This window comes from Balaenoptera ricei, chromosome 12 (genome assembly GCF_028023285.1).
Source record: "Balaenoptera ricei isolate mBalRic1 chromosome 12, mBalRic1.hap2, whole genome shotgun sequence".
Classification (NCBI taxonomy): Eukaryota; Metazoa; Chordata; class Mammalia; order Artiodactyla; family Balaenopteridae; genus Balaenoptera; species Balaenoptera ricei.
This window is the reverse complement of record NC_082650.1, coordinates 19,293,351-19,870,066: the sequence shown is the minus strand read 5'-3', so window position 1 is coordinate 19,870,066 and position 576,716 is coordinate 19,293,351. Positions and strand designations below refer to the sequence as shown.

Below are 576,716 nucleotides of genomic sequence, written 5' to 3'. Positions count from 1 at the left end.
TATTAAGAATTTTATTAGGGTATAGTTGATTTACAACGTGTTGTGTTAGTTTCAGGTGTACAGCAAAGTGAATCAGTTATACATATACATATATCCACTCTTTTTTTATATTCTTTTCCCATATAGTCCATTATAGAGTATTGAGTAGAGTTCCCTGTGCTATACAGTAGTTCCTTATTAGTTATCTATTTTATATATAGTAGTGTGTATATATCAGTCCCAATCTCCCAGTTTAACCCTCCTCCGTTTTTACCCCTGGTAACTATAAGTTTGTTTTCTACATCTGTGACTCTACTTCTGTTTTGTAAATAAGTTCATTTGTACCGTTTTTTTAGATTCCACATATAAGTGATATCATATGATATTTGTCTTTATCTGTCTGACTTACTTCACTCAGTATGACAATCTCTAGGTCTATCCATGTTGCTGCAAATGGCATTATTTCGTTCTTTTTTATGGCTGAGTAATATTCCATTGTATGTACCACATCTTCTTTATCCATTCCTCTGTTGAGAGACATTTAAATTGCTTCCATGTCCTGGCTATTGTAAACAGTGCTGCAATGAACATTGGGGTGTGTGTATCTTTTCGAATTATGGCTTTCTCCAGGTATATGCCTAGGAGTGGGATTGCTGGGTCATATAGATCAATGGAACAGGATAGAAAGTCCATAGATAAAACCACGTATGTATTGTCACCTAATGTATGGCAAAGGAGGCAAGAATATACAATGGAGAAAAGACAGTCTCTTCAATAAGTGGTGCTGGAAAAACTGGACAGCTACATGTCAAAGAATGAAATTAGAACATTCCTTAACACCATACACAAAAATAAACTCAAAATGGATTAAAGACCTAAATGTAAGGCCAGACACTATAAAACTCTTAGAGGAAAACAGAACACTCTATGACATAAATCTCAGCAAGATCTTTTTTGATCCACCTCCTAGAGTAATGAAAATAAAAACAAAAATAAAAAATGGGATCTAATTAAACTTAAAAGCTTTTGCACAGCAAAGGAAACTATAAAGAAAACAAAAAGGCAACCCTCAGAATCAGAGAAAATATTTGCAAACGAAGCAACTGACAAGGGATTAATCTCCAAAATATACAAACAGCTCATGCAGCTCAGTATCAAAAAAACAAACAACCCAATCAAAAAATGGGCAGAAGATCTAAATGGACATTTCTCCAAAGAAGATGTACAAATTGCCAAAAGCACATGAAAAGATGCTCAACATCGCTAATTATTAGAGAAATGCAAATCAAAACTACAGTGAGGTATCACCTCACAGCAATCAGAATGGCCATCATCAAAAAATCTACAAACAGTAAATGCTGGAAAGGGTGTGGAGAAAAGGGAAGTCTCCTACACTGTTGGTGGGTATGTAAATTAGTACAGCCACTATGGAGAACAGTATGGAGGTTCCTTAAAAAACTAAAAATAGAACTACCATATGACCCTGCATTATTTTATTTTTAACTTATGCATGTCTTTGAATCTAAAAGTGTCTCGTGTATCATTGGATTGCGTTGCTTTTTACAATTTCTTCCTTCTGATTGAAGTGTTTAGACTAAGTCTACCATTTTACTATTTGTTTTCTAAACATCTTTTTATGTTCCTCTATGCCTCCATTGCTGCCTTCGTTTATGTTAAATATTTTCCAGTGTACCACTTTTCCCCATTTTTGTCTCTTTTATTGTATTTTTAGTTATTTCTTTAACTAAAAGATTACTCTGGGGATTACAATTAACTTTGGGTTGAATGTCTACCCAGACATTTATGTCTACTAAGAACCTCAGAATGTGACCAAATTTGGAAATAAAGTCTTTGAGATGTAATTAGTTAAGATAATGTCAGACTGGATTAGGAGGGGTCCTAAATTCAATGACTGGTGTCACTGAAAGGACCCACAGAGATAGACACAAGGAAGAAGACCATGTGATTGCCGAGGCAGAGACTGAAGTGATGCAGCTACAAGCCAAGGAATTCCAAGGATTGTCAGAAGGCACCAAAAGCTATGAAGAAGCAAGGAAGCCTTCTTCCCCAGAGTCTTCAGAGGGACCGTGACGTTCCTGACACCTTGATTTCAAACTTCCAGACTGCAGAACTGTGAGAGAATACATTCTTATTGTTTTAAGCCCTTCAGCTTATGGTAATTTGATATGAAAGCCCTAGGAAACTAATACAGCATCTTAATTTATAACAATCTAGTTCAGAGTAATATCAACAATATCAAGCATATACAAAAACTGTGTTCCTATATATCTCCTTTCCTTCCCCTTCCATTGTGCTGTTATTATTATATAAATTACATCTTTATACATTGTATGCCTTTGAACACAGATTTATAATTATAGCTTGATACAGTTGTCTTTCAGGAGGAAAAAAGTTTACAAGCAAGAGTTACATTTTTAATCTCAGTTTCCTACTTGTAAATGGGAATAACAGTTCTACTTCCTCAGCACAAAGGACTTGAAGTCATCCCTGATCCCTCATTTTCTCATGTACTTCACTGTTTCCACTGCTAACACCCTGGCCCACATCATCCTGTTCTTCTGCCTGGATGACAGCAATAGGTTGCAAACAGGTTTCCTTGCTTTTAGCCCTCATTTCACTACAACCTACTCTCAAATCAGTAGCCAGACAATCCCTTTAACATGAAAGAACATGGAGTAAGCCATACTTAAAGGCTTGTCATGGCTCCCATTTCACTAAAAGTCAAAAGAGTCTCACAAAAACCCCCCAGGCTCTACCTGATCTGGTCTCCCATTACCTCTCTCATTGACTCTCCTACTGTTTTCCACATCACTCACTCCCCTCCAGTCACTCTGGCTTTCTTGTTACTCCTTGAAAATACTTGGACACTCTGGTTTCAGGCACTTATACTTGCCACTATCCCTTGCCCGAAGCACTCTTCCCCTAGATAGCCATATTGCTAATGTTTTCAAGATAAAAACTCCATTTGGCAAGAAGACACAATAATACTTCTACATAAACAAAGAATGAATCATAGGAGAAATCAGAAGATATTTTGAATTATATGATAATGAAATACAACATGTCAACATTGTGGGATGCAACTGAAGCAGTGATTAGAGGGAAATTAGTATCTGTACAAGCCTATAGTATAAAAGAAAAAAGGTTTAAAATCAGTGATCTAAGTTTCCACAATAAGAAGGTGGTAAACAAAGAGCAAATTAAACACAAGGTAGAAACAAAGGAAATAATAAAGAAAAGAGGCAAAAATAAATGACAGTCACAGACAAACAAGGGAGAAAATTAAGAAAGCCAAAGTTGGCTCTTTGAAAAAATTAATAAATTCATATACCCCTATCAAAAGTAGTAAAAAAAAAAAAAATCTTACAAGTTACTAATACTAGCAATGAAAGGTGGTGGTGACTACAGATGCTGTAAACATTAAAAGTTTAAGAAGTCACTTTTCTACCACAATGGTCCCCACCTGCTGCTGTTCTCTGTCCTGTGCAGCCCCTCCCTGCTGTCCTTACAAAACTTGATGTTCTCCTCCATTTTTGAATTGGTCCTTCATTTTTGAATAGTTTTTAATATTTAGGGGATTTTGCTAGAAAACTCTAAAGAGGAAAGGTGGGACTATCAAATTAGAAATTTCCTGGGCATTTATGGTAAATTTAAATGGACAGATTCTCCCCATTCCTATATACACACTCATTTGCAACATGATTTTACTGCTTCTCCCACAGAGAGGTGGAGTCTATTTCTCCATCCCTTGCATCTGGGCTTAGCCGTGTACCTGCTTTGGGAAATGGGACATTCACAAATGTGACAAGCAGTGGTTTGCACATTGGGGCTTACTCTCTTGCTGTTCTTGCTACTGCCACGTAAATAAGCCTGGGCTAGCCTAATGGATGATGACAGACATGTGGCCTAATCATCCCCATCACCCCAGCCAACAGCCTGCCAACTGCCAGACATGCCCGTAAAGCTGTCTTAGATCATCTAACTTCCAGCTGACCCATCAGCTGACTATGGATGCATGAGCCAACCAGACAGAGATCAGCCAAGTCAGACCCAACCAAACTAACCTAGCCAACTAATCATGAGCTAATTAAACTTGTTTCAAGCCATGAAGTTTTGGGGTGGCATGTTATGCAGCAAAAGCTAACTGAAACAGCATTTTAAAATATTGTCATTTTTCATGATTAGTTCAACAGACATCTACTGAATGCCTTCTGTGTGTAAGGCCTTTTGCTAGGCACAGAGATCCAAAGCCAAGTGAGACATGGTTTCTGCCTAAAAGGGTCCACAATATATAGCAGTGTACAGATATCAGCAAATAGATAATGGCAGTGCAGTGTGATGAATACTGAAAAAAGGTACAATTTTTTAAAAAGGGGTGGGGTCATAGAAGAGGGCGACTCACTGTCTTGGGAAGGTCTAGGAAAAAAACAGGTGACATCAGAATTGGATCCTCACCAAGTATCTGAAGTTTACCAAAGAATTTGGGGGAGGCCATTCTAGGCCAAATAAAAAGCATATGTAAAGGCTCAGAGACATGAAAGGATGTAAAGTGTTTGGGAAATAGTGCAGAAATGTAGCCTGCAAGAGGACAGAATAAGAGGTGATGACTAAGGAAATCTGGGTCAAATAACCTATTTGATAAAAGTCCTAACTCTTGTAGAAATATCACAACATTGCTAAGAAATCACTAAAGTAAAAAACCACAACAAATATAGAGTAGAATTATCACAGTTATTCCCCTTCCTCCCACTCCTTGACTTTGGACCTTGTTGCAGTGTCTAAGTAGACCTATTGTGGTGTAAGTCTCCTCTTGTCTACTCTGTTTATCGTGATAGTTTAGATCATACTATCAGCCTCAATGTGTTCAGCTCATTTAATTATACTTATTGTTGTTCAAGGAGCACACACACACCTTAGCTGGCATATACACCCCCAATCATATGAGAGGCACAGTTATTTGCAAAGCAATTTAACTTTTTAAATATTGATTTTAACCAACAATTTTCTAGTCAGCTCCTTAGAACACAGTGGAAAGTAATTGGCTTAATGTAATCTAAAAATACCTCCTTCCTAAAGTCATGAAAGCAAACTTAATTGTTAATAAATGCATTCCTCAAGTAATAGACTATTTATAATCATGTGTATTTTACTGTACTAAAGAATATGTCTTTAGTGTTTGAGGAAGATACATATGAAGAACCATTTAAAGGGCCTAAAGCCTTTACTTCTTTGGAACTTGTCCATTTGTCCACGTTACCAGATACATAGTAGTCATAGGAGGAGGGGGAAGTAGTAGTAGTTCATGAGGCACGTCACAACCTTCCAGAATCAAGCCTACACAGTGCCTGGCATCAGTGCTCAAGAAATTCTTGTTGAATGAACAAACACTGACAAACTCAGCTTTGATTTCTCCAAATATAGAATGAGAAACTAAATGATCATTAAAGTACCTACCAATGCCAAGATTCAAGTATTTTCCCACAAGACAATTCAAAAGAATACAAAATGTATACATCAGTTCAATTTATTTAGTCTTATCTAATACATCAGTGTACTTGCTCTTTAAAAGGAACATGAAGTATAAAACCATAAAAAATGATCATGAAAATTATACAAATTTTTTTTCAAAGCATGATTTTAAATACGGATCTTTAAAAAATGTGATTGAGATGTGCCACAAGGAATCATAAGAAAATGTAAAAGGTGAAAAATGAACATTAACATGGAAGCCAATTACTCACTGTTACAGTTGTATTAAATATAAGAAAATTGTGATGAATTACAACTTTATTTCCGCTGCTGTCAGCAGTACTTCTGTGATGGAATTCATGAATTTCATTAGGACTTTAAACTGAATAAATGTGTTACATTACTAATGCTGTAATTTAATTCTAAACCATAGCTTAAGCATTTCACACTTGAGAACACTGTACTTTTTACCTTTAGTAATGACTGCAAATACTCCCCCCTTTTTAAAAAATTGTGGTTAAATACATATAACGTAAAATTTACCATTTTAACCATTTTAAAGTGAACAATTCAGTGGCATTTAGTACATTCACAATGTTGTGCAATCAACACTATTTTTGTCCTAGAATATTTTCACCACCAAAAGGAAACCAGTATCCATCAGGCAGTCACTTCCTACTATTCCCTCCCCACAACGCTTAATCTGATTTCTCTCAATGGATTTGCCTATTCTGGATTATTTCATATAAATGGAATTCTACAGTATGGGGCCTTCTGTGTCTAGCTTCTTTCACTTAGCATGTTTTTCAATAAATACCATATTCTTTTGCAATTAAGATAAAAAATGACTTCATGTTAATCATGAGAAAAAGAAGATACTTTGGAAACTAAATGACATCTGAGGTAAGTTAATGAGTCAGTGCAATTACCTCTCAGAATCCAATTCAAGTTTTCAGGACTGATTGGTGCTTAAACACTGATCAAATGAACAATACAGCTTTAACATTTTAAATGCAGCATAAAAATCTTTAGAATTCATATCCACCGAATTATTAACCATTTAAAGCAATTTATTTCATATGTCAGAGTTTTTAATCATAAAACTACTGGAATGTTGTAGGGAATCAATACTATTCTCTATTTTTATTGCAGATCTCTAATACAGGTAACAATTTTAATTAATTTTTATTGGAGTACAGTTGCTTTACAATGTTGTTCCTTTCTACTGTACAGCAAAGTGAATCAGCTGTTATGTATACATATATTTATTAGGAATCAAATATTCTAGACAACAATATATTCCAAAATAATTTCCCTTCTCTTTCTGCGTTTGTAAAGAAAAGTCAGAACACATTGCTCTCAAATACTCCAATACACTCATCAATACCTAAACTTTGACTTATCTATGTATAAAATAGATAACTAATGAGAACCTACTATATAGGTCAGGGAACTCTACTCAATGCTCTGTGGTGACCTAAATGGGAAGGTAATACAGGTAACAATTTTTTAAAGTTATCAGTTGATAAAAAAGACATCCAGTTGACATAATTAAATATTCACTGGGTAATTTTACACTTGAACAGATGTAGTACCCTATTGTTTCTATTACTATGGTTTGATTTCTTTTAATCAAATAACGTGATTAAACCTGAATGCTGATATTTCAATTTTTCAACACTACAAACTTATTTGTGAGCTGAGACTTTAAAAGAAGCTAAGTTACTTAATCAAATCTAAACTTTATTGATCAAAACTACTAAACATAGGCTGATCAGCAAAACAAGTTTTTAAAAACTCTGTGTACTTAATCTAGGTTTTTTGATCACCTGATCAGAAAATTGAAGTCATAGGATAAACAAGCAATAATGACAATTAATGTGGAAAGGAGGACTTCAATGAAGAAAAAATTCTAGGAGGACAGTCGAAGGCAGGATCTCCTTTTTTCAACTTCAACCTTTTGAGCAATCACAAATTATTGCTACTGTTCTTGTATCATTAGACCACTGAATAATAATCTAACAATGTTACTCTCTGACTGGAAGGGGTATAGAAAGCCATCTAACTCTAGTCAGTTCCTCTGCCCAAGGATGAACCAACACATGTATCAACCTGTTTACCTGTTTGAAGATCTTGTCTGAGAAAAAAATTCTAACAATTTACATTAGAAAAAGGTAAAAATTAAACCTGAGGAATTTGCTTTTACTGGGAAAGGACAATTTGACCTGATTAGTTGGTCAGTCTTAAGAGTTCAACACAAATGCATTTATATTACTTTCAAACACACACACTATTACCACCACTAGAACTACCCATGTAGTTCCTTTCCTATCATATTTGCATGCAAATCGGTTAATAATATGATCTGGAGGATGCTTAAAATTTTACTGGTGTTAGTGAAAAGGAAACAGATTTCCCTTGTTTCTGTTGTCAGTTTGCTTCAGAAATGCTCTTCATAGTAAATAACAGATGCTTCAGTACAGCACGTCAAAGATAAAAAATTATAAAATAGGAGATTCATATCAATGAGTTTTTACTGTATTTCTATAGTTTATGAATCATCCTTGTAACTCATTTCTTTGTAGTTTATTAAATTAATGAAAAGTTACTCCCCACATAATACATTGGAATGTCAAACATTCTGAATACAAGATGTCAGTTTTGAAATGTTCTAAGGTAAAATAGCACTTCGAGATGTATCTCCATTAGTATATCTCAAGATGTATTAAAATCTACTTGGCCAATTTATGGAGATAATACATGCAAATAAATATATGTATAAACAATACATTTATAGATTTTACCAATCACAGATGTAATAAAATACTTGTAAAAATTCAGCAAAAGGCCCTATTTTTACAAAGGATTTTCAGAGCAGCATACGGTACTTAATTTCTACTTTGTTTCCTTTTGGTATTACTCAATAACTCTTTCCAAAACACTTATTAGTAATCAAATATTCTAGGCAACAATATTTTCCAAAATAATTTCCCTACATCTAAACTTCCCTTCTCTTTCTGCATTTGTAAAGAAAAGTGACCTGCGTCCAAAACGCTCATCGGTACTTAAACTTTGAGTACCTACGTTTTTTCATCCATACAATGGAAACTTAAACTTACTTTGATCTTTTAAATCAAGGAAAATTGTGAAAAGAGGTGACTTTAAAAGAAACCATTCTTCCTCTCCCCTTATTTTATTTAAAATGGAGTTTACTAGCGTTAGCCTTTACTTGTACATCTTGAACTTTTTTGTTTGGAAATCAGTTTCAGATCAAATCCTAAAAAAAAACATCACTGAATTATTTTAAACACAATGGATGAGTCACTGATTAACTGATTTTCTTTAACGGCATCACTAATACACTCTTGCTTTCTAGGCCTCACAATCATGTTAAGACTACTAAGAGCTATATTTAGATAACCAGCCAAACACACATCAGAGAAATTATTTCCATCAGAAGGATTTATCCAGCCTTTTGAGAGAACGAAGGCCAATCACTTTCTTTCCACTGTAATTCTAAACACCCACCTCTGCAGGTTCCAATTATATCACTTTCCAATGTGGTGTGTCATGCATGAAACAAACATATTTTTAAATGTTTGTATAAATATTCCTTAGAAAATTTTTAAAATAAATAAGCTCCATGTCTTTTTAGGTTGGGATGCAAAACATGAAATCTGTTTTGCTTCTGAACACCAAAACCTACCTTCAAATTGCCAGAGATTAAAAACCTGTTATAAATATGGTAGTATAAACTACCATATCTTCAAGGATTCCAATGTTAAGGGATAGTTAATAATAGCAACAACATTGTTGGGACATGTAGCACAGGGTCAAAGACCGAAAAAGATTCTATACTACTGATATACCAGAAACCCAATCTTTAATACCTCTTATTGATAGTGTTGAAAGAACTCCTACAGAATTCTTGTAGAACTTAATCCAGTATCATTTTACCTCTACTCTGTCCATCCTAGAAATCTAATATGTTCACATGATTCTGCAACCACTCAACAAGAGAATGAATGATGACTAGGCTAAATGTTAGCGCTAATGAACAATCTGCAATTAACCTTGACCAGAAGAAACACTAGTGAAATACTAAGAGTAAATTTAAGTTACTAGTAAATACTAAGTTTTTAAAAAAATGTCCAACAAACATGGTACCTAATGTATTTTGTCATATGGCTGTAAGATTGTGACAACATATATCATTAAATTTGATCATTTAGGTAATACTAATAAATTACTATTACTCTTAATTTCGGATCATACATGCAGCTACATGCACACATATATCTGTTCCAATAACACATCATTCAGGAGAAGAGCTGGCATAGTCCCAGGCTTTCCTCTGAATTCTCATACTTTACCATGCATCAGAATCACTTGGGGAGGCCTTTGTTAATAGATTGCTGGTTCCCACCCCATAGTTTCTGATTCTCTAAGTCTGTGAAGGGGCCCAAGAATTTGCATTTCTAACAAATTCCCAGATGACGCTGATGGTCCAGGGACCACACTTTGGGAACCACTACTCTAAGTGAACTGTGATTCTCAGAAGCTACAGAAAGAGAGAAGGACAGAGAGAGAGACAGACAGACAGACAGAGTGGGGGGGGGGGGCATTGAGATTAAGCTAACAGGCAGTTCTGGGGAAAAAGGCAGAGGAGAAAAGTGAATTCAGATATTTCCCTCCTTCCTAATACCTGCCCTTTATCTTGCTGGTTAGCAAAGACTAAGGTATCAACAAAGGCTTCTCAAATGACAACTTACTTGGCCAAAACACAAACCTTTTCATGCTTAAAAGGCTAGACAGATTGTTCCTATTACAAGTTTTAGAAAAACAATATTGCCAGAAACTCTTCAGCCTTTCAATATCCCTAGGTGGGACTACTTTCAAGAAGACACTGAAGGGGCAGAGAACGCTAACTGATGAGTTTTCTATATTAAAAAAAAAAATTAATGTTCACCAGTAAAACATGGGCGAGCAATGATAATCAACAAGCAACTCCTACAACATGCAGAAACAATACTACAGAAACAATATGACTGTGTTTGGAATTTGTCAATCAAGGATTAAAATTTTATTTAAATGTAAGTTTTTTCTTTTTAAGTTACTGAGCCATATAAAGGAAAATATTAATTTTATTAGAATTTGAACAAATGCACAAAGAAAACATTTTAACAAAATAGTATGGTGGCATAAACAAAAAAGAAAACAGCCAAAGACGTGTAAAAGAAATAAAAGGTAGAAAATGTTAAATATCTCATGATCCAGTGTGGAAACATGAAGTCTAAACTTAAAAAACAAGGATTTTAAAAAAGCACAACCATAAAACAAAAAGTTAATGTTTGTGCTATCCTAACCAGACACATTCTTCAGCAAAACTTTAAAAGGCAGAGTTATATTTTACAGTATTTGATATCTTATTTCTGACTGTTTATGCAATTCAAATCTCACAGTTGAAAAAGTTGGTTTAAGCACTAAGAAATAAGTATTCTTCTAATTAAAATGACAGGTGGGGCAAAACAATTGATTAGTCTTTAACGCTGTATTTTTCAACTGTAATAAGGCCTTGATCCAACCAAGTCTTAAAGCAATTCAGAATTCTTTTGTAATGCCCAAGGAACGCCTCTGCCCTGCCCGACTGCCATACATGGGAATCAAGAACCTAGTTAATAGAGCATTCTCAGGGACAAATGTAGGAAGAGAAGACAAAATAGTTTTCAAGTTTTTTTTAGCAAAGTAACTTGTAACCATTTCAGACGACCAAATGCCACAAGTTACCTAAATTATTTAAGTACAAGTCTCCATCTTTGCAATTTATTTCTTAATACTGATATATTCATTTTTCTAAACTGACCATATCAGGTTAATAACAGTATAAATCAATTTGAAAACTATAATAAAATACCTCAAGAATAGTTCTTTGAATATCTTTGTTATATTTTGGTTTTACACAAAGATGCAATTCTTAACTTTTTTGGTAGAGAAGTCTATGGAATATTAACCTGGAAATGTTTTAAAGAGACTGTCAACCAGGACAGGTTTCTGCATTTCATGATTGTCATCTTACAAAGACAGCAAATGTCACATTTTTAAATGTCTTAAAACAACATAATTGTGATTTTTATAAACATCAAAAGGCAAAAATTTTAAACACTTGTGATAAAAAGTTAAGCCCTTTGCATTCTGAATATCTGAAATTTATTCACGGAACATGCCCAATTCAAACTTAAAATGAGGTATACAGTCGTCTCTCAGTATCTGCAGAAGATTGGTTCCAGGACCCCGCTACGGTCCCAAAAGTTACAGATGTTCAAGTCTCTTATATAAAATGGCATAGTATTTGCACATAACCTACGCATACTTCCCATATACTGTAAATCATCCCTAGATTATTTATAGTACCTAATGCAATGTAAATGCTATGTAAATAATAGTAAAATAATGTAAGTGCCATATAAATAGTTGAAGATGAGTGGCAAATTCAAGTTTTGCTTTTTGAAATTTCATGGAATTTTTTTTTCAAATATTTTCCATCCTTTGGTTGAATCCATGGATATGGAACCTGCAGATATGAAGGGCCAACTGTATTTTCTTCTCTCCAAGTACCAAATACCTAGCAAATATATAATACCATATACAGTTTCAAATTAAAGTAAATTCACAGGTTTTTTTTTTGTTGATTTTGCTTTAACCTGTCACATAACACACTGCCATGAGTCTCTGGATGTGGCATCTAACCAAAAAAAGCTGCATATGGTCAACTCTCTGTACGAGAGTTGTAAATATGTAAGGCGAAAACATTTTTGTGGACTATTTTTAAAACATGATAAATGGCATTATCAACATTACTCATGATTTTAAATATTATGTATATATTAGAGATCATCGACATATCAACAATTATATAAGGGGAGCACTAGAAAATAAAAACTTTATGATGGTCTTATGCAGTGTTTAAGCAATTGAATGTTTTCTGAATCTGAAAAGCCTATGATGTAAAAATTAGAATCAAAGTTTTGATTTTTGAATGCATAGGTTATAACCCATAGAAAATGAGGAATAAATTGTTTGGTCAGGATCTTGTTAGCTTAAGAAGCAAAAAATTTAAGAACCAAAATATGCACACCACTAAAAATACTAATTCTGAAAATTATGTAGCTAAAAATTAAATCACCCTGTCCAGCAAGTTCCAAAAAATTCACACATTTCAAACATTAAGGCAACTTTTTTTCCAACTAAACAGTACTTTATAAAAATATAGGTCACTTCAAAACATTATATACATAGTGACAATGAATTTAGCTAGTTGTAATCTTTAATACATTAATAAAGTGTCACATATTACCAAGAAATTATACTAGGTGCTTGCATGTATGTGCAAGTGGAATTACAGTTTTTAAAGTACAGGTTTTAAAACTGAGCGAAGTGAACGTCCTTCTTTAGTGAGTTCTCGTGTCACACACATACACGGCAATGGGATTGCTTCCTCCCGTTTCTCTACAATATTGTAACTGCATTTCTTCAAGTGGTCAGCCATGCTTAGGATGTCAGCAAATTTCCATTCATTGACAGAACAAAATGCAGTACTGAATCGCCATACCTAGAAGAAAATTCTACTTCAGATTTAAACAAGTCAATTTACAAGAATCAAAACATACTTCTTGCTCTAACTGCATACATTTCTAACTGTTAAGAGAAATATCTAATATAAAGTTTCAAGTAGTTAGCTACAAAACTGGAAGTAGTAATCCATTTGGATACAAATCTGTTTATCAAATATTTGTAAGATACATCATTTCTATGACATTATAACTTCAATAAATATAACCAAAAAGAAAATAAAAGACAAAACTCAACATTGAAAATCACATCCAACCTGGCTTACTTATTAAGCAATTTTTATAAAATATTCAGAGCTACTTCCTAAAATAATGCATATTGTACACCAGTCTTTCATCCTATCCAAATGTCTATATATATATATAGACCTACCCATAGTCTGGAGATATTGACAGTACAAGTGTTATTTTTTTCTCCAAGTTTTTCTCCCATTCCTATTACACCATATGAAGTATACTAAAAAATACTCTAGAATATTGTGCCAAGGTACTTTTTCTTTTCATTATTTATAAGTAGTAAACGCACTTAGTAATAACGAGGAACACAAGTGCTTCAATTTGTTCAACATGTTTCTGGAAATTTTTATAGAGCTTTTTGTAAAATGAATCATTTTTTAATTCCATATCATTGTAAAATACATTTCTGGGAAAAATATTTACATGCCATCCCTGTTCTGGTAAAAATAAGAACTACTTTCCCTTTTGCCCACTCAGCAGCTCCAAGCCCTGAAGCACCGTCACCTTATAGGTCCAGCAATGACTGTGGTGGCCCCCTCTCATCTTTACAATTTGAAAATATAAAGTTACCTGAACATAGGTAACAAGCATGAATACAGCAAGACAGGCCTAGGCACCCTAGCTAAGCTAATCAACAAGCAAATGTCTAGAGAACCCTGAACCCATGGCAAACAGCAGATACTCTAGAAAGCAGCTGTGAATTTGAGAGAAGCCCTCAGCACTCATTACAGCTTCTCAGAAAAGAATGCTACGAATTCTGGGGTGGCCAGATGCCTTCAAATTCTGAACACAATTATTTTTCAGCCAGCAATAGAATAGTTCAGCACATAAGGTACTTAATCGCTATACTTCTTAAGGTTATATCAATTACCCTGCATGGAGTCATTTCCCAGATGTCAGTGAAGGCCTGGAGAGTAGCTAACAATAGACATTATAGATTACAATTCCCCATAACCACAAAACTATACTAAGAATTGAGTTTTTGTTAAGCTTCACAGAATGAATTTGCTGAAAGATTCAACGGTGGCAGACAGCCTCCCTACTTCCACACAGTCAAAAGAGTCTGGTGAAACAAACTCAGGAAAAAATGGACGGCTCCCATCTCCTGATGACAAGCTTTCTTAGTAATGGGCCAATTTTGCATCCAAGTATACATCAAGTATTTACTTAGTGCCTGCTATATGGGAGGTGCTATGCTAAGCAATTAATATTTTGGTTCCCAGAGAGTCTCACTTCTCAATGAACTTAGTCTAATGAAAGAAACTGACAATTCGTCAGTGAATTTCCAAACAGCATGGTCAGTGCTTCAGTAGGGGTACATAGGGTAGGAGGTACATAATGGAACACCACAAGAACACAGAGCAGTGCACCTCCCTAAGGGCTTCAACGGGGTCGGAGTAGGCTTTCTTGACAATGTAAGATCTGAAGAGTAAGCAGGATATAGCGATGAGATGATGATCACAACCCCCAGAAATAGGTTCCCAGGGTCTGAATCCACCAACTGGACAAGTTACTTAACCTCTCTATACTTCAGTTTCTTCATCCATGAAATAGGGACAGTAGATTAAATACATTAACGAAAGTAAAGTACACACTGCCTAGAACATCTCAAGTGTTCAGATGTAGGTATCAGGGACAGTGTACTCAAACACCTTAAGGCAAGAAGAAAACATCAGACGACTGTAAATAAATTCCATGGTTGGAATATAAAGTGACAAAAGGAAACTGAAGAGGTAAGTGAGGACAAGATTATGAAAAGTCTTAAATGTTTCATTAAGGAGTCTGCCTCTACCCCAGGGCAATGGACGGACATTTAAAAAGTTTTCAAGCACTACAGCATAAGAACTGTATTTAAGAAATTATTTATCACTCTACCTCTTCTATAGAGAATATGCTGGAGAGGGACTCAGTTGGAAACAGAAACCCAGTAAGGAAGAGGCTACTGTAGTAACCCAGGAGAGAACTACAGGCCGGACTAATTAGGGAAACCGCAGTAGAAACGGTAAGCAAACCTGAGAGGTATGAAGGGAGACAACAGGACTTTGTGATTACCTGGATATGGAAATAAAGGGGGGGAAAAAAAGGGGTCAACCTTAACTCCCAAATTCCTAGTTTAGGCAGCTTCAGAGATGAAAATGCCATTTTCTGAGATTAAGAGGGGTAGAAAAGTGGAGTAGGTTGGACCTGTTGAGTTTGCTGAAGCTGTGACATAATCAAGTGCAGATGTCCAGTAGATGCTTGTATATAATGGACTGGAGTTCAGAGGAGAAAATGGCCAGGATATACACATGTAATTTGAATAAATGATGGCAATTTAAACTCCAAGAGTAGATGAGGTTTTCTGCAGCAATAAAATCCCCAGAAAATATTTTACCTCATAGGTCAATACTAGTGGGCAAGGACAAAAACGGGCCATGCTCTGAGTGTCTCATCCCAAATGGCAGAGAGACACCAAATCATGTAGAAAATGAAAATACACACATACCCACATATATGCAGCAAGTATGAAATTTTCTACATAAAATAATTAGTGTGCTCATTTACTGGTCAAAGCTTCAGGAGAACACAAAAGCAGATGCAGAATTCTGAAAAACTGGAGCAATAAGTGAAAAAAAGAGAAAACCTAAGGGTGGAAAAAACAAAGTAGCCAGAAATGTGAACCCTGTTCAACCAATGTGAAGTTTACCAAATTTTTTTCTACTTTATAAAATCAAAGTTTCATATTATAAATGTTCTAAAATGAAAAAACACCTTCAATCAAAGGTATCTGTAATGCCTTCTAGTTTCTATTGGATAGTACCTCAGACAGAAGCTGGCCAAAAGTAAGATATCACAGGAGGAAAATGGTGGAGCCAGGATTTGTTCCCAACCTCCAGCTCAAGCTTCCAATCTGCAACACTCCCTTGTACTGTACTAAACGCAGAGTCAACAATATCAAATTCTACTGCCCTTATCTCACCTCAGCCTAATACATTTCCACATCCATCCATTTACATTCTCTATACCCCAAATACTCCATTGGTCACTTACTAGTAGTAGATTTTTTTTCATGTCTCCTTATTTAAGTTCTACCTGTAATAACCAAGTTCTAAGAAAGAAATTGCTAAGAATGGACCAAAACTGCCAATTGCAAGCAGTAGAAAACCTTCTCCTTGCTTCCTCCTTTGTTCTATGGTGAAAATGTTTCAGACGGAGCCCAAATTGGAAGGTGGCTAACATGGACTCAAGCAAAGGGAGTTGTTACAGAAGAAGTAAACAGGTACAGAACCCCTCAACTGAAGAACTGGAAATGGCCTCTGTCATATGACATTAGAATCTAGTTCTAGGATGTCTGCAGTAAATATGTGATTATGACTAACAATTCTAACTATTCTTGCTTTTATTATCATCATAAAAAAGTCTGTCATCATACTGAATTATTAAGTTTTAAGGACGGTCAATTTTGCAACAAGGTTAATTTTATTAATTCAGCAACAACATTATTAAGTGCCTATTATATGTCAAATAAGGGACTGATACAATTAAATTAAACCAACCTTTTCTTTTATCTGCCATGATGAATTTCCTTCTGGATACTTCCTTTTCCCCCACTGCAGTATGACCATTCCACGAGACTGAAGAAGACTGCCACACACATCCCTCATTAACTTGGATACACATGAGAGCTGGCATAAACTGAAGCCATCAAGAAAGCCTGCAATATGTTGCAGGACTTCAAAAGGAAGACTACTTAGATGGTCACTATGTAATCCCAACACACAGTTTCTAGCAGGCTCTACTAACACTGTAGATACAGATGGCTGAACTCCAAATGACCTCAAATGGCGGTCATGTATAATCTTTGCTCCTTGTGTTGATGGACAAAACCTACGCTGAGAATAGGTACAACCATAATATGCTAAAGGACACCTCTGTTCCATCCAGCCATTGAGTCCAGCATGAATGTCACCATGCACGTTCTTAAAATGGGATGAAAATTCTTTTCTTCTGAATAACTGTCCACAAACAAATGTAAACATTGGACGCTGCTTGGGTTGGTACCTAGCGACACATTCCAATACTAAATCCAGCCCAAGTGTCTGAAAAGGACTTGGATTTGAAAGCTGAGGGTTGGCATGATCACAAGCTGAAGCTGAAGCTATTTCCCCAACCATTGTATTTGTAGCTAATATGGCAGACGGAAGTGAAAAGGTCTGCGTCCCAAAGTCGATGTGATAAACATCAACCATGCGACTATCAGATATACCCCTCCCACCTGGAGAATCTCCTAGACAAAACAGTAATGCTGCTGTGATTAGATCTATTCCTTGGAGACCCATTGGATCTTCTGCAACTTCCAAATCTGATGTATCTACTGCTTTATCTTCCTTTGGTTTAGACCAACACGAATTAGAAAGAAATTTGAATGAAGGAGGATGACTGAAAGATAAGACATCCACATTCCTTAGGTCCCCTAAGTCTACTTTTTTCCAACACAAGTCTTCATCATCATCTGGCATGAGGATATGCTGAACTGTGCCATTAGGCAAAGCATTAGGTGGTATTACTTCCCTAACTTGTGCTGCTACTGAAAGTGAACTAGAAGGTTCCGAAGGGCCATCTGATGCTACACATTCTCTATTTGTTAAGTTACTTTGTTTTGAGTCACTATGTAAATTCTGATTCTGCTCAATGACCTGTGTACATATATTTTCCAAAGGAAAGCCATTACAAAGAGCAGAAGTGCCATAAGAACTGGCATCCAAGTCACATAATAAATCACTTGAACCATTTTGTTCAGACCGGGCATTCTGACTTGTGTCATTATGGTCAATCCCACCTACTGCTCCTATCTCATCCTCATAAAGATGGTCCTGGTCTTTCAAGTTTCTGTTCTGTAAGCTTTCTCTGGCATTTTCTTCTTCTTTCATTTCATTTGCAGAAGCACACAGACTCGTACTTAACATGCCAACGTCTCTTGTGGCGGTATTCAGGATATCTAAAGCAACAGCCAAACTTCTGGTTGTTTCAACAGTAGCTTGATAAAGTGCACCATAAGAGTCTTCATCAACAGACACCAAACCATTAGTATGTGGTATTTCTGGGACACTTGATTTAACTGAGATCTGTTCTCTAGGTTCTGATACTTTATCAGTTGCTTTTGACATCATGGTGGCTACTTTGAGAGACTCTAAGAGCATCCTTTGGTCTTGAAGGGCCAAGGCCATATCTAATTGTGCCACTTCATCAACATCTCTGCTTAGATTTTCATATGATTTCCGGTCTGCATAACTAACTGGCCATCGGTTCCACTCCATAGTACAGCACACCACACTTGCAGGACACATTTCTAGATGTTCGGCAACTTTATTTCGAGCCATTGTAAATGGACATCCAAAGTCACTATTTAAGCAAGGCACTCGTTCCAATGGACATAAAAGTCGATGCTCATCAGCTTTACAAGAATGGAAAACTGCTCCACAAACCAATGGACAACCTATCAAGTCACAGGAGATCCCAGGCTCTGGTCTGGTCATACACCGTCTACTGACACAATTCACGCAGTGCGAGTGCTGCAGCTCCTCCTCCATAATGGCCAGTCCAGCTCTAGTTATTGAGATGGAAAAGAAATAAGAAGTTAGGCAAAAAGTGGTCGCTTTTTAAAAATTGTTTTAAGAAAGAAAATCAAATCATGAAGGTATATTGGCTTATATGAGGATGAAATATATAAAATAAACATTTAACAAGTTTATTTGACATATAATCAATCCATCTTGAAACAGCTTAAGCACTTCAATTCAAGAAGCAAGTCAAAAGTTCATTTTTATATACCATATAACAATCTGCCCAACAGGCCAAACATTTCAAAATATAATACTTAAATTCTAGTATATTGTGTAGTAGATAAATTAATGCCAAAAACCAGTTAATGAATATTTACCTTTTAGATTTCAGAGAATGCTTTAGCTTTTACCTTTTTAATTTTAACTAAACTGATTATGATGTACCCCACAGTGCAGAGACCTCATCATATTCCTAAAAGAGAATAATCTGAATTTCATGAATATACTTAACTAAAACCTGATTAGATGTTTTCTTTAATATTCCCTCCAAATACATAAATTCATGTAAGATTTCATCTATTGACCTCTCTTTCTACCTATGCCTTAATAAATTCTACAACAAATAGAGAGTAAGCCTTAATTAAAACAAAGAGGGCATTTATCCAAAAAATATAAGTTCTAGCTCCACTTCTGTGGCAGTGGGCAAATCACTTACTTCTGAGGGCCACAGTTTCCATTCATTCATCCAACACCTATTTATTGTTTAACTGCCATGTACCAGACCCTGTGCTTGGTACGGCAACGTGAAGATTAGAAGACATGGTGCCTCCTCTCAAGGAGTCTCAGCAGGAGGTCAGAGATGAAAGTAAAATCATGTCACATTTTTATATGATCAATATGACAGAGAAAATCAGTATGGGTGGGGGGTAGAGAAGAATTCACAGTAGTCTTGAAAGATGAGAAGTCTTAAGTACAGGAGGGTAGGGTTAGAAAGGAAGAGAGGCATTCAATGCTGAAGTAACAGCACATGCAAATACAGAAAAGCAAGAATTCGCAAAACATGTTGAGGGAACCTCAAGTTTCCCAGTATTGCTGGATCACAAGGTGAAATGCAAAGCAGCTGTGAGAGATGAGGTGAGACAGGAATAAGAAAAGTTATGGAAAGTGTGTTATATGCTACTCTAAGGAGTTCAGACTTTAAGTAGTTAGAAACCACTGAGGATTTTAAGCAGAGAAATAGTATCCATAAAACAACATGAGAGGATTACAGATAACTAATGTTCTTTCCTGCTTTTAGCAAGAAAAATTTTATACAAAAAAGAGAAAGTGTTGGCACAATGCACTGATTTACTTATAATTACTTAGCCTATTCAATGTCTTATTTCTATAATCTTCAACTTCTTTATTGGCTTGCTCCTATTAGCAGCAAAAACTTAAAAGACTATTTCATCTTTAAAAACATATATAATAAAGCAATATCCCCCTTTTGCTGTTTTTTTTCCTATACGGTCAAGCTTTCAAAAGAAAAACAACAAACAAACCCTGTTAACTTCCCATATACTCTTCAGCCTTCTAATGTGGCTTTACTTTTACCACCACTCATTAAAACCGCTCTATCAAGATCCTCAATGCTAAATCCAAAGGGCATTTTTTCCAGACATCTTCCTTAGCCATTATATCATTTTGTTGACTAATTCCTCCTTTCTGAACTACTATCTTTCTTTAGTTTTTATGGTCTCACGTTTCCCTGGTTTTCCCCCTACCTCTTTGGTTATTCCTTAATCTTTTCTTCTAAAATATTACTCTTCTTCAGGGATCCATGTCATTTCTGGTTCATTCTATACATTCTCCCAGGGTGCTCTCAATTTCTCAAAAGCTTCAATTACCACTTATATGCTAAAAACTCATCTACACCTCCTGCCCAGATCCCTCTTCCAAACTTCAGGTCTCTACAGCTACTTATTTATTATATATCTCTACGTGTATATGGCACAGGCAACTCACCTCAAAATTTTCCAAATTAAATTAATAATAATTTTCTGGATAAGAAGCCGATTCTTAGCCTATTTTCTTCACTTTAGTGCATAAAAGCTTGCTAGTTCTCTCACATATTCTCTTCCATAAATTCTATCTTACTTGTAGGTGGCTAATGTAAACTAATTATTCCCCAAATTGCTATTTCTTTTTCCCCAGTCCAGGCTTGATTTTCCTCAAACTCAAACAGCAGAAGTCTATTATTGACAGAGCTTTGTTGATTAAGTAGAAAAGTTCTGAGTTGATATTATGGTGCAAACTGAAGCCAGGGACAGAAAAAAACAAGGTACACATTTAACAACAAAACTACATTTTAAAACTGTGTTTAAAAATTACAAATGAGTTAAATACTTCTTAATGTTTATCCCTATAAATTTTAAAGCTAAAGACAGAACCTATAAATTGAAGATAGACATGCTGAAAAGGGTCAAAATAGAAGAAATGACAGACTAATGATGACATTTGTAAGTTAAGCAAAGAGAAACTTTAATAAGAATTAAGACAAATTTTACTGGGTGATCAGATTGTGAAAACGGCTGTAGCTTTCTTATTTTACAACAACTAGACTGAGTTCATCTCACGTGCTGAAGGTTATAAACGTGATTGTTACTAAGAGAGAAACCTAAAAACACAAGCAGTTCCAACAGAAGTGACCAAGGCTCTCAGAACTAGTAGGAACACCTTATGTTACATGCATATCACATGATCATACCAGGCAGAACACATCTCAAAACATCGCTTAATTCAAAAGTGTTTAAAATAGCAACTGTTACAAACAACTGAGTTAAATGCAAAACAGCAACAATTTTGAAAGGTAAATAGAAGTAGAGGGCTCTCAAGATTCAAAATAAATACCCTCTTCCACACTATTCCCCCTCTGAATAAAAGAAATGACTAAAAAATAATAATAATAAAAATAAAAGCATCCACAGCAATGAGTCCACAACATTTATTATTTACTGAAGTAGACTTTAAGGAAAAGGGAACACTATGTACCTACTTTATCCTTCTTTGTAGAATCATGTCAATGTCACTTAGTCCTCATAACAACCCAGAGAAAACTGAGGTACAGAGAGGGTAAGTGACTTACCCAAGGTCATCTACCTAGTAAGTGGCAGAGCTAGGACTGAAATCTATATCTCATCAATACATATGGACGATAACAGATATGCTTACTTATAAAGTTTAAGAAAATAAGACAGCACTTCAGTAACTTGGTGATCCAGTTTTAAGATGGTATTTGAGGAATGGAGGTTACACAACTTTGCTTGTAGTTTATTCCAACACTTAATCACCCTTGTGGTCAAGAAAGTCTTTTTGGTCCTTTCTAATTATAATAGCACATTACTTTGCTTTGAACATAAGTGTTTTAAATTATTTTTAAAATAACTTACATTTATAATGCTCAGTATAAACATATGAAATAGTACAAATTTAACCATTCTCAAAACCGCTATACAAAGAAGGAATCAAGTTTTAAGTCCATTTTACAATTAAATATATTAAGAAATAAGTCTTTTTTAAATGCAGTAGACAATACCCAAAAAGTATTCTGGGGTACTGTTTCAGAATTTAAAAGTTCCAGATCCACCCTCTTTCAAGATCGCTATTATCAAATTAAATATGCCTCCAAAAAGTATTGCACAATTGCTCACAAATCCTATGAAACGGGTTTAAAATGTCAATCCCTGATTTATCAGCTGAACAGTGACACAGCACGTCCAGTAGAAAACTTGTTGCTAAAGCTGAGGCTTCAAGTTCAAGATGAGCTTAATTTAAAACTCCTCAGTACTAATTTTTTTTAAAAAAAACTCTCTTGAAAAAGAATCTTAACGTTCCAAATAACATATCTATTTACACTTAAAGTTGAATGACTGGAAAAAGTTTCATTAGACTAGAAAATACTGTAAAAGATTAAATGCTTTACAATAGTTTCAATTTTCTCTAACAGAAATTCTAGGCCAACTCATATAATCTGTGGCTGACAAGCAATCCATAAAAACAATTTAAGGCATGGCATTTTCACATACAATGAAATGAGACTTTGTCATTTAAGGCTATTTCTAGACAGAAAGATATTGCCCTCAAAAAAGAATTCCTTTATTTTTCCAAATTCATTACAATACATAAGGCGATAAATAAATAAAGCACTGCAAATCAGCACGATTTTAAATATGCTAAATCAAGTCACCCAAATATTCAACACAGCTTGCTCAGGCTGTTCTTAATGTCTGCCTCTGCCTCCAAGAGACAGACAGACACACACACACATACACACTCCTTTCCTTCCCCAACTGTTACCTCAAATCTTTATCAGCTTAAATGTCACTTTTCCACATACCCAAAGGCAAGGTATGGTATGGATTCCGTATTATACTTATGTGCTCATTACACACTGCATTTTTCCTTGGTAATACGAGTCATAACTTGAAGTAAATCATTACCCTGTTTAATGTCTATCTCCACGGGAAAACTATAAGCTCCACAAAGGAGGCACCATCTCCGTCTCATTCATTCCTTTGTTCCCTGTATTCAAAACTGTGCCTCAATTAGAGCCTCACTTATCGAAAAAACATGAATAAATGAAATTATTATAATACAAGAAATAACCAGATGGATTCCAAAACAATTCTTGACTTCATGGAAAACTACGTACTTCACAAAAAGATACCTTATAAATCTAGAATTAGTCAACCAGATTGAGTCAAAATTACCTCATTGTACCAGCTATAAAAAGTCAAAAGTACTCAAACATTTACTGAGTATCTAGGTGATATGTTCCAGGCATTTTATATGAAATAAGCTAAACTGTCCATCAAAAAAAACAAATCAAAGGGAAAAGTAAATCAAGTAAAATTAATTTCAATATTCCATTGTTTTAAAATCTTAAAAAATAATAGTAATAAAAGGCACAAAAGGAAACATCTACCTGTATATTGTTGCACTATTTAAATTCCTTAATCAACCCTTCAGTCTCGTTACAGGTTACTGACTATAGAGGCATTAGATTCAAAAAGAAAAGCAGAGGTGGAGGTGTCTGCACGTGTGCAGCTGCCTGAGTACATAGAGGGTGAGGAAAGGAAGCTCAGAAAAGGAAGTGGCGTCAGCCTACTTCCTTAATATTACAATTAATATGATATTAGATAAAAAAGAGTTCCACTGAGACAATAAAATGTTGCTTCAATGTAAGGCTGAAATGGAACTATAGACAGACTTGTTCAATTAGTTAACCATAATCACAAGTAGGTCTATGACTGAAACTTCATACTTAGCAATCACTTTTAATTCCTCCAGAGCAAGTCTCATCCTTCTTGTATAGTTGGAGGTGCTACTGCATAGTAAATACAAACATTTGCTGGCTGATTAACGGATCAGGTGCACTCAGTTTTAAAAACCATAATAAGTCTACCACCTCAGTTGGACGTTTTATTTCATTGGTTTAAAAAAGGGGGGTGAGGTGCCTAGACAAGATTGAAAACCCAAGATCATTAAACTCCCAACTCAAAGCAGTGCCCTACTGCTGAGTCCAAAATGGCTAAATTGGTTACACTGTATACATTCTTTTATTAAATTTTGGTTCTGACTTTTTATTTACAGAATGATGACCTAATTATATGGAATTTTGTTTTCAACTTTTCACCCTTCCATTTATGATATAATCACAACATACCTCCTCCATTTCTAAATATGGACATGGGTAGCTTATTCCAAAGTGGAAGTCCTAACTATGTGCAATTGTTCTCCACTAAATAAGCAAACAAAATTACTGCAGACTTACATCAGAAATTACAATAACATATATTAATAAATATTTAATATTCATACCAGAAGCTATTTGAGCTGAGACTCAGATAAAAATAATCCACCCAAATGATGGAACTCAGCTTATTAAAAGGGGCAGCATGGCACAGGGGAATATGGGCTTCCAAGGAATCTCAGCTTTGTGACCTTGAGGCAATTACTGTGCTGTGAAAACAACCTCGTACTCCACAAAAGTCGGCTATAGTATGCGTGTGTCCAGTAAGATACAAACACGCATTCCTCAGCAAACGGACGCACCCCGCTTTACACAACCGCCCCATCCGCACGCACAAACCGTTACGTACAATCATTTTTACATCAGGTCATTTATACTTCGGAAGCTGATTAAAAGCAATCATATGAGGAACTACCTGATGCTAACATTACCCACTCTTAAGAAAAAGACATAATACCCTTTTTGTAAAAGATTTTCACAGACTGGGTTGTAATTAAGAGATGCTCATCTGTATTTAACTATCTAGCTATCTACAGTGTAAAAACCACCAGTCCAAGGTCAATCCCACCTATTTCATCAAAATAAATTTGAAATTAAATAATATTTTATACAGCCTTTTGACTGAAGACTTTAATATTGATGAATTCTACAAATACAATGTCATTCCACAGCATGGTAGTCATGGTAACCTAGTTAAAAGATTTATCAAAAACCATATAGAATAGCATAAGGCTGATGCCATTAAAAGTCACATTTCAGTAATATATCAAACAGTAAACACATTAAAAAAGGCCTATTTTGGTGACCTTAAAGCACCTCTCTAACTATACACATTATCTCAAAATACGTATTATTTTTCTTCAACAGCATATTTTATTAGGACACTTTGTATATATTTTTTAAAGTCTCCAATGCTAACCATAGAGAAATACTGGATTGAAATTAAATACCCAGTACACTTGCAATGCATAAAACTTTGCTATATCGGAAACTTCAGTTCTCTGGTAACACTCACAAAACTCCACCCACTAACATTTCCAGAATCACACACCAAAAAAAAGCTATGTCACCGCATTAAACTACCAGATAAAAACAAACTGACAATTTAAAAAGTTAGCAAAACACCATATTATCCCCAATTAAACTTCTGTAGTAAGAAACAGTGACTAAGCATAAAGAACAGTGATTCAGCGAAAACTGCATACTGAAAAACTGAACCCTTAGAAAAACCCTCATCTTACATTTTATGCTACTCTTTTCCCTTTTGCCCGTCAACAACTTTGGAAAAGCTTAATAAATATGAGCAAATGCAAAATTCTGTTAATATAATTTACTAGGTCTCTAAACGACACAAAACTGTATTGAAATGTAGCAAATAGAAATGAAAAGCTAAGAAAGCTTGGGGTTTTTGTATTTAAAGTTTTAAGTCAATCTACACTGATACCAGCATGCCCATAAATAACTTCATCTTGGATCCCAGTCAAGAAAGTAATTTTGGAATAAAAGGTCAATTCCTTCCCAAGCATCTTTTATCCGAGACTTACGACATGGCTCAGAAAGAAAAACAAGACACAGGGAGAGGGGAATGGAGTACCAGAACCATGGTAAACAACACGCTGTTCTGTCTCTATTCTCTAAATACAGGTGTAAAAAACGTACTCAAAGGAGATTAAATTCAACGTGCACTCTATGGCCCCCTTCCAAGCAGTGCACTTCCACGACACAGGACACAAATAACTTGGAAACGGTCACACGCCTCAGATCTATAAAATCAGGACGTTTCTCTTTAATAGGGGCTGAGGCTAAGACTAAGATCCTCTCACTTCCATGAATGGAAAAGTTACCAACTTCACTCATCCCGGGGAGACAGTTGATGATGCCTCCCAGTCTTACTTTAACCCGTCTGTCCCCAAACAAAGCAAGTTTCTAAAGGGCAAAAGGAAAGAGAAGCCAGGTTTTCGAGGTTCCTGTGGCTCCCTAAGTTTAACTCCGGCTTCACCCCTCCCCAACACACAGACACGCGAGCCCGGGTGGCACGGGGGTCGGCCCTCGGGGCCTGGGTCGCCATTTGCTGGAGGCCTCCACGGCGGGCCGGGCAGCGGGCTGGGCGCGGACGCCCACGCCGCCGACTTCCTCTCGGCGCCCGGACGGGGCCGCGTTTACTCCGCCCCAGGCCCGGCCCGCCGGCCCCACGGCCGCCTGCGCCCCGGCCGCGGGCCTCGCACTGCCCGGCCACCGCCCCCGGCCGCGGCGCCGGCCTCCCGGGCAGGCCTCCCCGACACTCACCGGCCGGCCCGGCCGAACCGCGGCCCAGACCCTGGCTGCCCTGGCCGCCGTGCCCGGCTGCTCCCCGCTGTCCCGGCGCCGCTCCGCGCCCCACACCCCCGTGCAACCCGCCTCCTCCTCGCCTCTCTGCCCAGCCGGGCCGCCGCCTTTTCCCTCCCCCGTCTTCCTCCTCCTCCTCCTGCAGCTCCTCGGCCTGCTCTCCCGGTGGTGGTCCTCCCCACCCGCCCCACCCCGCCCAGCTCTGCCCCGCCCACCCGGCCGGGCCCCGGGGCCCGTGGCAAGCCGGGCGGAGACGCGCACGCCGAGCCCGAAGGAGACGCTCACGCCGAGCTCGGCGGGGACGCGCACGCCGCCCACCGACACTCCCCCGCCTCCCCGGAAGGGCCGTGACCGAGAGTCGGGTCCAGAGAAGTGTGGCCTCCGCGCCTCCCCGTCGGGGGTTCCCACCGGACCCCACGTGGCTCCTGCCCAGCAGGTCTACCAAATCCTGTTCGATTTTAGGATGCTGTATTCCTGAAAAGAATCCTAGACAACGTAGTTTTGGAAATGAGGAGAACAGGCCCAAGAAGAGTGACTTGTTTAACTCCCTAAATGGTAGGAGAAGTAGCCCAAATCCCTTAACTCTGGGTGCATCGGTCTTCCCATTAGGTCACATTTAGGAAAAAACGGGGCAGCTCTCCTTGAATCTTTGATGATCAGGCCTTCCTGCCGGCTTACCAAAAGTTCCCTAGTCCTGTGACTTAGTGCCCGGATTCTTGTAGGTTCTACCTGCCCTGGGACCGAGCTCAGCCCAACAGGATTCAGGCGTCGCGAATCTCTTCTGGAGCCCTGGCAGGACAGCCCACCAAGGTCTGCTTCTGTGAGGGACCGTAATCCTCCACACAGACCACAGCAGGGAGGTTGTCTACGTGGGAAAGACAACGCGATCTAGCGGAAAGGTGGCTTGAAGCTGATTTTGCAGGATATTTTACGAAAGGATTGAAGAAATGTCACAGGACCATATCAAAGAATTAGGGTCCACTTCCCCGCTACTACTACCACGCCTTGGTCCAAGGCCAAGGGACAGAAGGGACAGTGATTCCAAGTGCTGGGAACAGGTGTCCCTCACCCCCTCACCTCTACCCCCGTGTCCATCCCGTGGACTCCTGCCCAGTTCTAAGGCAAGAAAAGGATAAAGGGAAGATGGCTGTAATCCTGCCCTTGGCGACGGGGGCAGAGGCAGGAAAACACTGTTCTGTAATCCTTTGTGTGACTAGGTTTTTACCCACAACTGGTGTATCTTGGAAAAGAGATCACACATGATTTGTCATGCTGAGAAATGGCTCTCAGACATTTAGATTTTAAAGAACTTTTTTTTTTTTTTGAGTTGGAAGAAGAACTTAGATTACTAGTTTTGAATTGTGCTAAAAAAAGACAGTAAAGATTGTACCAGTGGTATTAGTGCCTCATTTCCTAAATGAAAGGAGATTGTAACACCAATTATTAAGCAAGGACATAATCACCCAGTAAAGGTTAGTTCTTTAAATGAATAAATTGAGCTTTTTGAAAAATTCAGTCTATTTTTCTTATTTTGCCTAATTTGGCTGCAGATGGGCCATGGTCCTTAGTCCCGAGTTTGAGCGCCACTGTCCAGAGAACTAGAAAGAACAGATAGTGAAGCAGGCAGTTGACCCTGCAGGAGAAGATGGGGGTTCCAGCTGCTACACTTGTCCTCCTTTGTTCACTGGCCTAGATTGAGTCACACGTCTGCCCTGTGCCTTAGCCGTCCTCCTATCAAATGAAGGGGCTAGCATAGATGACCTCTGAAGCCCTTTCCAGCTTTAAAATCTCTTGATTCCATGTTTATACTTATTGAAATCTGGGGCTTTCCCCTTTACTAAGTCACCTAGCTGACACGGGATCACCCCCCCACTCCCTCAAGCTGAGTCATTTAGGCTGTAAACCTCACGGTCTTCTTGGCCCCCTCCATCTCAATAATTTCCTGTGTCCAGGCAATTAAAAAAAAAATCTTTCTTCCTGTCCTGTCCATTTATTCCTGTTACCATCCTAGGCAAGTTTGGACTTCTGCTGGTGCCGAAGCAGTCCCTCCTCCAGTGCGTCCCACTTCAAACCCACCACCAACATCATTCTTCCTAAGACATCCATTTCATCTTGTCATTTCTGTATTCAGATATCTATGATGGCTATCTAATGCTCATGGGGTAAAGTCTCAACTCCTGTCTTCAATTGCTCGAAGTAAATCTCTCATTCTAGCTTGATTAGTTTCCATGTTTTCTCCATCAAACACTGTACACTGTCCAATTCCAAGTCATCTGTGCTCGTGTAATAATGATGCCTGAACTTCCTCCCTCTTAACTATGCAGCTCTAACCCCATGTCCTCTGTGAAGGGCTTCTGTAGCACATACTACCTATTTTCAGCACTTTGACCTGTGCTTCATGCCACTGTTACCTGCTTCACAAATGTATGTCAGCTTACAGATATCTCCAGACCCACGGAAGCATGTTTTGCATGATTTTTGTATCTCCCCTCAGTATCTAGCATACCTCCTGTATAATGTAGATGCTTAATGATTATTTGTCACTTCCAAAACAAATAAATGTATGCTTCTCTCATTTCATCCTATCCCCATTTTCGCTTTCTGTCCTATGTTCTAACTCCTCAGAGACTCTTCTCTTGGTAACTTTTAAGAAAATGTGTCTTAAAGTTTAGTGACAAGCAGAAAGAATGCCAGCAATCACAAATTTCCTCAAATATGCTCTGTTCTCTACTATGCATGTATTTGACAGGGACTTCCAGAACAAAGCTATCATCTGTGTGGCTTAACCACGGAGAGAAGTGACAGCAACCCTGGCAATTTAAAGTAAAAAAAGAAGAAAGAGCAGTATTAGGTTTGACCTACCAACTGCCCTAAAAAAGGAGGGCCTTGCATCTCCTCAAATCACACTCTGCAGACCATCTCTCACAGGCTTAGCTCCTAGTGGCTTTTTTTAGAGGCCATTTTCAAGCTGGAGAAGGTGTAAAAACCATAAGAATAAAAATAACACCAGAAATATAAGTACAAAGCCTAGACACCGGACTAGACTGTAAGAGAGAGAAGTTGTCAGAGAATGCAAATTCAGTTGATAAAGCAAATTCAACAAGCAGACAAATTGCTCTTTCCTTTTTTCAATGTCAGGCAAATAACATCACCGTTAAAGTAGGTTTTCTTTCCCAATTAGACTGGCCTGCACTCAGGTAACCCAGGGACCAAAGCAACAGACAAGTTAGGACTAAAGTTTGTCATGTGCTAATTAAAGAAAGCATCCTTGGCCTGAGACAAGTGTGAGAGGATGGAGCCTGATTTGCAGCTGTGAAATCATGGGACAATCGGAGTTACCAGCTGGGGCTGTGGTGGGGAATACCATTCCTTTTCTATGACGTGCTCCTAAGGAATTATAAAAGAGAAAGAGCCAATCTGAATCACCTAATTGCCAGAATTTAGAATCTAATAGCTATAATTATATTTCCTATATAGTTTATTTGAAGTATGGAGAATATGACAAATAACATACAATTATATGGTAATTTAGAAACAGCTTGCCAAGGATAATGTTCATAACCCCAAATCAACCTTGCAGTTTTATATAAATAATCAAGGGAATTTGAACCAAGGCAGCTTGGAATTTTGGAACAAGTAGAAGACCCAGGTATTGTTCCTGTACACCAGAGACTTGCTATGGGACGTTGTTGGTATTATCAATCATGTAAATTTCAATGTTTTGCAATTTGAGCTATTATAACTGACCTATTAATATAGCTCCTAGCATACAGATTATATGTCCACTGACCAAATAAAGGAACAAATGAACAATTCTATTTCCCAAAAGGCTGTTGAGTACCTCTAAGGTGTTGCATTTATATTTCAGGTGGAACTAGTTTGTGCATGAGCAGATAAGCAGGTAGCCCTCTCTCAGGTGATGTTGTCATATCAATTGTCTACAAATATATATGTGACTTTGTTAAGCTGACAACACATCTTGGGGGTGATATTTAATTTCTATGTATAAATCTCACATTATTCAAAGAAATTTGATATAGATTAGATATATGGGAGAAACCACTTTTAATTTATCCCATAAATGGGCTAACTATTCAGTGGTCAGGCCTACTGTGCTCTCTATTCAATTGCAATGGTAGTAAAGTCAAATGCCTACAGCCAAATGGCATGCTAGTAACAGGAAGTGGGCTCAAAGGGAGTTGTTGGAATCAGACAAGCACACTGTTACTAAGCTGTTACTTAGCTCTAGTCAATAGTTGCTGCAACCTGAAAATGAAGGAAATAGGGTTACCACATCTTCTGATTATTTTTTTAAAGCTCCTGGAAATCTAGATAATTGGGTTAAAGTCACGTAGTGTTTTAAAGTCACATAGTGTTTTCATGTTTTTTGAAAACTTGTATGGGAAAAAAAAAAATCAACAACCACGAAAAAAGCCTCCATCTTCAGCAACTCTTATTTTAGTGACTCATCCAAAAGGTGATGAAAGAACTACACACTTGTTTCTATGTGTAGCATAATTTCCAAACCATTTGAGTCTCACTTTCCTTTGGCTCTAGGTTTCCTGTACTCAAAAGCTGACTTATTGTCTCTTAGTTGTTAATTCTTGGGTAAGTGCTATAGATTGAATGTTTATGTCCCCCACCCAAATTCACGTACTGAAACCTAATCCCCAAGGTGATAGTATTAGGCGTTAGGGCCTTTAAAATGTGATTATCATGAAGGCAGAACTCTCATAAATGAAGTTAGTGTTCTTCTAAAAGAATCTCTACAGCAGTCTCCTCGCCCCTTCCACCAAGTGAGGGTACAGTGAAGTGGGCTCTCACCAGACACTGAATCTGCCGGTGCCATGATTTTGCCACTTTCCAGCCTCCAGAACCGTGAGAAATAAACGTCTCACTTAGTCTGTGGTATTTTGTTATAGCAACCCCAAAGGGCTAAGAGAGTAAGTTACTTAACCTCTCTGTATGTGGCATACAGACTCTAAGATGACCCCCAATGACTCATGTCTCCTAGTATGGACACTTTTGTGTAATCTTCCCATGAGTGTGGGTAGGAGCTGCAACTTGCTTCTAACCAATGGAATATGTCAAAGGGGTTGGGCTATCACATCCACAATTAGGTTACAAAAGATTGTGACTTTTGTCTTGTTGGCAGACTGTCTCCCTCTCTGGCTTTGATGAAACAATTCATCCTGTTGGGGAGGCTCACGTGGCATGGAATTGAGCATATCCACTGGACAACAGTCAGCTAGGAACTGAGGCCCTCAATTCAATGTCCCAAAGGAACTGAATCTTACCAGTGACTATGTACAGGAGATCAGAAGCAGATCCTTTCCCAGTCAGGCCTTCAGATGAGACCTAAGCCTTAGCCAACACCTTGATTGCAGCCATATGAGAGACCCTGAAGCAGAGGCACCACTAAGCCATGCACTGACCCATAGGAAACATGACATAGTATTTATTGCTTTAAGCCACTAAGTTTGTGGTCAATTGTTGTGTAGCAGTAGATGACTAATATACTACACCTTACTTTTCCCATCTTTAAAATGGGAAAGATAATAGCACTGCCCAGCCCTACCCGCAACATAGTCTATTGTGAGGCTTAAATGGGTTCACCGTGTAAAGTGCTTAGAACAATGCCTGGCACATATGAGCACTCGGTAATGGCAGGCATCTTTTCCTTAGGCAGATTCTAGAGGTGAAGTCAGGCATCTTAGCCAGGAAGGTATAGTAGCAGAAGCTGAAAGAGCTGTTTCTGTACTGCTTCAAGCCCAAGTGACAAATTGTGACATCGTGGTGGGCAGAGGAAAATTCATTCCCACCTGTGTACAACCATGGGGAAACTACCGAAGAGCCTGACAGAGCGACAGGGCTACCTATGGAAACCGGGGGGCAGGGGGGCCATGTCCTTACGGAGGGCACTGGGCATTGAAGAAGAACCAGTGTAGAAGATCATCAGTGGATTTATTCTTGAGCACATGTGACAAACTCCCTGGGAAAACCCAGAAGCAACTGAGCCAGCCTGTGAGATAAGCCTGTGAAGGGTGGCGAGTCCTACCATCAAGATTTATAGCTGAATCCTTCTAGTAAGCCTTGGAGTACCAATCCAAATGGTCTAGAGGCACGGTCTGTTGTCTATATTGCTTATTCTCCCAGAACCTAGGGGATTATGATGCAGATGATGTTAAATAAATGTGTGCTAAATGACATTTGTGTTACCCCAATAGTAGTATATTGTTATTATTCAGTACTTTGAGATGGCAGAACAGTTTTCACAGCCTGACCTTAAACACTGACAATAAAGGAAAGAGGATGCATAATGACATTAGGCTAGACCCTCACCTGCACACAGCTACCTGGGCATATTTCTGGGAGCAGAGGCAAGCTGGTCCTCAGGATCAATGGATTATTTTCCACTCCAGTGAAATATCTGAAATGACCACGCCAGTTACTTTCTCTTGCTAAGACAGAACATTTCCGAATAAATAAATTAACCAGCATTACTTCCATTTCTCTTTAGGTAGACAAACAATTCAGAATGTGTTCAGAATATAGAAGATGAGGCTGGAGGGAAGATGTGTGTAAGCAAATCAATAAGTGTGAGTTGATACTAGTGATCACTCAAGTAGGTCAGCAGGAAAGTAGGAAAGACTTGCAATAGGAAAAGTTCTATCACATAAGTATTGAAAGATAAAATGTAGACTTAGGGGAGTTTTCCCAGTAAAAGAAGAGTTAGATGTCTTTCAGAGTGTAGATGAGAGAACAGTAAGACCTAGAAAGCAAGAGTGGGCCTTTCTAATTCTCTCTTCAAGAACTCAAAGGATTAAAGGGTAAGAGTCTTCTCCATTCCCATCAGCTTACAAAGCTGAAGCTAGTGTCTGGCAAATGGCCTCCTGGTTCCTCTCTGGACTGACTCTCCTTTGAAGAAAACAAGATTCTAGCAGAGAATGTGTCTTCTTGTCTTCTTCAAGGTTGGGAAGTCTGAGGTCTACACAGCTGTGTGAAAGACAAGTCCTCTGGGTGGGACACCAGATTATCAATGTGTTTCTTTCTTGACTATGAGGTCTTCTAGAATCACCTATTAAAAGATAAATAACCCTGGACTAGGCAGTACTTTATTTAAAAGGATTATTGACAGTTGAAGGTCTGAAAAAGAAGGTCTGAAACATGGAACTAGGAGAGTCTCAGGGTCTCAGGATGGTGAAAGGATTAAAAGGAGAGGTGGAAGCCTCCAAATTTAGCTCTGAAAGTTTATAACATAACTGTTTCACCTATGGACTCTGGTGAGAGGTTAAATCTTTCACCCAACAATCCCAAGCCTAGGTCTGCATCTGTTTCTTTTTTTCATATGAATTGCACATTAAGTTATGGTATAATCAGAACCGCATAGGGTACAATTCTGACATCCTCCTCTTAAATTCTCCTTGACGTTGCTGGGCAAGTCTTGTTCCATGTAGAAGTTTTATTGAGTTTCTGGACACAAAGGAAGAACTCAAGTGAATTACCCTTGATATCCTTCTCATGGAAATCCTGGAACTAGCTTCACTGGCATTTTATGTTCCCCAAGGCATTATGGATTTTCATATCACCCATATTTTGTAAGTAGAAAGGACAGTAAAATCAATTTGTGAGCCAGGACCCGAGTCTAGGACCTGACTACCACACACTGTGATTTAATTAACAAGATGTTGAAAACAAACACACATAAAAAATTAAATTAACCCTAAATTGACTTGCAGTTCATTTATCAGAAGCTTAATTTCATTTCCAACCTGAAATGGAAAGATCTAGAGCAAGCCCACATAGGTCATTCATTAAAGCCTATATCACCACAACTCAGATGCCTCATCATCTTTTTCAGGTGCCTCATCTGTGTCCAGAGTTAAACTAGCCACGCCCCGATTCTGCTTGCCCGCTGCTCCGCATATCTTATGCAGAGAAACATGACAAACAGTGTACGCTTCTATCTCTTCCCTTCCTAGTGAGGTCACACAATAATGTTCCTTGGAGAAACAGAACTTACTGATGCCTCAGCACTAGAATAACTTTCAGTTGCTTCCCACACTTGATTAAATGCTTTCAATGTTTGTTAAAGAACATAAACGTGAAATAGAGGAAAGCAGGCTTTGGAAAGAGACAGAAGGAAAATACAGTTAACCATGGAACAACATGGGTTGGAATTGTGTGGGTCCACTTGTACACAGATTTCTTTCAATAAATACAGTACTACAGGATCTGGGGTTGTTTTAATCCAACGCAGATGTGAAACCGTGGATGCAGCAGGCCGACGCTGCGATTTGAGCATCCTCGCATTTTGGTATCCACAGAGGGTCCTGGAAGCATTCCCGCATGGATACCAAGGGACAACTGTAGTACTTTTCAGGGCTGGCCATAATGCAAAGTGCATCAAAGTAAATGCACCTGATCTAATTGTTGTACAAGCTTATAGTTAAGAGGGCCCTGGCTTGGCATAATATAAACAGCAACATTAAAGCATCCTTGAGTTTGACCTAGATGTCTAAGAAGATATGGACCTCAGGATCAGGGATGGGAGTGGGTGGATGGTAAAAGAATTGGCTGAAGAGGGAACTGGTCAAGAAAGTCTTCTTTATTCCCTATGGGTCTCTGAGGCACAGGCAAACCTGGAAATATCCACAGTAACTTCCAGCCTCAGCCAGACTTTGGTTCATTCAGAGCAGGTGCCCTGAGCCAGAAGGGATGGGACTGGCCCACACACTGGGTCAGGAAAAATATCCTTACCTTCACCCTCTGCTCTTGCTTCCTCCCTTGAAGTCCTGACTTAGACACCATTGTTTTGCTCTGCTTTATTCACCAGCAGAGACAAGTCTTTCCCCCAGAAAAAGTCAGGTGAATCTACCTTGATAAGTACAATTAAACGAAGCTAATTTTAAGTGAAGAGCACCTTACATTTGTATAATACATTTTAAATTATTTCAAACTGTTTTTATGACCAATTATTGTAACTTCACTCTCAATCTCATGAGTAACTCAAGTTGTCCCTACTTAGCATTTGGGGAAATAGGGACAAACAGCGTTAAATCGAGCTCGATCTCCAGGTCTCACAGCACAGAACCACAGAACAGAAAGTAGAGCTGGGGTCTGCTGATTCTGTATTTGCCCTCTTCCAGGAACAAGACAAGCAAATAAGTTGGACCTTAGAGATAATTAACCCATCATTTTATAAATGAAGACACTAAATGCAGACACTGAATTCTTGTCCAAGGTCATGGTGTTAATCAGTGCAGAATCAGAACAGCTGGAACTCAGCAAACCAACTGTCTGACACCCGTACCACTTTGAGGCAGCACTTCACGTGAAAAAGAGCAACACACCGTGTGGAACTGATGCCTCCTTTTTCAGAGTGTTTAGAAGGTTTTCTTTCTGGAGTTGTGCAGCTCACAACCAGCAATTCCAAATGAGGTGGCCGGTATGCCCTATCTCAGTATAGCCGCTACACATTATATACTATACAGGCTAATGAAAGATCGAGTTTCTTTACTGATAAGTGATATTAGATCTTCTCAGCGTGGCAATGAAATCAGCGTTTCAAACTTTGTACATGGAGAGAAGAGGCAAAGGAATTACCTACTTGGGAGGTTTTGGTGATGGGAAGATTAAGAACTAGGTCCTAAATCCATTCTATAGGCATCAAGGATTTGTGGGTTAAGGACAAGGGTGTTCAGTGGAACGAGAAAGATACCTATGGTGATTGTGGGGATAAGTAGATCCTGGAAGGGGAAACAAAGCAAACACTTTCTTCATATTTTTTACAGTGGTGCCTAGATTGAAGTTGATTAGAAAGGTAGTTTAGTTTCTAATTTTAGATTGAAAGACACCTCAAAAAGTCATCAGATTATAATAATGTTTTACTGTATTTGTGATTTAGAGAACAATGGCTTTAAGTGTCCCATTTCATTCATAAATCCATTTAAATAATAAAGCATTTCATAAAAGGCTTCTACGATAAACCACACAGGAAAGAAACTACTTACTATGTTTTAATACAGGAAAAAGATCATGTTTGGAAATGAGGCATTTAAGCTTAAAAAAAAAATCCCACATCTCTCACAGAAGTCAGTCAGTCCAAATTGCTTACTGATAGTTTCTGCAATTTGCCCTGATTAATATTAGTTAAATATTTGATTAATATTAACAGCAACTTTAGACTCAGAATGAGCTGCTGAAGGTGCGGAAATCAAGGAATTTACTGTCGTTCAGAAGTGTTGGAGGCGAGGAGAGAAAAGCAAGGCAGTTAGAGGCAGTGCCTGAAATACAACCACTTTACAGATGCCTGCTCACAGGAGAAGGCAGGGCCAGGGCCAAGCTTCTGTCCCGTGAGCTCTGAGAGGCCTTGCTCTGCTCTGACCTCCCCCAGCCTGTTTGCCTCTGGCTGCATGACCCACGCTCCCACGCCAGCTCTTTCTGGAATGGCTGTTGCTTGCTGCCTCCTGCTCTGGCCCGAGCCAGGCTGGCCCTGGTCCACTGGTTTTGTGGTGATCCTCTGCCTGTGGCTCTGACCCTCTTGCCCAGACCCTCGTCCTCCCTGACTTCCTTAGGAATGAAGAACGGAGGCATACTAAAAACCCGAAGACTATATACAATGGGAGGATTTTTTAAAATAAAAGTGACTCCATTATAAGAGGACTATGTAGCATAAAACTATTAAGTACTCTGTAATAAGATCCTATATATGTGCCTACTATCTTCCCCTATGAATACATTTGTATTTACAAGAGTTTGAGGCAAGATTACATGAAATAATATTTGTGCAATAGGTATAGTCATTCTAAATAGAAGAGAAAGAGCTCTAAAACCAGAAGGCAAAGAACATTTCTAAGAACAGATAGCAACAATGACAGAAATTTACAGAGGTCTACAGTTTGTACGGAACACCTTAAATATTTTAGGTTAATGTAAGAGTATGAGGTAAATCCGTGATAATAATGGCTCAGAAGCTCAGGACTTCATAAGTTAAGATCAAACTAGAACTAGCTTAGAGGTGGAGCATTAACATTTAAATCAGTAGACTTTGGGTAAAGCAGATTACTCTCTTTAATGTGGGTGGGCCACGTCCAGTCAGTTGAAGGTCTTAATAGAAAAAGACTGACCTCTTAGGGACGAAGGGATGTCAGTCAGCAGATAGCCTTTGGTCTTGAACTGCAACTCCTCCCTGGGTCTCCATCTTGCTGGCCTACTTTGCAGATTTTGGCCTTGCCAACCTCCAAAACTGCATGAGGCAATTCCTTAAAATAAATCTCTCTCTGTTATATGTATCAGAAGAGATACAGATCAGAAGAGATTATATATATAATTTCTTATCTATATTTCATATGGATACAATTTGTATGGTAAATTATATATATACAATGTTACATATTAGATAAAAATTTAATATATTTTTATAAAAAAAAATTTTTTAATATACATATGTCTCCTGTCGGTTTTGTCTCTCTGGAGAATCCTGACTAGTACAACTGACTTTTTATCCTATTTGATCAGTGTAATCTGAATAGCCTCAAGGAGTAATGCCAAGTAGACTTCACTGTTGTTGATCTGCTTTCCTAATGTGTTATTATGTATTAAACACCACAGGAAATAGTTTGTTTAAAGCCAGAAATAAATTTTATTTATTTATTTAAAAAATTAGGCATTTCTGCTTTGGAGCAAGTAATTGCATGAATACTGACCAATGTTCTTTTCTTTGGGTTAACAAGTGTTTATTAATTGCATACTTTTCTTTCCTCCCTGCAATTCAAGTGATGGTTATGGTTTTAAACATTCTGATGGTTTTAGTTGCGACTATGAGTGTCCCAACTGTAGTTTAGACAACAGAACAGACCCACTGACGATGCCCTCGTTCTATCAGGAACTTGTTTCCCAGGCGATGCTCACCTTTATGCTTGCACTGCAGCTGCCCTTCTACTCTTGGAAGTAAACAAATGGAGGGAGCAGGAGGGGGGACACGAGGAAGAGTTTGCCCTGGACGATTGGTGTGATGTTGGGCAGAGTGTATTCTAAGCTTGACCGAGGCAATACAAGTGCTTTTAAATTCCCCACCCCTTGCCACAGGCACAGGCTGTGACAAAACAGGCAGGAGCAGAACCAGGCAAAGGCAGCTTTTGATTTCCTATTACCTCTTCCCTCCCCTCTGCACTCATCACTTTGTAATGACCTCTGGGTTCAAAAACATGTGCGTTCCTTCCCAGAGCTGATATTCTCCCAGCTCCTCTGGTTGGTGCAAACCTTCCCCCTGGTTCCCAAACAGCCCTGTCTTCCCTGAGCACCTATGTGCACACTGTCTCTTGTCCGGGGCCCAGGGGGATAGGCAGGCAGGTTAAGTGGAAAATGTGGACAAGATAATAGATCCCTGATTATCTACAGGCACACGTCAGAGATATTGCAGGTTGGGTTCCAGACCATCAATAAAACAAGTATTGCAATAAAACGAGTCACAAGAATGTTCTGGTTTCCCAGGGCATAGAATCGTGATGTTTACACTAGACTGTAGCCTGTTAAGTGTGCAACAGTATTATGTCTAAAAATACAATATGCATACCTTAACTTAAAAATACTTTATTGCTTAAAAATGCTAGCCATCAGGCTTCCCTGGTGGCGCAGTGGTTGAGAATCTGCCTGCCAATGCAGGGGACACGGGTTCGAGCCCTGGTCTGGGAAGATCCCACATGCCGCGGAGCAACTAGGCCCGTGAGCCACAACTACTGAGCCTGCGCGTCTGGAGCCTGTGCTCCGCAACGAGAGAGGCCGCGATAGTGAGAGGCCCGCGCATCGTGATGAAGAGTGGCCCCCGCTTGCCGCAACTAGAGAAAGCCCTCGCACAGAAACGAAGACCCAACAGAGCCAAAAATAAATAAATAAATAAGTAAATTTATAAAAATGCTAGCCATCATCTGTGCCTTCAGCGAGTCTTTGTGCTGGTGGAGGGTCTTGCCTCCATGCGGACGGCTGCTGACTGATCCGGGTGGTTGGCGGCTGCTGAAGCCTGGGGTGACTGCGGCAACTTCTTAAAATAAACAAAAAATGAAGTTTGCTGCATCGATTGACTCTTCCTTTCAGGGACAATTTCTCTGTAGCCTGCAATGCTCTTTGATATCATTTTTCCCACAGTTGGACTTCTTTCAAAATTGGAATCAATCCTCTCCAACCCCACGGTCCTTTATCAACTGATTTTGTGTAATGTTTTAAAGCCTTTGTTGTCATTTCGACAATCTTCCCAGCGTCTTCACCAGGAGCAGTTTCCACCTCCAGAAACCACTTTCTTTGCATGCAGAGCAGCACACTCATTATTTCTTGTGGAATGTATCGCCATAAACCTTCAGTTTGTAAAAAATGCAATATCTGCAAAGCGCAATAAAGTGAAGTATGCCTGTGATATGTTTTCAGACTTTTGATTCATCGCAATTGCACTAATCCCTTATTATCCAGGAGCTTTTGTGTATGTCACAGTATTTAACCATGTCCACAGAATGCAAGAGTATCTTTTAAAATATTAGTAGGGTTGTTTGTAGAGTGACCTTATATTTTATCATTCACACCAGAACTCTTCTGAGAGTAAAAGGAGGCACTGTTAGTAATTATTCAAGACAAAACAGCATGTGTAGACCTCTGGTTACCAGGCACTAACTTTTCTTGCTTTCTCCACTGTTGGCCAAATTTCTCTTAATAATACCATAAGCTGCTCTGTGAGAAGGAGGTATTGTGGTTCTTTTATATCTAAGCACCCAACTGTCTTTTGCTAAGAACTGTTCAAATAAAAGACAAATTGTAATTATCAAAGCCTATATGTGAAAAACATCTTCCAGTGGACTTAGTGGTATACACAGACCAGGGTTCTGACCCAGAAACCAGTCTTTACCTAGAAAAGCTCAGGCAGGGTGAAATTACACTTAAATACATTTAGGAACCCAGCAGAGAAGTTGGGAGTAAATGGGAAAGCCCACCATGCATGGGTCAGCTCCTTTCCAGGCAGCTCACATCTTTTAAATCTATGGACCTCACTTTCTGTTTGGGGAAGAGTCCACGGTGTAGCCCAATCGAATCTAAAGATGGAATAAAATTACCTTTAATTTCATGAGAAATAGTATATCACACTTCTAGAAGGAATGAGGGATTGGAGAGCATGTCAGGGAATCAAACTCATGATGATATTGAGATTCAGCCTCAAAGATACTGGGAATTTCTGTCTTAAACAATACAGAAAGAAGAGAAACTGCTTCCTTTTTTAGTCTCTGGTCTCTTTCACAACCTTGACGGTTAGGGGATTGTTTAACTTGTGAAATGCCTTTTGTACAATCTGCTCTGGAGGCATTTTGTTTATGGTCTGATACTGTGCCAGCTTTTTCACAAATCAATCTTTTTTTAACAATTTTCTCCCTTCCTTCCTTCCTTCCTCCCTTCCTTCCTTCCTTCCTCCCTTCCTTCCTTCCTTCCTTCCTTCCTTCCTTCCTTCCTTCCTTCCTCTCTCTCTCTCTCTTTCTTTTCATCTGTCTAACATGAAATTACTGGCTGTTTTCTGTCTGCAGCCTTTTCTCCCTCCCCACCCCTGCTCCTGCTTCTCCCCTGTCTCCACTCTCCAAGTTGACTACAAGACCAATAGATTAAGAGTAAACATGTATTTATTTAACAGTAATTGAATAAAGGTTTCTTCCACTAAGTTATACATAAAGATATGCTTGTCAATATTTTATTAAAAGCATCTTACGTAAAGAAAATTCTGATCATAAGAATTTTCAGCAATAAGCAGTGGGTTTGGTTATATAGCAAAATGTATAAGTTTCAGAAACAGACACTAGCCTTTTAATTTAGTCAGTTCCCAAAATGTCATTCTGATTCTTACTGGATTTTTCTTTGCCTTCTATGTCAGCCAATTAACTTCCATTAAGATATATTCTGAGCGAAGTATTTTTGTTTTTGTTTTCACTGCAAATAGTATGTCAATTGATAACCATTTGAATTTAAATAAACTAAGTCTATTTTAAGATATGTTTTAATACTAACAGTGCACTGGGAAATTCTTTGCGATTTTAAACAATCTGGCGGTAAAAGAGAGAGACAAATAACAGCATTATAACGTATTCTTCAAATGTATGGACAGAACTGTGGAAAATTATTTTCTAAAGATGCTTATATATTTTAGCTATTGATAAAGAAAGTTTTTCTTTATTTGACTTGCCTGTTTAGAAGACATCTGCAACTTATTTACGTATTTGGTTTTTTGCTCACTCTGTACTTTTTCTTTCTGGAGAACCACCACATTTACCCACTCCTCATTCATCCAAGTTCAACGTAGCATGTACCTAGGCCAGGTCAGTTGGGAGATCCCGACTTCACTCCCCTGCACACAGCAGAGAGTTCAAGGATGGGAAAGTAACTCTAATTGCCAAGAGGAGAGGTGCTCCCTTTCACTGGGACCTGCAGCCATAAGGATAATGGAGCCTGGAGTGGCCAGGTGTCATCTTTGCCAGCACTTGGAAAGAGGCAGACTAAGAATGAGGACAGCACAGCCAGAGATGGAGTAACGAGCCTGACGACAGCGCATATTCTTCTGAATCTGTTCACAGCCACCCTGTAATAGCCTGTCTGGTTACTTAAGACAATAAATTCTTTCCTTTTTTTAACCACTCAAAGTGGTTTAAGATCGATTTCCAACCTAATTTTGAGAAAGTTCCAATGTACCATTAATTTTTAATTGAAATGCAAAGTCACACAGTCATGTTTGTTAAGACAGAATATAATTTTTATTTCTTTTTGCACCCCCAACTCCAGTGGGAAGCGTACCACTTTGCTAAGAGCAGAACTGTGGTATATTTGAACTGTGATATGGAGTACAGATCACTATAAGAAATCTCAACAAACCTGAATATCTGCGTTTGTTTTCTAGATTTTTTACTGATTATTTTCAATAGTTGTTTTATTCTTCCCAACTTGAAGGCAGCTAGAAAGAACTGAGAAGACATAATGCCATAGATTATACTTGATCAAAGATCAGGAATCCTGCTGTTGCCACATATTAATTTAAAATGTCTTAGGCGTTGTTTTATAAGGCTGAAATGAGGACCCTTGAAAAATGAGCAATAAATGCAGAGACCCAGACAGAGTCCATGTTAATTTTATATTACTTAAAAGCCTCTTTTGTCTGGATTTAGCTTAGCATATGTTACATCTGGTGACCAGTCACTCTTATGGAGAGGACAGTCAGGTCACCACATTAATCAACCATTGTATGAGCTTTGTTCTTAACCTTGCCAGCTTGTTGTGACTATGCAATTTATACTCCAGGGAAATTTTGGTTTGTCATTCTTACTCAGTTAACTTACCCATGAAGTTTGTCATTATAACTTGAATTCTCTGGATCTAATACCTTTAAAAATAGAAGCAAGAATCTCAGGGTCCTAATTCTGTCGAATGAGTCACTTTTTGTTTCTGCCAACGACCCCCCCTGGGAATCGGTCTAAGGTCTAAATCCTATAAGAGTCATGGATGAATTTCCTAATGGCTTATGCAGGTGTGGAAATCTGTGGCTTGGGAACAACTTGTGAGTTGCAGAATGAAAGGAAACATTCCTTCCTCAACCACCCAACATTTTAGCATCAAAAGGACAGTCTCATGCACAGAATATAGAGCACCTTTATGAAGTAAATGTTAGCAAATCACTTTACTCTGAGCCTTAATCTCTCTTTTATAAAAATGACAATACACTTTGTAAGCATGTTTGTCGTGGAGAATAAATGAAGAGTCAGTATACATGAGGAAATTTAGAAATTAAGGCTTGACAAATGTGTCCTTCCTTTGGGATCTGGTCCCATTTGCCTCTCCAGTCTTACCTTTCACCATCACCTGCCCTCATCCCTCCAAACTCTATACTTACTTAACCCTAAACGCTATCCGGTATCTCTTGCTTCAGGAAGCTTTGCAAATGCAATTCACTCTGACCCAGCGTTTTCCCCTTTCCCCAAACCCTGCTGAAATCTGGCTAATCACCCCTCATTGTTTAGGTTCCAGTTCTTATCCTACTTTTTTACTCTCCCCAAACTGGATTTGGGTATTTCTTCTGTTACAGAACTTCATATATGATGTGGTACTTGTCTGTTTTTTTATTTGTTCTCTTCACTAGCAGGGCTTTGCATATCAAACCTGGCATTATGTGAAGGATACCTCGGCAGTTTTCAAATTGGATAATTATAGACCTAAAATCTGACTAAGAGAAGTAAATGAATATGACATGGAAAGTTTAATGTTGAATTCTTCATAAATAATATTCCATATTCTCAACTTTTTCTTGTATGATGATCTGAACCCAGATGAAGAATTGAACTTGAAAATAAGGAACATAACTTAGTAACATCTACCATATTAGTAATGTTTCTTCCTGATTAGAAAGGGATGCTATTGTATATGGTCTTTAAAACTGAAATATTTCCACCTTATCTATTTGAAACAATGTTTCAGAAGATAACAGTTGTGTCTAGTCAAGTGGGCTAAACTTATTTGATCAGCATGTGCATAAAAGTGTGCTGGGGTAGGGTGGACACCAAGAAGATTTCTTCTGTAATCCATACGGTCTTTAATGACCCCTGTGGGGGAGGCCATGCACCTGGCATATTAAAGAACAGATCAAAAATTGAAAATAGCCCAAAGAATCCTATATTTTTTGCTTCCAGGGGCTCCGACAGTTAACCACATTTTCAGGTCTTATGCTTTTCTGGTTGCAACTTGACTGTTAATTTTCTCTAAATCAACCTTCTGTGTGAATATGGAAAAAACTGATTAGGTTTGTTTTTTAGGTGTACTACATAGTGATTTGAAATTTGCATCTGTTATGAAATGATCACCACTGTAAGTCTAGTAACCCTCTATCCTCATACAAAGTTATTTGAATATTATTGACCATATTCCTTATGCTACATATCACATCCTGGTGGCTTATTTATTTTCTAACTGAAGATTTGTGCCTCTTAATCCCTTTCATTTATTTTGCCTTCCCCAACCCTCCCCTCCCCTCTGGCCATCACCTGTTTTTTCTCATCTATGAGTCTATTTTCATTTTGTTTTGGGCCAACCCAGAAGGGAGCTCTGGTGGAAAGATTGGCTGAAGAGGAGTTCCACGTTGGAGAGAGATGGCGATTGCCGTGCCCAAGCAGTGCCTGAGAGCCGTCCAGGCTCCTGAAGGTACCAGAGCTGGAGCATGTCAGCTCACCGCACTTCTCCACCTGAACGGCAGGTTCTTTGTATCTGTGTGGCACATCTCGGCTGTCCTATTAGTAATGAGATATATCTTAAATTTTATGTTTAACTCCTTCAAAAGTGCCTTTAAAGATTTCTTTAGTAGTCTGCACTATCCTTACCAACTATAGGGACACTGTGAACATATTGAATAGTACAAGAGTAAAGGCTGTTGGGCTCCTGAACTCAATCCACTTGAGAGTCATATCTGAGTGTCCTGGGGGCCATAGTTTTCTACTGGAAAGCTTTGCATGAGATGATGAGGTACATTTATGACACAAACTCGTATTTCTCAACTGGAGGAAATAAAGCAACACTGTTCAAAATGGTAATATGTACTAAACCATCTCACGGATAACTGTGGCAAAGCTGAGGTTATTACAAAAAGATGTTTGATGTAGTACCAGGGACATTTCATGCCCCTCTGCAGTTCTGTGACATCGGTTTGGATTCTGATATTCTTGCTTCCTCTTTCCCTGCTTCCCTATCCATCCATTCTCTGCGCACGACTTGATAGATAGATACTCCATTTTATATCATCTCTACCTAGGAACATGGAACAATCGGTTCTGTCCAGGGAAACCAGGGGAGCAAGAAAGAGAAGATGACATTTTGAGAAGGAAGGAGACATTTGCAAGACAAGGGGGGAAGGACATGTCAAACAGGTAAAACAACAGCAGTAAAGTCTGGGCCACAGGGAAGTCCAAGATATACTCAGGAAATAGCTATTCATCTAGTGTGACAGCGAGCGAGAGAGAGAGAGAGAGAGAGAGAGAGAGAAAGAGAGAGAGAGAGAGAGAGAGAGAGAGGGTGTGTGTGTGTGTGTATTGCCTGGAGGGGAAAGGGGAAAAGGAAAAATGGCTGGAATGAAATCATAGAGAGTGGCTGGAAGACTTTATTTGGTTCTCATAGATTTGAATTAATATCTTAAAAAAGCTTTTTTGGGATTCCCTGGTGGAGTAGTGGTTGAGAATCTGCCTGCCAATGCAGGGGACACGGGTTCGAGCCCTGGTCTGGGAAGATCCCACATGCCGTGGAGCAACTAGGCCCGTGAGCCACAGCTACTGAGCCTGCGCGTCTGGAGCCTGTGCTCCTCAACAAGAGAGGCCGCGATAGTGAGAGGCCCGCGCACCGCGATGAAGAGTGGCCCCCGCTTGCCGCAACTAGAGAAAGCCCTCGCACAGAAACGAAGACCCAACACACCCAAAAATAAACTAATTAATTAATTTTAAAAAAAAAAAAGCTTTTTTATGCTACCCTGTGGATGACAAGTAGAAACTTCTCCACGATAGATCTGCACTGCCCAATACAGCAGCCTCTAGCCACATGTGGCTGTTTATTTTAAATTTAAATTAACCAAAACCAAAATAAATTTAAAATGTTGTTCCCAAGTCATGTTAGCTACATTTCAAGCACTCAGTAGCCACATGTGGCTGGTGGCTACTATATTGGCTGGTGCAGATAGAAAACATTTAGGTCATCACAGAACATTCTGTTGGGCAGCGCTGAGTGTACAGCTCACAGCTCAGCTTTCTGCAGTATCATTTCTGCCCTGAAGAAGACAAAGAACCTCGGCAAAGAAACTCAATGAGGAAATAATCGGGCTATGCCCAATAACTGGACATGAGCACTGCTGCAACGTAGTGAGAGATTTGCTTCTCATCTTCTGAAAAAATCAGACTCTTGCCATGCAGAGAGCTGTGATAACCCCTGGCTTTCATTTTGAAAACAAATGTAAAGGCTAATTGGGAGAAAGTATTATAAGAGGAAGACTCCAGAGTCAGACTGCTGGGCTCAAATCTGGCCTTGCTTCTTACTAGGTTGGATCCCTTGAAAAAATAACTCAACCTCCTGATGCCTTCATTACTTCATCTGTGAAATAAATTTTGTTAAAGAAAAGATTTTCATGACACTTGTTAAAGCAGTAAGGTAGACTTTATTAAGGATTAGAGTGATAGGTATAGGGACTGTTGAGATGGGGCTTTGCTGTAGGGGAGAGATTGGGCTCAACTCTGAACACAACTAGGAAATGTGAGGATTTATAGCCAAGGAGCAGGGTGGGCGGGGTGGGTAGATGAAAAATTACTAAGTGGAAACACCAGGTGTAAGGGGGGATGCTGGCTAAACCAACCTAACAGGGTTCTTGCTAAAGGCAGGCTGGGATGACCAGGCATCATCCGGGGGGGGGTGGGGATGGTGGAGGATGAGGAACCCAGTTAGATATCAAAGGCAGTCAGGTATGGAGGGTAGGGGATTCTAGGTAAACCAACATAGCAGGGTTCTTGCTAAAACTGGGCCATGCAGAGAAGGATACAGAAGTTCACAATTTGAGATCTAGTGGGGAAGAGGATTTAGAGGAGCCTGAGTAAAGTTCAGTCAAGGAGAGACTCTTTTCCAATATGGCAACAGTACCTTCCCAGGGCTGTTATAAAGGTGACATAAGTAAATATATGTAAAGAACTACAATAATGCCTTGTGGATACTACAAGCTTTTAGTGCTCATTACTATTATTAACCAGCTCACCTTTTTGTCACATTGGCACTACACAGCCCTGGCTTTGGAAGGAGAGCCTAGACAGAGCTGGTTTTATATGTGTGAACATGTCCTATTACACAATAAGCACTCAATACCCATTTATTACTGTCGTTATCTTTCAAATGGCTGTATTACCAGAGGCAATTAGCAGTATTCGCAAAGGGTTGGAAAGTCAGTTTATGGAATATAAGTTTTTATACAGAAACTGGTAATGCTAGAAATTTATAATCCCACAAATTGCTTTGTTCCTCAATATACACAGTACCAAACTGTTTAATGTCCTTTGATTTTTCCCCCCTCTTTTCAAAACTTTTAGCACACAGATTCTACAAGGAAAGTCAACTATGCACCAGTATCCCTCTTAAGGACAAGTTTGGCTAAGCAGAGGTCATGGGCTGTCACTTTCTGGCGTCCCCTGAGAGTGGATTAATGCTGCTTGATGCCGTCCACTTTTCTGATCACACTAGAACACATGTTAAGTACAAGAATAATATGTTAGGTAGAAATGTTTTAAAAACTTAGGAAGGGATAAATAAGCCTCAAAAACAAACCTTTTTTCCTGCAAAACTCTATGACAGAGACTTCTGCTTTTTGGCAAGATGGAAGAACAAGGGCAGGATTTATTCTCCTGTATAAAACAAATAAACAATAAAATCAAATATATAAAACAGTGGTTTTCTAGACAGCAGACATCAGGCAATGCCAGAAAGTAATCCTTCCGAGACAAGTAAGGTGAGTCCTATGATTGCCTCAGTCATTGATACGTGTAACAATATGGATGAATCTTCAAATAATTATGCTTAGTGGAAGAAGCCAGACAAAAAGAGTGTGTACACTCTGGACTTACGATCTATTAGCTGTGAGATACCTTATCCCATGCCTTTCCTCTAACTGTCCCTTCACCTTCCAGCCCTAATAGAAATCTGGATCTTCCCGTACAAATAATCTACTTTAGAGAGAACAGCATGGGAGCCATTGCTTTTACCCCAAGAACCTCAGAGCATGAAGATGTAAGCCACTTCTTTAGTCCTCCTTCAAAAACCACTGCTTCTGTGAAATGCACACCATCCGATCTTGCCACACATCATGTTGCGTTCACCTTGCTCCTTCATTCATTGATAACTTCTTAGTGTCTGCCTCATTGTCTTCTCTTCCATAAAAAAAAAAAAAAGTGCGCACACTGTTTGATTCCATTCATACAGAACTCTAGAAAATGTGATGAATCTCTAGTGACAGAAAGCAGATCTGTTAGGAAGATTTAGTAGGAGATAGATGACAAAGATGCATGAAGAAACTTTTCGTGGTAATGGTAATGCAGATGCTCACTGTCTTGACAATAGTGATGGTTTCATGGGGGTATTTCAATGTTAAAACTTATAAAACTGAAAATTTAAGTGTGTGCTGTTTATTATATGTAAATTATACCTCAGTAAAACTGTTAAAGAACAAAGCAACCCTCTGCTGTTCTTTCCTCCCCCTACAATACTCAACAAATGCATCACAGAACTACAGAAAATCTAAAGGCTCAAAACACTGATGCTGGAGGACAGTGTGACCTGGCACACTGTCTACTATTGGCAACAGAGACCTGCAGGGCTGTGTGGTTTGGGTCTCACAGTTCTTCACGACGGGGCTGACAGAAATGAACTTACTTGTGGTTGACCCTGACTTTGCTCTTCTCATTTGCCTGTATGTCTATATAGTTCATAGCATAATCGCAAGCAAATCTGATATTAATCATTGTGCTTGTGATTGCTATGAATCTCATACTCTTGGTGGTATAAAAATTACAACGTGGGAGTCTTCAGAAGCATGAAAAGCAACACAAAACTTTTGCCCAGGCAGCTTTTGTCTGTACATGTACTTATAGAAGATAAGACGTAAACAAAACGTAGGTCCAATCACTTTTGAATCCCGACTTGGAATTCAGCAAAAGACTAACAATTTAATCTCATCTAATTAACCTGTCATATTAAATACAATTTTCTCTTGCTGGTTAGCTTTTGCATTTTTCTAGTTGATCTATACGTACTTTAGAAAAATGATATACTACTTGTTTTTATTTAATATGATATTTGGCATCATTTATAGAGCTTTGGTATGGGGCCTCTGGTTGGGAACTCTATTATAACATTGTTTCTATGGGAGACTCAAAATAAATTTTCAACATTTCAACTTAATGTGCTCTTTTCAGGCATGTTCTTTGCTATGAACACAGGATCTACTTGTACTATAAAGTATACTTCATTATTATTCAGAATAACTTACCCATGTAGCCAAATCAATGACTGGAGATAATAACACCAATTTGGAAACAAAATTGCCTCTGTTCCAAAAGGCAATGTGGGAGTGCCTTCATTTTCAAGTTACAAATGAAAGACACTTGTAATACAAATACAAAAACAAAAGCAAAGAAATGAAAAGTCAACCATAGTAAAGCTCACCGACTATGCAGTACAAGATGTCAGTTAGAATGAGGACATGATAATAGACATTACAGAATTTGTCTCTAATTGATGTTTCTGATTCCAAACAAATATAAGAAAATTTGGAAGTTTTGGTGACAATGACCAGTCAGCTTTGCAGGCTGTGAATACCATAATTAGAAGAAGAGGAAAAAAATAAATTGAAAAGAAGAAGAGCAGCATAGCAGCGTGTGTTGGAATGGCAGGAAGAGAAGAAACTGCTGTTGAATCTTAAGTTGAATTCTATCTCTGTTCTTTCTGAATGATAAAAATATATTTTGCAGTCTCATTAATGGTGTCGAAAATAGATTTTTGTTTATCCACTGTTAATCTTTAAACAACATTTAACCTTTTATAACCTAAATATAAATTGCATGTTAACATTAACCCCCTACACTGCTAAAATTATTTCTGAAACAGGCATTTATCATTGATGAATTAACGTGTACTTAGGGACAAGTATTGTGTGTGATGTTTGTACTCACAGCATCTAGCACAGTTTACCAGTTACACAGAGAGTGTTGAACAATTACTTTTGTGTTTCAAGTATCAAAGTCTATGTTCAGAATGTATGAGGTGCTGCATTTCTCTCTGAAATAGAGTTTTTAATGTCTGGGTAAGACTACTAAAGAAGTACAGAACATTTTGTCTTTATTTTTCATCAAACTATTTCCATGAGTGTCTTAGAAAACCCTCTCTCACGTGCAACCAAGGCACGCGATTATTACATTTTCCTGGATTACAGTGCTAGGCAGGTACCATATTTTATTCGTCTCGGCATTTTCAGCATCTGGCACAAATAGGTACCTGGCACATGGTAAGTGCTCAGTTAATTTTGGTTGAATGAATGAATGAGTGAATAAGACCAAACTCTGTGTAGTGTTAAATGTCATTAGACTGGAGTTTGGATCTAAGGATGTCAGGTGTTGAACAATAGGTATGTATCTGACCCTGAATTTGTGAAGAGGATATAAAGGTGCATATGGCAGACCCACCAGCCTGAAGGAGACAGCTGTGCACACAGATCAAATACCACAGTGTAAGTGCTATCACTAAAGTGTAAAGAAGATCCACGGAAGCACAGGTAAAGGAGTGAAGGTTTTTTAGAGGAAGAACTACTTCTGTTGGGGCTTGAAAATAATAAAAATGAATGCAGAAGTTTTGATTAAAGGTTAACCAAAGAAGAAATCTTCAGAATAACATGTTTAAAGTAAGTTCACCGAGACCAGCCATAAAAAAGTAGACATATATAAGACCAGGTTTCCAAAGAAATGCATGGATAGATGCTAATGTGTTGTAATATATTCCCCGAGTTTAAGTGGTATCGCCCCTTCAATAAGCAACAAACATTTTAAGCCGTCTGGATGAAAATGACAGTGGTGAGCAGTCAGTTTGCAATAGCCCCTGTTATTACAAAGACAGAGAAGGGGTAGGAGAGCATTCTAGGTAAAGAGAACAGCATATTGACAAGGCACTCAGGTGTTAAGAGGATAGCAAGTTTAGTGTAACTGGAGTTTTGTTAAGAGAAAGTGGCTGTCTTAGTCTGCATGGGCTGCTATGGCAAAATACCATAGACTGGTGGCTTAAACAGCAGAAATTTATTTCTCACAGTTCTGGAAGCTGGGAAGTCCAAGATCAAGGAGCCAGCTGATTCAGTTTCTGGTAAGGGCTCTCTTCCTGGGGTTTGCAGACGGCAGCCTTCTCACTATGTCCTCACGTGGGCTTTCCTTGGTGCATGCTTTGGCAGAGGAAGGGTGGGGGCCAAGCTCTCTGGGTACCTCTTCTTATAAGGACACTAATCCCATCATGAGGGCCCCAACATCATGACCTCATCTAACCCTAACTACCTCCCAAAGGCCCCATCTCCAAGTACCATCACAATGAGGGCTACATTAGGGCTTTAACATACGAATCTGGGGGGAGAGCACAATACAGGTCATAGCAGTGGCTGAGATGGGACCAGATATGTAGAGCTGGGCCAGCTAATAAAGGACAGTAGTGTCCTGTTCAGGAGTTTGGGACATTTCCACTGTCAACAGGAGCTAGCAAAGGTTTTTTAAGTAGGGAGATGACGTGATCAAAGTATTTTTAGAAAGGTAACTTTGACAAGCAGCATCTTCTGGCTGCCGCTTCCTGCTGCTTTTAGTGACTCGTTAAGTGACTAGTTGTCAGGAAGCAGGGCCTACAGTCAGTAGGATACAGGGTATTGAAGAATTACTCATGGTGTATTATTGGGATATTGTTGCTAAACAGATTGTGTTAAAAATCTTGTGTGATAATCTTTTTTACTTATTATTTATCCACATAAGTAATTTGAATCATAAGAGTGTCTGCCAATGGTTCCATGAAGCTACAAAGCATTTCTTTGTATGACTGGTTAATTCTTACATCTTGTTGACAGATTAATTTACCTCTTCTTCTCTTGCTGTTATGTGACTATAATTTAAGACAAATCCCTCAGGGCTGTCGCCTGAAACCCTATCTTCTTGTTTCATTACTCTTCATTTTTTACCTTTCCTTGCTTTGGACCTTAATTTGGGTGTCTTCACATTTATTCCATAAGGACATTTATTACTGAATAACCCTCACTATTTTTACTTATGCCAAACACTTTTAAGCTGAAAAAGATCCTTGAAAAAGAAATGGAAGATTTTTTTAAAGTAAAAATAACAACAATTACCAACAAAACAAAACAAAAACCAGAACAAACAATAAAGTCTCTGGCAATAAGGCAGAACTTTGTTACCTGGTGCAGAGATAAAGTCATTTAGCTTATGAATAAGTTTTTAAAAGGCTTGGAGCATAAAGACAACTTTTCTAAAAAAGGCACAGCATTCTTTCCAAATGAAAAGCCCAAAGAGACCGAAGCTTGATGATGTCCTAGATTTCTGAGACAGTTTACACTGAAATGATTATTTGTTTCTTTTTGAGTTGCCACATTTTTAGGTCTTTAGTGGTAGGCAAAGTTGTTAATGGCACTATCTTTTTTTTGTTAATGTCCTTTTCTTCAGCCCAGTATATCAAATAAATAAAATTTGAAGCATAAACATAATCTGAGACTTTAATGCTTTTCTACTTATTTCTAGTATGGAATGTTCAGAACCATAAACTGCCACATCTTTTGTAAACTGCTATAGTTTTATTATTCTGGGCTGACTATTTTCTTTCCCATAGTTATGATCATCCCATGTCCCTGACTTAAGCCCCTTTCTGAGTTCACATTTTGGTACCTTTGACCCCTCTTATGCTCTTCCCATCTGAATTTGGAAGGAAACAAATGGTTACTTTCCAATCTAATTCAAGCTGTCATTCTGACCGCAGTGAGAAGCAGTGGATGTCTGAACAAATTCCAAAGCTGGTTTCCCTCCGGGGAGTTGTGTCCTGGTATGAGGAGAGTCCGGGCAGTCTCCCCAAGAGTTGGGTTCAGCTGCATCTTGCTACATTGTTTGCTTCAATGAGCATTTCAAGACAAAGCAGGCCTGATTGTATAGAACAGGAGTTCTCTAAACTGGTGCCAGGGAGTCTAAGATTCACACGCAGGCTCTATTTGGGAAACCCTGTGTACGTCTATATATCCTTGAGTTATTTGATTTTGATTCCATGGGAGCGATTTTACAACTCTGTATACTGTAAGTGGCAGGCACACAAATTCTGTCCTGTCTGGTATGAGTTCTATTGACTTCCTTCAGTCTCCCTCTGCCACCAACGTGGGGGTGGGGGTGAAGGGGGGGTGAGGTGGGAACAGTTTTGCTTTCATCTATAATTCACTTCAACCTTCCTTCCTTTGTTCCCCACAAATATGTACTTCTAGACTTTTTTTTTTGGCCATGCAGCTTGTAGGATTTTTAGTTCCCCAACTAGGGATTGAACCCAGGCCCTTGGGCAGTGAGAGTGCAGAGTCTTAACCACTGGACCGCCAGGGGATTCCATTGACTTCTTTTTTGAACCAGCTATAACATCTGCCTGGTTCCCACTGAATGATTTAAACAAAATCTTTAATGCATGTCCATTCTTATGTCTGTATAAAAGTCACAATTTTACCTTTTTTTTTTTTTTTAAATAAGCTTTTAACCCTAAGCTCCCTCATTTGGAGAATGCGCATAGCAATACCTCTCTCACCCTCCTCCCTGAGTTTTTGGGCTTGAATGAGTTATAATTAACTGGGTTGAAATGATGCCTAAGGGCTGAAAATGCGTCTTCTCTGCTTTTGTATTTCCAGCATCTGGAAGGCAGAACCTGCCCCAAAGTGCTCTTTGGTATAAAATACTAAACTAAATAGGAGGCATTATTATTATTATCAGACATTTTTGGCAGCCCAGGAGCCAGCAACCACTGACCTCACCTTGAAAGTGGTAGAGGGTTCATCTTAAGTAGCATTCGAGGAGTCAAAGGAGTAAAGCTCATGTGCTGGGCAAATGGGGACATGGACACACCTGGTGGTTTCCGATTCCCGGGAAGAGGCCACAGGTGACAGAAAAGGGTTAAAGGAGTCTCAGAGTTGCCTCTTCCTTTCTGGGCCCTTTGCCACCAGAGATTCAGAGGTCAAAAGTGCTGTTCCCACACAACCATGAGCTGCTCTAACACACAGTCACCTGTCTCCTGTGCCTCTGAGGTGGGAGGATAGGCAGAGGGAAAGGGCAGGATTTCTGGTATGCAAAGTCCTATACCGAATAGCAAGACTGGCTACAACAGTAAAAGACTGCTGACACTTATCGACTGGATCTGTATCCTACTTTTACATTCAAATTACTTATTTCCATTCCAAAATATAAACTCTAACACTTTAAAATAGGAGGCTAAAGCTCAAAACTGAAGTCACTATAGAAATATTCTGCAACAGGTTTTAAGTCTCAGTGTTCTCTTTTCCACTCTTCATCTCTCCCTGATCTCAGCATGAGCAGGTACACTGAACATCTTGTTCATTAAGCATTACTAATGCAAGGGTCACAGGAAGGCAACTTGTGTTCGTTCAGTGAGTATCTGAATGCATCCCCCTATTAGGCTGAATAATGGCTCCCAACGATGGCAGGTTCTAATCCCTGGAATCTGTAACTTGTACCTTATATGGGAAAAGGGTCTTTATAAATGTAACTAAGTGAAGGGTTATGACAAGGGGAGATTATCTGGATTAACCTGGTGGGCCCTGAATGCAATTACAAGTATCAGTATAAAAGAGAAGCAAAGGGAAGACACAGACAGAAGAGGTAAAGGCACAGGATCACAAAGGCACAGCTTGGGGTGATGCAGCCATAATCCAAGGAATGCCGGAAGCCCCAGAAGCTGGAAGAGACAAGGAAGGGATTTTCCCCCAGGGCTTCCCGGGAGAGTACAGCCCTGCCAACATCTTGATTCCACAACAGTGAAGTTGATTTCGAACTTCTGGCTCCCGGACCTGGAAAGAATCCATTTCTATTGTTTTAAGCCACCGAGTTTGTGGTCAGACTGGGTAACTTAAACAACACAATTTTATTTTCTCACCGTTTTGGAGACTAGATTTTCAAGATAAAGGTGTCAGCATGGTTGACTTCTTCTGAGGCCTCTCTCCTTAGCTGATGGATGCACCTGCCCTGTGTCTTCACCTGGTCTTCCTTCTGTGCGTGCTTCTTGTGTCCGTGTCCCAGTCTCCTTTTCTTTTAAGGACGTCAGGCATATTGAATTACGACCAACACATATGACCTTACTATACCTTAATTACCTCTCTAAGGACCCTATCTCCAAATACAGTTACATTCTGAGGTACTGGGAGTTAGGACTTCAACATATGAATTTTGAGGGGGATGCAATTCTGTCCATAAAATCAAGTAACATCATTATTTTTATTTCTACCCATGAGGAAAGACTGAAGTCCAAAACTTTGTTTAATATCACACAGCTGAAAAATCTAGGAGCATGGATTTGAAATCAAGTTGCTCTGATTTCATTACTGAGTTCTTAAAAAAAAAACAAAACAACAACAACAAAAAGTAAAGACTCAAAGAGAGAGAACGTGGATGTCTTAGAAGAGTCTTGTTTTTTACACCTCACCTCTCTAGTTTCTTGTCTGGTAAATTCAACCTGAAGGTGAAGAAGGACGTACAGCCTAGGCAGTCAGGATCATTACTATATATATATATATATATTTATGTTTTTTAAGTCTGCTATAAAATAATCACCCTTACAGCTGATTTCTTGAAATATCATTTTGGAAACAAAAACATCTACAATGAATTATCAGAGTTATTTTTAGGAGAAAGTTAGAAATCTTGCATCATAATAGTTTGTTTTTATTCTTCTTCAGTAATAATGCCTCTCCTGTCTATTTCATGAGACATCATCCTTTTTCTTAACAAAAAATTTGATCAAGTTCTAAAATGTTGTTTGTTAATGGGGAAGAATTTCCGAACATAACATCATTTGTTGAACAAATATTTATTGAAGATGATCTGCCAAATATTGTTCTAAATATTGGGAATAAAGCACAAAAAACACCCCACAGAAAAATCCTGAATGAAGCCTACATTTTAGTGGGATAAAGCAGATAGCAAACAATTACATGTCAAAGATTAAGTACACAGTACATACCAGTCACGCCTTAAAGTGACTGTGTCTGCAGTCCACAGAACACAACCTCATGAGAGTGGTTACCAGACTCCTGACCCACAGAAATCATGAGAGATTAAATAAATTATTATCATTTTTTAAAGTCATTAAATCTTGAAGTGATTTGTTATTCACCATTAGACAAATAATAAGTTGTTTGTAACAATAATTCAAGTATCTTCTTAGTACCTACTTTGTAATAGCTTTGTGTTTTCAATTGGTTGCATGATTATTTTATGGTAAATGTCATGATGTCACTAGAAAATATGCATTTTTCTCCAGGCAGTGCTTGGAAAGCAGTTGTTAATATATAGTATCATTCTTAGAAGAGCCTGATATTTCTGAGGAGCTACAGATATCACTAAATGATCAGGCTCTTTCAAAGGAATGTGAATTCCTATCCAGAGAACCTAATTTTCTGTGCTGCTTAGCCTCAATTACTCCTTAACATTCTTTACCAAGAAAGAATGCTTCTAGGTAATTACAATACCTGAACGGTGCTTGTCACAATAGATATTCAAAAAGAGGATAAATCTCTTCCCCTCACTTTCTTTATTTTTCATAGGTTAATTCTAACTTTCAACAAATAAGACTAATGTTGACTTTAATAGATTTATATCTAGACAATAAAAGTATCTGTTACCTGTTTTCCAAGCCATTAACTGACTTGAAGGCAATTTAAAAATGCATAGTATGGGGCTTCCCTGGTGGCGCCGCGGTTGAGAATCCGCCTACCAATGCAAGGGACACGGGTTCGAGCCCTGGTCTGGGAAGATTCCACATGCCGCGGAGCAACTGGGCCCGTGAGCCACAACGACTGAGCCTGCGCGTCTGGAGCCTGTGATCCGCAACAAGAGAGGCCGCGATAGTGAGAGGCCCGCGCACCGCGATGAAGAGTGGCCCCCACTTGCCGCAACTGGAGAAAGCCCTCGCACAGAAACGAAGACCCAACACAGCCAAAAAAAAAAAAAAAAAAGGCAAACAATTAATTTCTTTTAAAAGGCAAAAGATTCAATGCAATCCTGTATGGTTCCATGTAGAATAATTGCAAAGGGTGGGTGGGGATGTTAGTTTTAGTGTCTCAGTGGTGCTTATTAAAGGAGGGAGGGAAGGAGGGAGGGAGGGAGGAAGAAAGGAAGGAAGACAGAAGGAAGGAAGGAGGTAAGGAAGAGGGGAGGGAGGATGGAAGAAAGTTAGGAACCATTTAACCCTAGCTTCTTAAAGGCAGAGGCATCAGGTCCACTTATGGTCCTCTTGAGGCAGGTGAAGACGTTTTAGTGGGAAAACTAATGTCACAGAGTGATATTATATTAATGTTATGACATATTCAAATGTGTGGACAGACGCTGTCCACACCATAGTTTCAGAATGCAGTAAATACACATTTAAAACCCTTGAAGTATGATGTATCAAAACTTACAAGATTACATCCTTTTTTCTTAGATGATTTAATTGATAGGCTTGAAGGACAACGAAGGTGAGTTCTGTCATGATTAGCTGGTGTCCATAATGATAAAGACATCGAGTGTATTTGCAAATTCTCTGTCAGTGGATAGCAAATCTTTTGCTACATGGCAAAGTTGATTATACAATTACATTTCAATTGCTTTGAAATGTTTCCATTTATGTGTCCAAGGGCAGTCTTTTACTATAATACAAATATAATTCTTTCTGTGGCTCCACGCTGGCACTTCAATATCAGATTCAAATTTAAGAGCAAAATATGACAATCTTCCAAATATACTTGGCAAATAATACGGTCACCTAAATTTGTAATATCAGTGACACCACTTATTACACAATATTCTTTTTTTAAAAAATGTATTATTGTTGTTGTTATTTATAGGGGTTTACACAAGTTTTCTGTTTTTTTTTTTTAATTTTTATTTATTTATTTATTTTTGGCTGTGTTGGGTCTTCATTTCTCTGCGAGGGCTTTCTCTAGTTGCGGCAAGTGGGGGCCACTCTTCATCGCGGTGCGCGGGCCTCTCACTATCGCGGCCTTTTTCTTGTTGCGGATCACAGGCTCCAGACGCGCAGGCTCAGTAGTTGTGGCTCACGGGCCTAGTTGCTTCGCGGCATGTGGGATCCTCCCAGACCAGGGCTCGAACCCGTGTCCCCTGCATTGGCAGGCAGATTCTCAACCACTGCGCCACCAGGGAAGCCCCCTACACAATATTCTTAATATTACAAACCAACAGAGCTTATACTAGTGAAGTAAAAGTCAAATATATGGAATTTTCCTTTTGATACATGGTCTGTGTTATTACCATGGAAAATGATTAAGTATTTCTTGACTTATTGTTCTCAATTTTGTACCCCCCAGAGATATTTGGTTATGCCTGGGAGCATTTTTGGTTGTCATAATTTTGGGGGTGGGGTATGCTAATAGCATCTAGTGAGTAGAGGCCAGAGACACAGCTAAACATCTTATGGAGCACAGGACATTCCCCACAAGAGTTATCTAGCCCAAAATATCAGTCAGTAATGCTGAGGTTGAGAATCCCTGACTGATGCCGTTGCTCACAGCTCATTCCACAGCTCACACCACAAATGCTTTCCTTTAGCTGAGCCTTACAGTTCAATTGTTCAACTCAATATTTGAGTGTCAAAGGAAGATTGGCACTATATTGCGTTTCTAGGATGGGAAGAACCCACTAGGTTGAAGTTATAAGACTTACAGTCATTAGCTGAGTTGGAAGACCATATGATTTTTTATTGGAAACTGGCAAGTGTGCCAGATTAAGGCTTTACTAAGAATATCATGAGGGTTAACAAGTCTTTGAAAGATAATAGTCACCTTTGTTTCATGTCTAAGAACTTTATCTATGCATTCTTTATTCATTCCCGTCCCATGGCTATCTATTCAGTTGAGTGTCAGTTACAGCTAGCTATTCGAGATGCTCCACACACACACACATTCTAACTGTGGCTGCCAGATATCAATGAGATTCACAGGCCCCCAGTACAATATTCTCGACAAAATATGCCTGATATTTTGAAGACCATCTGTCTCATTTTAATCTAGAATAGGCTCTGCTAAAGCTTTTGCATGCCAAATGACTTTTAAAAAACCAAAAAACCCTTGTGCTGTGTTAAAAAATGTTTTAAAATGTTTTTATTGAGATATAATTCATATACCATAAAACCCAGCCATCTGAAGTGTACAATTCAATTTTTTAAGTATACTCACAGAATTGTGCAACTATCACTACAATCTAAGTTTAAAATATTTTCATCATGTCAAAGAAACCTCATGCCCCTTAGCAGTCACTCCACACACCCCAGCACCCCCGGATCTAGGCAACCACTAATGTACTTTTTTGATTCTATAGATTTGACTATTCTAGACATTTCATATAAATAGGAGCATATAGTATTTTTACTACTGGTTTCTTTCACTTAGCATGTTTTCAAGATCCATCCTTTTGTAGCATGTCTCAGTACTTTTTTTCTTTACTGTGTCCAAATAATATTCCATTGTAAATATATACATTTTGTTTATCCATGTATCATCTGACCGACATTTGTGTTGTTTCCACTTTTGTATATTGTAAATAATGCTGATACGAACAAGTTTTAGGGTGGGGCCCTAATTCAATATGACTTGTGTCCTTATAAGAAGAGAGACACTAGGGGTGGATGCACACGGAGGAGAGACCATGTGAGGACACCTTCATCTTCAACCTCTAGCCTCCAGAACTCTGAGGAATAAATTCCTGTTGTTTAAGCCATCCAGTCTGTGGTATTTTGTTATGGCAGCCCTAGATGACTAATATTCCTAGGAATGGAATTGCTGGGTCATATGGTAACTCTATGATTAACAATTTGCAGAACTGCCAAATTATTCACATTCAAGTCATTGTATGGATGTATGTTTTCTATTCTTTTCAGTAAACACTTACGAGTGGCATAGCTGGTAAGTGTATGTTTAACTTTTTTAAGAAATGGACAAACTGTTTTCCAAAGTGGCTATACCATTTTACATTCCCACCAGCACTACATGAGGGTTCCGATTTTCCATTTCCTTGCCCAAACTTGTCATTGTTTTGATTATAGTTATCCTAGTGGGTGTGAAATGGTATTTCGCTGTGTGTCTTCTTTTTTAATAGAGTTTATTTTTTTAAGCCATTTTAGGTTCACAGCAAAATTGAGCAGCAAGTAGAGTGTTCTCAGAAACCTCCCACCCATCTCCACCTACCCCCAACTCTCCCACTATCAATATCACACATCAAAGTGGTAAATTTGTAACTTGTTACAATTGATGAACCTATTTTGTCACATCATTATCACTCAAGGTCCATAGTTTACATTAGGGTTCACTCTTGGTGGTGTAGACTCTACACAGGTTTTGACAATGTATAGTAGCACGTATCCCCCATTGTAGTCATCATACAGAATTGTTTCACTGCCCTAAAAATCCTCTGGGCTCTGCTTATTCATTCCTCTCTGCCCCTCCACCAACCTCTTCATTAGGGTTTTGATGGTTTTGATTTACATTTCCCTAGTGACTAATGCTGTTGATCATCTTTTCATGTGCTTATTGGTCACTTATCTATCTTTCTCAGAGGGGAGATATATGTCAAAGTGTACAAATTTTCAGTTATGAGTATGTACAGTATGATGACCATAGTTAATAATATAGTATTGTATACTGAAACTTGCTGAGAATGTATCTTAAGTCTTCTTACCACACAATGTGAGGTGATAGATGTGTTAATTATCTTATTTGGTATTTCACAATGTATATGTATATCAAATCATCACATTGTATACCTTAAATATATACAATTATATTTGTCAATTATTCCTCACTAAAGCTGGAAAAAAAAAAACCCTTAAGGTTAAAATGGCTACTGTTTGTACTGACTACTTGATAATCGTATTTGAGGGCAAACATGTTTAGTGATATTATATTGTGGCAATACAAAATATACATGATGTTTTTTGAAGTAATTTTATAGAACTCTTAGACTTCTTAAGATTTTGATGTTTTTGTTTTGAAATAAAAATATTTCTATTAAAAAAATCCTTTGCCCATTTAAAAATTGGATTATTTGTCTTTTTATTGTTGGATATCAGTGCTTTTTAAGGTCCAGTTTGCCTCCAACTGAAACGGAAAACGACCCACGATTTTGTCTAGTATAAGAGACACACTATAGTGTCTTATCCTGAATGGTAGTCTCCTCAGCAGGTTTCACGGTTTCTTTATCTCTGGGATCCGCTGTTGCCTTGTGATTTCAGGGCAGAGGCACCGCTTTTCTTGGCAGCTGGATTCATAGGAGTCCAAAAGAAACAAATAGCTTTAGGCAATTCTCAATCAACCTTAGATAATAGTGTAACCATTCGTTCCTGATATCACAATCAAAGAACAGATTCAAACAGCACTTCTTACAATTAAATATGAAACACACAGGAATAGTGCAGTTATAAGAGAAGTATTAAATTATTTCTCAGTGTTTATTAGCTAGTGCTCTTTAACGGACAGGACGCTTGCAGATGTTTTAGTAACCCACACAACTCTGCTCTGGTGTGGACCGTGTTTACCAGTTATTCCAACCAATTAAATTCAGCAACTATTTACTGCACACCCAAAGAGAGGCAATGCCTTTTCTACTGAATTCACTGAATTCTTTGATAAATTTTTAAAAAGAAATAGTTGTATGTTTACTAACTTTTTAGAAGAGCAAATAGCACCCTCCCTTTTTTGTTATTTACTATTCACTTGGCTAAAGAGATTCTGGAACTTAACACCACGTATTCTGGGAGAAAGAAAAATCTAAAATGGAAAATACCACAGTGCTTCATCTACAAGATTTAAAAGAGCCTTAAAGTTCACTTGTACTTAAAATCTTTCAGAAACGATTTCACTGTCTCCTTTGAGAACTCATTTTGTGTTTAAAATTTCCTTTCTCATGGATAATCAAAATCATGCTGGATGCTTCAGGCCTGTCCTCCTCTGCATTCAGTAGACTAGCTCCTCCCCGCTGACATCTTAGAAGGATGAAATTCTTCACACCTTCTTTGCCTGATAGTTTAGTAGCTCCCATATTCACTTACACAGATGACATGTGACTGCCATATAAATGGATGGGGATAAAGGTGTTGGTGTTGATCTGCATATTAAATAAGAGGAAGCTTAATTTCTCCTTTATAAATAACCCTCCACTCTGTGTAAGTTCCAATATCTTCTTTCCACATCTTAATGGATTTCCTTGCCTATCCCTAGAATGTGTACATGCCACACCAGAGGCCACTAATGAGCCAATGATACTCATAAACTGTCCTTTTTTTTTTGGGTGCAACCTTTATTCTTTGATGTTTAAGTCACGGCTAAACACTTTGGGGTATATGTTTTCTTAGAAACATTACGATGCTATTTAAAAGTGGTAGCATAAACCATATCACCCATTTGTTTCCCCAAGGGTAGTGTATGAGTCAGAGTTCAACCAGAGAAACAAAACCAGGGTTTATGGCAAGGTATTGGCTTATGTGACCGTGGAGGCCAGTTAGGCAAGTCTGAAGTCCATAGAGTAGGCTATCAGGAAGGGCAGGCTGGAACTCTCAGGCATGAGCTGAAACTGCTGTCCACAGATGGAATTTCTTCTTCTGGGAAGTTTCACTTTTGCTTCGAAGGCCGTTCAACTGATTAAACCAAGCCTGCTCAGGTCATCCAGAATAATCTCCCTTAAAGTCAGCTGATTACGGACTTTAATCATACCTGTAAAACACTTTCACGGCAACACACAGTGTTTGATTGGATAACTGGAATTACAGCCTAGACAAAATGCCTCATAAAACTGGGCATCACAGGAGACAAGTATCTCTGCGGTCATAGAGCAGTCACAGAATATCAGTTTACTTTGTATTCATACGGAGATGGCTTTTGGTTTAAGGTCAGCTGTTATAAGCAACCTCAACCGTTTAATTTTTTTTAAAACAAAGTGTAAGATGCAAAATTAAATGGAACTCCTTGTTCTACAGTCTACCAGACTTGCTGTCGCTGTGTGGGTAGACTTCTTTCTACAGTAGGTCTTTGCCTATGATCAATAAAATTGTGTATATAGCAACTTTCCACAAACTGGGCTAGAAAAATTTAGCCCATTCCCTGCCTTGTTCTTGATGAGGAGACATTGAAGATAATTTAAAAATAGGCTATTGTAGTTGTTCTCAAAATTTTTGGTCTCGGGACCTTTATGTGCATCAAAATTATTGCGGACTCTAAAGACCTTTTGTCTTTATGGGTTACGTCTTTGCCAGTTTGGGCTGCTACAGAACTCTCTCCAGGGAGCTGCAGACTGTGTACAGTTTGGGGGGCTTACCCTCTGAAGCTCATCTGGGAAACCTCTTCCTCCCAAGGGCCCACTGACTCCAGGTTAGGACACTGGGTGGGGGTCTGATAAGCACCCTTTTACGTGATGGTGAATAAACTGCTCTTCCAGTACCTAGACATACAGTTTTAAAACCAAGGAGGAAAAGAACAAAGAGGAAGGAAGGGAGAGAGAATTAAAAAGTGGTTTACTCAGTAAAGATCTTTATGGTGATGCTTGAAAGACCAAAGCCATTTAAGTAGGAAACGTGCTAAGCTTTTGCTATATGTATATGGAGAGATCATGAGTAAAAGTAATCCCCCCTTAAAAACAACTCACTGCATAAATTGGATGTCTACTTAATTGAGTCGTCGTTAACAACTTGATAGGAAGGTGAAGTGCTATGTGACATCTTTACTTGTACTGTATCATGCTGGTAGACAATTCTCTGGGAAGCTGAATGAGTTCAGGGTAGAAACGGTCACCTGCAGCATATAAGCAGTAATCTGATTATCAATTAAAAAGTGAAAAGCACTGAGGAAGTTTTACTTAAACAATATTCCACACTGATGCTTTTAACAGTTTAACAGCTAATCGTTTATAAACATTCTAATACAATAAAGAGAGATCAGGCATTAAAATACATTCCCTTTTAAAACACAGGTTTGCACTGAGCAAAGAAGACAATATTCTGTGACAGCCAAAGGAAAATATACTCAGTATGGTCAACAAACAGTAGTGTTTTCATTTTAGTTAATGGACATTTTTACAAACAGTCTGGAAAAAAATAACTGCGTGTAGCAGTCGTTTGGGAAGCAGGGAAACAAAGGGGCATAAGGTGCCTTTATAATTCTGAGCTCAGAATTAGGGATGTGGCAAATATACACTAAATGGTCTTGAAAGAAAATAAGCGCAGGCCATCTCAGTAGATATACCCAAAATATATTATTAATAAAGTGAGGAGGAAGTAGTTTCTAAGGAAATCTGGGCGCAAATGTTTGCTCTGCAAGACACGGAGAGTTCAGGGATCAGAACCGTGAGGCATACAAATCACGGATCTGAAAAGATCCCATGTGTTGAAAATAGGTCCTCGCTCAAAACCGTTCCTTGAATAGGCTCTATCAAGGATGTGGCACATAAGAGCAGGCTTATTAGGAGACAGATACCAAAGGGGTTTGGAGAGGAAGCTCTTTAAGTAAAGGCTGAAGGTATGGAATATCTGAAAGGCAGAAAGCAAAAGTTACCTAATAATCTAATAATAATAAGTCACCCATACAAAGAATCATTGCACAGATAATGGAGGTTAAATTTTATTTCTATTTTGCAAGGAAAAAGCATATGCTGTAGTACAAAGGATTTGGTTTCAATATAGCAAAGTCAGTTTTAATGGACAAAATCAGTCTTGAGAGTCACTGATATTAAATAACGGAATAGGGTTAAGGGATGGTACGGGAACTTCAAAGACAAGGTATGCACGTCTCTGAAACGCTGACTGAAGGCATGGGGAAGCTGGAGATGCCCACTTTGGTCCCAGCCAAGTTCTCCTGCTATTTTCTGTATGTGATACTGTCTGTTATTCAACTCAGAGGCAACACCATATACCCACTGTGAGAACTGAATTCCCTTTGGGGTTATCAATTACTCACACAGCCTTCCTCTAAAGGAAGGCTTGCAAGTGGTTCAAATTCAAGCCTTATGTGGGATAGTGTTTATATCACATTCACAATGTAACAGAGGTACATGGAAATTCTTGTAAGTTACATAAAATACAGAGTTGATTGGTCCCACTTTGAAGAAGCATCATTGAAGATTAGATTTCCTTTATCACAGTAGACAGGTTTAAAACACATTGCTTGTACTGTACCGTTTTAATAACATTTCATTTTTATATTGATATGCCAGTTAGAAATTAAGAAACGGCGTATAATTGTGGGAGTTCGTTTAAATTCTAGAAAAACTGAAAGATACTTTTTATTCAGCTTAACTAAGCCTGAGGTCTTCTAGCACAGGTGATTTTTGCATTTCTCGAAGATTATCCTGTAGTTTAATAAACATAAAGAACTCAAGCACACTAAATCTTGGGAGGACTAGTAAACGAGAGCAGAAGATTTAAAAGACATCATTTCTTCCTTGGTCCACTTAACAAGGTAACTTGAGTTGATGATTAATCTTGCATTGTTAAATTCAAATCCTAAATATTTTGACAAGTATCGTTAAGTTTGATAACTGTTTACAAAGAATTTGTGGTTATATGTTGAATTATCAATGTAGAGAGTTTTCAGTTTGTTGTTATTCGTATGATATGAAAGGGACCAATCCCTAATATTGTATCCCTAAAACATGGGCCATTCTACTGAGATCACATGCAGAGAGAAAAGTTGAAGCTGCAATAGACATAGTAAAGCTACCTGGGTTTGAAGCAAAAGACTAAGGAATTAGGTGTATGTATTTCTCACTGTATATAAATAAGTCTTTTCAGTCCTAGTCAGCTCACCTGGATTCCTTTAACAGAGACGTGGCCCCAAATCCAAATGCATTTCAGGTCTCTAAGGGCTCGAATTACCTCATTTTTTTTTCTCACTGGTTCATTAATAAAGCATCCATTTAAGAACAACTATTTATAAGTATAGTGACATTTCAGAGAATATAAAATGATGGAAGGAGGAATCAAAGAAGTCCTTTGTTTGCAGCCAAGATGTGGGGACTAGATCTGAATTTGTTCTGAACAATCATTTGGGAGAAGTGTCACAACAGTTTTGAAGAAATAATAAATGTCTATAAAATATAGGCTTCTGTGGTATAAACAATTTTGACACCTTTTGTTGAGAGACCAAAACAAACAAAAAACAAAAACCACGCAGTATGTTCTATGGACCAGAAATTAAATAAATTCCCAAATTTCAATTTCCACTAAAATATTTATTCAGTTGATAATATTTTACAGAAATAAATAAGAGCAGGTTTTCTCTAATACAGATAGGTATATTTATATTTTTATATTTCTTTTTTTTACAAAATTAAAGCATATCAAATTGTTTTCCCTAAAACTGTAGCGCAAAAAGGAATACTAGGAAACAAACAGAAAGAAATACTGAAATATGTTCATCATTAAATTATAACCATGGGCCTTCTGAATCTCAACAAGGTATATGATTTAGAGAAAGAACATGAGATTTGCAGTCAGGGGACCTTGGCTCCACTGTTTACTTGCTGTGTGTCATAGGCACATTTCTCAATATTTCTGAATCTCAGTTCTCTACCTTTAAAACAGCAATGATATTAATTATATCAACTTCACAGGACTGTTGGGCAAATTAAACACGTGAATCTATAGGAAAGCTCTTTATAACATGTAAAGAGCTACAAAAATAATAGTTCTGTTTAATATTTCATATAAAAGAATCAATGCATATCTTCCTTCAACTGAAGAAAATAAGCACCAAAAATGTGTGTGTGTTTTCTTCAGTTGAATTATGTCACCCTATAAACCAGAATAAGAAAATGCACCTTAACTAAGCACCAAAGCCTCTCGGACAAATGTGATCCAGGGTATATTTCTATTACAGTTTTCTGGGCAACTAAGTAGGAGCTAATGAGTCCTGAGGGTCATCTAAAACTCTGAAGGCTCAAAGAAAACAAATCAAGAACATCTGTATTACATCAAATGGCTAGGATACAACAAGCTACTCCTTATTTAGCAATTTCAAAGTCCATTAATTCTTCACAGAAGAAGAAACACTAGGTTATTATCACTTGCAATTATTTGCTTATGTGAATATGACATTCTCTTGTTCCAAAGATCAAATACTAGTCCTTGAGGAAAGTACTAGTGGAATGAAATAACAAATCCTATCATAAATTTAGATATTAGTGGTTAAAAGTCTAGTTACACAAGAACATGGGAAAGGAAAAGAACCCAGGACATTAGTATAATAGCGATAAAAAAACCCCTGCCATATTGCCATGTTATAATGATAAGAACTGAAATTATAAACATTGCAATATTTACAGATACATCAATCTTAAAACAGGTAAAAACTCAGTAAGACAAATTAAAAGTAGAGAAAGCAGTTTAGATAATTTTAAGGAAAGTAATAAACATCAATACACTTAGAAAGGCTAAAGTTAACTGCTTACACTGATAATACTTAACATAGAATAGAAATACTTAAAGTGTGCAGTGTTTTGATTTTTAGTGGCAAGATACAGAGAAAAGAAATAATTGCCTAATATTAACTTATTGTTAGGAGTTGCATTACTCTAAAGTTACTATTTATGGAGTTACAGTCTATATCTACTCAAAGAACTAGGAGCTAACATAATTCACCATCTTTTAGAAATATCACTAATAAGATATTGGTGAATCATGTGCTAAAGATACTGAAGGCTCTTTCAAAAATGAGATCTAGTTGGTAGAGTATACCAAGTCATGTACAACTCGACTAGTTGACTTACTCTGTTATTCTAATTCTTTTTAAGACTGATCTTACCAAAAGAAAAGTACACATTACCTCTCTTAATTCCCTCAGATAGAGGTACTCTTGGGAACAAAAATAAATATTTTATTGGGAGTGTAAAATTAAAAATCTTTATAGGCTATTGTGGAAACAGTATATTGGAAAGGACTCAATAACTACTAGGACACTGTACAACTGAAAAAGAAATAAATTCATTCAACTAAGAACACTGTTTACTGACATCTATTGGACTGTTTAACTTATAACTTTATTCTATAAACTATGAAAAATTTAAAACACATTAAAGTCTGTGGATTGAATCAAGTGTACTTCATTCGAGGTCTTCAGTTTCTTTGGTAAATAGGTCTGCCAGATCAGCCACGGTCAAAACAGAGGCCTCGGAATGTTTCGCTGATGGGTTTGTGTGACTGCAGGATTTTGCAAGTGAGCAGAATCAGAAAGAAACCCCAAGGAATAAATTATTATATTTGTCTTTATATACTGTCTGGTCTTATAATAATAATATAAGACATAATAGTACAATAATATTATATTCTTATATAAGAACATACTTGTTCTAAGTTTTTGTAATTGAGTCATAAGAAACTCCTGGAAGAAAGTAGGCAATGGGATCATTATTACAACTTGTTAAAATTAGTGAAGATTTCTATATACCATTTTCAAACTTGGTCATAAAATGTCTTTCTCTGCACAATTAATAAAACAAAGAGACAAAACCCCTGCCAGCTAGTACTAAAGCTCTCACCTTACAACTTACCTTCTTAGGATCCAAAGTTCATTTGTTTCAAGAACAATTCAACAGCTCTTTTAATTGCTGTTTTATTGAGGCAGCTTAAATATAAGCACTGAATTCTGTGACACATGGAAACACCACTAACAAAAAGCCTTCATGTTTGAGGCAAAAAGCTCTTGTGGTAGCCTTTCTTTCCCACAGACCACCAATGAAAGAAAATTTCTGGTTTCCAATGGCTTCTTTGCTCTGCAAAGTACCTCTGTGGAAACAATCCCTTCTAAGGCAATCATCTCTTCTGAGTGTATCTTCCAATCATACCTATCTCACAAGGATTCAGTTAGGTATTAGTTTATGTTTCAAAATGACTTTAAAGAAAATAAATTAGGAAATAAATGTTAGGAAGTTTTATGATTCCAAACTTAAGTTTTCAAAATTAAGGCTGTTCTGGTCTCTCTGCTTCTGTTCTGCCTTTGAAATTAATGCCACAATTACCAGCCTAGTTTTAAGTCCAGACCTTTCTACCTGCATGTGACTAACCAGTGTGATGTATCAAGCAGCGCTCTAAATTTCATGTTACAGCTATCAGACTAAAGCTTTTAGGTTGGGCATAAAGATAGATTCCATTTAAAAAGTAATCCAGTGTGGCAAAGAAATGTAGGATAGTTCCTCCCTCCACCCCCCCCCCCCCCGCCCCAATACACATGGGTGGTTCAAAGTATACTAGCTCTGAAATGAAGTTTCTTTAATAGTAGGACAGTTTAAATATTTTTATATATTACAATCCCTATTAATAAATTAAGTCAAATATAGAATGCCCAAAGTACTAACGGGGAAATTCTGGAGAGGTAAAATTTCATACCTTGTTTTTAAAAAGCATTTGCACTTATATCTTTTGGTTGACTAAGTGGTCATCTAGGTGAAGAAGTTCTACACACGTATACAACCTTTTATGAACAGGAAAACTTCTCCTGTCCACTTGAAGTAAACTGTTACCTACCTCCTCTCGGCAGTTTTCAGCATTGCTTGCATTCTTTCTTCTATTGTTGCTTTAATTAAGAATCTGTGTACAATAGTGGGTCTAGAAGGTACATAACAATTATAAGTTTAAAAACACCTTAAAACAAATTAGAACAAACAAACTTCATATGTTATATGTTATATTCGTCAGTCAGTTGGTATCTACCGTGGCAGGGACTAATCCAGGTGCTGGCGGGGGCAATGGTCAACAGTGAATACAACAAATGATTTAATCTGAATGAACAAATACCTATTGAGGGGAGACACACAATAAACACACACAAAATAAGGTATTTTCAGGTGCAGACAAGGACATGAGGAGGCTGACACAGGACCTGAAGCACGACTGGTGGGGATGAGACGGCTAATAAGCAAAGGAGGCGTGGGAGGAGCATCCAGATAGAAGCAGCAGTGAATAAACGCAAAGTCCTGGGAAGAGAACGTGCTTGGCCCAAGCTGAAAATGTCTGAGGGGCAGAGAGAAGGCTAGCATGGCCAAAGCATATTGTAAACAAAGGGCAGGGAGGTCAAATCACACAGGGTCTCGTAGGACATGGCAAAAATTTGGATTCTTGCCATCAGTGGGTTTAATGCATGATTCGAATTATTCTTGGCTATACTTTAGAAGTCCTTTTGGCTGCTGTGTGGAGGACGGACTATTAGGCAGAAAGTGGAGGCAGAGATGGCAGGTATCTGCATGACCTTCTCTCTTTTTTATCTCATTTCACATTTCTTTGTTCAGCTGTTACCTTCTTCATAAGAACTTCCATGCCTTCCTGCCCAGCCACCTGCACTCTTAATCCTCCTTACCCTGCTCCTAGCATAGTATATATTTTACTTATTATGTTTATTGTTTACCATCTATCTCTCTACCAACCCCCTACAACTAGAATTTAAGTTCTGTGAGGGCATCTCAAGTACTTAGAACAGTGCTTGGCACACAGGAGGAGCTCAATGAAAACTTACTGAATGAACTATGTGGGTATTGATGCAGGTAGACTGTTCAAGCTGGTGATGGAAAGGTGAGGTACTTCTAATCTGACTGTATCTGTTTTCTCTGAATGAGGCAAGATCGTCCTCAAAGGGGAGGAGGAAGATACAGGAGACTTAAGAGAGCCTCCTCAGAAAGTAGAAAAATCTATTTACTAGGGAAGCATAGTAGGATTGTTAAACAGTGTTGAGTGGCCTTTTTAGACTTGTGGCCTTACATCTGGGATGAGTCCACTGTGTGCTTTAGAAAATAATGATAAGAACTCAATGTTTAAAGATATAGGACAAAACCAAAAAGCAAAAAACCCAACTCCCTGCTCTCCCCACCCCACCGCCAAAAACCCAAACCAAACAGAAAGCAATAACCCAGTAAGACATAACTACGTTTTAAATGCTACTTGGTAGTACTTTAGAACAAGCTTGCATTTATTACAATTATATTACTTTGCCATATTTTGCCTGATGAACATGTCTCTTTCTTGCTTAAAGTTAAAAGTCATCATTTGCTCTCCCAGCCACTGCTTACAAAGCAGGCCATGTTCCTGAGTATGGCATACAAGACCTCGTCTCCTGCCACTCCTCTCCACATACTTTATACTCCAGCAATTTCACTTCTTAGGGTCCCTAGAAATATCATGTTATTTATTTCCTCTGTGTTTCTGCACAGGCAACTCTGGCTGTATGAGCACCCTTTTCTAGCCCAACTTTGGAATAATTATTCCTTTAAGAGTCAATCTAATGAAGCCTTTCCTGACTCTCTAGGGCACAAGAGATCACTCCCTTCTTTTGTTACCACAGTACTTCTATTATATTTTCTCACACTCTACTATAATATGTTAAATCATGTTTCCTGTACCACATAGTGATCTCCTTGGGGAAACAAATTATGTCTTATTCAATTTGAATCTTCAGTATTTAGCATAATGCCTGACATATAGTAAGTATTCAATCAATATTTATTAAATGAGAGCTTAGTATGGATGCATTTAAAAAAAAAAAATTCAAAGCATCTAACATCCAGGAGGTAATACATCTGAGAGGCCTTATAAAGGATAATTGTCCATTCTGATATTTGAATAAAAGTAGTACATACTACATAATATCTACTATTAGGATTACTTTGTGCCTTAAACTAAACTAATTGTCTCTTAGAGTGGACCTGGAAGGCTGTATTTTCCTAAGGGGAAGAATTTATAAAAAAGCTATTTAGGGCTTCCCTGGTGGCGCAGTGGTTGAGAGTCTGCCTGCTGGTGCGGGGGACACGGGTTCGACCCCTGGTCTGGGAGGATCCCACATGCCGCGGAGCAACTGGTCCCGTGAACCACAACTACTGAGCCTGCGCGTCTGGAGCCTGTGCTCCACAACAGGAGAGGCTGCGATAGTGAGAGGCCCGCGCACCGTGATGAGGAGTGGCCCCCGCTTGCCGCAACTAGAGAGGGCCCTCGCACAGAGACGAAGACCCAACACAGCCAAAAATAAATAAATTAATTTAAAAAAAAACAAAAAAAAAATTTAAAAAAGCTATTTGTTTTCAGTCATGTACGAAATATACCTTCTTTTAAATGGAGGCTACTTTAGCCAATCAAAAGTCAATTCTTCTCAAAGTTATGATAGATGCCTTCAACTTAGTAGTTGTCTTAAGTATTTTAAGAAGCTGTTTTGATGAAATGATCAGGGTAGTTTCTGAAGGAGGAGACAAAAATCTGGGAGAATTTGGGGGTTTGCTGCTTGGAGGAGGGAGGGTTGGAAATCTCAAAATGTCTTCTGGTCATCTAATAACACTTGAAAATTTAATACATAAGGAAGTAACTAAAAATGAATAGGTTATGATGAACATAAATGAAGAGTTTAAATGCTGATCTGTATCTTAGAAACTGGAGCAAATATTACTGATGTTAACTTTAGCCCTTACTTTGTTTGTCCAATCCGATGCACCCTTCCTATGGCCTGAAGCTCATGGGCAGGGTTCAATATGGGCTCCACCAAGAGAACATGAGTTGCTTCGATGATAGTTAATCCATTAGAACCTGTGTGCAGGGGCAGCAGCAAAATATTGATTTGGGGATCATGTTTAAATGCTGAAAGGTTCTCCTAAAAAAGAAAGGTACATTTAAATTTTAGCTGGATAGTTAAAAATAAGAGCAGTATATTATATGCAGCTCATGTTAAAATGCCTAACGGTATCCAGGTCATTGTGAAATGTAGTGACTAAGAAAATTAAATGTAAAATTACCCATTTTAGAAAACATAAACTTATTGCTTGATTTTATGAAAAAAAGTGTCACATAACCTCTCTTGTTCTTTATGATATATAATGGAATCACAAGATACATGTATGTGATGTATGCAAATTAAACTATATGAGCTTAGAGGAAAAAGAGAGTGAGAGAAAGAATGTGCAAGAGTGAGTGTGAGGTAAGAGACATGAATCTACTAAATTTTCTCTTGGTGTTATTTTTGGTGTTTGTCACTTAGGTGTGCACCTGTCATTCTGCTGAGTGTGATGTAAGCATAGTTTAACCATACGCAGTTTGCCTAATGCAGTGATTTTAGAACTTAATCCCAGGGGCATGAGGCCTCTGTCCATTCAAGAGGTGCACCACAGCCATCTCTTCCTATATTAAAGAAACAGACCTCAAATCAGAAGATCTTTAAATATGGTTTGCTATGGGTATAACTGAATAGATGGAAAATAAATGCAATTTCTTTACTTTGCCTTTAAATGTTCATTTTATAGTTAATCAAGAACTCAAACCATGTTTTTGTGGTTTATACGACACAAGACAATAAATGCAAGTAAGCTAGTTAAGAGCAGTTTCAATTTGCAACTGAATCCACTCCAAAAAGACATAAGTAAAGTCTTTTGACATACCTGAAATGTCTTAACATGACTGATCTGTGCAAATTCCATGCTGTTATCAGTGAGAGCTTTTGAAATAATGTCTAATACATCTTGCCACTAAGAACACATAAAACAATAGGAAAATAAATATTTACAAACAGCTTTCATATAAAAAAAATTTGAAAAGTGACTAAACCAAAATATCCTTTATACCTCAGAATTAAGTAAACAAAAACAAAATCTTCAAGTATAATACCATTAATATATTTTGTTCTATCCTGAAAGATTTTTTTGTATCAAATGCTGGTTAAAGATAGGGTAAAAAAAATGAGCATCTTCAGTAAATGAATTATGATAAACATAAACAACAGAAAACAAATTACAGAGTACTTAATGGACGTGGTTAATTATCTTCCAAAGATGAAAACTAGAAGTTTTACTCAATACCTTTTATTCAATAGGTTATTTTAATTTTCTTTTCCTTAACCAAGTTCATCTGTGAAATGACTTTAAAGGTTAGAGATTCCAATTTAAAAATATTAATATAAGAAAATCCCTAAGTAAAATTAATATAAAAACATGAAATGTAGCTATAGGAATTGCCTTGTGAAGCATCATCAAATTTCTCTAAAAATAATTCTATCCAATGGACATAGAAAAAAAATCTAACATAGAGAAATCTATCAGTAATTCTAAATCTCAATTATATTTTGGCAAACATTAACAATTATTTCTCAGATATAAACTGATTTGAAACAGAAAGCCACTCCGAGTTAACAATGAGGATGAAAATGTTGATTGTACCGTTGAGAAAACAAGTGCTTTAGCCCCTGGATCTCTCAGCTGGATTCTCATCAGAGTTCTGACCACAGCTTCCACTTTTGTAGAATGGCTGCCCTTTGAACATAAAGAAGAAAACACATTATTACCAAATAAAATCTGGTTAACAGTGGAATGGAAAACTAACATAAAACACTTATTATCAAAACTATATGATAGGTACATATGTGTTCATCCTTTTTCATTTTGTATCTGCTGGAAATTTTCTTTAGCCTCAAACTGTACAAGTTACGGATTTACACCCTGAGAGAATCAAATATAAAAATGCACACCAGAAAGTCATACAGTGATATGACCCTAAGATAAGATTTTTTAGTTAAGTGGCTGCGTTTTGTAGTTACAAAATTTTGTTACTTTAGATAAGCAGAATTTATATTAAAAACACTCTTCATTTCATATATTATGGCATTGAAAATGTTCAGAATATAATGAATCAAAACTCCAAAGTAAGCAAATAGTAAAGAATCTAATCCACAAAGAATTCTTTCTTACTAGGGCACTACAATGACAGAGGTACAAATGATGTCCACTTGGACGGAAGCAGATTTATACAAAGCTAGATAAACACTGAAAGAGTGCTTTTTGTACTTTCCATGACCATTTCCAGGATAAGAGTATGAAAATGAGAAAAAGTGAAGAAATAAGAAAATGAAGAAATAAAGCAAGTGTTTTTGTAGCCTTCACTGAGAAAGTCTTCCTCCTGGAATGCTCTGGGAGATGGTATGACACGGAGATTAAGGGCATGAGATTTTGAGTGAGATAAATCGAAATTCAACTGCCAGTACAGCAACTTAGTTATATAGATTCTAACTTTTCTAAGCCTTAGTTTTCTTATCTGTCAAGCAGGGATGATAATTACATCTATTTCCAAAGGTTGCTGTGATGGTTAAATGAGAAAACGAATACAAAGCGTTTGGCCCAATAGTTGGCAAATAGTAGACACCCAATAACTTATTATCTTTCAGAGACATTAAATATGAGCACAACAATGACAGAGATTATCCTACAAGGGGGGCAGATCTAACCAAAAAGAAGTAAAAATATTCCCATACTGCTCTTCTCCTCAAATCACACCCCCTTACTACTTTTACACAAGGAGACACTCAAAGGTAAAAATATAAACAAAACAAGGAAGAAAGCTTTACTAATTTTAAAGTTACCAACAAAGAATTATGGGAGAAATTTAAAAATTCTCGTATTAAAATCCTGGATCTACATCTATTTCTCTGGATATGCAGACTTTCAATTATACTTGAAAGGTTAAAAAGTATAAGGGACCTACTTCAATCTAAAAATTATCTTAAATAAGAGCAAAATTATCTCAAATAAGAGAAAACAGGAAATTAGCATAATGTGATCATTTAGTAGTTTAGACAGAAACTTCCATGTTCCTTGCAAGGTCTCATTTTCAAAGATATTTTCAAGTGAAATACCAGGATAACTATGAATGCTTCTATCAATTAAGCTGCTTCTTACAAAAATTTCAAAAGAAAACAGAATAGTCTTTTATAAGCAACATTCCAAACCGGAGTGTTAACTCTATGAAGGAAAAGACTAGAATATTCCCTTTTATCAAAATTTGGCCACTTCAGTGGTAGCTCTCAGTGATCCCTTCCAAATGCTACAATTCTGAACCATTTGGTCCCAGTCCAGTTACTTCCTACTATGAAAGAAGAACAATAAGGAAGTCTGGAAATCCAAAGCTCTGCTTGGCAGAAAGCTACATGGGGAGTGAGATGGCCTTAATACGCTTTTCTTCCAGATGGACAGAAAGTGGCTATTGAGAATGAGAAAATTGAAGAAAGAAGAGGGTGGCTCATATATATCTGTGGTCCTTGGTTTGAGCAGGCATGCCTTACACAATTTTTGAAAACAAAGCCAAAATGCATAATCCTTATGTTAGACCAATGTGTTAAAGCAGATTCTCCCAAAGATTTCACATTTTAGACTACTTGAAGACATTTAAATTATCATAAATTATCATTACAAATGTTGCTTCAAGTTACAAGATGCTGTGTTGAAAATACACTGCCTTTGTGAGTCTATTTTATTTTATTTTATTTTTTTTAAAGATTTATTGATTGATTGATTGCTATGTTGGGTCTTCGTTTCTGTGCTAGGGCTTTCTCCAGTTGCGGCAAGCGGGGGCCACTCTTCATCGCGGTGCGCGGGCCTCTCACCGTCGCAGCCTCTCTTGTTGCGGAGCACAGGCTCCAGACGCGCAGGCTCAGCAGTTGTGGCTCACGGGCCTAGTTGCTCCGCGGCATGTGGGATCTTCCCAGACCAGGGCACGAACCCGTGTCCCCTGCATTAGCAGGCAGATTCTCGACCACTGCGCCACCAGGGAAGCCCGTGAGTCTATTTTAATAAAAATTCATAATGTGTTGCTAAATGAAAAGTTAATGCCCTAGACAGTGAAGGATTACCAATCTAAAAAGCATTACTGATCTTTCTAAAAAGAAAGGCAGTAAAATGTAGGAGAAAAACTGAATAGAAGTTAAATAAGGATCTGGTTTCTGTCCTATTTGCTACATACAGCACAAACACTTTTTGGATAACTTTTTTTTTTGGCCTCACACACGGCATGTGGGATCTTAGTTCCCCGACCAGGGATCCAACCCGTCCAACCCGTGCCCCCTGCAGTGGAAGCACGGAGTCTTAACCACTGGACTGACAGGGAAGTCCTTGGATAACTTATAAAAAATTACAAAAAAGCAATGTATGTTCATTGGACAACTAAGTTAATAGAAGTTTAGGATTAAAAAATTTAAGTCTATTATTTTATGCCTTACTCTTTCTAAACACCACTAAGAATTTGGCATTTATTCTGTTAGACCTTCTTGGGCATTTTAGAAGCCTCTATAAAAACGCACACACACCCCACAAATAGTTTTAAATGTGTTTTATAACATTGGCCTTTATATTTAACATTGTATCTTGGCAATCTTAACCATGTAGGACCTCTATATATACCTCACCTCAATGGCTGCACAATATTTAGGATACAACAATTTATTAAATATTTGTTTATTAATATATATTTAGGTTGATTTCATTCTTTTTTGTTCTTACAAACAATACTTCAGTGACTATGCTTATACTTATAGCTTTGGGTACCTGTGCACATATTTTTGTTGGAAAGGCATATTAATGTGGAACTGTTGGTCAAAAGTTAAAGAAAAACTGGTTTGTAAGACCTCTCATATACTGTACATGTTAAATTTATGTTGTAAATATTTTCCTAACTTTCTATATGTAGTTCACATTTAATTGTATTAAATGCAGTAATGTAAGCAAAAGTGCTATATTATATTAGCTTTAGTAACTCACAAATGCTTGATGAATGATATGTGGATTTAAAAACTAAGTATTCTTTGACTTTATTACTTTATTAGACTTTTCTGTGTTTGTTTGACATTTAAATTTGTCTTTCATAAGGGAAAGATGAGAGATTTTATTTGGAGAAGAATAGCTTTTTCCTCAATTAATTGCCCTGCCATGATTCTACCTAGTATGATTTCATATATTATATCATATCTCAGAGTACAGTATATTCCTGTCATTTATCAGTTGATATTTGTTTGAAAACAAGGACCAAATGGCATTTACTTTTATATCACCTAGAGCCTAGCATGGTCCTTTGTAAATAGTATATACTCAACCAGTTTACTTAATGTAAAAAATTTTAATATGTATGTTTAGGCTTCTCAATCCCAAACACACCTGAGTAAAACAATGAATAAACAAAATAAAAATAAAAGCAGGTTAGAATACAATTAAAAACTCTCATATTTTTTTGGTCATTCAGAATGATTAACAACAGGCAAATCAAATCTTGCAATTAATCTCTTTTATAATTGAGATTATAAAATTATAAAAGCTAGAGAGACTCAGACAAGAGCAGTCTTGAGAGACGAGCAGATTTAACCTAACACAAAGCAGACCTGAGGTGGATTTTGGGTTAGTACTGTGTAATGAAATTCACTGGAACTGGTCTAAAAAGAACCTACCAATTGGAGGGTGGTGCCATCTCATTCTGGTCTATCAACACTCATTTTTCTCCCTACCTATCAACAGTGATAGGAGAGGTTAATAAAGTCAGCAAACCCTGTGGACTTTTATTTCCAATCTTTAGAATCAGAGATAACTACCACAATAGGCCCTTATTCTTAGCTTTTTTTCTCTCTTCTGCTTGTGTTTTTACACTTCCAAGTAAAAAGCAAAAGTCCCCAAATAATACTGAAAAGACCATGGTTGGTCTAAGAGCAGAGTAATAAAAGGGATCAAAGAGGTCACTCAAACCTTCTAGCATTTCAGGTAAGTTCACGTTTGATTATTCAAATCATTCAACAAAAACTTTCTGTGCACATAAATGACAAGAACTACACTAGGCACTGAATATACAATGATGAAAAGATACTCCCTTATTCCCAAATACATACAGTCTAATGCATGTTACAGAATATGGAGAAAAGCAAAGGATGGTTTTATACTGCTGGGCTGGCCTGCAAGTGATTTAAGTGAATGCTTTATTATACCATCTTAATAAGCATTATGCACATTCTACTGTTCTTTTTAATGTTTCTTTCTATCTCAAATACATAAATGAACTTTGGCTCAGATCTGCCAGTTTCTGAGATGACTACTCAATGTGGTCACTGCTACAGAAAAGAAATATTCACTTTGTTAAAAAGATTAAAACAGGAAGGAGATGGGTTATATCTATATAAGAGAGGATCACAGAAAAAGCAAAAAAGATATGGATGAGGAAACAGATATCAGTCCATCCCTGTGCAAGGTGTTAACTGAGTATGAATATTCTCAAGACAGGTACACTGGTAGCCTCAATCCAACCCAGTTTATGTTTTAGCTGTATCAGCAAACACACAGAGGCAAAGTTAGGCTGGAATTATGGAGGGGGGTGCATGGGAAGAGAAATCCCCCAAAACTGCTAGATCATTTCATAATATATTAGGTTGATAGAGTTGGATTTAATTATAAGCAGCTCTGCCCTCTTCCGAAGTTCCTGTCCCTTTCCTCATTTCTATCCTTTCTTGGTAGTCCCTTCAGTTTTTCCACATGTATATCTACCAACCCTACTCTATGATTAATGCTTGGTTTTTCTTCATATTTCTGAAACATCGAAGACCAAGGCCCAACTTTGGAATGAAGACCTATCATCTGTCTTCTGCCCGCCCTTGACTGTATCTTTGTGGCTGTTCTCTCTGAGGCACTAGTTCTCTCTAAGGCCAACTAGGGAACTATGAAAGGAGACATATAAAGTGCTACCACTCAGATCCAGTTAGTGCCTCTCCTGCTCTTCCTCTCATGAGGTAAGTAGCCAAGAGCATTATAACAGTTAACACTGAAGGAAAAGGATGAGATTTTCCTTCTTTACAACAAAAGAATCTTACAAAATGTTCTTTATGAAGATCTTTGCTCCCTTGCTTGTAATTTAATGAACAAAACCAAACTAGATCTCAAAGCTACACATATAGGTCTTTCCCTTTCTGGAAAATTAAGTACAAAGTTAAAAGCTCCAGACCATTCAGGCAGTCAAGGCAATGAAAAATCAGTAGAGATCCATTAGCAATAAAGGCCAACGAAGAATTTCTCATGAAATCTGGCCTAGAGTTTGTCTAATAGCATAACTAGAAATCAGAAATGTCTCATAACCTCTTATCTGCGCTAAATAGGTGCAACTAACTTATTTTTATCATAGATTTAAACTTGATTGGAATAAGCAGCTACACATTTCCAGGCTCTTGTTAAAATCTGAGAACCTAAACTTTGAGTTAAAAGCTGTTAAATGTGTTAAAAGGATGGAAAATTCAGTTTTGTTTCTATTGTATATTCAGGAGAAGAAGAATTCTAATAAAGCAATCAAGTAGTATTTGATTTAGACTTTGATCAACCCCTTTCCTCCAAAATAAGTCTAAATATTTTACCAATGCACCTTAGAGTGAGGTACTGCTTTTTTCTCTGAAGTCTTGTTATTGGGGAAAGAGGAGGGAACGATAGGAAAAATCCATGAGTATAGCATAGAAAACATACTGTAGCTAGCTTCACCCTATTCCCTTCACATCTATTTTCTATCTGTTGAGACTCCTTATTTAGGGAAGGAAGGAAAGGAAGGAGAACAGTTATGACACCTCCCAAGTGTAGCAGCAAAGCACTACTTCTACTATAAAATAGTGCTCTCTATGACTGGAAAGTTATTGTTGAAAACTGGGAACTCTGAAGCAGGGCTTGGCAATCCATGACTCTGAACCAACGGTTTGTTACCCATTATATCGCTTCTTCACCAGTCTAGTCCTTCTTCCTTTGGTCCCTTTTATTTTCTCTGTTTGCCTAATCTGTCCACATTGCTCTCCCACTCCTTTTTCTTTGTAATATATATGGATTCTCATGGTCATGCTCAGCTCCACTGGCAGAATTAAGGGCTAAAGTGGCCACTGTGTTCTGAAGAACATCAGAAAAAAGTCAACACAACGGAGACGATGAATGTACTGAGTCTTATTTTTCATCAAACATCAGACAGAATATTCATGTTTATAGGCTACTTTATGTCAACAGGCAGACTAAATCTTTAGGAATTTTATAGATACTATATATTTATATATTATCTTTAATGTATCTTTATAATATATTAATATATGATATATTAGTATATATGTTTATATATTATATATATTCCATACATATGAAATACATACACACTAATATATATAAAACATGTCAAATAATGTCTTACAGTATGGGGGTTGCCAGTCACTTATGACTCTAAAGTGAAGGCAGAATGAAGTCATTTTCAGAAGTGCAGAAACTCTGATTTTCCGTTCACATGCTTATCATGTTAAAATTTCTTGATACAGTAGATCACAGTGAAAAAAGAATTGTAGAATGAGGATTACATGAATAATGGTGCCAGATAAGGTTGACACAGAAATAAAGGAAGCTAGCAAAAAAAATGAGAACTTCTACTACACTGGGGTACTCAGAAGATTCTTCCTTGAAAAGCAAAGTTTAAATGAGAGAGGATTAGGATTACATTCCTTTCTGCATGACTTCAATCACTCTGCTTGGTTCTATAATGAAAAATATTTATAGTATAATATTGTACACACCATTTACTGATTTTTTTTCCAGATATGAAAGTCACATCTACAATTAGATAACAAAACATGAAAATATAAACATTATAATATAAAAATGATACTATAACAAAAATTAGAATGTGGAAGGGAAAAGAAAGAATGAAGGAAGAATAGATGCACTAATTTCCTCCTATTTTGAAGTGAGGACTCTCAGCAGATACTGTCTACAGCTAGTACTTCAAGAAACAAAATTTATGTATATTACTGAAAGTCATAGAGGTGATCTCTATAACTAAAAATAGAAATTGGCAATAGAAATAGGCAAAGAAGGAAGAATGAAGGATAACATTACTTTTCACTGTGTGCCGTTTGTTTTATTCTGAATTTATTTTTATTCTTTTGTGCAAATTACTTCTACTAAAAAATATTACACTTTTTGTTTACCCTGATTTCTTACAGATGAATAAGGGTTTTAGGGGAATGGGTGGGAGGCTTGTAATTCTGGGGCCTTTTAAACTTACTACATTAGTGATACAATTGGGATTGTGTTTATCACAAGTGAACTGGTCTTCTGAATTATGCCATTACCCTAGTGCTGCATGCTATTATACCTGCAGTACCTCTCACTGCTCTAGGGTCAAATGGATGCCTAACCTGTGCTAGCTGCCCCGGATAAGAAGTTTCAGCCTTGTCAGAAATGGGACAATCACATCTGAAACAGAGCAGGGATAACATTTAAATCTTCCAGTTATTACTTGTATTGGTTTTTTGCAATCTTTTATACGTACTACAAGAATCAAAGATCCTGAGATTAGAGATTTTTTTTAAGATTCATTTAACTGAAGAACATCACTTTAAAAAAGACAAATTTACACAATTTAGCTCTGCCTCGCCCCCCCACAAAAGAACTATGATCTCTAATCAGTTGTATGATAGATCATAGATTTTTCTTTAGGTTTCCTTGCTGATTTGTAACTTGATCTGTTTCCTATTGTTTAGTATAGAGGAAGTCATTTCCTGTCTTAGTACTTTCTGACTTTCATTACTTTTATTCTGGACTTTTCCTTTTGAAGCAGAGCTAACTCTTTCAATTTGCCTGTGCTGTCCATAGTAGTTCCTGCTGAGTAAGATCAGTTAGCATTGTTTTATTTCTGTCTGCACCGGTTCACCATGTTAAAAATCCATGTTGATAGTGACAGATACAATTTAGTGCAGTTACACAGCTTGTATGATTGATCTCACAAAGTAGGAATACTTTTCAAGCATATGCCTGGGTTGGGTTCTTCACATGTTACTTGAATAAAGTTCAATGGAAACTCCATCCAGGCAGCCTATGTGGGAAATTTTACAAGTGCACTTAGCCACAAAAATATTATCCTGTTCTTTAAAATACTTTGAATGATTATTTCAAAGAGATAAAGTTAGTAATTGCAAAAAAGTTAAAAATTTTATTTGGAGCCAAAGGTTTTTGGGGATATTCTATGTAAATACGAATCAGTTGTTTACTTGTCCATCCATCCATCCATCCATCCATCCATCCACTGAGTACCTGTTACATGCCAGGCATTGTTCTAGATAATAGGGATACAGTAGCAAATGAAACAAAGTCTTCACCTCATGAATAATGTCTTTTCCACATGTTAATGGAGTTTGTACTCCACACAGTAAAGGTGTTCATAAAAATAATTTATAGTTTATATCTTAGAAGTCTTTACTGTATGTTCAATTTATTGCAATCTATTGCTAACTTCAACATGAGACTCACTAACAGTTCAAGAGCTAACTTGGCTGGTGAATAGAAATGGTTTTTTGCAATTATATTTATTCATGACATTTTCTAACAAAAACACTTAACTGTGTTCTAAATTTACCAGTTAATATTCATGTATTAATGTTACACTATACATTAATATTATATTATACATAATATTAATTTACCAGTTAATATTATAAGATATCACATATCTTATATGAAAATATTTAGATAAGCATATTTAAATATAACCACTGTGGATTATATTTACCAAATTATTTTATGTCAACTTTAAACTCAGTCAGAATTTTACAGTTTTATTCCACACAGATATTTTAATTGTATTTAGAAAGTAGAAGACAGACTTCACAAGTCACCTTTGAATCAACTGAACAGAAAGTCAAAAAAAAAAAGAAAGAAAAAGAAAAGAGAAAAACAGAAAGGAAACAACAGGATTCTACACATAGTAGAATATGACACATGGTATTACTAGGCTTCTCTGAGAATTTTAATGTAGAAATACAGTATTTTTTTTCTCTACAAAAAGGCTGTATAAAACATCTCTACTAGCAATAGATTTGCTTGTTAAAAATGTAGATTCCTGGACCAGATCCGAGATCTAATGAGTTAAAATTTATGGGAACGGAGCCTGAAAAAATTCTTTATTTTAAAAAGCAGACCACTTGATTATTAGACACTCAGAAGTTTGAGAAGATGAAGCATTGTGGTGTGTGTGGGACAGGTGGGAAGGCTTTGCTATGGCTATATCCATGTATTTTCTCCTGGATAGAAACTTATGACATAAGAATTGTGTCCATTATGGGGTCATGGTTTCCACTGACAAAAATGCTTTGTATGAAACCTAGCCAAACTGAGGACACGGGGAACAGGCCACGTGGGGCATATGTTCTGCCAGGAGGCCTACTTCACCCTCTAAAATGCCTGGCAGCTGTCAGAACTTGCAGGGGGAATTTTGTTTACTTTGTGAAATGCCCAGTAGGTTCCAAGGGTCATTCAGGAATACTGTCACACTGCTGTTAGGGCAGATACAGTCTTTAACTTATTTGCATCCACTAATCCACTAATGAACATTTTACTCATTTTATTTATATGGTCAGTCAATAGGATTCCTTACATTGTGAAATACCAGTAGAAAAAAATGTCTTATATTATTTAATTCTATATTTATGTTCTCCAAATATCTTTTGTCAGAGATCAGCTATATGATTAAGCACCATGTATGATATTACACTGTTTGCTATGTCCGAGAGCCTTGACATGAATGCTTAGAGTAAAATAAACATTTCAGATAAAAACTTTAATGAAATAAAAAATTAATCCTCAGAAGTGTTTAATAAAAATCAGGGATTGGATAACCAACAATAAAAAAGAACCCCTAAGTTTAGGAATAGTATGAACTAATATTTATAAAATTTCAAAATAATGCCTTCATTATTCATATAGAGTCATCTTTATATCCCTCAACTCCAAGACAGATGATGTGACCATTTAGTGGGATAGTTTCAGATGGTCAGAGTACAGTGAGAGTCTGTGAGAAAACAATAAGCACGTGCTTTAAGGAGAAGGTGGCAGAAATGTGACAGGCAGGAGAAGGCAGAAGTGGCAGACAGAAATGGTGACAGAAAACAAAAGTTAATGTAGCAAGAAGCAATGTGAGAATGTGGAAAAGTGATAAAACTTGCTTGCATAGTAAGTACAATATTCAGTCATGTATTTAATGGAAAGGAAATGTAAGTATTTATGCATCAGAAAGAGAAATTAACTTTAGTGAATTCTGTATTCTTTTAATTTTTTTACAAGATACTTCAATTAATTCATGTGTTTATCAATACCCATGAAAGACAGGAAGAAGTCAGAACATAATAAACAGAATTTGTACAGATATCCCTGTCCCAACAGGACAGCAAACGCAACTGTCCTGATCTCTCTCCTGGGTGTCTAGGAAAGCTGCCATAAAATGAACAGGTGTTTGGCTTTGATGGGCTCAATGACTCAGTTTCATAGAGGCTGTGCTGTTTACTGGTAGCCAGAGCAATCACTTCCTAAACCTTACTGCATGAAGCCTGACACAGCAGTTCTTCCTTATGCTCGTTCCCCATACTGTGATGAATGCTTTCACCTAAGGGTCAGCAGCCCTGCTTAGCTGTGAATGCTATCTGTGGCCCTTGGGATGCCTGAGGCCAGAGGAGAAGATAAAAGGGAAGAAGAAAAGGCTATAAAAGACTTTTTATGGGAAGGAAAAGGAGAAAGAAACTATAAGAGTAGGAGGAAAAGGGGAGGGGGGACTGAAAAGGAAAGCAGTTCTTTGTGTGGTGAATAGGTTAAAGTATACTAACTCCGGACATTATATACCGTCCACTTGGACCACTTATTCAACATTCAGATCTCATTGGTTCAGCTTCTACCACCTTTTCTCCTCCACCTCGCTTAAGTCACCCACTTCTACAGTCACATCTGGAGTACCGAAAACCTGTCCCTCTGGAAAGGACTAATACAAATATTATATGATATCGCTTATATGTGGAATCTAAAAAATGGTACAAATGAACTTACTTACAAAACAGAAACAGAGTCACGAATGTAGCAAACAAACTTATGGTTACCGGGGGTGGGAAGGGAGAGGAGGGATAAACTGGGAGATTGGGACTGACATATACACACTACTATGTATAAAATAGATAACTAATAAGGACCTACTCTATAGCACAGGGAACTCTACTCAGTTCTCTGTAATGACCTATATGGGAAAAGAATCTAAAAAAAAAAAAGAAAGTGGATATATGTATAACTGATTAACTGTGTTGTACTCCTGAAACCAACAAAACATCGTAAATCAACTATATTTCAATAATAATAATAATAAAAAGATCTCCTATTCTCTGATAAGGACCCCTATCCTTATAGCTTGGTGGTGCAACAGCCCAACCTGCACCTGTTAGTTATTCGATTTCAATGAGATCTCTACTTTCTCTCTACATATCAACACTCTCCCTGTCTTTTCAAGAATCTTGGATTACGCATTATCCTTTTTCTCTCCTATATCTTCAATCTATTCTTCTTTATTGAAGATTAAACATGCTCAAGAATCTTTTATATTAAACAGAATAAAACAAAAAAACACAAAGCCTTTCTGCACTTCATATCCACTTCTGGTTACAACACTCACTTTTCTACTTCACAGCTAAATTTATTTTTCTCTCTTGACCTATTCATTTCCTGTTCACTTCTCATTCCCTCCCAATCTGCTTTTTGCTAATACATTTCCACTGAAAGGGCTCCTTTTCAATGACCTTCAGTAGCCAAATTAGTCCATCTTGTTGTTGAGCCACCTTCAGCATCAAGGGATACAGCTGATAACTGCCTCCTCCTTGAAGCCGAGTTTCCGTGGCCTCTGTTGGCAGCATGTTCTCCAGGACTGCCTATGCCTCTAGTTGCTCTTTCTTGGTCTCCTTTTTCAGCTCCTCTCCCTTTATTCCACTTTTTTAAAAGCTATGGAGTGCAGCAGGACCTGATCTGAAGCTAAATTTTATGTTTCTTTCCTTAGGCCAGCTCATACACTTTCATGGCTTCAAAGATCACTTATGCCAATGACTCTGAATTTTCTCTCTCCAGCTCCACATATTAACACTTTGCTGGAAAGTTCTACGTGGATGTCTTAGGCACTTCAAATATAGTATATCTAAATGTACCCTTCTTCCAAGTACCTTATATAGTAACTGTACTTTTAGCCACCTGATTTTTCACATCAGAAACCAGGGGTCACCTACGAAATCTCCTTCTTCATCAACCCCTCCGATACTGTATCTCACTCATCAACTCTACTCCAAACATCTCCTGAATATATCCACTTCTTTCCATCTCCACTGCCACCAACCTAATCAAAGCCACCATCACTACTGCTGTAGCCTCCTAAACTGGTTTCTCCAAACTTTTTTTCTACTCTAGTCTTTTTTATTCCTGCTAATAAAAATCCAAGTCTGATCATGATACTCCTCTGCTTATAACATATAACATGTTAATAGCTTTCTTTACATGAAAAGAAAATTCTCAGATACTCAGATGGCTCTTCAATATCTGGCCCCTCTTTGGATTCCAGACTCATTTCATTCCATTCTCCTTTGTATTTTCTATACCGCAGCTACTCAGTTCCATTTGAGTTTCTTCTTGTCTCAGACCTATTCACATACTGGGATTTTTGGTTGTTTGATTTTTTTCGGTCTAGCAGCCTCCTCCCGACAAGATCACTTTTACCCTCTCTCCAGGTTGGCTGATCCATTCATCCTTTAGACATCTACTTAACTGCCATTCCCTCAGAGAAGCCAGGTTTGATTTTCTTTTGTAGTGCTTATCACATTAATTATTTGCTTAATGTCTGTGCTTTCTGCCTCAACTCAAACTCCTTCCCCTGGCTGCCCATGAGGGCAGCAATCATACCTGTCTTATTCATGAGTGTGTGTTGCATCTGTGAGGCCCAGCACATTGCCTGGCATACAGTATGTGTCCAGTAAACATGTACAGGAAGAATGAATGAATGAAAGTTCATCCCAACTTCGGGATTCTGTTTACCTCACTCAACACACTTGAGAGCACTGTGACTGATATTTTCAGGTTTTACTCAAATGACAGTGGGAATAAATAGCAATTAGGTATTCTTTAATGGAACTCCAGTGTTCTCAGGAGGGGGCATCCTAACAACTGCCTAACTCCTGGCAGTTTCAACTTGTGGTTAATTCTACTCACAAAATACAACCCTGAAAAATAAGTGAGCAGAGAGCATCAGGGACCCAGAAGGAGAAGAAATGAATGAAAAATATTCTACTACCTCTTGCTTATGAGCCAGCTGCCCCATTCTCCCAACCACTCCTTCTGGCCTATATTCCCTACTATACTCATACACTGAGTTGTCCTTTGTCTAAGTTTGGTTAGAGAGAAAAAAAAAAGCATGCTTAAGTAAAACAAAGAACAAAAAAGTCTAGTGAAGGCTGCTCATTAAATAAATACCCCTTAGGCAGAAAGTCCTGTTACAGATCCTATTTGGATTTTAAATTATAGTCTTATTTCTTAAAGTTCTGAATGAAGCACGGGAAAAATATTAGGAAAATAAAGCGAAGTTTTGGCTAGACTCTGAAATACCAATCCAGGCCATCTAAAAGTGCACTCCCTCCTTCTTGTGATAGTCTTCACTAACTTCAATAATCAATTTATTTTATCCTTCAATTTGGTGGGGCACATCTTTTTTTCCTGATACCCAGGGCTGAATGGAAGAATGCAGAAAAAGAAACCTTGAATTTAACCAGAGCTCTATCAATTTGTAATGGACAGAAACATTGCAAAAGTAGTAAGGGACTGGAATTCTAAGATGTTACTTTTTTTGCCACGATGGGCATAACTATTACTAACTAACTATGTTTGAAAAAGCGTTCTTGTGTTCCTCCCACGAGGAACGAGTAGATGGTAAAGCTGAGGCTTTCAGGCAGTGTATCTACAGACAGACAACAGTGGTTGCTCCATAGTCACTGGGCCAGCCTTGTTCTGATTTTGATGCTCTCACTGCCAGATACTGATTCCTATTATTTTGGTCTGACTATGCATCTACATGTTCTTAACCGACTTTACCTTCACAGGGATGTCCTCTTCCTGGCTGGCTTTCTGTGAGGTGAAGACATACGAGATTTCTTTATGAGATGTGGTCTGGCGGCAGATGGCACACTTAATGGAGCTTCTGTGAGACCCCACGCTGTACTGTTCGATAATAATTGAAACGCATTCATTACAGAAACAGTGCCCACAGGTCAGTACTGCCCACTAAAAAAGAAAACACATAGAATATGCCTCAGTGAGATGCTATCAAAGATGCCTTCCAATCTATAAACATATTAAAAGGAGAAGAGTCATAATTTCATTTCCTAACTATTTCATGATATAAATATCCTTTAAGTCATAAAAACTAAGTTATACTTTTAAACTAACTATTTTTTAGTCCAACCAGACTAAGCTTTCATAGTCTTTAGTTCTGTTCACCCTAATAGGAGGATAATAGTCAGTCATCATTATTTTTTAAGATGCTGGTGTTCTCATTTTAGCATTTAGGAAAAATGCAAATTACTCTTTAGCACTCTCACAGTAGAGTAACAGAATAGACTGACTACAACATTAATTTGGACATAATGTCATATTCAATATATTCTACACAACTTATTAATAAGCAGATTTACATTTTCACGTTAAAGCATTTATTATATAGAAAATGAGATGGAAATGTTAAAGATAATAAAATTTCTGAGACAATCTAGTTGCATGAATCTCATCAAAACTAAAAGCAAAGAAGAAACTACTTACACCATGATCCTTTCCATTTTTTATAGTAATTTTTATCAAAATGTTTTTATCACTGATTTTTAACAGAAATTGCCTGTATCTGTACATTACTATTCTTCTGCTCAATCTGTCCTTTTATTATCAATAAAAGATTTATTATCAATAAAATATCCTTTAAAATCTTATCTTCTCCATGAATCATGGAAACTAAAAGGTATGTTCTTTCTGATTATTGCTGGTCAGAATATGGAACTCATATATTTAGGCTTCTACTCTCAGCTCCATAGAAAAAAGTGCCAAGGACACTTTTACTCATTTAATAGTAATAGACTTACCTTTCAAAATTTGAAAAGCAGTGAATATACTGATATTACATATATTTATTTATCATACAAAGTAGGAACTTATAGTATCATAAATCACATTTCATAAAGTAAAAATAAGAATCTCTTTGAGGAAAACTAATACAGTTCCATTAAGTTTATAGACATTTGTATACTAATATTCACAAAGAAATATACTTAATTGATATAATAGTCTTCTAAAAATCACATATGAATTCCCTCAGGATTGCTGTTATTTGCACTTTAAATCCTGGTACTATTAGACAGTAATAATGTTAAGTAAGAACTACGTTACTATACCTTTGTCATAACTTAAGTAAATCTGTGTATTCTGTATTATATTTCTGTACAATTACCAAATAACCATGGTAAACTGACAGACTCAAGCGACTGGAAACAATACTTAAAATTATTCACCTTTAATGAAAAAGATGGGGCTATTCTAGAAATATGTTTTCACCTATCACTTAAGGGAAAACATTGCTCAAACATATTTGGCACTAAGCCTGTCAGTTAACCTTTGGCCCTACCTTTCAGACAGAGGTAGTATTTGCCTTGCATGCAAAGTGTGAGGGTGGGGCGAGTTGTATGTAAAAGCCTTTGAAGACTGTAAAGTATTTTACAAATGTATGTAATATTTATTATAATTTCACCTGTTTTCCCAGTTGCCGAGCACAGATTGGACAAGGTTCTGGATTAATACCTCCTGATGTTTTGTCCTGAGACTATCCAAAAAAGAATTAAAACATATATTAGTTATACTTTAAAAGCCACTACATGTTTTACAGCTCATTTATAAAAGTAAATGTTGGCAATTAAAATAATCTAGTCATTGAGATGACCTAATAATTCATATATTAATACTATCATTCCTGGGATTTAAAAATAACATTTATTCAAGGAGTGAAGAAAAAAATGGACACAATATTTAACACAGTTTGCTAAAGTTATCATATTACTGTATTTGTGATTATGATAGAAGGCAAAATAAAAAGCAAAATATGATATAATTTACCTAAATTCTCAAATTTTACTTTCATGTTAGATATATTTTTTTAAAAGAGAAATAGATATTCTGCATGTCCACTTGGCATGGGATCAAAGATACTGGGAAGAGGCAGCATTTATTCACATAACTCCTTATTAATACTGATTTCTTCTCCGTATCCTTTTTCTAATCTCACTAAGGCAAAGCAAATAATTAGAAACCAGAAATATTACTGATTTGACACCTATCTATACCTGGAAATTATGTTGAAGTATAATAGTTTTTTAAAGTCTCTTTAAAAACTGAAAGATTTCCAAAAAAGTCATCAAATGAACAGGTTTTAAAACTGATGAAAACATAAAGGAAAGTAAATTAGACTCATAGATTACTAAATTGTTCTTGATTATCCTTTGACTCTTATAAACAGAAAAAAAAAAGCTAAATTATGCATGGATTCAGAAGTTCTAATGGTTAAAACAATTCCATTAACTACAATGTAAGTATGCAGCATTTAAAAAAAGTTGGACTGAATTATTCTTTTCCTCTGTTAATTATTGATTTGTTTCAGGTAACATACAGCAAACCACCTAAAACCTTAGTGGCTAAAAAAACATGAATTTCTCCTGATGCTACAGGTCACCTGGGTTATTTTGGGATGCACTGATTTGGCTTGGGCTGGACGGTCCAGGACGGCCCACACTCATCTAGCAGTTGGTGGGCTAGCTGGTCTGGGGAGAGGGCTAAGCTGAGGTTTTTACCCCTCAAGAAAGGTAAGCCGGGCTTCTTCACATCGTCTCAGAGTTCCAAAAAATGACACGATTGGGAGAATTCCAAAGTGCATGGACTTTTCAAATCTCTGTTTGTGACACAAGGCCAAAAACAAGTCATCTGACTAAGCCTAGAGTCAGTGTAGGAGGGGATTAACCAAGAGCAAACACACAAGAGAAGGTATTACTATAGCATTTTGTAAACAATCTACCAGAATTTACAATACCTCTTCTAATTTATTTAATGTAAGAATTAGCATTTTTTCCATAAAGGGCATGATTGTAAATATTTTAGGCTTTGTGGGCCATGTGATCTCTGTTGCAACTCCTCAACTCTGCTATTATAGCACAAAAGCAGCTGTAGACAATACTTAACGAATGAGTATAGCTGTATTCCAATAAAACTTTATTCACAAAAACAGGTGATGGGCTGGATATGTCCTATGCTTAGTAGTTTGCAGATTGCTTATTTTCCTTCATTTATAGAGTAAATATTTTTTTCTTATATTTTTTGCCAAATGGGTTTTCCTACATAGATTATATCCTTGGAATTTTAATTTTTTAAAAAATAATTCAACATATAGAGGATATCAACTTATGTTCCATAACTAAAAGAATCATCAACTATCTCTTAATTTTGACTCTCACATTTAAAGTACAGAAATCTTATATTTTAAAAACTCATGTCCAGAAATATCAAGACTTTTTTTTCCTGAATGTTATTTTTCTATAGCAAGCATTTTGCGAGACTGACTTAATAAAGTTCTTCTCTTTTTTTCCCTGCCAAAATAGTAGTCATCATTATAATAATAGTAATAATATAATAATATTAATAGTGAATACCTAGAAGGTGCTTAATAAACCAGTAAACACTCTAGCACTTACATATATTAATTCATTTGATCCTCAAGAGAGCCCTACAAGATAGTGTTACTTTTCTCATTTTACAGATGGGACAAAGAGAAGTAAATAACTTGAATAAAGTCCTATATCTAGAAAACAGTGGCATCATGATTCAGATTTGCACTATCTAGGTCCAAAAGTCTACCTTCTTAACTACTATGCTATTTTACCTATAAAGAATGTCCAACTTTTTCATTTTGTCATTGCTGAGATTTAATGATTCACTTAAATGTATTTGGTACTAGTTTTCAGGACCAATTGTAGTCTACTGCTTTTCTTCATTTGCCCTATCCAAAAATCTACTATTATATGTTGTTCTGATAAGTTACTCTGCCACTCCCATTTATTCTTGCCAGAAAATGGAATTATATTCATCAATGTCTAATACAGTACTTTGCTTACAACTAAGAAAATATGTTGTGAATTACATTAAATAATTCATTACCATGTCCTCTTATTTAGCAGCTTTCCAAACACACTTCACAGTTTCAAATAACAAATTAAAAAAATCTGTGTATGCGTTATTGGATGCATGCGTTTATCTTTGCTGAGTGGTATGTTGTAATACTTTCACTATTCAGGGCTTCCAACTACAGTCTGTTTACATTGTGCTATACTATATACTGCATACCCTTTACATTATCCGTACAACATATTTTCTATAGATATCATCTTCTTTTGTGATCTGTGTAGCTACTGCAGACATAGCTAGTGTTCTGACTCATATAACTAACACAAACAAATAAAAGAATGATTAAAAAAAAACACCTATACCATTAATTAGGGGACTAATAGATTAAATGAAAGGAGTCAATAAAGTGGTTTATTGATAATACAGTATGGGAAAAAGTAGCATCTTTTAAAAACAGTACCTTCTCCAAGTTAGTTAGGTAAAGAAGCTGCCCAAGTTTTTTCTGAAGCTGTGATGTAGCAACAGCTTTATCATTTAGTAGTTTTATACGATTTTGTTCTACCTAAAAACAAAACAAAACAACTTCTTTATTCTAAGATGGTAACATTATATTAAACATGCACAATTCTTCTATTTTAATTCTTTCTTAAAAAGTGTCCTATTTTATGAAAACATATTTACATGTGAAAACTCAAATTTGCAAAATGGATACTAGATAATATTAACATATTTCAAAAAATATATATATTTTGTTGTATAGAAGACAAAATTCAATGTAGAATTACAAACAACTTCACATGGCTCAAACTAAGAGCAGATATGAAACACTTATTGAAGACATCACTGCCCTGACTCTATACCTTCTATGGATCTTGGATTTTTGTGACATCTATTTGCTGTGTTCTTTTCTGTGATTCATTTGCAAATTACCTCATGTGGTTCAATGATATGAGGAACTGGTGGATTGGGCTTTGGCTCCCTAGGATCACGTACTCTTAGTCGTTCTGTAGCCATTGCAAGTTCATCAATAGCAGACACACGATTCCTCAGAGCCATCCAATATTCATGAAGCAACTGAAGGAACAGAAAAGACAGACAGTGGTAAAGCACATGATTAAAACTGGTTAAAACCACCAAGATGTCCCTTGGTCAAGAGTCTTCAGTGAGGTCTTAAAACATACACAGTGTTTTCATTACGGGTCTAAGGTACAAGCAATTCTTGGGCCATTTTTAGGATGAGGAAGTGGGACTGAATAATCTCCACAGGACACTATAGTGTATTGCCTCTTCAGAATCTCAGGAACAGCACACGCCAAGATCTCTTGGTAGGACCAAAGATCTTTACAGATCAATACTAGACTGGTGGAATCTCTGCTTTATTTTTTAAAGAAATACTTTTTATTATAAAATATTTCACATTCTCAAAATAATATGTATATATGATAATGAGAATACTAAAGTATACAACTGAGTCCACATCATGTGAATTAGGAAAGAGAATAATGCCAGTTCCTTAGAAAGCCTGTGTTCCTTCTCAACTGCATCACTCTCTTGCCTCACACATTCTTCCTTCAACCCCCGACAATGGGGTAACCACTATTCTGAATTGGACTTACTATTCTGTACTTTTTGCTGGAGTTATACTAATCTATACAGCCTTAACAGCCTTAATAATCTGGTTTTATATGTTTCTGAAATTTATAAAAATGCTATCAATCAGTATAAAATTTTTTGATATGCCCTCTTCACTAACTAACATTATGCTTTGAGTTAGATCCTGATTGATGTGCGTAGCAGTAGCTCATTCATTTACACTGTTGTTAAAGGGTTTAGTCTGCAATGTTATGGAGAACAAATGAACAAAGATCTGGGTGAACTGCATGATAAGCACTCCTCTGACTCAGAGCATGTGGCTAAACTGAGCTCAAAGGAAGAACGTAGGGGCAAATGAACACTGTATATAGTATTGTCTCTTCCATGACTTGCTGTAATTAACTGTGTTAATGTGCTTTTGCTTTTAGAGTAGTAATGTGAAAAGAAAAATATTATTATGAACCAATGATTTTGATGCTATAGAAGTATCATTCTTCAATCTATCAAATGTATGAATTGATATTACAGACAGCACAGCTTCTCTTTCTTGAGAGAAATTTTTATCCTGCTTTAAAAGGCAAGAACTTTAGATTAAAAAAATAAAAGATATCAAATGGAATATAACATTATAAATAAAAAACCCACTTCTTTTATTTCCTCACCCATCTCACTTGCAAAGTAGGACAAGGGATTAAAAAATCCACATATAAAGAATAATTCAAAATTAATGAATTCTGGAATCTCAAGCATAGAGTTATAATATGATGAAATTATTAAAGTATAAATATGAAGAGTCCCTTTGTGCATTATTAATTGCAATGGTTTCTAGTCTTGTATGTTGAGAAATGTTTACTATGTTCTCCAATCTTTAAGGTTGTTGATGTTTGGTTGTTATTCACAGAGCAAAAGAAAAAAACAAAAAAGGAAACAAAGCCACACTCTGATTTCAGAGAACAGCAGTGTAAGACCAAGCTAAGACTAGAATAACACACTTTCAAGGAAAAACAAAAGGTTTCATATAAATTTCATTTTAGTAATGATTTTTAGTAATTTAATAAACAGAAACTTCTCATTTGTTCAGTATTATTGTATTTATTATTCATCATTACAATCATTACATTTTAGGGAAAGATAAATTACGATCCCTCAACTCTCTAAAGCAGATTTTGAAAAACTGAAGAGAGAAAAAGGAAAGTAGCAACTAAAATTAATGTAAAGGAGGATAATTTTTAATATGGGAAGGAAGTTTTAAATTACTGTTACCTTATATTCTTTCTTCCAAGCTTCAAAGAGATCCATTGAAGCACTTCCCTCATCAATGAATTCAACATCAAATCTATGTGATTTTCCAAACGATAGCAGAGCTTTCATGGATCGCTCTGTCTCACTTACTGCCCACAGACCCCGGTTGGTGGTAGGTATTCGATCATCCACCAGTCCTTCTTCATCTTCTATCATCTCCTCAAATATTGCAGTCTGGCCTTTGACTCTGAAGACATTCGAGAACAAAACCACAGTAACTACTGTCAGTGGGTAACAAGTACTATAAAAATGATATTGCCAGAGCTAATAGGAAAGCAAGGTCAAAAACAAAAATTTCAAAATTTCATCAACATCTTTCAATGTCATATCTACAAGATCGTGCTTGCAAGTTTTTGGAAAAACCATACCAACTCTGAAAATGCTTGAGATATCATACATTTGACAAGTGCTTTATTGAGAGCAATCTGGCCTAATAAAAAATGGCAATAAATTCCAGGCTAAAATCTTGCTCTGAGAATTAAAATACAAAACACAAATTACCACCACTATCAACCATGCAAAAATAAAACAGAAAAACCACAAGATGACCTAAAAGTACACTGTTGATTTTTTATTTTTTTGAGGCAATCAGACTTAAGTCTTTTCTCAATTTCCATGTTTGTAAAATAGGAATAATTTTGCTAGATGTACTCACTAAGTAGCTTAATCCCTGACACAAGGATGAAGACTTCAAACCTGTGTTGGAGAAAGTGTATTACTAAAAAGAGCTAACATTTTCATAGAACATGTACCATGTATCAAACACTATGCTAGAGAAGAGACCTTCAAGATGGCGGAGAAGGAAGACGTGGGATCACCTTCCTCCCTACAATTACATCAGAAATACACCTACATGTGGAACAACTCCTACAGAACACCTACTGAACGCTGGCAGAAGACCTCAGACTTCCCAAAAGGCAAGAAACTTCCCATGTACCTGGGTAGGGCGAAGGAAAGAAGAAAAAACAGAGACAAAAGAATAGGGATGGGACCGGCACCTCTGTGAGGGAGCTGTGAAGGAGGAAAAGCTTCCACACACTAGGAAACCCCTTCACTGGTGGACACGGGGGGTGGGTGGTGGGGAAGCTTCGGAGCCACGGAGGAGAGAACAGCAACAGGGGTGCGGAGGGCAAAGCGGAGAGACTCCCGCACAGAGGATCAGTGCTGACCAGCACTCACCAGCCTGAGAGGCTTGTCTGCTCACCCGCCAGGGCGGGCGGGGGCTGGGAGCTGAGGCTCAGGCTTCAGAGGTCAGATCCCAGGGAGAGGACTGGGGTTGGCTGGTGAACACAGCCTGAAGGGGGCTAGTGCACCACAGCTAGCCGGGAGGGAGTCCAGGAAAAAGACTGGAGCTGCCAAACAGGCAAGAGACTATTGTTTCGGGGTGCGCGAGGAGAGGAGATTCGGAGCATCACCTAAACGAGCTCCAGAGATGGGCGCGAGCCGCAGCTATCAGCGCGGACCCCAGAGACGGGCATGAGACGCTAAGGCTGCTGCTGCCGCCACCAAGAAGCCTGTGTGCGAGCACAGGTCACTCTCCACACCGCCCCTCCCAGGAGTCTGTGCAGCCCGCCACTGCCAGGCTCCCGTGATCCGGGGACAACTTCCCCGGGAGAACACACGGAACGCCTCAGGCTGGTGCAGCGTCATGCTGGCCTCTGCCGCCGCAGGCTCGCCCCGCATCTGTACCTCTCCCTCCCCCTGGCCTAAGTGAGCCAAAGCCCCCGAATCAGCTGCTCCTTTAACCCCGTCCTCTCTGGGCAAAGAACAGACGCCCTTAGGTGACCTACATGCAGAGGCGGGGCCACATACAAAGCTGAACCCCAGGAGCTGTGCGAACAAAGGAGAGAACGGGAAATCTCTCCCAGCAGCCCCAGGAGCAGTGGATTAAATCTCCACAATCAACTTGATGTACCCTGCATCTGTGGAATACCTCAATAGACAACGAATCATCCCAAAATTGAGGTGGTGGACTTTGGGAGCAACTGTAGACTTGGGGTTTGCTTTCTGCATCTAATTTGTATCTGTTTTATGTTTATCTTAGTTTAGTATTTAGAGTTTATTATCACTGGTAGATTTGTTTATCGATTTGGTTGCTCTCTTCCTTTTTTTTTTAAAAATATAGATATATATATTTTTTCCTTTTTCTCTTTTTGTGAGTGTGTATGTGTATGCTTCTTTGTGTGATTTTGTCTGTAGAGCTTTGCTTTTATCATTTGTCCTAGGATTCTGTCTGTCCTTTGTTTGTTTGTTTTTTAGTATAGTTTTAGTGCTTGTTATCATTAGTGGATTTGGTTTTTGGTTTGGTCGCTCTCTTCATTCTTTCTTTCTTTTTCTTTTTTTTAATGACTTTAAAATATTTTTTTATTTTTAATAGTTTTAAAATTTTTTATTGTAATAACTTTTAAATTTTATTTAATCTTTTTCTTTCTTTCTTTCTTCCTTCTTCCTTCCTTCCTCCCTCCCTCCCTTTATTTCTTTCTTTCTTTTTTTCTCCCTTTTCTTCTTAGATGTGTGGCTGACAGGGTCTTGGTGCTCCGGCCGGGGGTCAGGCCTGTGCCTGTGAGGTGGGAGAGCCGAATTCAGGACATTGGTCCACCAGAGACTTCACAGATCCACATAATATCAAACGGTGAAAGCGCTCCCAGACATCTCCATCTCAATGCTAAGACCCAGCTCCACTCAACGACCAGCAAGCAACAGTGCTGGACACCCTAGGCCAAACAACTAGCAAGACAGGAACACAACCCCACCCATTAGCAGAGAGGCCGCCTAAAATCATAATAAGGTCACAGACACCCTGAAACACACCACCAGACGTGGTCCTGCCCACCAAAAAGACAAGATCCAGCCTCATCCACCAGAACACAGGCACCAGTCCCCTCCACCAGGAAGCCTACACAACCCACTGAACCAACCTTAGCCACTGGGGGCAGACACCAAAAACAACGGGAACTGCGAACCTGAAGCCTGTGAAAAGGAGATCCCAAACACAGTAAGTGAAGCAAAATGAGAAGACGGAGAAACACACAGCAGATGAAGGAGCAAGGTAAAAACCCACCAGACCAAACAAATGAAGAGGAAATAGGCAGTCTACCTGAAAAAGAATTCAGAGTAATGATAGTAAAGATGATCCAAAATCTTGGAAATAGAACGGAGGAAATACAAGAAACGTTTAACAAGGACCTAGAAGAACTAAAGAGCAAAAAATGATGAACAACACAATAAATAAAATTAAAAATTCTCTAGAAGGAATCAATAGCAGAATAACTGAGGCAGAAGAACGGATAAGTGACCTGGAAGATAAAATAGTGGAAATAACTACTGTAGAGCAGAATAAAGGAAAAAGAATGAAAAGAATTGAGGACAGTCTTAGAGACCTCTGGGACAACATTAAACGCAGCAATATTGGAATTATAGGGGTCCCAGAAGAAGAAGAGAAAAAAGAAAGGGTCTGAGAAAATATTTGAAGAGATTATAGTTGAAAACTTCCCTAATATGGGAAAGGAAATAATCAAGTCCAGGAAGCGTAGAGAGTCCCATACAGGATAAATCCAAGGAGAAACACACCAAGACACATAGTAATCAAACTATCAAAAATTAAAAACAAAGAAAAAATATTAAAAGCAGCAAGGGAAAAACAACAAATAACATACAAGGGAATCCCCATAGGTTTAACAGCTGATCTTTCAGCAGAAACTCTGCAAGCCAGAAGGGAGTGGCAGGACATATTTAAAGTGATGAAAGGGAGAAACCTACAACCAAGATTACTCTACCCAGAAAGGATCTCATTCAGATTTGACAGAGAAATTAAAACCTTTACAGACAAGCAAAAGCTAAGAGAATTCAGCATCACCAAACTAGTTTTACAACAAATGCTAAAGGAACTTCCCTAGTCAGGAAACACAAAAGAAGGAAAAGACCTACAATAACAAACCCAAAACAATTAAGAAAGTGGTAATAGGAACATACATATCAATAACTACCTTAAATGTAAATGGATTAAATGCTCCAACCAAAAGACACAGATTGGCTGAATGGATATAAAAACAAGACCCATATATATGCTGTCTACTAGAGAGCCACTTCAGACCTAGGGACACATACAGACTGAAAGTGAGGGGATGGAAAATGATATTCCATGCAATTGGAAATCAAAAGAAAGCTGGAGTGGCAATTCTCATATCAGACAAAATAGACTTTAAAATAAAGACTATTACAAGAGACAAAGAAGGACACTACATAATGATCAAGAGATCAATCCAAGAAGAAGATATAACAATTGTAAATATTTAGCACCCAACATAGGAGCACCTTAATACATAAGGCAAATACTAACAGCCATAAAAGGGGAAATCAACAGTATCACAATCATAGTAGGAGACTTTAACACCCCACTTTCACCAATGGACAGATCATCCAAAATGAAAATAAATAAGGAAACACAAACTTTAAATGATACATTAAACAAGATGGACTTAATTGATATTTACAGGACATTCCATACAAAAACAACAGAATACACTTTCTTCTCAAGTGCTCATGGAACATTCTCCAGGATAGATCATATCTTGGGTCACAAATCAAGCCTTGGTAAACTTAAGAAAATTGAAATCGTATCAAGTATCCTTTCTGACCACAACTCTATGAGGCTAGATGTCAATTACAGGAAAAAATCTGTAAAAAATACAAACACATGGAGGCTAAACAATATACTACTAAATAACCAAGAAATCACTGAAGAAATCAAAGAGAAAATAAAAAAATACCTAGAAACAAATGACAATGAAAACACGATGACCCAAAACCTATGGGATGCAGCAAAAGTAGTTCTAAGAGGGAAGCTTATAGCGATACAATCCTACCTCAAGAAACAAGAAACATCTCAAATAAACAACCTAACCTTACACCTAAAGCAATTAGAGAAAGAAGAACCAAAAAACCCCAGGGTTAGAAGGAAAGAAATCATAAAGATCAGATCAGAAATAAATGAAAAAGAAATGAAGGAAACAATACCAAAGATCAATAAAACAAAAAGCTGGTTCTTTGAGAAGATAAACAAAATTGATAAACCATTAGCCAGACTCATCAACAGAAAAAGGGAGAAGACTCAAATCAATAGAATTAGAAATGAAACAGGAGAAGTAACAACTGACACTGCAGAAATACAAAGGATCATGAGAGATTACTACAAGCAACTCTATGCCAATAAAATGGACAACCTGGAAGAAATGGACAAACTCTTAAAAAAGCACAATCTTCTGAGACTGAACCAGGAAGAATTAGAAAATATAAACAGACCAATCACAAGCACTGAAATTGAAACTGTGATGAAAAATCTTCCAAAAACTAAAAGCGCAGGACCAGACGGCTTCACAGGCGAATTCTATCAAACATTTAGAGAAGAGCTAACACCTATCCTTCTCAAACTCTTCCAAATATAGCAGAGGGAGGAACACTCCCAAACTCATTGTACGAGGCCACCATCACCCTGATACCAAAACCAGACAAAGATGTCACAAGGAAAAAAACTACAGGCCAATATCACTGATGAACACAGATGCAAAAATCCTCCACAAAATACTAGCAAACAGAATCCAATAGCACATTAAAAGGATCATACACCATGATCAAATGGGATTTATCCCAGGGATGCACGGATTCTTCAGTATACACAAATCAATCAATGTGATACACCATATTAACAAACTGAAGAAAAAAAACCATATGATCATCTCAATACATGCAGAAAAAGCTTTTGACAAAATTCAACGACGATTTATGATAAAAACCCTCCAGAAAGCAGGCATAGAGGGAACTTTCCTCAACATAATAAAGGCCATATATGACAAACCCACAGCCAACATCGTCCTCAATGGTGAAAAACTGAAATCATTTCCACTAGGATCAGGAACAAGACAAGGTGCCCACTCTCACCACTATTATTCAACATTGATTTGGAAGTTTTAGCCACAGCAATCAGAGAAGAAAAAGAAATAAAAGGAATCCAAATCGGAAAAGAAGAAGTAAAGCTGTCACTGTTTGCAGATGACATGATACTATACATAGAGAATCCTAAAGATGCTACCAGAAAACTACTAGAGCTAATGAATGAATTTGGTAAAGTAGCAGGGTAGAAAATTAATGCACAGAAATCTCTTGCATTCCTATACACTAATGATGAAAAATCTGAAAGAGAAATTAAGGAAACACTCCCATTTACCATTGCAACAAAAAGAATAAAATACCTAGGCATAAACCTACCTAAGGAGACAAAAGTCCTGTAGGCAGAAAACTATAAGACACGGATGAAAGAAATTAAAGATGATACAAACAGATGGAGAGATATACCATGCTCTTGAATTGGAAGAATTAACATTGTGAAAATGACCATACTACCCAAAGCAATCTACAGATTCAATGCAATCCCTATCAAACTACCAATGGCAGTTTTCACAGAACGAGAACAAAAAATTTCACAATTTGTATGGAAACACAAAAGACCCCAAATGGCCAAAGCAGTCTTGAGAAAGAAAAATGGAGCTGGAGGAATCAGGCTCCCTGACTTTAGACTATACTACAAAGCTACAGTAATCAAGACAGTATGGTACTGGCACAAAAACAGAAATATAGATCAATGGGAAAGAACAGAAAGCCCAGAGATAAACCCACGCACATATGGTTACCTTATTTTTGATAAAGGAGGCAAGGATATACAATGGAAAAAAGACAGCCTCTTCAATAAGTGGTGTTGGGAAAACTGGACAGCTACATGTAAAATGAAATTAGAACACTCCCTAACATCATACACAAAGAGAAACCCAAAATGGATTAAAGACCTAAATGTGAGGCCAGACACTGTCAAACTCTTAGAGGAAAACATAGGCAGAACACTCTATGACATAAATCACAACAAGATCCTTTTTGATCCACCTCCTAGAGAAATGGAAAGAACAAAAATAAACAAATGGGACCTACTTAAAAGCTTTTGCATAGCAAAGGAAACCGTAAACAACATGAAAAGAGAACCCTCAGAATGGGAGAAAATATTTGCAAATGAAGCAACTGACAAAGGATTAATCTCCAAAATTTACAAGCAGCTCATGCAGGTCAATATGAAAAAACAAACAACCCAATCCAAAAATGGGTAGAAGACCTAAATAGACATTTCTCCAAAGAAGATATACAGATTGCCAGCAAACACATGAAAGGATACTCAACATCACTAATCATTAGAGAAATGCAAATCAAAACTACAATGAGGTATCACCTCACACCAGTCAGAATGGCCATCATCAAAAAATTTACAAACAATAAATGCTGGAGAGGGTGTGGAGAAAAGGGAACCCTCTTGCACTGTTGGTGGGAATGTAAATTGATACAACCACTATGGAGAACAGTATGGAGGTTCCTTAAAAAACTAAAAATAGAACTAACATAAGGCCCAGCATTCCCACTACTGGGCATATACCCTGAGAAAACCATAATTCAAAAACAGTCAAGTACCACAATGTTCATTGCAGCTTTATGTAAAAGAGCCAGGACATGGAAGCAATCTAAGTGTCCATCAACAGATGAATGGATAAAGAAGATGTGGCACATATATACAACGGAATATCACTCAGTCATAAAAAGAAGTGAAATTGAGTTATTTGTAGTGAGGTGGATGGACCTAGAGTCTGTTATACAGAGTGAAGTAAGTCAGAAAGAGAAAAATAAACACTGTATGCTAACACATATTTATGGAATCTAAAAAAAAAGAAAATGGTTCTGAAGAACCTAGGGGTAGGATAGGAATAAAGATGCAGAGGTAGAGAATGGACTTGAGGAGACGGGGAGAGGGAAGGGTAAGCTGGTATGAAGTGAGAGAGTGGCATGGACATATATACACTACCAAATGTAAAACAGATAGCTAGTGGGAAGCAGCCGCATAGTACAGGGAGATCAGCTTGGTGCTTTGTGACCACCTAGAGGGGTGGGATAGGGAGGGTGGGAGGGATACGCAGGAGGGAGGAAATATGGGGATATATGTATATGTATAGCTGATTCACTTTGTTATATAGCAGAAACTATCACAACATTGTAAAGCAATTATACTCCAATAAAGATGTTAAAAAAAAAACCCAAAAAAACCCCACTATGCTAAGTAATTATATGCCTTTTCTTATTTAATATACATAAAAAAAACCTCAGTGAGGTGTTATTATCTTCATTTCACCAATGAGGATCCTGAGGCTTAGAGAAGTAATCTGTGCACAGTAGTGAGCAGGGATTTGTGGTCATATCTGTTGGACTGCAGAGTCTGTGTACTCCCGTAAACTGTCCCTCAAGCACATGTTACTACACGACAGGAGCATTTGGGGGTAAACGTCAGCACAGGTGAAACTGAGCATGTTAAATGGGCAAATGCTAAAGTTTAGTAAATTGACTGGGTAAGAGAAAAAAATATAAGAAATGTTATTGTGAGGAAAATGTAGTTGTATAAATTAAAATACCAAGTCTTGTAAAATGTTTCATTTTCCTGATTGGAAATAATCAATCAGAGAACTTACGTGTGAGAAAATAGCTTCGATTCATACTCTGTGAACAATTCATCAGCCTTACAAAAGACACAGCTGGAAAAGAAGAAATTATCAGAGAAACATTCACAAACATAACTGCAATCAGGTAATTTCTAAAAGAGGCTTAGTATTTTATACTTCACATTTTCTTTACAACAAATATGCCATTTTAGAAAAAGAAAAATACGTGGTCCTCAGGTATACTGTCCTAGAGAGGTTTTTTTTTTTAAAGTTAGATTAATAATACATCTCTACTTCTGTCTGAATTCAAATAAAAAATGTTTTATTATGTGAGCCAGTGTTTCTTCTCTCAGGAGAAATCTAGCTCAATGGAATGATGCCATTCATTGGATGATTTCTCCTATTACCTACCAATTGAGGGGAAGCCTGATTGGCCGGAGGTGGCAGATTGTTGCAGACTCAATAACATGACGAGATGGAGGTCCCTCCAGATTTTTTACAGCATCTCTTACTTGCTTCTGGAACTTACTTAGCTCTTCCATACGTGTTGTAAGTAAGAACTGAAGACCTCTGCAGTCATGGAACCTGATTCCCATCACCAGCACCACACACAGCAAAGAAAAGAACAGTAGGTCAATTTCCTAAAAATTCAAGAAGTGGTTGGCAAAGTGTTAAAGAAACTGCAACATTTTACCTAGTCACACCTGAGTGAGTTTACATTAGGAGTATATTCAACTGGTATCTACTAGTAAACAAAGAATAACAACATTGGGTTGTCTACTACAAAAGATAACAAAAACATTTGATAGTGCCTGCCCTCAGAACCGAAAAAAAATATGCAAGATCTATGTCTGTGTCTGATGTCTTTGAAAGATCAGGATTGCCACATTCTTTCTTTTTAATACTGATTGACTACAGATGTTCCCCTGACACCTGTGCTCTACGTAGAGGTGACTGTAGGATGAAAAGTAGAGACAGAAAGCTGAGAAGAAAGGAGAAAAGTAGCCAAGAATTATATTCCATATTACAAGGAACTTATACATATACACATATATTTTTATTAAGCATTTACTAAATGCCAGGCACTTTGCCAAGCACTTTTCCTGTATAACCTCAATAGATATCCAACTGTGCACGTTATAGATGAAGATTAATGAATTAAAGTAATTTAACTAAAGATACAAAGTTATTATGTGGCAGGGCTAGGAGTTAAACCCAAACACAATGCTCTTAACCATTCTGATAAACTATAAATGAAATGGGTCAAGAAAAAAAATGTATGGATGTGTGTGTATGGGTCTTTGAAAGGAAAACAAAAGCCTAAATAATAAGAAATTAAAAAACAAAAAATATAAACAAGATTTGTTTGCTTTTTAAGTTAAGAGTATATCCTTCTTCCTAAAATGCCATATGCTATTCTCTCCAAATTGTTCAAAAGAGCCCACTTTCCTTCCTAAAAGGCTTTCCCAATATTTCACAACACTAATCTATGTTTCTTTCTGTTCATGGAGTTTATTAACAACATTATTCATTTTAGTACTTTGTTTAGTTTTTATACATACATTTCTCAAATTATTTATGACTCTTGTCTTCTCATTAAGCTAACTTTTAGAAGGTAAGAATTAGATTATACCCCTTTTTCAAAAACATATATAATAGGCATAGAATAGCTGCTCAGTAATTTCTAAAAAAATTTACTTTGAGATACTTAAAATTAGGTTAGGTATCAATACTATTCACAAAAAGAAAACAAAGTTTTTTATTTGTAATTTATTACAAATTTAAACTGCTCTTCGAAAATTAACTTCGAACCGATGGGAAGAAGTGGCTTTGGAAAAGTTCTCTCCACTAACTCAGGTCTGAGCATGTGAGTAAGGCCTGAAAAATATCACAGATCAGCATTTAACATGTCTTAGTGATGTTCTCTCTTGCAGGTCCTTTAAATGAAAGAGAAGAAAACATAGTAACAGAAGGTAACTCTTAGACACCATACTAATAGTAGGTACTATTTTAAGTAAGCACTTTCAAATATTAATTTACTAATCCTCACTATAATGCTGTGTGGTTTTATAGATGAAGAAACTAAGGCAGAGAGAGCTTATATAACTTTCCCAAGTTCAAAGAGCTAACAAGTGGTGGCACTGAGGTATGAACACAGGCAGTCTGTCTTGAGAATCTACCTGTGCTCTTAATCACCAAGCTACATAGCCTTCCCCAAGAATCATTAACAAGCAAACATAAGTAGTTTGGTGTCTGAGATATGTCTCATTAAAAAACACAGCAGCAGTGTTAAGATGATCTCTGAATACATGTAATATAAAAAAATTTAACTTTAAAAATGTGTTTTCTTACTTTCTATTTATGTCTAACGTTTTTTAAAAGCATGTTTGTGTAATGAATTATACATTTTATGTTTCCTGTTGGTCTTTTTACAGCCCTGGGACCTCAAAACATTTAATAAGGGATATATTCTAACATGGGGATTTACAACTTTTAAAAGTAGTTTCTAAGAAAAAAAAAAAGAGTTTCTGTGTGATTTAAGAAAAACAAGTTCAAGATATTTTAAAATATTTTCCTTTATCAGTTGATGCTACAATGCTGGCAGAACACATAATTAGGACATAGCTTTAAAACTGGATAAGATGAATTCATGACATAAATGACAACTTATCCTGGAACAGTGATTCTTGGGCTTAACAGGGAAAAAGAGAGTGCACTCAAAAGCATAATATACTGCATATACTTCAGAAATGAGAAGCTCATCAGGTTCTGAATGGTGAAAAAGATGATTACATTAAGGTACATCCAAGTTAATAATGACACATAGAAAATGTAGCATATTTTTTAGGGTGTTAGCAGACACTTGAAAAAGTTTTTAGAAGAGCAAATGAAAACACTTTAAAACATTTCAAAGATATTCTTATACTGAATTTTTCACTGAAAACCAACTTTAATCCCAAGGCTGACGTTATACTGCGATATGATCTGAGAAGCAATAAAGATCCTCCTCTCTGTCCCCCTCCCTAGAATCAATGGTTCTGCCGCAACATCTACATTCCCCACATTAGACAGACATTCCTTTGGGTTAAACCACTGAAGGTACTTTTGATAGGGTATATTTGTTCTCTGGGAAGAATTATTCACCATTCTTCCTTCAAGAGGAATAACCCAACTTATCTATCTTGAAGAATGGTGATTGTTGCTGAGAAGAAAGATGGGGAAGACAAAGCAGACTCTACAATATAAAACCTGGGCCACTGTGGCACTATGAGCTTAGCCCTTAGGGAATGAATGACATAGGGAAATATGAATGCCTTACCCCAAGGGCAAAATTCTCCAAAACAAAGTCTATTTCAAAACTTTGCTTAAAGAGCTGGCTTTAAGCAACTTTGTCCAACAAAGATACAAAGAAAATACTTTAAGCAGATTAAAAAATAGAAAAAAAAGCACTGAAAAGAGAACAGTTAAAAATGACTAATATACAGGAAAAAAGCATACCTCATATTTTGGTTTGAAATATATGCAACAATAGGTAAAATGTAGATGTTCATAACCACAATATGTTATGACTTTTAATTGTAACTCTTAATACCGAATGATCTGAATATTTGGGGTGACTACTCATATAACTATTCTGTTTTGTGCTATTTTCTTACTTCTCTGACATAGAAAGCTTGCCAGTTTGTTGCTTGTAGTTGCTGGTTATTTCATTTCGCACTCTTTGAACAAGTTCCTCTTCAATACCAAATTCCATTGCTCTGTGTATCACATTCAGCCACCAAGGAGAATTAGAATAAATCTGTAAACAAGACAACAGCTGATCAATTAATGTCTTTTTAGTACTCACAACGTTTCTATCACTGGAAAGAGTTCTGTGAAAAATTAAAAGGAGGCAAGAAATGCAACTCTCAAGGGAATCACAGTAGTGGGGAGACAAGTATACAGGTTGTATATACAAAGAATAAGTACAACTTCTGCATATATAATTAAATAGAACACCTATTTCATGATTACTCTGAATGAGTGAGAATTTATTTACATACATTTATAACAAAGCTGTGCTAAAAAAAAATACCTAAAACAAAATAAAACTTCAGTATTCACTCTACATATCTGAAAAGGTAACAAGTTTCTTTCTCAGCGTAATAAAGTCATAATGCTTATCCTCAACTAACTGAACTAGAGTCTACTCAATGAATAATCTTTGATAACGAATAAAATTATATGCTTGAATACAAAATAATTAATGAATTAGGAAGAATAAAATGTGGAGTAACTGGTTAAAATCAAAAAGTAAAAGTATTTTGTGTAGCCTTCTCCTTAAACTTTGCTACTGATTTCATGAAAGAGAAATTTTAGAAATGACAAATGGCACATATTTCATAAGGAAAATGCTTATGGTTCTAATATTCCAACATCTTAAAAGAAAAGATTTTGGAAACATGCACATCTAAGATCAAAAGAAGGTTATGGAAGTCTTCATTTTCTTCAAAAGACAACTTGTTATATACCGAAGGTAAGAGGAAACCCCATTATACCTTAAAAGAAATGAAAGAGAATAACCTCAAAATAGGTGATTTATCTATGTATCTGTTCATCCAATCAATAAACACTGCTAACAGCAAATACGTTTTTATTGTGGCTCAGGTACTGTAACAGGTGCTAAAAATTCCAAGATGAATAAGAAAGTTCAAGTTTCTCCCCAGAGCAGAACAAAAACCAAAATGTTAGGTGGAGAAAAACATAAGGAAAGTCACATTGGTGGCCATACCTTTCTCTGGAGGTCACGTATGTTCTGCTGCACTGGCAGCAAAGCTTGTTGCGCTTCAGCAACCTCTGTATTACACTTGCTCATATAATGCTCTCGCAGCTGTTTGGCCTGTGTTGAAACAGGAAACAAGTATAAACTTTCACTTCAGGTCAAGAAAATAATTTAGTATGATGTTTCCAGAACAGTGTACTTTATTTATTTAATCTATTTAACTCAATTTAAGCATTGAACTCTACAAGTATACTGTAGAGAACATAAAAGCCATGCTAGAAATTCATAGGATGTATATTGAAGAGATTTTACCTGTAAGCCACCTTGACTTACATTTACCTGTCAGTCACATAATTTAAGAAATTCCAAGGATTTGCTCCCCAAGTTTCTAATTTTTTAATTTTAAAAAATGGGAGGGGAAAGAACAGTAATATTTCAAACTATAAGGCAAAACAAGAATACATTTTAGAATTTCTTGTCTGATTCAGTTATTATAATTTCTTGGAATTACTTCAGTTTAGAAATAATACTTTGGGTTTTAGGACTGAATTGTGTTTCTCAAAATCTATGATGAAGTCCTAACCACCAACGTGACTATATTTGGAGATAGGGCCTTTAAGAAAGTAATTAAATGAGTAAATGTAGATAAATGAGATGATAAGGGTGGAGCCCTAATCCTATATGACTGGTGTCCTTACAAGGAAAGAGAGACACACCAGGGATGCAAGTACACAGAGAAAAGGCCACATGAGGACACAGTGAGAAGGCAGCCATCTACAAGCCAAGGAGAGAGTCCTCAGGAGAAACCAACCCTGCTGACACCTTGATCTTAGACTGCCAGCCTCCAGAACTGTGAGAAATATATTTTTTTTAATTAAAATAAATTTTATTCAATTTATTTAAATTAAAAAACCCAATAGTTTACCCATTTCTCCCACACCCAAGCCCTACCTCTTTCAACCACCAGTCTGTTCTCTGTATCTATGAGCATGGTTTTTTTCTTTTTCTTTCTTTCTTTTTTTTGGGATTCCTCATATAAGAGAAATTATACAGTATTTGTCTTTGTCTGACTTATTTCGCTTAGCATATAATACCCTCAAGGTCCATCCATGTTGTTGCAAATGGCAATATTTCATTCCTTTTTATGGCTAAACAATATTCCATCATATATGTATACAACATCTTCTTATCAATGGACACTTAGGTTGTTTTCATATATTGGCTATTGTAAATAATGCTTCAATGAACGTAAGGGTGCATATATCTTTTCAAGTTAGTATTTTTGTTTTCTTCGGATAATTACCCAGTAGTGGAATTGCTGGGTCATATTATAGTCCTATTTTTAATTTTTTGAGGAACCTCCATACTATTTTCCATAGTGGCTGCAGCAATTTATATTCCCATCAACAGTGCACAAGAGTTCCCTTTTCTCTCATCCTCACCAACACTTTTTATATCTTGTCTTTTTGAAAATAGCCACTCTAACAGGTATGAAGTGATATCTCACTGTGGTTTTGATTTGCATTTCCCTAATGATTAATGATGTTGAGCATTTTTTCATGTGTCTGTTGCCCATCTGTATGTCTTCTTTGGAAAAATGTCTATTCAGATCCTCTGCCTATTTTCTTTTTCTTTTTTAAAAATGTATTTATTTATTTCGACTGTGCTGGGTCTCAGTTGCAGCACGCAGGATCTTCACTGCAGCATGTGGGATCTTTAGTTGTGGCACGTGGCCTTCTTAGTCTTAGTTGCGGCACGCGGGCTTCTTAGTTGCGGCGTGCAGACTTCTTAGTTGCGGCATGCGGACTTCTTAGTTGCAGCATGCATGCGGGATCTAGTTTCCTGACCAGGGATCGAACCCGGGCCCCCTGCATTGGGAGTGCAGCGTCTTACCCACTGGACCACCAGGGAAGTCCCTCTCTGCCTATTTTCTAATCACCTAATAAGGGGTTAATATCTAAACCCCTGATAAGGTGTTAGTATCTAAAATATATAAATAGCACATACAACTCAATATCAAAAAAACAAACAACCCAATCAAAAAATGGGCGGAAGACCTGAAAAGACATTTTCCCAAAGAAGACATAGAGATGGCTAACAGGCACATGAAAAGATGTTCAACACTGCTAATTATTCGAGAAATGCAAATCATAACAATAATGAGGTATCACCTCACACATGTCAGAATGGCTACCATCAAAAAGTTTACAAATAACAAGTGTTGGGGATAATGTGGAGGAAAGGGAACCCTTGCATACTGTTGGTGGGAATGTAAATTGGTGCAGCTACTGCTGCAAAACAGTATGGAGGTTCCTCAAAAAACTAAATATAAACTACCATATGACCCAGCAATTCCAGTCCTGGGTATATAGCTGGAAAAAAAATGAAAACACTAGTTCAAAAAGATACATGAACCCCAATGTCCATAGCAGCACTATTTACAATAGCCAAGACATGGAAACAACCCAAGTGCCCATCAACAGATGAATGGATAAAGAAGTTGTATATATTTACAATGGAATATTATTCAGCCATAAGCAAAAAATGAAATTCTGCCATTTGCAGCAACATGGATGGACCCAGAATATTATGCTTAGTGAATGGGTCAGAAAGAGAAAGACAAGTATCATATCATATCACTTATATGTGGAATCTAAAAAATAAAACAAATAAATGTATGTGTAAAACAGAAACAGACTCACAGATGTAGAAAACAAACTAGTTGTTACCAAAGGGGAAAGGGAAGCGGGGAGGGACAAACTAAGGGTATGGAATTAAAAGATACAAACTACTATGTATAAAATAGATAAGCAGCAAGGATATATTGTATAGCAGTGGGAATTATAGCTATTATCTCATAATAACTTATAATGGAGTATAATCTGCAAAAATACTGAATCACTATGCTGTATACCTGAAACTAATATAATATTATAAATCAACTATACTTCAATTAAAAAAAGAGTGACTGTCCTTTCCCCATTGTCTAATCTTGGTTCCTTTTTTGTAAGTTAACTGACCATATATGGGTGGCTTTATTTCTGGGTTCTCTCTATTCTGTCCCATTGATCTATGTGTATGCTTTTATGTCAACACCATACTGTTTTAGTTACTATAGCTTTACAATATAGTTTGAAATCAGGGTGCATAATGCCTGCAGCTTTGTTCTTAATTTTAAGACTGCTTTGGCTATTCAGGATGTTTTCTAGTTCCATACAAATCTTTGGATTGTTTATTCTATTTCTGTGAAAAATACCATTGGAATTTTAATAGGGATTACATTGAACCTGTATATTGTTTTAGTTAGCATAGACATTTTAACAATATTAATTCTTCCAGTTCATGAGTGTGAGAAATAAAATTCCTGTTGTTTAAGCCAGTCTGTGGCATTTTGTTATAGAAACCATAAAAGACTAATACAAAAAGGATTTAAAAATTGTTCCTCTTTCAACTTTTCAAGACAAGAAGGATCATGTTATTTGCAAGTAACAGAAGTACTGAAAATTTTTATTCTTATAAGTTACCATTAGGAAAAAGGAAAATTCTTCACTTTCGTCCATTTAACTGAAATACTTAACTGACTCTTGAAACTATTTTATGAATGAAGAGAGGGGATGATCAGAGGCTATATGGGACAGTGGGAGGAAAACTGGAAAGACTACTGAACTGAAAATCCCAATGCTTCCACTTAGTAGTGGGTTGAGCCATATGAAATTGCCAATACTAGACCATTTTTGATTTACAACAGTGGCAATTTCATGAGGTCAACTGAATAGATACAACTCTTTTGACTAGCCATTTTTCTTCCCTAGGCTTCAGTTACTCCATTTTCAAAAGGAGGTGGTTGAAGCAGATGATTTCTCGGATCTTGTCCAGCTTTGAAATACTGTGGCTTCATGTACCGTGAGAGTTAGGCAAAAGTGATAAAGCAGTCTCCTTGGAAATACATCTATATAGTATGAACCCTCCTCCTCATGATGCATTTTTAATTTTTCTGTCACAACCTTCCAATTAATTTCTATTAAAATTCATTGGCTATAATTAGTTGGTCATTAGAGCTGTCTACTAGTAGATGGGACTGTCTCCCAGAAAGCTTCCTGTCACTGAAGGCATTTAAACAGAGTGACTAATTACATATAAGATTAGATGCCTGCACTGGGAATAAAATTTCACTTGAAAATTTCCAACACTTAGGCTGCCATCTAGCATCAAGAAAGGGCTGTACATACTTATACAATCTCATTTTTTATCCTGTTAATTCAAATAAAGGCTTCATTTACAGGTTTAATACGTTTCAAACATACTTACTCCTCTTTTGCTTTTAGGTTTGCCACCTCTCTTTGAGTTTTAAGGCAAAAATCCATGGGGGAATTGGCATAATAAGCATATTAACAATAATTTATAATAACACTGTTTCTAACGAGAGGCAATACTCATTGCAGAGGGAACTTCTTTGAGAGGACGTAAGAAATACAACTGAAAATTTAAGTTTATTTATTGACTTAAATAATACACTGAAGGGTGGAGAAAGTACAAAACTTTTTATTTTTACTAAATTACATCTTTTGCAGATCTGTCAGGAGATCAACAAGATTTCCTTTTTTCATTTGTTGTTTATTTACAATCCTGTGCTGTTGGCTACCAAAAGCCATATCTACAACAAGCAGTTGCCATATAGCTGCAAGCAGATCATCAGAGAAACAAAATGATATGGAGTATTGCTATTCTATGCCACCCAAAATCACCATGGCAAAGTTTAGAACAGCAAAGCAGTGAGAAAACATGGTTACCTTTACATGCCCTAGGAAATATCAGTTAGATGGAGCATGAAGTCTGAAAAAAAATTCTTTTATAGACAGAATGAAAAAATAATAATTACCTCTTCCTCAAGTCTGCCATCTCTCAGGGTAGGAGGTATCCCTGGGTGCTTGGCTATCAACAATTCCATCAGGTTATGGGTAGCATGAAGTCTCTATAAAACACACAAAAGGCAACAATTATGACAGCCAATGCAGTGAACTCTAAGGGGAGAACCTACTATTATTAAGGCATACAGAACACTAACACCGCATTTAAGATTTAATCACCGAATTCTTTTCCTTTAAAACAATTTGAATACCAACTTTCTCAGAGTCAGTTTTACGGTAATTATCTTAACTCATAATGACATAAATTTCTAATTAAAAATATACAGTTTCATGAAACATGTCTATGTATTTAACAGAGTATGTAATATAGGTATATTTCTTCTCTTATACATGCACTTGTCTATATGGGGAAATATGAGTACGCCAAGTAAGTCCAGTAAAGTAGAAAGGTTGACTGCACAGACTTGATTCTTCTTCTCCTGGGAAATGAGTCTGTATGAGCCTAGCAATTATATTACGATAAAAACAAAGATAATGAAATACATTAGAAAACAGAGCTGCGACCTGGATCTGTTGAACTTAAGGGCTGAAAAGGGGAGGGGTTAGAGGTGAAGATGGTGTAGAATAAAGGAGAAAACTCCATCTTAAATCTCTGTATTAAATATAAGCCAGGCATCTCACTGTGGTATTGAGTCTGTGACTGGTTTGAGGCTCCCTCTGGAGTAAAGGGCTATGAGAAAAAATAAAGTGAATGTAGTTTCTATCTAATCTGAGTCTTTATTTGAGAAGACAGCTAAAGGCTAAAGGATGATGGGAAAGGAGTCTTTCTGGTAAGGTCTGATTTGGTGTCAGTGGTTTGAGACTATAAGGGTTTATTCTGTTTTGCTACAAATTACGGGCCGTGGTACAGATCTTTGTAGAGTTAATCTTTGAAGAACTACCTCAAATGTCTTAGGTCTTTTCATCATACTTTCATAGATAACATAATCAGTAGCACTATCAGATGTAATAGCAAAAACAAAAGTATAAATACCATGAAAGAAAAAATGGTAGAAACTCGGCTCCACTTCTCTGTGTGCACTTGTGGAAGAGGACTTCTGTTGCTTTCTGCACAAGGTGGTGGAATGAACTGGGAGGAATACTCGTCTCTCTCCATTCCCTTACACATTTTATCCCAACACAGCAGGGTGGCTAATCTGACTTGATAGAGCAAGACATTTGGTGGACCATGCTTTATCAGCAGCTGGGGTTACTGTGAGTCAAAAGCAAGAACCAGGCTGACTGATAGCTTACTCTTCACTCTTGAATTCAGGCATACTGAACCTACCTGTCCTACTTTTGTTTCCTTTATTCAGGAGCACGATACCTTTGTACTTGCTCCTTCTCGCATGTGGTAAATACATTTGCTAAAGGTCCATGACCTTCTGTAATCCTTACCCATGCATAATATAAGTAGACTGGTATTTAATTTTCTCTCTTCTTCCCTCTCCCCCCATACACTCCTCCTAATACCTGCTCAGGCACAGGTGAACATGTAGGTCCCAAGGTTTAGATTCTGAATGGTAAAAAAGAAGCCTCACCTGGGACTCAAGCCTAAACTTACCAAGATTCATAAAAGCATCCTTATTTACCATTTAGCTAGAGAGCCTTGTCTATATGATCCACTGGACTGAACCAGGAAGAGGAAGATATTTCACACTTAAGTAAGTGTTATAATTCAAATATCCAAATCTCCCTAAAAGACCTCCAAAAATTAAACTAGAAGATCATTGGATAGTTTTTATTATCACTTAGTTTCATTTTTGAGTTTAACTCAATTTCTCTTCTTTTTGGTGAATACCATGTGAATAAATATGTTGATGTTAATATGTGAAGTGATAAAACTGACACCATTCTTTGAAATACAAATATTTTGAGCTGCTTTTCTAATGTAGCTTAGGCTTATCTAGTCAGCCTTGTGGCCAATACTGACCTGAGCAGACAGAATAGTGATTCTAAAACTTTTGTGTATATACAAATCACCTTGGGTGCTTATTAAAAGAACATGATTTCCAAGCTTCATCCCCAGTGATTATGACTCAGTCCATTTGTTACTCTTTGTCCTCTTAAATATTCAGAAAAATTATTTTATAAAAAGCAAATATTTTGAAACTTTTTACTTACTTGCAGTGAATCAGTTTTGAGCTTTCCCTTGTGTTCCTCAGATGAACGCAGCACTTCTCTGTACAGTTCTGCTGCCAAGGCATACTCACCTGAATAATCAAAATATATTTAAAGTATAAGAAAATCATGTATTTAGTTCCCAATGTCATCTAGTTATCTATAATCTAAAAACACCTACTGTAAAAATATAGCAATTATTACAATTCACTAATTTATTTTTTAAGAAAAGGAATTTAACTTGGTATTAATATGACTGCCCCAGTAAAAAAAGCTGGTAACAGCACCTTTTTTTTTTTTTTTTTTGGTTAATTTCACAGACTAGAACACCAAACACAATGTTTTAAAATTATACTGAAAAACAAACTCTGAATTAACTTTTAATTTAAACAAACGGTTTTCTTCTTGTTAAAGTTAGTGACTACCAATCAGTAGTCATTAGGATGTTTGAAATTAAGGACAAATTTGGGGTACTTACATGTATTTATAGACAAATATTCAAAACACTATGACCATCGTACACATAATTCTCAGAAAAATAATGCACTCTTCTTGATAGGAATTGTTCTTATTGGTATTTGGCCAGAATGATTTACAGTTAATAACTACATTTCAAAAACTTAGGAATTCTTTCTATTTCTGGTCACACAAATCACTATTAGTCTGAGATTTATGCTGTTTTTTATTATACATAGTTAGCACCTTATTCAAATAAAGTAATTAAAAAAGTACCAAAGCACAGGTTGGCAAACTATGGCCCACGGGTCTAATCTGACTGCATTTTTGTAGGGTCTACAAGCTAAGAATTTTTTTAACATTTTTAATAGCTGAAAAAATTAAAATAATAATAATATCTTGTGACATATGAAAATTACATGATATTAAATTTCAGGGTCCATGAATAAAGTTTTATTGGAAGTCAGCCATGCTGACTTATTTATGTACTGTCTGTGGCTACTTTTGCATTACAATAGCAGAGCTGAATAGTTGCCACAGATCTTACGGTTCACAAAACCTAAAATATTTATTATCTGGTTCTTTCAGAAAAAGTTTGATGAGACTTCACTGAAGAAGAGATGAAACATTTTTAATGGCTTTGAGTAATGGAACCTATGTTATTTGCTGCCTGCGGAAAAACTCAAAATTGTTAATTGATACATACAATTAAAATAAAAATCTAACAGTGGCAAAATCATGGAATACAAGGGGAAAAAAGGTAAAGAGATGTTCTGGTTTTAGTTTGCTGAGGAAAAAAGGTTTTTTCCTGATCATCACATACACTTGCATTTTTATTTTTTTTAACTTTAAACTAGTTTCATTAATATCATGGATTTAGAACTTTGCTCATGGCCATAATGAGTTTTCCATATATACACCTTTGTAAATTTTGTTGTTGGTTCTCTCTCTCTCTTTGTTAAAGTTGATTTTATAGATGTAAATTTTATTGTGGTAAAATATACATAAAATAAAACTTACAATTTCAACCATTTTTAGAAGAGTGCAGTTCAGTGGCATTAAGTACATTCGTTCATACTATTGTGCAAAACACTTGCTTTTATACCACTGCTTTATATCTAATTCTACCAGTTATCTAATATAAAGCTTTCTAAAGCACACGTTTTCACAGTACTTTACAGTCATCCAATTTCTATTCACTTAAATAAAGGAGAAGATTATTTTTGCAATAATAAAATTGCATTACAATGTAGGAGTAACATAATTATCTTCACACAATGAACTCTCTTTGAAGAGTTCAAATTTTTGAAGATTTTTCTAAAGCTTTTCAAAAGACATATGGATTCTATTAATAGTTATACTATCATTTATAGAGAATAATTCATTTAACAATTTTCCCCTCATAATTATTACACCTTTTAAAGAAGGTACAATTACTAGACTATAATAAAAACAGTTGAAACTGAACTAGTCATTATAATGTTTTTTTTAATGCTTAGTAAAAAAAAAAAAAAAAGGACGTTTTCTGGGGAAGACATAAAAATATGCATATTCAATAAGCTATACAAGTTTAAGCCAAATATGGAAATACCTGTTCTTTGCCACTTGACGGCACTAACATTTCCAGGTAAACAAATTGTACTGGTTCCATATTGCCAAACTAATTTTCTCCAAAAAAACACATGTAGAAATGAAAAATGTATGTGACGATCAGGAAAAAAGTTTTCTTTCCCAGAAAACTGAATCTAAAACACTTCTATACCATATGTGTGTGTGTGTGTGTGTGTGTGTGTGTGTGTGTGTATGTATATATATTTCATGTATACATTGTACAAAATTGAAATAATACCATGTTTTTAATACCATAATCAGTGAGGACCGTAGAATATACATTGTATATCATATATATATGTTTGCATACGATATAAACAAATCCCTTTAGAGTTTGATATTAATTTTAGATTTCTTTTAGAAGTCAGATCTTTACTATCTGATCTCTAATATTAGAATAGTTTAAATTATATAAGTTAAATATGTAATGTTACTTTTAAAAATGTGTATCGTTTAACATACTACTATGAGTTAAACCATGGAAACTAAAAGTAGTTAATCCTCCACAATTAAGTTCATAATTACAATTAAATGAAGAATAGACATACCATTTATTAATGGACTTTCTAATAGGAACTTCTCTTAACAATTAGCAATAGTTTCCATCCATAGATAAATAAGTACAGTGGGAAGGAATACAGTGGAAACTATCTGAAAAGAGCAGTGAAGCACCTCCTGTTACACCACAGCACGGTGTTTTGCCACATAGGAGCCAACGACATGCTGATCCTGCTGGAGTGTTAGTGTTTGGAAATGATCAGATGAATAACCTTTTCTCCCAATTCCCATATTATGCATAACTTTACCACAGGGAAAAAGAGACAACAAATCTGACAAGGAGACTAGAAAAAAGGCCAAGTGAAGAAATTCATTTACTGTCTTAAGCTTCTGAGTCATAACAACATAGAATAAAATGAGGAATGCAGTTTTAGAATTAAGATGGGAAATCTGAAATTTATTTTTATTATTGTGACCATCTGCAAGTAACATATTACTCCATTTCAGAAATTTTTGATGGTGAGTTTCAACCGACTATAGACAGTATAATATTGAGGTTTACAAACGCCTGTTTGATAAAGAAGCAGACCTAGTATAATAAAAAAAATTAAATATCTGATTTGAAATCAAAAGATCCAGGGCCAATTCTCTGTCACTTACTAGCTGTAATCTTGAGAAAGCAACTAAGTCTTGTGAACTCATTTTCTCATATAAAATAGGGATGGTAATGCCTCAACTATTGGGTAATTATGAGGATAAAACAGAATATATACATATGATGGTGTTAATGCATAATATAAAATGCTTGCAGAAAAATGATCATTTCTCAGATATGAGGCTAGATTTTAATGACAATATTTTAAACAGCATATTCATTATTCCTGTATTTTTTAAGACCAAGCACACATATTTATTATCTGTGATAGTCACTTATTCTGTGGATTTTTATCACAATTATTCCACTCAACTAATTTGGGACTGTGAGAAGCTGGTATTAGATACTAATTATTAGATAATTTCCCAATTTTTGCCTATTTCCAGGTTGAAATAAAGGAAAGTATGTTTCAAAAAATGTTTTCTATTAAAAGTTGCCTTACTTAGTCTTTCACTATGGATTGTAAAGCACAGATCATTTTCGATTTTAGATTGATGCCTGGAATACTACATAGTCACAGGCACACAGCAACTGAGATGGCACTGATGAGGATGGTGATGATTAAGAATTACTAGAGAAAATCCAAACTTGCAAACACTGCTAGCTAAATTGAAACATAAATTTTTCTGGGTAACTGATTTATTTAAGGTCTTAATAGGTAAATGAGAAAAATGGTAAATTTTCTCCATAACTGTGCATCCAAGTAGACTAACAGATTAGTATCTTTGTGGGAAGGTTGAAGGAACTGGAATTTATCATGAAATGCCTTTCCAGCTCTAACACTATGATGAGCTAACTCCACAGATTTTGTGAGGAATATAGAAATAAAGAAGCATCTGTACATCCTAAATTATCAAAAGTGCTTAAAACTGTACATTACTTCACCATTATGAAATACTAACATGATGTCAAGGACTATAGCCTACTTAGTTTTAGAAAGACTAAAATCAAATTATCTAAACCAAAGCTATTAGAGGTTTAAAAGTAGCTTTATAAAAAGGTACACTTACATCAGTAATTTCCTCATTATTATAAGAAAACTCCTAAGAATCACTATGGTATAAAAGGTAGAAAACTGTACAATCTCTCACTACATTACAACTACAATAAATTGAAATAGTTGTTGAAAAGAGCACTTAGTGATTCACTGAAGTTGCAAAAAAAGTAACACTTGATTTAAGATAGCCAGAAAAGTTATCATGAAAAAGTCTAGAATAAACTTATGCAAAGAATGAATGATTTTTGCAAAGAATGAAAGGTAGAGGCACTGAATTAATTCCAGGTTTACTGTAAAAGTAAGTTGAGATAATGGAAATGAAGCTAATGAGTAAATAAAGTAACAGAAAACTGATTGTACAGTTTTACATTCTCATCAGCAGTGCATGAAGGAGAATTCCAGTTGTTTCCACATCCTCACCAGCATTTTATCTGTTTAAGCCATTCTAATGAGGGCATAGTGGTATCCCTGGTGTTTAAATTTTACATATACCCAGTGACTAATGATGAATATTTTCATGTGCTTTTTGCCATCTCTACATATTTATTGAAGTCTGTTTGAACATTTTGACTATTTTCATTAGGCTGTCTTCTTCTTATTGGTTTTTATTAGTTTTTTATGTTCTAGGTACAAGTTCTTACTCAGATAGGTGATTATTCTCTTGAGAGTGCCCTCAAAAGTAGAGGTTGTTAATTTTGATGAAGTCAAATTTATCAGTTTTTTCTTCTTTTATGCATTGTCCTTTTGGTGTCATATCTAAGAAATCTTTGCCTAATTTCAAATCACAAACATTTTATCCTTTGTTTTCTTCTAAAAGATTTACAGTTTTTTTTTTTTCTTAACTTCATGGTTGGATTCTATTTTACTTTGAACTTTTATTTATACTTGTAAATGTTCAGTTTTTAAAAAGTATGCATACATACAAAAATAACAAAGGCACATTAAAATCAGAATACACTAGAACTCACAAATAAACTCAAGTTTGTTCCTTGACAAAAAACAACCCAGACACTGTTCTAGATTCTGGGGACACAGCACTGAATAGAATCACTCCAAAATCCTGTCTTCAAGGAGTGACTTCATCCCTGGAAATTCCTCTGGATGAGAGATGTCCTGGCAGGGGATCTGGCCTGAGTACTGAAATTTCACATTATATAGCACCCTCTTTTTTATTTTTTGAACATATTAAAGTTTTATTGATCTCACACATATTTTCACACTTACCAAAGCATACAAAACACCTATGTATATATAATGTCTACATAGTCAAGAAGGTCGAAGCTTGATGATTCACTCTTATCACTTTCTAGATAAACACTCCTTTAATACCAGCAAAAATAAAAACATACTGATTGAAGCATCCATAATTCCTGAGATGCTCCTAGAAAATTAGTAGTTATTAGCTATTGCTGAATGATACATTCTAGCATGATAAAAATGTACACAGTAGGAGAGGTCTATTATAACACATGGGGTAGTACATTTCCAAGATTTTGAATCAACCAAATGTTTTTTGAAATAGAATGAAAGTGAAAAGAGGCCCTCCTATAGTGCCTAATATAACTGTGAAAACACAATGTAGGGGGAAATGTAAGAAAACAGAAAGAGACTGCTTAATTCCTTTCAAACAGAAAATGAATTGCTGAGGCAGTTCTCACCATCTTATTTATATATCGGACTGCTCGCAAATCATGTCACCCACCAGGAAGCAATGCATCAGAAAGAGTGCAACAGTGTCACAATCCCGAAGAAGGGGAGAGAGGTGCAGCCGAATGACAAAAAGGCACCATCAACTCAAAAAAATGCAAACGGTTTTATGGATAAATATCATATAAAAGCATCACATGGGAGTCAGAAACTAGTTTCAGAAACTGCCTACAGGCCAAAACAAAAGATGCTTATAAAAAGGACTCACATTTTGTGAACTGAAACTTGGTATTTCTTGAATACCAGAGATTTAGAGATGGTCAACTACCATATCTGTGAGATAAGCAACTAGCTTCTCATCCTCCTCCCCACCAAGAAGCAAACAGAACAAAACAAAACCTGGCCCTGTTTTCTATTTAAAGAACACATTTTTTTCTTTAAGACATACAACTGTCTGTGGAAATGTTTGTGAGGGAATACAGACTTCCCGTTTTACTTTGGAATGTAACTTTCAATCAGTCCTTGGTTACTGTTGTCTTTAAAGAGCCACTTCCTACAGAAGAAGCATTAACTACTGAAGTCCGAAGCACACAGTAGCTTTTCCTAAGGTTATAGTTGTCTATGATTTTAAAAGAAAGAACCTATATATTTCTTTTTTTAAAAATGTAATCAATCAATATTTTTCTTATTGAAGTATAGTTGATTTACAATATACATTTCTTTATAAAAATGCTTATAAAAGTTTTATGGTTTTAATTTCAGTTTAACATCCTCTTTATTTTGAACTGTTTATATAGTGCAAGGTTAAAGTTGAACTTTTTGAATATGGATAACTAATTGTTCCAGTACCACTTACTGAAAACACTAACCTTTCTCCACTGAAATGCCTTTGCGTCTTTGTTGAAAAATCAACTGATGATAAATAAGTGGGACTAGTTCTGGACTCTGTTCTGTTCCATTGGTCTACTTGCCTATCTTTATGCCAGTATTATACCGTCTTGATTATTATAGCTTTAAAATAAGTGTTGATTCAGGTAAATCTTCCAACTATTTTGTTCTTTTCCAAACTTGTTTTGACTATTCTAGGTGAATTTTAGAATCAGCTTGTCAACTTCTATAAACAGCCTGCTAAAATTTTTGTTTGGGAAAATTCTGATTGCATTGACTCTGTATATCAATTTGAGATGAATCAGCATCTTAATAATATTAAGTCTTCTGATCCATGAACATGGTATAACTAGGTATTCTTAAATTTCTCTCAGCAATATTTGTACTTCTCAATGTTTTTGTGATTTTTGTATGGGTCTTGTACATCTTTTTTCCAAGTTGATGTCAAAGTATTTCATATTTTTTTTGATACTACTATGAATGGTATTGTTATAATTTCTTATTGTTCATTCCCAGTATATAGGAATAAAATAAATTTTTATATATTCATCTTGTCTTATGCAACCTTGCAAAACTCATTTATTTGCTCTAGTAGTTTTCCTACATAGACAATCACATTGCAGCAAATAAAGATAATTTTATTTTTTTCCTATTCAATCTGATTAATTGTTTGTCTTCCTCTATTAAGAATTTAAGGTCCACAAGATCAGAGACTACTTTATTTTACTGTATTATTTTTAGTGCCTAGATCATACCCAGCACACAGCAGACATTCTAATATTTGTTGGGAGAATGAATTTATAAACACTATTACTTTGTAAATCAATGATCAATATTCACTTGAATGTGTCAAATTTTAACCATTCTTCTATTTCTAGGCATTTTGGTTGTTTCAATTGTTCACTACTATAGACTAAGATCAATAATTTATTGCCAAATCTTTGTTCACATTATAATTTCCCTAAAAAAACTTCTAAAAGTGGAAATGTTTGGTGAAAGCATATGTAAACTTTGAAGGTTTTTGAAGTGTTCTGTATAACTGCTCTTCATTAAGCTGAACCTATTTAAATTACGATTAGTACCATGTGAAAGTGTCTTTCTTGGGAAACTTTGATTTCTACTATAACTAATCTTCCTTATTAAGTGTTTAGAAGAACCAGAGATAACAAAGCAATCACCTTCTACCTTTAATGATGTGGATGCCTGCTAAGCCATTGAGGGCACAAACTAGCTGCCGATGTGCTTCTTCACATTCAGTTCCACATTTCTTCTGCAGGGATGTCAGCAGTTCCTCCATTGTCATGGTGCTAAAAGAAAAGGGAGATTGTTCAGAACTAGAAAGAATCCTAAGTTAGAGTATTATATTACATAAGATCAAGAGTACCAGACTCTTACAGAGTCTTTATGATCTTCAGTATCTTTCTGTTTACCCCCATTTTCACCATTATCACTTTTAGCTTGATTACCTCTTACTATTCTAGCAAGCATTCTTCTGATCCCATCATTCTTTAACTTTCTCTCATTTCAGTCAGTGAAGACCAGAACTAGGAAAATCTTCCTAAAGTACAAAGTACACATGATATATTAGAAACAGTATGGGTGTGAGAATGTAACACTGAATCTGCATCCTAGCACTAAACTTAATTAACCTCTAAGAGCCTGATTTTTTTTAATCTGTAAAGAAAATGAATATTCTCCAAGGATCAGCTCAAATGCCATTTCCACCAGAAGGCTGTCTAACATTAACTACTTTATATAGAAATTACTGTCATACTCTAATTGTCCATAGCAATTCATATATACCTCTTGTGAAATACATCATGTTTGCCTTACGTTATAAAGATCTATAATCTTTGTCAGCTCCTTTATTTGTCTATAAACTGCTTAAAGGCAAGGACAAAAGTCAAATTCCTCTTTATGTTTCTTACAGCACCTGAAAGGGTATCTTTTTAATATCAAGTGCTAAAAAAAAGGCCAGTTCTTGAGTCACAGTCTGATGAACAAAAAAGTTTCTGGGACAATAGAGTATTGTGGGCATAAATAACCTTAATGTATTAGAAAGGAATAATCAAAGAATATAGCTAGCACGACTATAAAGAAAATATTTAATGGTAATCTAATTCATCTAATTCCTGATGTGGGAACCAAAAAATATAATGCAAAAAGAACAAAAGCCTTTCATATCTGGGGTGCACCAGAAAACAACCCCCCCCCCAAAAAAACAACAAAACCCTACAATAGTTCTAATTTTAAAGAAATGTTCAAAACCATGAAAATAATTTTGATGTGATTCTCCTTCACAAATGGGGTTCCATATCAAAGAAAAATCACCACACTGCTTTAAAAATAGCTGACAACTCAGTTATAATACCCTGAATGAAACTGTGGGCTAGGAAGCTAATTGCTTAAATATTGTCTATTACTACTGTATTACCAATTGCAGTATAAGAAAATTGGTAATAAAACCTTTTCTGGAGTGGCAAGAACTCCCCACGAACAGCCTGTGGGTGGCAGCAGGCCTGCCTGAGCCTCAGCAATGGATACAGGATGGAGGTGACAGTCCTTCTGTCCAGGCTGCTGAGCTTCAAAGCCCAGTCAGAAATCTTCCTGAGTTTTACTACTGCATCCTGGCAGCACACTTCATGTTGACGGTGATAGAAATGTCTTTCCACTGGAGAAAAGTGGAGCCAGTGGATTTCTTCTGTCTGAGGGGGTATCTGGATCTATACAGAGGAGAAAAAAGAAGATTTCACCTGGAAATTTAACTTTCTACCAAAATTCTGCTTTTCTTTTTTTTTTCCTAATACCCTTAATCAATAAAAACTTATCCTACTGACTTGGTCAATCACATCTTTCTTTGCAGACCTCCACAGTATCTTGGCAATAAAGCTGTAGAGGAGCTGAGGATTCTTCTTGCAGTAAGGACGATAGAGAAGTCGAACCCACCAGTGTTTGACACAGTAAGGTTCAATACCAAGAAAGACCACTAACCCAAAAAGATCTGAAAAGAAAGAAAAAAAGCACACTGAGAATACAGACGGTGCCCAACTTACAATGGTTCGACTTACAATTTTTTGACTTTACCATGGTGCAAAAACGAATGTTGTTAATTAATAAATCATCAAATCTGATTTATCTCTATCAGTCTAGCATAGTGGATCTCAACTGAGGTGGAGGTGGAGGGGTGCAATTTTGCCCACTGGAGACATTTGGCCATGTCTGGAGACATTTGTGGGTGTCACAATTGCAAGAATGCTACAAGCATCTAGAGGGTAAAAGCTCAATATCCAAAATGCCCAGAACAGCTCCCCCCAAAAATGAATTATCTGTCCCTAAACATCAATGGGGCTAAGGTGGAGAAACCCTGGTCTAACACAAAAAGAAAAAAAATGAGACTTCTACTTCCAAATACAACATAGTAAGTCACGTCAGGCTAACATTCCCATTGCAACAACTACAAAAAGAACAGATATATTACAAGAGTCATAGTATTAAAGATATCAGCGAATCATGGAAGCAAAGATGAAAGATAAACTAAATTTCTAGAAATTTGGGAAAGGCTATTTTTTAAGGTAATTTGGGCATGAGAAAACTTTTGGGGGTGATTATGCTGGTTGCGGAAATAAACTCACAGGTAAATACATATGTCAAAAATTTATAAATTTTACATTTTAAATATTTACAGTTTCATTATATGTCATTTATACCTCAATAAAGGTGTTTAAAAAAATTAATAAAAAATTTGTTGAATGGTGACAAGTGCTCAAAACACCTGCCAACATCTTATTCAACCAAAATAAACTAACTGCCCAGGGAACTGAGGAATTATTGCTCATATTTTTTCAATATTAAAATTAGAAAAAAAGTAACTTTGATAGTCATTTTCTTTTTTCTATACCTTCTCAGCTAACTTTTGAGCTGAATGATATCTTATTAACACCTAAATATCATAATTGGGCAGTTTCCAATGTAACAGCAGACCACTAAATTTGGCCTTTTAATTAGTCTGATATTATTCTATAACTATGTTTCACAATGTAACTTACTAAAATTATACAGGTATTTAAATATATACCTAAAATCTTCCTAAAAAATATTTTTCCCCTAAAAATAATCATCAAAAAAAAATTGTTTTTCACGTCATTGTAATGGATGTTGATATTTTTATTTTAGCAGAATGATAAGTTATTCTGCTAGAAACAAACAATATATGAAAATTTGAATTTTCAGAATGATAAATTTTGAGGATGAATATTTGCCACAGGACTCCAAGAATATTTATATTTTATAATTTAACCACATTTTAATGACAGCTTTTCAGGAAATTTATTATGTAAAACAACACATACTTAAACTTTTAGTTTTAAATATTTGCAACTTGAACAAAAGTTTTAAAAATGCAGTCTATGTTCTATGGAAAAAATAAGTTATATGAATGAGATTAATGTAGAAGCATGAGTTATACTGTGTGAGCGGGAGGTCCTTATTTTTATAGACACGGCCAAGTGAAATTAATTCCTTTTTCCTCTCTCTCTGGCTCTTTCCCTCTTTCTTTCTTGTCAGGTTCTTCCTGTTTTCTACTCACCATTTGGAACTTTGAGTTCAAGTCAGGCCTATGTCTACACTGTTCAAGCTTGCACAGTAACTGCTCAAATTAGGACAATGGGACTACTCACCATATATCTATCCTCATATATACAAACAAAAATCACTTGATTCCATTTAAAAAGGTAAGTGTTTGAAACTATTAGGAGTCAAATATAAATACATATATATTCACTTAAGTAAGGATTTTAGCCAAAGGTAAACATAAAATACTTCTTGTTCAAAAAAATTAAGCTTTTCAAATACATGCAATAAATATGTGAGAAAACCATACATTACCCTCCAATCCTCTCTGTACTGGAGTGCCACTGATGCACCAGCGGTTAATCCCACTTAAGCGCTGAGCCATTTCTGCAGCCTGATGGGAGAGAAATATGAAATAAAAAAGAAAAGAAAAAAGACACAGGAAAAACTCAAAAGTCAGGAACATGTTTACTTATGAAAATAGCCCATGACAAGCTATGTTTCAGGTCAGATGCATCTGCTCTTATCAAACACTTATCACACTCAATATTGAATGTCATATTCAACAGGCTATCTTCTAGTACAGTGGTTCTCATTAGCAGGAGGCTGCCATGTGTCCTTCCAAAGAGGAAAGGTAGTTCAAGTATGTGTAGAATGAAAATACCCCCTGAATGACTGATACATTCCCTAGACCACCCCATCCTCCAGATGTGAACCACCATGCTAATAGACATGATTTATAAATTCAATTCAGGTTACAGACTGACCAATGAAGACAGAATAAAGACATACAACAAAGTCTGAATAAAAATTCTGTCCTCTAAAGTAGTATTTTTCTATTACCATTTGGTCTCTCTGATCAAAAAAACTGCCAAAGTTATCAGAGGCTATATGATGAGCCTTCCACATAGCAGAAATGCTTATAAAAGTCCCTAAATACTTTGATCTGCATCACACAAAAACTGCCATCTTATTCAAATATACATGTGCATTGCATTTAGAGCAATGATTCACAGATTACCAAAATAATTCCTAAGGATTATATAGTTCATACACAGAGAAAAGCAAATGTTGAGTGTTCAAAGGCAAACTTTTGGCCAATGTCAATGCTGCGGGTTAACTACACTTAAACTATTAAATTTTCTATGAACAGTCTCCTCCAATCCCTTTCCCTTTTCTCTTCCCCAGTCCTCAGAAGGTTCTGCAGAAATTCTCACTTTTACAGTAGGACATTCAACCATCTGAGCTTCATCAAGGCAAATCCTCCACCACTCCACAGCTACGAGGGGGCTGGGAATGGCCATATAGCGCTTCTGGTTCCTTAAGCGACGTCCATCCTCACTATTGCTGTGTGGGATATCTACATAGTTTAGTTCTGAACGAAGGACATCGTAAGTAATGATGACTATATCCTGTTCTGCCAAAAAATGAGGCTGTAAAAAACCATCTTTCTTCACTCCTTGATATACCTAGGAAATAATCAGCATAGACATAGTTATTGCAGAAAGGCACATCAAAGATACTGAAATAGTCATTTATTTATACACTTACTGAGCCCTTTCTATTTGTTTAGAACCAAACATGCTATAAGATACATCCTATACCTGTCTAGAGAAAGATGCATTTTAGTGTGTAAGACTAATAACATAAGTAATGTGAATGGAACGGTAAATGTGAAGTAAATGTGAAGGCTCACAGTGGAAAGACCAATTCTATGGCTAAGAAGGTAAATTCAGAGAGGAATTCAAATTTGTGGTAGATCTTGAAGTACATTTAGGAGTCCTCACAGGTGGAGAAAAAGGGAAAAGGACTTACAGGTAGGTGGGCAGATGGAATAGCTTGTACAAAAGCACAATGGTGTGAAAAAGTAGAACAATAAGAACTATTATTTACTGAATGCCTTTTATATTTCAGACACCATGCAAAGTTTTATCTCCTACTTTCAACAACAATCCTGTTAGTTGTTATTATTTCTATCCCACACATAAGAAACATGAAGTGACTTGCTCCAAACTGGTAGAGTCAAGATTCAAACCAAGGTTTGCCTACCCTACAGAACAGAGCTCCTCAATGGCAAAGATGGTGTTTTACATATTATTGTATTCTCCATGCCTATCATAGTGGCTGAAATCTAGAAAACATACATAACATTTGCGTGGAAAGAAGAACAAAGAGAGTAAAGAAAACTAACAGTAGTGAACAACAACATTAAATGACCACTTACTATGTGCCAGCACTTTATCAAATCATTTAATCTTCACAAAAAGTCTGTGAGGGGGTACTATTTTCAGAACTTAGCACAATTCCTGGCACATAATAGGTACTCAATAAATATCTGTTGAATGAGTAAATCCTTATTTTACAGATGGGGTAACTGAGGCTTCAGAGGAAGATTCTGGAGCTAAAAGTTGAAAGATCATACAAGTTCATACTATTACACAATGCTGCCTTTGAATTGCATTTCTCTCAGAGTATAAACGCTTATACAAAGACTTTTTCATTTATATGATCAAGATTTTTTTCAAAAGCTTTCATCTTTCCACCCAAAGTGCTTTAACTTCTGATGTCAGAAAAGAATAAACAGTCTATGGTTCTATTTCTTACTCTCAGTTTCCTCTTCAAGTTCTGATTTAATATTATTATTATCTCACTAAGTTAGTTTTTGGGATAAAAAACAAAGTGACAAAGATTATAAAAATTATCATGGAGTGAAAATTTACATTTTCCTATCCCTTTAAAGAGTCCAAACTACCTTACCAAGACCCGAAGAGATGATGACCTCACATGTCTGTTGATTTCATCCACCCATTGATGACAGATGGAACTAGGGGAGATGATCAGAGTTGCTCTTGTTGATACTGGCTCCATCGCAACAAGGCAGTGGGGGCAGTAGAAAGGTTTAATCTTCAGATTCTTCTCTTCATAATTCACACATTTTGCGTGCTGCCACAAGTGGCATTTCAGGCACTGAACACGAGGCTTACGGTCTACCTGGTCAACTTCACCACATATGCACTCAAAGTGATAATCGGAGGAATTATAGGGACCCATGATATTAGAATGTGGCATGTCATGACCAACAGGATTTAGAGATTCAGCTTGGTCCTTTGCTGCATGTTTTTGCTTGACTTCAAAGACACATGTACTTTCAGATGTGGTAACATCAGTAACTGCAGAGTCACCGGCAGCTGGACAGAGATCCTGTGAGTTGAGGTTGATGTTAAGCTGACTTTTTTCCTTTTTTGTGGATGGAACAGGCTTTTTCCTCAATTTACTACGATTTCTCCTGGCCTTATAGTAATAATAGTAAGGATCATCATCATCATCAGAGGTGTTTGATGGAAAGTATTCAGAATCTGTGTCCTTGCTCCCTGGTTTTCTGGATTCTTTCTGAATTTTCCTTGGACTCCCCACAACCTATGAAAAATACTATTTATTTAATTTATTTCAACAGAGTGACATATCTGAAATGAAATGCCCAACTTCATGTGCTTTACATAAAAATCTAGTAGCCAGTCTTTGTTACCCCTTCCCTGAGGAGAATCACTCTTGATCAGTGGCTTTCAAGTTGCTCTAAGAACTCCCCTCCCTGATTTTCCCTCCAAAAGCAAAAGAAAGCTCTACTGCCGTATCATTAAGATTTGGAGTGAACAAAAATTAGAAAGATAAAGGGAGCTACTAATTTTGACATCAACTTCTTATAATTTACAATCTGCCTAAATCAATAAAAGACTGGTAGTTTATAATACATAAATATACAAACTAGGGCAATTATAAAAATACCAAGTATTAAAATATAGCATTTAAACAAAGTGAAAATTAATCTACTAGTTACTGCAATTAGCAAATAAGTTCCTTCTTTCTTTCTCCTTTCTAACTGTGTACCCTCCTGCAATTATTTATTAAATGCCAATTCTGTGCCAGGCATCATGTTAGATGCTGGGGATATATATATGAGGAATATTTAGCTCCTGGTCTCAAAGGGGTCTGTTGGAAAAGACAGAACAGTAATAAATAAAATGATGCTATAGGAATGCATAAGAGGGTTATATAACAGAGAGGGGCTGTGATGGGGAGGTAGGTGCCAGCAATAGCTTCCTAGAAGTGATGTCACAGTCAAGGTTGAACAGAGGAATGAATGACATTAACATGGAATGACTGGCATTAACTGAAGGAGATTTTCTTTTTTGGGTAGCAGAAGGATTATTAAAAGCACAGAAGTTCATTGCAGTCTTCTAACCTAGCTGGGGAGAAACTGGTGGAGACTCCCTGCTCTAGGAAATGAACTTTTTGGTCTGCCATTTCTTTCACAGTAGCTAAGCTGGTAACTCTACATTTTGAATTGTTGTCATTAGTCTTTTCTTGAGTTATGTTTGCCAATTTGTAACTATTTTCTTAAAGGCAAACTGAACTTATTGGCCACAAAGCAGCAGTTTTATAACAAAATATAAACATTTTATAAGGTGATGACATGGGAAAAATAAAAACTTATGTAAAAGATTCATTGTATATAAAGAGCTATGCAAATGTAAGGTATCAATATTTTTATAAAGTATGGAACATGCTTTTTTAACTGCTGACAACAACATGAGGGTAAGAAAAGTTATCTTAAATTATAATATGCTTAACAAACTAATTTTATAATTCACTCAATAAATATTTATTGAGTACCTGACATATGTCATGCACTCTTCTCCAGGCTTAATGGTGACCAAAATAAAGTTGCTACTCTGATGGAACTTATATTCAGGAAGTAGAAAACATACGTCACAGCCGTAAGCGTTTTTCCTAATGTTTGTTTTTTTATCATCAGACTGTAAGAGCTTCAGACAGGTGGGGTCTGTCAACTTATTCTGTAAAGCATCACATAAAACTACTTAATAAATGCTCTGTTACCTGCTTTTTTGTTTTATCATGTATATCCTCTTCTTTGTAATTCTTTCCCAGTGTAAAAGTACCAGAAAAACCATGGCCTTTGATCTGTTTCACAAGACCTTCAAAAATTAAACATTTCAGCATCCTTTTCAGAAGACTCCTGTTCCGTTGAACATCATATCTATATATAGAACTGACATACTTGTAGATGGAAAGAATGGAAACTCCTTTTTTTCCATTCATTTCTTTAACAGCTGTCAGGATCATCACACGAGTAGCTAAATGCAAAAGGATATGCTAACTCAGTCAAAACAATTAAAATGAAAAGAAAAGAAAACTCAGTTAATCTTAATGTGTACCGAGGACCAAGTTAAGAAGAAAATAAATCAAAGATTTATTAAAGATATGTTGTCTGTACATCATCATTTTGAAGAATATGTAATAAAAGTTTATCTCAATAATTAAGAAATAAATTACTGTGATGGAATAATTTAAGGAAGAATTACATTAATTTGCTAATCTTACAAATCAACTATCATTTAAAACTATATATAAAAAAAAAAACTTCTCACAGTTATTTACATAAATGCTACCATTAGCAAGGGAAACATTCATTTGCTAGCAGAATTTGAAGTAGCTACTCTTTATCAAAGCCTGGTTTAAACTGTAAGCTAAAGAAATTTAAATGTAACAAATTAAGCAAAAAACTGTCTGGACCAAGTCAAACCAAAGAATAAACGTTTATTTTTGTTAAGATAATATGCCTTGTAATTGAACTTTTATGCAAAGTATAAATAACTGTAGAAACAATTATTCATAACAATTACAAGATATCTCTATATAATGATTATAAGAACTAGAACAAAGATCACTGTAAAAAGGTGTTATCTTTAAGAGATTTCATACTTACAGGGGCACTGAACTTTTTCTTTTGGTTCAAATTCCATATTCTGGGTTTCTGTGTTTTTTACATTTCCTCCAGAATAATGTGATGGAATGAAATAATTCACCACTTTTCCCTGATATAAACAACATTAAGTAGTCACACAGTGTTTTGCTTTCAGTATTCTGAGTTGCTTAATAAGACAAACCCTCCTTCTATTAAGGAGATGAAAAAGAGTTATAATAAATTATGAAAGAAAGGGCTAAATATGTTATGCACACATATAAACCTTATTTTTTATTTCAGAGTTTACAGCTAGCCATCACTTTTTAAAATTGTACATGTTATCTTAAATTACCTAAATTCTAAGTGTGAAACTTCTGAATTAACTTTTTAAGCCTTGTTTAAAATAGTAATAACCCATTGAATTTGTAATAATACTCAAAATAACTTAAAATTAACACAGCTAATGAACAGAAAATATCCAAAGGAAGTTACCAATAGTTAAAACTGAATACTCCAACTCATTTTCTACAAAGGAAATAGACATTCCCTACTCTAACCCTTACTCAAATCTGAAAGGCTAATTTTGCAAACTTTACACTATTAAAAGATCACATAACCACTAAGGTTGTGAGCATGGTGGGCCATACAGGTAATTACAGTTATGCCTTTAACTAGTGGCCTCATTTCGGCAGGATTTAATGGGCTGATTTCAGATTCCATTATTGGAAAATATGAACTGTGAGCTATATTTGCCTCACTGAAGTTTTTTCTTTTTCTTATAAGCTCTAAAATTTGTATTTTTAAACACAATTGTATTTTGGAATAAAGACTCACAGTTTGTTTCATCTAGCGATCTAATTACTAAGCTGTTTATCCTGTAACAAAGTTCTAATTATTGATATTTGACTCTAAGATTTATATATCTGAGATTTGCAGTTTTTGAAAAATAGCTCTCAAAAATATTTAGCAGTAATACGGAGACTTGAAGTAGTGACAAAACATTTGAGGAAGTAATGAAACTTTCCTAAGGGGATTTCTCTGCCAGCTAGAAGGAAGCTTGGTAAGTGACAGCATGTCACCTTCCTAGTTGGCCAATATCACTTTAAAAAACCCCTCCAGGTCACAAACACCCCATTTTCTGTGCCTACTTGAAGTTAACTAACAACTAATATAAATCATTAGTCACAGAGTAAACTGAAAGTGTTGACTTAAGTGCCAAGCAAATGTTCGATACATGATGCTTTTGGAGAACATATGTCCCTGCTTTCCCAAGCCGTATAGTACTCCTACTACCTCAGGAAGAGTGAGAGCATCTTGTTTGACATCTTGCCGGGTATGTGTCAGAATCAGAGCCAAAACCTCTACTGTCTTTCCGAGACCCATCTCATCTGCTAAGATTCCACCAAGCAACTGTGGCCCAGCATTTGGGTACTCACGGATGATGCTAAGGAAAAAACAAGAAAAACACATCATAGGAATGCAAATAAAAATTACACTGTTCCTAAAGAGAACTGGGAGAAAGGCATAGAAGGCTAAGCTTTTAAAAATTATATTTTAGGTTGCAACAATTATAATCCCTAGATCATGAATATAAGAACTGTGATCAAAAACCTGCCTGAGCTGACAACTAAAGTCTGCAGAAACAGAATTGGTACTGTCATCATTTTTCTCTTCTATAAATAAAAGGAAGCATGTCTGCCTTCTTTCTGTGACCTTTATGAATCTGTGAATAAAAAAATAAGAATGGCAATAACTACTGATTCACTAGTCATATTTAATGATTCCTAAAACTCTTTCGTAATAGAAATGAACAAATTTAATGAACTGGCCCATAATAAGATGACATTTTTACCTAAAATTATAATCTCTTTAAATATCAATAACTATGCATCTTAAGTCTATTATACTGCATTTATCTACTGAAAAATTACATGTGCTATTAATTCTATGTCTATCTATAAAAATGTCTAATGAGACCTGGACTTAGTATTCCTTCTTGAGGTACTGCTGAGGCTGAAGACTTACGCTACCAATCTCATACAAGTTTTTGTAATATTTATTTTTACTATCAAGTACATAAAGTTTTGCCTTACCAGCCTGTATATGGATTGTAGTAGAGTTTCAAACCCTCAGATGTAACAATTTCTCGCCATAGGAAGTGCAGGGCATTTTCTAAAGAAAAATATAATCATAAGAACAAGATTCTGTTTGTTTTCCTTTCTGCCAGATAATCACATTAAAAGAAAAGTAAGCTAACAGTCAGGACACCCTGGAAAGGCACATACACATGGGAAAAAGGCTAGGACTCCTCTCATTCTTTTCTTCAGATATTATTCTTTAGCTTCCTTTGCTTTGGGCACCAATATGTTCCATATAAACAAGTGATAAGACAGAAAAAGTATAGCAAATTACGGAGGATTAACAGGAAAAGAAAACTAATACATATAACCAAGTCTTACTCAATAAAGGAAAGTAGCTTATCTTTTATAAATCCTTCAAGAAGTTACCTGATGTCTTTAAATAACTCAACAGATATATGATACTGGACTAATACATTAACGTAAATCAGACCTAATCTTTTATATGGGTCTGAGTGGGAGGAAAGGCTTAACTGAGGAAATAATATCTAAACCTATAACACTGAAGTACTGAGTTTATTTCAGCCAGAATCTTCCACTAACCCTTCCCTTAATGTTTTAAGTTGTTCAAACCAACTGCTAAGTAGGAAGTATGTCTCTACTCACCAGTGAAATGGTAAGTCATTTTTTGTTACTTTCTTTAGGGATTAATAGATGAAGTAGGAATACAGACACATAGGTTTTATAAAATGAAAAAAATTAAAAGATAAAAAGCTTTAATTTATGGGAACCAAGGGAACAGAAAAACTACTAAATGACACATGGGATTTAATCAACAAAATCCAGCCTGTGGACAAAAAACAATGAATCACTGACACATGCAGCATGGATGAACCTCAAAAACATTATGTTGAAAGAGGCCAACTCCCTCCACCCGAGTGTACACATTTTATCATTCCGTTTGTTTCAAAAACAGGCAAAACTAATTTACGGTGACAGTGGTTGCCTCCCGAAGGGATTGAAGTAGGAGAACTGACTGGGCAATTATGGAAGTTGCTGGGGTGATGGAAATACTTTATGTCAGCCCTGTATGATAGAAATATTAAAAGAAACAGGTAAAATTAATTTTAATAGTTGTTTTCATTTAGCCCAATATAATCAAAATATTATCATTTCAATATGCAATCAATATAAAAATTAGTAGTGAGATATTTCACATTCTTTTTTTGGTACTATTTGAAACCTAGTATATATTTTAAACCTACTGCACATAATTTGGACAACCACGTTTCAAGTCTCAAGAGGCATGTGTGGCCAGTGGCTACTTTTGAAAAAGTCTGGTTCTATGTCTTAACTGAGTTGCTGGTTTCACAGATGCATAGATTCATCAAAACTTATCAAACTGTGCCCTTAAGGTCTGTGCATTTTACTGTATGTAAGTTACACCTTAATCAAATTCCTTAGTTGAAAAAAATTATTTCATTTTGGAGAAAAAATAATCCAGTCTGTGGTAAACTCTACAGAGCTAACCATTTCTTAAACAAATATAAGAAAAAAATACAAGAGAGAGGAGATAAAACCTATGGACTAAAAGCAACTTAAGAGACAGCAACTAATTCCAATATATGGATGTTATTTGGTTTCAGATTTGAACAAACTATAAGAGGCAGAAATAGAGAGAAAGGAGGGAAGGAAGGGAGAGAAATTTGGTGATATTAAGGAATTACTGGGTTTTAAAATGCATTGTACATATATTTATATCTGTTTAAAAGCTCCTTTATCTTTTAATGAAATAAACTGAAATATTAACAGAAGAAATGATACAATATGTGGGATTATTATTTCAAAATAATTCAAAATATTGGAGGAGGAGGAAGAAGAAGAAATAATACTGGCTATGAACTGATATTTCCAAAATAAAAAGTTAAAAAAAATAAAGTTCGTTGGATAAAAAAGTGGGAGAAATAAGAGCTATTCATCACTGATTAAAATAAATCTATATAGGAAGAATAAGAAATAGTTAACACTTTACTTCCTAGAGTCATGTAAAAATCTCATCTTGTGTCCATGCCTTTAAAGACAATGATAAAGAAGTGCACAAATGACTCCCATAAATCTACTACTTTTATGAAAACACTTACTAGATGGTGTTTCATTTTATTATTTATTTTGTGGAGTAAAGAAAATAAATGCAAACCTAGGAAAATTAGATTAGTCACACGTAAGTCTCCTACTTTTGTAAATTTGCTTTCTGTCCCTAACATTCATGATTAAATTGTAAAGCCTTTTACATATATTAGGAAGATTCCATCTGATCAGGTTACGAAAGCAATTCCTGGTTGAAAAGGCATGTAAAAAATCTCTTGGTTTTTAAAAATTCCAATCAAGGCAGCCTTTACTTTGGCTGGAAAAATCAGTTTGAACTTTTATGGATGAGGGAACTCATAAATGAATTTCTCTAGATTTCAATTTTGAAGGATTTCTTAGAAAATAATTTTGTTCATAGTAACACCCATTCTATCCTATGTTTTCAATATGATTTGTTTACTGATCGATTTCCCCCTACCCTCTGTCTCATATAATCCCTCTGATCAATTTGCCTTTCTTTAAGCATCTTATACTTGCCACTAGCAGGGGTGCTTTTGAAATGCTCTTGTTGTAGCATCCAATTGACAGCCTCTCTTTGGTACGGTCTCAACACAGGAGTCAGTGCAGGATGCTGGACATCCGCTTGGATGCACGGAGTTTCTTGCTGATGTGTTCGCTTCACAAAGTGATAGAGCTCATCGATGTCCTGTCCCTCTGGCTCACTCTCTGAATCTTCCTCATCCTCTTCCAACACATCTGTATATCCAAGAACAAATGTACTCAAAACAACCCCATCCACATTTATAACTATAAGCAATTCTTACTCCAAGAACATACCATGCATTCTTCCACCTCTGGGGCCTTGCTTAGTATGTTTTTTGACTGATCAAAAATTTACCCATCCAGCCTTCAAGATAATTCAACTGATACTTTTTCCATGACATTTTCTTTTGTTTTCCCTGATCAGAATTAATATTCTCCTCTGTGTTCATGCAATACTCTTATACTTTGGATATAGTAACACATTGCAATCTGTCTGGTAATACAATCACTTGTGCGTATTCATCCCTTCCCCACTGAACTGTAATGCTCTTTGAGAGCAAAGGCTGTCTTGTTTTTATAGCTCCTCAGAGCAGCTAGCACGTGCTTGTGCACTGTAGATGTTTAATAAACATCTGAGGAACTGAATGTGAATATCTTTTGCAGTTTGTAAAAGGATAATTTATTTCACTTTTACATCTTAACATAAAAAAAATCCATATGCAGACAATTTTTCTATGTCTAATAAGACAAGGATTCCCATTCTATTTCTTATGCTAAAAAGGATAGGTATTTGGTAGCAGCACCAGCAGCCAATTAGGAGATTAAGGGCTTAAACCATCAATACAAATTTGTAAGAATTTCAGACTCATTTGTTGGGCACAATTGCCCTGTGGAAGAAGATTCATGCCTACAACATGAAAAAAAAAATTCAAACTCTTGAACAAATTTACAAACCCCATTAGCTAAAGCTAATGATTTATTACTGAAAGGTTTCAAATAGGCCTACACACATTTATAGAACAGGCCTCACTCATATGCCCTCAAATAAAAACTGTACCATAAAATACATAATTTACTTTTTTCAATAAAAATTATGTCATATTAAGATTTTCAAAAGTTTACAATTAATGTGTAGTTACATGCTTGGTTATTTCAGACTGTTAGTGTAGGTGTATACTCTAGTATTAATAACTAAATTTGAAGTTTTCCTTTAAAATCCTTTTTTTCCTTTGAAAAGTTCAAATTTTATTATTTTTAAAAGGCAGAATAATGGAATTCTTATCCTAACGTTAAAAATTCTAGGTGTACCTAAAATCATTCCTTCCAATTTTAAAACCAGTGATTTTCCTCCTTTTAAGTCTTTAACATGCAAAATGATTTACTATTATGTTATTATGAAGCTTTGCAAAGAATGTACTGCAGAAACAATTCAATAACCAAGCTCAGAAACTGATTTCCCAAATATTCCAGTATAAAAATGTTCTATAATTTGCACCTGAAATAAGGCTGACCCACCATGAGCAGGACTTGGAGAATCTGAGCCGTTTTTCCAGTAGTGTTGATGGGCTGCATCAAGCCATCCACACTCTCCCTTGGGAACCAACGGCAGACAACTCTGCAACTGCAGTCCTGACCAAGGATGCAACGTCTTGCCAAGAAACAGTAGCAAAGTTAACTGGTCTTTATGGGAAGCAGGCTCTTGAGATTATTTGTCAGACTGCAAAGGAGAGGTGGAATAAAGGCCAGCCAAGAATCTCTGGCCATGACAAAATAAAAAAGCACAGGAATAATGCAAAAATTCCAATCAGCTCAGATCCCTTTAAATTCTGCCTATTGACTCCATAAACATTTCTTGAGTAATTACTATAAGCTAAGCACACTATTAAGCAAATAAAGACAAAAATTATAGAAGTAGGGGCATTTCGGATAAGTATAATTTTGTCATATAGCAATTTTATGAAGGTTTAATTTTTACTATGGTTTTAGTAGCTGTTTTTCTGGTTGTTATGTATAGGATTTGGGGGAAAACCCACAGTTCTTCAGTAGTAGCAATTTTAAAGTTTACTTTAAATATTACCTGGAATAATAAAATTGTATAACTTTTCCATCACTCTCTTCATGAGTTGATTGAACTTTTTCATTCTTGAGTTTGCATCACTCAGAAAATCTAGTTTTGCTAGGCCACCTTCCAAAAGATAAATTCCAACCTACGTAGAATTAATCAACATAAAAATAGTTTTGATTGTACTATACCATTTTTGAGGATATAAGAAAAACATTTTTTAACATCATCATTTTTAAAGGTATTCACAGTATTTACCCCACAAACACTAAATATATACCTACCAAATCTCCCTTAGATGTTTTCACTTTCAATAACAAATTCATTCTACAAATGCAGTACCTACTATGTGTGATGCACCATTTAAGTAGCTAGAAAAAAAAAATATTTCCTTAACTGGAACTGAACCTGGGAGACTGTGATGAGAACACCAATTCTACCAACCAAGTCAATGATTTCCCAACTGGATGATCATCAGAATAATCAATGAAGCTGGTTAAAAATGCAGATTCCCCCAGAAGATTCTGATGCACATGACAGGATTCTTAAGCACGGTTAGGTTTGGGAATCCCTATTACTAGATCAAACACTAAAATGTATAGGAAAACAGACCTTGATTAAGGTTATGTTGCTTGAGTCTAGTGAAACAATGTAGTATGAAGTTTTGTAGTCAAAATACTTGAATTTTAATATTGGCATTGATATTTAAGAGCTAAATAAACAAACAAAATGATTGATTTATTCTGACCCAAATGGGGAGAAGCCTATATGAGATAGCCCACTTAGTACAATTTTAAAACTTCCTAATGGTAGATAATCAATAAACACAGTTTCCTTCATTTTCCTGTATTATCCTGAGCTTGATTCCCTAATCACTGAGATTCTCATATTTTTTCACTAAAGAACAAGAATCAACCAGCATTATACAGGAATAAGTGGCAAAGATTATTTTTCACTACTTATACTCTGCTTTGTACCTAGAGATGGCTTGCTATAGCAGCAAAAAGTGTTTAAATGTTTATAAAAATTGGGATTAGGGAAGACAGAACAGATCAAGATTTGGTGTGTGGGTGAGAGAAGTGGACAGAACACAGGCATACAATCCATGAATTCTTACATACTTGTTATCCCTGAGCCACAATTTTTGGCACTCACTATCAGCAAAGAGAGGGAATGCTTGGTTCTATAGTTAGACTGTACAGGGAAGAATTAATTACAATCTAATGCTTCTAAATTTTCTCCTTTCCTTCTGTCAATTCTGAAACTATAAATAGGGCTATCGATATAATTCCCTTTTTAAAAAAAATTTATTTATTTTAATTTATTTATTTTTGGCTGTGTTGGGTCTTCGTTTCTGTGTGAGGGCTTTCTCTAGTTGCGGCGAGCAGGGGCCACTCTTCATCGTGGTGCACGGGCCTCTCACTGTCGTGGCCTCTCTTGTTGCGGAGCACAGGCTCCAGATGTGCAGGCTCAGTAGTTGTGGTTCACGGGCCCAGTTGCCCCATGGCATGTGGGATCTTCCCAGACCAGGGCTCGAACCCATGTCCCCTGCATTGGCAGGCAGATTCTCAACCACTGCGCCACCAGGGAAGCCTGATATAATTGCTTTATAATGTGAGAAATGTGTAACACAGTTTTCAACTGAACAGAGGTGAATTTAACATTTTAGAATTTCTTTTCAAGTTTTAGCATGAAGGCATATAAACCTGCTTCATAGTTTACAAAGTACGTTTACTTACATTACCTCACCTGATTCTCAACACAACTGTATGAGGTAAAAAGAATGAGTACTATTTACATTTCGTACAAAAAGAAGCTGAAATTAGGGCCTTTAAATGATTCACAAAAAGTTACTTGGCTAGTGAATAGCAGAGACTGAAATGAATGGTAAATTTATTCATTCATTTACTGAAAATCTGTTTAGTACATGGTATTTTACTGGGCTGTGAAGACAATAAACTTCATAGTCTAGTGAGGGGGAAAGATATAAAATGTAAGTACACTACAAGTGACCAAGGCAAAAATAAGCATATGTGTTAGATATTATGGGGGAAGAGCATGGAACACCATCCATGGAGTTTAAGAAAAGATCTCCTTAGGTGAAGTAAACTCTGAGCTGAACATTAAGCAATGACCAGGAGTTAGGAGGGACGTGGAAGGAACAACCCAGGCAGAGGGAAGTGTGAGAGCAAAAGCAAAGATGCAAAAAGACAGCAGGGTATCTGCAGGAAACAAATTAATTTGCACTTTCTGGGGCAAACTAAAAAGCAGAGTGATTAAGAGTTGAGGCTGGAGAAGGAGACAAAGGCCTATCAAAGGAGAGACTTATATGCCAGATTATCATTAATTCTAGAGGCAGTAAATAGACTAGAATTCCATTTGCATTCATATCATACCAGCCCAGAGACAAAGGAAATGAAGGAGTTGAAAAGGCAATATTAAAGGATTGCTGCAGGAAGAGAAAGAGATAATGAGGACCAAAACAAGTCACTGAGAGTAGAACTGGAAAGGGCGAACCAGGAAAATCCTGAAAAAAGAGCAGCCTGAAAATGATTAGCTATAATATACATTTTTTATAGTTATTGAATGTCCCAAATAAAGCGTACTTTGACACTTAATAATGAGAGGCTTATTGCTGGCTTTCCAGACCTTCCTTCTAAGTTAATTTCAAAATGGGCTGTCTGATGCAGAAGAACCTTAAAAGACACTACAGAAATTGCATACCTTGATAATGTGATTTCCTTCTGGTTTTTGGTAAAGTTTTATTCTTTTCTTCTTTTGCAGCCACCCCAAATCTTCTAACATTTCACCACTGAAGGATGATTCCACTTGAATACCTTTGTCACAAATACTGATTGGCTCGTTGAGTCCTCTTTCTTTTTTCTCTACATCTTCGCATTCTGAATGAACATAGATCACAAACTGATAGCTCGACTCTGAACTCATCAGGGTAAAACTCCTTTCAGAAAAATTTTCAATTAAACTCTGTTCAGGAAGAAGCTGAAGAGTTAATTCCCCTAGAAATGCTTTCCAAGAATTATCAAAGTGATAGGGAGAAATCACAATATTCAGCTTTAGAGACAAAGGGGAAAAAATGCCACCAGTCTCTTCTTCAACTGATTTTGAGACGCTCACCACTTCTGAACACCTCTTCTTATCTTTGTGAGCCACTTCTTCCTTTAGACTGTCATCTAGGATGATGCAGTGAGCAGAAGAGGAGTCCAAGCCTGGGCAGCACTGCTCGTCATCAGTTAAGGTGAGAGGTTCATTCCTTCTGTCCTCATGCATATTCCAACGAAGCTGCTGTTGCTTCTCTTCATCTACCCTCACTGGAGGAGCACGTTTCCGTCGGCTGCTCATTTTCAAGTTATCTTGGTAAATGTGAAGTCTAGAAGACAAACGCAACAGTAGGCATTCTAAGAGAGGATTTTAGTATTAAAATACTCCCAGATGAGAAATTCAGCATAGAAAAATAATCCCACACATAACATGAAATCTTCAGAGACACACATAAAGTAATGGATAATTTTTTTAATAAGTCAAATACGGCTTTGGAACACATTGACTATAATCTCATGTATCATATAAATTCTAATGGTCTTATTGGTCTTCTACAGATAAATTTAATATAGATAATTTGTTGTTTAAAATAAAATAAATTCTAAAAATACATTTAAGGAGCAGCATGAGAGTAAGGTAGATCTCTCAGATACCCTGGAAATGCTTATTTGAAAACTTTTAGTAACATTTGGATTCATATCATCACCACAGAATTTCAATTTTGTTTTATAATCCCAAAGAGTTAACAAAACTTCATTTGACTCTTACATAACTTAAAAATCCCTAAAAATATATCTTCTTTTTCAAAAGAGGAAGATGAAAACATAGAAATGTATTTCTTTTTGTGAATCAGCATATAAAAATAATAAGAGAGATAGCTGGGCAAGAAATAAGGTGGTGATGGCAACCAGGGGAAATAAGGCAGAGACAATAAAAGAAGAAAATTTAAAAATATAGGGAAAAAGAAAAGAAAGCTTTGTCATCTCAAAAGAGGAAACTGGGCTAAAAGCAGTCTATATAAGGTAGGCCCTAAACTACGTTTCCCAAAAGAATAGCCAATTCCTATACGTAGCATAAAACAACTCAGAGAAGTTAAATCACAAAGTCATAATGATGGTTGGTGCCTATTCCAATTTATTCCAACCATGGAGCTGGGGGGAAAAAAAAAGGATGTATAAACAAAATTTGTCTTCAAGTGCAGTTTAAGAAATATTCTCAGAAAAGGGAACCCTCTTGCACTGTTAGTGGGAATGTAAATTGATACAGCCACTATGGAGAACAGTATGGAGGTTCCTTAAAAAACTAAAAATAGAAGTACCATACAACCTAGCAATCCCACTACTGGGCATATACCCTGAGAAAACCATAATTCAAAAAAAGTCATGTACCACAATGTTCACTGCAGCTCTATTTACAATAGCCAGGACATGGAAGCAACCTAAGTGTTCATCAACAGATGAATGGATAAAGAAGATGTGGCACATATATACAATGGAATATTACTCAGCCATAAAAAGAAACAAAACTGTGTTATTTGTAGTGAGGTGGATGGACCTAGAGTCTGTCATACAGAGTGAAGTTAAGTCAGAAAGAGAAAAACAAATACCGTATGGTAACACATATATATGGAATCAAAAAAAAAAAATGGTTCTGAAGAACCTAGGGGCAGGACAGGAATAAAGATGCAGACATAGAGAATGGACTTGAGGAAATGGGGAGGGGGAAGGATAAGCTGGGACGAAGTGAGAGTGTCATGGACATATATACACTACCAAATGTAAAATAGATAGCTAGTGGGAAGCAGCCGCATAGCACAGGGAGATCAGCTCGGTGCTTTGTGACCACCTAGAGGGGTGGGATAGGGAGGATGGGAGGGAGATGCAAGAGGGAGGACATATGGGGATATATGTATATGTATAGCTGATTCACTTTGTTATAAAGCAGAAACTAACACACCATTGTAAAGCAATTATACTCCAATAAAGATGTTAAAAATATATATATAACATATATAGAAAAACAAAAAAAAGAAATATTCTCAGTAATTCCATTTTTAAATAAAATCCAGTCAGGTATTCGCTGAGTCCCCAGTAAGTATTCAACACCGTGCTGTATTTGAGGAGAGGATATAAAAGAAGTATAGATCAAACCATGGTCTTTAATTCAGTACAGATGACAAACTGAGCACACAGAGCAGTCTATATCCCTCTACCTCCACTAACTCCCCATCCTTAATTACTCTGCTCCAAATCTAGCCCTGTTTAAGATAATACAAAACAAGGGGAAATCTCAGCTGACCAGAAACTTTGAGGTATTCCTAAAGAATGATACAGAGGCAATCAGACTGGAAAGCTGAGTGACAGCGTGAATGTATTAGCACAAAAGATGGGAGCATCATCAAGAGGGCTGCCATGCTCAGTGGTGGGGGACCTGGTAGTGGAACCCAAAGCGAGTCCAGGGCTACAGCACAGATAATAGTAGAACAATAAAGTGGGAACCCACAGGCCCTTACCTGCCCTATTTCTCCCAAAGGCAAGGTAGCTGTGATGGGGTTATCTGTTTTCTGGTGAGAGTGGTGCCTAAACCGGAAAGATGTCCTTTGCCACTGACTAAAGAAAAAAGGATGGCAATGGACTCTGCCTATATGGAGGTCTCACCAACCTCCCATCCTCACTGAATACAACAGAAAACAAGTCTTACATCTGCTTCTGAGCCTCCCCTTAAGCAAACTGTACAAGCAGAGACAATGAAAGGTAAAGTGAGGAATCTGAACCTCAAAGATGAGTTCACAATCAACAAGCATGAAGGGATCTCCAACAGGAGAATAAATGAACAAAGAAACTTTCACCCAAACAGATGGAGCAATCTGAATAAGAACTTTATAAAACAGTCAACATCATTATATCCTCAGGGAGATAACATATTGTTTTCATGAAACAGAATCAGGAAGTCATAACACAAAAAGGTGGCTATTAAAAAAACTGACTGGCAATTTTAGGAAAGCAGATTATATTACTGGATATTTTCGATCCACAGTTGGCTGAATCTGTGGATGCAGAATCTGCAGACATGGAGGGCTGACTGTATCTTTAAAGAAATGAAGGTGAAAAAAATGACAAAAGCCAAGAGAATTCACTTGCAGACCCACATTTATAAGAAATGTTAAAGGAAGTCCTCACGAAGGAAAATGATATTAGATGGAAATTTGGACCTACACAATGGAATAAAAAGCATTGTGAATGAAAAATATGTGCATAAATATGTCTTTTTCTCTTGTTTTTACATTCTTTAAAAGATAACTTTAAAAATTTTTTATTATGAAAATTGTCAAGTCTACATAAAAAGAGAGAAAATAGCTTAGTAGTATAATCATAGAGATATACATACTATGTACTATGTTTATGGACTGGAAGACTCAGGATGCCGAAATGTCAATTCCTCGATATTGATCTACAGAGTCAAAGTAATCTCATTCGAAATCCCAACAGGCCTTTTTTTTTTTTTTTTTTTGTAGAAACTGACAAGCTGATTCCCTAGAACTAGAAGAGTCAAAATAATTTTGAAAAAGAAGAGTAAAGTTGAAAGATTTAACAATGACTCCAGGACTTACACTGACAGTAATCAAAACAGTGTGGTAATGATATAAAGATAGACATATAGACCAATGGAACAAAATAAAGTGTCCTGTAATAGACCCACATAGCATGGTCAATTGATTTTTGAAAGAAATTCAAAGGCAATTAATGGGGAAAGAATATCCCTTTTAATAGATACCTCTATGCAAAAAAAAAAAGAGAACCTTGATTTTTACCTCCCCACACACATAAAAGCTAACTTGAAATGGATCATAAACTGAAATATAAAAGCTAAAACTGTAAGGCTTCCGGAAGAAAACTGAAGAGAAAATCTAAGTGACAGTGGATTAGGCCAAAAAAAAAAAAAAAAAAAAATTTAAATAGGACACAAGAAGCAGAGACTATAAGAAAATGATAAATTAGGCTTTAGTGAAATTAAATACTTTGGCTCTTCAAAAGATATTGTTATGAAAATGACAGGGGAAGCTGCGGATGGGAAACAATATTAGTAAAACAAATACCTGATGAAAGATTTCTATGTGGAATATATAAACAACTCTTGCAAATCAATAGTAAGAAAAACAACCTTATTAAAAAAATGGACACAAATTTTGAACAGTCGTTTCACCAAAGAGGATCTATACGTTGCAAATACTGTAAGCACATGAAAATATCTTCACCATCATCAGTCATTAAGGCATTTCAAAGTCAACCCATAAACCACAATGAGAAACTACATATCCAGTAGAATGATTAAAATTTAAAAGACTGAGGATGTAGAAGAACTAGAACTGAACTCTCCAGCATTCCAACAGGAAAAGTCTGTCAATTTCTTACAAAATTGAATATACATTTTCTGTGCAGCCTATTAATCCCACTCATAGGCATTTACCTAAGAGAAATAAAAACACAGAATCATAAAAAAGACTTAAACTTGAATTTTTAAATAGCAGTTTTATTAATAAAAGCCTACAACTGGAAACAACCCAAATGTCCATCACCTGATGAATGGATAAACAAATGGAATACTACTCATGATAAACTATTGGTACATATAACAACATGGATGAATTTTTAACACATTATACTAAGTGAAGGAAGCCAGAAGTGAAAGACTACACAGTGTATGATTCCATTTATATGAAATTCTAGAAAAAGTAAAAATCTAGTGACAGAAAGCAGATTAGTGGTTACCAGGGGCCAGGAAGTGGTAAGAGGTGACTGACAGCAAAGAAGCAGAAGGGAAACCTTCTGAGTGACAGGAATGTTCTACTGGTGATCACATGATTGTACACATTTGTCAAAATTCATCAAATTGTATATGTAAAATTGTTGAATTTTATTGCATGTAATTTACCTTAATAAAACTAATTTAAAAAGCAGGACTTCCCTGGTGGTGCAGTGGTTTAGAATCCGCCCGCCAATGCAGGGGACACGGGTTCGATTCCTGGCCCAGGAAGATCCCACATGCCGCGGAGCAACTAAGCCCGTGCGTCACAACTACTGAGCCTTCGCTCTAGAGCCCGCGAGCCACAACTACTGAAGCCCGCGTGCCTAGAGCCCGTGCTCCACAACAAGAGAAGCCACCACAATGAGAAGCCCGCGCACGGCAACGAAGAGTAGCCCCCGTTCGCCGCAACTAGAGAAAGCCCACGCGCTGCAAGGAAGACCCAACGCAGCCAAAAATAAATAAATAAATAAATAAAAAAACTAATTTAAAAAGCAAAGACAAAAAGTAGGTGCAGAAGTGATTTAAAAACTGTAAGAGAATATTAAGAATAGCTTTATTCTAATAAACTTGAAAAATCTAGATAAAATGTGTAATTTACTAACAAAATGTAATGAATAAAACTGGTCCAATAAACAGAAGATCTGAATAGAACAATAACCATAAAAGAAACAAATAATATTACTTATCTACCTAAGATCCACCTCATTTCCTTGTTGACAGAACTTTTTTCTTATTTAGGAACACGTTGGCCTTGTGACTTAAAAGAAGAGTGGTTTCCTCCGTAGTCTCAAGGAAGTTGTTTGTGCAGTCCAATAAGGATGCCACTAGCTTCCTGTGGCTATTTAACTTTAAGCTAAAAAAAGATTTGAACTCAGCTCTTCATTCTCACTAACCACACTTCAAGAGCTCAAAAGCCATATGTGACTAGTGGCTACTGTACTGGACAGTGTAAATATATAGAACATTCTCATAATTGCAAAATGTCTATCAAACACTGCTGGTCTAAGTCAATCATGAGAATTCCACTCCCTCAACCAGTGCTTGGTTTATGAATATGCAGGTGGTGATCTATCTCTGACTATAGTTAACTACTTCTCAAGCATCTTATCGCCTCTATTATCTTGGATAAGAGATCAGAATCATATAGGGAGCTCTTAATAACCTAAGTGCTTATCTGTGTCCGGTTCTCCTCAGAGCACAGGCTGGAATACTGGAATTGGGTCACTCTGCTGAAGTTAGGTTATTCCAGTTTATCAGTTAGCTACTGTCATAAATATGCTGTATAACGCGCCACCCAAAGCTCTGCCTTGAGACAGCAGTCATTTATTCTCACAGATGTGCAGGTTAGCTGAGGGCTGGCTGAGCTAGGCTAGGTTTCGGGAGAAGCGGACCGGCTCTGCTTAATGTAGTCCTCATCCTTCTCCTGGGACCAGAAAAAAAAACCCAGGAATGTTCTTATGGCAGTGACTGAGGTGTAAGAGTACCAATCCAACCAAACAGGTATTTTTCTGCATTTGGTCAGGGTGAAATCACTAAGGTTCCACAGGCCAAAGCAAGTCACATGGATGGACTCAAAGTCAAGAGGTGGGGACATAAATTACACTTCTTTATGGGTGGAACCGCTCATGGCAGAGAGCGTGGATATGAGGTAGGGGATGGGGAGGGAACTGGGCCAGTTACACAATCTATCACACCCATCACAGTAATATTAGTAACATGGTAATTATGGAATCATTAACTCTAAAAGCCCCCAAAGCAACCGGCTAAAGTGTCTCACATCTGCAAAGCAATCTGGTTTACAGGAGAGAATGTGGGCTTTGAAGTCCTATCAATAGATTCTAATTCTAGCCTTGGCACGTACAAATTATCTAGCCTCTGTGTATGTACAAGAGCACAGCAACAGAAATTTAGCATATATTCAGTAAGTGGTAGTTGCTATTATCATCACCCTGAGAACACTATAAACTATATTTTATAATAACCAAACTTTAAAGTGGCAGGATGGGGGACTATAGATCAGCGTGTTTCAAATTTGACTTACATTAGAATCACCTGGAGGAAATTTTAAAAATCCTGATGCCTGGTACTACCCCAGCCAATTAAATTATAATCTCTGGGGCAGGGCCCAGGCACTACCTCCATTATTTTTTAGGCTCCCTAGGTGATTCCAGCATGCAGCCAGGTTTGAGAAACCTCGTTATTGTTAGCCAGCTGCCTACTAAAATCCACTTCTTTCTTTCCAAAGTATAGTATAGATGGGAAATGTCTGCTCAACTAGTGCTGCATCTCTAGTAATCCATGACCATTTTGAGCGAATCAATTGCGAAGAGAGGTTAACATGTGCCCTTTCTCTTACAACAGTCTTGTAATAGAGATATTATTGAATCAGAACACATTCCTTCAACTCTCTGTTCTTTTCTCTGATAAGGCTCATCCAGTATCTTTTAAGTGATATATACCACTATAATTTGCACATTCTTTCAGATGTTTGCTTCCAATCTGATTCTTCTAATATTATAGAAATATTTGTCAATTACAATGATAAGTTGAAGAAAAATAAAGACCAGGATTTCTAGCAAGGCTCTCGTTTTGTTCAGTTCTCTACTGAGCAAACATTCATGATCTGCCTTCCCTCCACCCCACCATCCTCTTTTGGTTGACTCTTTTTCTAGCAGATCCTTATCTAGGGATAACTCTTGAACCAAAGAAGATAATATTTGATCAAAGCTACTTATAACCATAATGTTAACTGGTAGCTAATAAGTCAAGTACTGGTAAAATTCCATATATCTCCAATCATTTTCCAATTCTAAATCTTTCTCCTTGTTTTCTTCATACCAGATGAATCTCATCTTTGATGATTCTGCTTCTTCTTCCTCCCCCTTAAATATCAGTGTTTGGGTATAACATGATTATATGCAGCTTTCTATATGGACCACATTTTTACTGTCCCTCACTTAGATGTAAAAAGCCTTTTGCTTGAAATGCCCTTTCATGCTTTTCTGCCTATCGCTGTCCTAATCTCCCCACCCATGACCAGGTATGCTGAGTTAAGGGCCTCTCCTCCTTGATCCCAACTGCCACAGTGTTCTTAACTGTTTGACTTTGAACTGCTTGAAAGCTGGGCAGGAATAGTATCCTATTCAGCATTGTACTCCCAATGCCAGGTCAGTGTCAGGATGGAAATGATATACAACGTAGTGTGAACCAAAGATCTCTAATTCCCTGAATACCCTCTCTCTTTTTAAGGACCTAGTATAGTACTTTACTCATATTTCTTTTTGGAAAAATCTCTCTTAACCATATTCTAAAAGACTATAGGTAGTGTGAAACTACTCCTTACTATTTCTGGCCCAGAATGAGACAGAGAAAACTGACTGACCTGTATCTTTAACAGAAAACAAAGATAGATTGCTAGAAGAGTAAACATAAAATGTTAAGTTACTAAGACAATACAACAAATGGATATCAATTAAACTTATTCAGGTTCTTTCCTCTCCAAATTATTAGCTCTTCATTAAAAGACACATACCAATCCTGAATTACCACAAATCCATGGCAGGCCTGGGTTTAGGCTATTAGGGGAACAAAAAGTATATACATTTGAGATATTGCTGTCCAAGGTTAGCCTTATGCAAGTGAAGCCCAATCACTACTGATAACTGAAAAGTTCTCAGTGACCTAGCATTACCACAATCTTCTTCTGCAGTGATAATCCTAGTAGGCTGAGAGTATTTTCATCTACTGAACTCTAGAACATATGTTAGTCACAGATACTTAGAAAATGCCCTCATAAGATTTTTCACCAGCAGATTGTTTCCCCCAAATCTTTCTAGCCTGAACTCTTAGTAAAAGATTTGTTTTAATAATCCTGTAAGTACAGTTCTTTAGGCTGGACAAGAAGAGGATATATATACATATATATAGCATCCTTCAAAACTAAACTATTTTATTCTCAACTGCCAGCTTATTGGCTAAGTGGACCTTGTAAACTCCAGAAAGTGCCAGCTTTTGCAGTACAGGAACACTTATCCCACAACTGTTCACTACCACACTGCTTCCAGCATGATTACTGATCATAAATCAACTAGTCTTTTTGGTGACAGTACAGATACTATGGATCATTTCAATTCATGGGAGTTTCATCATTCTTGCTATCACCCAACCGAATAGTAAAAAATAGCTTTAATGACTTTAAAATTATTATTTTTTTGTTCCGTTAAAGCCACAAGTTAATTTAAACACAAGTAGCAAAACACCAAACATCTAGGATTTTTACCTCATGGCTAATGTCAAGTCACTTAGAAAAAAGACACAAGCTTAATGGCCATTATTTAATAATACTGTTTATCTGACAGTGACCGTCAATCATCAGAAAACACATCTTGGTTCTGGAAACTAGCAACTACCACGGAGTCAAAGTGTACAACGTGCACTGGTGGTTTTGAATGCGAATGTAATTAATATGACTCCAGAGGCAACTGAGAACTTTCAGACTAACTTGGCCTCGGCCTCCCCTTTACTACATTACAACTCCGCCCACCAAGAAGCTAGGCAGCTGCCCAGTTCCAAGTCTCCAGGGGCATATCTGCGGCGAATAGTGATACCCACTCAGTTTTCTTCCGAAAGACTCAAAAGCGGTTCGAGGAGTCTGAGGAGGGCTGTCAGCGCCGATCGCTCCCAGCAGGCCGGGCAAACAAGCTGCCGCGAGGCGGAGGAGCGCGATCACAGCCCCCGGGGCGCTCGAACAAGACATTGCAGGCCCCAGCCCCCGGGGAGAAGCACAGCCTCCTTTCCCACGGCCCCACCTCGTCCCGGGGGAGCCGCGGCGGTCCACGGGCCCACACGTCTGGGATGGGGAAGGGTCGGGGGGACTCGCGCTGCAGCTCCCTCTCAGCCTTTTAGTTTCCCGGACTCCAGAACAACAGAGTCCTCCCTCCCTGGAACCTCCGTCTCTGTGCAGAGACGCCTTCCGTCCCCGACCTCTGACCCCTGACCCTCCATCACCCAAGCGCCTACCTAGACTCGTTCTCCAAGCCCCTAGAGCTTCTCTGCACCAAGGCCCGGGGCCCTCTAATGCCCCCGCAGGTCCCGGGCACGCATTCGCCACCCAGCGAACATCCGCCTGAGGTGGGCACGCGCGATTTAGGCTGGCGTGTGTTGCGGTTCCTGGGGGGGGCCCAGAAACCACAGCTCCTAGGTGCCGGGCGCGCGCTGGAGCGTGGGGTCAAGGTGAACGCGCACGTAGGAGCGCCCCGCCCCCTTTGTCCGGCAGTGGCTTCATGAGTGTCTTCTGCGCAAGTCCACACAGTTAGAGACTCTCGAAAGACACGGTTGAAGTCTCGCGATAGCTCGACACCAAGACATTGGAGAATACAGGATTGGCTGGAACCTCTAAGGAGGAGGCGGGGCTCTAAGCGGATTTAGAAGTGAGCGGGGTTCCCGGCTGAAGGGGTGAGGCTCCCTGCGGAAGGGAATGGGACCAGCTCAAAGCGAGTGATAGATGTAAGAGTTATGGCTTTAATAAAAAGACAGAAGAGAATTCTGCAAATGCACCTTTTAAATTGTTTCCAGAAAGCAGCCACTAATTAGTTACGGATGAAGCTTATCTCCCTCAGAAAAGTGATTTTAAAAGACTTTCCAGGGAGATGTGAGTAAATATTTTAAGATGAGGAAAAAACTACACGTATTGTGCTGAAGCTGGCCTTCCAATATCTTAGTCTTTTTCCTTCTCTTCACTGAGTGGTAGCCGCTTTTCTTGGAGGTAGGCTTATGCCTAGATAACTGGCATAACTGAGAGGCTTCGGGGCCAAGAGCCTGAAAAATAACCCTCAGGAACATGGGGCACTCAATGATTGAGTACCTAATAAGGACTCAGCATTATGCTGTGGAGTGGCGTCTTGGCCTGTGTGATCACAGAAGGACAAAAGTAAGTTCTTGCCTATGGGAGCATCCGTTAGCTGCGGAGATAGTCCAGAGTGGTCCATATTCTTTAGACCTCTAAAATAGCCTAAGAGAAGCCATTTGAATAAACGAAACCACGTAGAATTCAGTGGAAATCAGTGACCTTATCCAAGTCTTCATAAGGCAAGTTGAAAAAGAAGTGCTAGTGCTGGAGCAGTAGGCAAGCAGAGTCCCTCTTCGTTGGAGAACTGATCCTTTTACTAAGTATTGATACAAGACATAATGGAGCCTTTCTTTTGGAAGTGTAATTTGAAACTCCGTATTTAAACGTTTATTGTGCTGTAAAAGGTTATCTTTGATAGTTTTATGTCACATTTCACCATTGGAGCAGAAAATTAAGCTCATAATTTGACGGAGTTCAGCTGGTACCAGGCAGAAATATTTAAAAATAAGCACAGCATCATTTCATCTTTGTTCAGCTTGATCAGGGTAATTAATCTCTACAGACGTTATTGTTATCTTGTACAAAATATTAAATTATAGATCCAGTTGTGTGTCTGGAGATGTAATTTCACCTACAGAGATGGAGTTCTATACAGTATCCTGTGCTTACAATTAAAGAAAATTCTTCTTCTTGAATTTTCCAATGGTGTGTTCAATCCTGTATTTGCAAAGTGCCCTGTGTAGTCTTTGAAAAGTTCTCTATGGAGTAATGTTTTTTCATATTAGAATCACCAGAGCTAATGCTCATTTTTGCACCTTAGCATTCTGGAAGCTCCCAGCTGTGAAATAGCTGTTCACCCCTGACAACACTCAGTTCACCCACCCATTAGATGCTAAAGATCTAATAGCATTCCTCGAGTGGGAATCAGTTGATCAGACATCAACCAATCAGGGAACCACTCAGTGTACATAGAGTTCAACTGCTTCTTCTTGAAACTGTAAATGTAGCTGAAGTCAGACCGCTTGCTTCCTTGTGTGGTCCACTAGGCCAAAGCTATAGATCCAGTTCCTTTTGGGGACAGTAGCTTTATTCTAACCTTGCCCCTAACTCAGGTCATCAACTTTAGAAAAGAATTTTATAAGTTGTTCTCAAGGAGGAGGAATGGTTGAGAGGGAGTAAATGTAAATTTAACTCCCTTTGGAGGCAGAAAAACATGACTGATGATTTAGGAGTAGAACTTTGTTTTGCAAAGCCCTTTCATGTTCATTTTTCCATTTGATCCTAAAATGATAATATGAGATATTTAAATTTTTCATTTAAAGAGGAATCTGTGACTCAGAGAAATTTGGTGATTTGCCACAGTTTAGCTCTCAGAGAACAAGAGAATCTAGAATTCCTCTGGATTCTCTGTCTAGGCTATTTCCTCTTATTACTAAGGCGTGTTGTCTATCAAATAAAAATGAACAAATTTTCACCAAACTTTCTAGGTTGCCATGGGAAAAATGAAGGCAAGTGGTGTGTAATTACTTGATGACACAGGGCAGTGTATATCAACAACAAGGATCATTCAGACCCAGCACTCCTTAATAGAAAGATCATTAATAAAATTGCTTGAGAAGTTTATTCCATATTCTACTTATATTTGCCTGCTCTGTGGAAGTGAAGTTGATAGCCACTCAGTGTGATTGAGGCTTGCCAAAGATGACTTTTTGCCAAAAGTGACTTTTTGTTTCCATTTTCCTTACTACCAATCTGTCTGAGGATTGCTTTTCCTCCTCCTGACAAAATGAAAATATTAAGGTCAAAGTCACTATTTCAGAATGAATCACAATGTCCAAAGCCATTGTTAAAGTGTGTGTAGTACTAACAGTGAGAGGAAGAAACATTGTCTTGGAAAATTGGTGCCGGTAGAGGTGATCAGCTGTGTTGAAGTGAATGAGTGCCAGGTCAAACACACAAGAAATGGTATCATAGGGACTGGGCATGCTTTGCTGTAGCTTGACCACGTTGGGGAGCAGGAGGTGTGTGACTTGAACACAACGTTTAGAACTTCACAGTTTTTGCTCAGGCTAGTCATGGATAGGTTTAACTGTTAACTTTCAATTTAATTTTTCCTTGGTGATTTGCAGGTCAAATTTATTTCAAAGTCCAAAGTTTGTTCTATCTACCCTGCTGCAAGCTCAACCTGCAAACTGAAAACTCTGCCTCTCCTAATTTGTAAAGCAAAATTTGGAATCTGTACATAAAATGCTGCATTGGACATGAACTTAGGACATAAGGAAACGGGAATTCACCACTTCTTTGTAAGTACTTGTTTTGGGTGTTAATAAAGCAATGCTTGTAAATTAGGTAAGCACAAGGAGAAAGTTGAAGTTGGGTCTGTTGGGTAAGGAAAGATATGAGATTATGTTCAGTGTTTATCAATGAAGATAGTATAATCTGTATCCTTGGTACCCGTCTGAGTTCCTCCCCAACTCCATTCCCAATTGTTACTTTTCCTAATTGCATTTTTTTCCAGCTGATTTTGTCAATATGGCCTCTGAGCATTAAGGAATAGTAATATTGTAGATAAGTCTCTCAATGCTTATGACTTAAGTAATATTTATTATGCAATTCTGACAAAAATAGAAGTGAAATACTTTTTGAATATTTAAAAGGTTTCTAACATGTGTCATTTTAAAGTACAAATGTGATGTAGCACTTTCAGAATGAATCTAAAATCTCAAGGAAGGTTAATCATAGTAGTGTTAGCATAAAATGATGCTTGCCAGAGGATAAAGAACCTTTCTGAAGCTTCCATCCACTAGAAGGTTAGCACCATGCTCAGACATCAGCACTGGTGTATTTTTTAGGTCAATTTTGGAGACAATGGCAAAATTAGATATGAGTTTCACTTCCTTTAAATCCTGTAAATTTGCTGAATTCCTCTTTGGGCTCTTAAACTTAAATACTTTACATACTGCATGATAGTAGTATATAATGATCAATTATGTCCGTGTGCCATAAATTCCCCTCTTGACTATTAGCTCCTGAGAGTCAATTTTTAAAAAACAAACCAAATCCATCCAACCATCTCAGGTAACTCTAGTGAAACCAATTTAAAGACAGATATTTGGAAACCACTTGAGCAAATGACCTCCAGCTTATGAACTAATTGATTCCTGGATGCTTAAAAAACAAGTTTATGTAAATCAAATCCTTATTTCCCATATACATAATGTTATAAACCGGGACACCAATCCTGGAAACCATTTCATACCTTAAAAATACCAAAATTACCTTCACAAGAATTAACTCAAAATAGGTCACAGATCTAAATATAAAATACAAAACTATAAATTTCCTAGAAGATAACACAGAAGAAAACCTAGATGGCCTTGGGTATGGTGATGATGGTACTTTTAGATAATATACCAAAGGCATGATCCATGAAAAAAAAATTGATGAGCTGAACTTCATTAAAATTAAAATAATCTGCTCTGCAAAAGACAATATCAAGAGAATTAGAAGACAAGACACATACTGGGAGAAAATATTTGCAAAGGACTCATCTGATAAAGGACTGTAACTACAATCATTAGTTAAGGGATACACAAGATAAAAAGACGTAAGATGTAACTTCTAAAACATAAAAAATTGTTGGGTGGGGGAGAGCAAAAATGTAGAGCTTTAGAATGTTATCAGCCTTAAGTTCTTACCAACTTAACGTAGACAACATCCATTCATGATTAAAGCTCTCAAGTTGTTATATGTAAGCCTCATGGTAACCACAAAGCAAAAACTTATAGTAGATACACAAAACTTAAAGAGAAAGGATTTTAAACATACCAGTAAACAAAGTTAGCAAATTACAAAGGAAGAGAGCAAGAGAAGAAGAAAGGAATAGAGAGGAACTATAAAACAACCAGAAAATAATTAACAAAATGACAATAAGTAAATACCTATCAGTAACTGCTTTAAATATAAATGTACTAAATTCCTCAGTCAAAAGACATAGAGTGGCTTAATGGATAAAAGGCAAGACCCGTCTGTATGCTGCCTACTAGACACTCACTTCAGATATAAGGAAACACACAGACTGAAAATGAAAGGATGGAAAAAGCTATTCTATGCAAATGGAAACCAAAAGAAAGCTGGGGTAGCTATACTTATATCAGACAAAATAGATTTTAAAACAAAGACTATAATAAGAGACAAAAAAGGGTATTACATAATGATAAAGGGATCAATCCAACAAGGGGATTTGACATTTGTAAATATTTATACACCCAACATAGGAGCACCTAAACATATAAAGCATATATTAACAGACTAAAGGGAGAAATAGCAATACAATAATTTATATCAATGGATAAATCATCTAGACAGAATATCATTACGGAGACACCAGCCTTAAATGACACATTAGATCAGATGAACTTAACAGAAATACACAGAACATTCCATCCAAAAGCAACAGAATACACATTCTTCTAAAGTGCATATGAAACATTATCCATAAGTGATCCTATCTTAGGCCACACAACAATTCTTAATAAACTTAAGAAGATTGAAATCATATCAGGCATCTTTTCCCACCACAGAGGTGGGAAATCAATTACAAGAAGAAAACTGGAAAATTTACAAATAAGTGAAGATTAAACAACATGCTGCTGAACAAGCAATGAGTTAAAGAAGAAATGGAAAGATAAATTAAAAAAAATACCTTGAGACAAGTGAAAATGGAAATACAACATACCAAAATATATGGGATGCAGCAAAAGCAGTTCTTAGAGGGAAGTTCATAGAGATAAATGCCTACATCAAGAAACAAGAAAAATCTCAAACAACCTAGTAATAATATATAATAATTATATCAAGGTATAATAAGTATTTAATATAATTGTATAATAATCTCAATAGATGCAGAAAAAGCATTTGACAAAGTTCAACATCCATTCATGATTAAAGCTCTCAAAAAAATATGTATAGAAGGAATTACCATAACACAAAATAGGCCATAAGCCATATGTGAAAAGCCCACAGCTAATATCATATTCAGTGAGGAAAAAATGAAAACTTTCTCTTGAATATCTGGTACAAGGCAATAATGCCCACTCTCACCACTTCTATTCAGCATTGTACTGGAAGTCCTAGCCAGAGCAATGAAATAAGAAAAGAGAAATAAAAGGCATCCAAATTGGAAAAGAAGTAAAATTATCCCTATTTGCAGATGATATAATTATATATGTAGAAAACCCTAAAGACTCAACCAACAAAACCTGTTAGAGCTAATAAATTAATTCGGTAAAGTTGAAAGATACAAAATCAACATAAATACAAAAATCAGTCATGTTTCTATATACAAACAATAAACTGAAAGGGAAATTAAGGAAACAATTCTATTCACAATAGCAACAAAAATAATAAAATACTTAGGAATAAACTTAACAAAAGACATAGACTTATACACTGAAAATTATAAAACATTGATGATGGAAATTAAAGAAGACACAGATAAATGGAAAGACATCTTATGTTCATGAATTGGAAGAATTCATAAAATGTCCATACTACCCAAAGCCATCTGTAGATTCAATGCAACCCCTATCAAAACCCCAATGACATTCTTTACAGAAGTAGTAAAAACAATACCAATATTCATATGGAACCCCAAAAGAATCTTGAGAAGGAAAAGCAAAGCTGGAAGTATCATACTTCCTGATTTCAAACTTTATTACAAAACTATATCAAAACAGTATGGTACTGGCATAAGAAAGGCTCTCTCAGAATAGAGAGCCCAGGAATAAATCCACACATTTGCAGTCAGCCGATCTTTGGCAAGGATGCTAATTACCCATAATCAGGAAAGGATAGTCTCTTCAATAAATGTTGGGAGAACTGGATATCCCCATGGACCCTTCTCTCACACCATCTACAAAAACCAATTCAAAGCAGATTAAAGGAATAAACATAATTCTCGAAACTGCAAAACTACCAGATTAAAACATAGAGAAAAAGCTTCTTCACATTAGTCTGGGCAATGATTTTTTTGGATATGACACCAAAAGCCCAGGAACGAAAGCAAAAACAGACAATGAGATTTGTCTGTTTTTCTTTGAGATTGCATCAAACTAAAATGTTTCTGCACAACAAAGGAACCAATCAACAGAGTGGAAAAGCAACCTACAGAATGGGAGAAAATATTTGCAAACAATATAACTGTTAAGGGGTTAATACCTGAAATATATAAATAACTCAATCAATTAAACAGCAAAAACAAGCAAACAATAAAAACCAAAAATAAACCCGATTAAAAAATGGGCTAAGCGCATAGCACAGGGAGATCAGCTCGGTGCTTTGTGACCACCTAGAGGGGTGGGATAGGGAGGGTGGGAGGGAGGGAGATGCAAGAGGGAAGCAATATGGGGACATATGTATATGTATAACTGATTCACTTTGTTTTAAAGCAGAAACTGACACACCATTGTAAAGCAATTATACTCTAATAAAGATGTTTAAAAAAAAAAAATGGGCTAAGGACCTGAATAGATACTTATCAAAAGAGCACATACAAATGGCCAGCAGGTATACGGATGAAGGGGTGCTCAACATCACTAATCATCAGAGAAGTGGAAATCAAACCTACAATGAGATATTACCTCAAACTTGTTAGAATGGCTATTATCAAAAATACAAAAGAGATGTTGGCAAGGATATAGAGAAAAAGGAACCCTGGTACACTGTTGGTGGGAATGTAAATTAGTACAGCCATTATGGAAAACAGCTTGTAAATTCCTCAGAAAGTTAAAAATAGAGCTAACATATGATCTAGCAATCTCATATCTGGTTATATAACCAAAGGAAATGAAATCAGTATCTTGAAGAGATATCTGCACTTCTATAGGGTTCATTGCAGCATTATGCACAATATTCAATACATAGAAACAACCTAAAGTGTTCATCAATGGATGAGTGGATAAAGAAAATGTGAATATATATATAGTTCAGCCTTAAAAGAAAAGAAAATCCTGCCATTTGCAACATGGACAAACCTGGAGAACGTTGTGCTAAGTGAAATAAGCCAGACACAGAAAGACAAACTACTACATGATGTCATTTATCTGTGGAAGCTAAAACATTTGAACTCATAAAAGCAGAAAAGTAGAAAGGTATTTGCCAGGGGCTGGGGAATGGGAGAAATGGGGAGATGTTCAAATGGTACACATATTCAGTTGTGCAGGATGAATAGGTTCTGGAGATCTAATGTACAGCATGTGACCATAGTTAATAATATTGTATTGTATACCTGCAGTTTGCTAGAAGAGTTGATCCTAAGTGTTCTCACTACAAAAAATATAATAACCATGTGAGGTTATGGATATGTTAATTAACTTGATTGTAGTAATCATGTTACAATGTACATGTATATTAAATCATCAAGTTGGATGCCTTAAATATATACAAGTTATATTTGTCAATACCTCAATGAAGCTGAAAAAGGTGGTAATTGAGAAATTTCAACAGTTTGAACTACCCTCATCAAAAAATGATTCATTTGTAATCAAATAGGTATTATATATCTCATTGTATTATTTTGATCCTTTGAAAGGCAATTATCCATGTAGAAGAAATTCTTAGCCAAACAACAACATTACAATAGCTAGAATGCTTTGTGTGTCCCAAATATTTTTAACAAATGTGGGTTTTCTAGATTTTGTTTGACAAGGGGTGGGAGGAATGTCACCTGTTCTACCAGAAACCAATAAAGGAGTCCTGTTGCTTTAATGCCTATTTCTCCTGTGCAGAATATTTGTTCAATTTTTTCCAGTTAAATTTAATATATGAAAATCAACTTGAAAAGCATAAATGTGTATCATTAAGGAGGGTAATTCATAATGGATATACTGGCAGAAATGAAATATTTAATTAAACATTGAAAATAAATCCAAATCATCAGTGAGTATTACCCTGATTACAAAAGAGTCATCTTCTTATGCAAAATAGAATATTTATGAATGTGTGTTTTCAGTCGTTTTGAATACAGATATGTATTTGGAAAACTCTTCAGATTTATCGAAGTTCCTCTGCCCTAAAGAACCAGTTTTGGTTAAGTTTTTTATCATCCTCATCCCTTTTACAGTGCAAGCTTAAAGAGATGTAATATTTCTATAGTGACTGCTGGCTATATAGTTATTAGAAAATTCAAAATACTGAAATGAATGATGGAAAAAATATGTTTGTATATGTAAATAAATCTCGCTTTTAGTTTCTCTGTACTATATGCTTTATTTTCTAATTAGAGATAAATATATAACTACATGGAAGCTGCAAAAAATGTTTCATTGCTATTATGTCATAAGGGTCTCTTTGCTATTTTAGAGTGTGTTTTTAAAACCTAGTATGTTAAAATCTTTTGTGGCAAGTATCAAAATATTGGTTTAGACAGATTTCCTAACTTAGTCTGAACTTCTCTTTATAATTTAATATCCTTCCATTTCTTGGAGAAACATGAGTGCTTTTCTACTGTAGGATAAGTCTCATAGGAAAATGATCACCCACATTTTGAAGGAAAATGCTGTGGCTTGGTAGAGACCCTGCCTGAAAATTATAGTAAGCTTTGCTAGTTTGAATGAGGTTTTAAATAGTGCACAGAAAAGGTAAAAATACAGACCAAATTCTGTACAGAGTTGACTTCTCTGCTACCTTGTTGCTATATAATGCAAAGGAAAATTTATGAAGTCTGTGAGGCAGTTGTACCCTAGGCAGACATAGTAGAAGCACTAACAATATGAGAATAACTTAAAAGATATAGAAACCAACTCTCCACTCCTCCATGTCTAAAATATCCATTCACAGTTGCTTTGGTACTTGAAAGTATATAATTAGATATTTATTTCTTTGGATAAAGATATTACATATGCAGGAATTTTTTTTTTTTACTTTATATATGATACATTCTGTTCAGCAAATATTTTACAGAGTTTTATGTCAAATGCTTTACAAATTGTGGGAATATAAAGTTGAGTGAGATAGAGTCCTTGTCAATTCTCTCACTGTCTAGTAAGAAAGGAAAGCTGTGTTAAGATTAGTGTAATGAACTTTTGTATGTGCTATGATAGAGTGCTGATTATTGTGAGGGCATAAGTGAGCGAATGACAAACTATTGGGATGGTTAGAAACTGCTGAGGATAATCGAGTGTTGGGTAATTGAGTGTTGAAGGATTAATAGGTATGTTCCAGGTAGATGAGGAGATAAGATATCCTCAGTAAAAAGAGTCTCTTGAGTATGAAGGCTTGGAGGTGGATTTTTTGAAGAAATTGTAGGCTGTTGCACATAGGTGGAATGAAGGGTGAAAGTGAATACATGGTAAGGGAAGAGCAAGAAGTGAATTAAAATGGGGGAGTAGCCAAGGGTTTGATTATGGGAACATTTTATACCTTGATAAGGCCCTTGGAATTTATTCCATTATCAATATGGGGGGCATAGAATGATTTTAATCAGGGAAATTATATGGTCAGATTTGTGTAATAGATAATTCTCGTTATGCTGTGGGGGACAGAACGGATGGGAAGACTCTGGAGACAGAGATTATTAGAACATCATTGCAACTAGTGAGCCCAAATATGGTAAGGAATTGGACTAAGGCAGTATCAGGAGGAATGGAGAGCAGAGGAGCAATCTGTGAGTCAGGTAGTGCCTTTTATAGAGATAAGGAGTACATCAGCAGGTAGATAAGGAGTACATCAGCAGGTAGAGTGTGGAGAAAAAGATGATTTCAGTTTGGGTCTTGCTGAGTTTCAGATGCCTGTGGATGGAATGCACAAAAGGGGCACTTGATTTTGACAAGTTGAATAATTTAATGAATGATCACATGAGAATAGGACTAGAGAAAAAGTCTGGCCTGGAGATGGAGATGAGCACACAGGTGGTAAATGAAGTCAAGGGAAAGGATAAAATCACTCAGAGACCGCTTGTAAAGCAGGAGGAGATGAAGGCCAAGAATAGAGCCCTGGGGAACACCACCATTTAAAGAGCAAGTATAAGAGAAAGAGCTGAAAGGGAGACTTAGAACGCGTGGGCTGAGTTGTAAGATGGAACACCCAGAAAGCATAAGGTCATAGAAACCGAGTGAGGAGAGAGTTTTAATATTGCGGGGAACAAATGCTGAAGAGAAATCAAGTATCAGAAAACGAAAAAGATTCTATGGGTCTCTCAGGAGGTCATTAGTGACTTTTGCTTGAGGAGTTTAAGTAGTAATGAGGGGGGACTTGCTTGCAGTAGGGTGAAGAGTGAATGAGAGGTGAAGAGAAGTGGTCATTCAATGTAGATTTTCTTTCTAGGAGGCGGTTGTGAGTGGAGAGAAATGTAGGAGGAGGTGAAGAAGAATCTAGGGTCAAATTTTTCTTTACTTTTTAATTGTTTATCTTACTTATTTTTAACAGCTTTCCTGAGGCATAACTGACATATAAACATTGTATATGTTCAAGGTGTACACCTTATAATAATTCTTGCCTTGTGTTTGATGTCCATTCCCACCTTTAGCACCACTGTCTTCCCAAACAGGGATCCATTCTGCATTACTCATTCTGTTCCTCCAGCAAACCTACCCAAAACAAGCACTGAACTAGGAACCAGGAGACCTGGATTCTGGTCTCGTCTTGCCCCAATGAGCTTTATGATCCTGGACAAGTCACTTAATTTCTATGACTTTCAGGTTACTTATTTTTAAATCATAACAGCTGAAAAGACCCTTTCCATCTCCATCTTTCTATATGTCTTTGACCACTCTTGCATACAAAGGTGTAAACATACTTGTTAATTGATAACAACTTAAATGGCATCTGTTTTCAGGATCATTTGTATTGTAGTAGTATTTAAAACCTTTAAGAAAAATTCAAACAATTTAAATTCCAGACAGAAACAAGAGGTGGGGGATTTTGGAGGGCATTGTACTTCCCTAGTACTTGGAAATCATGCCACATAGACACCTTTTCCATGTATAGAACTCACCCTTACTGATTATATTGTTTAAGATGAGAAGCTAGCTAAGAAACAATAACCAAAATTTGTTCCAGGCCGTGGTAATGAGGCAACTTTTAAACCCTGCTGGTAGTAACAGTTGATTCCAACTCCATCCTTTCAGAAATTCCTTGTCAAGCCCCCAATCTTAGAGTCATCCGTGATTCATTTTTTAAAAATTCCACTCCACGTTCATTCCTTCAGAAAATCCTATTGGCTCTACTTAATAATCTTATTGACTCTATCCAGAGGCTGACCATTTCTCACTATCTCTATTGCTACCGGCCTGGTCTAATTCAGCCACTATTATCTTTTGTCTGTATTATTGCACTAGTCTCCTAACTGGTCTCAGCACTTCCACACTTGCCTCTCTACAGAATATTCTTCTCAAAGTAGTCAGAGTAATCTTATTAAATCATAAGTTAGATCATGTCACTTCTCTGCTCAAAACTGTTCAATGGCTCCCCTATTTCATGCAGAATAGAAACCAAATTCCTTACAATGGCTTGCAAGGCTCTGTGTAAACTGTTCCCCATTTGTTTTCTGACCTCATCCCCTACTGTTTTCTCCCTCATTCACTTTGTTCCAGCCAGAAAGACATCCTTATGTGTCTTCAGTCACACCAAGAACCCTCAAACCTCAGGGCATTTCACTGGATGCTTCCTCTGCTTGGAACACTCATATATATCTTCAAGGCTCACTCTCTCACCTCCTTCAAATATTTGTTCAAATGTCACCTTCTCAATAGGCCTGACTATCCCATTTAAAATTAAATCTTACTTTCTGGTCTCCAATTTACACTTCTGTACCCTAATCTGCAGTTCTATTTTCACTAGGATACTTGTGACATATATAATTTACTAGTTCATTATGTTTAATATTTATTTTGTTTCTTCTTGATAGAAGGAAATCAGAGATTTTTTTGTGTAGTTCACTGATCTATCCCAAATCACTTAGAAAAGTGCCTGGCGTGTGGTAGGCACTCAATAAATATCAATTGTTGTTGAATTGACAACAATAACATCAACAGTGACTATTATGGTCTGAATGTTTATGTGCCCCCCACAAATCCATATTTTGAAATTTAACCCCCTAGGTAATGGTATTAGGAGATGGGGCCTTTGGGACGTGATTAGGTCGTAAGTGTAGGGGTCTCATGAATGGAATTATTGCCCTTATGAAAGAGGCTCTGCTTAGATCTCTTACTGCTCCAGCCACGTGAGGATACAAACAAAGTTTGTAACCTAGGAAAGGGCCCTCACCTGGCTGTGCTGGTTCCCTGATTTCAGACTTCCAGACTCCAGAACCTTTAGAAATAAATTTCTATTGTTTATAAACTACCCAGTCTTTTGTATTTTATTATAGCAGCCTGAACAGACTAAGACAATGGCCACCTATATTTACATAGCAACTTAGAGTTTTTAAAATATATTTATTTTTGAGAGGCTGTGATAAATATGGCAATGGCATGGGGCTCCTCCTAATGAAACCTTGTCAGCTAGATTAGTATGAGATTCACCAGGGAAAGCAGAGCCTTAAGGAACTGGGAAAGAAGGTATATACAACACATATGATAAGCAGCGACCCTGCAAAGTCCATTATGCTCAGCTGCTTTTGCGAGAGTGGCCAGTTGAATTAATGATTTGTTGGTTGGGGCTATAGAAAATAGAAAGTATTGTTCCAGAGGTGAGGTAAAGAAGCCATTAAAAAATGAGCATTGCCTAAGTCACAATTTCATCTGTATCTGTCTCTTTTAGAGCATTATAATTAGAGAATATTGTGTTTGGTTGGCTAAGACACCAGTTAAGAAACAGAAAAATTTGTTTACTTTTCAAGTTATCCCCAGATTTGTGTATATGTGGTTTATACATTGTGGATGCAATGGGGAAAAATACCATGCAAGCAATGAGAATAGATATACTGGAAGACTAGGGCCTTTCTTTTGAAATGTGCACATTTAGTCTGTGATATACAGCTTAATGATTCCTTAGTGGTAACAGAAGAAAATCCCAAACGAATTTTGTTTTTGAAATATTAACAAATTTAGCTTGAGAATAGTAGCATCAAAAATATCTGTCTTACATAACTTGTGGGAAACAAAGCTGCTTGAACCTGCATAAGCAAACAAGTATTTTGTTTCTCCCTGAAAAATCAAATCTCCAACCAGAAAATAACCATTTAATTTTAGCTGCAGTAACTAGACTATAAACCAACTAAAGGACCGGTATACCTCCCTTGGGCAGAAAGAGGAAGAGGCTGTATTTGTAAATTCTACTTATGGTTATCTATCTCATTTAATTCGTTAATTAAAATTAAATAAACATGATTTTGTAACTGGAACATATGTTGTGATAGGAAGATTAAATATAAAAGAATTAGATTTCAGGATATAGGAATATGCAAGTCTGTTTCTAAAGTAAATCTGGAATTAAAAGTTGTATAGTTGTCTAGAAAGATATTAATTATGTATTTAAATAAATAGAATATGGAAAATAACACAAGTTGAAAATATATCATTAATATAATGAATTCCCAACTCTATTGTTCTTGTTACATGCATGATAGGCTAAATTTAATTTTTAAAAAGCTTTTCTTTGCAAAAATATGCATGATATAAAACTGTTCTTGTAAGCTCTTCTAAAAGACTTTATTGAAATTACCTGTTCAGCAAATAATAGTAGAAATTAGTGTCACGTAGCAGTTTCTCGCAAGTTTAACCATCTATATCTCTGCCAAGACAGATGTTCAAATTATGGGGATTCTTTTTATGTCATATATTTACTTAAGTTAGTCTAACTCTGATTTTTCCATTTGTGACACTCTTTAGAACTTTATTTCATTTTTTACTGACTCTCTAGCTCCAGCTACAGGAACTAGACACTTGATAGGAACTGTTTAGTTATTTTTAAAGAAAAATTATTTTTTATTTCCAATAGCTGAAATCACAGCTATTGAAGATAATGAGACCAGTGAGTAATTATTCCAGAAAGCAATATTTAACCTCTCATACTGGTAGAGAGATTGTCATCAAGGTAGTGTGTTTACATGTCCTAATATCTGGGAGGAAATTATCTGGAGGTAAATAAAATTTTTTAATGAAAAATGCATGGCCGTTAATAATTTAACCGTACATTTTTAAAGCATTAATTCTATCAGTTGGGAAGGAATTTATATGCAGTTAGAAGAATTCCTGATGGATTGTGGCTTCTATAACAAAGGCAAGAAATCTGGAAGAAGATGATGACAGGTTGCGTATAGCAGCTCAAGGATAACATTTCACTTTGTTAACATCTCCATGCTCTCTCGGTGGCCTTCCAGACATCGTCTCAAGACGGCTGCAGTAGCTGCAGGCACCAAAACCACACAACCAGTATCCTGAGTAGAAAGGGCCAGGGACATAAAAATTTCTTCTTGCAAAGTCTATCTTTTTATATGGGGACAAAAATTTTCCCCAAAGTCTCCTAGTAGACTTATGTCTTGTTGAGCATAACTATTGTGATATGGCCACCTCTATCTCCAAGAAACTTGCGAAGAAATATTTAATGAAGGAAAGTGGGATAATAGGATTTCTGTGACTAGTTGTTATTAATCGTGGGTCATTTTCTAGGGCTAGCAAAAGACTTACCTTCCCTGAGATGAAGGAATCTTAGCCGGCTACCTGAATACAACTAAGATTCTGTTAGGGAAGACTTGACAAGGTATGGAATAAGATTTTTCCTGATGTTCTGCAATTATGGCTAACACCCAAAGCTGGCAGTAAAAACAAAAAGTATTACACCTATTGCAATCTATACCTATAAGCAATTGGGGCTGGCCATCATCCTTGGCTTTGTATGTCAAGTACACGGTTATGGTCATATCTGTGCTATAGTGTGTGTCTGTTTATATAAGTATAGAGGTATGTACAAATTACTTAGTAGTTATGAACTCAAAACAGAAAATAGAAAACTTATATTAAAGGACAGCAAATATTTGGAACAAGTAAAGGTCAATACTAAAAGCCAGGCATCAAGAAATATAACTGTGTGGAAAATTGATGCAGTTAATAGGATATCAGTGTTACACTGATACAGTCCAGGAACTTTACTCATGGAGTAAGCATTATTCTTATGGAGCATATATTCTCCTTATTTACTTGCTGTGAATCAATCACAGATTTTACTTTGAGTTTTCTAGAAGCCAGTGCAAAGCAGAAGCATATTTTAATATGTGATTCAAGGCAATATAATGTAGGAGTTAGTTACTTGCTTAAAATATGGTCATCACTTAACACTAAGACCAGAAACAGATGTCACCTAAGTGTCTCAAAAGAACACTTGTACTACAGAAACAATGTCCTCATTATCATCCTTACTAAAGAGCCAATGATGAGTTTCCTAAGATGCTATAAAAAATGAAAATGTAGATGAAATAGAGCAGCAATAGCCATTTTGATTACAAAAATAAGTGTATCACCTAAGACAAACATACTATTTTTCAGGGGGAACTATCAGGATTTTTCTCATGGCTCCTAATTTTATGTTTGAATGCCAGGGTTATCTGAGATTGAGGAGATCACAAGTAAATTTGGCATTTCCATTGTAGTTTCCTCTCCTGAAGGGGAGCAATGTGTGTTGTTAACATAATGTATAATCTAATTTGGGAAGAAACAAAGCTCAACTGGCTTTTATTCAGAGTTAAATACTCAGTTGTTTGTTATTTCTAGTTCTTAAAGCTCAAGATAGAGACTCCCCTGGTGGTGCAGTGGTTAAGAATCCACCTGCCAATTCAGGGGACACAGGTTCGTGCCCTGGTCTGGGGAGATCCCACATGCCACGGAGCAACTAAGCCCATGCGCCACAACTACTGAGCCTGTGCTCTAGAGCTCACGAGCCACAACTACTGAGCCCGCGAGCCACAACTACTGAAGCCTGTGCTCCTAGATCCCATGCTCTGCAACAAGAGAAGCCACCACAATGAGAAGCCTGTGCACCACAACGAAGAGTAGCCCCTGCTCTCCGCAACTAGAGAAAGCCTGCACGCAGCAACAAAGACCCAACACAGCCAAAAATAAATAAATTAATTTAAAAAAAACTAGAAAAAATAAAAATCAGTATGAGATTAAAAAGAAAAAGCTCAGCATATTAGAACTGAAAACATGTGGTTTGATAATCATTGATCACTGCAAAAGAGTTTGGAGTGTGTGTGTGTGTGTGTGTGTGTGTGTGTGTGCTTTGACCTTTAATAAATATTTGTTGAGTAAATGAAAGTATGGATGAGTATATTGCTTTTAGTCGTTCAATGGACTGACTCATGAATTTTCTGGTATCATGCCTTTTGTCTGAGACAAAATTTGAGCACTTCCTATTAAAATAGAGACACTGAGCAATATTACTAGAATGCTTTATAACATGGCTTATAAAATGACACAATTTTTAATAACTTGAATACAGGATAGATATGTGAGTGCACAGTAACTCTTTTACTTTTAAGCTTCAAAGTGAAATCAATAATTACAATAAGGACCTGGCCCAAAATTAAGATCTGAAAATACTTAGTAACCAGTCATTAAGAACAGCATATATCTAGAAGCTATTTTCTTTAGCGGGCTGTTTCTGTGTTGAAATCTATAATTGGCAAAAGCAAAGCTGAACAAAATTACAGGCACAAGGGAAAATAGTAAGCCAACTGAAACTCCTTTGTACGTTAGAGACTTTCACTCCCTTTTTGTTACATACCCTGGAGCAGGCTACCAGGACTTGATAAAATTTCTGATTTGGAAATCCTAAAAAACAATAAACAAATAAACAAGAACAGGTCTTGTATCTTTTTACTTATATCTTATGCCTTTTACCTTATCTCTTTTTACTAAGTCATGTTCCTTTTCTCCTTTAAAATGAAGCTCAAAATTTGCTGCCTCTGTCAAGTAGTCTCTGACTCTTTGACCATGATCCACTATTGAGTGTCATTTCAGCTCTTAGGGGTTTAATGAAACATTATTTGTCATTCATGGTGATGTTACATCACATTGTTCTTATACCTTTCTTGCATTTTAAAATTTGGAATCTTTACCTATTTTTGAATAGAAAACCCCAAAAGTAATAAAAAAGTGATATATCACTTAGGTGATTTGGATTTCTAGGATTATTTTGTCAATTGGTTAACACTAAAATGATTTGATTTTGCAAAATACGCTCCTTAGGGTTTATTAGAACAGTAGATCCTGACCAGGAATACTGGGAGCACTAGAGGTTCCTCAAAGATCACTTCGTGGGCAGCTAGAAAATATAATATTTTTTTCTTTTTTTATTGAATTATTGTTGATTTACAGTGTGTTAGTTTCTGCTGTATAGCAAAGTGTTTTTATATATATATAATTTTTCATAATCTTTTCCATTATGTGTTATTACAGGATATTGAATATAGTTCCCTATGCCGTACAGCAGGACCTTGTTGTTTATCTATTTTTAATATAGTAGTTTGTGTCTGCTAATCCCAAACTCCTAATTTATCCCTCCCCAACCCCTTCCCCTTCGGTAACCATAAGTTTGTTTTCTATGTCTGTGAGTCTGTTTCTGTTTTGTAAATAAGTTCATTTGTATCACATTTTAGATTCCACATATAAGTGATATCATATGATATTTGTCTTTCTCTGTCTGACTTCACTTAGTATGATAATCTCTAGTTCCATCCATATTTGTTGCAAATGGCATTATTTCGTTCTTTTTTATGGCTGAGTAATATTCTGTTACATATATATATATATATATGTATGTGTATATATACGTATATATATATACCACATCTTCTTTATCCATTCATCTGTCAATGGACATTTAGGTTGCTTCCATGTCGTGGCTATTGTAAATAGTGCTGCTATGAACATTGGGGTACATGTATCTTTTCAAATTAGATTTTTCTGTAGATATATGCCCAAGAGTGGGATTGCTGGATCATATGACAACTCTAGTTTTAGTTTTTTAAGGAACCTCCATACTGTTCTCCATAGTGGCTGCACCAATTTACATTCCCACCAACAGTGGAGGCGGGTTCCCTTTTCTCCACACCCTCTCCAGCATTTATTATTTGTAGACTTTTTAATTATGGCCATTCTGACTGGTGTGAGGTGATATCTCATTGCAGTTTTGATTTGCAGAAAATTTAATATTTTTTAAAAAGTCTAATGGAAGTTTTGTTTATCTGAAGTAAGACCCCTTAGGCTAAATAAACCATTAGATTTTCTTGGTTTTGCCTAGATTATATCAATTCAACAGCATAATTTTGCATTGTTGTAAATAAAGCCTTTTAATTCTTTGTGTCCATGATGGGAATATAGAAGGATTGGTTACCATTTGGATAGACCCTCTTCAGGTCTTTATTAAAAGTAGCATATATTCTACACTTTAGATATTCCATATATGATAGTTTATATTAAAAAGCATACATCACCCCAATTATTGCTTTCTATAAATGTAACCATAGGAATAAAAATATAATTTTAAACTGTTTTCTCTAATAACAACAATCACATATTGAGTGTCTTCTTTGTGAGAGGCAGTCTTAGTCACTGTTCATTCATAATCTTGGTCTTTAAAATGATTCCATGCTGTTATTATTTGTATTTTAATATTAAAGAAATGGAGACTGATAAGGCACAAGTAACTTGCTAAATGTCACCTAGTAAGTAGGCAGAAAATCTAGGATTCAAAAACAGATCTGCCTGAATCCAGAATGCATACTCATACATCTATTCTACGTTGCCTTTCAATGAAAAATGAATGGAGATACAAATTATTATAAGATTTAGAAGAAATATAGCATGCAGGCAAGAGTGTAATCCCCTGTTAGCTTTAAATTCTATGGTTTTCTCATGTCTAGGTAAGTGTTGCTTTTCTATGAAGGAGCTTGATTTAAATTCTGTTTCTGTCCTTTCTGTCTTTTAAAAGCATTTCTTCATCTCTGCCTTTTCCTGCATTTAGAGTTCTTTAGTTTATGAGAGATTATTTTAGCCTCATACTATTTTCTAATTAGTGATTCATTATACCTAGGCCCTATATATGACAGCCTGGGTCTCAGTGCTGTTTATGAAGTGTTTTACTCTTTTCCAAGTGAAAACTGAAAGAATAAAATGGAAAAAAAAGTATATCTGATCTTCCTATTAGAGCAAGCTTTTGCCCCTGTAATTATGTCCTCCGATAAGTTACAGTTAATCATGGCAGAATCTGTTTACTACCAAAAACTATGACAATATTATTATGCTAACATTGCTTCTTTTTCTCTCCCCAAGTCAATATTTGTAAGATATGATGCTTTATTTTAAAAATTAAAAAATTCAGCCCATTTTGAGTTCAGCTGTTCTTAGTGTTTCACAGTCTCCTTTCTTCTCCCTTCCTTTGAATAATATTTTTTAGATTTTTTTATGATTCCATTTTACTTTGGCATGATAGTTACTCCACTTAAACATTTTTTAATTAGTTGCTCGAAGGTTTATAAAATGCATCTTTACCTTATCACAATCTACCTACAAAAATGTTGTAGCACTTCACAATAGAATGTAAGAAATGTTCAAGAATATGCAACAGTGTATTTCCATTTTCTTCCTTCCATCCTTTGTACTGTTCTCATACATTTTACTTCTGCATTTATTTTAAACCGGATAATACATCATTACACAATTATCTTTTAAATAGATTAAAATAAGGATAAAACTGCTTTTATAATTGTACATATATTCCCCCCACCCCCTACCCCCTGTATCTGGCATACTTTATTCCTTTGTATATACCCAAATTTCTGTCTGGTATCATTTCTTTTGCCTGAAGAGTTTCCTTATATATTGCTTGTAGGCCAGGTTGGCTGAAATAAATTCTCTCAGCTTTTGTTTGTGTGAAAAAGTCTTTATTTTGCCTTCATTTTGAAAGATATTTTCCTTAGATGTAGAATTAAGTTGGCAATCTTTTATTGTTTGGTTTTGGGCTTCAAAGGTGTTGCTTCATTGAGTTTGGGCTTACATATTTTTTGATAAGTCCGCTGTCATTCTTTTATTCATTCCTCTCTATGTTATATTGCATTTTTCTCTAGCTGACTTCAAGATATTCTCTTTACTTCTGGTTTCAGTGTACTTAGATGTGTTTTTCTTTGTGTTTATCTTTCTTTGGATTCCCTGAGCTTTTTGGAACTGCTATTTGTTGATTATCTTTCTTTGGATTCCCTGAGCTTTTTGGAACTGCTATTTGTTGATTTTCATTAACTTTTGGTTCTTGGCCAGTGTCTCTTCAAATTCATCTCTGTGCCATTTTCTCTCTTCTTATTTAGTTCATATATATAGGATCTTTTGATATTGTTTCAGAGCTGTTGGATTCCATGTTGTTTTTTCTCCACTTTTTTTTTTTTCTCTTTGTGTTTCAGTTTGTACTCTGGCTACTTTCAATTGCCCTGTCTTCAAGTTCACTAATTTTTTTTTTTTAAGCTTTGTTTTGTCTGGTCAGCTGATAAGCACCTTGAAGAAATTCTTCATCTCTGATTTTTTTTCTGGATTTTCCATTTGATTTTATATTTCCTAAATCTCTGCTGAAATTTCCCACCTTTCCATGCATATCATACACCCTTTTGACTAGATCCTTTAATCTATCAGCCATAGTTATATTAAATTATTTCCATAATAGTTCCAGTTCCAACATATGGGACATCCCTGTATCTGTTTCTGCTTACAGTTTATCTCTAGGCATTGAGTAATTTTTTCTTGCCTTTTTATGTCTAGTAATTTTTAATTAAATATCTGACATTATATGTAAAAGAACAGTTGAGATATAGGTAAATAATATTTTTACTCAGAGTAGGCATACTTATTTTTCTGTCAGCAGAAGACTGAGTTAATATAGTCAGGAGTTGAACCAGATTTAGGTTTTGCTATTGCCCTAGTTATCTGTAGCGCACTGCAGTCTTCATACTAATCACTAGGGACTGCTATTTTCTTGTGAATATCGTGAGGCCTGGAGTAAGGGGGCATTTTTCTCTATATTCCTGCTGTACCCTCGGCTTTCAACAGGCCTTGAACAGTTGTGTCTCTGAGGAAGTCTCTCTACATGCTTCCTTCCTCAGCAGTAGACTGCTGTTTCTTATGCCTTGATGCAAGGCTCATGGAGTAACTGTTTGTTTTTTTCTTTTTTTTCCATTTCTCCTGGATCAGCCTCAATATTAGTCAAGTCCTATGTTCCTAAGCTTTAGGAGTGGGGGTTTTTCCACATATGATGTGCTTTTGAAAGAGTTGATTCCTTGACAAGGTCCTTTCCCCCCCTTTCAAGCTTTAAAATATATAAATAATCATTTTTATGTGTTTAATCTTTTCATTCTTATCAAGGATTTGAAACTAGATTCTAGTCTCTTATCTTTATGTCAGGTCTAATCATCCTGGGTGGCTTAGATACACAGCTAAACCTATCCCTGCACCTATTTTATTCCTCATTTTGCTCCATCTGCCTCTCCCACTATTTTCCTTTTCATCACCTTAACTTGAGTTGTTGGCCAATGATAGAGAAAAACAAATAGATTGGTGCCACAAAATTCATAAATTCCACCCTGAACTGAATCCTCATTTTGTCTTTAAATTTCCATATTCAGTTCTCTTTCTGTTTATCTAAGTGGTATTTCAACTTTAGTTATGCTCTACTTTACCAACTCCCTGGCATTTAGTAGGAACTAGGGACGTGATCAGATAGTCATTGACCTCACAGAATTTTTAGACCAGTGCTGGATATTGATCAGATTTGGCAATAGCACCTTATATTTGCCATCCTTCATTTCAGAATAGCATCTCGTATTCCTCATGTCTTGCTATGAATCTGTTCATGCTTATCTTTCTTAGAGTTTGTTCATCTTCTTGGATGTGTAGATTAGTGTCTTTTATCAACTTTGGGAATTTTTTGACCATTATTTCTTCCAATATTCTTGCTGGACCTTTCCCTTTCTTCTCTCCTTCTGCGACTCCCATTATTTCATGGGCTTGTACACTTGATGGTGTCCCACAGGTCTCTGAGTCTATGTTAATTTTTCTTTATTCTTTTTTCTTTGTGCTTCTCAGACTAAATCATTTCAATTGAACTAACTTCAAGTTTGCTGATTTTTTTTCCTTCTGCTTGCTCAAATCTACTATGGAAACCCTCTTGTGAATTTTTGTTAATTGTACTTTTTAGCTCCAGAATTTTTTTGACTCATTTTCGTAACTTTTATCTCCATTAGTATTCTCTCTTTGTTGAGACATTGTTATTACAGTTTCTTTAGCTCCTTTCAGTTGTTTCCTTTTGTTCTTTAAACACATTTAAGACAGTTGATTTAAAGTTTTTGTCTAGTAATTTCAATGTCTGTGCTTCTCAGGGATAGTTTAGTTAATTCTTCCTGTGATTAAACTGTACTGCCGGACTTCCCTGGTGGTGCAGTGGTTAAGAATCCGCCTGTGAATGCAGGGGACACGGGTTCGAGCCCTGGTCTGGGAAGATCCCACATGCCGCGGAGCAACTAAGCCCGTGTGCCACAACTACTGAGCCTGTGCTCTAAGAGAGCCCATGAGCCACAACTACTGAATCCCGTGCGCCTAGAGCCCGTGCTCCGCAAAAAGAGAAGCCACCACAGTGAGAAGCCCGCACACCACAACGAAGAGTAGCCCCTGCTCGCCGCGACTAGAGAAAGCCCGCATGCAGCAACAGACCCAATGCAGCCAAAAATAAATAAATAAATTTATAACAAAACAAAACAAAAACCATACTGCCTTTTTTTTGCATACTTTGTAATTTTTCTTGCAAAGTGGACATTTTAAATATTATAATGTGGTACCTCTGGAACTCAGATTCTTCCCCTCCTCAGGATTTGCTTTTGTAGTTTGTTGTGGATTGTAGTTGTTTGTTGTTTGTTTAATTACTTTTCTAAACTATTTTTGTAACTTCTGTACTCTGTTTTGTGTGGTCTCTGAAATGTTTAGTTTGCATTCAGGTCATGTTTTGATAGAGTTTTCCTTGAATGCCTGGGGCCAAGAGGAAAGAAAAAGAAAAAGGAAAGGAAAGCTAAGAAAAGAGAGTCTCCTAGTTTTTGCAGATTTGCTCTGTGTGTGTTGGTGGCACTACTTCCACTCAGCTGGGCTGTTTACACCTCTTCCTTAGCCTTCACTTCCTGCTTGTGCTAAGCTTAGAGATCATCCAGAGGTGAACGTATACAGTCTTCTTAGGTTTTTTTCTGAGCATGCATCCTTCCCTGGTCATGCATGTGGCTTTTTATATTCCCCTGTTTATGTGATACTTTTCAATGTTCTAATTTTCCAAAGAAGCTCCACTGCTTTTCTTCCCAGGCTTTCCACGGGTCCATTGTTCCCCTCAACTGTAATCTCTGGCTTTAGATGACAGTGGATTGTTTATTTGCCTTACAAAGTTTTCAAGGAATTCTCTCTGCATAGCGTCTTTTCTACCTCAGAGTTCTGAGTTAGGTGAAACAAAGGCAAGTATCCTGAATCACTGCTTCAGGTAGCCCTCAGATAGGTCACAGTGGACAAACACAATTCTTTGAAAGCAGGGTCCTCATTGCTCTTTCATAAACCAGGGGCCGGTGTCCCACAGTGGGAATATAGGCTGCTATCTTCAGTATCACTGCAAGCTGGGGAGGGGGATGGGGCAAGAGCAAGTATAAATGCAATAAAGGTTTCCTACCATTTTAAAGTTGCCTTTTCCCCACCTTGATACAGTATTCACTTGATTGCTGTAAATCTTTGGTTCTTTTTCAGAGTTCTGACAAAATTGATTTTGACAGCTTTTGCATTACTTTCTGGTGTTTCTGTGGAGGAATGGGCCCTTGGAGTTAACTGTTCCACCATTTTTGCTGACATTGCCTCTACAAATGGTTTTATATTTGAAATGTTTTTAAAAACCGAAGGAATACTATTTCATGGTTTGTGAAATTTATATGAAATTAAATCTCAGTGTGCACAAATATTTACTAGAATACCTCCACACTTATTCTTTTACCTATCGTCTGTGTCTCCTTTCACACTACAATGGCACAGTTGAGTAGTTGTGTCAGAGATAGTATGTTATTCAGCCTAAGATATTTGTAATCTGGTCCTTTACAGGAAAAGCTTATTTTCCAACCCTTGTTTTAAAATCTCTCAGCTTCTAGTCTTCTCTTTCTCTCTTCCAGCCTCCAAATTGTTGTTATAAAAATCTCATCCAAAATTGTTTTTACTTGTTTGAAATCTTACTTTCGCTTTTATGGTGCTTCTCAGTCTGACCTCAACTTGCTGCTTAAGCCTTAGCTACCATCCCTTCTCCAGGTTCATCCTAATTATTTTACACTTCTTACTTCTTCCCCTTAAATGGCATGCTTTTTCATAATGTCTGTGCATTGGCATATGCCATTATTTCTTAGAATGCCCTTTCAAACTTTTCTCACTTGTGAAATCCCAAACTTTGAGAAGATAAAATTCTGTTGTTTTCAGCCACCAACTTTGAGGTAATCTGTTATGGCAGCCAGCCCTCACCTTCTAAAGACCCAGATCAAATGTTACTTTATGAAGGCTTACCTGATTCCCCTAGACCTAGACAAAATTATTTGCTCATTCTTCTTTTGTATTTTGGCATTTGCCACATTATACTTCAATTTATATGTTTAAATATTTATCTCGTCTAACGGCTGTGACCTTGTCCAGTGTAAGAACTTATACTTTTGTCCTTCACACTTAGCATGTTTTGTGGCATACAGTAGTACTCAATGTTGAATGAATAAATCATAGTAGAATATCAAGTGACATATCAAGCATTGCTTGGAGTGAGGTTGTTAATATACTACCTTTGGTTCTGCCATTTAAAGGCTCAGTCAGATGCCACTTTGGTCCTTAGCTTGCTCATTGATGTACTATGAGAGTAGGACTAAGGCTTTTCCCAGCTCTAAAATTTTAAGATGTATTGTTTCTTTTGGGTGATTTCTTTGATGTCATTCTGTTTTTACGATTAAATATGGAGAATAATATCTTCTAGATTCTTTTAAAAAATTGCTACACTACTAACACTTTAAAAGGACTTTAAAGATTTACCTCCTTTTATTTGTGGAGCAAAACTGGAAATAATTTGATAGGGATATGTGAAAGAATTTCTGTTGATACTTTCATGATATGCAAATTTTTAGCTTTAAGAGATGAAATTTTTATGTTTTAATAATGAATCTAAATTAGGAACTAAAGTTTTTACAGAAAATATTTTACAATAGTGGTTATTTATCATTCGAGGTGTACATATAGGCGTTAAAAAATAGATGCATATAAAATACATCAAATTTATTATATAAAAGACAAACAACTCTAATATGCATGACTAATTTATTGTTTGTAATCAGCTCTAAAATTAGTTTTCCTTTTATATATAGCTCAAATTATGTATTTTCCCCCCACATTGTCTGTTTTCAGTATTTCTGTTGTGGTAAAATGCTAATATATCAGTCAATTGATGATATATGCACTTTGTATCCACATGTTAGGAAAGCCACTTAGAAGCCAACAAAACATGTTATTTGTACATTATTTGCATCAATGAAGATGCAAATATATATAAGCCCTTCTTCAAAGTTCTATTAAAACTTTGACTCATCAAATCACTTACAAGGAAATTATCCCCACAGAGAGATAGAAAATAGAATTGTCAGTATAGTTACGGAATCAAGGCTAAAAGTGAAGCTGAATTGGAGTCAGAAGTTGAGAACCCAACTTCACAGTGAAGCCAAGTGTTGTTTTGAAAAAGAATTAGGAATCCCTATAAAAGCTCCTTAATTTGGGAAACACTTAAAGGCACTTTACCTGCTTAAGCTGGAAGGAAACCTAGAAATCCCTTGCATTCCATATTTAGGTTTTTACCTCCCATGTTGTTCTCAGAATTATCTCTTGGGAATTCCCTGGCGGTCCGGTGGTTAGGACTCCGTGCTTTCACTGCCGAAGGCATGGGTTCAATCCCTGGTTGGGGAGCTAAGATCCTGTAAGCTGTGCATGGTGTGGCCAAAAATAAAAAAATTAAAATAAAAATGAAAGTATAAATAAAAATAAAAAAAGAATTATCTCTTTCACTATTTTTCAATACAACACATTTTTATTGAGAATCTATTATGTGCATGGAACTGTACCATAGGTTACATGAATACAATTTGATCTGATTCTTAAACTCAAGAATCATGTAGTCTTTCCCCTTGATCATGTAAGAGATGTACAGTAAAGATATTTTCTTAGTGTAAATATATGTGACACAGTTCATAAGAAATCAGAAAAGGCAGTAATTAATGCAGGTCAGTGTTTTCTGAAGCCCTCCAAACAGGAGATGAGACCAGAGTTGGGCCTTCCAGGATAGATGAGATTGGCATGGCAGGGAGAAGATAAGCTTGAGGTAAAGAGATAGTAGTAAGAGTACCATTCGTAAGGACAGTGGAGAATGCATTGATAAATGGTTATTGACTGTGGGATGTGAGTCAGGCTGGAGATAGCTGCATTTAAGTCATCTTAGAAATATAGTGTTGTGTCCTTTAAAATCTCATGCAAGATTGAACTGTGGGATGTGAGTCAGGCTGGAGATAGCTGCATTTAAGTCATCTTAGAAATATAGTGTTGTGTCCTTTAAAATCTCATGCAAGATTGAACTCTACCAATTGAAAGAACCTTATGGTTCTTTGAAGTAGAAAATACCTTTATGAAGTCCAACCCCCAGCTTTATAAAATGTTGGGAACAAATTATTAGGCTTAAATAAGATTTGCAAGTGTGATACATACATCACGAGTCTCCCTACACAGGTACTAAGATATCTCATATTGAATTGAAACCGGTAACTTCATTTTTGAAGTTGCAATGTACTTCAGTTCACTTAATCTCACTCTCCTACAATGTGTAAATTACTTATTTACTTAATCAGTCTCAGTATTTACAGTTACATATAACTGTACTGGCATTGGTATTTTCTTATTTCTTTGTAGAAAGATCAATTGATGGATTAATCTATTGATTAATTTATAATTTAATTTCCTGTACACTGACCGACTACAATCTTCGAAAGATAATTGAAGATGTTCTTGGATGTTAAGGGACCTGGATTGGGAATCATGGCCTACCAAATTTCCATATCCCCATTAATGTCCCTGTTGCATTTGCTTTTATTGTTTCCTGCTGTAAGAGAGCAATTTTCATCTAAAGTTTGAATTGCTTTAGGAACATGAAAAGAGTTAATGTTATTCACAGTAATTGTCAGGGAAGAATGAGGCGCAACTGTTAACGATTTTTTTAAAAGAAAATCTGTGCATCCACTATGGAAAACAGTATGGAGATTGCTCAAAACGTTAAGAATAGAACTGTCATACAATCTAGCTATTCCACTTCTGGGTATTTATCTGAAGCATACAAAACCAACATGAATTTGAAAAGAAATGTGCACCCTGATGTTCATAGCAGCATTATTTATAATAACCAAGATATGGAAACAACCTAAGTGTCCATAGATGGATGAATAGATAAAGATGTGGATATATATACACAATGGAATACTACTCAGCCATAAAAAGAATGAAGTCTTGCCATTTGAGATAACATGGATAGATCATGAGAGTATTATGTTAAATGAAAAAGCTCAGAATGTGAAAGACAAAAACCATATGACCTCAGTCATATGTGGAATATAAAAAAAACAACAAAAAATGCAAAAAATAAATGAACAACCAAAGCAAGACAAAAAAACCTCATAACACAGAGAACAGATTAGTGGTTACCAGAGAAGAGGGTTGAGGGTGGGTGAAAAGAGTGAAGGAGTAAATGGGTTAATACATATAAAATACTTAGAATTCTTAGAATAGTGCCAGCATTCTCCTACCCACTTGGCCAAATCTCAAGCCTGGTTAAACCCATGCAACCACTTTCTGTATGTTTGCTTCTCATAGTTGGGCATCATTGGTGAAAAGTACTCAACCAGTCAGAGTGGTACTCAACTAATAGGTAAGTGACCTAGTAAGCCTACTGCTAATTAGTGCTGTCTTCTGGTAAAAAGCTGATCAGAAGCTTTGATGATCATTTGTTACTCATCTGTGTATTGCAGGGTGCTTGGGCTTGGCTTCTTTCTTGGGGACCCTCAATATAAGCATTATTTTTGGATCTGTCACCCATCAGATTACGCAAAGAAACATCTTCCAATTTCCTGCACAGAAAGCATAAACCCGGATGCCAATTTTCAGAGTTGAGGAGGAGAAGAGAGCAGGGGAGTGGGTCTTATCATCATCAGATCTCTATTCCCCTGCCCATCCCCTGCGACTTGGCTATGTGGAGTGAGTAAGGGGATCTTAGGATCTAGCTGCTTCTTAAACTTTCAACCAATTCTCTTATTTTTAGCCTCACCCTCATCTCTACTCTTGGAGGTAGATGGTGCCTCCAATTTCTGAATGTGGGTTTTGTGGTATAACTGAAAATTGCTTATGGATTTTCTCACTGCCAACCTATGGTTAAATGTGCTTGAATCTTCTCAATCAGTTGCCTTTCTTCTACACACATTTTTTTTAGATTACTTTTTTTCTAATTTCCTGTTCTCATTGCCTTATAGATTTATGCCTTAAACTTTTCTTTATTGTCATTTTAATGAGGTTTATTGAGGGAACAAAAGTAAACTAATATGTTCAGTTTGTCTTTTTTATCCAAAACTAAATAGCATTTTTAATTAGATTTTTTTTCTGTAACCTGTTAGTATCTGGGAAGGAAGTTGGTTTTGGTATATTTGTTTTGTATTTCACACCTGTGCAAAACTCTCTTATTAATTCTAAAAATTAATTTGGGGACTTCCCCGGTGGCGCAGTGGTTAAGAATCCACCTGCCAATGCAGGGGACATGGGTTCGAGCCCTGGTCAGGGAAGATCCCACATGCCGCGGAGCAACTAAGCCCGTGCGCCACAACTACTGAGCCTGCGCTCTAGAGCCCGTGAGCCACTACAACTGAGCCCGTGTGCCTAGAGCCTGCCTGTGCTCCGCAACAAAGAGAAGCCACCGCAGTGAGAAGCCCACGCACCACAACAAAGAGTAGCCCTTGCTCTCCGCAACTAGAGAAAACCCACATGCAGCAACGAAGACCCAATGCAACCAAAAATAAATAAATAAATAAATAAATTTATAAAAATAAAAAATAAAAAAATAAAAATTAAATTGGCTATACTATATCTAATTAACTCTTCAAACCACTTCAGTCTGTCCTCTGCTCCCAACACTTGACCAAAATTGCTCTTGCTAGGACCACCCATTTCCTCCAAATTGCTAAATACAAAGGACACTTTTCTGTCTAATCTTAATTTATGTGTTTCAGTAATATTCCACACAATTTATCCATTCCTCCTTTTTGAGGTACTCTTTTTTCTTAGCTTCTTCAACATATCGTCCTTCCAGGTTTCCTTATACTTTTCTGGATGCTCTTACCCTTAGATAGGCTCTCCTCCTTCAGCCCACTTGGAGTTTCTTAGAATTTGTACCTGGGCTTTTTTCTGCTACTATTGTTATCATTGTCACCACTAACAACTGTCATTGTCATTATTACTACCATATAATTAGTTTTGTAACTATCACAACTGTTTTAGAACACCGTGTTTCTATGCCATAGAGCTTGAAAAATCAAGACTATAAATTTCCTAACTGTTCAAGGAATCGACAAATCTACAGACATATCATTTCTTGTATGGTAGGAAAAATGAGGTTTAAGTAGGAAAAATTATTAATTGCAACACATGCAGAAAACTTCTAAGAAATTCTTATATTTCAGTCTTTAAGAACTTGGCAATAATAAGCTTACTTCAGAGTTTCAATCTGCCCTGATAGATGGCCAACCAAACTAGACATTCTGGTTTGCTGGGGTCAGATACTAGAATCAATAGAATTGTTTCCAACTATATTAATTATACAGCATAGTATACTGATTGTTAAGTACTTCTGTGGTGAACTGGATTGACTGGTTTGGCCACACAAAGGGTTTATATATTGGTATAGATCCAATATATCCGAAAGACTTAAAGAATCTTATTTAAGTATGGAAAATAGCTTTATTATTAAGCCTACAAAATAATTCTTTCCATGAAATGTTGAACTTTAGTGAATTACTTATACCCAAAGAATAGACCCTTTTGAACCAGATGTTATCTTCTCTAGCACCTTATATTATAACAATAATTATAATGATATTGAAAATTATTTATATTGAAAATTATGAGTCAGCCTACTAAGCATTTTCATGTAATTTTCAAAACAACTCTACCAGTGTAACTATGATTATCCCATTTTCTTGAAGAGGAAACTGAAATTTGAAGATGCTGCCACTTTCTCATGGTCCTACAATTAATAAGGTATGGAGCTGGGATTGAAATATAGGTCTGATCTGACTGCAAGCCCTTCTAATTTGTCAGCTATGCTGCTTTCCTTCCTTTTACATGTAGCAGTAGGATATATATGTAAAATTATATATATTATATATATATAAAATTTCCTCCAGGTAATCTTCTTTTATAGTTAAATTTTACATTAGGGGACCATTTGCTTGTTTTTTTTTTTTTTTCCTTCTGAATTTATATCTGTAATTTGACCTTAATTTTGTGTTTAGAATACATTCTATAATATAATTCTAAATCTCAAACAGTATTTATCATTTGTGTGCAGAATTCTGTGTGTGTGTATGTGTGTGTATACAGTTATTTTTGTTATACCACAGTTATTGGTAAATAAATGTAAAGGCATTCAGACACTTAAGTTATAAGACTCATTTTCTGTTTCCTCACTCCCATTTTCCACAATCTGATGTCATTCCTTATTGTAAAACTGCTTTGGAAGTATCACCAGTAAGCTACTTTTTGATAAATCCAATGAGCTATTTTTGGTCCTTTGCTTTCTTCAGTTCTTAGTACTCTTGGTTGCTCTCTTCTTGAAGGACTCCTTCTCACTGGTCCTTTGACCTTACATTTCTTATAGTTCATCTGTTTCTGCTGTTCCTTCTTCATCAACTTTGTGGGCTCCAGTTTCTCTACTTTCACCATAACTATTATGTTTTTCTTACTCTGGGTATTCTGTGGGTCATTTTATCAAGTTCTGTTATTTTAACTTATGCCAAGTGTCCCCACAGATATTTCTTTTATACATATATCATTTTTACCCCTATATGTGTACACATAGTTTCTTATGGGGGCATTTCCTTTGGAATGTCTCAAAGATACTTTAATGGGTCTCAAATGAATCTCATCATCTCCCCTTACTCCAAAATTCTTCTTTGTCCTGTTTTCTTTTTCAATAAATGACACCACTATCTGCAAAACTCCACTGAAGTCCAAAGTAGGGAACTATTCTGACTTCCTTTTCTTGCTCAATCTTCACAGCATCCTCTACCCAGCTCTCCCTCTAATGTTTGTCCTTTTATCCATCCTCACTGCCAGTGCCTTAGTTTGGTTCATCATCATCTCTCACTTGATTACTTGTAATAACTTCTTTTTAAATTAACTAATTTTATTCAGATATCATTTACATACAGTGAAATACGCGGATCTCAATTGTACCATTATCAGATTTTTGACAAACGTATATACTGTGTAAGTAACATTTTCATCAAAATATGGAACATTTCTATCACTCCAGAAAATTCTTTTTTTCTCCTTTCCGGTTAATCCCCCCCCCCCATCCAAACGTAATTACTCTTTTTTTTTTAAAATTAATTAATTAATTTATTTTTGCTGTGTTGGGTCTTCATTCCTGTACGAGGGCTTTCTCTAGTTGTGGCAAGCGGGGGCCACTCTTCATCGCGGTGCGGGGGCCTCTCACTATCGCGGCCTCTCTTGTTGCGGAGCACAGGCTCCAGACACGCAGGCTCAGTAGTTGTGGCTCACGGGCCTAGTTGCTCCGCGGCATGTGGGATCTTCCCAGACCAGGGCTCGAACCCGTGTCCCCTGCATTAGCAGGCAGATTCTCAACCACTGCGCCACCAGGGAAGCCCCGTAATTACTCTTTTGATTTCTATTTGTGCAGATAAGTGTGACTATACTTGAACTTTATATAAATGGAATCAAACAGTATGTACTCTGTTGTCTCTTACCTAAAATAATGTTTTTGAGATTCATTCATGTTGCTTCATGTATCTGTAATTTTTTTTTTATTATGGAGTAGTGTTCTATTGTATGAAGATATTACAGTTTTAAATTCATTCTCTTGTTGATATTTGAATCCAGTTGTTGTCTACTATGAATAAAGCTACTATGAGCATTCCTATAAAAGTCTTTTTCAAACATATGTTTTTATTTCTTTTGGGTAAATAGCTAGAAGTGAAATTGTTTGATCACAGGACAGGTGTATGCTTAAATTTACAAAAAATTATCAAACATTTCCCCAAATTTTCTGTATCATTTAACAATTCCTTCAGTATTTTATGACACTTCTGTTTGAGTCATATTCTTATCGCCATTTGGTGGTTTCAGTCTTCATAATCTTTATAATTTTTACTGTTTCATGTGTGTGAGGTGGTACTTATGAGGTTAAAATTTGTATTTCTCTGATGACTCATTAGTCATGTTGAGCACTTTTTCAGGTACCTACTGACCACTTGTATATCTTTTCTTGTGTGTGAAGCGGCATTCAAGCCTTTTTCTTATTAAAAAAAAATTGGGTTATTTGTCATTTTATTATAGATTTGTGGCAGTTCTGCAATAGTCTAGGTATGACCTTTGCCATATACATCTCTCTATATATATCTGTCACATATTTCCCACCTGTAACTTGCATTTTCATTTTCTAGTGATGTATTTGAGGAAGAGAAATTTTTAATTTTGATGAAGTCCAATTTATCAGTTTTTAATTTTATGGTTGGTACATTTTGTGTCCTAAGATTTCTTTTCATATCTCAAAGTTACAAAGATACTTTTCTCTGTTTTTTCCTTAAAAACTTCTTTATAGTCCAGCAGCTTTTAAACCATTCTTTGTTTCTCATATTGTTCAGGCCCATAATTTCTCTACAGTTTAGTCAGAGTCACTTTTCCAAATCTTAAGTATAGTGATGTTACTTATCCTTCACCCACCAATTTCAACTTCCTGAGCGTTATTTGATGCCATCTCTCCAAACTCCTTAACATGGTTTATAAAGCCCTTCATCACGTCTTTCTTTTTTGAAAGACCTGCCTTCCCCTATCCCCACCCTCAACTATTCTTTGCATTAGTTTTGCCAAACGATTTATACTTCCCTCAAAGCACTACACGCTCTTTTTCTTCTGGGCTATTGCAGTTTCCCTGCCTAGACTGTCTTTTTGCCTACTCACTCCCCTCTCCACCTAGGTAACTCCTATTTGTCTCTCACTCGGTTTCTTTTTTTTTTTTTTTTTAATATTTATTATTTTGTTGGGGTATAGTTGCTTTACAATGTTGTACTAGCTCCTGCTGCACAGCAAAGTGAACCAGCCATATGTATACACATATCCCCTCCCTTTTGGATTTCCCTCCCATCCAGTGTCACTTTCCCTAATCAGACTTTCCTGATCTTTGAACACTGGTGCCCCTCCCACATGGTCCCAGAGTACATTGGGGTTTCTACTCTTATAGTGGTTTTCACACTATTCTGTACTGGTTGTCACTAAATTCCAAGTTTCTGGAAATCCAGAGCTGTGTCTTGTTCACTATGGTATCTGCAGTACTCAACAGAATTCTTATCACATAAAAGGAGTAACAGAATATCTTAGATGATGGATAGAGCAGGTGAAGATAGCAAATGTGACCCAGTAAACTTTGATTCCTTGAATCCATCATTATTTATAGTAGATATTTGATAACCATTTGATTTGTTTTCCATCTTAGTGTAATATTTTAATACATCAACACATATTCATTACAGAAACTTTAAGAAAGAATACAGAAAAATGAAATTATTTATTAGGCCACCTTCTACAGCTAATAACTGTTAATATTTTGATGTAATTTCCTTCCAGTCTTTTTTAGTTGTATATGTGCTTTGCATGCTATTTAAAAATAAAACAAATAGTATATGTAGTTTTAAATTTTAATAACTTTCTTAAACAGCCACTGAAATGAATGCATACACAGATGTGATTAAAATAATGATGATTCAAAAAGATAGACTCGTATTTTTATATTCAAGAGATTGTTGTTTCCTTCCAAAAGCCAATGATTTTGCAGTTGTTCAAACATTTTTGGAGCCACTCTTCAGAAAGGCCTTTAGAACCAAAGAAATATAATTTCTTCAGAATCACACCTGATTTTTTATTCAAAACTTATCAATTTATTGAACAAATACTTAATGAGTTATAGATACTTTTTTTAGGTTCTGGAGATTCAACTGTAAGCAAGACACAGTTCTCTTCCTTCAAGGATCTTGATTACTTTTTATTATTTAAGAATTTGCATGACAATTTTCCTCTCCCAGAAAATTAAATCTGCATGCAAAGATGATTATTTGCTATGATTAATGATTTCAAAAACAATACATTGCTATTTATTAAGGACTTTCATAACTATTCCAAAATATTTTTATTAACTGCGTTATAATTGGATTAAGTCACTATTTTGAAAGTGATCACAGCAATTGTGAATGAGACTAGGTGAAGCACAAATTTTTAAAAAATCAGTAATATTATTTCACAGTATTATCTCATATAAAAGTGCCACATAAGCACTTTTTTCATGATTTCCTTTAGATCTGGAAGCTTTCATGGATAAGTTGAATTTGACATAAATTTTGAAGAAGGACAAATACATATAAAAGAAATGAAAGGTGGGTGAATTTTTTTTGTGGCGTAAAAAGCATGAGCTGAGGCATGGGAAAATGTAAGGCTTATTTGATTAGAAAAAGTGTGAGTAGGAGAATGGGATGAAGTTTTATCAGTGGCTTTCAACTAAGGGTCAAATCAGAATTAGCTAGGAAACTTTAAAATGTGTCTTTAAATATGTCTTCATTATTCTGATAACCCCTTGGGCATATCTGAGCCAGAGTCTCTTTCTCTTAGGACTTAGAGAAGGGAAGGGTTGGTTATGAATAGTTAGCATATTTTGCTTCTGTGAACCTCTTCCCCAGTCAATGGACTTTGGGTACCAGGTTAAGGAATTTAGACATCAGTCTGTTGGCAACTGGGACATATAAGTTTTGAACCATGCGACTGAAAGGATAAATGCTATGTTTTGGGTAGATCAATATTTTGGTGGTTTGCTTGCTGGATAGCAGCCATGTAGCTTTTTGTTACAGTGAGATGGGAGTACAGCATATTGTTGTTAAAACAGGAAAATAATTTAATTTGTTGTGTTGGTGAAACTGTAGTAAGGTAAAGCCTTTTCTAATGAAGATTTTTACTGGATCTGAAAATTTAGATACTTTTTTTGCTTAATTGTTCACAGTTGACTGTGAGACTGTGCAAGTAGGTTACTGCCATTATTAGAACTGTTACAAAAGATGGCTATTTTAAGCAAATAGAACAATCACCTGTAATGCTTATGCCCTCAACAGATGAAAGGCCCAAAGGAAAGGAATTCAAATTTATTTTCTTTATAACTTAAGCATTTTCTGAGAAGAGAGCCTCAGTTCAAAGCTTAAGGAAAAATGAAGATAAGTAACATTTAGCTCAGTTAATGTAGTCAGTTTCTATAAACTTATGAATTTGGAATAAAGCTAGTATCATGAGACAGTGCTCCTAATTTGTTCACTAAGCTCAGGCAAGGATCAGATTCTTGGTGCCTCAATTTTTCCATCTGTAGGACTGGGATAATATGCCTCTTTTATGCATCTCATGTGATGGTTCTGAAAATCTTTTCAAATGGTTATTCTCAAATCATATAGCCTCAACATTAGATAAGGTTTAGTTTCCATTTATGTATTCTCTTCTTTTTACCTTTATAAAATTTCTAAGTTTTATTTGATATTGGTTAACATATGCAGTACAGTAATGAAAATGGTTTCTTCACGCTGGGAACAAATTTTAATACTTCACGTGTAATATAGTTTGTAGTATAAATATGTTTCTAAATGATTTAATACTAATTAGGCTGGTTAATTGCATTTGAGAAACAGTTGCAAAATAATTACTCTCTCTACATTATATGAAGAATAAATTAGAAATATCAGTAAACTGCCTGGCTTTGATCTTCTTAAAGAAAGTCATTAAAATGAGGTGATATTTTTAGCGTTCAGGGAGAATGTATCCATTTATTTATTCAACAAATATTTTAGCAACTATCATCAACCAGATGTCTGTATTGTTTTAGACACTGGGGATACCGAAGGGAATAAAACAGACAGTAATTGTGGCCCTCACTGAGCTTCCAAAATAACTGTGCTTGCCTTATTTGCCTCAATTGTATTTTAATACTTTAAAAATAAACGTTTGGACAGTTGTGGCAGAACAGCATGTGGCCAAATGTATGTTTTCTAGTCCATCCACATTAGTCCACAGAGCCATTGATGAGTTCTAATTGCTTATGGAAGCTGATATTTTTGGTTCTATCTCTGCATAAATGGTTATAGCCTAATTTATCAGGTTAATGAAACAATTGAATATATGTAATAAATTTGGCTTACTTTAGTTCTTTTAAAATATTTTGTTTACTTTTTTAATCAACCATGTTTTATAAAAATGTTTTGAATTTCTGAAAGGAAGAGGTTTTATTTTACAATTTGTATTATTTTGGATCAGAGCATGAAGTCAATGAAGATATGGCAATTTCCCTCTTGATTTAAGCAATGTAGATAGCCAAATTGGATAAATAAACTGAAAATTCTCACTGGGGCTTAAATTATCTTGCTGAACCCATGAATTAAATATAAGAATGTAAGAAGTGTCACACTAGATTAAGTCAGTTGTCCACAGAGCATGGTATTTTATGGAGAAGCATGATATTCTCTCCCACAACGCAGATCTACCTTAAACATCCATTATATTCCCTTAGTAATACATTACATATCAGTAAGCGACAAATCAGTTTTCTACAAAGACCTTCTTTAATCCTATTTCTATTTTCAGTCAGTGCTACCTTTTCAGTAGTGAGTTTATTACCTGTTGTGTATACTTCACTTCCATATTCCAATGACTTTGTAAACTTTAGTTTTCAAAATACCCATTAGCATACCCTCAAATTTGGAATATGTGCCTGGCTTATCCCTTCTTTTCTTTCTCTGTCTTTCTTTCTTTAAGCCTTGTTCTTGCTCACCTCTTATTTTTCTCATGTGAAGAGTCTGAATTTTTAACTGATTTCATGTGGAAAACTTTACAACCTTTTGTTCATTTATTATCTAGACCAGCTGCTCTATGATGTTCTTTATGGTGGAGAGCAATGAGAATTGTGCACACATTCCTAAAGAAAGTGATCACAGTTTTGTTTATGGGCAATATCTGTTTTATTACCATATAAGGCTAATGAGCATTTTGTTGTCCTTATTGCTATAGCAACGCATTTAAATCATTGTCTTGAGATAGTATGTTGGAAATTCTTCTGCTTGATCTCCAGTATATTTTTTTATTAAATGGATTTCCCAAACCAAATTACTCCTAACACTTTTTGCCCTGCTGCAGATCACATACTGAATGTAAGATAGTACCCTACCGGCACTGAATAAATATTCATACTGATAGTACTTCTGGATTCATACACTTTAACATTCTGTAATAGAGTAGCTATTGACCTATATTTGTTAATTTGTATGTAATTCATTCTTTTCAGTTCTACTAATAGAACCTTCTCTTACATATCTCCACATGTGTTACATCATGTTTTCCTTGGTAAAGTCTTAATTTCCAGAAATTAAGCATCTTTGGATATGAAGCATGTTTGGATCATCTTGTCTTTTACTTTCTTGTGCCTTCTTCTTGACTGATTTTTGTCTTTGTGTCTTCTAAAATTTGGTCTTAAATAATTATCAATACATTTAAATGATAATTTCGAATTGACACAGTTGAAGTTAAAAATTTCCTTAACATCTGTCATATATAGTTCATGCATATGCATAAATACTCTATGTTATGATTCACAAGTTGTTCTCTTTAAATTGTTTTGTTTCAGCCAACCTGAATGTATAGTTTTTACTTGGACTGTATTGAGAACAAATAAGTCTGAATATTTAATTATTCCTTCAGTAGCAGAATCTTTTCTAACCTATGTCAATGTGGTATATTAAAAATATTTCTTTGAGGAGCATATATTAGAGCTAAATGTGGACTTCAGAGACATTCCTTTTTCTAATCCTGCAAATCATATTTGATGGTTTATATATGCACTGAAATCTTTGTACATTCATTGTATCTATGAAATATTCCAGGAAAATCATGTTTAGGCCTTAACTTACTAGAATAGAGTTATCTAAAATGGAGCTTAAATGGCTAATAGACGAAGTGAGATACTGTGGGACACCGTGAACACCTGTGGCTTGCTCTTAAAGTTGACATCTTCCTAAGGGTACAAGCAGAGAACTATTTTACCCTATGTGTGAGACAGAAACTTACCTCTTATTTTCCTTGAGTAAACATATAGTTATTTCCAAAACTGAGATCTTTTAGGCCTAAAGGATGTGTACCTGGTTCCATGCATTATTTGCTGAAAAAGAAAAAAAATTCCTATACTCTTTAGGTAACTTAAGAAAAATCCAGAAAAATCTGACATTTGGAAAAAAAGACCAGAGTCAGAACAAGAAAGAGCTTCTGTTCCTGACTGGAGGCATTTCCTGTCCTGTTTCATGGAACATGCTAAAAAGTTTTTAAAACTGCCTCATGTGGTTTGTCCCCTCCAGCCTGACCTGAGCAAGGCGATTATAAAGGGACCCCAATATGCTGATCTCTGTTCTCTGCACATGGCACAAATAGAAAGCTTTGAGCAAGAGAGGAAAGGCACACTGTCTTTCTCCTCTGAAGAAGCTGGGACACATTCTGCTCAGCCAACATGTTCCCAGAGGAATGTGATTTAACTTCCACTTTTCACACTGTAAGAAACAACACTGTAGACCTCTCCGGGAGGGTGATGGCAGCCTGAGAGGAATTTGGATAAGTGTTTTTCACTCCAGTGTTTTCATGTGATCTGACTCTCATTCTCAATTTAGTTACATCTTGACCTGGAAAATGTAGCCAAGGTTTGCCTCTCTTCATTTGGCTTACCTTGATTCATGTTGTGCCTACCTCTCCTTCCCCTACTCCCACCCCATGCAGCCTCTTCCTCCTTTCCCTTGCAACCTACCAGTAGAGCCTGTATAGATGTCTTCAAATGCATTTACTCTATTTCCCTCAGTAGGGGTTTTACTTCCAGGGAGATAAAATATGTTTGAGTCCCTGAAATACATACAAGGAATATCCACTGTAAAGCAGCCTAAGCCATTCCCCACTCCTTTCTCCAGATCTGACTATTCATATAGCTGGCAGCTTCTTTAAGAACCCTCTAGTAGTAAAGGAATTAATATTCTCCACTTATCCCTAGATTTTATCCCCTCCCCCCTCCATTAAACGACTGATTTTTATGCGTGAGATAATAGACAAGCCTTGGGTGACCTGTTTTTGTTTGTTTGTTTGTTTTTTTCCCTCCCTCCTCCCTCTTTTTTTCCTTGCGGTAAAATAGTGCTGAAGAAAGAGGGCACTAGTGTACAGCCCAGATCGCATCCTTGCACCGTCTGGATTAGAGCTGAGGCGTCTGCGAACCGAGCTTGGCCGCGGTACTCTGGCCCGGGGACCACAGCGCTGTCTACCCGGACTCAGGTCCGTCTCAAGTCCAAATTCTCCAAGCAGACCCAGGTGAGCAGACACCTCCCGGCGGGGGAACCCACCCACACTGGCAGACACAAGTCCCAATCTATGGGATTTTTCTCCTTGTCCCAGAGGCGTCCTCGATTATGTATGTCTTTTAGTCCTGCTTCCCCGGGAAGCGTCGGGACGCATGGATGCCTGGGTTGTCTTTCCTCTTTTGCCTGCCTCACCGCCCGTGCTCTTGCTCCTCGCCCGCTCCCTTTGCTCCTTTCTCGTCTCTCACCTTGAAAAAGGGAGCCGGAGAGGGACGAGAGAGAGCGCCAACTTCAGCCCCGCAGGCGGCTGAGATTTGGCGCCTCTGCCCCCTAAGTGGTAGGGTTTGAATATACCTGGAGGAGCTCTAGCTGCAAGGCGGAGAATGAGGATGGAGGGGTATTGGGGAAACGAGGAGGTGTGTGTGTGTGTGTGTGTGTGTGTGTGTAAAGAACGCAGGGAGGGGGGTTGAAAGAGTGAAGTCGGGGGTTGGCGGGGTTGGGGGCTGGGGGTTAAAGAATTGCAACTCGCTGGTCAAAGCGTCCGCAAACGGCCCTGCGGAGGAATGCCTCAGCCGCTTGACCGAGCACTGTCCAGGGTTCTGAAGGCGGCAGGGCTGAACTGCCGCCGCCAGAGCAACCCGGAAGCTCCCCTCTGTTCCCTTTCTAGCAACTATGCAAAGCCAAAGGTCTGGATTTAGGGAAGTGCAGGGGCCCCTCCATTCCCTCCCTCCATCCTGGGTCGCGGGAAACAAGTTATCTCATCTGTACCCTTTCCCCCTGAACGTCTACAATAAGCTGACTTCTTGGGCGGGGGGGAGGGAGGGGGGATGCACCAAAATCCGACATGCGGAGACTTTACCAGGCGTTGCCTTAGTAACTAATATGGATTTCCTCAAGCTGGCAAATTTATATTTACTACTTGGGTAGTATGTTAGGGTCTCTTCAACCCCTCAAAGTTAAAGTAAAATGTGCACCCCTGGTTCGAGTTTATTTTGAAGTAGCGCTTCCGCCTTCATAATGAAAGAGTTTCCAAATTTCTTCTGGGGAAAGAAGTTGATCTTTTCAAATCCGGAAAGTTCTCTAAGGTCGAAAGACGTAGCTCCTTTTTCTCCCTCTTCCCTCCTCCCCCTCAAGTCAGTAATCGTGAGGGTATTTGGAGACCTGGAAGAGACTTGGAGCTGCAGGAGGGGACGGGTCGGCGAGGCTCTGCGCCTCCCGGGACGGAGGAGGGTACTGGGGGCCGAACGCACCACCTTACACCTTGACCAGAGCTGCCGCCCAAGCTGTCCCTCCAGCCGTTATCATGGTGTCCTTCCAGCCCATATCATGAAATGGACCGGGCAACTCTTAACCAGCACTGACCCCAGAGTTTTGACACCGGTCCTGTAATAACGGAGCTTTGATTTCCTTCCTGTTTTGCCGGCAGCGTCCAGCTCACCACAGCCACCACGACTCCCATGGTACCATTGGTCAGTTTACCTGGATGCACCAGTGAAGAAGGGGGACTCGAATTCCCCTAGGGACGCCGCCAGGGCGTAAAGGTGGTCGTGGAGGACCAGGAGGAGGAGGAGGAGGGGAAGGAGGCGGGGGTGCAGAAGCTCGAGTCGTCGGACGAGCGGCATTGGCGAGGGGGGAGAAGCAGGCGTCAGGCGTCGGGTCCGCACTGTGAGCGCGCAGAGCCTGCTGGCTGGACCAGCGTGGGAACGCGGCTGGCCGGCTGTGGACGGCGTCCTCAGCATAATGGTCCGGCTCCTCTTGGTTTTCTTCCCAGCTATCTTTTTGGAGATGTCCCTTCTCCCCAGAGGCCCCGGCAGGAAACTGTTGCTGGCAGGAGCCTCGTCTCAGCGCTCAGTGGCCAGAATGGACGGAGATGTCATCATCGGGGCACTCTTTTCAGTCCACCACCAGCCTCCGGCCGAGAAGGTCCCCGAGAGGAAGTGTGGGGAGATCAGGGAGCAGTATGGCATCCAGAGGGTGGAGGCCATGTTCCACACGTTGGATAAGATCAACGCGGACCCGGTCCTTCTGCCCAACATCACCCTGGGCAGTGAGATCCGAGATTCCTGCTGGCACTCCTCTGTGGCTCTGGAGCAGAGCATTGAGTTCATCAGGGACTCTCTGATTTCCATGCGAGACGAGAAGGACGGGCTCAACCGGTGCCTGCCTGACGGCCAGACCCTCCCCCCAGGCAGGACTAAGAAGCCCATTGCCGGCGTGATCGGCCCGGGCTCCAGCTCCGTAGCCATTCAAGTGCAGAACCTGCTCCAGCTCTTCGACATCCCCCAGATCGCATATTCCGCCACAAGCATCGACCTGAGTGACAAAACTTTGTACAAATACTTCCTGAGGGTTGTCCCTTCTGACACTTTGCAGGCAAGGGCGATGCTTGACATAGTCAAGCGTTACAATTGGACCTATGTCTCCGCAGTCCACACGGAAGGTAGGCATTGCATTTGGGGAAGAAAAGTGCACAGAAAGCCAGGGCATTGCTTGATGTGCGCTTGGGATCATAGTGTTGTTCCTGTTTATTTCTAGCACTGTGGGAAGAGACTTTACCCTTCTCCGTACATGCCCATTCAGGCATTGCCTTGTGTCCTCATCCTCCTATAATTATAGTGTAGGAAAACTGTCCCATGGTGTTTCCGGGGGTAGCAGGAACCAAAAAGACACCAAACTCTCCATGAACAGTGCCCAGTTGTAGTTTTTGGACTTACATATTTGTTTGCCCTGATATTCTGAGTTTGTGTTTATTTGCCCAAGGTGTTATACTACCCTTAAGTGATGGGCTATGATTTTCCAAGCTTAATAGACTAATCCATTGTGAGCAGTTAGAAAAACAAAAAACAAAAAGCAAACTGCTGTCCTCTAAACTGGACTTGAAAGCTTTATCTTGTCATGAACAGCTGAAGGCGCTTCTTTGTTCTGGTGTGCCCCCTTCTTACACATTCATAACTTACCTGTAAATATTGGATTAATGCAGTCATCTCCCTCAATATATCAGAAACTTATGTTTTAAATTCTGGGGTTCCTTAGATACAAAGGAAAAGTAAATAATTTAAATAGTTTATTATTTTTTTCCTACTTAATATGTTAAAATTGTCCATATGCCCTCAATCTCCCCAAGAATTATCTTGTCTTATGAGCAATAGCACTGATGACCTCTTGGATTTGAATTTTGGTTTCTAGTTTGTTTGTTTTCTAACACAATGACTTTGCTTATTAGAATTTAAAGTTAGACAAATTATAAATTACTAATAAAATGATAGTAGATATCATGTTTAAAATAGCTTTTAAAAGTGAAATAGATTTTACCTGAGGTTAAAAACTTTGATTTATACAGAGTCTTACAGACATGAATTCTCGAATAATTTATTATATATAGATTTTCTTTACTCTTCTCCTCTTACCCTATACTGATTGTTGGATAAAATGAAACTTTTGAGTCATCTACTTTTAACTCCCCCAGGTTTATAGAGAGATTGAGACCCAGGTTACGAATTAATGTCCAGGACAATTCACGTGTATATGCTGGCATATGGAAGAGAATCTTAAAGGTATTGCTGCATTTATATTTCTTAATATCAAATTATTAACAAAAAGGCCATAGGTATGACTTCACATTCTTTTAACAGTTACACAGTATTCAGTTGCTGGTGTGAAGTCTGATACAGAAATTAAGAAGCATTCTTACTGAAATGGTGATATGGTTATGTTAATGAAAACTGATGCTTTAACTTTAAAGGAAGCAGAGTTTTTAGGACAAACAAAAATTGTGTAGAAATTTCAGACTTTGATTTTGGAAAAAAACAAAACAAAAAACCTTCCTGTTGCAGTTTTGTGAGTTCTAAAAACTGACTCCTATTTCTGAATCTTGATTTTTCATAGTGAACTGCCTACCTCTTTTTCAACAAAATTACATATTACTCTTTTAAGACACAGATTTAAGTTCAGATTTTAACTCCTTACATTTTTATGGTTAATGTTAATTTCCTACATTTTTTTGTTTAGTATAGTTTCCTCCAGTACTTAAATGGGCCATCTTGAAAGCACAAGTTAAAAATGTGTTAATTATAAGCATTAGAGCGATCTCTCTAAAAGGGAATGGCAAAAAGTAGATTGAATGTGATTTATTTAATTATTTAATAGTTCTCCCTCAAATGAGCTAGGTAATTGATTATAGATATTAGAAGTGTAAATACCTCCTTCAAGAAGAAGTAATACATCATTTTTACAAGGTAGTTTTATTTTCTATATTTTATTATGTCATTTTATTTTGGGGGTGGAGAGGAGTGGAGAAAAGATTCCCCCTCCCCCCTTCAATATGTTTTCCAGTTGCATCCTTTTGCTAAAAATAATTGCTAATAGTGCTTTCTGACAACTAGAGTTGTCTTTTTAGAAAATTAATTGGACTTGTGTTTACAAATTTTGTTGAGGAAGGGCTGATATTAAAATTCCACCCTTGTGTTAGTTTGGATTACTTTGTTCCCTTCTGCCTTCTGACTTGGGTTGTGTGGCAGGGATAATGTCCGATAGCATTATAATAGTTGATTACAGACTAGACTGTGTTCATAGAACAGCATCAGAGCTAACTTTGGTGTCTATTTTATTACCAAGAAATGATGCCATTCACCTTGCCTTTTATGTATATCTTATTTCTTCTCAAAGAGAATTTGTTTCCTCTCTTATTAGGTATAATTCTGTGGAAACTAAATTGCTTTTATTTTCTTCTATCTGCAAAGAAATATAACAGTGTCCTTTGTATAAGCTCCAACTGAAAATTTATTTTTTCTGAGGTTCTGCCCTCCTGCTTCTCAGGGACCCATAGTGTACTGGCCTGCAGGCACTTTCTTGCATCATCTAGTAATTTTCCTGTCTTCAGACTTGATGGGGTCACCTACTGGTGACAGTTCCCTGTCAAAAAGCAGCTAAGACCACATATCAGTGTTGTCTCTGCCATCTGGGCACTATTCAGGAAGGAAGCTAGATTGTCTGGATATTAGCAATTTGGAGTTTAGAAATTCTGGGACCTCCAGTGACCTTCACCTCTCCTTTCCGAATTAGCCATTCTCTAGTCAGTTGATCATCACAGTTTCTTTTATTAGAAGTTAGCCTAGTATAGTTCACATCAAAAGTAATAGGTGACTAGATTAGCGTACCTTCATTTCTGTGGTTACTATTGCTTGACTTTAAAACCACCGATGGAGCATCCTATTCTTTCAACAGTTTTATATCCCTTTATTATTTTACTTTATATTGAAGTTAAGCTTGGAGGTGTTTTCTGGTTTTGTTTTAATCAGTTAGAATTCACTTGTTATATTCTTTTACATACTTTTCAATCTTCTACCACGTCATTTGTGCCACACTTGTCCTCTTGTCATAACTGTCAGTTTACCTGACATAAAAAGAGGATCAGTTCACATGAAGTTACCAGCAACAGGCTCTCCAGAAAATTTTTCAGGATTATTTCCTGAGAGGAATATTGAATTAGGATCTGTCAAAGGGAGGGTACTGAAGCAACAGAGCCTTATCCACAAAGAAAAATCGAGTGCACTTTGGAGCAAGCTGCTCACCTGGCATGTGTCTTTAAATATGCTAATCATAGAATACAAAAATAGCCTACTTCTGTGAAGAATATCTCGGCCAAGGACATTGTATTCCATCCTTCTGATAAAATGTAGATTCCCCATCAAAAACCAAATTTATCATTTCAAAAAATTGTAGAAAACAATACTTAAAAAATAATTCTAGTTGATTAAATCAAAGCTTTGGATGAGTCCAAAAAGATTATTCTGTGAGCTTGTAGCTTCAAAAAGTTAAGTTTTTGGATTGAATACATTTTCATTTGTTTTACACCTTTCTCCCTTAATATTTTGTCTCATAGTGTCAGAGGAGTATATGATAAGGGATTTAGTGATGCTGCTGTATGCTTTTGTTTACAGTTATGTTTTCATTGTGGTGCACCTTTTTTTTTGGACATTTGCTTACACTTTACATGAGATTGGCCTTCTTTGGCTTCTTTTCAAAATCTGATCTTTTTCTTTTTAGAAGCTTTGCTCTATTTGATATAAAACACTCTAAAAGTCTAAAGGCATCAGAGGAAAATCCTCCTAAATCATAAGAACATCAGTTAACTATTACTTTAGCTAATGCAATTACATATAAGAATTTTATTTCTACTAAATATCATGTTTTTCTATATATGCACCAGAAAATTTCTTTATACTGTTCTTATCTCGATTCCAAACTATTTTCACAGTAAGTCACCTTAATAAATGTTCTGTTTGATCACAATATAAGGAGTAGAATGTCTTGAAAGTTTATTTAGGCCAACCAGTTAAAGATGCTTAAAACACCATTATTACATCTTTGCCCAGAAGTCGTTCCCATATGCTCTAAGTTTCCTAATTATGATTAGGATTTCTAATGAGAGTTGGAGAATATACAACTTAAATTCAGAGGCAGAATTTCACCTATTAGTCAGTTTTTCTGTTTAATGACCTGACTCCCTGAAGTTTCTATCTACTACTGGGAATCATCCAAACACTTCAAATTTCTCTTCCATGTGATATTTATTATCAATGAACTCTCTCTCTTTTATGCTGTACCTCACCAGTTCCTTCACCCATATATTCTAAGTTTTAGTTCCCTTATAATCATAGATAACTCAAGTAGATCTTAGATAAGTTATTATCCAAAAGTCTTTTTAAAAATATGAGCTGATACTAGGCTACATCTCCTTTCTTTTATGCTTGGGTAATTTTTAATATTGTTGTTATTATTATTATTCTAAGAGGAAGACTTTGTTTTTTGTTTCCTTTTAAATGTAGAATTTTTAGCTTAAATCTGCCTTATCAGTAAGTTGTGGGACTTTGATTACTTAATTCATCTTAGCATCCCAGCTTTGTGTCCTCAAGATTTGACTATATATGATAAAACTGAGTAAGAGAGAGTCAAGTGTAAATTCCCATAGCCCATTACCAGAAAACTACTAATCTGGGTGGTCACTCAGCCTGTTATGAATTTCCTTGACAGTAAGTTTTTTCATTACATACTATACCACTTTATAGATAAATAAATAAATAGCATAAAAGTAGAAAAATTATCACAGCACGTTTACAACTCTAGTAAAAAATTTACTATCCCAAAAACTGTTTATAAGAAATTTGAAGACTTGGTCTCAGTTACTAAGTTCTTTACACTCTAAAGGGATTACAGTTTGAACACATGTAAAATGAGTAAAAACAAATCATTACAGTATAGACATTTAGAAACATGAGTTTATATGTGTTTAGGGAACACTGAAAGAAAATATTGGTGAGTGTAATTAGCTAGAAAAAAGCTGGAGAAAAGGGAATTTTGATTAGTTTTTTAATATGGCATTTGTAAAAGATAAAAGCAGTAGTAAGAATGTCCCCATGGGGAATAAAATAAGCAGGTCTTCTTGGCTGAAGTGGAGAGTGTGGGCTGGGAGCTAATAATAAAGATAGCAACTCAAATGTGGGTTCTTATATTCTGTGATTCCGTGACTGTTTATCGATTTGAAGGACAAATAATGGAGAATCTTGAAGCATGAGCCAAAGAGTTTTGATTTTAAGAAAGAAATGTCAAAGCAGAGTTTGATATGATTCAAAGATAATTAAAAGAAAGTGAATTCTTACTGAAATGCATAGGGAAGATACATTGGATGGGGAGGGAGAAAACTAGCCATGAAAGTTTATGTTTGTAGAATTCTAGGTACTAGGCTGTTAAAATAATTAGGAAGAATAAAAGTACTTCAAAGGAATACTTTATAGGAGAATTCAATGTACCAAAGAGTTAGAGACAAAGAGTCAAAGATATCTTCAGTTTTGCAATCCTGAAGGACCAGGAGAATTTTGCTGTAATTAACAGGCCTGCAATAAGTAGGTTTTAAAATCACGAATCTTTATGTTTAAACAACATGGACTTAGATTTAATATGTTCAACTTGATGTGAACTTTGGCTAAGAGCACATACATTACTAGCAAGAGTGGGTGTCTGGACAGAATAAATCCAGGCACAGTCATAAGTTACCCTATTTGTGATTTAAAAAAAAATGTTCGCATCCTACCTTGTTTACCGAGAACCTTGATTCTCTTGACTGACTAACCTGGGTACTTGAGAGTTGACTTCTTTAAACTCCAACCTTTTACACTTTAAACATGTTACAAGGTGGTCTTTGCAAATTATATTATATAGTTCCCTGGCATCTTTTAAAGAGAGTGCTGAATTTAATAGGAACTTTTCTTGAATATACGAAGTAATCATTGTGAATGTCAACTGTTACATATGCTGGGATACAGTGGTAATCTTGAAGCCTGTTGAAAAACATAAAGTCACTCACTCTTATCAAAAATGGCCCAGATTGTCATACTTTTGAGTTTCTGTCTTTGTTATTTTTTCTATATTGACTAGACTTATTAAGCCATTTTCTAAGTTATTTAATCAGTACTTAGTTAACAGGTTCTATGTACAAAGGATTAAGGTGAAATACAAAGATGAAAAAAACGAGACACCTTTATTATTTTGAGAAATCTTGAACTCTTCTTGATTCTTCTGCCATACCATCAATCACCCTGTGACTTCATTTGCTTTGGAACAAATTTTACAAGTAGCTGGCCTGCATAGGGTAGATGGTGATGGCAACTTCTATTTTGTATTTCTATCATGTGGCTTGGCAGTTGCCATTCCTCTTTAAACACTACAATTTTTTCTCCTGGTGATCTGTGGAGCTAATATATAATGATGGGTTTATGGATTTTTAATAACTTTCTGGGAGGTGGCTGGAGTGGTGTCATCATAAAGAAATTTGTCAGAAGCCATATTTTCAGCGTGCCCGGTAGTGAGACCACAGAGGGCTGGGAAACCATAGCTGAGGACACAATAGTTTAGTAAGCACCCACAGCCGCTGAAAAAATCGGCTCATAGTGCATGCTGTTCTGATATTATTTTGGAAGCAACATCTCAGTAGGAGAGGTTGTCAGTTTTCAGAGAAGCTGTAGTTGAAAATCAGAGTCAGGCTGAGGCATAAAGTCTTGTCAAAATGATGTAGCTGTCTTATCCATCAAAGAGCTATCATTAGATTTTAAACTTACATAGAAATATTTATGTACTTTATGTGTGCAAGTTCTACTAATTTTCATGCTTAATTGTCTTCTATAAATGTCTACATTTTAAATTTTAATTTTCATGAAAAATTATAATTTTAGTTTTCTTCAGTCTCATGGGAAGTTTTGCTTTCTTAAACTTAAGGCATTGTGGTACCAAATACAGCATTAATGTTTTTATGAAGAGTATTGGCTTAAGCAGAAACTTGGTGATCAGAAACGATCATTTATCGAATTTAGGATCATCTATTTTAGTTACTTCATGGCCAACAAATTGAAGATTCAAGGCAATTATCTAAATGATTCAGATAAAAGCCTTAATTGGCAATTGAAGGACAAGAAGATTTTGGGGAGCATTTCTTTTTTTGCCAAGTAACTTATTTTGCTTTCTAATGAAGACATGACCTTTTATTCATTGATAAATTCATGCATCTGCTATGTGTCAGGCATTGGTCTTGGCACTAGGAACACATAAATTAAAAGAATAATAATAAAAATTATTATTATTATTTCATTACTGTTATTATTATTGTCCTCAACGGTACTATAGTCTGTTGGAAGAGACATAGAAATATATAGGTAGTTAAAGGCTTACGGGTTACAGAAAGTACATTTAATCACTTAAAAGAATAAATACATAAAGGACTATGGGAAATAATATACATTCATCTCAGTTTTATTTATAAAATGGGAATGATAATCACTACCATGTTATTTACTCACAGCAGTGTTTCAGAGAACAAGGAAACAGTATGTATAACTAGCTTTCATTTGCTTTTGTTAAACTGCCATCAGTTAGCCCTTCTTAGCTGATGAAAGTTGAACACGTACATGAAATCAGTTAATAAGGTGAAGACTTTTGAATCTAAAACTTAGTAACATAAAATAAAAATGCAATTCATGGTTAAGATAAAAGTTCAGCTTGTGCTATAGGTTTTAGGAACCTTTCTCATGTTGCAAATGAGAAAACAAAGGCCCGGGGAAATAAAATGACCTGCCTAAGACCATAACATTCATTAGTAACAAAGCCAGGACTTATTCAAATTTGTGTTAGATACTTTCCTAACCCAAGGATCTATTGATTGTTTATTTTTAAATCACATGGGCCACCCACATGCATTCCTCTCTCCTGTGAGGTAGGTTTATATCATCTGGCCCAGCTATGTTCTTCCCAACATTGCTGCAGTCATTTAGCAGCTTGCAGGAGACTCTTCTGTCACTGAAAACTCATTCTCACTGCTGAGAGTCTTCCTTTCAATACTCTTGGGTGATTCCAGCATTCATGTGTGTGACCCATTGATACCTGCCCTCATAGGTTGTTGATCTCAACTCTGTGTCCTTCACCTTCACTTCAGCAGCCCACCCACTCTGTCCACAGTCTGGCACCTTGAACTCACCAAGAACTCATAGCTCTGTTCTCTTAAACACCAAAAAGCTCTTGAACAATACAAGCCTACTTAACTTCTCTTGCTTCCAACTCACCTGCTCTCCACATTCCCCTGGAAAGTCTGTGTCAAGCATTTTCTCATTTGATCTGATTCTCCCCTGGATCTGAGCAACTCTACCTCTATATTTGTGCTTGTTACCAACTTGAAATAAAGGTCCTTTCTCAGAAAAAATGAATTTCCAGCTTAAAGTGTCTACTCCACTTGAAACTTTAGTTGAGGAGATTATAAATATGTCATTTCCCCCCCAGCTCCTTCAGTGCAGAAAAATAAAGACCGCAAAGGAAGACTTTTTTTTTTTTTTTTTTTAAAGAAAAGAAAGAAGGAAACATTCTATCCCTGTGAGGTCTGTGGTCAAGAGTGGGAGACCACATTCACTCAGACAGCTCTGTGGTACCATCTCTATAACAAGTAACCAGGGGTGCTGAATAGTGAATAAGGATGCGAAAATTAAAAAAGGATGGGCAGGGGTGGATTCCAGGGGTCAGGGATAGGACTGACCCAAAGTTTCATGGAATCAACCATGTTTAGAGAGCCATCAGGGTAAAAATGTCCAAAAACAATCCCTTAAGGTTATTGTGCAGATGAAATGAGACAGTTCTGTGTATAGAGCTCAGTAAATGTCAGATCTCATTATTCTTACCAGGCCATTGTAACCTTAAATAAGAAGATGTCCTTAGTGCAGGAGAGCCTGTATGAAGTAAATACAGGAATGTCTTGGGGTGAGGTTGTGCAAATAAAGAGAGAAGGGGTATATCTTGCTAATTTGCTAACTCTGAGCAGCACATTCGTCTTCTTATTCTCTTCCTTCATAACAATTGCATCCATAGCAAGTAGCTCTAAGTGAAAGCTCTTTGGTTGTATAGCTTATTCTGCAATTATTGCTGGATACACTGAGGCAGTTTCCTCTGTTCTTTTTGGTACTCTAACATATTATATAATTTGTACATTATAAAGGATAGAACAAAAAATATCAGTAGACAAATTGTGGACAGTATGTTCAAGAGGAGAAACTGTTTACAATAGAATTTAACAGGTGATTCGAGGATATAGAAACAGTAGAAACAAATTACAATAAACAAATAATATCACCTTTTCCTGGATAAATAAATATACAATGTATATTTTCACTTTTTGGTCAACAGGTATTACACTGTTGGGAAAAAAGACATTTCCAAATCTCTATTTTAATTAAGTAAATGTTAGTGAGCATCATCTCTGGGCCAGGCCCTCTGCTATAGTCATTGATGACCAGAGATAGATGAACTATAGATAATCCCTCTATCAGGAAGCTCACCATATGGTGATTACCATTCAGTTTGATAACTGCAACCATAGGAGTAGGTATGAATTAGAGAGGTGACAGACAGAGGTGTGACCAGCTTTCTCTGGGCTAGGGAAAGAAGTGAGGAAAACCACATAGAAGCTTCCAAAGGAGGTGACATTTGAAGTTCACTTCGTTAGAGGAATCAGAGGAGGACACCGAGAATTGTAAAAATATTGATGAAAAAACTAAGTATGTTCAGGAAACTCTAAATATATCTCTAATTCTGGAATATATGTTCAGGGAAAGGAGTGGGGAAGGATCAAACTGAAAATGCAGGAAAGGTTGAGGTCATGAATGGACAGACTTGACAAGCCAAGGAATTTAGATTCTATTTTGTAAGTTTGGTAAGCCAGTGAAGGATTTTAAACAGGGAGGAAACATGATCAGATTTATATATTGGAAAGGACATCCTGAAAACTTTGGTGAGGACAGATTAAGAAAAGGTGTCAGTTTAAAAGTTAGCACACAAGTTGACAGGCCATTGGTAGTTGGGGGAGTGATGGAGAAAAAGCAGTTTAATCAACTTATTCAAGATATGATAAGAGCTTTACTAAAGGAAGTGTCAAAGGGAATGGACAGGAAAGAATGGATTTGACAGCCATTTAGTAGGGAAATTAGGATTTAGTGACTGATTGGCTCTGAGGATCAAGGAGAATGTCTAGAATGACTCCCATGTTTCCATTTTATACAACTAAATAGGGAATAAAAAGAGGAAGCACAGATTGGGAAAACATGAGTTTTAGACTGGTTCAGTATGAGGTATCTATGGGACAATAAAGTTGAGTCATCTCATAGGCCAAATATCTGAAAAGGGAGGTAGATTTGAGATTTGTCAGAAAATGGCTGTGGCTAATACCACAGGAGTAGATGAAATTGCCAAGGGAGAGAATATGAGTGAAAAGAGAAGAGAGCTAAGGGCAGAACTTTGAGGAAGGTTAAAATGAGGAAGAGGATCCAGAAAAGGGATGGAGAAGGAACAGTTAGAAAACTAGGAGGAGAAAGAGGAAGAACCAGGAGAGAACCAGACATCACAGAAGCCAAGGGAGGAGAAAGTTTCAAGAAGAAAACAGTGACAAATATCACTGAGCTGACAGGGAAGGGAGGGTTACTGAAACAGTGCTCCATACCAGTAACCTCTAATTCCTCTTAGCTTCTGCCCTTCAAGAATCCCTTAATTTCTAAACCCATCGGAAGGGCAGAGGCCAGGAGGAAGTGGAGGCTGCAGGTATACACCATTGTTCCCAGAGACTGAGAAGGGAAATTGAGAGATAGGATGGTATCTAGACAGAAATGCACTTCCAAGTGAAAACATTCCCTGGGATGCAGAAGACTTAAGCAGCTTTAAAGGATGATGGAAAAGAATGGTAGAAAAGGAAAGTTTGAAGATAATTGATGAAGCAAAGTTGCTGAGGAGGCAAGAAGAAATCATGGCTGGGCCACACGAATGGGAGAAGTCTTTCCCCTGGGTGATGGTACTGTTAAGTTTGGGGAAGGAGAGAAAAGAAGGGGCAACCTTTGTTTTCTCAATTATTCAATGAGGCAGATGGAAAGGGATAGGGAGTAGGTCAAACACAAGTAGAGCAAATTTTTAGAGGACCCAATTGTTACTAGAAACTACGAATTTCTAGTAGTGTCAGTTTATACTGTTTTGATATTCTTTCCAGTAGTGTATAAGCCCCAGATACAAGGAAGGAGTCTCAGCTTTCATAGCAGTTCATTAACTTGGCCACCTGCTAGCCCAATGTCCAAAACACCAGAATATTTCTCTAGTTAATTACATAGGATACCAGGTGATCACCAGAGATCATAGCCTAGAATTATCCTTTATCCAGCTCCTGTCACAAGGCCAGATGAGGGAACTGTAACTTAAAAATATTGTCTAAGAGATCACTATCAACCACTTTGCATAAATTAGTTTTCCAGAATACCAAATACCTAACTCTATTTACTCTTCCTAAAGAATTGCATTTTCTAAATTGCATTTTAATACTGTCCCTTTTCATTTCTTAAAGGTCAGAACAAGAATTGGAAATGTAAATAATGCTTTATAATTTTCACATTTTTTGTTGTTGAAGATATTGATTATTATGTTGTTCAATGCCCCTTGTATAAAGTCCGTTGTTAACAATTCTTTTTAGACTTTAAATATGATGAAATAATTTCTCTCTTGAAGAACTGGCATGTTTCATCTTAAATGGTAATGAGAGTATTGCGTTTTCCCTTTTTCGCTTTGCCTGCCAGGAAGCTCAAACCTAAATTTGATGCTCAAGCACAGAAAATGTTTAGTTTATCTCCGTGGATATTAGCGTCTTCCACCTTACCTCAACAGCATTATTCTTTACTTTCTATAATTGCAAAACCCCTCAACTCCATTTTAAGAGGAATGAGGATATTAATACACACATGTATAAATGAAAGTGCCTCTAATGTAGATACAGATCCCTACTGAAGTTTCTGTATGTTATGAAACAGACAGTAATAGAGGCTGAGAGGTTTTCTTAAATGTAGAAGGTCGGGAGGTTATGTTACACTCATAGCTGAATATGCGAAAGATGGAAGAAAAATTTCTTGTATGTTTAGTGTGACAGAAGAATCTTTGAGCGTTGATCATGGACCAGAGGAGAATCATACTCCTTCAACTTAGTGAAAAAGGCCTTCCTCTGGCTCACGGATTCTCTGCTCACTGCTGTCTTTTCCTTTTTTTGGTCTGTTCTGGGTCTGCTCAGTGGCCGTGCTGGGGTATCTTGCCCCATTTTGGCAGGGTGTGTACTGTGGGTGAAACATGCTCTCTCTTTTCCGAGGTCAGCGCTGAGTAGGGCTGCTGTGCCTCTGTGAATTTTCAACAGCCTCCTTTCCTGTTCTCCCCTCTTCTTATTCTTAGGAAAAGATAAATCTGTTTATAAAGTGACTGTTCGGTGACAAATGCATAGGCAGCCTGCTTTCTACCCACTTCCTAACTTTTCCTGGTGTTCTCATCATGTGCCTGCCAGACCATAATTCCTTGGGAAACTAAGCTTGATGTAGGATGAAACATCCAAAAGACCCTATGTCTCTTATACCTGTTAGGGAAGATGGTCATTTAATCACAGTGTAGAGGGAGGCCCTACGCATTAATATATGTGAAGCATGAACTACCCTTTGTTTTTGGTTAGCTATGGTAGATTTGAAACCGTGAAAAGGCAAATTTCATTTTTTCTTCTATGTTGGTACATGCCAAAGGAAAGCTTAGTATGTAATATCCTTGATCTGTCATTTTAAAAGTAAAATTTTACTTGAAAAGAAGCGACTTCTTAAAAATAAAAAACAATATTGAGTGAATGATTACTTTTTGAAGTGCTTATATTCTCCTTTTCAGAAGATTATTTTTAGGCTCTCCTAGATGCAGAAGCATGCACTAGAGCAGTGCTTCTCAAACGTTAGTGTGCATGCAGATCACCTGCAAACTCGATAAATTGCAGATTCTGATTCAGGAGTCCTGGGATGGACCTGAGGGTCCGCATTTCTACTAGGCTCTCAGGTGGTATTGATACTGCTGGTCCATGTACCACAATTTGGGTAGAACCTCTGGAAGCCCCTTCTGATAATATATACATTTTATGCTAGTGCACTGTGATGGTTTATGAATTATTTCCTTCAGAGTCATTTATACATGTCTCAAGGCAATACTCTATGCTCCTGAAACAGGCAAAAAATGGCTTTTAAAATGTACATATTTAGGAAATGATACTAAAGATATTTATCTATTCATTTCTTACATTCAGTGATTTTTAGAACTATGCATTAACTAGCCTGAATAATTGCTGAATGTAGCATTGTAGTTAATCAAATTTCTCGTTACGTGTATGCCTTCTCCTACTAGAATATTCTGCCCCAATAGAATATATCCCCTGATGGAAGGTAAATTTTTGGAGTGTGGGTTCTTTGTTTTGTTGTGTTCACTGATGTATCTCCAGCAATTAGAACAGTGCCTTGCACACAGCCGACACTCAATAAATATTTGTTTAATTGAATTAAGTGAGGAGGGTTGTTTCAGTCCCTTTTTCTGCCTTAGTAAGAGGTTTGATGATTTAAGAGCTTGCAGGGCTTCACATCATTTCTCATTGCCTAGCCCTATCAGTGTAAATGAAACAAGATAGTAGACTATTCAGTTTCCAAGGACCAACAACCTTGAAAGTGTTTGGTTGTTACTAAATTCTTCATAAATAATTTTTCTTTTTGTTCGCTTCTTTCTTATAACAGTGGAATAAAGCAAAGAACATATCCAATTAATTGCATGTTTCTTGGGTAAACTCTTCTTTATTAATATCCCTCTTTGCCTTTCACCTTTCTAATTGTTAAGGAAAATCACTGCATTTACTGTCAATTAAAACTCTCAAGTTGTTATATTTTTCTCATTTTCTTCCTTTTTATGAATACTGGTGTCCAGTACTAATATTCCCTGTAGCCCCCACATGCAGTAGGAAGTGTACTGAGTGGGAGGAACAGGGTTTGGTCTCACTTCCTCCATCGGCTACCCATGTGACTTTGGACAAGTCAACAAACCACTTTAATTCTTCATTCTCATCTGTAAAAGGTCAGGCATGCCTTTCCTCTAGGCCTCCTATGAGGTTCATATGAACTGATGTGGAAGTGCTTTTGAAACTGTAAAGTTTCATATAAATATAGCTAGTTGCGTTATATTATACCATAGCTTATATTATTATTTTCTCCCTTTAATTATTAATAACTGCCTCCTGGCTCCTGCTTTTCCCCCAAAGTTATAAGCAATCACTTCTATTTAGCAGTTATTTAGAATGATAGAGCTTTCATTGAAGGAAACCTTTATCTAAGTCCCTGATTTGAAAAGAAAAATTGGATGACTTACCTGAGGTTGCATACAGAGGAAAGACTTTCACTGCAGCCCAGCTTTTGCTCTCTCTAAGCCCTGAAGCATCTCCAAATCATTTACCTTCATATATTCTGCCTACTCTCTAATTTTCTTCCATCCTTAATCTTTCTCTTTTGCCTTGAAGGGCAAGTGTCAGCTTTATATCAATAAGCCAACCAGTTCATTCACTTATTCAAGAAATAAAGATCCTACTAATCATCCGGCAGTGTGCTAGGCATCAGGTATCAAAAATGAATCCAGATTGCAGATGTTAAGTTTGGTGACGTAGGGAAACATCCATAATAAATTATCAGCTATTTTATTTATAGTAAAAAAGATATATATGAATATATATTCATATTGTTATACAGTAAAATAATATTGTCTGTGTGTCCAAACTTTATGGATATTCTGTAGCTCCTGCCATTGCTTATGGTCCAGAAGGAGAGAGAGAGAAATAATTATTGCCACATCAGTGGGGCATGGATGAGAAGAGGATGAGGGGAGGGTGTGGAGTTGTGGAAGAGTTGATTTGAACATTAGACCCAGGTGTCAGAGTGCTGAGAATGTCAGAGTTTGAATTTGTCTTCCATCTGTTAATTTAGTCAAATAGAGTGGACCCTCTTTTGCAAATTTCTACCGAAGAATGATGAATAGGGACTTATTTTTAACTTTTCCTGCCCACTCATTTTTCTGGTCCTTTTCCCCTCCTTTAGGCATTTGTGCTAGAAAGTGATACCTTTGCAGGGAAGCCACCTTCTTTGTTTGTCTGGCAATATGTCATTAATCATACAGTCCATTTACATTTTCTTAGCAATATAAATATTTGATTGTAAGAAGAATGCATTGCAACGTTTTACAGCTAGAGATGCGGCCTCTGTGGACATGTGGGCCGCCTCTCAGTGAACCAAAAGGCATATTACAAGCTGGTTTCTCAGCTGTGAAATGCCACTACTTAGGTCATATGCCTCAGTTAAAAAAACTGCCAGGAGTAATGCCTTCTTCTTGGCGGAGAGGCGTGCCACCTGTCACCCAAAGCTGCTGTCCCCTCTGGCATCACGCACGGATAACTTTGATTCACTTCGGCATATGGGGAGGTTGTGTTCTCTGCCTTTTGCCGCATATTTCTCCGTGGCATTTATCTAAGGTAGAATTCACTCTGTAACTCATTGGATTGAGGATTATTGCCCATCCATATAGGGGCCAAATCTTAAACTAGAAGAATAGTTGTAACCTTTGGGAATAGCACTTGATGAAAAATGTGAATTGTCTTACATGTGAAAGATGGCATATGCCAGGCATATTTCCATATGACACCTAGCCCTGAAGCCACCCTTGTTGACATGACAAGATCACACCTTATGTCACTCCTTAATAATGCAAGGATTCCCGGAAATTGGCCTTAGAGAACACACATTCTGGATCCACTACAGATATTGTCCCATAATTCTTAAGGCAAACAAAGCAAGAAACATAATTCATATCTTCACAAGCAGATAAAACACTTTTTACAGCATTTACCTTATTTTAGATTTCCTCCATACCTCTGTAAGGTCTGACAGGGTGTCAAGCACCAAGTAAGTACTTGATTAATACATGTTGAATGAAAAACCAAATGGTGGTCTGTTACAAGGTAATCTAATTGGCATTTGGGCTGGCCATGATGCTGGAAACCTTTGGCTTCCTATTTCTCTAAGAAGGATATATTGAAAAACCAACAATGCCTTACTTTTATGAAGAGATATAGGTTCCTTCTGCCATAATAGTGCCACCTTGACACAAGTGTCATACTTAATAGTTTACAACATGTTTTCTCTTGCATTTTTGAGTGGTTCAAGAAAAAACTATATTAAAATGCATATCTTCCAAAAAATTTTCAAATATAATTCCTATTTTGGGGCATATCTTTTTTTTTTTCTGGGTTGAATTGTATCCCCCTCAAAAGTCTTGAATCTTAATACCCAGTACCTCAGAATGTGACCTTAATTGGAGATCAGGTCTTTGCAGAGATAATCAAGTTAAAATGAAATCATTAGGATGGGCCCTAATCTGATATGATAGATGTCCTTATAAAAAGAGGAAGTTTAGATTTAGAGAGAGACAGGCAAACAGGGAAAACACCGTGTAAAGATGAAGGAAGAGTTCAGATGATACATTTACAAGTTGAGAAATGTCAAAGATTGCCAGCTAGGAGAGAGGCATGGAACAAATTCTCCCCCATGCCCCTCAGAAGGAACCAACCTTGTTGACATCTTAATACTGGACTTAGAATAATAGATTTCTGTTATTTAAGCCACTTATTTCATACTTTGTTACAGCAGCCCTAAGAAACTAATACAGTTCTCCTCAGATTATCATAAACCTGGTTTAGGTTTAGGTACTTCCTGAATGTGCTGAGAGAAGTTAGTCTTTATGGTACAACTGATGCTCATCTGGTTTATAGACTGTTAGTTGCTTAACCTTTGACCTTCTCCCACCATCTGACCCACCGCCTTCTACTCATAAATAGTAATATGACTTAGATGTCTGTTATTATTGAAAACTAGTAACAATGCCAGTACCATTGATCGAGCATTTATTGTGTGCCAGGCACTGTGCTGTGATTTTATGTATATTACTTCATTTGATCCCCCTAATAATCCTATAAGTTAGGTACTGTTACTATTCTGGAAAAATTAAAAATGTTTTTCTGAGTCACACAGGTGAAAATGACAGACACAGGGTCAGAATGAGTGAGTGAGTCTCATTCCAAGTGTCTGACCACTATGTAATCTGTATGATAAGGCGCTATGGTACGTAACAGGCTTATGACTTTTGGGCTAGATATTGTCAACATTTGAATTCCTACTTAAATGAGTAAGGAAAATGTAAACAACCAGAGCCTAGACTGTATTAGTATGAGTCAGATGATATCTTTAAAAAAATCAGGTCCTCGAGTCATGTTGTATCCAATATACCTGTCCTACTCAACCAGGAGGACCACATATCCCAGCCCATTACTTCACAAAAGGATAAAATAAATGCACGCCAGCGCTTCCTTTTTAGTCCTTTTCATGTTCTGAAATGAGCGTTATTCCACACTAAAGCTTGCCCCTGTTTGGCTGTAGGACAGGCAGAGGCAGATATTAGCAGAGCATGAAGGTGGCTACATATTGATTTATTTTAAAGCATAACCTGATACTTCTTGGAAAACCTTCAAATTTGTAACTCCTGGAAATGATGATAAAAAGACATGTCTTCTTTTTGTGTGTGTCCAGAAAAATCCTACAATAAAAAAACAAAAAAACAAAACATACCTATATTTCTAAAAACAAGTGATATTTTTCAGTGGGCAAAGGGGAAGAAAGTTTTTATTTTCTCTGGAAATTTCTAGGGCTTTAGTCCTGGGGAGTTTACTACATTTTTAAATTTAACAAATGCTCTGAACTGACTCATTCTCAAAAGCAGAAAGCACACACTGCCAATTGATTTTCCAGTAGAGTGTTAGTTCATTTGGAATCTATCCTCTCTTGTTTGGTCTCTAGTGTGATTATGGGCACATGTTTGTGAAATTCTTGGATTGTTGTAGGAGGAATTCTGGTGTTAAGTGGAGTTGGACTGAATGAGCCCAAAGACCTGAGAAGCTAGGATTCTATGAATAGGGGTTCATGGAATCTACGGCTTTGTAATAGAGTAGTATGACCATCCCTTCCTGGGAGAAGTGTACCTCTTACTTTGGCTTACCGATGGGACTATCAGCCTTTTAAATTTTGAATCCTCTGTTTGTAGTTAGTGTTCAAGTAGAGGCAAAACACGAAGGGTGTGTCTAAAGAGGGAGATTCGTGGTTAGGAGGGAGGCCTCTGGAGTTAGACAGACCTGGCTTCTTTTCCCATCTCTGTCATATTTGAGCTTTGTGACTTTAGGCAAGTCACTTAACCACTCTAAATCTCACTCCTTCAATCTGTAAACTGGACATTATAATTATATTTATTTCTCATGGGATTAAACAAGATAATGACTGGCAATAGTAAGAATTCAGTGAAATACATATGTATGTACATATAGGCTAATAAGGTGATTGTGTGATATGGCATATTCTACTTTGGTTAGCTTCTCTTGGTAGTGACCTTTCCTCTCTTTGTAAATATGATATGTTTCAGAGCTGGCATAGAATAATTTGGTAGGGGGAAAAAAGGAGGTGCCATATAATTCCCCTCCCTTAACTACTTTTCACCTGGGGCATTTTGAGTGTTTAATAAGCTCCTGGTAAAAGGTAGTATCTTTGGAAAGTGTAGCACTAAAACCTATTTTCAGTTATTACCTCAGGATTATCAGATAAGCATTTAAGGTGGGCAGAGGGGCCAAGAGGGGAGAGCCAGTCCTGCACGGGCCAGTTGCAGGACATCAAAGTTTATTTCTATTTTAAAAATTTTATTTGCTTATAGCTATGAACACATGTATAACATGTGTTTCCTGAAAGTCCCTGATGATCATCTTTAATCATCATCACTATCATTTCCTAAGCACACTTATATAATCTTGGTTTATAGAAAGTAAAGGCTTCTATTCTCTGCAAGGTTGAAATCTGAAATGGATGACACTAGGAAGGAAGTGGTGAGGTTCAAGTCATGTCCATAAGATCATGAGGCTGGAAGTAGATGTTTGTAGTCCTGGTTGTAACTTTCTTGAGGGTAGGATCCATTTTATTGTTTTTGTGATTCTTATAGCACCTATTAAGACTCCTTGCACATAGGTTGCAAATGTTAGTTGAAATAAATTGATCTTTGAAAAGTAGGACTTGTTTCTCAGAGTTGTGAGGCTGTGAGGAAGAGATATTCTTTATTTATCCTAGGAAAGAGGTTAGTGATTTGGGATTGTATTCTGTGCCCAGATGTTCCCAAACATTATTTTGACTTTATTACATTCCCTTTCCTTACTATTTTCTGGGCTATAGACTCAGCCCCTCTTCTGTTTTTATATTAAATCTTCACTTTTTTGCTTAGGGCTGTACATTAGAATCTTCTGGGGAGCCTTAAAACCTATAGATGCCTGACTTCACCAGCAGAGGTTCTGATGGAGCCTGGAAAGCAAGTAGAGGTGTACACACACGTGTGTGCAAGGCTTTCCATGGGATGAGGGTCTGGAGGTAGAAAGCAAAATGGGGAAGAGTGGGTCTGGCCCTGCAAACGTAAAGGGTGAACCTGTTCTGGTATCATCTAGTATCACCTGTCCCATTCTTCCTCACACTCTAGCCATGGGCCTTCTTGCCATCTTTGAGCACATAAAGGGTGCCCCCTCACAGAGGCCTTGGTGTTAGTTGTTTCCTCTGGCTGGTATCCACCTCAGATCTTTTAGTGACTGGCTGCTTCTTTTCATTTAGGCCTTAGTTCCAGTGTCATTTCCTCAGGAAGGGCTTCTCTAGCCAGTGTATCACTCTTCTCCTCTCACTTTCTATCCTATTGCTTCGTTTTATTTACTTTATGCCACTTAATGACTATCAGAAATTATCTCATTTATTCAATTGTTTACACATTTATTCTTAGTCTCACCTACTAACAGGACACTATTGTATTTCCAGAGCCTAGAGCAGTGCTTGGCAGCCAAAAGTCTTGCAATATATATTTTTAAATGTTGAAGGGTTTATGTTTACAACAGGATTGACAAATATGTCTAGACATTGCTAATTGACTGTAGTATCTTTTCTCCTGGGTTCAGTAGCATAGTTCTTCCAACACAGTTCTCAATCATCCACAGTTAGCTTCAAAATAAAACCCTTTTTTATATCCCTAGTTTAAAAGGTAATTTTTGTACACAGATTTTTTTTTAGTTGAGGAAATTGAGACTCAACTAGGAAGCAATGTCTACTTGTCCATTCATTCTTTCGTTCATTCCCTCAAAAATATTTATTGAGAATTTAGAATACAAAAAGCAAGATTCAGGTTTTTCCCAACATATTTCCAGTGCTTGGATCTTGTGCTATGCTTGGTTATAATATGTTTTTCAATATATGTTTGCTGAATTTAATTCAATAGGGACCTTAAAAAGATGCACAATTACTTTCTATAAGGCTCCATATGACAAATGCAAGTAGAAAGATTACAGTGTAGATTATAGGGTGGAATCAGAGGCTGAAGAGTTTTCAGATCATCCATTCCAATGGCCTAATTTTGCAGATGAGGAAGTTGAAACTCAGAGAGGATAATAGTTCATTTTCCATGAGTGCTTGCAGGATGAATAAAGGACTAGCAGACTGAGTGCTGCTCAAGGTCAAGTGATTACTTTGTGGTGCAGCAGGTATCAGAACTCCCTTGTCAGTCCAGGGATCTTTCGTCTCCACCAGTGAACCCCAAATATGAGTTCTTAGAACCATCTGAGGTTCTAAACTTGCTGGGGATGGTGTCCTGGGACTTGAATTTTTACCATCCTTCTACCCCAGGTAATTCTGTCGTACAGTCAGACTTGGGGACTACTGTATAAACCATACTATTAACACATGAATTTGCCTCACCTATACCTGCAGAGATGAAGAGGTTACACTTAATGTATGGAGAGCTTTTATAGAATATTTACAGAACTTTAAAAAAAAAATCTAATTTTTGCTTAGCTGTACCGTATCAGTCTTTGAGCTAAATCTCAATAAACTCAAGACTTGCTTCTGACATTTAATTAAATTCGACAGTTATTGAGTGTGAGGGATAGAAAAATGAGTAAAACATGCTTCTTAATAGAGTCTTTAAATCCTGCTTAAATAGAGAGAAATAAGTCAAAGATTCCTGGTATTCTCTGAATTTTAGATAATCATGATTTGTCTGGCTTCTAGCAACATGTCTTGTACCTTGTAAGGTATACAGGGATCCTTAATTTGTTCTGATATACTGTTAGATGAAAGTATCAGCTTTTTACTTACTCAAACTATTGTGGAATTATCCACCAGTTTATAAGTACTCAAAGTATTCTTTTATTATTTACATCTTATGGTTGATTGGAGGAGGAATGGGAAAGAAACACCATATTTTGTTCCTCCCATATTTTCAGATTGAACAGTAATGTCATAGATTTAATTATATTATTGATATAACAATTACATAACAGAAGTAAGTTTTCTATGGAGGTAAAGCCTTCATAGCACACGTTGCTTTTTCCTAAGCAGTTTTCACTTTCTATGCCTTATATTTTAAAATATCCTATCCATAGCAGTTCCCTATATGATCTCCACAGAAGGCTGGGCCTGACATGTTTTATTTCAGGAGACATAAAAATTCATTTCTCACATTTATGGGAAAGAAGAACAGAAGAGAAAGACTGTAGAGATTGTCATTAGACTTAAAGAGGCGTTGGGAAATTCAGTGTACACTGGGGTGCAATATATGTTTTTATATTTGCTTTTTAATGGTCTACCAGAAATGTTTCATAGCAATAGCAGGACAAGGATTCAACTTCCAGAACAGTGGATATTTATTTATTTTTCCCTAGAGGCTTACTGGGGCTTGGCAGTTGTAGGAGAGGGATGTCTGGGTCACTATGAGTGTCACCAACAGTCCTCTCCCTTGTCTTCTGTGGCAGGGAAGATGTATGGGTAGGTGTGGAAGGCAAGTGACAGGCAGGGGTGATTGTGCTGTGTGGGTGAATGGGGAGAGCTGAGCCCTGGCTAAATGAAGAGATAGGAAAGAGGAGGAACAGACTTGTCTTGGGCTAAGCTTCCAATACAAACAGGGACCTACCTGTCTTGTTTATGCTGTATTTCTGGAGACCAGTACAGTGCCTGGCACACATCAACTATAATTAAAAACATGTTAAGGGACTTCCCTGGCGGTCCAATGGTTAAGACTCCGTGCTCCCAATGCAGGGTGCTCGGGTTCAAACCTTGGTCAAGGAACTAAGATCCCACATGCCACGTGTTGTGGCCAAAAAAAAGAAGAAAAAGAAAAAACTTAAAAAAAACACAACACGTTAAATGAATGTTTATATGAATAACTGTTTGTACAATTATGCCAACTATTTTGAAGAAATTGAGATTTAATAGATAGGATTAGCGATGTTCAGATTAATTTCTTGGTTCTAGCATAATACCTTGCGTGTAGTTGGCACATAAGGAAGTTTGTGTCAAGACTCTAGCATTGATATTGAGATAAGAATTATAGATTTTAATATTTTAAATACATTAGAAAGGACTGAGAACACGATTTTTAAAATTTTTCAGAAAGCACGTTTCTGTTTTCATTTTTTATTTTTTAGAATAATTTTTCCTGAGAAAGGGAACTCATTCCATTCAAAATTGAAGTTACTCCAAAATTATGGTTTCCAGTTCCTAACATATTAACTTGCTTATTTCTTCTTTTGTAAACACCAAATTTTGGATTGAAACTCTAAGTACAAATCTAATATGACTATGATGAAGTGGTGTGTGTTTGTGTTCATGGGTAGGTGTGCTTATTTTTTGAGCGCATGTAGGCAGCATGTAGAGCAATAAATGATTTCCCTCGGTAGCTGTAAAGATGCATAATCTTTTGTTTTGCATTTGTAAATAAAATGAAATAAAAATGATTGCCAACAAAAAAGGGGAACACAACTGTATGAAATAACTTGGAGAAATGGAAACAGGATTGCCAGTGCTAAAAGAAATGTCTGTTTCCTCTATTTAGTGAATTTTAATGATTTTTATTTATATACAAGCTCATTAAATAAAAAGGCAAAACAATTGACTTTAGTCAGTCACTAAATTAATTTGAAGGGAAGCAGTTAGAGACTAATCAGTGAGAAAAACCTTCCAACTGATTCATTAGTTATTAACATATCTACTGTTTATATAAATTCAGTCTCACTCAATACCATACAAAGAATGCTTTCAAATAATGTACTGTTGTAATTTTTCCCCTTTTCTCCCTAAACCTGCTTGCGTGTGTGTAACCACTGTCAGATTAGAAATCCTATTTCTTGTCTCTGTGACATAATGGAAAAGTTGATATTGTCTGGGATATTGTATCTTTCTATAAAATTAGTTCGTTTTTAAATTTGTTTTAAAAAAACCAACTGCATAGCAGCAGGGACCACAAACTCTAATGTCGACAGAGGACAAGGGGGTGGGGATAAAGGGTGAGGCTCAGTATGTGGGAACCTGAGGGGGTAGGAGAGCGGGAGTTACGTCATCTCCAGCCAACTGCAGCTGAAGGAGAATGTGGGCTGGCTGTTGCCAGATCTCTTATTTCAAGAAAAGCTATAAATTGGAATTTCTATGTGAAGTATCTCTGTCTTTAAATTTCAGCAGCTAATTAATTTTTTAAAACATCATGTAGACCAAGCAAAGCCTAAGTATGTCCTGGCAGCCTGTCTATGGCCACTGCTTTAGATGAGCAGCTGTTGTCCGACCAGCACCGCCCTTGGGCCTGGATTCTCTGAGTTCTAAGTAAGAACTAAATGTGGGGTCCTGGACAAGTCACTCTCATTTTTAAAATTATGGAACTTGGGCCAAACAATATGTTATTTAGTATCTTTTCAAGTTTCACAACATCTATGATTTTATAAGGCGCAAGAACTGATCTTCACATTCATCACCATTCTTATTTTCGCTGTGACTTATGTGATTTCCCCAAATATTTGAAATCTGCCTACTATTGGCCTCTCTGAGAGTTGGTTATGAACATTTGTTGAAACTGACCAGAGAAAATACTGTCAACTTGTCTCTGAGTTTAAGCACATTGTTAGCAGAGCTGCAGAACTTGGCTATCTCCTGCTGTAGTAAACATACTAATAAGTTCTCACCAGAACTGCGAACAGATGCAGTTCTTGAAAACACAGTGTCCTTGTCACATATACTTGTCTGTTTCTCTTAGTAAGGCAAGAGTTGCTTGTGCTACCCTAGTAGATACTCTCCTTTTTGTCATAACTGGATCATAGTTCAGGAATTCAGTAGAAACATCACTGTAACCGGTATCTTTTAATACACAGATCCAAGCCCTAAGGGTAGATACACAATAACATAAAATGACAAGTTTTCCCCCTCTTTTCATTCTGTCACATAATTTTTTTTATTCTATCACATAATTCCTTGGGGCCAAAAATAAGACTAGTACATTGCCTTTGTAGTCACTTTTGAGTGTGAAACTTTAGGTGGTTTAAATATTATATAATAAGTGTATCCACACAACATCTTATGTGGTAAATTGGGAACCATCCCCAGTGTAGTGGAACAACTTAGGCACGACACTTAAGCACCTCTGTCTTTGCTGATATCTAGCTGCATGACCTTGAAAGTTGCATACCTTTCTGAATTTCTATTTTTCATCTATAAAAATGCTGTTTAAAAAAATCCCTATCTCATAGAGCTGTGAAGATCACAAGGGAAGCAATTAGATGTGAAAGTGCTTTGCAAAACATAAAGCGCTGTATGTCAGTGAGATAACATGCTAATCAACCACTTACCTCATTCCAACATGAGGAACAGAAGTACAAATTGAATAAAGCAGCTTGTATATTGCATGCTGCAGCTGTAATTCTTTGGCATTTGGAATTGGCCTCAAATTCTCTCCTATCATTCCTGCTTCCCACCATTTAAAACCATCTCTCATATCTCAACTGTTTAATTAATTTGTCACTGGATATATGGAATCAAACTTGGAATCTCAGAGAAAAAAGATTTTGTCTGTTCCTTGAAGGACTTTAAAAATATTCCATTGGATTTATTATTTAAAAAGAGTTGTGTCCAATCTCCACTTTTTTCCCTTCTCTCTGGACTTCTTTCAGTTTTTCTACATTAGTGTTAGAATTGAGGACCTTGGGTGATTGTAATGTCATATATGCAATTATTCAGAGAAAACATTACTATCTTCTTTTCACGTAATCTTACATAATAAACAGTTTTCTAAATTTCTACCTAGTCTCAATATCTGCAATTTAAAATGGTGCCATGATATTTGAGAACTGGATGATTGATACTAAAATTCCCTTAATTTTAAGCATTCAGGATATTTCTGGTCTGTTTTGTTTTTGTTTTTCCTCAAACACATCCAGTAGTGTGCTGCTCTCTAGAAAACTTCTCAAAAAGCCCTGATTTGCAGCATTTGCTGATTTCCATAGTGTACATTCCCCCACTATATTTCATGTCAAGCTAATGAGTTTATGTCACTGAACTTGGAGTTGGGAAGAGATGCCCAAATGGATCTCATGAGCCAGTATGAGCAGCTCCAGCCCATAACTACACAGTGTTATGATGAACATATTAATAAACATGGAAAAGAGAAAGCTCTAAGTAGTGTTTTATCATTGACTTCCTATTATTGATAAACTATATTAATGTTTATATAGTATTTTATGCAGTGAATACTAACTATATTCATTATGTGTATATCTATATAATTCCATATTTTTATAAAAAGAATAAATAGATTATTAGATTTTAAGATTAACTTCATTTGATTTTTCTTTAGTTACAAAAATTATTTATACTCACCAGTCTCAATCTTTTTCTAATTTAACTTATCATTATACCTTTAAAATATTTTAAAACTTACCTCAGTCATATTCTATCATCCATTTCCTCATGATGTGGTTCTTACTTCATCTCATAGTGTACATCATTGAGAGAATTTTGCAAAAAAGTTATTTTGATACTACAGTTTCTGAGATGTCACGTATCAGAGAGTCGCCCAAACCTTTGAATGTTGCTTCATTGTCCTTTGGTAGACACAGTTACAGGAGAAAAATCTGTGGAAATCCCAATTTGATTTCTTTTGAAGGTGAGTTTTGTTTGTTTGTTTTTTCAGCCTGGATATTTGTAGTGTTCTTGACCTTTGTGGCAACGATAAAACTTACCCGTATGTATCTAGATTGTCAAAGTTCCCCCATCCCATTTTGTAAATCCTCTCAGTTTCCAAGTCTCCCACTAGTTCTGGTTTTTGTTCTCTCATTGTTTGTGATAATTTCTGCTACCCCGTTGTCTTCTTTGCTGGCAGGCATTGCTAGTCTGTGTCTTGTTTTGCAAATATCTTTTAACTTTTGTCTTTTATTTTTCATCACTTAAAATTTATTTTTGTTCTATATTTAGGTTTGTTCACTGTATTATCAGTTTAGTTTTCTACCATGCCTGTTTTGGTGTTTTTATTCCAATTTGATTGTTTTCTTTTTCTTTTTTCTTTTTTTATTGGAGTATAATTGCTTTACAGTGTTGTGTTAGTCTCTGCTGTACAATGAAGTGAATCAGCTATATGCATATGTATATCCCCTCCCTCTTGGACCTCCCTCCCACCCTACCCTTCCCATCCATCTAGGTCATCACAGAGCACTGAGCTGAGCTTCCTGTGCTTTATAACATTTTCCTGCTATCTATTTTATGCATGGTAGTGTATATATGTCAATCCTAATCTCCCAGTTTGTCCCACCCTCCCCTTCCCCACCATGTCCACATGTCCGTTCTCTACATCTACATCTCTATTCCCGCCCTGCAAATAGGTTCACCTGTACCATTTTTCTAGACTCCACATATATGCATTAATATATGATATTTGTTTTCAGTGTGATTTTTTTTCATCTGTTACTCTGTGTTTTATTTAGCTATAATCTCTTCTTATCGTTTTCCTTTACCTCAGTCAATTCTTGTTTAATAGGAATGATATCTTTTTAAAAACCTCATTTTTAAACATCAAGTAGATATTTTCTAAAACCACTTTACATTTACTCAAAAAACTATTTTTGAGGCTCCCTACCCCCTGTTGTGCCTTTAGAGAATTGTTCTTTTCTTCCTGCACTGCAAATTTTCTTTCATGGGCCCATGCTGCCTATTTTTCCCGTTGTCCATCTTTGAGTGAGGCTAAGTCTGACCAGGTCTGATAGGTCAAGGCAACCAATAGGCAGGACTTTCCTTAGAGCTGCCATTGTCTGCTCCTCTGCCAGCAACCTCCATGTGCAGACCTAGGATTGGAGGACAGGCTGCCTTCAGAGCACTGGGCATACTTCTACTATGAAGTGTCAACAGAGCAGGCATTCAACAAATGCTAGTTTCTCCTCCTAGCTATGAAAGGAGTGGTCAGAATTCAAATGGAAGGGAAAGTTCCTTAAAGTGGATGAGCAGAGCTTGGATTGCTACTTATGCTGTTTCCTAATTCAGTCCTATCAATCTGAGAGTTTGTAGAAATGTTGACTAGATTCTAGAAGTTCATTTTATTTGTGCTAACCGGTTTCCAAACTTACTGAGAACATTTTTCTCCTTCATTTCGGACATTTTCTTGGACTTTTCATGGGGATTTGGGAAGGGAGCTTTCTGTTACTTTTATTTCCAGATCTATGTAACCTCTGTACTCAGTTTCTACTTAGAAAAAAAAAAAAATCATTGTTTTTTGTTTTGTTTCCTACCTCATATTTTACTTATGCAGTTCCACATACATGATGAAGCCAGATGATTTTTCAGGGCTATGTTTTAGACTTTTATTTTAGCACAGGCTAAATGATACATCATACCATGTATCAACAGTATGGACCCTTATGTATTTCTTATGTTGCATACTTAGGTCAAGGACAGTCACACATACTACACTGGAGTCACTGCAAAGCCTGTATTAAAAGGATAGGAGTAAATGACATTTAAATAAATTGCATACTCAAGTATAGTCAACCTATTATCTATGCCAATTAAAAGGTGCAACGAACAGAAATATAAAGCAATCCAGAAATCATTTATGCATTATTTTGAATTCATATGCATTACAACTTTTCCCTGTTTCATATTTGCATAATTACAATTTCACCTAAACTTATATGCAAATTAGCTTGGATTCTCTGAGAACATACCAATTGCCTAGATTAGCATGCTGGTTCATAACCAAAAAGAAAAAAACAACCCAGGATATAAAATTCAAAGCAGATAATTCTCATAATGGATAATCTGCAAATAGTTCAGAATTGGCAAGTCTTCGCTAGGAATCTGTAAGAGTTCCTGGAATGATGTACGTGTGTGCATAAGTGTGTGTGTATGTGTTTTTCTGTATTGAAGGTGTAATTAATATTAGAAATAATTGTATTAATTCTAATTGTGCTATATATTTTTCTGTAGCGTCAAATTGAACATTAGAGTTGTTACATGGTTTTCATCTAAATTCACTGTGTTTGTTTTTATAGACTACTTCAATCTAATTTAAAATACTTAAATTAATAAATAGATTAAACAATATAAGATTTAACACTAAACTCTGCAATTCTGTACCAATGTTCTATCCATGCTTTCTCTATTTTCAGAAAATATTCAAACATATGACAACAGTTGAATCATTTTTTACTAAAACGTGATGTTTTTCCTGATTCTTACTGTAGAATACCTGTCTGACTTCCTTGATCCACTAATTTTAAATTTCTCACAAAAACAAAAAAAGGAGGGGTCAAGTCATAATACCTTTGAATCTCCAAATAACTCTTTTTAGACTCCGTGATGTGATAAATGATGTCAGTGCATTCAATTTTTCTATGTTTTTTTTTTTTTTTTTTTTTCCTCCTCCTCCTGAGGTTAAAATTAAAATCTGTTTCCAAGGTAGGGAGAGAAGACCCAATGTGGCATGTTGTGAAGAAAGTCTATTTGGAGTTAAAATTCATGCCACAGCCAATCTGAAAAGGGGATAATCAGATAGTTGCAAATGATCTGTCTTGAAAAACATAATTGCTGTGAACCCATGGTATAGCCTACCCAGTTGAGAGTATATCAATAGAGGAAAATCTGTGTCATGAATCAGAAAGTATTGTGAAGTAGTAAAGGCAAATAATTGGCTTGAATTCTTGAGATTCTACTTTGAAGTTATAATTACTTACCTGCACAAAATATGATTTTACCCAATAGCATCTCCTTATTAAAGAAGTAAATGTTACTTATTTAACCCAACAATCCTTGAACATCAGCTGATAATTATATGTTTTTTAAAAACGTATTTTGAAAATCTAGGCTATGCTTTCTTTTAAAATTTTATTATTAAATTTTTGTTTCAGGTTGGCTGTTTGGAATTTCTCTGCTTCTTGACCTATATGTTTCTTAGGAGGCTTCTAAATTCCTAACAGTTTTTGAACTATTGAACTCATAATCTTTCTATATCAGTGGGGTCCCAAACATCAAAATGACATGTGGAATTCTGAAATACAGAGATTATCAGACTTCTTTATAGACCTACTGAAGGAGAATATCCAGAAGTGGAGTCCCAAATTATATTGTTTTTCAAACTTTCCTGGTGAATATTATCACTTTTTATGTTTGGGAACCCTTGATCTTATACATCTCTTAGGACACTTGTATCTTAACTTACTGGTTATTTTTGGACATTTAATTAAATCTCCTTTGCCAGATTGTAAGCTTCTGAACAGCAATCCTCACATTATATTACATTAATGCTGAGGTTTTAAAAAAATCTTCTAAAATAACTTTTGCATGTTAAATATTAAAAATATTTTTATTACTGAGTGATTCTAGATTCCTATTAGGAATATGAGAATGTTTTTTAAATATACAGATAAGATTCTAATATATTAAAACATTTCCTGTTCCCTTTATAATTTTTAACAAAAATTATTCAGATTCCCTGAGGGCCAGTTTCCAGTCTCATTCACTGGGCTTCCTTGTAATCAGTGTCCAATCTATAGAATTACCTTGATAAAGTCCATGAGTTAACTAAATTTCTTTCTACCCTTAGCTGTGTTTAAATAGAAACTGGGATTCCAAATTGAATTTAAAATGTGGACTCAACATTTTCATATGATGAAAGGTTTTTTTTTTCTTCCATACAAATATTTTAATTGATTCGACACAATTTATTGAACATTCTTTTCCCACTGCATTGCCATAGTGCCTTTGCTGTAAATTATATGATTATATATGTGTGGGTCTGTTATGTTCTATTGGTCTATTTGTCTATTTTTATGCCAGCACTACACTCTTCTGAGATTTTTAATAGGTCTTACTGGATGTAGGTCTAACTCTGTTGTTTAGACCTTGTTGTTGCTCTTTTTGGACAAGATTTGGAAGACGTTTTCTGTCAAGGGCAGACAGTAAATATTTGCAAATCATAGATTTTCTGTTGCAACTATTCTGTGTCGCAGTGCAAAATAGCCATAGACAATAGGTAAACAAATGGGATGGCTATGTTCCAAAAAAGTTTATTTACAAAAACAGGCAGGGAGCCAGATATGACCTGAGGGCTATAGTTTCCTGACCTGTGTTCAAGACTGTAATCAGCCTGTCAATTTTCAATAATATATTGTCTGAAATTTTGAATGAGATTGCATTCAATCTATAGTTCATTTGGGGGAAAAATGACTTTACACTGTTGAGTTTTTGATTCATAAACATGGTATAGCCTTCCATTTATTCGGGAGGCCTTTAATTTCTCTCAGTAATAATTGAAATTTTCTGTGTGAAGGTTTAGCACATCTTTAAATAGACTTAATTTGTAGGTATTTGATGTTCTCCTGTTGTAAGTGGTATCTATTGCTGTATAACCAACCACCCCTAAAACTTAATGGCTTCTTAAAACAACAAGGTAAATCTTCTGGTCTTGCCTAGGGTCACTCATGAGTCTACAGTCATCTGATGGCTTGACTGGGGCTGAAAGTTCCAAGCTGGCCTTCCTCAAGTGCCTGGCATGCTGGCAGTCAGCTGGATGCCTCCACTCTCCTCCACATGGCCTCTCATCCTCCAGAAGGCTGGAGGTCAAATAGTTTTCCAGAGTTTGTTCCAATTTACACTCTGACAGGCATAATGGCAAAAGTAGAAGCTGCAAAAGACCTCTTAAGTGCTAGTCTCAGAGGTTGCACAGCATCACTTCTTAATTTGATTGGTCAGAGCAAGTCACAAGGCCATCCCAGACTTAAGAGGTAGGAAAATAGATTCCATCTCTTGATGGGAGGAACAGCAAGTCATATTGCAAAGAAGCATGGACACAGAGAAGCATGATTCATGGGGACTATTATCACAGCAATCAACCTTCTAGGATAGACAGAGATTGATGAAAGGTTTTTAATGTTGTTTTATGAAAGTATGGAAACTCCTGGGAAGCCAATGAAGCAATCTACATTGAGGTTTAGTATGCTTTTTTTGGTATTATCATCACCATCACGACCATTACTTCCCCTCCCACCATTGTTTACTATATGCTGAATGCTATGCAAGGTGCTTTAAATATATAAGCTCATTTTCTCTTTATAACAACCCTACTAGGGAGGAAGAAACTGAGGACTAGAGAGTTTATATAGTTTGCCCAAGGTCATGCAGCTATAAAGTAGGGGAGCTGGAATTTGAACCATAATCTCCAAAGCTCATCTTTATCTGCTATGTTTTTCTGTCATAATAAACACCCCCCAAACCTAATAAAAGTGTTTATTTGCTATGATCCCTTGTCTGTGTTTGGCCTCAGGGAAACCAAAATAAATAGGACCTGATCACTACCCTTGAGGAGCTTATAATCTCAGAGAAGGCCCTCAAAACACTTCTCCATCTTTCCTCCAGTGCTCTTACAGTTATTTTTTTCTTTAACGAGTTTATTCCTTAATTGTCACCTGGACCAATTTTTAAGGTCAATTAAAATATCCTAGAAAGCTCTCATAAAGCTTAAAGCATAAAAATATAAGTGAGAGAATACATAAGGGAGAGAATGGGCACATTTTGAGCCACTTAATACACGTGATTTCAATGAACACTTATAGAAATCTTGTGGTATGTATTTTATGTAAGATTTATTAAGGGAAAAAGTGAGACTCATAGAGGTTAAAAGATATGGTGAAGGTCACTAACTTGTAAGTAGAAGTGCCAAGATTTTAATCTTGTCTGGCATCCAAAGCATTTTTGCATTTCCTTTGGAATCATGCCCTCTCTGTCTCCCATGTGGTTTAGGTGCCTGATTTCTAGTCTGGCAACTGCAGAAAAAGGAGGGTTCCCCAGGGGATATGAGATTTATAGAGCAGTAGCAAGTTTTGCTATAATACCAGGTAAATTACTAGAATCTATGTTAAAATACTTTTAAGATGTAAAAGTAAGAGGTACCAAACCAGACTTAAACTTTGTTCTGACATCCATCCCATAAGAAATGCTGCTAAACCTATTTGTCAATGCTTGGCAGCAGAATCCTGACCTTATTAGTCATCCACGAATCCATTTGGTTCAAATACCTCTGTAAATGATTATCAGGAAGGATATTAGCCTGAGACCTTATAACATAAATATTAGTTGAAAATGGCTAAACTTGTACCACATAATGAAAACTATCAACATTTAAGCAAAGCGTAATTATATGCAGCAATTATAAGTACTATAAGGCAAGGTTTGATATAAACGTCTAACTTAATTCACTAAGGAACTACTGAAATATTTAGCTTTATGGGGCTGGAGGAATCACTTTGCTTTTGGTGTTTCTGGATTTTTCTTCCAAATTTGGGAGTCATTCTCTTTGTTCATGCTGTTCTTGCTCACCCTGGTCTGCTTTTTGCATCCAGGTTATCATAACATTGATGGGAAATTCTTGGGCTCTGTCCATGTGATTATTATTCAAAGGTCACTTTAAGTACAGAGTCTTTCTCTATTGTTTTTAAAGGGAATTACTTCTAATATACTTCTGTTGGATAACTTCCATCTTAGTTCTTCTCTTCGCTGTAGTGCTTTAACACTGCCCTGGACTGTTACCCACTGTCCCCATGTTTTACTCTGTGGCAGAAGGAAGGGATTTTTACTCTGTTTATTTTCTGGAAGAAGAAATTTCAAATAGAAGTCTACCTAGAAATGGATCTCCTGTCATACAAAATTATGGATGCCACATGACTTCATGCTTCATATTGCCGCAGATCTTCATTCTCTTAGGCATTCTGGAGTTTTGCTCTTTAATCATTTTTTTTCTAAAATCATTTGGGCTTAAAAAGCAAGACTTTTTGGAAAAGGTAGTGTGGTCTCTTTAAGAGGAATGAAGCATTATTAAGATCTGTTTTTTTTCTGTTCTCTCATGTCAGGTCCCAAGGAAGCAGACTTTGAGACAGAGATTAGCCTGCAGGAAAGCTTATTAGGAATGCTTTAGAGATCCACATCTATGAGGGAAAGTGAAGGAAGGAAACAGGATTGGGTAGAGGGATGTGGTGCAGTAACATCAAAGCCTTGGTCAACATGGGACAGGGAACTCTGCAGGTGGGATATTGTACCCATCGGAGGTGTGTTCATTTAGGCGGAGGGCCTCGGCATTCATACCTCTGCATTATCATTGGTTGCAGGCTGCCCTTGACATTGACCTTGGGTAAGGGAAATCTTTCAGTGGAGGCAATTCTGGAAAAAGGTTGACAGCTGAGAGCTGGCTCAGTAGCTGAGGAATAAATCCGTCATTGCTAAAGACAGGATCTTGGCAGTACAATGCAACATCCATGACACTAGTATTTAATGAAGAGGAAATGATGACGTACATTAAACCAATCTTTCTCAACCTTTTCAAAATCATTCTACCTTTTGTTCAACATAGAATGTGACTCTGATATATGTGAGGGAGGGGTAGTGTGGCTTTTGGTTGATTATCTGCACACGTTGCATAGTCCCACTGGACAAGAGTATATTCTGAGCCCTGCTGTTCATTAGGAGATATTTCTTTTCTTTTACTTTCCTCCTCTCCTAAATTCCCTTCCCAGCCTCCCCTATTCAGGAGTCTGAACAGTGACATATCCTGATATTTTCTGCAAAACATCAGGATAAAATCTGCACAGCAATGTTGTGATATCCCTTTCTCCTCTTGTGCATTATTCTATAATATCCTGCACAGTGCCAGGACCATACCAAATGCTCATAAAACATCTAGTGATTGATGTGAAAAGGCAGAACCAATGGATAGTATTCATTTTTACTTTTAAAAATTTTAAGCAAGGGTCTAAATCAAAATCAAAGCAAATGAATAAATAGAACTTAGACTGGATTTTTTTTTTTGATCCTGAAAAAAAATTGAGTTGATACTAATTCTGAGGTCAGACAGCATATATAGCTATCAGATACATATCATACATAATCCGTGTTGAAATATGGGAGTCACTAATTTGTGCCAGATAGAGAAAGGAAAAAATCTTGTAGATGAAAGAAAATTAATTCTAAAGCAAAAGACAATGTTAAGGGATCAAAGGAGGAATTGATGACAAAAGCAAAAACTCTTTATAAATTTCTGAACACACTTGATATATTCACCAGTGAGCATTCATTCAGTTTTTATGATATGCTGGGTCATATGCTAGGTACCTGGCATACAAAGATGGATAAGGAATGTTACCTGCTGTCAAGCAACTTGCAGTCTGGTGGCGATGTACAATGAAGATGTGCATAATGAAGATGTGCAATGAAGGTGTCTCAGTGGCCACCTGAATATGCAGGTCCAAATGCTTGCTCTCTTAGGTAATACTCCTGTAACTCTCGTACCTAATACTCTGTCCCTCATTGAGATTAATATTATAGGTTAGTAAAATAGCTATAGAGTAAATGCAATTACATATTATCAATAATTATACTTACATATCTCAAGTGTGCTTATTAGGACTAGGGATATTTATTACTGTGACTGGAGGGACTGAGGAGAAATTGATGGATCTGTAAGGGAGAAGATTAACTGATTACGTGCCAAACCCTATGTTAAGTTTGTTGACTTTGGTGGCTAGAAGTGGGTAGCTTGCACCAAAGCTTAAGAAGTCAAAACATTTTTAGTGTGGGTTAGAATGGTATAGAGGTTTAGATGGTAACATTTTAAAATATTCTTTCTTAAAAGGAGAGGCTTGCACTTTTGAATACGATGTGCTGTAGTAAAATGTGGAACTAGGATAAGGGTCAAAGGCTCCACCACTTATTAACTATGTGATGGGCAAGTTGTTAAACTTTACTTTTCATTTGTATTTGGGGCTAATACTTGGCTTATTTATATAACAGAATTAAAGGGTACAGCCAATATAAATACACTATAAAGGATAATAAGATGTGATAAATTTTTATAAAATTATAGGCTATAAACTATCAAATGTGAGCTAAAAAGGAAATCTAGGAGTCATTGTAGGTTGTTTCCTACAAAACTAGAAATGGTGGGGAGAAAAGCACCTGAAAAGCCTTACAAGTATCATCAATAATAATTTTATATGGCCATAAGAATATTAAACATCATCTAGAAAGGCACTGGGAAAAGTAGTTACAACTGAGCAAAACCCTGTGTATATGCACCTGGAAAGATAAAATTCTAGCACTGAATTTTGAGAAAAAATTAAACACACGTGGATCGCAAAAATAACCAGTCGTGAAGACAATCAAGTGTATATAGAGACATACATGTACAGAATGAGTAGAAATATTGATATTATTTAGTCTTGAAAAGTTGATGACTAATGTAATCTATGACTTAAATTCTGTAAAAATCACCAAGATTAAGGATTGTATGGATGTTTCATCATTACAGGAATACTAGATTTTGGGAGCAGCTATCCTTTGAAGTTTGAAAGAGGTGCTGGGATAAAAAGATGAAAATTCTGCTTTACCTAGGAGGTCATTATCTTGAAAGAGCATAAATGCTGAAGATGGGCTGGGTGAGAGGTGTCGTGCTCAGATCATCTCGTGTCCCTTCTTATCTTCTCTAGAGTGGGGTTGTAGTGGGAGTAACAAGATCCCACAACCTTTACTTTCTAAAGGCGAGGGGTGCCCCATTTCTGAGTTTTTGTTTGGTACCTTTCTAGTTACCTGATTTATCCTTGGTGGAGTATAAGAAGTGAGTAATGGGGCCCCCAATGTGTGGCCACTGTGCTCACTTACCTCTCAGCCCTCAGGCATCTCCCATGCCTGAGAACGTGCAGGGTTATCAGGATTCCCTTGAATTCAGGGCCACTAGTCTGCCTGGATTAAGCTCCACCCAGAGATCTGGACGTCTTTTAATTAATGAACCAGTCAGTCGTGGGATATTTCGTGACCATTTCTCCTGTGCCTATGGCTGTGCTCACCTTTGGCCTGAGTACACTTAGCCATTTCCTGGCAGGTTTCTTCATTAGTCAATTGTTGTTTGTTTTTAGATGTTGGGTTCAGAGCAATATTGCCCAACGAGACTTATTCTTAATTAGCTTTGGCTCCTTTTGCTTTTCGCTGTAATTACTTGGGCTTCTCTCTTTTATTAGTAGCAACAATGTTTTATTGAATAGTTCAGAGTAATAAATCTAGCAAATATTCCACAGAAAATGCCTATTTACTTTCACGTAACAGTTTAATGACATTAAACCTTGGTTCTGTGACAAATAGAGAAATCCAAAATACCTGCCAAAATTATACATAATCACAGGCTGTGGCAGCTTAGGGGAAAAAGTTATGCTGCCAAGTAAGAGCATTTTAATTTATAGAAACTATAATTTGCTTTTCTTCCTATGTCTCCTCTACATAAGTTTCCATTTTATCATTTAAATAAGGATCTATTTTTCCAGAGTTCATATATTATAAAACTACATGATCATATTTCCTCAAATTGGATTCCATATATCTCAGTGCTTTGATTGGTTCCTGATAGTGTTCTGTATGGAAGAAATATTAGATGTTAATCCTTTGTAAATAACAAGGAGATACTTGAAACACTCCAGAAAAAATAATATACTGTTGCCTTGATGAACAAAGCAATCCCATAGAACACTTCATTGTGAAAAAGCCCAGTGTCAGACTCTAAAATGAAGGAAGCACAACTATTTCTCCTCATTTATTTAGCAAATATTCATTGATTACCTTCTCTGTGCCAGGCACTGTGCTAGGTCCTGGGAACACATCAGTGAACAAAATAATCTGTCCTCAGAGAGCTGCTATCCTACTGGGAAAAGACAATAAAAATGATAAATAACTAAATTATATAATATGTTCAAAGCTAAGTGCTTTGAAACTATAGGGCAGTGTTATGATGATGTGGAGAACCAGAGTGGGCTAGGTCTTAAATAAAGTGGTCAAGATAGGTTACACTGAGAAGGTAATATCCATACAAAAAAATTAGAGACGAGTGTATTAGTTTCCTGTGGCTGCTATAACAAAATACCCCACACATAGTGGCTTAAAACCACAGAAATTTATTGTCTTACAGTTCTGGAGGCTAGAAGTTCTAAATCTTGGTATTGGTAGGGCCATGCTACCTCTGAAAACTGCAGGTTAAGGACACCAGTCATGCTGGATTATACCCCACTTTAATGACTGTTTTTTTAACTTGATTATATCTGCAAAGACCTTATTTCCAAATAAGACCACATTCACAGGTAGGAGGGATTAGGACTTCATATCTTTTCCAAGGACACAATTCAATCCATAACAATGAAATAATCAGTCATGCAGATATTTGTGTTTTGAGTTTAGGGTTCAGTACAAAGACCCTGAGGAGGGAACATGACTCGTGTATTTGAGAAACAGGAAGGAGGCCATTTTTCTGGTACAGAGTGAGTGAGGGGGAGAGTAAAAGGGAGTGAGGTCAGAGAAGAACCAGAGAACAGCCCATGAGAGGCTTTGTGAGCCATTAGTGGGACTTGACTTCTTAATGCAGGTGAAATTGAGAACTTCTGGGGTTTTATTTTCATAGAAAGTCTGGTAACTATATGGCAACTATATTGAGAATACATTATGGAGGCAAAGGAGGATACCAGGAATCTGATTAGAAGCCTATTGCAATATTCCAGGTGAAACAGGATGTTGACTTGGATCAGGGTGGTAGCAGTGGAAGTGGCAAAAAGTTGCTGGATTCTGGGTATGTTTGAAAGGTACAGTCCAAGGATTTCCTGAGAGTTTGGATGTGGATGTGAGGAAGAAGGCTCAGGGATGATTCCAAGTATTTGGGCATGAGTAATTGGAAGTATGAAGTTTGGAGGCAGGATTAGAGGCTCAATTTAGGTCATGTAATGCCTTTCAACATTGGAGCGGAGATTTTGGGTGGTTAGCTGTGTATAAAATTTTGGAGCTCGTGGGAGAGACTGACAGATGAGCTGCTTCTTGGCAGATGGTATCTGTATAAATTAGGAAATGGTACCTCTTCTGGAGAACAAGGCTGTGGACCAGGCATTTTAGCCCCCACCTTCTCATCTGCCTGGGAGATGCATGCAGTGTTTATGATATATACACTGTTGTGAGAATGGTGTCCACCAGGCCATTTCCGTAGGATAGTCAGATTCTGATTTTTCATTCCTATAAGACAGAGTGAACCTGGACAAGGTATGGGGAAAGTAGGGGTGTAAAAGCAGGGAAAGAATGTGACTGATGCTAAGATATTATTCCTAGGGATGCAGGGGTCTATTCTTTATTGGCCTTGCCTGGTGCTGACAGATTCCTTGTGGGAAACCAGGAACCTTCCCATGGATCAGGGACTAGTTAGAACATGCAGATTTTTATTTGTTTGTACCTACCAATGACACACACAGTTACATATACTCTCATTTTAAAATTTATGAGTGAGAGATACTTACTGGTTATCTACAAACTGTTAAGATTACTAGGTTTTGATGATAAAATTTAAACAAGGGCATTTCAAGGCTTATTGAGAACTCTAACCCAGTATTCTGCTAGGAAGTGTGGTAGCTGCTCAACACTTGGCATGCTGCGAAGCCTTTTCTGTGCAAGCCCTCACATGAATTATTAGACTTACTGCAAATTTCAAAAAGGAACCTTTGCTATGCATGTATTATCAGCCTTGTCCTGAGTTGGTCATGCTTGTCAATTGCTGTTCTTTTGGCATTGTGATTAAAAATGACCCATAATTTACCTTTCTCACTTTCAATTAAATTTATTATGCCTTTTGTGATTGAAGCCACAGTATGGAGTGAGTGATACATATTTAAAACAGAAATACAGAAATGACACCCAATTTTCCAGTAAATAGACTTGAAGACACTGAGCATGGTGATTTAAATAGAAATATGAATTATCCATACCATCATTGCTAAGGCATGTGCAGACAGGTACACACAATACATCTATTCCTTTCATATTTTACTTGGATAGTAGCCCCTCATGGGGGTACTGGAGATGGAAGAGGGCAACAGGATATTTTACTTCCACCCAAGTGGGTTTTAGTCCGTTGCTGCTCTGTTCCAGAGGCTAAACTTACCCGCTCCTCTTCCTGCACTGTCCTTCTTACCTCCCTTTTCCATCTCCTCAATCACTGCTGCTCTACCTCAGCCCTGAGGAGACAGAAATTTTCCACAACACAAAGACAACTTCAAGGAGCAGACGGGTGCAGTAGAACAAATGCCGTCTGGATTGAGCATCAGAGAGATCAATAGGTATCTGCTGAATTTCAGAAGGAATAAAAATAATAGCCAATTATCCTCTGCTTATGAAAGTTAGAGAATAAATTTCATATCTAAATAGTGAAGAGGCAAAAATCTAGCTTCACCTAAATTTTTACCAGGAAATTCAGAAGAAATCACCTCACCTTCAAAAATTATTTCTAAATTAACTGGCTCATTTTTTACATCCACACGGATTTACTGAATGCCTTCATATACCAGGCACTGGTCTGGGCACAGAGCTAATTGTCTACTTCACGTAGGCAGAAGGACTTGGACTAAGAGGTCAAGGCAAGGCAGAGTGACTCAGTGTTTGTTGTGCTGATCAGAGGAACGAGAAGGGCAGCTGATGAAGACGGCCCAGAAAAGAACAGTTACTAAGCCAAGTGGGGGAGAAAATGCAGACAGTGGACAAAGGTGTTCCATATTAAAATGAGACACTGGGTTTTGCTTTAATTCCTTCCACAAAGCAGATGCTAGTTTAGTTGACACATTCAACAAAATATAAGCAAATGGACATTATTAGGAAAAAGATTTCCTTTTTTTTTGTTCTGTTTTGTTTGTTGTGAAAGGAGTAGGCATTGTCAGCAAAAATTTTACACAGGTTGGAAATGTTTCCTAGTGTTTAGTGTAACATCACATAAAGCACCTTCATTATTATTCAGGTTGAGATCTGCTAGTGTGATGGAAGATGAAAGACAGGATTTTTCTTGCTAAATTCTTCTCCTGTGCCATGTCTGAAATGGCTTCTTTATGTGTTGTTTCTGATGGCAGTCTGAAAGACCTCCAGATGAATAACTCACTTGAGATAGCAGCTGTGGAAATACATTGTTTTAAAAAATGAAAGATACTGGCTGTTCAGCCCCAGTGCTAACTAAGACTGGTGTTTGGATATGTGTTGGTTCAGCCAATGTCTGCTGGGAGTCACTGATAGTCCTAAAATGCTGGGACAGAGATATTAAAGAAAATGAAGGGAATGCATTTATCACCATTCCACTGGCATGAATTGTTGATGTAGAGGTAAAGAAAGGTTTATATTATCACTAGATTTAGTACACTTGTATGATGCATGGGGCAAAATTATCTTATTTATTATTATTTATAGTATTTAAAACTATTTCAGCAAGAACTTAGAAAATGAATGTTGTTGGAACACTTTAATAATCCCAATCTCATGTTTTGTTTCATAGAGCCTTTCTTATGGTTCTAAGAACATGGTACCATTACCATTCTAATAGATGTTGCATAGAAACACTTGTTGCAAAGCTCATGTGCTGGATATCAAGATGATAATATGCAGTTTCCGGGGCGATTCTTAGTTTAAAAGCAGCATCCCACTCAGTGCCTTGGATATGAGATTTGTGCAACTTTGAGGTGATGGGTGGGATAGGAAGGCCCTCTGTGAATAAAATGGGAGAGAAGAAAGGGGAGAAAGAAGAAAGGAGGCCAACTCCTCTGAAGAAAAGCCTCAAAATTAATCTTCCTTATTGGAGCAGGTTGTTGGATAACAGTTTTCCTGTTTATTTGTTTTTAAATTGTTGAAACTTTATAAGAAACACTCCCATTATTAAAACTTATCTTGTTCCAATACTCAAAAAATAATACTTTTTTTTAGCTATATGAGAGAAAACTAAGGCACAGGTAGGGAGTCTGTCCAAGCCCACGCCCTCTTGCCCTTCTATATGGTACCCAGAAACACAGAGCAAGGACTCTTGAGTGCAAAAAGCATTGAACATGTCTTTTCTTTTTAAGCGATCAGTGAGAGCCGTGTCTTCTCAATTGTGAGGATATATAACGTTGATAGCTCATGGATCATCAGAAATGAAAACCAGACTGATGTTGTCTTTTAAAGCCAAGAGTTATAGAGGAACTATCACCTAGAATTTTCGTTTTCATTGCCTGTTGGTTCACATCCATCAAATCTCTTTAAAGCTTTGGAGAGGTTAAGAAGCGGCTAAGGGTGGTGAAACAGAAAACTGGATTTCACTGTGTACTTTGTTCTCATTCTCTTCAGTGAAAATGAGGCTTGAGAGACTCTCATAAGTCTTCTTTAGAGATTTGCCACAGTGACAATGCATAATTGTAAAGTGAGCATGACATTGGCTGACTGCCACCAATAAAGTTGGTAAATGTGTGATTTTGGTGGCTCAGAGAACTACAGTACCTTCAAGAAATTATGCAGAAACAGTCATAGCTTCCACTGGGGATGGTGATTTTACTTTGTCAGTATGTACAAGAAGCTGATGTTGAGGTCAACGTAGCAATAAGTTTACTCACTATTTTATGCGTTTTGCTAACATAAAAATTTTATGTATACTATCATATGGGTGGCGTGATAATACTTTGAACTATTAACCAGTTACTTTCCTCTCTTTCTTCTGAGTATGCAAGCTTCTGGCTACACTGCTTCAAAGAAGGAAAGATAAAAAACACGTAAGCAAAGATATTAAATCTTACCTTTTGTGTTTCAAAAGCTTAGGTCCCGGTGGGGGGGCTGAGGTGGAGACACAAAACATAGAATTATGATGCAAGGAGAGCCAGTTCTTCATTCCTGAAACTAGAAAGCGTCCTTATGTGATGAAAGAAGGGAGAAAGCTACAAGGTAAACAAAAGGGTTAGATGTTGTGGATTCCCGAATAAGGACCCTCTACCCTACCGTACTCCCCTGGGCTGAACCTGCAGCCCTCAGATAGTTTTGGGGGATCTCAGAGCAGAGAGGATCTAGGTTTGAGAAAATGGGGTGGAGCACAGGGAGTGGAAAGAAGAAGGGGGAATGCAGGCAACAAGACTATCTTTTTGTGTTCCCAACCGTGTCTTGGAAGCAACAGAGTAGAAATGGCTGTTGGGGTCCAGGCATACAGGGCTAAGACAATTTTATGATTCTCTGTACCTCAGTGAGGGTGATGAGCACACTGCTATCTGTCTGCTTGTAGGTAGCTTTGGACTACCTTACACATTCCCGCAGAATTTCCCACAATTCTCAGTGGAGTGGGAGCAGCTAAATGTTTTCCAAGTGCCCAGGAGGGATGTGGGGATGGCTGGGAGAGCAGCACCTGAGCAGCCTTGCTCTTGGTGGTAGTGAAGGGTGATGCAGTAGCATCCCATGAGAATAGGTAACCAAGGGCCAAGCAGAACAATGTCCATCATGGCAAAGCATCATTTAAAACACATCGAGTTACTAAAGTTCTTTGAGATATAGGGGCATCATGACTGCAACTTGCTCACAAATGGTTGGGGGTGGGAATGGGAAAACGGTAAAGCAATTGGGATGAAATGTTAACACTTGGGGAATGTGGGGGGGGGGGTCTGCAGAAATTATTACTGTATTCTATACATCTGAAATTATTTCAAAATAAAAAACTAGGGAGAGAGAGAAAGAAAGAGAGGGAGAGGGAGAGAGAGGGAGAGGGAGAATGATAACCAAGAAATAAAAATGAAAGCTTACAGAGAGGTCTGCGTTGTATTAAAGATATGCAGATTCCATATATATGTGTTAGCATACGCTATTTGTTTTTCTCTTTCTGACTTACTTCACTCTGTATGACAGACTCTAGGTCCATCCACCTCACTACAAATAACTCAATTTCGTTTCTTTTTATGGCTGAGTAATATTCCATTGTATATATGTGCCACATCTTCTTTATCCATTCATCTGTTGATGGACACTTAGGTTGCTTCCATGTCCTGGCTATTGTAAATAGAGCTGCAATGAACATTTTGGTACATGACTGTTTTTGAATTATGGTTCTCTAGGGTATATGCCCAGTAGTGGGATTTCTGGGTCGTATGGTAGTTCTGTTTTTAGTTTTTTAAGGAACCTCCACACTGTTCTCCATAGTGGCTGTATCAATTTCCATTCCCACCAACAGTGCAAGAGGGTTCCCTTTTCTCCACACCCTCTTCAGCATTTATTGTTTCTAGATTTTTTGATGATGGCCATTCTGACCAGTGTGAGATGAAATCTCATTGTAGTTTTGATTTGCATTTCTCTGATGATTAATGATGTTGAGCATTCTTTCATGTGTTTGTTGGCAATCTGTATATCTTCTTTGGAGAAATGTCTGTTTAGGTCTTCTGTCCATTTTTTGATTGGGTTCTTTGTTTTTTTGATATTGAGCTGCATGAGCTGCTTGTAAATTTTGGAGATTAATCCTTTGTCAGTTGCTTCATTTGCAAATATTTTCTCCCATTCTGAGGGTTGTCTTTTGGTCTTGTTTATGGTTTCCTTTCCTGTGCAAAAGCTTTTAAGTTTCATTAGGTCCCATTTGTTTGTTTTTGTTTTTATTTCCATTTCTCTAGGAGGTGGGTCAAAAAGGATCTTGCTGTGATTTATGTCATTGAGTGTTCTGCCTATGTTTTCCTCTAAGAGTTTGATAGTGTCTGGGTATACTAACACATATATATGGAATCTAAAAAAAAAAAAAAATGGTCATGAAGAACCTAGGGGCAAGACGAAATAAAGACGCAGACCTACTAGAGAATGGACTTGAGGATACGGGGAGGGGGAAGGGTAAGCTGGGACAAAGTGAGAGAATGGCTTGGACATATATACACTACCAAACGTAAAATAGATAGCTAGTGGAAAGCAGCCGCATAGCACAGGGAGATCAGCTCGGTGCTCTGTGACCACATAGAGGGGTGGGATAGGGAGGGTGGGAGGGAGGGAGACGCAAGAGGGAAGAGATATGGGGATATATGTATATGTATAACTGATTCACTTTGTTATACAGCAGAAACTAACACACCATTGTAAAGCAATTATACTCCAATAAAGATGTTTAAAAAAAAGGCAAAAAAAGAATTTATTTTAAAATTTAAAAAAAAGGTATGCAGTAAAACATTTTTTCAAAAATAGTAGCCCTGAAGTACTGAATTAGTAATAACCAGGAGCCTACCTCTTTTCATCTGAAAAGAGAAAAGGAAGAGCAGACTTACAGAGGCTTAAGCAAGGAAAGGTTTTGTGGAAGAGGTGGCATTTCAGCTGGGTTTTGACAGATCAGTAGGATTTTAGTGGATAGAGATGGGATGTTAAGGGTGGCCTTTATGAAAAGATGAATATAAGATAAAGTATAGACACAGGTGAGGGTTCTGAGTACTGGGTGGATAGGTGTTCTACACAGTGCTACTTTGGGAACCAGGTATGGTGGAGTAGGTAGGTACATAGGCAGATTGGAGCATATTTCGGAGGTCCCTGATTCTTTAAAGGAATTCGGTGGTTTTATCTTTTTAAACATTTCATTTCTTTTTCCATCTGGAGGTTGTTTTGATATCTGTTTTGAAGTAGGATCCTTTGTAATACTCTCCGTCTGCCCTCCACCCCCATTACCTAGTCTATTGTCCTAAACACCATTCATTAAATAATTATCTTTGTTTCCTTCCTTTCTCTACCCTCTTACAAATCCAACAAATCACTGAGTTCTATCAAATCTACTGTAAATAGTCCTCAAATATTTCTATTTTCTCTATTGTCATTGTCAACACTTCAAGCCATAATCATCTGTTACCTGAACTACTTGAACAATTTCTCCAACAGCCTTCTAGCGAGTCGTGGCATCTACCTGTTCCCCCTCTGATCCATTTTAAAAAAGCAAATCTGATCATTTGTCTGCTTAAAATTCTTCAGTAGCTTTCCAGTGCCCTCATATAAAGTTCAAAATCTAATATATCACAGAGTCTTGCATAATTTGCTCCTACCTACCTCTGCAGATTCATTTTTTACCATATTCTCATTATTCTCTGTGCTCCAGTCACAGGGAACTTCTTTCTGTTCACCATGCCCTTCTCTATGCCAGGATGACTCTTTATCTACTGCTTCAGACCTCAGCTTGTAAGCCACTTTCTCATGGTAGCCTCCTTGGATGCCCAAATATAGGTTGGTTCATGCTTTAAAATACTCCCATCGTGCCCCACACATCTTCCTTTACTGTGTGTGTAATTACGTATAGTACCATCTTCCCCACTAGACTATAGACTCGACGAGGCAGGACCTTGCTTGTTTTCTCTTCCCAGCACCCCGCATGGTTCCTAGTACATGGAGATGGTACAGATATATTTACTGACTGATCAAATCCATCCCTTCCCCTATTGATTTATGATGTATTCTTTGTCATATATTAACATATTTATTTTAAAGTCTGTTTCTAAGCCATCTATTCTATTACAGTGATCTTGATCTCTCTCCCCCCCATCAGCTCTCTATCTTCTGTTTATCATCATTCATCTACTTTTACTGACATTACTACCATTTATTTTAGCTGCTACAACTTTTTTTTTTGCTACGACTTTTAAATATGTTTTGATGTCATCTTAAAAAATAAAAATTCATTGAACCTATTCTTTCCTGCTTTTTATTTTGCGAGATTAGCCTACAAATCCTTAGAATTTTGACTAGGATTATGTAAAGCTGTATTTTAGAAAGAACTGACACCTTTACAATACTATCAGTACTTTGCAATACTTTTCCCATACAGAAGTATGATAAGCTTCTCCATTTAGTAATGTGTTTCTTCAAGTCTCTAAGAAATGTTTGCAATTTTTTTGTAACTATAAAAAACCTGGAAGAAAATACAAGTGCGTGTTTATTTAATATCTGGACAGAAAATGATTTTCTAAACATTAAAGCAATAGAAGAGCTAACAATGGAAAAGGAGGACTGATATAACTACATAACAATGAAAACAGCAGCATATGTTTAAACACATTATAAATAAGATTAAAAGACAAGTGAGAAACTGAGAGAATAATTGCAATAGAGATGCCAAATGGCTTCTATCCTTACCAACTAAGAAATGACACAAATTGATAAGAAAAACACTAGTTTTTCAAAGAAAAATAGACAAAGAACTTGAGCAATTTTCAGAAAAGGAATTTAAAATGTCATAGACTATTCTTTTAAAGCAATTCTATTTGTGACATGTCACTGTTTGCCTCAGGTGTTTTTAGATCACATGTAAGACTCTGGTTGAATGATACCTACCAGGTATTTAAGGTAACTAGATCCTTTGTTAAATATAGGTTACAAGCTTTAAACTTTTATTTAAATATCTTCTCAGTGCTTTTCTATTTAGATATATAGGGTAAAATAGATGAAAGTAGCATTTTCTATATTTCATAGAGAGAGGAGAAAGACTTTGGTACTTAATCGACTGTAGACATGTATAAACCAGTGTTCTTTTCAGTGTATGTTGATTTCATACCCTAAGTGTTTATTAGCATTTTCTTTTATTGTCGTTAAGCCAAGTATTATGCTTTTAGTGGCTTTGGGGAACAAGCACCTGAGTTTTCTGGGATAATTTCTCTTGTTATATACTTTTAAAACTGAGAATGATACTTTGATGTAACTGCTGAAAGTTATCGTGGAATTGGTGAGTTTATTTAGCAAAAATTGACAAAGTTATTACTTTATGCTGGGAATACAAAAACAGAAGACTGTGCCAGCTATCAAAACAATACTGGAGTGTGTGAGTGGTATATCTTGCTTTGTTATGATAGGTGATATATATTAGATTTGAAAGAAGCCAACGCATAATACCCCTCTTCTCTTTCCAGCTCAGGAATGATTACGAAGGAATCTGAGAGATAGTAATCAAAGTATCACTTTTCTTTTTTTTAAGGCGAAGTTAGAGTATTTGGTTCAACCTATGGCGATAATAAATTACACAAATTCTGATTTGCTGTTCCTCCCCTCAGCTCCCCACTGAATTGAATCCATCCAATCTAAAACTGCAGCTTTCTCCCCGAAGGACAAAACTTGTCCCAATTAGCTGACAACATAGTGGCAGAAAAGTGTGTCCCGGAGGCAGACCATTCTGTAAGAGAAAGTGGCTGAGCTGCGCATGCTCAGTCTTCCCCAAACCGCTAAGCAGGTAAGCGAGTCATACTACCTTGAAGAGAGGCCTGAGAGAGGGGTCAAATACTATTTTTACCCCAGGAGTAGAGTTTTCTCTCCTGTATAAATGTGTAAAAAGTAGGAGATAAGCACTACCTCTAACTCTCCCCCAGCTTTTTGTTTTCTCAGTCCACTGAGTTTAATACCTAACCCTGTGGTCATCAGGGGTGTGACTGTCTCCCTCAGAGTGAGGAGATCATAAATTTATCCTACCCATACCTTTGGGAACTCCTACGCCCAATACCACCATCGTTCCTAGTCTGTCTTCCTGAGATCACTGGTGGGCAGTGTAGATGTGCAGTGGATCCAGAACTGCACATCAGTTGAATCACTTCTAAGACCTTGCTGTTATCTAAGCCTAGCAGTCATTCCCTATTCTAATCCCAAACCCAAATTATGTCTAGCCTTGTGATCAACGTAACTCCCTGAAAGTTATTGAGGGAAGTCAAATGGCAACAAAAAGGTACTCTGATAATATTACAATGGCAATGTAAAAGTATCTACAAATGTGGATTTTTCCCTCTTTATAAAATTCACATGCCAAAGAGATATCAAAATCACCTTGCTTTTGTCTGAAACATTAAGGTCCACAAATTTTAAGCCAAAATTTAAAGGAATTAATTTTCAAAAATCATGTCACCCATTTTCTGTTTATGTTTAGTCTCAGGTAGAGGCAACTACTCCACGGTCTAGATAGAATTGGATTCCTTTCATTGGCTGCAGCTTGAGCTGTCTAGTATTGGAATGATAAGGTTCTTTTAACCTTAACCCTTCCTTGTGCCTCAATATTTTAATCTTTTTATTTGACATGATTGTAGATTTTCTTGCAGTTGTAAGAAGTAATTATGGAGAACTCCTATGTATCCTTCACCTAGTCCCCAGTGATAACATCTTACATGGCAGTTAATATCATATCAAAACCATGAAACTGACATTTGTCCAATCCATAGATATTACTCAGATTTCATCAGTTTTACATGCAGTTGTGTGTGTGCGTGTGTATAGTTCTGTGAAACTTTGTCACATGTGTAGATTTGTGTAACACCACCGCAATCAAATTATGGGACTGCTTCATCATCATACAGATCCCTCATGCTACCCCTTTATAGTCATACCCACAGTCTTCACCTGTGTCATCTCTAATCCTTGGCAACTACTAGTCTGTTTTACATCTCTATGATTTTGTCATTTTGAGAATGTTGTATCCGTGGAATCATACAGAATGTGACCTTTTGATATTGGAGTTTTTCACTCAGCATAATGCTCTTGAGATCCATTTAAGTTGTTGCGTGTATCAGGAGTTCATTCCTTTTTATTGCTGAATGGTGTTCCATGGCATAGATATATACAATTTGTTTAACCATCCCCACTGAAGGATATTTGAGTTGTTTTCAGTTTTTGGAACTTTACAAATAAAGTTGCTGTGACCATTTGTGTTCATGCTTTTGTGTGGACAAACTTAATTTCTTTCTAGGGTAAATACCCAGAAGTGCTATTGTTGGTTCACAGGGTAAGTATCTGTTTAGATTTTTTTTTCATAGAATATGCATATGATGACTTTATTAAAACCTTTATGAATAGTATTATTGTAATTCAAACATCAACAAACCCGTGATCTGCAGAGTCACTTGTTTGTTTGCTTGTTTATGATATCAACAATTATTTACTGAGTACTTGTATTGTGCCTCAGGACGCATAGGGAGGGTAGTACTGTCCTTGCTCTTGAGGAATGCCCTGTAAACATCTTAGAGATGGAACAGCGGAAGCTCAGCAAGGTCAGGTGACTGGCTGCTGGCCAAACACTGGTTGGCCTGGACCCTAGTTAAGATTTTTTTAGACACTGCTGAACTATTTTCCATTTGCACCATAAGTAAATGAGTGTTAAATTTTCTCTACATCTTCACCAGCATTTGGTGTTGTCACTATTTTTTTAACAATTTTAACTGGTCTGATAGATGTTCAGTAATAACTCATTGGGGTTTTTGATTTGTGTTTCCCTAAAGGCTAGTGATGTTGAACATCTTTTCATGTGCTTATTTTTCATGTGTATATCCTCTTTAGTATAATATCTCTTCACGTTTTTTTGCCCATTTTCAAATTTGTTTTTTACTGTTGAGTTTTGAGTCCTTTGTCAGATATGTGATCATATGCCTCATTTTTAAAGTTCGATAAATAAACACTTGACATTACAAGACCAAACCCACAGAGATGAAAGTAAAAATTTGAGCTACTAGAACTGTAATCCCAAGCTAAATAATGTTTCCAGAACCCAGTGTTTAGTCTAATGCAGATTCCTACTATTGTGGCCCAAGATCACAACAGAAATTCCATGATGTTTGAGGAAAAAGGTAGGCAGAAGCAATCTTGCCAGGATATCAGTGTATGCCAGTGGTCCAGACACCATGATACATAAATTTAAACTCAACTGGGGGAAAGTGTTCATCAAGATGTTAGTTTGGAAATATGCATTTACTATAAGTGGGGAGAAAAATCCACTTATCTATGAGCACATCTACTTTTACAGTGGCTGCCACCTATGCCTCTGGCTATGAAATAGGCCTATGAAACCCATTTCCTAGGAGCAATTTCCCACTGTTCCCACATCTGTTTCTCCCTTAGCTGACACCTTAGGAAAAGTTGCTGTTATTTATTCTAAAAGCTGAGCCTTCAAGAGTCCATCGAGGGGGGTAGATTTATTGTTTTATAAATTTAGGATAATATTATTCAACTTTGTTGCATTTGCTTTTCTCCTTCAACAATACCTTTGGAAATCTGTCAAATCAAGTGATAAAAATTTATTCTTTACAATGACTGCATAATATTCAGTGGTATAAACACATGACAATTTACCTAACCTTCCTTAATCTACACAATTTGATTTCTGTGGAGGCACAGATGGCATTCTTGGTGTTCATACTTTTGTATAATCCCCTCCCCTTGAATGTGTGGAGGAGCTGTGGCTTGCATCTAACCAACAGAATATGGCAAAGGTGATGGATGTCACTCCAGTGATTGTTACATTATATAAGACTATCTCACTAGCAGACTCCCTCTAGAGACTCTCTTTACTGGCTTGATGAAGTGGCCATGTTGGAGAAGCCCATCTGGCAAAGAACTGCAGGGCTCCTACAGATAACCAGGTGACATTTGAGAGATGAGGGCAGTGTCTAGCCGAGAACTAGCAAGAAGCCAGAGACCTCAGCCCTGCAGTCACAAGGAAATTAATTCTGCCAACAAACTGAATGAGACTGAAAACGAATTCTTCCCCAGTCAAACCACCAGATGAGAATGCAGCCTGGATGATACCTTGATTGCAACTTCATAAAACTCTAAGCAGAGGAACCAGTTAAGCTGTGCCTTGAGTTCTGACCCACAGAAACTGTAAGATGATAAGTGTGTGGTGTTTTGAGTCACTAAATTTGTACTAGTTTGTTACCTAGCAATAGAAAACCATAGAACTTCCCCCACTAGACTTTATTTATTTATTTATGGCTGGAAATAATGCTCAATAAATATTTTTGTTTATATATCTTTATATATTGATGTTTTTATTTTATAGGATAGATTCTTTTCAGGAGTGGATTGCTGTTTATATTCTTTTTAATTAAAAAGATATGATGCCAGATTGTGTTCTAAAGAATTTCTAACAATTCACACTTTACCAGCAATGTGTAAGAGTATACCTTTTCCTTTAATTAGTAATAGTTATTACTACTAGTAATAAGTTTATAATTCTTTCACATCTGATAAGTATAGAGATATTTCATTGTTACTATAATTTATATTTCATTGCCTGTCAGTGAGTTTGAAGATATTTTCATGTTTCTTCATCATGAGGGTTAGCTCTTCTGTGAATTTCTCTTTCATATTTGCCAATTTTCTCCTCTTGGTATTTTTTTTTTGTCTCCATTTTATTTTGTAATAGGTCTTTGTGTATTATAGATATTAACCTTTAGTCTTGTATATTGCAGATTTTTTGTATCCTAGTCTGCTCTCTGTTGACTTTGCTTATTAGAGAATTTCATGGTAAAAATTAAAATTTTTGCTGAAACAGATATTTTTCTTTTATTAATAACTGCTTAGTCTCCAATTTTGTCTAAGGAGATCTGTCCCCTTATTTCCCCCACCTCCAGCCCAAAGATATTTATGCTTTTAAAACTTTATTCTATCTAGAATTTCTTTTTGTACCTGGAGTAATTAAGATTGAGATTTATTTTCTTCAAGGTGTGTATATAAATTGCCAAATTAACTCAAGAAAATTTAGAAAACTTGAATAAATGAATTATAACAAAAGACATTAAAAAATTAAAAAATATACTTTTGAAAGGCCCCAGTGGATTTATAGCTGCATTTTAACTGCCTGTAAATAACAGGTAATTCCAATGTGATTTAAACCTTTGTTAGTCAAAATGTGGTCCTAGGACCAGCAATGTCAACATCACCTAGGATTTCATTACTAATTAATGCAAAATCTCAGCTACCAACCTGACGTATGAATCAGAACCTACATTTTAACAAGATCCTAGGTGATATATATATACATTAGTGTTTGAGAAGCACTGATTTAAATCATTGCAGGTGATAGAAGATTTGGAAAGCTCCCTCTAAGTTTTCAAAGTAGTTGCCATAGAGTTCCATGCAGTGATCACTTTTTATGGTTTTAATTGCTCCTGCATCCTACGTTTCCTTTCTTCTTCCACACTTTGACTACTTTGGTTTATTATTATTTTCCCTTAATTATGCTTATAATAGATTTATCGATTTTACTGGTCATTCAAAAAAGAACCATCTTTTTGATTCTGCTACTGTGTTCTCTCATTAATTTCAGCTTTTAGCTTAATTAATTCTTCTAGTGCCTTTTGGTTTAGCTTTTAGCTAATTTCAAAATAAATATTAAGTAGCTTTCTTTTTTTCTCTTCTTTTTTTTGCACAATGAAGGCATATAATTTTTATGCTTTCCTCTGAGTATAACTTTTGCTCTGCTCTTGAGGCCAAAGTTTTCTTTTACTTTTTTTTTCTCTTTTATCTAAGTGTAATCTAGAATTATGATTTTTAATTTTAAGTAAATAAAATTTTTTTACGTAACATGCTTGTTTTATGATTAGACTGAGTCCTCTTTAAAATAGCTCAAGATTTCATTTGTGTACAGTTATACATTTGAATTTTATAAATGTTGCATGGACATACAAAAATTATATACTCTATTTCTATTGAATCGATGACTATTCAATTCCTCTGTGACTTTACTTTTTAATTTTATTTTTGCCTCAAATCTGTGCAGAAAAAGTCCTTATTTAGTGCTCTGGTTATAGATATAGAAAGAGATCAAAGATTGCTGATTACTACTCTTTTTTCATCTTCTACCCTGAGATCTCTTTTTTGTTTGTTATTTGATTAAAAAGATTTTTTTTCAGACAGTGCACTTGTTGGCAAAGTCTCCGAATTGTTTCATATTCATAAAAAATATTCGAGATGTGAATGTCTTCTTTCCTTTACTTTTTCTTTGTTTTCAGGCCCAGATACTTTTTGTTTATAACATATTTTGCCATTGCCCCTTTGCTTGAATTTCTGTTCATAAGATCAGGATGTGTTCTCCCATGAGAACCATGTCTGAATGCAAGTTATTGCCCTGCCTACCTTCCCTTTACTATGGTGCATCTTCCTTGGTCACTGTCAGTTGTCCAAATTTCATACATTTCTTGGCCATGTGCCTTCAGGACATAAACAATAACTGCATTCCTATTATAATAACTGTGTTTCCTTAAGCCTCATCTATATGATTCCCCGTAATAGCCTGAGATTGCTCAGATTTTTGAGAGTGTTTGCCCACTTGCTTTTACTGTAGATTCTCTATAGGCAACTTTAAGAGTGTACTTCTTAGTAGTTTCCTGCATCATAGTTCCTTCTAGGGAAGCCTTCCAAATTGCTCTCTGAGATCTTGCTTCTCTTGCTCTGTTAGATTTCATTGGGTTTTTATGCTGTCTGCTCTAGTAAATGCTAAAATACCTATTCATCTTCAAGCACCCTCTTTATGAGCTGTTAGACCCAGGTTCATTTTTTTAACTTGCTATTTTTCTAGCCTGGCCTTCAAGATCTCATTTTTTTCTTTGACAACTGTCTAGCCTGTACTCTAAGATCTTAACATTCCATCTTAGGAAAACTCTTTTCCTCCAGCTTATTCAGCATCATTTTTGTTCACTATCTCATTGCTTCTGTTTGCACTAACGCTGTAGTATAACTAGCCAATGTAGCCCCTCCTTGGCTTCCTCAGTAAGCATGATTCTTAACAACAATATGTTCCAGACCCGGGCATTTTAGGTTCCTCTTAGTCTCTGAGTTTGCAGTTATTTCATTTGTGGCCTATTTTTCTTCATGCATAAAACACTTGTTCCTTTTAAGTTTTTGCTAATGGCATCCATGTCCCTTCTGTGTGTGAGGCCCTAGTAAACCTCTGAAATGCAAAGCTGGTGTTTTAGTCACTTCAATAGCAAGTTACAGCCTCTTTGAGGCCATTAGTTTGGAGGATGATCCTCAAAAACTTGTGAAAAAGCTATATGAATCCAATAGGTTAGTTTCTCCATAGTTTTTAACTCTTGTATTTCAAAACATACAAAAATGCAATTTGGGGCAGCATATTTAGAACTATATTACCTATGCCTGGTTTGAGACCTACTTTAGTAGAAGTCTGTGGCCTGGAAGTAACTTAGCTGCTTCTGTACTTTAGAGACTCAGCCTATGTATTTGACTGAGAAATACAATAAAACAAGTTAAATGTGATTTACCCACAAGTGCCTAAAGAGCCTGTGTGCTAAAGCTCTGCTTACTTTAAAGTTCGCCTTTACTGGAACAGAAGAGACTCTTTTACCCATAATGTAATCCCTGTTCCATTGGTCTTTTTTAAGCCATAGCTGTGCTGTATAAGTCAGGTCAAGTTTAGCCACAAAGAAACACACAGACCATGATTACTAAGCCCCACATTCCCTCAACAATTAAAGTCCAGGCACATAGTTACAATAAAAGCCATGGTAAACCACTGAGGTAAAAACCCAGATGGCTTAGAATTCCTAAGGCATCAAAGGTTTCCAATTTCATCCCTGTCTTTCCATGCACTGCCCACATTCTGTCCAAGGGTTTATTACTCTGTATTTCCAGACCATGAACCAGTAAGTTAGGGCTAGAAAAGGCCAGTCAATAACATTCCTCTTCTCCTCCTGAGTTTGGGAAAAAACCCCCAAAAGTACATTCAGGAATTCAAAAAGATGTTGGGAAGAATATCTGCTTTTATATTGATGGCAATTAGAGAATGTTGCTTGACCTATAGCTGTACTCTGCTCTCGCTCATATGTTCCCTCAACCTGTGAATTGAACTTATCTACTCATAACCTCAGGCCTTGTAAAGACAGAACCTTCCTAGTAAAGTTACTAATGGATGAGAAGAAGAAATGTGTGTCCTAAAGATTTTGCATTCTGAAACAGACAAAAGAGCTGAACTATTTGTCTCAGTTTCTTCTTCCCCTTATCAAGATCAGAGAAGTCTCTCCTCCCTTGTGAAAGTATAGGTGCAGAAGCAGAGAGAGTCCTCCCAAGAAGTAGAGCTCTCTCTCCACTATGGAAATGTGAGGAGTCAGGGGGCAGGTAAGCTCCCCGCCTAACTTTATGACAGTGTTCATATCAAAGCTCTTCATAGCTGATGAAGTACTTAGCTCTCATTAGGACTTGGGTTGAGAAACAGGAGTGTGACATGGAGGCTGAGCCATGTCAGAGGAATAGAAACGCGCTAGATTTTTGGTAGCTGGAAAAGTATTTTAGAGACAGGAACAGCATAAATGAGGAGAGCCATAAAATTGAAGGGTGTGTTTAGGGAGCAATGAGGGGTCCAGTGCATCTAGAACACTGGGGAAAGTGGCTAGAGATGAGGGTGGAAAGTCATGCTGAAACTAGGTTTTCAAGTGCACTTTCTTTTCATACTAAAAACTTTGGAGTTTATTGTATAGTTACTTAAGGTTTTAAGTAGAAAAATGATTTTGATATTTACATTTATGAAGGATAATTCCATCAGTAGCTACAATGGTGAAGGGACAGCTTTGAAATGCAGATATGGAGTTCAGCAGATAAACATGGTTGTAGTTAAGAATTGTGAACAATTCTATGTCTGCTATTTTAATAGAATTAAGAAACAAACACCCTGATTAATTTAGAGAGTTGACTATACTTCAGTTAGTCCCATATGGATGAACATTGCAAACTCAGAGAAGGGACAGGCTAGAAGAGATCCAAATACGGTGGCATCTTTGAATTGTTGAGATTGCATGCTGCACCCTCCATTTACCCTATATCAGTCACCCAGGCTATGAATTTTCCTTTGAAGTAATTCCAAAGCCCATGATTCACTTTTCAATTTCCCAACTAACTCCATTTTTTCCAGACCCTCATTACTTTATACCTTGGTGATTTTGGCCTGCATTAATCATTTGATGATCTTAACATCTTCATAGAGTTTTGGTTCTGTATTATCTTTCAGGATTAAATTTATGGTGTGATCTCTTCTCACTTGCATGGATCTGGTTGAGAGTTTACACATACAGAGCCATATGGGGACATGAAGTATTGGCTTTATTACAATGTGTGTATAGATGAAGGACATATACAGGCCTTCTGATTCTCTTGCAAATTTAATTTATCTGTCTTGTCAAAGGTGAGATGCTCTGACACACATTTGAGGGGGCCTACTGCCTGGAAACTGGAAGCCCAATGCCAAACACATCTGAAGAAGCAGAACCAAGAGGATAAACAAAGGAAGAGAATAGACCTTCCTTCTAACTTTTGAGCCCAAATGACTCCCACTGGCAGAAAGTTAGGCTCTTACTGATTTCACCAAACTGATTATTTTTCTCTTTCCAAGAGGAGGAACAGCTTATAGAGTCTGAAATGTTTCTAGTGACACCAACCTTCCCCTTCCCAGAGACTGGAATAAAATTTTCTAAACTTTTAGTTGGGGAATGAATTTAGGGGTAAGCAGGAGTAGGACCTTACACTACATTATTCATCTTATGTATTATTTTCTAATGTTTTAGGGTGTGTGCCTTTTATTTCTAGTTTGGAATCTCTCTTGAGATCAGAGCCCATGTATATTGCTTCAGTTTCTTCTCACATCCATGAATATTCTGAACAGATATATTTAGATTTTGTTGGAAACATGCAAAATGGGATGTCATGTGGGAAAGTCTCACTGCTACTCAAGATTTAGGTAAGATTGGCTAGAACTCAATAATTCCATATTTTTGCAAGACTTCTGTCAGTTTCCAGGGCTTTATATTTTCATGGTCTTGTCTGAATGCTGGTCTTCTGCTTCCATATGTGCTGTCTTAGTTGTGCATGAAATTAATTCAGAAGTGGCCCTCAAAATATTTGTTGGTTTACACACACTGAAAGCACTTGTGAGTTTACTAGGTTAGACTGGTGAGCTGATAGTCGAGGAGAGGCGTCTCGATGCATAACTCAGTCAAAACCTAAGCATCCACGTTATGCACTCCTGTTCTCTAAAATCCTTTGCATTTACTCTTTAGATGGAGATTTGCTGTCTTAGTCCCAGGCCCATGCATTATGTTTTATATCCTTCTCTGAGCCTCATTTTTTCCTTTTTTTGCTTCTCCTGTTCTCCTTTCCATATTTCCCTAGAAATTCTAAATAAGTAAATCTCTACTTTACTAAAAAAATCTAGGCTTCTCCAGCTCCTTTTCCTAAATACACATAACCAAATCCATTAAGGTGCTCAATACAGGACTGCCAGGTATCTATGATCCATTAAGTCTATGATCTATTTTGAGTTAATTTTTTATGTTATAAGGTACACAAATGTTATTTTATAATTTCATTTTACAATTCTTCAGTACTAGTATATGGTTATATGATATATAATATAATAATAGGGTCTACCCACTTAGGAGTGATTTATGATATAAATAGCAGATTATTTTTTCTGTTAGACCTTGGATAATATTCTTTCATTTCTATGTTAATTTTTTCCTACTTTAATGATAGAAAATGCATATTAAAACTGTATTAAGAAATCTCAGCATTCATATCACATTGGGTCTTCTAAAATGTAGAATAAATGTGAGTCTGAGAATAAGTAAAATTTTGCAGAATTTTATTTAGGGACCCAAAATTTAAATGTTTGCCTCTGCTAATAGTGCTTATAAAAAACCAAACCAAAAAAAAAAACCCCAACGTTTTCCAATATTGATTGGTCATGTGCCTTTCTTGTATACAGATACACCTGGGATACATAAAGATACAACCAGGGACAAAGAAGTCTAGTGGAAAAGTTAACCTTATTAAGTTAGGGTTAAACACAATGAACTCCAGGTCTCTACAAACAGGAGAAAGTGAGAGGGATACCCAAAATATACAGGCAGTGTGTGTGCTGGGAATAGTAAATCTAAGGTGACTATCCATTTTCCTTATCTGAGGAAACTGCTCCCTCCAGGTAACTAACAGTCAGTAGTCCTGGTCAAGGGCATAACTTTTTCCGGTAGTTACTACACTCAAATAAACTTACAATTCGATCTCTTCTTTTCATACTTGTATTATTAGCATTTCTATTCTATAAGTTCCTGGAATCAATTACAATATTATCTTATCTTCATGTGACTGCTACAGCACATATTACTATATTTTTTATACTATATTCATCATTTCATAAGTTTGGTAACACCAAGAGGTCTGCATTTCAAACAAGTTCCTTTGGTTACCCTATGTAAGCATAATTAATCATTTCATTGTTAATGGAATGATGTCAAATTTTGGAAAAAAATTTATTCTAAATGGCATGTACTCAAACACAGCAAAGACTTGAACACTCATTTGAAACTATAATTACTTGCACTGGAATAGGATAACAATCTATCTCATTGAGATTTGCAGCTGAGGATCTACTCTAGGCTCATGACTGAACTCTCAAATCTGAGAAGATGCTCTAAGGATCATGTACTAATTTAAAAAGGGGGCTCAGGGTAGTGGTTATGTAAAATAAAAGCTGGCATCTCGTATGAGCAGCCATTAGACAATTCCTCCAGAGAGTCAAAGGTAAAGTTTCACTGGTAATCAAAATTAAAAGCTACTAATGAATTCTGATGTTTAAATAGGAGTACATTGTCCAGCTAAATGATCTGTCTGACCAAGGGGATAGAAGTGCACATAAGGTCAGCACTATATTGCATGTGTTTTTATCACTGGAATCAAAATTTCAAGCCAGTGTCCATAGAATGAACGTATTATATAATCCTACAATGTCTTTTTAAAACTTGGTCTTACCATAAAAATTGCATGTGATGCCTTCAGTTTGCTGGCATCACCCAAAGATAACCATAATGTGATCCTGATTCTACATCTAGTGTGAACCCCTGTCCTGGTCTGACTTCTCCTGATAGCAGGGTGTACCACCTTGGCCCTTGCCTGATTAGCCTAACGGGTGAAGGAGTTGGCAGACTTGGCACTTTGAGGTAGGGGAACTAGCATATCTATGCTCATTTTCATGTCATTCTCAGCTATTTGTGAAGCACATGGAATCTCAGGAATGGAAGGATCTTAGAAGTCGTTTGTTTTCCTTCTGCATCCCTTGCCTTTCTTCAGGTCTCTGCTCCACTTTCATCTCTTCCATAAACTCTTCATTAGTGCTCCATCTTTACTCTGCAAACTTCGAAGTAATTTCTCCCGCCTCTGATCTTTCTTGATTTTTGTGCTTCTTCTGTGCACTCATCATTAACTGGTAGCTATCCCTTTTCTGTCTTATCCCTCAGAAGTGTATTCTCTGAATCATCATTGCATGCCTTATCAGACTTGCACAGTGCATGGTCCAGGGTAGGGCTCAAAAAATGAGATACCGTGTGGGATCCATGAGAGCTAAGAACACGGGATTCTGGCATAGCAGCTTATAGTGACATTTTGCGTCCTGTTTGGAGAAATCTTAGAGCTTGATTTACAAGCTCCTTAGCATCCCTACCGAGTGAGCTCCCACCCTCTCCTTGAACACCTCCCATGATGATGAACTCATCTCTTCTCAAGGCAGTCCTTTCCATTTCAGAGATCTCAAGTATGACTCTCTTCCATTCTTTCCTGAGAGTATTCTGACCTCAAGACTTAGATTCATTATCAGCTGAAACTGCTTTAACTTAACTAAGCTAAAAATATTCTCTTGTTTTAATCAATCTAAAGCCTTGAGCTGTCCACATTCTACCTGACTTTGCTGGAATTTTCTTCAGCTTTTTCCTTTTAATTGTTATTTCTTTCACAGATTCAGAGGGCTGGAAGAGACCTAGAGAGTAGCTAGTTCACCCTACTTAATTTTCAGAGGATCAAATTGAACCTCGAGAGAGGAAGGGACCTGCTGAAGGTCACACAGCCTCAGTGGCCTTAGTTGCAGTCATCAGCCACCCAGGGAGTGTGGGTGCCTTCTCAGCAGCTGGCCTGCTTAAAGGAGCCAGTAGCTATTTATGCCCACATATTTCACATAGGCAGTAATGCCATATGCCATAACAGACGGTTTTCACTTTTGAAATACGATATTAATGGCATGAACTTGGTTACAAACATAAAAAAACCGTCTCCCTCCTCAACCCCTTACTTGTTTACTTGCTGGCATATCGCCCATGACCAGGCAGACCACTCTGTCTTCTGACAACTGATTGAGGAGTGATGTTGGGTGGGTGGAATTCTTAGGAAGAAGAGAGAATCAGAAATTCACCATAGGAACATGCTTGAGTAATAAATTTGATGATATAATTTTTAGCTATGAGACAGTTTTGATTCTCAGAAAGGGATAATTTGTTATAATGTTAAGTAGCATTTAATGTTATCCACCAAAATGCATTTGGATTTAGCACAGGAAACAGATGATATTTGGTCTGAAAACACTCTGTGAATTTACTTTATTTCACAGATTGTTGCTTACTTTTTAAAAATTTCATGTTCTACTATGCCAGCGAATAACAGTTTTATTAGATTATGTAACTGACAATAGTAAATTGGGGAAATAAATGGTTTGGGTGGAAAGGTGGTTCTGTTTATGTGGAACATACTCAAAAAGGTTCATATTGTCCATGTTTTAACTGTGTTCTGGAACTAAAATATGAACAATATGTGGGACAATCTGCTAAATTTTAGGGAGACTTTTGCCTATTGTTGGGGGGAGGTTCCAAAGTGAATTCTGATTATACTCTTTTCCTCATCTCTCTGACATGCTGCTTCAGAAAAACTCTTTATATCTGTGTATAAGGTTGTTTTATTTTAAATTCATGTTCTGACTGAATTAGTTGTTTCTGATAATTTCACAATTTTTAGTAGAAAACAGTTTTAATCCTCTGCAATAGAACAAATATATGAAGATAAGGACTGGTATTTGCTAGTACAGAATGGGAAGTACCTCAAGGAACTGGGTGAGGAAAATTTGTTAAACAAAATTTCATCAAGGTTTATAATTCTGGAATGTATTTGCAAAGCTGTGTGATGGACCACATTTTTTCTGTCTTGTGCTAGAGTCACTTTAACCCAGTTACTTTGTAAAAGCTAAAGCCACTTCTGTGTACTCAAACGTGGGTTCACATTGCCTATTCAGTAGGTTCTTCCTTTACATCCCTCTACAAAGTGAATGTTCCACCTTTATCCGTCTCTTTTACAATCTTTGAGCATATCTAGGACCTCTATCCTTTGCTTATGCAGTTTCCTCATTTTGGAGTGCCTGAGGAACTTGTTTGAAATCATGAACTGGTAAGGGCCAAATCTGGATTATCTGTCAATCTCCTTCAAATGAAAGTCTGTCCTGATTTACCCAGCCTGAATGAAATATTCCTACAGCATATTACTTACACCTCCATTAAGCATTTATATCAACATCATTTTATTCAGTTAATTTATTTATTTTTGTACTTTGTTTAGTTTTTTTTTTAAACATCTTTATTGGAGTATAATTGCTTTATCATGGTGTGTTAGTTTCTGCTTTATAACAAAGTGAATCAGCTATACGTATACATATATCCCCATATCTCCTCCCTCTTGCGTCTCCCTCCCACCCTCCCTATCCCACCCCTCTAGGTGGTCACAAAGCACCAAGCTGATCTCCCTGTGCTATGCGGCTGCTTCCCACTAGCTATCTATTTTACATTTGGTAGTATATGTTAGTCCATGCCACTCTCTCATTTCGTCCCAGTTTACCCTTCCCCCTCCCCATGTCCTCAAGGCTATTCTCTACATGTGCCTCTTTATTCCGGTCCTGCTCCTAGTTTCTTCATAACCATTTTTTTTTAAAATTTTAGATTCCATATATATGTGTTAGCATACGGTATTTGTTTTTCTCTTTCTGAGTTACTTCACTCCGTATGACAGACTCTAGGTCTGTCCACCTCACTACAAATAACTTAATTTCATTTCTTTTTATGGCTGAGTAATATCCCATTGTATATATGTACCACATATTCTTTATCCATTCATCTGTCAATGGGCATTTAGGTTGTTTCCATGACCTGGCTATTGTAAACAGTGCTGCAATGAACACTGGGGCGCATGTGTCTTTTTGAATTATGGTTTCTCAGGGTATATGCCCAGTAGTGGGATTGCTGGGTCATATGGTAATTCCATTTTTAGTTTTTTAAGGAACCTCCATACTGTTCTCCATAGTAGCTGTATCAATTTACATTCCCACCAACAGTGCAAGAGGTTTCCCTTTTCTCCACACCCTCTCTGGCAATTATTGTTTGTAGATTTTTTGATGATGGCCATTCTAACCGGTGATACCTCATTGTAGTTTTGATTTGTATTTCTCTAATAATTAGTGGTGTTGAGCAGCTTTTCATATGTCTCTTGGCCATCTGTATGTCTTCTTTGGAGAAATGTCTATTTAGGTCTTCTGCCCATTTTTTGATTGGGTTGTTTATTTTTTTTTAATACTGAGCTGCATGAGCTGTTTATATGTTTTGGAGATTAATCCTTTGTCCGTTGATTCGTTTGCAAATATTTTCTGCCATTCTGAGGGTTGTCTTTTCATCTTGTTTATAGTTCCTTTGCTGTGCAAAACTTTTTTCATTAGGTCCCATTTGTTTATCTTTGTTTTTATTTCCATTACTCTAGGAGGTGGTTCGAAAAAGATCTTGCTGTGATTTATGTCAAAGAGTGTTCTTCCTATGTTTTCCTCTAAGAGCTTTATAGTGTCTGGCCTTACCTTTAGGTCTTTAATCCATTTTGAGTTTATATTTGGCTATGGTGTTAGGGAGTATTCTAATTTCATTCTGTTACATGTAGCTGTCCAGTTTTCCCAGCACCACTTATTGAAGAGACTGTCTTTTCTCCATTGTGTATCCTTGCCTCCTTTGTCATAGATTAGTTGACCGTAGGTGTGTGGGTTTATCTCTGGGCTTTCTATCCTGTTCCGTTGATCTATATTTCTGTGTTTGTGCCAGTACCACATTGTCTTTCTCATTGTAGCTTTATAGTATAGTCTGAAGTCAGGGAGCCTGATTCCTCCAGCTCAGTTTTTTTCCCTCAAGTTCGCTTTGGCTATTTAGGGACTTTTGTGTCTCCATACAAATTTTAAGACTTTTTTGTTCTAGTTCTGTGAAAACTGCCATTGGTAATTTGATAGGGATTGCACTGAATCTGTAGATTGCTTTGGGTAGTATAGTCATTTTCACAGTATTGATTCTTCCAATCCAAGAACATGGTATATCTCTCCATCTGTTTGTGTCATCTTTGATTTCTTTCATCAGTGTCTTACTGTTTTCTGAGTACAGGTTTTTTACCTCCTTAGGTAGGTTTATTCCTAGGTATTTTATTCTTTTTGTTGCAATGGTGAATGTGATTGTTTCCTTAATTTCTCTTTCTGATCTTTTGTTGTTAGTGTATAGGAATGCAAGAGATTTCTGTGCATTAATTTTGTATCCTGCAACTTTACTAAATTCACTGATTAGCTCTAGTAGTTTTCTGGTAGCATCTTTAGGATTCTCTATGTATAGTATCATGTCATCTGCAAACAGTGACAGTTTTACTTCTTCTTTTCCAATTTGTATTCCTTTTATTTCTTTTTCTTCTCTGATTGCCATGGCTAGGACTTCCAAAACAATGTTGGATAATAGTGGCGAGAGTGGACATCCTTATTTTGTTCTTGATCTTAGAGGAAATGCTTTCAGTTTTTCACCATTGAGAATGATGTTTGCTGTGGGTTTGTCGTATATGGCCTTTATTATGTTGAGGTAGGTTCCCTCTATGTCCACTTTCTGAAGAGTTTTTATCATAACAACTGGAGAGTGTTGAATTTCGTCAAAAGCTTTTTCTGCATCTATTGAGATGATCATATGGTTTTTATTCTTTAGTTTGTTAATATGGTGTATCACATTGATTGATTTGCGTATACTGAAGAATCCTTGGATACCTGGGATAAATCTCACTTGGTCATGGTGTATGATCCTTTTAATGTGTTGTTCGATTCTGTTTGTAAGTATTTTGTTGAGGATTTTTGCATCTATGTTCATCAGTGATATTGGCCTGTAGTTTTCTTTCCTTGTGACATCTTTGTCTGGATTTGGTATCAGGGTGATGGTGGCCTCATAGAATGAGTTTGGGAGTGTTCCTACCTCTGCATTCTTTTGGAAGAGTTTGAGAAGGATGGGTGTTAGCTCTTCTCTAAATGTTTGATAGAATTCACTTGTGATGCCATCTGGTCCTGGACTTTTGTTTGTTGGAAGATTTTTAATCACAGTTTCAATTTCATTATTTGTGGTTGGTCTGTTCATATTTTCTATTTTTTCCTGGTTCAGTTGGAAGGTTATACCTTTCCAAGAATTTGTCCGTTTCTTTCAGGTTGTCCATTTTATTGGTATAGAGTTGCTTGTAGTAGTCTCTTATGATGCTTTGTATTTCTGCGGGGTCCATTGTAACTTCTCCTTTTTCATTTCTAATTTTATTGATTTGAGTCCTCTCCCTTTTTTTCTTGATGAGTCTGGCTAAAGGTTTATCAGTTTTGTTTATCTTCTCAAAGGACCAGATTTTAGTTTTATTGATCTTTGCTATTGTTTTCTTTGTTTCTATTTTATTTATTTCTGCTCTGATCTTTATTATTTCTTTCCTTCTACTAACTTTGGGTTTTGTTTGTTCTTCTTTCTCTAGTTCCTTTAGGTGTAAGGTTGGATTGTTTATTTGAGATTTTTCTTGTTCCTTGAGGTAGAATTTTATTGCTATAAACTTCCCTCTTAGAACTGCTTTTGCTGCATCCCATAGGATCATTGTGTTTTCGTTGTCATTTGTCTCTAGGTATTTTTTTATTTCCTCTTTGATTTCTTCAGTAATGTCTTGGTTGTTTAGTAATGTATTGTTTAGCTTCCATGTGTTTGTGTTTTTTACGTTTTTTTCCCCTGTAATTGGTTTCTAATCTCATAGTGTTGTGGTTGGAAAAGATGTTTGATATGATTTCAATTTTCTTAAATTTACCAAGGCTTGATTTGTGACCCAAGATATGATCTATTCTGGAGAATGTTCCGTGTGCACTTGAGAAGAAAGTGTAATCTGCTGTTTTCAGATGCAATGTCCTATAAATATCAATTAAATCTATCTGGTCTATTGTGTCATTTAAAGCTTGTGTTTCCTTATTAATTTTCTGTCTGGATGATCTGTCCTTTGGTGTAAATGAGTTATTAAAGTCCCCCACTATTACTGTGTTACTGTCAATTTCCTCTTTTATAGCTGTTAGCATTTGACTTATGTATTGAGGTGCTCCTATGTTGGGTGCATATATATTTATAATTGTTATATCTTCTTCTTGGATTGATCCCTTGATCATTATGTAGTGTCCTTCCTTGTCTTTTGTAACATTGTTTATTTTAAAGTCTATTTTATCTGCTATGAGTATTGCTAGTCCAGCTTTCTTTTGATTTCCATTTGCATGGAATATCTTTTTCCATCCCCTCACTTTCAGTATGTATGTGTCCCCTAGGTCTGAAATGGGTCTCTGTAGACAGCATATATATGGGTCTTGTTTTTGTATCATTCAACGAGTTTGTGTCTTTTGGTTGGAACATTTAATGCATTCACATTTAAGGTAATTATCAATATGTATGTTCCTATTACTATTTTATTAATTGTTTTGGGTTTGTTTTTGTAGGTCCTGTTCTCCTCGTGTTTCCCACTTAGAGAAGTTCCTTTAGCATTTGTTGTAGAGCTGGTTTTGTGGTGCTGATTCTCTTAGCTTTTGCTTGTCTGTAAAGCTTTTGATTTCTGTGTTGAATCTGAATGAGACCTTGCCAGGTAGAGTAATCTTGGCTGTAGGTTCTTTCCTTTCATCACTTTAAATGTATCATGCCAATCTCTTCTGGCTTGTAGGATTTCTGCTGAGAAATCAGCTGTTAACCTTATGGGAGCTTCCTTGTATGTTATTTGTCATTTTTCCCTTGTTGCTTTTAATAATTTTTCTTTGTCTTTAAATTTTGTCAATTTGATTACTATGTGTCTCAGTGCATTTCTCCTTGGGTTTATCCTGCCTGGGACTCTCTGTGCTTCCTGGACTTGGGTGGCTATTTCCTTTCCCATGTTAGGGAAGTTTTCAACTATAATCTCTTCAAATATTTTCTTGGGTCCTTTCTCTCTGTCTTCTCCTTCTGGGACCCCTATAATGCGAATATTTGTACGTTTAATGTTGTCTCAGAGGTCTCAGGCTGTCTTCATTTCTTTTCATTCTTTTTTCTTTATTCTGTTCTCTGGCAGTGAATTCCACCATTCTGTCTTCCAGGTCACTTATCCGTTTTTCTGCCTCAGTTATTCTGCTATTGATTCCTTCTAGTGTATTTTTCATTTCAGTTTGTATTGTTCATCTCTGTTTGTTCTTTAATTCTTCTAGGTGTTTGTTCTTTAATTCTTCTAGGTCTTTGTTAAACATTTCTTGCATCTTTTCGATATTTGCCTCCATCCTTTTCCCGAGGTCCTGGATCATCTTCACTATCATTATTCTGAATTCTTTTTCTGGAAGGTTGCCTACGTCCACTTCATTTAGTTGTTTTTCTGGGGTTTTATCTTATTCCTTCATCTGGTACATAGTCCTCTGCCTTTTCATTTTGTCTAGCTTTCTGTGAATGTGGTTTTCATTCCACAGACTGCAGGATTGTAGTACTTCTTGCTTCTGCTGTCTGCCCTCTCCAAACCACTTATTTCAAATAGATAACATGTAATCAAGTGCCTTGATAAGTTGCTTATCTATTTGAAAAGGAAATAAATATTATTGCTCTCCTGTAAGGAAATCTACAGAAACGGGCTAGGATTACTGGTAACCACAAGTAGTCCTAAAGCGTTAAAATATATCTTGCAGTATTTCTGAATTGAAAGAAAAAATCCAGCTTTTAACAGCATTTTTCTTTTTTTCATATTCACTCTTCTTTACAGGTACTTTAATATTATAATTATTACACTTGAGCATGTGCCTCATCTTAGGTGTATAGCTAAGCATGTTTATGGATTATGTTCAATTCTCACAATAAGTTACTAAGTAAATGTTATATTTTTCCACTATTGTGTAAAGTTAATCTCACCACCTATATTTTTCCCCCAAGTCTTTTCATTGAGAAACATAACTTGCACATGGAAAAGTACATAAAAACCCATATGGACAGTTTTATAAATAACTATAAGGCAAATACCTGATTAACACTATCCAGACTAAGAAATAGAACATTTTATATAGAAGATTTGGAATAGCTACTGAAGGCAGAGGGAGCAGAAACCAGCCAGGCAAACTCATGCCAGTTGCAAACTCATTCCTTTCCCCTTGTGTTTATACTATCTTGATTTTTATAGTAATACTCTCTTCGCTTATCTTTATGATTTTGCCAACTATGTATGCATTCCTAAATAAAAAGGTTAGTTTTTCTATTTTTCAACCATGTATAAATGGAATCATATTATATGTATTCTTTTGTGCCTTGTTTCTGCTTAACTTTATGTTGGAAAGTTTCATTCATGTTGCTTGTGACTTTGTCCATTCATTTTTTAATATTTCATAGTGCTGATTAAATGAACAGTCTATTTATCCATTCTACTGATATTGGGATGTTCCCAATAGTTCTCATAGTTTCGGGCTATGAACAATGCCTCTTGGTGCACACATTTTTTTAAAGTGTGTATGTAGCAATGGGATTGTTGGGTCAAAGTGTATGTGTTCTTCAACTACACTAGATAATACTGCATTGTTTCCCAATGGAGTGTATGTGTTTATATTCCCACCAGCAGTGTATGACAATTCCTAATGTTTCAAATCCTGGCCAGTGCTTGGTATTAGACTTTTATGCTTTTCCAATCTTAGGGATGTTTAGTGTTAATTCATTGTTTTAATTTTCACTTACTCTAATTGCTAGTGATGTTGAGTACCTTTAAAAAAATAAATTTATTGGTGATTTGAATTTTCAATTTTATGCAACTCTTTCAAATTCTTTGCCTATTTTTTATTGGATTGCTTATGTTTCTTTTTTCATTTATTTGTATTTCTCATTGAGTTGACTGTGTATTGAGATCTACTATTATCAATCTGCAAGTATCTTCTTCTGCTCTGTGGTTTATCTCTTTACCTTTTCATGAGGTCTTATAATAAGCAGACGTTCTTAATTTTATTGTAGCAAAATTATCTATTTTTCCTTTATAGTAGTGTGTTTTCTGTTTTATTAAAAACCCCTATCTCAAGGTTGTGAAGATATCCACCTATATTCTCTTCTAAAAGTTTAAAAATTTAGCCTTTTCCAGTTATATTTTTAATTCACCTGCAAGTGATTGGTATATATGGATACTCATTATTATAGTTACATTGGTTGAAAAGTCTGTCCTTTCTCCACTGCTCTGGAGTGCTAACTTGTTATAAATCAAGTGTTCTTTTGTGTGTGGAGTTGCTTCTGGACTTCAGTTATATTCCATCAATATAAATGTCTACATTTGCAATAAAAATTCACCATCTTGATTACTGTAGCTTTATGTAAGTGTTGATATCTGGGCAAGTCCTTCTTAGTTTTCTTCTTCAAGTGTGTCCTGGTTATTCTTGGCCTTTTTAATGCACAAGTAAATTTGCTTGTTAAGTATCCCCTCACACACAGAAATAACCTGATGATATGAACCTATAAATTAATTTCCCCAGAGAAATATTTATACTAGTGAACTTGCCAATCTGTGAATTTGATATATATTTCAGTATTTTTAAAAAGTGTTTATGTACATTTCCAGATACATTTTTCTTTTCTTTTTTCCCCAGTTTTATAATATATGATTGACAAATAAAAATTGTATATGTTTAGGTGCCACAATGTAATTTTTTAAAGGTGTACAAGTGATGATTTAATGTACATATACACTGTGAAATGAGATTATTTCAGTTTTGGGGGCCTTCTTTAATGTAATTGTGACACTCTATACATTTTTGTTAGACTTTTTCTGAGGCACTTGGTATTTTTTGATATTGTTATAAATCCACCTTTGTCCTTGATCATAGTCTGTCTGAATCTTCCAAGACCTTGCTCGTTATTTCTTCTAACTCGTGTCCTACTTCTCCCTCCACTGAGCTAGCCCCTTTATTATATGAGCATACTCTCTATGCATTTAAAAAAATCTTCTAGAAGCTCCCTATCTACTCTCCTGTCTCTTTCCTTTTATGGTCAACAATTTGGACATGATAATCTGCATTCGAATGTCTTCTTTCTTCCCTCTCAGGCAGTCAGCTCCCAACCTACTGTGATCTGATTCACTGCCACCACCACCACCAGCATGTTGCATCTGTTCTCTTGAAGGATCTCTTGAAGATTATAGACAGGGGCCATTTTTTCAAAGTCCTTATGTTGACGTTTTTGGATTATAGAACATTATTGATAATGATAAAACTATTAGTAATAGTCATAATAATTATAAAACAGTGAAAATAATAATATCAGTGATAAAATTTATTGTTGAGTGTGTTTGCATGGCAGGACTCTATATCTGTTATTTTTGAAAACCAGATATTATTATCACAGATGAGATGGCACGTTCCATTTTTCAACGTCATGATGAGTAAGTTCTACAGGGAGGTCTGCCTAATGCAATAGTCTAAACTCCGTCCAGTACTTCTCTCTCCCTTAAATTCAGAGCTCTTCATCTCCTCTGGTTCTTCTTTTGCCCACCCAGCCTCTTTTTCTTAGTCTTTTTCTCTTGTTTCTCTTCCACTGCCCATATCTTCAATGTGAGCTCCTCCCCATGGTTTTGATATTTGTCCTCTTCTCACTCATCCTATCTCTCCCTCTGTGATTTCATCCTGTCCCACAGCATTAGCTATCATTAACCACACTAACTTCTTTATATCTAGGACCTAGGTTGGTACCTAGCTCATAGCTAATTGAATGATAAGTGAATAAATGAATGAATAAGTGAATGAGTCTATACACTTATGTCTGCCAAATTCATATTCCTAGCTCAGCCCTGAGCAGATCTAAAACTATCTTGTACCTTTACTGGATGGTGTCCAGGTATCTGAGCTCAATATTTACAAAACTGAGCTTATAATCTTTTCTTCCCCAGACTGCTCCTCCTCCTATATATCTTTCCTGGTTAAAAACACCACTCTTCAGCTATTTGCTCATTCACGAAACCTGGAAGTCACAGAACTCTTTTTTTCTCATGTCAGCCTCAGAACTCAGCAATCAAAATCTACCAATGTAGATTTCTTACATTCTGGTCTTTAGCACCCTATCTCCTGGTGCCCTTTTTTAGAACACTTATATGCTTCATATGTTGGTGATTTTGATGGACTCTTCTAGAAGGGATAGAATAACTACAGATTTTACTCTTTCTGGGGTAAATAGAGTTACTATTTTTCCATGTGAAGAAAATGAATCCTTCTAGTTTGACAACTTTTTTTTTTTTGAGGTTGCCCAAGACAGAGTCATATAAGTATCCACTCCTTAAAATTGTTTTCTTTTTTAACACTTTTAGGTATATAAAATAATGGAAGAAAAAACTTGGGAAGAAACTGAAATATTCAGCTGGAAGTTGGATATTCAGATGCTTTGGCACTTAGTTAAGATTTTCAAATTTTTCATTTCCAGTGTTCACATAAATGTGTCTGAGAATACTAAACTGTGCACTTCACTAAAGTTAACTGGTGAACAAACCAAATATCTAGTTTTCTGTTGCTTAAGTCTTCACAAATGGAGTCACATTAAATTCTCACTGCAAGGGTCTCTGTGTACAGTTTCTAGGATGTCCTTCTTGGGGGGGGGGGTCTCTGGGGAAATTGTCCATTGGGAATGCTGGCACAAGGCTAGAGAAAACAAACAAACAAAAAAGCCTAGAGAAAACAAAGAAAGTGAAGTCAGAACAGAAACTTTTATACCAAGCATGGTAAAATTGGCAATTACCATTTTTTTCTTAATGATATAAGTACATCTTGAGCCACTGGAAATCCTACCTAATAGACATTATACATAACTCAGGAGGCTGATTTATGAAATTCTTTTTAGCAGAATTTTATACTGTGATGGACACTGTGATGCTAGGACCAGCTGGCAGTATCTCTTTTGGCTGTCAGAGCCCTCCAGGGATTGGCCAGGCTAAAGAGTTCATGCCCACCTCTGATGCAGATGAGGGAACACAGAAGCCCAGCTCTCCTACCCAACCCTAGGACATTCCAGCCTCAAAATTCCCTGTAGTGTCAGCTAAGTCTTCCATTGCGACAGCATCATAGCTTGACATCTTCCTCTGCACAGTCTTGCTTCTTTCTCTTTTCATTTCCTTCCACTGGTGTTGATCCCAAGAGTTTTCTGTAATAAAACATCCTGCATGTTAATCTTCATCTCAGAGTCTGCTTCTGAGGAAACCCAATCTTTAACACCCTCCCCATATAAAAGTTTGATGCATCTTTGGCAGACAAGCACAGCACGAATGTGAATGCTGTAAGCCTTCCCTAGCATAGGAAATTCATAAAGGTTACCAAATAAACAGATTCTTTCATTCTGGCAGCATTTACCCATTGAGCACTCCCAGGGATATAGAGATGAATAAGACAGGATTCCTTGTCCTCTCGTGTAGAAGATAGACACACAAATGTTCACAATAGAGCAGAATAAGTGCTGTAACAGAGGACTTCACTATGTGCTCATGGAATACAGATGAGGGAGCAATTAAAACTGCTAGAGTGTTCCTGAAGATTTCACAGGAGGAAACATTTGATCTGGAAATTAAAGGATAAAGAGGGGAAAGGGAATTCCTGGATGGAGGAGTGGCATATGAAAAGGCATAAAGGCAAGAAGGAAATGACATGTTTAGGGGGTAGCTTTTTCAGCAGCTGTGTAAAATGTCTAGGGGGAAAAGAGGGGCCAGGCTGGAATGAAGGTGAAGGAAGGCAGGAAGTCATGAAAAATCATCCTAGAAGAGTAGTTGGGGCCCAGAGCTAAGGAAGGAATGGTTGCCTAGTGATAGTGTGTAAAAAGAGGAGATAAAGAAAGATACCTAAAGAAGACCAATATTTCGTATGGGGAGCACTGAGGAATAGCTCTTAGTGAAAAACAATGAAGAACCATCAAAGTGATAGAAGGGAAACTTAGGAGAGTATTGCTGTGAAAGGTGGGAGAGAAGAGAATTTCAAAGAGGCAATGGTCAACACTGTTACATGTTCCAGAGATGTTCACTGGGATAAGGACTTCAAAATAAGCCACTGAGCCCACAGCGGAATGGGCAAACAAATGGAGGTATATTTATAAATAGAATTCATGCAAGAGAAAACAATAAATCTTGCAAACGTGTTGTTGGGGATTAAAGTCAGATAAACTATGAAGGCAGGTTTAGTTAAACCTATAGTGCTTAGAAATACCTGCTTAGTTGGTAAGAATGTAAAAAAAGCTGAGGAATAAATAAATTAGGATAGTGGTTACTTGAAAGAAGAAGGATAAGGACCTGGAGTAGGCATGAGGGGAGCTGCTAGGATCTCTTTCTTGATCTGAGTGACATTTTTATAGGTATTTTCCATGGGAGAAATCTTTGGGCTGCACATTTATATTTTGTGAGCTTTTCTGTGTTGTAGTTTATATTTTACAATAGGTAGGGTTAAAAAATAAGCAACTGGGATGATTAATTTCAGAGTTGTGGTGGCTTTAGTGAGTAGTTTCAGGAGAGTGGTGAGTGGTGAAGATCTAATTGTGCTGGGTTGAGGAACTAAAAGAACAGAATCCAGAAATGAAGATTATCTTTTTCACATACTGGTGGGTGATGGAAAGAGATAATCTGCCATTTTAGAGTAAGTAACCTTTAAATTAGTAATATTACTAAGCTAAATGCCTGTACTTAAAATGTGTAACACAAACAAGTAGACAGGAGTGAGTTATAAATAACTGAAGAAAACATTGTAATCAGTAGTTAAAAATCATGGTGACAAGCAAATAACCTTATCTTTTTAAAACCAGGTATTTGAAAGCCTTGTTTATAACTGTTATTTAATGCAAATGATTCTTAGAAACTTGGAGTTATAAAAGGGACTACTTGAAAAAGAGACAAACTATTTAAAAGGACATGCAACTCACAAACATATGTCATTAATAATTTGCCTCTAAGGGACTGGAATCTTTGGTATATTAGTATTTTTCAGTTTTAGCATAGTATTTGTATTTTGTAATAGTTTTTATACAACAAATTACAATATGTTTAACTTCATGAAAACCAGAATTTTGAAGTTTGCACTATTGCAAATGTTAAGAAGTGTTAAGAATAAGAAGGGACGTGGAAGATAACTCATTCAACTGGCTTATTTGACAGACTGGGACTTGGAAGCTTTGGAGACTGAATGTCGGCACCCAGGTCACACAATGATCGGAAAGCTTAGCTAAAGCCCAGATCTCTCACCTCTTAGTCCAGAGAGTCTTAGCAATAGCTCATACATCAAATCTTTGTGCAGCAAAAGAGTCCAAACAGTCTCTGAGGTTTTGTTACAATGGAATTTGGTCTGCACCAATAACAGAATGTTCTGTATTTGGAAATTGTTTTCTTTCAAGTTATAGCTTTAAAAGATTTAATATATGGCTAAGTGGTCTTGGAATGGTATCATTTATTTAGGGAGAACTCATCTCCTTTGCAGAATGTGATTGGAAAATATCTTGATTAATGGACATTCACTGTAAATGCAACTCCTAATGCAAGCCTAGATTCTGAGACAGAAGGTCAGCTGCATAGCCTTGTCAGCTTTCATTGCAATATGAGCACAGTTATGTTGTCTTATTACAGAACCTCAGATATCTTTGTGGATGACCAGTGCTTCTGTTCTCATGGTAGAGGGAGAAAGAAATCTCTGGCTGATTAAGCAGTGGTTCTCGGGCTGTATTCTCATACAAACCCTGGACTTCAGCGAGCTTATTCTTAGTCTGCCCTTATTCTTCTTATAGGAAAATTACCCTCCTTGAACAGTAGTGTCCCTTGTGACACACCATATGGTGCAGGGGAAATTTTTTCAATTTAGTTCTCATTAGGATTTTTATTTTCTTATTTTATTCTGCCATTGATCTGTCATAAGGTTATGTCTCCCAAACTGAGGAGAACTTTTTCTCCAGGCAGACTGTAGATCTTTATAGCCATTGACCAATTCTGTAACTGTTAACGGAATCTTCTAGTTTATCACCTCAATAAACCACTTTCATCATCTGTAACTGTCAACTAGCTTAAATCTAGACAACCTTGTGGGATTACTCCTTATGTATCAGAACTGATTCCTCTACTAGACTGTATGTACCCTGAAGGCAGATTATGAGGCTGGGTAATTTTGTGCACACAATGCACCTAGAATGGTGATATGTGCAGAGTAAGTTCTCAATAATTATTAGTTAAGCAAAGATAAATGCTTTCTAGCCTTATCACTTTATTGATTTAGTACTTCCAAGGGTAGCTAACCTGCTTTATAACCTCTAGGCAGAGGATGAAAATATGATTATAAGTGCTTTCTCCTCTCCTGGCCTCAGTGTCCCTCTAATGTGCCTTCACTCCAGTAAGTTGAGTTTGCAAGGTTCCCCTTGACACTTTTCCTGCAGTGTACTGTCCCTGTCACCAGGAGGATGACCTTCTTTGACTCCTTTTATTCTTCCTCTTCTAGGATTAAAAGCATTTAGCATGCTTTTGAAATTTTTTGGTATACATTTATTTTAAATAGTATTACTCTCCTATAAGAGACAAAATACAGAAATATAATAAAGGAGCAATATATAAAATAAATAGAAACATCCAGGCAAAATGTAGTAGTATGCTAGCTTAAGCAGTTATTTTGCTATTGTCAGTTTCTCTGGCTTTAATATTCATGTACTTACCTACGGTGCTTCCAGGCACTGAAAAAGAGCCCCAGAGCTTGGCTAGGCGGAGACTCCTTACAGGCTTCCTGCAAGCAATTGGAGACTTTTCTCCTACTGGCCTGAGGTGACTTCCTGGGGCCTTCACCTTTCGAGTCTGAAATGGAATTGAAATTGTCCCAGAAATTCTGTGCAGGCCAGGGAACTCACTAAGTCCCTTTCAAGTGGTTGTTTATTTTGTTTCCTTTAATCACCTCTCAATTACATTTATCTCACAAAATGGTAGCTATTTGTACATTTGACAAGAAGGTTTTGGGAAAATGGACACAAAATATATCCGTGGAATCCAGGAGGCATGCTTCCTATCTCTCTTACCTGAGAACCTAATTTCTAAATCAGGACGTGGTTATCTTACTCATATATGGGGATGCATTTTTCTCCTTGTAAGTCTCTCCTTGATCTTCTAATTACTGGGTCATAATCATAAAAGTTTCTCATTTATGTAATTGTTTACTTATATTAACTGGCATTAGTTAAGTTTTCTGCTATTTAATTTGCTTTCTTCTATTTATGCTACAGCTGTCTTTTGCTTTCAGACAGCTATACATTTTTCAAGTGCTTTCACATATACATTTATACACATATATTTATATATATGAATATATATGCTATATGTTATAATTATATTATGTATTAAATTACATTATATTATTACATTACACATTAGTAATATATTGTATATTATTCATATATATATATATATTTCCATTAATCATATTAACACGGTGAGGTAGAGCAAATTTTACTAGTGTGAAAATTGAAAATCAAAGAAGTTATATGATTGCCAAGCCACCTAGCTGATAAATGGCAATGTTTGTACTGAAATGTGGGTACAATAATTCAAAATTCAGTGTACTTCAATCATCTTCTACCAGAATGTTCTCCCTACCATCCCAGAGATGGCATGTGTGTCCCTTCTGTCTGTGTTCACCCAGTTCCTTTTTTCTGCCAATCACAAGATGACCCATTTTCCAAGGCTCAGTTCAAGGCCAACTCCTTCTTGAAAGCAGTCTCTGACAAGCCAGTCTGGAGTTATTTTTCTATAAACACTTGTTATTATGCCATTTACTTTATATTTACTCATAAGCTCTTTGTGTCACTATTTGGCCATGCCAAATTAGATATTTAGAGATAAGGAAGAAAACATGGGCTTTGAACACCTGGACTTGGGTTCAAGTCTTGATGCTGTGAACAAGGGCTGTGATCATACTGGTAGGGGTGAGGTTGCTGAGGAGGGGAGGGATCAAATCATGTGGGGTCTTTAGTGGTAGTAAGGAGTTTGGGTTTTAATTGCTATAGGAAGTCAATAGAGAGAACAACAAAGCCCCCATATAGTTGAGGGTGCTGAATGGGTTGACACAGAAAAGCAGTTAGCATAATGTTTGACAGTTAGGTGTTCGACATATTTTTATTCCACCTTCATATATATATTTTATTATTATAACTGCACTGTAAGCTTCTTAAATGCAGGAGCTGTTTTCCACTGTACTCTCTATATAATGTGGCACACTGTGACACAGAAAACCTGATGAAGTTCGTTTTATATGAGTGTCAGCCTAGTGTGCTACTCAGCAATAGCCACCCATGCAGAGACTTCCACTGTTCTGAGTAATTCAACCAAACTGCCTGATACTGTCTGTGCAACATTCCCTCATACACATGAGGTTACCAATGAGTTTTGTAATAGCAACTTGCGTATGGTGGAGTATGCAAGTATGCATAATTCTCACCTCAATCTATATTTAATTGCCATTCTGGAAAAGCATTGACTTCTACATGGTTATCCAAAAAAGAAAAAAAAAAAGAGGAGAGAGAGAGAACAACACAAATATAAGGGATGAAGAATCCATTTAGCATTTTGGAAAAGGAATATCTTCAGAAAAGTTTTTTTCTTTTTATTTGCCACACCATCTGCTTTTCAGATAAGCAGAACTAGTGAGTTCTTTATTGAGATACATACTGTTACTTAGACCTTGGAAATTTCTTTCTTTTTGGAAATGCCAAATCGTATGAAACTTTCTGTGTTTCAGAGCATGTATTCTTTTTCTTTCTGACAGAAGAGAGATCAAGATAGAAACCCCTCTATCTGGACTTCCCTGGTAAAGGTTTCTTTCTGAAGGACAGCTTCCCAAGAGCCATTTGTCACTGTTTCTATGCGTTCAAGAAGTGGGAAGATTCTTACTTTTTTCCTTTGTATGTTCACATTCAGATCACTCAGGGACATGCACAGGTTTTGTAGCTATCTATGTAGCGGTAGAAATAATCAATAGAGAGAATCAAACTTTTATAGTTTAAAGGCAAACCATTATTTGATGAAATTCTCTTTTCATCTCCTTAAGTCTTCAAGCTCCATATTGCTTTTTGACAAAAACATCAAATAAAATCTACCAGAAAACCATGAAATCAAAAGTACTTTTCTTCCTTTGATTTATCCAGTCTTTAATTGTTTTCAGTGGGATGTAGTATTTGTTTCCCGGCCCAGATTGAAACTCCTTGAAGGCACAGCTCATGCCATGTAGTCCTGTCTCCTCCATAGTGCCAAGATCTCGTTAGACACTCAACACACATGTAGTAAATTGTACAGAATATTTGGAGCCATTAGACTTGTATTGTTGTTTGATGACTCCTTCCTGCAGCTTAAAACCTTACAATATTCCACTTGTGACAGTAATTAAACTATATTTAGTCAAGATATGGACCTGTTAGTCTTATGAAAATAAAAATATATGGTTCATTTCTCTCAGGTATATTGTGAAAGATTTGACTGCAAACCATTAGCCTGTAGCCATTTCATATGAGAGAGTGGGTCTGGGGCAGGTGTTTTGAGTCATCAGTCCTGAATCCTCTCTCTGGACTGAGAAATGCTCTGCACTGGGCATGGTTTCTTGCCATCAGTCTCAAAAATTAAGCTAGATACTCCTCCCAGATCTTAGCTACCCTTAGTAAATTTTTGGATCTATATGTTGAACTCCTCAAATAATTATTGCATTTGTTGATAACATGTTGAAAATGAAAGAAGAGGTATAGAGGATGCTTATTTAACACTTTGAACTGTGGACTCTACTGCTTAATTTTACTACCTCAGGAATTTGAAAAGGAAGATCTCATTTCTTAAAAACAGCTATGTTATTAGGGACATTGTTTTAAGATTTCAGTATAATAATGATATTTTAGAGCCTATTAAATTGGGAAAAGTCTATTAAATAATGAATACTGAAAGTTGCAAAGAGTTTGAAACTGGTATTCTTCTACTTTGGTGGTAGATTGCTCTTCCACAAACTGGAAAGCAATCTGGCATGTGAATTGAAAATAAAAATATTTATAATCTTTTCTTAGGAATTCCATTTTCTATAGAAATAATTGGAAATATGGAGAAAATTATATGCTTGAACAAATTCATTGAGGTGCTATGCATAACTACAAAAAGCAAAAATAACCCCACACCTCAAAATAAAGAAACAATAGCTGTGGAATGCTTATGTAAATTAGGATAGCTCCACTCAGTGGAACATTATATGGCCTTCAAACTCATGGTTAAATGGCAACATAAACATGGTAAAAAATGTTTATTATACAGTAGTAAGTGATAGTAGGCTGCCTCTTAAAATTATTCTTTATTAATATTAACAGTATTACTGGTTAGAAAGAATGTATTATAATTACAATATTAGTTGTATTTGGATGATAGGATTATTTATTTATTCACCCAACAAATAGGCTATGTAAATCACATATATTCTCATGTAATACCTGAAATAATGCATTGCTATTCCCATTTTAAAGATTTGGAAAACACATAAAAAAATTAATATGCTTTAGACCAGAATTTTAGTCTTTAAGTCTGTTGTTTAGTCATTATTCCAGTACTTTGGGTCCTGAAGATATTCTAGGATCTTTATTTTTCCTTAAATCTTATTCATTTTATCAATTGCATGATTAAGGACTAAACCACATGAAGATTCTTTCAATAACCCAGAAAATCCACACTTCAGATGTAATTATAGTTCTCGTAAATTCTGGATTGACACAGTTGCTATTTAAGAGAGAAAACTGAGCAACTTCCCTCAATCCTATGGATTTTTAAAGTGCTACCTGTGTGATTTTAGGTAGGTTACTTAACTTTTCTGTGGTTCATTTCCTCATCTTAAAAAGGTGATAATAATCATACAGCTATTTTGAGGATTAAATGAGTGAGTGTGTGTGTACATAATATTTAGAGCAGTGTTTGGCACATAGTGAGTTCTCAAAATGTGGCAGCCAGTACTGCAGTTCTGTTGATCTATGTGTAGCTTTATATTCCTATTATTCATTCTCTATATTTCGTGATTATATTATCTGCTTATTCTTAAAATTAATTTCAGCACTAACTCTTAAATTTCAGTAAAAAAAAAGCATTGAGAATTAAGCTATAATTTTATAATATTGTGTTCCCATTTATATAGGTTTGGCACATTTCTTATTCAGTTTATTCCTAGTAATTTTAGATTTGCTATATCACTTGTGAATTAGAGTTTTTTCATAACATTTCTTAACTGGTTATTAGAAAAACTATTGATTTTGGTTGAATGATCTTGTATCTGGTCAACATTATGTGCTTTTGTTTTAGTTCTAACTAGTTTCCCAGTTTTTCTCTGGTATTAACTAGCACACATAGTCTATAAAATAACTATTGTTGCTTTCCAGCTAATATTTAATGATTCATCTTTTTTGTCTTGTTGCCTTGGCTATGAATAATTTCTTTTCTTGTCTTTTGCATTGACTATAAACAATGCCACATAATTGCACTGTAGTTACAGTATGTAATTACATTTCTACAAAGAAACAAAAGTATCTTTGTTTTGTTTAAAATCTTTTCAGTGTTTACCTCTTAATATTTTAAAATTTGTATTTGATAGGTACCATTCATCAACTTAAGAGAAATTTCACCTATCTTTAACTCAGTTTAATTTTTAAAACTCAAGAATAAGTCTTGAATTTTATTAAAGATTTTTTCCTCATGTCAGGATGTTCATGTAATTAGTTAACACGACTCATTAATACATTTTTTAATGTTGAATGATTCTTTTACTTCTAGAATCAACCCAGGTTGGTAATTAAATAATATATTCTTTTAATATTCTTCTATATTTTGTTTGCTCATATATTATATTTAGGAATTTTTATTTGTTTTTCATGAGATAAGCATCCCTAGTATATTGTGTGTGTGTATGCACACGTGTGTTGCTTTTTTTTCAGTTTTGTGACCAGCTTTGAATGCTTTTCTAGAATCAAACAAAAAGTTTACTAACTTTCATTTCTTACTATTGTTTAAAGCTTGTAGCTTTGATAATATTTACCTGGAAAGGCACCTGAGCTTAGCATATTTTGCAGGGAGATAAATCTTTAGTTTTATTTTCAGTTCCTTCTGTGGTTATTGACCTATTAAAAATTTTTCAACTCCTGTTAGGTCATTGTGGAAATTCATATTATTTCCCATTCCATATAGATTTTAAGGTTTTGTCATAAGACTGTATTTTATTGAAAAAAAACTTCTGTATATATATCACTATATATCTCACCCCTCACTTTGATGAGCCCAGTGTGGTTCACTTGTGCTTTTATTTTCTTTCTTTGCTTTTTTCCTTGATCACATCTGGAAGAGACTGGTCCATTTTCTATTTTTTTTTAAAGTCTGCCGTTGGTTTTATTTTTGTTGTGCTTATTTTGGTATGTCATCTATTTTATTAATTTTCTGTTCTTTTGTTCTTTTTCAAAATTCCTTGGTTTCATTTTGCTCTATTTTTTCCCTAGACTTTTGAGGTAGATGCTTATCTATTAATATTTTGACATTTGATTTGGATAAAAATAATGTTTTTTATATCCTCTTTCATATTCATATAATTCTTTTTACTATAAACCAACTTTGCTATTAATATATTGCTGTTATTCCTTTTAAAGTTATTGTTGTTGATATATATGTCTTGTGGGTACATCTGTCTCTTCATTTCTCACCTTTCTGTGACATTTTATTTATTTATTTTTGTATCTTGCATATAGTTGAATGTTTGTTGGTCCAATCTGAAAGTTTCTGTTTTAATAACATCTAATTTACATATTTTTTTGTAGTTCTGCCATATTATTTTATGATTTCTTATTATTTTCTTGTTTATTTTATTTTTTAATGTTTTTGGTCAGATTGATTACATTGCATTTATTCTCTAGTCAAGAACTGTCTTGATATTCTTTTATTTCAGTTCCACTAATAAATATATTTATATAAACATATTTATCTTATGTTTTCCTGTCAATTTCAAAACAATATCTATAGCCTCCAACCCAATAAAAAAATCAGCAGAAGACCTAAATAGACATTTCTCCAAAGAAGACATACAGATGGCCAACAGGCACATGAAAAGATGCTCAACATCACTAATTATTAGAGAAATGTGAATCAAAACCACAATGAGGTATCACCTCACACCTGTCAGAATGACTATCATCAAAAAATCTACAAATGCTGGAGAGGGTGTGGAGAAAAGGGAACGCTCCTACACTGTTGGTGGGAATGTAAATCGGTGCGGCCACTATGGAAAACAGTAGGGAGGTTCCTTTAAAACACTAAAGATAGAGCTACTATATAATCCAGCAATCTCACTCCTGGGCATATATCCAGAAAAGATGAAAACTTTACTTTGAAAAGATACATGCACCCCAGTGTTCATAACAGCGTTATTTACAATAGCCAAGACATGGAAACAACCCAAGTTTCCATCAACAGTTGATTGGTTTAAGAAGATGTGATACACACACACACACACACACACACACACATACAATGGGATATTACTCAGCCATGAAAAAGAATGAAACATTAACATTTGCAGCAACCAGGGAATATCATACTAAGTGAAATAAGTCAGACAGAGAAAGACAAATATTATGTGATATCACTTATATGTGGAATCTAAAAAATAATACAAATGAAACTTTATACAAAACAGAAACAGACTCACAGACATAAAATACAAACTTTTGGTTACCAAAGGGGAAAGGAAGAGGGGGAAGGATAAAATAGGAGTATGAAATTAACAGATACTAACTACTATACATAAAGTAGATAAGCAACAAGGATTTGCTGTATGATACAGGGAACTATATTCAATATCTTGTAATAACCTATACTGGAAAATAATTTGAAAAAATATATAACTGAATCACTTTGCTGTATACCTGAAACTAACACAATATTGTAAATCAACCATGCTTCAATAAAAAAATCTATAGCCTCCATATCTCACTTCCCTTCCCCTCAGAGACTGAGAACATTCATTTTCCTTTTTCTTTCCCCACTCCAGGATTTTGTTAAAAATTAAGAATTTAAGAGACTTCCCCAGCAGTCCAGTGGTTAAGACTCCACACTTCCAATGCAGGGAGCGTGGGTTCAATCCCTGGTCAGGGAATTAGGATCTCACAAACCACGTGGTGCAGCCAAAAAAATAATTAAGAATTTAAACTCTTGGGTGTCTTTTTTTAAGCAAACTATATATATATAATATATACATATATAAAAATATATATTATATTAAAATATATGTTATATATGTTATATAATATATATTAATATATACACTGTATTAAAATGAATTACTTATTAATAATGATTTATGCAGCTTTTTATACATTTTACTCAATTCTTTACCACTGTTACTTACATTCTATATTTTCTTTTTTCTTGAATTCATTTTTAATTTTAATATAATGCAACATGGATTTTTTTTAGAAAAAATTACATGGGTAGCAAATTTTATGTGTCTTTATGTATCTCAGATGTCTTTATTTTTTTACTTGAATTATTATTTAGATCAAAATGTTTTTCTACCAGCAACTTGTAGATATTGTTCTTCCTTCATCCAGACTCTTATTTTGTAGGTAACATAATAATTCTGATGCCAGTCTGATGTCAGTTCTTTTGCAAATATTTTTCCTTCCTTGGTAAGGTATCAGGCCTTCCTCCTTATTTTGGCACTTGCAATTTTTTTAGGTGGTATCTAGATTATACTCCACAACTTACTTCATCCACACCACAACATTTCTGTAAAAAATTCATCAAGTCCTGCTATCTCAAGATGCTAGTACTTCATCAGCTCAAGTAAATTTTCTTTTGTTATTTTCTACTCCTTACTTCTTTCTTCTTTCTTATTAGGTAGATGTTAGGTCTCCTGGATTTATTCTCTGCCTGTCTTTCTCTTATAATTTTCACCTCTTTGTCCTGTTGCATTGAACACTGGAGGATTTCCCAGCACAATCTTTTATTTCACTATTTCAGCTTTAAGCCTATATCATTCTGATATTTTTATTTGAATTTTTCATTTATATAATCTTAGTTTTCATTAAAAAACCACTTTATTGAGGTATGATTGCTATGATTGCTACAAAAAGCTATGCATATTTAATGTATACAACTTGATGAGTTTGGTGTTAAGTGTATATCTGTGAAACCATCACCACCATCAAGTCATAAACATATCCAATTGCTTCTTTTCTATAGTACTGATAGATTCATTGTTTTTTGTATATGTAACATCTTTTCAAATCTCTAAGAATTCTATTTATTTTAAAGATATCTGCTATTTCTTATATGAGCTTTGTTTCCTCAGATATTAGTCCCTTGGTTGTTATATGCCTGTTTTGACATTGCTGGCTTTTCTGTGGTATTCGTATTTATAATTGAGGGCTGAGGTTGGTAAGTAATGATAGCTAGAGATGGTTTCCCCTACAAAAGTGAATAAAATAATTCCTTCCCTGAGTGAATTTAAATTTAGTGAATACTTTCTTCTTTGAATGAACTGATGGAGGAGCTTTGTGTAGAGAGAGGGTGCATGGTTGGGACCAGAAAGATATTTCTGCTAGATTACCCAGAAAGTTTGCTTAATAGATGTGTGGGCTGCCATACCTCTATTAAGGGAAGCAGAAGTTACCTGGAGTACCTCTGAGATACTCTTCTTTTCTCCAATAACTTCTGGAAGTTTCTTATGGCAATCCTTTATTTTATTTAGAGAGCTTTTCTTGAGGCTTTAGTCGGAGGGTCATGATACAGTCAGCAGTTCAGCTTTCCATCCAACTGGAGCTCACCATTCCACTCCCCAGCTGTGCTTCCAGTACCTGCTGTCTTTGATCTTGGTGTTCTTCTTGGATTCTGAAAAGAAAGAACACGCTTCTTTAGTACTTTCTCTTACGCATTTTCAAGGCTACAGGTTCAGCTCTATCAGATTTTACTATCAATTGGATCCCATCTGCCTATGTCTTCTAGAAATTCCCCGCTATTCTGGTCTGCTGCTGGCACCCTTCCCAGGTTTCTAGTGCTACCATGGATTCATTCTTATTTTTATATCTCTTCTGTTATTTCAATGGCATTATGGGAAGTAAGAAAGATTAATACATATGCTCAGATATCCATCATAAAGCAGAAAAACCGTTTTTAATATTAGCAAAAACATTTCTTCTGAGGAATCAGCATAGTCTATGTTACAAAACTCATAATTTTTCTTTCAGTTTAAGCTTTGACTGTTTCAGAAATATTAAGTGCCAGGTACTATACCACATGATTTGCACACATTTTCTATTTCTTTATAGAAATTCAATATTATTTTCCTATTTTACAGATTAAAAAATACCTGAGGAATTTGAACTAGTAAGTGATTTTAATCAACATGATGCTTTCCAAAGCCATATTTTTTTAAAAGGACAAATTGATTTAAATATGGAACACTGAGGACTTCATAGCATAACTTAAAATACTGTTTTATGACTTTGTAATTTGGTTCAAGACTACTGAGAAACATAATATTTTCCTTATTATAGATTTCAAAGAAGACCTTAAATGTATGTATTGATTTTGGAAGAGATTGTCTCTAAATCAACTAAATATTTAAATTCTCCAGATATATTATTCTATTGACAATTTTGCATATCCCTTTTGAGACAGTGATTACTATAATACATTAGTAAACGTGTATATATTTATCTACATTTATTTCTATATCATATGTTGGCAACAATTATTTCCATGATCTGAGTATCAGCTATACTTATTTCTGTGGCATAAGGATTTGTCATACTATACTAAATATTTCTTTTAAAAAATCAACAATGGTTCAATGATAATATTCATGAATAGGGATGAAACTGAGGGCATTTTGGTCCCCTCCTAATTTTAAAAAGCACCTTATCTTTTAAACTAGTCATCTGTGGTCATTTATAATTTAGAGAATCTAGTCCAATGCATTTCTTCAGTTTGCATTAATGGCTGCAGAGCTCTGGGGAAAGAAAAATTGCTTAGGATTCTCGAAGTAAGGAAATTTAAAAAATTCCAGTTCATCATTTAAACAAAAAGAGAAAACTATCTATTAGTGGTGTGAGTAAACTTACTTTAATTATCTAATGCTAATGACATCATTTAATTGACAAAAGAATTCTTTAAAATATTTTAACTTGGTGTAATTTACAGTTACTCCAAATAGCTTTGAGCTTTAAGAATGATCCAGACTACTTTTTGTATTTCTTCTCTAACTTACCTTTGGTAATTGCCACTTGCCAATTCATAGAGTCTAGAATTAGATAAAAATATATCTTTACCATTCCCATCTCTGAAAAGTTAATTTCACTTTATTTTTAACTGATATTATTTCAATTGGGGCAATTAAATATGCACAGAGAATACTGTCTGTATCTTAGTTCAGTTATTATATGAGACTATATTTTCTCTATGTTCTGGCTATTTTTGGCCATTTGCAAAGTCTTCTTTGTAGTATAGCTGATACTTAGATTATAAGGATAATTTCCCCCTCTTCTCTTCCCTTCCTTTCCCTCCCTTCCCTTCCCTTCTCTTCCCCTTCCTTCCTTTCTTCCTTTCTTCCATCCTTCCTTCCTTCCTCTTCCTCTCCTCTCACTATATTTTTTTCTTTCTAGTTGTCATCACTTTATTCTTAGACCGAAGATGTAATTTATAAACTGGGAGTTTAGGTCAATATTCTAAGTATATCTGAGGCTGAGGTAATAATTTTGCCTTTTTCACCTTTAATAGCTTCTTTAAGCAACTAAGCTCTTTTAATTTTTTCCTCTTTTCTTATTCTGAGTTGCTCTTTATGCAAATGCTTATCATACTTGCATATGTTCTCAGATTTTTTCCATTTCACTTATTCAGACTCCTAATTAGTGTTGAATTACTCCTTCATTTTATCACGTAGTTCTTGAAGGAAGCACCCTATTTTGAAAATGTTTAAAAGCAATGAAGTCAAAACATTAAGTGAAAATGAATTCGTGATTTGATTTAACTGATGAGAGTATTTATCTTAGCTTCTTAAATTTCAGATTGTTTTATAATCACTTTTGTTTTTAATCTGCTTTTTAAAAAAATTTTGAAGTGATATATTCCTACCCATTTCTACTTATAGCCATAAATGAGGGAAAAATAATTTTCACTTTCAAAAAGTTTCTACTTAATATTTTTATGTAGATCCTTAGGGAGGCTCCTATAACAGAGGGACCAAAAGTTGACCCAAACTGTGGAACAAACTGAATTAATTAAGCCTGAACTAAATGCAAATATGATTTTATTTGGACCAACACTTGAAAAAAAAGGGATTCTTGACAATGAATTTTTATCTTTTATTTCTGATTATAAACATAGTCCACAGTTACTATAAGACATTTCTAAAATAAAGGAAGGAAAAATCAACCATAATCTCACCACCAAGAGATATTTACTGTTAACTTTTTGATATATTGCTTTACTATATTTTTTTGGCATATAGATGTTTGTACACAAATATACACATATTTTAAAACATACTGTGTATATAGTTTAACCTTTAAAAATTATCAATTTTATCAATTTAAATTGGAGACAAGCTCATTTTCTAAAATGACCGAAGCAAAGCATCAAAACAGTCTCTGAACTAAACAATGATCTCATCTCAAACTTATCTATTACAGAAGAGTTTTCAAATACTGGCATGTTCTAAATATATCATTAGTTGTAGCATATCACTTGAATTTGTAATTATTGGGGGATAGGGGAAAGATTCCCCTGTGTGTTTGCTTACTGAAATCCTGATTTTATTCCTTAATTTGAGAAGCTCCAATAAACTTTACTATTGAAGAAAGTTCTAAACTTACTATGAATAAGCTGTTTTAACTTTGCTGTTTCAAAGTGTTTTAAGATTTTAAGTTAATGCAAAAACCACTCCTATATAGAAATAGAAGTTAACAGCTCTGGTGTGTGCTCCATTTTGACTAAGCCACTCTCAGGAGTAAGGGAAGATTCAAGGTTGTTGAAAATATATTGTACTTAGCAAATTTAATTGAAAAAAGTCCATAAGTACATTGTTACAGCCCCTCCCAGAGTCTTGGAAGGAGCCTATATAAGTGAGCAACCCTGAAGCTTAAAGCTTCATTAGCTTCATATTAAACTTTCCTTGGCTCAGAAGTTAGCATTAGTTTTCATTTGAGAAGCATAGTTACATTTCACAACATTATGTTACTAAGTGTGGATTTATAGTTACTTAATTCCATGGAAAGAGACAGTGGGGAGAGTTAAGGGATATATTAAAGGTTCAGCAGGCCAGTACTAACAGAGGGCTTCGTACGTACCTGAAACTTCAGGTGATAGCCTAATGGGTGGAATATTATTGTTGCATGGTTAGTCCAGGTTCAGAAGTCAGGAAAGGCAGTCTAAGCTGGTAGCCAAATGAGGAGAATATCAGAGCAGAAACAGAAATTCCTAACTCAGGAGCCAAGAAAATAATGGGAAAGGCAGAACAAGGTGGATATAGGTGCTGTTGCCCATGGATGGTGTTTGCTTCTGAGATGTGGTGGGTGGAAGGCCACCTGGGTTCAAATGATCGGAGATGGGATGAGATCAACTTACAATGTGACAATGAGCCAGGCATATACTCAAGACGTTCTTGCTTAGGACAACTTTCTGAATTTGAAATTGTGAAAAGACAACGTGATTTGGAATCGGAAAATCTGCCTCTGAGTTCACGTGCTACCTCTTAATATCTGTGTAATCTTAGGCAAAATTCAGTTTCCTAAAATTTAGTGGCTTAAAATAACAAAATTACTTTTGTTCATGAATCTGCAGTTGGGTGGGGCTCACTGGGGACAGCTTGTCTCTGCTCTACTTGGCATCAGCTGGAGTGGCTCAAAGGCTGGGGGCTGGAATGATCTGTAACCTCACTCACTCACCTGTTTGTCGGTTGATGCTGGCTGTGTGCCGGGACCTCGGGCTGTGGCTGGAGTACTTAAACACCCCCTCTCCACATGGCTGCTTGGCTCTCTCATGGTGTGGTAGCTGGTTTCCAAGGGCAAGTATCCCCAGATGGCTGGGCAAAGCTCTATCACATACATGACTTAGATTCAGAAGTCATACAGGGTGACTTCAGGGGAGGGAACACAGACTCCATTTCTCAATGCAGAAGTGACAATGTCACATTGTAAGAACACATGGATGGGATATATTGGTGTCACCATCTTTGGAAAATACAATCTTCCATGAGGGTAATAACAGCACATGTTTATTGAACACTTAGTAAGCACCAAGTGCTAAGTGATTGACATACATATATTATGCCATTTAATTTCTCACCATAACACTCTTAGGTAGGTAATGGTACTGCCTCTATTTTACAGATGAGGAAAATGAGGCACATTTGAGTCTTAGATCACCAAGAATTCAGCTGATGAGGAGTGGAGTCAAGATTGGAACCCAGGTCCTTAGAGCCCATACATGCTGTTAGTCCCTAAGAGCAGAATTGTTTTCAGGATTAAACAAGGTCACACACATGATAGAGCTTTGCGAATTATGAATTTGCTATGCAAATTTAGGTCTTTTTGAGGAAAAACTTTGGGAAATTTTCAGAAATATTAATATTTCAGATTTAGTACAGTGAATGTGTCTGCATAGGCTGCAAAATTACTTTAATAAAAACTATTAATAATGGAGTTATTTGATGTTTCCAGAAGGTAAAGCTTCTGAGTGTCTTCTTTTCTTTTATACTCTCTGATCATTTCATTCCCTCACCCAACATCTTTGGCCATGCCCTGTATTTTCATTGTGAAGTCAGAGGATGTTAAAACTATGAGAAGTCTTATGTATTATATGGTCCAACTCCCTAATGTATTCATAAAGTCTTTAGTTGTGGCCTTTAGAAACTTAATGACTTTCGAGAATAAATACTGATGTAGAGTATTTTTTCCTCTGATGTTCTCAAAAATGTAACGTTTTTTACAGTTTATACAATCCTAAAGAATGACAGACTTGGGGTGACTTTTTATTTTATTTTGGAGGTTAAATATTTGGGTATTTTTATTATATTATTTTGCCATCTATTAATATTTAATAAAATGGCAATATGTGGGTAGTACAGGAAGGAAAACAGAATATAACACTCCCCATGTTCCTAGAGCTTGTGTTGCATAGGAAACAGCCTCCAGAAATAGTGACTTATTTCAAACTAGCAGAGATTTAAGTTAAGTTAGCAGAGATATTAAGTTAGCAGGGATATATACCTTTCTTCTTAAAGTGTAGTTGTTCCATTAAACAAGACAAAGAATGCCTGTGTGTGTGTGTGTGTGTGTGTGTGTATGTGAGTGTGTTTGTGGCAGGAAATCAATTTCAATTATTCTATGAAACCCTACTCTGCATCTGTCCTACATGAAGCCTACTGAGAATAGTTTATGGGTGGGACAAAGGCAGAACCTCCCTTGGAGGCATTTCTGTAGTTCACTGAACACAGAATAACTTGGGAAGATGGCAAGGATTTGTGGCCTCTGGTTTACCTTGAGATGAATCGCAAACTCAGTTCTTACTTAAGCTAGGCCACTGTATCCCTGTTTGAGACAGAAGGTCAAGTTTTTATGGCAGTTTCATGTTGTTACAGGTCGCAAGCTCTAGCTCAGTACTGTCCTGTGTGGCCGATATGAGGATCTCCGTATCACAGAGTCTTCTCCTGCAACAGAAAGAGCCCAGCTTGATTTCTGTGTGGGTGGGGCTTTCTAACTTTCCGGGGAATTTGGGTTTTCAGCTCAAATCATGATTTGGCCAGAGCCCAGATCCCTAAGGCTAGAGGAAAAGATGTCAGGAGCTTTTATTTTTTTTGTTTCTATCCAGAACAAAAAAATCACTCAGAGCACAGGCATTCATTTGGCAAGCTAGACATTTCTATTGGTCAGACTATAAGATGTCAGATACGTTGGGTTTAGCAAGGTAATTAAAGGAAGAGAAATGGCAGTTGTCAATACTCAAACCTGATGTTGCTTCAGTATATAGTTAAGATGATTAGTGTAATTAGAAATCATGGAGAACTTTACCACAATATAGCTTCAAATTGCACTGTTATGGCTCAAGATTTTGAGAATTGGTTAAAAAATGTTTAATTTTATTCCCAGTGTTGTTTCCTGAGGTTCTAGGGTTTAGTTTTTCCTCCCACTCCCTCCCTCCTTCCCTCCTTCCTTCCTTCCTTCCTTCCTGAGAAAAAAGAAAATAGCTTTATAAGGCATTGTATCAGTCAGTGCCTTATAAATGAGTTATAACTTTTATGTATTAAATGTAAATGAATAATAATAAAAGTAAGTAATAAAATTTCTTAAGAATAACACTTGGAGGGTGTCAGACAGCCAAGGGAAAGTAAATGTTGAATAGTTGAGCATTAGTTAACTACATAGTTTGGTTTTATGTTTTTTAAGTTTTAATATTATTCTTTAAAGTTTCATGGTAGGGAAAGCCTAATACCATGCTAAGATTTAAAGAAAACTTTGCGATGAGCTATTTCCTCCTTTAGTGAACTCATCTTTTACTACATTTTATTAATAATAAATTTATTTGGTGTTTCCAGAAGGTAAAACTCCAAAGATTCTTAGTTTCTGTATTAAATCATCATTAGTTGCAACAAGAACACCCTAAGAAAGGAGGCAACTAATTTCTGAGACTTTCAATATTAGGAAGCAAGGGGTTTTACCTGAGCTCAGGTTGTGATGTTGTGCAGAGTGATGCATTTTTTGGGCTGATCCTCTCTAAAGTTCATTCTAATTATCAGAGGGAGATTTCATGCACAGAAGTTTATCATCATCATAGATCTTCATCTTTCTTTGTTAAATAATTCTTCTTATAGTAGAATTAGCACTCCTAGAATGACTGATGACCTCAGATGAAAGTTCTTGCCACTTTTCTATCCAACCTCATGATAGGAGAGCCTAGTTAGCTCTGTTTCTCCCAGACCTATTGTTCCTCTCTGGAAGAAAGTTAGCTCCATAATGATTCTACTAGAACATTACATATGTTTCTGAAGTTAGAAAAGTTAAACACTATCTACTCCTCTAAGTGCCTATTTAATCAATTAAGACTTGGGGACTGAGAGGACAGCACACATTTCATGAATGAATTTGTCTCCACTGTCCCAGAATGTGATAGTATTAAAGTAGATTTCAAGACTGATTTTCTCTCACTTATATTTCTTTTTTTGTGTGTATAATTCTCAATAATAACCTAGAATTCTATTTTATGTGGTAGAAGGGGTGGTGGTAAAAGGGGTGGTGTCCCCAAAATTAGGAGCCCCGGGTTTTGATAAGATACCACCACTATCTTTCTTTGTGATTTTGGGTAGGTTTATTCACTTTTTTGGACCTCACTTGTAAAATGAGGGTCATAGACTAGATAACGTCTAATGTTCCCTAAGTTCTAATATATTTTATATATATGTATATATATGGTGTTGTATATAATGTAATAATTACAATATTTTATATAATATAATGTTGTATATAATATATACTATTATACAAATAAATATATAATACTTATATATTTAACTAATTTAAATTACATATATATGTAATTTTTAAATGAAACGTAGAAAATACACACTGTCACTTAAGTACACACTGTCACAGCCTGTAAAGGGGCAGTAATACATGCCTCCCAAATTCCTCTTGTACTTTTAATCCAACATAATCACATTCCATTGGGACAAAGAGTTTACCAGGCAGACTAATCATGTATTTACTGCTTGAATTGGACAACAATTACTGATGAGTCATCCAACAGAGTTATTGAGTTGAAACAGGCACTGTGCTGGACAAAGGTGGTACAGACACAGCCCTTACTTTCACCAGGTACACACACTAATGGAGTATACAGACATTAAGCAAATAACCACACTAATAACTACATGATTACACATTTATCCATATCTCACCATAAGTGCTATAAAGGGAATAAATGGAGTTTATTGTCATTGTGATGAGGGAGCCAAGGTAGGGCCACTTTCTATAGGATGATTGGGGAAAACGTCTATGAGTAAGAGATAGAACTGAGGGGCTGAAACCTGAATGATGAATAGAAGTAAGTCTGGCAAAGGCAGCGGGAAGCAAATGAGTGGAGCCTCTGAGCAAGGAAAGAGCTTTACACATTTGAAAATGAAAAGGAGTCTGTTGTGGCTGCAAAAGTGAACTGGCAAAGTGACAAGAAGTGAGGCCAGCCTGGCAGGGAAGCTGGGGGTCATGTGAGACCTTTCAGGCCATGAAAGACTTGGGGATTAAATCCTAAGGGTTGGGGGGAAACCACTAAAAATATCTGAACCAGTAAATAAATTGATCCCATTATATTTAAAATAACCATGATTTCCAGGTTTGGAGTGGATTGAAGAGGAATAAAAGTGGACCTAGGGAGACCACAAAGGTGATAAGGAGAAAGAGACAGTGAAGGCTTGGATTAAAGTAATGGTAATTGGTAAATTCAACATACATTAGAGAACTGATAGATTATTAATGAGCAAGAGTAAGGAAATAAAATTGTTTCATTTTAATGGACACAAGAAATATATCTAAACTGATTTCCATTAATGACAGCTTTTTGATGTATCATGCACACACACATATATATATGCATGTGTGTGTCTGTGTATGTACATGTGTGTATTTGGAATTGTCATACATTTTATTGTTTATTTCTTCCTCTTACTTTTTTTTAAACTTTAAAGACCTCTAGTTACTCCTACATTCGAATGGGTCCAGAGAGCAGACATATGAATAAGATATCATTTTAATACCCTTACTTTCTGATCCTGTAGATGCTCTCTCCTCTGGCCTGCACTTCAGCACCATCTGTAATCATCCCTTTGCATGTACAACTCTTCCAAAAGCCTAGGTTTATCTAGCAGATGGACTCTCTTCCATTCATTTGTTTGCCCCTAAGGGCCTTGCTTTGCCTGGCACACACATATGTGCTGGAAGATATTGAACAACAAAGTGATCATGTTCATTCACAGGATGTAATACTTGTTTTTCTATGTCCCCTGGTGATGGTGAGAAAACTGGAGACTAGAGAGCTGCTTATTTGAGTTTCTACATTTCTGCTCTCATTTCTCTGTAATGAATCAGAGATATTGGAGAGCTGTGATTTGGCAGCCATAGAGCTTGCAGAGTGTCATTGGAAGAGCTAAATCAACAATACCTGTGTGGTTCATCAATTTAAAACTCTTGGAATTGGAAGAAAGCCCAGAGGAAATCTAATCCTACAACAGATTCACTCTGCCCTGCAATGTCATAATTGAAGGTTATCTAAAATACTTGATTCCAAATATTGGGCTTCTCAGAAATAATGTCTCCTTTCTTAGTTTTTATGGATGAAAACAAATGATGATTTAATACCAAAATGGGAAACGGGACCTTGGCATATTCTTATTTTTTTAAACTAATAATTGAATTATATATTGTATTAATAAATAGGGATAAGGAAATGTATACCACATATAGATGAAGGGAAATTACAGTGGATGATTTCCACTCAGGTTCTTCATGAACTCTTCCTTTATATTTTATTTATATATAATATTTAACCCTAACGTTGTCATTAAATATTCCCATCTTCCGTGTTCATCCAGTTCCTTCCTGGTGGTCCTCTTGTCAAAATGTACTGTAAAGATTTTACATAATAGACATAAGAATTATTCACCACTAGAGGGTGTTTGTAAATGGTCCAAGGATAATGGTGGGAAAGAACCCAGGACCTAGTGTATTGTGGGATTGACATGCTCTGCCTTCTGGGCACTGCTCTGCTTCACAACCCCTCGTATCCATGGCATCTTGATCCCTCCAGTTGCCCACTGCTTTCAGAAAGATCTGCTAAACCAAATCAAATTAGGGTGTCAGGGTTTTAATGGGTTATCTTTCCCAGGAGGATTTTTCTTTTTAGGAGAAAGAGAAGTCACGTGTTACAAATGGTAGAATTTCAGGTATCAGTGTAGGAGGAATCCTGAGCTAGAGCGGCCCAAGTGCTTTGCTTACACTTTTAATAGCATTGTATGTAAGCCTTATGCCAAACATCCTGGCCTGAAGAGCAGATAAAATGCCCAGTGACACTTTCTTGGTTATGTTCTTAGTTGGCCTGTCAATGATACTACCTTGCTCACCATCACACATAGACGCAGCCTGTCACCCTTCCTTGAAGTTTCCCTGACCAGCTGACTCATCCCTACAGGCTCATATTCACACGTCTGGTGCCCCTACAGCATGTCAAATAGGACTATGGGCTCTGGACTCTAATTGCCAGGCCTGAGTTTCCTTCTCTCTCATTTACTGTGTGCGGGAACATAAGCAAACTTTCCAAACCTCAGTTTTATCATGTGGAAATGCCCTGTTGTGGGTTTCTGAGGACAAAAGGATATACTGGTTGTAAATGGCTTCTTCTGGTGCCTAGCACACAGAGCTCAAGAAGTGTTAGCTAAATAAATAACAAACTCTCATATGCTAATATTTATATTTTTTAAATCATTTAATTCTTACAACAACTCTAAGAGGTGCTTTCCATTACTATTTTTATTGTACAGATGAACCAAAGCACAGTGAGGTTAACTGACTTAACAAAAGTCCCGTGGCTAATACGTGGGGGAGTCAGAATTTGAGCCCAGGGCCCTCTGGTTCCAGAGTACCTGCTTTTTACCATTCTGCAATGCTACCTCTCCTATAAACAAATGATATTACTTCAAGAGCATTGGCAAAGCCACTGGAAAAGTCCTCGTATCCTCAGTCCAGGTGAAACACAGGTCAAACTAAGGCACTAGAATGCAAAGTGGTATGGAATGAGCCTTTCTCACCATGGTACAGAAAACCGGGGCTAGCCTTACAGCCTGATAATAAGAGCCCTCAGATATTATCCAGTGCCACCCCTTCGCTTTATAGATAAAGAAACTGGAACCCAGGGCAGTCCAGGTATTTGCACACAGTCATAGTTAGACCGAGGCAGAACTGGTTAGGTTTCATAGGCACAGATCCAAGGGACTTTTAATTCACTACATTTTCTGCACGAGGCTCTCATGTCCTTTGAATTAAAGACAATTTTTCCTTCATAGGCTAATTTCCTTTTGACCCAAGGTAAAACCTATTTTGACTTGGTTCAATGGAAAATTTTACTGATGATGTAAAGATACAAAAGTGGGGTTAAATAGGAGGAGACCAAGGGCTTAGTAACAGGGTTGGGTTAATTCCACTGAGCAAAAGGTGGCTAAAAGTAGCTACATGGAGGGGTAAGGGAACAGCTGGCTCCTGCTGAATGTCAGTCCACTGATGCTGGACAGTATGTCTCTCTATTACTTCGGGTTCACCTAATGAGCTTGTTCTGTAAGCAGCCTTGTTTTCTAATATGATGGTTGTTTTTGCAGGGCTGTGTCTTGTTCCCTGCTTTTTAGTGACTGTATACCTAAAAGTGAGTACTGGCAAAAAATAAACCTACAGGCAAGATACATTTTAAATGGTTATTCAACAAATGCTTTCTCCTCCCCTACAGTAATGTACTTGTAAAAGAATCAGACTGGGGAAGGAAAAAGCTGTTGAAAAAAATTTTGCTAAGCAGGTGCTTACTCTGGGTACTGAGAATATGGAACATGTTTTGACATGAAGCTCTAGATTATGAAAGAGTGCTGATTCATATTGTTCTAGAATCACCAAATGCTTATGTTGTAAGGAAGCTTAAAGATCTAGTATGAACCCCATACTTTGAACATGAGGCAAAGAAGACAGTGACAAACAACTCAAGGTCACAGCTGGTTAGAGATAGGCAAGACTTTTTGCTCTCATCCTGGAATTCTTATAGTGAAATATCTATAGAGGATCAAGAATGTGTTCATCTGCAAGTAGCAGAACACCATTCTAATTGTGGCTTTGCAGACTGGGTTTCACCTTTCTCATTCAAGAAGACATCCAGGGGCGGCCAGTGCAGGGCTAGAACGAAGTGTAGTGATGCTACTGGGTAGCTGGGCTGTTATGTTTTCTGCTCCCCCAGCCTTCGTGTGAAGGCTTCATCCTCATAGTTGACCCCTCATTGTGACAACATGGCTGCTGCACATCTAGGCCTGGGTCCACGTACTGGTGTAAAGAAAGAAGGGACAAAAGGCCTAAGAAGCATGCCTGGCATCTGACCTTTTCAAAAATTTCCCAGAAGCTTCACCTGGCAACTTCTGCTTAAATCTCATTGTTTGGAATTGGGTCACTTCTACATCTCTAGCTGCAAGAGAATCTGGGAGAGTAGGTACTTTTGACTATGCACAGTCACCCTAAACAAAAAGGGGTATTTTTTTATTAAGGAAGGATGGGGGAATGGATAATGCATAGAAAACTGCTAGAGTATGAAACATAAAGGATGTTGTAGGTAAGTAATTAAGGGCTATAGGCTTCAGGGTTAGACACATCTGAGTTCAAATTCTGACTCTGACAATTTTTGGGAAAATTACTATTTTCTCAGGCCTCAGTTTTCTTTATAAATGGATAAAATTATGGCAAAATGAGGCAACAAGGTTGTAGTGAAGTTAAACAAAGATAATTGTAAAACAATAAGATCACTATAAATTTTCACATTATACCACTGCTTTAGGATCTGTAACATTAGTGTTGCTTAGCCTCCCTCGACCAAGTTATATTTTGATTTCTTTTACCTTCAATGAGACAGAATATTCAGGACACCAAGACACAGAAACTGGTTAAACAGATTTTATTCACCTTTATTCCCTTTTAGAAATATGCCCAAATGATACTTAGACATCTTTCACACTGCTTCTAACCCTTTACTCAAAGGGAGAGACTTCAGTGGGCCACCCATCCTGGCCTCAACCTGAAGTGCTTCCTTATCGTGGAGAAGAGATGACCAGGCCTGCAGCCCAGAGCTTGTGGGGAATTTACATCAGAGAGTGTGTTCTGAGCCTTTTATATCTTTTCTTAGGGCAGAAACTCAGTAGAATTGAAATTTACATCTCCCAGACTAAATCTCATTGACTTTTTTTTTTTTTAAAGAAGTCATAAACAGCATTTATTACCTTGGTATATCATACTGGTCTTATTGCTGTTCAAATCTCACTGACTCTTAAAGAAAAAAAAAAGTGGAGACTAACTACTTCTTTAATAAATTAAGGGTACTCATATCAGATTTTGGAATTTCAAACAGGAAATCGGTATATATTAAACAGACTCTCTCAATCCAAGTAGGTAGGTATCACAGGAAATGGCACACGGTTTATGGTCAACTTTGTTTAAGAGCAGTGACTGTAGGGAATTCCCTGGTGGTCCAGTGGTTAAGACTCCACGCTTCCACTGCAGGGGTCACAGGTTCAGTCTCTGATCAGGAAACTAAGATCCTGCATGCCCCACTAAGTGACTATAACATTGGTATTTCTTATTTCTTTTTTTTTTTTTTTGTAACATTAACCAGCATTTATTATCGTAAAACTTAATATATGCTTAAGAATTACCACCACACAACCACTACGGAGAAAAGAATTTCTAAGCTTTTTCCGTTCAAAAAAAAACCTCAACACTAACAAATTTTTAAAAATTGCTTTACTCACGACATGAACAAAACCGCCGATCCTACGCACCAACTTTATTTTTCAGTAAGTACACCACGCTGCTACAAGCAGTTAATCTCTACCCATGAAAAACGCACACTAGAGAGTAAGATCGTCAGAAAAATTGTTACATTGTTCTTGTGAGAGGTTCATTTCCCTTCTGGCAAAGTTTCCTGAATACACCATAATAGCTATGCTTGGCATGATAGTCAGATAAAAACTGTACCCTATGTATTTTTCTTTCAACCATTTTTATTAACAAAATAATACATGATTATTTGGATAAATTAGAAAACAAAGATAATAAAATATAAAAACATAATTATATATAATTCTGAAAAAACTGTTAATATTTTCTTGCATATTCTTCAAACTTTATATATATACACATATATTAAAAATTGGCTTTATATTTTACACACTCTTTTAAACTTTTTGTACTTAACAATATGGCTTTCCTTTTACGTTGAGTACAACTTTATATCACCCTAGAAAACGGTTGCATATATTCTTTATACCATTACATAATAATTATTTAAACATCAACATCTCCTATTGTAGAAAATAGTTTTTTTCTTGTTTGTTTTGGTTTTTTTTTTTTTTTTTGGTTTCTGTTATATTTTCCAATTGTGTGCTGTGATGGAGATCCTTGTAACTGGAACTTGATGGACAATGAAAGTATTTTCTGAAAACTAAATTTCTGAGTTAAAAAATATGAATGTAATTTAAAACATTGTTACTACAAATTTTCCACCAAAAAGGTGGAACAGTTTATATTACCATTAGCAGTATATGAGTGCTCATTTCCATGAACTCTTGCCAACACTAGGTATTATCTAAAAAGAATACTAGTGTGTGTGTGTGTTGGGGTTACTTTTTCTCAACTTGTTACTAGATGCAATTTTCCCAGTTGTGATTGTATATTCAATATCACATAGGCAGGGATAGTGGACAGGTATGATAGGGGCTGCTTCTGTGAACCTGTTTTCTCCATGTGAAAACTGAAATGGAAAAATGCCACTTTTCTGCAAGAAGGATGATGTCCTTTTGTATTTTTATACCACTTACATTTTGCCTTCTCTTAACTTCTTTCTCCATATCATAAAGAACTTGAGTTAGAGAAGCAACAAACTGGGTTATTGCATAAAGCTCTAAAATAGATACAGTGGCTGAAACTTAAAGATACAGTGGCTGAAACTTAAAGAAGACTGAGTGACAGAGACTCAATATAGACAAACACAGACTTTTGAATGCATTGAGTAAACACCAATAGTCCAAAAATAAAATGGAGAAGGAATTGCTTTGGGCAAGTATGACAGAAAAAGTGATCTAGGAACAGCTTGGGAACAAGGTGACCATGAATGGAGAGCTGAACACTTCAGTTAAAGAAACAGTCACAAGCTTGGGTTTTATAAATAGGAACACAGAAATAAAGGAATTTAAAGCTCTTGAGTCAATGATAAAGCCTTATGCCCAATTTTAGATTCTACAACTTTACAGAAACATGGAGAATAAAAGTAGGCACCATCCCCTGAATTTTTCTGTGTTCCAGGAACTTTACATTCATGAACACATATAATTCAATAATCATGACAAGTCTTTGAGATGTATGTTATGACCCCCATTTGCACAAAACCTAAAGAAAATACTTTAAGGCTATCTCCTCATCTAGGACCCAGGATTCAAACCAGGTTGATCTTCCTCCAAGGCTCATCCTCCTATTTACTCAGCTGTAAGGCATACCTGAAAACATGACGGGGCAAAAGGACAAAGGTTAATCAGTCCTATTGCATAGAGATGACAGTCACCTTTTGGTAAATCTCCTTCTTCCACTTGGATGCTATAACTCTACCTGCCCAAACTGGGGTAATTAAAGGTGGGGTTGTGAAATTTCTGATAAAAAGTATTCTCTTCTGTTTTCTCTGATCGCCTTGTGTCAAGCAGTTCCTTCCCTGACCTTGCATATAAAATCCCTTATGTGCTTCTAAGGCAGGTGATGACTCATTCACCTCTGACTGACCAGACCCATAATGCTGACTGCAGGTGTGTGGATGGAAGCAGGGAAACATAACACTTTCTACGTATTAAGTGGGAGAACCAAACAAATTAAAAGGTTGCCAGGAAAGGTTAAAATAATAGGGGTTGTTTCCCTGGGAGGAGAGAAAGCTGACCTGTGGCTTCCAGAAAGACTTTTTTAAAAAAAAGAAAGAAAGAATTCAAAGGAACTGATACCTGCCTCCATTGAGAGTGAAGGGGATATGGATTTATATTTTGTTGTACAGGATTTAGATCAAAAAGAAGAATTTCCTGATAGTGATGATTGTTGAATATTGGTGGTAGGTTTCCAGAAGGTGCTGTGAAATCAATTTCCATCAACCATAGTTCTTTCAAAAATGGGATATTATCTTATTTGTCCAAGATGTCCCAGGAGGCAGAATGATCAGTTTTCAGGACCTCAGATAGGGACTGGCCCGTAACGCAAGGGGAATATCATCATCCAGGGAGCCTAAGACTACCAAAGAATACCAATAAAGGGATATAAGCATGAAATAAGGCAGAGATTAAGGGAGTCTAGAGCATAAGACTAGTGAATCTTTGAAAGTAATACTGTTCCTTCTTTAAGGAAAGTGAAGAAATATCTACCTATTTTCCCTGTATAAATGTTTCCCCTCATATAACTGAGGTGTACATACGTAGGGATGAGATATGTTGAATGCTGTTGTTTTACCAAGATAATTTATGAAGATGCAATAACGGGATCTGGACTTCATTCAACATAATGGCTGAAGTGTTATTTTAGCCACCAAATGGAGTTCAGATTGTTTCTTAAATATATCTTCAATATTTTAAGAGTAGAAGAAAAAGCAATCAATATAAAGACTAGCCTTAAGTGCCTCCTTTTTGCTATGATGACAGTTCATACAGGTGATTATGAAATGCAAGACAATTTTATTTCATAGCTTGTTTGCTCAGTGTAACTTACCACCAAATCACTACAAATCAATCTTTTATGAATGAATATCTGTTAATATGGTCTGATAATAATCATATCTAACTTCTTCAAAAAATCATATGTAGTTTAGAAAATTGAGTTTTAGCCATTTTCTTTTCTCTCTTGAGATAGTTCTAATTTTTACTCCTATTTTCAGTACCTTTATTAACTTTGCCCTTGTACAATGTCCACTTCTATTATGTTTAAATACTTTTATTATTCAAACTATAGGGATTTCTTTGTAAACCCCATGTTTTCTCTCGTTAATCTCCCCGTAAGTTCTGTTTAAAAGCTTGTTTTATAGAATATCTTGATTTACTCTCCGTAAATCTTTTTCTCATATGTTTCAATATATTTCAATTTTATATTTTATGGGCTTTGTCAGATGCCACTCTTCCATCTCTCTCTCTTGCTCTCTAGGTTTTAGGCAACATCATAACAGTGATAAAGTCTGTTACAAAATCTGTTACAACACAGCAACATATAGCACGTTTCCATGTTGCAATCCTGTAGTGGTATGCCAGATACTTCACTAGAGATGTGCTATACAGAGTGGCATTCTACAAACCATGAACCTTCTGCTCCAGTGGAACTTCTCTAGTCATTGCCTCTAAAAATACCTTTTATGGATTCTCATTCACTTCCATTTACCCTGAAAGCCAATCCCTTGCTTACATTCTTCAAGAACTCATTTTCATTCCTACTTTTCCCAAGAGGTATTCTCTGATCATCCCTGCTCTCTCATTCTGAAATTTAGTATTATGGTATTTTTCATTTCCCATGGAGCATATACAGCTTAGTATTGTTGCTGTATTTTGTGTGCTTGTGTCATGCCTTCATAGGTGTATTATAAGTCCATGTAGGAGGCAGTATAAAATGGTGGTTATGAACAGGACCTTCTGAGTTAGATGTTGAATCCTATATTCATCACTGTTTGATCTTAGGCAAGTTACATAACCTCTTAGAGCTTCCACATCCCCATCAGAGACTTATAACTTCTATATGGAGTTGTAATGAAAAAATGAAGTGCTTAGGTATTTAGCACAGTACCAGAGACAGCAAATATTCATCAAATTGAAGGCAAAGTCAATGTCCGATAATTCTGGGCAACTCTTTAAAGAGCAGAGCCTAGGGATTTTTTCCAAGTTGAGAGCTCGATAATCTATTTGATAATTGAATAAAAATATGCAGCTCGCTACCAGACCTGAGTGTTAACATTTACATAGTACTTTTAAGAGTTTTATTATGTCAGTTCTTTATATATTTAGAACTCCTTCCAGGGTTACACAGAGAAGTATCTAAATAAATTCCTCACTACCAGGAAAGGCAAGAGGAGGTCTGGGTGGTCAGATGGAAAGGAGAGGGGAGACAGAGGGTAGGTTCTGTGCTGAGTGTTTTATTTTAAGTCTGGCATCGCTTGATCATGACCAAGGAGTCAGGCAAAGAATACATGTCCTCTAGTTTTCTTTCTATCTGTGGAAAATCTGTTTATATTTTAAGATCCAGAATAAAAGCACTTTCTTTTTTTCCCAGATTTTTGAGGTATAATTGACAAACAAAATAGTGTATGTTTAAGGTGTGCAATGTGGTAGTTTTATATATATATATATATATACATTGTGAAATGATTACCACAGTCAAGTTAATTTACACATCCATTACCTCATAGTTACCTCTTTTGTTGTTTTTCTGAGAACATTTAAGATCTACTCTCAGCAAATTTCAAATATACAATATATATTATTAGCTGTAGATTATTATATATGATATATATATTATATATATAATTACCTGTATAGTCACCATACTGTACATTAGATCCCCAGAACTTACCCATCTTATAACTGAGATTTTGCATTCTTTGACCAACATCTCCCCAGTTTCTCCATTCCCCCACTTCTAGTAACCGCTGTTCTACTCTCTGGCTCTATGAGCTTGACTTTTTTTAGATTTCACATATAACAGATATCATACAGTATTTGTTTTTCTATGTCTGACTTATTTCACTTAGCATAATGTCCTCCAGGTTTACCTATGTTATTGCAAATGGTGGCCTTACCTTCATTTTTACAACAAATATTCCATTTTATGGCTAATATTCCATATTTTATGGCTAATATTCTATGGATAATATTCCATTCCATATATATGTTATATATATATGTATGTATATAATATATATATGGAATATAACATTTATTACATTTTCTTTATCCATTCACGCATCAATGGACATTTAGGTTATTTCCGTATCTTGGCTATTTAAGATACTGATTACATTTCCTTTGGATATACACCTAGTAGAGGGATTACTGAATCATATGATAGTTCCATTTTAAAATTTTGGAGAACTTCATATTGTTTCCCATAATGGCTGTACCAATTTACATTCCTGCCAACAATATACAAGGATTCCTTTTTCTCCACACCTTCCATACCACAAGTACTTTCTTTAGGCAGCTCTTCCTGATTCCTAACCCATAGCATCTCTATTAGATATTTACATTTGAGTTAGTCATGTCATTGCTACTAAATGAAAGTTACATGATTTTAAGCTTCCTAGAGGTGATTTTCTTCCTTTTTTGTATAGTATTTGTATGTAGTACTATCATCAACATAATGAGTACAAATAAGATAAAATTTATGAATGCAATGTTTAAAATATAAAGATTTATAAAAGTACAAGTCATTCTTATATTAGAGTTACTTTTGTAGAAATATGTATGCTAGTTTGGAGTCTCGTAGGCTTCATAAGACAAATGAGCAGTTTAAACATGGTCTACCACATCATACTCAGCTCTCAATCAACTTGTATAATGAAGAATTGCTATCCAAACAAGAAAATAAGAATAAAGTAATTGAAACAAGTATTTCATAGAACCAATTGACCTATGCTGACATTTTCAAAAAAAATTATGAAAACATATGTGTTTAGTTGCTTGTTGCTGTTAAGAGAAACAAACAGTAACTTAGGAATCAGGTAGACTGTTCCAGTTCTAACACAAACAAGCTTCATGCCTACTGGTGAGCCACTTCACTTGGCCCAGTTTCCTTGCTGTAACCTGAAGGGTTTGCACAGAGTATGTCTAAGGCCTTTACTAGATTTAAAACACAAGGATTTTCTTATTCAAATGCATAGAATATTTTTGCTCCTTTAGTCTGCATGTATTTTGATAAAAGAGTAAAATCTTCTGTGATTGTAGTCCAAAGGTGGCACCTTAGCAATAAAGTTGTTCCCCTTGTAACACCATCTTATGATGCCTTTTCAGTGCCTTTTTTTGAAAGAGTTGGCTGGTGATGTCTTTGTACCTTGTAGATTCCTGAACCTGCATTTATTACTGTAATTGTAATTGTATTGTATTGTAAGCGGCATCTGATTTCCTTCCTCGTGCCCTCTTCTGCAGGCAGATGAGGCATTCACTTACCAGCGGCAGTCTTCCCCCTTATAATCGGTCAGTGCCTCTTGTCTGAGCCATGATGTGTGACCAGTCCATGGAGCTGAGGATTTTGTCATGTGTTAAATCTTCCATTCGGGCTTCACTGGACTGTATTAAGCCACTGAAGGTGGTTAACTGAAGAGGCAAAAACATTAATTTGGTAATTTAATCTTATGAAACAGGAAACGAGAACTCTTTTCTTGTTTCAAAAATACAGGAGAATCTTATAAGTTTCATAACAAAGTCCGTGAAACTTTTATAGATATTGAGATTTAAAACTTTTATAGATACTGAGATTTATAGCTGGTTTTTGTCTGCGTATTCTGGCCTGGCCAGGTGCTCCATTTGCTTTGCTTACTCACTCTTCACGGAAATGTTGCAGGACTTGCTATCACCATGAGTGTCTGCTCTTAACCTGGCAGCCAGCTGAAGCAAACCCTCAAATGAACACGTCTCATTGTGCTGGTTGACCTCCTACCCCAATGTTCTGACTTCTCCCACGTTGCTAAAATCTGGAACAACCACTAGTAATCATGGTTGTAAAACAGGGCAGCCGTCCCTCATGTCTCAAAACCTGTTTCACTGTGGACACCCTAGTTATATAGTTTTCCACTATTTTCACAGAGTTGATAGTTTGATTACATTTGATTATTCTCTTTAGTCCATCCAGATCTTCCTTCAGTCCCTGTTATATATACAAATTATTTGGCAAGTCTGTCCTCTTCATTCCCTGTGACTAATGAGTCCTTTTCCTAGCTTGTTACTGCTGCTGCTGCCAGGTTGTCTTGAACATCTGCTGATTGTTTCTGGACAGGGAATTACGGGGAGAGCGGAATGGATGCTTTCAAAGAGCTGGCTGCCCAGGAAGGCCTCTGCATCGCCCATTCAGACAAAATCTACAGCAATGCTGGGGAGAAGAGCTTTGACCGACTCCTGCGCAAGCTCCGAGAGCGGCTTCCCAAGGCCAGAGTGGTGGTTTGCTTCTGCGAAGGCATGACCGTCAGAGGCCTCCTGAGTGCCATGCGGCGCCTGGGAGTCATGGGCGAGTTCTCCCTCATAGGAAGGTAAATCTCAATCTCTCTCTCTCCCTCTCTTTCACACACACACACACACACACACACACACACACACACACACACATACACTTTGGCACACATATACTTGCTCTCACAAAACTGGACTTCCTGATTCCAAAGCGGGTGAGATGTGCATTCCTTCTGGATCTCACTGAGAGTGGGGCTATTTCTATTTTCATGATAGACAAGAGCAGAGCAGTCGATGACAAGATGATGAGACTATTTCAGAAAAAGGTGGGAAGTTTTTGCTAGAATGTTTTGTCCTGGCGAATTATTCTTTTCATTTGCTTCCCCCCTTCCACCCCTCCTCCTCCCAAAACCACACGAATGCTTTTCTCTTCATATTCCTAAACATAGATATCTTAATGAGGTGTTGGTGGATGGAAGGTAGTAGTGAAGATGGAAATACACATTAAGATCTGAAATTTAAAGGGCTAGTTGAGTGCAGGTGAAGACATGCAGCTGAACTCTGGTACTTGATAGTATAATATCTTACACTTATGGGGTGACTAATAGTGATGTTTTCAGCATGTAATTTCTGGAATTGCAGGTGGTGGGTTCCAAAGTCTATGTTCTTTCTAAACCATATGTACTTGTGCTGGAATGGAGATTTTCAGTATCATTGTATTTTTCATAGGGTTTTTGACCTAATGGGTATCTTGTTTGATTTGATTTACCATCTTCTAATACTACATAAAGGAACTGATCAATTTTTCCAAGGAACCTACTAAGTTTACTTGAATGAAAGCTTCCACTGATCTATGACTCTGTCACACTCATCTTCCAGATCTCTTTTTCTTCTCCATCTTCTCTTTTGGCTAGAGTACAATCTTTTCTCACCTTTTGAAGCACCTTAACCAGTGACCCTTTTCTCTAGGAAACGGGACAGTGGATATCCTCCCTGGACCTTTCCCTTCTGGCATTGCACTTGTGATAATGACTGCAATGCTAATAAAACTAATCTCACCTTCATCTGGAACTAGAGGTACAGGACCTATCAAAAACTTTTGAGTAGAGGGTAGGATAGAAATACAGCTAAATGAATAAAGAAACAAAGAAATGATCTCTAGGCATGAGGAGGTATGAAGTCAAGGTCACAGTATAATTCAAGATTAAGAAAATTATTGAATTTGGGTGAAATTGGCACACTGCCGTAAATGTCTTTTTGGCTTCTTCAACATGATGCAGTTGTGTGAGGCCATTTAAGAAAGCATCTCTAAAGAAGGAGTATTTAAAGAAGGAATGTTACTTCCTTCATGAGTGAAAAAGGATGTAAGCAGCGTTGTTGAAGTGTTACATGGAATAAGGTTCTTAATATACGCATCAGGACAGGTGGCATATAGATATTCAATCTTTTAATTGATTTTGTAAAAATGACTGCTTTTATGAAAGATGCTTGTTTTTTAAAAAAATCTCATGTTTACCATTTTCAAAAGAAGAAAAGTCTGTTTTGCAGGTTTCCTTCTGTTTAATATCCCCAAAGAGAGGCTAACTACCTGGATTCTGGAAATCTCAAACAGATGTAGCAAATATGTGAGCTTTGGGGTATAAAGACTGCCTAATTGTGAAATATATTTATACAAAATGCTGCAATGAGTAATTGGAGTGTAAAGAACTCATTCTATTATCATTATTTTAAAGCTGGTCAAGAATAATAATGTAAACTTATCTCTCTGGCTCTTGCTTACCTGCTAATAATGCAGCTGAGTCCCTACAGGTATTTCTGAGTCTCACATGTGCTTGTCCGTGGAGATATCACTTCCTTTACTCCTCTCTTGCTCTACGTCATATCTTCTGGGTTCTACTGATGTATCCTAGAGACACTATCATCACAACAAACACCTGTGCTCCTGAGGACACTGCTCCCTGTACCAGTGGTCACTGACAATAAAGCATGGAGCCCTGGAGATGTCAAAGCTATGCCACGCAGTGCTTCTCTGGCTTTCTGGGCTATATTCCATGAGGGTCTATCAAAGTGATATTGGCTTTTACTCTCATATCTTAGAGGATTTTGTGGAAAACAGCCTTTTTTTCATTCTTTTTTCACAGCTCTCTCCCTTCCCTGGGAGAGATATGAGTCCAGAGGGAGCTGAGCTGGCAATAAAGACAAGTAGTAACACTACAACATACCTAGTATCAGCTTTTCCTTCAGAGGCTTGATTCTCCTACTTCCTGTGGGATGAATTCTAACCCAAGCACTCCTCTGTTCCTCATGCCGATGGATATTTGGTGAGCTTGGTTCCCTAATTTCAGCAGACGTGTCCAGAAGGGTTCCAGTTTAACACCAAGTTGCAACTTCTAGCTACATTTGTAATGCTGTCAAATATATCTCCTTCCTATTTAAAGGAGGTTTAATTTACCAAATGATAAAATCCTTTGAGGTCAGGAGCCATTGTTTAATTTCTTTCAGAATACGTGGTATGATTCTGGATGCTGCCAGATTCACAAGAGGGCATTGTGTAGATGGTGATGGACCTCTTTTCACAGAGGTGAAGATAAGTAAATCATGGTGTAGATTGCAGCAAGAGACATTTAGTTAAGAAAAAAATTAGAAATTCCTGAATGGAGGTTTGTACTCCTTTGCCTCCTGTGACTCCTCTTTTCTCTTACACTTCACATCCAACATAGAAGGAAATGTTGTTGGTGCTACAATCAAAACATATCCAAGACTTTGACAGCTTAATACCTTTCTTGCTGCTACCATCCTAGTCCAAGCCAACATCATGTCTCACTTGGGTTATGGCAATAACCTCCTAATTGATCCTTGCCTTGCGCTTCCCTGCCATTTATTCTTTTTTTTTTTTTAACATCTTTATTGGAGTATAATTGCTTTACAATGGTGTGTTAGTTTCTGCTTTATAACAAAGTGAATCAGTTATACATATACGTATGTTCCCATATCTCTTCTCTCTTGCATCTCCCTCCCTCCTACCCTCCCTATCCCATCCCTCTAGGTGGTCACAAAGCACAGAGCTGATCTCCCTGTGCTATGCGGTTGCTTCCCACTAGCTATCTATTTTACGTTTGGTAGTGTATATATGTCCATGCCACTCTCTCACTTTGTCACATCTTACCCTTCCCCGTCCCCATATCCTCAAGTCCATTCTCTAGTAGGTCTGTGTCTTTATTCCTGTCTTGCCACTAGGTTCTTCATGACCTTTTTTTTTTTTCCCCTTAGATTCCATATATATGTGTTAGCATACTGTATTTGTTTTTCTCTTTCTGACTTACTTCACTCTGTATGACAGACTCTAACTCCATCCACCTCACTACAAGTAACTCCATTTCGTTTCTTTTTATGGCTGAGTAGTATTCCATTGTATATATGTGCCACATCTTCTTTATCCATTCATCCGATGATGGACATTTAGGTTGCTTCCATGTCCTGGCTATTGTAAATAGAGCTGCAATGAACATTTTGGTACATGACTCTTTTTGAATTATGGTTTTCTCAGGGTATATGCCCAGTAGTGGGATTGCTGGGTCATATGGTAGTTCTATTTTTAGTTTTTTAAGGAACCTCCATACTGTTCTCCATAGTGGCTGTATCAATTTACATTCCCACCAACAGGGCAAGAGTGTTCCCTTTTCTTCACACCCTCTCCAGCATTTATTGTTTCTAGATTTTTTGATGATGGCCATTCTGACTGGTGTGAGATGATATCTCATTGTAGTTTTGATTTGCATTTCTCTAATGATTAATGATATTGAGCATTCTTTCATGTGTTTGTTGGCAATCTGTACATCTTCTTTGGAGAAATGTCTGTTTAGGTCTTCTGCCCATTTTTGGATTGGGTTGTTTGTTTTTTTGTTATTGAGCTGCATGAGCTGCTTGTAAATCTTGGAGATTAATCCTTTGTCAGTTGCTTCATTTGCAAATATTTTCTCCCATTCTGATCCATTAAGGCAAATGGATCTTTAAAAAATTTAAGTCAGGTAATGTCTTTTAACCTTACATGCTCAATACCTGAAAATGGCTTTCCATTTTTCTTATGACAATGTCCTTGCAATGGCCTTCAAAGTCACACATTCTGTCATTGGGACTGAGTTTTTTACAATGGAGTAATAAACTATAATGACAGAAATAGAATTTTTAAATAGAAAGTTCTCCAAGATATTAAAAATATCCTATATTTAATGAATGTATGTAATGGAAAAACAAAACAAAACATGAGCTAAGAGTTCAACTCTGCCACAAAGTAATCATGTGATCTTAAGTCACGTTTTGTCTCCGAGTCTATTTTTTTTTCTATAAAAATTAATGACTTGGCTCCAGATCATCTTTAAATATTTTTCCAGTCCTAGAATTGATCATATATTAAGACCATATGACTGAACCATGTTCAAAAGAATGTATTTATAGATTCATTTTTTTCTAAAGTTATTCATGAATTTGGATTAATCAATTTACACTTTTCACGAGTCGCCTTGTTAAAACCAGGAGAATTCATTGAATACAACTACTCAGAATTAGTGTCTTAATCTGTGGTCATGCAGTGTAGCCAGCATATCCACATGAAAATCAAACCTTTGACTCTGAACAAACTGGAATAATATTCTCACCAAGTAAGTTAATTAACCATAGTCAAGTTAATCATCACACAGAAGAGCCATTCTTTCTTGTTTCTATGAAACTGCCTCTTTCGAGATCCTTCTCAAAATTGTGTGCAGCATATCTATAATTATATTTTAATTATGATGGTGATGATGATGATAACATTTATTTAGGACTTACTGTATGCCAGGCGCTGTTCTAAGCACTTTTTATACATAAACTCATTTAATCGTCGTAAAAATATGATGAGATAGGCGCTAATATTATTTCTATTTTAATGTATGGAGATGTAAAGAACTTGTCAAAAAGTGTCACAGTTGGGATTTGAACCTAGGCAATGTGACTTCAGATTTCATGCTCTTATTCACTAAGTTATACTGTGTGTGTCAAGCTATGATTGTTTTGTTTAAGAGATACTATCTTTACCCTTAGTTTTCTTTCAGTTTGCTCTCTCTTCTTGAGATTTATTTCATTGTTTAGACCCACATTCTTTGGAAAAATAAACTGAGGTATGTTCATGAGAAAATTATTTTACATTTCTAATTATTCTCTACATCTATGAATCCTTTTTTATTTCTCTCTTAGTGCTAAATGTTTTATATGATATTTCAGTAAAGGGGCCATTCTTTTCAAGCTCAATATTTTTATTTTAACACGAGACTCCACAATATCATTCTCTATTTGTATACAGTCTATATCTATGGAACTATACCCATGTAAAAGCTAATTTGGAATAAGTGGGTGATATTTCTCTGAAATCCTCAGTAGTAACTATTACAATACTAAAAATTAACTGATGGATTTGTTCTAATTCCTATATTGTTCTTTTATTTGAAGAAAGTGAAAATAAGCATGGTTTACATGTGTAAACACATAATAGCTATGATTTATTGAAGTTTTGGTATGTACTAGGTTAATAATATATGATATCTCCAGTCCTAACAACAACTCTGAAAGGTTGATTTGGAAGGTAAAGAAGTTAAACAATTACCCCAAATTCCTAAATTAATAAGTGGTGAAGACAGAGTCAAACTTCCTACTATACCATAGCATCATGCGGATATGTAAATATCGAATTGTAACCTCCTCAATGATAGGAACCACGTTTTATATACTTTTTATTTTCTTATCATGCCAAGCGAAGTGTTTTGATGTGTTAATTATTTAATAACTATGTCAGAAAGCTTGGAGTGTCACAGTGAGAGCAGGTAGCTTCATTGTGTGACCCTGAGTTCCCTTTCATTTTCCAGGATCAGTAAGTTTTACCTAGTGTGGTAAAGGTTGATGTTCTTCAATCAGCCTCTATTTCTAGAATTTTTCTGTAAAATTGGGACTAATATTTGCTTACCTGTCTGGTTGTTGTATTTGTCTAAGCACAAAATGCTTACTTGTCTGTTAAACCAAAGCTGAGCGTCAATATTGGGTCCCTTAAAGATACACTATTTTCTGAGGGCGAGTGAGAGCTTTTTGGCTTTAGTCCTATGCCTAGTGTTGGCATTATCCTGGGCTTTTACCCTGCCTTCCTCATCTTGGGAAGCCCTTCTACTAGGTTTACATTCTACTTTTTTAGGAGTCTCTGTATAGATATACTTAGGTATACCATATTTAAATATGTATTTCCTAGCCCCTTCTACTGCATTATGACATGTTATTTCTCCACTGTAAGAAATAAGCATCCAATAAAGATAATTAGGTCAATAACTTTCCATCTCATCCCCTCTCTCTACTGTATCCTGGTCAATCAGTTTATAAGTATATGGTACTTACATTTCAAATGCCTATCCCTTTCTTATTGGTGTGTGCTGTTTTACCTGTCTTCCCTCCCAACTCTGTCATCTTCTCACCTACTAGACCCACTTTCCATTATCTGTCACTGCAGAGAAATCTGCACCCCCCCCCCATCTAAAACCTGATCCATGAAAATACTAACACCATGATTTATGAGTTGAAAGCACAATGAACAACTTTAGGCACATATTCAAAAAACTGATTGAAATGAAGCAGTTACTTTATCTGGAAAGAAGCTTACAGTTTCATTTTAAAACAAAGGAAGCTCTTGTTTTTTACAATGTACATTTTGTCTTTTTCTTCCAGAACCTAAACACATATTTAGAAAAGTGACCTCTATACCCTTGAAACATAAGATGATATACCATTGTGTTATGTTCCACACAGTTATATTTTTAATGAAAAATGAGTTGTTTTAGATCCCATCTTTCCATTTTGGAAAAAAAAGGGGAAATATCTAAAGTTTGCAGCCTTCAGGCAAAATTGCAAAGGTTATGTGTTTTAAGTAAATGTGGACTTCCAGTGAAGTGTGACATCCCCCAAAATGGATTATAATCAAGTTGCTGCCAAAGCTGATGAGCATTTTCTGACGCATAATGGTCACGACTTGTAGATTCGCAACCTGGCCTTCTCTAGGTTCCCAAGGGTGGAAAATGATTACTAACCTGCTGACAGACTATCGCTTCCTTAAAACACTCCTGCTCCAAAGGCAGATTAATGAGAGCTTTGTGGAAGATTACACTGTTAGAAAAAGACCATGAGAAATGTGTGCTAAGGAAGGAGAAGGGATTTAGTTTAGAGTACTCTGGAGAATAAACATCATTTGTAGGATTTTTTTTTTTTTAAACATCTTTATTGAAGTATAATTGCCTTACAATGGTGTGTTAGCTTCTGCTTTATAACAAAGTGTATCAGTTATACATATACAATATGTTCCCGTATCTCTTCCCTCTTGCATCTCCCTCCCTCCCACCCTCCCCATCCCACCCCTCTAGGTGGTCACAAAGCACCGAGCTGATCTCCCTGTGCTATGCGGCTGCTTCCCACTAGCTATCTGTTTTACATTTGGTAGTGTATATATGTCCATGACACTCTCTCACCCTGTCACATCTCACCCCACCCCCTCCCCATATCCTCAAGTCCATTCTCTAGTAGGTCTGTGTCTTTATTCCCGTCTTGCCACTAGGTTCTTCATGGCCTTTTTTTTTTTTTTCCCTTAGATTCCGTATATATGTGTTAGCATACTGTATTTGTTTTTCTCTTTCTGACTTACTTCACTCTGTATGACAGACTCTAACTCCATCCACCTCATTACAAATACCTCCATTTCATTCCTTTTTATGGCTGAGTAATATTCCATTGTATATATGTGCCACATCTTCTTTATCCATTCATCTGTTGATGGACATTTAGGTTGCTTCCATGTCCTGGCTATTGTAAATAGAGCTGCAATGAACATTTTGGTACATGACCCTTTTTGACCTATGGTTTTCTCAGGGTATATGCCCAGTAGTGGGATTGCTGGGTCGTATGGTAGTTCTATTTGTAGTTTTTTAAGGAACCTCCATACTGTTCTCCATAGTGGCTGTATCAATTTACATTCCCACCAACAGTGCAAGAGTGTTCCCTTTCCTCCACACCCTCTCCAGCATTTATTGTTTCTAGATTTTTTGATGATGGCCATTCTGACCGGTGTGAGATGATATCTCATTGTAGTTTTGATTTGCATTCTCTAATGATTAATGATGTTGAGCATTCTTTCATGTGTCTGTAGGCCATCTGTATATCTTCTTTGGAGAAATGTCTATTTAGGTCTTCTGCCCATTTTTGGATCGGGTTGTTCGTTTTTTTGTTATTGAGCTGCATGAGCTGCTTGTAAATCTTGGAGATTAATCCTTTGTCAGTTGCTTCATTTGCAAATATATTCTCCCATTCTGATGGTTGTCTTTTGGTGTTGTTTATGGTTTCCTTTGCTGTGCAAAAGCTTTTAAGTTTCATTAGGTCCCATTTGTTTATTTGTGTTCTTATTTCCATTTCTCTGGGAGTTGCGTCAAAAAGAATCTTGCTGTGATGTATGTCATAGAGTGTTCTGCCTATGTTTTCCTCTAAGAGTTTGATAGTGTCTGGCCTTACACTTAGGTCTTTAATCCATTTTGAGTTTATTTTTGTGCATGGTGTCAGGGAGTGTTCTAATTTCATACTTTTACATGTATCTGTCCAATTTTCCCAGCACCACTTATTGAAGAGGCTGTCTTTTCTCCCATTTGTAGGATATTGACAGCTATTTTGAGCATAGATCTCAGCCACAGAAATGCTCAGGATTTCCACAAAATTGGGGCAGCTGATTTGCATTAAAGTTAGTAATGATTAACTCTTCCTTTATACCAACACCTATTTCCACGTTTCAGAAAATGGACACCTGAAAACTAAAAGACTACTATCATGGTCTCTACTTGCCTAGGAAGTATTAGAAACACTGAAGGAAAGGATTTTGGGTGCCTTCTGTATCTATAAGGCACTGGCTCAAATTCGAATGAATGAAAAAGGAGGTCATTATGATTTACCCAAGTTTGTGTTTGAGGCTGATTGAAGACTACAGGGAATTTATCTTAATGAATTTTCATAGTTCCTATGACAGTCAGTTCTCATCCTGGCTGCACATCACACTCAGTAGGCGCTCTTAAAAATGTGGATCCCTGGATCTTACCCCAGGCCATTAGTAGAATTTCTTGGTGAGGGATTTGGATCTTCTTCTTTTTTTAAAAGGACTAAAGATGAGTTAAATTTCAGAACCACTACTCTGTGATGCCTGCATCAGTGTTTTGCACTCAGGTGGTGTTCACTATGAATGAATTGCTTACAGGATATATTTGAAAGGGAAGATGAAGTGAAAAGTTTAACTCCACTGCCTGTCAATCCACCATTTTATCTCCCGTTTTCTTTTTTGGATTGTATTTTGCTTTATTATTTCTTGAAATTTATTTATTTTCAAAATTTTCTTTAGAAATTTTTTTAGGAATTTGAAAGTAGTGTATAATAGTAGTAGTAGTAGTAGCAGTAGTAATGGTAATAGTAATAAACACTTTGCAACTCTGCTTATTTCCTGTGTTTCTGTCTCCTTCTGATGCCCAAACTGGCCTATTGACCTGCCCCCTGAAAACACTGCCATGTCCCAATTCTCAGACTTACCAAAATGCAGAGTAAGGAGCACATACACTTGTGGCAGATTTAGCCTCTGCCATCTCCAAATCTAGGGTTGCCCGTGGCTGATCAATGAACTACTATTGTTGAGTGCAATTGATCCTTGAACAACACAGGTTTGAACTGCACAGGTCTACTTTTACATGGATATTGTTCATTAGTAAATATTACAAGTACTACGTGGTCAGTGGTTGGCTGAATCTGCAGATGGGGAGGAAATGCAGATATGGAGTGCCGACTATAAGTATACGTTATATAAGTGGATTGAACCCCACGTTGTTCAGGGGTCAACTCTAGTATTCTATGGCATGAATATGCTTCAATTTGCTTATCTGTTCTCCTATTGATGGACATTTGGGTTGTTTCCAGGTTTGACTATAATGAATAATGCAGCTATGAATATGATTTGTGTAAGTGTGTGTGTGGACACATATATTTAATTCTCTTTAGGAAATACCTAGAGTGAGATTATGGGTCACATGGTAAGTGTATATTTAACTTTATAAATTACTTTATAAGAAACTGCAGAACTACTTTCCAAAGTGGCTGTAAAATTTTGCAGTTCTACCAGCACTGTATGAGAGTTCTAATTTTTCCACATCTTCAAAATAGTACTGCCAGTCTTTTCGGCTTTCAGCTATTCTAGTGGGTGTCTAGTGGCATGTCTTGTTGTTTTAATTTGCATTTCCTAAAGACTAATAACGTTGAAAAATTTTATATACTTATTTGCCATTTATATATCTTTTTTTGATAAAATCTCTTGCACACATCTATGTCCATTTTATCAATTTGTTTGCCTTATTATGAAGTTATAAAAATTCTGTATAACTTCTGGACTCAAATAATTTATAATATATATGTATAGCATATGTTTTCTCAGTATGTATCTGAAAATTTAATTTTGTTCATAGTATCTTTGAAAAATGGAACATTTAAAATTTTGAAAGTTATCAGTTTCTTTTTTTATGGTTTATGCTTTGTGTTCTATCAAAGATGGCTTTATCTACTCCAAGGTTACAAACATTTTCATAGAAGTTTTATAATTTTTACTTTTATAGCTAGATATGATTAAATCATATATTTGGAGTTAATTTTCACATATATTGTGAGATGAGTGAATACTTATTTTTTTTTGGACATAAGAGTATCCAGCGGGGCTTCCCTGGTGGCGCAGTGGTTGAGAGTCTGCCTGCCAATGCAGGGGACGCGGGCTCGAGCCCTGGACTGGGAAGATCCCACATGACACGGAGCAAGTGGGCCCGTGAGCCACAACTGCTGAGCCTGCGCGTCTGGAGCCTGTGCTCCGCAACAAGAGAGGCCGTGATGGTGAGAGACCCGCGCATCGCGATGAAGAGTGGCCCCCGCTTGCCACAACTAGAGAAAGCCCTTGCACAGAAACGAAGACCCAACACAACTAAAATAAATAAATAAATAAATAATTAAAAAAAAAAAAAAAAAAGAGTATCCAGCTTTTCCAGAACTATGTATTGAAAGGACTATAATTTCCCCATTGAAGTAACCTGCCATTTAGTTGAAAACAGTTGACTATATATGCATATACATTACTTATTTCCTATCCCTCTGTCCTATTTTATTTTATTATTATTATTTTTTTACATGGAATGTCCTATTTTAAATTAATTGAATATGTATATATAGCATTCCATTTTATCTTTACTTTTTTACTTAACTAGCTATCATGTTACTTTATGAATAGTTGATCTCGGGTTTACGCTATGCTTTTTAAAGTTATTATTGTCCCCACCTTCTAAGAATATTATACCACATCACATATAGTATAAGAACTTTGTAGCAATATATATACATTTCTCCCTCCTGACCTGTGTTCTGTTGTCATGATATATTTTACTTCTAATTCTATTCCAAAATTCAAAATACATTGTTATTGTTTTTGCTAGAGTGGTCAACTAGCTATCCAAGAAATCAAAAGTGAGAAAAATTATATTCTAAAATTACCAGTATAATTACTATCTGTGATCTTCTTCATTCCTGTGTAGATCCATATTTTCTATGGATTATTTTCCTTCTGCCTGAGGAATTTCCTTTAACATTACTTGAGGAGCTGGTCTGCTGAGATAAATTCTCTCCACTTTTTTTGTCTGTGAATGTTCTTATTTTGCCTTAATTAAAAAAAATAAATGTTCTGGTATAGTAATCTAGGTTGAGAGTTGTTTTTTTTGTTTTTTTTTTGAGAAACTGATTGGAAATTGAATGCAAACTAAGACCACTTGACTGTTACTGAAATGAATAGTCCAGTTTGCTTTTTTTTTTTTTTTTTTTAAAGAGAAATTCACGTTCTTATTTATTTATTTATTTATTTATTTATTTATAGACTGTGTTGAGTCTTCGTTTCTGTGCAAGGGCTTTCTCTAGTTGCGGCAAGTGGGGACCACTCTTCATCGCGGTGCATGAGCCTCTCACCATCACGGCCTCTCTTGTTGCGGAGCACAGGCTCCAGACGCGCAGGCTCAGCAACTGTGGCTCACGGGCCCAGTTGCTCCGTGGCATGTGGGATCTTCCCAGACCAGGGCTCGAACCCGTGTCCCCTGCATTGGCAGGCAGATTCTCAACCACTGCGCCACCAGGGAAGCCCTGATAGTTGTTTTTACTCCCAATGCTTTAGAAATATTCAAATATATTTCTGACTTGCATAGCTTCTGATGAGAAATCTGCTGTAATTCTTTTGTTCCTCTACTGTGTATTTCTATTATTCTTTTAAGCATGTCTCTTTGTCACTAGTTTTCAGCAATTTGAGTATGATAATCCTTGATGTGTTTTTCTGTCATATTTGTTTGACTTGGGGTTCATTGAACTTCTTAGATATGTGGGTTTGTAGTTTTTTTTAAAATCAAGTTTGGAAGGTGATTAGCTATTCTTCCCTAAAATATTATTTCTGTGCTGGCCATTCTTTTCTTTCTTTCTTTTTTTAACGTCTTTATTGGAGTATAATTGCTTTACAATGGTGTGTTAGTTTCTGCTTTATAACAAAGTGAATCAGCTATACATATATATTTATCCCTATTTCTCCTTCCTCTTGCCTCTCCCTCCCACCCTCCCTATCCCACCCCTCTAGGTGGTCACAAAGCACTGAGCTGATCTCCCTGTGCTATGCAGCTGCTTCCCACTAGCTATCTATTTTACATTTGGTAGTGTATATATGTCCATGACACTCTCTCACTTTGTCCCAGCTTACCCTTCCCCCTCCCCATGTCCTCAAGCCCATTCTCCAGTTGGTCTGCGTCTTGATTCCCGTCTTGCCCCTAGGTTCTTCATGACCATTTTTTTTTTTTTTTTAGATTCCATATATATGTGTTAGCATACGGTATTTGTTTTTCTCTTTCTGACTTACTTCACTCTGTATGACAGACTCTAGGTCCATCCACCCCACTACAAATAACTCAATTTCACTTCTTTTTATGGCTCAGTAATATTCCGTTGTATATATGTGCCACATCTTCTTTATCCATTCATCTATCAATGGACACTTAGGTTGCTTCCATATCCTGGCTATTGTAAACAGTGCTGCAATGAACATTGGGGTGCATGTGTCTTTTTGAATTATTGTTTTCTCAGGGTATATGCATAGTAGTGGTATTGCTGGGTCGTATGGTAGTTCTATTTTTAGTTTTTTAAGGAACCTCCATACTGTTCTCCATAGTGGCTGTATCAACTTACATTCCCACCAACAGTGCAAGAGGGTTCCCTTTTCTCCACACCCTCTCCAGCATTTATTGTTTCTAGATTTTTTGATGATGGCCATTCTGACCAGTGTGAGGTGATATCTCATTGTAGTTTTGATTTGCATTTCTCTAATGATTAGTGATGTTGAGCAGCTTTTCATGTGCTTCTTGGCCATCTGTATATCTTCCTTGGAAAAATGTCTATTTAGGTATTCTGCCCATTTTTGGATTGGGTTTTTTTGGTTTTTTTTTTAATATTGAGCTGCCTGAGATGCTTGTATATTTTGGAGGTTAATCCTTTGTCAGTTGGTTCGTTTGCAAATATTTTCTCCCATTCTGAGGGTTGTCTTTTCATCTTGTTTATAGTTTCCTTTGCTGTGCAAAAGTTTTTAAGTTTCATTAGGTCCCATTTGTTTATTTTTGTTTTTATTTCCATTTCTCTAGGAGGTGGGTCAAAATGCATCTTGCTGTGATTTATGTCATAGAGTGTTGTGCTTATGTTTTCCTCTAAGAGTTTTATAGTGTCTGGCCTTACATTTAGGTCTTTCATCCATTTTGAGTTTATTTTTGGCTATGGTGTTAGGGAGTTTTCTACGTTCATTCTTTTACATGTAGCTGTCCAGTTTTCCCAGAACCACTTATTGAAGAAGCTGTCTTTTCTCCATTGTATATTCTTGCCTCCTTTATCAAAGATAAGGTGACCATATGTGCGTGGGTTTATCTATGGGCTTTTTATCATGTTCCATTAATCTATATTTCTGTTTTTGTGCCAGTACCATACTGTCTTGATTACTGTAGCTTTGTAGTATAGTCTGAAGTCAGGGAGTCTGATTCCTCCAGCTCCGTTTTTCTTTCTCAAGATTGTTTTGGCTATTCGGGGTCTTTTGTGTTTCCATAGAAATTGTGAAATTTTTTGTTCTGGTTCTGTGAAAAATGCCATTGGTCATTTGATAAGGGTTGCATTGAATCTGTAGATTGTTTTGGGTAGTAGAGTCATTTTCACAATGTTGATTCTTCCAATCCAAGAACATGGTATATCTCTCCATCTGTTTGTATCATCTTTAATTACTTTCATCAGTGTATTATAGTTTTCTGCATACAGGTCTTTTGTCTCCTTAGTAGGTTTATTCCTAGATTCCTAGGTATTTTATTCTTTTTGTTGCAGTGGTAAATGGGAGTGTTTCCTTAACTTCTCTTTCAGAATTTTCATCATTAGTATATAGGAATGCAAGAGATTTCTGTGCATTAATTTTGCATCCTGCTACTTTACCAAATTCATTGATTAGCTCTAGTAGTTTTCTGGTAGCATCTTTAGGATTCTCTATGTATAGTGTCATGTCATCTGCAAACAGTGAGAGTTTTACTTCTTTTCCGGAATACAATGCATTTCTTGTATTTCTTATTCCTCTCTGATTGCTGTGGCTAAAACTTCCAAAACTATGTTGAGTAGTATTGGTGAGAGTGGGCAACCTTGTCTTGTTCCTGATCTTAGTGGAAATGGTTTCAGTTATTCACCATTGAGAGCAATGCTGGCTATGGATTTGTCATATATGGCCTTTATTAAGTTGAGGTAAGTTCCCTCTATGCCTACTTTCTGGAGTGTTCTTCTCATAAATGGGTGTTGAATTTTGTCAAAAGCTTTTTCTACATCTATTGAGATTATCATATGATTTTTATACTTCAGTTTGTTAATGTGGTGTATCACACTGTTTGATTTGAATATATTTAAGAATCCTTGCATTCCTGGGGTAAAGCCTAGTTGATCATGGTGTATGATCCCTTCAATGTGCTGTTGGATTCTGTTTGCTAGTATTTTGTTGAGGACTTTTCCATCTGTTTTCATCAGTGATATTCGCCTGTAGTTTTCTTTTTTTGTGACATCTTTGTCTGATTTTGGTATAAGGGTGATTGTGGCCTCACAGAATGAGTTTGGGAGTGTTCCTCCCTCTGCTATATTTTGGAACAGTTTGAGAAGGAAAGGTGTTAGCTCTTCTCTAAATGTTTGATAGAATTCACCTGTGAAACCATCTGGTCCTGGACGTTGTTTGTTGGAGGATTTTTAATCACAGTTTCAATTTCAGTGCTTGGGATTGGTATGTTTATGTTTTCTATTTCTTCCTGGTTCAGTCTCAGAAGGTTGTGCTTTTCTGAGAATTTGTCCGTGCCTTCCAGGTTGTCCATTTTATTGACATATAGTTGCTTGTAGTAATCTCTCATGATACTTTGTATTTCTGCAGTGTCACTTGTTACTTCTTTGTTTTCATTACTAATTCTATTGATTTGAGTCTTCTCCCCTTTTTTCAGAAGGAGTCTGGCTAATGGTTTATCAATTTTGTTTATCTTCTCAAAGAACCAGCTTTTAGGTTATTTATCTTTGCTCTTGTTTCCTTCATTTCTTTTTCATTTATTTCTGATCTGATATTTATGATTTCTTTCCTTCTAACTTTAGGTTTTGTTGTTCTTCTTTCTCTAATTGCTTTAGGTGTAAGGTAAGGTTGTTCATTTGAGATGTTTCTGTTTCTTGAGGTAGGATTGTATTGCTATAAATTTCTCTCTTAGAAATTTTGCTGCATCCCATAAGTTTTAGGTCATCATGTTTTCATTGTCATTTCTTTCTAGGTATTTTTTGATTTCCTCTTTGATGTCTTCAGTGGTCTCTTGTTTATTTAGTAGTGTATTGTTTAGCCTCCATGTGTTTGTATTTTTTACATATTGTTTCCTGTAATTGATTTCTAGTCTCATAGCATTGTGGTCGGAAAGGGTACTTGATACAATTTCAATTATCTTAAATTTACCGAGGCTTGATTTGTGACAAGATATGATCTATCCTGGAGAATGTTCCATGAGCACTTGAGAAAAAAGTGTATTCTGTTGTTTTTGAATGGAATGTCCTATAAATATCAATTAAGTCCATCTTGTTTAATGTGTTGTTTAAAGCTTGTGTTTCCTTATTTGTTTTCATTTTGGATGATCTGTCCAATGGTGAAAGTGGGGCGTTAAAGTCCCCTACTCTGATTATGTTACTGTCGATTTCTGCTTTTATGGTTTTTAGCACGTGCCTTATGTATTGAGGTGTTCCTATGTTGGGTGCATAAATATTTACAATTGTTATATCTTTTTCTTGGATTGATCCCTTGATCATTATGTAGTGTCCTTCTTTGTCTCTTGTAATAGTCTTGATTTTAAAGTCTATTTTATCTGATATGAGAATTGCTACTCCAGGTTTCTTTTGATTTTCATTTTCGTGGAATATCTTTTTCCATCCCCTCAGTTTCAGTCTGTATGTGTCCCTAGGTCTGAAGTGGGTCTCTTGTAGACAGCATATATATGGGTCTTGTTTTTGTATCCATTCAGCCAGTCTATGTCTTTTGGTTGGAGCATTTAATCCATTTACATTTAAGGTAGTTATCGATATGTATGTTCCTATTACCATTTTCTTAATTGTTTTGGGTTTGTTATTGTAGGTCTTTTCCTTTTCTTGTGTTTACTGCCTAGAGAAGTTCTTTTAGCATTTGTTGTAAAGCTGGTTTTGTAGTGCTGAATTCTCTTAGGTTTTGCTTGTCTGTAAAGTTTTTAATTTCTCCGTCGAATCTGAATGAGGTCCTTGCTGGGTAGAGTAATCTTGGTTGTAGGTTTTTCCCTTTCATCACTTTAAATATGTCCTGCCACTCCCTTCTGGATTGCAGAGTTTCTGCTGAAAGATCAGCTGTTATCCTTATGGGGATTCCCTTGTATGTTATTTGTTGCTTTTCCCTTGGTGCTTTTAATATTTTCTCTTTGTATTTAATTTTGGTAGTTAGATTAATATATGTCTTGGTATGTTTCTCCTTGGATTTATCCTGTATGGGACTCTCTGCCCTTCCTGGACTTGATTGAATATTTCCTTTCCCATATTAGGGAATTTTTCAACTGTAATCTCTTAAAATATTTTCTCAGTCTATTTTTTTTCTCTTCTTCTCCTGGGACCCGTATAATTCAAATGTTGGTGCATTTACTGTTGTCCCAGAGTTCTCTGAGACTTAATTTTGTCCCAGAGTTCTCTGAGACTGTCCTCAATTCTTTTCATTCTTTTTTCTTTATTCTGCTCTGCAGTAGTTATTTCCACTATTTTACCTTCCACGTCATTTATCTGTTCTTCTGCCTCAGTGATTCTGCTATTGATTCTTTCTAGAGAATTTTTAATTTCATTTGTTGTGTTGTTCATCATTGTTTGTTTGCTCTTTAGTTCTTCTAGGTCCTTTTTAAACGTTTCCTGTATTTTCTCTATTCTATTTCCAAGATTTTGGATCATCTCTACTATCTTTCCTCTGAATTCTTTTTCAGGTAGGCTGCCTATTTCCTCTTCATTTGTTTGGTCTGTTGGGTTTTTACCTTGCTCCTTCATCTGCTGTGTATTTCTTTGTCTTCTCATTTTGCCTAACTTACTGTGTTTGGGATGTCCTTTGTGCAGGCTGCAGGTTCGTAGTTCCAATTGTTTTTGGTGTCTTCCCCCAGTGGGTAAGGTTGGTTCAGTGGGTTGTGTAGGCTTCCTGGTGGAGGAGACTGGTGCCTGTGTTCTGGTGGATGAGACTTGATCTTGTCTTTCTGGTGGGCAGGACCGCATCCAGTGGTGTGTTTCAGGGTGTCTGTGAACTTATTATGATTTTAGGCATCCTCTCTGCTAATGGGTGGGGTTGTGTTCGTGTCTTGCTGGTTGTTTGGCATAGGGTGTCCAGCACTGTAGTTTGCTTGTTGTTAAGTGGAGATGAGTCTTAGCGTTGAGATGGAGATCTCTGTGAGAGCTTTCGCCATTTGATATGTGGGGCCGGGAGCTCTCTGGTGGACCAGTGTCCTGATCTTGGCTCTCCCACTGCAGAGGATCAGGCCTTACACCCAGCCAGAGCACCAAGACCCTGTCAGCCACTCAGCTCAGAAGAAAAGGGAGAAAAAAAAAACAAGAAAGAAAGAAAAATAAATAAAATAAAATAATTAAAGTAAAATTTTAAAAATTTATTGAAAATAAAAAAATTAAAAAGTAATTAAAAAAAAGAAAGAAAGAAGAGAACAACTAAACCAAATAACAAATCCATCAATGATAACAAGTGCTAGAAACTATACAAAAAAAGAAAAAAGAAAAATGGACAGACGGAACCCTAGGACAAATGGTAAAAGCAAAGTTATACAGAGACAATCACACAAAGAAGCATACTCATACACACTCACAAAAAGAGAAAAAGGGGAAAAAAATATATAAAAAAAAGGAAGAGAGCAAACAAATCAATAAACAAATCTACCAATGATATTAAGCTGTAAATACTAAACTAAAATAAACATAAAACCAGAAACAAATTAGATGCAGAAAGGAAACCCCAAGTCTACAGTTGCTCTGAAAGTCCACCGCCTCATTTTTGGGATGATTTGTTGTCTATTGAGGTATTCAGCAGATGCAGGGTACATCAAGTTGATTGTGGAGTTTTAATCCGCTGCTCCTGAGGCTGCATGGAGAGATTTCCCTTTCTCTTCTTTGTTCACACAGCTCCTGGGGTTCAGCTTTGTATGTGGCCCCGCCTCTGCATGTAGTTCACCTGAGAGTGTTTGTTCTTTGCTGAGACAGGATGGGGTTAAAGGAGCAGCTGATTAGGGGGCTCTGGCTCAGTCAGGCTGGGGGGAGGGAGGGGTACGGAATGCAGGGCGAGCTTGCGGTGGCAGAGGCCAGCATGACGTTGCAACAGCCTGAGATGTGCCGTGTGTTCTCCCGGGGAAGTTGTCCCTGGATCATGGGACCTTGGCAGTGGCAGGCTGCACAGGCTCCTGGGAGGGGAGGTGTGGATAGTGACCTGTGCTTGCACATAGGCTTCTTGGTGTCTGCAGCAGCAGCCTTAGCATCTCACGCCCATCTCTGGTGTCTGTGCTGGTAGCCGCGGCTCACGCCCATCTCTGGAGCTCATTTAGGCGGTGCTCTGAATCCCCTCTCCTCGCGCACCCCAAAACAATGGTCTCTTGCCTCTTAGGCAGTCCAGACATTTTCCCAGACTCCCTCCTGCCTAGCTGTGGCGCACTAGCCCCCTTCAGGCTGTGCTTACACAGCCAACCCCAGTCCTCTCCATGGGGTCTGACCTCTGAAGCCCGAGCCTCAGCTCTCAGCCCCCACCTGCCCCAGTCCGTGAGCACACAAGCCTCTCAGGCTGGTGAGTGCTGGTCGGCACTGATCCTCTGTGCGGGAATCTCTCTGCTTTGCCCTCTGCACCCCTGTTGCTGCACTCTCCTCTGTGGCTCTGAAGCTTCCCCCTGTCCACCCCCCGTCTCCATCAGTGACAGGGCTTCCTAGTGTGTGGGAACTTTTCCTCATTCACAGCTCCCTCCCTGAGTGTAGGTCTCATCCCTATTCTTTTGTCTCTGTTTTTTCTTTTTTCCTTTGCCCTACCCAGGTACGTGTGGAGTTTCTTGCCTTTTGTGAAGTCTGAGGTCTTCTGCCAGCGTTCAGTAGGTGTTCTGTAGGAGTTGTTCCACATGTAGATGTATTTTTGATGTATTTGTGGGGAGGAAGATGATCTCCACGTCTTATTCCTCCACCATCTTGAAGGTCCCTCCATTCTTTTCTTCCTATGTTGTACTCCAATTATATGTATATTTGACTGCTTAATATTTTTACACAGGGAAATTATGTGTTTAGTCTGGGTATTTTAAAGTCTTTTCTCTCTTTGCTTTTTTTTTTTTTTTTTACAGTTTCTATTGCTATGACTTTGAGTACCCTGATTTTTTTCTGCAGTGTCTACTCTGTTCTTAATCCCATCATGTGTATTTTTTGTTTTAGATAATGTAGTTTTCATCTCTAGAAGTCACACTTAGGTCTTTTATTTACCTTTTATTTCTCTTCTTAACATGTTCATGTTTTTCTCTACCATTTGGAATACATAGTACATCTTTGCAACAAGCGTTTTAACGTCCTTGCCTGTCTTGTCAGAGCAGCCTTTCTACTAAGGCTTATGAGGGTATGAGCTATCCTCAGTATTGTGTACATTTCAGGATTTGTTTGGTCTATGTTTTTTAGTGAGTCTTTCTCCAGACTCAGGTAGTTTCTTCTCACACATGTGCACAACAGAACTTAGCCAAAGACTTGTAGGGATCCCTCTACATATCCCTGTTTCAATGCACCTCTCTCCTTTCTGGACCCTGTCCCGGTAATTCTACATTTTTGACCTTCTTGAACTCTGATCCCCGTTTTTGTTTTGTTCTCTGTTTAGTTTCATCCTTCTTTCTCTGCAGCCTAGAAACTACCACCAGGCAATAACATGGTAAATTAGACTCACTGCATCGATGCATTGATTTTAATTTTCTAAGGTATCATAGTCTTATACTGATATTTATACAATGTCTCACAAGAGTTGGTTAATATATTTTGTTTTGTGTTCTAATTATTGAAGGCAGGAGGGAACGATTTTACATTTCTTCTAGCAGTGTATGAGGTTTCCAACTTTTCCACATTCTTACCACATTTTGTTATCATCCATTTAAAAATGTCTCTATCTCTATCTAGATCTCTCTCTCCACCACAGTGGGTGTGAAGTTATATCTCGTTTTGGTTCTGATTTGCATTTCCCTTAATGACTAATGATATTGAGCAGCATATTTTCATGTGCTTATTGGTCATTTGTAATCTTATTTGAAGAAATATCTATTAAATCATATGAACATTTTAAAATTGTGTTATTTGTTTTTTTTACTGTTGAGTTGTAAGAGTTCTTTATATATTCTGGGTATTAGACCCGTATCAGATACATTATTTGCAAATATTTTCTCCCATTCTGTAGCTTGTCTTTTTTACTTCTTGATAGTGTTCTTTGATAAGTAAACATTTTAAATTTTGGTGAAGTCCAATTTATCTACTTTTAATGTTGTTGTTTGTAATTTTGGTGTCATGTCTAAGAAACCATTGCATAATTCAAGGTCATTTACATTTACACCTGTTTCTTTTCTAAAAGTTTTATAGTTTTATCTCTTATATTTAGGTTTTTGATCCATTTTGAGTTAATTTTTTAATATGGTGTGAGTATGGGGTCTAATTTCCTTCTTTTGCATGTGGAAATCCAGTTGCTCCAGCATTATTTGTTGAAAGGACTATTCTTTCCACATGGAACTGTTTGGGTAGTTCTGTTAGAAATCAACTGAACAGAATGGTTTATTTCTGGACTGTCAATTTTAATTCATTGATCTAAACGTCTAGCTTTATGCCAGTACCACCTTGTCCTAATTGCTGTAACTTTTTAACAAGTTTTGAAATTGAAAAGTTTGAGTCATCCAAATATTCCAGAATTGTTTTATTTTAGATCCCTTGCATTTCCACATGAATTTTAAGATCAACCTGTAAATTTCTAAAAAAAAAGGGCAGTTGGAATTTTGATAGGTATTACATTGAATCTCCAGATCAATATGGGGAGTATTACCATTTTAGCAATATGAAATCTTTCAATCCATAAACATCAGATGCCTATCCATTTAAATCTTTCTTAATTTCTTTCAATGATGTTTTCAGGGTACATGTATTGCAATTATTTTGCTAAATTTTGTTCTTAATTATTTTACTCTTTGTATGCTACTGTAAATGGAATTGTTTTCTTAATTTTATTTTAGATTGGTCATTGCTAGTGTATAGAAATATAAATGATTTTTATATGTTGATCTTGATCCTGAAACCTTGGTGAGCTCATATATTAGTTCTTGTAGTTTTTAGTGGATTCCTTACAATTTTCTATATACAAGGACATGCAATCAACAAATAAAGGTAGTTTTACCCCTTCCATTCAGATTTGGATGCCTTTCTTTTCTTTTCTTTTAAATTTCTCTGGCAGAACATTCATTACAGTATTGAACAGAAACAACGAGAGTGGACATTCTTTGGTTCCCACCCACAACTTTTGTGCTGTTGTCAAATATATTACATTTCTATATGTTATTGTTCCCCAAATATAATTATTTGCATATCACTTTATACAATTGCTTTTAAAATCATTTAAGTATAGAAAGAAGAAAAGATATGCATTTACACTCTTTTATTTTTATAATTATCTAAGTACCTTTACCTGTGCTGTGTGTGTGTGTGTGTGTGTGTGTGTGTGTGTGTGTGTGTGTTTCAATTTTCATCTGGGTAACTTGCTTTCAGACTGAAGAATTTCCTCTCATATTTTATTTTATTTTTTTGTAACGTGGCTCTGCTAGGGATGAATTCACTCAGTGTTTATCTGGGAATATCTTTATTTCACCTTCATTTTTGAGAAATAGTTTTGCTGGGTATAAGATTTTTGTTTGATAGCTTTTTATTTCAGCACTTTGACTATGTCATTCAACTGCCTTCTGGCCACCTGTGTTTCTCATAAGAGACCATTTCTTAATTATATGGGATTCAACTGCATGTGATGAGCTGTTTTTCTCTTGCTGCTTTCAAGATTTTCTCTTTTTCTTGGCTTTCACCATTTTACTATGATGTACCTGCATCTGTATCTTTTTGTGTTTATCCTACTTCGAGTTCATTCTTGCATGTGGAGATAAAAGCTTTTCAGTAAATCTGGTAAGTTTCCAGACAGTTTTTCTTTGAATATTTTTCTGCTCCATTTCCTTTCTCCACTTCTTCTGGGACTCCTGTTATATGTATGCTGGCATTCTTCAAAGTGTCTCACATTTTTTCTGAGACTCTATTCGTTTTTAAAAATTCTATTTACTATCTCTTTGTTTTCTTAAATTACTTTTTATTGGAGTATAGTTGATTTACAACATTGTGTTAGTTTCTGCTATACAGCAAAGCGAATCAGTTATACATATACATATATCAACTCTTTAGCTTCTTTCCCCATATAGGTCATTACAGGGTATTGAGTAGAGTTCCCTGTGCTATACAGTGGGTTCTTATTAGTTATCTATTTTATATACAGTAGTGTGTATATGTCAATCCCAATCTCCCAATTTATCCCTCCCCCCTTTCCTCCTTGGTAACCATAAGTTTGTTTACTACATCTGTGACCCTGTTTCTGTTTTGTAAATAAGTTCATTTGTACCATTTTTTTAGATTCCACATATAAGCGATATTATATGATATTTGTCTTTCTCTGTCTGACTTACGTCACTCAGTATGACAATCTCTAGATCCATCCATGTAGCTGCAAATGGCATTATTTCATTCTTTCTATGGCTGAATAATTTTCCATTGTATATTTCTACAAAGAAGACATACAGTTGGCCAAGAGACACATGAAAAGATGCTCAACATCTCACTAATTATTAGAGAAACACAAATCAAAACTACAATGAGGTATCACCTCACACCAGTCAAAATGACGATCATCAAAAAAATCTACAAACAGTAAATGCTGGAGAGGGTGTGGAGAAAAGGGAACCCTCCTACACTGTTGGTGGGAATGTAAATTGGTACAGCCACTATGGAGAACAGTACAGAGATTCCTTAAAATACTAAAAATAGAGCTATCATATGATCCAGCAATTCCACTCCTGGGCATATACCCATAGAAAGCCATAATTCAAAAAGATACATGCACCCTAATATTCATTGCAGCACTATTTACAATATCCAGGACATGGAAGCAACCTAAATGTCCATCGATGGAGGAATGGATATTTTTTATCTCTTTGGACTGTATAATCTGTATTGATATAGCTTCAAGTTCAACTATTCTTTCTTCTGCCAGTTCAAACCTACTGCTGAGCTCTTCTACATTTCATTTATTGTACTTTTCAAGTCTAGAATTTCTTTTTAATTTTTTCTATAACTTCTATATCTTTATTGATATTTGATTAGACATTTACTTCTTTAAACATGGTTTCCTTAGTTCTTTAAACATATTTATAACAGATACTTTGAAGGCTTTGTTATAGCTGACATCTGGACCATTTCCCAGCAGTTTTTGTTGCCTGTTTTTTAAAAAATATGTATGTCACACTTTTCTTTTTCTTTGAATATATCACAATTTTTTGTAGAAAACCACACATTTTAGGTAATATATTGTAGCAACTCTGGATGCTGATTTCCCTACCCCCTCCCTGGGGCTTGTTTTTGTGTTTTTATTTGTTTTGTGTCTTGACTAGACTATTTTAGTGAAGCCTATTTCCCTCACAGTGTGAAGTGTTTGGTTTTGTTCCTCAGAGGATGCATGCAGCCTCAAGTGAGTGCATAACTCACTTTGGGATGATGGGGTTGTTTGATCAAGGCACTATTGAAGGTCTCTTTTCCTGGTCTCTCTGTTAAGCTGTGAGCATTTGTTATTACACTCAGATGTTAGACTTTGTTAATTACTGACTTATTGCTCTATTGTTTTAAACAATGCCTGGGGGTATACATTCTCCATATTCTGATTCAATTAAATTTGGGCATGAGTAATTTTTGAGGCCAATCTTTGGTTTGTTCTGAGTACAGGAGGTGATCAGGCTGGAAAGAGGGGTGTTCCAGTGTGATAATTCTTCCTACTGGGAAGCCCTTGACCCTTGGCAACCCTAACCTTGTCCCATCTTTCTTTAATCGAATTTTTATGGATAGCAAGATAATGAAGAATCACTGACTTAACTATTTCAGTGATTAAAAATAAATAACTTATTCTCATTGGTCAATTATTCCAGGGATTTAGCTATAAAAGGTTGACAATTACACAAAAGAAATTTACATTTTTTTCCCCCTGAGGTACTCACCCAGAGCCCTTATTATAGCTATAGTCAATGTCAAGGATGTTCACATATTTGGAAGAATTTGGCTTCTTGCTTTTTATTTGACATCACTTAGAAATGAGCATGGCTTCTACATATCTCTAAGATAATATTGAAAATTGAAAGAAAGCCTGCTCTGAACATTTCTTTTAGTAATTTTTACACTTTTTTTTCATAGTAGTAATCTTCCTCCTGCACATGTATATTCTCTAGAAATTACCTTGGCAATTTTTCAAAATATAGATGCAGCTTCAGTAATTTGTGAAAATACTATACAATATCCAGGGAGTTTGACTTGAAGGGCTTTTGAGTTTGGCATTCCTCTCTAATGAGGAGACGGGCAGGTATATTTTTCCTTCCTTGCCCTCCAAATGTAGCACATTGTATAGTTTATTAAAATCACTCCAGTCAATGCCTATGGGGATTGCAAGCTTAGCTAAAAACTCAAGAGAGCTGGAATTGCAAAAATTGTGTCAGTAACTAAGTACAGAAGAGCAGTGTGCTTGCATGTTTTGCCAAAGTAGAATATTGAAAATTATTAAACTGATCTATTGGCTTGGGTCTCTACCATTGGAAAATATTAGAAAATTTTACATTGATTGATATAAAATCACTTAATGAAGTTTAAAAATTCAAAAGGATACCCTGAGTTCATTAACTACACTTCCAGTTATGAAATTAGAGCTGTTTATACTTGCGTCCCAAAGGCTTTGTGTCTTGAGTTTTCTGTGAAGAAGAAAAGATGTTTGCTGAGCCTGACTTTGTGTAGAGAACGACTTGTGAAATGCACACAGTTTTCATCTATCCAAGATCTTGTTATCCCAAGGCTCAACTTGGGGAGAATCTGCTTCCAAACTCACTCACTTTGCTGTTTCCAGATCTCAGGTTCTTGCTGGCTTTTCGCTGGAGATAACCAGTTTCTTGCCACCTGGGCCTCTCCATGGGGCAGCTTACATGACACCTGGCTTCTCTAGAGCAAGCCAGCAAGAGGGAAAGAGAAAGAAAGAGTGAGAGTGAGAGTGGGAGAGAATGAGAGAGAGAGATGGAACTAGTCATGGCCTATTTGTAACCTAATTGTGGAAGTGCTATCCCATTACTTTTGCCAAATCCTGTTTATTAGAAGCATATCACTAGGTCCAGTGACTCAAGGGGTGGGGATTGCATAAAAACAATGAATCCAGAATGCAGGACTATCTTAGAGACTACTACAGCAGTATGAACAGAACCACAGTACTTGCATTTGTAATTCACACTTTTTTGATAAGAATTTGGCCTTTAGTCATTTTATGATCTTGTTTTTAAAGCCATTATGCTAATAAGGTTAAAGCAGGAATCACAGTGAAGTTTTTGCAATGGCAACATTAAAGGACATAAATACCCTCTGCTAGCATTATCACTTGTGTTTTCTGAGATTTTTATCAGATACTTATTACTACGTCTACTTTTCTTAAGTTTCATCCTTTTGAAAAGCTTTAGGAAGGCCTGTCAACATTTGTCTGGATATACCTATATAGATGATGTTTCTTGGCTGGATTTATTATATTATCCATAGGACCTTGAGAAGCAGTATATTAAAAAGAGCAACATTTTACTTTACAGAATTTGGTTTGACTTTGTAGCTTTTTTGTTTTCAAAATGGTAAATAGTAAAAATTAAGCAACACAATACACATAAATACAAATGTAGAATCCATCTCATAAATCCAAAATATCCTCTTTTGGTTCATTGGAAAAACATTTTTTAAAAAAATCACAAACTGGAGTTTTCAAGTCTTTATGAACAATTCTTATGATAAGAAAAATAACATGTGAAGGGTATATCCTCTTAGTGGAATAAGAAAGACCTAGTGTCTTTTCTAAAGATGACATGGGTTATATTAGGCTTTGAAAATATATTGTTGTATTTCAAAGAACATGCTGTAACACGTGGTTTATGTACACCTATATGTTATAATATCAAAACCATTGTGGCTATAGGAAAACATCTAACCCTCCTTTTCACTTGTAGAAGGGAGACAAATAATGCTACTAAATATAGTACCTATCTCATAGGTTATTTTGTTGATTAAATGATGAACTATAAGCATGTTAAGGATAGGGTCATTTTTTCGCTCATTGCTGAATCCCTAGTACCCCTATAACAATGCCTACAACTTAGAAGGTATTCATTACATACTTGGTATTAAGCAAATATGTCCAGTTTAGTACCTAACACATAGTAAACATTCAATAAATATTGGCAACTGTGATTATCTGTCCAACAACAAAATAAATTTTTCTAAAGTCAGTGAGGATGTTTTAAGTCAAAAAGCAGAAGTTGTAGAACCACCTATCAGGAAATGAAAGAGATGACTATATTAGAAAGATTTATTGGTCTGCATGATTTTAAGTCATGATATGTTGTAATTGCTCTTTTAGAATTGATGGACTGATACACTTACCACCCTTTTGAGCATTAAAGAACATAGTTATAGTTTTACTGTCTCCCTATGGGCTTCTCTGGTCAAATTAGGATGAGGAAATCAGTACTAAATACTCAGAGATCCTGACTTACTAAAATTCTGGTTTAGATCACTTTGATCTATCTCCTCTAGAATCAACAACTCAAAAATATTTGAAAGGAAAAAAATATGTAAGTTTCCCTTCAAGATAAATTAAATATTGTAGTTCTTTCATGTTTTCTAAGCAACAAGGAAATTATATCTGATATATACCAAAATAATTAGTTGGTTCAGTAAATTCTTAGAAACAATAATTAAATCTTTTAACTAACTTATTTCTCTAAATTGACCAGTAAATTACATCAAATAATTACTCTAAAAAAATAGATTTTATATAAAAGGATCTGAAATACTTGGATTTTAACCCCAGCTTCCCCATTTACTGCTAAGAGACCTTGAGTAGGTTTGTAATCTTTCTACAAAGTGGCACCAATACTAGTACCCATTACATAGAGCTATTGCAACTTTCAATGGAGGTAATGGAATTTAAATGCTTAACAGAATTCCCCTACGTTGTTATTAAACCAATACATGTTAGCTGTGAAATGTAGTCATATTACTAAATGGACACAGTCTGAGCATTCGTTTCTTCTTGAAGCATTAAGTATTTGGCTTCAAATCTGTTGTTATTTTCCTAACGCAGCACCAGGAGAGGAAGCAACAAAGTAAGTGAGCCCTCTATGTCTGACCTTTGGACCATTGTTCCAACACATGATTTCCTAATCCCAACCCAGTGGAGTAACAAGAACTGACATGTATTCCCACTGTGACTTTCTTTGACAACTCACAGCAGGCTAGAATAGGGTAGGATAGAATAGGCTGAATCATTTTTTAATCTTAAAAATTTTAGATTCTCTTCATTCTCTGTCTGCTTGATATATTCTGAAAACAGTTTGCACAAGTTAAATTTCATCTTTTTCCTTCTAGAATACTATTAAATGTGTATTTTAAAAATCTGGTTCTCTTTTAATTTCTATAAATCTATAAAACATGTACATATATATATTCACATGTTTAATGTTCCTAAATTTCTGTTTTGGAATTTTTATATCACATTAAAATCTGATATTAACATATTTGCAACTATTCTGAGCTAGATAACTAATGAGTGATATTTTGATATCATTAATTTCATTAGTTTCTCAGTTATTTTTTACATGGCATCTTTGCCTTCATTGGATTTTTTTCACTGATATTCTCATTAATTGTACTTTTGCAACTTCAGCTTGGTCATTTATAGTCCTTGCCTTGAAAAATATATTTTAAAACAGAGATGTAGCCAAGAAAAATGACTGTGAAAAAGACCAGTTTCTCATAGTCATATAAGTACTGTTCTTTATAAGTCTACAAATGGTAATTTATTTTTATAATATGCCAAAAGAACTCTTCCTTTTTGTGTATTATTTTGGTAAACTTTACTTTTTTAGAATAGTTTTACTGTTTTTAGAACAAATTTACCGAAAAATTGCTGAGATAGTACACTTAATTCCCATAAACCCAGTTTCTTTTACTAATATCTTATGTTAGTATACTTTGTTACATTTATATCGTTTACTAACTAAAGTCCATACTTTACTCAGATTTTCTTAGTTTTTACCTAATGTCTATTTTCTGTTCTAGGATTCCACATTACACTTAGCTGTCATGTATTCTTAGGCTCCTTTTGGCTTTGATAGTTTCGTAGATTTTCCTAATATATGATGACCTTGACAGTTTTGAGGAGTACTTTGTATTCTGTAGAATGTTCTTTAACTAGGACTTGCCTGATTTTTTTCTTCTCATAATTTGACTGGAGTTATAGGTTTTTGAAATTAAGACCACAGAGGCAAAGTACCATTATTCTCATTATAGCATATCAAGGATAAACACTATCAACATGACTTATCACTGTTGATATTAACTTTGATCATCTACATTTTTTTTTTGATCATCTACATTTTTGATCATCTATATTTTGATATTAACTTTGATCACCTATATTTTTTAAAAAATAAGTTGCTCATTTAAAGACCATTCTCATTTGGATACCAAATATTATGCAGACATTGTGTTGATGTATTCATGTTTGGGAATGTCTGCTCTAGACCAGCTTTCCCACTGTTTCATTATGTGCATCAGCTTAAGGTGAAGTTGAGTAAGGGGCAGGCTTCTGATTTTAATTCAAAGCCATTAGCCCATCCATGGAGGGAGGGATACTAATCTGGGCTGGAGATATAGGAGTGAAAGTGGGGGTTGAATATAATGACTTGGAAGAGGGTCTTATGAGAAATAGTCAGTGGTCAGAACCCAGACACATGGACTCATAGTAATTTATTTTCAGATAGGAAATAGAGTACCAGATTACAAACCGCTGGAGAATCTCAATTATGAAAATTGGGAGAATAGAGTGTACTGAAGAAAATAAAATCAGCACTCTTGTGTGCACATGCTTTCTTAGGACTAACACTGGTACTGCAATCTGGACCTAAGGCAGCAAGACTGATTTCAGACCCCACTCTCAGAATTGCACTAGTTGCTCTAGTCAGGACAAGGCTTGGTTGGGCTTGCAGAGAGATGACCTTGGTGACCCCAGCAAAGCATTTGGAGAAGGAATGGACTGGTTTTAATATAGTGTCAGTAGATGGAACACTCTGATCATTCATTTACATGAAATAAAATTGAAGGACAAGGTGCCCATTGTTCAAATTGTACAGAGTCAGTAGCAAGCCCAGAATTAGAACTCAGAACTCTCAATTTTCCTGTTCTTTATTCCTTTATAGTTTGAGTTTTTATAAATCTCTATAAAATGTGTTTTTTTACATTTTTTGAGTTATTTCTTTGTCTTATTTATTTTATCCAGATATTCTATTTTAACTGTTTTTTTTTTCACATTACAGTACCAAATCATATAAGGACTTAACTAGATTTTGTTACTTCTTATATCAAGAACCAGATTGCTGCTGAATTACATATTAGTTTATTTTCATTGGAGATGAAAGGGCAAAGCTAAGCTTCAGTCTATTTCTACTGACTATACAGGAGAGAAAAATAGTCTTAACTGATTCTCAGATCATAGGTTATACTTAGAGAATTATCTCTTTTAAAGCAGAAAAACATATATATATATTTTTTGCCTTTACACACAAAGCAAACTATATCTTAGAGCCCTTGTGGGAATAAATATGAAATACATATTGTGTGAGGTGATATCATTTGATGGAATTCCTTTCTAGTCTATCTTAAAAAAAAAAAACTAACAGTTTTCTTTTGTTTTTGTCCTATAGGTTTTACAAATTTATTAATTTTTACTTTTTGAAAATCAAAATAGAATATAACATCCAAATGTCATAAATTTAAACTTTGTTAAAATTAATTTCTTCATAGGATCTTTACTAGCTTTTTATGGTTTACTCTTTCCAGCCCATAGCCTGTTTTTTATTTTAACACACTGAATTTTAGCTGTAAAATGATCTAATACCTTAATATGTAACCTGAAGCAAAAATGACTCTTGAGTAAGAATTCACTTTTAACAAGTGTTTTAAAAAGTAGACCTTTCTAATTAGCTCTTGTTATAATGGCAGAAGATATATAATCCTGGTCTAACTAGAAATAATCTCAATGTGATAACACACATAAAATCCATAGGGTTATGAAATGTAAAATTATACTAAAACATCAGCTAAGGAGCATATAAGCCAAGAAAAGGATGACAGTATGACACTGTTTTCACTGCCCATCAACCAAGGATCATTTGCAATAACACACCTCAGGTACACAAATAGATGTGTAGTGCACATGGATAACAAATGCATTTCAGCAAGAGATTTCAGTGAATACAAAATTAGCTTAGAAGGAGGCTAGAGGACTTAAAATGTTCACACATAACTTTCCACCTCTTAAAGAAAAAAACAACAAAACAAAAATCCACAAACTCTTTAAAGAGCAATGTTGAGAAATGAAGTGTTTGAGGCACTGAATAATGACGTCTTCGCGATAGCTTCAATACACTAAACAGAATATGTCTTATGTCATCACCTTAAGTTATGAACATGTTCAAGATCAAGAAGCAAACCCAGAACAAGATCAAGAAGCAAACCCAATAACTGCCAGTTTTCAAGTGAGAAAAGAAAAGGAAAAAAAGTGGATGTATATAAAATACAATTTCACTCTGCCGTGATTACTATTGTATTCCCAGTATATATACACAGCACTTAGTATATAACAGTCACTTAATATATTTTTGTTGACTGACTTCTTAAGAAAAAAATATCAGTAGAGATCAGAATGTAGCAAACTATTAGAAATTCATAGGTTGACTCAAAATGTCATTATGCTTCAAGCTGCCCATTTTTCCCTTTTCCCAAACCACTAGCAAGTATAGGAGATTTTCTCCTGGCCCCTCCTTTGTCAAAAGCGCTATGAAATGAATGTCTGAATCTAGTAACAGGTAAGAAGAGGAGGTGGATAAATATGGGTCAGGTTGGTTGGCAATAATAATAAATTTGTAATAATTTTTGAGTAGAAGTTATTTATTAGATAAAAGCAGAAGGAAAGAATATAGTTAATAAGAGTAAATAAGAGATTGTTCTTAGAACACACAGTAGTAGAATTATAGGGATATAAAAGAAGCATAGGGACATCATTAACAAGGAAAAGTGATTGAAAAGGAGTAGATGTTTTAGTCATAAAAAATTGTGTAAAGTTATATCAAGCATTTCTATAAGTTATCCAAGAAGGTCTCATTTCATTGAAAGTAAAAGAAACCGATTGTTCACAGCATGAAAAATTATTGATCTACTTTGTTACTGTGAACTTTAACCTTTTTGCCCACATCTCATTTTCATGGAATATGCTTTAAAAATTATTTTATGGTGAATCATAGTTTTATGACCTAGGGCTTACAAACAAATTTACTTCATTAATAAGCAGGAAAGACAAGAAACTTGATTGATTGCTAGAGTGATTTTCTTTTTCTTTTAGCAAATTGTTTCTTTCTGAAAAAATATGTGTTCTAGAGTCCTCTTTAGTAGAATTTCTAAATGACAGGTGGATGAAATTTTTCCTCTTTTGAATTTGTCTTGATTACAAGAAATTAGCTAATTCCATCCCTCAGTTCCCCCCAAGTCAGTTACAGCTGTACATGCAGCATTATCTGAATTGGAAATATCCTTCAAAAAATCATTCATTTGCATGTCCTATTACAAGAACAGGCAATAATTACTTGCCCTTTCTTGTTGCTCTTTAAATAAAATACTTGACAACACTCTACATAAATATGCTTTAAACTTTTGGATTAGCTCATCCATGTAGGATCCACTCAGAAAAAAATTTTCTTAGCTTTGCTAGATGGCTAAATGGAGGACCCATTTCTAGCACTGCAGATCTGCATATCAGTTTTATTTTTTCTGGACCAGAATGAGACATGGCAGTTGACAATATAAAACAAGTCATATACACTGAGGTTAAGTCAACAAAATATTCCACTCCACTTGCTTTGAAAAGAGGCACTAACTAGTGACCAACCATTCTAAGCAAAATGGGTATCAATATTTCCTCATAAAATTGGTAATAAAAATACCTGTTTTGCCTTATTAATTAGAGTACAACGTTGGTTACCACAATAAAAATGAAACTAACACTTAACAATCTGGAGGTAGGCAGTTCAAGGCTAGCAGGGCTACTCTCCTGCATGAAGTCTTCTAGAGATTCAGATTCCTTCCAATTTGTTGTTTGATTATCCCCTCTGATGTTCTTCTCATCTTCAGAGTTCAAGGGGGCTATCTATGCCATCCATGTTCCAGTTTCGGAAGGAGGAAAGGAGATAAGCATAGACCTTCCTTTAAGAACAAGACATGGAAGTTCTACACATCCGTTACTCTCCTCATATCCCATTGTAACTTTGTTACAAGGCCATAGTTAGCTCCATGAGAGACTGAGAAGTTTGTTCTTTCTTTTGGTTGGCCATGTGTCCAGCTAGGAACACTTATTATGCAAGAAGGGGAGAATAAATTTTTGTCAGCAACTATCATCTTCTGTTCCACTTCCCAGATCTTAAAGTTGCGTAGAGGGTCAAGTAAAGTGATGGATGGAGAGGAGCTATGAATGTTAGCTGATAAAACAGTAAAAATGGTAGTTACTGATCTTGAAGTCAACTACTAAGACCTGAGTGAGAAAACAGCTAAATGACCTTAACAAATCCCCGAATTTTGGTTTCTATCTATAAAAAAGAATTAGGTGATATTTATGTTCCTTTTCTATTCCTTGTATTATGATCTTAAAATTGTTTTTGTGCCTTCTGTTAAGCAGTTCTCTGGTCCTTATCTAGGGTCTTTGTGCCTAGGATGATTGCTTGGCATTATCTTGTCTAATTCAGATACTTTTCTCTCCTTACTCATTTTTTCCTCCTTAGTCTGACTCCAGATGTTGGCCGTTCCAATTACTACCCTCACTTCTGTCTCTTGCTTACAGCATAAATATTTACATTTTGGTAAGTTCTTTGTGTGGTTTCTATAAAACTAGGAACAAAGTTGAAAACAAAAAGATATACCTCAGGAATTATGGCAATAATCAGGCCATTTAGTCTGGAAATCACAGTTGGAGTGGGCAATTAAATAGGTCTCCTCCCTACTGAGAACCCTGAAGCATTGTAAAATATAGGACCTGGAACACTGGCTGGATTTAGCCAAGAATTCAAGATTAAAATGGGTCACCTGAGACATATAATAACACTTGTCAGGGGATAAATTTTAATAACATTATCATAAATCTTGGGTTCAGCCTAGGTACTTAGCTTCTACCTATCTTGTTTTAAATCAGTTTGAAAGAGACAGAGGGGGAGACAATTACAGTTGCAGAATCTTTGAGTCAGAGTAAAACGTAAAGGTCATTTCATTTAACTTCCCTTCCAAAGCAGAACTCTCTTTTCATCTTCTCAAACGTGCTCATTCTATTTTTGTTTGATTGGAAACTCACTGCTTCCTGAGACTGCCTATTGTTCTATTGTTTACAATATTGAGAAATCCTCTAGTCTTGTGCTGATATATCTTTTCTGTTTTCTAATTACCTATATGTGGATTATCTGAATTAGACATCATTGAATGCTGTGAGAATCCACAAAATTTCATTCTCCTTGACTTGGAGTTTTGTTACTAAACACTAAAATGCCTGCATGAATTGTTTCATTACCAATATTGAGTGCATGAGGTAAGCCAAGCACTGATTTCCTATAGCAGTGTGCTAGTCAAATGGGTTGTGTTGTGGTGCAGTAACAAACAACTCTAACATCTTAGTGGCTTAAAACAAAAAAGGTTTATTTATTGCTCTCATTACCTATTGTCTCAGGTTTATGGGGCTCTGCTTCATGTTGTTTTCATTCAGGGATGTGTAGCCTGATTAAGCTTTCATTATCTGTAAGACTGCTGGTTAACATGGAAAAACGATAGGAATGTGTTAGAATACTTCCTTTAAAAACTTTCACCCTACAGAGACCACACAGCGTCCACTCACATTTTACTGAATAAACTGTCTTATTAAAGAGAAGTACAGCCCTACCATGTACAACCCTACTTCTTGTCTGAAAGAAGGCAAGCCAGAAATATTCATTCTCCAATAAAGTATTGATGAAAAACATGTAATATTTGGTAAACAAATGGTCAATTTATTTTTATTATCATGTTCAAAATATACTTTACTCCTCTCAAGGGAGACAACCCAAAAGTCCCATCCAGTGATAACATAAATCTCATAGACTAGGACATCTGGATAATAAGCAGTAGGCTGTACATCAGGTCTGAATATGGCTCCCTTTTATCTGGAGACATATAAATTAAAGATATGTTAGTTTCCTCTTGCACTCCAATATACTCTGGTCATAGTAAAATAGGATAACTTCAATAAGCATTCTGATTTGGAAAGGGAATAATGAAAGACATACAGCAGATGCTAGTTTGGTCCAGAACAACTCTACTATCCCATAGAGTCAAAATTGTAAAATCTGCCTACCTTGGGGACAGAAAAATTCCTTGTATAGGGCCCTGGTTCCATTACCTGGGAGTAGCCCCCTTGCCCAGTGGTCCTCTGGGAATTCTTTCTTTCCTGTGATTCTTTGCGAACACATCTGAAAAATTGGGAGAGAGTATATGCCCTCTTTCAGAACTGAGTAACTTCCTAAGCCTACTTTCTGCCTGTAGATGATTGACAGTTCAAGGATTGACTTAAGCTTAGGTCAGTGGCAGTTTTTTTAAATCCAGACTGGTGATTCTTTGTTTTGTTTTTTTTTTTATTAATTAATTAATTTATTTTTTTGGCTGTGTTGGGTCTTCATTTCTGTGCGAGGGCTTCCTCTAGCTGCGGCAAGCGGGGGCCACTCTTCATCGCGGTGCGCGGGCCTCTCACTATCGTGGCCTCTCTTGTTGCGGAGCACAGGCTCCAGACGCGCAGGCTCAGTAGTTGTGGCTCACGGGCCTAGTTGCTCCGCGGCATGTGGGATCTTCCCAGACCAGGGCTCGAACCCGTGTCCCCTGCATTAGCAGGCAGATTCTCAACCACTGCGCCACCAGGGAAGCCCCCAGACTGGTGATTCTTAATGTCAATAAAATTCTCTGAAAACACTGTGAGTATCTAATCTAGTTGATTCCAGTCAGTACATTGTGCTAGCAATCCCTCCCACAGTTCTTTGTAAAACATGGTTTTTAGGGTAGCTGTATTCTTTAACTTTCTCATTCACTTATCTCTAAATCTTGAATTATTGCAGATACTTTGTACCAGTTGGGCTTGGAGGAGAGCAACACTATTAAGCTCATTTTCTGGGAGATCCACCTTTAGTTCAGTCTCTCTCTGAGACACATTCATCCATTCAGAAATTTATACGAGTACCCTTAACATAATCCTTGCCAGTGAGGCTGGGTTTTACTTGGCTTATATTGCTCAAAGACTATAAATTTTATTTTGGGCTGGGGAGCATTTGTCTCTTTTCTCTATATTCCTGAATTTGGGGACAACTTGCATTCCTTTTTGTTTCCAAACAAATATTTAATCCAAAACTTAATATTTTCCTGACCAAATCTCTTTCTTATAATGCCTTGCAAAGTGTAGCTAATAGCTACCTATATATGCCAAATATTTTTTCTCCAACTTCTTTTCCAAGAGTTTGAAGTTCATTGGGTACATGATCTGCCTACCAAATTATTACAAGTGGCAATTTTACCAGATGTTTCCCACTGCTTAGCAGACAATAGTTTCCGATAACAGCTTCTTTTGTACCTACTGCCAACTAGTTGCTAAACCAGTGCCACATTTTGCAGCTTTTCTTGTTACAGCTGTCTTCTCGTCTTGTTCAATGTCTGTGTCAATCAAGATGTGCTAGACTGTGCTCTGGTAAGGAACACCCACAAAATTTCAGTGGTCTATAATCACAAGGACTTACTTTTTGCTCACACTATATGTCGCTATATGTACATTGGGCTATAGTGGTTATAATCTATATTGTCCTCACTTGAACATATAAGTGAGGGAGCCTATTTGGAGTGTTGCTGAGTATCATGACAGACAGATGGGAACTTTAAAGGCTTCTGCCCAGAAAAGCAAATGTTAGTTTTACTCATATTTTATTGGTCAAAACAAGTCACATGACCACATTTAACTTAAAGTGGGGGAAAGAAATGCAATATTACTATATGTCTAGAAGCAGAACCAGAAATACTGTTTATCAACACTAATGACTATCCTGCTCCTTTTAATTTATATAAAAGATTAGTTTGTTTAAAGTCTAGAAGGTCTGAAGCTCTAACTGTGCTAGCTTTTGCACATGTAACATCTGAACATGGTTTTATTATTCAAACATTTGTGGAGCTATAATATATTAATCAACTAGCCATAATAAAATATTTTATTGATACCAACTACATTCAGGATAAAGAAAAAGATAAAGGCATTGAAAAATAAATCAAGAGTCTCCATCAAGAATATTTATTTACTAATAGGGATCTAGAAGATATGGTATTTTCCAAATGAAGACATTCATAGTTCATGCCACTCCATGAAGTCTTTGATCAAGTAGAATTCATTTCTAATTTTCCTTTACTCCCCTTTCTTGTATGTGAGGTATGCATTGGGGCACATTTGTGAAGATGTCATTTAAGGGGCTTAGGATTTTATTAATTTGTTCAGGGCAAAAGACAGTCTTCTTTTTTAAAAAATTCACGGTACCCAGTAATGCACTAAGTACATGGAGGGGCAGAGACATTTCATGAACAACAATAACAACAAAAAATGATATCCTTTTAATACAGAGGTTAATTTCATTGAAATGTGATTTATATTCACTAAGAAACAGAAGAAAAATAACTGCGAAAGAACTAGGCACAAAAGGTGTATCGGATGAGCTATTTCTTTAAAAAGCAAGAACAAAATAAAACAAAACAAAAGCCACATAAACCTATAAGATTTTGACAATTATTTTCTATGGTTAGTAAGGATGACCAGGAAAATCATCATTTTGGGGGTTAGTAGCATAGTTGTTTTCTTATTGTTATTCATGTTCTTATTTTACTCTTAAAAAAAAACACAATTCTCAAAACTGATGTTCAGTTGGTTAAATAGCAAGCCTTCTGTCTTACACAGGATGTCTTTTTTGTAAAACTAAAGTCCATTATGTTTATCTCTGCACATAGTTATTGCAGCCATTTGAAGTGTTTCAAAAAGAGATTAGTTTTCTCTTAGAGCCCTCATGGGTCATAGAATTAACAGGAATCTCAGAAACTCCTGTGGTCGCTCTACTACTGAGATCACTGCGATAACATTTCTCTCATTTCCTTTCTTTCAGACTTCTTCTCTTTCAAATCCATCGTGCACCCCACTGTTGAATCGATTTTTCTTGAAACCCTTCTTTGTCCATATCAGTTGAAGACAGAAACAACTTTGATTCCCTATTGTTTACAGGACAAAGTCCAGCTTTCTTGTGCTGGCATTCAAGATCCTTTACAGTGTTTACAACAATTTCTTTTCTCTTCCAAGAGAATAGAAATTCTCTTTATCATTTCTTCAAGGTGCCACAGACATCTCCATTTCTGGGGACCTGAAATATTCCCCCTGCCATGGCAATTTGTACCCAGACTCATAATCCAAGTGATTTTTCTCCATGAAGACTGCCTCATATTCTCCTACTCTTAAAATTGATATTAGATTTTTTTAATTCTCTCCCCTCCCCCAATAACTTACATATGCTGTTTGTACAAAGGGGTGCAATTATCAAGTAATGAAATGATTTTATGAGCCAAAGAATATATTTTTTAAATTCCTCACAAGACCAAGCTTATAGTAAGTGCTGAATTAATCCTTGTTTATTGACCTTGAGACATTGGTTTAGTCTCCATCTCCTGGCAAATCCATAAATTAGCAAAAAGATTAGACTAGATTATTTTCTTATTCTCTAAAGCCAGAAACTCTTTCTAATATTCTTCCCACTTACTCTCTGTCTCATTTCCAGATTAAAAAGAACTTATTTCAAAAATTCTCGAGAAATTTTTTCTTAACTGGATAACACCTTGCTTGTTATTCATGAATGTGAATTATAATCACTTCTGATGTTTTAAAAAACTGGACTTGACTTCCAAATACTCTAAGTCAGCAAATAAGTGTGAGGACAAGCATCTGTACTTTTAAAAATTCCACAGGGAATCCCAATGGGAGCTTATCTATTCAGAACCACTGCTCTAATAGCTTGGAACTCTCGGCCTATATTTTTTAAAAGAAGAGACCAATCTAGTCTTGATCATCTAAAAGGCTCGTTATAACCTTCATCTTCCTCTTTTTCACTTCACCTTTCATGCAGTGGTTCATAGCACACCAATTTTACATACAAAGTATTGGTGACTCTAAGACTGATTCTCATCAGACACAATTCAGTCTTATCACCATTGTTCCACAACTCTTCAAAACATCTCTTATAGGCCACCTGAAACGGAATCATCCAAGTGGCTTTGTAAATACCTCAGTTCTTGGGCTTCTCAACAGACTTCTTCTCATGTATACTAAAGTTTGAAAACCACTCTAAACGTTATTCACCATTCTATGATGTAATTGAGTATATCAATGGTAACAAACCTGAAATCATAGATTGACGTGAAGCTTCATAGGAGAACCTTGAAAGAATGAATAGTTGTAGCACATTTGCTTACTTTGATAATTTAATTACTTAAGGTGCAAGCTAGACCAATACGTAAGTAGATGATCAAAATATTCCATGGCTTAAATAAGATAAAAGCTTGATTCTCACTTAACAGTTCAGATGTGAGTGGTCCAAAGCTGACAGAGTGAATATGACCCATGAGATCATCCAGAGACTCATGCTGAGGAGAGGGTTGTCTCTGTCATCCTGAACATGTGACTGCCCCAGATGTTGCCATTTCTTGGTCAGCAAGAGAGAAAAAGACTTCTCAGAGCAAGTAGACTTTTCTTCTAAGAAACTGAAAGTGGCATATATTAGTTCAGCTCATGATTCATTGGCATGCACTTAGCCACTACTCACACCTAGCTGTAAGGGAGGCTGATAGCCTCTCACTAGGTAGCCATGTGCCAAGCTCCAACTCCAGGATTCCTGATAGTTAAACAGAGAAGATGGAAATGGATACTAGTGGTCCATTACTGGTTTCTGCCCCAGATAAGCTCTATTAGTTTTTGTCTTTGCCTTAACTTCTCACAAGAAACTAGAGTTTGGGGGAAAAATGTGATATCTGAAAAATAAAGTATGTAAAAATTATACTATATAGTATATGTAATATATAAAAATATGTTTTTTAAAGTGTTCTGGGAGCCAATTTCCAATATGTGTGTGTGTGGTGGGCTGGGGGGTTCCCACACCAACGCAATTCTCAGACACCAGCTGGGTGTCCTACCATTCAACTCAATACTGACAGCATCTACCTGGAGATAGTATCCGATTCCATAGGCTAAGGGCTTAGTCCTACATGACTGCTCCCCCCTCCATTTCAGGCTCCAGTCACAAGTCCAGGTTGTCACCTGGGCTTCTGGTCAACTGGCTATAGATCAGAGATTCCAAGACCCCTTCCTTGGGTTTGTCTAATTTGTTAGAGCGGCTGACAGAACTCAGGGAAAATTTTACTTAATAAATCCCCAGTTTATTATAAAAGGATATACCTCAGGAACAGCCAAATGGAAGAGATGCTTAGGGCTTAGAGCTTCTGTGCTTTCTTTGAGCATGGGCCCCTCCCCCAATCTCTACATATTCACTACCCTGGAAGCTCTCAGAACCCTGTTCTTTTGGATTTTATGAAGGTTTTATTACATAGGCACGATTGATTAAATCATTGTTCATTTGAGGGTGATTCAACCTCCAGCCCCTCTCCCCTCCCTGGAGGTGAGAAGTGGTGAAGCTAAGAGTTCCAACCCTCTATTCACAAGGTTGGTTCACCTAGCAACCAGCCACTATCTGCCATCCTTCAGTGACCAAGGGGTTTTCCAAAAGTCACCTCCTTAACATAACAATAGGCACCTTTATGGCTCTTATGACAGGAAATTGCAAGGACTTTAGGAACTATGAGCCTGGAACCAGTAGACAAAGACCAAATATATATGAGAAGTATATTTTGTCATTTGAATGACCAAAATATATTTCTTATAAATCACGATATCACAATTTTAATATTTATTTATATTAGTTACTTTATATTAATAATTTAAGTAAATAATTTAAGAAATAATTTATATTTCCTCCTTGTAGTTTGGAGCATCATTAAGCAAATTATCCAACTGACAGATAACTATAACCTTGAATCAAAAGCCTCACTAATATGTAATTAAATTATATTAGTTATTTCTTTGATCTACACACCCTGCCATTTCATTGCAAAAATAATTTTATTTGGTATGATTTACTCTTTCCAAAGCTGGTCTAGTTCTAAGAGTCTTCACTCAAGGCCTCATAATACTTTTGTTTTACTTTTCTCAGTAATCTGGCTGACTAGTGTGAGTTGCTAAGTTTGCCCTCTTCCACTCTCTTTGAAGAAGAGCACTCACTCCTCTGCTTTTCTCCACTTTCCAGAGGCCTCCTCTGTTCTCTCTGTGCACTCAAAGGTGGAGCTTGTGGCTCTGTAATATCACCTGCCAATTCCAAGTTACCAGAAGATTGTAGTATAGATGCTCTGTTGATTTGTGTAAATCCTGATTTTGTTTAACATAGCACATGCCTCTTTTCCCCGGCTTTTTGCCTTCTTATCATATCAACTTTCTTATTTGTCTATTCAACATTCAGTTGTTGAAAACATACTCTATACTAGGCCACTGCGCCAAGGGCTAGAATTGGAGAAACTGCTCCTGCCCTTAAAGAGTGCATAAGGTAGTAGTAGAGACAGAAGCTAAGCCAATACGTACAATAATGTTATGAGTGTTGAGATTAAAATATAAATAGATATAATGGGAAACATTTGAAGTTCAGTAGAATGACAATTCCAAAGCCCCTGCTTCTTAAGTTTTGATATTTTTTCCTAAGTACTGTTTTCCTGCTTTTTGTACCATTATTGTTTTTCCTGTTTTACTTAGTTGAAGAAAGTTTTTTATTAATTTTCTTATGTCTCTTCAACCTTAAGACCCTTGATATTATCCCTATGCAAGTGGACTATTTTTCTGTTTTCCTCAGTGACCTGGCCTGTTTTCAACTTCTGGTAGGATTCCCACCAGCCCTTTGAGCCACTCACAGCTCTAGATTGAGCCACTATGACATCCTGCTGCTTTTCCCATCTGTCCCCTATTCCTGTAGAAATTCCTATTCCTGCTGAAGTATGAGTTTAACGCATGAGCTGACCTGTTAGACTGTCTTGCCTCTGAACTATTCTTCCATCTGTATGCTTTCTGTAAGTATCCTGGCATGTCATTTTGAAGTATTGGCACTTTTACTTCCTGATCTCAGGTTCACAAGTAAAATAAACAATGTTTTCATATCATTATCATTATACTTCACATTTTAGAGGTTTTTACATATGTCAAAATCATTTCTACTCTCCATGTTTTATGAATAAAAAGCAGAAGTGCAGTGAGGGTATGCGATTTGATTGCAGTGCTATAGTTAGTAGGAAATTAGGATTTAAACTCAAGCATTCTGATTTTAAACTCCCCGAGTCTACTACATTCTTTGCAGAAGCAACGTTTTGGCCTTTTCCACTAAGGTTATATCTGCTATGAAAAACTTCACTCAATCTTTATCACCTGAGATACCATAAATCATTTTCCTGCTATTAACAAATAGAAATTATGGATATATTTAAATTTTATAAAAATTATGAGTGTTAAAGAAAGGAAGGGAATCGCTGGTGCTAGAATCAAAGGGAAACTTAAAGCCAGAATGGTAAGTTAGGCGGTTTGCTTTGGCAGCTCTAAGACTGGAGGGCAAGGATGTCAGATTATGTCTGAGTATAGGACCTCGGTGCTAATAAGTAGAGTTGACTGATCATTGTTGGAATAAGATATATAACCTTGAAATTGAGTAAAAGAAAGGGAACTAACAGCCATGCTAAAGTTGCACCCCTACAAAAAATGGAGTTAAAGAGGAAGTAGGAAAAGTTTACTCACCTGCACAAGAATGTAACGAAGAAATAGTCTCTACCATAGCCCTCAGTAGGAAAAAGATATTCCATTGAGAAATTGAAGCCCAGTTCAGAAACACAAATGGGCATGGAGTCTGAAGTTATTTTGCAAATGTTTTGCTGGACTCCTCAAGACAGACAATTAATTAAAAAAATATTCTGAACTAGTGAACACCCTGAGGGTTTGAAGAAGCAAAGACAAAACAATTACATAACACCCAATCCAGGGTGTATCAGACTTGTACAGGAAAAAAATTCCCACTAAAAATGAGCTCATGAGAAAAAATAGAATGCACACAAGGACATATTACACCTTGAGGGAGTTAGCCAACACATATTTAAGGACTGGCTCTCTTGGAACTTGAGCTATTAAAGCAATTGCATAGAGGTCATGTAATAATCACTGCACTATTAAAATGATTTAAGAAGCAAAAGGAGGTTTAGAGTCATAGAGAAATAAGAGAAGACAATGACAAAGTAGCTTTCAGATTTGACAAAGAACAAAATAAAGCATCTACTAATGATGAAAGTAGTCACCGAAACTAAAATTCATGAAGTGGTTATATAGAACATTATACAACTGAAGAGATTTTCAATGAAATAAATCTGAGAATTCTACACAGAGTGAAGCACATAGGATAAAGAGTTGGGAAATATGAAATAGAAGGTAAAAGAGGTAGAATGGAATGAGAATATGATGATCAATATGAACCACCTCTAAGAGTGCAAGTGTGTAAAAGTTATCATTCGCTCTGAATGTTTAAATGCATAGAATAACCCTCTGTCTCAGATTCTAAGATCATGATGAAACCTTCACCTGATGCAGGATTGTGGGCATGGCTGGAAATTTGGAGTGAGAGTTTAAGTGCACTCAACTTTCTGAGAATGGGATGGGGGAGGTGTGGGTTTAAGAAATCCCAGAATTCATTTATTTTATTTTATTGCTGTAAACTTTAATAGCTCTAACATTATTTTTATCTTTCATCTAAGATATATATGATTGTGTCTTCCTGTGTATATCTACCTAACTCAAGTCTGACTACTTGTCTGGCTCGTCATTACATTTGGAATCTGATGTTTGAAAACTAATGCTTAATGTACCTAGAAATTTAAACTTCTTTTTGTGCCTGGCTGGCACAGTAGAACAAAAAGATCATCTACCTCTTGACATGAGCTTTTGAAGAATTTTTCTCCTTAACTAAGAATGGAGAATGTAAATATATAGAGCAACTATTAACAGATTAACAGATCAATACAGTAATAGCAGGGGACTTCAATACACCACTTTCAACGATGGAGAGATTAACCAGACAGAAAATCAATAAGGAAACATTGGACTTAAACAACTCATTAGATCAGATGAACCTAACAGACATATACAGAACATTCTGTCCACAAGAAGAAGAATACCTATTCTTCTCGAGTGTGCATAGAACATTCTACAGGACACATCATATGTTATGCTGCAAAACAAGTCTTAATAAATTTAAGAATACTGAAATCATATCAAGCTTCTTTTCTGACCACAATGGTATGAAAATAGAAATCAATTACAAGAAGAAAACTAGAAAATTCACAAATACTTAGAGATTAAACAATATACTCCTGAACAACCAAAGGGTCCAAGAAGAAATCAAAAAAACAAAACAAAATCTTGAGACAAATGAAAATGTAAACACAACATGCCAACACTTATGGGATGCAACAAATGCAGTTCTAAGAGGGAATCTTACAGCAATAAATGCATACATCAAGAAGAAAGGAGGATCTCAAATAAACAATCTAACTTTATACCTCAAGGAACTATAAAAAGAAGAATAAACTAAGCCCAAAGTTAAGCAAATGGAAGGATGTAACAAAGATCAGAGCAGAAATAAATGAAATAGAAACTAAAGAGATAATAGAAAAGATTAATGAAACTAAACTCTTTTTTTAAACATAAAGAAAACAGACAAACTGTTAGCTAGACTTACCAAGAAAAAAAGAGAGTTCAAAGTAAATAAAATCAGATATGAAAGAGAAGATATTACAAGTGATACCACAGAAATACAAAGGATCATAAGACACTACTATGAAAAATTATACATCAGTAAATTGGACAACATAGAAGAAATGGATACATTTCTAGAAACATACAACCTTTCAAAATTGAATCATGAAGAAATAGAAATCTGAATAGATCAAATACTTGTCAGGAGATTGAATCAGTAATCAAAAACCTTCCAATGAGGAAAAGTTCTCTCCCTCCCCACAGGTTCTTCCTCTTAATTCACTGTCTTAGAGAAAAGTACCCCACAATACTGCTATGTCACCCAAGTCACACACCTGAACTTTCACACACACACACACACACGCACACACATCTATACATACGTTTGGTCACCATGTTTTGCTATTTTATCTCTTTAATAGTTTTTGGCTCTGCCCCTTCATCTCCATCTCCATAGCTCCAACCTTACTTCAACCCTTCATCATTTCTCATTTAGATTACTGCCACAACACCTAACTGAATTTCTTGACTTCATCCTTGCAGTTTTATCTCCCCCATTCTTGACTCTATTTCCACTTCTTCCTCACATTGCAGTATCAAAACATGCCATTCCTCTGATTTAAGTGTTTGAGGTGGCTTGTAGTCTTTGGGGTGGAGTCCAAATTTCTTGGCATCCTATTCATGGCTCCTTTTGGTCTGACCCCAAACTACCTCTCCAAATACCATCATACAACTGCCTTATCCTCTGTGTACCTGTAATTCTCTCTCTGCCACCTCTGTGTCTTTGCATACTCTATCCCTGCTGTTTTGAAGAGCCTCCATGCCCCCTTTGTGTAAGTAACTCAAAGATTTTAGGAAGTTTCACTGATTCATTCTCTCCCAAGCCTCTTCCTTAGTCTGAGTTAGGATGCTCACGCATATGGCCTCATCCCCTTAGTGTCTCCTTTTATAGCACCTTGTGCATTTTTCTGTCTTAGCACTTACCCCAATGTGATGTGATGATCTGTGTACTAGTATGATTCTCCCAAAAGAATTGTTAGTTCTTTGAGGGCAAGCCCCAGGTCTTATCTGTATTTGTTTTCCAAGCATTCAGTAGGGTGTCTGGCACAGACAATGTAGGCCGTCCCATAAATGAATGAGGTGGTTACAGAATTATTTTCTTTGGAGGGGTTCCTTCCTCTCTTGTCAGTCCTTTTATTGCTTTTATTTCCAACTTAAACCATAGTCTTTCTCTCTGATCGCTTTTTCTAAAGTAGTCAAAGTGGATTTGATTTGCTCCTAATAGCCTTTCAGTTTCAGAATCATATCACTGTCCATTTAGGCTCCTCTACATGAGGCCACAGTCAATGATTTTACCTAAGTTGCAGGGAGAAAACATTGAATTCTCTTTTTATTTTCCATTTTTTATTTTTATTGTTTCTTTAATTAATCTTTTGGTTCAGTATTGCCTCTCTGACTTTTCCCCACTTCTCTCCTCTTTCAGATATTTTATTTGTTCCTCTATTCCTCTTTGGTTTGCTCCATTTTCTCTTTGCCTTTTCTTATGCTGAAGCTAAAAGCAGTCTGTCACCTTTTGTTTTTTCCTATAGGTCAATCTCGGTCCATGACAAATTAATACAAACTTTTGTATTGAATATGTAATGGTTTCTCTCTGTGCTTAAAAAGGAACACACAGCACACAAACAAAGTTGGAAAAGGAATATTTATCAGAAGAGAAGTTGGAAAAATTGGAATAAACATATTGATCTATCCCAGTCTTTTGATTGTGCTCAAATGAAACCAAGTAACTAACCATCCAGAATACTTACTAGCCTCTTCACACATAAAACTGCTTAACTTCCAGCATAAGCAAGGTTTACTGCTCTCTAAGTCAATATCCAAATGCTGGAATTTGCCTTATGAAAAGGGAAAATCTGTAGAATAATAATTTTATGAAATACTCCTTTTAATGCGAACATTTATATGAACATTTTGAAACAAAAGTTATTTACACCAATTACATGACAGCAAATTGAAATAGAAAAAATGGGGCTATTATCTGGGTTTTTTAATTAATGCAAACTATTTATAGAATAATAATGAAACATACACGGAGGAAATATGTTATCCTGGTTACCGAGGAGGGGCAGTGAAATCATACGGAGCTGGGTTAGAATTCTGGCTCTGCAACTTTTGTCATTTGACCTTGGGTAAAACTTCAGTTCTTCATATATCAATTTGTCTAGGATTAAATGCATCAAAGCATTTAGTATAGTTCCTTATGTGTAGAAAATACCTAATATATGTAAGTAAATCAGTAATATAATAATTATAATGAATTGTTTTTCTTATTCTCCTTTTCTCTTCATTCTCATCATCTGACTTACCTACCTAGTTTAAAAACTCTCACTATTCTTACCTCTTCCTAAATCAGTACTTTTCAAAATGTGTATTGTGACCCATTTGTGGGTCATGAAATCAGTTTAACGGGTTGTGATCTGCATTAAAAATGTAATAGAATTAAAAAATTAGTGAATTGTATGTACTAAAAGTATTTTTTTCTGAAAAATTTCAGTTATACATATGATTTGACTGATATTTTAAAAGGATTCTTCTGGCTGCTGTGTGTAGAATGGACTCTAGGTAGGTACGGATGGAAGTAGGAGCCTATTGCAGTCATCCAGGGGAGAGATAATGAGGAATCAGTCTAGGATGGAAGGAATAGAGGAGGTGAAAAGTGACCAGATTATGGACATATTTCATGAATAGAGGCAACATGTTTTGTTAATATAACTGGATATAAGGTATGAAAGAGTTTTTTGTACCAAGCAACTGAGAGAATGGATTTGCCATTTTATAAGATGAGGAAGTCTACAGGAGTGATAGGTTTGTGGGGGGTGTGGGTGGGACAGAGAGCTGGAGTTTTATTCTGGACATGTTAAATTTGAGATGCTTATAATTATGGACATGGAGATGTTAGGTATGCAGTTGCATATAGAAGTCTAAATTCAGAGGCAAGTTCTGGGCTGGAGATGCAAATTTGGAAGCCATTAGGATATATATGCTACTTAAAGTCATGAGTTTGGATGAGATAACCAAGGGTGTGAGTGTAGTTAGAGAAGGGAAGAGGTCTGAGGTCTGAACCTTGAGGCACTGTGACATCTAGAACTTGGGAAAATAAATAACTGCAAGTAAACAAAGAGACTAAGACACTGCAGCCAGTGAGAGAGAGGGAAATACTCAGGAGAGTATGGTGTCCTAGAGCCAGGTGAAGAAAGTTCAACAGGAGAGAGTGATTACCTGTGTCTAGGGCTATCAGTAGGTTACTCTGGCGGTAGAGTGTAGGTAGTATACACAGCAACTGGTGGTCATTGATGACTCTCACAAGCACCATTTTTTTTGAAGTGGAGACAAAAGCCTTCAGTATATGTTTTGTGAATACATGGGTTTTTAATAAGTGTAATTGTTATGCTGTAAGTCTCTTTGTTCTTTTTCTTTCAATGGCATGTTTTAAAAACTTATTCTAGGTTGTGTATCTAGGTTGCCTTTTACTTGTGCATTCTACCACATTTTAAACTCCATTTTCCTAATGATTGAGACCTAAGTAGTTTCTAAGGCACAGCTATAATGAGCATTCCTGTCCCCTTTTGGACCTGTGCAAGTACAGTAATTCTTCGAGAAAGATACCTTGAACTGTAATTACTGTGTCATAGGGCATTTACAGACTCGACTTTCACAAGATATCGTCAATTTGGTTTCTTGAGTAACTGACCCAGTTTACCTTCCCACCAGCAGTATATGGGAGTTCAATCTCTTCATAACTTTTTTTTACACTTGGATTTAGCTCCTTTTCTGATCTTTTTTATCATTCTAATGGGTATTCTGTGATTCTCTCAATGTTTTAATTTGCATATCTCTCATCATTAATGGCTTAAAATATTTCCATATTGATGTTGGCAATTTGGACTTCTCCTTCTATGCATTTGCCTAGTCATATATTCTTTGTCTAGTTTCATGCTCTTTCTAAACCACTTGTTTCTTTTTATGATGTCTAAGTTACCCACTAATGACATTTTCTTTGTCATTGTTTGCCAGCTTCCACCGCATATGTCTACCTTTCTTTGGGACTTCAGAGTCTGTGTTATAGTTTTCCTCTTTATTTTATCTTAAGCCTTCATATCAATTGGATTTAAAATCCAACTGACACTTTGATCTTATATTTCTCTCACTTTCTCAGCTCCATTGACCAGGTCTGTAAATTCAACCAGCAACTGGAGCATCTTTCAGAATTTTCTACCTTCAATCTTTCAAAATAAGAGCTTCTCTCTTTTACTACAACCATTGTATCTTCCAGTTATCCCACTGACCAATCCCCTATTGAACTTCCTAACACATTGACTAACATCCCTTAGTCCCCATTTGGCACTCAGGTGCAGACACAGTTCTGTTCAAGAAAAATCTAAGGATCCTTAAGCCAAATGTTTCACTCTTCAAGAAACCACATAGTCCTGCATTGAACTCACATGGCATTAAGTTGGTACTACCCTACATGTCACTGTTTCTGGCTTAAGTGTCCTATTAGGTTGTAAGTTGTTTGAGGGCAAGCATGTCATCATATTCCAATATATCATGTGAGTTTAGAACATAAGCCTGCTGGTCTTGGTTCAAATCTTGGCTCTGCCCCTTAATAGCTGCATGGTTATTATACCACTTTGTCCCTCAGGTTATTATACCACTGTTGTGAGAATTAAACAAGTTACTACATGCACAGCTCTTAGAAGAATGTCTGAAGATTGTGCTGCTCAATAAATATTAACCATTACTATAAACATCACTGTCTCCTCTCCTTCCATCCCAGTAACTTGTTGTATATGTTAACAATGCACATTTTAAAAATGACTTGAATATGAATGCAATATACTATAAGTAGTAGGTGAAATGACAGTTGGGAGTAAAAATGGGAAGAGGCAACCATTTTATATCACTCTTTCTCTGTACTTTTGCTTGGCCCATAAAATGAGAACTTCACAGATATTGGGAGGAAGCTACTATCTCTCCACCGCCTCAGGCCTGCCTTCTAGCAGAAAGGCTATCTTGACTGGTGAGATGGAGAGAATCACTAAGCATGCCTTCTTGAGCTTTATTTTTGTTCTTTCTTTTTACCCACACTTCCTGCAGACCAAGACCTTTCTTCTTCTCCTTATAGTAAGCATACTGGTGCAGGACTGGAGAAATTACCATTGCCTGGGTCCTTGGACCTAGTGGGTCCACTGTAAACTGGACCTTAGCTGGGACTTCACTTATTACCTGGCCATCACAAGCCCCCAGTCCAACAGAGAGGCCATAATGATGGTTTGGGTTTCTGGGTGTCAGTGTCAGTTCAGACCCTATGTCCAATAGTCCTTGAAATGTATCATTATTCCCTTTCCCCAGTGTACAGTTACATGAATATATGGCTAAAGGCCCCTTTGGGAAGAATCAGAGAAATGCAGGGTCCTTCCTTCTAAGGAACCAGCTAATTCTTCAGTCAAAAGTTTCTAGATCTGAAAATTGGCCGAAGTCTGTGAACTGAGCAAGGGATCGTGGCTTTTTACTGAGACTATTCCCTTCAGCCTTCCGCTCTTCCATTCTTGCTTTTTTGCTGGTTCTGGATATTAAAGTGTATTCTTGTTAGCTTCCAGTCTGTTTTATCTGGAAATGCCATACTCTAAAACCGTCTCCACAACTCCTTCTAAGCCCCTTGGCTGATCCTCCAATCATTTTAGTTGTTACAGTAATTTTAGCCTCCTGGCTTCTGTAGGTAAAGCACCATCCCATGGCCTCTAATATTCAGAGCTCCATCATCCCCAGTGATATTAACAAACCCATCTCTGACTGCCTCTCCTATAGTCAGACCTAGTCAGCAGAGGAGATACACCACTGAACAATTATGTGGTGCTGGTATCCCTCTTACTAGTGCATTGCTGGTAGTCGTTGGTGTGTCCCCTGGGATTCCTGTGGAACATAATTCTTTAGAGGATTGTCTGAACGCATGTAATGTGTCCATGACAGAATGCTCACTTTCCTCAACCTCTTTATTTCTTCTTCTACCATCTGCCAGGTCAAGTCAGCCATATCCATTTCACACAGCATTGACTATTGCTTTCTTCAGGCTTCTAAGAGCCACCGTAAAGCAAAGCACATTTTCCCTATCCCCTGGTGTCCTTGCCAAGGTGTTAAATCCCATGTCCCCAAGCCAATGAATTCTTATTTATCCAGTCTTGTACTATGACCTCTCTATTAAGCCCCCTCAAAATTCAGCCCCAGGGATAATTCCCTGGCTCCTTGCCGTGCATGCTAGCTAATTCTTGCAGCTCCTTCATATATAATCTTTTTTCTCCCTTTTCAGACCCAGCCTGTCCCCAGCAGAGTTATGCTGGAATTTCTACAGCATTTTTAAGCATGAAAGAAGTGCTAGCACTTTCTATGGAAGAGTGGGCTACCTTAAAAAGCTTTGAGCATTCTGGGGTGTCTGAAGAGCAAACACCCTCAGGGGCATTCATCCAGATGTCTTTATTCATGTTTCAGGGTCCCAAATTTTCCCATTTAGGGCCTTAACCTCAATATAACAGACTTGCCTTGGCTGAACATTGAAGCATTCCTGGAGCTCTGCAAGCCTGTTAGGTCTTCAGCCGGCTGCTCATTTGTGTGTGCCTTCCACTACAGGAGGTAAGGGCCTCTTTACGAGCTACCAAAAAGGCTCTCTTGCTCTCGTACTTTGTTATGGCCTTCAGTTTCTCCTTGTCCTTCTGCATGGCATCAATCCAAGGAAGAAGTACTCAGATAACTCTCTGTCCTAGACATTGTTCCCATCCTCTCTTTCAAAGGCCTGAATGCCTATACCAAGAGCATTCCTCCCTGTCACCATTAATAAAGTCTTTAGCCATTTGACCATCACCTCTGGCAGGAAATCCCCATGGCCCCCACAGCATGCGGTATGCTACATTCTTTTTTCTGCTGGGCAATGAGTAACTGGGTCTCCAAACTCCTTCTTTCCATCTGTTTTCCCATGTCACTCCTGTTCCCAAGTATGATAGTTCATATCCTCTAAGAAGTAAACGCCAAGATGAGAATAGACGTTCAGGAGATTTTTTTTGGGGGGGAGTTATAGCCCATGAAGGACAAAGGGGAGGGAGAAGGAGAAGGTAGGAAGAGCCTTCAGACCACAAGGCAGTCTGAATCTATAAAGGAGAAGGAGAAGTAAATAGAAAGAGTCTCAGATTATAGTGAAGTTCTAAGAAAATTTTGTCAGATTGATGGAGAGTTTCAGGTCTAAATTGTCAATCAGAGGGCATTGTGTCTTGTGTTAGTATTTTTGCTGTGCTAATTTCTTGGCCATGAGCAGCTCGTGGGAAGCATTGCCTCAGTGCAAACATGATGGTGGATCTCTGCCCCTACAACAAGAGATATGAGTGGTGCATTTCATGGCTTCCAGGGGTCATGTGTTTCCAAACTTATTTGATCATAGGCTTTCTTTGTAAAAATATCTTCAGGAGATGTTTTGTGGCATATACTGTGTTAAAATTTGAATTACTGGTATAAATCACATTAGGAATGCATGTGACACTTCTTTAATGTCTTTGGTTTTCATTGCTTTTTTTTTTTTTTTTTTTTTGGTCAACAGAATGCTCTGCATTTTTTTCATATTTTTATACAAATGTCTATATAGCAGATTATCATGTGCCAGACACTGTTCAAGGCTTCTATAAGTATTAACTTGTAACAGTACATTTAAGATGGAAACTGTTATTATCCTCATTGTACATATGAGGCTTAGGGATGTTACTTGACTTCCCAAGATCATGTAACCAGTAAGTGGCTGTGCCAGAAGTTGAACCCACAGAGTCTGGCTCCAGAGTACGTGCTCTCAACCACTGGGCAATGCTGACTTGTAGGCATTCTTGTGTGTCTGAAGCCTTACCAAAGAGCCTGGGGAAGCTAATGCTAAACTACACCTAGCAGGCCGTCGTGGATGAAGGATCCTCGGTGCCTGGATGACCCAAATAAGCAGGACTCTAGTAGCCAGAGAGAACATTCCCCAGTGACCATGCACACAAATATGCACACTCTGAGTACATATTTTTTGTACCATGGATCAATATATATACAAACCTATACATACATGCCCCATATACACCAAATGTGTTATGTAGCTATGCCTTGCCTTATAATATATGTTCATTATAAGTATACACAGTCAGAACTTTTCCAGTATTCTCATGCATGCAATAGTAGCTGATTAGTACAGAATCTTTGGGGTTTGAAGCCAGACAGACCTTCACTCTTATTAGCAGTGGGATCTTGAGCAAGTTCCTTTCCTTCTTTGAGCTTCAGTTGTCCCATCAGCATAAGTAGCTATTATAATACCTACCTCACAGGATTTCTCTGAAGATTACATCAGATAGGAGAAGTGAAACTGTTTAGCACAGGCCCAGTATTCAGGAGTTCAGTGAAAGTTTTGTTAAATTGAATTAAATATTATCTACCATTCTTAATATGAGTTTCTAGTGATTATTAATGAAATGAGCATGGATCATATTAACCTCAGCTGGCTTCAAAATATACACCTTGCTGGTTTTACTATGACATCCAGTCTTCTTGTTTTCCTTTAGGCTGAAATATTCAGGGGGCCAGAATTATCTTCCTAGCTCTCATACAGTTTAGCTGTGCAATTCCGGACAAGTGACTTTCCTCTGTGGACACCAATGTCCTCTCGTTTCTGGGATGAGATTTACAAACTCAGGACCATGGATAGATGCCAGGCTGGCAGCATGAAACTCAAAAGAGAACTTAAAAAAAATGCAGTCATAGGCTCTCCCATAAGGATTCTGTTGTGTAGCATTTTGTTAATTAGGGTTAACAGTACCTACTATAAAAAATAAATCCTTGAATTTTAGTAGTTTAATACAGAGAAGTTTGTTTCCTGGTCTTGTTAAGTGTTCGATGCAGGGATTCCTGGTAATTATACTGCTCTCTTCTCTATGGGAGTTTTATCTTTAATCTTCTTGCTCTGTTATCTCCCAGGACATTGGAATCCCATACTTCCATCTAACAGACAGACAAAGTTCATGGAGTAATGCGTGCAGGATGTCGCTCGTCCCTTTCTCTTAGATCCCATTGACCAGAACTTAGTCAAATGGCACACCTAGATTCAAAGGGCTGTAGGAAAGGTAGCACCTAACTGCAGAGCCGCATTGCAGTAATGGCTTTATGCTGGAATGAGGAGTACTCATTTCTCCTGTGGACAGCGACGTCTTTCTACTATAGTCAAGTTTGTAAATCAGTGGACTCAATGGCACCCAAACTCCCTTCTGGATAAGATCAACTGAGCGTACGTCTGAAGCGTAGTATGTCACAAGAGTCTTAGTTAACCTTTATTTAACAAGGTTCTTAAGACTTCCTGAAACTCTGAAACTAGAGTCTATATTCTTAATGTTATTCCACAGGAAAAAAAATACAGAAAAGATTATGCAGAACTTTATCTCTCACCTAAATTTCCCAAAATTTGGATGTTGGAGTATTAATTACTAATTGTCACTCTTTGTTAATTCCCTTATCTTTTGAGTGTGTGTATGGCAAAAATCTTTCAAATCAAAAGAAAATATATTTTTTCAATCACTATTTTTACTAAACTTTTCATCAGAATAAAATCCCTTGTCTTCAACACATGTAGATTATGTGTTATTTTTGAATATAATGTTCTTATTGAGTGTTAATTGCATGCACCTACAGCTTTCAAAGAAGTGACAACTAGATACTGTCAAACTGACAACAGTCTTCTCTCTACCATTACGCATGTGTTAATTTATAAGGTGCATTGGCAGGAACTTCACAAAACCTTTATTTTTGGACTACTTGATGATGTGAGTGAAGAAAGAAAAATGCAGAGATACTGCTCCCATTTAAAATGTTGTAATGAGGCAGTGGGCAGTAGTGCTCTAGCACAGAGGTTTTTATCGATAAAAGATTTTACCAATTTACCCTAATTTCTTGAGCTTTCAGAGTTAGCACAGGAAGTACATGTAAACCCAGAAAAATCTCTATCTGAATGTATTGTCCTTTAATTTTCTTAATATACGTGTTCTCATTTGGAAAGCTCTCATGTAACTATAGTTAAAATCATTTGCAAATACTCAGTCTACCATTTATATTTCTGTGTAACTTCATAGGATCCCATGTGATGGGTGTGGTTAGTATAGGCCAGAGCATCAAATTTATAGGTGAGTCTAATAGTATTAGGGTATGTAGTGTCCCTGTTGAGAACTTCATCTTTATAATAAATTTTATTAATTTTGTGGTAATTCAGAAACAATTAAGATTTAATTTAAATGTTCTTTATAAAAGAAGAGTTTACTAAATAAATTAATAACACAAAAAGTTACAAAAGAAACCCTGTTTAGTAATAATTTAAAAAATCAGGGGGTTCCCTGGTGGTCCAGTGGTTAAGATTTCGGGCTTTCACTGCCGTGACCCAGGTTCAATCCCTGGTCAGGAAACTGAGATCCTTCAAGCCATGTGGAGCGGTCAAAAAAAAAATCAGACTTTAAAGCAATTTAGAAACCCTAGTTATGTGTGCTTTGTGAATGCTCACCATTACAAACATTCAGCAGATTTTTTTCATGTGTGTTCAGAGTTCTGGAGTAGCTACAGGGAACAAAGCCAAGGTCTAAGGCAGCAGCCCTGTTTTAGCCAAACTACAGCCTGCCTTGAAGTTCATGTAACATCTTGACATATCCTCATATCCTCTGAGGACAGAGGCTCTGTATAGGGTTCTTACATCCTAGCTCCTAACACAGAGGTGGCCCCTTTACACGGTGTTATGTAATATTTCATTAATGAATGAATGAACATGTGAAAAATACATGCATTTAAAAATATTTAGTGAGTCCATTATTTTGAACACTTAAATTATTTCTAATTAGTGAAGTTCAAAATAATGTGAAAAGTGGCTCTGGGATGCTTTGGGGTTCAATTTAAGGTGTGTTTGAAAGTACTAAATGTTTATAATAAGAAATTTTGTTTAAAAATGACAAAGGAAGTCATTGAGTTATGGTTCCTTTTCCTACAAACTAACTTCTTTTTTCCTTTTGAGCTACTGTTTTAAATTCTTTCATAGCATACAACATTTATTTTAAAAGTAACATTCATTTTATGGGAAACTCTACAGTGTTCTGCCTTTTTCTTTTCTTTTTCTTTACTTCTTTTTGAGGATTTATTTAACCCAGCATGTATATTTCAAGTAAGTAAAAAATCTAAGAAGCAAATTCTTAATGGTTGGCTGATCTGACAGCTGACTCAAAAGGTTACAGCAGCAGAAATAGCATGGTGATAGCTGCAGAGGGTTGGCCGATTCTTACAAAGAAAAATTTTTTAAGCTTTATTTTCCAGTTAAATAAGTTGGAACCCGAATTGTTATCATCACAATGCAGTATATTCTTCTCCCTGAGGAGTGAAATGCAGAAAGACAAAATAACTGTACTTAGAAATGGAACATTGAAATTAAATTTCTTTATTTTTTTTCCCTTTATAAGTTAGATCTGGCCCTTTGTCTACTTTGAATCCTTTTCTGAGCCACATAGGTTTTCTAAAGGCAAAATGAGAGCACTACACAATCTTTGGATTGTAAACAAACTGAAAGTCAGCCTCAGCTTTCCCCAATCAGTATCTGTCTACTTACTTGGTTCTTCTCCCACACGCTCCACACAAAAATGTGGGCACGTACAAAGCCACGGGTGTGCTTTCCCAGGGCAGTGGGAGCAGAGGTCCCTTTGTGGGCAGCATAATCATGTTGGCCTAATCTCTATAGGATGTGGGACCTTTTCAGCCCACGTGGAAAGAGCTCAAAGGAAGGAGCATGCTGATTCCCACAGCAGAAGAAGAAAAGGGTGGGTGTCTATAAGGCATGGTCACCATGGTTGTTTCTATTCTAGGAAACAAACTCAGGGCTGTAACTCTGAGACCCTTATACTGGGGGCTGTTTTTGCTGGTGAGTAAAAGGCAGAATCATTTGGTCAGGAGCAACAGGCAGAGAAGCAGGAGGAAACATCACTGCTGTATGGGAGAAGATAGAGCCTATACTGTGCACCAATACAGAAGGGTAGTTGTATTCCTTTCTTCCCAGGCCACTCCTACTTATAATCCTTACCTTCTTCACAGACACTCCCACTGAAGGGAGAAGGAGTTGCTATTCCAGGCCTGAGATCTTGACACAGTGTTATTATTCCTTAAAAGGTACAAAGCTATGCCTATTTATTATTCTCTTTCTGGTTTCTTGTGGCTGGCTCTTAGGGCCTCTTGGAGCTTACTTAATACACACACTCATATCTCCCCTACCCCTTCTCTCTCTGTCTCTGTCTCTCTGCCTGAAATATCCTTCATCCCATTGGTCCTTAGACATAGACTTGGAAGTTGTTAGGTCCTTCAAGTAATCTTTTACCAGAGCTCTATTTTAAGTATTTGCGCAGTTATTAGTTCAGTAGTACTTCATTTCTTACTTCCCTGCCGAGAGAAGTAATAATGGGCAGTACAAAATGTAGACATTTCTAGATACCTGGCCATAATACCGTCAACCACCACCAAACCCCCATCTATACAAAATAAAAAGGCAACTCAAAATATAGAGAGGCAACTTGTTTTGGTGAGAGATTAAAAAAAAAAGGCATTTGGGGTCAAACAAACCTGGGTTTGAATCCTAGCCAAAACAGTATCTGTGGGACTAAGGCAACTTATTCATTTAACATTATATATATTAACTTATTTGTCTGAGCTTATTTTCTATCTATGAAAAGGAGTTTATAATATTTGCCTTGAAAACTTCTTGCAAAAATCAGAGATAATACACAGCCTTTGACATATAAGAGTAGATACTCAATATATAGGAACTTTTATTTCTAATCAGCTTCTGATGATTTTCCTCCTTTCTGCTGTCCCAAATGACCTCTTTCTCTCTTTCATACACAGCCCTCAGGCTCCCTGCCATCTTTCTGTTATATCACTTTTTCCCTTAAAGGTTACCTTGATTTACTGTCCTCAGATATTACCTGTGCAGAACTACAGTTGGTTGAAGTTTGAGTAAAGAAAGACACAAGTCCTGTGGGGTTATGGTGACTTAGAGCTACAGGCATTTTATATAGGTAATCTCTCATCAAACACCGTGATGATCCTAGTTGATAATTCAAGAAAGCTAATAACATGACACTTCTATAGTGATATTTCTTAAATACGTTTCCAATTTTTACTTAGAGTGAGCAGATAGAGTGTCTGTTAAAAAACTGTACATAAATTTTTTGTGTGTAGAAAATAAAAGATTTGTTATATACGTTGAAAATAGCACAAAATGTTAACTTATTGGAATGATCTTTCTTTACTTTTCACAACTTTAAGTCACACGTAAACAAGATACATTAGTAATTCACATAGAGAAACGGTGTTAATAAGACTAACATCCTTTATTTCCTTTATTTTTTGTCTGTTTGGTTAAAAAAAAGTCTTTAAAACATACAAAAAATTACAAGGAAATTATAATAGCAATACCATATCATCACTGAACATAGTCTAATGATGCTAATATTTCCACTCTTTTAGTTTTTTGTATATATTTGAATATATGTATATATATATATGTCCATAAAATTTCTCCTCTTATTATAAATACATTATACGTTAATCTAAAACCTAGGATAACCATTCTCATTCCCAGTCTTCTCCCTTCTTTCGAAAAGGTAAATTCTGAAAATAGATTTTGGTATATGCGGTTTTACCTTGGCAATAAACATGTCTTTAAAAAAAAAAAATAGTGTCTAGATAAAAATTTACCTTGTCTCTGCCCCCTGCCAATTCTTCTTCACTCTACTCGTGTTGGAGTAAGACTTGACTGGCTTTATTTTTGTTGCTGTTGTTGTTGTTATGCATTTTGAAGTTAAGATATAGGACTTTTATCTTTTTATTGTATATATTATATATACATCACATATACATATATATTATATTACATTTTACATAGACTTCTCCCTAGAGGAAACATAAAGTACTGCTAGTATTTTGTCAATCATGGTCCTTCATTTTGTGTTGCAATTCTGAATAGTCTCCAGCTCTCAGTTTAAATCACTTTCCCTCTTAAATTTTTATAACTGCCAATAATTATGAGCAATATAGTGTATTTTTTAAAAAAATATAACTTGACTAAAACAATAAATTTTTGAAAGATTGTACACTGATATGAAAGTATCATCAATGGGTAAAAAATCTTAATATAACCATTGTATATTACTTTAAAATTTTCTTACGTTTTACTAAACAGTTTTATAACTATTACTTAATTAATCCTGACAGAAACCCTATAAATTAAGTACTATTAATACTCTAGTCAAGATAGAGACTCTAATCACTTCATTTACCCAAGAGTATGAAGCTATAAGTTGGAGTAGCCAGAGCTGAAATATGAATCCTTTAGATCTAAATCCTATGCTCTTTCCTGTGACCATGTTGCAGTTAACAGTAATTTTTATTTTTAGAATATTGAACAAATGCTCCAAATGTTAGGTTAAGAGTCAGAGAGGCAAGAATAGAAAATCATCCACCTGGGATGATTTGTCCTAGAGAGTGCAATTAACTTGGCCCCAAATGCTTTAAAGATCTGGGACATTTCTGACTAAGTAGGTGAAGGTTGGTAAAATTTGGCAATTTTTTTCACTCTGACTTCATTCACTTCTTTGTACTTTAAATGTGGTTTCATAGAACAAAGAAGCAATAGAGCCTCACATAAAGGTTGACAGTTCATGGATGGCTCCAGGCATTTGAAATACCTTTTATTCTACTACAAAAGGTTTTAGAGAAAACACAGATTTCAAGGTTTCATGGAAAATGGGTTGGAGGCAAGTTACACAAAGGAGGATGATGGTTTGAGATACAAGAGTGTATTTCATTCATGGAAAGAAGTGTTAAGAAGGTCTGAGACATTATCATTGAAATGGGAGTATCAGTTCATTAGGATCCTGCTCATTTACATTATAAATCCAATTGGTATTATTAATTTGGCTTCTATGATTCAGTGAAATCTGGTGTTGCTGATGGGTAGTAGATACTTTACTCTCAAAACATTTTTTAGAATGTCAGGAGGGAACAGGGGCAGGAGTACAGGGAGGGTAAATAAGCCTTATGTTGAAATAAGCCTTTTAACTTCATGGGTCTTGTGCTTAAGGAATAGAGTGATATTAAAAACTGTTTTAAATAGAAAGGAATCTTGAAGAGTAGAACATCGCTATTTTGCACAATGTGATTATATGCAAAGAACAACGATGCTGTATTTCCTGAAGGTACTGTTATTTTGAGATGAAAGATTAGGGTAGAATTATAAACTATTACATTTTCGGCTGCAATATCACAGGGGTTCTCTTGGCTTTTCTATGTTCAGAATTTTTAAGTGACTGAGAGCATATTGAGTTGGAATGTTTGGGGAAGTGGGGAGAAATCAAAAAGAAGGAGCTTAGAATTAGAAGCAAGACCTTAAGAAGCAAAAGAGAGAAAAATCAAGTCAAAAAGCTTTGTAATTTGTCCCAAATGTTACAGCTTCTATATCTATATTCTTGAACTCTATTTCCTCACAGTTCTATAAATTCTACAAAATAAAGAGGATAGTAACCCTAATCTATAATGTTAATGTAGTGTTAAACTAGAAAATAAGTGCTTAACACAGCATGAAGCATTCACACTATAAGATACTATAATACTATAATGATGATGATGGTGATAATACTAATAATAATTCTACATCCTATGTGTTTTCTTTTTACCATACCACACTGTTGTAACACAAGATGATTCAATGGTGAGACCAGGGTGGCAGAAAGCTGCTTCTTCTTCGTTCCTATAATGCTAGGAAGTGGCTGAATTATGGATAGGCTGGCAGAGATAGAGAAGGGCGATCTAGGTGGGTAGAAGAGGGAGGAGCATAAATAGAACAAGCGCCACGAGCCTGCCCATGGCACTGTGGTGGAAGTTAATATCCTTTTAGCAGACATCCTGAGGTCACCTCCTACCTCATCACTGGGGAAAGTAGTGGAAAAAGGACTTTTTACTTACCAATTCTTTATTTGTGAGTAGATCTACACAAATAAAAGAGACCCATTTCAGGGCAATCCAACAATCCTTCAAATGCAGGGGTTGCTTGCATGGCACTGAGAACTATACTTCTGACTCCCACGGTGCACAGGCAGGCATGTGTGTGCTGAAGAATGAAGACTCATAGCAGGAATGGGAAAGAGCTGTTTAACCTCACAAGTTAAGCATATGGGGTAAAATAGAGTGCCTGTTCTACACACCACCCTTCTGATGTGACTCTTTCAGAAAAAAACTTCTCAATATAAAGTAATTATAACGTATTCAAATCCATCTTCCCCCCTGCTCTCAGCCCTATTGATTCATTCAGCTTCTATCAGTGTAACTTTCTATTTGAGTTATATAGAGGAAAAAAAAACATTTGGTTTAACTTGCTATAGCACTTTTCAAAACCCAGGCATCACTAGAGTTCTTGGAAAGTAATGACTGTTGAATTTGTCTTTGGCTCAGAGAGTTTTTAATCCCTGCTCTTGGCAGAAGTGGATAGTTCTGACATTTGGCCATTAGTATTTGGTGACCTGTGTGCCTCCAGTAAAACTTGAAGAGACAACCCAGTCTCTTTCTGATGATAGAAAGAAAACAAAGTAAAGCAAGGAAAAAAAATTACCACTTGCTGTAGCAGATGGACAATTTTTATTTTAAGATAAAAGAGAATTTTTCTAGTAAATGAAATTTTTGGGGGGTCTCTTAGATGGGAGAAGTCTGATATCACTTAATCAAATAAAATCAATTTGATTATCAGGAGACATTTTTATTGAGATCCATTTAAGGCTTCAGTTTAATTGCTGAGTAGTGTGTCAAGTGGCTAGAACAGAATCCATTAAGATTTTATTTAAAAAGCATCCACAGACTTTCATCAGACACCTCAAATTATATCTTTGAAAAATCCATGACGATACTTAACTTTCTATGAGCTAATAGCTCAGATAATAAACAGTATGTAAGCTATGAACAATGGTGTTTATCTTTAAACTTTTCCTAAATGTTAATTATACAATTCTTTTTTTCCAATTTCATTTTTACGTTCCACTGACTAGCCTGGCTCCTAGAAAATTCCCTAGTAATCCAGAGGACAACATGTATATTAAGGCTAAACTAGAGAAACCAGCCATTAGGATATGTACGTATTAAGAGATTCATTGCAAGGGATTGGCTTCTGTGATTGTGGGGAAGGGCTAAGCAAATCCAGAATCCACAGGGAAGGCCATCAGGAAGAAGAGGCTGGAGCTCTTGGACATATTCTTTCCACAGGCAAAATTTCTTCTCCATTGGGGAAGCCTCAGCTCTGCTTTAAGACCTTTAAACTGATGGCATCAGGCTCACCTAATTATCTAGGATAATCCCCTTACTTGAAGTCAACTGATTATAGACTTTAATCATACCAACAAAATAACTTCATAGCAACACCTAGATTGGGGTTTGATTGAATAACTAACTGAGGACTGTAACCTAGCCAAGTTGATACATCAAAAGATTATCAATCACAATGTGTCAAAATACAACAGATCCATTTAAATAACAAAGAATTAGTATTCATCGACTGCTTGAATAAAAAAAGAGCTTATCTGTGCATTTCTAAAAACATAGTTTTGAAGATGCTTCATCATTACCTTCTACTTTGCAGTGTAGTTCCAAATAAATAAATTAATGCATGACCTGGGTGAGTTCTTCACTTGGACACAATCTCTGAATTACATAAAATCTGTTTATTAATGCCTCAGGACTATAAATATCAGTGCATAGCTCTGATGTGGAGAGGAGGGAACATGGGCTTATTTTCTTCTTTTCCTTCCCCATTGTTTTTCCAGTTCTAATGGAGAAAACTGTTCTTTCATTGAATTAATTATTTGCTGCTGCAGTAAAGGATTTTTTCCCCACAAAATCGTGTTGAATACATGGTGGTTAAGTTCCCAGGCTAGCTCCTCAAAGTCCCGTTCAAAGATCAAATACTATTCTCATTAGGTATACATTCCCTAATTTAGAGATTTCTTCCTTATGGCAACTAATTTTAATTTATAGCTGCCTTATAGGGTATATATACTACTATCTGTTCCTTCCTATACTCATTCATTAACTTATTATCCTATTCCTAATTGGATAATTATTTCTATTTTTTTCTCATAAGAAAACATTCACTGAGTTTCTACCATGTCCTAGACTTGATACCAGATGTTGTGGTATAAAACTGCAAAAGTGAGGGAAAACAGCCTCACGGAGATTAATTTATATATTCAATTCAAGGTCGTTGGTACTATGATAAAGGAAGTAAGATTCTATGGGAGAATGTAACAGGGAGACCAGGGGGGTGTTTTTGAAACTCCTCCAGGAGGAACAAATACCTAAAGAGATATTAGCCTGGTTTAGGACATGTGAGAGTGTTGAAGAGCAAGAAGAGTGGAAACACATGCACAAAGGCCAAGAGATGAGAGAGAGCATGGTGGGCTATGAATGCTAAGAGAAGTTTTATCAGGCTGAAGAATAGAACTCAAATGACAGTTTTCAAATGTCCAGAGATGAGACTGGGGAGGTAAGTAGAAGCTAGATACTGGAAACCCTAGCTAGCCATGTTAATGAATTTTGAACTTCACCTATGGGACATCAAAAAACCATCAGAGAGTTAGAAATAATGGAGCCAGAAGCATTTTAGAAAAATCCCTCTGGATATAACATGGACAATAAATTGGAGAAGGGGACCCTATACATTCAGCAAGAGTAGGGATGTTTCTATTTTGGTCATGGCTGTATATATTCCAACTGACTAGCTCATTGCTTAGAATACAGTGGGCACTAATTAATTCATTCATTCATTAATTGAATATTGATTGATTAACTGTGTGTAGTTTCCTTGCTACTTGCAAAGGAGACAATGCTGAATGAGCCTGGGATGATCTAAGCCATCATGGGTCTGGTAAGGAAGGGAGAGAGATAACATCAATACTTTATAAATAGAATAATTATATACTGTTCTAAGTGCCATAAAAGAAACCAAAGAATTGTTCTAATAGAGAACAACAGGAAGTCCCTACTTTAGGTAAGTTTGTCAGGGAAGACCTGCTTAAGGAAGTGGCAGCCTAGAGATACAAATTGTAAAATATATATTTTAAAATAACTATGAAAAGTAAGGTCAAGTGGAAACTATTGCAGTGATCCAGGGAGCATGTGATGGGTATCTATGCCAGGGTAGTAGAAATGATCATGGAGAGAAGTGCTGGATTTGAGGACATTAACGATCCCATAGGACCACGTCATTAACTGGATGTGGAGACTGAAGAAATGGGAGGGGTTAAAGGATATCAGCAAGTGGATGGTGGCACCATTTCTTGAGGTAGAGATTCCAGAAGTAGAAGTAGGAGGACATTCTGTGTTGGAGTGATGATAGATTCTGTTTCAGACACTCGGGTTTGAAGTGATTGTCAGATATCCTTGTAGAAATGGCCAGATGGAAGTGGGATATACAGATCTGGAGTGCAGGAGAGAGGTCTGACCTGGGCAGAAATAGGAAGGAAGCAAAGAGAGTAACGTCACAAAAGCCATAGGGAGATGACATTTCAAAAAGTAAGTGGTAAAGTGTCGAAGTTTGTGACCCAATCAAGTAAGATAAACATTAGAAACTAGTGCAAATTGTTGAATATGGATTTTAGGACAGTGGCCAGTTGAAATCTTCTGGAGTTGGAGTTTGCCATATGAGTGCTTCTGAAAGATCATGGGGCAGAAGGGAGTTGAAAACTCTAACTTAAATAAGGAAAGAAGTGAAGGAAATGGATTGGGAGCAAATGTAAGGACCAAGGAGTGTGCATCTTGAGGAAGTAGAAGAATTCATGTTCTAGAAGTAACTGAGGGGAGCAGAAAAGATACGACATTGTGATCATAAAGTGGAGTGTCTAAATATTTGATTTCATTGGTGAGTAACTTTGAACTGATTATAAGGTCCAGAGTGTGGTTGTGAGAGTTATTTTTGCTGGGGAGCATTGAGGCCTGCTCAGAAACAGCTGTGGTGTGATGGGCTGAACCTCTGAGATATCCTAGAGTTTAAAAGAAGGAGTAAGCTTCCACCTGGATTCATTGTGAAGGCCCCCAGAAGCAATACATGAAGTCTCCCAGTGCTCAGGCCACGGCTGATATACACAGGCAGTCAGGGAACTCTGGCTGGGCCTTGGCTCACATCCAGATGCATAGGCTGCACACCCACCTTACACTGATGGTGCTATTTCTAGGTGCTCACCAAGCACTGCATATTTTGTTATTTCTGGAATTTGCTATAGTTAAAATTTACTTAGTCCTTTCTTTTATTAAAAATCATGTATTGAGCCCAGAGACAAAGATGTAGTCACTGTCCTCAGACAACTCTCAGTAAGTAGAGGGGTGGAGGATAAGTAAAAAAATAATTGTGCGGCTTCCCTGGTGGCGCAGTGGTTAAGAATCCGCCTGCCAGTGCAGGGGACACGGGTTCGAGCCCAGGTCCAGGAAGATCCCACATGCCGCGGAGCAACTAAGCCCGTGCGCCACAACTACTGAGCCTGTGCTCTAGAGCCTGCGAGCCACAACTACTGAGCCCGCATGTTGCAACTACTGAAGCCCATGAGCCTAGAGCCCGTGCTCCGCAACAAGAGGAGCCACCACAATGAGAAGCCTGTGCACCGCAATGAAGAGTAGCCCCCTCTTGCTGCAACTAGAGAAAGCCCGCGTGCAGAATGAAGACCCAATGCAGCCATAAATAAATAAATAAAAAATAAATAAATTTATAAAAAAAAATTGTGCTGCAGTGTATGAATAATTTAATGGGGTTATGTCCAAAGTGCTATGGGAGAGTAAAGGAATAACCACTTCTTTTGGATATAGAGTGGAAGTCTTCAGAGAGGGTGGAATTAGCCATGTTTTTGAAGAATGATTAGCTCTTCACCAGGGGAAGAAGCAAGTGGAATTCAGGAAGGAATTGTCTGAGGTAAGAGCATGAAAAGAGACAGGAGAGAGGCAAAAAAGAACACGGTATTCATGGGAAATAGTGACAGGACTGGATGAGCTTTAGCACAGAGTTTGTAGGAGACAGAGGAACTGAGACTAGGAACACAGCATGGTGGCACCTTGTGGTCTGCCTTGCTCCAACAGGGTATTCTGACTCTGCTAACCCAGAGTTCCACTTTATAATGTATTTTGAGGACTAAAACAGTCCCATTATATATGAGGATGACTTTATTTCCCTTCCATGGTCTTGCTGTGCTGCTGCTACTCGAAGTTTGTTATTATATACTTGTTATTTTTTCTGTAATGTTCACTCAAACCACTGTTTCTGCCTTATCTAGTTGTCTTTTTTCCAGAAGGCCAACATAATAAATGTACCTAAATCATGATCATTAATAATTTCAATTTAGTTTTAACAATATAAAGAGATCTCAGAGTCTTCTAATTTGGTTTCCTCCTTTAATGACAGCTAGTCCTAGGAGGATCAAGCAAGTACTTTTTCCCCATCTATATAGGATTTCTCTTTTTATATCTTTTCTATCTGGCCCCCATCTCTTTTTTCTCAGCTATTTTATGCCCCCTTTCTCTATTCTTTTTCTCCATCATACTTCCTATTATACAAATCTAAAACTGCCTTCCTCCTGCAAAATTGTCTCTCAAATAGCTACAAAAATATGTGAATGATGTGGTAGAATAATCCTAATTTTTGTGCCCTTACTCTGAGTTCTTACTAGGATGTTCTTCCTGTAAAGAGTGATGTTTTATAAAATACAGAACAACCACTATTACCATTATTCTTAAAATAATTTTCTATTTTTAAAAATTTACAACAAAACTATAAGTCTTCTCGTCTTAATGGTATTGTATATTGTGGAAAATTATTCCAATACTCTTCTGTACATCTGACCACAGTATGTATTAGATTTGTTCATATGAAAAATGTGCTAATACCATTGCACTTTAAAACTGTTTTATCTTTTTAGGTAAACATAACTAACTCTAGAGACTGAAAATCAGAAATATACCTACCACCATTAAAATTGTACTTTTTTTCTTTTTAAATTTACTTTTTAATAAACTTATATCCAGTTTTTTTGAAACTGGAGTGGATAATTTAGTGGAAGAAAAACATAGTAGGCTGCTACTTTGAGAACAGTATCAAACATTACTGTCTCAAAAATGCCACTTAAAATCACCTGGTCTGCTATTGTCATTTTCTTTTGAATGGTGAAAGCTTCTGTTGCCATGTCAACTGCTTGATGTAAAGTTCAGTATTCCCTGTTCTCCAGTGAAAAAAGATATTCTTCAGCTGACTGGCTCCCTTAGAGAAGTTTATTAAAGCTGGCTAGAGAGTTTAACAGTGTAATGGAAATGGGGACTAATGGAAACTATGGCTTGAAAGTGCAGCACTTAACATGGAAGAGGCATGTTCCTCTAAGCTGTAAAACATTCACATCAGAGTTACCGTACTCTCATGAGCTGCCTCACACACTTTAGTCAAGTTATCACTCAACAAATTGTTGGGAATATTCCATTGACATTGGACTCTTTTAAGAAACCTTTCCCAACTAAGCAGCACCTGCTGGAGGCTACCTGTTTTCTGAACAATATGGTACTCAGACAAGCAGCCCACTAGTTTTAGTTTGTAAAGTGTCTTCCCAGATCCTATAGCACTATAAAGCTAGGGAAGATTGGTGCTAGAAACATCTAAATATTCTGACCAACAATCATTTATTGAGGAGCTAGTATTATATGCCAAGTACTGTGCTAGGCACTGATTATAAAACAATGAAAAATGCTGGGGAATCTTGTGGGAGTCTATAATTCAGTTGAGAAGACAAGTACATGTAATTACCAAGTGATATGGGTTCTTGTATTTAAAGAGTATAAATGAACCACAGGCCAGAGAAGTAAGGGAGGAGAAAGCAAAGTAATGAAAATCATTCATTGTGGCACACAAAATACCTGCTAGAATAAGTTAACCGTTCTGTATATTCTTGCTGAAAACCTTTGCAGTGTGGCTACTAAATGGTGGCTTGTTCATTGCCAAATATTTTCACCCAGAGAGCAGTCCTTTCAATCGGTACATTGACTTCATTAATCAATATTTCTTTGGAGAAGTCTGTTCAGAATCATTGTCTTAAAGACTTTGATGAGTTGGCCTGATTCTTCTTTGACAATTATTTGAGTTCAAAATGAGTTGGATGTTCCCTGATTTAAGAGTTAATATGATATGGTGGCTTTTTTCAGTGTTGTAGCTAACCCAATGATGCTTCCAAATAAAAGTGAAGAATCACAAAAGTTATCTGTTGTTACCCATTTAAAGATTAGTTAACGTCTATATTTCCTTTGTGTCATGATACCAGTAAGGCTCAGGTAATCCAATTTTCAGACGTCAGAAACATATTAGGATTCTGACACAGTGTTTCATAAACACAACTTAGGGCATCCTTCTGAACTGCTCACACTGTTTCTCTTACTGATAAAATCATGATACATAAACGTTAGCACAGGTGCAATATACCTCCCAATTACTAATATTTTAAGATATTCATTTAGTAATTATATAATGACATGACCTATCATGAAAGATAATTAATATTTATTGTGCTATCGTAATAATTAGAGTAAGAGACAGATAATGCCAACAATAGACTCATTCATTTATTCAATAGGAGAAGAATATAGGTACCTACTCTACACTAAGCACTGTAATAGAGCATAGAAATGTGACATTAACTAAAATATAGTCCCTACCGTTAAGGATTCCACAGTCTATATGAAGAGATAGATAGATTCCCAATAGTAACAATACAATATAAAAGTACTGATAGGCACATGTAAAATGTATTTGGGGGGCATCAAGAATAGAGGAATATTTGCAGGATGAAGGCTTCACAGATAAGGTGATTTTCAAGCTGAATCTTGAAGAGAAGAATAGTTTTTGTAAGGCAGATAAGCTGTATTGTAATAGAAGCAAAATTCTTTTATCATATACATTTTGTCAAGTACTTTGCTATACATATCTCATTTCTTTGCAATATAATCATAATAACCCTGTGATTATTATCTCCACCTTAGAGATAGAAAAATTACCAAGCTTAGAGAGTTTAATAATTTGTCGAGGTCCTCATCCAGGGTATGGGGTGGGTGGCACTCACTTAATAACAATCTCTTACCTGCCAAAATGAAACCATTTCTTACTGTGGTGGTGAAGTACTGAATAGACACAGTACAGACACAGACTTCTTTTTGTGTGTGTGTGAAAATATTTTTGAAGCAGAAGGTCATTTGCAGATGCAAACTTATACTTTAAAATATTAGGAATAAAGATATTCTCTGAAGCACGTGCCCTGCCATTGATTCATGAGTATAGAGTCTGAACTTTACTAAGGAAACTTTGAGAAATCATAAATGGTGTATAAATTAGTGACGTGCTTGCAAGATTCTGACAAATTCAGTTAGTATCAGAAGAACAGACATAAATAAATGAATTCCTTGCTGAATAAAACATATAAATAAATCAGAAGAATGAACCTGGAAGGGTCCAGATCCTGCTTTAATTAAACAGGTGGTAGAATATACCTGCCATAAAAAGTTGGCTTCTCTGAATACATCTATAATTCCAGATATAATATCTTGCCTTTTGTTAAGACATTGTGTGTCAATTTCTGGAGACTCACTAGGTAAATTTAATATTTAATCAAAAGTGAAACTGAGAAAATGCTTTCTATCACAGGTATAGTTTGTTTGTAACTTATATCTTTCTTGAAATAATGTTATAAGGAAAACAACATGGCTTTAGTCACAGTTAAATCTGTTCTCTTATTTCTTTCTCTTATTTCTTTAGTGGAATGATTTGGAGCCACCTACCCATGGTTTGTCTGATTTCTCCATCTTCAAAGAGCCAAATTACATTATGTTTTAGAAATGATTTTGTGACTTCTTTTTTCTCTAATTCCCTTGATTGCTCAAGGCTTGGTTATTTTTAAAAGCTTTAGATTTTTCTTTGCACTCATTTCTCACTTAGAGTTTGAAATGATATGATCAAATACATCTGCTTTAAGAAAGAGCATTCAAATCGCAATCTGGGTGGATGGGTTTGAAGTATTTTTTTAAGTAGAAAGCATTTTATTAACTAAAGTTTCTGCCCATGGTAATATTTTACATGTGTGAGACTAAAGAGACTATGTTATCTTTGTAGCAGCTGGTGTGAGAAAGTCTTTGTAGGAAGAGACCAGCCTTGTTGAGAAGAGGCTTTGATAAAAACACCAGAGGGTAGGAGCAAGACTTTGGAGACTTAGGTAAAACTTGCTCCCAGGTTTCATGCAAAGAAGAGAGCAACTCTGAAAAATGAAGAATGAATGAAACAAGAGGTAGGGCAGTCAGTCTGTGGGGCAGCCTGGAGCAGTAGTTTTCAAACTACAGGTCACATCTCATTAGAGGGCCATAATCTCAATTAATAGACAGTGACCAGTCATAATAAAAAAAAAAATGAAAAGAATAGAATAGAAAATATCACTGCATAACATAGTAAAGATGAAGTATTGTCTTTAGGAAATATTAACATATATATATCATAAAGATTAAGTATTGTTTTGTAATGTGTTCAATTTTATGTGTATCCATAGCGGGTAAATATATTTCTTATAAAAGCTTGGTAAAAATAAATTATGAATAATGATCTAAAGAGAAAAGGAATTTGTATTAATGGCAAGTTAGGGGTTTACCTTGGGGAAGGAAAAAACCAAGAGCTTGCAAATCCTCTCCATCTCCCTTGCTAAAGCTTGAGTAAATTCTACTTTGTTTACAAATACTTTCATGCAAATGAAATGTGTCATTGTTGTTGTTTTGTGTGTGTGTACACATGCACCTGAACACACATGCAGGATTATGTAGGTGAAGTATTATGAACAAGGAGGGTTTCAAGAAAGTAGGAAAGAACCACTTAGGATTTATACAGGGAATATATATGTATATTTGTTAAGTGTCTTCCATATATCCACATAAAATGTATACTGCATTTAAATTTTTGGATACATTTAAGTATATCATCTTGAGATCAGAAACTAATAAAATTCAAATACTTATATTAGGAATGGACAGGAACATAGACATAGATAGTTACTTCATTAAATTATCAATTTGATATTGAATACCCTCACTTGAAATGAAATGTATATTTAATTGAATGTGTAATATCAGCTCCAATGCTAAAAGTCATTTTATTTTTAATAAATTTTTCAACATTTGCTGAATTTTAATGTGCTATCAGACTGGCAGAGTCTGTGATTTTTTATAGTTAACAATATTGTATTATATATTGAAAGTTGCTAAGAGCATAGAATTTTTAATCTTTTTTAAAGTATAATTGACTTACAATATTATATTGATTTCAGATGTATGACATAGGAATTTGATATTTTTCTACATTACAAATTGATCACCATGATAAGTCCAGTTAACATATGTCACATACAAAGTTATTACAGTATTATCGACCATACTCCCTTGTTGCACATCACACCCCTGTGACTCATCTGTTTCATGACTGCTTAAGTTTGTACCTCTTAATCTCCCTCACCTATTTCACTTATTTCCCTACCCTCCTTCCTCTGGCAACTACCAGTTTGCTCTGTGTATCTATAAGTCTGTTTCTGTTTTGTTACGTTTGCTTGTTTTGCTTTTTAGATTCCACATATAAGTGAAATCTAAACATACAGTATTTGTATTTCTCTGACTTATTTCACTTAGCATAATAATCTCTAGGTCCATCCATGTTGTTGAAAATGGCAAGATTTCATTATATTTTAAAGCTGAATAATATTCCATTATATATATATATGTATATATATACATATATATATATATATTCTTTACCCACTCATTTATTGATGGACACTTGGGTTGCTTCCATATGGTGGCTACTGTAAATAATGCTGCAGTGATCCTAAGGGTGAACATATCTTTTTGAATTAGTATTTTTGTTTTCTTTGGAAAAGTACCCAGTGGAATTGCTGGATCATATGGTAGTTCTATTTTTAATTTTTTGAGTAACCTCCATACTGTTTTCCATAGTGGCTCTACCAATTTACATATCCGCCAACAGTTCACCTGGGTTCCCTTTTCTCTACATCCTCACCAACACTTGCTATTTGTTGTCTTTTTGATAATAGCCATTCTGACAGGTGATATCTCATTGTAGTTTTGATTTGCATTTCCTTAATGATTAGTGATACTGAGCATCTTTTCATGTATCTGATGGCCATCTGTGTGTCTTCTTTGGAAAAATGTCTATTCACGCCATCTGCCCATTTCTTAATTGAGTTGTTAGTTTTTTTTTGGTTTTTTTTTTTGATGTTGAATTATATGTTTTTGGTATATTTTGGATGTTAACCCCTTATCAGATATATTGTTTGCAAATATCTTCTCCCATTCAGTAGGCTGCTTTTTTGTTTTTTTGGTAGTTCCCTATGCTGTTCAAAAGCTTTTGGTCTAATATAGTCCCATCCATTTATTTTTGCATTTGTTTCTCTTGTCTGAGGAGACATATCTAGAAAGATATTGCTAAGACTGATGTCAAAGAGCATACTGCCTACATTTACTTTTAGGGGTCTTATGGTTTTAGGTCTTACATTTAAGTCTTTAATCCCGTTTGAGTTTATTTTTGTATATCATGTGAGAAAGTAATACAGTTTGATTCTTTTGCATGCAGCTGCCCAGTTTTTCCAAGACCATTTATTGAAGATGTTGCCTTTTCCCCATAGTATAATCTTGCCTCCTTTGTCATAGAGTAATTGACCATATAAATGTGGGTTTATTTCTCGGCTCTCTTTTCTGTTCCGTTGATCTATGTGTCTGTTCTGTGCCAGCATCATACTGTTTTGATTACTGTAGTTTTGTAGTATAGTTTGAAATTAGGGAGCATGATTCCTCCAGCTCTGTTCTTCTTGCTCAAGACAGTTTAGCTATTTGGAGTCTTTTGTGTTTCCATACAAATTTTAGAATTATTTGTTCTAGTTCTGTGAAAAATGCCATTGGTATTTTGATAGGGATTGCATTGAACCTGTATATTGCCTTGGAGAGTATGGTCATTTTAACAATATTAATTCTTCCAATCCATGAGTGTGGCATATCTTTCCATTTGTTTGTGTCATCTTCAATTTCTTTCATCAATGTATTATAGTTTTTTAAGTACAAGTCTTTTATCCCTTTGTTTAAATTTAATCCTAGATATTTTATTTTTTTTGAAGCAATTGTAAATGATTGCTTTCTTAATTTCTCTTTCTGAGATTTTGTTGTTAGTGTATAAAAATACAACAGATTTCTGCATATTAATTTTGTATCCTGTAATTTTACTGAATTCATTTGCTAGTTCTAATAGCTTTTTGGTGGTGTCCTTAGGATTATCTACATGTAGTATCATGTCATCTGCAAACAGAGACACTTTTCCTTCTTCCTTTCCAATATGGATTTCTTTTTTATTTCTTGTCTAATTGTTGTGGTTAGGACTTTCAATACTATGTTGAATAAATTTGGTGAGAGTGGACATCCTTGTCTTGTTCCTGATCTTAGAGGAAATGCTTTTTGCTTTTCACTTTGAGAATGATATTGGCTGTAGGTTTGTCATATATGGCCTTTATTATGATGAGGTATGTTCTCTCTATATCCACTTTGTTGAGGGCTTTTATTATAAATGGGTGTTGAATTTTGTCAAAAGCTTTTTCTGCATCTATTGAGATGATTATATGATTTTTGTTCTTCAATTATTTAATGTGGTATTTCACATGGATTGATTTGCTTGTAGATGTTGAACCATCCTTGCATCCCTGGGATAAATCCCACTTGATCATGGTGTTCGATCCCTTCAATGTATTGTTGAACTTGTTTTGCTAACATTTTGCTAGAGATTTTTGCTTCTATATTCATCAGTGATATTGCCCTGTAATTTTCTTTTTTTGTGGTATCCTTGTCTGGTTTGGGTATCAGAGTGGTGCTGGCCTCCAAGAGTCAGTTGGGAATTCTTTCTCCAAATTTTTGGAATAGTTTGAGAATGATAGGACTTAACTCTTTCTTAAATGTTTGGTACAATTCACTTGTGAAGACATCTTGTCCTGAACTTTTGTTTGTTGGAAGTTTTTAAAAATTAATAATTCAATTTCATTATTGGTAATTGGTCTGTTCATATTTCCAATTTTTCTTGATTCAGTATTGAGAGAGTGTATGTTTCTAGGAATTTTTTCATTTCTTCTAGGTGGTCCCTTTTATTGGTGTATAATTGTAGTAATCTCTTATGATTCTTTGTATTTCTGTGGTGTCAGTTGTAACTTCTCCTTTTTCATTTCTGATTTTATTTATTTGGGCCCTTCCTCTTTTTTTCTTGATGAAGGTTGATAAATTTTGTTTATCTTTTCCAAGAAACTGCTCTTAATTTCATTGATCTTTTCTATTTTTTTAGTCTCTATTTCATTTATTTCCACTCTGATCTTTATTATTCCTTTTCTTCTACTTACTTTGGGTTTTGTTTGTTCTTCTTTTTCTAGTTTCTTAGGTGTAAGGTTAAATTGTTTATTTGATATTTTTCTTATTTCCTGAGATAGGCTTTTATCACTATAAACTTCCTTCTTAGGAAGTTCCCACTTCTGCTGTGTCCCATAGATTTTGGAATATTGTGTTTCCAAATTCCCTTGTCTCCAGGTATTTTTTGATTTCCTGATTTCTTTGTGACACATTGGTTGTTCAATGACATATTGTTTAGCTTCCATGTGTTTGCATTTTTTGCAGTTTTTTTTTTCTTGCAGTTGACTTCTAGTCTCATAGTGTTGTGGTTGAAAAAGATGCTTGGTATGATTTCAGTTTTCTTAAAATTATTGAGACTTGGATAAAGAATTTCTCCTCAAACAATAGCAGGGGTAAGATTTAGCAAGGGTATATCATCTATGAAGACAAAGCAATGTTCAGGTATAATTGTCTGTACTGATTAACATTATATTTTGTTTCACTTGGGACAATATTTTTTCCCTTTTCATTAGATTTATTTTTTAGAGCAGTTTTAGTTTCACAGAAAAATTGAGCAGAAAGTACAGAGTTATAATCTCCTGTCCCTTACCCTCAAGCACAACCTCCCTCATTATTGACATCCTACACTAGAGCCGTATGTTTGTTAGGATTGATGAACCTACACTGACATCATTATCACCATAGTTTACATTAGTTTACATTACATTACATTAGTTTACATTACATTACATTAATTTACATTCCATAGTTTACATTAGTGTTGTGCATTTTATGGGTTGCACATCGGTGTTTCATATTCTGTGGGTTTTGACAAACGTATAATGGCAGATCCACCATTATAATATCATATAGAGTAGTTTCACAAGAATATTTATAATGCATATATCATTAACTTTTGATCCAATAAGTAAGCACTAATGAAACTTAGAATTTTGAAGCCTTAGAGATCACATCAACTGACTATGTCCTGATCCATGCAAGCTTTATATGCTACCAACTTACCAATGTTTCTTTGGGGCCAGTCTCAGCAATAACATGTATCAAATGACCAGATATGACAATTCGGTGAATTGCAACCATGGCTTCATGTGAAAGGAAACAGAAACATGGGCAGCCTCCTTTAAAAGATGAGGAATTCTTTTATTTTGAAGGGAGCTCATCTTATGCAGTAGGAAGCACCACACATTCACTACATCTAAACTGAAATCACTGTGTCAGGAAGTTGTGCATTGCCATTTATTTTGAAGGTACTGGATATTTTATTTGGCAAGACAATTCATTTAGTTTTAAAGAGCATTCGTATGTGCCCATCAGACTACAGAGAGCTGGACTTAGAGATTTTTTTCTCTTATGGTTGTCAAATGAGACCAAGAATTGAAAAACTTAGCCTGCGATTTTTTTCTGACATTTATCTCTTGCATGGTAAGTAGTACAAAATTTTAGGGCCTCATAAACATCTGCAAGGCATTTATCAACTGTTGATTAAAACCCAAAACTGCGTTTGATCTCTTTTGCATTACTTTTTTAGCCCACACTTTTTGATAATTGATCGGGAATCTATGTTTGGTTCTTAAACTTGAACAGCGGAATGACAGTTGTAACTCTGAAGAATACAACTCTCCTTCAACTGACAACATAGATAAATTGCATTATAGGTGCATATAAAAGAACTCAATCAATCATAAGTTTACTGTAGTCTGTACCCTGTCAAAGCCTCTCTTGAGATGTCTGACAGACAGTCTACCAGGCATATGAATTATTGATTCCTGTAGCTTCTCCAATTTATCTTTTTATTCAATTATACCATCTATAAACACATCTATAAATTTTATTATCTTTGTGGCAATCCCATATTCCTATCCTTGCTCTATTATGATTTCCTACCTTCCTCTACAACTTTAGTAAATATATGTGTTTATAATTTCCACCTGCCAGTCTAGAAAGCTTATTCATTATTTAGAAGTTGGGAAAAGAAATTTTAGTGTAGGACTGAGTGTGTAGAGAGCTCATAGACATCTTATCGTAAGCTTATCAATGTTAGACCTTAAAAAGAGAAGGTACACTTTAATAGCACATGAAGGTCAGTTTTTAAATTTCATTTATTTTTAGTTTTTGGGAAGTTGTGTTCTCTGACACTAACAAAAAAAGATGGAGTTACAGTTTCAAGGATATGAGCATTATTTCATATTCATAAAATTTATCATTATGCTAATTCACATAGACCTACCTTTGATAGACAGTCTTCTAGCCTCCCTGAAAGTTTTTTAAGTTATAATTGAACCTAGTGTAGCTCCTTTTATAGGAGATATTTATAATACACATTTTGCATTCATGTGAGTCTTGAGGGTAGGGAGGGCTCCACCTTCTATTACAGGAGTCTCAGGGGCCCAGACATTTCTGTTCTCTGCCCCCAACAGAAGAGGGTCAGATAGTGATAACTGAGAGTGATGGCAGAGAATCCGAAAAGGACTGTTCTGGTGAATAACTCTTTGCTGTCTGGCCTCTCTTGACTCCAGCCCATTCCTGAGCCTGTTTCGTAAGTCTTTTGTTATACGTGAGCCATCCAATAAACTAAATAAAAAATACTTTTTTGCTTAATTAACAGGTCAGATCCTGTTGCTTGCCACCAAAAACTCTGACTGAGTCAGCATTTAGTAATTCTCTGTAAACTTTGACATATTAAAGCTGCATGTTGAGGAAATTTAGGTACCAGATAGCATAAAAAAATTCCTGGAGAGGAATTCTAGTCTGAAATGAACCTCTAGTGATCTGAATTGTATGGCACAGTTTAACTTCTTTTACTTTTAACCTATCTATGTTTTTATACTTAAAATAAGTTTCCTATAGATAGCATACAATTGGGTCTTGGTTTTATATCCATTCTAGCATTTTCTTTTCTTTTACTTAGCTTGTTTAGACCACTGTAATAATTAATGTGATCATATTAACATATGTCATCTTCTCAAATGGTTTCTATTTGTTTCATTTGTCCTTTTATTTCTATTTCTTTTTTCTCTTGAGTTTTTAAAAGATACATTTGTATCCACTATTGTCTTACTTTTTATATCTATTTGAAATATTTTTTGTGTTGCCCTTCCTTAAGTTTACAATATTCATCTTATTCAATAAGAATATGCCTTCAAATAACTTTATACCACTTCATATGTAGTGTAAGACATAACAGTGAACTCCTAATTTTTCTTCCCATATTTGTATCATTTTTGTCATAAATTTATTTTTACATATTTTATAAATTCATTGCAGTTATTTTTGCTTTAGACAGTTATCTTTTAAATAAATTAAAATGATAAAAAATGACTCTTAAGTTCATCTTCATTACTAATTCTCTTCATTTCTTTTTATGGATCCAAATTTTTCTCTGTCATCATATTCCTTTGCCTAAAGAACTTCCTTTAATGTCATAGTGAAAGTCTGCTGGCAGTTGATTTTCCACTTTTTTTTACAGAGATATGTCTTTAGTTTTCTTTTATTTTTGAAAGATGTTTTCATTGGGTATAAAATTATAGGTTGATAGATATTTTTTGTCTTTCAGCACTTTAAATTACATGTTCTGGCTTGCATAATTTATGATGAGAAATCTGTAATTCTTATCTTTGTTCCTTTGCATGTAATATGTCTGTATCTCTGTGACTGGTTTTCAGAAGTTTAAATGTGAGATGTCTTGGGATTCGTATGTGTGTTTTGTGTTTATTCCAGTTGCTATTTCTGAGCTTCTTGGATTTGTGTTTGGGTGTTTATCACTAATTTTGGAAAATTCTCTGCCATAATGTCTTCAAATTTATTTTGTTTTGTTTCCTTTATCTTCTCCTTTTGGGATTCCAATTACCAACATGTTAGGTCATTTGATATTTTTCCACAGAAAAATTCCTTTTTCTATTTGTGCTTTAGTTTGGTTAATATTTATCATCTATCCTCAACTTCATGATTTCACTTTAATTTCTAGCCAGAGAGTTTTTCCCAATGTCTTTTCCACCCTCACCATGAGAGTTTCTTAATGACTGTGCCTTAGAAAAGTTCTTTCTCTATGCTCTTGTCCTTCCCCTAGTAGTACACTGCTATTACTTAACTCAAGTGGTAGGCACTGAGGGGACATTCTCTGTTGTTCTGGTTCAGCCCTTTTCGTGGGCAGCACTTTGTCCCTGCATCTCAGGGGTGGGACCAACTCAGTGACTCTTCTTCTCTTTCTAATGGTCTGGGCCCAGTGTCTATTTCTGCTCCTCCCCCAGGGTTAGAGAATATTATTTGTTCCATTCTCCCAACTACATTGGGTTTTTCCCTGTGCCTTAAGTGTGATGGTGTTTCTTCCATTTCCCCAGAGACTTAAGGTGTTTGTTCCATAAGAAAGATAAGGGAAAAGGATCCAAGTAGGGCTCTGTGTCCTTTCTGCAGGGATGCTGTTCCACTACCTCAGGCCCTTCCTGACACTTCCTCAACACTCTTGTCCTGTGAGGACATCCAGTGAGGTTTGTGGAGAGGAGACTGACAGTGGATATGGTTCTTTGGTGTTTTGGTTCCCACTAGCTCACTTTCTACCTTCAGCACACTGGTAAATTTTAGTAGAATTACTCTCACCTTCATGTTTGGCTTTGAGTATCCAGCATCTGCCTCAGATAATCGAGGGGTAGTGTGCTGTTTCTCCTTGGAAACGTTTGTTTTTCCCTAGATTTAAGTTTACTTGCTTGTTCTGTGACTCTGCTATCTAATGGATTCAAGAAACATGGTGATTTTGAAGATTTGTGCTTTTTTTTTTTTTTTTTTTGATGTAATGGAGGAAGTGACATTATTTTCAGCTTACTACATTCCAAGCAGAAGCTGGAATTCCTGATGCTTACTTTTCATAAATATAACTCTAATTCCCTTGCAATCTCTAATGCACCTCACTGAAAATCACTGATATACAGAGAGTAAAGTCTTACTTTTATAGAACTCTTTAAGTCATATTTTTATTATGCTTCACTTTGTATGGAGAAACAGTATATTTAGTTTGTTTTCCAAATGTAGATTATAGTATCTTGCTAAATATCCTCTTTTATATCATACTGCCCCTTCCAGAGAAGATGGTGTCTCAGAAAAAAGGGAGGACTGCCCACTCTTACCACTTCTTGCACATATTATCAATGACACAGACATTTCTTTGTGACTAGAGTAATGGGGGTTAATTGGTGTCATAGTGAACAAGCAAATAAGACTAAGCAGTGGCAATCTCTATATCTTTTCAGGCATGAGAAGCCATGCTTTCTGATAGGGTGACATAATTGGGTGTCCAGTGTTGATATATCCCATTGTTTTACAAGGGAATGAACTCAGACCATATATTGAAAACTTATGCAGCCAGCTATGCTGGACACTAAACATATATGTCCAAAAAGCATTTGGAATAAATTGTTTCTAATCTGACACTTTTATATCCAGGTATGGATTGCTGAAGTGCCCTCAGGTTACAAATCACAGCTACTAACTAATGGACACTATGAGCCTGTGGCTTCCTTGATGCCCATCATTCTGTGTGTGCATATCATGTTGCTTTTTGCTGAAGCTTGCTGTGACAAGTTAGATCCCATCTGTCTGCTCAGTAACAAGCCAAATGACAAACATAACACAGGAAACATTGTTTAGATATCCAAAATTGTTTTCTACCATTTGGTTTTACTAATATGCTAACATTTAGAGCTGATAAATAAATGAAAGATGGATAGACCTTGAAATTGAGATGATCTTTATGAGAAATGCAAGATGGCAGCAATATATTTAAATGGACATTTGTTAGCATTCATGTTTGTTAGGCATTTTATACTTAATACGCTTACCTCTCTCCAAAAGATTCCAATGCTGTGGAATAAATTATCTGTCATATTTTATAATAGTAGGGAGCAAAGGAGCTGCCTCCCTCTCTGGAGCCGGGTTTTTACAGGAAGATGTGGACATGTGGTATGATTGATATTTTGTTTCCTGATCTGAAATTTTTTTAATGAAGAAAAAAAATTCACTCTTCACTAGACATTTTTTCTACTATGATTACTGGAATATTGTGGTAGGAAAATTTCTCTAGAAGTTAGAGTTGGGTTTGTGTGAATTTTATATCCTTAATTATTCCTAGTAGGAGGTGAAACATTTTTTCCCCTATGACTTCCCATTACTTTTTCCATAGTGGTACAGCTGTACTTTAGAGATGCTCTGTATTTTTTCTTTAAGATGAAATCAACTGAAAAGATTTAAGAGTTTAATAAAATATCTTAGTCGCAGGGAATATACATTTGACTAATTTTGTGCTCCTTCCCTAGCATATATCCCTGCTTCTCTTCACTTTTCATAAAAACCTTGTATATAGAGGGTTAAAGATAAAAAATATGCTAATAAATGCACATCAGATTCATAAAATCAGATCAGCTCACTGTTGTATATTCTCCTAATGATGGTGTTTGACTATGACATTCTCCCCCAACCTTCTTACCTTTCTAAAAACTGCCTAACTTTGAATCCAAAGCATGCATGAACTAAAACATTATGCAGTTCTTACACAAAAGATTTATAAATACCCACTATTATTGCTGTTATTAATATTCTTTTGTTTTAAAGAGAAAAGTACCAGCTCCTCTCATTTCATAGCAAATAACACAACTGTAAGAGCTGTTGCCAAGCAACCTGCATTCACAGCTCAGATGGGCTGAATTGTTTATATTCATATGTGGATAAAATTGACCCACTCCTTCTCTGAAAAAAATATATGAAGTCTTTGAGATAGTTCTATTTAGATATTAAGGTGTGGGTCATGGCATTATTGTTCTGTTGGAGGTTCTGAAACTGACATATCCAATGTACATATCTCCTTAACTACTTAACTACACTTGTCACATTACAGTATAAGTATCTGGGTTGGGATCTGTATCCCCATTAGACTATGAGTTTCTTGAAGGCAAAGATTGTGTTCTACTTATCACACAGGAGGGGGTTCTATATATAGCCAGCATTCTATAAGTGTGTGATAGATGCCTCAAAAATAATTTTATACGTGTCTGTTCTATATTCTTTCTACAAAAACATTTTCTTACTACAACATAGAAGGAAGAAAGAAAAAACACATTGAAAAATACAGCAATATTAAATTATGATAAGACAAAACTGAAGCAATAAGTTAAAAAATACTGGAATTCAACATTTTAAAATTAAAAGAAACTTTATGGGACATTTATTTCAGTGGTCTCAACCTTAGTTCTCATTTGAATCATAAAAGGAGCTTATAAATTTAATTGGTGAAGTTTTGAGTTGCAGTATTTTTAAAGTTATCTAGCTATAGAACCAGGATTGAGAACCACTGATATAGTCCAACAGTCTCTTTTATCGTGGAGAAAATAGCCCCAGAAGAGTGAGAATTGTGCAGTGGTGGAAAGAGCACAATCTTTAGAGTCACCTTCCAATGTCTGATTTTAGCCATCAGTTCCTTACTGTAAAGTGGAGATAATAATATTTAGTTGTGGTACTGTTAAGGAGGTTGAATGGGATGACATGTATAGTACACCTGGAGCTGTGCTTGGTGGGAGCCAGACAAGGACCGACTCTTCCCTCAGCAATTTTATCTGAGTTGCAGACATGATGTGAATAGAACCTTGGTCCACTGACTTCCAGAAATCTTCAGTACCATGGAAAGCAGCACAGGATAGCTCTAGTCCTGATGTTCATACTGGAATGGAGCAAGCATTAATATATCTGTCAAGATCCCTGCAGGAAACACATGAGGCATCAAAATGGGTAAATGAAGATAATTCAATGAAGAGAGAGACTTTTTTCCAAAGATGTGGCAAGGTTAAGGGAACCACCAAGAAACTATGAAACAAGGAAGGGCCTGCCAGATTAAGGGGTTGGGGGTGCTACCTGAGGCTGTAAGAAATAGGCCACGTGGTAGAAGCTGCATCCCAATTAGAGGAACAGAGCTAGTGGCTCAACTGCAGCCTGGCAAGAAGGGAGCTGGAAATGAATCGCTCTCCTCCTACTCTCTAATTTTCTGCTAGTGATCACAGTGGTTAAGCCAGAGGACAAGAAGCCCAGTTGCAATTCATAAGGCTTAGTCTCCTGGGGCCCAGAGCAGGGCGAGGAAGGATGGAGAAAGCTCTGGAAAAGCAATCAGAAGGTATCCAGGCAATTACTGGGCTTCTTCCCCAGGCTGAGCGTTTTATGAGCGTGATGTCTTTAAAGGCTGTGCTGCTTTGGGGCTAATCCAGTTCAACGTAAAATGCCCCAAATTAATGACATTCTCTGTGGCAGAGCCTTGGTTGACAGAAATTCATATATATTCCTGTTAACTTTGCCCTGAAATAAACTTTCCTTTGGCAGTGAGACCTGAACTTGACTACTGAATGTGGATCCACTACAGAAGAGGCACAACTTCCACTCTGGCAAATGGCTGCTTTGGTGGAGTCAACTGAACAGGGAAATCAGCATGCAAAGCCTGCTAGCCAGGGACACACAATAACCAAAATCCACTCCTGCTTCAGCAGCTGCCTGATTTTCCTGAGCCGTCTGTTCACCTCTTTGTTTTGTAATTTATCCATCTAAGAAATGAGAAGAACACCTGCTTCTCATTATGAGATTGAGATGTTTTGAGGGAAATGAGGCTCATTCTTATAGAAGAAAAATGCTGTCTACATAAATGCAAAGTTGAAGCAGGAGTCATTCTACTAGCAGTTATTTTCATCAATAAATGGGACACATAGAAGATACCTGACATTGTATTTCTTTTAATAAAACCTTTCTTGATAATCACCTGAAGAATGAGAGGAAAATAAGGCAGCCTCTGTCTGCCTTTGAGGAGTTTGCAATTTTGTGGGAGGAATCAGAAACGAAACATTTATTAAAAGGGAATAATATTAGATGGAGGTTTTAGTATCCTTTTAAAATTTGCTCTTGTGTATATCAATCTATTGATATCTATGTCTGTCTATCTATCTATCTAAATTTTGTTTGTAAACTGTGATCTACATACACTCTCTCCCCACTTCAAATGCATCAGAATCCTGACCGGGAGTCCCTCTTGGTTCCTCTCCTACCTGACAATACTTTCTCTTAGATTCCCAGGGTTTTCCATCCATTTACATCATACCTTGGTTCTTTCTTCAACACCAACTGATTCCCCATGGACTTGCACCCTTGTTTTGAATAATTTTTCCTATCTCAGTTTTTCATTCTTTTATGTTAAATTGCTCTATAATAGCGCTACCCAGCGTCCTCAACCCCATCACCACCTGGCTGGAGAGAGATTTTAATCAATAATTTTATAAATTATCTTTCGAGGACCTGCAGGCAGTAAATGTTCTGTTGCTCTTTTCTCTTTGTCCAATGCTGAAGGGCCTGGCTTATTCAGTAACCAGAATGTTGGGACCAAGAACCAGAGAAACTTTAGGCTTATGAAAAATTCTCAGATTTAGGACAACTTAGTTAAGACGTCTCTCATAACAATATTAATAGGGAACGAGAACCTCGTAGTGGGCTTGAATCTGAGCTGGAGGTAAAAAGGGATAGCATTCGCAGGAACAGCTTAGGCAAATATTCAGGGTCAGGTATTGTCACGATGTGCTCTGGAGCACAGTGACAACACTGTCTTGCCGAGGTGAAGAGTTCCTGGTGAGATGTGATTCTATCACCTACAATTTATTGTGTACCTACTGTGCATCTGGAGCTCTGTCAGATCGCTTAATATACCACCTCTGTTATGGACCAAATGGGTACCCCACTCCAAATTCATATGTTAAAACCCTACCTTGTAGTGAGGTGGATGGACCTAGAGTCTGTCATACAGAGTGAAGTAAGTCAGAAAGAAAAAAACAAATACCGTATGCTAACGCATATATATGGAATCTTAAAAAAAAAAAAAGTACTGATGAACCTAGTGGCAGGGTAGCAAGAAAGACATAGACATAGGAGGGGATTCAAGATGGCAGAAGAATAAGACGTGGAGATCACCTTCCTCCGCACTAATACATCAGAAATACATCTACATGTGGAACAGCTCCTACAGAACACCTACTGAACGCTGGCAGAAGACCTCAGACCTCCCAAAAGGCAAAAAAACTCCCCATGTACCTGGGTAGGGCAAAGGAAAAAAGAAAAACCAGAGACAAAAGAATAGGGATGGGACCTGCACCTCAGGGAGGCAGCAGAGAAGGAGGAAAGGTTCCACACACTAGGAAGATCCTTCATGGGCAGAGACTGCGGGGGGCGGAGGGGGGAGCTTCGGAGCCACGGAGGAAAGCGCAGCCACAGGGGTGCGGAGGGCAAAGCAGAGAGATTCCCACACAGAGGCTCGGCGCCGAGCAGCACTCACCAGCCCGAGAGGCTTGTCTGCTCACCCGCCGGGGCGGGCGGGGCTGGGAGCTGAGGCTCGGGCTTCGGTCAGATCCCAGGGACAGGACTGGGGTTGGCGGCGTGAACACAGCCTGAAGGGGGCTAGTGCGCCACAGCTAGCCGGGAGGGAGTCTGGGAAAAAGTCTGGAGCTGCTGAAGAGGCAAGAGACCATTGTTTCAGGTGTGCGAGGAGAGGGGATTCAGAGCACCACCTAAACGAGCTCCAGAGACGGGCGCGAGCCGCGGCTATCAGCGTGGACACCAGAGCCGGGCATGAGACGCTAAGGCTGCTGCCGCCGCCATCAGGAAGCCTGTGTGCGAGCACAGGTCACTATCCACACCGCCCCTCCCGGGAGCCTGTGCAGCCCGCCACTGCCAGGGTCCCGGACCCAGGGACAATTTCCCCAGGAGAAGGCACCACAGCGCGCCTCAGGCTGCTGCAGCGTGACACTGGCCTCTGCCGCCGCAGGCTCGCCCCGCATCCATACCCCTCCTTCCCCCCAGCCTGAGTGAGCCAGAGCCCCCGAAGCAGCTGCTCCTTTAACCCCGGCCTGTCTGAGCGAAGAACAGATGCCCTCAGGCGACCTACACGCAGAGGCGGGTCCAAATCCAAAGCTGAACCCCGGGAGCTGTGCGAACAAAGAAGAGAAAGGGAAACCTCTCCCAGCAGCCTCAGGAGCAGCGGATTAAATCTCCACAATCAACTTGATGTGCCTGCATCTGTGGAATACCTGAATAGACAACGAATCATCCTGAATTGAGGAGGTGGACATTAGGAGCAACAATATATATATTTTCTTCACTTTTTCTCTTTTTCCGTGTGGATAACAGGCTCTTGCTGCTCCGGCCAGGCATCAGGGATGTGCCTCTCAGGTGGGGGACCCAAGTTCAGGACATTGGTCCACCAGAGACCTGCCAGCTCCACGTAATATCAAACGGTGAAAATCTCCCAGAGATCTCCGTCTCAAAGCCAAGACCCAGCTCTGCTCAATGACCAGCAAGCTACAGTGCTGGACACCCTATGCCAAACAACTAGCAAGACAGGAACACAACACCACCCATTAGCAGAGAGGCTGCCTAAAATCATAATAAGGTCAGAGACACCCCAAAACACACCACCAGACGTGGACCTGCCCACCGGAAAGACAAGATCCAGCCTCATCCACCAGAACACAGGCACCAGTCCCCTCCACCAGGAAGCCTACACAACCCACTGAACCAAACTTAGCCACTTGGGGCAGACACCAAAAACAACGGGAACTGTGAACCTGCAGCCTGTGAAAAGGAGACCCCAAACACAGTAAGTGAAGCAAAATGAGAAGACAGAGAAACACACAGCAGATGAAGGAGCAAGGTAAAAACCCACCAGACCTAACAAATGAAGAGGAAATAGGCAGTCTACCTGAAAAAGAATTCAGAGTAATGACAGTAAAGATGATCCAAAATCTTGGAAATAGAATGGAGAAAATAAAGAAACATTTAACAAGGACCTAGAAGAACTAAAGAGCAAACAAACAATGATGAACAGCACAACAAATGAAATTAAAGTTCTCTTAAAAAAAAAAAAAGTTCTCTAGAAGGGATCAGTAGCAGAATAACTGAGGCAGAAGAACGGATAAGTGACCTGGAAGATAAAATATTGGAAATAACTACCACAGAGCAGAATAAAGAATGAAAAGAATTGAGGACACTCTCAGAGACCTCTGGGACAACATTAAATGTACCAACATTCTAATTATAGGGGTCCCAGAAGAAGAAGAGAAAAAGAAAGGGACTGAGAAAATATTTGAAGAGATTATAGTTGAAAACTTCCCTAATATGGAAAAGGAAATAGTTAATCAAGTCTGGGAAGCACAGAGAGTCCCATACAGGATAAATCCAAGGAGAAACACGCCAAGACACATATTAATCAAACTATCAAAAATTAAATACAAAGGAAAAATATTAAAAGCAACAAGGGAAAAACAACAAATAACCTACAGGGGAATCCCCATAAGGTTAACAGCTGATTTTTCAGCAAAAACTCTGCAAGCCAGAAGGAAGTGGCAGCACATATTTAAAGTGATGAAAGGGAAGAACCTACAACCAAGATTACTCTACCCAGAAAGGATCTGATTCAGATTTGATGGAGAAATTAAAACCTTTACATACAAGCAAAAGCTAAGAGAATTCAGCACCACCAAACCAGCTTTACAACAAATGCTAAAGGAACTTCTCTAGGCAGGAAACACAAGAGAAGGAAAAGACCTACAATAATAAACCCAAAACAATTAAGAAAATGGTAATAGGAACATACATATCGATAATTACCTTAAATGTAAATGGATTAAATGCTCCAACCAAAAGACATAGACTGGCTAAATGGATACAAAAACAAGACCCATATATATGCTGTCTACAAGAGACCCACTTCAGACCTAGGGACACATACAGACTGAAACTGAGGGGATGGAAAAAGATATACCTTGCAAATGGAAATCAAAAGAAAGCTGGAGTAGCAATTCTCATATCAGATAAAATAGACTTTAAAACAAAGACTATTACAAGAGACAGAGAAGGACACTACATAATGATCAAGGGATCAATCCAAGAAAAAGATATAACAATTCTAAGTTTTTATGCACCCAACATAGGAGCACCTCAATATATAAGGCAAATACTAACAGCCATAAAAGGAGAAATCGACAGTAACACAATCATAGCAGGGGACATTAACACCCCACTTTCACCAATGGACAGATCATCCAAAATGAAAATAAATAAGGAAACACAAGCTTTAAATGATACATTAAACAAGATGGAGTTAATTGATATTTATAAGACATTCCATCCAAAAACAACAGAATACACTTTCTTCTCAAGTGCTCATGGAACATTCTCCAGAATAGACCATATCTTGGGTCACAAATCAAGCCTTGGTAAATTTAAGAAAATTGAAATCATATCAAGTATCTTTTCCGACCACAATGCTATGGGACTAGATATCACTTACAGGAAAAAAACTGTAAAAAATACAGACACATGAAGGCTAAACAATACACTACTTAATAACCAAGAGATCACTGAATAAATCAAAGAGGAAATCAAAAAATACCTAGAAACAACCAACAATGAAAACACAACGACCCAAATCCTATGGGATGCAGCAAAAGCAGTTCTAAGAGGGAAGTTTATAGCAATACAATCCTACCTGAAGAAACAAGAAACATCTCAAATAAACAACCTAACCTTACACCTAAAACAATTAGAGAAAGAAGAACAAAAAACCCCAAAATTAGAAGAAGGAAAGAAATCATAAAGATCAGATCAGAAATAAATGAAAAAGAAATGAAGGAAATGATAGCAAAGATCAATAAAACTAAAAGCTGGTTCTTTGAGAAGATAAACAAAATTGATAAACAATTAGCCAGACTCATCAAGAAAAAAAGGGAAAAGACTCAAATCAATAGAATTAGAAATGAAAAAGGAGAAGTAACAAGTGACACTGCAGAAATACAAAGGATCATGAGAGATTACTACAAGCAACTATATGCCAATAAAATGGACAACCTGGAAGAAATGGACAAATTCTTTGAAATGCACAATCTTCTGAGACTGAACCAGGAAGAAATAGAAAATATGAACAGACCAATCACAAGCACTGAAATTGAAACTGCGATTAAAAATCTTCCAATAAACAAAAGTCCAGGACCAGATGGCTTCACAGACGAATTCTATCAAACATTTAGAGAAGAGTTAACACCTATCCTTCTCAAACTCTTCCAAAATGTAGCAGAGGGAGGAACACTCCCAAACTCATTCTACGAGGCCACCATCAGCCTGACACCAAAGCCAGAAAAAGATGTCCCAAAGAAAGAAAACTACAGGCCAATATCCCTGATGAACATAGATGCAAAAACCCTGAACAAAATACTAGCAAACAGAATCCAACAGCATATTAAAAGGATCATACACCATGATCAAGTGGGGTTTATCCCAGGAATGCAAGGATTCTTCAATATATGCAAATCAATCAATGTGATACACCATATTAACAAATTGAAGGAGAAAAACCATATGATCATTTCAATAGATGCAGAGAAAGCTTTCGACAAAATTCAACACCCATTTATGATAAAAAACCCTCCAGAAAGTAGGCATAGAGGGAACTTTCCTCAACATAATATAGACCATATATGACAAACCCACAGCCAACATCATCCTCAATGGTGAAAAACTGACACCATTTCCATGAAGATCAGGAACAAGAGAAGGTTGCCCACTCTCACCACTATTATTCAACATAGCTTTGGAAGTTTTAGCCACAGCAATCAGAGAAGAAAAAGAAGTGAAAGGAATCTAAATCAGAAAAGAAGAAGTAAAGCTGTCACTGTTTGCAGATGACATGATACTATACATCAAGAATCCTAAAGATGCTACCAGAAAACTACTAGAGCTAATCAATGAATTTGGTAAAGTTGCAGGATACAAAATTAATTCACAGAAATCTCTTGCATTCCTCTACACTAATGATGAAAAATCTGAAAGTGAAATGAAGAAAACACTCCCATTTACCATTGCAACAAAAAGAATAGAATACCTAGGAATGAACCTACCTAAGGAGACAAAAGACCTGTATGCAGAAAACTATAAGACACTGATGAAAGAAATTAAAGATGATACAAATAGATGGAGAGATATACCATGTTCTTCGATTGGAAGAATCAACATTGTGAAAATGACTATACTACCCAAAGCAATCTACAGATTCAGTGCAATCCCTATCAAACTACCAGTGGCCTTTTTCACAGAACTAGGACAAGAAATTTTACAGTTTCTATGGAAACACAAAAGACCCTGAATAGCCAAAGCAATCTTAAGAAAGAAAAACGGAGCTGGAGGAATCAGGCTCCCTGACTTCAGACTATACTACAAAGCTACAGTTATCAAGACAGTATAGTACTGGCAGAAAAACAGAAATACAGATCAATGGAACAGGATAGAAAGCCCAGAGATAAACCCACGCACATATGGTCACCTTATCTTTGATAAAGGAGGCAAGAATATACAATGGAGAAGACAGTCTCTTCAATAAGTGGTGCTGTGAAAACTGAACAGCTACATGTAAAAGAATGAAATTAGAACACTTCCTAACACCATACACAAAAATAAACTCCAAATGGATTAAAGACCTAAATGTAAGGCCAGACACTATAAAACTCTTAGAGGAAAACATAGGCAGAACACACTATGACATAAATCACAGCAAGATCCGTTTTGACCCACCTCCTAGAGAAATGGAAATAAAATCAAAAATAAACAAATGGGACCTAATGAAACTTAAAAGCTTTTGCACAGCAAAGGAAAGCATAAACAAGACAAAAAGACAACCCTCAGAATGGGAGAAAATATTTGCAAAGAAAGCAATTGACAAAGGATTAACCTCCAAAATTTGCAAGCAGTTTATGCAGCTCAGTATCAAAAAAACAAACAATCCAATCCAAAAATGGACAGAAGACCTGAATAGACATTTCTTCAAGGAAGATATACAGGTAGCCAACAAACACATGAAAGAATGCTCAACATCATTAATCATTGGAGAAATGCAAATCAAAACTACAATGAGATATCATCTCACACCGGTCAGAATGGCCATCATCAAAAAATCTAGAAACAATAAATGCTGGAGAGGGTGTGGAGAAAAGGGAACCCTCTTGCACTGTTGGTGGGAATGTAAATTGATACAGCCACTATGGAGAACAGTATGGAGGTTCCTTAAAAAACTAAAAATAGAACTACCATACGACCCAACAATCGCACTACTGGGTATATACCCTGAAAAAACCATAATTCAAAAAGAGTCATGTACCACAATGTTCATTGCAGCTCTATTTACAATAGCCAGGACATGGAAGCAACTTAAGTGTCCATCGACAGATGAATGGATAAAGAAGATGTGGCACATATATAGAATGGAATATTACTCAGCCATAAAAGGAGTGAAATTCAGTTACTTGTAGTGAGGTGGATGGACCTAGAGTCTGTCATACAGAGTGAAGTAAGTCAGAAAGAGAAAAACAAATATCATATGCTAGCACATATATATGGAATCTAAAAAAAAAAAAAAATTCTGAAGAACCTAGGGTCAGGATAGGAATAAAGACGCAGACCTACTAGAGAATGGACTTGAGGACACAGGGAGGGGGAAAGGTAAGCTGGGACAAAGTGAGAGAGTGTCATGGACATATATACACTACCAAATGTAAAATAGATAGCTAGTGGGAAGCAGCCGCATAGCACAGGGAGATCAGCTCAGTGCTTTGTGACCATCTAGAAGGGTGGGGTAGGGAGGGTGGGAGGGAGGGAGACGCAAGAAGGAAGAGATATGGGGATATATGTATATGTATAACTGATTCACTTTGTTATAAAGCAGAAACTAACACACCTTTGTAAAGCAATTATACTCCAATAAAGATGGTAAAAAAAAATATGTTCTAGAACATCTTTCTTTAACCCTCTCGCAATCAGGCATCTTAAACATCAACTCTTTGGCATTATCCCTTCTTTCTCCCACTCTAATTTTAATTGACTTAAATCCCTAAAGCTCCATCAGCAAAATAGCTTCCAAATTAGTTTCCCAATCCTCTTTGCATAGTGCTTTTCTAACCCTAAGATCCTTTTATGTTTGTCCTTGAATTAATTTTATTTGCAGATCTGAGTGTCACATCCACAAATGGGCAGCCCTAGAGAAAGTAGATCATACATTATTCTCCTTTGAATTATTCGTGACCTAAAATTCAAATATTAGAAGTGAGGGACAGACTTGCTGTATTTATCTGGCAGTTCTTAGTTGGAAACTACCTTAGGCCCAAATCAGCAGATGCTCTGTTTTCACAGTTGTTCATAAGTATCAGAAGAAAGTAAAGGCACCTTGTCTGTCTAATCTGGTCTCAGCATTTGATTTGGGCATATGGATGAGGGCAGAATTTGTGCAGAGTGATCTTTATAAATCAACTCAGTTCATATCTCTCATCCACTTGCATCTCTCTAATGGCTTCCCATCTCATTCAAAGGTCATGCCAAAATCCTCCATGATCCATTTCCCTCTGACCACATCCTTTAACCCTCATTCTAGTCTCTCTTTCTTGATTTTGCCCAGTGCATTCCTACTTGGGCACCTTTGCATTTATAGTTCCCTCTACCTGAAACACACATCCTCAGACACTCCCAAGGCTCACGACTTCATCTCATTTATGTCCTTCCTTAAATGCATCTCAGTGAAGCTTTCCCTGACCACCCTCACAAATGATCACCCCCTCCCCTGATATTTCCTTCTTTTTTCCCTAAGAAGTCATATCTGTCTTACATTTGATATATTTTACTTATTTTTCTTATTGATTATTTTGCCTTGTGAAGGTAGATATCTTTGTTTTTATTTTTCACTAATATATCCCGAGTCTAGAACAGTGCTTCAGTAAAATATATGTTGTATAAATGGATGAACAACAAACTGTATATGAAAGAAATAGAGATAATAAGTGAGAGTGTGATTAATTTTTTAGTGGTAGTTCAGCTGAATTATCCAGTCTCTTTCGTTTGTTGACACTGTTGCATTTCTTGGGATAATTCCTGAGCTGTTCACATTCATTTCATACATCTTGAGAGTTCCAGAACTCCGGTTTATTGCTAAGGGGATGCAATTAATAGGATGATATAACTTTTTTTCCCTTAAAATCCATGAAAATATTAACAAAACAGTCTAAGCTGTATTTTCTCTCAAAATGCATAATCTTAAAACCTTCTGTAAAATCTCAAGACTGCTGAACTTTATCTTGAATTTAATAGAAAGCTATTGATTTTGATTCACTCAGATAAAAGAACTATTCCCTGACAAATCCGCTGCATAAAATTATTCTGCATGTGAAATATATCACTGTCTGCTATTGCCAGCTCAATGTACATTATTTAATAGAAAGCACATAAACTTTAAAAGTCACTGTGACCTGGTCTGAATTCCATACTTGCAAGATAACCTTTGGAAAAATTACCAGATCACTATGAATCTCATTTTTCCCACTAGTAAAATAAAAATAATACCTACATCACAGAATAGTTTTGGGGTTTAAAAGAGACAACACATATGTATAAGTCTAGGATCCTTTAATTAGAATAACAAAAATCAACTCTGGCTAATGAGCAAGAAAAGGATTTATCAGAAGGAAGTCAGGACTTAACATATTGACATGAAGCTAGAGAATGGGGAGCAATGGACAGAAACTAAGGGAGCAGGGACCATAGAAATAGTCTCGTTACCTAAACAGAGTGGTCTGGATGCAACCACTAGAAAGGGTATGTGCCAACTATTTATGTTTTTCATCCTTGTGTCACCTGCTCAAGTGTCAGCCTGCTCCTGGCTCAAGTCCCAGGCAAGAGTATTCAGTTGGCTGATTTGGCCCCTTCCAGCTTCTATACCAGGAAGCCAATCTAGGAATTTCTAGCCCAACAAGACCTCAAAAGAAAATTGGGATGCTGGGAAAAGTGGAACGGATTGATGACTTTAAGGGGACCCATTAAATTGATGACTTTGGAGCTGTTTTGACCATAATCCACAGCAAGAAATATATTTTACATCATGGCCTAGGGTTCACAAATGTACATATGTATTTATATATAACTAAGACAAAATTTTCTCTAAACTGAACTTATTATACTCTGTTTTGTATTACTTTATTCTCTTCCACTTTTTAAAAGCCAGTTCATGGCCCACTAAGTTGATTTCATGACTTAAGAATGTGTTGCAATGCACAGCCTGAAAACATTTTCTTATAGTATATATAGTATTAACAAATCATAGATACTCTGTAAATGTCAAGTTCTCTCATACCATCTTTCCCCCTTTATTCTGTCTCCCACTCTCCCATCAAGTAAAACTGCACACAGTGGCTGAATGACCAAGATATCTGAAGGCTCTTTCATTTTATTTACCTAATGACATAATATTAATTGTATTTTCCGAAACAGTGGAGTTTACAAAAAAATCAGGAGTTTTAAGAGACATAGAGTATAAATAAAAGCAGTATTGAAGAAGAAATAGTAAAATGAAGAGAATAAGGTATGACTTAAGTCTCAGCAAAACTAAGATTCTCTTCTTGAAATAGCATAGAATAATTTTCTGTTGCTGCTCTCTGGAATAAGACTTAGAAGATTCAGCATTCCTTTTCTTAATTTTCCCTGTATTGAAAGAGCTATTTGGCTTTCTTTCAGGACAGAAATATATTTTGATCTAAATATTGAGTTAACTGGTTTGGGGGTTTAGGAGCTGGAATTAGTAAAATAATTGGTTCAGTTCTTCATTTCATTTGTGTGTGTGTGTGTGTGTGGCTATCACCAAAGCGTTAGGCTCATGACTTGAATGTGTGTTTATATGCTTCAAATATAAGACAATTAGATAATTTATAGGTTTAAAATGTTATGAATTAAATTTTGGTCTCTGTATATTATTTAAACTGTCTCAAAAGGGCCTCTTTCCCCAAATGACAGAATCCACTATACCTCCATATTAGCTTGTCTCCTCTGGTCTTCACTTCTCAGCAATCTCTTATTTATTTTTTATTGATTCTCTATCCCATTTCCAAGGAGAACTGTGACAATCCCCTTGTATTCAAGCCTTTGGTGCTTAATCTCTCCTTGTCAAGCCCTGGAGTGATTTCTCTAACTTGTATTTGAGGCCTGCCTAGTTGAGACTCCTCTATTTCTATCTTCAGATAACTCCGTGTCTCTCCCCTGGAAGAAGCCTCTGATTTCAAGCCTCATATTGTTCTCCTGTTTCTCAATCTCATTTCCTCTTCCCTCTTCTGGAACCCAAGTCCACTAATTTTGTCCCCTCTCATTTGCTTCTTCAAATTGTCCTTCTCCCCTGGAACTTTCTTCTCTTTTTTATAAATGTTCTCAGATACCCTCAGCAGCGGTCCCCAACCTTTTTGGCACCAGGGACCGGTTTCGTGGAAAGCAACTTTTCCACTGACGGAGGAGTGGGAATGGTTCAGGCTGTAATGCGAGTGATGGGGAGAAATGGGGAGCAGCAGATGAAGCTTTGCTGGCTCGCTTGCCTGCCGCTCACCTCCTGCTGTGCGGCCCGGTTTCTAACAGGCCGTGCATTGGGACTGGTCTGCGGTCTGGAGTTGGGGACCCCTGAACTAGCAAACTACCTAAAACACCTTGGCTCATTTTTCTGGCCCTACAAGTGATTGTACTTTCACTCCCCTTTCCTTCAGATGCTACTTTTCTTGAAAATGTATACTTGTTGCTTCTACTTCTTCATATTCATTCTTTCCTGTGTCTCTAATCAAGCTTTCACCTCCAACAGTCTACTAAAACTCTTCTCTGGGTCCTCACAAGAAGATCTAAGAGGTGTTTTTGTTCTACTCGAGGTCCTTGATGTTGCACTATGCCAGTTCCTTGACTCCTTCCTGGAATCCTTGTCCTCAAGCTGTACCCCAAGGAGCACGCATTTCCCAAAGCCCTCTCCTGCCATCTCTTGCCCTAGGTGTTAGGTACGTGGACCGTGGAACCGCAAGGCCTCAGGTTCAATTCAGGATCTGACACTGTGGGTTGTGCCATGTTACCAATTTACTTATCATTTCAACCCTGTAAAATGGAAATAATAGTGCCTATATACTAGGGTTTTTAAAATATTAGATGAAACAGTAAAGCACTTAGGAAGTCCTTTGTTGGTAGTAAATGTGAGCTATCTTTTTTTCTTCCCAGGAAAATAGAAGCCCTTCTTTTGGGGATGAAGGAACATTTTTTGCCAGCTTCCTATAGGGAGAGCTCCTGCACTATACTACTCTAAGCCTCCATCTGGGCTTTCACTCTCTCCTCCTCTAGTATGTTTGGGAAAGGGCCCCAGCATTTAGTTTAACCCCTCCATTTTTTTTTTTTTTTTTTTTGCCTTTCTGATTTCCTCCTTTATACCCTAAATTTTGTAGAGCATTCTGCTTGTGGAAAAGTCTATCTAATGCTAGGAATCCATTTTAGGAAGTTCATTGTTGCTGCACCCTTAAACCGTGATCTTCAACACTTTTTATATTCATCTGCCATCTTCTTTATCAATTTCAGTTGATCCAGAATTTGACCAGAGAAAAGAGGGTGGCAACTCATGGGGCCCCCTCAAACCTCAAAACTTATTGTTTTATTTTTGTCTATTACATTTGATTCTAAACTCCAGTCTTTTCCTGCTGTAATCCATCCTACACATAGCTGCCTATAATCTTCCTAATGAAAAACTCTTATGATGTCATATCTTTTACAAAAAATACAATTGTTCTTTGTTATTTAGAGAATTGTGTGTGAATTTCACTGGGATATTCATGGTTTGATTCTCCCACTGCTGCTTTTGTGTTACCTAGTGCTCCAGATGAGCTAGATTTTTCCCTGAAGAGCACATGAGTTTTCTACCTCTGTAATTTGGCTTATGCTGTTTCTTCCAACTAGAATAGTCTGGTTTTTTTTGTTTTTTTGTTTTTTTTTTTTAGCACAGGGAGATCAGCTCTGTGCTCTGGGACCACCTAGAGGGGTGGGATAGGGAAGGTGGGATGGAAACACAAGAGGGAGGAGATATGGGGATATATGTATATGTATAGCTGGTTCACTTTGTTATACAGCAGAAACTAACACACCATTGTAAAGCAATTATACTCCAATAAAGATGTTTAAAAAAAAATAGTCTCTTATCTGTCTTTACTTTTTGGAATTCTAGTAATATTCTGAGACCCTCTCCACTGTTATCTTTTCAGTAAAGACTTTCTTGATCCCCCAATCTGATATAATTTCTTCCTTCTTTTGCATGTATTTTTCAATTTTATTATGAAATATATGTCTCCTTACTTTAAAATTTATAATAGGACTATTTTATTTTCCCTTGTATAATAAAATTATAAGCTATTTAAGGGCATGAACTACAGCCTCCTCTTCTTTTTAAGCTCTGTGGTGTCTACTGAGCATGGGACCCTGTAATTAGTAAGTGCTCAATAAATATTTTGTGATTTAAATTTAAATTAATAAATAATAAGAGATACTCAAGGAACACTTTCTATCAATTTGCTCTTTTGTTAAGATGGGTTTTTTTTTCCCAAGAAGATAACTGTGGTTTTTAGTCGCAATAATAAGCCATTTCTTAACTAAATGGCACAGTGGTTACAGTAGCATGAATAATCTTGAAGTTTTCAGGCTGAAGAAGTTGATTTAGGGTCCTGAAACTTACAATGGAATTAAAGGCAAAAGGGAGCATTGGAATGCTGGTTTGAAGACAGCTGGTTTTCATGGCAGCAGTCAGATTCATGCAAAATTTTTGTTGAATATGAGTTCTAAGCACTCAAAAAGTACCCTGCAAAGCTTATTTTCTTTAATTCATCCCATGAAATGTTTTTCATGCACCTATATGGACAAGGCACTGAGCTACGCATACTAGATGTTCAAACCCTAGTTTAGAAAGACCATAATGTGAAAAGTAGGCAGCCTATTATATTGGAGAAAAGTTTTCATGGCACTTTGTCTTTCTCATCATAAATATGTTATTTCTGCTCTCTTTCTCCCTTTCTTTCTTTCCCTTATCTCAGTTCCCTTCTTCCTTTTTGTTTATGTCATTTTAAAATATCTTGCCCTCTTTTCTTTCTATGTATTTTATTTTATTCTCGACTTACCTACCTGTGGGTTTATTCCATCAAAATGTTCCACCAAATTGACTTCAGAGAGGTCACTGTAACCAAATAGCCTACAAGTAGACCTCACTACATGCAAAGCAGTAGTAAAATCCATGAGAGCAGGAAGCATACCTCCCATACTTGGTATTGTAGTCCAGCATCCTGTTCTGCATTGAAATATTAGATACAGTTGCTGAATGATTAAATTAACAATAATGTTAATGCATGAAGAAGCCCTCCCCATCACATCTAGGATAGTGAAAGCTTCTTGCTCTGAGAACTGATGTAGATGTTTCTGTTCAAGTGCCCACTAGCTGTCTACCCAGAAGAGTTGTGCTGATCTCATTACCTGGACAGGATCATGGTTAAAGGTTAATGGTTCTATAAAACTCTTTCCCTCTCATCAGTTGTCTTTGCTTACTCCTACTCAATTCATCCATCAGGTACTAGTTTAGACAGTTGATTTTCATAAAAGTCAAATCTGGGATGGGTGCCCGATTTCAGTTAACACTGCATTTTTCCACACCATGCTTATCACACTGTTTTAAAAAAACATGCTTATCACTGTTAGTTGACTTGTCTATTTCTCCCTTGACTATTATGTCCATATAAGCAGGGACCTATTCTGCCTTGCTCTCTGCTATATTTTCTTTCCTTTTTTTTTTTAACATCTTTATTGGAGTATAACTACTTTACATTGTTGTGTTAGTTGCTTCTGTATAACAAAGTGAATAAGTTATACATATACATATATTCCCATATCCCCGCCCTCTTGCGCCTCCCTCCCACCCTCCCTATCCCACCCCTCTAGGTGGTCACACAGCACCAAGCTGATCTCTCTGTGCAATGCAGCTGCTTCTCACTATCTATCTATTTTACATTTGGTAGTGTATATATGTCAATGCCACTCTCTCACTTCGTCTCAGCTTACCCTTCCCCCTACCCATGTCCTCAAGTCCATTCTCTAGGTCTGCATTTTTATTCCTGTCCTGCCCCTAGGTTCTTCAGAACTTTTTTTTTTTTAGATTCCATATATATGTGTTAGCATATGATATTTGTTTTTCTCTTTCTGACTTACTTCACTCTGTATGACAGACTCTAGGTCCATCCACCTCACTACAAATAACTCAATTTCTTTTCTCTTTATGGCTGAGTAATATTCCATTGTATATATGTGCCACATCTTCCTTATGCATTCATCTGTCGATGGACACTTAAGTTGCTTCCATGTCCTGGCTATTGTAAGCAGTGCTGTAATGAACATTGTGGTACATGACTCTTTTTGAAGTATGGTTTTCTCAGAGTATATGCGCAGTAGTGGGATTTCTGGGTCATATGGTAATTCTATTTTTAGTTTTTTAAGGAACCTCCATACTGTTCTCCATAGTGGCTGTATCAATTTACATTCCCACCAACAGTGCAAGAGGGTTCCCTTTCTCCACACCCGCTCCAGCATTTATTGTTTGTAGATTTTTGATGATGGCCATTCTGACCAGTGTGAGGTGATACCTCATTGTAGTTTTGATTTGCATTTCTCTAATAATTAGTGATGTTGAGCATCTTTTCATGTGCCTCTTGGACATCTGTATGTCTTCTTTGGCGAAATATTTATTTAGGTCTTCGACCCATTTTTTTAATTGGGTTGTTTGTTTTTTTGATGTTGAGCTGCATGAGCTGTTTGTATATTTTGGAGATTAACCCTTTGTCCATTGTTTCATTTGCAAATATTTTCTCCCATTCTGAGGGTTGTCTTTTCATGTTGTTTATGGTTTCCTTTGCTGTGCAAAAGCTTTTAAGTTTAATTAGATCCCATTTGTTTACTTTTGTTTTTATTTTCATTCCTCTAGGAGGTGGGTCAAGAAAGATCTTTCTGTGGTTTATATCAAAGAGTGTTTTCCCTATGTTTTCCTCTAAGAGTTTTATAGTGTTTGGTCTTACATTTAGGTCTTTAGTCCATTTGGATCTGTATCCTTTTCCTGTAACAAACTGTAACCATAAATGTAACAGGTTTTTGCATCCCACAGGTCCTTCAGGTGAACCATCGAGGCTGAGGGTTGCTTGGGGACCAACCCCCACCACAACACAATATTGTGCAAGACAGTTCTATCTATTAATTTAAAATGGCACTTCAGAAATATTTCCTAAATGCTCCTAAAGCCAACAAGACTTTTTTAAAAATTAAAAGCCTAATATTTAACTTCTAATTACATTGAGAAAAAAATACGATCTACTAAAAGTAGATCCTATCCTTAGACCATCTGAAGTATTTTTATACCTATTATCAATTTTTCAATTTTTAGTGATTCCAGATAAATTAGAATCAAGATTGAAGTGATTGCTTTTTCTCTCATTGGTTTATTAGCATAATACCCACTTGATAAAAATCTCCCAAAGAAATATCATTATGTACCTTCAAATAATATTATTTGGAAGACCCAACAAATGCCATATATACTTTATATATATTATCTTTGGTTTTTAATTTTCAGTACAACAAGGTGATGTATTACTAACCTTGCTTTACACAGGCATAACTTGTTTCATTGTGCTTCATTTTATTGTACTTGCAGATATTCTGTTTTTTACAAATTGAATGTGGTATTAAGTCTACCACTGCCATTTTTCCAATAGCATTTGCTCACATTGTGTCTCTGTGTCACATTTTGGTAATTCTTGTAATATTACAAACATTTTCATTATTATTGTATTAGTTACAGTGATCTGTGATCAGTTATCTTTGATATTACTCTTGTAATTGTTTTGGAGTGCCATAAACTGTGCTCGTGTAAGATGGCAGACTTAATTGATAAATATTTTGTGTGTTCTGACTACTCTACTGACTGGCTATTTTCCAGTCTCTCTCCCTCTTCTGGGACCTCCTTATTCCCTGATACATAACAATATTAAAATTAAGCCAGATAAAAACCCTACAATGGCCTCTAAGAGTTCAAGTGAAAAGAAGGGTCGCACATCTCACACTTTAAGTCAAAAGTTAGAAATGATTAAGTTTAGTGAGGAAGGCATATCAAAATCCAAGACAGGTCAAAAGCTGGGCATCTTGCACCAAACAGCCAAATTGTGAATGCAAAGAAAAAGTACTTTGAAGGAAATTGAAAGTGCTCTTCCAGAGAACACATGAATGATATGAAAGTGAAAGAGCCTTATTGCTAATATGGAGAAAGTGTTAGTGGTCTGGACAGAAGATCAAAACAGCCACAATATTCTCCTTAAACCTACATCAGAGCAAAGCCCTAATTCTCTTCAATCTATGAAGGCTGAGAGAGTGAGGAAGCTGCAGAAAAAAAAGTCTGAAGCTAACGGAGGTTGGTTCATGAGGTTTAAGGAGAAAAGCCAACTCCATAACATAAAAGTGCAAGTTGAAGTAGCAAGAGCTGAGTAGAAGCTGCAGCAAGTTATCCAGAAGATGTAGCTAAGATAAGTAATGAAGTTGCCTACACTAAACAACAGATTTTCAACAGAGACAAAGCAGCCTTCTTGGAAGACAATTCCCACTATGACTTCCATAGCTAGAGAGAGGTCAATGCCTGGCTTCAAAGCTTCAGAGGAAAGGCTCACTCTCTTCTTAGGGGCTAATGTAGCTGGTGACTTTAAGTTGAAGCCAATGCTCATTTATTATTCTGAAAATCCTAGGGCCCTTGAGAATTATACTAAGTCTATTGCTTGTGCTCTGTAAATGGAACAACAAAGCCTGGATGATAGCACATTTGTTTACAACATGGTTTATGGAATATTTTAAGCCCACTCTTCAGACATACTGCTCAGGAAAAAAGATTTCTTTCAAAACATTACTGCTCGTTGACAATGCATCTTGGTCACCCAAGAGCTCTGATAGAGATGTGCAATGACATTAATGTTGTTTTCATGCCTGTTAACACAACATTCATTCTGCAGCCCATAAATCAAGGAGTAACTTTTACTTTAAAGTCTTATTATTTAAGAAATACGTTTTCTAAGGCTATCACTGCCATAGACGGTGATTCCTCTGATGGATCTTGGCAAAGTTGATTGAAAACCTTCTGGGAAGAATTCACCATTCTAGATGCCATTAAGAACATTTGTAATTCATGGGAAGAGGTCAAAATATCAAAATTAACAGGAGTTTGAAAAAAGTTGATTCCAGCCCTCATGGATGACTTTGAGGAGTTCAAGACTTCAGTGGAGGAAGTCACTGCTGTTGTGGTAGAAATTGCAAGAGAACTAAAATTAGAAGTGGAGCCAGAATATGTGATTGAACTGCTGCAATCTCATGATAAATATTTAATGGATGAGGAATTGCTTCTTATACATGAGCAGAGAAAGTGGTTTCTTGAGATGGAATCTACTCCTGGTGAAGATGCTGGGAAGATTGTTGAAATGACAACAAAGGATTTAGAATATTACATAAACTTAGTTGATAAAGCAGTGGCAGGGTTTGAGCGGATTGACTGAAATTTTGAAAGAAGTTCTACTGTGGGTAAAATGCCACCAAACAGCATTGTATGCCATTGAAAAATCGTTCATAAAAGGAAGAGTCAATTGATGTGGCAAACTTCATTGTTGTCTTATTTTAAGAAATTGCAGCAGCCATCCCAGGCTTCAACAGCCCCCACCCTGACCAGTCAGCATCGAAGCAAGACCCTCCACCAGCAAAAAGATGATAACTCGTTGAAGACTGAGATGATGATAAGCATTTTTAGCAATAAAGTGTTTTTTAGTTAATTGTTCGTTTAGACATAATGCTCTTGCATACTTAATAGACTACTGTATATTGTAAACATAACCTTTATATGCCCTGGGAAACCAAAAATTTGTGTGACTCACTTTATTGTGATATTTACTTTATTGTGGTGGTCTGGAACTGAATCTGGAATATCTCTGAGGTATGCCTGTATTTGAGAAAAATTTGGCCTAGGAAGTTAAAGAAATTACACATGTCATACAGCTGGAAAGTGGCAGAGGTAATATTTGGAATTAAGTTTATACTGTTCTAGTACAACATAAATTAATTCTTAATGATGTTACCTATTCCTTGTCTAGCAATAGACAGAGTAAATAACTTGTACATTTTATTTCTGCCTTAAATATTTAATGGAAATCACGAGTGAAGTTGTCTAGGACTACAGTTTTCTTTGTGGGAATATTTTTAATTAGTTAATTAAAATTAATTTTTATTAACAGATATAGGACCATTTAAAAAGTTTCCTCTTGTGTCCGTTTTTCTATTCTGTGTCTATTAAGAAATTTTCCAATTTCTTCTAAGCTGTCAACTTTATTGGCACATGATTTTTTTTTTTTAACAAAACCCTGCCAGTACTGTTTTAGAAGTGTTTTTTTTTTTTTAATTAATTATTTTATTTATTTATTTATTTTTGGCTGTGTTTGGTCTTCTGTTGCTGTGCGCTGGCTTTCTCTAGTTGTGGTGAGTGGGGAATACTCTTCGTCACAGTATGCGGGCTTCTCATTGTGGTGGCTTCTCTTGTTGCAGAGCACAGGCTCTAGGCGCGTGGGCTTCAGTGGTTGCAGCACGTGGGCTTCCGTAGTTGTGGCACACAGGCTCAGTAGTTGTGGCTCGCAGGCTCTAGAGCACAGGCTCAGCGGTCTTACTGGTACACAATTTTTTAGAATAATTTCTTATCCTTTTAATGTCTGTAGTAAATGTAGTGATATTTCTTTTTTTCATTGCTGTCATTGGTGATATATAGTCTCTCTATATTGATTTTTCAAATAATCATGTTTTGGTTTTTTCGGTTTTTCTTTATTATTTGTGCTTGTACCTCAGTTACTTCCTTTCTTCTACGTATTTTTGATTCAGTTTGACATTCATATGCTAGTTTACAAAAGTGGAAACATTATTTTTTAATCTTTCTGTTTTTCTTTCATATTTTCTTAGAGATATAAATATGCTTTTACCCCTGCTTTAATTACATCCCATAAAATTGACTATGTTGTGTTTTAGTTATCATTCAGTTAAAAATCTTCTAATTACTCATGTGATTTATTCTTTAATTTATGGATTATTTATAAGTGTGTTGCTTAATATCAAATATTTGGTGATTTTCCACACTTCCAATTGTTATTGATTTCTGAATTTAATTCTACTATGGCTAGAAAACATTATCTGTATTACTTGGAGTTTTATTGCAATTGATGCATGTGGCCTAGAAGTGGTCTACCTTGGTGTTTCATGTGCACTGAAAATAATGTGTTATCTGCATTTGTTTGATATAATATTTTATAAATGTCTGTTGGGATAAATTTGGTTGATATTATTTGTCATTATTTTACATTCTTGCTAAGTTTTTGTCTACTTTTTCTATCAGTAACTGAGAGAGGAGTTTTAAAATATATAACTATATTTGTGGATTTGTATGTTCTCCCTTTACTTCTGTCAGTTTTGCTTCATGTATTTGGAAACTTTGTTATTATCATTGTTATGTGTACTTGGTGAATCAACAGTTTTATCATTATAAAATATCCTGCTTCATTTGGGGGGAATATTCCTTGTTCCAAAGTCTACTTTGACTGATATTAATATACAGTTGACTTTTGAACAACACGAGTTTGAAATGCATGGGTCCACTTATATGCAGATTTTTTTCAATAAATACATTCTACAGTACCACACGATCTGTGGTTGGTTGAGTCTGTGGATGCAGAACCGCAGATACAGAAAGTCAATTGTGAAGTTATACACAGATTTTCAACTGAGCAAGCGTCGGTGCCCCCAACTCCCATGTTGTTCAAGGTTTAATTGTAGCTTTTTATGCTTACTATTTGTATGATATATATTTTTAAGTCTTTTTGCCCTCAACCTATTTCAAGCTTTATATTTAAAGTGAATTTTTAAAGACAACTTAGAGTAACATCTTATTTTTAAAATAAAAACTAACAATAATTTCCTGTTAATTAGAGTGTTGTCTCCTTGTACATTTAATACAACTATAGATATTGTTTGGTTAAAGTCTGCTACTTTGTTAAATGTTTTCTGTTGTCCTCTTTGTTCTTTGTTTCTTTTTAAAAATTTAAAGTTAACTAAAAAAAAAATTGGTAGAATATACATAATATAAAATTTACCATTTAAAAGTTCCTTCTTCTTTGGAATAAAATATTTGTTTGCATTCCATTTTATCCCCTCTATTGACTTTTTGTTATGCCTATTTTTAAAGTGATTGTTCTAGGGATTAAAATGTGCACCTTTAATTTGTCACAGTCTACCTTAATTTAATTTTATATTACTTCCTGTATACTCTTAGAACCTTAAGACAGTATACTTCTATTTTCCCATGTCCCATTCTTCATTATATTTTTCTCATATAATCAACTCCTTCATATGTTATGACTTTCCCCTATACATTGTTGCTATTTTTGTTTTAATAGTCAATTGTTTCTTGAAGATGTAAAAGACAGGAAAAAAAAGCCTTATACATTTTCCCACATACTTTCCATCTCTGGAAATCTTTATTTCTTTATATATATCCAGGTGGTTTAATTATTTTCTTTTCAGCCTGAAAAACTTCACTTAACATTATTTGTGATTGAGGTCTGTTGGTGATAAATTCTCTTGCCAAAAAAACTTATTCTACTTATCTAAAAAGACTTTTAGGAACTTTTTAGTTTATGAAGTCCCACTTGTTTATTTTTGCTTTTGTTGCCTGTGCTTTTGTGTCATATCCAAAAACTCATTGTCAAGACAAATATCAAGGAGATTTTTCCCTATATCTTCTTCTGGAGTTTCACAGTTTCAGGTGTTACACTTAAGTCTTTAACCCATTTGGGATTAATTTCTGTGAGTGGTGTAAGTTAGAGTTCTAGTTTCATTCTTTTGCATGTAGATATCCAGTTTTCATACCACTGTTTATTGAAGAGACTATTCTTTCCCCATTGTGTGTTCTTGGTGCCCTTGTAAAAGATTAGTTGACAATATATGCATGGATTTATATCTGGGCTCTCAATGCTTTTCCAGTGGTCTATGAGTCTATTTTGATACCATACCATACTGTTTTGATTGTTATAACTTTATAGTATAGCTTGAAATCAAAAAGTGTGCTGCCTTCAGCTTTATTCTTCTTCATAAAAATTGCTTTAGCAATCTGATGTCCTTTGTGTTTCCATTTTAGGATTGTTTCTTCTATTTCTATGAAAAATGCCAATGTACTTTTGATAGGGACTGCATTAAATCTGTATCACTTTGGGTGGTATGGACATTTTAACAATATTAATTCTTCTAATCCATGAGCATTGAATATCTTTCCATTTGTTTGTGAAAACATTCAAATAGTCAATAGGTACATAAAATGGTGTTCAACATTACTAATCATCAGGGAAATGCAAATCAAAACCACAGTGAGATACCACTTCATGCCTGTTAGGATGACTTTTATGACAAAAACAACAGATATCAAGTGTTGGCAAGGTTATGGAGAAAAGGGAACTCTTGTCCATTATTGGTGGGAATGTAAATTGATACGGCTGCTATGTAAACAGTGTAACGTTTCCTCAAAAAAATTAAAAATAGAACTACTATATAATCCAACAATCCCATTACTGGGTATATATCTGAAGGAAAGGAAATCACTACCTCAAAAAGATCTGCACCCCCATGTTTATTAAAACACTATCTACAATATACAATGTATGAAAACAATGTGTTCTTCAATGGACGAATGGATAAAAAAGATGTGGTACATACATATACTATGGGATATTATTTAGTCATTATAAAGAAGGAAAGCTTGCCAAAAACATGGATGAATTTAGAGGACATTATGCTAAGTGAAATTGGCAAGACAGAGAAAGACTTATACTGTATGATCTCACTTATGTGTAGAATGTTAAAAAAAAAAGTTGAAGTTGAACTCATGGAGAGTATAATGGTGGTTGTCAGAAGTTGAGGGTGGGCAGGGATGGAGAGATGCTGGTCAACACGTACAAGCTTCAGTTATAAAATGAGTAAGCTCTTGGAATCTAATTACAGCATGTGCCTACAATTAATAATATTGTGTTGTGTAGTTGAAATTTGCTAAAAGAGTAGACCTTAAGCATTCTCAATACACACACATAAAAGATGACTATGTGAGGTGATGGATAATTAATCTAATTGTGGTAATCATTTCACAAAGTATATGTGTGTCATATCATCTTTTCATACTTTAAAGATATACAATTTTATTTGTCAATTATACATTAATGAAGCTGAACAAGTTAAAAACAAAATAAATGCAATGCATGATCCCAGATTAGTCCTGGGTTTAAAACAAACAGTAAAATGACATAGTTGGGGAAATTTAAATTGCATTTCAGATTTATTACTTGATAAAGTCTCAAGATTAAAATTTCTGATCATTGTATTTTGGTTACAAAGGAGAATGTTCTTACATTCAGAGACACCTGATATTTATGGATAAAGTGTCATGATATCTTCAATTAACTCAGTTCAGGGGAAAAACAGATAAAGAAAGTGAGTCAAAATGCTGACAACTAGTGACTCTAGATGAAGAGCATTTGTATTGAGGGTTCGTTGTACTATTCTTGCAACTCTTCTGTGAGTTTGAAATTTTTTTCAAAATAAAAATTTGGGGAAAATACCTTCAGTTCATCTTTTTTATACTAGATATAGAAATCTATGTGAATTTTTTTTTTCTCATTACTGGTCTTCTGCCTTGTGTTATTTTCCGATGACATTGGCATGGTCATTCTTATTATTGTTCACCAGTATGTAATGGGTCTATTTTTCTCTGGCTGTTTTCAGAGATTCTGCTTTGTTTGGTTTACAGCAATTTGATGTGACTAGGTGTGGTTTTCTTTGTATTTATCCTTTGTATTTTGTTGAGCTTCTTCAAAGCGTGAGTGGATATTTTTTTTATCAGATTTGAGAATTTTCATTATTACTTATTCAAATATGTTTACCATTCCCATCTCTCTCATTTCCTTCTTGGACCTCAGTTACTTGTATATGAGATATTTTAGTATTGTCTCACATTTCTCTGAAGCTATTTTATTTATTTATTTTGGTCTTCTTCACTCTACGCTTTATAGTTCAGTGTCTATTGCCGTGTCTTCAAGTTCACTTTTTTCTCCCTTTTGCCATGTCTAATCTTCTGTTAAACTCATCCAATGAATTTTTTAAATTCTGGTATTATATTTTCAGTCCTAGAATTTACATTTGTTTCTTTTTTATAGTTTCCATTTCTCTTCTTAAATTCCTTGGGAACTTCCTCATTATGTTCATCTTTTCTTACAAATACTTTTAAGGTCCTTGTCTACAAATTCCAATATTGGTGTCATTAGCAGGCTCTTTTCTTCTGCTTATGTGTCACATTTTCCTGTTTCTGCAAATACCTAGTATTTTTTGTTCTTTATTGTAAGCAGGTCATTACTGTTACATTGTTGAGGTTCTGGATTTTGTCTTTGAGTTGTTCTATCAGCTAGGTAATTTAGTCATGGATCAGCTTTATCCTTTTAAGGTTTGCTTTTAGACTTTATTAGGGTAAAGATAGAGCAGGAATTCTTGACTGCACTCTTGACAGTTTGGACTGGGAAATTATTTGTTTTGTTTAGTTTAGCATCCCTGTGCAATTTAACATTCCTGTTCTCTGCCCACTAGATGCCAGTCACACTCCCCCACCAAACATAACAGATACCAAGGTCTCTAAATATTGCCAAAGGTCCCCTGGGAAGGGGTCAAAATCACCCTAGTTGAGAACCACTGATCTAGAGTAGCCATTTCTCTGGGACCAGAATAGCTCTTCTCCTTATATGTGGTCTTAATAGAATGATCAGGATATTTAGTGAGGTATCTCCACTCTGGCTGGTCAGAACGCCAAGACCTTTCAGCACTGTGTGGTCTCAGTTCAGCTCATATCCCCTCAATAGCTGTATTCTCTCAGGCTTTATGGAATCTTGCCTAGTGCATTTTCAGTTTAGCATTCAGCCAAAGACTTAAGAGGAGCAGATTTGTGGAGTTCCTTCTCAGTGCAGCTCCCTCACAAATGTTACTCTGCCTTGCAAATTCCACCAGCACCCACTACCTTGAACTCTGAATTTTATTTCTTCCACTCACCAAGACATCAGCTCTCTGTTTGGGCTCTACTGCCCAGTGCAGTGATTTGCATAATGCTCCCCAGCAGAAAGCTGAGGTTATTGTGGAGATTGTCTTGTGTGGTTCCCTGTCTCAATGACCATTGCCCTGAGCTGTTTTCTCCTATGCTTGAAAGCAGTTGCTATGTATATTTGTCCAGTTTTATTGTTGTTTACAGTGAGAACTTAGCACAGGATGATTACTAATCTTTCAAAACTTATTCTCATAACTGTCACTCTCTTTGCAACCTGAATATTTCTAGTTGGCTAACATGGTCTCAAGAACTTTTCCACTTGTTTGTTTGTTGTCAGGTTGAAAAAGCATCATACCATACCATTGACTGTGTTTCTTTGACAGCCTTACTGAGTTAATAGTTATATCCCTTGATATACTCAAGGAATCATGGACCCTGAATTATATGATTTTTCTCTCTTGAACACATGAACATTTTCCATGTAATGTATTGTATCTCTTTTCTCTTAATCTAACCCACAACTTCTTTTACATTTTTATGTATTTATTTATTTTTAATACCAACCTCGCTCACCTTTTCTTGCCTTTGGGAAATTACTTTACACTAAAAAAGCTACTTTCTTTGACTACAGTTATTTTATTAACTAACATTTGTAAATAGCACTCAGTTTTTTTTTTAAATACAACATCAGCAACAACAGCAACAACAAAATTCTGGAAAAATTAATTTCTGATGAGTACTGTTTTCCCCCATTCTTTTTGCTTATGATTTCTTCTGAGTCTACCTTTTGTGATTGCTAATTTCATCATAAACCTAATTCTCGGCCTTTTTTTTTAATGACTAGTAAAATAGTGAGTAAAGTAATAAAGGACTCGGGGACCAGGATTCCAGCCACGGCCTTAACACATTTGGTCTCGGCCTCCAAATCCTTAATGGGCTAGATGCTCTCAAAAGTCCCTTCCAATTCTAAATTCTATCTTGGATCTTAAAGTCACCTGAAATGTCTCTCTTTTCCCAAGCTAGCTAACTTAGGCTGTGAAAGATATTATAGTTATTAAAAATGCTCTTTTACTATAGTCAACAAAGGACAAAATGTGATAATAAGTTTGAAAGCAATTAGAAAATGTTTAAAGTGCTTTAGTGATATAATTTTCTATTATAATTATTATGATTTCAGAAGGCAGAATACAGTCTTATTCACTTTTTTATGTTCCTGTGTATCTTATACATGATAGATCTTGAGTTCTTTCACATTTTTATATTTCTGGAAACGGAAAATGAAGGCTAAATCACTTCGTGTGACAAAAGAAATATGGCTTCAAAGTGTGGCCTTTTCTGTGACTCTCTCACTGCCCCTTCCATTCGTTTCATCTGGATTGTAAATGAGTTGATGCCCACCTTGGGCCTACACTTATTCTTAAACTGTAAAAAGTTGGCTTTTGTTCATGCGTGCATCTGCCAACCTTGGGTCGAATGGAGCTCTGTACTAGGTGCTATGAAAAAGAAACTGCCAAGAAATAGATATCTGCACCAAAGGAGCTGAAGTTCCAGTGGAAGAGTTTGACAATTATAAATCCAGGTGATCAGTGCACAAGGTACTAGGGAATCAAAGGCAAGAAATCAAATTCAAGAAATTTGAAAGGGTTTTTCATTTCAAGCTTGGAGTTGAGAATACTTTTGGCACTGGCTTCTTTCTGGACCTCAAATAGGCCAAAGCTCTTTCCTGTCTCAGTATTTGCTTATGCTGTACCTGTGGCTGGAATACTCTTTCTCTATATCTTCACTTGGTTGGCTTCTTCCATCATCCAAAATTCAGCGCAAATATCACCTTCTTTAAGTCCTTTCCTGTTTACTTTATCCAAAATAGTCTCACCTCCTTAAGGTAATTCCTCTAAAACTTTACTTTTCAGCTATTTACCATTATCCACAATTAACTTATTGTGTCATTGTTTATTGTCTCCCTTCCCAAATGGTAGGAACCTGACAATTTTGATTACTTCTAGATCCTTATTACCTAGAACATGCCTTACTCATAAAAGCCACTCAAAAAATTTTGGTTGAGTGAAGGAAAGGCTGAATAAATAAAGTAATTAGAAAATAAGTGTACCACCTACACTGCTCCCCCCAAAAAAGTTGGGCTATTAGTGCAAAAAACTTACCCTCAATATTCCATATTATTAATTCAGAAAATATTTATTGAGTCAAGTACTGTCATGGGCCAGAATCCATTTTATATAGTAAAGAACATTCTCCCTTACTAAGAAAAACATTGTGTTTTGTTTGTTTATTTCTTCAGATGGTCAGTAAACTTGAACTATACAAAATCTTAGGTCTCAAAATGAATTACTTAAAATGTAAGCATATACAACATTCACAAGAATGATGATAGCATTACCAGTAGCAAAATCTATTGTGATAGATTAGATAACTGAAAGACATATTCACTTACCTCCCTCCTTGCTCCAGAAAAGGATGTGTGTTTCTCTGTCACATTACTTGCTTAGGCCAGTGAAACATTAGCAAATCTAACACATGAAGAGATTTGAAGTTCCTTGCACAGCTGGGCTTGTTCTCTTGTGCTTCTGCCATCACCACAAGGAGAGCTTTCGCAAATAGCCACTACTCCCTTACCCCCAGACCATGTCCACGATGAATACATAAGGAGCAGACCTGAGCAGCAAGGCGAGCTTGAAGCAGAGCATCCCAGCAGAGTCCAGCCTAAATCAGCTGAACACATCCCACCTGCAGATATATGAATGATAATAAATGACTGCAGTTTTAAGCCACTGATTTTTAGGGTGGTTTGTTTTAATTCACAAATAACCCATATACCTACTAGAATGTAAAAGTCAGCCAGATACAAGTCCCAAAGTGCTTTTAATTCCTGAGTTAAGAAATTTAAATATACGTGTGACCCTTGGTTTTATGCTATTGGGTATATGGAAATTATTTAGGAAAACATCAAATGGGCCTGTGAGCTAGAAAGGCACAAGAAGGGGGATTTTACATATTTATGCAAGAAAAGAAGCAAGTTCTGCTTTCATTCGTTATATTTGCCTTGTAATTTAAAGTTAGTTTAGCATTTTATACAAGAGCTTTGGGTTGGCCTGTGGTTTTTATCTCCTGTATTAAATCATGCATCCTTAGAAAAAGACTGGGATAAAATTATAATAATGCATATTTATTGAACTCTAGCAATGACAAGTGCAGTTCCAAAAGCTCATTATTCATTTAAGACTCTGCAAAGATATAAGATAGGGATATTAATCCTATTTCACAGATAAGAAAATTAATATTCTAATCCCTTAGATAATTTGTCCAAAGTTACAAAGCTGGACAGTGGCATAGATGAAACTCCACTCAAGCAGCATGGTTCCAGGATCTATATGCTTAACTGCAGCCTTGGAGTATTTCTGGCCTATGACTCATATATTACTCACATCGTATATTACTCACATATGATACAGAAACATCTGGCTTCTCAGTACTGTTTCCTTCAAAAATTCTAAATAGCTCAAAATTGATTTTAAATGCATGCAGTTTTGGCAATTGAAGGTTTGCTAAGTGCAGGTGTTCTGAGTGGGTTCCCTCACATTGAGTCTTCGTGGACTGCCTGCTTGGGCTTCCGTCCATGAGAATAGTGAAGGCAGCAGAACATCAAAGATCAGCACATGGGGATGGGATTTGGGTGGCTCAGGGCCTCAGAGTGAGGTGGGGATGCCATGAGAACTCTGATCGTCACCTATCTAGCCTCCTCTTTGTAGCTGATCAGGAAATGTTGGTTTAAAATTAATAAAATTAAGATAGTAATCATGTGAATAACCTGTTTAGTAATAAAGATGGCAATGGCATATTTAAAGTTGTTTTTAGAAAGAAAGAAAAATGTTATTTTCTATGGTGGATACATACAACTTTTTTTATCTACAAACACATACAGTAAAGAGAGCACTTGTGCATAATTGAGTATTCTTTGTCCCGGATGCTAAAATAATAATGCGCGCTTCATTACAACAATAATGCAAAGAGAGGATTTGAAAATTAACTGGTGTGAATTTTAGGTTATGTAGATACTGGAAATTCTAGCTTCAGCTAATCTACTTTTTACTTAGTGATGGATAAGTTCATGGGAGCAAATAAGATATAAAATGAACAAGTCCTGGTCCCAAGCACCTCACCTAACAAAAACAAATTTAATAATTCACAACGTTTCCTTCAGATTGCTCTCTTTTCCACTTTCCATACAGTTATAACATTTTAAAGATGGAGGAGACTTTCATGTCATCTAGACAAATGTCTGTTCAATTCTTGAACTTAATCTGATGGAGGAATGTTGCATTTCTGGGGAATAACCAATGCATCACACCTGATGCATTTGCTTCACTATCTCAAACTTAACATGTAAACCAAACCCTTAACTTCTCCTTTCTTGACTTTCCCCATCACTGTAAATATCACTGCTATCCACCTGTTGCTCAAGTCAGAAATAGAGTCATTCTTGTCTTTTTTTTTTTAACATCTCTATGTGTCTGCCTTCCTATCACAAACTGAGTCCCAGGCACCATAACCTGTCATCCGTATTGATTCAGTAGCCTCTGACTAATTTCTCTGGTTCTGTCCCTACAGCTTTTTAATCTGTATCCCTGCAAGCCAGAGTGGCTTTTTCCTTCAATGTAAATCAAATCCTTTACACTCTTCTGTAAAACCCTTTGCCCTTCAATAGATTCATATTGCATTTAGAAATAACTATAAACTTGGGCCCTGCATCCTCTGCTATCCTCATCTCTTTGCACAGTGCTTATCTATGATGACCTTCTTTGATTGCATTATGTATTATTCCCATTACCACTTTAGGTTAAGAATTAAATGATATGATGCTGTTTATTTATTCCATGCTTGCTAGAATTTGAGAGCAGGGCCTGTATCTATTTTATTCAATGGCTTATAGCACAATAACATAATACCTGGAAAATATGATATGTGTATTTAATATTTTAAATGTATGCTGACCGAAATCTATATTTAGAGAATTCTAGCCTATGCAAAGTTATTGAGTTGAAATTTATCTCTCATCCAAACGTTGGTCCTGTTATAACTTTAAGACATATAAACTAAGTTATATTCCTTCATATAGTTATAGATTGTTGCATATATCTTAATCTATCTTTGCTATCACAACCAAATCAACATTGCATTGATCACTAAGTCTCTTGTAAAAACATTGAATTTAGTTTTAGAAGCTAAAAATTCTATACATTCTAATTATTTTAAAAAGTCATTATCTAAATTTCTTCCAAATTTCCAAAAGTTGTCTAGTCTAAGAAAACTCAATATACAAAAAGGTACAAAATGAAAAAGGGCTTATGAAGATGCATTTTTAAAAATTTACCAAATGATACTTTGCTGTAAAAGGGCTTTACATTTAAATAGCATGTTACCTCAATATAACATCTCTTCTTGCTTATTTTTTAGAAACTTAATTCATTGATAAATATTTAGGATTTTCTCTATAAACTAAATCAAAGTACTCCTGTTTTATTAATACAGTAAATTCAAATCCTTAAGTGAATCACTGGAATATTTATAAGAATGCATCCTTAGATTTTGCAAATGTGTCAGCTTTCAGTTAAGTTTACAATGTGGTGACTGAAAGGACTGCATGTTTAGATATAAGGAAGGAACAGAAAGATTGGAAAGCTTAGTTGTTAACAAGTTTTTGCTTGAAGGAATTTGGAAGTCGGATTTTAAAAACTGTTCTCAACTGGCATTGATGGCCTCTGCTAGTTACAAAAAGCATAATGAAAAAAATGTCCTGGCAGAATGTGCTGCTCCTGAAAAACAACTCTAAAAACTGACAGCCTCTTGTATAGATTTTTGAGAAATAGTAAAGAACCTCAAATGAAAATAATGTTAAATGGCAGGCATATTATCCCTCTAGGGGAAAATGTAATGAAAATCAAATGTTTCAGTGTTGTATTAATGTTAAGTGAGATGGTGAAGTGAAAAATTATTCTTTATATTTGATTAACGTGGACAGGCAATCCAATAATTTTACCCAGAAGAAAAAGAATACAGCATCAGAAATTTTTAGGAAAAATTTTGCTCAAATAATCTAGATTATTGCTTTAATTTTGCTATGAAGTGACTGGCTGTTGGCCAAGAAAGAGCTTCTTTTTAATGAAAAGAGGTGTCTTCTGTAATAATAAAGGTTTAAAGATTCTTCCCTGAATTTTAGCTGGGGGATCTATGAAACCAGTCCAGTGCAACCCCCTTGGCTTATTCTACTTTTTATTACTTCATTTAACCATTTTGGCATTAAATCATTTTACCACATTTAAGAGGGTCTTAAAGTACACGTACAAAATCATGTTACTTAAATTAGCTCAACTCATAAATCAAACTATTTATGGCTATTTGTGTAGGCTTTGATATTCTGACTTTATCTATCTTCTGTACTACCACCTAAAAGAGATTTTATTGTGCACTATCTCTAAAACAGATTTTATTATGTTGCTCTCGTTCTTCAAAACACTCAGTCTCCCACTGCACCTGGCATAAAATGTGAGCTTCCTAGCCTACTGTGCTACCCTTTTGATAATGTGGTCCCAGCCTATGTTTACAATACGACTTTGAACTCTCAGCTTTACAACCTCTTTTAGGCCCTTACCCTCCAGACATGTTTTTCCTTTACATAGCTTATTTATCTATACTATCCTCTCCTTCTGACATGTATGACCCCCCCCCCCAAGTTGTCTAACTATATGACTCATACTCTTGTTCCAAGACCCACCTCTACAGTAACCTCTCACTTGCTTTCTGTGGTAGGCAGAATAACAAGTATAAATAGATAAATAAATAAATATGTCCCTGTCCTATCCCTGGAACCTGTGAGTATATGACTTTATATGTCAAAAAGAACTTTGCAGATGTTAAATTGAGGATCTTGAGATAGAGAGGTTATCCTGGATTATCTGGGTGAGTTAATTAAGAGTCGCTATAAGGGAAAGAGGGAGGCAAGGGAGTTAGAGAAGGGGGTCTGATGATAGAGTGACAGGTCAGAGAGAAGTAATTTCTGGCTTTGAAAATGGAAGAGTGCTACAAGCCAAGAAATGCAGCCAGCCTGTATAATCAGGAAAAGGAGAGGAATTCATTCTTTCCTACTGCATTCAGAAGGAATACAGCTCTGTTGACATCTTGGTTTTAGCCCAGTAAGACCCACTTTAGAATTCTCCAAAGCTGTAAAATAATAAATTTGTGTTGCCTTTAGCCACCAAGTTTGTGTTAATTTGTTACAGCAGCAATTGGAAACTAATACAGAGTTTAATACTTGGAAGTGGATGCTGATGTGTAAGAAATATGTAAAAATGTGGAATGAACTTAGAATTGGGCAATGGGCAGAGACTGGAAGATTTTTAAGGAGCATGATAGAAAAAGACTAGACTGCCTTGAATAGACTCTTAGTAGAAATATGGGTGTTAATGATTCTGCTAGTGAGGACTCAGAAGAATGTGAGGGAGCCTGGTAGGGAAAGCACCTGTTGTCTGTCTTAGAGAATACTGAAGCCATCGAGAATAGCTGGTAGAAAAAACATTAGAAAGGCAGTGCAGGTGAAGGGTCAAGTGGAAATGAAGAATATGTTATTAAAAAAGTGGAGAAGAGAGGATTTTTTTACATATAGTGGCAGGGAACTTAGCTGAATTGTGTCTTGCAGATATATGGAATTAAAACTTGTAAATTATGAACTTGGATATTTAGCTGAGGAGGCCCCAAGCAAAATGTGAAAGGTGCATCCTGGTCTCTTTTGACTGCTTATAGTAAAATGTGGGAGGAGGGAGATAAATTGAGGGAAGAACCGTTAGGCAAAAATAAATCATTTGAGAAATTCGCAGTTTATCTAGATTGAAAATATGCTAAAGTTAGGAGATTCACTGTCTAGAAAGTGTGCTATGGAGAGAAAGCCAAGGGTGTGGCTGGATGCCCTTTTGCTAGTGCATTAGAAAGATCAAACGATCAGACTATTCAGTCATACTGAGGGCTTTTTGAAGAGATTAGACATTCTGCTCATGGATCCCCTCAGCCATATCTGAAGGAAGCAATATAGAGATGAAATTATGTAGGAGAAACATGTGGAAGAGCCTCATGTCTAATGGGACAAATTTCCTTGACATACACAAGAAATCTACAAGGTTTTTGAGTATGTTCCACAAACACGAGACACTGACAGCTTTGACTAAAAGGGACAAAGAGAGTAAGAAATGAAAGAAAACTGTCAGACTCACAAAATTGTACAGGTAGGAAATAGGAAGATCAACTTTTCAGCTGCAAATGTGCTATACTTCATACAAAAGGAAGACTGTCTCTAAGGGCAAAGAGCCTCAAGACAAAAAGGCAGAACCTTGGACCACAGAGGATTCCTCCCAGGCTTTGAAACCTATGTTGTTTACTCAGCTAGATTTTTAATTTGACTTTCCTTCCATTTTTTTGAATGGGGATGCTTATGACTGGTACCCCATGCCTGACCCAATATTGTATTTTGGAGCAGATAACTTGTTTTCTAATTTCACAGGTTCACAGATGCAGAGGAATTTTGCCCCAGGATAGATCAGATCTTATTCATACCTGATTTAGATGATTTAAATGACCAGACTTGGGAATTTTGAGCTGATGAGATTTAGATGAGATTTTGGATTTAAGTTGATGCTGTTAATGGGTTGAGACTTTTGCAGATATTGGAATGAAGTGAATGCATTTTACATGTGGGATTGATGTGAATTTTTATGTACCAGAGGGCAGACAGTGATAGAAAGGATAATGGCCCCCTAAAGATGTCTACATCTAAATGTCCTAAACCTGTGAATGTATTATGTTACATGACAAAAGGTAATTAATGTTTCAGATGAAATTAAAGTTGCTAATCAGCTGAATTTAAGACAGGATTTTTGCCTTAAATTCCTCCTTCTTAATATTAAAATTATGTTACATCATTTCTTGTTTACATTTATCTGGTATGCTCTTGCACATCTTTTTATTTTCAACTTTTTGAAAAATTTTATTTTAGGTGAGTCTGTTTGATCTAGCATAATTTTAATTCTTTCTTTGGAATCCAATTTAATATTTTGTTTTTATTATAATCAGTGAATTAAGCCAATATTCCTTTAGTTAAAATGACAAATATATTTAGTCCGATTTATTCCATGTTATTATTTTGTCAATTTTATACTTTTTAAAGCCTCTCACTGGGTGTTTTCTTTGCTTTGATTTTTTTAGTGTGGATGTGTGTATGTGGGTGTGCATGTGCAGTTCTTCTGATATTTAGGAAAGTTTTCATTATTTTTCTAGGAGTTGATTTTGTGTTTTATTTTTAAAATATAATTATTTCGTCAAGTATGACATATATACAAAAGAGCACATGACATGTGCACAGCTAAGTAAATTTTTACAGAGTGGAAACAGTCATTTAATTATTGCCAAGCTAAGGAAATTGAATGTCCCTAGCACCTATGAAGTCCCCCTATATCCTCTTCCAGTTGCTACCACGCTTCTATATATACCTATGATTCTGACTTTTAAGACTATAGATAATTTTTGATTGTTTGGAACTATATATAATTTGAACCATATAGAAGTTACTTTTTTGTGTTCTTTTGTTCAATGTTATGTTTATGAGATTCATCCGTGTTACTGCACATAGAATAGTTTGCTTAGTCCCATTGGTCTGTAGTATCCACTTGTACAGCTATAACACCATTTATCTCCTTTACTTTTGATGAATATTTAGGTTGATTATAGTTCTTGGCTCTTAGAAACACTGATGTTGTGAACATTTCTGTTCATTTATGATGGTGTGCATATGTATACATTTCAGTTGAGTGTATAACTAGAAGTAAATTTCTTTGCATAGTTTACACGTATATGCAGGTATGAGGTTTTATGTATATTTTCCTGATAGCTTTTATCGATTAAAGTAATTTTTCTCAATTTTATTTTCTGTTTATGTGTGTGTTCTAAATCTTGAACAGATATTAAGCTTTATGTAATATTTTTTTCTACATCTATTTCGATAATCATATGAATTTTCTCTTTATATATGTTATTATGGTGCATTACACTGATTAGTTTCAAGAATTAAGCCATGTCTAACAAATTAGGTAATGGAGACAAAATGGAAAAAAATCCAAGAGATGCACAAAGTACCAAAATTGACTCAAAAAGAATTATAAAATCTGAACAAACCTATAATAAGTAAAATGAGATTTAGTCAATAATCAAAACTTCCCAACAAAGATAAGTCCATGACTGCATAGCTTGACTTGTGAATTCTACTAGTCCTTCAAGAAAGAATTAACAACAAATTCTTCTCAAACTCTTCTGAAAATGGAAGAGGAGGAAACACTTCCTAATTCATTCTGTGAGGCCAGAATTAACCATGATGTGAATTTAGTTATAACTACTGATATATTTGGAATTACTGCCATCACCTTATTTTGTGCTTCCTATTTGTCCTACCTTTCCAGTACTGTACCTTGATCCTACTTTTCTGCCTTCTGCTGGATTGCTTAGGAGTTGATTTTTTTTTAAAGAGTATTTAATTTTGTTTCTACCATTTTCTAAGAGTAGGATCTTTGACCCCTTTCCTTTCAACCATTTTATAACACTATGTTTTTGAAATTTCTAATAGCATAGAGCTAGGTTTTTAAATGTAGATTTAGAATAATTGTCTTTTAAAAGGAAAGTTTAATCCTTTTGTGGATTTAATGTTAATTTAGTAATCACTGTGGATTTCATATGCTCATTTCTTAGTCCTTCTTTCTCCCTTCCTCCCTCTGTTCTTTTCTTCCTTCCTTTCTTCCATAAATATTTACTGAGGACACAAAGTTATATTGTCTGTAGCACTGAAGAATTATTCTTGTTGCCTGAGGCCTCTCATCTGGAAGTTCCATTCTAGTTGTCCAATGGCCCTGCAACTCAAGAAACTGCCTATCCGCAAACGATTGCTGAGAATAACTCAAGATGTTCAGAACTCATTCATTCTCTACTTCCACTTTATAAATCTTTGTCATTATTATTCATGATACCTACTTCTCTGCCTCCATGTATACTTATGTGCCCTTTCCCCATGTGACATTACATCAAATGAGGTTAGAGTATCCACTGTCTTCCATCAAGGAACACTTATTTTTTCTCTCATCCACAGAAATGTGCCTAGCTCTTGCTTTAGTCCACAGTTTTTAAGCAGACCCTTCCCCTCAACCCCAGGACTGCTTTAGAAACAGCGGCCACTAAAAATAAATGGTAATGAAAATTTTAGTGAGGAAGCAAAACCTGTTGGATAAGCTCACTTTTAACTCTAGTGAATTAAGAAACAAAAGCTTCAGATTCCATTCAAACTTTGCAGAATTTAAGCTCCAAATGGGTCTGCTCTGACTTAGTCGTCTGGAATTCTATGGTCAATAGCTTGCTATAACACAAGATGATTTTGGAGCCATATTGAGTTTTCTCAGAACATGATTCTAAGATTTTTCTGAAGGCACTTGGGATAGCTCTGTGGTTTGAACAGTGATGTACTTCTAGGCTCCTAATTACATAAAAATAGGGTGTGCTAGATGAGGTGCAAGTAAGAGCTGTGACTTGCTCTAAATTGCAATGGCCTCACTGATTTCTCCAGTTTTGCTCTCAGAGGTCACTCATCAGCCTAGGTAATCAAAATGAGACCACCTTCATATCAGCTTTATTTCCTAACAAGGACTTTAAAAAAACTGAAAACACTTAAAATTTTAAGATATCTTAGAGAATAGCAAATATATAGTAGACAGCTGAAAAACAAAAAAGTTTCTATTCATATGATGTCTTCTGTTCTGATAAATGGAAAGATTTTGAGCCTACGTTTCTGTGGCAAGTGGGTAATGTTCAGCCACAGCTGCTTGCTCCTGCCTCAGGGCCTTTGTGCCAGCTACCTAAAGCCCTCTTCCCTCTGATCTTCATGCAGCTCAGGTCTCAGCATGAGGGTTGTCTCTTCAGAGATGTTTCCCTAGCAACCCAATGCTTTCTCTGACCAGCAATGTAAAATGGTGGGCTCTTTGTTCATATCATATGACTCTTTAAAAACTGTCTACCTAAACTGTATTACCACGTGAAAATTTTTTGTTATTATTTGTCATTTTAATATCTCTTTTCTCCCTCACTCCACATATGAATTTATGTGCCTAATAACGTTTATTAAATGCCAGACATTGTAAATTATACCTTATTGATTACTTGATATTTTGTATTTCTAAAAATATTCTTGTGCTAGTTCTTGGAGGCGGTAAAGTTATTTAGAAATAATTTGTTTTTTTTTTTTTTTGCACCTTGCTTCTAAGCTTTGTTAGATAAAACCAGAATAACCGTTCATCTAGGGCAAATTTTCTACAGCTACTGAGGCAAGATCTTTCTTAGTATCAATACTTTAGCCACCTCCTTGTGAAACATGATATATTCCATTCTAGCTATTGAGAATAGTTACTATTCCCAACTCTGTGTGACCTCCAGGCACTATTCCCTCAAATTCTTTTTGGTTGTTTGTTTCCTTGGGCTTAGATAATTTCCTCACATACATGGGCTGTCTAATATTCAACAAAATACTTTTGGGAGCACTGCAGACTGTTCTCTCCCGGCAGCTTTCCCCTCTGCAGTACTTTGCCCTGTGAAATCTGGCCACTTTGGTTTCCCCTGACTCCCAGCTCTGTCCACTTGTCCACTTAACTCAGTGACTCCACTGGACTGTGCCTGAGTCCATTCTTTCTCACTCCCCCATCTCGCTTCTGTGTTGTGACTTGGAAACCTCTAGGCAGTAAGATCAAACAATTGTAGGGCTCATCTCATTTGGTGCTCACTTTTCAGAGATCACTGTCCTTCATTGTCCAATGTAAAATGTTTTGAGAGCCATTGTTTTATATATTTTGTCCAGTGTTTTAGTTTTTTCAGATGGAAGACTGAATTTAATACTTGTTACTCCATTGTGGCTGGAAGTAGGAGCCCCACCTATGAATTTAAATTTAAGTTTAATTTAAAGAGTAGGGACATTTCTGGTCTTATTAATCAATGTGTTCTCAGGATCTGACAGTGCTTGGCGCTAAGTAGGATATCAGCAAATATTTATTAAATGAAAGAATGCAAAAGATTTGAATCAGCTAATATTGAAAGATCTAAATTTGTTTTTCAATGGATACTCTAAATTAATTACATGAAATGTAAAATTAAAAGTACCATATACACATATACTATCTTTGTATTAATTTTCTTGTATTATTAGAATGATTTACTAAGGTATAGTTCCAGGTATAACTCAACTCATCACTTATCATTAAGATCTCAAAGCTGAGAGGTCTAAAGCATTCATAAGTACATATGTCTGTAGCACAAAAGGGGCAAAAATAGTTCTCCAATTCAAATAACTGCATGTATAAACTATAAATCTGTTTTAAAAATTAATAGTATTTATTAAAACTATTTTGGTCTGTTTTGGGGGTGTTTTATATTTTCTGATCCTTCTTAGAATGTAGTTATCTATTCTTGAGAAAGAAAAAGTAAAGTGATCCAAATGCCTAAAACATGTAACAATATCTTTCAGGAAAAATAGCTGTTTATTTCAAAAAATAATAGCTTTTAATTTCTATTATGGATATTTTAGGACTAAACAATAATCATTTAAATAATCTTTAGCTCATCTAACAGGTTAGAAGTTCACAACTAACCCTGCATTTCAGAGAAAATGTCACAGCATGTTATAGTTAGTGGTATGCTGATAGATGTTTAACAACTGCCTCTCTTAAAAAAAAAAAATGAAGCAAAGCAGAACAATAAAGTCTTGATTTGTAGTGTTTGCTCTTTGTTATGTGTTGAATTGTGTCTTCTAAAAAGATATGTTGAATATGTTGACTCCTGATCCCCAGTACCTCAGAATGTGACCTAATTTGGAAATAGAGTTATTGCAAGTGTACAGTCAAAATGAAGTTATACTGGAGTAGGGTAGCCTTTAATCCAATATGACTGATGCCCTTGTAAGTGGAGAAGAGAGACAGTGGCACAGACACACATAGGGGAACACCATGTGACAACAGAAGCAGGGATTGGAGTGCTGCAGCTAGAAGCTAAGGAGTGCCATGGGTTGAGGGCTGCCACCAGGGACTCAGAAGAAGCAAGAAAGGAGTCTACCTAGAGTCTCAGAGGAAGCATGGCCACAGGGGACCATGATTTCAGACTTCTAGCCTCCAGAACTTTGAGTGAATAAATGTCTGTTGTTTTAAGCCACCTGGCATTATGGCCAGTTTCAACCTACTACCATGAAGTCACTTAATGCAGATCTGGGAAAATATGATGACAATGGGTTCTTGCCAGTTGGTATGAGCCACCTCTAGCATACCACGGATCATAGTATTTTCTATGAATTCTTGAAAATAAATTAGTTCACAGAGTCTTTTATCCATTAATTCATTTCACAAATATATAATGAGCACCTACTATGAGCCAAGAACTAGTATAAATTCTGGGGTTATATAAATGAACAAAAAAGATAAAATCCTCTCTGCCTATGTGGAGCTTCCATTTTACTGGAAGGATATAGAAAATATATTTATATGGTATGTCAGATAGTGATATTTTAAGGAGATAAAGGGAGTAGAAAAGAGGAATAGAAAGGACACAACTTTAAACAGGGAAAGACCTCTATGAGAATGTGATATTTGAGCAGACATGAAGGAAGTAAAAGAGAAAGCTATGCAAATATTCAAGTGATGAGAATTCCAGGATTCCAGGCAGAGAAGATAGCCAGTGCAAAGATCCTATAGACCAGGGTATCCCAGTGTGGCTGGAGCAGAGCAAAACGTAGAATAGTAGAGATGAGAGAGGTAATGGGGATCAGAGTGTGCAGGGTTTTTTAAGGTACTCTTTGAAAAACTTTGGATGAGATGAAAAGGCACTTATGGGTTTTAAGCAGAGGAGTGCCAGGATCTAGTTTATGCTCTAATGAGAATCCGTCTGCCTCTTTATTGCATTCTTTTTCTAATAAGTCTCTTGCCTCCCTTCAGTTGGTTCTTAACAATTATCTGGGAAGTGCAGCCTTTCACTCAAATGGCATAGGGACCTGAAAAATAAAGGTTCAGCAGCAATAAAACTGCCAGGGATTTAAATGAGAGAGTGAAGAATGGTAGTTTCAATCTGTAAAATTTTGCATGTTTCTCAACAAAATTAAAGTCTCTACTGGTAGTCATGACTTCATTTACCACACACATTAAGATAGAGTTTCTGAAGTGTCCTTTTTTGAACTGTCGTAATAGCATAGTCTTTACCCTAACAATTTCTAAGGCATAAAGGACAGAGTGTCTAGAACAGTGACTCTCAAACTTCTATTTTTTTTTCTTTAAGTCCCAATCTAGGGCAGAGTTGTACTTTGATAAAATACAAAAAAGGTAAATTACTAAGAAATTAAATATAGCATAAAGACATGTGAATACAAGCCCAAAGTTGTATTATTAGATTTAACAGGCATAAAATCTCATTTCAGTAAATATAATAAAAATAAACGAAACAAAGGAGAAAAGAAAGTTACAAAAAATGTATCCATTGTTCATTGAAAGTGTGTGCCTAGGTGATTAGTAGAGAAAATTACTGTTACACTTGTAACTTTTAGATGTTCTATAATTATAAATAAACAAAATGTTGTAAGTGAAGTAGAGGATACCTATGTTAAATACTTATATACACACTTTGAACAAAAACCAGGCATGTCAATATTTTAAAAATTTAATATGATAAGTGAGTTTATTAAATTATCTAATCTTGGTTGGATAAACAAAGATACTTGCATGGGATTATGCATGTATAAACTGCTTCTTTATTTTGTTTTCATAAAATTCCTAGTAGAATAACCAGCCTCACATCAGCTTACTGATGGAAATGGAAGAAGAGATTTTACAGCAATTTCAGCAAGTTTGGGATATTTATTTAAAATTTTTGAACCAAGTAAAGCAAGTGAGGCTTGCTGTAGTTTAAAAAGTCATCTTCAATCCTTTAACAGTAGCCAGATCCAATAATTTATTCCATAACGTTTTAGTTCAATTTAAATTATCTTTTGATGAAATATGTGAATTCTGGATTCATTAATTTTTTTATATTAGGATTTTTCAGCAAATGATAACTTTAGTGTTATTCCATCTGCTATGAACTGAATTGAGTGCCCCCAGATTAATCTGTTGAAGCCCTAACCTCTGATGTGACTGAATTTGGAGATGGGACCTTAAGGGATTTAATTAAGGTTAAATAAGGTCATACAGGGGGAGCCCTGATCCAATCGGATTAGTGTACTTGTTAGAATAAACACCAGAGAGATTGTTCTCTCTCATTGTGTCTCTATATGCGCCAAGGAAAGGCCATGTTAGGACATAGTTGGCAAGCCAGGAAGAGAGCTCTCAGTGAAACTGAATCAGTTGGAACCTTGATCATGGACTTCTATTCTCCAGAACTGTGAGAAAATAAATTTCCATTGTTAAAGCCACCAGTCTATGGTATTTGTTAGGTAGCCCAAGGAGACTAAAGCAATCAAATTCATAGTGTTTGCTGATAACACTTTGCAGATGATAATATCAAGATCATTTCCTACTTATTGACAATTATTTTAAAATTAAAACTGTGATATAGCAATCTGCAAAAAAACCTTGTTCTTCAAAATTTCTAACTTTTAATTTTGCTCTTTGATCTTAGCTCCCCTTTGGAAAAATAATCGAATTATTTCTTTTCATAGAAATATAAAGATTACTAAATATATCCAAGATATCAGTCAATAGAGCAAGTCAGGCTTTCGTATTAATATGTTTAAATATTGGAACCAACCTTATTTCTTCTCCTGAAGAAACATTTAAGAGTTTATTTTGCAGTTCAGACACTCTTGACACAGCTTCTTTCTTTAATACCAAAAATAGCTGTTTATGGTCAGTTTCCATATTATCATAACTGGTTGTGTGGGAAAAGAAAACAAGAAAAAAGAATCCCTAATTTGTAGCATTTACTGGTTTGCTTGAAGTATGTATCACCATCATGGATAATTTCAATCTACCAACATGAATTTACTGAATACAGCATTCGGAAAAAATGCTAACAGTCAGTTCTAATGAGCCAACTTTGGGTCTTACATAACTCAAAATTTGTGCTGTGTCACCAGCGTTGTTTACTTCAGCTGACTTTTTTTAAATCAAGACTTTCTCAATGAGGGAAGCATTGCATTGATTTACATTCTCTCACAAGCTCCTTAACTTAGGTAACTACTTCAGAATGTTTTCCTGATGCTGGCAGTTGCAGCATCAGAACATTCCTTTATATAAAACATAAACTGTCAACCACATTTCTTGACGAAATAATTCTTCATAATTTTATAAAGTTTAGAGCTACTTGTGTTTCTCAGCCATAAAGCTAAAAGAGAATTTTTTTAAAATTAATTTATTTTATTTTTGGCTGTGTTGAGTCTTCGTTGCTGTGCGCGGGCTTTAGTTGCGGCGAGCGGGGGCTACTCTTTGTTGCAGTGTGCGGGCTTCTCATTGCAGTGTCTTCTCTTGTTGCAGAGCATGGGCTCTAGGCGCACGGGCTTCAGTAATTGTGGCACGTGGACTCAGTAGTTGTGGCGTATGGACTTAGTTGCTCCGCGGCATGTGGGATCTTCGCGGACCAGGGCTGGGACCTGTGTCCCCTGCATTGGCAGGCAGATTCTTAACCACTATGCCACTAGGGAAGTCCCACTAAAAGAGAATTTAAATCAGAGCAGAGATTTCTTTCTTCAAATCTTTATCATTTTCAAACTGCACATATACTGAAAGAACTGCCACAAAAAGCAATATCTGCACATTCATCAACTTACAGTGAAAGAATGCTTTACCAGCTTTATTTATTCAGTGAGTTGGTTTTCCATATCATTAGGCAGTTTTGGAAATCATCCAGCTATGATGGCATCAGAAAGTAGTACTTGAGTTACCGTTTTACCAAAATCACTGAACATTTCTAAGTAAATACCTCTAACGTAGTCATTCATAATGTCTTGTCAACTGTATATATATTTAATTCTTAGCAATCGCAAATGCCACTTCATATAAAACCCATGAAACACTAATGTTTATATGTAGAATATTGAACACATGCTTTTATCGGCTTTTAATTCAATGCTTTTTCTTTCAAATGATTATTTTGGTTTAAAATTTTAATCCTTTATGTTTTGTGTATACAGTAGTCCCTCTTTATCCATGGGGGATACATTCCAAGACCCCCAGTGGATGCCTGAAACTGCAAATAGTACTGACTCCTATATATACTATGTTTTTTTCTATACAGACATATCTATGATAAAGTTTAATTTATAAATTAGGCACAGTAAGAGATTAACAGCAAAAACTAACAATATACTGTAATAAACGTTAGGTGAATGTGTTGTCTTTCTTTCTTTCAAAATATCTTATTGTACAAATGTATTGCTTTTTACATCTTAACTAAGCACTTTTCATACACTGTGGTTGTAACTTTTGCAGTTTGAGGTGTGATAGCAAAACTATCACAAATTTCTTTTTCCTTCTTCACAATTTCATGGAAAGAAGATTTGTTCTTACTGTAGATCTTAGCAACTTCAGCATACAATTTTTTTCTTTCCTTATTAAGTTGAGAACTTTTCACTTAAAGGAAACATCTTACTCCTTCTCTTTGACATATCGCAATTACCAACATCACCACTCTTGCACTTTGAGGCCATTAATAAGTAAAATGATACTTGAACACAAGTAATACCTCAACAGTCAATCTGATAACTGAGACGATATGGCTACTAAGTGACTAACAGGTGGGATATCCTGGAAAAAGGTTGACTCACACCTTGGGCTGGATGGAGCTGGACCTCAAGCGATTTCATCACGCTACTCGGAACAGCATGCAACTTAAAACTTATAAATTGTTTATTTCTGGAATTTTTCATTTAGTGTTTTCAGACCACGGTTGACTGTGGGTAACTGAAACAGAGGAAATCAAAACTGTGGAAAAGGGTGGCAGGGCTACTACAAATGACTAATACATTTTGATGATTTCACAAATTCATTAACTAAAACAGCCCCACAGATAATACACTATGGTTTCAGCACTTCACCATCAATTAGGGATAAATTCAATATATAAACCAACATATTTTCAGGTAAATTTCATTGGAACTCTTTTTGCCCTATTTCTATGGAATCATTTCCACTGTCCACATTCAAATACTACTGCCACATTCAGCAAATTGTATCTTTTCTTGTAAAAAAAAAAAAAATTCTGGTGAAGCTTGTGCGGCCACATATAATTGGAGTTAAAGTAAATAATGAAAATTTTATTTCTCTGCTATAGAAAGTAATGTTATATGATAAATTATAAAACAGTCTTGATTAAAATTTAATGTGATTGTAAAAACAAATTGATAAAAATAAGTGCTTATATATTCTCAAATATTTATATAATTTGGGGTTGTATTTGGCAAAGTAACCGTAAAAGCTTACACAGTGTAACTGAGTTCTACTGCATATGACTGTGGATAGGCTTGAGGCATGGGCAATTCACCATATGAATTGGAAAACAAAGTGGTTAAACCCTGTTTATTCAAAGACATGAGTCCACCAGTCATGTTCTTAGATCTTACAACAATGTCTAACTGCTGTAGGTTTTTCTAAATGCTTCCTCTCAGTCTCTCCTCGTCAACTGGTAAAAAACAGATCATGACTGGCACCAATTTTGGACCAGACTGTGAGCAGCACTTTTGTAGAGAAGTCTCTCCTACGTGTCCATACAGCTCAGTACATTGGTTGGATCATGAGAAGATTGATGATAAAGAACTGTTATGTCTAGTAAGACTTCATCATGCCTTACATACTGTGATAAGTGTTTTATATGGATTATCTAGTTTAATTCTCACACAACTCTTAAGAAGTTGATAACCATTTCCATTCCCATTTTATAGGTGGAGAAACAGAGGCTTAGAAAGTTTAACTAACCAATTCCTATTTCATATTGTCTCTTCGGGTTAATTGAATGAGAGACAAAATGGGGTGCTACCTTGGCAGTAGAATTTGAAGGAATTCAAAAGACCTACTTGTCCACAAGTAATTCCGCATTGGCCCACCCTTCTTTCACACTGGCTTGAAATTGTAACTGATACATGAGAAATGGTCTGTAGAAGGTTTAGGAGGGGCCTCCACACTTGCATGGCTGTGTGCAATATTTATCAGTAGTTGCCCTACATTTCTGCTAGGAGAGGAGGATAATTACGAGTCTCTGGGTGGCAGATGATTCCAGGCTCAGGATGCCAGAGGTGGGTTAGGGTTTAGGGGTCAGGAGCAGATGGAAAGTAAGGAAACCTGATCTGACCTTGATCTTTACATGGAGCTTCAGCTCCTTGAGAATTAATTCCCTTCATTCTTCCTCTTTTGTCTTTTGATACCTTCCCATTCTCTCCCCAGCCTCCGTTTTCCACTGAAACAGAGTAGCTTTAGAAGTAAGGCCTCTGTTTGAATTCTATAATAACTCCAGATGTATAGGACAATAAAAGGTGACTCCATCCCCTCATCCTCTCTTGTGTTTTTCAGTAGGCTGAGTGACCTCTAAATGCCTGTCCTAGATAATTAAATAAAGGGACCTACATTTTGTGTTAGTTCTACATTCATGGTGAATTGGCAGTAACTAATTTTAAAATTAAATATAAACTAATTGTGACCACTACCCCAATTCCTGATTCATCAACACTGCCACTGTGCCTTCATAATACAATGTTATTAGCCTGTGTGTGTGCATGTGTGTGTGCACATGTCTATGTGTTTGTTTCTACAGTTTCTGCCTCGGAATTCTAGAACCAAAGAATCTTCACAAGTACTTACACTCTAGGTACTTTCTAGAAAAACCCTCTAAAACAAATCTAATTGTGTCATATTCCTGCTGAAAATCTGAGTAGTTTCTTACCACCGTAAAAATGAAATCCAAAACCCTTAACAAGGATGTTAAGGTTCTTCCAGATCTCACCCCTGCTTGTCCTATCTTTCCTTACCTTGAACACTCTAAGTAAACTGAAAGCCTTGCTGTTGTTTCAAAGCTTTGTTCCCTCTTTAGTTGGCCTCTCTCCCATCTCCCTCTTTACCTGGGCAACTTCAACTCCTCCTTTAAGTTCCATCCTAGATGTTATTTCCCCTTGGGCAAAATCTCCCTTGCCATGACTCCTTTGCCCCATCTCTATGCTTCTGTAGCCTGTCTTCCTTTTCTTTCAGGGATTGCAGCTCTGTGGCTATTGTGTATTCAGCAGCCAGACTATCCCACCCCTGTAATTGCCTTGATGGCAAGGGCCTTGCCTCTACTTTTGAGCAATGTATCAAAGCAGTAAGCAAATGCTTAACTCATATAAGACTCTTAGTGAATGAGTGTTGAATGAATAAAACCAGTCTCAATTATTATTGAAAAAGATGCCGTTACCTCCAAAATATTTCTCATAATTGGCATCACTTGACTTAAATTACATTATCCTACATTTCTTCAACCTTTGTAAATATAGTTAGCATTTTAATTTATGTAATGTTGTGCTTGTTTACATATGTTTTTGAAAATATTGTTTTTATTATGCTTTTCTTCTGTCCCTGGTTATGTGGTAAACTTTGGATTATTTTTAAAGAATTATAGTTTTATTATCAGGTATACACAATCACTTGAATTCATTACACAAATCAAATTGCTTTACTCTCTAGACTGTAATTACTTTAATTGAATGTAAATAGGATTTTCTAAAATGTTTTTGTACAATTTTTTAAATGAATACTATTGCATTCTTTTTTTTTTTTTTTTACTATCAATTAGCTTATTAAATTATTTTAACTGATATAATGCAAAATAACACTCCTGAAGCTCCTGTCAAGTTGTAATAGGTAGAATTAGAAATAATATTCCCTTGTTGTTAATATTAGAATTTATTGAGTGGAAGAAATCTTATTATAAGTTTGGATTGTGAAATTTCACAGGACTAGAGCCATGCTTTTGTGGGAAGTGAAGAACAATCTTGTGAAAGAATTGTTGTATAAAAATGTTGAGGGGAGATAGGAAATAAGGAGTCTTGTATATTTGTGAGGAATACTTAAGACATGTAACTTCCTGTTAAATGTTCCCCCCATTTATTCACATTATGCAGTTTCATATCCAGACCCCAGATAGAAAATGAACTCAAAATTGGGAGACAGATGGAGCAGCAGAGGCTGCTAGAGGCTGTGAATGTGCCTCAGAAGAGCTCAGCCCTGCCTAAGGCTGACCAGCACCCAGCCCGGCAGGATTCACTCCAGACACTTGGGGTGAGCAGGTGCCTGCAGGTCATCTCTGCTCGAGCACAGTCGACACCACCACCGCCACTACCACCACCACCCTACCACCATCAACAGGGAAAGAAAAAACCTATACCAGGTATCAGGAGAGCTGCTGGCTCTCCGTTCCCAAGTGTGCTTCACAGAGAATTCACCAGAACAATATCCTTGTAAAAAATCCCAATACTATAACTAAAGAGCGAAAATCTTTCAAAATCCTCAAATATATACATTTGACAAGTGGTACATAGAAGAAATGATTAAAATATATACAAACCAGGAGTTGCTTTATGATTGTTTTTCTGTGACTTTTGATTTGTTATCATTCCCTTATACCTCACCTGTGATAGATTTAAGATCTCATACCAAACTTTAGCAATTAACACTTCAATATATATTCACCGACTAATCCGACTAATTCTAGTTGAATATTTTCTCTATCACATCTCGGTTGTCCCTGATTTTATAACCTCTTGGATCTAACACCAACTCTAATTTCTAGAAGGGAGCCATCTGTGGTGAGGGGGGAAGGGCTTTGACCAATGGTAAAGGGGATTTAGGGCTTCACCCCACTAAACCATATGACTTCAAGTTGTCTATATTCATAGACAAGGGTTTACTCCTATGATGCACTCCTCTGTGTTGGTTGCAAAAGGGCAGGAGGTCACACTTTCTCTGCTTCCAGCACTGACACATGATACTCGCTTTTATAAACTTAATGATTTTTCTAAAAAATGCAAATAAACACTAGGGAAGACATTTCATACACTTTTAAAAATTGTGGGTTTCTTGTTCAGACTATACATGCACATAAAAGTCTCGCATAATATTAAACCTTGGGGAGAAACACACTTCAAGCCTAACAACGTCAAAAAGTAATTATTTCCTTCAAGTTATGTCATCTTGATTTTAAATATATACTCATAGGCAGAATTTCTTGAAAACCTAACTGGTTTTATTTTTACCCTCCTTTTCAACATGACATGAACTATAGCTCTCATCTTCAAACTGCTATAGATGTAGTTGTGAAATAAATGTGAATAAATCCAAACAAACTAGTTCAAACCTTTCTAACCAGACTGAGGATATAGAAAGATAAATGAGTGGGCTTTTTTTTTTTCTTTTAATCAGTTTGATTGGCCATCATGTTCAGTGATGGTGAGTAGAGGACTTGTCCCCCAAAATACTCAGGTCATTTACCACCAGAGGGTAGAGCTGAATGACCTCATTAAGTAATAGCCTTACAACACTTTGAGGATCTACTATAGTCCTTAGGCTAAGAGTTCCTAGGGTGGAATTTTGCCCACATCCCCATCTCCTGCTAACTTCTCTCTGTGCTCCCATGAACAGACACTCTAAATTCTTTGAATGAGTCTTGTTCTTTCCTATATGTTAGATAATCTATCAGGAATTTTCTTTACCAATCCCTCCTCCTGTCTGGACCTGACTAATGCCTACTCATCCTTTGAGTCTCAGCTCAGACATCACTTTCTTAGGAAAACCATTCCTAATCACACCTTTCTTCACCCACACTCACATACATACACACAAGACTAAGTTAGACCCAAGCCCCTCCTTCCCATAGTTTTGGTCGCTTCTCCTTCTTTACCTCCACAGTGTTTGAAATTCTTGTTTAACATCTGTTTTCCCACAAGTCTGTAACACTAGGGGGAAGAGAATAATATTTCTTATTCTGAACTGAATCCTGAGCATAGCAGAGCATCTGGTACATAGTAGGTGCTAGGTAAATGCAGAAGGAAGGAAGGAAAGAAAGAAGGGTGGGAAGAGGGAGGAAAGAGAGTAAAGAAAAATCCATGCAAAATATTAAAATTTATATTCTAGCAGATTTAGAAGAAGCATATAGATATTCTCTGGTCTGGCTGGTTAGACTACACCTTACCTCAAAATTCCTTTAGTTCTGGATCATATTAAGTCAACTTACCTTCTGTATTTGATCTGTTGAAAATGTAGCTCCTGTGTGGTTCACTGGGAAGATTCTGGAATGAAATTATACCAATTAGCTCAGCTAAGTGGAGGACACATTTATGTAAATTGGTCTCAGGTAACAAGGAGAGGAATGAGCTATGGTCTGTCATATGTGTTTGGCCCAGCTCCCTGCTCTGTGAGAAGCAAGTGATAAAACACTTTCTCTGGCAGAGACTGAATGCTGTGTTCCAGAAACTGCAGGACTTCATGCAGGGCTACCTCCACCTACTCTGTGGGTAGAGGAATAGATCCACTCCTTGCTCAAGGCACTCTTAATGTTCTCCAAAGCTTGACTAGAATTTAGGCAAATTTCTTCCTTACTTTGGGCCCCGAGAATTCCCTTTTCTTAGAGCATTTACTTTTTTTTTTTTTTAACATCTTTATTGGAGTATAATTGCTTTACAATGGTGTGTTAGTTTCCGCTTTATAACCAAGTGAATCAATTATACATATACTTATGTTCCCATATCTCTTCCCTCTTGCGTCTCCCTCCCTCCCACCCTCCCTATCCCACCCCTCTAGGTGGTCACAAAGCACCGAGCTGATCTCCCTGTGCTATGCGGCTGCTTCCCACTAGCTATCTATTTTATGTTTGGTAGTGTATATATGTCCATGCCACTCTCTCACTTTGTCACAGCTTTTTACTTTTAAAGGCACGCCGGTGTCAATTCTTTCTCTGCCCCTTTGAAATGTAAAATTTCTCCCAGCCTCTTGCTAGTTTTACAACAGAGAAATTCTTTTCTCAGGCGCCTGGGAGCCATCCCTTTAAAATATGATCGTTAAGAGTGATAGCAGACCCTTATCGCCCAGTTTCTGTGGGAAGGTGGGAGCCTAATTTAGATAAATGACAATTATCAAACACAGATGGTTTAATCACATTGACCAAGCTCCACTCAGTGTCAGCCAGCACTTCCTCACTAGCTTATCCTAGCACTTCCACCTTTTGTTTCAGCAGAATTGAGTTCAGTATCTTTGGCCTATTGAAATAGTCTTGAATAAAGTCTTCTCTGCCTCTTTAACTCTGTCTGGTGCAATTTTTCTTTGACCCCCTCTTGGGAAGGGATCATAGCCACTCACATGAGGTTGGGCCTAGTTCATAGATACACTTGAATTAAACTGGAGATATATCCCTCTTGGCAGATGTGAATGTTCTAGAAAGTGAACAAACTTAAAAAATTTGAACCTACAAATAAAATGTCAGTGAACTGCCATTTAGAGAGCAGGAGGATTATTTTTATGTTGCGGAGTCAGATTGTTTTCTTTTAATGCTGTTATTTTGAAATAACATTAGAAGAAAAAAAAAGCATCTGGTCATATCTAAGAGATGCAAATTTGAACAATGTCCAGGAACAAAATCTGTGATTGTCATGTTTCTAAGCTAAATCAATTTTCTAGGCTATATAATGCAGCTCATATAATGGTCTTGATTGCAACCTTGAAACCTTGCCTAGCTCTTATTGAGAAGGTCCTGAGTACCTGGGTTTTATTTTCTTCGGGTTTGGAGAACAACCGATGGGCTTTGTGGTCTAGTTGTAAAGAGCAATGGGCTTGGGAGCCAGACTGCCTGGATCTGTATCCAGAATCCACCAGGACTCAGCTATTTGCTGAACATCTGACTCAGTAAAATTGAGTAATGCAGAATCTGGTGACTAGTAAATGCTCAATAAACGTTAGTTCTTGTAATTGTTACTGTCATCATCTTCATCATCACTTTCACTACTGTGAAAAACAAACAAGACATTATGATTGTTTGTTTTTGACATTATGACACTATAATTTTCTATTCTCCACAAAAATAAAAAAAAAGTCATTGATAGTTAACAATGTTGGCTTAAAATAGACTTTAAGTCTTGCTGAATTGCTTCATTCATGCAAAACTCATAGCTCTATTTGTGAGACTTTTGTCTTTCTCTCTCCCCACCCCAATCCCTGCATTTTTTAGTGATGGCTGGGCAGACAGAGATGAAGTCATTGAAGGTTATGAGGTGGAAGCCAACGGGGGAATCACGATAAAGCTGCAGTCTCCAGAGGTCAGGTCCTTTGATGATTATTTCCTGAAACTGAGGCTGGACACTAATACGCGGAATCCCTGGTTCCCTGAGTTCTGGCAACATCGGTTCCAGTGCCGCTTACCAGGACACATTCTGGAAAATCCCAACTTTAAAAGAATCTGCACAGGTAACTCGTGTTTACAACATCACAACTCAGATTTTGGTCATCTCTTCCAGTTTGTTCAATAAGTATAGAAAGTGCCAAGGCTGGAGATACAAGAATTAAATTGCCAACTTAATTTCTAAAATAGCTAAAATGAGGAGGGAGTATGTATTGCCCCAAGGATTCATGTTTCTATATTCTGGAAACATGGAGACTGCTTTGGTCTCTGGTGGGACAAGTTATAAGAAAAGATAAATAAAGGAAAAGGAAACTGAGAATTCAGGTATTTAGTATTCAGGCCAGAGGGAAGAGGTTGTATTGCACGCATGCTTAGGAGATGCTAACCGCAGACATAAGTAAGCAGCACTGGTTTGATCCCTTTTTCTTCTTTAGGACTTGCTTTGATATAAAAGTCAGCAGGAGATAAGGTGTCACCTAGGGCCACACCACCAACATGGGTGTATATGGGCACAAGCGACAAGAAGGGACAGATACTTCCCATGCACTACTCACTAGAGGCATGCCAAAGAAGGGCGGCGCATTGTTAAAGGTCTTTCAGGGCTTGATGAACTCCACAGGATGTCTCCCTTCTCCCTGCCACCAGGAACTACCAGAGCATTAAAGACTCTATCCATGACCAAATTTGTATTGTAGCACAGTGATGTGACACATATTTCCTATAACTAGGCTGAGAAGATTTTATTCAGAAATGTCTAGACCCCATTCATTCACACAGCACATACAAAGCACTGAATACACCCCTCCCAAAAAAAAAAAAGGACAGAAAGGTGTATAATTCATGACTCTTGACCTAGAGAAACTTGTGGTCTCTTTGGGCAAATCAAAACAGATAATACGCATGATATAGATAAATAACAACTGAAGACAATGAGTTTTTATAAGACAGGGTAAGAATAATGACAAAAACTATTTCTACTTTTAATAACATTCACATTTTGATATTAGAAAATTATTTTAAAATACCAAAATATTTAAATGCAGTGATTTGTGTCTAACTTGATAAAATTCAGCAGAATTCACTGGGAAACTGCTTGGTGTGAATCTATTTTCAATCAATCAAGGTTTTTAGAACTCCTTTGGTATGGCTTCTTGGGAGGCTAAGAGCTAGGAGAAGAGGAAAAGAGTTGCTGAACAGCTAACCACCTCTGTCACATATCTCTACTTTCTCTCTTCTCTCAAATAATAGACCAATAGAAGTTAAGAATTCTAGTGGACCAGTAAGCCACCTAGTGCATTCTCCTTATCTGCAAAATGAAGACATTGAGGATAAAGGGGCAACATTTCCTTAGGTTCATTTAGTTAATGGCAGCAATGGGATTAGAACACTCACCTCCTAAATACCACAATGCTTGACTACTTTGGACTTAGAATTTAGTAATAGATTGTCTTTTATTGTTTTCTAATGAATGTTGTTTTCTTAAACTATAAGATCTTTGAAGATAGGGAGTTCTTATAGCCCTCATAGAACCTGTACACCACTGATCTCTGGAATCTCAGTCATTTCTTATTAATGTATTGATCAGTTAATTTATGTTGTTGTCAATGAGTTTTACTTTATTTAAGGAAAAGTTAGGACTATTATTTTTCTAAATGAAATATATTTCACTGATTCAACGTTCAACAAAATTTATTGAGCACCTAGTATATGCAAGGCTTTATTCTAGGAGATGGAAATACAGCCGAAAACAAAAGAGGAAAAGAACTGTTTCAATAACCTTACATTTCAGTGCAGAGAAATAAATAGAACAAAAATAAATTAAGCAAAATATATTCTCATTTAAGTGATCATAAGAGCATGTTAAAAGGGAATGGCCAGAGAAAGCCTCACTGAGAAGGAGACATTTGATTAAAGATGTGAGAGTGAGCCAAGCAAACACCTGGGAAGGGCATTCCAAGCAGAGGAATAGCAAATAAAAAGACGCACCGGCATGCCCGGCTTAGTGGGAGAACAGTAAGGAGCTCAGGCTGCCTGAAGCCAGTGAGTACATTGAATAGCAGGTGAGAAGTCAGAGAGGCACACAGGGGAACAGGTCCTGCAGGACTTAACTGTCCCTTGTGAAAACTTTGGCTTTGTTCTGAGTGAGATGGAAAGCCACTGGGAAGTTCGAGCACAGTAGAGACAGGATCAGCCTTACTTTTTCTGAACAGAATTACTCTTGCTGCAGTTATTAAGTTTTGACAAAAGGGGGAAAGTCAGAAGAAGGAAGCAGAGCAGTTAGGAGGTTGCTGTAATAATGTAGGTGAGAGTGTGGTGGATTGGGGCATGGTTGTGGCAAGCAAGATGGAGAGAGGTGATTGAATTCTGAGGATATTTTGAATGAGGGCTGAGGGGATTTGCTGATAGAATTGTGAAAAATGACTCTGGTCTGAGCAACTGAAAAGATGGTGTTGCCATTGACTGAGATGAGGAAGACTCCAGGAAAAGCAGGTTAGGGAAAGATCAGGAGCTAAATTTCAGATGAGTTAAGTTTGAGGTGCCTGTTAGTGATGCAACTATATATGTCACTTTGATACTGTGTTTCATTAGTAGAGTTCAGAATATTACTTTTTAAACATGTTTGGATGTCTTTATTTAAGGATTTCCAGGAAAATATCTTGAGACCTGAGCTTTCAAAACAAAAGTTAGAATTCTGCAGCCATGTACAATAATACTTTGGGTTTTCATTTGTCACAGTATATGCAAATGTCAAGGTTAAAATCTAAACTTGGTTAACATTCATAGCAGGAAAAAAAGATTGGCACATTCATGAATTGTTCTTATATTATGCTTGACTCTCAAAGCTATTTTTAAGAGCTTCTTATTTGATTATAAAATTTGATAAACATGTTTTTATTTGCATTTCATTCTGGAGTCAAGTTCAGCAAATATTTCCCTTTGTTCTTAGTTCTAAGGAAGACAGAAGGCTTATTTAACTTCTCTACTTGGAACTAATTCATAAAAGTTATTCATCTTTTCTGCTGCAAATATCCTAGAATTTTATGTCTGTGTGCATACATTCATGTAAACTAACTCTTCAGTTTTAGTCTGTGTAGGGAATTGGCTTCAATTTTATTGCAGATCGACAAAAAATTTCACTTTATGTATCATTCTTATCTACTTGATATTCTTGAATAGCAAATGAATTCTGTAGTCTTCTAATGAATATGCAGACACACTTATGAAAATTAATGTAAAGAAATAGAAGTAACCTTTCCATACTATTCACAGCTACACTTTCTGACATTTATTTTTACCTCTTCTAATTGGGTCATTTTTGTGTTTTGCAAAGTTTTGATATTGCAGTTAGTTTCCATAGAAACCTTTATTGAGCTTAATTTCAGATGTCACTATTTAAATAAAGAGTTTACATGCTCTGGATTGTCAGTTTGAATATTAAGGGTCCTGAGCTCAGGCTGAATAATTTGGGAATCACTGTGGCTAATTAAAAAGTACTTCATGAAAAGTCTACATCACTGCTTAATTAGTTGAGTATATCAAGGGACTGGAGATGTGTTGGAAAAGCACTAACTAAAACATCAAAGTCTAACTTCTAAAAAATTAATCATTGTGAGATCGATTGGTTCAAGATGGTGGAGTAGAAGGACGTGCTCTCACTCCCTCTTGTGAGAACACCAGAATCACAACTAACTGCTGAGCAGTCATCGACAGGAAGACACTGGAACTCACTAAAAAACATACCCCACATCCAAAGACAAAGGAGAAGCCACAATGAGATGATAGGAGGGGCGCAATCACAATAAGATCAAATCCCATAACTGCTGGGTGGGTGACTCACAAACTGGAGAACATTTATACCACAGAAGTCCACCCACTGGAGTGAAGGGTCTGAGCCCCACATCAGGCTTCACAACGTGGGGGTCCAGCAACAGGAGGAGGAATTCCTAGAGAATCACACTTTGAAGGCTAGTGGGATTTGATTGCAGGACTTTGACAGGACTGGGGAAAATGGAGACTCCACTCTTGGAGGGCACACACCAAATAGTGTGCACATCGAGACCCAGGGGAAGGAGCAGTGACCCCATAGGAGACTGAACCAGACCTACCTGCTAGTGTTAGAGGGTCTCCTGCAGAGGCGGGGGGTGGCTGTGTCTCACTGTGAGGACAAGAACACTGGCAGCAGAAGTTCTGGGAAGTACTCCTTGGCGTGAGCCCTCCCATAGTCCGCCATTAGCCCCACCAAAGAGCCCAGGTAAGCTCCAGTGTTGGGTTGCCTCAGGCGAAACAACCAACAGGAAGGGAACCCAGCCCCACCCATCAGCAGACAATCGGATTAAAGTTTTACTGAGCTCTACCCACCAGAACAACAGCCAGCTCTACCCACCACCAGTCCCTCTTATCAGGAAGCTTGCAAAAGCCTCTTAGCCTCATCCACCAGAGGACAGACAGCAGAAGCAAGAAGAACTACAATCCTGCAGCCCGTGGAACAAACACCACATTCACAGAAAGATAGACAAGATGAAAAGACAGAGGGCTATGTACCAGATGAAGGAACAAGATAAAACCCCAGAAAAACAACTAAATGAAGTGGAGATAGGCAAACTTCCAGAAAGAGAATTCAGAATAATGATAGTGAAGATAACCCAGGACCTTGGAAAAAGGAAAAATGGAGGCAAAGATGGAGAAGATGCAAGAAATGTTTAACAAAGACCTAGAAGAATTAAAGAACAAACAAACAGAGATGAGTAATACAATAACTGAAATGAAAAATACACTAGAAGGAATCAATAGCAGAATAGCTGAGGCAGAGGAATGGATAAGTGACCTGGAAGACAGAATGGTGGAATTCACTGCTGTGGAACAGAATAAAGAAAAAAGAATGAAAAGAAATGAAGACAGCCTAAGAGACCTCTGGGACAAGATTAAATGCAAAAACATTCACATTACAGGGGTCCCAGAAGGAAAAGAGAGAGAGAAAGTACCTGAGAAAATACTGGAAGAGATTATAATCAAAAACTTCCCTAACATGGGAAAGGAAATAGCCACCCAGGTCCAGGAAGCGCAGACAGTCCCATACAGGATAAACCCAAGGAGAAACTCGCCGAGACACATAGTAATCAAATTGGCAAAAATTAAAGACAAAGAAAAATTACTGAAAGCAGCAAGGGAAAAACGACAAATAACATACACGGGAACTACCATAAGGTTAGCAGCTGATTTCTCAGCAGAAACTCTACAAGCCACAAGGGAGTGACATGACATATTTAAAGTGATGAAAGGGAAGAACCTACAACCAAGATTAGTCTACCCGTCAAGGAGCTCATTCAGATTTGATGGAGAAATCAAAAGCTTTACAGACAAGCAAAAGCTAAGAGAATTCAGCACCACCAAACCAGCTCTACAACAAATGCTAAAGGAACTTCTCTAAGTCGGAAACACAAGAGAAGAAAAGGAGCTACAAAAACAAACCCAAAACAATTAAGAAAATGGTAATAGGAACATACATATCAATAATTACCTTAAACGTGAATGGATTACTGCTCCAACCAAAAGACACAGGCTCGCTGAATGGATACAAAAACAAGACCCATATATTTGCTGTGCACAAGAGACCCACGTCAGACCTAGGGACACATACAGACTGAAAGTGAAGGGGTGGAAAAAGATATTCCATGCAATTGGAAATCAAAAGAAAGCTGGAGTAGCAATACTCATATCAGATAAAATAGGCTTTAAAATAAAAAACGTTACAAGAGACAAGGAAGGACACTACATAATGATCAAGATATCAATCCAAGAAGAAGATATAACAATTATAAAGATATATGCACCCAAGATAGGAGCACCTCAATACATATGGCAACTGCTAACATCTATAAAAGAGGAAATCAACAGTAACGCAATATAGTGGGGGACTTTAACACCTCACTTACACCAATGGACAGATCATCCAAAAAGAAAATCAATAAGGAAACACAAGCTTTAAATGACACAATAGACCAGATAGATTTAATTGACATTTATAGGACATTCCATCCAAAAACAGCAGATTACACTTTCTACTCAAGTACGCACGGAACATTCTCCAGGATAGATCACATCTTGGATCACAAATCGAGCCTCAGTATATTTAAGAAAATTGAAATCATATCAAGCATCTTTTCTGACCACAACGCTATGAGATTAGAAATCAATTATAAGGAAAAAAGCGTTAAAAACGCAAACACATGGAGGCTAAACAATACGATACTAAATAACCAAGAGATCACTGAGGAAATCAAAGAGGAAATCAAAAAATACCTAGAGACAAATGACAATGAAAACACGACCATCCAAAACCTATGGGATGCAGCAAAAGCAGTTCTAAGAGGGAAGTTTATAACAATACAAGCCTACCTCAAGAAACAAGAAAAATTTCAAATAAACAATCTAACCTTACATCTAAAAGAACTAGAGAAAGGACAACAAATAAAACCCAAAGTTAGCAGAATGAAAGAAATCATAAAGATCAGAGCAGAAATACATGAAATAGAAACAAAGAAAACAATAGCAAAGATCAATAAAACTAAGAGCTGGTTCTTTGAGAAGATAAACAAAATTGATAAACCATTAGCCAGACCCATCAGGAAAGAGAGGGAGAGGACTCAAATCAATAATATTAGAAATGAAAAAGGAGAAGTAACAACAGACACCACAGAAATACAAAGCATCCTAAGAGAATACTACAAGCAACTCTATGCCAATAAAATGGACAACCTGGAAAAACTGGACAAATTCTTAGAAAGGTATAACCTTCCAAGACTGAACCAGGAAGAAATAGAAAATATGAACACACCAATCACAAGTAATGAAATTGAAACTGTGATTAAAACTCTTCCAACAAAAAAAGTCCAGGACTAGATGGCTTCACAGGTGAATTCTATCACACATTTAGAGAAGAGCTAACACCCATCCTTCTCAAACTCTTCCAAACAATTCCAGAGGAAGGAAAACTCCCACACTCATTCTATGAGGGCACCATCACCCTGATACAAAAACCAGACAAAGATACTACAAAAAAGAAAATTACAGACCAGTATCACTGATGAATATAGATGCAAAAATCCTCAACAAAATACTAGCAAACAGAATGCAAAAACACATTAAAAGGATAATACACCATGATCAAGTGGGATTTATCCCAGGGATGCAAGGATTCTTCAATATATGAGATCAATCAATGTGATACACCATATTAACAAATTGAAGAATAAAAACCATATGATCATCTCAATAGATGCAGAAAAAGCTTTTGTCGAAATTCAACACCAATTTATGATAAAAAGTCTCCAGAAAGTGGGGATAGAGGGAACCTACCTCAACATAATAAAGGCCATATATGACAAACCCAGAGCAAACATCATTCTCAATGGTGAAAAACTGAAAACATTTCCTCTAAGATCAGGAACAAGGCAAGGTTTCCCACTCTCACCACTATTATTCAACATAGTTTTGGAAGTCCTAGCCATGGCAAACAGAGAAGAAAAAGAAATAAAAGGAATAAAAATTGGAAAAGAAGAAGTAAATCTGTCACTGTTTGCAGATGACATGATACTATACTTAGAGAATCCTAAAGATGTCAGCAGAAAACTACTAGAGCTAATCAATGTATTTGGTAAAGTTTCAGGATGCAAAATTAATGCACAGAACTCTCTTGCATTCCTATACACTAATGATGAAAAATCTGAAAGAGAAATTAAGGAAACACTCCCATTTACCATTGCAACAAAAAGAATAAAATACCTAGGAGTAAACCTACCTAGGGAGACAAAAGAACTGTATGCAGAAAACTATAAGACACTGATGAAAGCAATTAAAAATGATACAAACAGATGGAGAGATATACCATGTTCTTGGATTGGAAGAATCAAAATTGTGAAAATGACTCTACTACCCAAAGCAATCTACAGGTTCAATGTGATCCCTATTAAGTTACCAATGACGTTTTTCACAGAACTAGATCAAGAAATTTTACAGTTTGTATGGAAACACAAAAGACTCCGAATAGCCAAAGCAATCTTAAGAAAGAAAAACAGAGCTGGAGGAATCAGACACCCTGACTTCAGACTATACTACAAAGCTACAGTAATTAAGACAATATGGTACTGGCACAAAAACAGAAATATAGACCGATGGAACAGGATAGAAAGCCCAGAGATATCCCATGCACCTATGGTCAACTAATCTATGACAAATGAGGCAAGGACATACAATGGATAAAAGACAGACTCTTCAATAAGTGGTGCTGGGAAAACTGGACAGCTACATGTAAAAGAATGAAATTAGAACACTCCCTAACACCATAGCCAAAAATAAACTCAAAATGGATTAGAGGCCTACACGTAAGACTGGACACTATAAATCTCTTAGAGGAAAACATAGGAAGAACACAGTTTGACATAAATCACAGCAAGATCTTTTTTGATCCACCACCTAGAGTAATGGAAATAAAAACAAAAATAAACAAATGGGACCTAATGAAACTTAAAAGCTTTTGCACAGCAAAGAAAACCATAAACAAAACGAAAAGACAACCCTCAGAATTGCAGAAAATATTTGCAAACGAAGCAATTGATAAAGAATTAACCTCCAAAATTTACAAGCAGCTCAGTATCAAAAAAACAAACAACCCAATCCAAAAATGGGCATAAGACCTAAATAAACATTTCTCCAAAGAAATTATACAGATTGCCAACAAACACATGAAAGGATGCTCAACATTACTAATCATTAGAGAACTGCAAATCAATGCTACAGTGAGGTGTTACTTCACACCGGTTAGAATGGCCATCATCAGAAATCTACAAACAATAAATGCTGGAGAGGGTGTGGAGAAAAGGGAACTCTCTTGCCCTGTTGGTGGGAATGTAAATTGATACAGCCACTATGGAGAATTGTATGGAGGTTCCTTAAAAAACTAAAAATAGAACTGCCATACCTCCCAGCAATCCCACTACCTGGCATATACCCTGAGAAAACCATAATTCAAAGAGTTATGTACCACAATGTTCATTGCAGCTCTATTTACAATAGCCAGGACATGGAAGCAACCTAAGTGTCCATTGACAGACGAATGGATAAAGAAGATGTGGGACATATATACAATGGAATATTACTCAGCCATAAAAAGAAATGAAATTGAGTTATTGGTAGTGAGTGGATGGACCTAGAGACTGTCATACAGAGTGAAGTAAGTCAGAAAGAGAAACACAAATACCATATGCTAACACATGTATATGGAATCTAAAAACACAAAACAAAAAAAAAACACAATTCGTTTTGAAGAACCTAGGGACAGGACAGGAATAAAAACACAGACATAGAGAATAGACTTGAGGACATGGGGATGGGGAAGGGTAAGCTGGGACGAAGTGAGAGAGTGGCATGGACATATATACACCACCTAATGTAAAATAGATAGCTAGTGGGAAGCAGCTGCATAGCACAGTGAGATCAGCTTGATGCTTTGTGACCACCTAGAAGGGTGGGATAGGGAGGGTGGGAGGGGGGAGATGCAAGAGGGAAGAGATATGGGGATATATGTATATGTATAACTGATTCACTTTGTTATACAGCAGAAACTAACACACCATTGTAAAGCAATTATACTCCAATAAAGATGTTAAAAAAAAATGAACACACACACACACACACAAATGACTAGAAGAAAAACAGAAAACAAAACAAAAAAACACTAAATATGGTACAGAGAGTTTTCATGATTTTTGTTGTTACTATTTTTGGATTGTTCCCTCACTGTAGGTTACTAAATATGTAATTATTGTTCTATGAACATGACCATTTTGTGCTCCCTTGAAAACAAATATTACCATTTTCTTGAAATATGGCAATATTAAGATTTGCTGCGGCTGGCAGCATATTAACTGTATGAATATACCAGGTTCATTATTTCCTCACCAGCTTTTTTCATAATCTAGTATATTTACAGCCATAATTTTACTTTCTCCCCTTATTCTTTGTACCAGTGGGGAACAGATTGTCACAATGCTTTTTAAAGCTAGTATATCCTTGTACTTGGTTATTATCCAAGACATAATGAAAGAATTTTGATGGCATCTCTAATGCTTACCAATAGCTGAGCACTAGTAAGATAATGACAGCCAGTCTGATTTGACAAAATTTCAAGACCTTCTGGGCATGTGTATTATTGCCCCAGTAGTTTGGAGACTGCCATTCACGATTTTTAGACTGGTACTAATATTTATAATATTTTTGCCTCATCAGGTTTTAAACTTTATGAACATTCTGTTTTTAATTAACTTATATGTAAGGTTGTATGAAATTGGTCCATTACAGTTTGATCGAGATTAAGATCCTTTATGAACTGAAATAGGTTCCAGTTTACTTCAGCCCATTAGGTCCCAGGGTAATAACTTCTCTTTGCCTTTATAAGCCCAAATACCAGTATGCACTCCTGAAGTATATCATCAGCCTTTAACCATGACCTCGTGAATCTGGATTGACCTTACAGCTTATTAGTTCCAAGTCTAGGTCTCAAGAGGCTTGACGTACTCCCATTCTCTTTCTTGGAGTCTTCCCTCAGCTATATGTACACGCCTTCCAGAAGATGAGAAATAACATGGAGCAGAAATAGGATAACTTCTCTACTGAGGTCATTCTGGGTAAGCCAATTCCCAGCCAATCCACTAGCTTACTGTTGATATATGAACAAGCCCAGCTGAGATGAGTCATGTACAACCCAGAGGAGCTGAACACCCCAGTTGACCCCCCAGATTCATGAACTAAATAAATGCTGTTGTTTTAAGCCACTGAGGCTTGGGGTAGTTTGTTATGCAGCATTGTTGTGGCAATAGATGACTGATAATGGGTCTCCATAGCCCTATATCCCATGACCCTCACATGGAGCAATAGTTGGTTTAAATAAACTGAGGAACATAATTCCTCAACTCAATGCTGGCAGAATTCTCAGTCTTTCCTCACTGCAAGAAGAATAGTACAATATTGCGCCCTATATCTCATGGAGCAAAGCCAAACATTTTTATAGATCCTGCAATGAAGATTTCAAAGCCCCCTGATCCAAGGCAGTAAAACTATTCTTAGGAATTCTGTTGTGCATACAGAAAGTGCTGATGAATGGGTCACAGTTACAGCTGAGCCAAACAAACACCCTTAAAACAAAACTGTCATAGGTTCTTGGACTGTGCTGGTAGAAGTTGCCTTATGGAAATAAGTTTCAAAGGCCTTAGATGTTCTTAGTCCTTTTTTTTAAAATTAATTAATTAATATTTTTGGCTGTGTTGGGTCTTCGTTTCTGTGCGAGGGCTTTCTCTAGTTGTGGCAAGTGGGGGCCACTCTTCATCGCGGTGCACAGGCCTCTCACTATCGTGGCCTCTCTTGATGCGGAGCACAGGCTCCAGACGCGCAGGCTCAGTAGTTGTGGCTCACGGGCCTAGTTGCTCCGTGGCATGTGGGATCTTCCCAGACCAGGGCTCGAACCCGTGTCCCCTGCATTGGCAGGCAGATTCTCAACCACTGCGCCACCAGGGAAGCCCTTTAGTCCTTTTGAGTTATAACAAGTTACCCTAAACTTGGTGGCTTAAACAATGAACATTTATTTCTCATAGTTCTGGAGGCTAGAAACTCTGAGATAAGGGGTGCCAGGATGATCAGGTTCTGGTGAGGGCCCTTAGCTTGGTTTCATCACAGAATGGAGAGAGGAAGCAAGGTCTTTTCTTCCAAGGGCACTGATCACATCATGAGGGCTCCATACTCAAGACCTAATTATCTCCCCAAATCCCTATCACCAAATGCCATCACAATGGAGATCAGGGTTTAAACATAAGAATTTTGAGGAGACACAAACATTCAGTCCATAGCAGGTGTGTTTATATCTTTTAGTTGGAAGAATGAAAATAAACTGACCTGTTTCACATCCAGACATTATAATTTCTCAGACCAATGTCATTAGACATAGATGAAGTCCTGAAAATAATATTGTACTATAAGCATAGTCTTGGTCTGCCTATTTCTTTTCTGTTTTAAATTTTGGTTGTTGGGTCTGCCTATTTCTTTTTTTTGTATTTTTTAATTTAATTTTTTAAAATTTTATGCAATTTTTAAAGTTACTTTTTATTTACAGTTATTACAAAATACTGGCTATATTCCCCATGTTGTACAATACATCCTTCAGCCTATCTTACACCTAATAGTTTGTACCTCCCACTCCCCACCCCTATATTGCCCCTCCCCCCACTCCACTGGTAACCACTACTTTCTTCCCTATATCTGTGAGTCTGCTTCTTTTTGTTGTACTCACTAGTTGTTTTGTTTTGTTTTTTTAGATTCCACATATAAGTGATATCATACAGTATTTGTCTTTCTTTGTCTGATTTATTTCACTTAGCATAATGTCCTCCAAGTCCATCTATATTGCTGCAAATGGCAAAATTTCGTTCTTTTTTATAGCTTCATAGTATTCCATGGTGTGTGTGTGTGTGTGTGTGTGTGTGTGTGTGTGTGTGTGTATAGATATAGATATAGATATAGATATAGATATAGATATACCACAGCTTCTTTATACATTCATCTGCTGATTAACACTTAGGTTGCTTCCATATCTTGGCAATTGTAAATAATGCTGCCGTGAACACTGGGGTGCATGTGTCTTTTCAAATAAGTGTTTTGTTTTTGTTTTTATAAATATATATCCAGGAGTGGAATTGCTGGGTCATAAGGTAGTTTTATTCTTAGTTTTGTGAGGAGCCTCCATACTCTTTTCCACAGTGACTACACCAACTTACATTCCCACCACCAGTATACAAGGATTCCCTTTTCTCCACATCCTCACCAGTATTTGTTATTTGTGTTCTTTTTGATGATAGCCATTCTGACAGGAGTGAGGTGATATCTTATTGTAGTTTTGATTTGCACTTCCCTGATGATTAACTATGTTGAGCATCTTTTCATGTGCCTGTTGGCCTTCTGCATTTCCTCTGGAAAACGTCTATTCGGTTCTGCCGATTTTTTAATTGGGTTGTTTGTTTTTTGATGTTGAGTTGTATGAACTGTTTATGTATGTTAGATATTAATCCTTTATTGGTCATATCATTTGCAAATATTTTATCCCATTCAGTAGGTTGTATTTTCATTTTGTCAATGGTTTCCTTTGTTGTGCAAAAACTTTTAAGTTTAATTAGGTCTTTTTGTTTATTTTTGCTTTTATTTTCTTTACTTATGAGACAGATCCAAAAAGTATTGCTGCGATTTATGTAAAAGAGTGGTCTGCCTATGTTTTCCTTTAGGAGTTTTATGGTATCTGGTGTTACATTTAGATCTTCAATCCATTTTGAGTTTATTTTTGTATATGGTATTAGAAGATGTTCTAATTTCATTCTTTTACACTGCACGGAATTTACCACTAGGAAACATACTCAGGTATGTTGTCCAGTTTTCCCAACACCACTTACTGAAGAGACTGTCTTTTTTTCTTTGTATATTATTCTTGCTTCCTTTGTCATAGATTAATTGACCATAAGTGTGTGGGTTTATTTCTGGGCTCTCTATCTTCTTCCATTGATCAATGGGTCTGTTTTTTGTGCTAATAACATACTATTTTGATTATTGTAGCTTTGTAGTATAGTCTGAAGTCAGGGAGCATGATTCCTGCAGCTCTGTTCTTCTTTCTCAAGATTGTTTTAGTTATTCCAGGTCTTTTGTGTTTCCATACAAATTCAAAAACTATTTGTTCTAGTTCTGTGAAAAATGCCATTGGTATTTTGATTGGAATTGCATTGAATCTGTAGATTGCCTTGGGTAGTATGGCCATTTTGACAACATTGTTAAAGAACACAGTATATCTTTCCATCTGTTTGTGTTGTCTTCAATTTCTTTCCTTAGTGTCTTAGAGTTTTCCAAGTATAGGTCTTTTGCCTCCTTAGGTAGATTTATTCCTAGGTATTTTATTCTTTTTGCTGCAATGGTAAGTAGAATTGTTTCCTTAATTTCTCTTTCTGATACTTTGATGTTGGTGTATAGAAATGCAACAGATTTCTGTATATTAATTTTGTATCCTGCCTATTTCTTATTAATACATTTGACCTGCACTGTCAAATGTGGTAGCCACTAGCCACATGTCTGTTTATATCAATTTCTATTTGTTTATTTATTTATTTACTTACTTATTTATAATCTACATAACATCATGTTAGTTTCAGGTATACAACTATGCAGGTAATGGTTTAATATTTGTATATATTATACCCATACCCACCCCCATCAGCAGGCAACCACTTATTGGTTTTATGTCACTAGAGTTAATTTGTAATTTCTGCACTTTAATGGAATTGTACATTGTGAACTCTTTTTTGTCTGCCTTCTTTCACTCAGCACAATTATTTTGAGATTCATCATTGTGCTGCATGTATCAACGGTTCATTCCTTTTAATTGCTGAGTAGTGTTCCACTATATGGATATATCACAATTTGTTTTATTCATTCACCTGGTGATGGGCAATTGAGTTGTTTATAATTTTTGATATTACAAATCAAGTTGCTATGAACATCCATCTACAAGTCTTTATTTGGACATATGCTTTCATTTCTTTTGAGTCAAGTCCTAGGAGTACAATGTAGAAAAGTAACTTCTTTTTATTTCCTCCATGGTCTATTCATTATGGAGATATGGAAACAGGAATATGAATCAGTTAGGATAGACTGGGCAGTAACTAATGACCCCAAATTCCAGTACCTTCAAAGTACAGACTTAGTTCTGGCTCAGGTCCCATTTCCTCTGCAGGTTTTCTGTGCATTTTCTCCAGGTTATCTTTACTGCAAAACCAAGCTGACAGTGAAGATTCTGTCTGGAGCATTGCCCATTACTACAGAGGAAAAAGAGGGTATGGAAAATCATGTGCTGGCTCTTAGAGTTTCTACCTGGAATTAACATCCACTATTTTTAATAATATTTCATTGACCAAAGAAAGTTACATCAGCCTGACCTGATATCAGTGAGTGGAGAAGTATCATACTTTCCTTGGAAAAGGCAGCAAATATTGATATTTTGTGAACAACAATAGATCTACCATACTCTGTCTTTCTGGTTGAAATTATTTAGATAAATTATTAAGATAAATCTAATTTCTTCCTGCAAAATACATTCATCTACTCTCCAACAGAGACAATGCAAGTGACCCATCCAATGATCAGGCTCAAAGTTTAGGATCATATAAAATTCTCTACAACAGGCCGAACATGGCTCTTCTTTCATGGTCCCGTGTGTGAGAGAGACAAGTTAGCTGTCCTTCTGCACCCAGTGCATAATGGGGGAGAAATGAAAGAATTGTAAAAATAATCATTTTGGAAAAGGCAAAGTCTTAGAGATATACAGCAGTGATTGGTCCACAGAAATTCTAAAATTCCACTCAGAAGGTATCCCAAGTGTCCCTTAATGGCATTGGGAAACATTCTCTGAGTGAGCTCTGATGTTTTCCCTGGGAGAAGTTCCAAGTCTGGTGTTCTCCATGGACTTTGCATCCAGTCTCAGTAAGGTCTCTCCTTTTCAATCATCCTTTTTGGTGTCTTCTGATGAGGCATTGGGCATTGTCTTCTTTGGGGGCCAAGCAACTTTTTCAGTCTGCTTCCTGGCCCTAAAATGTTGGGACACAAAGACCATTTTAAGTCTCCAGTGGTCACAATATCTTTTAGTCTAGGCTGGTAGCTTTTTTTTTTCTCTGTAAAACTCTTTCAAAAAATGTAGCTTTCTTTTTAACTAGGTTATCCATCACAACATGTGCCAGTAGCTATGCCTACAATTCTTTTTTAGAGAATCCTCACCTTCTAGTCTTAATTTTAGAAACATTGAGCCTAACCGACTTCTAATGAAAAACCAGTCTTTGCCTCTTCTCTCTTAGCAATTTTGTTCATCTGAAAAATTTATGGGTGCAAATTAATTCCTAAAGAGATTTTAGTATAACAATATGATTTTTGATTTGGTCTTTGTCATGAAGCTGAATTTTCATTTGTCCTTTGTAGCATAAAGACCTTCTCAGTTTTATCTTTTAAGAATTGGAAATGAGAATCCATTTTATTTTCATCTCTGTACATTTAATTTTCCTACCTCCTTACCTAAATATGAAAGCTCATTTGATAAAATACCTGCCTTCCAAGTTATTACAAGTCACAATGTTATTGAATGTTATATCACTGGATAATAGTGAATTTGTGTCCTTTTGGATCCTGGTCATAGTTTCCTTGCCATCTGCTACCTGTTTCTATAAGCTTCATGTTTTATGGTTCACTGTTGTTTTTGTTGTTGTAGCGTCCACCTAGTTTTAGGTACCAATTTACTTTTTGGTCAGAATAAGTTAGAGTATACTGTTATAACAAATGACCCTTAACTTAATGTCTTATATCAGGAAATAGTTATTTCTCATTCGTGCCACATGTTCATTATGTGTTAGTTAAGACTACTCCATGTCTTTGGCACTCTGGGAGCCAGTCTTATAGAACAGCTACTATCTGGAGCATTAATAATTGTAGCATGATCAGTGTGGTCTAGATTTAAAGCTTCTGCTAAAAGTTGTACGTGTCACTTCACTAACATTTAATCAATCAAAGTCACTGCTATGGTCCGGCCAAATACCACTAGAGGGAGGAAATATAATCCATCCCAAGGGAAAGGCATCTAATATTTGTGAGCAATAATACAATCTATAAAACTATTAAACCAAGATTAACACTACAGCCATAATCTTATGTGCCTAAAATATATGTATGGCTGAAAGGTTTGGAATTTTAAACTCAAACCTTTAATTGGCAGAATTACTGTGGCAAGATGCCTTGATATATTTTTGCCAAAGATGAAGAAAAATGTCCTTCCTCTTTACCAGGGGCTAAATTAATTGTAGGTCATTTTTATTAAAACAGTGAATGAAAGATTCAGAACTCCAAACAGTGAGACATTAGCCAGAAGGGCGTGTCAACAAAATGCCTTTCTTTTCTAATTAAGGTAAGATTAAGTAATAATTAGGTATTACTATACAGAGTTTTTATGTTTCCACTAGTGAAGTTTTTGTTTAAAGGCTCTGGATTTGGAGTTTATTCCCATCTTAGAAAGGACAAAAAGAAAGTGGTTCCTATATAGTCAGACACAGCAAACTGCTCTAACCGAGGGGTCTTTCTTCCTAGATTTGACCTAAGATGATTGACATTCAAGGGCAGTGATAGGATTTCCTTTCTCATGTGGGGCATGAGAGGTCAATATTACCTCTTAGCAACACAGTTATTTCTTGCAAAATAACAAGCATGCACAAATTCTTTTGACATTGTAAAAAGGTTGTTAAATGTCTCAGGGTTATATTTCCCCCTTCTCATAGTAATTTATTTACATCAACCCCTAGGTATAAAATGGCCTCAGCCTGGCTGCATCATCTTCTCTTAAGTGACAGTTTTCCAAGTCTCTACGTTCAAAGGGTAAGAAGATATTGTAATGTAGCAAATGGCTAAGAATTCTCAGCTGCAACCTTCTTCACAGGATTATCCGAGTCCCTGGCACACTGTTATTAGGCATTATACTTTTTAAAATTCCTAAAATAATATGTGAAAATTAGTGTCATTTTAATTTTTACCTTTCTTATTATCACTGAGGCTGAATATTTTCTCAGATTTTATAATTTTTAAAACTTTTATCTTCCAAGATGTCCTTTATCAGAATGCCCTTTCTTGAAATTAAAATTGTTTTACTTTTTAAATTCTTGTTATAAAACTTGTACTTTCTCATTTTAAAATCTGTACACAATAAAGGAAATCAGTCTTGGCCTTTGAGTCTTTAAAACATGTCATTAGTGACTTCTTCAGTTTGCAGGTAAGAGTAAGTCATGAGCGCCTAAGTCCTAGACTGTAAAGTGATGTGATCAAGTTAGAGGTGTGGTTATATAGCTATTAGAATTAAGTTTATTGAAAAGACAGAATACAAACAAAAGTCAAATAGTACTTTTGAGGATATACCTAGGTATCATTGTTTAAAAAAAATAGGTGATATGAATAAATAATAATGAAAACACAAACAAAAAATATACAAACTTCCATTTATAAAATAAGTCATGTAAATGCAATGTACAGCATGGTGACTGTAGTTAATAATACTGTACTGCATATTTGAAAGTTGTTAAGAGAATAGGTGTTACAAGTTCTCATAACAAAAAAATAATAAACATGATAAATAATAGATGAATCAAGATGTGTAACGAAGGAACTATGCAGAAGTCTTCTAGTTATTTGGCACAGCACATATAAACTAAAGATATTATGAAAATCTGTACATAAGGCTAGACCATTTAACCAAAAGTTAATGTATATGTGTCTGAATGTGTTTTATGTATTAATAACTACCTTTTTTCCAATAATTATTTAAGGCAATCTACAAAAGTTTCAACAATATGACTTTTAGTGAAATAAGCAGAAAATAAATATTCCAGAAAGTTAGCTATGGTATAAGGTGACTTATATATGCCTTGATTTTTTTAAAAGTAAACACTTTTGTAGAATAGTTCTAGACTTACAGAAAAATCGTGAGGATAGTGCAGAGAGTCTACATACCTCACAATCAGTCTCCTCCATTACCGACATGCTATATTGGTGGCTTAGATTTGTTATAATTAATGAAACAATATTGACACATTTTATTAACTAAAGTTCATATTTTATTCATACTTTCTTAATTTTTATCCAATGCCTTTTTTTTTTTTTCTGTTCCAGGATACCATTCAGTGAATATTACGTTACATTTAGCTGTCATGTCTCCTTATGCTCATCTTGGTTGTGACAGTTACAATATGACTTTTTACAAAATTGAAATTTTGTAGAATAAGGGCCGGGAAAAATGAGATAAAGTCGAAGTTGTGTTTAGAAACAAAATACATGTCATGAGCTTACGTTCTGTGGCTAGAGATGGACAACACCTCTGACTTTGAACCACAGTGTCCAAAAGACACAGATATACAAGTTGCTTATCCTTCATGAAAATGAAGCTCTTCCTGGAATGGAGTCCTGAGTTAACTTCCTCCTGGAGCCGTGATTAAGAGACCACTTTAGGACCAATCATTTTTACAGAAAATAAAAAATGGCTTATTAGGGCTAATCCCTATAACATATTGAAGGTAGGCCAAGGTCATGATGACTACATGCATCTCAAGTGTGAGGAGGAGGGAAGACAGTGGGGTCAATGCAGTGAGCTATGCAAGCTCATTGGAGGATTGAGCATTTCCCCTGTTTTTTTTTTTTTGGCTGCACCACACGGCTTGCAGAATCTCAGTTCCCCAACCAGGGATTGAACCCAGGGTCCCAAGCAGTGGATGCAGAGTCCTAACTACTGGACTGCCAGGGAATTCCCGTGCATTTCCCCCTAAAGAGCTGCTCCTATATGGCTGTTCCCAACGCTTCCAGGGACAACAAGGTAATTCAGTAGATTTCAAATTGGTGGTTTCAGGTTGGACCCTCCTGACCCCATCTCACCCCATTCTTTCCCCAGCTTCTTCTTTGATGAAAGACAAGCAAAGGACTTTAAACATAGGCACTGCGTGGGGGCATTTAGCAAAGGAAGACTAAAGGTCAGGGAGTTGTTGAGGCCGGTGGAACTATGAGGGCTGGATTTGACAAGCAGGTATTACAGGCACCCCGCAGATTGTGGGATTACCACCTGCTTCATCTCTGCCTGCTTCACACTCTGTTTGTTCATCTTGGTCAGGGGCAGCTGCTCATAAAAATGAATAATATTTTTTTGGCCACATCATGTCTACAGTGCAAGGTTGCCAGAAGTTTGAAAGTGCCATCTCTATTCAATTATTATATGTCAAAAACAAGATGGGATTTTCTGTAATTGAAATTATTTATATTGTTCTCTAGTTTAAAATTCCTCTGTGGACAGTATTGCTAATTAAAGCACTGCTGTGACTAAAATAAAAGTGTGACCTACTGTCCTCAAGCTCCTTTAAAATATCACATACACACACACACACACACACACACACACACACACACACAAAGACCTACTCTAGCTTAGATGTGGGATAGTAGATCATTATTTGATTTCTGGCTTTACTCCTTGATATAGGTGGCTCTGGAAAAAATTTTTTAAATATTTTGAGGCCTCACTTGCCTCATCTGTAACATGGTAAGTATATACCATTGTTAAAGTGCAAATATTAAAATTAAGTGAAATAAATATGTGATGCTCTTACACAAGTATTTAAATAGTAATATTGTCTTAATGATATTAACTCTCTATGTATATACATGAATATAATACATTTAAAACCATTTTACTTACCTAAACATGACATGTGACATCTATCTTATATATCACAGTTTTTAAATCATTGTGTTCTTTCTTTTTTTTTTCACATCTTTATTGGAGTACAAAAGCTTTACAATGTTGTGTTAGTTTCTACTGTACAACAAAGTGAATCAGCTCTATGTATACATATATCCCCATATCCTCTCCCTCCTGAGCCTCCCTGCCACACTTCCTATCCCACCCCTCTAGGTCATCACAAAGCACCGAGCTGATCTCCCTGTGCTATGCAGCAGCTTCCCACTAGACATCTATTCTACATTTGGTATTGTAAATATGTCAATGCTACTCTCTTACTTCATCCTAACTTCCCCTTCAACCCCGTGCCCTCAAGTCCATTCTCTGCATCTGCGTCCTTATTCCTGCCCTGCCTCTAGGTTCATCAGTACCGCTTTTTTAAATTCCATGTATATGCATTAGCATACGGTATTTTTTTTTCTCTTTCTGACTTACTTCACTCTGTATGACAGATCCTAGGTCCATCCACCTCACTACAAATAACTCAATTTCATTCGTTTTTATGGCTGAATAGTATTCCATTGTATATATGCACCACATCTTCTTTATCCATTCATCTGTTGATGGACATTTAGGTTGCTTCCACGTCCTGCCTACTGTAAATAGTGCTGCAATGAATATTGTGGTACATGTCTCCTTTTGAATTATGGTTTTCTCAGGGTATATGCCCAGTAGTGGGATTACTGGGACATAGGGTATTTCTATTTTTAGTTTTTTAAGGAACCTCCCTACTGTTCTCCATAGTGGCTGTATTTACATTCCCCCCAACAGTGCAGGAGGGTTCCCTTTTCTCCACACCCACTCCAGCATTTATTGTTTGTAGATCTTTTGATCGGCCATTCTGACCGATGTGAGGTGATATCTCATTGTGGTTTTGAATTGCATTTCTCTAATGATTAGTGATGTTGAGCATCTTTTCATGTACTTGTTGGCCATCTATATGTCTTCTTAGAGGAAATGTCTATTTAGGTCTTCTGCCCATTTTTGGGTTGGGTTGTTTGTTTTTGTGATACTGAGGTGCATGAGCTGCTTGTATATTTTGGAGATTAATCATTTGTCAGTTACTTCATTTACAAATATTTTCTTCCATTCTGAGGGTTGTCTTTTCATCTTGTTTATGGTTTCCTTTGCTGTGCAAAAGCTTTTAAGTTTAATTAGGTCCCATTTGTTTATTTTTGCTTTTATTTCCCTTACTCTAGGAGGTGGGTCAAAAAGGATCTTGCTGTGATTTATATCATAGAGTGTTCTGCCTATGTTTTCCTCTAAGAGTTTTATAGCGTCTGGACTTACATCTAGGTCTTTAATCCATTTTGAGTTTATTTTTGTGTATGGTGTTAGGGTGTGTTCCAATTTCATTTGTTCACATGTAGCTGTCCAATTTTCCCAGCACCACTTATTGAAGAGGCTGTCTTTTCTCCACTGTATATGCTTGCCTCCTTTGTCAAAGATAAGGTGACCATATGTGTGTGGGTTTATCTCTGGGCTTTCTATCCTGTTCCATTGATCTATATTTCTGTTTTTGTGCCAGTACTATACTGTCTTGATTACTGTAGCTTTGTAGTATAGTCTGAAGTCAGGGAGCCTAATTCCTCCAGCTCCGTTTTTCTTTCTTAAGGATGCTTTGGCTATTTGGGGTCTTTGGTGTTTCCATACAAACTGTAAAATTTCTTATCCTAGTTCTGTGAAAAATGCCATTGGTAATTTAATAGGGATCACATTGAACCTGTAGATCGCTTTGGGTAGTTTAGTCATTTTCACAATATTGATTCTTTGATTCCAGGAGCATGGTATATCTCTCCATCTGTTTATGTTATCTTTAATTTCTTTCAGCAGTGTTTTATCATTTTCTGAGTACAAGTCTTTTGCCTTCTTAGGTTGGTTTATTCCTAGATATTTTATTCTTTTTGTTGTGATGGTAAATGGGATTTTTTCCTTAATTTCTCTTTCTGATCTTTCATTGTTAGTATATAGGAATGCAAGAGATTTCTGTGCATTAATTTTGTATCTTGCAACCTCACCACATACATTGATTAGTTTGTGTAGTTTTCTGGTGGCATCTTTAGGATTTTCTATGTATAGTATCATGTCATCTGCAAACAGTAACAGTTTTACTTCTTTTCCAATTTGTATTCCTTTTATTTCTTTTTCTTCTCTGATTTCTGTTTTGGCTAGGACTTCCAAAACTATGTTGGATAATAGTGGCGAGAGTTCATATCCTTTTCTTCTTCCTGATCTTACAGGAAATGCTTTCTGTTTTTCACCATTGACAGTGATGTTTGCTGTGGGTTTGTCTTATATGGCTTTTTTTATGTGGAGGTAGGTTCCCTCTATGCCCACTTTCTGGAGAGTTTTTATCATAAATGAGTGTTGAATTTTGTCAAAAGCTTTTTTTGCATCTATTAAGATGATCATATGGTTTTTATTGTTTAATTTGTTAATATGGCGTATCACATTGATTGTTTTGCATATATCGAATAATCCTTGCATCCCTGGGATAAATACCACTAGATCATGGTGTATGATCCTTTTAACGTGCTGCTGGATTCTGTTTGCTAGTATTTTGTTGAGGATTTTTTCATCTATGTTCATCAGTGATATTGGTCTATAATTTTCTTTTTTTGTGATATCTTTATCTGGTTTTGGTTTCAAGGTGATTGTGGCCTCACAGAACGAGTTTGGGAGTGTTCCTCTCTCTGAAATTTTTTGGAAGAGTTTGTGAAGGATAGATATTAACTGTTCTATAAATGTTTGATATAATTAGCCTGTGAAGCCATCTGCTCCTGTACTTTCGTTTGTTGGAAGATTTTGTTTTTTTAAACGTTGAGTTTATTTATTTATTTATTTATTTATTTATTTATTTATTTAGGCTGTGTTGGTTCTTCGTTTCTGTGCGAGGGCTTTCTCTAGGTGCAGCGTGTGGGAGCCACTCTTCATCGCGGTGCGTGGGCCTCTCACTATTGTGGCCTCTCCTGTTGCGGAGCACAGGCTCCAGACGCGCAGGCTCAGTAATTATGGCTCACAGGCCTAGTTGCTCCACGGCATGTGGGATCTTCCCAGACCAGGGCTCGAACCCGTGTCCCCTGCATTGGCAGGCAGATTCTCAACCACTGCACCACCAGGAAAGCCCCTGTTGGAAGATTTTTAATTACAGTTTCAATTTCATTACCTACGATTGGTCTGTTTATATTTTCTAATTCTTCCTGGTTCAGTCTTGGAAGCTTGTACTTTTCCAAGAATTTGTCCATTTCTTCCAGGTGGTCCATTTTATTGGCATATAGTTGCTTGTAGTAGTCTCTTATGATCTTTTGTACTTCTGTGGTGTCAGTTGTAACTTCCCCTTTTTCGTTTCTAATTTTACTGGTTTGAGTCCTCTCCCTTTTTTTCTTGATGAGTCTGGCTAAAGTTTATCAATTTTGTTTATCTTGTCAAAGAACCAGCTTTTAGTTTTATTGATCTTTACTATTGTTTTCTTTGTTTCTATTTCATTTATTTCTGCTCTGATGTTTATGATTTCTTTCCTTCTACTAACTTTGGGTTTTCTTTATTCTTCTTTTTCTAGTTGCTTTCGTTGTAAGGTTAGATTTTTTGTTTGAAATTTTTCTTGTTTCTTGAGGTGAGCTTGAATTGCCATGAACTTCCCACTTAGAACTGCTTTTGCTGCATCCCATAGGTTTTGGATCGTCGTGTTTTCATTGTCATTTTTTTCTACATATTGTTTGACTTCTTCTTTGATTTCTTCAGTGATCTGTTCGTTATTTAGCAGCACACTGTTTAGCCTCCATGTATTTGTGAGTTTTACTGTTTTTTTTCTTGTGATTGATTTCTAATCTCATAGCATTGTGGTCAGAAAAGATGCTTGATATGATTTCAATTTTCTTAAATTTTCCAAGGCTTGATTTGTGACTCAAGATGTGATCTATTCTGGAGAACGTTCTATGTGAACTTGAGAAGAAAGTGTATTTTCTGCTTTTGGGTGGAATGTCCTAAAAATATCAGTTAAGTCTATCTGGTCCATTGTGTCATTTAAAGCTTGTGTTTTCTTATTTATTTTCTATCTGGATGATGTGTCTGTTGGTGTAAGTGGGGTGTGAAAGTCCTCCACAATTTTTGTGTTACTGTCAATTTCTCCTTTTATGGCTGTTAGCATTTGCCTTAGGTATTGAGGTGCTCCTATGTTGGGTGCATAAATATTTATAATTGTTGTGTTTTCTTCTTGGATTGATCCCTTGATCATTATGTAGTGTCCTTCCTTATCTATTGTAACTGTCTTTATTTTAAGGTCTATTTTATCTGATATGAGAATTGCTACTCCAGATTTCTTGTGATTTCTGTTTGCATGGAATATCTTTTTCCATCTCCTCACTTTCAGTCTGTATGTGTCCCTAGGTCTGAATTGGGTTTCTTGTAGACAGCATATATACGGGTCTTGTTTTTGTATCCATTCAGCCAGTCTGTGTCTTTTGGTTGGAGGATTTAATCCAGTTACATTCAAGGTGATTATTGATATGTATGTTCCTATCACCATTTTCTTAATTGATTTGGGTTTGTTTTTGTGGGTCTTTTTCTTCTCTTTTGTTTCCCGCTTAGAGAAGTTCCTTTAGCATTTGTTGTAGAGCTGGTTTGGTGGTGCTGAATTCTCTTAGCTTTTGCTTGTCTGTAAAGCTTTTGATTTCTCCTTCGAATCTGAATGAGATCCTTGCTGGGTAGAATAATCTCGGTTTTAGGTGTTTCCCTTTCATCATTTAAAACATGTCCTGCCACTCCCTTCTGGCTTGCAGAGTTTCTGCTGAAAGATCAACTGTTAACCTTATGGGTATTCCCTTGTATGTTATTTGTTGCTTTTCCCTTGCTGCTTTTAATATTTCTTCTTTTGTATTTAATTTTTGATAGTTTGATTTATATGTGTCTTGGCATGCTTCTCGTTGGGTTTATCCTGTATGGGACTCTCTGCACTTCCTGGGCTTGATGGGCTTAACTTTCCCATGTTAGGGAAGTTTTCGACTATAATTTCTTCAAATATTTTCTTGGGTCCTTTCTCTCTCTCTTCTCCTCTGGGACCCCTATAATTCAAATGTTGGTGTGTTTAATGTTGTCCCAGAGGTCTCTGAAACTGTCCTCAGTTCTTTTCATTCTTTTTTCTTTATTCTGCTCGCTGGCAGCTATTTCCACCATTTTATCTTACAGCTCACTTATCCGTTCTTCTGTCTCAGTTATTCTGCTGTTGGTTCCTTCTAGAATATTTTTAATTTCAGTTATTGTGTTGTTCATCACTGTTTGTTTGCTCTTTAGTTCTTCTAGATCCTTATTTAATTTTTCTTGTATTTTCTCCATTCTGTTTCCAAGATTTTGGATCATCTTTACTATCATTACTCTGAATTCTTTTTCAGGTAGTTGCCTATTTCGTCTTCATTTTGTAGGTTTTTTTTTTTGTTTTTTTTTTAAACATCTTTATTGAAGTATAATTGCCTTACAATGGTGTGTTAGCTTCTGCTTTATAACAAAGTGAATCAGTTATACATATACAATATGTTCCCATATCTCTTCCCTCTTGCATCTCCCTCCCTCCCACCCTCCCCATCCCACCCCTCTAGGTGGTCACAAAGCACCGAGCTGATATCCCTGTGCTATGCGGCTGCTTCCCACTAGCTATCTATTTTACATTTGGTAGTGGATATATATCCATGACACTCTCTTACCCTGTCACATCTCACCCCACCCCCTCCCCATATCCTCAAGTCCATTCTCTAGTAGGTCTGTGTCTTTATTCCCGTCTTGCCACTAGGTTCTTCATGGCCTTTTTTTTTTTCCTTAGATTCCGTATATATGTGTTAGCATACTGTATTTGTTTTTCTCTTTCTGACTTACTTCACTCTGTATGACAGACTCTAACTCCATCCACCTCATTACAAATACCTCCATTTCATTTCTTTTTATGGCTGAGTAATATTCCATTGTATATATGTGCCACATCTTCTTTATCCATTCATCTGTCGATGGACATTTAGGTTGCTTCCATGTCCTGGCTATTGTAAATAGAGCTGCAATGAACATTTTGGTACATGACTCTTTTTGACCTATGGTTTTCTCAGGGTATATGCCCAGTAGTGGGATTGCTGGGTCGTATGGTAGTTCTATTTGTAGTTTTTTAAGGAACCTCCATACTGTTCTCCATAGTGGCTGTATCAATTTACATTCCCACCAACAGTGCAAGAGGGTTCCCTTTCCTCCACACCCTCTCCAGCATTTATTGTTTCTAGATTTTTTGATGATGGCCATTCTGACCGGTGTGAGATGATATCTCATTGTAGTTTTGATTTGCATTTCTCTAATGATTAATGATGTTGAGCATTCTTTCATGTGTCTGTAGGCCATCTGTATATCTTCTTTGGAGAAATGTCTATTTAGGTCTTCTGCCCATTTTTGGATCGGGTTGTTCGTTTTTTTGTTATTGAGCTGCATGAGCTGCTTGTAAATCTTGGAGATTAATCCTTTGTCGGTTGCTTCATTTGCCAATATTTTCTTCCATTCTGATGGTTGTCTTTTGGTCTTGTTTATGGTTTCCTTTGCTGTGCAAAAGCTTTTAAGTTTCATTAGGTCCCATTTGTTTATTTGTGTTCTTATTTCCATTTCTCTGGGAGCTGGGTCAAAAAGAATCTTGCTGTGATGTATGTCATAGAGTGTTCTGCCTATGTTTTCCTCTAAGAGTTTGATAGTGTCTGGCCTTACACTTAAGTCTTTAATCCATTTTGAGTTTATTTTTGTGCATGGTGTCAGGGAGTGTTCTAATTTCATACTTTTACATGTAGCTGTCCAATTTTCCCAGCACCACTTATTGAAGAGGCTGTCTTTTCTCCACTGTATATGCTTGCCTCCTTTATCAAAGATAAGGTGACCATATGTGTGTGGGTTTATCTCTGGGCTTTCTATCCTGTTCCATTGATCTATATTTCTGTTTTTGTGCCAGTACCAAACTGTCTTGATTACTGAAGCTTTGTAATATAGTCTGAAGTCAGGGAGCCTGATTCCCCCAGCTCCATTTTTCATTCTCAAGATTGCTTTGGCTATTCGGGGTCTTTTGTGTTTCCATACAAATTGTGAAATTTTTTGTTCTAGTTCTGTGAAAAATGCCAGTGGTAGTTTGATAGGGATTGCATTGAATCTGTAGATTGCTTTGGGTAGTAGAGTCATTTTCACAATGTTGATTCTTCCAATCCAGGAACATGGTATATCTCTCCATCTATTTGTATCATCTTTAATTTCTTTCATCAGTGTCTTATAATTTTATGCATACAGGTCTTTTGTCTCCTTAGGTAGGTTTATTCCTAGATATTTTATTCTTTTTGTTGCAATGGTAAACGGGAGTGTTTTCTTAATTTCACTTTCAGATTTTTCGTCATTAGTGTATAGAAATGCAAGAGATTTCTGTGCATTGATTTTGTATCCTGCTACTTTACCAAATTCATTGATTAGCTCTAGGAGTTTTCTGGTAGCATCTTTAGGATTCTCTATGTATAGTATCATGTCATCTGCAAATAGTGACAGCTTTACTTCTTCTTTTCCGATTTGGATTCCTTTTATTACTTTGTCTTCTCTGATTGCTGTGGCTAATACTTCCAAAACTATGTTGAATAATAGTGGTGAGAGTGGGCAACCTTGTCTTGTTCCTGATCTTAGTGGAAATGGTTTCAGTTTTTCACCGTTGAGGACAATGTTGGCTGTGGGTTTGTCATATATGGCCTTTATTATGTTGAGGAAGGTTCCCTCTATGCCTACTTTCTGCAGGGCTTTTATCATAAATGGGTGTTGAATTTTGTCGAAAGCTTTCTCTGCATCTATTGAGATGATCATATGGTTTTTCTCCTTCAATTTGTTAATATGGTGTATCACATTGATTGATTTGCGTATATTGAAGAATCCTTGCATTCCTGGGATAAACCCCACTTGATCATGGTGTATGATCCTTTTAATGTGCTGTTGGATTCTGTTTGCTAGTATTTTGTTGAGGATTTTTGCATCTATGTTCATCAGGGATATTGGCCTGTAGTTTTCTTTCTTTGTGACATCTTTGTCTGGTTTTGGTATCAGGGTGATGGTGGCCTCGTAGAATGAGTTTGGGAGTGTTCCTCCCTCTGCAATATTTTGGAAGAGTTTGAGAAGGATAGGTGTTAGCTCTTCTCTAAATGTTTGATAGAATTCACCTGTGAAGCCATCTGGTCCTGGGCTTTTGTTTGTTGGAAGGTTTTTAATCTCAGTTTCAATTTCAGTGCTTGTGATTGGTCTGTTCATATTTTCTATTTCTTCCTGGTTCAGTCTCGGCAGTTTGTGCATTTCTAAGAATCTGTCCATTTCTTCCAGGTTGTCCATTTTATTGGCGTAGAGTTGCTTGTAGTAATCTCTCATGATCTTTTGTATTTCTGCAGTGTTAGTGGTTACTTCTCCTTTTTCATTTCTAATTCTATTGATTTGAGTCTTCTCCCTTTTTCTCTTGATGAGTCTGGCTAATGGTTTATCAATTTTGTTTATCTTCTCAAAGAACCAGCTTTTAGTTTCATTGATTTTTGCTATTGTTTCCTTCATTTCTTTTTCATTTATTTCTGACCTGATCTTTATAATTTCTTTCCTTCTGCTAGCTTTGGGGTTTTTTTGTTCTTCTTTCTCTAATTGCTTTAGGTGCAAGGTTAGGTTGTTTATTCGAGATGTTTCCTGTTTCTTGAGGTAGGCTTGTATTGCTATAAACTTCCCTCTTAGCACTGCTTTTGCTGCGTCCCATAGGTTTTGGGTCGTCGTATCTCCATTGTCATTTGTTTCTAGGTATTTTTTGATTTCCCCTTTGATTTCTTCAGTGATCACTTCGTTATTAAGTAGTGTATTGTGTAGCCTCCATGTGTTTGTATTTTTTACAGATCTTTTCCTGTAATTGATATCTAGTCTCATAGCATTGTGGTCGGAAAAGATACTTGATACTATTTCAATTTTCTTAAATTTACCAAGGCTTGATTTGTGACCCAAGATATGATCTATCCTGGAGAATGTTCCATGAGCACTTGAGAAAAATGTGTATTCTGTTGTTTTTGGGTGGAATGTCCTATAAATATCAATTAAGTCCATCTTGTTTAATGTATCATTTAAAGCTTGTGTTTCCTTATTTATTTTCATTTTGGATGATCTGTCCATTGGTGAAAGTGGGGTGTTAAAGTCCCCTACTATGATTGTGTTGCTGTCGATTTCCCCTTTTATGGCTGTTAGTATTTGCCTTATGTATTGAGGTGCTCCTATGTTGGGTGCATAAATATTTACAATTGTTATACCTTCCTCTTGGATCGATCCCTTGATCATTATATAGTGTCCTTCTTTGTCTCTTGTAATAGTCTTTATTTTAAATTCTATTTTGTCTGATATGAGAATTGCTACTCCAGCTTTCTTCTGATTTCCATTTGCATGGAATATCTTTTTCCATCCCCTCACTTTCAGTCTGTATGTGTCCCTAGGTCTGAAGTGGGTCTCTTGTAGACAGCATATATATGGGTCTTGTTTTTGTATCCATTCAGCCATCCTGTGTCTTTTGGTGGGAGCATTTAATCCATTTACATTCAAGGTAATTATCGATATGTATGTTCCTATTCCCATTTTCTTAAATGTTTTGGGTTTGTTATTGTAGGTGTTTTCCTTCTCTTGTGTTTCTTGCCTAGAGAAGTTCCTTTAGCATTTGTTGTAAAGCTGGTTTGGTGGTGCTGAACTCTCTCAGCTTTTGCTTGTCTGTAAAGGTTTTAATTTCTCCATCACATCTGAATGAGATCCTTGCTGGGTAGAGTAATCTTGGTTGTAGGTTTTTCTCCTTCATCACTTTAAGTATATCCTGCCACTCCCTTCTGGCTTGCAGAGTTTCTGCTGAAAGATCAGATGTTAACCTTATGGGGATTCCCTTGTGTGTTATTTGTTTTTTTTCCCTTGCTGCCTTTAATATGTTTTCCTTATATTTAATTTTTGACAGTTTGATTAATATGTGTCTTGGTGTGTTTCTCCTTGGGTTTATCCTGTATGGGACTCTCTGTGCTTCCAGGACTTGATTAACTATTTCCTTTCCCATATTAGGGAAGTTTTCAACTATAATCTCTTCAAATATTTTCTCAGTCCCTTTCTTTTTCTCTTCTTCTTCTGGGACCCCTATAATTCAAATGTTGGTGCGTTTAATATTGTCCCAGAGGTCTCTGAGACTGTCCTCAGTTCTTTTCATTCTTTTTTCTTTATCCTGCTCTGCAGTAGTTATTTCCACCATTTTATCTTCCAGGTCACTTATCCTTTCTTCTGCCTCAGTTATTCTGCTATTGATCCCATCTAGAGTATTTTTAATTTCATTTATTGTGTTTTTCATCATTGCTTGGTTCCTCTTTAGTTCTTCTACGTCCTTGTTAAATGTTTCTTGCATTTTGTCTATTCTATTTCCAAGATTTTGCATCATCCTTACTATCATTATTCTGAATTCTTTTTCAGGTAGACTACCTATTTCCTCTTCATTTGTTAAGTCTAGTGTGTTTTGACCCTGCTCCTTCATCTGCTCTGTGTTTTTCTGTCGTCTCATTTTGCTTATCTTACTGTGTTTGGGGTCTCCTTATCACAGGTTGCAGGTTCGTAGTTCCCGTTGTTTTTGGTATCTGTCCCCAGTGGCTAAGGTTGGTTCAGTGGGTTGTGTAGGCTTCCTGGTGGAGGGAACTAGTGCCTGAGCTCTGGTGGATGAGGCTGGATCTTGTCTTTCTGGTGGGCACGTCCACGTCTGGTGGTGTATTTTGGGGTGTCTGTGGCCTTATTATGATTTTAGGCAGCCTCTCTGCTAATGGATGGGGCTGTGTTCCTGTCTTGCTAGTTGTTTGGCATAGGGTGTTCAGCACTGTAGCTTGCTGGTCATTGAGTGATGCTGGGTCTTGATGTTGAGATGGAGATCTCTGAGAGATTTTTGCCATTTGGTATTACGTGGAGCTGGGAGGTCTCTTGTGGACCAGTGTCCTGAAGTTGGCTCTCCCACCTCCGAGGTACGGCCCTGATGCCTGGCTGAAGCACCAAGAGCCTTTCGTCCACACGGCTCAGAGTAAAAGGGAGAAAAAATAGAAAGAAAGAAAGAAAGAAAGAGGCTATAATATAGTGAAGTAAAATAAAGCTATTATAAAGCAAAGCTATACAGACAAAATCTCCCCCAGAAGCATATACATATACACTCACAAAAAAAAAGGAAAAGGGGAAAAATTAATATATCCTGCTCTGAAAGTCCACCTCCTGAATTTGGGATGATTCGTTGTCTATTCAGGTATTCAACAGATGCAGGCACATCAAGTTGTTTGTGAAGTTTTAAACCGCTGCTTCTGAGGCTGCTGGGAGAGATTTCCCCTCCTCGTCTCTGTTCGCACAGCTCCTGGGGATCAGCTTTGGATTTGGACCCGCCTCTGCGTGTAGGTCGCCTGAGGGCGTCTGTTCCCCGCCCAGACAGGACGGGGTTAAAGGAGCAGCTGCTTCGGGGGCTCTGGCTCACCCAGGCCGCGGGGAGGGAGGGGTACAGAGGAGGCGGGGCGAGCCTGCGGCGTCAGAGGCCGGCGTGACGTTGCACCAGCCTGAGGTGCGCAGTGCGTTCTCCCGGGGAAGTTGTCCCTGGATCACGGGACGCTGGCACTGGCGGGCTGCACCGGCTCCCGGGAGGGGCGGTGTGGAGAGTGACCTGTGCTCGCACACAGGCTTCTTGGTGGTGGCAGCAGCAGCCCCAGCGTCTCACGCCCGTCTCTGGGGTCCGCGCTGATCTCCGCGGCTCGCGCCAGTCTCTGGAGTTTGTTTAGGCGGCGCTCTGAATCCCCTCTCCTTGCGCGCCACGAAACAAAGAGGCAAGAAAAAGTCTCTTGCCTCTTCAGCAGCTGCAGACTTTTTCCCGGTCTCCCTCCCAGCCAGCTGTGGTGCGCCAACCCCTTCAGGCTGTGTTCACGCCGCCAACCTCAGTCCTCTCCCTGCGATCCGACCGAAGCCCGAGCCTCCGCTCCCAGCCCCGCCCGCCCGGGCGGGAGCAGACAAGCCTCTCGGGCTGGTGAGCGCTGCTCGGCGCCGAGCCTCTGTGCGGGAATCTCTCCGTTTTTCCCTCTGCACCCCTGTTGCTGTGGGATCCGCGCTGTTAGCCGCGGCTCGCGCCCGTCTCTGAAGTTCGTTTAGGCGGCGCTCTGAATCCCCTCTCCTCGCGCACCAGGAAACAGGGAAGAAAAAGTCTCTTGCCTCTTCGGCAGCTGCAGACTTTTTCCCGGACTCCCTCCCGGCTAGCTGTGATGCACTAACCCCTTCAGGCTGTGTTCACGCCGCCAACCCCAGTCCTCTCCCTGCGATCCAACCGAAGACGGAGCCTCAGCTCCCAGCCCCGCCCGCCCCGGCGGCTGAGCAGACAAGCCTCTCGGGCTGGTGAGTGCTGGTCAGCGCCGAGCCTCCGTGCGGGAAGTGCGGGAATCTCTCCGCTTTGCCCTCCACACCCCTGTGGCTGCGCTCTCCTCCGTGGCTCCGAAGCTTCCCCCCTACGCCACCTGCAGTCTCTGCCCGCGAAGGGGCTTCCTAGTGCGTGGAAATCTTTCCTCCTTCACAGCTCCCTCCCACTGGTGCAGGTGCCGTCCCTATTCTTTTGTCTCTGTTATTTCTTTTTTCTTTTGCCCTACCCAAGTACGGGGGGAGTTTCTTGCCTTTTGGGAGGTCTGACGTTTTCTGCCAGCGTTCAGTGGGTGTTCTATAGGAGCAGTTCCACGTGTAGATGTATTTCTACTGTATCTGTGGGAAGGAAGGTGATCTCCGCGTCTTACTCTTCCGCCATCTTCTCTCCTCAGCTTTTGTAGGTTTTTACCTTGCTCCTCATCTGTAACATTTTTTTAACGTTTCATTTTTTTTTTTTTTTTGATGGGTGGGTCTGTATTCCTGTCTTACTGGTTGTTTGGCCTGAGGTGTCCAGCACTGGAGTTTGCAGGCAGTTGGATAGAGCTGGGTCTTGGTGCTGAGATGAGGACCTCTGGGAGGCCTCACTCTGATTGATATTCCCTGGGGTCTGACGTTCTCTGTTAGTCCAGCAGTTTGGACTCAGAGGTCCCACCACAGGAGCTTGGCCCTGAATCTGGCCTAGGAACCAACATCCCACAAGCCACGTGGTGAGGCAAAAAAAAAAAAAACAAGAAAAAAAAAGAAAAAAAGGAGCAGTACAATAACAAAGAATAAAAAAACAAAATAAAATTAGAAAGATAAAAAATATATTAGGAAAATTAAAAATATAATTGAAACAACTGCAACAAGGTAAAACAAAACCACAACAGAAAATAGAGAAAAAAGAAAAAGGGAAAAAAGGGAACAAGCCAAAAGGAACAGAACAATAACAAAGTATAAAGAATAAAACAAAATTAGTAAAATAAAAGATTTATTAGAAAAATAAAAATATAAATGAATCAACACCAGTAAATCAACAAGGTAAAACAGAACTCCAATCTAAAAGAGGAAAAAAAAAGAAAAGAAAAAAAAGGCCTTGGCTATGGGAGGTGGAGTTTAGGCAGGGGCAAGGTTTAGGGTGGAGCAGGACCTGGGCGGGGCGGGGTGGGGGGGCAGTGACATTTGAGTGTGGGGTGAGGCCTAGGCTCAGGACCTACGCAGCAGGAAAAGGCCTTGGGTGCTGGGCCTAGGCGGTGTGATGTTCAAACGTGGGGCGGGGCCTCTGCTTAGGACCTGCCTGAAAGCAGAGAGGCAGCACGTCCAATGGGGGCCTTCGGGAGTGTGGAGCTCTGGAGTTTGGAGGTAGGGCCCTGGGTGAGGGTGTGTGGGTGGGGTTTAGGCCCAGTGCCATTGGAGGCAGTCTCAGAGGGGGTCTCCGAGTGTAGAGGTGGGGCCCTGGGGCGGGTGTAGGGGCGGGGCTTGGGCTCTGCACCACAGGAGGGAGGCTCCGAGGGCAGAGGATTAGGCCCAGGAGCCCCACAGGCTCCCTGGTGCCTAAGTGGCCACGTTCCCTTCTGTTCTTCCATGCCACCCCCACCCCATCTCACCCAGGACCCCTAACCATGGGTGGGCCCCACTGGGTGTAGGAACTCCTCCCCTCCCCCAGCCACCCCTCAGGGGTGCCGGTCCTGTAGGCCCGGCCTTTACTTTTGCTTCCCCTTCCCTCCCTCCCACTCCCTCAGGATCCACTGGGCTGGAGGGGGCCTCAGTGGGCAGAGGACCAGGCCCGGGATCTCAGCACTCTCCCGGAGGCCCAATGGGCAGGGGAAACCTGGCCACGCTCCCTTTTGATCCTCTCCCCTCCCAATTGTCCCCCAATTTCCCCCTTCGGGCGTGGGATCTCTTCCCCTTTCCCAGTCGCCCCCAGGGTCACCAGTCCCGCCCACTTCCACTTCTCCTCCCTCTTCACTCCCCCCACGCCCCACGTCTTACCTGGTCACTGGGGGTTCCTCCCATGTCCTTAGGTGTCCGTGGTCCCCCTCCGGTGCCTGGTAGGTGCCCTAGTTGTGCTCATTGTGTTTTTTCCATGTTTGTCATACAATTTAGCTGACATTTCTTTCCATTCTCTTGAATGTTCCATCCTTCCAGTTGTCAGGTATATTCACAGGCTTCCAGAATACTCAGCTCAGGGGAACTTTTACTGCTTCTGAGAGGTTGGGATTTCTATCCCAACCTTCATTTGATTCCTTACCTGAGGAAAAAGGAGCCCGGGACCCCAAGGAGGATACTATCTTGGGCCTCAGTTGTCTTTCACCCTCAGTAGGTCAGGCGAGGCCAGCGGCTGGTGGCAGCCTGTCCTGTCCATCTGTTGGTAAATGCCATGTCGGTGGTTTCAGTGTGCACACTTCTGACCCCACCTCACCCCACCTTGGGCCATCTGTTATCATCTGTTACCTTTGAACTTCCCCTGAGGCATCTCTGTATTTCTTGTAGCTATTGTCACGCTACTCTCTTAGACCATAGTTTCCTTACAGGTTGTGAATGCAGGATACACCTTTGCATCTCCTCCGTCACCAAGCACAATAACAAGGTGGGTGTGAAATACATTGAGCTGAATGAGTGGATGAAGGATGAGATTGAACATCACTCAGAGATTCCCTGGCCCAGCAAATCTCTTGTTGCATTAAAGCTCCTATTACCTATTATAAGACCAATGATGTCTTGGATGTACGCACACAATTAACTTGAATGCTGCTACAGAGACCATTGCTTTATTTAAAATTCCTTGATATTCAGACTGCAACAAACAGGGCTTAAGACATATATTCTGTAGGAGGAAAGGGGTCTGAGGGAAGAGCTCCACATTTTGTGGAGTTAAGATTCTCAGATGTCCCTTCCTCTTGACTGAGGTAGGGTGCTGTGAAGAGAGGACATCGTGAAGGCAGTGATAAGAGTTTGGATGCTTTGGAGGGAATAATCAAAGACATAGATATAGAAAGAGGCACCAAAAGTGAATCTCTGCAAAATTTTAAATGTAACTTTTAAATGATTTCCCTACAAATTATTCCTCAAATTTTCTAAGGTTTCTTCCTGACTGGCCTAACATGCTAGTGCCAAATAGGCTTTTTATTAGCTTCAGGGGGAAGAAAACAGTGCAAAACTATATAAACTGTAAACATGGTTTACCAAAGTGCATGGCAGGAAGTCTCTTGAATGGCAGAAAGGTTGGCTGTGTGGTCATGACTGGGTAGCCTGAGGAACACTCTGTCTCCCTTTTTCTTTCTTTTTCTTTTTTCTTTTTTTTAAATTTATTTTATTTTTTTATTTATTTATTTATTTTGGCTGTGTTGGTTCTTTGTTTCTGTGCGAGGGCTTTCTCTAGTTGCGGCAAGCGGGGGCCACTCTTCATCGCGGTGCGCGGGCCTCTCACTATCGCGGCCTCTCTTGTTGCGGAGCACAGGCTCCAGCCGCGCAGGCTCAGTAGTTGTGGCTCACGGGCCCAGTTGCTCCGCGGCATGTGGGATCTTCCCAGACCAGGGCTTGAACCCGTGTCCCCTGCATTGGCAGGCAGATTCTCAACCACTGCACCACCAGGGAAGCCCCACTGTCTCCCTTTAAAACTGCTGGTTGAGAGGAAAAATGTTGAAGACTGATGGTGCATTCGTCTTCATTTTTCCTGTGAAAGGTATTTTTGTTGGTTGTTTTAGACACAGTCATTTTATTTAGCTTGGAAAATAACTCAAGAGAGAAGTTTTCGGAGAGAATCGGTGTACTTTTTTGTTTTTATGACCTTCTAAAAAATTTGGACTTTTTTAAAGAGAAGTTTAGGTTACAGCAAAATTGAGAGGCAAGTACAGAGATTTCCCATATACTCTCTACCCCACACATGCGCGGCCTTTCCCATTATCAACATTCCTCATCAGAGTGGTACATATGTTACGATTGATGAACTACACTGACATTATTGTCATCCAAAACCCATAGTTTACATTAAGGCTCAATCCTGGTGTTGTACATCATATGGGTCTGTACAAATGTATAATGACATATATCCACCATCATAGTATCATTCAGAGTGTTTTCATTACCTTCAAAATCCACTGTGCTCCTCCTAGGCATTCGTCCTTCTCCCCCCCTCCTCCTGCCCCCGGCACTGGCAACAACTGATATTTTTACTGCCTCTGTTGGAATTCATGTACTTTCAAAAAGTTTTTACTGGGAAAATAATATTAAAATAACAACAGAAATCTATGGGAAATTTTTCCACATTCCCAATACCATATCAAATTTATTTTCACTTGCCTTTTTTACATTATAAACTTTATCTTATGTATAACCAGTTCCTACATGTTGTAGTGATATTGTTTATCCAATATTATAATTTAAATTTTCAATTTTATCTTAGATTAAAATAATCTTTTTTCTTCTTATCTCTGTTTCCTTCTCTTACCCACATCTAAACACTGCATTGTCAGCCTGATATTATCCCCACTCTAACAATTACTTTTATTTTACAATGTTGCTTTATTTAAAATTCCTTGTTGTTTAGATAGGAACAAAAAGGGGGTAATACATATATTCTGTAACAAGGGCAGGATCAATCAACTATTTGATTAAGTCTAAGTTAAATATAAGTAAATCTACCGGATGTTTATTCTATACTATTATGTCCCAAATGCTGTGTGAGTGTGTAATGATACGCTGTGTGGTGCACAAGCTTAGTAAAATGATAGCTGTGCTCACAGAAATTTATAGTCTGATTGAGGTGATGGGACATTCACATGATTCAATTAACTAACATGACCTAAGCATATATAATAGCACGATAGGCTGAAAGAATGAAGTGCTAAATTATGAGATACGGAAACTGATATGAGATCTAGAAACTGACAGGACAGGAAAGTCCGAGCTATAAAAAATGTGCTAACTGTGAAGTTTAGATTCGTGCAGCAAGAGAGAGGCCAGAGGGCCCTGCAGCCACGCCTCTCAGGAGGAGGGCTCTCAGAAGAGGAACTGATGAGGGCACCACTGTGGCAGAATTTAGACACCAATAGGAATGGGTTTCAGGGAACTGCCAGGAATGTTCCATCAGCTGTCCTGGAATGTTCCGTGGAATGTGTTCATCCTAACTTAGAACCCTCTTAGAACCATATCCCACCCCAGCCAGGGCATAACGGTTTGCCCCAGCCCAGAGAGAAGGCTCTAGGAGAGGAAGAATCAAACTCTGTAGAATAAGATGATATTGTGTTTTTATACTTAATTTTTTTCTAGCTAGGGAAAAATGGATAATAAATAGGAAACAATGGGAAAAGGTATTGTACAAACCAAAGAACAGAGTCTAGTTCACTGTTGTGTGTGTGTGTCTATATATTTTCAAATCCTGTTAATAAATTCAGAAGACTGTCATAAGCAAGGGATATAATTAATTCTTACCTGGAAAAGTCCTTTTAAGACCCCATGCTTAGGAGACCAACAAATGAATTTCTATCTCTAGCGTGTTGCTTACTAGTTATGGGGTCAGGAGCAACCTTAGTTTCTTCAACTCCAGAATAAAGTCTTAATAAGCAGTGTACAAATAGATGTCAGTTTTGTTCCATTTTCTTTTGAAAGAAAGCTTTCTAACCTCATACATGTTTATTTTTGAAGATGACTTTAAACTTCTATAAGTGACAGTAAAAAAATAACGGTCTGGCTGACAACTGTCTTTGAAGGACGGCCTTAAAATCAGCTGGTTGATAGAAAAATAGGCTTTCAGACTGTTCAATAGCTTGGAAGTTGGAAAAAATCATAGAACCAGAATGGAGATAGCACACTGTCTGGTTATCATTTCAGGGAAATGAGCATTTCTTTATTTCTTAAATATTCAGAGAGAAGTACTCTTTGAACACTACAGTATTTATTGAGGTGGTAGATTTCATGAAATATGAAAGCTAGTTGTCTTCTCCTTGTGGGTCTCTTATTACCTACTTTCTGTAGTTGGCTGGTGGCTAATACACCATGTGTATCAGCCAGTGAGAGTTGTATTCGTTTTCTACTGCAGCCTTAACAAATGATCACAGTTAGCAGCTTAAAATAACATCCAGTTATTATCTCACAGTTGTGTAGGTCACAGGTCTTGGTATAACTGGCCCAACTGAGCCGTGTGGAGTGTCTCACAAGACTCTGGGGAAGAATCCTTCCTAAGCTCATTTAGCTTGTTGGCGGAAATCTGTCCTTTGCAGCTTGTCCTTGTATCTTTGCTTCCTGTCAGCTAGCAGTTGTTCCTATAGGTTTCCCACATACTTTTTCCTGCTTTCCATATGACTGCTTCAGCAAGGATTGATCAAATCCCTCTCACACTTCAAATCTCTCCAATTCGTCTTCTGCCACACTTCTCTGACTCCAGCGAGCCAAAGTTCTCTATTTTTAAGGCTCATGTGGATTAGATTGGATCTACCTGGATAGTCCAGAATAATCCCCTTATTTTTAAGCCCCTCAACCTTAATTACAGAATACCTTTGCCATGTAACATAACACTCACAGGTTCCAGAGATCTGGACGTCTGTAGGGGGCCCTTCTGCCTACCACAAGAAATTAAAAGCTATCACTCCTTATCCATTTTCAGAACATATTGTCTTCATGAAAGACAGTTTTAAATTTTTAGTTAAATGATCTTGGAAATATAACCTCTCTGAGGAGTAGTTGCTGGCAGTTGAACAACACTGATTTACCTCAGATATGTGCTTACTGGTTGTTTTTTTGGATTGTCTCCTATAACAAGTCATTTGCTCCATCTCTGTTTTGGTTCTTTAGGACAATGATCAGGAAAGAAATTGCACATAGATTTTATTACATTTCCTGGTGGTGATGTGGGCAGGCATAAATGCTGAATCATCTGGCATCATTTGGTAGGATTCAGCTGGTAGGAGAGTCTCTGGTCGTCTGATAAGAGACCATTCCTGTCACTCAGGATGTGTTGCTCCCAGGAAGGAGTTAATGTTCTCCTCACATGGGTGCAAATAATGGCTGCAATGGCTACAGCTGCTCAAAGACCCTAGAGACAAAATCCTAAATCCTGAGCTGCTGATTCTTACATCCATGGTTTATTACTCATCATATTTTTTTGCCTAGGTCAAGCAAAAATCTCTGATATTCTTTCTCTCTTTCTCTCTCTCTCTTCCACCCCCCCATTTTTATTTCATTCAAGCCTAGAAAGATACAATGGGAAAATATCAAATCACACATTATTATTATAAAATCCTCGCTTTTCAGTCTTATTTTCTCCTCTTCCTCCCTTTGCCTTACTCGTCCTTCAGCCATTTCACTGCTAATTAGAACTTCTACCAGGAAGTCAACAGTGGCAGAGAAGTGAAACATAGATACATCTGACCCTAATTATTTGCCCCAATGTAAAGTTTAGGAAATGAGAAAGTGAAAAACAGTGACCAGAAAGAATTAGGCTCTTCAGTCTTCCTTACTAGTCCCCAGAATGCCAGTGACAATCATAGGTAATTGGGTGGCTTCATCATCAGCCAGTGGATTACCTTTAGTGTGGAGATCTGCACATACTTCGAATTCATATTGCAAATGTTGGCATTTACCTAGATCATCCTTTCTTATTTTACAAGATGAGGAACCTTGACCCAGAAAGATTTACTGTCTTGTGCATAGCCACACAACACAAATACCGTGTAAATTTTCTCATGCAATATCTACAAATTTGACCCTATTATCCTCCTGAAAACATATGGAGAAGCTAAGGCCAAAATTTGTTAATGACTTACAGTCGCACTGGTTAATATCAACAGGCTAAGACCAGAATGCAAATCTGCTGTTCTCTCTTCCTACACACTTCGCATCAACTTATGTCTGGCCAGGTGTGGAAAAGTCCCAGGGAAAGCATGTGTGCTGTAATAGAGTGGTTATATGGGGTGGAAAGCACCTGATGTATCATTATCTGCATCTTCACATGCTATTAGTGTGCCATGATGTCTTTTTGTCCACTAATAAGTCACCATAAGCTTGAGGCCTTTGTCTTGACAACCTAATTTTCTCTCAGGACAAGACCATTCCATGGTCCTGGTGATATATGAGCAGACCTCATCCTTGAGTAAATTCCTGTGTAAAGAACTTCTCTTCATTTGAAAATCTTCTTCCCTTTGGAATTCAGCCAGAATTTAATGAGAAAAATTATCTATTATGCAGTCTCGCTCTTAAAGCAAATATAAGTCTCCAGTTGCAGAATTCTTGTAGGTGCTATCTGCCTTCAGTTAGGAATAATTTAGAAATTGAATAAGAAATCCCTTTCATTGACTGACATCTTGCAGATTAAATCTGAAGCCTCTCGAACTTCATTACAGCTTCATGAATATTGTAAGGCTTTAAAACTTGGCTGTGGTTTTGAAACTCAGCCAAGAAGGTATTAATGCTTGTTAGAACTTGTATTTATGTAATGCCTTTTCTTCCAACTGATTTATAGCACCTAGCACATTGTTTCAGTCTATCTCCATAATATGCATATGGGTTGTTAAGTGGAGGCTTCGTTATTCCCACTTTATAAGTAGGAGGCCTAGGGGTCAATGAAGTGACACCAACTAACAAAGGACACGTAATTCTCTATTACATATTTTCCAGCTCTGAATCCCTGTTTGGGAAAGCTGCTTTCACTAGTAACATACCTCTTATTTGCATTACATTGCATTAGCTATGCATTAAATCTCTACTTCTGTTTCAGCCTTATTCCCAGCTCCTGCGACCCTCTCCCCTTCATTTGCCTACCCACTTGATTTCCATCAATAACTTCCTACTCCAACTCATAGGACATCATTCTTAATCTTTAAAGTGCATGAGAATCTCCCAGGGTACTCTGGCCTCAGTAACAGTGATTCTTTTTTTAATAGATCTAGGATGGAGCCCAGGAACCTTCATTTTAGCAGATACTTTAAAAAAATCCAGTGCTGATAATAATTGAGAGAAGTGCCTCACAATCAATCCTGATGTGAAATAGAAAAGCCAGGCAGAGTTTTAGAGTCTTGAACATATTAACTATGGTCTAGTACATTACAGGCCATTTGTCCTGTTAGGTTGGGTTTCTGAGAAGCAGAGCCAGAGGCAAAGATTCTTTTGCTAATAATATATTGAGGCATGCTCTCAAGAGGAGAGCGAGGGATTCGGGATAGGGCTGGGGAATAAGCTAGCAATGTCTCACCTGGAGTCTGAGCCAGTCTGATCCCACAAGGATGCTCTGGAATACAGATTGACCACAGAGTTAGCAAGGAGGCCAGTTTTTTGAACTTCAGAGTCAGTCAGTCATTGGCCAAGTTCTTATATGGAGTCGGGATGGTGGGGAGGTGTGGTCTTCCTGATGAGGCATCTCCAAGTTGTCTGAGAGCAATTCTTCACAGAAGGCAGCTATGGGTTGTTATCCGTCACAGTGCAGCATCTGGGGTATGTGTATTCTGGCTGGTAAAGGTGATCTGGGCAGAGCACTAATAATCTGCTACAACCCTCAGCTCAACAAGAATCACCTTTACTCCTCCTAGTCTTGAGCACCTTGAACCACCCAATCTAATACCTAACTCTATATATTTCTGTGTCTGAGTCCCCTCCCTGGTACATTCTATAGTCCCAGGGTTCCTTATATGATTATTCTTAATAATCCCTTTCCTAGACAGAGAAATCCTGCCTTACAACCTGCCCATTGAAAGAGTGCTGACTCTGGCCACTGTCAGGTTGCAGGTATCTGCATGGCTCTTCCATTGCTTCCTATTTCCGAAGTCCCAACGTGAGTTCTCCCTTTCCTGCTAAACTTATTTGCCTGACTCTATCCCTAGTTTTAGGAGGGAATTCCACATTGCACAACTCCAGGGGCACAATTATTATTGTGTTCTCTGAGCATGATGCCTTCCAGAGACTTGTAATCTGGTAGCCCAGGCAATACTCCTTGGGTACAGGGTTATGCTTCCACACTAGTTTTCTGCAGGCAGGATCTGGCAGCCCACTTCCCAGTTTCAGCCCCTCCCAGGCTCTCATTTCCCAGGTTCTGTCTGGAGATATCCATATGATATTAGGGATGCTAGGGCTGTTTTTACTTCTCTATGCCTGTTGCTTTCTAGTAAATTTCCTCTAAGGTTGTAAAATTATAAGTGGCCATCAGATGTTATTACACACTCTAATATATGGCAAACTGATAATGAAATTGAATGTTTTAACAAAATTACTTGGTAGAGATATTGCTAAAATGTTCACAGGACAAAATAAACAAAGGAAATAAATAAATGTGGAAAGAGGGGCAGAGACGTTAAGCCAGTTTCCTAGACCCTGAGATTGCTTCCTGCACATGACTTGGCCTTTTCATAGAACTGTGCACTCTGAGGTGTCTGTGTGCTATGGCAGAAATCAGAAACACTGCTTCTAGCAACTCTCCTGCCAGGAAATTCTTGTTCCAAAGACACAGCACAGTGATGTGCTTGGTAAATCAGACTTATAGTTTGTACTTACTTGCAACAAAATTCACAAAAGTGAAAAAATTATAACTACTTGAAAATATTACAATAAATATCATTATTTAAACTTAAAATAATGAGGAAATAGGAATACACAATTCAAAATAATGAAAAAGTTTTACTCCCCCTTAGCAACCAAAGAAAACAAAAGGAATAATTTTGCCTCTATCAAACTGTCAAATATTTTACAAAATGGTAGTAGGCAGTGTTGTTCAGGACGTGTTAAAATGGACACTCAAATATGCAGCTGATGATAGAATAAATGGTACAGTTTTTTTGGAGGAAAAATTTTCAGTATGCATCAAGAGTCAAAAGAAACATCTTGAGTGAGCAATTTTACTGCAAAGAATTCTTACCAAGAAAATGATCAGATATGCAATCATACAAACATTTGTGTACAAACAAGAAAAGTAAAAACTTCCCTTATTTCTAACCCTTAACAGATCAAATATTAGTTAAATGCTAGTATATATATTTTTAAACACTTTATTTTTTTAGAGTAGTTTTAGGTTCACAGCAAAATTGAGAGGAAGGTACAGAGATTTCCCACATACTCCCTGCCCCACACATGCACGGCCTCCCCCATGATCAACATCCCCCACTAGGGTAGTACATTTGTTATAATTTATGAACCTGTGACACATCGTAATCACCCAAAGTCCCTAGTTTACATTAGGACTCACTCTTGGTGGTGTACATTCTGTGGGTTTGGACAAATATATAATGACCTGTCTATTCCTATTCATCTCACCGCCCCCCATCCCCAGACTGTGGCAACCACTGATATTTTTACTGTCTCCATAGTTTTGCCTTTTCCAGAATGTCAAATGTTGGAATCATGTAGTATGTAGTCCTTTCAGATTGGCTTCCTTTACTTAATAATGCGCATTTACGTTTTCTTCATGTCTTTTTATGCCGTGATAGTTCTCTCTCTTTAGCATGGACTAATAGTCCATTGTCTAGATGTACGACAGTTTATTTAACCAATTGCTGGCATGTTTTTATCATGGAAGGTAACAGCCTCATTTTACTGACCTCTGTCAGGTATGCTATAAGTTGATTTTTTCAGTGGTGATATAACCCAAGCTCAAAGTTTGGAGGTTTGGAGAACAGAAAAGTTCGGGGTTGAGTGGACATGAAAGAGATGGAGCAGGGTTGAAAGTACTTGCGTCTGACAAGCTTAGGAATAACAAGACTTCTATGTGGCCTGTCCCCGCCTGTTTAAATTCTGAATTTTATTTGGGGCCCAAGCCCCAACTAATAGGAAAGCATTAACTTTGCTTTCTTTGCCTGTTTAGTTTGCCTGTCTTCCTCTGAACCTCATGGGTGTCTATGGCTTAGAGTAAAACTCATGAATTCATGCACGTTTAAAATAGTCACTGATGTCTGGACAACCATCTAGGAGATGAGTCCTAAAAAGGAGTGATGGTACCAGGAAGAAGCCTGAGCCTTCAATGCTGAAAGACTATAGGAACTTCCTTTGGCTTCTGGCTTCAAGTCTAAAACTCTCTACTGGCTATTTAAAGTTCAATGAATAATAGCTGTTATTATTGTCGTCTTTATTAACTAAGTTAATAAAGGTGTGGATATTTACTGGCTCATCCACACTCGGTGTCCGCACCCTATCAATGTTTCTGCTACATAGGAAGCCCCTTCTTCCTTCTCTTTTCTTTACTCTGTGTCTTACCGTTATTTAACAGCAGTCTTATGTCCACCTCCTGCATGAAGCTTCCCTATAATTCCACAGTGATTGATTTCTTTCCTCAATTTCTGTCTTGGAGTTGGACCCACACATTCTGACTCTTTAAAATATACACATAGAGGTTGACAGGTGGAACATGCGCCATAGATGGCTGAGTGAGCGATTTTCAAAATGAGAATGCAATCACTGCAGTATTAAATTCTTATTCTGTTAAATAACCTGAAGGAATGAGCTGGCATTCTCGTTTTAATTTTATTCTAAAAGCTATTAAACATCCCTATTATTCCAGGTACTGATATCTTCATTCCTCTTCATCCCATAAGAGAACCAAATGGGTATGTGCCTTGAACAGCTCTCTTCCAACAGCACTCAGTCCACAAGCTTAAATACGGAACATGAATTTGGTTCTACCTTTTAAGAGATTTGAAGAACTTTCTCATTTACTGCTTCAGACTGAAATAATTGCCTGAACTTCCCCCCTTCATTTTGTGTTCCATTTATACACAGCTTGTTATTTTATTCCTACAGAGGTTAAGAGCTCCTAATTTGACTAATATGTTAAATAGACACTTCATTTATATTAGTTTGTATTCAGTAATTTCAAGTAATAGCTTGTAGTCATCATATCAGGTTTCCTTTTGAGTGTTCTTAAATGTATCCTAGTCTCCATCAATAATAATTAAGCCTCAGTTAGATCATGATCCTATTCCTGAGCTGTCAGTCATTCACTATGAGAACAATTGAGATCATGTAGATGACAATTGTCTAACTCTTGTTATTGCATGAAAATGAGCAAGGTGTGATTTCATTGCAGGTGGAGCCTATTCTGACAAGATGATGGTGGTTTTGCAATTTTCAATAGGAATCGGGGATGTTTTATGGTGGATTTCTTGAAGCAAAATGGCTCTCAGCCATCCTTGCTCTTTGCATCACAAGATGATCTGGACTTCTAAAGCTTGTATATCCTTCACATTCAGGAAGCCAGACAAATAGAAACTCACCAATAAACAAGAATATCCCTTGGTACACAAAATAATGCTTTTCCCCCTGGACCAATGTAACTTGAAAAAATCCACCAATGAATTTTTATGCTGTTCCAGTCTATGTGAGTAGTTGTTGGGATTCTGATTCAACAGTTGTTGAGGCAGAGAAATCATTGCTGCCTTTACTTTATAGTTCTGTGAGCTTTCAGGGGGCATGACTGAAAAGTCAATGCCAAGTGTTCATAGAGAAGATGCTTTTAATGGTTTTCCTGTTGACCTCATCACTAAAAGAAGCTGTCATATTTGATCAATGTGGCAGTGTCATCCTGATCAATCTCTGCCTTGGTTTTCTCTTCCCATATATTTCTGATCGCCTACAGGGTGAATATACATGTCCTGGTTCCAGTGCTCATTTCTCAGCAAACTAATCTCTGTTTTGGCCTTCTTATCTCTAGTTAAGGGTAGAATTCACCTCTGCTGCGGCCTTTTTCTTCCTAGCTGTGTAAGAAATCAGCGCAGGGGTACCAGTGCCACATCTCTAAGCTCACTCAGAAAGCTGTGACAGCTCAGCATGCCCTGTGTTACGTAGGAAACTTCCTCTTTCTATGTTAAGTTCATTTGAAGAATGCTGCAAGATATCAGGCCTTAAAATAGTACCGTGCTTTGAATACACACATACAGCTGTTTAATCCAAAGCATGTGCAAACATACACACACACACGTATGCATAAACACACGGTAATAAAGAGTTCTGCTATCACTGAATTTTACACCCAGAACCAGACTTGCCCTCAAATAACACAGGCTTTGGTATAAATCAGCCTAGATTTCTTCTACCTTTACAATGAGTTACAGGTATCTATTGTTCGTTCCTTCAATCTAGCCTTGGTGGTCACTAACCCCGTCCATTAATTCTGCTATCTGAGTTTTGAACCTTAGTGGTTAGTGGATGCCAAGTTCTCTGCACTCTTCCTTCTTTCTAGAGTTGGCTACTCTTTTAGGGGTGTTTGAGAATCAAGTAGATACATTGAAAGGTGGGGAGGCACACCTATTTTATCTAAATTACACGTCCTAATTGAAGTTAACTGTCTTTATTACACTAGAAGAAGTTCAATCTGAGTACAAAAGTGAACAAGTGCACTTGTGTACACTTGTGCACAAGTGTAGACGAAGAATCATCTTGACCCCATCTGTGTTCGTCTCATATCCTCATCTAAGAATAAGTTGAAACCACCAGGGAAAAATCCTGATATGTTGTTCAATTATTTCAGTAGGACTGAATCCCATGATTGAGGCATCATCCCAGTAGGGTATATAACACCCGGCATCCTAGAAAGCACTAAAAGAGTTGCATAGTCAACAGAAATATTGTCTCAGAGATGCTAAATTCCACATGTTCTCAAGTGCACATTTTTTTTTAATTTAATTTTTATTTTTGACTGCGTTGGGTCTTCGTTGCTATGCACAGGCTTTCTCTAGTTGCAGCGAGCAGGGGCTACTCTTCTTTGTGGTGTGCGGGCTTCTTATTGTGGTGACTTCTCCTGTTGTGGAATATGAGCTCTAGGCACATGAGGGCTTCAGTAGTTGTGGCATACGGGCTCAGTAGTTGTGGCTCGTGGGCTCTAGAGCGCAGGCTCAGTAGTTGTGGTGCACGGGCTTAGTTGCTCCGGAGCTTGTGGGATCTTCCTGGACCAGGGATCAAACCTGTGTCCCCTGCATTGGCAGGCAGATTCTTATCCACTGCACCACCAAGGAAATCCTCAGTGCATTTTTGATGAATGTGTTTTGATAAGCTTGAGCAAAGTCAGTTTGCAAAGACTTGACCCCAGCAGTCTAAGTTAGCAGACTAGGTTAACTACAGGCACTGAGCATGGGTGTTGCTTGAGAGAGTTCCTTGTGATACTTTGGAGCTTCCTCAAAGTCTGTTCTTATGTTGTGGCTTCCAAACTGATATTACCAACCAAGACTGTATGCCTGCCTCAAGGGCCACTTGTTTAATTAGATTCTTCGTTAACTTTCTGTGGATATTTCCCCTTAGAAGAAGTTTTATTTTCAACTTTTTAAATGCATGGAAGACATTTATGCCCAGAACTGGCCCTGTAGCAGTCTGGAACCTCAGATAAAACCCTGGGGAATCAGTTAATCATTTCTTGTGGCTGAGGGTCATAGAATCTAGAATATTGATTCTTAGTGATGGGTTTCCTCCCAAATGATTTTTATCTGTCGGATTTAGCCTTCTCTATGGAGTGTTGAATGGAGCATCTATAGGAAAAAGTCATGCAAAAAAAATTCTGCCTCTATATCAATATCATCCATGTGAAATAAATCATGACAGCCTCACCATGTGATGAAATATGTGGATGTTGTCTTTATAGATTATATATAATCTACAATCAGGGGCAAGTTTCATTCTGCACACATGAACATTTATTAATATAGCATCAAATGCAATCTGTCCATGAGCCTGCTGAGTGGAATGTCACTCTTGGGTTACAACTGAGCAAGAGACAGGGCAACATAGTACTTAAGAGTGAGAGCTCTAGAGTGAGCTGGGTGTCAGGCTAGTCACCACCACTGTCCAGCTGTGTGATCTTGGACAAGTCCTTGGATTTTCCATTAGTAAGCTGGGCATAGTAATATGACCCATTTAATAAGTCATCGTGAGGTGAATAGATATTATATGTAAAGCACCTGATTAAGTTCCTGTCACATAGCAAGCATTCAATCATGTTACCTCTTGTTACCTGACACTAGTCCAGGTTGGATGCTAATGTTTGTATATTTTTAAAAAATAAATTTTGTATTTTAGAAGAGTTTTCAATAAAAGTTGCAAAGGTATATCAGGGAGTTCTCAAATACCCTGCACTCAGTTTCCCCTGTTGTTATCACCTCATATTGCTGTGCTACATTTGCCACAATTAATGAGCCAACATAGGTGCATTACTATTAACTAAACTCCATATTTTTTTTTTCTTATTTCATCAGTTTTCCTTTTTCTGTTCCAGGATCTCATGCAGGGTATCACATTATATTTATTTTTCATGTCTCTTTGGCTCCTCTCAGCTGTGATAATTCTCAAATTTCCCTTGTTTTTGATGACCTTGACAGTTTTTAGGAGTACTGGTCAGGTATTTTGTAGAGTGTCACTAAATTTGAGTTTGGCAAACGTATTTCTCATAGTCAGACTGAGATTATGAGTTTTGGGAGGAAGACCCCAGAGGTGAATGGGGTTTTTATGGCTGAGTAATATTTCTCAACACAATGTACGAGAGTACACCCTATCAAGTTATCACTGATAATGTTAACATTGATCACCTGGCTAATGAAGCATTTACTAGGTTTCTGTTTCTATCTGTTTTTTTGTACTGTACTCTTTGAAAGCAAATCACTAAGTGCATCCCACACTTAAAGGGTGTGGAATTATGCTCCACCTTCTTGAGGGCAGATTAGCTACATAAATTATTTGGATTCTTCTGTACAGGAGATTTGTCTCTTCCCCATTAATTTTTTTATTTAATTCTTTATTTATATCAGTTGGACTCAAGAGTATTTATATTTTATACTTTGGCTTATAATCCAATACTATATTATTGATTTTCTTGCTCAAATTGTCTCAGCTTGGGCCATTGGGAGGTCTTTTATTTGATTCTAGTGTTCTTTTGACATATCTCTATTGTTTATTTTTTAAGCAACTTCCTTATTTTCTGGCACTACAAGATGTTTCAGGCTCATCTTGTATACTTCCTGCCCCAGCCCTACAACTGGTTATTTCTCCAAAGGCATTCTGATCCTCTTTATTAGAGAATGGTGTTAGAATCCAAGATCTGGGCACTGGGCATGCTTGTTATGATTAGGGTGTTTTTGCTTCAGTGGGCAGAGTTGGAAAGTATATAAATATATACCAATCCACATATAAACATATGTATGATTATTTCTATATTAATTCATCAGTACATATATTAAGCTAAATTTAAATTCATACTTATGCCTTTACCTCGGTTCCAGTACCACATGGTTTATTCTAGCTTTTCCCCTTTGCTTATCAGTAACCTTCCCCACTCCAACTGTGATAAACTTGGATTCCATCATCTGTCATCCATTTATTCATTTTTTCTGTTTTGCTTTTTGTTTTTTTGGCCATGCAGCCTGTGGGATCTTAGTTCCCCCGCCAGAGATCAAATGCGGGCCCCCAGCAGTGGAAACTCAGACTTCTAACCACTGGACCACCAGGGAATTCCCTATTCATTTATTTTTTCAACCTTGGTACATGTGTACAGCTATTTCAGCATTGTTTACCCATACACTATGATAAACAACTTTACCAGTTAGAATATAGAGCTTATATTCCACTCCTGAATATAATTTTAATAGATTTGGATCAGCCCTGTGACCTCTCAAGGAGTCCTTCTTAATGAATCTATTTGTGGCATTCTTGTTTCTGTAAATATGCCCTTCACAACCTGAGCAGAGTGACTGACATATCCAAGCAGATTTGCATAAAGTCTGAACCCTGTAAGTGTTTTAGCAATAGACCCTGTTCAGAGCTTTTTGCCTGTATGTGCTTGACAATGTTAATCTTAGGAGCTACTCTTTTAATTTCTGTGACAGATATTGATTGAAGTCTCACTAGCCATGAGTTCCTATTAGGCTCTTAGGAATTCCAAATTTGATTCTTTCAAGAGATGCTGTTGGGAGACACCACATAAAAGGCAATATGTCATTCAAGAAATCCCAACCAACATTGGGACAGATAGCGTTTTGGTCTACATGAGCTGTTAAGTCTACATAAAATATCAGTGTAAAATATCAACTAAGAGTGCCCTGCAGAAATGAACTTTACATGAAAATCCACAGTATATCTCATTCTTAGGTGATGCGGGCATGGTAATAAACCTTATGGCCTGTATTTAAACCTGTATTTAATCCTGTGCAGAACATGGAAAGCTTCTATTCCAAGTTTCCATTTTATCACTTGGCATATGAATTCCAGGAAAAAGGCTGAAGGATAGGATATCCTTAATATATCCCAAAGTAGACTTTTTTAATGGTACAGCATTTTGTCAATTTATAAATACTGTACTGTATAAATCAGAAGTCAATCATAAAAGTGGATTTGCAATACTAACGCCATATAACTTTTAAGGTTTTGTTTTGTAATAAACAAGACCCTATATTGGTTATCAGAAGATGCTGTTAGACTCTAATAGGTCAGAGATATGTAGAGTTTCACAAATAGTTCTTATATTTCTGCAAAATCCACTCTGATTTATTAGCTCAATCTAAACACTGAAGCATGAAACTAGAGATACTACAAAAGGGAACTTGAAATGGACCATAATAGCATTAAGTCATGGAACTACCTTAAATTTGTAAAAGAAAGCATGTTTCCTATCACCCATAAATAAGTAGAAGTGGAGCTATGAGCATAGATATGCCTTCTTAGCATTTAGAAGAGACCAAGATGAATAGGCTTGGCAAGGATTCTGACCCAGCAGGTTGTTGAGACAGGAGTTGGTTCCTGATGAATTTTAACAACACCCCAACTTCCCACATTGGCTAAAGCAGCCAGCTCTCTGTAACATACTCCTTCTCTATGATTACCTGCCAAATTCTTATTGCAGACCCGTGGGGAGTGGTTTATAACTCCATGACACTGTTTTGTGCCAGATCAATAAAGGCAAAGGCACATGAGAAGCTGCCCTTATTTTCTCTCTGTAGAGAAACAAAGAGCCCCACAGTTCAACTGAATGTTACTGACTAATCCTCAGCATCACTTAAACTCTCCGGGGATTGTCCTCATTTGTTTTTCACATAACACTATAATTTTTTGAAATGTGAATTAGCTAAAATGCAATTGTATTTTCAGGGAATTGAAGGCTTACTATACATTATCAGCAATTTTCAGGGAGCCGGCTGTGTGTGTGTCATATAACTGGGGGATTTCTCTCTTTAATAATAGATTGTGATGATGTATTTAGAAAAATGTCTGTATTGTTCACGTATGTTAAAACCAGGTGGGTTTAAGCAATAGAAATTCAGCTAATAACACACGCTCAAGTAAATGACCCTTACTTTCTTCTTTTCCATCCTACATAGGAGTTAATTTACATTTTAATAAACAGAATAGAAAATAATGGAGGGGTCATATTTTTCTGTGATGTGAGCTGAGAAAATTTTTAGGGAAAAAGGAAAGTATAGAGCCAGAGGAAAAAAAGAATTCAAAGATTTTAAACTTGAGCATGAACAAGGCTGGACTGTTGTGAATCTTACCACAAATTCTTCCTGGAAAAGCATAAGGAAAATTTAATAGCCAGGCCTTCAAGAAAACTTGACGGCACTTTAGTCATTTGAGGTCATTATTTTAAAAATGACCTGATTAATTTTCTCTCAATTAATCTGATACTCAGGTCATTTAAAGGAACATGAATTTCATTTTCTTTGCTTGATATGTTAACAATATAAAACAATTACAGTTCTTTCTATTTTGATCTGAATGGAGATTGTATCAAATTATGTATTGAATATATAATGCTCTCAGATAAAAAGAAGCAATGGAGAGCTACAAAAGCCAAGAAACTAGAAGAATGTTTTCTCCAGGGACAGTTATGTTTACTAATGTTTCCCAAAACATTTCCTTGTTATGGTGAGATAAAAGAATGCTTGTTTTGTTTCTTTTTATTTTGAATTTCATGCTGAGGGTCTAGATTTAAAAAGGCAACATAACTAGACCTACATGCATAGTGGTAAGGTTGTACTAATTAAATAGAAAGAATAGGCATCAACAAAGTACTCTATTGGAGTTCAACATTCTTTCAATTTATTTACTACGTTTTTCCACTTTGGACATTCAAACTGGGACGATATTACTAAAAATTCAGAACTAATAAACATCAAACTAATTGTTTTTCCTAACTGATGTCTAGTTGTCTGTTATAGAACTGCTCCAGCAGTTGGGCAGGGCTGCTATTGTATGCATAGTGCCACGTGGCAGGGACCAGGTCCAGCTCTGGAGGCCACTGCCTCTGTCCTTGGTAGCTGTGTGACCTTGAATTCAGAACCCCTGAGATTTCAGTGGCACAGCCAATGTATTTCCTTCCCAAATTTGAACCCAACTAAGGAGTAGACCCAGGAGTGAAACAGATGGAGATAAAATATAAGATATGTTTTATTAATAATGTGACTGCATACATAGAAAGCTCAAAAGAATTTATAAGAAGTTAGAATTAATAAGTAAATTTGGCAAGCTTGCAGGATACGAGGCTGAAACACAGATACCAATAGCATTTCTCTATACTAGCAACAAATAATTTAAAAAATTTTCAAGTACACCAATTGTAGTAGTACCGTAAAAATCAAATACCTAGTATCTGCATACTGAAAAATTACAAAACGTTGCTGGGATAAATTAAGGAAGCTCTAAATAAATGGAAGCCTCTGGAAATGCTCTATATCATGATATGGGGAGCAGTTACATGGGTATGTACATATGTAAACATTTATTAATAAATTAATAAACATTTATTAATATTATAATGTACAGTAAAGATTTCTGCACCATATGAGTTATACCTCAGTGAAGAAGTTTTTAGAAGTTAACAAAAAAACTAACTGACAAACAAACAACAACAACAACAAAAACACAACAAACTGTATTAGGGACACGGATCAGATATGTGACCACAATAGACTTTTCAATACTAGATTAACCTGTCTAGCCTACTGGCACAACTGTCGACTACAGCCCACATTTTCCAAAGGCTGGAGAATCAACCAGAACCTTTGAGAATTGTCAAGTGCAGGCCTCCAGATGAGAGAGAAAGGGGCTGAACTAAGCATGCCCAGTTTCTTTTTCTCAATCCTGCAAAAAGATGAATCACTCCCCTCTTCCCATTGAGTAAGACAAGAGGCCTGAGGTGGTACTAAGTAAGAATCTCTTCACAAAGAAGCATTAATAGAAGGGAAAGGGAAAGGTAAACATTTCTCCCCAATCTTGATTACACTTATCTGTGCTTTAATCTTCTCATTTGTAAAATGGTGATAATAGAACAAAACTCATACAGTTTTGTAAGAATTAAAAAAGATAATATATGTAAAGGACTTTGCTAAGTACCAATAAATGTGGAATTGGAGAAGCAAAGCATAGGAACTTTAGAGGGGGAAAGACATCTTCAGAAAGATAATCTGATCTACTTGTGGTATTTTTTAGATTAGGAAACTGAGACTCAAGGAGGTCTAGACACTTGTCCAAGTTCCATGGCTAGTTGGATATGTATTGTTGATATATTATAGCAGAACTGCCTCTAGTGTTACTGACTGCAAGTTCATGTGCCCAATGCACAGTGAGGCCAAACAAACTGACACGTCAGTTTGGAGCTGAGAAAGGTTTATTGCAGGGCCAAGAAAGAAGAATGGGTGGCTCATGCTCAGGAAAAACCAGAACTCCCCAATGGTTTGGTGGGGAGAAGTTTTTATAGGCAAAATTTGGGGTGAGGGCTACAAGGTGTGTGACTTTCTTCTGATTGGTTGGTGGTGAGGTTACAGGGCAGTGTTCCAGGAATCTTGTTCTCAGCCTAAAGTTAGCATCCTCTACCTGGGTGAGGGTCTGCCTGCAGAAGAACTGGAGGATATTGTTATGTATATTCCTTAAGGAGGAACCAGGACCCTGCCCCGTGGCTGCACTATTGTTTCTTTTTTTTTTTTTAATTAAAAAAAAATTTTATTGGAGTATAGTTGCTTTACAATATTGTGTTAGCTTATACTGTACAGCAAAGTGAATCAGCTATATGTATACATATATCCCCTCTTTTTTGGATTTCCTTCTCATTTAGGTCACCACAGAACACTGAGTAGAGTTCCCTGTGTTATACAGTAGGTTCTCATTAGTTATCTATTTTATACATAGTATCAATAGTGTATATATGTCAATCCCAATCTCCCAATTCATCCCACGCCCCCCCTTGCCCCTTGGTATCCATATGTTTGATCTCTACGTCTGTGTCTCTATTTCTGCTTTGTAAATTTTGTAGAGACATGGATGGACCTAGAGACTGTCATACAGAGTGAAGTAAATCAGAAAGAGGAAAACAAATATCGTATATTAACGCATATACGTGGAATCTGAAAAAATTGGTATAGACGATCTTATTTATTTGCACTAATGTTTCTTGACTGCTCCTCCTTTCTTTTTGCATTTCCTCCCTTCCCTGATAAGCAACTGTTTGAATCTGCACTTTGGAACTCAGGGGGGGGGGGTCAAGGAGGCTGAATGAAGCCTATTTCTTTCAAACAAGAAACTGGGGACATGGAAAGGATTCATAGCCAGGAGAGCCCCACAGAGTCCTGCTCCATTTCACTAGGTCCCAGGTGTTTAAGTGCCTAGTCCCAAGCTCTTTCTTTCTGTTATACCGCTCTGCTGAATAGCCATCCTAAATGGCAGCAGATGGAATTGCCAGCCCTTCTCCCCACCACCGTGGATTTCCTGTTTTCAGAAGGTACACAGTCTGTTTCTACCCTCATGGAGGCTCTGTGTGCTGCCATACTCAGGCAGCAATTTATAGCCCTTGTGTTTTGCAGTAAGAACAAGATTACTATTTAGAATCAAGGTAGCTATTTTCACAATCTGCTGTGAAGTAGTTAGGCAGGTATTCTTTTGAAGGTAAATAAACACAGTCAACTACAATCATTTGATTCCATTTAGTATATTAGAAAATGTACTAGTTTAATGATACCCTAGTGGCCTGTAATGATTAATGCACCACAGAAAATGAATCATAAAATCCCCTTCTTACTAATAACTCTGAGACTAGTGTTATTAAAAAGACACTAAACCCCAGGGAATCAGAGTGTTTTCACCTTCCCACCAAGTGACAATATGATTAGCTTGGATTCTCTATTCGCTGGTCATGAAAATATAGGATCTTTGGGCAGAAGGAAAACCTGTATCATATTCTGTTTGTTTGATGATAAATTCTTGCAGCATCATCTGGGACTGTTGCTATGGCAAAGAAAATGGTCCTGTAAAGGGCCAGGTGATTTTCTAACTCTGTCACGCCTTCCCAAATGCTAGTTCATCATGAACTGGGGTAGTAGCTGAAGAGAGACTTCTTACTGATGGGAGGTAGCCATCCCCTTCATGTGCAGACCCAGGGGACTGGCGGGGTAGGGAAGTGCATGTGTCGCTTTAGATTTACACAAACACACCAGCTGTTTGTATTTATTTGGAAAAGGGTTTGAGTTACAAATATTCCCTGAAAACATGTGCCTAGCCTCCTGGTTTTCTGTATGATGAATACTGACAGGATGGGCTTCTTTGTCTTAATTTGCAGTTCATAGATTGAGTGCTAGTACTTCTAGTCAGAGAGACAGCTGTGCACATTTGGAACAATCCCAGGGAGAAGTCCTCAAAAAGCTTGAAAATGATACTGGTGCACAGAAGGATGCCCTGTCCTCGGTCGCCAGAAAAGTGTCTCCTCTGTAGACTTCTATATCTACACCCATGTTTCTGCCAATTTACAGAAAGAACAAGTATCAAGGGGGCATTTTGATACCATTGCTCTTTCCTCACTTATAAACGGTGGGATTCATGTCTCTTTGGCAGGATTATCATGATATCATTATTTGAGTATTGTATATAGTAAACACAAAAAATAGTAGCCAGTATTACTATTAATGTGTATATTTCCCATTAAAATAAGACAAATGTAAAATTAGTTTAAATTAAGAAGAATATTCCACTAATTGTTGATTGTGTATATGTATCAATAAATATACATATGTATACATGAATGTATATATATTTACATGTGTTATTTTATATATTTTTCATATATATATACATATATACACACATATCTTACTCATAACATCAGTAAATAGATACAGTTGGAAGTCAGCATGGCTCAAGAAACACGTCACCATTTGACCAGTTTGCCTTAATTACACCGGTGTTTCTGGAATAATTATTACTCACTTCACTCACAAAAGTAACCCAGTTTGGACAATAAGTTATATGATAGCCCTAAATAAGGATCGAAAGTAAAACATTGATCTCAAAGAAATCCAAGACCAGTTACAGTCTGCATGCTGATGAATAAGGCATCCACTAGACAAGACAGCTTAAGAAATTTGTACTGGGGACACCAAAATAATTTTTAAAATATATAATACATCTTTAGTAGCAGTTATCAAAACAAAAACAAAACAACAGACTCAGTGGTCATAAGGTTTGTCCCTAACAGAGAAAAGAACGCGTATTTTTTGACAGTTTGCTCCTAGGGTTGACTTTAATAGCTGCCACTTCAAGTAGATGGTTTTAGTAGAACCCTTTAAGTAGCTGCTAGAACCCTTTCAGTAACTGCTGCATTGAAGGTTATTTTGCCATCCAATATTTGTCTATTTTTTTTCTTCTTTAACTCCTGGTAATTTCTCTAATTCTAACAACTTTAACATTTAGCTCCAGCACTTGGAAGTTTCGGGCTGTATTTAAAGGCTCATTTAAAACTTATCAGACCGATGGCATTAATTTATCTCTTTTATATCCCAATATAAAAAAGAGGGAAAGCAAACTAACATTTAAGACCCAGGGGTTCTGGGTGGCAGACATAAATTACCTTATTTCAATGACTTTGCAGTTTTTTCAAGGAGGGTGTTTGTTTGCTTTCTGCTTTACCTAACCTTCTAGACTTATTCTGTGAAGTTTGATTTTAAAATGCCCCTTCTGCCTCTCTTACTCCTATTTCCTCTTGGGAAGTGTTCTTTCAATTAGGAAAATATTACTTTAGCAAATCACACTTTTAACAAGTTCTTATTAAGCAACACTGGAAGATGAGTTAAAATTGAATTTGTCCCCCCTTCAACCTGGCCTGGGTATTTTGTATCTCATTCTTAGGGTAGATGCACATGTACCTTTTTTACATTTTCAACTATACCTAAATAGATTAGCCTTAAATAGAACTCTTTGGAAATGTCTTATTTCATCTCAAGCTCAACGGCAAAGTCAAAACTCTTTACCATTTCTTCTAAGTACTTCAAGCTCTCTAAGTTCCTAAGATACTCTGTAATTCTCCAGCCCAGACACCTTAGGGTTCAGTGACCTATTTAGGCTGTCACCTGTGACATAGGTGGAAATGATTGCAGAGTATTTGAAATTCACAGGTAAAACTAAAGGTTTAGATTAAATGTGTAGTATGACTCTTCCATCAAGAAACATTTTACCTGAGTTTCTAATAATTAGCAAATCTTATTCAAATATTTCTGTACCACCGACCGTATGGAAGAAGAAATTCATACTACCTAGTTCTTCTTTTTACTCTAGGTTTTTTTGGTCCTAGAGATGATAAAATTAGTGGAATCATCAAGAGAAAATATTGGGGTTTAGATAATGCACAAACTGATTTACAATGGATTGTGGGTTGTCACAAAGGGTATAAAAAATGCTTTTCCAGGACTGTGATACAGGGAGACTTTTAATATAAGTCTCTGTGAACCCAGAGGAAATAAGAGCTATTTTCATTGCTCCTTAAGGATTTCCTTGCAATATGTGAAAGTTCTTTATTTTCACCTCTGTGGCGTTTGTTTTATATGTTATAAAGCTGTTATTGAATTCAGAAAATAAAATTGAATAAACTATTTGCAGATAGAATACACCAGAGATAGTCACAAATACAAAGCTTGAACAGGTAGGTTTGGCTTTCCCTTCTTCTGAGAGACCTGAAAAGCATTTGAGAATTAAACATGCAGGTTTAGACTTCATTACTGCAACCTTGGTAGTGATCTGTTTTTATGTTACAGGCAATGAAAGCTTAGAAGAAAACTATGTCCAGGACAGTAAGATGGGGTTTGTCATCAACGCCATCTATGCCATGGCACATGGGCTACAGAACATGCACCACGCCCTCTGCCCTGGCCATGTGGGCCTCTGTGATGCCATGAAGCCCATCGATGGCAGCAAACTCCTGGACTTCCTCATCAAGTCCACGTTCATCGGTGTGTCTGGAGAGGAGGTGTGGTTTGATGAGAAAGGGGATGCTCCTGGAAGGTAAAGCAGTCTTTTCCATAATGGATCTAAATAACCCTGTGATCCTCTTCGAGCCAGACAGACAGATACTCTGGCTCCCTTTGGTTTCATGGTTTCTGGGTGCCATGAGGACAGACACAACGAGATAGCTAAAAAGAAAGGGCTAATGTTAGATGGAAATTACATTATAAAACATTGAAGAACTTCTTATTGGTAAATACCCACAATCCTGCATCCTACAAGTGCCACCCCCCTACCTCCCCCCACACACATACAGCTATCATCCCTGGTCTTCCCTTAGAATGCCTGGGACCTCCCTGCAAGCCCAAGATACTAAGGAGATTACATCTGACCAGCAGGACCCTCCCTGGCACTGCCAACATCAGGTCAGCCTCCTTCTAACTGATTAGTCCCAATACTATACTGGTTGTGGAATATTTTAATATTATTCCTGCTTAAAGAGCTTAATATATGACGAGAACCAGGTCTTACATATGTATCCCTTTTTTTCAGGTTAACTTATGTTCCTGCTAACGTGTTTCTTGGAACAAGAAAGGAAAGAATTTTCTGTCTGGTATCGAGTCTCTATGGCTTCCAAAGAATTAATCAAGAAGCAAAGGAAAATTAAATCTAACTAACTATATATATTTTTCCCAAGTCATTTTATATACAGTCTCTTCTGCAGCACTTGCTTTTATAGTACCAGTTAGCTCATATGTAATTGGTATGCAGAGAATGATACCAGTGTAAACCGTAGTTGTGTTCTTTCATAGGAATTTTCTTGGGCAAGGGATGATCAGAATAGTGGGATAAAAATTAAAACCTGCAACAGGAAAGAAAAAAGGCCCTCAGTCTGGCTACTGCACAGTGTGCCCACAATCTTTTTTTTTTTTTCCTCCTAAGCCCTGTTATCTTTCAGTACATAATTTTGCAAAATGAGAGATTTTAGAAAAGCATATGTTGTGATAAAACAGATCATCAAATCATTTAATCCTCATCGCTGTAGGCATATCATTATCTTCTTTTACAGATGATAAAACTGAGTGTCAGAGAAACTAAGAAACTCACCTAAAGTCACGCAGAGAGTAGCTGGTAGAGGCAGTGCAGTCCGAATCTGACACTTGTAATCTTCTTGCCACATCGTGCTGCCTTTTAGCTAATCCTAAAATTAGGCAAAGTTGCTGGCAACCTTCTTAATGTCATTTCAAATGTACTGTAAGAGACTATTTGACCCTAAATAATTCTCCACATATCTCTTCCTTTCATGTAAACTTAAAGTTCTACATTTAGAGAGTGCCTTGCGGGGCCTAAGTGGATTCTCCCTGTCAAAATCCAACAGCTCCAGGAAGGATAAATGATATAAGTAACACTCAGCAATTAAAGCGATGAATTTATCAGATTGCTTCCAAGCTGCCAGTGAGGTGGGAGCAGCTTTAGATGAAAATGAGAGTGGGAAGGATGGAATGATGCAGGGCCTGGGCGTGTGGAAAGCTTCCAGGAGCTGAGCACCTTAAGAAATGGTGCCAGAGGAAAAAGTGATTCAGAGCACTGACTGCCCCCCCCCCGCCCCCCTTTAAACCCGTGGTTGTAATCCTGGGTTCTACTGGAAACCAGGTTCTATCAAGGATTGGATTTGGAATGGAAACCTTCCTTCATGATTCTATAACATATACAATGTGCCTAGGACAGGGCCAGATGCATTTCCCATACAGCGTAGACATGAGTTTCCTCCTCCTCTCTCTATTTGTAAACTATCCAAAATATAGGCCCACAATTTTAGCCTTTTTCTCCTTCATCTTTAATTGCATATTTAAATCAAGAGTTTTCCCCTGGGTCCCTTTTCAAGGATCATTTCCACAGGCTTGAAATTGGTCAGCTTCATCTGTATTCAATTTCTATTTCAACCACTTCCCTCTGTTTCTATCTCCTGTCACACCATCATTCATGCTTTTGGTCCCTCTTGTAATTATTTTAGTTAATCATCATGCAACATAGATTGAATGCATTGAAAGGATGCTGTAAAGTTGTAATTTACAGCATGAGGATATTCCAAATAACCGCCAACGTGCGAGAAGGGACTCTGGGGTCAAGAGAAAAGAGCAGTGTTCATTAACATACACAGCACTGGGGAAGGCCTCTTTTCAGTAAGTCAGTATTTTTCCCTTGGTATCATCAAGCATTTTTTTTTCTCCAGCTTTTGGGACTTTTTAAAAGTATGTTTTCATACCAAAATATTGTGAATTTTTCACTTCCTAAATGCTAATTAAGCGTGAACTGATCTCTCCTATTGAAATAAGGAAGTTGAAATAAAAGTCTTAGGAAACTGATTTATAGGAAAAAGATATTCTAAAGCTAGCGTTACACCTAAGCCTGCATTGAAAGTATGTAAGGAGATTTAACAATGTAATATGGAGTAAAACATAAAGATTAAAGGAAATGAAAAAGGGAATTACTCATACCAAACACTCACAGCAGGCTCTGTAACCATAAGGAGTTTAAAATGGAAAAATATTGGAGGTGTAGATTAGTGTCCTTGATCAGCAAGATGAATGCGAGCCTTCAACCCACAGTTAATACCCACATGGATATCACTCAGAGAGCTACTCTGAGAACATTCTGGTTTGTCTCAGCAACCAGAGGAATGAGAACCCTCTATTAACCAAAAATCAGAAAGCAGAGAGGTGAATAACACACTCCAGTTGCACCATTCTCTCTTCTCACTCCACGTAAGTTTTGTTCACCTGGAAAAGTAGGGGAAAGACTTCCTTTATGCCCCGAGAGTCCCCTTTCCTTTAGGGAGCTGCTATTTATAGAACTTGCCAGGATCTGATTGTGGAGAAGCCACTAGCCATCCTGTGGGTGACAGGATGCATTTGCACATTAAGAACAGGCAGCAAAGCTATTAAAAGATTTTAGTTGTCTAGATAAAGAACTAGGCCAGATGTAGCCAATAGGTTTCAGATGCCAGCTAAGGTTGACTGGTAGTAGCTTCCTGCAGTGCTGGGCTGAGGAGGATTCTGAGTGTGTATCAGGGTTAGAGGGAAAGAATTCCAGGATGGGTTAGGTAGGGATATTATGGAGAGGAGGAAGAGAGCTGAGGAAGAGGAATATGTGTTAGTTAATTGCCATCTATTTCTTTGGGTCACACACAAAGAGTAAGAGATATTGCCTCATATTCTAGTGCAGGAGAGTGAAGAATACACAGGTACTGCAGGAAAGAACCCCACTTTGCAGAGCCACTGAGGGAGAGTCAGGCATCCATTTCTGGGCAACTGCCACTTGAGTTATAGTTTCCTTGGAGTAAATAGCAACATGGAAAGAAGATTGAAGAATACCAGAGAATTGTCAATAACCGAGAGAGAAATAACTATGACAACACAAAGATGTTCTCATTTTCTTATAGTATGGAAATAACCAGAGTATTTTAGCGCATTAATAGTGCTACTAATGTGAATGATATAGTGATATTGCCTTACATATGTATTTCTCCCAATTGCGAACAGCCTTATGTTAGTAAATTCCCACAAGAACCCCATGAGCCTTACAGAGTTTAGTGACATTCCTAAGTAGTATAATCTACTATTAAAATATTAGGAAAGAGATTCCAGCTTATACATTCTAATGTCAAATGCTGTGTTTTTTCCACCAAATTGGAAAATGCTGTCCACTGCCCACACTGGGAAATGATGTATCTGGTCCCCAGAACACACTCTTGCTACAGTGAAGATTTCTAAATGTAGATTTTACCATTGTGCAGCATTGCAGCATTTGAAATAACTGAAATAACTGACACCAATTACTTGGATTCAGAAATGTTTGTCCTGATCAAGGAAGAGACCAGTTTAAATGTCAATGCTCACGATGTTAAATCCCAAACATCCTTGCTAATTAAAGGTGCATTTCTCAGATTTTGTGCTCTATTAGCACCTAAAATAAGTTCCAGACTTGGTAAAACTCACCTCTTTTAATCCAGTGTAATTAAAATGGCAACTGAATGTGAAAAAGGAATTTGGAATAAAAGTACTTAAGCTAAAAATTAGTGTTCTGAAGAATTGTTACTTGATCAAAGAATAATCTAGTGAATAATGATTTGAAGGATATGGTGATCGACTCAGCACATATAGAATTTTTTTGAGAATAAGCAGAGAGAAAAGTACAAGAATAATATATTCTTTAATGAATATGGATGATACACAAACAGAGACTGAAGGATGGAATACACATTTTGGAAAATCAGAGGATACATAACTAAACTAAATAAACTAAAATATTGACCATAGCTGGCATTAGGACATGGGATGATTCTAACTTTTCTCTTTCTTCTCTCTAGTATTACCTATTTACCAAATTCCTTTGGTTTCTACATCATGTCCATATTCTCCAAGACACACATGTTGTTTTCTTTGTAGGTATGATATCATGAATCTGCAGTACACTGAAGCTGATCGCTATGACTATGTACATGTTGGAACTTGGCATGAAGGGGTGCTGAACATTGATGATTACAAAATCCAAATGAACAAGAGTGGAATGGTACGGTCTGTGTGCAGTGAGCCTTGCTTAAAGGGTCAAATTAAGGTAAGCCAGCCACAAATGCATTCTTGGATGGTGTCCATGAGGAGACCTCCTGCCTGGGCATAAGCAAAGAAAAACACAGACATTTTTCTTTGACCAGACTGTCCAGAAAGGGTGCGCCAGGTGTACTGTTTCTGTTCTTGTGTTTAGCAAAAATGAGGAAGACAAAGAAAGATTGGGAAATGGAATAGGCAAACCACTGGGATATTTAGAATAGTCTTTATTTGAATCGTAATGATGAGCTGCAGTCTTAAATACAATATAGAAAGCAAGGGGATGAATAATCAAATTAAAAATTAAGACAGAAGTAAACGCGGAAACCAAAGCCAATGATACTGCTTACTCATAGTTCTAGCTATTGTTAAAGAAAGCAGAAGCTGAACGACGCCAAATAAATGTATAACTAAAGTAAAAGAAGCTGAAATGACGTAACACAAAAACATTGCTTACCACTTCTCTTTTCTCTACCAAGTTCTTTGAATTTTCCTGAAACTGGTATTTTCCAGCCAAGAGAGAGTCTTCACTTCGAATTATTCCCAGAAGTTTGTTTTTTTTTTCCAGGTTGGGGCAAGTGAGTGATCATGATATTATGGTATACTTAAAACTAGAGTAAATAAACATCATATACTGGGCATTTGGCTGAATGGAGTAGAGAGAATTCTTGGTGAAGAAGACATGGAAAGAGCACTGACTGAATCCCATGCTATTTAAAAACCAGACTGGCTGATGCACTAGGAAACGGAGCATAGGGGAGTGATTGTGAACTGGCAAGAGTGTGGATTAAATGACCTAATAGGTCTTTCCCATCTCTAATTTTCTGTGATTCATCTCTGGGAGCAGACAGGCTGTCAAGTGAACGTCACAAAGCACAGCTGGGGCTGGAATGTGTACTGTGTGAGGCCCCTGCTGTCTTGCCACGTGGCCACGCCGCTCTGCTGTTCGCAGGAGCCGTAGAACCAGCCGTGCAAGGGAAAGGCCCTGAGAAGTATACTTAGGGGCCTTTAGGGCAAGAGTCTAGTAGTGCTGGTACAGCAGCTGGAAAAGCTTTATCACTGCTGATCAAAGAACGTGGAGGATCTGGAACCTGCAACATCTCTCAGCAGCTGAGAAGAGCTGTCCGTGTGGACTCAAACTCTGAGTCGAATCAGCCACTTTGAGCATGAAAACCACTCCTGAGGCGACTCTCCCTACTTGCAAATGTCACTGCCTCCTCTGCAGATGCGATATTAAACATATTTAATAATTGTCATGGTAACCCACCAATCAGAATGAACTCCATCTTAGTGCTACGACAGGGTGCTGGAGGCCTCCTTCCATGCCCGCGGTTAATCCTTGAGTTGTTGGATCATGGGAAGATTTAGGTGAGGAATCTTACATGGCTAGGGTAGGATGGGGCAGTCAGGGGGCTTGGAGAGACACCATTAGTTTCCACCCAGTACAGAAGCATTTCAGTAGTGTGAGAATGACTCCAGCCAAACCACTGTGTACGGGCCGTACGTCAGTGCTGCTTCTCCCCAAGAATCCACTTCTGATTCTTATCCAGATGGAATTTTTCACGTGGGGCTGTCTGGTGGTATTAGGAATATATCCTCTGAAACTGAGAGGCCTAAAACTTCTCCTTGACTCTTACCACAGGATGCCAGACCACTGGATTCTGGGTTGGTTATCTTCTCTGGATGGTAGGGAAAACCAGGGAGACCTGAAGTCATATGATTGGGACAGCCCAGAAGCCCTGGGCTTTATGCTCTTCTGTGACCCAAAGGGTGTCACATGTTCATCTCAGACCTCCTCCTCGGCATGGGTGGCAGCATTGAATATTTAGTGCAGACAACTGCTGTGAAAAAGTTTATGAAACTACACAGTTTGGCTATTCAGAGTATAAGAAAAACAAACAAACAAACAAACAAATACAACCCTGGCAAGAGAAAACAAATCATTCTAAAGATACTCTGCACTCCAGCTCCCTTTCAGAATTCCCTGCTGTTACTCTGACTGCTGGCAGGCCATGAATGGGAGCTCACATGCCATGTGTAGTCCCATGTGTATACTCCAGAAGATAGACTTTCCCCCCACCCCCCAAGTTCAGAGGAAAGGCTGTCTGCGTGCATCTCTAAGCTAGATGCTGAAGTATTTCTGGCATCACATTTGCATTACACCCATGCAGTGTTATCGAAGGAGATCCCAGAAATCTTTGCTGAGCCATTACAGAGCACTTGCTATAAATGCAAATCTCTTGGGGTCCAATTTTCATAATATTGTGTACCCTGCAGGATAAAAGTATGCCCGTTCTCAATAGCACCTGGAGTGGAGGTGAAGGGGGATGTTTGTTTGTTTCCCATAAGTACCATGGGAGGTATGGAAACAAATGAAATCTGAATCCCATTTACCAAATAATAGCATTTATATTCTTACATCGTCAATTTGCCACCTACCAGGTTCAGGATGCAGAGCCAGGTCTCTCAGTAGCCACTACAGAGACTGGAGGGAAGCAACTTAAAAGGTGATTGTAGGACCTGCACTTGTATTAACTGAGAAACATAACCTTTAGGAAAGGATTATTCATTTTAAATATCAAATGCCACTTAAAATGTCGAAATAACCATTTGACTTCTTTTGTGATAACCCATAAAACTTTCTTATGGTAATTTCCTTTGAAGTAGTTAAAAGTCCAGTTTTCTTATGTTATTGATTTTAGAAATATAAATATAATATCTTATAAGTATAATATTTTATGGAGGAGAAATTGATTTCAGTCATACCACAAACAGTAGTAAATAAAATCAAACTTTTATTGTTGTGTCTTATATTAGTCAGGTTTCAGTCAGGAAAGAAAGAACCCATGCCAAGTGGTTCAACAGAGGAAATTTAAGGTAAAAAACTGGTTATAAAAGTAAAAGGGGGCAATGAGGCAACTCAGAGATGAGCAACAGTAGGAATCATTCCCACCTCTGGGCTAGAGAGACACAGGGAAGGTCACAGATACTACCTGAGACCCCTCCTGAGGTGGGAGGGGAGGATACCTTGGTACGAGGCTTCTCCTCCTCCGGCTCTTCAGTCTCCCATTAGGTCCTTCCATCCTGCCAACCGTATGGAGAAGATGCTGGAAAGAGAGCCTGAGCAATGTAGTGCGCAGATACTTAGCTCAGGTTCCCTTGAACCCTGAAAGCTAAGCAAGGTTAAGTGCTAATGCATTACTGGGAGATACAATCCCAGGGAAGCAAGAGTGAGAGGAAAAGGGAAGGGAGGCATGCAAGCATGGCGGAACACCTCTACCACTAAGGTGAGGCGTCACTGAGCAGGGCACTGCCTCACTGAGCACAGCTCAGCCTCACGGAGGTCTCTGGACAGGCTGCTCGGACTGTCTGTGGGAGCAAGGAAGGGAGAAAAATGTATGCACTCCTGCCATTCTATTTTCTGCTTCCTGTGGTCAGCGTTTGCTCACAGGAAGTGACGTCATCTGACCCCTTTAGGCAGCTACTGGGAAAGCCAGTGTCCATGTCCTGCTCTGTGGACCTTCTTTGAATTTGGAAGCAGCAGGGGGAGAAGTCTCTGTGGGTCTTACACAGTCTGGTCTGGGCTCCTGCTGTGCTGAATTGCCAAGGAGGCAGTTCTGGAACCCAGTGCCTCCTCCGGGGGAGAGAGAGTCACCTGGAGATGCCAGAAGATGACACAGTAGTGGTAGGCTCTGAGGTAGGAGTTGCAGAAGCATCCAGAACCCTCAAGAGCCAGGGCCCAAGGGCCTAAGAGACAGGTCAGGCAAAAAGAATTTGAGGCAGCACGTAAAATATGGACAATGGATCTGCAAGCAAACAGCAAGGGCCTGGCACGTGTATTGGTCTCCCACACCAAGCCTGCTGCTATTTTCCTTGGTGTGGGGAAGGCAGGAAAGAGGTAAGAAGGGGTGGGAAGGCAAGGGGGAGAAAGTGAAAGAAAGGAGAAGGGAGGCAATAGAGATCGGGAACTAACACTTATCAAGCATATTCTTGTGCAAGTACAAGAATGGATGACATCGTTTCAATTATTCCTTAAAACAACCCTTTTAAAGCAGATATTATCACCCCATTTTATGATGAGAAGTCAGAGGCCCAGAGGGCTTGAGTCACTTGCCCCAAGCTTTCTCAGCTAGCAAATGCTGAGCTGAGCTTGGAGCCAATCCAAAGCTCTTATCGACCCACAGCCACATGTTGTTCAACCATCTTTCATTATATGAACTGGCATATTTCCTACAAATGCAAGTTTCAATTGATAAAGCTGATTTTCTCAATAGTTTACAACAAAATTATAAATAGAGATCCACTTTAAAATTGCTGAGGGAACAGAATCTAGAACTAAGCAGGCAATAAATATTAGTGAAGGTGGTCGGGAGAGGCTGACAGAGATGGGGAAAGTGGCAGAGAATCCCAGGGAAAGGGTCCTGGGGATTGCTTTCATTCTCCTCCTACTCTTTCTTTTCCCTTCTCTTCTCTTTTATTTTTTTCTTCCATTTAGTTCGTTTTTGGATTCTTTACTCCAAGATGATGGTTTGAGTCTGGGAGTTTAGGCATGGAAAGTAGAAATCACTACTTCCCCCCTTCTTACCTGGCCGATCAAGATAGAATTATGGAGACCATATCATAAATGGTTCTTCATTACACATGCCATATTGTCATATAGTAAAATACCCCCTATATATGTGGAGAAAAGCCCAGATACACATATTTTTACAAACTATATATTTCAGAATTGGGTTAACTATTTTTTCCCTGAACCATCTGAACGTGAGGTGCAGATATCATGAAACTTCATACCGCAGCTTTTGTCTTCTAAGAATAAGGGCAACTCTCACATGGCCATAAGACCAGCTAAGAAAGTTAGCAATAAGATCAACCACAGCTGTCCTGTTCACCTCAACTTCCCCATTTTGTGAATCAAAACAAACTACCCATTTAACTTGTTCATAATTAATGCAACCATTTTGGCAACCAATGAAACAATGACATAGTTCCTTCATTATGTAATATTTTATAAATTCCACTGCAGGATGGCAGGTTCTCAACAAAAATTGTCCACAGGAATATCAAAATTCCTTATCTGAGAAGCTTATGATTACATAATGATGATGTGATCTGCCCCAGCTACTAAAAACATACTGGCTAAAATTTTGAAAAAAGTTGAAGACAAAATACTGAGTTCCTTTTTGTATTTTATTATGTATGTGAAAGCATGAAATTATTATAGTGTCTCTGGATGAGAGAAAACTTTGCAAGCACTGGTCATAATGAGAAATTCTATGGAATCATCATTAATTTACATCATTAATTACTCAGCCACTCTGAGTAATACCTACACCCTCACCTCTCATGCTTTGACCAGTGTTTAAGCTGGTCTCCTGGTTACTGAATTTTTTGGTGATCACCTTAGCCTCAGATCTAGCTTGTCTGCCACTTCTGGGGACAGGTGCCGATAGGACCTGCTGCTGAATCACAAGACACCGGGCAGAGAAGGAACACAGCAGAGCTGTTGTGTCTTGCAGGTGGCAGTGACCAAAGCAGGGCTCATTTTCCTTTTTAAGTAAATATTTATTGAAGTATAACACACATACAGAAAAGTAGAGAAGGAAGGCAATAGCATGAGTACCCATTGGACTCTTACTTCTGGGTCTTTTCTTTAGCTGATGCCACTGCCTAGAACTCTCTTCCACCAGATATATTCAGGACTTACTCCCTTTCCCTCTCTCAAGTCTTTAGTCAAATGGCATATCTTTGTGAAGGCTTACCTGACCACCATGTGCAAAATTGCAATCCCCAATTCCAGGTGCCTCCCTGTCAAGACTGGGACTAAGATGAGGCAAGTGAAGAACTTAGGGCACAGACCCTAAAGGGGCCCCCCATCAAGATCCTGCAAGTGCAGGGTGGGCATGTGCACAACGCTGAGGGTTTTAAGGGCCTCTTTAATTCTGGTCCCTAGGCACTAGGCTTGCCTCACCTTGGTCCCTGCCCTCAACCCTATTTCTCTTTCTTGCTGTAGTTTTCTCAAAGCCCTTTTCTAGGATGGCGCTCCTCAAAGATGGGGATATGATCTGTTTTATTCACTGATTGTGAATGCATAATGTGAATGAATGAATGGATGAATGATTGAAGGCATATGCCCTGCATAAGCATTTCATTCCTCCTTCTAGCAGTATACGTATTATATTATGTCAGATTTTGAGCTTCTTAACCTCAGTGATCATCAGGTCTTTTCATTTATTTGTCCCCATGCATAGCACCGTGTCTGGCACACTGGGCCACTAAATAAATGTTGGTTAAGTAAATATATATCTGCCAACTTCTGAGATATAATTTTGGTTCTCAGCATAACATGTCATCATTCTGACAGCTGTTTTTACACAAGGAAGAGCTTAGTTCTTGAAACTACCTGGTGATAATGTGCCTGAGGTTTGCACAAGTTACTGATCCCCTCTGCAGCTGTTTCTTCATCTGCAAAATGTAAATAATTAACTTCACTCCATGGAGTGGTTGTGAGGTTTAGTGTAATTCTGTACAGAGGGCCTTGCACATGATCTCATTCAATGTATGTCCATTTTTGTGATCATTTTCTATTCCTATATGATTTTTGTTACATTTCCCCTGTAATAAATTACTACGTAGGGATTTTCCTAAACAGATATTTTTCTATAATTCTTTCAAGGCTCTCTTCAGTTTCCTCCTATTTTTTATTCTCTTTGAATTCTTCATTTTCATTTCTTTTGTTTATGTAATATTCCATATTATTTCCCTCTTTTCTTTCACATACATTATTGAGTAATTATTGAAAAATTAATATGTACCAATAACTATGCTAGCACTGTGAATGCAAAAGAAACTTAAACATGACCCCTTCCTTTGAGGAACTCATAGTGTAGCTGGAAAAAATTGTATCAGCAATTACAGTCCATTGTTGCCCAAGCTCTCATACTGGGTGTCATGGGGACACAGGAGGGTAGGACTAGCCCTTCTCTCCCTCAGCTGATTTTCCTACAGTCCTAATTAGGCAGGACCAGTGTCTTTATTCTGTTTAGTCTTCCAGGCATTTCCCTTCTGAAGCAAATTTCTCTGTTTCCTTTGATTTATCATTACTTTTCCTTCATTATATTCTTTCGATGCTGTTTTCTTTCTTTTGTCCTTTTTCTAAATAAAGCCTAAATTTAAAAAATCCATTTCAAGTTACTTCAGAAACGCAGTCATAAAGTTAACGCTTGATTTCCTATGGCATAAATACTTTAAGACTCCTACAGTGTATATGGAATTGAATCATAACCTTGTGTGAAGCAGCAGGTCATCTAGTCTTACTAACAATAAACAGAGCACCACGTACACAGGATGTAAAAGGAATCAAAACAGTTCCTGTGTCTTGGGAAGTCTTGGTCTTTCAAGGGCAATTTCAGAGAAATATCAAATCTCTTATCATGACTCAGAGCTGTCATAAAAAGTGTTTTACGGTAACAAAAATGAGACAATACATTCAGTTATTGAGTGTATACTACATGCAAAAGAAATATCAGTTAGTATAAAAATATAAAAATAATTTAAAATATCAATACCTGTGTGATATGGGGGAGATTAAAACATAGAGACAATAATTTAAGAATTTTTTAAAAAGTATCTGAATGAAACATATCTACCATATACATGTGAAACAATTAGAGGACAAAAGCTAACTAACTTGTGGTAATAAAATACCAAGTATATTTTAATTATAGAGAATTCCAAATAAGGTAATGTTTCAAAAGGCTCACTGCACCAGAAATACTTCCTGGAGCATGTGTCAGGACTCGAAAGTAGTGACATAGATGGGCTGATGGAGGAAAGATGATATTCTAAATGGAAAGGAATATCCTTTCTTTTATTAAAATATATTTATTTCTTTATTGTTGCATGTTAAAGCCATGGATTAAACAACACACACACTCTCTCTCTTTTGTCCTTCTTAAAATCTATTCTCTGAACAGCAGCCATAATAATCCTTGTAGAAAGCAAGTCAGGTGGAAGGCAAATTAGATGATGTATCTGCCCTACTTGAAACCTCCCTCCAAAACAAACATTAATGAGGATGTAAGCAGGGGATGGCACAGAGGCTGCTCTTCCTTGTTTGGCGGACTTATGTAAGAGATTATTAACGGTCAAACTTAGGTGCAGAAACAAGGACTTATGTAAGAGATTATTAACAGTCAAACTTAGGTGCAGAAACAAGGACTTATGTAAGAGATTATTAACAGTCAAACTTAGGTGCAGAAACAAGGACCAGAGACTAAGTGAATGACTGACCAAAGAGCTTACATTTCAAAGGTATTAGAAAAGGGAGACACTGACATTCCTTGAGTGACCGAATTACATTTTTAAAAAAGATTCAACTCAACACTCGTTCATTGGCCGGCTACTGTGTGTTCTTGGTACATTTATTGATGACTATGATCTGAAAACAATGAAAGTATGGCATGATTCCCTTCTCTTGAGGAGCCCACAGGCCCTCGAGATGATCTTGACAGCTGTGTGCATGTAACTCTGGAGTGAGAAGTAATTAGAGGCACATTATATGATTAGGAGACAGGGACCAGAATTCATCTTTCTGAGTCTAGAGGAGTGGCTGAGAGATAGAAAAGACAAATGCCATATTTTAGACATTGTATGGCAAAAGTGCACATACTTGGTGGCTGAAAAAGAAGTAATAAAAAAAAACTCCATTTGAGCAGTTCCTTTTTCATTATTTATTAGAGGTATAAGCCAATCACTTATTCATTCGTTTATTCAGTCATTCAAAGCCTAATCTTAAATACTTTCCATGTGCCAGTTACTCATAGGATCTACCTTTCACCAGTCATTCTGCATAAATAAATTGTGTAGCATTATTATCTTTTGAAATTGTCTCATTCATAGTATTCATTTTATAGTTAGGCAAAAGATAAAGCGGACTGAAGAGATATACACTATTTTGTACTTCTTATACTCATTAATGTAAAAAGCAGTACTCATTTATTCAATTTTTCTCATGGCACTTAGAAAAATTTATAATTTGGAATATAGATTTCTCATGCTTATTCTGAGGATAGGTGTGAAATTTTCAAAAAGACTTAATCTGAGTCTACTTTCTAAAGTTATTTGAAAGTAAAAGAAGAAAAAGGAAACCTTTTACAGTTTCTGAAAATATAATGTCATTTGATATTTTTCATGTAATTCTAAAATAGTGGTATAAATTTCGACCTGATTTGCAAGAAGATAATTTTATTTTCACAAAGGATAGAGTTTGTATGATTTTAAGGTATGGCAATATTTACAGTTTAATTTCTGACTCTACATATGAGAACATTTGATTATGTCTAATGTGTTGGGGAGGGACCTCTGTTTCTAGCCATGAGGGAATAACAGAGTACAGACTTTGTCTTCTGCTGTAAACAACAAGAAAACTTGACACAATATATGAAGTAACTATGTTCAGACATTGGAAAACAGTGCATGACCTTGAATTCAAGGAATTGAAAGGAAACAAACAAGGTGAACCCTAAAATCACTCTGGCTTTCTGTCTGGAGGCAATTTCCTAGTTGTTGTTTAGTGAGAAAGAACACAAACAGAGCTTGGCTATCCTGATAATTTAAGAAGACAGAAATCAGAGTTTAAGAAGGCCAAGGCAGCCAGAATTTGTAGTGCAGAGGAAGGAAGAGGATGGATCTATGCAGAAAAAGAGTCCCAGAAGTTGGCATATGAGTTTTCATGAGTATTTGACTGAATCTGTATGAGCAGGGTAGAATTCAGAATGTCCAGGTAAAGAACAATTAGTGGGGAGCTGGATTCCCAGAGGTCACACAAGGCCAAGAATTGTCCCAGTTTCTACAAGCCCTAGTGGAGACGCTTTGCTGAGTACACAAAGAGTTAAGTAGAGATCCCAGCAGGGTCATAGTTTATAATGAGGCTAAACTATTCCTAGAGTAGAGACTATTCTAGACTTGCCCTAAAAAATGAAAAACAAGACTCAAACTGAGCCACAGGTGACTTAGCTGCCTGCCGGAACAAAGGCCAATACTACTTCAAGAAAAAAATCCAGCACTCTACACCTTATGTCCAGCATCTGGTTAAAAATTTTTAGACATGTGACAAAACGAGAAAATGTGACACATTACCTGAAGAAAAAGCAAGCAATAGAAACAGTCCCAGATATTATATTGATGATGGAATTAGAAGTCAAATTAAAATACCTACTGTAAATACATACAAAAGGATTTAAAAGAAAACATGCATATCACGAGAAGACACATGGAAATATAAGAACATAAAATAGAATTTATACAATGAAAACCAAAGTATATTAGAAATAATTTTTTAATGGATGGGATTAACAGCATATTAGACATTATGAAAGTAAATATCAGGGGACTTGTAACAATATAAAAAGAAAAATGTATTTTTACTTTTCTATGAATTATTAATACATATTAATATACATAATGATATGATTCAGCTGTTTAATTCCTTTTATAAAAGAAATTATTATTGAAAAGCTTCCAAATCCAACATGGAATGAACTGAAATTCACATCTGAACTCTGGTACAATAAGGTATATCCCAATCCATGTATTTAAAGTTCCTCGACATATACAATTTTTTGAAAAGTTACTTTTCTAAAAAAATCATAGTTTGAAAGCAAGTCCTCACCTGAAAAAAAAAAAAAAAAAGTCTTTCTGGAGAAACGATCTGTAAGGCATATGAAATATTGCTATGTTATAGGTCATACGGAAAGGAGAAGTCAGTTGCTGCTGGATTTGCACTGCCTGCAAAGAGAATGAATATGTGCAAGACGAATTCACCTGCAAAGCTTGTGACTTGGGCTGGTGGCCCAATGCAGATCTAACAGGTAAGCGCTGCCTCACTTGTAAGCCCTGCCCCTGACTGTTGACCTTTCCGATGTGCCTATTGTTTAAAATGATAGTGATTAGCTCATGTCTTTTTCAATGTTTATTTACATTGTTACTGCTCATGTCAAAGTGTACACATAAACCTCTTATACGTTTTCCATAATCTATATTAAAAGTTCATTTAAATGTAAAAGTGTATTCAAAGGTTATTCTTGTATACCAGTTGTTCCTGTTTTTCTTTTTAAAAATTTTATCTGAAGATATTTCTAGTCACCTGAATTTATATTTGCAAATATTTCTTGAACATCTGTATATGAGGCACTATTGCAGGACATAAAGGTTCAAAAATAAGTGAAACACAGCCCCAGCTTTATTTACTTAAAATATATCAGGGAAGAAACATGTAAAAGTATAAAATAAAATAGTTATTACTACAATAGAGATATTTATAAACTACTGTAAAGTTTGTTAGGCAGACAAGGAGATGAAAGAAATTCCAGACAGAAAGTAGAACATGGGAAACATGAAAGCATGTAATACATTTGGAGAAAACCATGGAACAAGTATATGGGGTTGTTTGGTAAATGCAAGGCCTAGTAGATACGTGGTCAGAAATGAGACTGGATGAGTACACTGGCAGCAAATGGTAAGGAGCTTCTGTAGGACCTTTTTATAAATGTTTGGATTTTGGCTTTAAGCACAGAAGAGCCACTGAAGAATTTAAAGCGGTGAATAACATCATGATATCTGTGTCTCAGAAAGATGACCCTGGCGGTAGTATGGAGGAGAGTAGTGAGCCTAGACTAAAAATAGAGAGAAGTTAGGAAGCTATTATGTTGGTCCAAGTGAGTAATTTCAAAGGGTATGAACTAGGGCAGCTGCTACAGCAATGGAGAGGAATAAATGAATGCAAGAGATGATTTACTCATAAAATCAATGGGACTCCTGTGGATGGATTACATGAGTTTATAAGCTTCCCAAGAGCAATGTTCAGGTATATGAGTTTTGATTTCCAAAGACCCTGGTATGAGTTCACAGATGAGAGGTGTTTCACAGTTACTTTTCACAAATTTGAAAAGTGATAAAGCCATAGAAACTTTGTCTTTGAGTTCATAGAGACCTTGTCATCTGAGTAATGCAATCCCTCATTTTAGAACGACAAAGCTGAGGGCTAGAGAGGTGTACTTGTGCCCAAGGTCATGCAACTAGTTAGAAGCAGGTCGTAGCTCATTGACTGCTGATCCTATGCTTCCCTGTGTGCTGCTGAAAATCATTAGGGTAACATTCATGATTGTTGTTTACTTTTTGACTTGTTCCCAAATAAGAATATGAAACTAAGAAATTGTGTGGCTTATTCAACGGGCATCAAAAATGGCTGGCTGAGTAGAATCAGGTCACATAATTAAAATTATACTTTGTGAGTGAGAGACCTTGTAAAATGTTAACCCTGTTAGAAAATAGACTGAGTATCAGAAAGCTTTAAGAAGTCACCTGGTACAAAGGCCATTTTTAAATGAAAAGAAATTAGATCAGCATATTTTTGAAGGTACAAACTATACCTCACCTGTTTCTTTATTCTCTAGCTGAAAACTGGTTTTCAACTTCAATGTGCCTAAAAATTACCTGGGAATTACCCATCTACAGAGATTCCCATTCACTATTTCTGAGACAAGACCCAGCAGATTCTGAAGCACTTAGTCCCTGTTCCATCCCTTGAGAAACATTACTCTCTGGCTCATAGCCTGGTGCCTTGAACATAATTGCTGCCTGATAAATATTTGTTCTATGGAGAGAATTAGAAAGAAGAAGGAACTCACCCAAGTTCATCTACATCAATACAGATCATCAACAGGAGAAGCCACCACTAGAATCTAGGGGTTTTTGTCCCTGGGTCGAATGCCCTTTCACTATGCATTTATCTCATGGTTGCGTGCAATGGACTGACTTGGAAAAGGTTTTCCAACCTCATTCTGGACACAGGCCTCCTTTCCCACTCGTACTGTGTCTCTCTTCACAACTTTACCCTCCTTTGTAGTGTGTGCTTCCTGCCGGTCCTTTTCATCTTGAGAAAGCCGTCCCCTTAGATCACCATTGTGCTTGAGAACTGGGCTTGACTTCAGAGTCAGCCCTCAGCTATCTGACTGAGACCACAACTGATCAGGAAGAGGCTCAAAGACAAAACCATCACCTTTCTAAGGTTAATCTTAAACGTCAGAAGTCCTGGCTTTGAGGTACAAGAGTTTTCCTCTTGTCTACACTTTTGGGGCTTCCCCCAACTTTTCCTACTGCTTCATCTTCCCTTTAAATGGGGGCTTATCTCATACATGATAAAGAACTTCTATCCAACTTTAAAACATTAAAATACAAAAAAAATTTTAAAGATCTAATATGTTATAATAATGGAACTCAAAGTCATATGTTTTATTCCCTAGACATCTTCCACTGTGGATATATAGTCTGCCCACTGCCAAATGATCACCATCATTGATTAAGCCTCTTTGACTTAGTAAAATATTAAAAAATATCCTCCTTGATTATAAATAGGTGAATTTTAATGCAGTTATCTTTCTAGAGAATTTAATCTACTATCATCCATCATATGTGTAAAAATCACTTTAACATTCAAATGAGTTGAGCAAAGCAACAGCTCAGACTGCCTTTATCTGATAACAACAGGCAAGTGGCTACTTTCGGATCATGTATCCAAATTATGTTGTAACTCTTATACTTAAGGTCTTTCAGAATATGCATCTCGTACTCATTTATACTTTTTTTTTTAACGTCTTTATTGGAGTATAATTGCTTTACACTGTTGTGTTTGTTGCTACTGTATAACAAAGTGAATCAGCTATACGTATACATATATCCCCATATCCCCTCCCTCTTGCATCTCCCTCCGACCCTCCCTATCCCACCCCTCTAGGTGGTCACAAAACACCAAGCTGATCTCCCTGTACTATGCAGCTGCTTCTCACCAGCTATTTTACATTTGGTAGTGTATATATGTCCGTGACACTTTCTTCGTCTCAGCTTACCCTTCCCCCTCCCCGTGTCCTCAAGTCCATTCTCTATGTCTGCGTCTTTATTCCTGTCCTGCCCCTAGGTTCTTCATAACCTTTTTTTTTTTTTTAGATTCCATATATATGTGTTAGCATACAGGAATGGATAAAGAAGATGTGGTACATATATACAATGGAATATTATTCAGCTATACTTAGTTTTAATGACACCTACTGTTTCTGCATCCCTTCCAGTCTTACACATGAATGGAAAATGAGAACTAATTTGCCACTTACTTGGTGCCATGTCAGGCTCAGAGCAAGGGCGCAGTACATGGCAATGTGTATTTGATTGTTGCCATGGTAGCAGTAGTTGTGAAAAGAGAAAACTCACAGAGAGAGAATACCAAAAAAATCAGTAAAAATATTCAGAGGAGTATATGCATTGCCTTTAAGTAGGTATTTTATTTTCATGGGTGGATTTTTTTGACTGAATTTTAGTTAAAATGAGAAATCATTCTCTTTGGAAAATAGTGTTTTTTACTGAAGGTGAAGTTTGTTTAAAATATGCTTAAAATCATTTTATGTGATAGCTACTTTTCATATATGCTTCAAAGACTCTAATATTAATGAATAAAAACATGTTAGTGAGTTTTTGTTTTCATAAGAATATGTTATTTTTTGGCTATGAAGAAAAATATTGTATATTTCTTAGAGGAAGTGACTTCTGATGCTGTTTTAATAAATTTTTCATATTTTCTTCTTGGGAATATGCACATTTTAATTCAGCATTTAAATTTCACATTTTACTTTATATGATGCATAAACAGGGATCTCTTCTGCCATGATATACAACTTGACAGTAGTTTAACAATCTATGGGCCAATTATATGTAATCCAATGCTACTTATTCCTTTTAAAAAGTCAAATAGCATAAAATAATTCCTCAGAAAGTCAGACTGCACTAAATCTCAACAATAAAAAATAGAAAATACTAAGTTATAGAAATTAACTTTTTACCTATTTTTCCCCATCCAACAGTTACTGCCACCTCTCATATTATCTACTCATTTATTCACATTTATATTATACACTACCACCTACTTCATGCCAGGTATTTTTTTTTTTTTTGAGAAACTGGGACATATGGGTGAATGAAACAAGGTTTATATCCTGGAAGAGAAGCTTCATATGAAACCAGACATGTAAACAGGTAATTATAAGCCTTGCAACAGGAGTATGTACAAAATTTCATATAAGTACAGAGAAAAAAGCAATCATTTTTCCCTGGGAAGAGAAAAACCTTCACAGAGGAAGGGACATTGAGTTAAACATTAAATAATAATTTCACCTTGTAGGTAATTTATATTAATGTAATAATGTTAAAGAAAGCATTTCAATGAACCCTTATGCAATCATGAAGTACTACTGTAAATGTTATTAAATGCCCCAACACACTTTAGGTAGAATAATTGTGGCCTATCTTAATTTCTTGATTCATATTAAATTTGTCTTTACCTAATTGGAAAGAAGTCAGATATTAAATTTTAACCTCCTCCAATGCATTTGGATCTTGCTAGTGAGCCAATGTTTGTTTCAAAAATTAGGAGTAACCCGTTGCCCTCAGATCAGAGTTATTACCACTTCTCTTGTATTTTGCTCAGTAGTTTGTAGTCTGCTTGAAGGAAACTGACTTGTCCAATGGTTCTGGATTGTCTAGGGTAACTCTAACCATAGACACTGCCAGGTCCTTAAGTTCTCTGCACTTTAGATATAGTATGCACAACTCCCGTTAAAGTCTTCTCCTTTTGGGTGCTGGGGGTCAGGTAGGCTCAGGACACTTACTCTTTACCACTGATTGAACTTCTAGTCTTGGAATACCCAAACACACTTGGCGGTTGGGCAACTCTTCTCTTTAAACCTCAAAACAGGACAAATAAGTACATTACATCACATATATGAACAATATGGATATTTTGTCTAATTCCCTCAAGATATCAAAGCTAGCACTTCTCAAATTTAGAGTGTCTTAAAAAATAAAAAAGAAAGGAAAGGAAAGAATAAAAAAAACTTTTAAAAAGCTTATTCAAAATGTATATGATCAGTCCCAATCCCCAGGTGATTCTGTTTTGGATGGTCCTGGATTGGCCTTGGAAACTTTGGTTTCCACATGGGGAAAATAATCTAGGATCTTCACACGAGATAAAGTAATCCTAGTGGTGGTGTAGGTATATTGCTTTGGGGTGTTGTTATGACAAACTGATACTGTTACAACACAAGAATATTTTTACTTCTATCATAAGGATGTTTTTCTTCATTTGTCTATAGTATACTACATAGGATAGGCTTAATTTACAACTAGACTTGGAAGACTCTATGATTATCTGTTGAGATGGCTGAGTATCAGTCTTTGGTTTCTGGCTACATTAAGGGCACTGGGATTTATGATATACAGTTTAAAGTTTGAAACTCCACTGATGACAACCAAAGTCAGTTCATTTACTGATGGATTTCCCCTGGCATATTTTATTAGACAGGTTGTCTTGGCTCTATGACTTGAGGGTCATAAAAGACTTCACTGAGAACTTCTATCTTGAGCTGTCTCAAAACCAATGTTCACTGTGCAGATTTTGGTAGCTCAATCCACAGATGAAGTATACCCTTGTAGGAATAAGGGTCCTAGAGAGCTTGCATCTGGATACCTCTTGATCCCTGGCTGCTAAACTGCACTTTCTCTTACTGTACTTTCCCTTTTGCCTTTAAATGAAAACGTTACATAAGCATGTTCTGTGAGTCTTCTGAATTCTTTCAAATATTGAACTTGTGAAATATTTGCATGTACAAAGCTTATTGGTATAACATACTTAACAATAGCTTGATATAATTGAATTACTGAGTTAGAGTAATGATTGTCTCTAACAAAACCCAGGTTTAGGCAAGTCCTTATTACTAGTGAGGAGAACATTAAAGACAAACTCAGGTTTGTATAGCTTTTAATCAATAAAGTAGAAAAGTATGAATAAGCAAGAACATATAAAGGAGAGTATGATATATATAAGAATCTTAAGATAATCTTGCACAGAAGACCACTGTGTAGTCATCAGCTTGCTTCAAGGTTCTTGGGTTAACAGTTAACTTTCAGCTTCTGGAGGCTCTCTGCCTCTCTGGTTTGCTCTCTGCAAACCTCAGTTTAAAATCACTAAGGGTTGTTACCTTCAGCAGTATTAAGGTTCCCTTTTACTTGTCCAGAGGTTTGGGAATGAAGACAGCCTTATATAATTTAAATTCATGAATAAATGTTCCGATGAAAAGTTCCCATATCACTAGATTGGCAAGTTGGAACATGCTTGCTAAGACTACACGTCTGATCATATTTTTGCCATTATAAGTATTGTGGCTTTTCAATAGGGGAATGCTTCAACCCATCCAGAAGATAAATACACTATTTAAGCTAGTATATATTTATAAACCATAGGAGACAACCGTATGCAATGCATTTGGAGTTACTCAAAGGATTCTTTTGCAGTTGTATCAGTCAGTGCCCCCGACCTTTACAGTTTTTCCAGATTAATTTAATTACAAATGAAGCATGAACTGGCCACATCTGCTATCCTGGGAATGTTTTCCCACTACTGTTTAATTTTGTGGCCAATTTGTTTCTACTGAGATGAGTTCTTTCATTTTTTCCATCAGAATTTTATCTAGTGTATATTGGATATTTCATCTGGTGCTACGAGATAGCCATCTGGTTTTGCCAGAATTATCCTTATGGATCTTACAACACAATCATTCTGATATTTCTTTTAAGAATCTCTTTTCTGGCTAGAGTTTGTGTACCTACAATTGAATTCTTGAACTTCTCCATGGATTTGTTATTATTAATAAGTTATTTGTCGTTCTATATGAGACTCTGTAAGGACTCTTAGAGCAGTCTGTTTAGCATGATTGTCTCTAAAATATTTCTATTATCTTTCATAGTACTAGAACGGTATTAGCTTTTATAGTACCTTTTTTTCTAACTGCAGGTCTCAACCTTTATGGCAGCAATTATTTTATATAACATCAACACGTCAAGAAATTAATTATCCTTAGGCAAGGAGACTAAGCATTGGCTATAGAAATAAGAGGTTGGGTAAATTTGCTTTTAATGGGTAAATTTGTTATATATTGCTGTGTAACAAATTACCCCCAAATTTAGTAGCTTACGGTGACACACATTTATTATCTCACATTTTCTGTGGGTCAGAAATGCACAGTATAGCTGAATTCTCTGCTTCATGATCTTTCACAAACCTAAAATCAAACTGTCAGCTAGGGATGGGGTCTAGTCTGAAGGCTTGATTGTGGAAGGGTGCACTTCCAAACTCAGTTATTGCCAGGATATAATCCTCAAAAGATTGTTGAATTGAGGGCTTCAGCTTTCTTTTTATTTTTTTAGCTGGTTATTACATGGGGACTGTTCTCGGTCCCTTGCCATGTGGACCTTAGCAGCATAGGAGGTTGCTTCATCAGAGCCAGCAATACAGTCTGAGTCTGCTACTAAGATGGAAATTATCTTATGTAACCCAATCACAGGAGGGGCATCCCATCAACTTTGCTATATTCTATAAAAAAGAAACAAGTTATAGGCCTAGTTCATACTCAAGGGGAGAGTATTATACAAGGACATGAATCCCAGGATGTGGGGATTATTCGGAACCATTTTGGAAGCTGCCTACCACAATGAACAATGGTTGTTTGACATTGCTATGCTGTTAATACATATAGATCATGGTGTAGCATTTTCATATTTATACAAAAAAGAAAGATTTGTGATGATCTAGGTATCTATGATAATCTGTATACTTATGTGCTCTGTTTCAATCCATCTTCCTATTTCTGTGGAGTCTTTCATCCATAAGAATTCTGAAACAAAAGCTGTTATTTGGATAATGTCTTAAATTATACATAGTATAGGTATTTTCATGACTAAATCAGATATAATTTGATCATGTGTAAGAATTATAACACATCTTGTCTGGCAGTAAATCCTGTATGTTAAAATTGTGGGTTTTGTGTCACCAAGAATAATGTATTCTTATAATAATAGTCTCAAAGTCCCAGTTATATGTTGGAGCATAGGATTATCAAAGATTTTCACTAGTTGAGTTGTTTTATTAAACCAAGGTATTTGATGTTCTATTAATAGTGAGATGATTAGTAGACATAAAGGCATCTATATCAATAAGAAAGAGATATTGCTTCCCCTGGGAGTTCAGAGAACAGACAGGGAGTTCTTGGGTGCCAATGTCTCCCCTGGAGTTAAGTCATTAGACAGATTTTAGGTAGTTATCCTGAGTTTTACTAATATGGGGTAATGGTTCTTTAAATTATGCTTTTATTTGTGATATCTATAGGTTTTCTTATCTATAGGTTCCCAAATCACAGAGAATAGAGGCCCTTTTAGATGTCTTACTTAAAGATCCATGATTATGTTGATTTCTTGTTTATTTACTATATAACTCTATCTGGAAATGTCTAGTCACATATTAGATATTTTCTAACTTGGTAACTTTTAATTTTAACTTTTTTTTTTTGTTTGATGGCCCTAATTCAGGTCTGAGCCCACTTGTAGAGAGGCTATAGTCCTTGTTATGTCAGTTATTGAGTCTAACCCAGAATTGTTTGAAGGTTTCCTAAACTCTATCTTCCATCCTTATTTTGAATCTTTATTGAAAAAAAAAGTCTGAAATTGCTTTACGTAATGCATTTTCTATTTTTATTTTTTAAATGTTACACCACTGGGTTATTTAAATCTTCCCTTTTGTAATGTGCTGCTTTTTAAATATTTTCCTACATGAGGCTAACAATTAATTGATTTAGTTGGTACATATCTGTAGTGCAGTACAATAAGTATCTAATACAAATCCTGAATTCTGCAGAAAATATTTTGCCTGTGTCCCTGAAGTTTATGAAAATCATTAATTATAGCTCTCAATTTGGCTCTAGACCAGGGTTTTAATTCAAATTCAATAGATCTGACTTGTGTTCTAGAAATTTAAAATGCAGTATCCTTTTCTAATAAAAACTCCGAAGACAGAATAGCTCATTTACAAAACCAGGTTGCATAGAAAAAGAGGAATGCAAGGAGGGTAGCTTTCAGAAGGTTACAAAGGCCTTGACAAAGACTCCATTGGAATTTGAATTTTATTTAGCAGCCTCAGTATGCCAATTAAAGGAGCTGAATATCGACTATTAAGTATTTTATCTCCAAATGTGTCTATAGCTGTTCTTAAATATTTTAATTTATTGATTGTGTTACATCAAAAGTTCCCCATAATGGTCATTGTTATTCTAACTATGTATCTATCTAATCATCTTTCTAAACTTTATCAAGGAAACAGGAAGATTTAGAATTAAAATGTGACTTTTTTTGGAAGCAGAAGTTCTTCCAGGAAGAGGCTGAGACTCTGACACAGACAAACCCCTGACACACAAAAGAGAGAGGCCACTATGATCAGTCAGGAGCGTGTGCTTCTGAGTGGTTTGCACTCATGTATTAAATGTGAGTCTGATCCCAGCTTGTTGAATGACTGAACAGGTTTAAAACAGGTTCTGGTGGTTCCTCACTCTCATAGCTACAGAACAATGAGTCTCTTCCTAAATTTATGGAAATACATATTTTTATTCTCACAATTTGGGAAATATGGCCCAGACCAATCACAAAATTCTGTGAAGGGGTTGTTGCCAGGACTTGACAAATGTTTTTCTCTCTGTGAAATACAAAAGAGACTTTATTCTGGAAGGAAAAGATAAGCCAGGCATTTAGGAACACAGCGCTGTCTCTCCTTTCAAGAGATGGGTGAGGGGAGATTTCATTCTTCTTTAGTATGTCTATTAGAGGTTGATAACTCAAAGGCCCTCAGATGCCACGTTCATAACTAAAGAGGTGAGACTTAGAGTGAGTAATAGTATATGTGGTAAATAGGAGAATGCAGACTCTTCTAAAGAATTCAAATGAAATTTATGTTTAAAAAGTTTGCTGGCTGGCCAAAAAAAAAAAAAAGAAAGAATAGAAAAGAAAGAAAATGCTTGTCTATGAGCTGGACTTGCCTCTGGACAATAGCTGCATAAAAATAAAAATTATTGTTAGTTTATTTCTTACGAACTTATTCTATTACACTGTGACCATTTAACCTTCAATGGAAACACAGTTTGGTTTCCTTCTTTTTCTTTCATTTTCTGAAAGTGTAGAACCAAGTTCCATCCACGGAGCAGCATCCGTTTATAACACTGGAAGCAAAGATTATATTTATAGGCTTAAGTATGTCACATTAGGCTTGTGGTGAGATTAGGTTTGGGAACATGATTGTCCAGAGAAGACAATGGTGTATGTCTATTTGTGTGATAGAGAGGCATTTTAAAAAAAATTAAAATAGCATAAATCATGGAAGATGCGAATATAGCTGTGCCTCTGGTAACTAGTAAGCACTATTATTGATCAGCAAAATCTCAGATTCATTTTAAAACTATTTTTCTCATCACAGGCTGTGAACCCATTCCCGTCCGCTATCTGGAGTGGAGCAACATAGAATCCATCATAGCCATTGCCTTTTCCTGCCTGGGCATCCTTGTTACCTTGTTTGTTACCCTTATCTTCGTGCTGTACCGGGATACACCAGTGGTCAAATCCTCCAGTCGGGAGCTCTGCTACATTATTCTAGCTGGAATCTTCCTCGGTTATGTGTGCCCTTTCACTCTCATTGCCAAACCTACTACCACATCCTGCTACCTCCAGCGCCTCCTGGTCGGCCTCTCCTCTGCCATGTGCTACTCTGCTTTAGTGACCAAAACCAATCGCATTGCACGCATCCTGGCTGGCAGCAAGAAGAAGATCTGCACCCGCAAGCCCAGGTTTATGAGTGCCTGGGCCCAGGTGATCATTGCCTCAATTCTAATTAGTGTGCAGCTAACTTTGGTGGTAACCCTGATCATCATGGAGCCCCCCATGCCCATTCTGTCCTACCCAAGCATCAAAGAAGTCTACCTTATCTGCAATACCAGCAACTTGGGTGTGGTGGCCCCTTTGGGCTACAATGGACTCCTCATCATGAGCTGTACCTACTATGCCTTCAAGACCCGCAATGTGCCCGCCAACTTCAATGAGGCCAAATATATCGCCTTCACCATGTACACCACCTGCATCATTTGGCTGGCTTTTGTGCCCATTTACTTTGGGAGCAACTACAAGATCATTACTACCTGCTTTGCAGTGAGCCTCAGTGTAACGGTGGCCCTGGGGTGCATGTTCACTCCCAAGATGTACATCATCATTGCCAAGCCCGAGAGGAATGTACGCAGTGCCTTCACCACCTCGGATGTAGTCCGCATGCACGTGGGCGATGGCAAGCTGCCCTGCCGCTCCAACACTTTCCTCAACATCTTCCGAAGAAAGAAACCAGGGGCAGGGAATGCCAAGTGAGTTATCTGACCCGGGTTTGCCTCCCCCCACCCCTCTCTCTCTTCTATTTTCTTCTATTTGACTAAATCATGTTCTTCCATTTCCCCACTGTTTTTCCTGTCCTTTCTTAATCTTTTCTTTTTTTCAAATCTCACATTCTGTTGCAGTAAGAATGTAGTACTAAAGGTCTTCGTTGTTTTCATTTCTTTGAAAGAGCAAGGAACGTGAAGCAACAACCAGCTGAGCATATATTTATTCTTACCTGCAATCTGCAGATTCTGTTGTGTCCCTAACGTTTTCCTTTTGCATGGGTCCTCCTTCTGTGGAACATCAGTACATCTCCGGGGTCTGGTCAGAGATGCAATCTCTAGTTCTAATTTCTAGTTTAGATCATGGTTGAGATAGTTTCTGGTTTATTTTTCTTACTTTGGAGCCACACCGTTACTCATCTGGGATGGAGAGGAAGGAAATTAGGCACCTGGGGAAGTTTGACTATTTCAAAATTTGAGTGCAGCTGAGCACCAAGTATGTCCTGAAATAAGTTCCCTTAAGCAACTGTCTGACCGTGCCCCTCTTATTTATTGAACTTTAATGTGTACTGTAAACTTCCATAATGCTACACATTAATTGACCTATCTCTACTACAAGGTTATAACCAGAATGGTTTCCTAGCCATAAAGTACCAAATGAAATAAGGAACCAGATAAAGGTGAAGAGCCCCAGACTTGAGAGTTGGCATGAACATCAAAGTCCAGATTATTTCTATTTTGGTAATTCTTCTGAGTAGTTTATGTAATACACAGATTCCTATCTTTTTCCTGACTCTATTTTGCAAAGAAGCATATGCTAAAATTTGCATGTGTCATCTCTTTCTGAGACCCATGAAAACAGATTTCATGTCACATTTACAACTTTTAAAATAACATGGATGCTTGAAGTTCTAGTGGTAGTTGAATTATCCAAAAATTAAACGATTTTCCCCATTAGCAGTATTAATTTCACTTTTTGAAACAACCCTTTGAAAGTGAAGAATTTTAATAGTAATAATTATAACATATACATTGTTTTAGAACTATTCTGTGCACCTGAACATGTCAGCAAGGTAAGGGGAGGGGAATGGGTGTTGTTTTCCCCAATTTTGTAGGTGAGGACACCAAGCCACTGTGAATTTGTGTGACTCTTAAGTAAATTCCACTTAGTTAGCCATTCTTTGCCTAAGTCTAAACTGGCATGACATTTCTCATTTTCACATATGTCAAAAAATCTACATGCCTTAAACTTCTGGGTTTTTTATCTTTACTGGTCAAGCAGCACCATGGGCATCTTTTACAAAAATCATATAAGGCTTGAGTATCAGATGAGGGAGTCTACAGGAAAATATATTTTTGAAGTCCATCAAGTTTGGTTATTATTTCAAATAAAGACATCCTTAAATTTTTTCAGTGTTAAGGATGAAGCCAAAAATTTACACCTACTTCTTGCAGTATCGATTTCAAGTTCTTCATGAGATGCTGATTATAAAAGTTGCTTAGCCGGTTTTTTTCCCTTGCCCTGATTTTTCATTCCTGCCAACATCCTCTCAGTTCTAGTGAGCATGAAAGCAAAACAACAGTGCCATGAAATGAGGAAAACAATTAGACCATAGCCACAGAGTCCAGATGTACAATGGCATCATGACAATTACCATTAAGAGGGAAGGAATGAGAGGAAACAAAATGAAAAGAAGGGAGAAAACACTCTTTAAACTGGAATGTTTGTAGAGATTAAGATTTCCTTTATCACTTCCCATATGGCTTTATGAGGGTTCCATTCCAACATCCATCATTACCCAGAGCCATGTTTTCTAACTGCCTTTATTATGGTTCTTCAGAAACTTTCATATGATTTTTGGTCATGAGTCATTTCTGAAAGCTGTTATTATAACCATTTAATGGAAAGAGAGAATCTATGTGATCAAGATATCTTTTGGTACTCAGGATTATGCGTTTTTGAAAGCTGTCTCCGGGATTCTATGTACAGACAGATATGAGCACCTGTCCAAGAGAGAGGTGACTAATCATTAGTACACATTGCTTGGCTGCTGGGATAAAATGAAGTTAGCTTACCACTTCTATAGTAGCCAGGCACTGTGTTTATTCTGACTACCTTCTCACACCTGGAAATTTCCTTAGAAGTTGAGAATATTCCCTTCATTATTATGAATTTAGAAATTAATTTCATTTAGAATCACGCTTTTGAGAGAAAAAGCATCTTGGTCTAAACTGGATTGGTTGTCTAGGAAGCGCTGCTTTCACCAGTTAATGCATTGCTCAACTATTAGCTGTAGTTTATCAAGCACTATCAGATTATTACAGTAAGGAATAATACTTCTAATTAGTAATTCTAACATGCAGCTTTCTTTGTACAATTGGTAGCTTCTCCAAAGTGTACCATACAGCTGAGCTGATCCACAGAGGGTATTTGAGGCTAAAGTTCTATGGAAAACAACCATTTATTTACTCATTTTTCTCCTTTACTCTGCCATTGCTTCTCTTGTAACTCTCTATGAGATTGTACTTTTGAAATATAAAAATAATCCCAGCACCTCTGTCTTTACCGTTTAATTGCTGTTTTATGATTTCCTGATCTGTCTCCAAAGTTACAAAAACCACAAACAATCTAATATTTTCCACAGCAACAAAAATCCAGCAGAGTTTTGCCAACTGAAGCAAGGGGCTGAAAACTCTGGGGAACATATCACCCAATGAGTTTATTACCATTCTGGATGTGTAATCTCTACATTTATGGTGCACTGTGGGTGTTCGGCAGTCTGCATATGTAGCTATAAACACAGAACAGATGCTGTAATGAAGAGCTTCCAACTGATCTCTTTGATATTATTCTGAGGAGTTGCAAGTCCAACTATATTCTCATACCAGGCTGTTTCTGAGATATAGGAGAAGGATGATGTTGTGTGTCTGCTTTTGCAAAGTTTACTTCAATTTGTTATTTTGTTCACAGCCAGATATCTGATACAACCAAAGGTTTGGGCGCTTGCATTTATATTTTCTGAAATATAATTTAGGAGGATTTTAATCAATAAATTGGGTGTTTGGATTACTTGAATTACTTATAGTTAGAAATCCTATTAGGCATAATCCTGCCCTGGAAGATCAACTGAATTACAAAATTACAATACCTTTGACATTGCTAATATCTTTAGCTGTTAATGTATTTGCATGGGAAACTATTCAGACCTAAATTAATATAAAGATAGTGGGAAGGGCTTCCCTGGTGGCACAGTGGTTGAGAGTCTGCCTGCCAATGCAGGGGACACGGGTTCGAGCCCTGGTCTGGGAAGATCCCACATGCCCCGGAGCAACTGGGCCCGTGAGCCACAATTACTGAGCCTGTGCATCTGGAGCCTGTGCTCCGCAACAAGAGAGGCCACGATAATGAGAGGCCTGCGCACCGCGATGAAGAGTGGCCCCCGCTCGCCGCAACTGGAAAAGGCCCTCACGCAGAAACGAAGACCCAACACAGCCAAAAATAAATAAATAAATAAATAAATTTATTAAAAAAAAGAAAAAGATAGTGGGAAAAATTCTCTTTCTTGGCAGTAGAAGAAACATAGAAATCCATAGACATTCATAAGTAAGCAAGTTATTTTGATCCAAGTTACTTATCACTTACCTTTAAAGCAAAATGAGTTAACATTATGCAACTAAAAAATTAAGATATTATGTAAATGACATGCTTTCTTTAAAAAAAAAAAGTTATATCAATGGCTAAAAGTCAAACTAACACTTCTAGTCATTTTTTTGATAAATAACTCAACGAGTGCCAATCAATGTGAGGGCGCATAGAGCTGAAATGTGACAGTACACGCCTATGACTTTTTGGGTGCATAATTGCAGGCAAAACTAAAAACAATTACAATCACCAAAAAAAGGCATTAAATTGATGCAAGGAAGTAATTTTAAAATATAGGTTTCTAAGTAAATAGTGTATGAGTATGTTCTTGCGACTGTTTCTGAAGCATTTGTATATATGTTTTTTTTTTCTTTTAACATCTTTTTTTTTTTTTTTTTTTTTGGCTGTGTTGGGTCTTCGTTTCTGTGCGAGGGCTTTCCCTAGCTGCGACAAGCAGGGGCCACTCTTCATCGCGGTGCGCGGGCCTCTCACTATTGCGGCCTCTCTTGTTGCGGAGCACAGGCTCCAGACGTGCAGGCTCAGTAGTTGTGGCTCACAGGCCCAGTTGCTCCGCAGCATGTGGGATCTTCCCAGACCAGGGCAGGAACCCGTGTCCCCTGCATTAGCAGGCAGACTCTCAACCACTGCACCACCAGGGAAGCCCCTATTCCTAGGTATTTTATTCTTTTTGTTTCAACGGTAAATGGGAGTATTTCCTTAATTTCTCTTTCAGATTTTTCATCATTAGTGTATAGGAATGCAAGAGATTTCTGTGCATTAATTTTGTATCCTGCAACTTTACCAAATTCATTGATTAGCTCTAGTAGTTTTCTGGTGACGTCTTTAGGATTCTCTATGTATAGCATCATGTCATCTGCAAACAGTGACAGTTTTACTTCTTCTTTTCCAATTTGTATTCCTTTTATTTCTTTTTCTTCTCTGATTGCCATCACTAGGACTTCCAAAACTATGCTGAATAATAGTGGTGAGAGTGGACATCTTTGTCTTGTTCCTGATCTTAGAGGAAATGCTTTCAGTTTTTCACCATTGAGAATGATGATTGCTGTCGGTTTGTCATATATGGCCTTTATTATGTTGAGGTAGGTTCCCTCTATGCCCACTTTCTGGAGACTTTTTATCATAAATCGGTGTTGAATTTCGACAAAAGCTTTTTCTGCATCTATTGAGATGATCATATGGTTTTTATTCTTCAGTTTGTTAATATGGTGTATTGCAGTTATTGATTTGCATATATTGAAGAATCCTTGCATCCCTGGGATAAATCCCACTTGATCATGGTGTATGATCCTTTTAATGTGTTGTTGGATTCTGTTTGCTAGTATTTTGTTGAGGATTTTTGCATCTATATTCATCAGTGATATTGGTCCGTAATTTTCTTTTTTTGTAATATCTTTGTCTGGTTTTGGTATCAGGGTGATGGTGGCCTCATAGAATGAGTGTGGGAGTGTTATTTCCTCTGCAATTTTTTGGAAGAGTTTGAGAAGGATGGGTGTTAGCCCTTCTCTAAATGTGCGATAGAATTCACCTGTGAAGCCATCTGGTCCTGGGCTTTTGTTTCTTGGAAAATTTTTAATCATAGTTTCAATTTCTTTACTTGTGATTGGTCTGTTCATATTTTCTATTTCTTCCTGGTTTGTCTTGGAAGGTTATACCTTTCTAAGAATTGTCCTTTTCTTCCAGGTTGTCCATTTTATTGGCACAGAGTTGCTTGTAGTAGTCTTTTAGGATGCTTTTTATTTCTGTGGTGTCTGTTGTAACTTCTCCTTTTTCATTTCTAATTTTATTGATTTGAGTCCTCTCCCTCTTTTTCTTGGTGAGTCTGGCTAATGGCTTGTCAATTTTATTTATCTTCTCAAGGAACCAGCTTTTAGTTTTATTGAACTTTGCTATTGTTTTCTTTGTTTCTATTTCATTTATTTCTGCTCTGATCTTTATTATTTCTTTCCTTCTACTAACTTTAGGTTTTGTCTGTTCTTCGTTCTCTAGTTCGTTTAGGTGTAAGGTAGATTGTTTGAGATTTTTCTTGTTTCTTGAGGTAGGCCTGTATTGCTATAATCTTCCCACTTAGAACTGCTTTTGCTGCATCCCATAGGTTTTGGATTGTCGTGTTTTTATTGTCATTTGTCTCTAGGTATTTTTTTATTTCCTCTTTGATTCCTTCAGTGATCTCTTGGTTATTTAGTAATGTATTGTTTAGCCTCCATGTGTTTGTGTTTTTTACGTTATTTCCCTGTAATTGATATCTAATCTCATGGCATTGTGTTCAGAAAAGATGCTTGATATGATTTCAATTTTCTTAAATTTACTGAGGCTTGATATGTGACCCAAGATGTAATCTATCTTGGAGAATGTTCCGTGTGCACTTGAGAAGAAAGTGTAATCTGCTGTTTTTGGATGGAATGTCCTATAAATCTATCTGGTCTATTGTGTCATTTAAAGGTTGTGTTTCCTTATTAATTTTCTGTTTGGATGATCTGTCCATTGGTGTAAGTGATGTGTTAAATTCCCCCACTATTATTATGTTACTGTCTATTCCCCCTTTTATAGCTGTTAGCAGTTGCCTTATTTATTGAGGTGCTCCTATGTTGGGTGCATATATATTTATAATTGTTATATCTTCTTCTTGGATTGATCCCTTGATCATTATGTATTGTCCTTCCTTGTCTCTTGTAACATTCTTTATTTTAAAGTCTATTTTATCTGATATGAGTATTGCTACTCCAGCTTTCTTTTGATTTCCATTTGCATGGAATATCTTTTTCCATCCCCTCACTTTCAGTCTGTATGTGTCCCTAGGTCTGAAGTGGGTGTCTTGTAGACTGCATATATATGGGTCTTGTTTTTGTATCCATTCAGTGAGCCTGTGTGTTTTGGTTAGAGCATTAATCCATTCACGTTTAATGTAATTATCAATATGTATGTTCCTGTTACCATTTTCTTAATTGTTATGGGTTTGTTTTTGTAGGTCCTTTTCTTCTCTTGTGTTTCCCACTTAGAGAAGTTCCTTTATCATTTGCTGTAGAGTTGATTTGGTGGTGCTGAATTCTCCTACCATTGCTTGTCTATAAAGCTTTTGATTTCTCCATCGAATCTGAATGAGATCCTTGTCAGGTAGAGTAATCTTGGTTGTATGTTCTTCCCTTTCATCACTTTAAATATATCATGCCACTCCCTTCTGCCTTGTAGAGTTTCTGCTGAGAAATCAGCTGTTAACCTTATGGGAGTTCCCTTGTATGTTATTTGTTGTTTTTCCCTTGTTGCCTTCAGTAATTTTTCTTTGTATTTAATTTTTGTTTGATTAATATGTGTCTTAGTGTGTTTCTCCTTGGGTTTATCCTGCCTGGGACTCTCTGCGCTTCCTGGACTTGGGTGGCTATTTCCTTTCCCATGTTAAGGAAGTTTTCGACTATAATCTCTTCAAATATTTTCTCCGGTTCTTCCTCTCTCTCTTTTCCTTCTGGGACCCCTATAATACGAATGTTGTGTTTAATGTTGTCCCAGAGGTCTCTTAGGCTGTCTTCATTTCATTCTTTTTTCTTTATTCTGTTCTGCGGCAGTGAATTCCACCATTCTGTCTTCCAGGTCACCTATCCATTCTTCTGCCTCAGTTATTCTGCTATTGATTCCTTCTAGTGTATTTTTCATTTCAATTATTGTATTGTTCATCTCTGTTTGTTTGTTATTTAATTCTTCTAGGTGTTTGTTCTCTAATTCTTCTAGATCTTTGTTAAACATTTCTTGCATCTTCTCAATGTTTGCCTCCATTCTTTTTCCAAGGTCCTGGATCATCTTCACTATCATTATTCTGAATGCTTTTTCTGGAAGGTTGTCTATCTCTACTTCATTTATTTGTTTTTCTGGGGTTTTATCTTCTTCCTCCATTTGGTACATAGCACTCTGCCTTTTCATCTTGTCTATTTTTCTGTGAATGTGGTTTTTGTTCCACAGGCTGCAGGATTGTAGGTCTTCTTGCTTCTGTATATATGTTTTTAATGAAGGCAAAAGCTAAGTGAAATACTAAATGAAATGATGCTTTGACGACATTTTCCTCTGGGTCTGCTAGAAACTTTGTGTGTGTGTGTGTGTGTGTGTGTACAGAAAAGGTAAATAAGCCTACAACACTAGTGCTTATGCCCTGGGTAAGCCTCTTCATTTGTCTTTCCTCCTTTGATTAGGAAAGGAAACATGACAGTGAGCCAACAGACATCACAATCAAATAGAGATAACATGTTCTCTTTCATACAAAGAATTCATTCACTCTTCTAGCTTGTAAATGAGAAAATCTGTCATTTTGAAATTATTTTACCTTTAATCATACAATAAAAGGCTTTAAAAGTTATTATAATTCTTCACTTGATTTTATAGTAAATATCAGAAGATTTTATTGAAGTACTTGTCGTAGAATTTCACACCTGAGAGTAATACTTATGGTGGATCTACTGTTTATTCATTCACTTCTTTAATCAATGATTGTTTCAACAGTAACATATGCTTCATAAAAGCATGTACGTACTTGATATGGTGCTAGATAATATTTAGGATAAAAAAGATATAAGAGGTAGTTACAGAATGCACCAATCTTGCAAAATAGTAAGGGAGACACTCAAAAATAGAACTAAATATACTGGGTTAACTGCCATAATAGAGGAGCAATATAGCATTTTATGTGTCCAGGGAAGAAAGAGATTCATTCAGTCCATCTAAATGGAGTGGTATCTGTGGAAGGATGGGGAAAGACTTATTAATAAAATTATAAAAGTGGCATTTAATCTTAACCTTATGTTTTTCAACAGGAGAAACTGTGCTATGGTGAGACCATTTCACATGTAGAAAATAACATAAATGAAGATTTAGAATTGTTAATGCACTTTTGGGCTAAAACATGGAATCTCTTATGAGTGAAGTACATGGAGAGGTGTAGTGGTGGGTAAATTTTAAATGCAGAAAGAGGACAGATTATAGATAATGATCAATGTTCTAAGAAGAAATTTGGATACTTTTTATATAAACCGCAAGATGTATTAATGACTTTTGTGAAGTTTTATGTTCATGTGTAAGCTTTATGGGAAGAGATTGACTATAGAAAGACTAGTTAACAGAGTGCTACAAAAATCCAAGTGACAGGTTGAAAATAAAAGGCTTAAACTTGAGCAGCGAAATAAAAGTCAAATCCCAGGCATGCATAGGAAAACGTTTTCTGAGCTTGATTCATTAGAACTGGAATACTGATTCTGGGCGGGGGGGGAAGAAAGAAATGAACAATAGAATACAACTCTCTTGATTTGAGCCTGAGTAACTGGAAAAATACAACTACCATAAAAACTGATAGGGAATACTCCTGTATTCTCCTGTCAGAATGAATAGGACTGGGGAAATGTTGATAAGTTGGGTTTCAGACTTATCAACTGAAAATCCAGTAAAGGCATTCAAATAGAGGCATCCATAAAGTATTGAAAATTTTAAGTCAGAAGCTTAAGAGAAAGGTCTGAGCCAGAGCTCTAGATTTGAGGCTTAATTGTCAGAATGTTTACAGTGGCCAAAAGAGTGATTAAGACATGAGAAAAGAAGAAAGTAGGAGGAAGAACATTAGGGAACATTTACATTTAAGAGATAAGATAAATAAGGAAAACCTGAAAGCAATAAACAACACAGAATAAAAAAGGGGAGAAACAGAGGGATCACAGTATCAAGGAAACCAAGGAGACTCGTTCAGTCAGCTCTGTTGCCATAGTAAAATCCCACAGACTGGGGGCTTAAAAGACAGACATTTATCTTCTCACAGTTCTGGAGGCTGGAAGTCCAAGATCAGGGTGCCAGCGTGGTTGAGTCCTGGTAAGACCTCTCCCATTGGGTTGCAGACAGCTGCCTTCTGGCTGTGTGCTCACATAACCAATTTTCTGTGCAAGCGTGCGGGCAGAAAGAGAGAGAGAAGGGGAGAGGAAGGAGAGTGAGCTGTCTGGTGTCTCTTCTTATAAGAGTAATAATGAGGATCCCGTTCTCATGACTTCATCTAACCCTAAATACCTCCCAAAGGCCCCACCTCCTAATACCATCACGTTGGGGAGTTAAGATGTCAACATATGAATTTGAGGGGACACAACCATTCAGTCTATAACAGACTGTTCCAAGAAGATAGAACTTGGGATCCTTGGGATCCCCAAGGATGGAGACTCTATGGTTATCCTTGACTCGTTTCAATGGTGTGATGTGAGTAGAATTTTTAGAGCTGTAAGTTGAGGAGTTTGTCATTAAAAGAATTAAGAATTTTCGACAGTATCTAAGGAAGCCAAGGGAAGAGGGAGAAGTGGTATAATAGAGGAGAAATTTAAGCTTGTTTGTAGTATCTGAGAAAGGAGCTGACAGAGAAAGAGAAATTGAAAATATAAACTAGAGGTCATACAGGTTATGCTGGGCAGTCTGACCCAGAGCTGTGCCATTGCAATAGAGCCATTGGACATCAATTGACAAGTGTCATAATGAAGCACCAATTTTGAAGAATATGTTGGTTGTGGTTGATGCTGGTTCTCACTTCACTACATGTGTGTTGCTTGTCATTAAAAAAAAAAAAAGATGGAAAAATTAAGCTGGAAACTTAGATGAATTTTAAGTAAAATCCTAAAATACAACTCTTACTACTGATTTTATCAAATCTCTGGGCTTACAAGCATTGATTGTAAGATTTGAAATGGGACAAATGAGGGAAAGCTGGAAAGTAAGGTATGCTGTCCTGGCAATATGGGTGGAGTTGGAGGAGTCACAGCTCCTAAGTACAGGTTGTTTGTAGAAGAAGGGTGTTGTGTGTTCAGAGCCAGACTCAGTTGAGAATGAAACAGTTACCTTCATTCAGCTGTGATTGGAAGGGGCTAGAAATACAAATCCTTGACTCTCTTCCTGACAGCCAGTCATAATGCCTGAGCCTGCCAGTGTGAGGGTATTTTGTTTGGGGTAAAACCTTATGCCCCCTGAAAAAACAAGATGAAATGCCTTTACTCTCTGAAATATGTAACACTATGACCTAAAAGCACATTAGCCATAATTTAGAATGAAAACAGATAAGTAAATAAGTTGTGTGTTGAGGAGTTGCCGTGGTGAGAGACCACCTTCAGAAGACATGGACTTAAGTACAGGAGGAGAGATGAATGACATGAGGATAGGGAGGTGGGGACACAAATTTACAGTCACCATTATTTCCTTGTTTTTTCCCTCTTGTGAATAATATACTCATTCTACAAATAACACAGAGATAGCTACTTTTAATACTCATATTTTATGTTTTCAAGTTATACACTGAGACCATGGGGCACAGATTTTGCTACAGCTTCAAAGAGAATATATTCCTTTTGAATATAGGCCACCTTTTATATTTCTTTCAAATTCAAATGAACTTGCATGACATACATATTCAGGTTCTCACACTTAGTGTTTTATTCTCCTATATTTATAATGTGTAGCTTCTGAACTGAATTCAAAAATATTCCAGATGAATATCCATAATGACCCAAAGTAGGTACACATAACACCATTGTGTAAATAAAGAAACTAAGGCTTGGAAAGTTCAAGGCCATTTTTATAAGAGGAAGAAATGGGACTAAAATCATTGTTTTCTGGATAAAATCATTTGTTTTTATCACTTTAACTAAAATATAATTTTCATCACCTTTATGTTTGTTACCTCAATAATGTATTCATTCATTCATGTATTCAATAAAATGAATAAGACATGGAGTCTGCCCTTAAAAAGGTCATAGTTTATTGGTATAACACATCATTACAATAAAATCCAGTGAGTGAAATAATAGAAAATGGTATAATGTGGTGATTCAGGTGGGTGGGTAAATTTAGAGTCAGAAGTTTATTGAGCCTGGGTTTGTTATTTTTGCAAGATCCCACTCTACGTAACAGATACTCTTTTTATCCTGGTCCTACTGTATGTAACAATCACCTGTTAGATGAAAGAAACTATCAGAGGAGACACTGGAGGCCTGCAGGCTAAACATGACCATGGATGTTCTCAGATCATAAGAACAAAGCTTATACATTCGTTAATTAAAACTCTCTGGCTTCAAGTTCTAGAAGCCAACCTAAGCTAACCTAAGCATATTTATTTTCCCTTTGTGTAAGTAAATGGGAAAATTTATAGAGTATAGCGCAGTGCCTAGCGTATAGTAAAATTTCACTAGCTGTTAGCTAGTGACATTAAAATTATGAAAATAGGGGAGGAGGTATGAACGTTCATATACTAGCATAAAACTCTGCATTACACCTTCATGTAATGACAGTTGTAAAAACTGGGTATACGCATCATTACTCTCAACTTGTGATATCCACGCTGTGTAGAATGGTGGAGCTGTGTGTCTGCGGAAAGCCCCGGCGCGCGACGTTACTGTGTGAGAGGTGTGAGAAGAAGCACACCCTGTCTGACATGACTTGGCAGCCTGTCCGTGCTTGGCCACAGCTAAAGAAAGATGAGATCGTTTGCATGCCATCTGTTAGCCTTAGAGTCCAGTGTAAAGTGCTACCTACTCAAAAGGGAAGCAGGCCATGTGAGCAACACGTTCATAAAGCAGGTTCAAGAGCAAAAATATTAGCAGCCTGCACAATGAAGAAACAGAAGAAAGTACCAGTGGATTTGGAAGCTTCATATCATGAGAACGGTGCCTATAGGCTCATTAATTAGAACTCTTCCACTGCAAGTTATAAAAGCCAGGTGAAGCTAGCCTAAGCAAAAGGCGGTGGGATATTTAATAGAAAAAATATAAGGAATAATTTCAGATATCTTATAGTAACAAGATTTGGAACGTTTCTGGGCCACAAGGGGGACCGGGCTTCTGAGGAAAATGGTTCCAGGCATCTATGTCATCTTCTGGCTCCCTGCACGCCTCCTTCTTCTCCTCATACATCTGCTTTCTCCATTTCTTGGGCCCTCATGGTCAGTCCGAGGACAGCCATCCCAGTGCTCCTGAGTTTACATGCTATCGGTCCAGTTACCAAAGAGACAGCTTCAATTCCCTCAACCCACGTGGTTCTACATAACACAGACAGACACTGATTACCTCAGCCTGACTCAGGTGTCTATCCCGGGTCAAGGAGATGACGGACAAAGATGATGTGAAGTCACAGAGTATAAAATTATCTTGCAGGGGCCCATCACTCCCGTCCTCCATGGGTAAGATCAGGGAGGCAGTTCTCAGAGAAGGGGTATGACTATGACGTGAGCAGAAGCCCTGCAAGTGTCTCCACCAGAGTAATTCCAACTACCACCCATTCTTTCTTCTTTGGCATCTGAATAAGTAACTTCTAAGCACCAGCATTTTATATTTAGAAACGGTGATGAAAAGAAACTTCAAAACCTGCAGGTGGTAACCAGCCAGCCAAGTGATCACCTATCTATGCAAAATGTGAGTGACTGCTACAAACTCCAGCAGATATACCAATGGAGGGACGAGAAAATGCATCACGCTGACACAGCGTTTGTTATGAAGGTGTGAGGTGTAGAGTCAAACAAATTTAAAAACTGGGCCTTGTCTTTGCTACCTTATAGAGAATCCTGGCTGTAAAATACTTCTAAGTCACCTCAAGATGAACAAAGAGGAGGGGAAAAGGTGTTTTGTTTTGTTTTTGAAGAAATATGGATCGTTAGGACATTGTCTTCTGAATGAATTAAAAGACATCATAAATTATAGGCCAACATTAAAATATTACTTATTGTTAACATTGGTCAATAGAATAGAAGAGGAAAATCACAAATATTTAATCCAGTTAACCCAAAAATGTGTCTATAATTTTATTTTATTTCGAAGGGGTAAGGGAAATCTCTTCTAACTGAAGGCAACTTAACAATACCCTCTATGCAGATTATCTTCCAGATGAATGACGAGTCTGCTGCTAATGAAATTAGGCAAAGTCCCTGGTGATGCTGCTAAAGATATTGAAAAACAACTGCTTAGGAGAAATCAATAAAGATAGAAAATACTTTCCTTTCCCTGATTTTTCAGTTATAAAAATACATACTGTTAGCTTGTTTCTAGTAAATGCTCTCAAACACTGTGGGAATTAATGTCATTTTTCACTTGATTAAACTTTGCACTGCTTATGTTATTTGGCTTAGGTGGATGTGGGATAGGGGAGTAGGAAAAGTGTTAACAAAGAAAAAGGAATGAAGACTTACATGAGCAAAGTAGAATAAAAGAAGTTACGATAATGGGGCAGCTGGGGGAGGGGCGAGGGAGTAGGAAGGATGGCTGTAGATCCGTCACCAGGCAGCTCTGTGACTTTAGCCACTGATTCCGTCAGTGTCTGATTGTAAGAGAGAGAATTGCAAGCAATTATAGTAAGATTTTGTTTAGCTCCAACTGTTTAAAGTCAGAAGTTATTCTAGGGCCGATCCTAGTATAAAGTCTCTTTTGCTCTCATGGTTAGAATGAGCTCAAGGCCTGATGCACCCCTTTTTACATTGGGAAGAGAAGCACTGATGGCTAATTGATTCAAGCACCTACATGTGCTGGCCATTGAGACACGGGCAGGGAATACAGTGGGGAGCAAAACAGATCCAGCCCCTGCCTTCGTGGAAAATTGGATTCTAGCCAGTAGACCAAACATTGAACATGTAATTACAAGTGTAGTGAATGTTTGTAAGGATAAGTACAAGGTGTTACAGGAGTGTTATGAAGAGGACCTAACCAGTCCCAGTGTGTGGAGACTGGAAATGTTCCCAGGACTAAGTATTATTTAGACTGACTTCTGAAGGGGAAAAGGGGTTAGCTAGGAAAGGAAGGGAGCTAAAGCGGTAGACCAGTCAAACAATCACAGTGTAAAGGCTCTGAGCAAAAAAACCCACTGATGGCTGAAGGACAGGAAGCAATTCCAAGATGCCTGGAAGTGAGAATAAAGGAAAGTGTGATAAGTAGACAGGAAGGGCGGGCTAAGACCAGATCACGCAGGGCCTCCTTACAGACCTCAAGAGTGTGGATCTCATCCTCTGAACAATGGGAGTCACCACAGTCACAAAGCAGGGGCGCACTGTGATTAGTGAGAAACGTGTTTTAGAGCTAATACTCCACCCTCAGTGTGGAGGACACAGGAGAGCAAGAAGGGAGGTGGGGCGCTCTGGGAGGAGGCTGTAGCAGGGTCCAGGTGGGAGACTAGAGTGGCCTGACCTAGGGCTCTGACAACTGGGGAAGAAGATAGTGAACAGAAAGAAACACTTAAAAGGTAAAAAGAAAAGTAAAAGTAAGATTGCTCACAAAATTCAGAGTAAATAGAGATGTGCAGTCACCTCAGGGTAGTTTAGCTCCAAAGCCTATAATATATGAACTATTACCAGATCAAATGGACTATCACATCTAAAATGTGGTTGATTTATAAGAGAAGGAGACTGATCAGACACAAAAGCAGAGAAAAGCAAACAAACAAACATTGGAAATGGCCGTAGACCTCTCTGACGCTGAGATGAGTGAAGGGGATGGTGAGTCATGGGCTCTGAAAATTTAGGTACAAATGACAAGGTGATCCCTAAGACTAAAAGGATGAAGTAAGCTATATTGGCTTAATGCCATCAAATGTTTAAGTACTGACATTTTCCACCCTCCACCCCTTCTTCTGATTCCCTGTGAGCAAGTAACTATTCATTATTGGCTTCCCCTATTTATATACATTTTGGTATTCTAAATCCTGTACATTATTTCCTACTGCAAATGAAATTGAAATTCTGTTATATAACAACCTCACTATATGAGCTTGTTTAATATAAGTCTCACGCTGGATGATATATTATCCTTATTGGGCAGACAAAATAAGTTGTGCTATGATATTTACCTGGGTGGTGAGTGATGGGAAAAATGACTGCAAGTCTGAGAACCAGATCCTCATCGGTCCCTGGGAAGACGCTTCCTTAGGAATGTGCACTCTGTGTGGTCCATACGATCACACACTGTTTCTCACATTTACCTTTCTACAGACTTCAGTTGCTTTATCTCTAACAGTGGAGATGACAATACTCACATTCTATTTACCATACTCTACCAGCGAATAGTATAGTTGGTAGGTCTTAAGAAGTAGCTTAAAGTAAGTGTTCCATAGACTCCCTACTCTATCTGTTCTCAGCTTTTCTGATCCAGAAATTCATGGACAGCTCATGTATTATCATGTACTACATATATATTACATTTATGCCACAATAAGAATCCTAGTTCCCAAGGAAACAGGTGATAGAATCAGAATATAAGTATATATTTATGTTATTCCACAGTAGCCATAGAAATGTCTAACAATTAATACTACCGCTACCAATTAATCACTGGGAAGAGTTAAAACAAATTGTTTGCATATGCTCTCCTGATCTCCCCATTTTAAAATAGTTTCACTGTATATACATTATGAGCCATCCTTTCACACAGCGTGAGACTCATCCATGCTCCCGCATGTACCAATAGTTTATTCTCTTGAATTGCTGAGTAGTGTTACCTTGTATGAATATACTAAAATTTGTTTAATCTATTTCGTTGATGGACATTTGGGCAATTTCCAGCTCTCGATATTACAAATAAAGCTACAATCAACATACACGTACGTCTTTATGGACATAAATTTTCATTTCTTGTGGGTATATGCCTAGCAGTGGAATTACTGGATGATAAGGCAGGTGTATGTTTAACTTATTAGAAACTGCCAAAGAGATTTCCACAGTGATTTTGTCATTTTACACTCCTACCAAGAATGTATGAGATCCATTTTGTGTTGATGGTCTTTTACATGATAGCCATTCTAATGGGTGTGTAGTAGTATTTAATTATAGTTTTAATTTGCATTTTCCTGATGATAATGATCTTGAGATCAGGGATTTTAAGAACCTGAGTCCTCACCGTTTACTTCATTTCTTCATTCTTTAAATGTCTTTTAACTCCTATTTTGATTCCTCAGTGCTATGAGACTACCTAAAACTGCACTGATTTTCAGCAGCTTTCTGCTTAGCTTTGTATCCTGTGCTTTGTGCAGCCTAAAATTTGCAAAAATTTCTAAAGGAAACCCACCAAGTGTTGGTCTCACTTTTCTTGACCTCCTTCTCTTCAGGGTCTTGGCTCCTCAAGTCCTGGCTACCTTGGAAGACTTGAACTCAAATGTTTGTGTCTGTAGCCCTGTAAATATTTGTTTTTCTTGCTTCTTTACCTCTTACTTAAGACCCTCTGCCTGGACTCTCAATCTGCTCTTCTGTATCAAGAATCATCAAATGTCCCAATGAGAAAAATAGTTTGAAGATTATCTACTTACCTCTCTGAAGTTCTCTTCTTTCTGACTTATTGGTCCCTTGGATTCTGGCTGCCATGACAGAATCCCAATATCTTTAAATGGTTTTTAAAAATATTTTGTCTGTTTTTTTCTAGTTGTTCTCAGTGGGAGAGCTGGTTTACCCCAAAGAAGTACATCTTAGCTGGACACAAAAGTCCTCTTATCCCAGTTTTAATATCTCCCCTTCCTCTTTCTCAATAGGTTATGATATGACCAAGATTTCTTTTAGGGCTATGGTGACTGTACTTCTAATACTGTGAAAGAAATTCTATGATAATTGCCTATCAGTTTCTTTTCAGGTTTGCTGGGTGGTGACATGGGGATATTAATGCCTCTGCTTAAACAGAAGTGATGGCATAAAATAAATTTTAGTGAAAACATATATCTAATATTAGTGCTTTAGCCAAGAATATTAAAAGCCTCACAAAGTTCTCAAGTGATCTAAGTCTTTTTTTGTTATCATGAATTTTAAGCTTCTTACCAAAGTAATAATTTCTTTTTTCAAAACATCCTGAGGTGAAGACTTTAGTTTTTGGCAAGTTGTTTTCATCATCTCTTTCTCTCCCCCTCTGTGATAAATCAGAGCAAAATAATAAAAAGACTTACTTTGGCAGTTTGGCACCTAAACTTTATCTGGAAACATAGCAGGGTATTTTTTTTTCCTTTTATGTAACAAGTTGTATTTTTTTTTCTAATTTTGAGCTTTTACTTTCTCATGAATAAAGATGCCTGTATGTGAGAATAAACATTGAAAATATACATACAGTAAAATGCTTATTTATAGTATAAAGACTAAATTTACTACAAAATTTTGAATTAAGACTTCAGTACATACAAAATATTAGTACAACTTCCCAAATTCTGTAATTTATATTTGATATTTCTCCTTAGTAGCTCCTCATATATTTTAATATATATTTAGAATTTTTACTTTAATATTTTTTCAGCAAAAAATAATATATTCACAACTCTCATATAATACCTTAGTTTATTGGGGTAAAGCTAAAAGAAGAGGGAATTTTACTTCTGAATTATATATTATAAATTTCTTTTTGTAATAACAGTTACTGCTTATTTTTCATATTTTAAAAAATGATAAATATTAATTGTGGGGAATTTGGAAAATATAGGAAAACACAAAACAGTTAATAAAAATTATCTACAATTCTACCAATACACAGAGAAAACCCACCATTAACATATTTATGTATAGTCTAGTTTTTGCACACACAAATACATATACACATTATTTTTACTATTTTATTTTTTTAATGTAAATTTTGCTGGAGATTTTATGACAGTCAATATTGAGTATGAGAATTAATTTAGGAATTAGTAACAAAAATAATAAGTGCTTTTGATATTCCTGCAATTACCAAAGTGATAAAGAAGCTCAGTACTATTTCTGTATTATTTTCATATTAGGAATATTTCTTCATTCTGTTTTGTTTATTCAATCACTTGTTCAACATTTACTGTAAATAGATGACCATATGTCTCTTTGTATGCCCAGGAAAGTCCCAGTTTATGCCTTTTGTCATGACATAATTTTTAAGAGCACTTCCTTCACTCTTAAAAGTAATCAGTTTGCATGAGAAATTACATGGTTTCCTTTTATTTCCAAGAACTGGGGTAGGTAAAAGGGGGATAAACTAGCACGCAATGGTAAATCAGCCATGGATCCTGCCCTCCAGAAACTATGGCTTGCCTACTGTTGAAGATAAGAATTAACTTATATAATAAGAAGTGAAAAAGATCACAGGAGAGATGCAAAGTGTAATATACATTGCAGTGTGGTCAAGAACTTGATAAACATTTTAGAATTCCTGAAGGAAATATGTGCAAAATGTCGTGAAGAATAAGAATAGGTTTAGAAAACAGGTATGAAAGACAAAAGCTATCTTTTTTTTCAGCATCAGGGAGCTGTTGAAGTGACAGGGATTAGTGAGAACTAAAATATCAGAAACAGGAGAACTGAGAAGTGAGCAGATGATCTGCAGATGCTTTTCCCTGGAGGCATCTGCCAATTCCAGGCTCTGGCAAAAGGACGAGTATCCAGACTTGGCCCAAGCAGAGTGTCAGTGGAGGGAGGAGAGAAGACAGAAGAGATCTTGTAGTCACTGGAGGCTGAAGTGATAAAATAAAAGGCATGAGAGGCTTCAATACATGTCCAGCTTCTCCCTCAAAACATCTGCTGATGTTTGCAGTTGGCTGGATCAGAAAGGTTAAAAGATAAGCCAAACACCTCTGACATGGAGAGTCTATTTTCATGGAGCCTTTCAATGCTGAGGAGACAGACTAGAAAACACTTTTAGCAATCACCTGAAGCTGCACTGACAAGATTGGAGACTCAAAGTTCTCAGACACCTGATACAGGGTCCCTGTTAAGACACGTGCCTAATTCTGAAGTTGTGTGGGGTGGGGGACCAAAAATCTAAACTAAAAATCTTCAAAAAGCCAGCCAGAATATCCCACAGTCTCTCAATGCTGAGGAGATAAAGACCCACCAAGTGAGCTGTACTAGTGCACAGCCAGATGCTCTGTTAAAAGTCTTGAAACGATATACCCTACAGTAGACTGACTCCTATACAAACTGCAAAACAACTTTGCTCAGCTCAGTTTCTGACTGAATTGAGTTGATCTTTCCCATTCTACTTAGCAGAAAAAGTGGTGAAGTAACTCTGGTAGAGATAACCTAGAACCTCTAGAACCTCTACAGAATCTTATTTTATATATTTATAATGTCTTATCTGATATAAAATGTGTTTAGGCATGGAAGAGTTAGAACCATATAACAACAAAACAAAAACAAAAACAAGGGAAACAGACAATAGAAACAGACCCACAGGTGATACACTGATCACTGTTGCTAGATGTTAGAAAACTGAATCATCATTCTGAGCATTGACAAAGAAAAGACTCATCCATTTGGCTTGTGTTTTCTGTTTGAACTTTATCTGAGAGGAATTAAATAGCTGATAAGAATAAGTTCTTCTTTTAAAAAGAAATCTAGTCGACAAATACAGAAGGGATGATAGAATGATAATAACATCATTTATTAGTTTTGTAATACAATAATTGATCTATATAATGTCATCAATTACTGCTAAAACCATTAGATGAAAGATTGATGGGGAGTTTTATAATGTGTACATCAGGCTGACAACATCTGAACCCACTGATCAATCTTAATATGACTAATAGAAAACACAATTTATGTGCTTCTTTGTGTGGTATAACAGAAAGAAAACTCTGTCTCCAACAAACTATTCTCCCCATACAATTAATCATGAAGCTGATCAAGACTTCAGATCTAACTATCAAATCATAGGAAACATAAGTAACAGAGAAACATGTTAAATGACACTACAGGGACTCAATCTGTAAAATCTATAATCTGGATGTTTCTTCAACAAATAAATAGCAAGCAAAAAGGAGGAGGGAACATCTACAGATTAAAAAAGACTTATAAGACTCATCAACAAAATACAATGTGCAGCTCTTATTGGGATGATGTGAAAATCAAGAGTAAAATAAATATACATGAGACAATCAGGGAAATTCAAATATCATCTATTTAATATCAAATATTTAATATCAAATATTAAGGAATCACTATTAATGTATTTTAAGTGTGACAATATTTTTTCCTTTTATTATAAAAATGTGTACCTATATTGTAGAAATATATACGAAATTCTTTATGGATGGAATGACAATGTTTTAGATTTGCTTTAAAATAAATAAATGGCAGGTATAGATGAAATAAGATTCACAAATATATTGATTATCATTGAAGCTGGATAATAGGGATATGGGGGTTCATTTTAGCATTGTTTCCATGTTTATATATTTAAAATAATTTTCATAACAGTTTTAAAGATGTCTGAAAAATGAACTGAATTGGAAAGAATAGTAGGAATTCTCACATACCAGTGTAAATTCTGCAAGCATTTTGTAGAGCAATTTAGCAATACATAAGAAAGACAAATGTGCATTCACCACAATCCATCAATTCTGCTTCTTCGTCCGCACCATAGAAAAGCTATCTCATATGTGTGCAAAGAGATATAACCAAGAATGTTTACTGCAGTATTGCTTAAAATAGCAGTACGTAGGAAACAACCTAAATGGCCATCAGTAGGAGAATTGATTATATTCTTGATAGTGTGGTATTTATTCAATTTAGTTTAAGTGAACGAACTAGAGCTATATCTATTAACATAATACTATGCAAAAGGGCAAATTGCTGAATGGAAATATAGTGTGACGCTATGGATCTGAAATCTAATAACATGCTAAACACTACCACATATTATTTATTAACACATATGACTACACATGTAAAAGTATTAGCATATGCCAAGTGATGATATATACCAAATTTTCTCTTGAAAAGGAGAGGATTAGTATTAAGAATAATATACAGAGGGCTTCAAACATATCCCTAATGTTTTCTGAAGGAAAGGAAACTTAATAAGACAAAATGTTAATATTTGACAAATCTGTGATGGTAATTGAATTGAATTTTATTAAATTGTTCTCTATAGCATCTCTCTTAGAAATCTTTACAATTAAGGATTTGAAAATAGAGAAATATTTCACACTGCATTGTGTTTATATAAAGAGCCTTACTGTACTATGTTAGATGTGCATGTATTAAAAGGAAGAGTGGAACAATTACCATTTACAGCGGGCCTATATATACAGTCAGAGCTCCATTTTCCACTCTGATGAATGAATGTTGAGAAATTAATACTTAAATTCAGATAATAGAAAGAATGCATTTGGCTTTGGAAAGCAATCAGAGGCACAAATTATCCTATTTATTTATAACAACAGAAAAGATAGATATCTTCTGCTAAAATGGTCTTGAGTGGTTGCCGTCAGTCTTTATGGTTACTTTGGACAGCTGCCACAGTGTTTCCATGGTGACCATCTGGAACTGTATAGACCATTTTATCTCTGCTAAAAGTCTCACCTCCAAACCTGTCATAGACATGCAACTTCAGATACAGACAGCTAACCTGACTGTACCTAGCTTTTACCCACTCCTGACATATCCACTCAATGTCTCTAATGTTGCTGGCAAAAAAAAAAAAAAAAAAATTGCAAGAGAGAAAACTATTTTCTAATTTCTTAGTTTTCTTAGAAAACTATTTTCTTAATTTCTAGTAGAAAATAGTTTTCTCCTAGAAGTTATTGAAATTCTTGAATAAGGAAGTGGTTAAAATCCATGAGTAAAATGAAGTTGGAGATACTATGAATTAGTCTAACCTAAATACACACTGAGATTTAAAATATCAGTCTTTTGTCTGTGCCTTTGCTCCTCTAATAGAGTTGTCTTAAGCTGGGATAGCATTTTGCTATTTGGAAGCATTTTTACATGTACTATTTCAACAATCCTTCTTTATGGATGAAAAACTGAGTCTGAAATAGGCAAATACTCAGTTGGAGAGTAGCTGGTCTCCTGAATCCTTGTCCCGTGAGCTTATTGCTACACTATAAGGAGTAAAACTTGTCTGTAACAACTTCTCAAGTTCACATAAAGAATCATTCTTAGCATAGAAACCAATGTAGGGGTGACTAGCTGTAAAGCAAATAACACACAAAAGCAGTCATATGGCACCAAGTACACTCAAAGACAGATAGTCTCTTATACAAAGAAAGGTTATTTGGACAATGGGAATAGATGGGAGAAGGTATGCATACACCAAGAAGGGACTTGAAAGAAAGAAAGGGGGGGGGGAGGGAGGGAGGGAGGAAAGAAGGGAGGGAGGAGAAAGGAAGGAAGGAAGGAAGGGAAGGAAGGGGGAAAGAGAAGAAAGAAAAGAAAAAAGAGCTTTGCATTTTCAGAAGAAATTGAAGATGAATCTTTCTAACTAAACTTCTGGGGTTTCATTAAATCCACAGTTTCTGCCAAAAGATTCAGCACAGATTTGGGACTTATATTTGACAAGCCCACATATGCTGCATTTTCCCTCCAAGCTTTTACTCTGGCTTGCGGACTGTGGGGTTGGTTGAATAAGTGGTTCTACAGTTATTAAAAATACCCCAAAGTCCAGCTCCTTCTCTCAGATTTTATGCAGTTGATAAAATGGCCACTCTGGAATCAGATTTTTCAGGTCTTGACCTGTAACCTTTAATAATCCTCTTCTTTCATAAAAGTAACATCTGTATGCAAAGGTCATTTGCATCTCACTTCAACACAAATCAGAGACTAAAGAAATGGAACCATGAAGGAGATGCTGTAATATTTTCAACTATTTCAATCAATAGTTAAAGGTGGCTTTGGGATTGCTTGGAGTTACTATGTGAAATTTGGCTGTCAATATGGTTGAAACCCCCAAAGCAACCACAGAACTGTCCATAACTGCAAGAGTATTTCCAAGTCAGCTACAGAGGCCACAGAGCTTGCTGCCCCAGTCCCCAGGAGCCGCAAGTGCTGAGTTGTCCCTCATGCCACACTGTGTGCACCTATGCTAACGTCAGCAGTCAAGTCTCTAAGCTGTCAAGACGTTTCCCCATGGCTTTTATCATCCCTCAGCCGCACATTCCAGCAGACAGGACCAGCTGTATCAATTGCATGGCCCAGTGCAAAATGAAAACCCGTAGCCCCTGGCTGAAAACATAGAGGGAAAAATGTTAAAGGTACTAAAATATAAAGCCTTTTCCTTTCTTCTACTGTCTCTCTGTAGACCTGTCATTTTGGTTTCTCATTTGCCATGTGACGCTGTACTCCCTCGCGGGGGGTATTTGACGAGCAAGCACAGACCCTGCCAGGCGCAGCAGCTTGCCACCCAGTGACTCCGCATACACGCTCAGGCCGCCAGGTTCCCCTCCAGCCAGTCACTGGGTAGATGCCACGGAGAAACTGAACCAGGCGTCTCCCCTTTCCAGGTGCCTCCTGCCCCAGCCCATGGTAGACCGGCAGCCCTCAAGGGTGTCGCAACAACGGTACAGGGGCTGGCAAGGTACATGCATGGAGGACGAGCGAGAGGCTCGCCCCCGCTGTGGTCCTCACCACATGCGCCACGGACCTGCCAGCTCAAGGAGGAGTTGGCCACGGCCATCGGCTGCCTTGAGACGTTATTGGGCACGTGCACCTGATCCTGATCTGATCTTCCCACACCCGTTCCCACAGTCCCCTGGCAGGGGAGGAGGGTGGCAGTGATCATTGGGCAGGGGTGGGTAGTGGGAGGCTGGATGGGCTCTGGTCCCCAAGGGGGGGTGGGGGTGGGGTGCAAGGAACAAGAAACTGAAAACCTGTCCTGAGAGGCAGGATCATTCTTGAGGTGAGGCTCTAAACGCGCAGTACGTGCTCCGCTTCCATGTGGAACATCACTTACAAAACACAAATTAAGTGATAAAATGATTACGAATATCAAAAGGATGACCACACAGCACTAAACCCTGAATACAGGGCCCTTCTGATGAGGGACCCACCATGTGTCTGTATTGGTCACGGGGACAGGAAGCCAGCCCTGCCAGGGTCCTGGCTTCCCAGCGCCCCTGGACCAGGCCACATACAGACATTATCTAAAGGCGAATTGATCGGAGGATTCAAGGGGATGCAGGCAGTTTAGCAAGGCAAAGCCAAATGCTTTGAGTGTATTTTCTGCCTTCTTTCATGAGAAATGAAGTTGCTTTAACATTAGTTTACAGGTGAAATGCCCTTTTCTACCAGTAACTTCATTATACATTCAAACATCATATTTTTATTCCTGGGCATCTACTACTAATGTTTTCATTGTTTTCATGATCTTTGTTATTTCAGGTGGGCATATTAAATGTCATATTACTTTGCCTCATTCAGTAACAAACATCATCTCTTTGTCTAATTTTCTTAAGTAAATTGATTATTGTAGTGGTAATAAAATTATACCAAGGTGTTTCAAGTTCTTATCTCTGGATGAGGATTTCAGATTGTTCTGGGTAGATCATGTACTTTCAAATGGTTTATTGAATGGTCCAAACTTGATGGAAATATACATATTGATCAATTTTATTTTTTCTCCTTCACCTTCAACTGTGCTATGAAAAATCTTTTTTCTCACCTTCTGCATTCGTACTAGATTCCTTGCTTTCAGGTATTAAAAAGATATTCCACTGTATTCTTGTTTCAAACCTCAAACTCACATCTCTCCTTCCCAGAACAATGTCAGGCTTCAGCCTGAAAGACTTGGACTGGGAAGGGACATGGTCTGCTCCTGAAATATCTCTGCCTCTTTCCTCTTCTGAATTTCCCTTTTTCTGCTTGCTTTGATGGGAAGAAGAGATAGGAGAGTTGACAAAGTTCTTTGACTTGCCTGGAGCTGTTGTGGTCCTCTTCTGATTAACACTGGATAATTGTCACCAGGATCTTGGGGTCGGTGGCCCAAGGATGATTGACAGAACGTTTGTGAGTTTCTAGAAAGCCCTATAGGGGCTTCATGACTGTCACCTTATCCACACCACTCACAGCACCTGCTGATGGTTCACCTTTAGCATCTTGTTCCTCAAATTCTCTTCTATGATTGGCTGCCCTCTTATGTGGAGCGACACTAAGATGGCTTTATCCCACCACCTAATAAAGTGGGAAACTCATGTGTCCTGAACTTGTGCAAAACCCACGTATCCTCACTCCAACAGATGCTGGAAAGGCCACCTGCACGTGGCCACCCCATCATCCTGGTCATGTCAAGTCAGGGCTCTTCTCCCCTTACCACACACACACTCTGTGCTGTACAAGGAGACATCCAACCAGGGAATGAGATGACCTTCTTCCCTGGTGGGAGGCTTACCCAATCTCTCGCCACTTCCCTTCTTTCCACCACAAGATACATTCCATCTTATGAGGGCCAAGAGAAACATGTGACTTTATGCTAAGTGACAGCACTGCTTTTACAATAACATAATATAGAGTAAAATTATCACTACAAGTCACAGTGTAAGACATAAACCCATAAGCATCCTTTAAGAGGGATGGTGGGTGGGAAGATTCAGGTGGAGTCCGCTGCCTCCAAGAATAAAGGAGAGTGTCAAGAGTGGAGGGAAAAGAAGCAATTTGGAATAGACACATACACACAGCAGAGAAAGCATCTGCCACTTGGAAAGAGATGGTCCCACAAGGTAAAAGAAAGAATGCACTCCACTGATGTGACTTTCAGAATTGGGCCTGGCAGTAAGAAACAGCTGGGCAACACAAGGAAGATCCAGGATGTGAAGGTGCAGGTGACGTGGAGAAAGGCTCAGGAGCCCAGCTAGGCCCTACCCCAGCCCTGGCACCGCCCAAGTGGTGTGATCGCCATCTCTATATACGTGTATAACCGCTCACTCACTGGGTATCTTTTTCTTTTCCATCTTCAGGAAGAGGCAGCCAGAATTCTCGCCCACCAGACAGTGTCCGTCGGCACATGTGCAGCTTTGAAAACCCACACACTGCAGTGAATGTGTAAGAGAAGCTGCATGGAAAAAATAGTGGTTTGCCCCTTGCTTTCTCTCTCCTGGGTTTTCCTACTTTCTAACATGGAAACAGATGTGGTGCATGCCATCAAGAATGAGGAACCATTTACGTGCCATGGTTTGCACGACTGCCTTAATTTGATCGTCCATCGTTCTTAAAAGGACACTGTCAAGCTGTTAGTCTTTTTGCTTTTTTATGTTTTGATGCAAGAGGCAACATTTTTTTCCCATTCTAGAGATTCGCTTTTGTTTGTGACTCCCACTCACAAACTTGAAAGTGAATGTTCCCCCTTCACAAATTTGTCAGCTTCTCCTTGGCAAACAGAGCTCTTTCTTTTGTTTTCTTTCTTTGCCTTTTTTTTGCTGCTACACAAATGTTTGATATGATCCTGTCTGCATTAAAGTAAAAGCCATAATTTGAACTTATGGAAGGATTCCATAATGTCAGTTTGACGAGGTGGACACCAGCCTTTGCTGGGTGCCTCCTATGCCCTGGGGAGCACAAAACAAAAGTTCTGTGAGTCCCACAAAAAGTGAGTTTTGCAAAAAAAAAAACCAAAAACCAAAACAAACAAACAAAAAAGGAAAGTAGCTATTTTCCCAGAACTTTAGTGCTTTTATCAGATTTTCTCCATCTGATAAAACCGGTGCATGTTTGGTCCAATTTTTGACCTTTAGGTCTTGACAGTGTCTCTTTAAGTCAACAAAAGAACATAGACCATGTTCAATTCATTGTGCACGGAGTCTGTGGTCATTTTTAGCTGTTCCTTTACAGCCCTTCAAACTCCTGGGAGAGTCAAAGGTACACATTCCTGCAGCAGGAGGGAGCTCACTGACCAGGTGGCTGTGGCTGGAATAGCTCTTCAGATGAGGAGCCCAATTTGTTCAAATGTTTGCTGCTGAACCTGGCTGTGGAGCCTGGTGAATGGCGCCCTAGCGTCTCTTCTCTTCACTCAGTGGAGTGCATTGGGAAGTCGTGTTCTGACATTCCCTGGAAAGGCCCCAATAGAAAGTGTGTGGTCTCAATCAAATCGTACTGACTCTTGGAGGGAAAAATAAGTGGTGGTTGGGAGGACTCTGCACATCTAGATCAGAGCCACTCTAGTCTGCTTGGATGCATTCTCTGTAATTCTCCGAAGTCAAAAAGCATTGAGTGTTTCTTGCACCAAGGGTTGAGTCTGACCAAGAACACAGGAAGGGCATCCTGATTATGACAGCTGCTGGCTGCCTGTCAAAAGGGATTGATGGGACTAGTAGATGTGCTTGTCGTGTCATGACAGCAGGGCCAGAGAGAGAAGAGAGTCACTTAACATTTCATGACTTAAAGGTGAGTGCCTAAAAGCAAAAACAAAGGCTGAAAGTGGGTCCATCATTGGTAGGTGACAAAAAATAATGCAACGGTCAGCAAAGCTAACAGGTTGGTTGTAAAGAACTTTTGAAATAAGATCTACTCAAGCTTTCTGGAGATAGTAAAGGATCAGGAGGAGATTGGTAGCTTCCAAGCTGTGCACCATAGACTAAGACTGACTATTTTTAGCCTTGGTTGTTCCTGCACAAAAAAAAAAAAAAAGATATGTTCTTTTTGTGACCTTCAGTTTCCACAGCTTTTGTGAACAAGCAAGGCAAAGGGACTAGTGATAGAAATAAAGCTGCCTACTGGATCATTATGGTCTGCCTAGATCTCTCCTGCCTCTGAGGAGTAATCCCTGCAGGGCAATGCAACTGTCCTATATTTCCAGGGGAAATGTGAGGACTCCAAGTATTGTTGAAGAGCATCGAAAGACTTGCTATTAAAATTATAGGTCTGGAAGCATGGAGCATAGAAAAAAATGATAATGCTTGACCTGAACTTTCTTCAAAAGGAACATAATTAGGTTCATCTATACCTCCTGGAGGAATATAATTACACCTGGTATACCTCTGCTAAAACAGTGCTGCCGTACCAACATGATGTCGTAAATAAACTTTGGCACCAGAATCTCTTTCCTCAGCCAGCAATCATTATTAGGTTGAGCCTAAGGCCATTTAAAATGTGCTTAGAAAAAGTTTAGTAGCCATCAGAATTCTACTCTTTAGTTTGAAATAGATTTGTCAGTTTTCTCAAGACAGTAGACCCTACACCCGGACACAGTTTATGGGCTCTTACGTACTTTATTGATGAGGTAATTTCATTTGTGGATGTCTTGTTCTTTATTAATTCATTGGAGAAAGCACAAGGCTTAATAAAGGCAAACTGATTTTCTTTATGTTGTCTTTTATCCTGAATCACATAACCTTAGGATATTCAAGGTGATTGATCTAAAGATTCTGAAAGGAGGACTGTATATTTAGACTTTGTGATATTGTATATTTCAGCAAGCCAAATGGTTTCCTGATTAGCTTATGATGAGGTTAGAATGAAAGAGGAGAGGCATAAAATTCACAGTGCCATTTAAGATTTAAAATCATCAGAAACTACCATGTTCTCATGATATCGAAAAGCGTTTGTCTTCACCAACGCATTCAGAGATTCTCTACCTTACAAGAAGTGGTGATTCAATAAGGTGAGAAATTTTAAATATGTTCAGATAAGCTTCCAAAGATATATAGATATATATATACTGAATATATATCTTCTATATATATATATATATATATATATATATACATATACAGAATATATACTAAATATGCATATTTTTTCTGGAAAGCTTTCAAGAAGGGAAACTGGAGTCAGTGGGAGTTCTTTGTGTTGAAGACTAACTTGGGCTTGCCTGGGAAAACAGGAGTCTGACTCAAATGGTTTCAAATAGTCCTATGCCTGATGTGCTACAAGAATCACTGTTGAAACTGCGTTCTGGTAGCAGCTTGCTGAAGCAGGTGGAGGTGAGATACCTGGACACGGCGGCTCTGGCATCCCATCTGAAGCGTCTCAGGGCAACACCACCTCCTCCTTGAAGGGCCAAATGTCCCAGTCGTAGCTGCAGGGCCACAGCAGAACTGTCTGCAAGCCTGTGGCTGTAGCTTGTTTACTTGGTGAGCCACTCTCTCCACGCTGTGACCCAATGGCATTTCCTGTTTCCATTTTCATTTTCAAAGAAAACAAATGCTACCCTCCTCAGATTCCAAGGAGCTAGACTTCCCTCCTCTTGGGAAGGTCCTGCCTTGTCTGGGCTCTCCGGATGCCATCCTCACGTCTGTCGTGCAGCTATTAAGCCTAGTGGCAAAGACTTGCATTGGACATGATGGAGACAGGTGTTGTGCAAGCTTCCCCCTCAGGCAGCTTGTGCAGGATGCGTCCCTCCTGATCTCAAACATCCACCCACTGTTATTCCCATTTTAGACATCTCTGGAGCAGAGAGCAGTGTATTCTGCAGATGGAACTAGTACTTACCGAAACAGATAAAACAGACAGGATCACTCTGAATGCCAAAGGTAAACTAATCTGAAAAAAAAAAAAAAGATACACTAATCTGTTTACACCACCCACTTCCAACTATTCTCTAAAGGGCTGTAAATATTGGGTTTTCTGTTTGGGGGGATTGTGATACTTATCTAACGAAAGAAAAACCAAAGCAAGATCCCAAGCCTGCTGGAGCTGGAGCCGCTGCCCTCCTCCTGCTTAGCTCTACAGGACTCTCAGCGTATATCATCCTCCATGTCTCTAGTTCCTCCTAGGCCTCACAGCGATTTCCTCCAATCACTTCAATATCAGTAAATATATTTAGCCACTCGAGGTATTTACTCCAAACACTACTGCATTTGATCTTCAAATATAAGATTGTTCAGTCTGAGTCTTTTGAAGTCAGAGCAAGAAAGGTCGGGTGCTTTGTGACAATTTTGTGGTGTTTCTAAACCAGGTTGCTTTTCCTAAGATTAGGGAACCAAGTAAAATTAAACAATAGAATGAAGAAGCTGATGGCTGAAACACAATGTATTAAAGTTATCCGGGTTTAAATAAAAGTCTTATTTCATAATAATATTGCATCTTTATAATGCATTTATTCCTTTTTGCTGCCCCATATTTTATAAATTTTTCTCTTCTTAATATCACAGCAATGGGTTCCCAACCTTTTCAAATAGGATAATCACTTTTCACGTGAAAATGGTTATTAAACCTTCACCTGAATCTGTGATAGTAATTGTACCTTTATTAGTGGCCACTTCAACACAAAACATGAAAAAAGGCTGCTCAGAACTTAGTTACACTTGTATCTAGAAGTACCATTTATCATAACAGCATGTTGCATTTAAAAATAGCAGCCCATAATTCACAAAAACATAATATTGGTTCAGCCTAAAAACAATGCTTTGATGTACATGTAGATTCATGGACCATTCAAGCTGTCTGTGAACCATAGGTTAAAAATAACTAATCTAGAAAGACCAAAGTTTATACCCTGTGATGCAGTTTCTATGAGATGGTGCCTTTCCTCCACTCTGATTTTTAGGAAGCAATTTATTTTGTCCTTGAAAAAAAAAGGTTAATCTAATTTTCTTAATCTGATCAAATTCCCTAGGGCATTATAACTGTTTCCTAATTAAACAGCACTTTACAGAAAATCTAGCGCAAGACTCTGAGGGGAAGGAAAGCTGCTAATTTTGACAGCCAGGGTGAAAATCTTCCATCCCAAGAATAAAATTGCTATTGGATTAAATAGAACTAAATTGTGATCATATCTGTCTGCAAGATGATTAATAATGCCTTTTACATGATTTAAAAAGAGTCTCATATAGGACCCCTGGACAAGGCGGAAAACTACCCATGTGAGGGAGCCAGAGAATGAACTAAGTCCCAGCAATACAAGGTTACCTTTTTTGCTGGCATATTTGGAGACGGCAAAGTTTTGTTTGGATATCTAAGCCTAGTGTTGAATTAGGTCAGACTAGCTGTCAAGGGAATTGGTTTTTAAAACACACACACACACACACACACACACCTAAATGACACAAGCAGCCTTTTAGTTTAGTGATTTTCTTAATGAGCCTGGAGAGGCAAGCATCTGGAGAAGGAAAAAGTGTTTCCATTGCAATTGAAAGGGATGCAAAGCATTGCAGTTGGAAATTACACTAAAGCATATTTATGCAAGGCAAGAGGCAACTGGGCAGTCTTATACTTTCTGGAAGAGGCATATTAAATGCATAAGGAGAGAAAATGTGTGAGTAGAGTGGGAGATGGAGGAAACTGAGAAAGGTGAAAGTGGGAGGTGAGCTTGCCTGGAATTTCAAACTCAGAAGAGGAGCTCTGGGTTCTGGTCTTGCCTTTGGCTGGTTGACTGCTCTTGCCAGACACCACCGGCTCATTCTTCAGTGTGCTCACCTCAGGAGAGAGTCAGCTATTCTAACAAGAGAGTCTAGAAGTCGATAAGTCAGTAATTTCACATTTATAAGCAGATATACATTCTTAGCGAATATATTAAGATATATTAATATATTAAGATATATTAATATGTTATATTATTATTAGTAATTAAATATAATAAATATATTAAATATTAATAATGTAAATAAAATAATTAAATATATTATATTATTATTAATATATTAAGATATATATATTAAGAGAATATATTAAGCATACACTTGAGTGATATAGTATTTTGATATAGTATTTTAGAGATGAGATTTTTCTTAGACAATTAAAAATACAGCATAGGTTATCAGATATATGGAGGAACTGCCTTCTTCCCAAATAATGAGAAAATTTTACCTGTTATATCTATTTTAAAACTTTTATATCCAGAATTTTCTATAATTGATATCAGACTTTCAACACAAATCTGTATTTATTTGACTCACTTCACTTTCAGGATTGTAAAATTTGAAATGTCAAAACACTACCTTCATCATAAATGTGGAACTCACATATAATTCTTGAAGTAGTCATTCTTGTATTTTCAAAATGATTAAATAAACCATTATGTTAACTATTGATCATTTCCTACATTTTTCCAAACAAAAGAATCCGCTATGAAATAGTCTATTTCACATATCCACCTAAGAAAAAAATACTCATTTTCCCTCTTCCTTTTAATGTCAAAAATGTGTCATTATTGTGCTACTTTCTCTGTTGTTTTCATGGACACAAAGAAAAAGCAAACTCCTGAAAAAAAATAAAAGAAGAAAAAAATGACTTCCCGATTTAAGTATTAACACTATTGTTATTAATAGTATGCTATGTTAAGGTACCACCATCTGCTAAAAATTATACAGAAAATAAACTGAGTCCGAAAGTAAGACCAGAATTATTAGAACAGACAGAATAGAATTTGTAGTATATGCACCCAGTACGTCTCATTTGTTTTTTCTTCAGAGATATAGTCTATTTGGTTGGTTTTATGAGGATCCCATGAAAATGAAAGTTGGTAAGTGTGGAGGATTGCTGCTGCCCTAAGACTTTTCTTCACCAATGCTCAATGAGGAAAAGGCCCCGGAGAAGTCTGGTCTCAGTAACTTCTGCTTTGTCTGAATCTTAATTTTGTCAATTTGCATCAAACTATGTGAGAAGCTTAAAGCAGTATACGGGTATTTGTATTTTTCTGGGCCTTCCAGTTCTGTCTCTTTCAAACATACCTCATTAAATGCTGCCAGTGTGAAAATCCCAAACTAGCTGCTATGTGAATTATGATCCACTGCATGTGTCAGGAATAATACTTTGAAATGAAAAGAAAGCCAAAAGTTAGGAAACTCTTAAGTGAAGCATAGGTCTGGGTTTTTCTGTCATCTCCTTTTTTTCCTCTTCTGCACAGATGCCATGTGCGTAATCATGCCACCCCTGTTAACACAGGAAATACCTGCATATCAGAATGGGCAACTGAGAGGATGTATTTCATAACTTCACAGGACAATGAGAGTAGCTTTATACGTGTGTTTTAATTTGTTCCAGGGACTAAGAAGAAAGGGAGGCAATAGCTATGGTCATTATGCTCTGTTGTCCATGTGTAACTAAGATTTTATTTTTAATTTGTTTCCTCCATCAATTTTGGAATCTTTCAAAGGCTTGCACTGAGCAACAATTTTATCATTGCCTTAGAGTGTGTGTGTATGTGTGTGGGTGTGTGTGTAATAGCTGTGAAATCATAGACCTAAATGAAAATAGCTGCTTCTACAACAAGCTGGCTCTTCTCCCCTGCAGCTTTTCTCAGGGTCAAAATGTCCTACCTTGTCTTGAGGTGGATGGAACCCCAGGTTGCTTCGGAGGCAACCTGTGGTCGCTGCAGATTTTGGTGTTGGACGTATAATAAGGAGAGAGTAGGGGTGTGAAGGACAGGCATACATGCCGCCGAGGGGGGAGTCAAATTGCTTTGAGCTGGGCTAACCCATGTTTTATATGTATGTCATCCTCTGCGCATGATACATCTGCAAGTAAACCTATCTCTATTTTATTCATAGTTTTAATGGCAAGTCTGTGTCATGGTCTGAACCAGGTGGAAGACAGGTGCCCAAGGGACAGCACATGTGGCACCGCCTCTCTGTGCACGTGAAGACCAATGAGACGGCCTGCAACCAAACAGCCGTCATCAAACCCCTCACTAAAAGTTACCAAGGCTCCGGCAAGAGCCTGACCTTTTCCGATACCAGCACCAAGACCCTTTACAACGTGGAGGAGGAGGGTGCCCGGCCGATCGGCTTCAGCCCGCCCAGCAGTCCTTCTATGGTGGTGCACCGACGCGTGCCGGCCGCGCTGAGCACCCCGCCTCTGCCGCCCCGCCTGACCGCGGAGGAGACCCCCCTCTTCCTGGCCGACCCGGCCGTCCCCAGGGGCTTGCCCCCTCCCCTCCAGCAGCCGCCGCCGCCGCCCGCGCAGAAATCCCTCATGGACCAGCTGCAGGGAGTGGTCAGCAACTTCAGCGCCGGGCTCCCGGATTTCAACTCGGTGCTCGCGGTGCCCGGGGCTCCGGGGAACGGGCTGCGGCCCCTGTTCCCGCCCCCGGCGCCGCCGCAGCCCCTGCAGCTGCTGCCGCTGCAGCTGAGCACCTTCGGGGAGGAGCCCGTCTCCCCGTCGGCCGACGACGACGACGAGGACGACAGCGAGAGGTTCAGGCTCCTGCAGGAGTACCTGTACGAGCGGGAAGGGAACACGGAGGAGGACGAGCTGGAGGAGGGGGAGGAGGAGGAGCTGCAGGCGGCCAGCAAACCAACCCCAGAGGATTCGCCCGCCCTGACGCCTCCGTCCCCCTTCCGCGACTCGGTGGCCTCGGGCAGCTCGGCGCCCAGCTCCCCCGTGTCCGAGTCGGTGCCCTGCAGCCCTCCCAGCGTGAGCTACGCCTCTGTCATCCTGAGGGATTATACGCAAAGCTCTTCCACCCTGTAGGGAGGAGGTGTCCGCAGGGAAAAGCAGGCGTGGTCAGGGCGCGCCAGCACCTCCGGAGACTTGCAGGAAGCTGGGGGAGAAGCGGGGGCTGGAGGTGAAGTCAGGAGCAAGGAAGAGACCGCGGCTGCCGTCTTAGAAAGGCCAGCGCGAGAGGCGCTGGACCCCGCAAGCAAAAAAGTGATCCAGGCGAAGATTCTGATTCTTGAATTATTCAAAAGCCTTCTCTGGGAAGAAAGGGAATTCTGACAAAGCACAATCCCATATAGTATGTAACTGTAATCGCAAAAATGAACAAAGTCAACCAACATCATCTCTTCGGACCATTGTGCATAGATACGCATGCCCACACCCTTGGCCCGTGTGGAAGGGGACAGCCTGGGAGGACCGCCCAGTTGAATCATTAGTTCGTCATCATGGTATTCCCAGCGAGCATGGTGGAATCAGGCAGAGCAGGTGGGCGAAGGAGGGGCAGGCGTGGAACCACCCAGAGAACAGTGATGGACAGCAGCTCATTTCCCTCAAGCCCTTCTCCCTGCTGGGCCCGCAGACCCCTGGTCTTCGGGACACTCGGGAGCTGGCCCAAAAAGGGGCCTCTGTTCGCCGACTGCACCCCATCCAGTGCCAGCCTTGCTGTCACACTTGGAGAAAGGTGTGTGGGTGCGTTGCTGCTTTGTCATCTCCCTCTATTTAGAAAACAGGAATAAGAGCAAAATTATCACCAAAAAGCGTTTCATCAGGAGTGCTAAGGGAGGGTGGAACGAGAAGCAAGACAGTGCATAAGCTTGGGGCTTTGCACAAAATCAGGCAGCAAAAATCAGCTTCCCATATCTGATGCTCGCTTACTGGTGATTTCAGAAGAAGTCCAGACAAGAGACTGTTTTGAGAGGGGCAGAAGACTTTTTGTGGATTTACTTGTGTGCCAAGGGGGCTCTCCTTTGCCCTTATGTGAAAGAGAACAAACCATGTGGCAAAATTGTTACCTTCCATTTACTGTAGCAAATAATACTTACCAGTTGAACTTCTAAGATGCAGTATGTGTATTTGGTGCCATTGTTTCTCCTATGTGCTACGGAAACAAATCCATCTTTGAACTTAATGGTGTACTCATAGCAACTATTATGGGTTTAAATGACAAATAATTCTTTCTAATTGTCACTGAAGTCCCTGTAACTAGCAAGTGAATGTGTTTCTGTGTCCTTATATACCTGTGATAATGAAATTTGTGCAAAGTAATGTCAATCTAACTGCAACGAGAAGATTGTCTTCCGATATAGTGTAGATATATTTATGTTCCAAATAACGTTTTATATACCATTGCCATCAGTATTTACAGGAGCTCTTTGAAGGTTTGACTGCTCTGGTCCAATGGTTTTCATATGCTGCTCAGATGGTCCCTCTTCTTCTAAGAGGGAACTTATTTTTCAGATATTTTATGATGTGGAAATATATTATTAATGAAGTGGTTTGAAAATTTGTTATACTAAAAGTTCGCAAAAACTGTGGGTAACAATAAAAAGGTATATTTTATAAACTTGCACACATCATTATTAAAACATAAGACTGAAATGGCAGTATTTACATTATTTCAGGTTTCTTTAGGGTTTGTTTGTTTTCTTAATTTTCCACAGCTTCTTGAGCTTTATGTGCTTAAAGTATGTACTAACTTCTAAGTCTGGTCATGATTTCCCAAATTATTTATTCATCACTTTTTGATCTCTTTTAATTTTTATTTCCACATTCTTTTATTCCTATATTTTCACTCATAACTTGTCTTTTTATTTTTGTTATTTGCGGTGTATACTATCCACATACATGTAATCCAGTTGTTTCGTTTTTGCTCCCCTTTTTTCTCCCCAGTAAAAGAGATTTTTCTTGCTGTTTTGATTTCTTGTATTACTTGGGAATGAATCTTATCCCCTTAAGTATCTTTGTTTATGCCTTATGTTCAGTCGTGTTTAGTATGCTTCCTTCATGTTGAAGCTGCTGATTTCTCAGCCAAAATGTATCTTAGACTCTTTAAATACTCACTGCATCATTTGTTCAGAATTTAACATCCACTCCAATGTTTGAGGCTCATATTTCTTATGTCTTTCCATATTCTACTGCCAAGTTTAGTCAATTTGATATCAAGAATAGACTGTCTTTCCTTTTAAAAAATTACTTTATTACACCTTTGGTAGAAAGACCTCATGACTGAAACATGGATTTCAGTTCCATATTTTCACTGTCATGAAGCAGAATGAGGAAAATGGGTGGTTCCAATGCTTAATATATGGTCCACTAATTGGCAAACTAGCAAGGGAAAGTTTACTATCTATTATTAATGAAACAGGTTTCTTATCTTAATGCCACTGACATATGTTCTTAAGATCAGGACTTGTGCTTTCAGATACTTTAAAGTAAGACTAGATCAGGAAAACTGCTTCTACAATTCAAATACTATGTCAGTTTGTCCTGAGGTTTTAGTCTGAGACATTGGGTGAACACATTCAACACCAGTCACATTATTACTCTGAATGCCTACTATTATCATGATTAAAAGTTTTCCTGAATACAATAGAGTACTAGCTCTTAAATTATAATTGTTCAAAATTGGAAATGTACACATACATACTCTATAAGAAAAGGACAGAAACTTTCCACCTTAATGTATGTGCTTATACAAATTGTATAGCTCTTGTAAAAGTGTTTTCCTTTGGCTTGTTAACTGTCTGTTGTCAAATAATCTTGATACTGCTGTATAATAAATATTTTCTATTTATTAAATGTGTATGTTCCCTCTCTCTACTTTGTAAGAGTGACAATAATAGAAACAGACTGACTGGTATACAAAATAATTTCAATGGTTTTGTTTGCTCAGCACATGTCTTCTAGGTGAAAGCTGGAGATCACCACGCAAAATCTACTGATCAGGTATGTGACAAAGTAGAGTATAATTTGATTATGAGGAAGGCTGTATCTCTAACGTTTCAAATGAAATCCAGAATTTAAATTTTCAGTGTCGTGGCAGACATTGTCATCTACCTTTTTTGATAGAATACGTGAGGCTTGACAAACTCCTGCATCTCCAGCAGAGATTTAGAGACAGAGGCATCTGAAAGCTCCATCTTTGTTTCCTTTGTGCCCCGCATAGATTTTCTCCCCTTGGCTCCCACTCTAGGGGAGCCTGGTTTCTTACCTTGGTGATATCCTCCCGCTCATCCCAAGTTCCATTCCTCTATATTTTAATGGAGACATCATTGGTTCCCAGAACATGGGAGCCTCTTTTATTCACATCTCTAGATAAGATACCTACAAAGTAAGGCATCTACCAAGTGTCATTCAAAGAGAAAACTTGGTGGTACCAGGGCCACATCCATGAGAGTGGGGTGCATTTAGATGGAAAGAGCAGCCTCTATCCAGGAAGACTGATGTTGAAGAAGTTACCAGAATCAGGAGCTGAGACATCAGGGGTTTCTTCTTTGTGCCCAGAAAATAGAATGAAAAGTTATGAAATGGGAGCTTGGTCTCATGAGGAAAACCCATGGGAGAGAAAATGAGAAACAAAGAATAGGGGAAAAAAAGAAAAAAGCAAAAAAATGAAAATATTTTGGGTGCGCAGTCCAAAGAAACACCCATATACCATGGTGGGTCATAAGGGCCTCCACTTGGAAAGTCCGGAAGCTGCATCACAATGGAGACATTTGGAGAAGTTGAAATTGGGATCCAGATACCACAAACATTGTATGAGGAACTGCCCCAATAATTTCTATCCTGAGAAGCAATCAAAGAGAATGGAAACATTTTTTTTAACCTACTCTGTGCCAGAAAATTTGCAGGTCTTTTGCATTCCTTCTCCTTTAATCTCCCCAGTACTACTGCCACAAGGAATATCTTAGAGAACTGAAATAACTTGCCCAAAGTCTCTTAGCTAGTAAGTGGCTCAACAGGGAATTGACCCACATCTTAAGCCAGCACAGAGCCCATGAACTCATGTTCTTCTCCAGAACCCAGGATAGTATGTAGGAGTTTGTGTCTGTTGTGACTGCTCCCCATTTTGTATTCCCATAGTATTTTATACACATCCCAGATTACATTATAACTTACATGTCTCTTTCCCTGAATAGATTTTTAGTTCCTTTTTGCTTTCTAATACCTGACTTCTAAGGCTTCAAGGCAAAGCAGACACTCAGTAAATGTTGTTGAGAAAGTAAATTAGTATTGTAACACCATATAGTTTTCCCAGCCCAGTTCTCTGAAGATTTGTTCCAAGATCCTTATGGGGTCCAGAGCTCTGTATTTCTACCTACCGGTCCTAAATCTGCCAACAGGAACAACACATTTTTTCATCATGAAAAACAAGCTCTCCTTTTGGCATCAGAGAGAGCTGTCCCACTGGGCAGCAGGTCTGCTTTGCCTGCAGAAGAGGGTGGCAATACTCAGTATCTGCTGAGCCCAGCCAGAGGTCTGGCAAGGCAGTGCTCGGTGTGGGAAACAGCGTCCTCTGCAGGAGAATTGCAGGTAAGACACAGACTGCTGAAGGAGGCACCAGTTAAAGTGAGGAAAAAATAAGTCATCCATGGGGAAAGCATGGGCTGGGGGTTCCTTCCTTACAGAAGTACATCCCTTTAGACAAAGTAAAAGGCTAACCTGGTCACCAAGGCTTGGGAGAACATGGGAGAAAAGAAGAGCTTAGGTAGGGAGTTGAAGTAGTGATGCTATTAAACTGGAAACTGGCTTGATTTTCCCAGGGTAGCTGGAGAAGCAATGCATATAGATTAATAGACAAGGAAAAAAAGCTTAAGAATGAGGATAACAAAAACTGAGAAGAAAAATAATCATAGAAGTATAGAGCTGGAAGTAAATTTAGAAGTCACTTAAACTCTCACCTCAGTGAGGACTCTATTCCCTTGTGCCCTGTTCTTCTTCCCATGTCAGGCAGGGACCAGGTGAGAAGCCATCGCTATCTGGGGTAGGACAGCGGCAGGGGCTGGGGTAACAAGGCCTACTGCCAGCCGCTGTGCAAAGAGAGAGCGCAGGTGGCCCTGGATCCTGGAAAAGCAAGTCCTAAACTATGTTGTTAACACCCAAAGCTGGCCGGAAAACAGAACTACGGTGCAAATCCAGAGTGAAGGTCTCTGGGGAACCAGAAAAACTAAGAGGTAGGACCAGCAAGGTACGCAACAGGCCGGCAGTCTGATGGAGTTGCAGAGACAAAATGCTATTGACTGAAATGAGCTTTTGGTGAGAATCACAGAGGCTTGTGTGGCCTGGTTTATTTTAAGGGATGGAATGGATTTAGATGACTTTTGCCCTCTGCCTAAGTATTTCCAGGGACTAGGATCTTGCATTAGATAAGGAAAGGCTCTAATTGTTAGAAAATTCTTCATTTGCCAGGGTCAAAATTTGCTTTTCTCTAACTTTTGTCCAATCAGAGTTCTGCCTTCTGGAAAAAGACTAAACACATTTAGTCCACTGTGCACAGGACTTCCCTTCAGCCACTTGAATACAGTGATTATGCAGTTAGTTAGTGGTTTATTCTCCAAGCCAAACTGTTTTACTTTCTTTGACTGCTATCTTTGTTATTAGGTTCCTAAACTGCTAATCAGGTTATGGTCATATTCCAATTTTGGAATTTTTTTTTAAAATGTTGCATCCAGAACAGGACAGATACATTGACTCTTTTGAACCATTATTCTAGTATTGCTGCCTAGTAAAATGTTCATTTTGTTAGCAGTCCTGCCACATTTTGAGCTCACACTTAGCTCTGAGACAGCTGTAACGTTTAAGCCATTTTCATGTGAACTGCAGGAAATAGATATGAATGCAGATTTTTTTTAGGTTGCATTTTCCCTGGAACAGACCGTGACAGGAGGATTTGAATGCAAATGTGTACTGGGGAAGTGATCCCTGGAAGAACTAGTATGAGAGTGGGGAAACAAGGCAGCCAATATGGCTGTATTGCTGGACTCAGTCCTGCTGGAGTCTCTGGGAGACAGTAGAGAACATGACTCATAACTGTCTCCATTCCCCAAAGAGCAAGGAAGTTGGGAGCATTGAATCACCAATTCCTGTCGTGGTTAAGGACTGTTGGGGAGGGAGGTGCATGTCGATTCCAATTACTTCCAGTGTGTCTCACATGCAGGCTCCTATCTCCAGAGATAGCCTTCAGGCAAAGAATCGCAGATGCTGGCAGTTGGAAACCTAAGAGTTGGCCTATGTGGGGAAGGTGAGTGTCAAGATTGGGCAGGGCACCAACAATACCTGCTATAGATATGATATGGAGATGATGATGGATAGATAGATAGACAGGTAGATAGATCGATAGATAGGCAGATAGATAGACAGGAAGCAAGCAGATAACATACATGCCCACAAATACAGATACTGGTACAGATAAGAATATGAGAACAAGAACTGCAGAAGGCAAGGCAAAGGTGTACTGAAGGACTTGAAGTGAGAACAAATGCTTCTAGAATCAGCCAGACTACTGTTTTTTATAACAAAGGAAAATCACAAAAGAAAGTTTAAGTGTGACTGTCCTTTAAATAAATTTGTTCCTAGCCTCTGGGTTATTTCTTTGCAATGATTTCTTAAATTGTGTCATTTTTCTATTAAAAAATAAATTGCATGGTAGAAACAGAGAATTAAAGAAAGAAAATAAGCTATAGTCACATCACCCAAATATTAACATTACAGATATTTTGATTTTACCTTCTAGTGATCTTCATGCAAGCAAATTTGTTTTTAACAGAGTTAGGATCATCTTTCATTTATATTTTTTTCTATGCTTTTTTTATTTAACAATATGACTTAAGCAAGGATTTCCACTTGATCTGAGCTAAGGAATCACCTGCTCATGGAGTTGGGCAAAATTCCCAATCCCCATGGACCTGAATCCAGGAAACTTTTGGGTTCCCATCTGAGGTTCACATATACAGCAAATTCCAATATATAGCAGCATAGCTGATAGGGCAGGTTATGGAGAGGCGCAATAGATGACCTGAAAGAGGAAACAAAATCATGAGTAAGGAAAATGGAATCTGGGCAAGAATCAGCAACAGGGCTGGAGCAGACAGGGGCAGTGATTATGCCCATCAGAACCCAGTGCACTTGGCAACGGAAAAGGCTCTGTGGCTCAATGGTAAGAATGGATCTCTAGGGGCTAACGAGTCTTCCAGCCCCCTCCCCCAACCCCTACATATAAGAGTTAGAATAAGGCACAAGAAGGGGCAGGGATCTCCTTGTAAGCCAACAGGAAAGATAAGTGATGGAGATCATGAGGGTCAGAGCCCCAGTTTTGGGACAACCGAGCAGAGGGCTGGCCAGCCTGTGGCAGTTTAGTGAAATGGTACAGGGGACATCAATAACAAATCAGAAGCAGGTGGTACTGAGCTTTTAGCAACAGCAAGGCAGAGAGCCTCAAAAGATATTAGAGGTCAAAGCTGGGGTGGGGCCACTATGTGGGCAGTCCAACCCAGGAAAAGATGTGGATAAATGGCTGTGGAGAGATGCAGGGAACAGCAATAGGGACAAGTAAAGTAACTGCAGACAGCAGCCAAGACAGATCACAAAGCAGCAGCTGAAACAGAGGAAAGCAGAGGTGCAGGCAGTATACAAATTATATCAAAGTCAATGCTCTCCCTTCAACGACTCAACAGAATTTAGAAATGCCATGGTATTTGCCATGTAGCAAGCAGGGAGTTGAGGTAAATCATTAAAGTGACCTACTTAGTATTCACAAGCAACTCATAAAACATTTCTTACTGACATTGACAAAGATACTCCATAAACTTTATTATATGCGCACCTTTCAATTTATTTAACCACTCTCCTATTAGATACTTAGATTGTTTATAACTTTTTGAGCCCTGCAAATAATATGAGGAATTATTTCACACCAAAGACTTTTTCTATATATAATATTCCTTTAGGCTGGTTTCCAATAATGTATTATCAGTTATTTGATTATAATTATTATTTATTCCTTCCCAAACAATATGCATTTTACATCACATTTAACTTTGAGGTAGGGTGTATTCTCATATTCTCATTTTATAAATGAGAAAACTACAGCTCAAAAAAGGTGAAGTAACTTGCCTAAAATCGCAAAGCTAGTGGGATATCCATAGAGATGGCAGTACATTTCCTGGGTTCCAAAGCTCACACTCTGAACCGCCATACTATGCTGAGAATTATGCTGAATATTATGCTGAAAATACTACACTGAAAACTGTTTTGAAAATTCTTGATACAAGTAAGCGCACTTAGTTTGAATAGCAAAATGATGGAAAACTTATATTGCGTACTCTAAAATCACCAGTTGGGAACTGGGTGTGAATTATCTCCCAAAGGGCTTCAGGATTCCTTAGAGCTGGGGAATTTTGCTCAACTCCACCAGTAGAATTACCACACAGTGACTTACAATGGAAATCTACCAATAGAAAAAAGATCTAACTCAAAATTGCTGTCTAATTATAGTAATTTATAAAGGTATTAGAAAAATACTTAAAGTAAAAAAGTATAATAATTATGGTATTCTATGGTTCTGCAATTTAATAAATGACATGTCATTCTAATTTAAAGTAAATGTACTGGGAATTTTTTAAAGGGCCACTCTGTTTTTCAGATAGGTAATTATTATTTCCAGAATGTTTACTAAAAGAATTTAGAGTAAAAAAAAAGTTAGAGAGGGAATGACCCCTTGCCTCAAAAATGTGAAATATTTCTAGTAGATTTGAAGATAATTAGCTAAATTTCAAATAGGTGCCACCTGACAATTATAAGATTGAGATCAGCATTGTTCAGATATCACTGAAGCTTCAACATATTAGTTACCTTCTTTAAATAAATTCAGCTCAACAGATTTAAAGCATCTAAATGTTTCTTTCACTGAAAGGGTACATCTGGTTTAGGGGAAGGTTGCAATATATTTGAAAGAACCCCAGATTGGAAATCTTTAGCTATATATACCCAAAATTAGCTGTTTCCTTGTGGTTAAATCACTTAACTCCTTTAAGCCTCAGCATTTTTAATCTCTAAAATGATGAGTTTGAATTATATAAAATAATAATATATGTATTAAAGACTTATTATGTGTCCCTATGTCCCCAGCATTGTATCCTTGACATTGTTTAATCCATACACCTTTGAAAAGTAGGTGTGACGTCTGTATTAATCAGGGTATGCTACACTGTGCTACAGTATCAGGAAAGAAGGAAGGGAGGGAGGGAGGGAGGAAAGGAGGAAGTGAGGGGGAGGGGAGGGAGAAAAGAGAGAGGAAAGGAGAAGGGAAGGATGGGAGGGAGGACTGAAATCTCAGTGCCTTAATAAAACAGCACTTATTTCATGTTCACCTAAAATCACATGCAGGTTGGGCCACCCTCCTTCATCCTGGTAGCAACTCTAGCTGGAACATGGTCTCTAAGTTACTGCAGTAAAGGAAATGCCGGAGCTGGAGGTTCCTCCCCTGAAATCTAACTGCAAGGGAGGCTGGAAAATGCGTTCATCCTAATGCCTGAGGCCAATGGTGAACAGGTTTCATCATCTCTGCCACAGTCATTATCCTCAATCTACAGGTAAGCAAACCGGGGCTTAGATATACGAAGAAGCTTGCCTAGAGACACAAGGCGAGTAAGTGATAATGACTAAGTTCACAGGCTCGCCAGAATCCAGGGTTTACCTTATTGATCACTAACCGTGCAAACCCCTAAGTCTCCTGGCCTTTTCCACACTTTCACCACCTTGACTGCACACAGAGTACTTGCTAGTGCAGATTGTTTTCATTTGTTATCCTTTTTCAGGTTTTCACTACAATGCATGATCTGCTTTCATGTAGCCACATAGACTAACACATGGCAGAAATTTTTAGCACAGATTTCCGTGACCAATCCTTACCATTTATCAAAACCCAGTCTGATGGTGAAGAGTGCCTCCAGGACCTCAGGGAAGGTTCTGCCACCTCAAGTAACTAGATGTGACTTAAAATAACCTTCATCCTTCTGTAATGGGATACTTAATTTACCATAAGCAGTGGTGATGCAAGGGTAGCATTTTTAAGTGGTTGAGAACATCATTAAACTTCCATTTTTATAATTTTTAACTAAATAAAAATTAACTTCTCTTCTTACTGCCTTTTGTTAAATAACTGGTTAAAACATTATGGGATGAAAAGAGGTGAAATTCATACATTTGCAAAATTATTGTAGAACCCTAGTGATAGAATGAAATACTTTTCTAGGAGAGAGAACTTTTAATCAGTGAGCAGTTTCTGCTCACTCAGGCTGGTAATATCTGACTTGACAAAATACAATCCATTTCTCCTGTAGAAGTAGGTATCATTTATTCCTTGATTAGATATGTTTTATTTCTACTTAGCGGAGACAGTGGCTGCAGCCTCCCCAGCAAAAGACAGCCTCAGAGGCACAGTATCTGAGACTCAGAGAGATGGAAGCTATAAAGGACCTCTGACATTTGACCCGCATTCACAAGGCACCTAGTGACCCCTGTGGGTTGACATGACTGTTCCCAAGATACAAAGAGGGTGTAATTTATGGCATTATTTACACTCGCTTTTCTGATCAGGATCTCTGCTGCACAGATTTTCAGAGAATTCCTTCTTATCCTAATAGGTAGTAAAATACTAGTCAAATGGTGTATTGTTTCAGCCTGTTCTACCTACCGAAAGACTCTAGATCCTCATTGCTTCTTGGTTGCAATGACTCTCCAGGTTTAATTCTCCTGATCTGAGTTCTGAAACCCCAGAGACAGTAAATACTATCCACCTTCCCTTTCACGCTCCACCATTCTAATTTTGCCTAAATATAAAGGCTATGCTAAATGGAAAATGTGCACTCATGAAAGATTTAGTTTTCCCTGATTATCGTCTCTCCTGTTTACCATTTCTGTTGGAATAAGCAGATAAAATTGAATGACAAATTTCATTTTTGTCTGGTGCCTGTGTATGAAAAATAATAATACTGCAGGTCATTATGTATAATGTATAAAGCAGTTTCACTTCAAATCAAAAGTATCTATATTCCTCTTCCTTACAACCAACATGAACGGGTTTTAATTTTATGTCCAAAAATGTTTATCAAAAGCTTAACAAACACCATCTTCGTATACTTAAAATTTAAAAAACAAAAACAAAAACATTCTTTTCAAGCTGATTCTCTTTAAGCTACTGTCTAGAAACGGTCCGGAACCACTGCTGAATATTTTTTGAAAACTTCACCTCCACTGCCAAAGTGAAAGGAAGGAGAGGAAAATCTTTTTCACATTTTGGAAATCATAGGATCCCTCAAGACACTGGAAATCCAGCCTAAAATATCAGTGAATTTAATTCCTTATCAAATACCATTGTTCTTTATATTAAAAATAAAGTTAGAAAAGTTATTTATGAGTATACCACTGCCCAATTTGACCATATAGCTGCTCAGAGCGTTCCTGCGGTTTCTTTCAAAGATTTTAAATAAAATGTCAATAGCTACTTTGTTGTGTCACCTGGCCAAAGGCAGGATTGAGGTTCTTTTCTTTCTTGAGTTCTTTATGGTATAAAGGAGTATCACAGTATTTTACACATTTAGTAGTTTGTTGCTGAGAATCAGGGGTCAGGATGGGAACCTCACAATCTAATGATTTTCAACTGTGCTTCTTCCAGTGGAAGTAAACCCACATTGCTGGAAACACAGACAATCAGCATCGTAGGGATATTTCAAGCCCCCAGGTTTTAGGTAAATCAGTTAACAATAACAGATGTTATTCTAAGGCAGTGGTCCTGAACATGGGCTGCACTTTAGAAGCACCCAGAGAGCTTAAAAATAAATAAAACATACCTGGGCCTCATGTCCGAGTGTTTCTACTGTGCATTCAGGCTTGAGAATCATTGTCTTAAGTGTACAAGTATAGACACTGGATTAAAAAAAGAAAAATAGAAAGCAATCCTCAAGAGTTGTAGAAAAGTCTATTTTAAAAAATCATGCTCCTGCCTATAACCCTGTCTCACATTTTGTATAACAAACCGATAGTTCACCCCTTGTGGCTCAGGAGGCCCCCATAGAATCCTCTGCATGAAGGAAGAAAAGCTACACGAAACACTAAACAACAATTCTTAAGGGAAGGAAGAGCTTTCTTCTCTCATCTTCATTACTCTTCATCTTCCAACTGGAACCAGCATCCTCCAATATGAAAGAGCCGGATTTAGACTGAATACCAAATGAGGAGGGTGGGAATCTGAGAGACGATTTTGGAAGACGAAACCTATGTGCCCCCAACAACAACAAAATCACCAGCTTTGTTCTTTATATTTCCCTTTATATGTATATTTATATTCCCTTTATATTTCCCTGCAGACGTGGATAATGTGTTCCATCAGCCTCCCTAAGGTTCCTGTATTATCTGTGAAGAATCCCAATATGTGATTCATTAAGGAGCTGGTTATAAAGAACTGAAAGCCAGGCATTGTGCTCTGTGCTAAGAATTCACAGGCAATTAAAAAACCAGACACGTATACAAAATGTCCAGGGACACAAGAGTGGGAGTGGCCAGTGCTGGTGCAGTTCAGAGTCTCCCCTCTTCTCAGCAGGCACGGCCGCCTCTGCCTGGGTCTGCTCCATCGTCACCCACCTCGCTGTCCGGAGGGAAGAGAGCTGTGCAGCAAGAGGCACTGCAGTCAGTCCGTAATTAAACCATATAATCAATCAATAAATAACAAATGTTGAATTTCAAAGGGAGATTGTCATCAATAGTTTCTTCGTATTCTATAACCATTAGTAATAGAAAAAATGCAGAGGAGATTATCACCTTAGGTGGCATTTAATGCTTCTGACCTATGATTCGTGAAATTTTATTACTATTTTGAAAGAAGAAATATAGCTAGGATCATGGCTTATGGGTGTTTTGGTTTGTGTGTGTGTGTGTGTGTGTGTGTGTGTGTATAATAAAAATTATCCTAGGTTGTCCTGAGGCTACAAAGATGAAAAAGAAAGAAGCCCACAGCATCGGGAACTATAATTGACACATTACATATATGATGTCATTCAATTTATTATTACTTATTTTATTTATTATTTATTATCTCATTTGACTTAATCCTTCACAACAGCCTCATGAGTTTTTATATTACTTTTTCTTGGATTTGTAACCAGATATTACCCATAGGCCCATTCTCTTTTGTATACCAGGATTACCTCACCCTCAAATGTGTGTATAAAAACAGAATATCAAGAGTATTTTATGTTCAAATAATTTTGGAAACCCCTAGTTAAATAAAGATGCTTCTTTACCATAGAACATCTTAGCACTTTTAAATCCAGCATTCATTGGAACTCTCTAAGAGAGAGTGATATTTACACAATGTGAGCTCAACTGGTTCGACCACAGATACCCTTGTTAACATGACCTCTTTTGGCGACGTTATCTAGGGAGAAACCTTTTGTGTACACTGCTTTATACTGTCTGCCCTCAGAAGCTCTAGTCTCCAAAGAGCGTTGAACGAAGGCACAAATACCCATCTTAAAGGCAGAATGTGGTCAGTGCTCTCAGAGAGGTAGAGATAGAAGCCAGGGCAGTTCAAAGTAAAAAGAAAAATACCTCCAACTGCTAGAATAGGCTGCCCAGGAAATGTGACATTTGGATTTTATCAACAGTGGCATCAATTTCCTCCCAGGATCCCACTCTCTTCTCATACCGAAACCCAATGATTAGCAATGCTAGCTGCAATTTGGAATCCCTGGGAGGCTTTAACAAATGCTAATCTCTGGGTTTTACTCCCAGAGAGTCTGATTTATCTGGTTTGGGGTGTGGCCTAGACATCAGGATTTTTAAATCTGTCCAAGTGATATAATGAGCAGTCAAGGCTGAGACCTTGGCAAAGTCTGTGACTTGCCTTATCCAGAATAAAAAATGGATGCTTTCTCTGCAAAAATTCTCATGCCACACCTCTCAGCTGTTCCCACAGTCAAAAATCATAATCCAGGTATAGGTTTGAACCTTATTTATATCTGGACCAGTATCACGGATGCTTCCAGATTTGCCTCCTTCTTTCAGATTTTCTCTCTTGAGGTATGCGTATCATTTAAAATGAAGCCTATGGAATCATACCAGTATCAGGATAACAGAGTTGTTAAGAGCACAGGCTCAGTGTCAGACTGCCAGAATTCAAATATATTTACTAGGTTTCTAAACTTAGGTAAGATACCTAAGACTTTTTAAGCCTCAGTTTGTAAAACAATATTAATAATAATACCAACCCTTACAGGATTGTTCTGAGGCTTTTAACGAGTTAACCCTGGAAACACCCTGTGCAGTGCCTGGCACATATTTGATATTCATTAAATGTTAGCTACCTTCTTCCTCTGCTCCTTCTCCTTCTCCTTCTCCTTCCTCTTCTTCTTCTTCATTATCATCATCATCATCATCGTCTTCATCATCATTTTCTTCATCATCATTTTATTACATTTTGATTAACTCACACAGTAGCCCAGAAGTTAGAGGAAGCTTGTTAGGACGCTGTTAGGAGCTGGAAGCTTCTTAGAGATGCAGAATCTCAGGCTCCACCCCAGATCTGCATTTGCAAGGTGAATTATACGCACATTTAAGTTAGAGAGGCACTGCTTCAGTTCAGTGATTCTCAGCTTTGCTCAGATTAGAATCACCTGAAAAGAGCTTTTAAAAATTTGATCCCAGACAATAAAATCAGAATTGTGGGGATGGGACCCAGGCATCAGTATTTTTAGAGTGTCATAGGCAATTCCAGAGTGCAGCTAAAGTTGAAAAAACTGTGATTTAGGTCTAAAGATTACCAATAACCTCCAAGCTTCTCATTCTAGGCCAGCCTCGTTTTTTCTGTCCCTCTCTCTTCTTGTATCCCTCTCTTTTTCTCCCTCCCTCTCTTCTTACTGCAGCCAGATTCTACTTTCCTTTCCAAATTTATATGCTTATTCTTCCCTCAAACTTGCTTATGTTCAGGTTCTGAACACTGACTTGAGCACTGATAACTCTCTCATTAGAAAGAGGTTAAACTGGTATTCCAAACTCAACCCTTCGTCGTTTCCTAGATAAGCTCCCATACCTGTGATTACCTTAATTCCGCATACAGCCTGATCCACACCACCTTCATTTTATGTCCTTTACACTCACATCTGCTAAAATGAAGGGTCTTTTAATTCCTAGTAGGTGAACATTTCTGCACATGAAAAAATAAAAAATAAAAACTTTCTTTGAAAAAAAGTTTGTCTAAAACATTTTACCAAGAAGATGGATTGTGATTCCTAATTTTTATAGCTTTCAGACTTCTTTTACTTTCACGAGCACATGTGAATCTTACAACAGCCCTTTAAAGTATTCTAAACCCCATTTTGCACTCATATATAGTGAGGAGGAGTTAAATTACTTGCCCACGTCCACAGAGCTAGGAAGTGGCTAAGCCCGGTCTTCAACACTCACTTTCTGGTGTATTTCAGGCTATTTCTGTCAAACCACACTTCAAGTCAGAAGGTCCAGAATGTGACTCATCAAACCCAGTGCCAGGTAGTGCCAACTAATGAGAATAAAGTAGGAGCCTGTGAGCTGTGCCTCTCTCTATCTTTGCCTAATTATCTCAGGATGCCTAGCGATCACTGTTCTGTGGCTTAGAGAAGTTCTACATTAAACAGAAAACGGAGATCTATGATTTTGAATCTAGTTTTCTTCAGTATTCTTTCCTTTCTTCACTAAAAAATTTACTAGTCTCTGGTCAGGCTTCTGTGCGAAACCACTGAAATATTTGCCTGGATAATGAGTTTGCAGCACGTCTTTGACCTGGACTTTACCTGTTTCCCACAGGCTCACCAGCCTTCCACCTCTCACTGAACACGGCTCAGGAATAGAATGGAGGGAGGAGGGAAGAGACCTGCAAATAATAGAAAAACAAAACGAACAAATAATAAGTAGGGAACTGCACCACTTACCTCTTAAGAGCTTTGAATTAAATGACAAAGCACCTCTGAAAAAGCAACAAATCATTTCCACTCAAACAACCATGTTCATGGCATTTTTCATTTCATTCATTATATTATTTCTTTAGCTCCAGAATTTCTGTATACTTAAAATTTACTAAGAGGGTAGATCTTAATATTCTCACCACACAAAACAAAAACAACAACAAAGGTAATTATGGGAGGTAGTATATATGTTAATTACCTTGATTGTGGGGATCATTTCACAATGCATATGTATATCAAAACATGAAGTCATACATCTTAAATATATATAATTTTTATTTGTCAAAAAATTAAATGTAAAACATGTCTGTGTTCATTTTCAGTAAAACTAAAAGTTTATGGTCATATACCCATATATGTACATGCTATTTGCATAAAATGACAGTTGCCCTGGAGAATAGAATTGGAGTTATTTATTTTTACCTTTCCTCTTTAAATAAAAATTGAATATCAAAAATGGAGGGATAGACTAGAAGTTTCTCATCAGTCTGTCATGCTTTAAATAAAGACTATTCTTAATACTTTTAAAAATGCTCTTAACTTTGTGATGAATGCCATTTTGAACACAACCCAAATCCAGCTTTTTAAGACATATGCGCAGAACACACAGCAGTTACTTCAAGCATTTTATTGCAGCCAAATGAGAGTTTTAATGAAAGGAAAGGCCCAGAGCCTTTAGTTAGAAATTATCTCAGTCACCCTTTATATCAATATCGTCTCATCTGTTTCTCTATTCTCGCACAGCTTGTTCGAGAACAATATGGATGTGTTTGTCCCAACCAATAGGCTAAGATATCAGGAGGGCAGGTGATATGTCTTACACTTCTTTATATCAGAGCAAAGCCTTGTTCAGTGCCTTGTATATTACATACGCACATATTAAATGCTGAATACTTTCAACTGACTTGAAAATACATTTAAATGATTGTACAGATTTGTTGTCTCTATCCCAATGCCTAGAATAGTGCTTGGCATCAAGTGGGCATTCAATCATTATTAATGAACGAATAAACATTTGCTAAGTGAATAAATAAATGATTTTTTTTAAAAAAGTAAGTGTGCTTACCAAAGAACCTAATTTATTTAGCAAGTTCTCGGGAATTGAAGGAATTAAGATTTGCAAAGTGAAAGAACAGCCATGAATAAGTGAATAAGTTTTAGTCTTGTTATTCTGGATATTTTCTCGGAGTTTATTGCTATATCTCAACTACCCAAGTTTGATATCTATTGGACAAGGAACTTTCAGGCCTTCAAGCCCCCTATGACAATGATCGAGAATGAATGCTTTTCAGCTGTTAGTACCCAAAATTTCCAAAGCTTTATGTTTATTCATGAGCAACTTCCTGCAGTATGAAGTATCATGGAGCATTTTGCAAATGCTAAGCATTTGAGTTTGCATCTAGCAGAGCCAGGGCCTTTAATAAATCCAAAAAATATATTTTGTTGAAATAACATTCTTAAAATACCATTTAGTTTTTGCATAAGCAACTAACATACCTGAATCTAATTGAATCTTAGCCAGTTTTCAGGAATTTTTTGGGGGGGTGGGGCAGAAAGAGGAACAAAGAGGAACAAATTAAATGACACTATGAAGAAGCAAACAGATAAGTCCACACTGTGAGACAGGAAATTGACTTAGTTACTTTAACAAATTAAGGGCATGAAAACCAAAAAGGTAGAAGATATTGCTTTAGGTTAAGAGGTCTTAATGGATTTAATGTTACTTAAGTCATTAAATTGAAAGAAATATGTAAACTTTTTAAAAGAGTTTTTAAAAGATAAATGAAGACATTTGAAAATGGCCTAGATATTGCATGATATCAAAAGTTATTGTTGGGGCTTCCCTGGTGGCGCAGTGGTTGAGAATCTGCCTGCCAATGCAGGGGACACGGGTTCGAGCCCTAGTCTGGGAAGATCCCACATGCCGCGGAGCGGCTGGGCCTGTGAGCCACAATTACTGAGCCTGCGCGTCTGGAGCCTGTGCTCCACAACAAGAAAGGCCGAGATAGTGAGAGGCCCACGCACTGCGATGAAGAGTGGCCCCCGCTTGCCACAACTAGAGAAAGCCCTCGCACAGAAACGAAGACCCAACACAGCCATAAATAAATAAATAAAAATTAAAAAAAAAATGTTATTGTTGACTTCTGTCCAGCTTTGCATACAAGGAACTTGGAAGTTGTCAATCCACCCTAACAACAAGTAAAACAGGTAAAAAGTTGACAGACTGAAAAATCAACAACTCTTCTGAGATCCATACGAAAGATAAGGCCACAGGTCAAGCCACAGTCCTCAAGATAGGAGAGGAAACTGGACAGGCAAATACAGAGAATAACAATTTACCAGAGCAGAGACTCATGAGTGGAAACTACTCTGGGAACCAGTGCTGGGGCAGAAAAACTTGAATGTATTTGATCAATTGCTGGAGACTCTGTGTGGACAAGTCTGATAGTTAAAAGCTCCAATGAGACCCAATCATAGTGGAGTCTGTCCCCATCCCCCGCCAATTTTATGAGATTTAATTCCAGGAGCTCATGCTTCCATTAGAGGGAGGGGAAAAGCAAGAATTTTGAAATATGCCAGAGCATTCTGTTCTTCTTAAGAAGACTCATCTCAGAAGAAACTAGTTAAACAGAGCCTAAACTGCTGGGGTATTTTCAGAACTTAACTGATGGGGAAGGTGAAATACCTAACCATCCCAGCCTAACTATCCCCTTCTACCTAAGGGGGGGGGGGAGAGTGTGGTGGTGAAAAATACGAAGAATATTAGTGAAGACCACAGTCCAGAGGCATAGTCTCACTAAAAGACTGAGACCAAATCACAGGACTATAGAATACTTCCCCTCCCCCAACACCTCACCGCTGTATAGCTAAAGTCCTGTTTACAGCATTTTTTTTTAACCCCGTATATCATGTCCAGCTATCTAGAAAAATTTACAAGGCATATAAAAAGGCAAAAGAACACAATTTGAAGAGACAGAGTAAACATCAGAACCAAATATCACAGAGAAATTGGAATTATCAGAGTGGGGTTTTAATATAACTATGATTAATATACTAGGTACTCTAATGGATAAAGTAGACAGCATGTAAGAACAATTGGGCAATATAGGCAGAGAGATGGAAATCCTAAGAACCAAAAGGAAATGCTAGAAATCCAAAACACTGTAATAGAAATGAAGCATCCTTTTGATGGACTTAATAGTAGACTGGACACAGCTGAAGAAAACGTCTCTGAGCTTGAGGATATCTCCAT

At 37.0% G+C, this 576,716-nt stretch overlaps 3 protein-coding genes across 10 annotated transcripts; 1 reads left to right on the top strand and 2 right to left on the bottom strand.

Annotated features, from left to right (window-relative positions):
• Positions 1–10,673: 10,673 nt before the first annotated feature.
• FBXO30 (F-box protein 30) lies at positions 10,674–27,096 on the bottom strand. Of its 3 annotated transcripts, none has more exons than XM_059941051.1 (3): positions 26,955–27,096; positions 16,871–18,920; positions 10,674–13,078 (listed from the first exon to the last, which is right to left on the bottom strand). In XM_059941051.1, the coding sequence occupies exons 2-3, from the start codon at positions 18,902–18,904 to the stop codon at positions 12,875–12,877; spliced, it is 2,238 nt and encodes a 745-aa protein (XP_059797034.1). In that variant the 5' UTR covers positions 18,905–18,920; positions 26,955–27,096; the 3' UTR covers positions 10,674–12,874. The 3 variants fall into 3 exon arrangements, with proteins under 3 accessions (XP_059797034.1, XP_059797036.1, XP_059797035.1); XM_059941053.1 differs by lacking the exon at positions 26,955–27,096 and adding an exon at positions 22,088–22,713; XM_059941052.1 differs by lacking the exon at positions 26,955–27,096 and adding an exon at positions 20,882–21,170.
• A 41,161-nt stretch (positions 27,097–68,257) lies between these two features.
• Positions 68,258–153,828, bottom strand: SHPRH (SNF2 histone linker PHD RING helicase). Of its 4 annotated transcripts, none has more exons than XM_059941047.1 (30): positions 153,595–153,828; positions 143,434–144,097; positions 140,725–140,854; positions 138,642–138,860; positions 136,032–136,110; positions 135,232–135,382; positions 133,960–134,068; positions 133,071–133,327; positions 130,932–131,591; positions 129,392–129,643; positions 128,490–128,568; positions 126,443–126,606; positions 126,072–126,328; positions 124,791–124,912; positions 116,857–116,945; positions 114,705–114,797; positions 109,835–109,942; positions 108,720–108,862; positions 105,475–105,648; positions 105,094–105,156; positions 96,503–96,728; positions 94,577–94,720; positions 94,107–94,208; positions 91,230–91,301; positions 89,531–89,719; positions 75,008–75,100; positions 74,234–74,320; positions 73,274–73,452; positions 70,353–70,433; positions 68,258–69,029 (listed from the first exon to the last, which is right to left on the bottom strand). In XM_059941047.1, exons 2-30 carry the CDS (start codon positions 144,067–144,069, stop codon positions 68,933–68,935), a joined length of 5,055 nt encoding a protein of 1,684 aa, XP_059797030.1. In that variant the 5' UTR covers positions 144,070–144,097; positions 153,595–153,828; the 3' UTR covers positions 68,258–68,932. The 4 variants fall into 4 exon arrangements, with proteins under 4 accessions (XP_059797030.1, XP_059797031.1, XP_059797032.1 ...); XM_059941048.1 differs by lacking the exon at positions 153,595–153,828 and adding an exon at positions 153,187–153,516; XM_059941049.1 differs by lacking the exon at positions 153,595–153,828 and having other exon boundaries at positions 143,434–143,609; positions 143,845–143,887.
• Positions 153,829–195,893: 42,065 nt separating this feature from the next.
• Positions 195,894–557,501, top strand: GRM1 (glutamate metabotropic receptor 1). 3 transcript variants are annotated; one of them, XM_059941898.1, is made up of 8 exons: positions 195,894–196,593; positions 301,498–301,747; positions 436,745–436,980; positions 495,683–495,929; positions 500,318–500,486; positions 511,221–511,347; positions 521,874–522,804; positions 556,580–557,501. In XM_059941898.1, the coding sequence occupies exons 1-8, from the start codon at positions 195,894–195,896 to the stop codon at positions 557,499–557,501; spliced, it is 3,582 nt and encodes a 1,193-aa protein (XP_059797881.1). The 3 variants fall into 3 exon arrangements, with proteins under 3 accessions (XP_059797881.1, XP_059797882.1, XP_059797883.1); XM_059941899.1 differs by having other exon boundaries at positions 556,615–556,681; XM_059941900.1 differs by lacking the exon at positions 556,580–557,501 and adding an exon at positions 549,113–549,173.
• The last annotated feature ends 19,215 nt before the right edge of the window (positions 557,502–576,716 follow it).

Coding starts and splice junctions, on each gene's coding strand:
- GRM1 (XM_059941898.1), top strand. CDS start 195,894: ATGGTCCGGCTCCTCTTGGTTTTCTTCCCAGCTATCTTTTTGGAGATG. Junction 500,487..511,220: donor GCTTAAAGGGTCAAATTAAG/GTAAGCCAGCCA, acceptor GCTATGTTATAG/GTCATACGGAAAGGAGAAGT. Junction 511,348..521,873: donor GCCCAATGCAGATCTAACAG/GTAAGCGCTGCC, acceptor TTCTCATCACAG/GCTGTGAACCCATTCCCGTC.
- FBXO30 (XM_059941051.1), bottom strand. CDS start 18,904: ATGGAGGAGGAGCTGCAGCACTCGCACTGCGTGAATTGTGTCAGTAGA. Junction 13,079..16,870: donor CATGGCAGATAAAAGAAAAG/GTTGGTTTAATT, acceptor ATTTTCTTCTAG/GTATGGCGATTCAGTACTGC.
- SHPRH (XM_059941047.1), bottom strand. CDS start 144,069: ATGAGCAGCCGACGGAAACGTGCTCCTCCAGTGAGGGTAGATGAAGAG. Junction 126,329..126,442: donor AGAAAGATGTGATTGACCAA/GTCAGTAGGATA, acceptor TCCTCTGTATAG/ATCCAGATACCCCCTCAGAC. Junction 74,321..75,007: donor AAGCACTTGTTTTCTCAACG/GTACAATCAACA, acceptor ATGTGTTCTTAG/TGGCAAGATGTATTAGACAT.